The sequence below is a fragment of the Anomaloglossus baeobatrachus genome, unplaced genomic scaffold (genome assembly GCF_048569485.1).
Source record: "Anomaloglossus baeobatrachus isolate aAnoBae1 unplaced genomic scaffold, aAnoBae1.hap1 Scaffold_228, whole genome shotgun sequence".
NCBI lineage: Eukaryota > Metazoa > Chordata > Amphibia > Anura > Aromobatidae > Anomaloglossus > Anomaloglossus baeobatrachus.
The window spans coordinates 1-417712 of NW_027442005.1; the positions used below are offsets into that span (position 1 = coordinate 1).

Genomic DNA, 417712 nt, shown 5'->3' on the forward strand with positions numbered 1-417712 from the left:
CAGCAAGTATATACAGGGGGTAGAACGCTATATACACAAGTGGCAGCAGTATAAACAGGGGGTAGACGCCGCTATATACACAAGTAGGCAGCTAGTATATACAGGGGGTAGACGCTATATACACAAGTGGCCAGCAGTATATACAGGGGGTAGGACGCTATACACAAGTGGCAGCAGTATATACAGGGGGTAGACGCTATATACACAAGTGGCAGCAGTATATACAGGGGGTAGACGCTATATACACAAGTGGCAGCAGTATATACAGGGGGTAGGACGCTATATACACAAGTGGCAGCAGTATATACAGGGGGGTAGACGCTATATACACAAGTGGCAGCAGTATATACAGGGGTAGACGCTATATACACAAGTGGCAGCAGTATATACAGGGGGTAGACGCTATATACACAAGTTGGCAGCAGTATATACAGGGGGTAGACGCTATATACACAAGTGGCAGCAGTATATACAGGGGGTAGACACTTTACACACAAGTGGCAGCAGTATATACAGGGGGTAGACACTTTACACACAAGTGGAAGCAGTATATACAGGGGTAGGACACTATATACACAAGTGGCAGCAGTATATACAGGGGGTAGACGCTATATACACAAGTGGCAGCAGTATATACAGGGGGTAGACGCTATATACACAAGTGGCAGCAGTATATACAGGGGGTAGACGCTATATACACAAGTGGCAGCAGTATATACAGGGGGTAGACACTATATACACAAGTGGCAGCAGTATATACAGGGGGTAGACGCTATATACACAAGTGGCAGCAGTATATACAGGGGGTAGACGCTATATACACAAGTGGCAGCAGTATATACAGGGGGGTAGACGCTATATACACAAGTGGCAGCAGTATATACAGGGGGTAGACGCTATATACACAAGTGGCAGCAGTATATACAGGGGGTAGACTCTATATACACAAGTGGCAGCAGTATATACAGGGGGTAGACAGCTATATACACAAGTGGCAGCAGTATATACAGGGGGTAGACTCTATATACACAAGTGGCAGCAGTATATACAGGGGGTAGACGCTATATACACAAGTGGCAGCAGTATATACAGGGGGTAGACGCTATATACACAAGTGGCAGCAGTATATACAGGGGGGTAGACACTATATACACAAGTGGCAGCAGTATATACAGGGGGTAGACACTATATACACAAGTGGCAGCAGTATATACAGGGGGTAGACACTATATACACAAGTGGCAGCAGTATATACAGGGGGGTAGACACTATATACACAAGTGGCAGCAGTATATACAGGGGGTAGACGCTATATACACAAGTGGCAGCAGTATATACAGGGGGTAGACGCTATATACACAAGTGGCAGCAGTATATTACCAGGGCTCAGGATATACAGAAACGCTATATACACAAGTGGGCAGCAGTATATACAGGGGGTAGACGCTATATACACAAGTGGCAGCAGTATATACAGGGGGTAGACGCTATACACACAAGTGGCAGCAGTATATACAGGGGGTAGACGCTATACACACAAGTGGCAGCAGTATATACAGGGGGTAGACGCTATACACACAAGTGGCAGCAGTATATACAGGGGGTAGACGCTATACACACAAGTGGCAGCAGTATATACAGGGGGTAGACGCTATACACACAAGTGGCAGCAGTATATACAGGGGGTAGACGCTATACACACAAGTGGCAGCAGTATATACAGGGGGTAGACGCTATACACACAAGTGGCAGCAGTATATACAGGGGGTAGACGCTATATACACAAGTGGCAGCAGTATATACAGGGGGTAGACGCTATATACACAAGTGGCAGCAGTATATACAGGGGGTAGACGCTATATACACAAGTGGCAGCAGTATATACAGGGGGTAGACGCTATATACACAAGTGGCAGCAGTATATACAGGGGGTAGACGCTATATACACAAGTGGCAGCAGTATATACAGGGGGTAGACGCTATACACACAAGTGGCAGCAGTATATACAGGGGGTAGACGCTATACACACAAGGTGGCAGCAGTATATACAGGGGGTAGACGCTATATACACAAGTGGCAGCAGTATATACAGGGGGTAGACGCTATATACACAAGTGGCAGCAGTATATACAGGGGGTAGACGCTATATACACAAGTGGCAGCAGTATATACAGGGGGTAGACGCTATATACACAAGTGGCAGCAGTATATACAGGGGGTAGACACTATACACACAAGTGGCAGCAGTATATACAGGGGGTAGACGCTATATACACAAGTGGCAGCAGTATATACAGGGGGTAGACGCTATATACACAAGTGGCAGCAGTATATACAGGGGGTAGACGCTATATACACAAGTGGCAGCAGTATATACAGGGGGTAGACGCTATATACACAAGTGCAGCAGTATATACAGGGGGGTAGACGCTATATACACAAGTGCAGCAGTATATACAGGGGGTAGACACTATATACACAAGTGGCAGCAGTATATACAGGGGGTAGACGCTATACACACAAGTGGCAGCAGTATATACAGGGGGTAGACGCTATACACAAGTGGCAGCAGTATATACAGGGGGTAGACGCTATATACACAAGTGGCAGCAGTATATACAGGGGGTAGACGCTATACACAAGTGGCAGCAGTATATACAGGGGGTAGACGCTATATACACAAGTGGCAGCAGTATATACAGGGGGTAGACGCTATATACACAAGTGGCAGCAGTATATACAGGGGGTAGACGCTATACACACAAGTGGGCAGCAGTATATACAGGGGGTAGACACTATATACACAAGTGGCAGCAGTATATACAGGGGGTAGACGCTATACACACAAGTGGCAGCAGTATATACAGGGGGTAGACACTATATACACAAGTGGCAGCAGTATATACAGGGGGTAGACGCTATATACACAAGTGGCAGCAGTATATACAGGGGGTAGACACTATACACAAGTGGCAGCAGTATATACAGGGGGTAGACACTATAGCACAAGTGGCAGCAGTATATACAGGGGGTAGACACTATACACAAGTGGCAGCAGTATATACAGGGGGTAGAAGCTATATACACAAGTGGCAGCAGTATATACAGGGGGTAGACACTATATACACAAGTGGCAGCAGTATATACAGGGGGTAGACACTATATACACAAGTGGGCAGCAGTATATACAGGGGGTAGACACTATATACACAACGTGGCAGCAGTATATACAGGGGGTAGACGCTATATACACAAGTGGCAGCAGTATATACAGGGGGTAGACGCTATATACACAAGTGGCAGCAGTATATACAGGGGAAGGGGGTCTTGTGATTGGGGCACATCACATGACAAGCTGTGACTATCGGACCAGATCCCCCCTGAGTGTATGGTAGATTCCACCATCCCTTTAGGCCTGTACATTAATCCCCTCTCCCCCTTTTCAGTGCAGAATGGAACATGCCAAATCAGAGCCAGTACACGGAGAGCCAAACCATTGTGGGGGGTGGGGGGTGACGTCCAGTCACTGCAGTGGTCCGCACGGTCACTTACCGGAGGCCTGAACAACGCTGATCCGCACCCGGAAGCCGCCCGATAATTCTCCCGACTCCTTAGATCATTCTCCCCGCCAACGGCAGCGCTCCGCCCGATCCTCCCGCTCCACATTGATTGGAGGATCTCTACGTCACTCCTAACGGGGTGGGCCTGTTACCAAGGCAACTGGCGGAAGTTCGCTTCAGGCCTAGTAATTGGATGGTAACGACTGTCAGTCATTGCAGAAGCGCAGCCCCTGTCACGTGACTGCAGCCTTCTTTATTAGGCGGGAAGTTTCATTTACAGCCCATGTAATGTGTGCGAGCTCCTGACACAGAGAAAACGCTGCGGCTGAGGGGAGTGTTCACACTAGGTAAAGAGGAGGCGCTCCTGTGTCGCCATGTTGTCTGTAGACCGCTCCTGCTGCTCTGTATGAGCTTTGTTCCCTGGCTACATGGTGCGAGGGACGGCCCACGCGCGACACGCCGCGCAGTACTTGCTGTAATGAGTGGGCGAGGAGTGGGGGAAGGGCAGATGACCTCGAGAGGCTCCATGAAAAGTGACGGTCTAGTGCCGCCTCCATCTGCGCCCATCAGGGGCCATTAGTGCCGCCTCCATCTGCGCCCATCAGGGGCCATTAGTGCCGCCTCCATCTGCGCCCATCAGGGGCCATTAGTGCCGCCTCCATCTGCGCCCATCAGGGGCCATCAGCACCGCCTCCATCTGCGCCCATCAGGGGCCATTAGTGCCGCCTCCATCTGCGCCCATCAGGGTGCCATTAGTGCCGCCTCCATCTGCGCCCATCAGGGGCCATTAGTGCCGCCTCCATCTGCGCCCATCAGGGGCCATTAGTGCCGCCTCCATCTGCGCCCATCAGGGGCCATTAGTGCCGCCTCCATCTGCGCCCATCAGGTGCCATTAGTGCCGCCTCCATCTGCGCCCATCAGGGGCCATTAGTGCCGCCTCCATCTGTGCCCATCAGGTGCCATTAGTGCCGCCTCCATCTGCGCCCATCAGGTGCCATTAGTGCCGCCTCATCTGCGCCCATCAGGTGCCATTAGTGCCGCCTCCATCTGCGCCCATCAGGGGCCATTAGTGCCGCCTCCATCTGTGCCCATCAGGTGCCATTAGTGCGCCTCCATCTGCGCCCATCAGGTGCCATTAGTGCCGCCTCCATCTGCGCCCATCAGGGGCCATTAGTGCCGCCTCCATCTGCGCCCATCAGGTGCCATTAGTGCCGCCTCCATCTGCGCCCATCAGGGGCCATTAGTGCCGCCTCCATCTGCGCCCATCAGGTGCCATTAGTGCCGCCTCCATCTGCGCCCATCAGGGGCCATTAGTGCCGCCTCCATCTGCGCCCATCAGGTGCCATTAGTGCCGCCTCCATCTGCGCCATCAGGAGCCATTAGTGCCGCCTCCATCTGCGCCCATCAGGGGCCATTAGTGCCGCCTCCATCAGGGCCATTAGTGCCGCCTCCATCTGCGCCCATCAGGGGCCATTAGTGCCGCCTCCATCTGCGCCCATCAGGGGCCATTAGTGCCGCCTCCATCTGCGCCCATCAGGTGCCATTAGTGCCGCCTCCATCTGCGCCCATCAGGAGCCATTAGTGCCGCCTCCATCTGCGCCCATCAGGGGCCATTAGTGCCGCCTCCATCTGCGCCCATCAGGGGCCATTAGTGCCGCCTCCATCTGCGCCCATCAGGTCCATTAGTGCCGCCTCCATCTGCGCCCATCAGGGGCCATTAGTGCCGCCTCCATCTGTGCCCATCAGGTGCCATTAGTGCCGCCTCCATCTGCGCCCATCAGGGCCATTAGTGCCGCCTCCATCTGCGCCCATCAGGGGCCATTAGTGCCGCCTCCATCTGCGCCCATCAGGTGCCATTAGTGCCGCCTCCATCTGCGCCCATCAGGGGCCATTAGTGCCGCCTCCATCTGCGCCCATCAGGGGCCATTAGTGCCGCCTCCATCTGCGCCCATCAGGGGCCATTAGTGCCGCCTCCATCTGCGCCCATCAGGTGCCATTAGTGCCGCCTCCATCTGCGCCCATCAGGGGCCATTAGTGCCGCCTCCATCTGTGCCCATCAGGTGCCATTAGTGCCGCCTCCATCTGCGCCCATCAGGTGCCATTAGTGCCGCCTCCATCTGCGCCCATCAGGGGCCATTAGTGCCGCCTCCATCTGTGCCCATCAGGTGCCATTAGTGCCGCTCTCCATCTGCGCCCATCAGGTGCCATTAGTGCCGCCTCCATCTGCGCCCATCAGGGGCCATTAGTGCCGCCTCCATCTGCGCCCATCAGGTGCCATTAGTGCCGCCTCCATCTGCGCCCATCAGGGGCCATTAGTGCCGCCTCCATCTGCGCCCATCAGGTGCCATTAGTGCCGCCTCCATCTGCGCCCATCAGGGGCCATTAGTGCCGCCTCCATCTGCGCCCATCAGGTGCCATTAGTGCCGCCTCCATCTGCGCCCATCAGGAGCCATTAGTGCCGCCTCCATCTGCGCCCATCAGGGGCATTAGTGCCGCCTCCATCTGCGCCCATCAGGGGCCATTAGTGCCGCCTCCATCTGCGCCCATCAGGGGCCATTAGTGCCGCCTCCATCTGCGCCCATCAGGGGCCATTAGTGCCGCCTCCATCTGCGCCCATCAGGGGCCATTAGTGCCGCCTCCATCTGCGCCCATCAGGGGCCAATTAGTGCCGCCTCCATCTGCGCCCATCAGGGGCCATTAGTGCCGCCTCCATCTGCGCCCATCAGGGGCCATTAGTGCCGCCTTGCCATCTGCGCCCATCAGGGGCCATTAGTGCCGCCTCCATCTGCGCCCATCAGGGGCCATTAGTGCCGCCTCCATCTGCGCCCATCAGGGGCCATTAGTGCCGCCTCCATCTGCGCCCATCAGGTGCCATTAGTGCCGCCTCCATCTGCGCCCATCAGGGGCCATTAGTGCCGCCTCCATCTGTGCCCATCAGGTTGCCATTAGTGCCGCCTCCATCTGCGCCCATCAGGTGCCATTAGTGCCGCCTCCATCTGCGCCCATCAGGGGCCATTAGTGCCGCCTCCATCTGTGCCCATCAGGTGCCATTAGTGCCGCCTCCATCTGCGCCCATCAGGTGCCATTAGTGCCGCCTCCATCTGCGCCCATCAGGGGCCATTAGTGCCGCCTCCATCTGCGCCCATCAGGTGCCATTAGTGCCGCCTCCATCTGCGCCCATCAGGGGCCATTAGTGCCGCCTCCATCTGCGCCCATTCAGGTGCCATTAGTGCCGCCTCCATCTGCGCCCATCAGGTGCCATTAGTGCCGCCTCCATCTGCGCCCATCAGGTGCCATTAGTGCCGCCTCCATCTGCGCCCATCAGGAGCCATTAGTGCCGCCTCCATCTGCGCCCATCAGGGGCCATTAGTGCCGCCTCCATCTGCGCCCATCAGGGGCCATTAGTGCCGCCTCCATCTGCGCCCATCAGGTGCCATTAGTGCCGCCTCCATCTGCGCCCATCAGGGGCCATTAGTGCCGCCTCCATCTGTGCCCATCAGGTGCCATTAGTGCCGCCTCCATCTGCGCCCATCAGGTGCCATTAGTGCCGCCTCCATCTGCGCCCATCAGGGGCCATTAGTGCCGCCTCCATCTGTGCCCATCAGGTGCCATTAGTGCCGCCTCCATCTGCGCCCATCAGGTGCCATTAGTGCCGCCTCCATCTGCGCCCATCAGGGGCCATTAGTGCCGCCTCCATCTGCGCCCATCAGGTGCCATTAGTGCCGCCTCCATCTGCGCCCATCAGGGGCCATTAGTGCCGCCTCCATCTGCGCCCATCAGGTGCCATTAGTGCCGCCTCCATCTGCGCCCATCAGGGGCCATTAGTGCCGCCTCCATCTGCGCCCATCAGGTGCCATTAGTGCCGCCTCCATCTGCGCCCATCAGGAGCCATTAGTGCCGCCTCCATCTGCGCCCATCAGGGGCCATTAGTGCCGCCTCCATCTGCGCCCATCAGGGGCCATTAGTGCCGCCTCCATCTGCGCCCATCAGGTGCCATTAGTGCCGCCTCCATCTGCGCCCATCAGGGGCCATTAGTGCCGCCCTCCATCTGCTGCCCATCAGGTGCCATTAGTGCCGCCTCCATCTGCGCCCATCAGGTGCCATTAGTGCCCGCCTCCATCTGCGCCCATCAGGGGCCATTAGTGCCGCCTCCATCTGTGCCCATCAGGTGCCATTAGTGCCGCCTCCATCTGCGCCCATCAGGTGCCATTAGTGCCGCCTCCATTCTGCGCCCATCAGGGGCCATTAGTGCCGCCTCCATCTGCGCCCATCAGGGGCCATTAGTGCCGCCTCCATCTGCGCCCATCAGGGGCCATTAGTGCCGCCTCCATCTGCGCCCATCAGGGGCCATTAGTTCCGCCTCCATCTGCGCCCATCAGGTGCCATTAGTGCCGCTCCATCTGCGCCCATCAGGTGCCATTAGTGCCGCCTCCATCTGCGCCCATCAGGTGCCATTAGTGCCGCCTCCATCTGCGCCCATCAGGGGCCATTAGTGCCGCCTCCATCTGCGCCCATCAGGGGCCATTGAGTTCCGCCTCCATCTGCGCCCATCAGGTGCCATTAGTGCCGCCTCCATCTGCGCCCATCAGGGGCCATTAGTGCCGCCTTCCATCTGCGCCCATCAGGGGCCATTAGTGCCGCCTCCATCTGCGCCCATCAGGGGCCATTAGTTCCGCCTCCATCTGCGCCCATCAGGTGCCATTAGTGCCGCCTCCATCTGCGCCCATCAGGGGCCATTAGTGCCGCCTCCATCTGCGCCCATCAGGTGCCATTAGTGCCGCCTCCATCTGCGCCCATCAGGTGCCATTAGTGCCGCCTCCATCTGCGCCCATCAGGGGCCATTAGTGCCGCCTCATCTGCGCCCATCAGGGGCCATTAGTTCCGCCTCCATCTGCGCCCATCAGGTGCCATTAGTGCCGCCTCCATCTGCGCCCATCAGGGGGCCATTAGTGCCGCCTCCATCTGCGCCCATCAGGGGCCATTAGTGCCGCCTCCATCTGCGCCCATCAGGGGCCATTAGTGCCGCCTCCATCTGCGCCCATCAGGGGCCATTAGTGCCGCCTCCATCTGCGCCCATCAGGTGCCATTAGTGCCGCCTCCATCTGCGCCCATCAGGGGCCATTAGTGCCGCCTCCATCTGCGCCCATCAGGGGCCATTAGTGCCGCCTCCATCTGCGCCCATCAGGGGCCATTAGTGCCGCCTCCATCTGCGCCCATCAGGTGCCATTAGTGCCGCCTCCATCTGCGCCCATCAGGTGCCATTAGTGCCGCCTCCATCTGCGCCCATCAGGTGCCATTAGTGCCGCCTCCATCTGCGCCCATCAGGTGCCATTAGTGCCGCCTCCATCTGCGCCCATCAGGGGCCATTAGTGCCGCCTCCATCTGCGCCCATCAGGGGCCATTAGTGCCGCCTCCATCTGCGCCCATCAGGTGCCATTAGTGCCGCCTCCATCTGCGCCCATCAGGTGCCATTAGTGCCGCCTCCATCTGCGCCCATCAGGGGCCATTAGTGCCGCCTCCATCTGCGCCCATCAGGTGCCATTAGTGCCGCCTCCATCTGCGCCCATCAGGGGCCATTAGTGCCGCCTCCATCTGCGCCCATCAGGGGCCATTAGTGCCGCCTCCATCTGCGCCCATCAGGGGCCATTAGTGCCGCCTCCATCTGCGCCCATCAGGGGCCATTAGTGCCGCCTCCATCTGCGCCCATCAGGGGCCATTAGTGCCGCCTCCATCTGCGCCCATCAGGGGCCATTAGTGCCGCCTCCATCTGCGCCCATCAGGGGCCATTAGTGCCGCCTCCATCTGCGCCCATCAGGGGCCATTAGTGCCGCCTCAATCTGCGCCCATCAGGGGCCATTAGTGCCGCCTCCATCTGCGCCCATCAGGGGCCATTAGTGCCGCCTCCATCTGCGCCCATCAGGGGCCATTAGTGCCGCCTCCATCTGCGCCCATCAGGGGCCATTAGTGCCGCCTCCATCTGCGCCCATCAGGGGCCATTAGTGCCGCCTCCATCTGCGCCCATCAGGTGCCATTAGTGCCGCCTCCATCTGCGCCCATCAGGGGCCATTAGTGCCGCCTCCATCTGCGCCCATCAGGAGCCATTAGTGCCGCCTCCATCTGCGCCCATCAGGGGCCATTAGTGCCGCCTCCATCTGCGCCCATCAGGGGCCATTAGTGCCGCCTCCATCTGCGCCCATCAGGGGCCATTAGTGCCGCCTCCATCTGCGCCCATCAGGTGCCATTAGTGCCGCCTCCATCTGCGCCCATCAGGGGCCATTAGTGCCGCCTCCATCTGCGCCCATCAGGGGCCATTAGTGCCGCCTCCATCTGCGCCCATCAGGTGCCATTAGTGCTGCCTCCATCTGCGCCCATCAGGTGCCATTAGTGCCGCCTCCATCTGCGCCCATCAGGTGCCATTAGTGCCGCCTCCATCTGCGCCCATCAGGTGCCATTAGTGCCGCCTCCATCTGCGCCCATCAGGGGCCATTAGTGCCGCCTCCATCTGCGCCCATCAGGTGCCATTAGTGCCGCCTCCATCTGCGCCCATCAGGTGCCATTAGTGCCGCCTCCATCTGCGCCCATCAGGGGCCATTAGTGCCGCCTCCATCTGCGCCCATCAGGGGCCATTAGTGCCGCCTCCATCTGCGCCCATCAGGGGCCATTAGTGCCGCCTCCATCTGCGCCCATCAGGGGCCATTAGTGCCGCCTCCATCTGCGCCCATCAGGGGCCATTAGTGCCGCCTCCATCTGTGCCCATCAGGTGCCATTAGTGCCGCCTCCATCTGCGCCCATCAGGTGCCATTAGTGCCGCCTCCATCTGCGCCCATCAGGGGCCATTAGTGCCGCCTCCATCTGCGCCCATCAGGGGCCATTAGTGCCGCCTCCATCTGCGCCCATCAGGAGCCATTAGTGCCGCCTCCATCTGCGCCCATCAGGGGCCATTAGTGCCGCCTCCATCTGCGCCCATCAGGAGCCATTAGTGCCGCCTCCATCTGCGCCCATCAGGTGCCATTAGTGCCGCCTCCATCTGCGCCCATCAGGGGCCATTAGTGCCGCCTCCATCTGCGCCCATCAGGGGCCATTAGTGCCGCCTCCATCTGCGCCCATCAGGGGCCATTAGTGCCGCCTCCATCTGCGCCCATCAGGTGCCATTAGTGCCGCCTCCATCTGCGCCCATCAGGTGCCATTAGTGCCGCCTCCATCTGCGCCCATCAGGGGCCATTAGTGCCGCCTCCATCTGCGCCCATCAGGGGCCATTAGTGCCGCCTCCATCTGCGCCCATCAGGGGCCATTAGTGCCGCCTCCATCTGCGCCCATCAGGTGCCATTAGTGCCGCCTCCATCTGCGCCCATCAGGGGCCATTAGTGCCGCCTCCATCTGCGCCCATCAGGTGCCATTAGTGCCGCCTCCATCTGCGCCCATCAGGTGCCATTAGTGCCGCCTCCATCTGCGCCCATCAGGGGCCATTAGTGCCGCCTCCATCTGCGCCCATCAGGGGCCATTAGTGCCGCCTCCATCTGCGCCCATCAGGTGCCATTAGTGCCGCCTCCATCTGCGCCCATCAGGTGCCATTAGTGCCGCCTCCATCTGCGCCCATCAGGGGCCATTAGTGCCGCCTCCATCTGCGCCCATCAGGTGCCATTAGTGCCGCCTCCATCTGCGCCCATCAGGTGCCATTAGTGCCGCCTCCATCTGCGCCCATCAGGGGCCATTAGTGCCGCCTCCATCTGCGCCCATCAGGGGCCATTAGTGCCGCCTCCATCTGCGCCCATCAGGGGCCATTAGTGCCGCCTCCATCTGCGCCCATCAGGGGCCATTAGTGCCGCCTCCATCTGCGCCCATCAGGGGCCATTAGTGCCGCCTCCATCTGCGCCCATCAGGGGCCATTAGTGCCGCCTCCATCTGCGCCCATCAGGGGCCATTAGTGCCGCCTCCATCTGCGCCCATCAGGGGCCATTAGTGCCGCCTCCATCTGCGCCCATCAGGGGCCATTAGTGCCGCCTCCATCTGCGCCCATCAGGGGCCATTAGTGCCGCCTCCATCTGCGCCCATCAGGGGCCATTAGTGCCGCCTCCATCTGCGCCCATCAGGGGCCATTAGTGCCGCCTCCATCTGCGCCCATCAGGGGCCATTAGTGCCGCCTCCATCTGCGCCCATCAGGGGCCATTAGTGCCGCCTCCATCTGCGCCCATCAGGGGCCATTAGTGCCGCCTCCATCTGCGCCCATCAGGGGCCATTAGTGCCGCCTCCATCTGCGCCCATCAGGGGCCATTAGTGCCGCCTCCATCTGCGCCCATCAGGGGCCATTAGTGCCGCCTCCATCTGCGCCCATCAGGGGCCATTAGTGCCGCCTCCATCTGCGCCCATCAGGGGCCATTAGTGCCGCCTCCATCTGCGCCCATCAGGGGCCATTAGTGCCGCCTCCATCTGCGCCCATCAGGGGCCATTAGTGCCGCCTCCATCTGCGCCCATCAGGGGCCATTAGTGCCGCCTCCATCTGCGCCCATCAGGGGCCATTAGTGCCGCCTCCATCTGCGCCCATCAGGGGCCATTAGTGCCGCCTCCATCTGCGCCCATCAGGGGCCATTAGTGCCGCCTCCATCTGCGCCCATCAGGTGCCATTAGTGCCGCCTCCATCTGCGCCCATCAGGTGCCATTAGTGCCGCCTCCATCTGCGCCCATCAGGGGCCATTAGTGCCGCCTCCATCTGCGCCCATCAGGGGCCATTAGTGCCGCCTCCATCTGCGCCCATCAGGTGCCATTAGTGCCGCCTCCATCTGCGCCCATCAGGGGCCATTAGTGCCGCCTCCATCTGCGCCCATCAGGGGCCATTAGTGCCGCCTCCATCTGCGCCCATCAGGGGCCATTAGTGCCGCCTCCATCTGCGCCCATCAGGTGCCATTAGTGCCGCCTCCATCTGCGCCCATCAGGGGCCATTAGTGCCGCCTCCATCTGCGCCCATCAGGGGCCATTAGTGCCGCCTCCATCTGCGCCCATCAGGGGCCATTAGTGCCGCCTCCATCTGCGCCCATCAGGGGCCATTAGTGCCGCCTCCATCTGCGCCCATCAGGGGCCATTAGTGCCGCCTCCATCTGCGCCCATCAGGGGCCATTAGTGCCGCCTCCATCTGCGCCCATCAGGGGCCATTAGTGCCGCCTCCATCTGCGCCCATCAGGGGCCATTAGTGCCGCCTCCATCTGCGCCCATCAGGGGCCATTAGTGCCGCCTCCATCTGCGCCCATCAGGTGCCATTAGTGCCGCCTCCATCTGCGCCCATCAGGGGCCATTAGTGCCGCCTCCATCTGCGCCCATCAGGGGCCATTAGTGCCGCCTCCATCTGCGCCCATCAGGGGCCATTAGTGCCGCCTCCATCTGCGCCCATCAGGGGCCATTAGTGCCGCCTCCATCTGCGCCCATCAGGGGCCATTAGTGCCGCCTCCATCTGCGCCCATCAGGGGCCATTAGTGCCGCCTCCATCTGCGCCCATCAGGGGCCATTAGTGCCGCCTCCATCTGCGCCCATCAGGGGCCATTAGTGCCGGCTCCATCTGCGCCCTTCAGGGGCCATCATAGCTGCCTCCATCTGCACCTGTCGGGGGCCATCGGGGCTGCCTCCATCAGTGCCCGTCTGGGGCCATTACAGCCGTCTCCATCAGCGCCCGTCAGGGGCCATCAGTACCGCCTGCATCAGGACCTGTCAGGGACCATCAGCACCCGTCAGGGGCCATGAGCGCCGCCTCCATTAGCGCCCATCCGGGGCCATCAGCGCCGCCTCCATCTGCGCCCGTCAGGGGCCATCAGCACCGCCTCCATCTGCGCCCGTCAGGGGCCATCAGCACCGCCTCCATCTGCGCCCGTCAGGGGCCATCAGCGCCGCCTCCATTAGCGCCCATCCGGGGCCATCAGCGCCGCCTCCATCTGCGCCTTTCAGGGGCCATCATAGCTGCCTCCATCTGCACCTGTCGGGGGCCATCGGGGCTGCCTCCATCAGTGCCCGTCTGGGGCCATTACAGCCGTCTCCATCAGCGCCCGTCAGGGGCCATCAGCACCGCCTGCATCAGGACCTGTCAGGGACCATCAGCACCCGTCAGGGGCCATCAGCGCCGCCTCCATTAGCGCCCATCCGGGGCTGTCAGCACCGCCTCCATCTGCGCCCGTCGGGCCATCAGCGCCGCCTCCATTAGCGCCCATCCGGGGCCGTCAGCACCGCCTCCATTAGCGCCCATCCGGGGCCGTCAGCGCCGCCTCCATCAGCGGCCATCCGGGGCCATCAGCGCCGCCTCCATTAGCGCCCATCCGGGGCCATCAGTGCCGCCCCCATCAGCGCCCATCCGGGGCCATCAGCGCCGCCTCCATTAGCGCCCATCCGGGGCCATCAGCGCCGCCTCCATTAGCGCCCATCCGGGGCCATCAGTGCCGCCCCCATCAGCGCCCATCCGGGGCCATCAGTGCCGCCCCCATCAGCGCCCATCCGGGGCCATCAGCGCCGCCTCCATTAGCGCCCATCCGGGGCCATCAGCGCCGCCTCCATTAGCGCCCATCCGGGGCCATCAGCGCCGCCTCCATTAGCGCCCATCCGGGGCCATCAGCGCCGCCTCCATCTGCGCCCGTCAGGGGCCATCAGCACCGCCTCCATCTGCGCCCGTCAGGGGCCATCAGCACCGCCTCCATCTGCGCCCGTCAGGGGCCATCAGCGCCGCCTCCATTAGCGCCCATCCGGGGCCATCAGCGTCCCCTCCATCAGCGCCCATCCGGGGCCATCAACACCGCCTCCATCCGGGGTCATCATCTCCCGTCAGGGCCATCACCGCCACCTCTATTACCGCCTATCCGGGGCCCTCTCTCCCAGACAGCTCTCCTCCTGGAAGGAGTGATTGCAGGATCACAGCACAGGGTGTCAGTGTGACACATTGCTGTGCAGAGGAGCTGTGTACACAGGCCGAGGCTCCCCAGGTCAAATCTTTATTTCCCTTCCCTTCTACATACGTGTGTGTAGGCGTAACCCACCGCCATCCTCTCCTGCCCCCTGTGACCCGATATCAGACCCGCCAGTGCCCTCAGAGGCTAATATGAGGCGCGGAAGCCGCTTTCTCCATCTATGAAAACAAACCGAACCATGGTGTGAAATGAGCCACATGGCCCACGCTTAGCGTCCTGATTGGATGGATTTTCACATCAATCATATATCAGCAGTGATGGACAGTGCGGAGGCTGCCATTATCAGCTGCACATACCAATCACACCGGATGATGTGCCACCGAGATGAGGCAGCTTAAAAATCATCTCACCTGACTAACAAGAATGAGGGTAGTGGGCTGTGACCCGTGTGGGGAGGGCAGGAGGAGGGTAGCGGGCTGTGACTCGTGCGGGGAGGGCAGGAGGAGGGTAGTTGGCTGTGACCTGTGCAGGGAGGGTAGTGGACTGTGTGGGGAGGACAAGAGGGAGGGTAGTGGGCTGTGAACTTTACGGGGAGGGCAGCGGGCTGTGACCCGTGTAGGGAGGGCAGGAGGAGGGTAGTGGGCTGTGACCGGTGTGGGGAGGGCAGGAGGAGGGTAGTGGGCTGTGACCCGTGTGGGGAGGGCAGGAGGAGGGTAGTGGGCTGTGACCCGTGTGGGGAGGGTAGGAGGAGGGTAGTGGGCTGTGACCCGTGTGGGGAGGGCAGGAGGAGGGTAGTGGGCTGTGACCCGTGTGGGGAGGGCAGGAGGAGGGTAGTGGGCTGTGACCCGTGTGGGGAGGGCAGGAGGAGGGTAGTGGGCTGTGACCCGTGTGGGGAGGGCAGGAGGAGGGTAGCGGGCTGTGATCCGTGCGGGGAGGGCAGGAGGAGGGTAGCGTGCTGTGATCCGTGCGGGGAGGGCAGGAGGAGGGTAGCGGGCTGTGATCCGTGCGGGGAGGGTAGCGGGCTATGATCCATGTGGGGAGGGCAGGAGGAGGGTAGCGGGCTGTGATCCGTGTGGGGAGGGTAGCGGGCTGTGATCCGTGTGGGGAGGGTAGCGGGCTGTGACCCGTGCGGGGAGGGCAGGAGGAGGGTAGCGGGCTGTGACCTGTGCGGGGAGGGTAGCGGGCTGTGACCTGTGCGGGGAGGGCAGGAGGAGGGTAGCGGGCTGTGACCCGTGTGGGGAGGGTAGCGGGCTGTGACCCGTGTGGGGAGGGTAGCGGGCTGTGACCCGTGTGGGGAGGGTAGCGGGCTGTGACCCGTGTGGGGAGGGTAGCGGGCTGTGACCCGTGTGGGGAGGGTAGCGGGCTGTGATCCGTGAGGGGAGGGCAGGAGGAGGGTAGCGGGCTGTGACCTGTGTGGGGAGGGCAGGAGGAGGGTAGCGGGCTGTGACCTGTGTGGGGAGGGCAGGAGGAGGGTAGCGGGCTGTGACCTGTGCGGGGAGGGCAGGGGGAGGGTAGCGGGCTGTAATCCGTGTGGGGAGGGTAGCGGGCTGTAATCCGTGTGGGGTGGGTAGCGGGCTGTGACCCGTGTGGGGAGGGTAGCGGGCTGTGATCCGTGTGGGGAGGGTAGCGGGCTGTGACCCGTGCGGGGTGGGTAGCGGGCTGTGACCCGTGCGGGGAGGGCAGGGGGAGGGTAGCGGGCTGTGACCGGTGCTCGTATGACCCCAGTAAACACGCGGTGCACATTGTCAGTAAAGCGTGGTATTTATTAGGTGTATGAGGCCTCAGGACAGACGTCTCGTGGAGCCATAAAATACTGCGGTGCATCTGGAGGGATAGCCACATCCTTGTGACAAGTGTTGATCTCTGCCGGCTCCACCGTCCTGCGACATTCTGGGATCTGTAGTGTCTCCGTCCTCCTCTGCGTGGTCTCGGTTCGTGTGCAGCTCACGGTGGCTGTGGCGCAGGGTTCTAGGTCTCCATCTGATTCAAGAGCGCGATCAGCAGATCTGCAACCTCTGCAAACAACATACAGTGTGCAGTGACCAAACACTGCGAAGAGCAGGAGACCCCGACAATGTCTGCACTGCTGTCCCCAATGTCACTGATAGAGGCGATGGGGTAAATGAATGGGGATAATATAAATGAACCCCCCCCGTCCGGTTGTCACTCTGCCCCGTGCCGCTACTACAGGGGTGATTAACATACTCTTCTTCAGGGGCCTCAGTAAAGCTACAGAGGTCGTCCAATACTCGGAGGACCCTATATTAAGCACTATATTCCCCAATGTACAATAAAGCGCCCTATACTCCCCTTCTAATGGGTCTCCTGAGGCTGGCGTGACATGTCATGTGAGGCCCCTGCAGCCAATCGGTGAGCGCTAAGCTCACCCCTCCCAGGGCATCTGAAGTTCACCCCGTCACTAATGTCCATCCCTATGAGGTGTGCGCCACTTATCATGGAGCTTCTATGTCCAGGGGCCGGGACTATGTGTGGTCTTAGCTGAGCCCCTGCTCCACCGGTGCCCGGCGCTGGGCATTCAGTCCTCACTCTGGGGCGGAGGACCTAGTGCAGTTATGGGGTCACTTCTTGTCATACAGACCTCCAGCCGAGGGACGACTTCCGGGATCCATGGCTAGACTCCTCTTAATGACGTCCCGAAGACCAGGGGGGCACGAGGTAGCGAGGTCGGCCTCGAGCTTCACACATAGCTTCTGCTGAATGTCTCCATGACTCTGTGCCGAAAAATCTGTAAAAGTGGATGAAGTGTAGGTGACACCCCGGATTGTGCGGCACCAAAGAGCGTCCATGACCTTCAGTGTGACAACCCCGCGCCGCTCATTCACGACTCCGGGGTCACTCTTACAGGGGCCTCATGTCATCAATATTTATGTGGCCTGGTCTGTGTCCTCCACCTGCTCCTTCGGTGCCTATATCATAATGCCATAGGAGCAATCATAATGTGGCACAAGATGAGCCCTACAGCGAGCGCGTGTTATTTAGAGAAAAGCTACAGTGGGATCTCGCTGAATGTCAGTGTGTAGCCTCCTGCGATAACCCGCAGTGACCCGGGGGAATCCACAGGCTCAGAATCGTGAGTACTGGTAATCTGCAGAATATAGCTGCAAATACGGCTGTAACTGAATATAGGCTGACGCTGGGATTATCGGCAGATGAGGCTTCTGTGGTTGTAACCTGTTGGGTCCTGCACGCTGCCGGCCAGGGGGACGCTGTTGCCTATGTGTAGTTCCTTTCCATTGGTGAAATATCTGACCCGGGTGCTGCAGAGCGGAGCACTCACCTTGTAATGCGAAGCCTCCCACAGCAATCTCCAAAATCACCACTCCTAAACTGCGCAGAAGAGAGAAACAGAAACAGTCAGCATGCCTGGACGGATAGCCCTAAGTGTGGAAACCATCAGTGCAAGCTATGTGCAGGTAAAATGCTGCAGATTCCAGCTCTGACTCGTGCAGAATAGTGAATGCAGCCATAGAGTATACCCAGGCGGTGACATGGTCACTGGGATCAGTAATTAGGTGTGATCAGAGGTGAGGGATCAGTAATGTCGGTGTGATCAGAGGTGAGCGATCAGTAATGTAGGTGTGATCAGAGGTGAGGGATCAGTAATGTACGTGTGATCAGAGGTGAGCGATCAGTAATGTAGGTGTGATCAGAGGTGAGCGATCAGTAATGTAGGTGTGATCAGAGGTGAGGGATCAGTAATGTAGGTGTGATCAGAGGTGAGGGATCAGTAATGTAGGTGTGATCAGAGGTGAGGGATCGGTAATGTAGGTGTGATCAGAGGTGAGGGATCGGTAATGTAGGTGTGATCAGAGGTGAGGGATCGGTAATGTAGGTGTGATCAGAGGTGAGGGATCGGTAATGTAGGTGTGATCAGAGGTGAGGGATCAGTAATGTAGGTGTGATCAGAGGTGAGGGATCGGTAATGTAGGTGTGATCAGAGGTGAGCGATCAGTAATGTACGTGTGATCAGAGGTGAGCGATCAGTAATGTAGGTGTGATCAGAGGTGAGGGATCGGTAATGTACGTGTGATCAGAGGTGAGCGATCGGTAATGTAGGTGTGATCAGAGGTGAGCGATCGGTAATGTAGGTGTGATCAGAGGTGAGGGATCGGTAATGTAGGTGTGATCAGAGGTGAGGGATCGGTAATGTAGGTGTGATCAGAGGTGAGGGATCGGTAATGTAGGTGTGATCAGAGGTGAGGGATCGGTAATGTAGGTGTGATCAGAGGTGAGGGATCGGTAATGTAGGTGTGATCAGAGGTGAGGGATCGGTAATGTAGGTGTGATCAGAGGTGAGGGATCGGTAATGTAGGTGTGATCAGAGGTGAGGGATCGGTAATGTAGGTGTGATCAGAGGTGAGGGATCGGTAATGTAGGTGTGATCAGAGGTGAGGGATCGGTAATGTAGGTGTGATCAGAGGTGAGGGATCGGTAATGTAGGTGTGATCAGAGGTGAGGGATCGGTAATGTAGGTGTGATCAGAGGTGAGGGATCGGTAATGTAGGTGTGATCAGAGGTGAGGGATCGGTAATGTAGGTGTGATCAGAGGTGAGGGATCGGTAATGTAGGTGTGATCAGAGGTGAGGGATCGGTAATGTAGGTGTGATCAGAGGTGAGGGATCGGTAATGTAGGTGTGATCAGAGGTGAGGGATCGGTAATGTAGGTGTGATCAGAGGTGAGGGATCGGTAATGTAGGTGTGATCAGAGGTGAGGGATCGGTAATGTAGGTGTGATCAGAGGTGAGGGATCGGTAATGTAGGTGTGATCAGAGGTGAGGGATCGGTAATGTAGGTGTGATCAGAGGTGAGGGATCGGTAATGTAGGTGTGATCAGAGGTGAGGGATCGGTAATGTAGGTGTGATCAGAGGTGAGGGATCGGTAATGTAGGTGTGATCAGAGGTGAGGGATCGGTAATGTAGGTGTGATCAGAGGTGAGGGATCGGTAATGTAGGTGTGATCAGAGGTGAGGGATCGGTAATGTAGGTGCGATCAGAGGTGAGGGATCGGTAATGTAGGTGCGATCAGAGGTGAGGGATCGGTAATGTAGGTGCGATCAGAGGTGAGGGATCGGTAATGTAGGTGCGATCAGAGGTGAGGGATCGGTAATGTAGGTGCGATCAGAGGTGAGGGATCGGTAATGTAGGTGCGATCAGAGGTGAGGGATCGGTAATGTAGGTGCGATCAGAGGTGAGGGATCGGTAATGTAGGTGCGATCAGAGGTGAGGGATCGGTAATGTCGGTGCAGTCAGAGGTGAGGGATCGGTAATGTCGGTGCGATCAGAGGTGAGGGATCGGTAATGTAGGTGCGATCAGAGGTGAGGGATCGGTAATGTAGGTGCGATCAGAGGTGAGGGATCGGTAATGTAGGTGCGATCAGAGGTGAGGGATCGGTAATGTAGGTGCGATCAGAGGTGAGGGATCGGTAATGTAGGTGCGATCAGAGGTGAGGGATCGGTAATGTAGGTGTGATCAGAGGTGAGGGATCGATAATGTAGGTGTGGTCAGAGGTGAGGGATCGGTAATGTCGGTGTGGTCAGAGGTGAGGGATCAGTAATGTAGGTGTGATCAGAGGTGAGGGACCAGTGCGTGTTGTGTTACTGCTCCCGTCACGTTCAGTCTCCGTTACCTGTAGATCTCGCTCCACTTGTTGTAGGTGTTTATGTCCTGCCACGTCTCGGGGGCCACGTACACCAGCTCGCTGCTTTCTTCTTTACTTTTCACCGGATTCCTTCTCATAGACGATTCCGTCTTGGAGAATTCAAACCCTGATAACTGCAGATAATGAATGACTCTGATATTAGTGTGATGCTGTGCAAACTGACCGCATTCACTCCTATGTGTGGTGCCTTCATCAGCCGCACTGACCGCATTCACTCCTATGTGTGGGGCCTTCATCAGCCGCACTGACCAGACGGCATTCACTCCTATGTGTGGGGCCTTCATCAGCTGCACTGACCAGACGGCATTCACTCCTATGTGTGGGGCCTTCATCAGCCGCACTGACCAGACGGCATTCACTCCTATATGTGGGGCCTTCATCAGCCGCACTGACCGCATTCACTCCTATGTGTGGGGCCTTCATCAGCCGCACTGACCAGACGGCATTCACTCCTATGTGTGGTGCCTTCATCAGCCGCACTGACCGCATTCACTCCTATGTGTGGTGCCTTCATCAGCCGCACTGACCGCATTCACTCCTATGTGTGGGGCCTTCATCAGCCGCACTGACCAGACGGCATTCACTCCTATGTGTGGGGCCTTCATCAGCCGCACTGACCGCATTCACTCCTATGTGTGGTGCCTTCATCAGCCGCACTGACCGCATTCACTCCTATGTGTGGGGCCTTCATCAGCCGCACTGACCAGACGGCATTCACTCCTATGTATGGGGCCTTCATCAGCCGCACTGACCAGACGGCATTCACTCCTATGTGTGGGGCTCCATCAGCCGCACTGACCAGACGGCAATCACTCCTATGTGTGGGGCTTCATCAGCCGCACTGACCAGACGGCATTCACTCCTATGTGTGGGGCCTCCATCAGCCGCACTGACCAGACGGTATTCACTCCTATGTGTGGGGCCTTCATCAGCTGCACTGACTGCATTCACTCCTATGTGTGGTGCCTTCATCAGCCGCACTGACCAGACAGCATTCACTCCTATGTGTGGGGCCTTCATCAGCCGCACTGACCAGACGGCATTCACTCCTATATGTGGGGCCTTCATCAGCCGCACTGACCAGACGGCATTCACTCCTATGTGTGGGGCCTTCATCAGCCGCACTGACCAGACCGCATTCACTCCTATGTGTGGGGCCTTCATCAGCCGCACTGACCAGACGGCATTCACTCCTATGTGTGGGGCCTTCATCAGCCGCACTGACCAGACTGCATTCACTCCTATGTGTGGGGGCTCCATCAGCCGCACTGACCAGACGGCATTCACTCCTATGTGTGGGGGCTCCATCAGCCGCACTGACCAGACGGCATTCACTCCTATGTGTGGGGGCTTCATCAGCCGCACTGACCAGACGGCATTCACTCCTATGTGTGGGGCTTTCATCAGCCGCACTGACCAGACGGCATTCACTCCTATGTGTGGGGCTTCAGCAGCCGCACTGACCAGACGGCATTCACTCCTATATGTGGGGCCTTCAGCAGCCGCACTGACCAGACGGCATTCACTCCTATATGTGGGGCCTTCAGCAGCCGCACTGACCAGACGGCATTCACTCCTATATGTGGGGGCTTCATCAGCCGCACTGACCAGACGGCATTCACTCCTATGTGTGGGGCCTTCAGCAGCCGCACTGACCAGACGGCATTCACTCCTATATGTGGGGCCTTCATCAGCCGCACTGACCAGACGGCATTCACTCCTATGTGTGGGGCTTCATCAGCTGCACTGACCAGACGGCATTCACTCCTATGTGTGGGGCCTTCATCAGCCGCACTGACCAGACGGCATTCACTCCTATGTGTGGGGCCTTCATCAGCCGCACTGACCAGACGGCATTCACTCCTATGTGTGGGGCCTCCATCAGCCGCACTGACCAGACGGCATTCACTCCTATGTGTGGGGCCTTCATCAGCCGCACTGACCAGACGGCATTCACTCCTATGTGTGGGGCCTTCATCAGCCGCACTGACCAGACGGCATTCACTCCTATGTGTGAGGCCTTCATCAGCTGCACTGACCAGACGGCATTCACTCCTATGTGTGGGGCCTTCATCAGCCGCACTGACCAGACGGCATTCACTCCTATGTGTGGGGCCTCCATCAGCCGCACTGACCAGACGGCATTCACTCCTATGTGTGGGGCCTCCATCAGCCGCACTGACCAGACGGCATTCACTCCTATGTGTGGGGCCTCCATCAGCCGCACTGACCAGACGGCATTCACTCCTATGTGTGGGGCTTCATCAGCTGCACTGACCAGACGGCATTCACTCCTATGTGTGGGGCCTTCATCAGCCGCACTGACCAGACGGCATTCACTCCTATGTGTGGGGCCTTCATCAGCCGCACTGACCAGACGGCATTCACTCCTATATGTGGGGCCTTCATCAGCCGCACTGACCAGACGGCATTCACTCCTATGTGTGGGGCTTCATCAGCTGCACTGACCAGACGGCATTCACTCCTATGTGTGGGGCCTTCATCAGCCGCACTGACCAGACGGCATTCACTCCTATGTGTGGGGCCTTCATCAGCCGCACTGACCAGACGGCATTCACTCCTATGTGTGGGGCCTCCATCAGCCGCACTGACCAGACGGCATTCACTCCTATGTGTGGGGCCTTCATCAGCCGCACTGACCAGACGGCATTCACTCCTATGTGTGGGGCCTTCATCAGCCGCACTGACCAGACGGCATTCACTCCTATGTGTGAGGCCTTCATCAGCTGCACTGACCAGACGGCATTCACTCCTATGTGTGGGGCCTTCATCAGCCGCACTGACCAGACGGCATTCACTCCTATGTGTGGGGCCTCCATCAGCCGCACTGACCAGACGGCATTCACTCCTATGTGTGGGGCCTCCATCAGCCGCACTGACCAGACGGCATTCACTCCTATGTGTGGGGCCTCCATCAGCCGCACTGACCAGACGGCATTCACTCCTATGTGTGGGGCCTCCATCAGCCGCACTGACTAGACCGCATTCACTCCTATGTGTGGGGCCTTCATCAGCCGCACTGACCAGACGGCATTCACTCCTATGTGTGGGGCCTCCATCAGCCGCACTGACCAGACGGCATTCACTCCTATGTGTGGGGCCTCCATCAGCCGCACTGACCAGACGGCATTCACTCCTATGTGTGGGGCCTCCATCAGCCGCACTGACCAGACGGCATTCACTCCTATGTGTGGGGGCTTCATCAGCCGCACTGACCAGACGGCATTCACTCCTATGTGTGGGGCCTCCATCAGCCGCACTGACCAGACCGCATTCACTCCTATGTGTGGGGCCTTCATCAGCCGCACTGACCAGACGGCATTCACTCCTATATGTGGGGCTTCATCAGCCGCACTGACCAGACCGCATTCACTCCTATGTGTGGGGCCTTCATCAGCCGCACTGACCAGACCGCATTCACTCCTATGTGTGGGGCCTTCATCAGCCGCACTGACCAGACCGCATTCACTCCTATGTGTGGGGCCTTCATCAGCCGCACTGACCAGACGGCATTCACTCCTATGTGTGGGGGCTTCATCAGCCGCACTGACCAGACGGCATTCACTCCTATGTGTGAGGCCTTCATCAGCTGCACTGACCAGACGGCATTCACTCCTATGTGTGGGGCCTTCATCAGCCGCACTGACCAGACGGCATTCACTCCTATGTGTGGGGCCTTCATCAGCCGCACTGACCAGACGGCATTCACTCCTATATGTGGGGCCTCCATCAGCCGCACTGACCAGACGACATTCACTCCTATGTGTGGGGCCTCCATCAGCCGCACTGACCAGACGGCATTCACTCCTATGTGTGGGGCCTCCATCAGCCGCACTGACCAGACGGCATTCACTCCTATGTGTGGGGCCTCCATCAGCCGCACTGACCAGACGGCATTCACTCCTATGTGTGGGGCCTCCATCAGCCGCACTGACCAGACGGCATTCACTCCTATGTGTGGGGCCTCTATCAGCCGCACTGACCAGACCGCATTTACTCCTATGTGTGGGGCCTTCATCAGCCGCACTGACCAGACGGCATTCACTCCTATGTGTGGGGGCTTCATCAGCCGCACTGACCAGACGACATTCACTCCTATATGTGGGGCCTCCATCAGCCGCACTGACCAGACGGCATTCACTCCTATGTGTGGGGCTTCATCAGCTGCACTGACCAGACGGCATTCACTCCTATGTGTGGGGCCTTCATCAGCCGCACTGACCAGACGGCATTCACTCCTATGTGTGGGGCCTTCATCAGCCGCACTGACCAGACGGCATTCACTCCTATGTGTGGGGCCTTCATCAGCCGCACTGACCAGACGACATTCACTCCTATGTGTGGGGGCTTCATCAGCCGCACTGACCAGACGACATTCACTCCTATATGTGGGGCCTCCATCAGCCGCACTGACCAGACGGCATTCACTCCTATGTGTGGGGCCTTCATCAGCCGCACTGACCAGACCGCATTCACTCCTATGTGTGGGGCTTCATCAGCCGCACTGACCAGACGGCATTCACTCCTATGTGTGGGGCTTCATCAGCCGCACTGACCAGACGGCATTCACTCAGGGCTGTGGAGTCGGTAAGCCAAACCTTCGACTCCGACTCCGACTCCGACTCCTCAAATTCTCTTGCACCGACTCCGACTCCGGCTCCGACTCCGACTCCGGCTCCGACTCCGACTCCTACATATATTGCTTAGTTAGGTGAAAAATTTATTGTAGTACATGAATATGTGTATGTGAACATCAGACATTTAATAATTTTTATGATACAATAATCAAGATATTTGGATAGAACATAAAATATATTTATTGGAATACAACTTTAGAACACAAAAAACTGTAATAAATTGTAAATATGTAATACACTATGTAATATACAGTAGATTACATATATATCTTGTGTGTGTGTATATACACTGTGTGTATATATATATATATATATATATATATATATTACATATTTACAATTTATTAGTTTTTTGTGTTCTAAAGTTGTATTCCAATAAATATTTTATGTTCTATCCAAATATCTTGATTATTGTATCATAAAAACAATTAAATGTCTGATGTTCACATTGTACTACAATAAATGTTTCACTTAAATATAAGCATTATACTAAATGTTATTATTTAGTAAAATATTCAGCACATTCTGCATTGCACTCCTGTCCCCAATTTATTATTTATTTTAGGAGTCGGAGTCGGTGCATTTTATACCGACTCCGACTCCGACTCCACCAAAATGAGCTCCGACTCCGACTCCACGACTCCGACTCCGACTCCACAGCCCTTCACTCCTATGTGTGGGGGCTTCATCAGCCGCACTGACCAGACGGCATTCACTCCTATGTGTGGGGGCTTCATCAGCCGCACTGACCAGACGACATTCACTCCTATGTGTGGGGGCTTCATCAGCCGCACTGACCAGACGGCATTCACTCCTATGTGTGGGGCCTTCATCAGCCGCACTGACCAGACGGCATTCACTCCTATGTGTGGGGCCTTCATCAGCCGCACTGACCAGACGGCATTCACTCCTATGTGTGGGGCCTTCATCAGCCGCACTGACCAGACGGCATTCACTCCTATGTGTGGGGCCTTCATCAGCCGCACTGACCAGACGGCATTCACTCCTATGTGTGGGGGCTTCATCAGCCGCACTGACCAGACGGCATTCACTCCTATGTGTGGGGGCTTCATCAGCCGCACTGACCAGACGGCATTCACTCCTATGTGTGGGGCCTTCATCAGCCGCACTGACCAGACGGCATTCACTCCTATGTGTGGGGCCTCCATCAGCCGCACTGACCAGACGGCATTCACTCCTATGTGTGGGGCTTCATCAGCCGCACTGACCAGACGGCATTCACTCCTATGTGTGGGGCCTCCATCAGCCGCACTGACCAGACGGCATTCACTCCTATGTGTGGGGCTTCATCAGCCGCACTGACCAGACGGCATTCACACCTATGTGTGGGGCCTTCATCAGCCGCACTGACCAGACGGCATTCACTCCTATGTGTGGGGCTTCATCAGCCGCACTGACCAGATGGCATTCACTCCTATGTGTGGGGCCTCCATCAGCCGCACTGACCAGACGGCATTCACTCCTATGTGTGGGGCCTCCATCAGCCGCACTGACCAGACGGCATTCACTCCTATGTGTGGGGGCTTCATCAGCCGCACTGACCAGACGGCATTCACTCCTATGTGTGGGGGCTTCATCAGCCGCACTGACCAGACGACATTTACTCCTATGTGTGGGGCTTCATCAGCCGCACTGACCAGACGACATTCACTCCTATATGTGGGGCCTTCATCAGCCGCACTGACCAGACGGCATTCACTCCTATGTGTGGGGCCTTCATCAGCCGCACTGACCAGACGGCATTCACTCCTATGTGTGGGGCTTCATCAGCCGCACTGACCAGACGACATTCACTCCTATGTGTGGGGCTTCATCAGCCGCACTGACCAGACGGCATTCACTCCTATGTGTGGGGCTTCATCAGCCGCACTGACCAGACGGCATTCACTCCTATGTGTGGGGCTTCATCAGCCGCACTGACCAGACGGCATTCACTCCTATGTGTGGGGCCTCCATCAGCCGCACTGACCAGACGGCATTCACTCCTATGTGTGGGGGCTTCATCAGCCGCACTGACCAGACGGCATTCACTCCTATGTGTGGGGGCTTCATCAGCCGCACTGACCAGACGGCATTCACTCCTATGTGTGGGGCCTTCATCAGCCGCACTGACCAGACGACATTCACTCCTATGTGTGGGGCTTCGTCAGCCGCACTGACCAGACGACATTTACTCCTATGTGTGGGGCTTCATCAGCCGCACTGACCAGACGACATTCACTCCTATATGTGGGGCCTTCATCAGCCGCACTGACCAGACGGCAATCACTCCTATGTGTGAGGCCTTCATCAGCTGCACTGACCAGACGGCATTCACTCCTATGTGTGGGGCCTTCATCAGCCGCACTGACCAGACGACATTCACTCCTATGTGTGGGGCCTTCATCAGCCGCACTGACCAGACGGCATTCACTCCTATGTGTGGGGCCTTCATCAGCCGCACTGACCAGACGACAGGGGCAATGTAATCGCAGCTGTCCTTTACCTTTACACAGTACGTCCCGTCCACCAGGAGTCGGGAGCTGCTCAGACTCCCGTGAAGAATGGCCTTCACCTCCGTCTGATGTAACCTGTGGATACAAAGTGTCAGAATGTGATTACTATGTGCAGGAGGCCTGCACACCATCTCCCGGGAAGCACGCCCGGGCACAAGGCCCCGACTGATCAGATACAGCACCGGTACAAGGCTCTGGCTGCATCTAGAGACATTTGGACGCGGCACTCCCATGACAGCTCCTTCTCTTGTTTCAGCACCTCTCTCAGGGTCCCTTTTTCACAGTATTCCGTCACAAGAGAGTAGCGGGGCTCTCTGCCTGGACCAGAGGAGACGACAGTGAGCTCCGGAAGCGGGAACAGAACAGTAAGGAAGAGAGAAGGCAGAGGAGGCCGAGAGAGAGGAGGGATAAAGACTGAGCCTTCCACTACGTCTTATAACCATCCACGTCATACCGCCACTATTACTATGTCAGACGTGTGTGATTATTACCGTCCTATCGTACATGGGTGACTCTTCTCATACCGCACGTGTTACTGAAGCCACACTGATCATTTTCACATTTTTCTATCTTTGTGTGGTTGTTTATTATACTCTGCTGAGTTTCTAGTTTTGCTTGTCTACATTTTGTTGGACGGTTGTAGTTTGAGGTTTGGTGGAAATGTATGCCTAAGGATAGAGTTGAGGAGCAGACAGTGCCCGAGCCTGGAGGAGCTGGGACAGGAGGAGAGGAGATCAGCGTGAAGCTTGCACCACTGCTCACCGGAGTTATCGATGCAGATGCCGTACAGACGTAAGATGTTTGGGCTTTCGTATTTCTTCATGGTTTTGCATTCGGACTGGAAGGTTTCTCTTACGTAGCTGGAGATAGAAGATGCACAGATCTATGACATGATCCCTGATGACCTAAGAGTCTCACGGCTTCTCCGCCTGGGAACTTACTCATTGTTTCTGTTCACCTCTCCCTTTAAGACTTTGATCATCACTCGGCTCTTGTGATATTCCCCCAAGTACAGACTGTGGCTGTCGGTCATCACCTCGCCGGGGATTTCCAGCAAATCTATCCGCCTCAGATCAGTACCTTGAATCTCCTTTATATCCCACTGTCGGGCAATCTCGGCTTGTACTGCGGAAGACACCAAATTTACTAATGTGATGAAAATAAACCTGGCCTAAAGGGATGAGCGAACTTAAACTGTAAAGTTCAGGCTTCTTACCGGACTCCTAGCATCCGGGACTCTTACACAAACTTCCCATGATTATTAGGCCCTTCCCCGCCTAAAATTAGCAGCCCACAGCCACCCCAGAAGATTCGCATCAATTAGATGCTCCAACTCTGGTGCGGTACCTGGCTCTTCCCGATTGCCTTGGTGTGATGCCAATCAGGTTAATACTTGTGGGGTTGATGTCAGCTGTGAATTTACAGCTGGCATCAAGCATGTCTATCACTACTAACCTAGCAAGCATAGAGTTAAAACACACACGAAAAAAAAAGTTTATTTGAATAAAGACTCCCCCACGCTCTCGTTCACCAATTCATTAATATTAAAAAGTTCCAACATAATCTAATAGTGTAATGTCCTACGACGCCCATCAAATCCTATGGAGCTTCATTCTAAGCAACCCAGAATTTCTCACAAGGCAGTGACCTATGGTACCTCGTTCTCAGAATGAAGCTCCATAGGATTTGATGGGCGTTGTGGGACATTACTCCACTAGATTAGATTAGATTACGTCGGCCTTCCTGGATTTTTCTAATTAATAAATTGGTGACGGAGGGCGCAAGGTGAAGTCTTCAATCAAATAAACTATTTTTTGTGTGTGTGCTTTAAGTCTACACTTACCAGGTTAGTACTGGCGATGTCTGAGAGATGCCTCTCCATTAGTAACCCCTGGGCTGACACCGCACCAGGGCAATTGGGAAGAGCTGGGCAAAGCGCCAGAATTGAAGCATCTGGGGCAGCTGTGGGCTGCTAGTTGTAGGCTGGAAAGAGCCAAATAACCATGGACCTTCTAACCCTGATACCAGCCCCCAGCTGTCTGCCTTACCTTCTCTGGTAATCAAAAATAGGCGGGACCCCACGTATATTTTGTTTTGATTTATTTATTCCCTATCCACATGCATTTGCAGGGTAATTGTCCTGCTCTTACCCCCATTTTGCTTCCTTTTGCAGCCTCTAGCCCTTACTACGACCATTTTACAGCAGCACAGTTCGGGAGTGTGAAAAAGTGACCCCTTTTGGATTTCTTATTCTTTTGAATGTTTGTCACACTTAAATGTTTCAGATCAAACAAATTTAAATATTAGACAAAGATAACCGAAAGAAATGTAAGTATTATTAAAGGACAAAGAATCCAAACCTACAGGGTCCTGTTTGAAAAAGTGATTGCCCCCCCTCCATAAAACATAAATTACCTGTGGTTTATCACATCTTTGGGAAGCTGAATTCTATTTCCCTATCCACACCCCCGCCTGTTCAATGCCACACCTCTTCTCAAACAAGAATTCACTTAAGGTCTGCCTGACAAAGTGAAGAAGACCAAAAGATCCTCAAAAGCCAGACATCATGCTGCGATCCAAAGAAATTCGGGAACAAATGAGAAACAAAGTAATATCTCTTAATCTGGAAAAGGTTATAAAGCCATTTTTAAAGCTTTGGGACTCAAGCCATTATCCACAAATGGAGAAAACATGGAACAGTGATGAACCTTCTCAGGAGTGGCCGGCCGACCAAAATTACTCCCAAGAGCACAGCGACGACTCATCAAAGAGGTAACAACAACATGCAATGAACTGCAGACCTTACTTGCCTCAGCTAAGGTCAGTGTTCATTGTGAAGACACAGCCCTGTTCAAAGTCTGCCAGGGGGTTAATGTTCTTAATTTGGCCAGACATGGGTCCCTTTAGTGTGGTAACTCGTGCTTAAATCCTTGTTTTCCGCTGGACTCATCGGAGCCGTCCATTGTCTGAGGTTGTGTATTGCTAAGTTAATGTGAAACCCCTCAGCCTCTCTGTCTACCTCACTCAGAAGAGAATTATACAGGAGAATTACCTATGTGCATGGAAATGCCACCCAATTAGAGCACAGCCTTATTCCACCAATCTGGTGAGACCACATTCTCTGGCATGAGTGCCCGGGAGAGAGAAGAAGTGACTGTTGGAGTCACCCGGTTGTTCTTTTGCTACATGGCTGCAATCTAGGGGTTTTGGCCCCAGTTGTAAGTCCATTACCCAGTCTAGGCACTTCGGCGCAGGCTAGGGGATCAGAAACTGGATTATATTGTGCCGGATCACCGCCGAGGATTCTAGGATTCGGCTGGAAGAAACCCAAGTTGGGACGATTCGGTTATCTAGCTACAGACCTTGCTGTGCTCTTGAAGCTTCCTACACTTGTTACTATTCTTAGAAAAATACATTGGATTACCAGACATTAATAACTTATCCCCACACCCATACAAACAAGCTGTGTACGAAACACGTGTCGGGGCACTGGGCTTTGTGATTCGCCAGCAGGCACATGTACTTTTGGCACCCTGGGTTAGTGTCCTCTGTTAGCAAATTAATTGATTTGATTTGAATTTCATGCTACTGGTATTTGTATTGCACTTTAACAACCCTCTATGTTAATATACAGTATGCTAATTTTTCCAGACACCTAACCCTTCACACCAATGAATTAGAAATGTGATGTGCAGGAATTTTCTATGGTGCCATCATGTTTATTGCTTCTGCAGTCACACTGCCTTGTTTTTAGGGGTGTGGGGGGATTTTTAAATGTATCTCAGCCAATTTCTGTGTGGGAATTTTCATAGACAATTTTGTTAAATACGATGATTTGTAGGGTCTTTGATTATGGACTAAGAAATTAATGTCTTGTAATCCTCTGTATTTTTCCAAGGTCTTTTTCTGGGGACACCATCAATAACAATGTATCTACCGTATATATCTATGGGCATTATATATTTTAGTTTAAGCTTGTCACTATTCTGTTCCCGGTAGGTGCCTGCCAAAAGCAGGGTGCTGCTGATTTGGGGTATGTGGAAGCTCGGAAGGCACAAATATTCTACTCCCTGGTAAGCCAGTGGAAGGGTGAGATTCTGTCACCTATTGCATCATGTAATTTGCATGGTTTTGGGTTATGACTCTGACTGTTGGTGACCAATAAAGTCTAATTATTGGGGTTCCCGCACCCTGTGTTGTCTGTAGTGTTCTGCCCATGGGGGAAGGAGTTCGGGCGTTCAGTTGGGATGATTCCTGGTCCATGCGGTCTTTCTAAAAACAGCCAAGCCAGTGGAAGAGAGCACCCACTGACCCCCGTGTCTCCACATTCATGACTCCACCATAAAAAAGAGACTGGGAAAAAATAGCCGGCATGGCCGAGCTTCAAGACAAATACCACTGCTGAAAAACAAGAACATAAAGGCTCGTCTCAGTTTTGCGAAAAAAACATTTTAATGATCCCCAAGACTTTTGGGAGAATACTCTGTGGACTGAGGAGACAAAAGTTGAAGTTTTTGGAAGGTGTATATCGCATTACATCCGGTGTAGGAGTAAAACAGCATTTCAGGAAAGGAACATCATACTGTCACAAACCACCGGGGGGGTCACTCAGAAATCCCCCGCGCTGGCTACCAGTACGTCACAATCGGGGGGTAACAAGTGGGGGTCACCCCTCCTTTATACCTCCCGACCGACAGACAGAGCACGTGACGCGCTCTCTAGCGCCCCTCTTATAGTCAGGCCAATTATGGAATTGCCTGACAATAAGCAAGGAGGCCGCTATACTACTTATGCCGATTATTGAAGGGTCCCCGGTGAGAGTAGGGTATATATTCCCCCGCCCTCCGCGGGCGGAATATATAAAATCTCCCCGAATCTCACTGGCCTCCCCACAATAATCCTTGGCACAACTCGCTGCCACCAACCGCTTCACGGTAACTATTAGCCGAACACACAGACGTGGGATTCAAGATCGAGATAACAGAACAGCCCAAGATTAATTATATAATTTAATCAGCCTAAAGCACACTAGAACTACAATATATACAATAGGGAATCTACAGAATATACATGTCAGAGTACAGTTACAGATAAAGCATGGTTTACAAACAGGTATGCAATTCGATCAGTTACCTTGTGCGTCTGGCCACAGGGGGGCGCTGTACCCAGGTTTCTAGGATCCTTCCCACAGATGTTTCCTACACGTGCCCCCAGCGAAAAGAACGCTGGAAAATGGCCGAAGTAGGGTTATCAACCTGGGCAAATCCAGGTCCCCTCCTACCTTAGTGACCTCAGAGGGAGCACTGCTCCACCCCTGGCTTGAGTTATGGACAATCCACAACATGGAATATGGGCCATAACTTTGCCTGGGAGCGTCGTAGGCGGACGCCAATGCTCTCATTGTGATAGTTATGAATTTAGCCACAGAACGAGGGGACTCATGACCTGTCTGCCAGTTCCCCATTGGCTGATATCACGCCTGGGGCATTTCCCAATGTCCTGCTCCCATAAAAAGGGTGTGCCGGCATCGTCCGCATGCGGAGACACCATTTTTATGGTTGCCATATTTATCGGAAATATGGCTTGCGAGATATGAACCATTTTTTACTGGAGTCGTTCTGTCTGGCTATTTCCATAGCCTTGCTAACTAGCTAGCAGCCCCCACTACAGGGTCACGGCAGGGAGTCATCCTGTGTCCATTGTCCCTAAGCCACCTAATTTCCATATCACAGGACATGGCCATGGGATTTGTTGCTAAACCAGTTGTGTGAAGGAAAGGGGGGGTGACACCAGGAGAGAGCTTCCTGACATACTTGAATATCATGATTTATCGTCATATCTCCGGATTTACCTCACACCTCCCCCCTTTTGAGGGCGCTAGGGGGCAGCACACTCCGGTGTTCCCCCGTGCGCCCGTCCGCGACCTCTCCTTGTCGGGACAGCCCGTCTGCGTTACCGTGGTCACGGCCCCTTTTGTGGCGAATGGTGAAGTTGTATTGCTGGAGCGCAAGGCTCCATCGCAACAATCGCCCATTCGTCCCAGAGACGGTGTGCAACCAGCTGAGGGGATTGTGGTCCGTCTCCACGATGAAGTGGCGCCCGTATAGATAGGGTTGCAGACGCTGCAGGGCCCACACTATGGCCAGGCACTCCTTCTCCATTGTGGAATAGGCCACTTCCCTCGGTAACAGCTTCCGGCTCAGGTACAAGACTGGGTGCTCTTGGCTCGCAGAGTCCACCTGGCTGAGCACCGCACCGAGGCCGAAGTCACTGGCGTCGGTCTGCACTACAAACGGCCGCGTGAAGTCGGCTGCCTGTAGCACGGGCGGGCTGGACAGGGCGTCCTTTAGGGCCCGGAAGGCTGTCTCGCAGTCCATTGTCCAATCGACTGCAGAGGGCAGCTTCTTCTTGGTGAGGTCCGTCAAGGGCTTTGCCAGGCTACTATAGCGTGGAACAAACCTCCTATAGTACCCAGCGGTCCCCAAGAAGGACATCACCTGCTTCTTGGTCCTGGGGGTGGGCCAGGATGCGATGGCCTCCACTTTCTCAGGCTCGGGCTTCAGTGTTCTCCCGCCTACCCGGTGACCGAGGTACTGGACCTCGCTCATGGCCAGCTGACACTTGCCCGGCTTGATGGTCAAACCTGCCCGGTGGACCCGCCTGAGCACCTGTGCTAGATGCTCTAGGTGATCTTCCCAGGTGGGACTGAAGACGGCAATGTCATCCAGGTACGCGGCCGCGTACCCTTCAAGTCCCTTGAGCAGGGTGTTGACCATCCGCTGGAAAGTGGCAGGGGCATTCCTCATCCCGAATGGCATCACCGTGGACTCGTACAGTCCAAATGGGGTAATAAAGGCAGAGCGTTCCCTGGCCTTGCGAGTCAGGGGGATCTGCCAATATCCCCGGCTCAGATCCATGATGGTCAGGTACTGAGCCCCGGCCAACTGATCGAGCAGGTCATCGATGCGTGGCATTGGGTACGCATCGGCGACCGTGACAGCATTGAGCCCCCTGTAGTCCACGCAGAACCGAGTGGTTCGGTCCTTCTTAGGGACGAGGACTACAGGCGAGGCCCAAGCGCTGTTGGATGCCTGGATCACCCCCAGCTTCAGCATCTCGTCAATCTCCTGGCGCATGTGTTGCTGCACCTCCAGGGAGACCCGATATGCTGAACGCCGGATCGGGGGATGATCCCCAGTGTCCACGTGATGGACAGCCAAGTCAGTCCTTCCGGGCTGGTTGGTAAACAACCCCCGGAAGGGGTGTAGGGTGGCCCACAGCTGGGACCGTTGGTCCTCCAAGAGCTGGTGGCCAACCTCCACATCCTCAATGGATCCGCCTGCCCTAACCTGGGCTAGCATATCCAAGAGGGTTTCCGCTTCTCCCTCCTCGGGCAGGTTGCACACGGGGAGCGCACATGCCTCCCGCTCATGATGTGCCTTCATCATGTTCACATGGAAGGGCTTCCGCCTTCCACGGGCAGGGTCCAGGGTGACCAGGTACGTTACAGGGTTGAGCTGCTGGTACACGAGGTATGGGCCTTCCCAGGCTGCCTGAAGCTTGTCCTGTGGTACGGGGACCAGTACCCACACCTTTTGACCCACTTGGTAGGTCCTCTCACAAGCGTTCTGGTCGTACCAACGCTTCTGATCGGCCTGGGCTTGAGCCATATTGTCGTGTACCAGTTGCGTCAAGGCCTGCATTTTGTCCCGGAAGCGCATGACATACTCGATAACCGACACTCCAGGGGTGGCCAAATCCCCTTCCCAAGCCTCTTTCACCAGAGCCAGGGGGCCCCGCACACGTCGCCCGTACAGGAGCTCAAACGGTGAGAATCCTGTTGAGGCCTGTGGAACCTCCCGGTAAGCAAATAACAGGTGTGGGAGATACCGCTCCCAGTCACGCCCATGGGAGTCGACCAACATCTTAAGCATCTGCTTTAAGGTGCCATTGAACCGCTCGCACAGGCCATTAGTCTGTGGATGGTACGGGCTGGCCACCAGATGTCGCACCTGGACTTGCTTACAGAGGGCCTCCATCAGCTGGGACATGAATTGGGTCCCCCGGTCAGTGAGCATTTCCTGGGGAAAACCCACTCGGGAGAAAATCTCCAGCAATGCGGTGGCCACCTTGTCAGCCCGAATGGACGACAAGGCCACTGCTTCTGGGTACCGGGTGGCATAGTCCACTACCGTCAGTATGAAGCGTTTCCTGGAGCTGCTGGGGATGGCCAGCGGGCCGACCAGATCCACAGCCACCCTCCTGAAAGGCTCATCGATGATTGGCAGAGATACCAGTGGGGCTTTGGGGCGTGGCCCCGCCTTCCCCACTCTCTGACAGGTTTCACACGAACGGCAGTAGGCAGCCACATCGGCCCCCATTTTTGGCCAGTAGAAATGCTGGTTTAACCTGGCCTTGGTCTTAGCGATCCCTAGGTGTCCGGCCATCGGAATCTCATGTGCGATCCGCAACAACTCCGTCCGGAACGGATAGGGTACCACCAACTGTCGGTCCCTGGGCCACGCCTCCGGTGAACCCTGCTGGACCGTGGCCCGGTACAGCCGTCCTTGGTCCCAGACCACTCGCTCCGGGTCCGAGTCCGAGGGAGGCTGTGCCGCCTGCTCCTTAAGAGCTTTCAGGCTGTCGTCAGCTTCTAACACTGCCTGAAACCCCTGACTAGATGTGGCCAGAATCGACGAGACTGTCACATCTTCAGTCAGTACCCCGGGACCTGTGTCCTGGCCTCCACCTGACTCGGCTGCCACTTGGTCAGAAGGGGAAGAGCTATCGGACCTCCGGGAGGCCCCTTGGCTTCCAGCACTCCCACTGCGGGTGACAGCGGCCACAGCCGCTGCGACCGTGGGTCGTGCCTGCTCCTCCTCCGTTCCTGACCAAGTCGCCGGTTCAGGCAGACCTACCTGGCTTCCTGACACCCCGGTTGTGGGGGAACCATGCACCGAGATCTTACCTGGGAGCACTTCCGCTCCTGGACCGGCCCCAATCTCACCTGCCTGTTCCCCTCCTGCAGCAACAGAACCCCGCTGTGAAATCTCTGGGGACCCCACATTTGCTGTGGTAGCCCCCACCCCACACACTGGTCCTCCCCCTGCAGCACCCTGCTCTCTGCTTATCCCTGCAGAGGGCAACAGATCCCAGCTCACAGGCTGGTTACTTGTAGAGGCATTGTCACACCTTTCTCTGACCCCCTCCCCTCCTGTCACAGCTGCAGCTGCGTGTGTGTCTATGGTGTCTGTGCAAGCAGAAATATCAGAGTTCACTCCCTCCTCCCTTACATCATTCATAGATAACACATTAACATTGTTAGGAGTCATGTCAGTACGGGCTGAAGGTTCAGCCCTTGGTTGGGGCCCAAACTGGGAGGTTATCTGCCCCAAATCTGTCCCAAGTAGCACGTTTGCAGGGATCCGATCAGTTACCCCCACCTCCCTCACCCCCCGCCCTGCGCCCCAGTCCACATAAATGTCAGCAACAGGCAGCGCCGGGTCAGTGCCTCCAATCCCGGAGACAGCGAGGGTTTTTCCAGGGATCAAGTCTTGGGGGGACACCATCTCAGGCCGCACCAGAGTCACCTCCGAGGCGCTGTCTCGCAGTCCTATGGTCACAGACCGGCCGACGGTGACAGGTTGGAAGCTGTCCAGGGACCTACCACCACCCCCACCCACACAATACACCTTGGGCGGCCCTTGGGACGGGGACGGAGCCGGGGCCTTGGGACGCTGAGGGCACATGGCCTTGAAGTGTCCAGGTAGGTTGCACTGGTGGCACCGTCTTGGTTCCGCCACGGGCCTGGAGAGGGGAGTTGAGGGGGACACCCCCTGCAGTCTAGGGGCAGGTGGGGCAGTCGCAGAATTCATCTTACCCCCTCTCCAGGTGCTGCTGGTGGCCGCTCTCCTGGCCTCAGGGGCCCGGTTGTTGGTGTAGTCATCGGCAAGGGCAGCTGTAGCCGTGGACCCCTTTGGCTTCTGGTCTCGGATGAACTGGCGGAGATCCTCAGGGCAGTTCCACAAGAGTTGCTCCGTGATGAACAAGTCCAGGATCTCCGGTCCGGTGGAAAGCTGCAGGCCTTGGGTCCAGTGGTCGGCAGCTCGGGCAAGTGCCCGCCGGTGGTCAGCCCAGGAGTCCTTTGGTCCCTTCTGTAGGCTCCGGAACTTCTTGCGGTAGGACTCTGGAGTGAGGTTGTACTGTTGGATCAGGGCCCGCTTGATGGTGTCGTAGCCCTGATCTGCCTCAGCAGGCAAGTCCCCAAGGATATCCAGGGCCTTACCCCTTAAACGGGGGGTCAGGTATTTGGCCCACTGGTCCTTGTCCAGATGGTGCTGCAAGCAAGTCCGTTCAAAAGCAGTCAAGAAAGAGTCCAAGTCTCCATCCTTCTCCAGCACTGGGAAGTCCTCAACACGGACCTTTGGAAGTTTGGTGTCTCGAAGGTCACATGTGGCTGATGAGGGCCGGAGCTGAGCTAGCTGCAGCTGGTAGTCACGGTCTGCCTGTCGCTCTCGCTCTTCACGCGCTGCCTGCCGCTCTCGCTCCGCAGCCTCACGCTCTGCGTGCCGCTCCGCAGCCTCAGCGTCACGCGCTGCCTGCCGCTCTGCCCTGCGCTCTGCCAGGAGTTCCTTGTAGCCCTTCTGGTCTCCAGCCTGGAGAAGGGCCATAGCCATTTGAAGAAGGCTATCCGAGCCTCCCAGGCTCGGTGGAATGGCACGTGGTGATCTGCGGCACGCTGCAGAGCTAGGCGATTCACTGTCCCTTTCAGAGCGGAGGGCTGGCATCTGGCTCGTTGAGGAACCTTGGGTGAGCTCCTCCTCATCTTGTCCAGCAGTGCCAGGTTGCGCAATGTCCTCGGCAGAACGGTTTTCTGGCGTCGAGCTCCTGGAGGACTCGTGGGCAACCTCCTCATTGCTGTCCACAGCACCGTCCTCCCTCTCTTCGGCTCCTGCCTTAGCATTGGCCAGTTGCATAGCTCTGCTCCTGGTGCCATCAGCCATTCTTGCAGACTTTTGGTCACTGACACAGAACTGACACCTGATGCCTCCACACACCTTACAGTATCTGCACTCTGACACTCTAGTGTTGAGCTAGTCTGAAGACCCCAGCAGCCACAGCTGCTGCAGGCAGTCTTTAGTGTCTGGGAGTATGGGTCTCACACTCACACACACTATTATCTCGATCCCACCGCTATGCCACCAATATGTCACAAACCACCGGGGGGGTCACTCAGAAATCCCCCGCGCTGGCTACCAGTACGTCACAATCGGGGGGTAACAAGTGGGGGTCACCCCTCCTTTATACCTCCCGACCGACAGACAGAGCACGTGACGCGCTCTCTAGCGCCCCTCTTATAGTCAGGCCAATTATGGAATTGCCCGACAATAAGCAAGGAGGCCGCTATACTACTTATGCCGATTATTGAAGGGTCCCCGGTGAGAGTAGGGTATATATTCCCCCGCCCTCCGCGGGCGGAATATATAAAATCTCCCCGAATCTCACTGGCCTCCCCACAATAATCCTTGGCACAACTCGCTGCCACCAACCGCTTCACGGTAACTATTAGCCGAACACACAGACGTGGGATTCAAGATCGAGATAACAGAACAGCCCAAGATTAATTATATAATTTAATCAGCCTAAAGCACACTAGAAACTACAATATATACAATAGGGAATCTACAGAATATACATAGGTCAGAGTACAGTTACAGATAAAGCATGGTTTACAAACAGGTATGCAATTCGATCAGTTACCTTGTGCGTCTGGCCACAGGGGGGCGCTGTACCCAGGTTTCTAGGATCCTTCCCACAGATGTTTCCTACACGTGCCCCCAGCGAAAAGAACGCTGGAAAATGGCCGAAGTAGGGTTATCAACCTGGGCAAATCCAGGTCCCCTCCTACCTTAGTGACCTCAGAGGGAGCACTGCTCCACCCCTGGCTTGAGTTATGGACAATCCACAACATGGAATATGGCCATAACTTTGCCTGGGAGCGTCGTAGGCGGACGCCAATGCTCTCATTGTGATAGTTATGAATTTAGCCACAGAACGAGGGGACTCATGACCTGTCTGCCAGTTCCCCATTGGCTGATATCACGCCTGGGGCATTTCCCAATGTCCTGCTCCCATAAAAAGGGTGTGCCGGCATCGTCCGCATGCGGAGACACCATTTTTATGGTTGCCATATTTATCGGAAATATGGCTTGCGAGATATGAACCATTTTTTACTGGAGTCGTTCTGTCTGGCTATTTCCATAGCCTTGCTAACTAGCTAGCAGCCCCCACTACAGGGTCACGGCAGGGAGTCATCCTGTGTCCATTGTCCCTAAGCCACCTAATTTCCATATCACAGGACATGGCCATGGGATTTGTTGCTAAACCAGTTGTGTGAAGGAAAGGGGGGGTGACACCAGGAGAGAGCTTCCTGACATACTTGAATATCATGATTTATCGTCATATCTCCGGATTTACCTCACATACCAACAGTAAAGTATGGTGGAAGTAGTGTGATGGTCTGGGATGGTTTTGCTGCTTCAGGACCTGGAAGACTTCTGGTAAATGGAGCCATGAATTCTGCTGTCTACCAAACAGTCCTGAAGGAGAATGTCCGGCCACCTGTTCCTGACCTCCAAACTGCAGCGCACTTGGGTTCTGCAGCCGGACAATGGTTCAAAGCACACCAGAAAGTCCACCTCTGAAAGGCTTAAGAAAAGCGAAATGAAGACTTTGGAGCGGCCTAGTCAAAGTCCAAATCTTAATATGGTGGAGATGCTGTGGCCGGACCTTAAGAAGGCCGCTGATGCCCAGAAACCTCCGATGTGGCTGAATCACAACAATTCTGCAAAGATTGGCGGCCAAAATTCCTCCAAAGTAAAAGACTAATTGCCGGTTATCGCACACGCTTGATTGCAGATATAGCTGCTAAGGGCGGCCCATTCAGTTATTAGGTTCAGGGGACAATCACTTTTTCATGCAGGGGCTGTCTGTTTGGAGTTCTCTTTCCCTTAATAAATAAAGTCCTTCTTTTATAAACTGCATTATTTGTTACTTGTGTTTTCTTTCTCAAATATTTACATTTTATTTGATAGGAAACATTTACGTGTCACAAACAAACAAAAGGATAAGAAATCCAGAAGGGGTCAGATGCTTTTTCGACGCTGTAGATGGGGTTTGGGTCAAGTCGAGGTACCAAACCAGAACTTTAACTAAAGTCTTGGCGACCCTGCGCATCCAGGGATCCGCTCATCCCATCATAGCATGCAGCGCCCCCCTATGTGAGCATAAAGTAAGAGCCCCCTGGTGGTGGTACCTGCTGCCGGATATCATCGCTTTGTGCGTGACATCGGTCTCCAACCTGAGACTCGGCAGCATGCTGGAAGTTGAGTTGTGCAGCTGCTGGAGAGCCACAGGTTGGAGGCCAATGAAGTCAACAAGGAGATGAATGATTCCTACATACAGTGCCCACTGCTGTAACCCCGGAGCCAGCAATACTCACTCATCTGCTGCATCCTCTGGATCCCTGCATCCACCTTGTCACCCACAGATGTCATCTCCCCTGCAAGAAACAAATGGTCATCATTCAGATATGAGGACATGGCTGCACGTACACCCCGAGTCTGTCCCGGCTATCCTCTGAGCTCGGGGACTGCAGAGCTACAATGCACAGTCCAGACTGGACACCAATGCAACAAACCCTCAGCTGTGAGCAGTATTCTGGAGAACTTACTCTGCAGCAGAGACATCAGATTTCTTGTGTCCTCTTCAATGTCCTTTAGATTCTGCTTCCGTAGACTTTCATCATTAAATTGTTTAAGATATTGTTCTCTAAGTTCTACTTGTATCAGGACCTGCAGGACCTGGGCGGTGTTACTCATCTGCTCGCTGATGTGCATGAACTTGTTCTGTATGCCCCCCGCCCGCAGGATCTTCCTCCACCAGCCGCTCTGCGAGTACTTGCTCACCCAGCATTCCGCGTTCTGCAGGTTTAGCAGCAGATCACACAGGGTCCTCTCCAGCTCTCTGGATTTCTCAGGATCATCTCTTAGTTTCTCAACCGGAAGTAACAGCAGCTCCATCCTCTTCTTCAGACGGTAGCAGCGCTTCTTGTTGGTCTCGGCCCGGTCACACTGATCATAAATGGTTTTTGCAACTGTAAAAATGCTTTTCACCACCTCCATAATTCTTCAAAGTTCTGCAGGCAGAGGGCACAGATCGGCTGTGAAATGAAAGAGAATATTTTATTACCGCTTACACAGCAAAGATGGCCCAGCTCATTGGCTTCAAGCTCTAGTTTACAATCAATGGCTCTCCAGCTGGTGAGACTACAACTCCCAGCATGCACTGATAGTCTGTGTGTGGCCTCCAGCTGCTGTAATTCCCAGAGGAGCAGTGCATGACCTATAAGCCTTCCTTTACCAGTTTACTGCCTCTATGCTGTGTGAATTCAGGCAAACAAGCCATCAGTCAGACAAGGCGGTGACGCTGGGTGTAGAACAGAGCTGGAGTGACAGAGGCTTCAGATCTTTAAATGGCTCCTCAGCAAGTACCGTCACTGCTCCTTACACAGTCGAGCACCAGTTTTCTCTGACGCTGATTGAGTACTGAATATAACAGAAATCAATGGGAAATGTGATCACTTTCAGACTCGGATGCTCGGTGGAGTAACGAGCTGTGGTGAGCGCTCGCTCATCACTATTTACATTGTATCACTCAGGGCTGTGGAGTCGGTAAGCCAAACCTTCAACTCCGGCTCCTCCATTTCTCTTGCACCGACTCCGACTCCTACATATATTGCTTATAGTTAAGTGAAAAATTTATTGTAATACATGAACATGTGTATGTGATAATCAGACATTTAATCATTTTTATGATACAATAATTAAGATATTTATTATATTTATAGATATTTATATTTATTGGAATACAACTTTAGAACACAAAAAACTAATAAATTGTAAATATGTAATACACTATGTAATATACAGTAGATTACATATATATCTTGTGTGTGTATATATATATATAAATATATATAATATATATATTACATAGTGTATTACATATTTACAGTTTATTACAGTTTTTTGTGTTGTAAAGTTGTATCCAATCAATATATTTTATGTTCTATCCAAATATCTTGATTATTGTATCATAACAATGATTAAATGTCTGATGGTCACATTGTACAATACATTTTTCACTTAAATATAAGCATTATACTAAATGTTATTATTTAGTATGTTTATGTTGAAAACAGTTTTTTGCCACTTACATAGTGTTATATATATATTACATAGTGTTATATATAACACTATAAGTGGCAAAAAAACAGTTTTCAACAAAAACCTAGTAAATACCATTTGTGCAGTCTATGAATTTGTTGTAAGAATAGAATTGCCTCCATCAGATCGTCCTTTATAGAATTGCCTCCATCAGATCGTCCTTCGCAGATGACCTCAAATCTAACCTCATAATGTTAAGGCTGGAGAACGACCTCTCTACAGTAACTTGGGCTGGAGGAAAGCCATAACCACATGCCAACATCTCTAACAATTTTCGGGTGTAAAGGAATGGCCTCGTGCACACTCAGTTTTGATGCACGGTTGAATTTTTCTATTATTTGAGAGCAAGTGAAACATTTTACTGAAATCTGGACAATCTGCTGCTATAGGAGGCGCAGTGACATCTGGACAATCTGCTGCTATAGGAGACGCAGTGACATCTGGCCAATCTGCCGCTATAGGAGACGCAGTGACATCTGGCCAATCTGCCGCTATAGGAGACGCAGTGACATCTGGACAATCTGCCGCTATAGGAGACGCAGTGACATCTGGCCAATCTGCCGCTATAGGAGACGCAGTGACATCTGGACAATCTGCTGCTATAGGAGACGCAGTGACATCTGGACAATCTGCTGCTATAGGAGACGCAGTGACATCTGGACAATCTGCTGCTATAGGAGACGCAGTGACATCTGGCCAATCTGCCGCTATAGGAGACGCAGTGACATCTGGCCAATCTGCTGCTATAGGAGACGGAGTGACATCTGGCCAATCTGCCGCTATAGGAGACGCAGTGACATCTGGACAATCTGCTGCTATAGGAGACGCAGTGACATCTGGACAATCTGCTGCTATAGGAGACGCAGTGACATCTGGACAATCTGCTGCTATAGGAGACGCAGTGACATCTGGCCAATCTGCCGCTATAGGAGACGCAGTGACATCTGGCCAATCTGCTGCTATAGGAGACGGAGTGACATCTGGTCAATCTGCTGCTATAGGAGACACAGTGACATCTGGCCAATCTGCTGCTATAGGAGACGCAGTGACATCTGGCCAATCTGCCGCTATAGGAGACGCAGTGACATCTGGACAATCTGCCGCTATAGGAGACGGAGTGACATCTGGACAATCTGCTGCTATAGGAGACGCAGTGACATCTGGCCAATCTGCCGCTATAGGAGACGCAGTGACATCTGGACAATCTGCCGCTATAGGAGACGGAGTGACATCTGGACAATCTGCTGCTATAGGAGACGCAGTGACATCTGGCCAATCTGCTGCTATAGGAGACGCAGTGACATCTGGACAATCTGCCGCTATAGGAGACGGAGTGACATCTGGACAATCTGCTGCTATAGGAGACGCAGTGACATCTGGCCAATCTGCCGCTATAGGAGACGCAGTGACATCTGGACAATCTGCCGCTATAGGAGACGGAGTGACATCTGGACAATCTGCTGCTATAGGAGACGCAGTGACATCTGGCCAATCTGCCGCTATAGGAGACGCAGTGACATCTGGACAATCTGCCGCTATAGGAGACGCAGTGACATCTGGCCAATCTGCTGCTATAGGAGACGCAGTGACATCTGGACAATCTGCTGCTATAGGAGACGCAGTGACATCTGGTCAATCTGCTGCTATAGGAGACGGAGTGACATCTGGCCAATCTGCTGCTATAGGAGACGCAGTGACATCTGGTCAATCTGCTGCTATAGGAGACGCAGTGACATCTGGTCAATCTGCTGCTATAGGAGACGGAGTGACATCTGGCCAATCTGCTGCTATAGGAGACGCAGTGACATCTGGACAATCTGCTGCTATAGGAGACGCAGTGACATCTGGACAATCTGCTGTTATAGGAGACGCAGTGACATCTGGACAATCTGCTGCTATAGGAGACGCAGTGACATCTGGACAATCTGCTGCTATAGGAGACGCAGTGACATCTGGACAATCTGCTGCTATAGGAGACGCAGTGACATCTGGCCAATCTGATGCTATAGGAGACGCAGTGACATCTGGACAATCTGCTGCTATAGGAGACGGAGTGACATCTGGTCATTCTCCTGCTATAGGAGACGCAGTGACATCTGGTCATTCTGCTGCTATAGGTGACGCAGTGACATCTGGCCAATCTGCTGCTATAGGAGACGCAGTGACATCTGGTCAATCTGCTGCTATAGGAGACGGAGTGACATCTGGTCAATCTGCTGCTATAGGAGACGCAGTGACATCTGGTCAATCTGCTGCTATAGGAGACGCAGTGACATCTGGCCAATCTGCTGCAATAGGAGACGCAGTGACATCTGGCCAATCTGCTGCTATAGGAGACGCAGTGACATCTGGCCAATCTGCTGCTATAGGAGACGCAGTGACATCTGGCCAATCTGCTGCTATAGGAGACGCAGTGACATCTGGTCAATCTGCTGCTATAGGAGACGCAGTGACATCTGGCCAATCTGCTGCTATAGGAGACGCAGTGACATCTGGCCAATCTGCTGCTATAGGAGACGCAGTGACATCTGGCCAATCTGCTGCTATAGGAGACGCAGTGACATCTGGTCAATCTGCTGCTATAGGAGACGCAGTGACATCTGGTCAATCTGCTGCTATAGGAGACGCAGTGACATCTGGTCAATCTGCTGCTATAGGAGACGCAGTGACATCTGGCCAATCTGCTGCAATAGGAGACGCAGTGACATCTGGTCAATCTGCTGCTACAGGAGACGCAGTGACATCTGGCCAATCTGCTGCTATAGGAGACGCAGTGACATCTGGTCATTCTGCTGCTATAGGTGACGCAGTGACATCTGGTCAATCTGCTGCTATAGGAGACACAGTGACATCTGGTCAATCTGCTGCTATAGGAGACGCAGTGACATCTGGCCAATCTGCTGCTACAGGAGACGCAGTGACATCTGGACAATCTGCCGCTATAGGAGACGCAGTGACATCTGGCCAATCTGCTGCTATAGGAGACGGAGTGAAATCTGGTCAATCTGCTGCTATAGGAGACGCAGTGACATCTGGTCAATCTGCTGCTATAGGAGACGGAGTGAAATCTGGTCAATCTGCTGCTATAGGAGACGCAGTGAAATCTGGTCAATCTGCTGCTATAGGAGACGGAGTGAAATCTGGTCAATCTGCTGCTATAGGAGACGGAGTGACATCTGGTCAATCTGCTGCTATAGGAGACAGAGTGAAATCTGGTCAATCTGCTGCTATAGGAGACGGAGTGAAATCTAATCAATCTGCTGCTATAGGAGATGCAGTGAAATCTTTTTCCTTGCGGCAACGCTTTGCCTGCTCCATGTCAACCAAATACTTGTCAAAGTTAAACTCCTCATCTGATGAGGCTGAAGATACGGCAGCAGTAGCACTGTCAGGCCCCAGTCCTCTTGTGCCTGGCAGTCCTGTAGCCGCTCATCCTAACTGCTACCTCAGTCAGAGCTTCTTTTCCTTTAGTAAGCTGTTGATCATCAAGCAGTATATGATGACTTGGGTCCACATAAACAGCTGCCAGGAGAATTTTATTTTCCAATAGCTGTGTCTCTCTCCATTTCATTGAAGCAGAAATGCCATCTGCGATTAAACCTCCTCTTTGGGACAGGCAAAATAGCAAGTTCTTCCACTCCCTTATGAAAATGCCAGGCGTTAAATCCTCAGCTTGTAATTTTTTAGTCACGGTAAATGGGTGATTAAGCAATTCCTTCAATTCAGCCACCTGTGTCCAATGACCTTCATTTAATGTTACTTGAGGGTTCTCCATATCTATAAGAAACGATTTTAGTTCAAGCAATCGCTCAGTCAATAAATAAGTGCTGCCTCACCAAGTGGCTTGATTGACAATTGCCCCTTTCCCAGCACGTCTCTTCAAGATGGAATCAATTTTAGGGGTTCTGGCGGCAATAACCAACTTCCTCACTTTTTCAATTAGATTTCCAGCATGTCCGCCCAGTTTCACACATCCAGCTTTTTGCCGGTTTGGCGGATGCGGCGCACGCCAATATAGTATGATACAGTATAGTGGCAGCACCGCAACTTCCGGGTCACGCGCTCCGCTCTAATGACAGCATGTGACCGGCGTTTGTCGCGCTGCCACTGTACTGTATACACTGTACTGGAGTGCGCCGCATCTGCCAAACCGGCAAAAAGCCGGATGTGTGAAACCGGGGTCCCTCTTGCAGACTCTCTCTTATTGCCGGCTGCAGCGTGTGCACAACACAGCGCATGTGATGAATAGGAAACAAGATCATCTCATCCTAAAGTATCATTTTGTATTATCTGTGTGTTCCTCAGTTACATGAGCAGCGCTGCGGCTCCATCTCACACACACTGAATGCTACATTCTCTTCTAGCTGCTGTTCATTCCTCTCATCAGTGTAATTGTAATTATGTGTGAAGCATTGTCCGTTACAATGGCAAGAACCTGCTCTTTTTTGCGTTCCTAATCTTGCAGAACGTTTTCCACTAAGGCCTGGAGAAACTGGCCGCTGCGATGAGCTTTACTATCTGTTACTGCCGGTGACTTTCTTGTCACAAACTTATCGAACATTGATGGCAAAATAATTCAGTGACATGCAGTGACTCTGGGAATAATTCAGTGACATGCAGTGACTCTGGAAATAATTCAGTGACATGCAGTGACTCTGGGAATAATTCAGTGACATGCAGTGACTCTGGAAATAATTCAGTGACATGCAGTGACTCTGGAAATAATTCAGTGAAATGCAGTGACTCTGGGAATAATTCACTGAAATGCAGTGACTCTGGGAATAATTCACTGAAATGCAGTGACTCTGGGAATAATTCAGTGAAATGCAGTGACTCTGGACATAATTCACTGAACTGCAGTGACTCTGGAAATAATGCAGTGAAATGCAGTGACTCTGGGAATATTTCACTGAACTGCAGTGACTCTGGAAATAATTCCGTGAAATGCAGTGACTCTGGGATTAATTCAGTGACATGCAGTGACTCTGGGAATAATTCAGTGAAATGCAGTGATTCTGGGAATAATTCAGTGAAATGCAGTGACTCTGGGAATAATTCACTGAAATGCAGTGACTCTGGGAATAATTCAGTGAAATGCAGTGACTCTGGGAATAATTCACTGAACTGCAGTGACTCTGGAAATAATTCAGTGAAATGCAGTGACTCTGGAAATAATTCAGTGAAATGCAGTGACTCTGGGAATAATTCAGTGGCATGCAGTGACTGGGAATAATTCAGTGACATGCAGTGACTCTGGGAATAATTCAGTGACATGCAGTGACTCTGGGAATAATTCAGTGAAATGCATTGACTCTGGGAATAATTCAGTGACATGCAGTGACTCTGGAAATAATTCAGTGACATGCAGTGACTCTGGAAATAATTCAGTGAAATGCAGTGACTCGAAATAACTCAGTGAAATGCAGTGACTCTGGAAATAATTCACTGAACTGCAGTGACTCTGGAAATAATTCAGTGAAATGCAGTGACTCTGGACATAATTCAGTGAAATGCAGTTACTCTGGAAATAATTCAGTGAAATGCAGTGACTCTGGGAATAATTCACTGAACTGCAGTGACTCTGGAAATAATTCAGTGAAATGCAGTGACTCTGGGAATAATTCACTGAACTGCAGTGACTCTGGGAATAATTCAGTGAAATGCAGTGACTCTGGGAATAATTCAGTGACATGCAGTGACTCTGGGAATAATTCAGTGAAATGCAGTGACTCTGGGAATAATTCAGTGACATGCAGTGACTGGGAATAATTCAGTGAAATGCAGTGACTCTGGGAATAATTCAGTGACATGCAGTGACTCTGGGAATAATTCAGTGACATGCAGTGACTCTGGGAATAATTCAGTGACATGCAGTGACTCTGGGAATAATTCAGTGACATGCAGTGACTCTGGGAATAATTCAGTGAAATGCAGTGATTCTGGGAATAATTCAGTGAAATGCAGTGACTCTGGGAATAATTCAGTGAAATGCAGTGACTCTGGGAATAATTCACTGAACTGCAGTGACTCTGGAAATAATTCAGTGAAATGCAGTGACTCTGGAAATAATTCAGTGAAATGCAGTGACTCTGGGAATAATTCAGTGACATGCAGTGACTCTGGGAATAATTCAGTGACATGCAGTGACTCTGGGAATAATTCAGTGACATGCAGTGACTCTGGGAATAATTCAGTGAAATGCAGTGACTCTGGACATAATTCAGTGAAATGCAGTGACTCTGGGAATAATTCAGTGAAATGCAGTGACTCTGGGAATAATTCAGTGACATGCAGTGACTCTGGGAATAATTCAGTGACATGCAGTGACTCTGGGAATAATTCAGTGACATGCAGTGACTCTGGGAATAATTCAGTGAAATGCAGTGACTCTGGGAATAATTCAGTGACATGCACTGACTGGGAATAATTCAGTGAAATGCAGTGACTCTGGGAATAATTCAGTGACATGCAGTGACTCTGGGAATAATTCAGTGACATGCAGTGACTCTGGGAATAATTCAGTGACATGCAGTGACTCTGGAAATAATTCAGTGAAATGCAGTGACTCTGGGAATAATTCAGTGAAATGCAGTGACTCTGGGAATAATTCAGTGAAATACAGTGACTCTGGGAATAATTCAGTGACATGCAGTGACTCTGGGAATAATTCAGTGACATGCAGTGACTCTGGGAATAATTCAGTGACATGCAGTGACTCTGGGAATAATTCAGTGACATGCAGTGACTCTGGGAATAATTCAGTGACATGCAGTGACTCTGGGAATAATTCAGTGACATGCAGTGACTCTGGGAATAATTCAGTGACATGCAGTGACTCTGGGAATAATTCAGTGAAATGCAGTGACTCTGGGAATAATTCAGTGACATGCAGTGACTCTGGGAATAATTCAGTGACATGCAGTGACTCTGGGAATAATTCAGTGAAATGCAGTGACTCTGGGAATAATTCAGTGACATGCAGTGACTCTGGGAATAATTCAGTGACATGCAGTGACTCTGGGAATAATTCAGTGAAATGCAGTGACTCTGGAAATAATTCAGTGACATGCAGTGACTCTGGAAATAATTCAGTGAAATGCAGTCACTCTGGGAATAATTCACTGAAATGCAGTGACTCTGGGAATAATTCACTGAAATGCAGTGACTCTGGGAATAATTCAGTGAAATGCAGTGACTCTGGACATAATTCAGTGAAATGCAGTGACTCTGGAAATAATTCAGTGAAATGCAGTGACTCTGGGAATAATTCACTGAACTGCATTGACTCTGGAAATAATGCAGTGAAATGCAGTGACTCTGGGAATATTTCACTGAACTGCAGTGACTCTGGAAATAATTCCGTGAAATGCAGTGACTCTGGGATTAATTCAGTGACATGCAGTGACTCTGGGAATAATTCAGTGAAATGCAGTGATTCTGGGAATAATTCAGTGAAATGCAGTGACTCTGGGAATAATTCACTGAAATGCAGTGACTCTGGGAATAATTCAGTGAAATGCAGTGACTCTGGGAATAATTCACTGAACTGCAGTGACTCTGGAAATAATTCAGTGAAATGCAGTGACTCTGGAAATAATTCAGTGAAATGCAGTGACTCTGGGAATAATTCAGTGACATGCAGTGACTCTGGGAATAATTCAGTGACATGCAGTGACTGGGAATAATTCAGTGAAATGCAGTGACTCTGGGAATAATTCAGTGACATGCAGTGACTCTGGGAATAATTCAGTGACATGCAGTGACTCTGGGAATAATTCAGTGACATGCAGTGACTCTGGAAATAATTCAGTGACATGCAGTGACTCTGGGAATAATTCAGTGAAATGCAGTGACTCTGGAAATAATTCAGTGAAATGCAGTCACTCTGGGAATAATTCACTGAAATGCAGTGACTCTGGGAATAATTCAGTGAAATGCAGTGACTCTGGGAATAATTCAGTGACATGCAGTGACTCTGGGAATAATTCAGTGACATGCAGTGACTGGGAATAATTCAGTGAAATGCAGTGACTCTGGGAAAAATTCAGTGACATGCAGTGACTCTGGGAATAATTCAGTGACATGCAGTGACTCTGGGAATAATTCAGTGACATGCAGTGACTCTGGGAATAATTCAGTGACATGCAGTGACTCTGGGAATAATTCAGTGACATGCAGTGACTCTGGAAATAATTCAGTGACATGCAGTGACTCTGGAAATAATTCAGTGAAATGCAGTCACTCTGGGAATAATTCACTGAAATGCAGTGACTCTGGGAATAATTCACTGAAATGCAGTGACTCTGGGAATAATTCAGTGAAATGCAGTGACTCTGGACATAATTCAGTGAAATGCAGTGACTCTGGAAATAATTCAGTGAAATGCAGTGACTCTGGGAATAATTCACTGAACTGCAGTGACTCTGGAAATAATGCAGTGAAATGCAGTGACTCTGGGAATATTTCACTGAACTGCAGTGACTTTGGAAATAATTCTGTGAAATGCAGTGACTCTGGGATTAATTCAGTGACATGCAGTGACTCTGGGAATAATTCAGTGAAATGCAGTGATTCTGGGAATAATTCAGTGAAATGCAGTGACTCTGGGAATAATTCAGTGAAATGCAGTGACTCTGGGAATAATTCACTGAACTGCAGTGACTCTGGAAATAATTCAGTGAAATGCAGTGACTCTGGAAATAATTCAGTGAAATGCAGTGACTCTGGGATAATTCAGTGACATGCAGTGACTCTGGGAATAATTCAGTGACATGCAGTGACTCTGGGAATAATTCAGTGACATGCAGTGACTCTGGGAATAATTCAGTGAAATGCAGTGACTCTGGACATAATTCAGTGAAATGCAGTGACTCTGGAAATAATTCAGTGAAATGCAGTGACTCTGGGAATAATTCACTGAACTGCAGTGACTCTGGAAATAATTCAGTGAAATGCAGTGACTCTGGGAATAATTCAGTGACATGCAGTGACTCTGGGCATAATTCAGTGAAATGAAGTGACTCTGGGAATAATTCAGTGACATGCAGTTACTCTGGGAATAATTCAGTGACATGCAGTGACTCTGGAAATAATTCAGTTAAATGCAGTGACTCTGGGAATAATTCAGTGACATGCAGTGACTCTGGGAATAATTCAGTGAAATGCAGTGACTCTGGGAATAATTCAGTGAAATGCAGTGACTCTGGGAATAATTCAGTGACATGCAGTGACTCTGGGAATAATTCAGTGAAATGCAGTTACTCTGGGAATAATTCAGTGACATGCAGTGACTCTGGGAATAATTCAGTGACTTGCAGTGACTCTGGGAATAATTGTGACATGCAGTGACTCTGGGAATAATTCAGTGACATGCAGTGACTCTGGGAATAATTCAGTGAAATGCAGTGACTCTGGGAATAATTCAGTGAAATGCAGTGACTCTGGGAATAATTCAGTGACATGCAGTGACTCTGGGAATAATTCCGTGAAATGCAGTGACTCTGGGAATAATTCAGTGAAATGCAGTGACTCTGGGAATAATTCAGTGAAATGCAGTGACTCTGGGAATAATTCAGTGAAATGCAATGACTCTGGGAATAATTCAGTGACATGCAGTGACTCTGGGAATAATTCAGTGACATGCAGTGACTCTGGGAATAATTCAGTGACATGCAGTGACTCTGGAAATAATTCAGTGACATGCAGTGACTCTGGAAATAATTCAGTGAAATGCAGTCACTCTGGGAATAATTCACTGAAATGCAGTGACTCTGGGAATAATTCACTGAAATGCAGTGACTCTGGGAATAATTCAGTGAAATGCAGTGACTCTGGACATAATTCAGTGAAATGCAGTGACTCTGGAAATAATTCAGTGAAATGCAGTGACTCTGGGAATAATTCACTGAACTGCATTGACTCTGGAAATAATGCAGTGAAATGCAGTGCCTCTGGGAATATTTCACTGAACTGCAGTGACTTTGGAAATAATTCCGTGAAATGCAGTGACTCTGGGATTAATTCAGTGACATGCAGTGACTCTGGGAATAATTCAGTGAAATGCAGTGATTCTGGGAATAATTCAGTGAAATGCAGTGACTCTGGGAATAATTCACTGAAATGCAGTGACTCTGGGAATAATTCAGTGAAATGCAGTGACTCTGGGAATAATTCACTGAACTGCAGTGACTCTGGAAATAATTCAGTGAAATGCAGTGACTCTGGAAATAATTCAGTGAAATGCAGTGACTCTGGGAATAATTCAGTGACATGCAGTGACTCTGGGAATAATTCAGTGACATGCAGTGACTCTGGGAATAATTCAGTGACATGCAGTGACGCTGGGAATAATTCCGTGAAATGCAGTGACTCTGGACATAATTCAGTGAAATGCAGTGACTCTGGAAATAATTCAGTGAAATGCAGTGACTCTGGGAATAATTCACTGAACTGCAGTGACTCTGGAAATAATTCAGTGAAATGCAGTGACTCTGGACATAATTCAGTGAAATGCAGTTACTCTGGAAATCAGTGAAATGCAGTGACTCTGGGAATAATTCACTGAACTGCAGTGACTCTGGAAATAATTCAGTGAAATGCAGTGACTCTGGGAATAATTCACTGAACTGCAGTGACTCTGGAAATAATTCAGTGAAATGCAGTGACTCTGGGAATAATTCAGTGACATGCAGTGACTCTGGGAATAATTCACTGAACTGCAGTGACTCTGGAAATAATGCAGTGAAATGCAGTGACTCTGGGAATATTTCACTGAACTGCAGTGACTTTGGAAATAATTCCGTGAAATGCAGTGACTCTGGGATTAATTCAGTGACATGCAGTGACTCTGGGAATAATTCAGTGAAATGCAGTGATTCTGGGAATAATTCAGTGAAATGCAGTGACTCTGGGAATAATTCACTGAAATGCAGTGACTCTGGGAATAATTCAGTGAAATGCAGTGACTCTGGGAATAATTCACTGAACTGCAGTGACTCTGGAAATAATTCAGTGAAATGCAGTGACTCTGGAAATAATTCAGTGAAATGCAGTGACTCTGGGAATAATTCAGTGACATGCAGTGACTCTGGGAATAATTCAGTGACATGCAGTGACTCTGGGAATAATTCAGTGAAATGCAGTGACTCTGGACATAATTCAGTGAAATGCAGTGACTCTGGAAATAATTCAGTGAAATGCAGTGACTCTGGGAATAATTCACTGAACTGCAGTGACTCTGGAAATAATTCAGTGAAATGCAGTGACTCTGGACATAATTCAGTGAAATGCAGTTACTCTGGAAATAATTCAGTGAAATGCAGTGACTCTGGGAATAATTCACTGAACTGCAGTGACTCTGGAAATAATTCAGTGAAATGCAGTGACTCTGGGAATAATTCACTGAACTGCAGTGACTCTGGAAATAATTCAGTGAAATGCAGTGACTCTGGGAATAATTCAGTGACATGCAGTGATTCTGGGAATAATTCAGTGAAATGCAGTGACTCTGGGAATAATTCAGTGAAATGCAGTGACTTTGGGAATAATTCACTGAAATGCAGTGACTCTGGGAATAATTCAGTGAAATGCAGTGACTCTGGGAATAATTCAGTGACATGCAGTGACTCTGGGAATAATTCAGTGACATGCAGTGACTCTGGGAATAATTCAGTGACATGCAGTGACTCTCGGAATAATTCAGTGACATGCAGTGACTCTGGGAATAATTCAGTGAAATGCAGTGACTCTGGGAATAATTCAGTGACATGCAGTGACTCTGGGCATAATTCAGTGAAATGAAGTGACTCTGGGAATAATTCAGTGACATGCAGTGACTCTGGGAATAATTCAGTGACATGCAGTGACTCTCGGAATAATTCAGTGACATGCAGTGACTCTGGGAATAATTCAGTGACATGCAGTGACTCTGGGCATAATTCAGTGAAATGAAGTGACTCTGGGAATAATTCAGTGACATGCAGTTACTCTGGGAATAATTCAGTGACATGCAGTGACTCTGGAAATAATTCAGTGAAATGCAGTGACTCTGGGAATAATTCAGTGACATTCAGTGACTCTGGGAATAATTCAGTGAAATGCAGTGACTCTGGGAATAATTCAGTGAAATGCAGTGACTCTGGGAATAATTCAGTGACATGCAGTGACTCTGGGAATAATTCAGTGAAATGCAGTTACTCTGGGAATAATTCAGTGACATGCAGTGACTCTGGGAATAATTCAGTGACTTGCAGTGACTCTGGGAATAATTGTGACATGCAGTGACTCTGGGAATAATTCAGTGACATGCAGTGACTCTGGGAATAATTCAGTGAAATGCAGTGACTGGGAATAATTCAATGAAATGCAGTGACTGGGAATAATTCAGTGACATGCAGTGACTCTGGGAATAATTCAGTGACATGCACTGACTGGGAATAATTCAGTGAAATGCAGTGACTCTGGGAATAATTCAGTGACATGCAGTGACTCTGGGAATAATTCAGTGACATGCAGTGACTCTGGGAATAATTCAGTGGCATGCAGTGACTCTGGAAATAATTCAGTGAAATGCAGTGACTCTGGGAATAATTCAGTGAAATGCAGTGACTCTGGGAATAATTCAGTGACATGCAGTGACTCTGGGAATAATTCAGTGACATGCAGTGACTCTGGGAATAATTCAGCGACATGCAGTGACTCTGGGAATAATTCAGTGACATGCAGTGACTCTGGGGATAATTCAGTGACATGCAGTGACTCTGGGGATAATTCAGTGAAATGCAGTGACTCTGGGAATAATTCAGTGACATGCAGTGACTCTGGGAATAATTCAGTGAAATGCAGTGACTCTGGGAATAATTCAGCGACATGCAGTGACTCTGGGAATAATTCAGTGAAATGCAGTGATTCTGGGAATAATTCAGTGAAATGCAGTGACTCTGGGAATAATTCAGTGAAATGCAGTGACTCTGGGAATAATTCACTGAACTGCAGTGACTCTGGAAATAATTCAGTGAAATGCAGTGACTCTGGAAATAATTCAGTGAAATGCAGTGACTCTGGGATAATTCAGTGACATGCAGTGACTCTGGGAATAATTCAGTGACATGCAGTGACTCTGGGAATAATTCAGTGACATGCAGTGACTCTGGGAATAATTCAGTGAAATGCAGTGACTCTGGACATAATTCAGTGAAATGCAGTGACTCTGGAAATAATTCAGTGAAATGCAGTGACTCTGGGAATAATTCACTGAACTGCAGTGACTCTGGAAATAATTCAGTGAAATGCAGTGACTCTGGGAATAATTCAGTGACATGCAGTGACTCTGGGCATAATTCAGTGAAATGAAGTGACTCTGGGAATAATTCAGTGACATGCAGTTACTCTGGGAATAATTCAGTGACATGCAGTGACTCTGGAAATAATTCAGTTAAATGCAGTGACTCTGGGAATAATTCAGTGACATGCAGTGACTCTGGGAATAATTCAGTGAAATGCAGTGACTCTGGGAATAATTCAGTGAAATGCAGTGACTCTGGGAATAATTCAGTGACATGCAGTGACTCTGGGAATAATTCAGTGAAATGCAGTTACTCTGGGAATAATTCAGTGACATGCAGTGACTCTGGGAATAATTCAGTGACTTGCAGTGACTCTGGGAATAATTGTGACATGCAGTGACTCTGGGAATAATTCAGTGACATGCAGTGACTCTGGGAATAATTCAGTGAAATGCAGTGACTCTGGGAATAATTCAGTGAAATGCAGTGACTCTGGGAATAATTCAGTGACATGCAGTGACTCTGGGAATAATTCCGTGAAATGCAGTGACTCTGGGAATAATTCAGTGAAATGCAGTGACTCTGGGAATAATTCAGTGAAATGCAGTGACTCTGGGAATAATTCAGTGAAATGCAATGACTCTGGGAATAATTCAGTGACATGCAGTGACTCTGGGAATAATTCAGTGACATGCAGTGACTCTGGGAATAATTCAGTGACATGCAGTGACTCTGGAAATAATTCAGTGACATGCAGTGACTCTGGAAATAATTCAGTGAAATGCAGTCACTCTGGGAATAATTCACTGAAATGCAGTGACTCTGGGAATAATTCACTGAAATGCAGTGACTCTGGGAATAATTCAGTGAAATGCAGTGACTCTGGACATAATTCAGTGAAATGCAGTGACTCTGGAAATAATTCAGTGAAATGCAGTGACTCTGGGAATAATTCACTGAACTGCATTGACTCTGGAAATAATGCAGTGAAATGCAGTGCCTCTGGGAATATTTCACTGAACTGCAGTGACTTTGGAAATAATTCCGTGAAATGCAGTGACTCTGGGATTAATTCAGTGACATGCAGTGACTCTGGGAATAATTCAGTGAAATGCAGTGATTCTGGGAATAATTCAGTGAAATGCAGTGACTCTGGGAATAATTCACTGAAATGCAGTGACTCTGGGAATAATTCAGTGAAATGCAGTGACTCTGGGAATAATTCACTGAACTGCAGTGACTCTGGAAATAATTCAGTGAAATGCAGTGACTCTGGAAATAATTCAGTGAAATGCAGTGACTCTGGGAATAATTCAGTGACATGCAGTGACTCTGGGAATAATTCAGTGACATGCAGTGACTCTGGGAATAATTCAGTGACATGCAGTGACGCTGGGAATAATTCCGTGAAATGCAGTGACTCTGGACATAATTCAGTGAAATGCAGTGACTCTGGAAATAATTCAGTGAAATGCAGTGACTCTGGGAATAATTCACTGAACTGCAGTGACTCTGGAAATAATTCAGTGAAATGCAGTGACTCTGGACATAATTCAGTGAAATGCAGTTACTCTGGAAATCAGTGAAATGCAGTGACTCTGGGAATAATTCACTGAACTGCAGTGACTCTGGAAATAATTCAGTGAAATGCAGTGACTCTGGGAATAATTCACTGAACTGCAGTGACTCTGGAAATAATTCAGTGAAATGCAGTGACTCTGGGAATAATTCAGTGACATGCAGTGACTCTGGGAATAATTCACTGAACTGCAGTGACTCTGGAAATAATGCAGTGAAATGCAGTGACTCTGGGAATATTTCACTGAACTGCAGTGACTTTGGAAATAATTCCGTGAAATGCAGTGACTCTGGGATTAATTCAGTGACATGCAGTGACTCTGGGAATAATTCAGTGAAATGCAGTGATTCTGGGAATAATTCAGTGAAATGCAGTGACTCTGGGAATAATTCACTGAAATGCAGTGACTCTGGGAATAATTCAGTGAAATGCAGTGACTCTGGGAATAATTCACTGAACTGCAGTGACTCTGGAAATAATTCAGTGAAATGCAGTGACTCTGGAAATAATTCAGTGAAATGCAGTGACTCTGGGAATAATTCAGTGACATGCAGTGACTCTGGGAATAATTCAGTGACATGCAGTGACTCTGGGAATAATTCAGTGAAATGCAGTGACTCTGGACATAATTCAGTGAAATGCAGTGACTCTGGAAATAATTCAGTGAAATGCAGTGACTCTGGGAATAATTCACTGAACTGCAGTGACTCTGGAAATAATTCAGTGAAATGCAGTGACTCTGGACATAATTCAGTGAAATGCAGTTACTCTGGAAATAATTCAGTGAAATGCAGTGACTCTGGGAATAATTCACTGAACTGCAGTGACTCTGGAAATAATTCAGTGAAATGCAGTGACTCTGGGAATAATTCACTGAACTGCAGTGACTCTGGAAATAATTCAGTGAAATGCAGTGACTCTGGGAATAATTCAGTGACATGCAGTGATTCTGGGAATAATTCAGTGAAATGCAGTGACTCTGGGAATAATTCAGTGAAATGCAGTGACTTTGGGAATAATTCACTGAAATGCAGTGACTCTGGGAATAATTCAGTGAAATGCAGTGACTCTGGGAATAATTCAGTGACATGCAGTGACTCTGGGAATAATTCAGTGACATGCAGTGACTCTGGGAATAATTCAGTGACATGCAGTGACTCTCGGAATAATTCAGTGACATGCAGTGACTCTGGGAATAATTCAGTGAAATGCAGTGACTCTGGGAATAATTCAGTGACATGCAGTGACTCTGGGCATAATTCAGTGAAATGAAGTGACTCTGGGAATAATTCAGTGACATGCAGTGACTCTGGGAATAATTCAGTGACATGCAGTGACTCTCGGAATAATTCAGTGACATGCAGTGACTCTGGGAATAATTCAGTGACATGCAGTGACTCTGGGCATAATTCAGTGAAATGAAGTGACTCTGGGAATAATTCAGTGACATGCAGTTACTCTGGGAATAATTCAGTGACATGCAGTGACTCTGGAAATAATTCAGTGAAATGCAGTGACTCTGGGAATAATTCAGTGACATTCAGTGACTCTGGGAATAATTCAGTGAAATGCAGTGACTCTGGGAATAATTCAGTGAAATGCAGTGACTCTGGGAATAATTCAGTGACATGCAGTGACTCTGGGAATAATTCAGTGAAATGCAGTTACTCTGGGAATAATTCAGTGACATGCAGTGACTCTGGGAATAATTCAGTGACTTGCAGTGACTCTGGGAATAATTGTGACATGCAGTGACTCTGGGAATAATTCAGTGACATGCAGTGACTCTGGGAATAATTCAGTGAAATGCAGTGACTGGGAATAATTCAATGAAATGCAGTGACTGGGAATAATTCAGTGACATGCAGTGACTCTGGGAATAATTCAGTGACATGCACTGACTGGGAATAATTCAGTGAAATGCAGTGACTCTGGGAATAATTCAGTGACATGCAGTGACTCTGGGAATAATTCAGTGACATGCAGTGACTCTGGGAATAATTCAGTGGCATGCAGTGACTCTGGAAATAATTCAGTGAAATGCAGTGACTCTGGGAATAATTCAGTGAAATGCAGTGACTCTGGGAATAATTCAGTGACATGCAGTGACTCTGGGAATAATTCAGTGACATGCAGTGACTCTGGGAATAATTCAGCGACATGCAGTGACTCTGGGAATAATTCAGTGACATGCAGTGACTCTGGGGATAATTCAGTGACATGCAGTGACTCTGGGGATAATTCAGTGAAATGCAGTGACTCTGGGAATAATTCAGTGACATGCAGTGACTCTGGGAATAATTCAGTGAAATGCAGTGACTCTGGGAATAATTCAGCGACATGCAGTGACTCTGGGAATAATTCAGTGACATGCAGTGACTCTGGGGATAATTCAGTGACATGCAGTGACTCTGGGGATAATTCAGTGAAATGCAGTGACTCTGGGAATAATTCAGTGACATGCAGTGACTCTGGGAATAATTCAGTGAAATGCAGTGACTCTGGGAATATTTCAGTGACATGCAGTGACTCTGGGAATAATTCAGTGAAATGCAGTGACTCTGGGAATAATTCAGTGACATGCAGTGACTCTGGGAATAATTCAGTGACATTCAGTGACTCTGGGAATAATTCAGTGAAATGCAGTGACTCTGGGAATAATTCAGTGACATGCAGTGACTCTGGGAATAATTCAGTGACATGCAGTGACTCTGGGAATAATTCAGTGAAATGCAGTGACTCTGGGAATAATTCAGTGACATGCAGTGACTCTGGGAATAATTCAGTGACATGCAGTGACTCTGGGAATAATTCAGTGAAATGCAGTGACTCTGGGAATAATTCAGCGACATGCAGTGACTCTGGGAATAATTCAGTGACATGCAGTGACTCTGGGAATAATTCAGTGACATGCAGTGACTCTGGGGATAATTCAGTGACATGCAGTGACTCTGGGAATAATTCAGTGACATGCAGTGACTCTGGGAATAATTCAGTGAAATGCAGTGACTCTGGGAATAATTCAGTGACATGCAGTGACTCTGGGAATAATTCAGTGACATGCAGTGACTCTGGGAATAATTCAGTGAAATGCAGTGACTCTGGGAATAATTCAGTGACATGCAGTGACTCTGGGAATAATTCAGTGACATGCAGTGACTCTGGGAATAATTCAGTGAAATGCAGTGACTCTGGGAATAATTCAGCGACATGCAGTGACTCTGGGAATAATTCAGTGACATGCAGTGACTCTGGGGATAATTCAGTGACATGCAGTGACTCTGGGGATAATTCAGTGAAATGCAGTGACTCTGGGAATAATTCAGTGACATGCAGTGACTCTGGGAATAATTCAGTGAAATGCAGTGACTCTGGGAATAATTCAGTGACATGCAGTGACTCTGGGAATAATTCAGTGAAATGCAGTGACTCTGGGAATAATTCAGTGACATGCAGTGACTCTGGGAATAATTCAGTGACATGCAGTGACTCTGGGAATAATTCAGTGACATTCAGTGACTCTGGGAATAATTCAGTGAAATGCAGTGACTCTGGGAATAATTCAGTGACATGCAGTGACTCTGGGAATAATTCAGTGACATTCAGTGACTCTGGGAATAATTCAGTGAAATGCAGTGACTCTGGGAATAATTCAGTGAAATGCAGTGACTCTGGGAATAATTCAGTGACATGCAGTGACTCTGGGAATAATTCAGTGACATGCAGTGACTCTGGGAATAATTCAGTGAAATGCAGTGACTCTGGGAATAATTCAGTGACATGCAGTGACTCTGGGAATAATTCAGTGACATGCAGTGACTCTGGGAATAATTCAGTGAAATGCAGTGACTCTGGGAATAATTCAGCGACATGCAGTGACTCTGGGAATAATTCAGTGACATGCAGTGACTCTGGGAATAATTCAGTGACATGCAGTGACTCTGGGAATAATTCAGTGAAATGCAGTGATTCTGGGAATAATTCAGTGAAATGCAGTGACTCTGGGAATAATTCACTGAAATGCAGTGACTCTGGGAATAATTCAGTGAAATGCAGTGACTCTGGGAATAATTCACTGAACTGCAGTGACTCTGGAAATAATTCAGTGAAATGCAGTGACTCTGGAAATAATTCAGTGAAATGCAGTGACTCTGGGAATAATTCAGTGGCATGCAGTGACTGGGAATAATTCAGTGACATGCAGTGACTCTGGGAATAATTCAGTGACATGCAGTGACTCTGGGAATAATTCAGTGAAATGCATTGACTCTGGGAATAATTCAGTGACATGCAGTGACTCTGGAAATAATTCAGTGACATGCAGTGACTCTGGAAATAATTCAGTGAAATGCAGTGACTCGAAATAACTCAGTGAAATGCAGTGACTCTGGAAATAATTCACTGAACTGCAGTGACTCTGGAAATAATTCAGTGAAATGCAGTGACTCTGGACATAATTCAGTGAAATGCAGTTACTCTGGAAATAATTCAGTGAAATGCAGTGACTCTGGGAATAATTCACTGAACTGCAGTGACTCTGGAAATAATTCAGTGAAATGCAGTGACTCTGGGAATAATTCACTGAACTGCAGTGACTCTGGGAATAATTCAGTGAAATGCAGTGACTCTGGGAATAATTCAGTGACATGCAGTGACTCTGGGAATAATTCAGTGAAATGCAGTGACTCTGGGAATAATTCAGTGACATGCAGTGACTGGGAATAATTCAGTGAAATGCAGTGACTCTGGGAATAATTCAGTGACATGCAGTGACTCTGGGAATAATTCAGTGACATGCAGTGACTCTGGGAATAATTCAGTGACATGCAGTGACTCTGGGAATAATTCAGTGACATGCAGTGACTCTGGGAATAATTCAGTGAAATGCAGTGATTCTGGGAATAATTCAGTGAAATGCAGTGACTCTGGGAATAATTCAGTGAAATGCAGTGACTCTGGGAATAATTCACTGAACTGCAGTGACTCTGGAAATAATTCAGTGAAATGCAGTGACTCTGGAAATAATTCAGTGAAATGCAGTGACTCTGGGAATAATTCAGTGACATGCAGTGACTCTGGGAATAATTCAGTGACATGCAGTGACTCTGGGAATAATTCAGTGACATGCAGTGACTCTGGGAATAATTCAGTGAAATGCAGTGACTCTGGACATAATTCAGTGAAATGCAGTGACTCTGGGAATAATTCAGTGAAATGCAGTGACTCTGGGAATAATTCAGTGACATGCAGTGACTCTGGGAATAATTCAGTGACATGCAGTGACTCTGGGAATAATTCAGTGACATGCAGTGACTCTGGGAATAATTCAGTGAAATGCAGTGACTCTGGGAATAATTCAGTGACATGCACTGACTGGGAATAATTCAGTGAAATGCAGTGACTCTGGGAATAATTCAGTGACATGCAGTGACTCTGGGAATAATTCAGTGACATGCAGTGACTCTGGGAATAATTCAGTGACATGCAGTGACTCTGGAAATAATTCAGTGAAATGCAGTGACTCTGGGAATAATTCAGTGAAATGCAGTGACTCTGGGAATAATTCAGTGAAATACAGTGACTCTGGGAATAATTCAGTGACATGCAGTGACTCTGGGAATAATTCAGTGACATGCAGTGACTCTGGGAATAATTCAGTGACATGCAGTGACTCTGGGAATAATTCAGTGACATGCAGTGACTCTGGGAATAATTCAGTGACATGCAGTGACTCTGGGAATAATTCAGTGACATGCAGTGACTCTGGGAATAATTCAGTGACATGCAGTGACTCTGGGAATAATTCAGTGAAATGCAGTGACTCTGGGAATAATTCAGTGACATGCAGTGACTCTGGGAATAATTCAGTGACATGCAGTGACTCTGGGAATAATTCAGTGAAATGCAGTGACTCTGGGAATAATTCAGTGACATGCAGTGACTCTGGGAATAATTCAGTGACATGCAGTGACTCTGGGAATAATTCAGTGAAATGCAGTGACTCTGGAAATAATTCAGTGACATGCAGTGACTCTGGAAATAATTCAGTGAAATGCAGTCACTCTGGGAATAATTCACTGAAATGCAGTGACTCTGGGAATAATTCACTGAAATGCAGTGACTCTGGGAATAATTCAGTGAAATGCAGTGACTCTGGACATAATTCAGTGAAATGCAGTGACTCTGGAAATAATTCAGTGAAATGCAGTGACTCTGGGAATAATTCACTGAACTGCATTGACTCTGGAAATAATGCAGTGAAATGCAGTGACTCTGGGAATATTTCACTGAACTGCAGTGACTCTGGAAATAATTCCGTGAAATGCAGTGACTCTGGGATTAATTCAGTGACATGCAGTGACTCTGGGAATAATTCAGTGAAATGCAGTGATTCTGGGAATAATTCAGTGAAATGCAGTGACTCTGGGAATAATTCACTGAAATGCAGTGACTCTGGGAATAATTCAGTGAAATGCAGTGACTCTGGGAATAATTCACTGATCTGCAGTGACTCTGGAAATAATTCAGTGAAATGCAGTGACTCTGGAAATAATTCAGTGAAATGCAGTGACTCTGGGAATAATTCAGTGACATGCAGTGACTCTGGGAATAATTCAGTGACATGCAGTGACTGGGAATAATTCAGTGAAATGCAGTGACTCTGGGAATAATTCAGTGACATGCAGTGACTCTGGGAATAATTCAGTGACATGCAGTGACTCTGGGAATAATTCAGTGACATGCAGTGACTCTGGAAATAATTCAGTGACATGCAGTGACTCTGGGAATAATTCAGTGAAATGCAGTGACTCTGGAAATAATTCAGTGAAATGCAGTCACTCTGGGAATAATTCACTGAAATGCAGTGACTCTGGGAATAATTCAGTGAAATGCAGTGACTCTGGGAATAATTCAGTGACATGCAGTGACTCTGGGAATAATTCAGTGACATGCAGTGACTGGGAATAATTCAGTGAAATGCAGTGACTCTGGGAAAAATTCAGTGACATGCAGTGACTCTGGGAATAATTCAGTGACATGCAGTGACTCTGGGAATAATTCAGTGACATGCAGTGACTCTGGGAATAATTCAGTGACATGCAGTGACTCTGGGAATAATTCAGTGACATGCAGTGACTCTGGAAATAATTCAGTGACATGCAGTGACTCTGGAAATAATTCAGTGAAATGCAGTCACTCTGGGAATAATTCACTGAAATGCAGTGACTCTGGGAATAATTCACTGAAATGCAGTGACTCTGGGAATAATTCAGTGAAATGCAGTGACTCTGGACATAATTCAGTGAAATGCAGTGACTCTGGAAATAATTCAGTGAAATGCAGTGACTCTGGGAATAATTCACTGAACTGCAGTGACTCTGGAAATAATGCAGTGAAATGCAGTGACTCTGGGAATATTTCACTGAACTGCAGTGACTTTGGAAATAATTCTGTGAAATGCAGTGACTCTGGGATTAATTCAGTGACATGCAGTGACTCTGGGAATAATTCAGTGAAATGCAGTGATTCTGGGAATAATTCAGTGAAATGCAGTGACTCTGGGAATAATTCAGTGAAATGCAGTGACTCTGGGAATAATTCACTGAACTGCAGTGACTCTGGAAATAATTCAGTGAAATGCAGTGACTCTGGAAATAATTCAGTGAAATGCAGTGACTCTGGGATAATTCAGTGACATGCAGTGACTCTGGGAATAATTCAGTGACATGCAGTGACTCTGGGAATAATTCAGTGACATGCAGTGACTCTGGGAATAATTCAGTGAAATGCAGTGACTCTGGACATAATTCAGTGAAATGCAGTGACTCTGGAAATAATTCAGTGAAATGCAGTGACTCTGGGAATAATTCACTGAACTGCAGTGACTCTGGAAATAATTCAGTGAAATGCAGTGACTCTGGGAATAATTCAGTGACATGCAGTGACTCTGGGCATAATTCAGTGAAATGAAGTGACTCTGGGAATAATTCAGTGACATGCAGTGACTCTGGGAATAATTCAGTGAAATGCAGTGACTCTGGAAATAATTCAGTGACATGCAGTGACTCTGGAAATAATTCAGTGAAATGCAGTCACTCTGGGAATAATTCACTGAAATGCAGTGACTCTGGGAATAATTCACTGAAATGCAGTGACTCTGGGAATAATTCAGTGAAATGCAGTGACTCTGGACATAATTCAGTGAAATGCAGTGACTCTGGAAATAATTCAGTGAAATGCAGTGACTCTGGGAATAATTCACTGAACTGCATTGACTCTGGAAATAATGCAGTGAAATGCAGTGACTCTGGGAATATTTCACTGAACTGCAGTGACTCTGGAAATAATTCCGTGAAATGCAGTGACTCTGGGATTAATTCAGTGACATGCAGTGACTCTGGGAATAATTCAGTGAAATGCAGTGATTCTGGGAATAATTCAGTGAAATGCAGTGACTCTGGGAATAATTCAGTGAAATGCAGTGACTCTGGAAATAATTCAGTGACATGCAGTGACTCTGGAAATAATTCAGTGAAATGCAGTCACTCTGGGAATAATTCACTGAAATGCAGTGACTCTGGGAATAATTCACTGAAATGCAGTGACTCTGGGAATAATTCAGTGAAATGCAGTGACTCTGGACATAATTCAGTGAAATGCAGTGACTCTGGAAATAATTCAGTGAAATGCAGTGACTCTGGGAATAATTCACTGAACTGCATTGACTCTGGAAATAATGCAGTGAAATGCAGTGACTCTGGGAATATTTCACTGAACTGCAGTGACTCTGGAAATAATTCCGTGAAATGCAGTGACTCTGGGATTAATTCAGTGACATGCAGTGACTCTGGGAATAATTCAGTGAAATGCAGTGATTCTGGGAATAATTCAGTGAAATGCAGTGACTCTGGGAATAATTCACTGAAATGCAGTGACTCTGGGAATAATTCAGTGAAATGCAGTGACTCTGGGAATAATTCACTGAACTGCAGTGACTCTGGAAATAATTCAGTGAAATGCAGTGACTCTGGAAATAATTCAGTGAAATGCAGTGACTCTGGGAATAATTCAGTGACATGCAGTGACTCTGGGAATAATTCAGTGACATGCAGTGACTGGGAATAATTCAGTGAAATGCAGTGACTCTGGGAATAATTCAGTGACATGCAGTGACTCTGGGAATAATTCAGTGACATGCAGTGACTCTGGGAATAATTCAGTGACATGCAGTGACTCTGGAAATAATTCAGTGACATGCAGTGACTCTGGGAATAATTCAGTGAAATGCAGTGACTCTGGAAATAATTCAGTGAAATGCAGTCACTCTGGGAATAATTCACTGAAATGCAGTGACTCTGGGAATAATTCAGTGAAATGCAGTGACTCTGGGAATAATTCAGTGACATGCAGTGACTCTGGGAATAATTCAGTGACATGCAGTGACTGGGAATAATTCAGTGAAATGCAGTGACTCTGGGAAAAATTCAGTGACATGCAGTGACTCTGGGAATAATTCAGTGACATGCAGTGACTCTGGGAATAATTCAGTGACATGCAGTGACTCTGGGAATAATTCAGTGACATGCAGTGACTCTGGGAATAATTCAGTGACATGCAGTGACTCTGGGAATAATTCAGTGAAATGCAGTGACTCTGGACATAATTCAGTGAAATGCAGTGACTCTGGAAATAATTCAGTGAAATGCAGTGACTCTGGGAATAATTCACTGAACTGCAGTGACTCTGGAAATAATGCAGTGAAATGCAGTGACTCTGGGAATATTTCACTGAACTGCAGTGACTTTGGAAATAATTCTGTGAAATGCAGTGACTCTGGGATTAATTCAGTGACATGCAGTGACTCTGGGAATAATTCAGTGAAATGCAGTGATTCTGGGAATAATTCAGTGAAATGCAGTGACTCTGGGAATAATTCAGTGAAATGCAGTGACTCTGGGAATAATTCACTGAACTGCAGTGACTCTGGAAATAATTCAGTGAAATGCAGTGACTCTGGAAATAATTCAGTGAAATGCAGTGACTCTGGGATAATTCAGTGACATGCAGTGACTCTGGGAATAATTCAGTGACATGCAGTGACTCTGGGAATAATTCAGTGACATGCAGTGACTCTGGGAATAATTCAGTGAAATGCAGTGACTCTGGACATAATTCAGTGAAATGCAGTGACTCTGGAAATAATTCAGTGAAATGCAGTGACTCTGGGAATAATTCACTGAACTGCAGTGACTCTGGAAATAATTCAGTGAAATGCAGTGACTCTGGGAATAATTCAGTGACATGCAGTGACTCTGGGCATAATTCAGTGAAATGAAGTGACTCTGGGAATAATTCAATGACATGCAGTTACTCTGGGAATAATTCAGTGACATGCAGTGACTCTGGAAATAATTCAGTTAAATGCAGTGACTCTGGGAATAATTCAGTGACATGCAGTGACTCTGGGAATAATTCAGTGAAATGCAGTGACTCTGGGAATAATTCAGTGAAATGCAGTGACTCTGGGAATAATTCAGTGACATGCAGTGACTCTGGGAATAATTCAGTGAAATGCAGTTACTCTGGGAATAATTCAGTGACATGCAGTGACTCTGGGAATAATTCAGTGACTTGCAGTGACTCTGGGAATAATTGTGACATGCAGTGACTCTGGGAATAATTCAGTGACATGCAGTGACTCTGGGAATAATTCAGTGAAATGCAGTGACTCTGGGAATAATTCAGTGAAATGCAGTGACTCTGGGAATAATTCAGTGACATGCAGTGACTCTGGGAATAATTCCGTGAAATGCAGTGACTCTGGGAATAATTCAGTGAAATGCAGTGACTCTGGGAATAATTCAGTGAAATGCAGTGACTCTGGGAATAATTCAGTGAAATGCAATGACTCTGGGAATAATTCAGTGACATGCAGTGACTCTGGGAATAATTCAGTGACATGCAGTGACTCTGGGAATAATTCAGTGACATGCAGTGACTCTGGAAATAATTCAGTGACATGCAGTGACTCTGGAAATAATTCAGTGAAATGCAGTCACTCTGGGAATAATTCACTGAAATGCAGTGACTCTGGGAATAATTCACTGAAATGCAGTGACTCTGGGAATAATTCAGTGAAATGCAGTGACTCTGGACATAATTCAGTGAAATGCAGTGACTCTGGAAATAATTCAGTGAAATGCAGTGACTCTGGGAATAATTCACTGAACTGCAGTGACTCTGGAAATAATGCAGTGAAATGCAGTGCATCTGGGAATATTTCACTGAACTGCAGTGACTTTGGAAATAATGCAGTGAAATGCAGTGACTCTGGGATTAATTCAGTGACATGCAGTGACTCTGGGAATAATTCAGTGAAATGCAGTGATTCTGGGAATAATTCAGTGAAATGCAGTGACTCTGGGAATAATTCACTGAAATGCAGTGACTCTGGGAATAATTCAGTGAAATGCAGTGACTCTGGGAATAATTCACTGAACTGCAGTGACTCTGGAAATAATTCAGTGAAATGCAGTGACTCTGGAAATAATTCAGTGAAATGCAGTGACTCTGGGAATAATTCAGTGACATGCAGTGACTCTGGGAATAATTCAGTGACATGCAGTGACTCTGGGAATAATTCAGTGACATGCAGTGACGCTGGGAATAATTCCGTGAAATGCAGTGACTCTGGACATAATTCAGTGAAATGCAGTGACTCTGGAAATAATTCAGTGAAATGCAGTGACTCTGGGAATAATTCACTGAACTGCAGTGACTCTGGAAATAATTCAGTGAAATGCAGTGACTCTGGACATAATTCAGTGAAATGCAGTTACTCTGGAAATCAGTGAAATGCAGTGACTCTGGGAATAATTCACTGAACTGCAGTGACTCTGGAAATAATTCAGTGAAATGCAGTGACTCTGGGAATAATTCACTGAACTGCAGTGACTCTGGAAATAATTCAGTGAAATGCAGTGACTCTGGGAATAATTCAGTGACATGCAGTGACTCTGGGAATAATTCACTGAACTGCAGTGACTCTGGAAATAATGCAGTGAAATGCAGTGACTCTGGGAATATTTCACTGAACTGCAGTGACTTTGGAAATAATTCCGTGAAATGCAGTGACTCTGGGATTAATTCAGTGACATGCAGTGACTCTGGGAATAATTCAGTGAAATGCAGTGATTCTGGGAATAATTCAGTGAAATGCAGTGACTCTGGGAATAATTCACTGAAATGCAGTGACTCTGGGAATAATTCAGTGAAATGCAGTGACTCTGGGAATAATTCACTGAACTGCAGTGACTCTGGAAATAATTCAGTGAAATGCAGTGACTCTGGAAATAATTCAGTGAAATGCAGTGACTCTGGGAATAATTCAGTGACATGCAGTGACTCTGGGAATAATTCAGTGACATGCAGTGACTCTGGGAATAATTCAGTGAAATGCAGTGACTCTGGACATAATTCAGTGAAATGCAGTGACTCTGGAAATAATTCAGTGAAATGCAGTGACTCTGGGAATAATTCACTGAACTGCAGTGACTCTGGAAATAATTCAGTGAAATGCAGTGACTCTGGACATAATTCAGTGAAATGCAGTTACTCTGGAAATAATTCAGTGAAATGCAGTGACTCTGGGAATAATTCACTGAACTGCAGTGACTCTGGAAATAATTCAGTGAAATGCAGTGACTCTGGGAATAATTCACTGAACTGCAGTGACTCTGGAAATAATTCAGTGAAATGCAGTGACTCTGGGAATAATTCAGTGACATGCAGTGATTCTGGGAATAATTCAGTGAAATGCAGTGACTCTGGGAATAATTCAGTGAAATGCAGTGACTTTGGGAATAATTCACTGAAATGCAGTGACTCTGGGAATAATTCAGTGAAATGCAGTGACTCTGGGAATAATTCAGTGACATGCAGTGACTCTGGGAATAATTCAGTGACATGCAGTGACTCTGGGAATAATTCAGTGACATGCAGTGACTCTCGGAATAATTCAGTGACATGCAGTGACTCTGGGAATAATTCAGTGAAATGCAGTGACTCTGGGAATAATTCAGTGACATGCAGTGACTCTGGGCATAATTCAGTGAAATGAAGTGACTCTGGGAATAATTCAGTGACATGCAGTGACTCTGGGAATAATTCAGTGACATGCAGTGACTCTCGGAATAATTCAGTGACATGCAGTGACTCTGGGAATAATTCAGTGACATGCAGTGACTCTGGGCATAATTCAGTGAAATGAAGTGACTCTGGGAATAATTCAGTGACATGCAGTTACTCTGGGAATAATTCAGTGACATGCAGTGACTCTGGAAATAATTCAGTGAAATGCAGTGACTCTGGGAATAATTCAGTGACATTCAGTGACTCTGGGAATAATTCAGTGAAATGCAGTGACTCTGGGAATAATTCAGTGAAATGCAGTGACTCTGGGAATAATTCAGTGACATGCAGTGACTCTGGGAATAATTCAGTGAAATGCAGTTACTCTGGGAATAATTCAGTGACATGCAGTGACTCTGGGAATAATTCAGTGACTTGCAGTGACTCTGGGAATAATTGTGACATGCAGTGACTCTGGGAATAATTCAGTGACATGCAGTGACTCTGGGAATAATTCAGTGAAATGCAGTGACTGGGAATAATTCAATGAAATGCAGTGACTGGGAATAATTCAGTGACATGCAGTGACTCTGGGAATAATTCAGTGACATGCACTGACTGGGAATAATTCAGTGAAATGCAGTGACTCTGGGAATAATTCAGTGACATGCAGTGACTCTGGGAATAATTCAGTGACATGCAGTGACTCTGGGAATAATTCAGTGACATGCAGTGACTCTGGAAATAATTCAGTGAAATGCAGTGACTCTGGGAATAATTCAGTGAAATGCAGTGACTCTGGGAATAATTCAGTGACATGCAGTGACTCTGGGAATAATTCAGTGACATGCAGTGACTCTGGGAATAATTCAGCGACATGCAGTGACTCTGGGAATAATTCAGTGACATGCAGTGACTCTGGGGATAATTCAGTGACATGCAGTGACTCTGGGGATAATTCAGTGAAATGCAGTGACTCTGGGAATAATTCAGTGACATGCAGTGACTCTGGGAATAATTCAGTGAAATGCAGTGACTCTGGGAATAATTCAGCGACATGCAGTGACTCTGGGAATAATTCAGTGACATGCAGTGACTCTGGAGATAATTCAGTGACATGCAGTGACTCTGGGGATAATTCAGTGAAATGCAGTGACTCTGGGAATAATTCAGTGACATGCAGTGACTCTGGGAATAATTCAGTGAAATGCAGTGACTCTGGGAATAATTCAGTGACATGCAGTGACTCTGGGAATAATTCAGTGAAATGCAGTGACTCTGGGAATAATTCAGTGACATGCAGTGACTCTGGGAATAATTCAGTGACATTCAGTGACTCTGGGAATAATTCAGTGAAATGCAGTGACTCTGGGAATAATTCAGTGACATGCAGTGACTCTGGGAATAATTCAGTGACATGCAGTGACTCTGGGAATAATTCAGTGAAATGCAGTGACTCTGGGAATAATTCAGTGACATGCAGTGACTCTGGGAATAATTCAGTGACATGCAGTGACTCTGGGAATAATTCAGTGAAATGCAGTGACTCTGGGAATAATTCAGCGACATGCAGTGACTCTGGGAATAATTCAGTGACATGCAGTGACTCTGGGAATAATTCAGTGACATGCAGTGACTCTGGGGATAATTCAGTGACATGCAGTGACTCTGGGAATAATTCAGTGACATGCAGTGACTCTGGGAATAATTCAGTGAAATGCAGTGACTCTGGGAATAATTCAGTGACATGCAGTGACTCTGGGAATAATTCAGTGACATGCAGTGACTCTGGGAATAATTCAGTGAAATGCAGTGACTCTGGGAATAATTCAGTGACATGCAGTGACTCTGGGAATAATTCAGTGACATGCAGTGACTCTGGGAATAATTCAGTGAAATGCAGTGACTCTGGGAATAATTCAGCGACATGCAGTGACTCTGGGAATAATTCAGTGACATGCAGTGACTCTGGGGATAATTCAGTGACATGCAGTGACTCTGGGGATAATTCAGTGAAATGCAGTGACTCTGGGAATAATTCAGTGACATGCAGTGACTCTGGGAATAATTCAGTGAAATGCAGTGACTCTGGGAATAATTCAGTGACATGCAGTGACTCTGGGAATAATTCAGTGAAATGCAGTGACTCTGGGAATAATTCAGTGACATGCAGTGACTCTGGGAATAATTCAGTGACATGCAGTGACTCTGGGAATAATTCAGTGACATTCAGTGACTCTGGGAATAATTCAGTGAAATGCAGTGACTCTGGGAATAATTCAGTGACATGCAGTGACTCTGGGAATAATTCAGTGACATTCAGTGACTCTGGGAATAATTCAGTGAAATGCAGTGACTCTGGGAATAATTCAGTGAAATGCAGTGACTCTGGGAATAATTCAGTGACATGCAGTGACTCTGGGAATAATTCAGTGACATGCAGTGACTCTGGGAATAATTCAGTGAAATGCAGTGACTCTGGGAATAATTCAGTGACATGCAGTGACTCTGGGAATAATTCAGTGACATGCAGTGACTCTGGGAATAATTCAGTGAAATGCAGTGACTCTGGGAATAATTCAGCGACATGCAGTGACTCTGGGAATAATTCAGTGACATGCAGTGACTCTGGGAATAATTCAGTGACATGCAGTGACTCTGGGAATAATTCAGTGAAATGCAGTGACTCTGGGAATAATTCAGTGACATGCAGTGACTCTGGGAATAATTCAGTGACATGCAGTGACTCTGGGAATAATTCAGTGAAATGCAGTGACTCTGGGAATAATTCAGTGACATGCAGTGACTCTGGGAATAATTCAGTGAAATGCAGTGACTCTGGGAATAATTCAGTGACATGCAGTGACTCTGGGAATAATTCAGTGAAATGCAGTGACTCTGGGAATAATTCAGCGACATGCAGTGACTCTGGGAATAATTCAGTGACATGCAGTGACTCTGGGGATAATTCAGTGACATGCAGTGACTCTGGGGATAATTCAGTGAAATACAGTGACTCTGGGAATAATTCAGTGACATGCAGTGACTCTGGGAATAATTCAGTGAAATGCAGTGACTCTGGGAATAATTCAGTGACATGCAGTGACTCTGGGAATAATTCAGTGAAATGCAGTGACTCTGGGAATAATTCAGTGACATGCAGTGACTCTGGGAATAATTCAGTGACATGCAGTGACTCTGGGAATAATTCAGTGACATGCAGTGACTCTGGGAATAATTCAGTGAAATGCAGTGACTCTGGGAATAATTCAGTGACATGCAGTGGCTCTGGGAATAATTCAGTGAAATGCAGTGACTCTGGGAATAATTCAGTGACATGCAGTGACTCTGGAAATAATTCAGTGACATGCAGTGACTCTGGGAATAATTCAGTGACATGCAGTGACTCTGGGAATAATTCAGTGACATGCAGTGACTCTGGGAATAATTCAGTGACATGCAGTGACTCTGGGGATAATTCAGTGAAATGCAGTGACTCTGGGAATAATTCAGTGACATGCAGTGACTCTGGGAATAATTCAGTGACATGCAGTGACTCTGGGAATAATTCAGTGACATGCAGTGACTCTGGGAATAATTCAGTGAAATGCAGTGACTCTGGGAATAATTCAGTGACATGCAGTGACTCTGGGGATAATTCAGTGACATGCAGTGACTCTGGGAATAATTCAGTGACATGCAGTGACTCTGGGAATAATTCAGTGAAATGCAGTGACTCTGGGAATAATTCAGTGACATGCAGTGACTCTGGGAATAATTCAGTGACATGCAGTGACTCTGGGAATAATTCAGTGAAATGCAGTGACTCTGGGAATAATTCAGTGAAATGCAGTGACTCTGGGAATAATTCAGTGAAATGCAGTGACTCTGGGAATAATTCAGTGACATGCAGTGACTCTGGGAATAATTCAGTGACATGCAGTGACTCTGGGAATAATTCAGTGACATGCAGTGACTCTGGGAATAATTCAGTGAAATGCAGTGACTCTGGGAATAATTCAGTGAAATGCAGTGACTCTGGGAATAATTCAGTGACATGCAGTGACTCTGGGAATAATTCAGTGACATGCAGTGACTCTGGGAATAATTCAGTGACATGCAGTGACTCTGGGAATAATTCAGTGACATGCAGTGACTCTGGAAATAATTCAGTGACATGCAGTGACTCTGGAAATAATTCAGTGAAATGCAGTCACTCTGGGAATAATTCACTGAAATGCAGTGACTCTGGGAATAATTCACTGAAATGCAGTGACTCTGGGAATAATTCAGTGAAATGCAGTGACTCTGGACATAATTCAGTGAAATGCAGTGACTCTGGAAATAATTCAGTGAAATGCAGTGACTCTGGGAATAATTCACTGAACTGCAGTGACTCTGGAAATAATGCAGTGAAATGCAGTGACTCTGGGAATATTTCACTGAACTGCAGTGACTTTGGAAATAATTCTGTGAAATGCAGTGACTCTGGGATTAATTCAGTGACATGCAGTGACTCTGGGAATAATTCAGTGAAATGCAGTGATTCTGGGAATAATTCAGTGAAATGCAGTGACTCTGGGAATAATTCAGTGAAATGCAGTGACTCTGGGAATAATTCACTGAACTGCAGTGACTCTGGAAATAATTCAGTGAAATGCAGTGACTCTGGAAATAATTCAGTGAAATGCAGTGACTCTGGGATAATTCAGTGACATGCAGTGACTCTGGGAATAATTCAGTGACATGCAGTGACTCTGGGAATAATTCAGTGACATGCAGTGACTCTGGGAATAATTCAGTGAAATGCAGTGACTCTGGACATAATTCAGTGAAATGCAATGACTCTGGAAATAATTCAGTGAAATGCAGTGACTCTGGGAATAATTCACTGAACTGCAGTGACTCTGGAAATAATTCAGTGAAATGCAGTGACTCTGGGAATAATTCAGTGACATGCAGTGACTCTGGGCATAATTCAGTGAAATGAAGTGACTCTGGGAATAATTCAGTGACATGCAGTTACTCTGGGAATAATTCAGTGACATGCAGTGACTCTGGAAATAATTCAGTTAAATGCAGTGACTCTGGGAATAATTCAGTGACATGCAGTGACTCTGGGAATAATTCAGTGAAATGCAGTGACTCTGGGAATAATTCAGTGAAATGCAGTGACTCTGGGAATAATTCAGTGACATGCAGTGACTCTGGGAATAATTCAGTGAAATGCAGTTACTCTGGGAATAATTCAGTGACATGCAGTGACTCTGGGAATAATTCAGTGACTTGCAGTGACTCTGGGAATAATTGTGACATGCAGTGACTCTGGGAATAATTCAGTGACATGCAGTGACTCTGGGAATAATTCAGTGAAATGCAGTGACTCTGGGAATAATTCAGTGAAATGCAGTGACTCTGGGAATAATTCAGTGACATGCAGTGACTCTGGGAATAATTCCGTGAAATGCAGTGACTCTGGGAATAATTCAGTGAAATGCAGTGACTCTGGGAATAATTCAGTGAAATGCAATGACTCTGGGAATAATTCAGTGACATGCAGTGACTCTGGGAATAATTCAGTGACATGCAGTGACTCTGGGAATAATTCAGTGACATGCAGTGACTCTGGAAATAATTCAGTGACATGCAGTGACTCTGGAAATAATTCAGTGAAATGCAGTCACTCTGGGAATAATTCACTGAAATGCAGTGACTCTGGGAATAATTCACTGAAATGCAGTGACTCTGGGAATAATTCAGTGAAATGCAGTGACTCTGGACATAATTCAGTGAAATGCAGTGACTCTGGAAATAATTCAGTGAAATGCAGTGACTCTGGGAATAATTCACTGAACTGCAGTGACTCTGGAAATAATGCAGTGAAATGCAGTGCCTCTGGGAATATTTCACTGAACTGCAGTGACTTTGGAAATAATTCCGTGAAATGCAGTGACTCTGGGATTAATTCAGTGACATGCAGTGACTCTGGGAATAATTCAGTGAAATGCAGTGATTCTGGGAATAATTCAGTGAAATGCAGTGACTCTGGGAATAATTCACTGAAATGCAGTGACTCTGGGAATAATTCAGTGAAATGCAGTGACTCTGGGAATAATTCACTGAACTGCAGTGACTCTGGAAATAATTCAGTGAAATGCAGTGACTCTGGAAATAATTCAGTGAAATGCAGTGACTCTGGGAATAATTCAGTGACATGCAGTGACTCTGGGAATAATTCAGTGACATGCAGTGACTCTGGGAATAATTCAGTGACATGCAGTGACGCTGGGAATAATTCCGTGAAATGCAGTGACTCTGGACATAATTCAGTGAAATGCAGTGACTCTGGAAATAATTCAGTGAAATGCAGTGACTCTGGGAATAATTCACTGAACTGCAGTGACTCTGGAAATAATTCAGTGAAATGCAGTGACTCTGGACATAATTCAGTGAAATGCAGTTACTCTGGAAATCAGTGAAATGCAGTGACTCTGGGAATAATTCACTGAACTGCAGTGACTCTGGAAATAATTCAGTGAAATGCAGTGACTCTGGGAATAATTCACTGAACTGCAGTGACTCTGGAAATAATTCAGTGAAATGCAGTGACTCTGGGAATAATTCAGTGACATGCAGTGACTCTGGGAATAATTCACTGAACTGCAGTGACTCTGGAAATAATGCAGTGAAATGCAGTGACTCTGGGAATATTTCACTGAACTGCAGTGACTTTGGAAATAATTCCGTGAAATGCAGTGACTCTGGGATTAATTCAGTGACATGCAGTGACTCTGGGAATAATTCAGTGAAATGCAGTGATTCTGGGAATAATTCAGTGAAATGCAGTGACTCTGGGAATAATTCACTGAAATGCAGTGACTCTGGGAATAATTCAGTGAAATGCAGTGACTCTGGGAATAATTCACTGAACTGCAGTGACTCTGGAAATAATTCAGTGAAATGCAGTGACTCTGGAAATAATTCAGTGAAATGCAGTGACTCTGGGAATAATTCAGTGACATGCAGTGACTCTGGGAATAATTCAGTGACATGCAGTGACTCTGGGAATAATTCAGTGAAATGCAGTGACTCTGGACATAATTCAGTGAAATGCAGTGACTCTGGAAATAATTCAGTGAAATGCAGTGACTCTGGGAATAATTCACTGAACTGCAGTGACTCTGGAAATAATTCAGTGAAATGCAGTGACTCTGGACATAATTCAGTGAAATGCAGTTACTCTGGAAATAAATCAGTGAAATGCAGTGACTCTGGGAATAATTCACTGAACTGCAGTGACTCTGGAAATAATTCAGTGAAATGCAGTGACTCTGGGAATAATTCACTGAACTGCAGTGACTCTGGAAATAATTCAGTGAAATGCAGTGACTCTGGGAATAATTCAGTGACATGCAGTGATTCTGGGAATAATTCAGTGAAATGCAGTGACTCTGGGAATAATTCAGTGAAATGCAGTGACTTTGGGAATAATTCACTGAAATGCAGTGACTCTGGGAATAATTCAGTGAAATGCAGTGACTCTGGGAATAATTCAGTGACATGCAGTGACTCTGGGAATAATTCAGTGACATGCAGTGACTCTGGGAATAATTCAGTGACATGCAGTGACTCTCGGAATAATTCAGTGACATGCAGTGACTCTGGGAATAATTCAGTGAAATGCAGTGACTCTGGGAATAATTCAGTGACATGCAGTGACTCTGGGCATAATTCAGTGAAATGAAGTGACTCTGGGAATAATTCAGTGACATGCAGTGACTCTGGGAATAATTCAGTGACATGCAGTGACTCTCGGAATAATTCAGTGACATGCAGTGACTCTGGGAATAATTCAGTGACATGCAGTGACTCTGGGCATAATTCAGTGAAATGAAGTGACTCTGGGAATAATTCAGTGACATGCAGTTACTCTGGGAATAATTCAGTGACATGCAGTGACTCTGGAAATAATTCAGTGAAATGCAGTGACTCTGGGAATAATTCAGTGACATTCAGTGACTCTGGGAATAATTCAGTGAAATGCAGTGACTCTGGGAATAATTCAGTGAAATGCAGTGACTCTGGGAATAATTCAGTGACATGCAGTGACTCTGGGAATAATTCAGTGAAATGCAGTTACTCTGGGAATAATTCAGTGACATGCAGTGACTCTGGGAATAATTCAGTGACTTGCAGTGACTCTGGGAATAATTGTGACATGCAGTGACTCTGGGAATAATTCAGTGACATGCAGTGACTCTGGGAATAATTCAGTGAAATGCAGTGACTGGGAATAATTCAATGAAATGCAGTGACTGGGAATAATTCAGTGACATGCAGTGACTCTGGGAATAATTCAGTGACATGCACTGACTGGGAATAATTCAGTGAAATGCAGTGACTCTGGGAATAATTCAGTGACATGCAGTGACTCTGGGAATAATTCAGTGACATGCAGTGACTCTGGGAATAATTCAGTGACATGCAGTGACTCTGGAAATAATTCAGTGAAATGCAGTGACTCTGGGAATAATTCAGTGAAATGCAGTGACTCTGGGAATAATTCAGTGACATGCAGTGACTCTGGGAATAATTCAGTGACATGCAGTGACTCTGGGAATAATTCAGCGACATGCAGTGACTCTGGGAATAATTCAGTGACATGCAGTGACTCTGGGGATAATTCAGTGACATGCAGTGACTCTGGGGATAATTCAGTGAAATGCAGTGACTCTGGGAATAATTCAGTGACATGCAGTGACTCTGGGAATAATTCAGTGAAATGCAGTGACTCTGGGAATAATTCAGCGACATGCAGTGACTCTGGGAATAATTCAGTGACATGCAGTGACTCTGGAGATAATTCAGTGACATGCAGTGACTCTGGGGATAATTCAGTGAAATGCAGTGACTCTGGGAATAATTCAGTGACATGCAGTGACTCTGGGAATAATTCAGTGAAATGCAGTGACTCTGGGAATAATTCAGTGACATGCAGTGACTCTGGGAATAATTCAGTGAAATGCAGTGACTCTGGGAATAATTCAGTGACATGCAGTGACTCTGGGAATAATTCAGTGACATTCAGTGACTCTGGGAATAATTCAGTGAAATGCAGTGACTCTGGGAATAATTCAGTGACATGCAGTGACTCTGGGAATAATTCAGTGACATGCAGTGACTCTGGGAATAATTCAGTGAAATGCAGTGACTCTGGGAATAATTCAGTGACATGCAGTGACTCTGGGAATAATTCAGTGACATGCAGTGACTCTGGGAATAATTCAGTGAAATGCAGTGACTCTGGGAATAATTCAGCGACATGCAGTGACTCTGGGAATAATTCAGTGACATGCAGTGACTCTGGGAATAATTCAGTGACATGCAGTGACTCTGGGGATAATTCAGTGACATGCAGTGACTCTGGGAATAATTCAGTGACATGCAGTGACTCTGGGAATAATTCAGTGAAATGCAGTGACTCTGGGAATAATTCAGTGACATGCAGTGACTCTGGGAATAATTCAGTGACATGCAGTGACTCTGGGAATAATTCAGTGAAATGCAGTGACTCTGGGAATAATTCAGTGACATGCAGTGACTCTGGGAATAATTCAGTGACATGCAGTGACTCTGGGAATAATTCAGTGAAATGCAGTGACTCTGGGAATAATTCAGCGACATGCAGTGACTCTGGGAATAATTCAGTGACATGCAGTGACTCTGGGGATAATTTAGTGACATGCAGTGACTCTGGGGATAATTCAGTGAAATGCAGTGACTCTGGGAATAATTCAGTGACATGCAGTGACTCTGGGAATAATTCAGTGAAATGCAGTGACTCTGGGAATAATTCAGTGACATGCAGTGACTCTGGGAATAATTCAGTGAAATGCAGTGACTCTGGGAATAATTCAGTGACATGCAGTGACTCTGGGAATAATTCAGTGACATGCAGTGACTCTGGGAATAATTCAGTGACATTCAGTGACTCTGGGAATAATTCAGTGAAATGCAGTGACTCTGGGAATAATTCAGTGACATGCAGTGACTCTGGGAATAATTCAGTGACATTCAGTGACTCTGGGAATAATTCAGTGAAATGCAGTGACTCTGGGAATAATTCAGTGAAATGCAGTGACTCTGGGAATAATTCAGTGACATGCAGTGACTCTGGGAATAATTCAGTGACATGCAGTGACTCTGGGAATAATTCAGTGAAATGCAGTGACTCTGGGAATAATTCAGTGACATGCAGTGACTCTGGGAATAATTCAGTGACATGCAGTGACTCTGGGAATAATTCAGTGAAATGCAGTGACTCTGGGAATAATTCAGCGACATGCAGTGACTCTGGGAATAATTCAGTGACATGCAGTGACTCTGGGAATAATTCAGTGAAATGCAGTGACTGGGAATAATTCAATGAAATGCAGTGACTGGGAATAATTCAGTGACATGCAGTGACTCTGGGAATAATTCAGTGACATGCACTGACTGGGAATAATTCAGTGAAATGCAGTGACTCTGGGAATAATTCAGTGACATGCAGTGACTCTGGGAATAATTCAGTGACATGCAGTGACTCTGGGAATAATTCAGTGACATGCAGTGACTCTGGAAATAATTCAGTGAAATGCAGTGACTCTGGGAATAATTCAGTGAAATGCAGTGACTCTGGGAATAATTCAGTGACATGCAGTGACTCTGGGAATAATTCAGTGACATGCAGTGACTCTGGGAATAATTCAGCGACATGCAGTGACTCTGGGAATAATTCAGTGACATGCAGTGACTCTGGGGATAATTCAGTGACATGCAGTGACTCTGGGGATAATTCAGTGAAATGCAGTGACTCTGGGAATAATTCAGTGACATGCAGTGACTCTGGGAATAATTCAGTGAAATGCAGTGACTCTGGGAATAATTCAGCGACATGCAGTGACTCTGGGAATAATTCAGTGACATGCAGTGACTCTGGAGATAATTCAGTGACATGCAGTGACTCTGGGGATAATTCAGTGAAATGCAGTGACTCTGGGAATAATTCAGTGACATGCAGTGACTCTGGGAATAATTCAGTGAAATGCAGTGACTCTGGGAATAATTCAGTGACATGCAGTGACTCTGGGAATAATTCAGTGAAATGCAGTGACTCTGGGAATAATTCAGTGACATGCAGTGACTCTGGGAATAATTCAGTGACATTCAGTGACTCTGGGAATAATTCAGTGAAATGCAGTGACTCTGGGAATAATTCAGTGACATGCAGTGACTCTGGGAATAATTCAGTGACATGCAGTGACTCTGGGAATAATTCAGTGAAATGCAGTGACTCTGGGAATAATTCAGTGACATGCAGTGACTCTGGGAATAATTCAGTGACATGCAGTGACTCTGGGAATAATTCAGTGAAATGCAGTGACTCTGGGAATAATTCAGCGACATGCAGTGACTCTGGGAATAATTCAGTGACATGCAGTGACTCTGGGAATAATTCAGTGACATGCAGTGACTCTGGGGATAATTCAGTGACATGCAGTGACTCTGGGAATAATTCAGTGACATGCAGTGACTCTGGGAATAATTCAGTGAAATGCAGTGACTCTGGGAATAATTCAGTGACATGCAGTGACTCTGGGAATAATTCAGTGACATGCAGTGACTCTGGGAATAATTCAGTGAAATGCAGTGACTCTGGGAATAATTCAGTGACATGCAGTGACTCTGGGAATAATTCAGTGACATGCAGTGACTCTGGGAATAATTCAGTGAAATGCAGTGACTCTGGGAATAATTCAGCGACATGCAGTGACTCTGGGAATAATTCAGTGACATGCAGTGACTCTGGGGATAATTCAGTGACATGCAGTGACTCTGGGGATAATTCAGTGAAATGCAGTGACTCTGGGAATAATTCAGTGACATGCAGTGACTCTGGGAATAATTCAGTGAAATGCAGTGACTCTGGGAATAATTCAGTGACATGCAGTGACTCTGGGAATAATTCAGTGAAATGCAGTGACTCTGGGAATAATTCAGTGACATGCAGTGACTCTGGGAATAATTCAGTGACATGCAGTGACTCTGGGAATAATTCAGTGACATTCAGTGACTCTGGGAATAATTCAGTGAAATGCAGTGACTCTGGGAATAATTCAGTGACATGCAGTGACTCTGGGAATAATTCAGTGACATTCAGTGACTCTGGGAATAATTCAGTGAAATGCAGTGACTCTGGGAATAATTCAGTGAAATGCAGTGACTCTGGGAATAATTCAGTGACATGCAGTGACTCTGGGAATAATTCAGTGACATGCAGTGACTCTGGGAATAATTCAGTGAAATGCAGTGACTCTGGGAATAATTCAGTGACATGCAGTGACTCTGGGAATAATTCAGTGACATGCAGTGACTCTGGGAATAATTCAGTGAAATGCAGTGACTCTGGGAATAATTCAGCGACATGCAGTGACTCTGGGAATAATTCAGTGACATGCAGTGACTCTGGGAATAATTCAGTGACATGCAGTGACTCTGGGGATAATTCAGTGAAATGCAGTGACTCTGGGAATAATTCAGTGACATGCAGTGACTCTGGGAATAATTCAGTGACATGCAGTGACTCTGGGAATAATTCAGTGACATGCAGTGACTCTGGGATAATTCAGTGAAATGCAGTGACTCTGGGAATAATTCAGTGACATGCAGTGACTCTGGGAATAATTCAGTGACATGCAGTGACTCTGGGAATAATTCAGTGAAATGCAGTGACTCTGGGAATAATTCAGTGACATGCAGTGACTCTGGGAATAATTCAGTGACATGCAGTGACTCTGGGAATAATTCAGTGAAATGCAGTGACTCTGGGAATAATTCAGTGACATGCAGTGACTCTGGGAATAATTCAGTGAAATGCAGTGACTCTGGGAATAATTCAGTGACATGCAGTGACTCTGGGAATAATTCAGTGAAATGCAGTGACTCTGGGAATAATTCAGCGACATGCAGTGACTCTGGGAATAATTCAGTGACATGCAGTGACTCTGGGGATAATTCAGTGACATGCAGTGACTCTGGGGATAATTCAGTGAAATACAGTGACTCTGGGAATAATTCAGTGACATGCAGTGACTCTGGGAATAATTCAGTGAAATGCAGTGACTCTGGGAATAATTCAGTGACATGCAGTGACTCTGGGAATAATTCAGTGAAATGCAGTGACTCTGGGAATAATTCAGTGACATGCAGTGACTCTGGGAATAATTCAGTGACATGCAGTGACTCTGGGAATAATTCAGTGACATGCAGTGACTCTGGGAATAATTCAGTGAAATGCAGTGACTCTGGGAATAATTCAGTGACATGCAGTGGCTCTGGGAATAATTCAGTGAAATGCAGTGACTCTGGGAATAATTCAGTGACATGCAGTGACTCTGGAAATAATTCAGTGACATGCAGTGACTCTGGGAATAATTCAGTGACATGCAGTGACTCTGGGAATAATTCAGTGACATGCAGTGACTCTGGGAATAATTCAGTGACATGCAGTGACTCTGGGGATAATTCAGTGAAATGCAGTGACTCTGGGAATAATTCAGTGACATGCAGTGACTCTGGGAATAATTCAGTGACATGCAGTGACTCTGGGAATAATTCAGTGACATGCAGTGACTCTGGGAATAATTCAGTGAAATGCAGTGACTCTGGGAATAATTCAGTGACATGCAGTGACTCTGGGGATAATTCAGTGACATGCAGTGACTCTGGGAATAATTCAGTGACATGCAGTGACTCTGGGAATAATTCAGTGAAATGCAGTGACTCTGGGAATAATTCAGTGACATGCAGTGACTCTGGGAATAATTCAGTGACATGCAGTGACTCTGGGAATAATTCAGTGAAATGCAGTGACTCTGGGAATAATTCAGTGAAATGCAGTGACTCTGGGAATAATTCAGTGAAATGCAGTGACTCTGGGAATAATTCAGTGACATGCAGTGACTCTGGGAATAATTCAGTGACATGCAGTGACTCTGGGAATAATTCAGTGACATGCAGTGACTCTGGGAATAATTCAGTGAAATGCAGTGACTCTGGGAATAATTCAGTGAAATGCAGTGACTCTGGGAATAATTCAGTGAAATGCAGTGACTCTGGGAATAATTCAGTGAAATGCAGTGACTCTGGGAATAATTCAGTGAAATGCAGTGACTCTGGGAATAATTCAGTGAAATGCAGTGACTCTGGGAATAATTCAGTGACATGCAGTGACTCTGGGAATAATTCAGTGACATGCAGTGACTCTGGGAATAATTCAGTGAAATGCAGTGACTCTGGGAATAATTCAGTGACATGCAGTGACTCTGGGAATAATTCAGTGACATGCAGTGACTCTGGGAATAATTCAGTGAAATGCAGTGACTCTGGGAATAATTCAGCGACATGCAGTGACTCTGGGAATAATTCAGCGACATGCAGTGACTCTGGGAATAATTCAGTGACATGCAGTGACTCTGGGAATAATTCAGTGACATGCAGTGACTCTGGGAATAATTCAGTGAAATGCAGTGACTCTGGACATAATTCAGTGAAATGCAGTGACTCTGGAAATAATTCAGTGAAATGCAGTGACTCTGGGAATAATTCACTGAACTGCAGTGACTCTGGAAATAATTCAGTGACATGCAGTGACTCTGGGAATAATTCAGTGACATGCAGTGACTCTGGGAATAATTCAGTGAAATGCAGTGACTCTGGACATAATTCAGTGAAATGCAGTGACTCTGGAAATAATTCAGTGAAATGCAGTGACTCTGGGAATAATTCACTGAACTGCAGTGACTCTGGAAATAATTCAGTGAAATGCAGTGACTCTGGACATAATTCAGTGAAATGCAGTTACTCTGGAAATAATTCAGTGAAATGCAGTGACTCTGGGAATAATTCACTGAACTGCAGTGACTCTGGAAATAATTCAGTGAAATGCAGTGACTCTGGGAATAATTCACTGAACTGCAGTGACTCTGGAAATAATTCAGTGAAATGCAGTGACTCTGGGAATAATTCAGTGACATGCAGTGATTCTGGGAATAATTCAGTGAAATGCAGTGACTCTGGGAATAATTCAGTGAAATGCAGTGACTTTGGGAATAATTCACTGAAATGCAGTGACTCTGGGAATAATTCAGTGAAATGCAGTGACTCTGGGAATAATTCAGTGACATGCAGTGACTCTGGGAATAATTCAGTGACATGCAGTGACTCTGGGAATAATTCAGTGACATGCAGTGACTCTCGGAATAATTCAGTGACATGCAGTGACTCTGGGAATAATTCAGTGAAATGCAGTGACTCTGGGAATAATTCAGTGACATGCAGTGACTCTGGGCATAATTCAGTGAAATGAAGTGACTCTGGGAATAATTCAGTGACATGCAGTGACTCTGGGAATAATTCAGTGACATGCAGTGACTCTCGGAATAATTCAGTGACATGCAGTGACTCTGGGAATAATTCAGTGACATGCAGTGACTCTGGGCATAATTCAGTGAAATGAAGTGACTCTGGGAATAATTCAGTGACATGCAGTTACTCTGGGAATAATTCAGTGACATGCAGTGACTCTGGAAATAATTCAGTGAAATGCAGTGACTCTGGGAATAATTCAGTGACATTCAGTGACTCTGGGAATAATTCAGTGAAATGCAGTGACTCTGGGAATAATTCAGTGAAATGCAGTGACTCTGGGAATAATTCAGTGACATGCAGTGACTCTGGGAATAATTCAGTGAAATGCAGTTACTCTGGGAATAATTCAGTGACATGCAGTGACTCTGGGAATAATTCAGTGACTTGCAGTGACTCTGGGAATAATTGTGACATGCAGTGACTCTGGGAATAATTCAGTGACATGCAGTGACTCTGGGAATAATTCAGTGAAATGCAGTGACTGGGAATAATTCAATGAAATGCAGTGACTGGGAATAATTCAGTGACATGCAGTGACTCTGGGAATAATTCAGTGACATGCACTGACTGGGAATAATTCAGTGAAATGCAGTGACTCTGGGAATAATTCAGTGACATGCAGTGACTCTGGGAATAATTCAGTGACATGCAGTGACTCTGGGAATAATTCAGTGACATGCAGTGACTCTGGAAATAATTCAGTGAAATGCAGTGACTCTGGGAATAATTCAGTGAAATGCAGTGACTCTGGGAATAATTCAGTGACATGCAGTGACTCTGGGAATAATTCAGTGACATGCAGTGACTCTGGGAATAATTCAGCGACATGCAGTGACTCTGGGAATAATTCAGTGACATGCAGTGACTCTGGGGATAATTCAGTGACATGCAGTGACTCTGGGGATAATTCAGTGAAATGCAGTGACTCTGGGAATAATTCAGTGACATGCAGTGACTCTGGGAATAATTCAGTGAAATGCAGTGACTCTGGGAATAATTCAGCGACATGCAGTGACTCTGGGAATAATTCAGTGACATGCAGTGACTCTGGGGATAATTCAGTGACATGCAGTGACTCTGGGGATAATTCAGTGAAATGCAGTGACTCTGGGAATAATTCAGTGACATGCAGTGACTCTGGGAATAATTCAGTGAAATGCAGTGACTCTGGGAATAATTCAGTGACATGCAGTGACTCTGGGAATAATTCAGTGAAATGCAGTGACTCTGGGAATAATTCAGTGACATGCAGTGACTCTGGGAATAATTCAGTGACATTCAGTGACTCTGGGAATAATTCAGTGAAATGCAGTGACTCTGGGAATAATTCAGTGACATGCAGTGACTCTGGGAATAATTCAGTGACATGCAGTGACTCTGGGAATAATTCAGTGAAATGCAGTGACTCTGGGAATAATTCAGTGACATGCAGTGACTCTGGGAATAATTCAGTGACATGCAGTGACTCTGGGAATAATTCAGTGAAATGCAGTGACTCTGGGAATAATTCAGCGACATGCAGTGACTCTGGGAATAATTCAGTGACATGCAGTGACTCTGGGAATAATTCAGTGACATGCAGTGACTCTGGGGATAATTCAGTGACATGCAGTGACTCTGGGAATAATTCAGTGACATGCAGTGACTCTGGGAATAATTCAGTGAAATGCAGTGACTCTGGGAATAATTCAGTGACATGCAGTGACTCTGGGAATAATTCAGTGACATGCAGTGACTCTGGGAATAATTCAGTGAAATGCAGTGACTCTGGGAATAATTCAGTGACATGCAGTGACTCTGGGAATAATTCAGTGACATGCAGTGACTCTGGGAATAATTCAGTGAAATGCAGTGACTCTGGGAATAATTCAGCGACATGCAGTGACTCTGGGAATAATTCAGTGACATGCAGTGACTCTGGGGATAATTCAGTGACATGCAGTGACTCTGGGGATAATTCAGTGAAATGCAGTGACTCTGGGAATAATTCAGTGACATGCAGTGACTCTGGGAATAATTCAGTGAAATGCAGTGACTCTGGGAATAATTCAGTGACATGCAGTGACTCTGGGAATAATTCAGTGAAATGCAGTGACTCTGGGAATAATTCAGTGACATGCAGTGACTCTGGGAATAATTCAGTGACATGCAGTGACTCTGGGAATAATTCAGTGACATTCAGTGACTCTGGGAATAATTCAGTGAAATGCAGTGACTCTGGGAATAATTCAGTGACATGCAGTGACTCTGGGAATAATTCAGTGACATTCAGTGACTCTGGGAATAATTCAGTGAAATGCAGTGACTCTGGGAATAATTCAGTGAAATGCAGTGACTCTGGGAATAATTCAGTGACATGCAGTGACTCTGGGAATAATTCAGTGACATGCAGTGACTCTGGGAATAATTCAGTGAAATGCAGTGACTCTGGGAATAATTCAGTGACATGCAGTGACTCTGGGAATAATTCAGTGACATGCAGTGACTCTGGGAATAATTCAGTGAAATGCAGTGACTCTGGGAATAATTCAGCGACATGCAGTGACTCTGGGAATAATTCAGTGACATGCAGTGACTCTGGGAATAATTCAGTGACATGCAGTGACTCTGGGGATAATTCAGTGAAATGCAGTGACTCTGGGAATAATTCAGTGACATGCAGTGACTCTGGGAATAATTCAGTGACATGCAGTGACTCTGGGAATAATTCAGTGACATGCAGTGACTCTGGGGATAATTCAGTGAAATGCAGTGACTCTGGGAATAATTCAGTGACATGCAGTGACTCTGGGAATAATTCAGTGACATGCAGTGACTCTGGGAATAATTCAGTGAAATGCAGTGACTCTGGGAATAATTCAGTGACATGCAGTGACTCTGGGAATAATTCAGTGACATGCAGTGACTCTGGGAATAATTCAGTGAAATGCAGTGACTCTGGGAATAATTCAGTGACATGCAGTGACTCTGGGAATAATTCAGTGAAATGCAGTGACTCTGGGAATAATTCAGTGACATGCAGTGACTCTGGGAATAATTCAGTGAAATGCAGTGACTCTGGGAATAATTCAGCGACATGCAGTGACTCTGGGAATAATTCAGTGACATGCAGTGACTCTGGGGATAATTCAGTGACATGCAGTGACTCTGGGGATAATTCAGTGAAATACAGTGACTCTGGGAATAATTCAGTGACATGCAGTGACTCTGGGAATAATTCAGTGAAATGCAGTGACTCTGGGAATAATTCAGTGACATGCAGTGACTCTGGGAATAATTCAGTGAAATGCAGTGACTCTGGGAATAATTCAGTGACATGCAGTGACTCTGGGAATAATTCAGTGACATGCAGTGACTCTGGGAATAATTCAGTGACATGCAGTGACTCTGGGAATAATTCAGTGAAATGCAGTGACTCTGGGAATAATTCAGTGACATGCAGTGGCTCTGGGAATAATTCAGTGAAATGCAGTGACTCTGGGAATAATTCAGTGACATGCAGTGACTCTGGAAATAATTCAGTGACATGCAGTGACTCTGGGAATAATTCAGTGACATGCAGTGACTCTGGGAATAATTCAGTGACATGCAGTGACTCTGGGAATAATTCAGTGAAATGCAGTGACTCTGGACATAATTCAGTGAAATGCAGTTACTCTGGAAATAATTCAGTGAAATGCAGTGACTCTGGGAATAATTCACTGAACTGCAGTGACTCTGGAAATAATTCAGTGAAATGCAGTGACTCTGGGAATAATTCACTGAACTGCAGTGACTCTGGAAATAATTCAGTGAAATGCAGTGACTCTGGGAATAATTCAGTGACATGCAGTGATTCTGGGAATAATTCAGTGAAATGCAGTGACTCTGGGAATAATTCAGTGAAATGCAGTGACTTTGGGAATAATTCACTGAAATGCAGTGACTCTGGGAATAATTCAGTGAAATGCAGTGACTCTGGGAATAATTCAGTGACATGCAGTGACTCTGGGAATAATTCAGTGACATGCAGTGACTCTGGGAATAATTCAGTGACATGCAGTGACTCTCGGAATAATTCAGTGACATGCAGTGACTCTGGGAATAATTCAGTGAAATGCAGTGACTCTGGGAATAATTCAGTGACATGCAGTGACTCTGGGCATAATTCAGTGAAATGAAGTGACTCTGGGAATAATTCAGTGACATGCAGTGACTCTGGGAATAATTCAGTGACATGCAGTGACTCTCGGAATAATTCAGTGACATGCAGTGACTCTGGGAATAATTCAGTGACATGCAGTGACTCTGGGCATAATTCAGTGAAATGAAGTGACTCTGGGAATAATTCAGTGACATGCAGTTACTCTGGGAATAATTCAGTGACATGCAGTGACTCTGGAAATAATTCAGTGAAATGCAGTGACTCTGGGAATAATTCAGTGACATTCAGTGACTCTGGGAATAATTCAGTGAAATGCAGTGACTCTGGGAATAATTCAGTGAAATGCAGTGACTCTGGGAATAATTCAGTGACATGCAGTGACTCTGGGAATAATTCAGTGAAATGCAGTTACTCTGGGAATAATTCAGTGACATGCAGTGACTCTGGGAATAATTCAGTGACTTGCAGTGACTCTGGGAATAATTGTGACATGCAGTGACTCTGGGAATAATTCAGTGACATGCAGTGACTCTGGGAATAATTCAGTGAAATGCAGTGACTGGGAATAATTCAATGAAATGCAGTGACTGGGAATAATTCAGTGACATGCAGTGACTCTGGGAATAATTCAGTGACATGCACTGACTGGGAATAATTCAGTGAAATGCAGTGACTCTGGGAATAATTCAGTGACATGCAGTGACTCTGGGAATAATTCAGTGACATGCAGTGACTCTGGGAATAATTCAGTGACATGCAGTGACTCTGGAAATAATTCAGTGAAATGCAGTGACTCTGGGAATAATTCAGTGAAATGCAGTGACTCTGGGAATAATTCAGTGACATGCAGTGACTCTGGGAATAATTCAGTGACATGCAGTGACTCTGGGAATAATTCAGCGACATGCAGTGACTCTGGGAATAATTCAGTGACATGCAGTGACTCTGGGGATAATTCAGTGACATGCAGTGACTCTGGGGATAATTCAGTGAAATGCAGTGACTCTGGGAATAATTCAGTGACATGCAGTGACTCTGGGAATAATTCAGTGAAATGCAGTGACTCTGGGAATAATTCAGCGACATGCAGTGACTCTGGGAATAATTCAGTGACATGCAGTGACTCTGGGGATAATTCAGTGACATGCAGTGACTCTGGGGATAATTCAGTGAAATGCAGTGACTCTGGGAATAATTCAGTGACATGCAGTGACTCTGGGAATAATTCAGTGAAATGCAGTGACTCTGGGAATAATTCAGTGACATGCAGTGACTCTGGGAATAATTCAGTGAAATGCAGTGACTCTGGGAATAATTCAGTGACATGCAGTGACTCTGGGAATAATTCAGTGACATTCAGTGACTCTGGGAATAATTCAGTGAAATGCAGTGACTCTGGGAATAATTCAGTGACATGCAGTGACTCTGGGAATAATTCAGTGACATGCAGTGACTCTGGGAATAATTCAGTGAAATGCAGTGACTCTGGGAATAATTCAGTGACATGCAGTGACTCTGGGAATAATTCAGTGACATGCAGTGACTCTGGGAATAATTCAGTGAAATGCAGTGACTCTGGGAATAATTCAGCGACATGCAGTGACTCTGGGAATAATTCAGTGACATGCAGTGACTCTGGGAATAATTCAGTGACATGCAGTGACTCTGGGGATAATTCAGTGACATGCAGTGACTCTGGGAATAATTCAGTGACATGCAGTGACTCTGGGAATAATTCAGTGAAATGCAGTGACTCTGGGAATAATTCAGTGACATGCAGTGACTCTGGGAATAATTCAGTGACATGCAGTGACTCTGGGAATAATTCAGTGAAATGCAGTGACTCTGGGAATAATTCAGTGACATGCAGTGACTCTGGGAATAATTCAGTGACATGCAGTGACTCTGGGAATAATTCAGTGAAATGCAGTGACTCTGGGAATAATTCAGCGACATGCAGTGACTCTGGGAATAATTCAGTGACATGCAGTGACTCTGGGGATAATTCAGTGACATGCAGTGACTCTGGGGATAATTCAGTGAAATGCAGTGACTCTGGGAATAATTCAGTGACATGCAGTGACTCTGGGAATAATTCAGTGAAATGCAGTGACTCTGGGAATAATTCAGTGACATGCAGTGACTCTGGGAATAATTCAGTGAAATGCAGTGACTCTGGGAATAATTCAGTGACATGCAGTGACTCTGGGAATAATTCAGTGACATGCAGTGACTCTGGGAATAATTCAGTGACATTCAGTGACTCTGGGAATAATTCAGTGAAATGCAGTGACTCTGGGAATAATTCAGTGACATGCAGTGACTCTGGGAATAATTCAGTGACATTCAGTGACTCTGGGAATAATTCAGTGAAATGCAGTGACTCTGGGAATAATTCAGTGAAATGCAGTGACTCTGGGAATAATTCAGTGACATGCAGTGACTCTGGGAATAATTCAGTGACATGCAGTGACTCTGGGAATAATTCAGTGAAATGCAGTGACTCTGGGAATAATTCAGTGACATGCAGTGACTCTGGGAATAATTCAGTGACATGCAGTGACTCTGGGAATAATTCAGTGAAATGCAGTGACTCTGGGAATAATTCAGCGACATGCAGTGACTCTGGGAATAATTCAGTGACATGCAGTGACTCTGGGAATAATTCAGTGACATGCAGTGACTCTGGGGATAATTCAGTGAAATGCAGTGACTCTGGGAATAATTCAGTGACATGCAGTGACTCTGGGAATAATTCAGTGACATGCAGTGACTCTGGGAATAATTCAGTGACATGCAGTGACTCTGGGGATAATTCAGTGAAATGCAGTGACTCTGGGAATAATTCAGTGACATGCAGTGACTCTGGGAATAATTCAGTGACATGCAGTGACTCTGGGAATAATTCAGTGAAATGCAGTGACTCTGGGAATAATTCAGTGACATGCAGTGACTCTGGGAATAATTCAGTGACATGCAGTGACTCTGGGAATAATTCAGTGAAATGCAGTGACTCTGGGAATAATTCAGTGACATGCAGTGACTCTGGGAATAATTCAGTGAAATGCAGTGACTCTGGGAATAATTCAGTGACATGCAGTGACTCTGGGAATAATTCAGTGAAATGCAGTGACTCTGGGAATAATTCAGCGACATGCAGTGACTCTGGGAATAATTCAGTGACATGCAGTGACTCTGGGGATAATTCAGTGACATGCAGTGACTCTGGGGATAATTCAGTGAAATACAGTGACTCTGGGAATAATTCAGTGACATGCAGTGACTCTGGGAATAATTCAGTGAAATGCAGTGACTCTGGGAATAATTCAGTGACATGCAGTGACTCTGGGAATAATTCAGTGAAATGCAGTGACTCTGGGAATAATTCAGTGACATGCAGTGACTCTGGGAATAATTCAGTGACATGCAGTGACTCTGGGAATAATTCAGTGACATGCAGTGACTCTGGGAATAATTCAGTGAAATGCAGTGACTCTGGGAATAATTCAGTGACATGCAGTGGCTCTGGGAATAATTCAGTGAAATGCAGTGACTCTGGGAATAATTCAGTGACATGCAGTGACTCTGGAAATAATTCAGTGACATGCAGTGACTCTGGGAATAATTCAGTGACATGCAGTGACTCTGGGAATAATTCAGTGACATGCAGTGACTCTGGGAATAATTCAGTGACATGCAGTGACTCTGGGGATAATTCAGTGAAATGCAGTGACTCTGGGAATAATTCAGTGACATGCAGTGACTCTGGGAATAATTCAGTGACATGCAGTGACTCTGGGAATAATTCAGTGACATGCAGTGACTCTGGGAATAATTCAGTGAAATGCAGTGACTCTGGGAATAATTCAGTGACATGCAGTGACTCTGGGGATAATTCAGTGACATGCAGTGACTCTGGGAATAATTCAGTGACATGCAGTGACTCTGGGAATAATTCAGTGAAATGCAGTGACTCTGGGAATAATTCAGTGACATGCAGTGACTCTGGGAATAATTCAGTGACATGCAGTGACTCTGGGAATAATTCAGTGAAATGCAGTGACTCTGGGAATAATTCAGTGAAATGCAGTGACTCTGGGAATAATTCAGTGAAATGCAGTGACTCTGGGAATAATTCAGTGACATGCAGTGACTCTGGGAATAATTCAGTGACATGCAGTGACTCTGGGAATAATTCAGTGACATGCAGTGACTCTGGGAATAATTCAGTGAAATGCAGTGACTCTGGGAATAATTCAGTGAAATGCAGTGACTCTGGGAATAATTCAGTGAAATGCAGTGACTCTGGGAATAATTCAGTGAAATGCAGTGACTCTGGGAATAATTCAGTGAAATGCAGTGACTCTGGGAATAATTCAGTGAAATGCAGTGACTCTGGGAATAATTCAGTGACATGCAGTGACTCTGGGAATAATTCAGTGACATGCAGTGACTCTGGGAATAATTCAGTGAAATGCAGTGACTCTGGGAATAATTCAGTGACATGCAGTGACTCTGGGAATAATTCAGTGACATGCAGTGACTCTGGGAATAATTCAGTGAAATGCAGTGACTCTGGGAATAATTCAGCGACATGCAGTGACTCTGGGAATAATTCAGCGACATGCAGTGACTCTGGGAATAATTCAGTGACATGCAGTGACTCTGGGAATAATTCAGTGACATGCAGTGACTCTGGGAATAATTCAGTGAAATGCAGTGACTCTGGACATAATTCAGTGAAATGCAGTGACTCTGGAAATAATTCAGTGAAATGCAGTGACTCTGGGAATAATTCACTGAACTGCAGTGACTCTGGAAATAATTCAGTGAAATGCAGTGACTCTGGGAATAATTCAGTGACATGCAGTGACTCTGGGCATAATTCAGTGAAATGAAGTGACTCTGGGAATAATTCAGTGACATGCAGTTACTCTGGGAATAATTCAGTGACATGCAGTGACTCTGGAAATAATTCAGTTAAATGCAGTGACTCTGGGAATAATTCAGTGACATGCAGTGACTCTGGGAATAATTCAGTGAAATGCAGTGACTCTGGGAATAATTCAGTGAAATGCAGTGACTCTGGGAATAATTCAGTGACATGCAGTGACTCTGGGAATAATTCAGTGAAATGCAGTTACTCTGGGAATAATTCAGTGACATGCAGTGACTCTGGGAATAATTCAGTGACTTGCAGTGACTCTGGGAATAATTGTGACATGCAGTGACTCTGGGAATAATTCAGTGACATGCAGTGACTCTGGGAATAATTCAGTGAAATGCAGTGACTCTGGGAATAATTCAGTGAAATGCAGTGACTCTGGGAATAATTCAGTGACATGCAGTGACTCTGGGAATAATTCCGTGAAATGCAGTGACTCTGGGAATAATTCAGTGAAATGCAGTGACTCTGGGAATAATTCAGTGAAATGCAGTGACTCTGGGAATAATTCAGTGAAATGCAATGACTCTGGGAATAATTCAGTGACATGCAGTGACTCTGGGAATAATTCAGTGACATGCAGTGACTCTGGGAATAATTCAGTGACATGCAGTGACTCTGGAAATAATTCAGTGACATGCAGTGACTCTGGAAATAATTCAGTGAAATGCAGTCACTCTGGGAATAATTCACTGAAATGCAGTGACTCTGGGAATAATTCACTGAAATGCAGTGACTCTGGGAATAATTCAGTGAAATGCAGTGACTCTGGACATAATTCAGTGAAATGCAGTGACTCTGGAAATAATTCAGTGAAATGCAGTGACTCTGGGAATAATTCACTGAACTGCAGTGACTCTGGAAATAATGCAGTGAAATGCAGTGCCTCTGGGAATATTTCACTGAACTGCAGTGACTTTGGAAATAATTCCGTGAAATGCAGTGACTCTGGGATTAATTCAGTGACATGCAGTGACTCTGGGAATAATTCAGTGAAATGCAGTGATTCTGGGAATAAATCAGTGAAATGCAGTGACTCTGGGAATAATTCACTGAAATGCAGTGACTCTGGGAATAATTCAGTGAAATGCAGTGACTCTGGGAATAATTCACTGAACTGCAGTGACTCTGGAAATAATTCAGTGAAATGCAGTGACTCTGGAAATAATTCAGTGAAATGCAGTGACTCTGGGAATAATTCAGTGACATGCAGTGACTCTGGGAATAATTCAGTGACATGCAGTGACTCTGGGAATAATTCAGTGACATGCAGTGACGCTGGGAATAATTCCGTGAAATGCAGTGACTCTGGACATAATTCAGTGAAATGCAGTGACTCTGGAAATAATTCAGTGAAATGCAGTGACTCTGGGAATAATTCACTGAACTGCAGTGACTCTGGAAATAATTCAGTGAAATGCAGTGACTCTGGACATAATTCAGTGAAATGCAGTTACTCTGGAAATCAGTGAAATGCAGTGACTCTGGGAATAATTCACTGAACTGCAGTGACTCTGGAAATAATTCAGTGAAATGCAGTGACTCTGGGAATAATTCACTGAACTGCAGTGACTCTGGAAATAATTCAGTGAAATGCAGTGACTCTGGGAATAATTCAGTGACATGCAGTGACTCTGGGAATAATTCACTGAACTGCAGTGACTCTGGAAATAATGCAGTGAAATGCAGTGACTCTGGGAATATTTCACTGAACTGCAGTGACTTTGGAAATAATTCCGTGAAATGCAGTGACTCTGGGATTAATTCAGTGACATGCAGTGACTCTGGGAATAATTCAGTGAAATGCAGTGATTCTGGGAATAATTCAGTGAAATGCAGTGACTCTGGGAATAATTCACTGAAATGCAGTGACTCTGGGAATAATTCAGTGAAATGCAGTGACTCTGGGAATAATTCACTGAACTGCAGTGACTCTGGAAATAATTCAGTGAAATGCAGTGACTCTGGAAATAATTCAGTGAAATGCAGTGACTCTGGGAATAATTCAGTGACATGCAGTGACTCTGGGAATAATTCAGTGACATGCAGTGACTCTGGGAATAATTCAGTGAAATGCAGTGACTCTGGACATAATTCAGTGAAATGCAGTGACTCTGGAAATAATTCAGTGAAATGCAGTGACTCTGGGAATAATTCACTGAACTGCAGTGACTCTGGAAATAATTCAGTGAAATGCAGTGACTCTGGACATAATTCAGTGAAATGCAGTTACTCTGGAAATAATTCAGTGAAATGCAGTGACTCTGGGAATAATTCACTGAACTGCAGTGACTCTGGAAATAATTCAGTGAAATGCAGTGACTCTGGGAATAATTCACTGAACTGCAGTGACTCTGGAAATAATTCAGTGAAATGCAGTGACTCTGGGAATAATTCAGTGACATGCAGTGATTCTGGGAATAATTCAGTGAAATGCAGTGACTCTGGGAATAATTCAGTGAAATGCAGTGACTTTGGGAATAATTCACTGAAATGCAGTGACTCTGGGAATAATTCAGTGAAATGCAGTGACTCTGGGAATAATTCAGTGACATGCAGTGACTCTGGGAATAATTCAGTGACATGCAGTGACTCTGGGAATAATTCAGTGACATGCAGTGACTCTCGGAATAATTCAGTGACATGCAGTGACTCTGGGAATAATTCAGTGACATGCAGTGACTCTGGGAATAATTCAGTGAAATGCAGTGACTCTGGGAATAATTCAGTGACATGCAGTGACTCTGGGAATAATTCAGTGAAATGCAGTGACTCTGGGAATAATTCAGTGACATGCAGTGACTCTGGGAATAATTCAGTGACATGCAGTGACTCTGGGAATAATTCAGTGACATGCAGTGACTCTGGGAATAATTCAGTGAAATGCAGTGACTCTGGGAATAATTCAGTGACATGCAGTGACTCTGGAAATAATTCAGTGACATGCAGTGACTCTGGGAATAATTCAGTGACATGCAGTGACTCTGGGAATAATTCAGTGACATGCAGTGACTCTGGGAATAATTCAGTGACATGCAGTGACTCTGGGGATAATTCAGTGAAATGCAGTGACTCTGGGAATAATTCAGTGACATGCAGTGACTCTGGGAATAATTCAGTGACATGCAGTGACTCTGGGAATAATTCAGTGACATGCAGTGACTCTGGGAATAATTCAGTGAAATGCAGTGACTCTGGGAATAATTCAGTGACATGCAGTGACTCTGGGGATAATTCAGTGACATGCAGTGACTCTGGGAATAATTCAGTGACATGCAGTGACTCTGGGAATAATTCAGTGAAATGCAGTGACTCTGGGAATAATTCAGTGACATGCAGTGACTCTGGGAATAATTCAGTGACATGCAGTGACTCTGGGAATAATTCAGTGAAATGCAGTGACTCTGGGAATAATTCAGTGAAATGCAGTGACTCTGGGAATAATTCAGTGAAATGCAGTGACTCTGGGAATAATTCAGTGACATGCAGTGACTCTGGGAATAATTCAGTGACATGCAGTGACTCTGGGAATAATTCAGTGACATGCAGTGACTCTGGGAATAATTCAGTGAAATGCAGTGACTCTGGGAATAATTCAGTGAAATGCAGTGACTCTGGGAATAATTCAGTGACATGCAGTGACTCTGGGAATAATTCAGTGACATGCAGTGACTCTGGGAATAATTCAGTGACATGCAGTGACTCTGGGAATAATTCAGTGACATGCAGTGACTCTGGAAATAATTCAGTGACATGCAGTGACTCTGGAAATAATTCAGTGAAATGCAGTCACTCTGGGAATAATTCACTGAAATGCAGTGACTCTGGGAATAATTCACTGAAATGCAGTGACTCTGGGAATAATTCAGTGAAATGCAGTGACTCTGGACATAATTCAGTGAAATGCAGTGACTCTGGAAATAATTCAGTGAAATGCAGTGACTCTGGGAATAATTCACTGAACTGCAGTGACTCTGGAAATAATGCAGTGAAATGCAGTGACTCTGGGAATATTTCACTGAACTGCAGTGACTTTGGAAATAATTCTGTGAAATGCAGTGACTCTGGGATTAATTCAGTGACATGCAGTGACTCTGGGAATAATTCAGTGAAATGCAGTGATTCTGGGAATAATTCAGTGAAATGCAGTGACTCTGGGAATAATTCAGTGAAATGCAGTGACTCTGGGAATAATTCACTGAACTGCAGTGACTCTGGAAATAATTCAGTGAAATGCAGTGACTCTGGAAATAATTCAGTGAAATGCAGTGACTCTGGGATAATTCAGTGACATGCAGTGACTCTGGGAATAATTCAGTGACATGCAGTGACTCTGGGAATAATTCAGTGACATGCAGTGACTCTGGGAATAATTCAGTGAAATGCAGTGACTCTGGACATAATTCAGTGAAATGCAATGACTCTGGAAATAATTCAGTGAAATGCAGTGACTCTGGGAATAATTCACTGAACTGCAGTGACTCTGGAAATAATTCAGTGAAATGCAGTGACTCTGGGAATAATTCAGTGACATGCAGTGACTCTGGGCATAATTCAGTGAAATGAAGTGACTCTGGGAATAATTCAGTGAAATGCAGTGATTCTGGGAATAATTCAGTGAAATGCAGTGACTCTGGGAATAATTCACTGAAATGCAGTGACTCTGGGAATAATTCAGTGAAATGCAGTGACTCTGGGAATAATTCACTGAACTGCAGTGACTCTGGAAATAATTCAGTGAAATGCAGTGACTCTGGAAATAATTCAGTGAAATGCAGTGACTCTGGGAATAATTCAGTGACATGCAGTGACTCTGGGAATAATTCAGTGACATGCAGTGACTGGGAATAATTCAGTGAAATGCAGTGACTCTGGGAATAATTCAGTGACATGCAGTGACTCTGGGAATAATTCAGTGACATGCAGTGACTCTGGGAATAATTCAGTGACATGCAGTGACTCTGGAAATAATTCAGTGACATGCAGTGACTCTGGGAATAATTCAGTGAAATGCAGTGACTCTGGAAATAATTCAGTGAAATGCAGTCACTCTGGGAATAATTCACTGAAATGCAGTGACTCTGGGAATAATTCAGTGAAATGCAGTGACTCTGGGAATAATTCAGTGACATGCAGTGACTCTGGGAATAATTCAGTGACATGCAGTGACTGGGAATAATTCAGTGAAATGCAGTGACTCTGGGAAAAATTCAGTGACATGCAGTGACTCTGGGAATAATTCAGTGACATGCAGTGACTCTGGGAATAATTCAGTGACATGCAGTGACTCTGGGAATAATTCAGTGACATGCAGTGACTCTGGGAATAATTCAGTGACATGCAGTGACTCTGGAAATAATTCAGTGACATGCAGTGACTCTGGAAATAATTCAGTGAAATGCAGTCACTCTGGGAATAATTCACTGAAATGCAGTGACTCTGGGAATAATTCACTGAAATGCAGTGACTCTGGGAATAATTCAGTGAAATGCAGTGACTCTGGACATAATTCAGTGAAATGCAGTGACTCTGGAAATAATTCAGTGAAATGCAGTGACTCTGGGAATAATTCACTGAACTGCAGTGACTCTGGAAATAATGCAGTGAAATGCAGTGACTCTGGGAATATTTCACTGAACTGCAGTGACTTTGGAAATAATTCTGTGAAATGCAGTGACTCTGGGATTAATTCAGTGACATGCAGTGACTCTGGGAATAATTCAGTGAAATGCAGTGATTCTGGGAATAATTCAGTGAAATGCAGTGACTCTGGGAATAATTCAGTGAAATGCAGTGACTCTGGGAATAATTCACTGAACTGCAGTGACTCTGGAAATAATTCAGTGAAATGCAGTGACTCTGGAAATAATTCAGTGAAATGCAGTGACTCTGGGATAATTCAGTGACATGCAGTGACTCTGGGAATAATTCAGTGACATGCAGTGACTCTGGGAATAATTCAGTGACATGCAGTGACTCTGGGAATAATTCAGTGAAATGCAGTGACTCTGGACATAATTCAGTGAAATGCAGTGACTCTGGAAATAATTCAGTGAAATGCAGTGACTCTGGGAATAATTCACTGAACTGCAGTGACTCTGGAAATAATTCAGTGAAATGCAGTGACTCTGGGAATAATTCAGTGACATGCAGTGACTCTGGGCATAATTCAGTGAAATGAAGTGACTCTGGGAATAATTCAGTGACATGCAGTGACTCTGGGAATAATTCAGTGAAATGCAGTGACTCTGGAAATAATTCAGTGACATGCAGTGACTCTGGAAATAATTCAGTGAAATGCAGTCACTCTGGGAATAATTCACTGAAATGCAGTGACTCTGGGAATAATTCACTGAAATGCAGTGACTCTGGGAATAATTCAGTGAAATGCAGTGACTCTGGACATAATTCAGTGAAATGCAGTGACTCTGGAAATAATTCAGTGAAATGCAGTGACTCTGGGAATAATTCACTGAACTGCATTGACTCTGGAAATAATGCAGTGAAATGCAGTGACTCTGGGAATATTTCACTGAACTGCAGTGACTCTGGAAATAATTCCGTGAAATGCAGTGACTCTGGGATTAATTCAGTGACATGCAGTGACTCTGGGAATAATTCAGTGAAATGCAGTGATTCTGGGAATAATTCAGTGAAATGCAGTGACTCTGGGAATAATTCAGTGAAATGCAGTGACTCTGGAAATAATTCAGTGACATGCAGTGACTCTGGAAATAATTCAGTGAAATGCAGTCACTCTGGGAATAATTCACTGAAATGCAGTGACTCTGGGAATAATTCACTGAAATGCAGTGACTCTGGGAATAATTCAGTGAAATGCAGTGACTCTGGACATAATTCAGTGAAATGCAGTGACTCTGGAAATAATTCAGTGAAATGCAGTGACTCTGGGAATAATTCACTGAACTGCATTGACTCTGGAAATAATGCAGTGAAATGCAGTGACTCTGGGAATATTTCACTGAACTGCAGTGACTCTGGAAATAATTCCGTGAAATGCAGTGACTCTGGGATTAATTCAGTGACATGCAGTGACTCTGGGAATAATTCAGTGAAATGCAGTGATTCTGGGAATAATTCAGTGAAATGCAGTGACTCTGGGAATAATTCACTGAAATGCAGTGACTCTGGGAATAATTCAGTGAAATGCAGTGACTCTGGGAATAATTCACTGAACTGCAGTGACTCTGGAAATAATTCAGTGAAATGCAGTGACTCTGGAAATAATTCAGTGAAATGCAGTGACTCTGGGAATAATTCAGTGACATGCAGTGACTCTGGGAATAATTCAGTGACATGCAGTGACTGGGAATAATTCAGTGAAATGCAGTGACTCTGGGAATAATTCAGTGACATGCAGTGACTCTGGGAATAATTCAGTGACATGCAGTGACTCTGGGAATAATTCAGTGACATGCAGTGACTCTGGAAATAATTCAGTGACATGCAGTGACTCTGGGAATAATTCAGTGAAATGCAGTGACTCTGGAAATAATTCAGTGAAATGCAGTCACTCTGGGAATAATTCACTGAAATGCAGTGACTCTGGGAATAATTCAGTGAAATGCAGTGACTCTGGGAATAATTCAGTGACATGCAGTGACTCTGGGAATAATTCAGTGACATGCAGTGACTGGGAATAATTCAGTGAAATGCAGTGACTCTGGGAAAAATTCAGTGACATGCAGTGACTCTGGGAATAATTCAGTGACATGCAGTGACTCTGGGAATAATTCAGTGACATGCAGTGACTCTGGGAATAATTCAGTGACATGCAGTGACTCTGGGAATAATTCAGTGACATGCAGTGACTCTGGGAATAATTCAGTGAAATGCAGTGACTCTGGACATAATTCAGTGAAATGCAGTGACTCTGGAAATAATTCAGTGAAATGCAGTGACTCTGGGAATAATTCACTGAACTGCAGTGACTCTGGAAATAATGCAGTGAAATGCAGTGACTCTGGGAATATTTCACTGAACTGCAGTGACTTTGGAAATAATTCTGTGAAATGCAGTGACTCTGGGATTAATTCAGTGACATGCAGTGACTCTGGGAATAATTCAGTGAAATGCAGTGATTCTGGGAATAATTCAGTGAAATGCAGTGACTCTGGGAATAATTCAGTGAAATGCAGTGACTCTGGGAATAATTCACTGAACTGCAGTGACTCTGGAAATAATTCAGTGAAATGCAGTGACTCTGGAAATAATTCAGTGAAATGCAGTGACTCTGGGATAATTCAGTGACATGCAGTGACTCTGGGAATAATTCAGTGACATGCAGTGACTCTGGGAATAATTCAGTGACATGCAGTGACTCTGGGAATAATTCAGTGAAATGCAGTGACTCTGGACATAATTCAGTGAAATGCAGTGACTCTGGAAATAATTCAGTGAAATGCAGTGACTCTGGGAATAATTCACTGAACTGCAGTGACTCTGGAAATAATTCAGTGAAATGCAGTGACTCTGGGAATAATTCAGTGACATGCAGTGACTCTGGGCATAATTCAGTGAAATGAAGTGACTCTGGGAATAATTCAATGACATGCAGTTACTCTGGGAATAATTCAGTGACATGCAGTGACTCTGGAAATAATTCAGTTAAATGCAGTGACTCTGGGAATAATTCAGTGACATGCAGTGACTCTGGGAATAATTCAGTGAAATGCAGTGACTCTGGGAATAATTCAGTGAAATGCAGTGACTCTGGGAATAATTCAGTGACATGCAGTGACTCTGGGAATAATTCAGTGAAATGCAGTTACTCTGGGAATAATTCAGTGACATGCAGTGACTCTGGGAATAATTCAGTGACTTGCAGTGACTCTGGGAATAATTGTGACATGCAGTGACTCTGGGAATAATTCAGTGACATGCAGTGACTCTGGGAATAATTCAGTGAAATGCAGTGACTCTGGGAATAATTCAGTGAAATGCAGTGACTCTGGGAATAATTCAGTGACATGCAGTGACTCTGGGAATAATTCCGTGAAATGCAGTGACTCTGGGAATAATTCAGTGAAATGCAGTGACTCTGGGAATAATTCAGTGAAATGCAGTGACTCTGGGAATAATTCAGTGAAATGCAATGACTCTGGGAATAATTCAGTGACATGCAGTGACTCTGGGAATAATTCAGTGACATGCAGTGACTCTGGGAATAATTCAGTGACATGCAGTGACTCTGGAAATAATTCAGTGACATGCAGTGACTCTGGAAATAATTCAGTGAAATGCAGTCACTCTGGGAATAATTCACTGAAATGCAGTGACTCTGGGAATAATTCACTGAAATGCAGTGACTCTGGGAATAATTCAGTGAAATGCAGTGACTCTGGACATAATTCAGTGAAATGCAGTGACTCTGGAAATAATTCAGTGAAATGCAGTGACTCTGGGAATAATTCACTGAACTGCAGTGACTCTGGAAATAATTCAGTGACATGCAGTGACTCTGGGAATAATTCAGTGACATGCAGTGACTCTGGGAATAATTCAGTGACATGCAGTGACTCTGGAAATAATTCAGTGACATGCAGTGACTCTGGAAATAATTCAGTGAAATGCAGTCACTCTGGGAATAATTCACTGAAATGCAGTGACTCTGGGAATAATTCACTGAAATGCAGTGACTCTGGGAATAATTCAGTGAAATGCAGTGACTCTGGACATAATTCAGTGAAATGCAGTGACTCTGGAAATAATTCAGTGAAATGCAGTGACTCTGGGAATAATTCACTGAACTGCAGTGACTCTGGAAATAATGCAGTGAAATGCAGTGCATCTGGGAATATTTCACTGAACTGCAGTGACTTTGGAAATAATGCAGTGAAATGCAGTGACTCTGGGATTAATTCAGTGACATGCAGTGACTCTGGGAATAATTCAGTGAAATGCAGTGATTCTGGGAATAATTCAGTGAAATGCAGTGACTCTGGGAATAATTCACTGAAATGCAGTGACTCTGGGAATAATTCAGTGAAATGCAGTGACTCTGGGAATAATTCACTGAACTGCAGTGACTCTGGAAATAATTCAGTGAAATGCAGTGACTCTGGAAATAATTCAGTGAAATGCAGTGACTCTGGGAATAATTCAGTGACATGCAGTGACTCTGGGAATAATTCAGTGACATGCAGTGACTCTGGGAATAATTCAGTGACATGCAGTGACGCTGGGAATAATTCCGTGAAATGCAGTGACTCTGGACATAATTCAGTGAAATGCAGTGACTCTGGAAATAATTCAGTGAAATGCAGTGACTCTGGGAATAATTCACTGAACTGCAGTGACTCTGGAAATAATTCAGTGAAATGCAGTGACTCTGGACATAATTCAGTGAAATGCAGTTACTCTGGAAATCAGTGAAATGCAGTGACTCTGGGAATAATTCACTGAACTGCAGTGACTCTGGAAATAATTCAGTGAAATGCAGTGACTCTGGGAATAATTCACTGAACTGCAGTGACTCTGGAAATAATTCAGTGAAATGCAGTGACTCTGGGAATAATTCAGTGACATGCAGTGACTCTGGGAATAATTCACTGAACTGCAGTGACTCTGGAAATAATGCAGTGAAATGCAGTGACTCTGGGAATATTTCACTGAACTGCAGTGACTTTGGAAATAATTCCGTGAAATGCAGTGACTCTGGGATTAATTCAGTGACATGCAGTGACTCTGGGAATAATTCAGTGAAATGCAGTGATTCTGGGAATAATTCAGTGAAATGCAGTGACTCTGGGAATAATTCACTGAAATGCAGTGACTCTGGGAATAATTCAGTGAAATGCAGTGACTCTGGGAATAATTCACTGAACTGCAGTGACTCTGGAAATAATTCAGTGAAATGCAGTGACTCTGGAAATAATTCAGTGAAATGCAGTGACTCTGGGAATAATTCAGTGACATGCAGTGACTCTGGGAATAATTCAGTGACATGCAGTGACTCTGGGAATAATTCAGTGAAATGCAGTGACTCTGGACATAATTCAGTGAAATGCAGTGACTCTGGAAATAATTCAGTGAAATGCAGTGACTCTGGGAATAATTCACTGAACTGCAGTGACTCTGGAAATAATTCAGTGAAATGCAGTGACTCTGGACATAATTCAGTGAAATGCAGTTACTCTGGAAATAATTCAGTGAAATGCAGTGACTCTGGGAATAATTCACTGAACTGCAGTGACTCTGGAAATAATTCAGTGAAATGCAGTGACTCTGGGAATAATTCACTGAACTGCAGTGACTCTGGAAATAATTCAGTGAAATGCAGTGACTCTGGGAATAATTCAGTGACATGCAGTGATTCTGGGAATAATTCAGTGAAATGCAGTGACTCTGGGAATAATTCAGTGAAATGCAGTGACTTTGGGAATAATTCACTGAAATGCAGTGACTCTGGGAATAATTCAGTGAAATGCAGTGACTCTGGGAATAATTCAGTGACATGCAGTGACTCTGGGAATAATTCAGTGACATGCAGTGACTCTGGGAATAATTCAGTGACATGCAGTGACTCTCGGAATAATTCAGTGACATGCAGTGACTCTGGGAATAATTCAGTGAAATGCAGTGACTCTGGGAATAATTCAGTGACATGCAGTGACTCTGGGCATAATTCAGTGAAATGAAGTGACTCTGGGAATAATTCAGTGACATGCAGTGACTCTGGGAATAATTCAGTGACATGCAGTGACTCTCGGAATAATTCAGTGACATGCAGTGACTCTGGGAATAATTCAGTGACATGCAGTGACTCTGGGCATAATTCAGTGAAATGAAGTGACTCTGGGAATAATTCAGTGACATGCAGTTACTCTGGGAATAATTCAGTGACATGCAGTGACTCTGGAAATAATTCAGTGAAATGCAGTGACTCTGGGAATAATTCAGTGACATTCAGTGACTCTGGGAATAATTCAGTGAAATGCAGTGACTCTGGGAATAATTCAGTGAAATGCAGTGACTCTGGGAATAATTCAGTGACATGCAGTGACTCTGGGAATAATTCAGTGAAATGCAGTTACTCTGGGAATAATTCAGTGACATGCAGTGACTCTGGGAATAATTCAGTGACTTGCAGTGACTCTGGGAATAATTGTGACATGCAGTGACTCTGGGAATAATTCAGTGACATGCAGTGACTCTGGGAATAATTCAGTGAAATGCAGTGACTGGGAATAATTCAATGAAATGCAGTGACTGGGAATAATTCAGTGACATGCAGTGACTCTGGGAATAATTCAGTGACATGCACTGACTGGGAATAATTCAGTGAAATGCAGTGACTCTGGGAATAATTCAGTGACATGCAGTGACTCTGGGAATAATTCAGTGACATGCAGTGACTCTGGGAATAATTCAGTGACATGCAGTGACTCTGGAAATAATTCAGTGAAATGCAGTGACTCTGGGAATAATTCAGTGAAATGCAGTGACTCTGGGAATAATTCAGTGACATGCAGTGACTCTGGGAATAATTCAGTGACATGCAGTGACTCTGGGAATAATTCAGCGACATGCAGTGACTCTGGGAATAATTCAGTGACATGCAGTGACTCTGGGGATAATTCAGTGACATGCAGTGACTCTGGGGATAATTCAGTGAAATGCAGTGACTCTGGGAATAATTCAGTGACATGCAGTGACTCTGGGAATAATTCAGTGAAATGCAGTGACTCTGGGAATAATTCAGCGACATGCAGTGACTCTGGGAATAATTCAGTGACATGCAGTGACTCTGGAGATAATTCAGTGACATGCAGTGACTCTGGGGATAATTCAGTGAAATGCAGTGACTCTGGGAATAATTCAGTGACATGCAGTGACTCTGGGAATAATTCAGTGAAATGCAGTGACTCTGGGAATAATTCAGTGACATGCAGTGACTCTGGGAATAATTCAGTGAAATGCAGTGACTCTGGGAATAATTCAGTGACATGCAGTGACTCTGGGAATAATTCAGTGACATTCAGTGACTCTGGGAATAATTCAGTGAAATGCAGTGACTCTGGGAATAATTCAGTGACATGCAGTGACTCTGGGAATAATTCAGTGACATGCAGTGACTCTGGGAATAATTCAGTGAAATGCAGTGACTCTGGGAATAATTCAGTGACATGCAGTGACTCTGGGAATAATTCAGTGACATGCAGTGACTCTGGGAATAATTCAGTGAAATGCAGTGACTCTGGGAATAATTCAGCGACATGCAGTGACTCTGGGAATAATTCAGTGACATGCAGTGACTCTGGGAATAATTCAGTGACATGCAGTGACTCTGGGGATAATTCAGTGACATGCAGTGACTCTGGGAATAATTCAGTGACATGCAGTGACTCTGGGAATAATTCAGTGAAATGCAGTGACTCTGGGAATAATTCAGTGACATGCAGTGACTCTGGGAATAATTCAGTGACATGCAGTGACTCTGGGAATAATTCAGTGAAATGCAGTGACTCTGGGAATAATTCAGTGACATGCAGTGACTCTGGGAATAATTCAGTGACATGCAGTGACTCTGGGAATAATTCAGTGAAATGCAGTGACTCTGGGAATAATTCAGCGACATGCAGTGACTCTGGGAATAATTCAGTGACATGCAGTGACTCTGGGGATAATTCAGTGACATGCAGTGACTCTGGGGATAATTCAGTGAAATGCAGTGACTCTGGGAATAATTCAGTGACATGCAGTGACTCTGGGAATAATTCAGTGAAATGCAGTGACTCTGGGAATAATTCAGTGACATGCAGTGACTCTGGGAATAATTCAGTGAAATGCAGTGACTCTGGGAATAATTCAGTGACATGCAGTGACTCTGGGAATAATTCAGTGACATGCAGTGACTCTGGGAATAATTCAGTGACATTCAGTGACTCTGGGAATAATTCAGTGAAATGCAGTGACTCTGGGAATAATTCAGTGACATGCAGTGACTCTGGGAATAATTCAGTGACATTCAGTGACTCTGGGAATAATTCAGTGAAATGCAGTGACTCTGGGAATAATTCAGTGAAATGCAGTGACTCTGGGAATAATTCAGTGACATGCAGTGACTCTGGGAATAATTCAGTGACATGCAGTGACTCTGGGAATAATTCAGTGAAATGCAGTGACTCTGGGAATAATTCAGTGACATGCAGTGACTCTGGGAATAATTCAGTGACATGCAGTGACTCTGGGAATAATTCAGTGAAATGCAGTGACTCTGGGAATAATTCAGCGACATGCAGTGACTCTGGGAATAATTCAGTGACATGCAGTGACTCTGGGAATAATTCAGTGACATGCAGTGACTCTGGGGATAATTCAGTGAAATGCAGTGACTCTGGGAATAATTCAGTGACATGCAGTGACTCTGGGAATAATTCAGTGACATGCAGTGACTCTGGGAATAATTCAGTGACATGCAGTGACTCTGGGGATAATTCAGTGAAATGCAGTGACTCTGGGAATAATTCAGTGACATGCAGTGACTCTGGGAATAATTCAGTGACATGCAGTGACTCTGGGAATAATTCAGTGAAATGCAGTGACTCTGGGAATAATTCAGTGACATGCAGTGACTCTGGGAATAATTCAGTGACATGCAGTGACTCTGGGAATAATTCAGTGAAATGCAGTGACTCTGGGAATAATTCAGTGACATGCAGTGACTCTGGGAATAATTCAGTGAAATGCAGTGACTCTGGGAATAATTCAGTGACATGCAGTGACTCTGGGAATAATTCAGTGAAATGCAGTGACTCTGGGAATAATTCAGCGACATGCAGTGACTCTGGGAATAATTCAGTGACATGCAGTGACTCTGGGGATAATTCAGTGACATGCAGTGACTCTGGGGATAATTCAGTGAAATACAGTGACTCTGGGAATAATTCAGTGACATGCAGTGACTCTGGGAATAATTCAGTGAAATGCAGTGACTCTGGGAATAATTCAGTGACATGCAGTGACTCTGGGAATAATTCAGTGAAATGCAGTGACTCTGGGAATAATTCAGTGACATGCAGTGACTCTGGGAATAATTCAGTGACATGCAGTGACTCTGGGAATAATTCAGTGACATGCAGTGACTCTGGGAATAATTCAGTGAAATGCAGTGACTCTGGGAATAATTCAGTGACATGCAGTGGCTCTGGGAATAATTCAGTGAAATGCAGTGACTCTGGGAATAATTCAGTGACATGCAGTGACTCTGGAAATAATTCAGTGACATGCAGTGACTCTGGGAATAATTCAGTGACATGCAGTGACTCTGGGAATAATTCAGTGACATGCAGTGACTCTGGGAATAATTCAGTGACATGCAGTGACTCTGGGGATAATTCAGTGAAATGCAGTGACTCTGGGAATAATTCAGTGACATGCAGTGACTCTGGGAATAATTCAGTGACATGCAGTGACTCTGGGAATAATTCAGTGACATGCAGTGACTCTGGGAATAATTCAGTGAAATGCAGTGACTCTGGGAATAATTCAGTGACATGCAGTGACTCTGGGGATAATTCAGTGACATGCAGTGACTCTGGGAATAATTCAGTGACATGCAGTGACTCTGGGAATAATTCAGTGAAATGCAGTGACTCTGGGAATAATTCAGTGACATGCAGTGACTCTGGGAATAATTCAGTGACATGCAGTGACTCTGGGAATAATTCAGTGAAATGCAGTGACTCTGGGAATAATTCAGTGAAATGCAGTGACTCTGGGAATAATTCAGTGAAATGCAGTGACTCTGGGAATAATTCAGTGACATGCAGTGACTCTGGGAATAATTCAGTGACATGCAGTGACTCTGGGAATAATTCAGTGACATGCAGTGACTCTGGGAATAATTCAGTGAAATGCAGTGACTCTGGGAATAATTCAGTGAAATGCAGTGACTCTGGGAATAATTCAGTGACATGCAGTGACTCTGGGAATAATTCAGTGACATGCAGTGACTCTGGGAATAATTCAGTGACATGCAGTGACTCTGGGAATAATTCAGTGACATGCAGTGACTCTGGAAATAATTCAGTGACATGCAGTGACTCTGGAAATAATTCAGTGAAATGCAGTCACTCTGGGAATAATTCACTGAAATGCAGTGACTCTGGGAATAATTCACTGAAATGCAGTGACTCTGGGAATAATTCAGTGAAATGCAGTGACTCTGGACATAATTCAGTGAAATGCAGTGACTCTGGAAATAATTCAGTGAAATGCAGTGACTCTGGGAATAATTCACTGAACTGCAGTGACTCTGGAAATAATGCAGTGAAATGCAGTGACTCTGGGAATATTTCACTGAACTGCAGTGACTTTGGAAATAATTCTGTGAAATGCAGTGACTCTGGGATTAATTCAGTGACATGCAGTGACTCTGGGAATAATTCAGTGAAATGCAGTGATTCTGGGAATAATTCAGTGAAATGCAGTGACTCTGGGAATAATTCAGTGAAATGCAGTGACTCTGGGAATAATTCACTGAACTGCAGTGACTCTGGAAATAATTCAGTGAAATGCAGTGACTCTGGAAATAATTCAGTGAAATGCAGTGACTCTGGGATAATTCAGTGACATGCAGTGACTCTGGGAATAATTCAGTGACATGCAGTGACTCTGGGAATAATTCAGTGACATGCAGTGACTCTGGGAATAATTCAGTGAAATGCAGTGACTCTGGACATAATTCAGTGAAATGCAATGACTCTGGAAATAATTCAGTGAAATGCAGTGACTCTGGGAATAATTCACTGAACTGCAGTGACTCTGGAAATAATTCAGTGAAATGCAGTGACTCTGGGAATAATTCAGTGACATGCAGTGACTCTGGGCATAATTCAGTGAAATGAAGTGACTCTGGGAATAATTCAGTGACATGCAGTTACTCTGGGAATAATTCAGTGACATGCAGTGACTCTGGAAATAATTCAGTTAAATGCAGTGACTCTGGGAATAATTCAGTGACATGCAGTGACTCTGGGAATAATTCAGTGAAATGCAGTGACTCTGGGAATAATTCAGTGAAATGCAGTGACTCTGGGAATAATTCAGTGACATGCAGTGACTCTGGGAATAATTCAGTGAAATGCAGTTACTCTGGGAATAATTTAGTGACATGCAGTGACTCTGGGAATAATTCAGTGACTTGCAGTGACTCTGGGAATAATTGTGACATGCAGTGACTCTGGGAATAATTCAGTGACATGCAGTGACTCTGGGAATAATTCAGTGAAATGCAGTGACTCTGGGAATAATTCAGTGAAATGCAGTGACTCTGGGAATAATTCAGTGACATGCAGTGACTCTGGGAATAATTCCGTGAAATGCAGTGACTCTGGGAATAATTCAGTGAAATGCAGTGACTCTGGGAATAATTCAGTGAAATGCAATGACTCTGGGAATAATTCAGTGACATGCAGTGACTCTGGGAATAATTCAGTGACATGCAGTGACTCTGGGAATAATTCAGTGACATGCAGTGACTCTGGAAATAATTCAGTGACATGCAGTGACTCTGGAAATAATTCAGTGAAATGCAGTCACTCTGGGAATAATTCACTGAAATGCAGTGACTCTGGGAATAATTCACTGAAATGCAGTGACTCTGGGAATAATTCAGTGAAATGCAGTGACTCTGGACATAATTCAGTGAAATGCAGTGACTCTGGAAATAATTCAGTGAAATGCAGTGACTCTGGGAATAATTCACTGAACTGCAGTGACTCTGGAAATAATGCAGTGAAATGCAGTGCCTCTGGGAATATTTCACTGAACTGCAGTGACTTTGGAAATAATTCCGTGAAATGCAGTGACTCTGGGATTAATTCAGTGACATGCAGTGACTCTGGGAATAATTCAGTGAAATGCAGTGATTCTGGGAATAATTCAGTGAAATGCAGTGACTCTGGGAATAATTCACTGAAATGCAGTGACTCTGGGAATAATTCAGTGAAATGCAGTGACTCTGGGAATAATTCACTGAACTGCAGTGACTCTGGAAATAATTCAGTGAAATGCAGTGACTCTGGAAATAATTCAGTGAAATGCAGTGACTCTGGGAATAATTCAGTGACATGCAGTGACTCTGGGAATAATTCAGTGACATGCAGTGACTCTGGGAATAATTCAGTGACATGCAGTGACGCTGGGAATAATTCCGTGAAATGCAGTGACTCTGGACATAATTCAGTGAAATGCAGTGACTCTGGAAATAATTCAGTGAAATGCAGTGACTCTGGGAATAATTCACTGAACTGCAGTGACTCTGGAAATAATTCAGTGAAATGCAGTGACTCTGGACATAATTCAGTGAAATGCAGTTACTCTGGAAATCAGTGAAATGCAGTGACTCTGGGAATAATTCACTGAACTGCAGTGACTCTGGAAATAATTCAGTGAAATGCAGTGACTCTGGGAATAATTCACTGAACTGCAGTGACTCTGGAAATAATTCAGTGAAATGCAGTGACTCTGGGAATAATTCAGTGACATGCAGTGACTCTGGGAATAATTCACTGAACTGCAGTGACTCTGGAAATAATGCAGTGAAATGCAGTGACTCTGGGAATATTTCACTGAACTGCAGTGACTTTGGAAATAATTCCGTGAAATGCAGTGACTCTGGGATTAATTCAGTGACATGCAGTGACTCTGGGAATAATTCAGTGAAATGCAGTGATTCTGGGAATAATTCAGTGAAATGCAGTGACTCTGGGAATAATTCACTGAAATGCAGTGACTCTGGGAATAATTCAGTGAAATGCAGTGACTCTGGGAATAATTCACTGAACTGCAGTGACTCTGGAAATAATTCAGTGAAATGCAGTGACTCTGGAAATAATTCAGTGAAATGCAGTGACTCTGGGAATAATTCAGTGACATGCAGTGACTCTGGGAATAATTCAGTGACATGCAGTGACTCTGGGAATAATTCAGTGAAATGCAGTGACTCTGGACATAATTCAGTGAAATGCAGTGACTCTGGAAATAATTCAGTGAAATGCAGTGACTCTGGGAATAATTCACTGAACTGCAGTGACTCTGGAAATAATTCAGTGAAATGCAGTGACTCTGGACATAATTCAGTGAAATGCAGTTACTCTGGAAATAAATCAGTGAAATGCAGTGACTCTGGGAATAATTCACTGAACTGCAGTGACTCTGGAAATAATTCAGTGAAATGCAGTGACTCTGGGAATAATTCACTGAACTGCAGTGACTCTGGAAATAATTCAGTGAAATGCAGTGACTCTGGGAATAATTCAGTGACATGCAGTGATTCTGGGAATAATTCAGTGAAATGCAGTGACTCTGGGAATAATTCAGTGAAATGCAGTGACTTTGGGAATAATTCACTGAAATGCAGTGACTCTGGGAATAATTCAGTGAAATGCAGTGACTCTGGGAATAATTCAGTGACATGCAGTGACTCTGGGAATAATTCAGTGACATGCAGTGACTCTGGGAATAATTCAGTGACATGCAGTGACTCTCGGAATAATTCAGTGACATGCAGTGACTCTGGGAATAATTCAGTGAAATGCAGTGACTCTGGGAATAATTCAGTGACATGCAGTGACTCTGGGCATAATTCAGTGAAATGAAGTGACTCTGGGAATAATTCAGTGACATGCAGTGACTCTGGGAATAATTCAGTGACATGCAGTGACTCTCGGAATAATTCAGTGACATGCAGTGACTCTGGGAATAATTCAGTGACATGCAGTGACTCTGGGCATAATTCAGTGAAATGAAGTGACTCTGGGAATAATTCAGTGACATGCAGTTACTCTGGGAATAATTCAGTGACATGCAGTGACTCTGGAAATAATTCAGTGAAATGCAGTGACTCTGGGAATAATTCAGTGACATTCAGTGACTCTGGGAATAATTCAGTGAAATGCAGTGACTCTGGGAATAATTCAGTGAAATGCAGTGACTCTGGGAATAATTCAGTGACATGCAGTGACTCTGGGAATAATTCAGTGAAATGCAGTTACTCTGGGAATAATTCAGTGACATGCAGTGACTCTGGGAATAATTCAGTGACTTGCAGTGACTCTGGGAATAATTGTGACATGCAGTGACTCTGGGAATAATTCAGTGACATGCAGTGACTCTGGGAATAATTCAGTGAAATGCAGTGACTGGGAATAATTCAATGAAATGCAGTGACTGGGAATAATTCAGTGACATGCAGTGACTCTGGGAATAATTCAGTGACATGCACTGACTGGGAATAATTCAGTGAAATGCAGTGACTCTGGGAATAATTCAGTGACATGCAGTGACTCTGGGAATAATTCAGTGACATGCAGTGACTCTGGGAATAATTCAGTGACATGCAGTGACTCTGGAAATAATTCAGTGAAATGCAGTGACTCTGGGAATAATTCAGTGAAATGCAGTGACTCTGGGAATAATTCAGTGACATGCAGTGACTCTGGGAATAATTCAGTGACATGCAGTGACTCTGGGAATAATTCAGCGACATGCAGTGACTCTGGGAATAATTCAGTGACATGCAGTGACTCTGGGGATAATTCAGTGACATGCAGTGACTCTGGGGATAATTCAGTGAAATGCAGTGACTCTGGGAATAATTCAGTGACATGCAGTGACTCTGGGAATAATTCAGTGAAATGCAGTGACTCTGGGAATAATTCAGCGACATGCAGTGACTCTGGGAATAATTCAGTGACATGCAGTGACTCTGGAGATAATTCAGTGACATGCAGTGACTCTGGGGATAATTCAGTGAAATGCAGTGACTCTGGGAATAATTCAGTGACATGCAGTGACTCTGGGAATAATTCAGTGAAATGCAGTGACTCTGGGAATAATTCAGTGACATGCAGTGACTCTGGGAATAATTCAGTGAAATGCAGTGACTCTGGGAATAATTCAGTGACATGCAGTGACTCTGGGAATAATTCAGTGACATTCAGTGACTCTGGGAATAATTCAGTGAAATGCAGTGACTCTGGGAATAATTCAGTGACATGCAGTGACTCTGGGAATAATTCAGTGACATGCAGTGACTCTGGGAATAATTCAGTGAAATGCAGTGACTCTGGGAATAATTCAGTGACATGCAGTGACTCTGGGAATAATTCAGTGACATGCAGTGACTCTGGGAATAATTCAGTGAAATGCAGTGACTCTGGGAATAATTCAGCGACATGCAGTGACTCTGGGAATAATTCAGTGACATGCAGTGACTCTGGGAATAATTCAGTGACATGCAGTGACTCTGGGGATAATTCAGTGACATGCAGTGACCCTGGGAATAATTCAGTGACATGCAGTGACTCTGGGAATAATTCAGTGAAATGCAGTGACTCTGGGAATAATTCAGTGACATGCAGTGACTCTGGGAATAATTCAGTGACATGCAGTGACTCTGGGAATAATTCAGTGAAATGCAGTGACTCTGGGAATAATTCAGTGACATGCAGTGACTCTGGGAATAATTCAGTGACATGCAGTGACTCTGGGAATAATTCAGTGAAATGCAGTGACTCTGGGAATAATTCAGCGACATGCAGTGACTCTGGGAATAATTCAGTGACATGCAGTGACTCTGGGGATAATTTAGTGACATGCAGTGACTCTGGGGATAATTCAGTGAAATGCAGTGACTCTGGGAATAATTCAGTGACATGCAGTGACTCTGGGAATAATTCAGTGAAATGCAGTGACTCTGGGAATAATTCAGTGACATGCAGTGACTCTGGGAATAATTCAGTGAAATGCAGTGACTCTGGGAATAATTCAGTGACATGCAGTGACTCTGGGAATAATTCAGTGACATGCAGTGACTCTGGGAATAATTCAGTGACATTCAGTGACTCTGGGAATAATTCAGTGAAATGCAGTGACTCTGGGAATAATTCAGTGACATGCAGTGACTCTGGGAATAATTCAGTGACATTCAGTGACTCTGGGAATAATTCAGTGAAATGCAGTGACTCTGGGAATAATTCAGTGAAATGCAGTGACTCTGGGAATAATTCAGTGACATGCAGTGACTCTGGGAATAATTCAGTGACATGCAGTGACTCTGGGAATAATTCAGTGAAATGCAGTGACTCTGGGAATAATTCAGTGACATGCAGTGACTCTGGGAATAATTCAGTGACATGCAGTGACTCTGGGAATAATTCAGTGAAATGCAGTGACTCTGGGAATAATTCAGCGACATGCAGTGACTCTGGGAATAATTCAGTGACATGCAGTGACTCTGGGAATAATTCAGTGAAATGCAGTGACTGGGAATAATTCAATGAAATGCAGTGACTGGGAATAATTCAGTGACATGCAGTGACTCTGGGAATAATTCAGTGACATGCACTGACTGGGAATAATTCAGTGAAATGCAGTGACTCTGGGAATAATTCAGTGACATGCAGTGACTCTGGGAATAATTCAGTGACATGCAGTGACTCTGGGAATAATTCAGTGACATGCAGTGACTCTGGAAATAATTCAGTGAAATGCAGTGACTCTGGGAATAATTCAGTGAAATGCAGTGACTCTGGGAATAATTCAGTGACATGCAGTGACTCTGGGAATAATTCAGTGACATGCAGTGACTCTGGGAATAATTCAGCGACATGCAGTGACTCTGGGAATAATTCAGTGACATGCAGTGACTCTGGGGATAATTCAGTGACATGCAGTGACTCTGGGGATAATTCAGTGAAATGCAGTGACTCTGGGAATAATTCAGTGACATGCAGTGACTCTGGGAATAATTCAGTGAAATGCAGTGACTCTGGGAATAATTCAGCGACATGCAGTGACTCTGGGAATAATTCAGTGACATGCAGTGACTCTGGAGATAATTCAGTGACATGCAGTGACTCTGGGGATAATTCAGTGAAATGCAGTGACTCTGGGAATAATTCAGTGACATGCAGTGACTCTGGGAATAATTCAGTGAAATGCAGTGACTCTGGGAATAATTCAGTGACATGCAGTGACTCTGGGAATAATTCAGTGAAATGCAGTGACTCTGGGAATAATTCAGTGACATGCAGTGACTCTGGGAATAATTCAGTGACATTCAGTGACTCTGGGAATAATTCAGTGAAATGCAGTGACTCTGGGAATAATTCAGTGACATGCAGTGACTCTGGGAATAATTCAGTGACATGCAGTGACTCTGGGAATAATTCAGTGAAATGCAGTGACTCTGGGAATAATTCAGTGACATGCAGTGACTCTGGGAATAATTCAGTGACATGCAGTGACTCTGGGAATAATTCAGTGAAATGCAGTGACTCTGGGAATAATTCAGCGACATGCAGTGACTCTGGGAATAATTCAGTGACATGCAGTGACTCTGGGAATAATTCAGTGACATGCAGTGACTCTGGGGATAATTCAGTGACATGCAGTGACTCTGGGAATAATTCAGTGACATGCAGTGACTCTGGGAATAATTCAGTGAAATGCAGTGACTCTGGGAATAATTCAGTGACATGCAGTGACTCTGGGAATAATTCAGTGACATGCAGTGACTCTGGGAATAATTCAGTGAAATGCAGTGACTCTGGGAATAATTCAGTGACATGCAGTGACTCTGGGAATAATTCAGTGACATGCAGTGACTCTGGGAATAATTCAGTGAAATGCAGTGACTCTGGGAATAATTCAGCGACATGCAGTGACTCTGGGAATAATTCAGTGACATGCAGTGACTCTGGGGATAATTCAGTGACATGCAGTGACTCTGGGGATAATTCAGTGAAATGCAGTGACTCTGGGAATAATTCAGTGACATGCAGTGACTCTGGGAATAATTCAGTGAAATGCAGTGACTCTGGGAATAATTCAGTGACATGCAGTGACTCTGGGAATAATTCAGTGAAATGCAGTGACTCTGGGAATAATTCAGTGACATGCAGTGACTCTGGGAATAATTCAGTGACATGCAGTGACTCTGGGAATAATTCAGTGACATTCAGTGACTCTGGGAATAATTCAGTGAAATGCAGTGACTCTGGGAATAATTCAGTGACATGCAGTGACTCTGGGAATAATTCAGTGACATTCAGTGACTCTGGGAATAATTCAGTGAAATGCAGTGACTCTGGGAATAATTCAGTGAAATGCAGTGACTCTGGGAATAATTCAGTGACATGCAGTGACTCTGGGAATAATTCAGTGACATGCAGTGACTCTGGGAATAATTCAGTGAAATGCAGTGACTCTGGGAATAATTCAGTGACATGCAGTGACTCTGGGAATAATTCAGTGACATGCAGTGACTCTGGGAATAATTCAGTGAAATGCAGTGACTCTGGGAATAATTCAGCGACATGCAGTGACTCTGGGAATAATTCAGTGACATGCAGTGACTCTGGGAATAATTCAGTGACATGCAGTGACTCTGGGGATAATTCAGTGAAATGCAGTGACTCTGGGAATAATTCAGTGACATGCAGTGACTCTGGGAATAATTCAGTGACATGCAGTGACTCTGGGAATAATTCAGTGACATGCAGTGACTCTGGGGATAATTCAGTGAAATGCAGTGACTCTGGGAATAATTCAGTGACATGCAGTGACTCTGGGAATAATTCAGTGACATGCAGTGACTCTGGGAATAATTCAGTGAAATGCAGTGACTCTGGGAATAATTCAGTGACATGCAGTGACTCTGGGAATAATTCAGTGACATGCAGTGACTCTGGGAATAATTCAGTGAAATGCAGTGACTCTGGGAATAATTCAGTGACATGCAGTGACTCTGGGAATAATTCAGTGAAATGCAGTGACTCTGGGAATAATTCAGTGACATGCAGTGACTCTGGGAATAATTCAGTGAAATGCAGTGACTCTGGGAATAATTCAGCGACATGCAGTGACTCTGGGAATAATTCAGTGACATGCAGTGACTCTGGGGATAATTCAGTGACATGCAGTGACTCTGGGGATAATTCAGTGAAATACAGTGACTCTGGGAATAATTCAGTGACATGCAGTGACTCTGGGAATAATTCAGTGAAATGCAGTGACTCTGGGAATAATTCAGTGACATGCAGTGACTCTGGGAATAATTCAGTGAAATGCAGTGACTCTGGGAATAATTCAGTGACATGCAGTGACTCTGGGAATAATTCAGTGAAATGCAGTGACTCTGGGAATAATTCAGTGACATGCAGTGACTCTGGGAATAATTCAGTGACATGCAGTGACTCTGGGAATAATTCAGTGAAATGCAGTGACTCTGGGAATAATTCAGTGACATGCAGTGACTCTGGGGATAATTCAGTGAAATGCAGTGACTCTGGGAATAATTCAGTGACATGCAGTGACTCTGGGAATAATTCAGTGACATGCAGTGACTCTGGGAATAATTCAGTGACATGCAGTGACTCTGGGGATAATTCAGTGAAATGCAGTGACTCTGGGAATAATTCAGTGACATGCAGTGACTCTGGGAATAATTCAGTGACATGCAGTGACTCTGGGAATAATTCAGTGAAATGCAGTGACTCTGGGAATAATTCAGTGACATGCAGTGACTCTGGGAATAATTCAGTGACATGCAGTGACTCTGGGAATAATTCAGTGAAATGCAGTGACTCTGGGAATAATTCAGTGACATGCAGTGACTCTGGGAATAATTCAGTGAAATGCAGTGACTCTGGGAATAATTCAGTGACATGCAGTGACTCTGGGAATAATTCAGTGAAATGCAGTGACTCTGGGAATAATTCAGCGACATGCAGTGACTCTGGGAATAATTCAGTGACATGCAGTGACTCTGGGGATAATTCAGTGACATGCAGTGACTCTGGGGATAATTCAGTGAAATACAGTGACTCTGGGAATAATTCAGTGACATGCAGTGACTCTGGGAATAATTCAGTGAAATGCAGTGACTCTGGGAATAATTCAGTGACATGCAGTGACTCTGGGAATAATTCAGTGAAATGCAGTGACTCTGGGAATAATTCAGTGACATGCAGTGACTCTGGGAATAATTCAGTGACATGCAGTGACTCTGGGAATAATTCAGTGACATGCAGTGACTCTGGGAATAATTCAGTGAAATGCAGTGACTCTGGGAATAATTCAGTGACATGCAGTGGCTCTGGGAATAATTCAGTGAAATGCAGTGACTCTGGGAATAATTCAGTGACATGCAGTGACTCTGGAAATAATTCAGTGACATGCAGTGACTCTGGGAATAATTCAGTGACATGCAGTGACTCTGGGAATAATTCAGTGACATGCAGTGACTCTGGGAATAATTCAGTGACATGCAGTGACTCTGGGGATAATTCAGTGAAATGCAGTGACTCTGGGAATAATTCAGTGACATGCAGTGACTCTGGGAATAATTCAGTGACATGCAGTGACTCTGGGAATAATTCAGTGACATGCAGTGACTCTGGGAATAATTCAGTGAAATGCAGTGACTCTGGGAATAATTCAGTGACATGCAGTGACTCTGGGGATAATTCAGTGACATGCAGTGACTCTGGGAATAATTCAGTGACATGCAGTGACTCTGGGAATAATTCAGTGAAATGCAGTGACTCTGGGAATAATTCAGTGACATGCAGTGACTCTGGGAATAATTCAGTGACATGCAGTGACTCTGGGAATAATTCAGTGAAATGCAGTGACTCTGGGAATAATTCAGTGAAATGCAGTGACTCTGGGAATAATTCAGTGAAATGCAGTGACTCTGGGAATAATTCAGTGACATGCAGTGACTCTGGGAATAATTCAGTGACATGCAGTGACTCTGGGAATAATTCAGTGACATGCAGTGACTCTGGGAATAATTCAGTGAAATGCAGTGACTCTGGGAATAATTCAGTGAAATGCAGTGACTCTGGGAATAATTCAGTGAAATGCAGTGACTCTGGGAATAATTCAGTGAAATGCAGTGACTCTGGGAATAATTCAGTGAAATGCAGTGACTCTGGGAATAATTCAGTGAAATGCAGTGACTCTGGGAATAATTCAGTGACATGCAGTGACTCTGGGAATAATTCAGTGACATGCAGTGACTCTGGGAATAATTCAGTGAAATGCAGTGACTCTGGGAATAATTCAGTGACATGCAGTGACTCTGGGAATAATTCAGTGACATGCAGTGACTCTGGGAATAATTCAGTGAAATGCAGTGACTCTGGGAATAATTCAGCGACATGCAGTGACTCTGGGAATAATTCAGCGACATGCAGTGACTCTGGGAATAATTCAGTGACATGCAGTGACTCTGGGAATAATTCAGTGACATGCAGTGACTCTGGGAATAATTCAGTGAAATGCAGTGACTCTGGACATAATTCAGTGAAATGCAGTGACTCTGGAAATAATTCAGTGAAATGCAGTGACTCTGGGAATAATTCACTGAACTGCAGTGACTCTGGAAATAATTCAGTGAAATGCAGTGACTCTGGGAATAATTCAGTGACATGCAGTGACTCTGGGCATAATTCAGTGAAATGAAGTGACTCTGGGAATAATTCAGTGACATGCAGTTACTCTGGGAATAATTCAGTGACATGCAGTGACTCTGGAAATAATTCAGTTAAATGCAGTGACTCTGGGAATAATTCAGTGACATGCAGTGACTCTGGGAATAATTCAGTGAAATGCAGTGACTCTGGGAATAATTCAGTGAAATGCAGTGACTCTGGGAATAATTCAGTGACATGCAGTGACTCTGGGAATAATTCAGTGAAATGCAGTTACTCTGGGAATAATTCAGTGACATGCAGTGACTCTGGGAATAATTCAGTGACTTGCAGTGACTCTGGGAATAATTGTGACATGCAGTGACTCTGGGAATAATTCAGTGACATGCAGTGACTCTGGGAATAATTCAGTGAAATGCAGTGACTCTGGGAATAATTCAGTGAAATGCAGTGACTCTGGGAATAATTCAGTGACATGCAGTGACTCTGGGAATAATTCCGTGAAATGCAGTGACTCTGGGAATAATTCAGTGAAATGCAGTGACTCTGGGAATAATTCAGTGAAATGCAGTGACTCTGGGAATAATTCAGTGAAATGCAATGACTCTGGGAATAATTCAGTGACATGCAGTGACTCTGGGAATAATTCAGTGACATGCAGTGACTCTGGGAATAATTCAGTGACATGCAGTGACTCTGGAAATAATTCAGTGACATGCAGTGACTCTGGAAATAATTCAGTGAAATGCAGTCACTCTGGGAATAATTCACTGAAATGCAGTGACTCTGGGAATAATTCACTGAAATGCAGTGACTCTGGGAATAATTCAGTGAAATGCAGTGACTCTGGACATAATTCAGTGAAATGCAGTGACTCTGGAAATAATTCAGTGAAATGCAGTGACTCTGGGAATAATTCAGTGACATGCAGTGACTCTGGGAATAATTCAGTGAAATGCAGTGACTCTGGGAATAATTCAGTGACATGCAGTGACTCTGGGAATAATTCAGTGAAATGCAGTGACTCTGGGAATAATTCAGTGACATGCAGTGACTCTGGGAATAATTCAGTGACATTCAGTGACTCTGGGAATAATTCAGTGAAATGCAGTGACTCTGGGAATAATTCAGTGACATGCAGTGACTCTGGGAATAATTCAGTGACATGCAGTGACTCTGGGAATAATTCAGTGAAATGCAGTGACTCTGGGAATAATTCAGTGACATGCAGTGACTCTGGGAATAATTCAGTGACATGCAGTGACTCTGGGAATAATTCAGCGACATGCAGTGACTCTGGGAATAATTCAGTGACATGCAGTGACTCTGGGGATAATTCAGTGACATGCAGTGACTCTGGGGATAATTCAGTGAAATGCAGTGACTCTGGGAATAATTCAGTGACATGCAGTGACTCTGGGAATAATTCAGTGAAATGCAGTGACTCTGGGAATAATTCAGCGACATGCAGTGACTCTGGGAATAATTCAGTGACATGCAGTGACTCTGGAGATAATTCAGTGACATGCAGTGACTCTGGGGATAATTCAGTGAAATGCAGTGACTCTGGGAATAATTCAGTGACATGCAGTGACTCTGGGAATAATTCAGTGAAATGCAGTGACTCTGGGAATAATTCAGTGACATGCAGTGACTCTGGGAATAATTCAGTGAAATGCAGTGACTCTGGGAATAATTCAGTGACATGCAGTGACTCTGGGAATAATTCAGTGACATTCAGTGACTCTGGGAATAATTCAGTGAAATGCAGTGACTCTGGGAATAATTCAGTGACATGCAGTGACTCTGGGAATAATTCAGTGACATGCAGTGACTCTGGGAATAATTCAGTGAAATGCAGTGACTCTGGGAATAATTCAGTGACATGCAGTGACTCTGGGAATAATTCAGTGACATGCAGTGACTCTGGGAATAATTCAGTGAAATGCAGTGACTCTGGGAATAATTCAGCGACATGCAGTGACTCTGGGAATAATTCAGTGACATGCAGTGACTCTGGGAATAATTCAGTGACATGCAGTGACTCTGGGGATAATTCAGTGACATGCAGTGACTCTGGGAATAATTCAGTGACATGCAGTGACTCTGGGAATAATTCAGTGAAATGCAGTGACTCTGGGAATAATTCAGTGACATGCAGTGACTCTGGGAATAATTCAGTGACATGCAGTGACTCTGGGAATAATTCAGTGAAATGCAGTGACTCTGGGAATAATTCAGTGACATGCAGTGACTCTGGGAATAATTCAGTGACATGCAGTGACTCTGGGAATAATTCAGTGAAATGCAGTGACTCTGGGAATAATTCAGCGACATGCAGTGACTCTGGGAATAATTCAGTGACATGCAGTGACTCTGGGGATAATTCAGTGACATGCAGTGACTCTGGGGATAATTCAGTGAAATGCAGTGACTCTGGGAATAATTCAGTGACATGCAGTGACTCTGGGAATAATTCAGTGAAATGCAGTGACTCTGGGAATAATTCAGTGACATGCAGTGACTCTGGGAATAATTCAGTGAAATGCAGTGACTCTGGGAATAATTCAGTGACATGCAGTGACTCTGGGAATAATTCAGTGACATGCAGTGACTCTGGGAATAATTCAGTGACATTCAGTGACTCTGGGAATAATTCAGTGAAATGCAGTGACTCTGGGAATAATTCAGTGACATGCAGTGACTCTGGGAATAATTCAGTGACATTCAGTGACTCTGGGAATAATTCAGTGAAATGCAGTGACTCTGGGAATAATTCAGTGAAATGCAGTGACTCTGGGAATAATTCAGTGACATGCAGTGACTCTGGGAATAATTCAGTGACATGCAGTGACTCTGGGAATAATTCAGTGAAATGCAGTGACTCTGGGAATAATTCAGTGACATGCAGTGACTCTGGGAATAATTCAGTGACATGCAGTGACTCTGGGAATAATTCAGTGAAATGCAGTGACTCTGGGAATAATTCAGCGACATGCAGTGACTCTGGGAATAATTCAGTGACATGCAGTGACTCTGGGAATAATTCAGTGACATGCAGTGACTCTGGGGATAATTCAGTGAAATGCAGTGACTCTGGGAATAATTCAGTGACATGCAGTGACTCTGGGAATAATTCAGTGACATGCAGTGACTCTGGGAATAATTCAGTGACATGCAGTGACTCTGGGGATAATTCAGTGAAATGCAGTGACTCTGGGAATAATTCAGTGACATGCAGTGACTCTGGGAATAATTCAGTGACATGCAGTGACTCTGGGAATAATTCAGTGAAATGCAGTGACTCTGGGAATAATTCAGTGACATGCAGTGACTCTGGGAATAATTCAGTGACATGCAGTGACTCTGGGAATAATTCAGTGAAATGCAGTGACTCTGGGAATAATTCAGTGACATGCAGTGACTCTGGGAATAATTCAGTGAAATGCAGTGACTCTGGGAATAATTCAGTGACATGCAGTGACTCTGGGAATAATTCAGTGAAATGCAGTGACTCTGGGAATAATTCAGCGACATGCAGTGACTCTGGGAATAATTCAGTGACATGCAGTGACTCTGGGGATAATTCAGTGACATGCAGTGACTCTGGGGATAATTCAGTGAAATACAGTGACTCTGGGAATAATTCAGTGACATGCAGTGACTCTGGGAATAATTCAGTGAAATGCAGTGACTCTGGGAATAATTCAGTGACATGCAGTGACTCTGGGAATAATTCAGTGAAATGCAGTGACTCTGGGAATAATTCAGTGACATGCAGTGACTCTGGGAATAATTCAGTGAAATGCAGTGACTCTGGGAATAATTCAGTGACATGCAGTGACTCTGGGAATAATTCAGTGACATGCAGTGACTCTGGGAATAATTCAGTGAAATGCAGTGACTCTGGGAATAATTCAGTGACATGCAGTGACTCTGGGGATAATTCAGTGAAATGCAGTGACTCTGGGAATAATTCAGTGACATGCAGTGACTCTGGGAATAATTCAGTGACATGCAGTGACTCTGGGAATAATTCAGTGACATGCAGTGACTCTGGGGATAATTCAGTGAAATGCAGTGACTCTGGGAATAATTCAGTGACATGCAGTGACTCTGGGAATAATTCAGTGACATGCAGTGACTCTGGGAATAATTCAGTGAAATGCAGTGACTCTGGGAATAATTCAGTGACATGCAGTGACTCTGGGAATAATTCAGTGACATGCAGTGACTCTGGGAATAATTCAGTGAAATGCAGTGACTCTGGGAATAATTCAGTGACATGCAGTGACTCTGGGAATAATTCAGTGAAATGCAGTGACTCTGGGAATAATTCAGTGACATGCAGTGACTCTGGGAATAATTCAGTGAAATGCAGTGACTCTGGGAATAATTCAGCGACATGCAGTGACTCTGGGAATAATTCAGTGACATGCAGTGACTCTGGGGATAATTCAGTGACATGCAGTGACTCTGGGGATAATTCAGTGAAATACAGTGACTCTGGGAATAATTCAGTGACATGCAGTGACTCTGGGAATAATTCAGTGAAATGCAGTGACTCTGGGAATAATTCAGTGACATGCAGTGACTCTGGGAATAATTCAGTGAAATGCAGTGACTCTGGGAATAATTCAGTGACATGCAGTGACTCTGGGAATAATTCAGTGACATGCAGTGACTCTGGGAATAATTCAGTGACATGCAGTGACTCTGGGAATAATTCAGTGAAATGCAGTGACTCTGGGAATAATTCAGTGACATGCAGTGGCTCTGGGAATAATTCAGTGAAATGCAGTGACTCTGGGAATAATTCAGTGACATGCAGTGACTCTGGAAATAATTCAGTGACATGCAGTGACTCTGGGAATAATTCAGTGACATGCAGTGACTCTGGGAATAATTCAGTGACATGCAGTGACTCTGGGAATAATTCAGTGACATGCAGTGACTCTGGGGATAATTCAGTGAAATGCAGTGACTCTGGGAATAATTCAGTGACATGCAGTGACTCTGGGAATAATTCAGTGACATGCAGTGACTCTGGGAATAATTCAGTGACATGCAGTGACTCTGGGAATAATTCAGTGAAATGCAGTGACTCTGGGAATAATTCAGTGACATGCAGTGACTCTGGGGATAATTCAGTGACATGCAGTGACTCTGGGAATAATTCAGTGACATGCAGTGACTCTGGGAATAATTCAGTGAAATGCAGTGACTCTGGGAATAATTCAGTGACATGCAGTGACTCTGGGAATAATTCAGTGACATGCAGTGACTCTGGGAATAATTCAGTGAAATGCAGTGACTCTGGGAATAATTCAGTGAAATGCAGTGACTCTGGGAATAATTCAGTGAAATGCAGTGACTCTGGGAATAATTCAGTGACATGCAGTGACTCTGGGAATAATTCAGTGACATGCAGTGACTCTGGGAATAATTCAGTGACATGCAGTGACTCTGGGAATAATTCAGTGAAATGCAGTGACTCTGGGAATAATTCAGTGAAATGCAGTGACTCTGGGAATAATTCAGTGAAATGCAGTGACTCTGGGAATAATTCAGTGAAATGCAGTGACTCTGGGAATAATTCAGTGAAATGCAGTGACTCTGGGAATAATTCAGTGAAATGCAGTGACTCTGGGAATAATTCAGTGACATGCAGTGACTCTGGGAATAATTCAGTGACATGCAGTGACTCTGGGAATAATTCAGTGAAATGCAGTGACTCTGGGAATAATTCAGTGACATGCAGTGACTCTGGGAATAATTCAGTGACATGCAGTGACTCTGGGAATAATTCAGTGAAATGCAGTGACTCTGGGAATAATTCAGCGACATGCAGTGACTCTGGGAATAATTCAGCGACATGCAGTGACTCTGGGAATAATTCAGTGACATGCAGTGACTCTGGGAATAATTCAGTGACATGCAGTGACTCTGGGAATAATTCAGTGAAATGCAGTGACTCTGGACATAATTCAGTGAAATGCAGTGACTCTGGAAATAATTCAGTGAAATGCAGTGACTCTGGGAATAATTCACTGAACTGCAGTGACTCTGGAAATAATTCAGTGAAATGCAGTGACTCTGGGAATAATTCAGTGACATGCAGTGACTCTGGGCATAATTCAGTGAAATGAAGTGACTCTGGGAATAATTCAGTGACATGCAGTTACTCTGGGAATAATTCAGTGACATGCAGTGACTCTGGAAATAATTCAGTTAAATGCAGTGACTCTGGGAATAATTCAGTGACATGCAGTGACTCTGGGAATAATTCAGTGAAATGCAGTGACTCTGGGAATAATTCAGTGAAATGCAGTGACTCTGGGAATAATTCAGTGACATGCAGTGACTCTGGGAATAATTCAGTGAAATGCAGTTACTCTGGGAATAATTCAGTGACATGCAGTGACTCTGGGAATAATTCAGTGACTTGCAGTGACTCTGGGAATAATTGTGACATGCAGTGACTCTGGGAATAATTCAGTGACATGCAGTGACTCTGGGAATAATTCAGTGAAATGCAGTGACTCTGGGAATAATTCAGTGAAATGCAGTGACTCTGGGAATAATTCAGTGACATGCAGTGACTCTGGGAATAATTCCGTGAAATGCAGTGACTCTGGGAATAATTCAGTGAAATGCAGTGACTCTGGGAATAATTCAGTGAAATGCAGTGACTCTGGGAATAATTCAGTGAAATGCAATGACTCTGGGAATAATTCAGTGACATGCAGTGACTCTGGGAATAATTCAGTGACATGCAGTGACTCTGGGAATAATTCAGTGACATGCAGTGACTCTGGAAATAATTCAGTGACATGCAGTGACTCTGGAAATAATTCAGTGAAATGCAGTCACTCTGGGAATAATTCACTGAAATGCAGTGACTCTGGGAATAATTCACTGAAATGCAGTGACTCTGGGAATAATTCAGTGAAATGCAGTGACTCTGGACATAATTCAGTGAAATGCAGTGACTCTGGAAATAATTCAGTGAAATGCAGTGACTCTGGGAATAATTCACTGAACTGCAGTGACTCTGGAAATAATGCAGTGAAATGCAGTGCCTCTGGGAATATTTCACTGAACTGCAGTGACTTTGGAAATAATTCCGTGAAATGCAGTGACTCTGGGATTAATTCAGTGACATGCAGTGACTCTGGGAATAATTCAGTGAAATGCAGTGATTCTGGGAATAAATCAGTGAAATGCAGTGACTCTGGGAATAATTCACTGAAATGCAGTGACTCTGGGAATAATTCAGTGAAATGCAGTGACTCTGGGAATAATTCACTGAACTGCAGTGACTCTGGAAATAATTCAGTGAAATGCAGTGACTCTGGAAATAATTCAGTGAAATGCAGTGACTCTGGGAATAATTCAGTGACATGCAGTGACTCTGGGAATAATTCAGTGACATGCAGTGACTCTGGGAATAATTCAGTGACATGCAGTGACGCTGGGAATAATTCCGTGAAATGCAGTGACTCTGGACATAATTCAGTGAAATGCAGTGACTCTGGAAATAATTCAGTGAAATGCAGTGACTCTGGGAATAATTCACTGAACTGCAGTGACTCTGGAAATAATTCAGTGAAATGCAGTGACTCTGGACATAATTCAGTGAAATGCAGTTACTCTGGAAATCAGTGAAATGCAGTGACTCTGGGAATAATTCACTGAACTGCAGTGACTCTGGAAATAATTCAGTGAAATGCAGTGACTCTGGGAATAATTCACTGAACTGCAGTGACTCTGGAAATAATTCAGTGAAATGCAGTGACTCTGGGAATAATTCAGTGACATGCAGTGACTCTGGGAATAATTCACTGAACTGCAGTGACTCTGGAAATAATGCAGTGAAATGCAGTGACTCTGGGAATATTTCACTGAACTGCAGTGACTTTGGAAATAATTCCGTGAAATGCAGTGACTCTGGGATTAATTCAGTGACATGCAGTGACTCTGGGAATAATTCAGTGAAATGCAGTGATTCTGGGAATAATTCAGTGAAATGCAGTGACTCTGGGAATAATTCACTGAAATGCAGTGACTCTGGGAATAATTCAGTGAAATGCAGTGACTCTGGGAATAATTCACTGAACTGCAGTGACTCTGGAAATAATTCAGTGAAATGCAGTGACTCTGGAAATAATTCAGTGAAATGCAGTGACTCTGGGAATAATTCAGTGACATGCAGTGACTCTGGGAATAATTCAGTGACATGCAGTGACTCTGGGAATAATTCAGTGAAATGCAGTGACTCTGGACATAATTCAGTGAAATGCAGTGACTCTGGAAATAATTCAGTGAAATGCAGTGACTCTGGGAATAATTCACTGAACTGCAGTGACTCTGGAAATAATTCAGTGAAATGCAGTGACTCTGGACATAATTCAGTGAAATGCAGTTACTCTGGAAATAATTCAGTGAAATGCAGTGACTCTGGGAATAATTCACTGAACTGCAGTGACTCTGGAAATAATTCAGTGAAATGCAGTGACTCTGGGAATAATTCACTGAACTGCAGTGACTCTGGAAATAATTCAGTGAAATGCAGTGACTCTGGGAATAATTCAGTGACATGCAGTGATTCTGGGAATAATTCAGTGAAATGCAGTGACTCTGGGAATAATTCAGTGAAATGCAGTGACTTTGGGAATAATTCACTGAAATGCAGTGACTCTGGGAATAATTCAGTGAAATGCAGTGACTCTGGGAATAATTCAGTGACATGCAGTGACTCTGGGAATAATTCAGTGACATGCAGTGACTCTGGGAATAATTCAGTGACATGCAGTGACTCTCGGAATAATTCAGTGACATGCAGTGACTCTGGGAATAATTCAGTGACATGCAGTGACTCTGGGAATAATTCAGTGAAATGCAGTGACTCTGGGAATAATTCAGTGACATGCAGTGACTCTGGGAATAATTCAGTGAAATGCAGTGACTCTGGGAATAATTCAGTGACATGCAGTGACTCTGGGAATAATTCAGTGACATGCAGTGACTCTGGGAATAATTCAGTGACATGCAGTGACTCTGGGAATAATTCAGTGAAATGCAGTGACTCTGGGAATAATTCAGTGACATGCAGTGACTCTGGAAATAATTCAGTGACATGCAGTGACTCTGGGAATAATTCAGTGACATGCAGTGACTCTGGGAATAATTCAGTGACATGCAGTGACTCTGGGAATAATTCAGTGACATGCAGTGACTCTGGGGATAATTCAGTGAAATGCAGTGACTCTGGGAATAATTCAGTGACATGCAGTGACTCTGGGAATAATTCAGTGACATGCAGTGACTCTGGGAATAATTCAGTGACATGCAGTGACTCTGGGAATAATTCAGTGAAATGCAGTGACTCTGGGAATAATTCAGTGACATGCAGTGACTCTGGGGATAATTCAGTGACATGCAGTGACTCTGGGAATAATTCAGTGACATGCAGTGACTCTGGGAATAATTCAGTGAAATGCAGTGACTCTGGGAATAATTCAGTGACATGCAGTGACTCTGGGAATAATTCAGTGACATGCAGTGACTCTGGGAATAATTCAGTGAAATGCAGTGACTCTGGGAATAATTCAGTGAAATGCAGTGACTCTGGGAATAATTCAGTGAAATGCAGTGACTCTGGGAATAATTCAGTGACATGCAGTGACTCTGGGAATAATTCAGTGACATGCAGTGACTCTGGGAATAATTCAGTGACATGCAGTGACTCTGGGAATAATTCAGTGAAATGCAGTGACTCTGGGAATAATTCAGTGAAATGCAGTGACTCTGGGAATAATTCAGTGACATGCAGTGACTCTGGGAATAATTCAGTGACATGCAGTGACTCTGGGAATAATTCAGTGACATGCAGTGACTCTGGGAATAATTCAGTGACATGCAGTGACTCTGGAAATAATTCAGTGACATGCAGTGACTCTGGAAATAATTCAGTGAAATGCAGTCACTCTGGGAATAATTCACTGAAATGCAGTGACTCTGGGAATAATTCACTGAAATGCAGTGACTCTGGGAATAATTCAGTGAAATGCAGTGACTCTGGACATAATTCAGTGAAATGCAGTGACTCTGGAAATAATTCAGTGAAATGCAGTGACTCTGGGAATAATTCACTGAACTGCAGTGACTCTGGAAATAATGCAGTGAAATGCAGTGACTCTGGGAATATTTCACTGAACTGCAGTGACTTTGGAAATAATTCTGTGAAATGCAGTGACTCTGGGATTAATTCAGTGACATGCAGTGACTCTGGGAATAATTCAGTGAAATGCAGTGATTCTGGGAATAATTCAGTGAAATGCAGTGACTCTGGGAATAATTCAGTGAAATGCAGTGACTCTGGGAATAATTCACTGAACTGCAGTGACTCTGGAAATAATTCAGTGAAATGCAGTGACTCTGGAAATAATTCAGTGAAATGCAGTGACTCTGGGATAATTCAGTGACATGCAGTGACTCTGGGAATAATTCAGTGACATGCAGTGACTCTGGGAATAATTCAGTGACATGCAGTGACTCTGGGAATAATTCAGTGAAATGCAGTGACTCTGGACATAATTCAGTGAAATGCAATGACTCTGGAAATAATTCAGTGAAATGCAGTGACTCTGGGAATAATTCACTGAACTGCAGTGACTCTGGAAATAATTCAGTGAAATGCAGTGACTCTGGGAATAATTCAGTGACATGCAGTGACTCTGGGCATAATTCAGTGAAATGAAGTGACTCTGGGAATAATTCAGTGAAATGCAGTGATTCTGGGAATAATTCAGTGAAATGCAGTGACTCTGGGAATAATTCACTGAAATGCAGTGACTCTGGGAATAATTCAGTGAAATGCAGTGACTCTGGGAATAATTCACTGAACTGCAGTGACTCTGGAAATAATTCAGTGAAATGCAGTGACTCTGGAAATAATTCAGTGAAATGCAGTGACTCTGGGAATAATTCAGTGACATGCAGTGACTCTGGGAATAATTCAGTGACATGCAGTGACTGGGAATAATTCAGTGAAATGCAGTGACTCTGGGAATAATTCAGTGACATGCAGTGACTCTGGGAATAATTCAGTGACATGCAGTGACTCTGGGAATAATTCAGTGACATGCAGTGACTCTGGAAATAATTCAGTGACATGCAGTGACTCTGGGAATAATTCAGTGAAATGCAGTGACTCTGGAAATAATTCAGTGAAATGCAGTCACTCTGGGAATAATTCACTGAAATGCAGTGACTCTGGGAATAATTCAGTGAAATGCAGTGACTCTGGGAATAATTCAGTGACATGCAGTGACTCTGGGAATAATTCAGTGACATGCAGTGACTGGGAATAATTCAGTGAAATGCAGTGACTCTGGGAAAAATTCAGTGACATGCAGTGACTCTGGGAATAATTCAGTGACATGCAGTGACTCTGGGAATAATTCAGTGACATGCAGTGACTCTGGGAATAATTCAGTGACATGCAGTGACTCTGGGAATAATTCAGTGACATGCAGTGACTCTGGAAATAATTCAGTGACATGCAGTGACTCTGGAAATAATTCAGTGAAATGCAGTCACTCTGGGAATAATTCACTGAAATGCAGTGACTCTGGGAATAATTCACTGAAATGCAGTGACTCTGGGAATAATTCAGTGAAATGCAGTGACTCTGGACATAATTCAGTGAAATGCAGTGACTCTGGAAATAATTCAGTGAAATGCAGTGACTCTGGGAATAATTCACTGAACTGCAGTGACTCTGGAAATAATGCAGTGAAATGCAGTGACTCTGGGAATATTTCACTGAACTGCAGTGACTTTGGAAATAATTCTGTGAAATGCAGTGACTCTGGGATTAATTCAGTGACATGCAGTGACTCTGGGAATAATTCAGTGAAATGCAGTGATTCTGGGAATAATTCAGTGAAATGCAGTGACTCTGGGAATAATTCAGTGAAATGCAGTGACTCTGGGAATAATTCACTGAACTGCAGTGACTCTGGAAATAATTCAGTGAAATGCAGTGACTCTGGAAATAATTCAGTGAAATGCAGTGACTCTGGGATAATTCAGTGACATGCAGTGACTCTGGGAATAATTCAGTGACATGCAGTGACTCTGGGAATAATTCAGTGACATGCAGTGACTCTGGGAATAATTCAGTGAAATGCAGTGACTCTGGACATAATTCAGTGAAATGCAGTGACTCTGGAAATAATTCAGTGAAATGCAGTGACTCTGGGAATAATTCACTGAACTGCAGTGACTCTGGAAATAATTCAGTGAAATGCAGTGACTCTGGGAATAATTCAGTGACATGCAGTGACTCTGGGCATAATTCAGTGAAATGAAGTGACTCTGGGAATAATTCAGTGACATGCAGTGACTCTGGGAATAATTCAGTGAAATGCAGTGACTCTGGAAATAATTCAGTGACATGCAGTGACTCTGGAAATAATTCAGTGAAATGCAGTCACTCTGGGAATAATTCACTGAAATGCAGTGACTCTGGGAATAATTCACTGAAATGCAGTGACTCTGGGAATAATTCAGTGAAATGCAGTGACTCTGGACATAATTCAGTGAAATGCAGTGACTCTGGAAATAATTCAGTGAAATGCAGTGACTCTGGGAATAATTCACTGAACTGCATTGACTCTGGAAATAATGCAGTGAAATGCAGTGACTCTGGGAATATTTCACTGAACTGCAGTGACTCTGGAAATAATTCCGTGAAATGCAGTGACTCTGGGATTAATTCAGTGACATGCAGTGACTCTGGGAATAATTCAGTGAAATGCAGTGATTCTGGGAATAATTCAGTGAAATGCAGTGACTCTGGGAATAATTCAGTGAAATGCAGTGACTCTGGAAATAATTCAGTGACATGCAGTGACTCTGGAAATAATTCAGTGAAATGCAGTCACTCTGGGAATAATTCACTGAAATGCAGTGACTCTGGGAATAATTCACTGAAATGCAGTGACTCTGGGAATAATTCAGTGAAATGCAGTGACTCTGGACATAATTCAGTGAAATGCAGTGACTCTGGAAATAATTCAGTGAAATGCAGTGACTCTGGGAATAATTCACTGAACTGCATTGACTCTGGAAATAATGCAGTGAAATGCAGTGACTCTGGGAATATTTCACTGAACTGCAGTGACTCTGGAAATAATTCCGTGAAATGCAGTGACTCTGGGATTAATTCAGTGACATGCAGTGACTCTGGGAATAATTCAGTGAAATGCAGTGATTCTGGGAATAATTCAGTGAAATGCAGTGACTCTGGGAATAATTCACTGAAATGCAGTGACTCTGGGAATAATTCAGTGAAATGCAGTGACTCTGGGAATAATTCACTGAACTGCAGTGACTCTGGAAATAATTCAGTGAAATGCAGTGACTCTGGAAATAATTCAGTGAAATGCAGTGACTCTGGGAATAATTCAGTGACATGCAGTGACTCTGGGAATAATTCAGTGACATGCAGTGACTGGGAATAATTCAGTGAAATGCAGTGACTCTGGGAATAATTCAGTGACATGCAGTGACTCTGGGAATAATTCAGTGACATGCAGTGACTCTGGGAATAATTCAGTGACATGCAGTGACTCTGGAAATAATTCAGTGACATGCAGTGACTCTGGGAATAATTCAGTGAAATGCAGTGACTCTGGAAATAATTCAGTGAAATGCAGTCACTCTGGGAATAATTCACTGAAATGCAGTGACTCTGGGAATAATTCAGTGAAATGCAGTGACTCTGGGAATAATTCAGTGACATGCAGTGACTCTGGGAATAATTCAGTGACATGCAGTGACTGGGAATAATTCAGTGAAATGCAGTGACTCTGGGAAAAATTCAGTGACATGCAGTGACTCTGGGAATAATTCAGTGACATGCAGTGACTCTGGGAATAATTCAGTGACATGCAGTGACTCTGGGAATAATTCAGTGACATGCAGTGACTCTGGGAATAATTCAGTGACATGCAGTGACTCTGGGAATAATTCAGTGAAATGCAGTGACTCTGGACATAATTCAGTGAAATGCAGTGACTCTGGAAATAATTCAGTGAAATGCAGTGACTCTGGGAATAATTCACTGAACTGCAGTGACTCTGGAAATAATGCAGTGAAATGCAGTGACTCTGGGAATATTTCACTGAACTGCAGTGACTTTGGAAATAATTCTGTGAAATGCAGTGACTCTGGGATTAATTCAGTGACATGCAGTGACTCTGGGAATAATTCAGTGAAATGCAGTGATTCTGGGAATAATTCAGTGAAATGCAGTGACTCTGGGAATAATTCAGTGAAATGCAGTGACTCTGGGAATAATTCACTGAACTGCAGTGACTCTGGAAATAATTCAGTGAAATGCAGTGACTCTGGAAATAATTCAGTGAAATGCAGTGACTCTGGGATAATTCAGTGACATGCAGTGACTCTGGGAATAATTCAGTGACATGCAGTGACTCTGGGAATAATTCAGTGACATGCAGTGACTCTGGGAATAATTCAGTGAAATGCAGTGACTCTGGACATAATTCAGTGAAATGCAGTGACTCTGGAAATAATTCAGTGAAATGCAGTGACTCTGGGAATAATTCACTGAACTGCAGTGACTCTGGAAATAATTCAGTGAAATGCAGTGACTCTGGGAATAATTCAGTGACATGCAGTGACTCTGGGCATAATTCAGTGAAATGAAGTGACTCTGGGAATAATTCAATGACATGCAGTTACTCTGGGAATAATTCAGTGACATGCAGTGACTCTGGAAATAATTCAGTTAAATGCAGTGACTCTGGGAATAATTCAGTGACATGCAGTGACTCTGGGAATAATTCAGTGAAATGCAGTGACTCTGGGAATAATTCAGTGAAATGCAGTGACTCTGGGAATAATTCAGTGACATGCAGTGACTCTGGGAATAATTCAGTGAAATGCAGTTACTCTGGGAATAATTCAGTGACATGCAGTGACTCTGGGAATAATTCAGTGACTTGCAGTGACTCTGGGAATAATTGTGACATGCAGTGACTCTGGGAATAATTCAGTGACATGCAGTGACTCTGGGAATAATTCAGTGAAATGCAGTGACTCTGGGAATAATTCAGTGAAATGCAGTGACTCTGGGAATAATTCAGTGACATGCAGTGACTCTGGGAATAATTCCGTGAAATGCAGTGACTCTGGGAATAATTCAGTGAAATGCAGTGACTCTGGGAATAATTCAGTGAAATGCAGTGACTCTGGGAATAATTCAGTGAAATGCAATGACTCTGGGAATAATTCAGTGACATGCAGTGACTCTGGGAATAATTCAGTGACATGCAGTGACTCTGGGAATAATTCAGTGACATGCAGTGACTCTGGAAATAATTCAGTGACATGCAGTGACTCTGGGAATAATTCAGTGACATGCAGTGACTCTGGAAATAATTCAGTGAAATGCAGTCACTCTGGGAATAATTCACTGAAATGCAGTGACTCTGGGAATAATTCACTGAAATGCAGTGACTCTGGGAATAATTCAGTGAAATGCAGTGACTCTGGACATAATTCAGTGAAATGCAGTGACTCTGGAAATAATTCAGTGAAATGCAGTGACTCTGGGAATAATTCACTGAACTGCAGTGACTCTGGAAATAATTCAGTGACATGCAGTGACTCTGGGAATAATTCAGTGACATGCAGTGACTCTGGGAATAATTCAGTGACATGCAGTGACTCTGGAAATAATTCAGTGACATGCAGTGACTCTGGAAATAATTCAGTGAAATGCAGTCACTCTGGGAATAATTCACTGAAATGCAGTGACTCTGGGAATAATTCACTGAAATGCAGTGACTCTGGGAATAATTCAGTGAAATGCAGTGACTCTGGACATAATTCAGTGAAATGCAGTGACTCTGGAAATAATTCAGTGAAATGCAGTGACTCTGGGAATAATTCACTGAACTGCAGTGACTCTGGAAATAATGCAGTGAAATGCAGTGCATCTGGGAATATTTCACTGAACTGCAGTGACTTTGGAAATAATGCAGTGAAATGCAGTGACTCTGGGATTAATTCAGTGACATGCAGTGACTCTGGGAATAATTCAGTGAAATGCAGTGATTCTGGGAATAATTCAGTGAAATGCAGTGACTCTGGGAATAATTCACTGAAATGCAGTGACTCTGGGAATAATTCAGTGAAATGCAGTGACTCTGGGAATAATTCACTGAACTGCAGTGACTCTGGAAATAATTCAGTGAAATGCAGTGACTCTGGAAATAATTCAGTGAAATGCAGTGACTCTGGGAATAATTCAGTGACATGCAGTGACTCTGGGAATAATTCAGTGACATGCAGTGACTCTGGGAATAATTCAGTGACATGCAGTGACGCTGGGAATAATTCCGTGAAATGCAGTGACTCTGGACATAATTCAGTGAAATGCAGTGACTCTGGAAATAATTCAGTGAAATGCAGTGACTCTGGGAATAATTCACTGAACTGCAGTGACTCTGGAAATAATTCAGTGAAATGCAGTGACTCTGGACATAATTCAGTGAAATGCAGTTACTCTGGAAATCAGTGAAATGCAGTGACTCTGGGAATAATTCACTGAACTGCAGTGACTCTGGAAATAATTCAGTGAAATGCAGTGACTCTGGGAATAATTCACTGAACTGCAGTGACTCTGGAAATAATTCAGTGAAATGCAGTGACTCTGGGAATAATTCAGTGACATGCAGTGACTCTGGGAATAATTCACTGAACTGCAGTGACTCTGGAAATAATGCAGTGAAATGCAGTGACTCTGGGAATATTTCACTGAACTGCAGTGACTTTGGAAATAATTCCGTGAAATGCAGTGACTCTGGGATTAATTCAGTGACATGCAGTGACTCTGGGAATAATTCAGTGAAATGCAGTGATTCTGGGAATAATTCAGTGAAATGCAGTGACTCTGGGAATAATTCACTGAAATGCAGTGACTCTGGGAATAATTCAGTGAAATGCAGTGACTCTGGGAATAATTCACTGAACTGCAGTGACTCTGGAAATAATTCAGTGAAATGCAGTGACTCTGGAAATAATTCAGTGAAATGCAGTGACTCTGGGAATAATTCAGTGACATGCAGTGACTCTGGGAATAATTCAGTGACATGCAGTGACTCTGGGAATAATTCAGTGAAATGCAGTGACTCTGGACATAATTCAGTGAAATGCAGTGACTCTGGAAATAATTCAGTGAAATGCAGTGACTCTGGGAATAATTCACTGAACTGCAGTGACTCTGGAAATAATTCAGTGAAATGCAGTGACTCTGGACATAATTCAGTGAAATGCAGTTACTCTGGAAATAATTCAGTGAAATGCAGTGACTCTGGGAATAATTCACTGAACTGCAGTGACTCTGGAAATAATTCAGTGAAATGCAGTGACTCTGGGAATAATTCACTGAACTGCAGTGACTCTGGAAATAATTCAGTGAAATGCAGTGACTCTGGGAATAATTCAGTGACATGCAGTGATTCTGGGAATAATTCAGTGAAATGCAGTGACTCTGGGAATAATTCAGTGAAATGCAGTGACTTTGGGAATAATTCACTGAAATGCAGTGACTCTGGGAATAATTCAGTGAAATGCAGTGACTCTGGGAATAATTCAGTGACATGCAGTGACTCTGGGAATAATTCAGTGACATGCAGTGACTCTGGGAATAATTCAGTGACATGCAGTGACTCTCGGAATAATTCAGTGACATGCAGTGACTCTGGGAATAATTCAGTGAAATGCAGTGACTCTGGGAATAATTCAGTGACATGCAGTGACTCTGGGCATAATTCAGTGAAATGAAGTGACTCTGGGAATAATTCAGTGACATGCAGTGACTCTGGGAATAATTCAGTGACATGCAGTGACTCTCGGAATAATTCAGTGACATGCAGTGACTCTGGGAATAATTCAGTGACATGCAGTGACTCTGGGCATAATTCAGTGAAATGAAGTGACTCTGGGAATAATTCAGTGACATGCAGTTACTCTGGGAATAATTCAGTGACATGCAGTGACTCTGGAAATAATTCAGTGAAATGCAGTGACTCTGGGAATAATTCAGTGACATTCAGTGACTCTGGGAATAATTCAGTGAAATGCAGTGACTCTGGGAATAATTCAGTGAAATGCAGTGACTCTGGGAATAATTCAGTGACATGCAGTGACTCTGGGAATAATTCAGTGAAATGCAGTTACTCTGGGAATAATTCAGTGACATGCAGTGACTCTGGGAATAATTCAGTGACTTGCAGTGACTCTGGGAATAATTGTGACATGCAGTGACTCTGGGAATAATTCAGTGACATGCAGTGACTCTGGGAATAATTCAGTGAAATGCAGTGACTGGGAATAATTCAATGAAATGCAGTGACTGGGAATAATTCAGTGACATGCAGTGACTCTGGGAATAATTCAGTGACATGCACTGACTGGGAATAATTCAGTGAAATGCAGTGACTCTGGGAATAATTCAGTGACATGCAGTGACTCTGGGAATAATTCAGTGACATGCAGTGACTCTGGGAATAATTCAGTGACATGCAGTGACTCTGGAAATAATTCAGTGAAATGCAGTGACTCTGGGAATAATTCAGTGAAATGCAGTGACTCTGGGAATAATTCAGTGACATGCAGTGACTCTGGGAATAATTCAGTGACATGCAGTGACTCTGGGAATAATTCAGCGACATGCAGTGACTCTGGGAATAATTCAGTGACATGCAGTGACTCTGGGGATAATTCAGTGACATGCAGTGACTCTGGGGATAATTCAGTGAAATGCAGTGACTCTGGGAATAATTCAGTGACATGCAGTGACTCTGGGAATAATTCAGTGAAATGCAGTGACTCTGGGAATAATTCAGCGACATGCAGTGACTCTGGGAATAATTCAGTGACATGCAGTGACTCTGGAGATAATTCAGTGACATGCAGTGACTCTGGGGATAATTCAGTGAAATGCAGTGACTCTGGGAATAATTCAGTGACATGCAGTGACTCTGGGAATAATTCAGTGAAATGCAGTGACTCTGGGAATAATTCAGTGACATGCAGTGACTCTGGGAATAATTCAGTGAAATGCAGTGACTCTGGGAATAATTCAGTGACATGCAGTGACTCTGGGAATAATTCAGTGACATTCAGTGACTCTGGGAATAATTCAGTGAAATGCAGTGACTCTGGGAATAATTCAGTGACATGCAGTGACTCTGGGAATAATTCAGTGACATGCAGTGACTCTGGGAATAATTCAGTGAAATGCAGTGACTCTGGGAATAATTCAGTGACATGCAGTGACTCTGGGAATAATTCAGTGACATGCAGTGACTCTGGGAATAATTCAGTGAAATGCAGTGACTCTGGGAATAATTCAGCGACATGCAGTGACTCTGGGAATAATTCAGTGACATGCAGTGACTCTGGGAATAATTCAGTGACATGCAGTGACTCTGGGGATAATTCAGTGACATGCAGTGACTCTGGGAATAATTCAGTGACATGCAGTGACTCTGGGAATAATTCAGTGAAATGCAGTGACTCTGGGAATAATTCAGTGACATGCAGTGACTCTGGGAATAATTCAGTGACATGCAGTGACTCTGGGAATAATTCAGTGAAATGCAGTGACTCTGGGAATAATTCAGTGACATGCAGTGACTCTGGGAATAATTCAGTGACATGCAGTGACTCTGGGAATAATTCAGTGAAATGCAGTGACTCTGGGAATAATTCAGCGACATGCAGTGACTCTGGGAATAATTCAGTGACATGCAGTGACTCTGGGGATAATTCAGTGACATGCAGTGACTCTGGGGATAATTCAGTGAAATGCAGTGACTCTGGGAATAATTCAGTGACATGCAGTGACTCTGGGAATAATTCAGTGAAATGCAGTGACTCTGGGAATAATTCAGTGACATGCAGTGACTCTGGGAATAATTCAGTGAAATGCAGTGACTCTGGGAATAATTCAGTGACATGCAGTGACTCTGGGAATAATTCAGTGACATGCAGTGACTCTGGGAATAATTCAGTGACATTCAGTGACTCTGGGAATAATTCAGTGAAATGCAGTGACTCTGGGAATAATTCAGTGACATGCAGTGACTCTGGGAATAATTCAGTGACATTCAGTGACTCTGGGAATAATTCAGTGAAATGCAGTGACTCTGGGAATAATTCAGTGAAATGCAGTGACTCTGGGAATAATTCAGTGACATGCAGTGACTCTGGGAATAATTCAGTGACATGCAGTGACTCTGGGAATAATTCAGTGAAATGCAGTGACTCTGGGAATAATTCAGTGACATGCAGTGACTCTGGGAATAATTCAGTGACATGCAGTGACTCTGGGAATAATTCAGTGAAATGCAGTGACTCTGGGAATAATTCAGCGACATGCAGTGACTCTGGGAATAATTCAGTGACATGCAGTGACTCTGGGAATAATTCAGTGACATGCAGTGACTCTGGGGATAATTCAGTGAAATGCAGTGACTCTGGGAATAATTCAGTGACATGCAGTGACTCTGGGAATAATTCAGTGACATGCAGTGACTCTGGGAATAATTCAGTGACATGCAGTGACTCTGGGGATAATTCAGTGAAATGCAGTGACTCTGGGAATAATTCAGTGACATGCAGTGACTCTGGGAATAATTCAGTGACATGCAGTGACTCTGGGAATAATTCAGTGAAATGCAGTGACTCTGGGAATAATTCAGTGACATGCAGTGACTCTGGGAATAATTCAGTGACATGCAGTGACTCTGGGAATAATTCAGTGAAATGCAGTGACTCTGGGAATAATTCAGTGACATGCAGTGACTCTGGGAATAATTCAGTGAAATGCAGTGACTCTGGGAATAATTCAGTGACATGCAGTGACTCTGGGAATAATTCAGTGAAATGCAGTGACTCTGGGAATAATTCAGCGACATGCAGTGACTCTGGGAATAATTCAGTGACATGCAGTGACTCTGGGGATAATTCAGTGACATGCAGTGACTCTGGGGATAATTCAGTGAAATACAGTGACTCTGGGAATAATTCAGTGACATGCAGTGACTCTGGGAATAATTCAGTGAAATGCAGTGACTCTGGGAATAATTCAGTGACATGCAGTGACTCTGGGAATAATTCAGTGAAATGCAGTGACTCTGGGAATAATTCAGTGACATGCAGTGACTCTGGGAATAATTCAGTGACATGCAGTGACTCTGGGAATAATTCAGTGACATGCAGTGACTCTGGGAATAATTCAGTGAAATGCAGTGACTCTGGGAATAATTCAGTGACATGCAGTGGCTCTGGGAATAATTCAGTGAAATGCAGTGACTCTGGGAATAATTCAGTGACATGCAGTGACTCTGGAAATAATTCAGTGACATGCAGTGACTCTGGGAATAATTCAGTGACATGCAGTGACTCTGGGAATAATTCAGTGACATGCAGTGACTCTGGGAATAATTCAGTGACATGCAGTGACTCTGGGGATAATTCAGTGAAATGCAGTGACTCTGGGAATAATTCAGTGACATGCAGTGACTCTGGGAATAATTCAGTGACATGCAGTGACTCTGGGAATAATTCAGTGACATGCAGTGACTCTGGGAATAATTCAGTGAAATGCAGTGACTCTGGGAATAATTCAGTGACATGCAGTGACTCTGGGAATAATTCAGTGAAATGCAGTGACTCTGGGAATAATTCAGTGACATGCAGTGACTCTGGGAATAATTCAGTGACATGCAGTGACTCTGGGAATAATTCAGTGAAATGCAGTGACTCTGGGAATAATTCAGTGAAATGCAGTGACTCTGGGAATAATTCAGTGAAATGCAGTGACTCTGGGAATAATTCAGTGACATGCAGTGACTCTGGGAATAATTCAGTGACATGCAGTGACTCTGGGAATAATTCAGTGACATGCAGTGACTCTGGGAATAATTCAGTGAAATGCAGTGACTCTGGGAATAATTCAGTGAAATGCAGTGACTCTGGGAATAATTCAGTGACATGCAGTGACTCTGGGAATAATTCAGTGACATGCAGTGACTCTGGGAATAATTCAGTGACATGCAGTGACTCTGGGAATAATTCAGTGACATGCAGTGACTCTGGAAATAATTCAGTGACATGCAGTGACTCTGGAAATAATTCAGTGAAATGCAGTCACTCTGGGAATAATTCACTGAAATGCAGTGACTCTGGGAATAATTCACTGAAATGCAGTGACTCTGGGAATAATTCAGTGAAATGCAGTGACTCTGGACATAATTCAGTGAAATGCAGTGACTCTGGAAATAATTCAGTGAAATGCAGTGACTCTGGGAATAATTCACTGAACTGCAGTGACTCTGGAAATAATGCAGTGAAATGCAGTGACTCTGGGAATATTTCACTGAACTGCAGTGACTTTGGAAATAATTCTGTGAAATGCAGTGACTCTGGGATTAATTCAGTGACATGCAGTGACTCTGGGAATAATTCAGTGAAATGCAGTGATTCTGGGAATAATTCAGTGAAATGCAGTGACTCTGGGAATAATTCAGTGAAATGCAGTGACTCTGGGAATAATTCACTGAACTGCAGTGACTCTGGGAATAATTCAGTGAAATGCAGTGACTCTGGGAATAATTCAGTGACATGCAGTGACTCTGGGAATAATTCAGTGAAATGCAGTGACTCTGGGAATAATTCAGTGACATGCAGTGACTCTGGGAATAATTCAGTGACATGCAGTGACTCTGGGAATAATTCAGTGAAATGCAGTGACTCTGGGAATAATTCAGCGACATGCAGTGACTCTGGGAATAATTCAGTGACATGCAGTGACTCTGGGGATAATTCAGTGACATGCAGTGACTCTGGGGATAATTCAGTGAAATGCAGTGACTCTGGGAATAATTCAGTGACATGCAGTGACTCTGGGAATAATTCAGTGAAATGCAGTGACTCTGGGAATAATTCAGTGACATGCAGTGACTCTGGGAATAATTCAGTGAAATGCAGTGACTCTGGGAATAATTCAGTGACATGCAGTGACTCTGGGAATAATTCAGTGACATGCAGTGACTCTGGGAATAATTCAGTGACATTCAGTGACTCTGGGAATAATTCAGTGAAATGCAGTGACTCTGGGAATAATTCAGTGACATGCAGTGACTCTGGGAATAATTCAGTGACATTCAGTGACTCTGGGAATAATTCAGTGAAATGCAGTGACTCTGGGAATAATTCAGTGAAATGCAGTGACTCTGGGAATAATTCAGTGACATGCAGTGACTCTGGGAATAATTCAGTGACATGCAGTGACTCTGGGAATAATTCAGTGAAATGCAGTGACTCTGGGAATAATTCAGTGACATGCAGTGACTCTGGGAATAATTCAGTGACATGCAGTGACTCTGGGAATAATTCAGTGAAATGCAGTGACTCTGGGAATAATTCAGCGACATGCAGTGACTCTGGGAATAATTCAGTGACATGCAGTGACTCTGGGAATAATTCAGTGACATGCAGTGACTCTGGGGATAATTCAGTGAAATGCAGTGACTCTGGGAATAATTCAGTGACATGCAGTGACTCTGGGAATAATTCAGTGACATGCAGTGACTCTGGGAATAATTCAGTGACATGCAGTGACTCTGGGGATAATTCAGTGAAATGCAGTGACTCTGGGAATAATTCAGTGACATGCAGTGACTCTGGGAATAATTCAGTGACATGCAGTGACTCTGGGAATAATTCAGTGAAATGCAGTGACTCTGGGAATAATTCAGTGACATGCAGTGACTCTGGGAATAATTCAGTGACATGCAGTGACTCTGGGAATAATTCAGTGAAATGCAGTGACTCTGGGAATAATTCAGTGACATGCAGTGACTCTGGGAATAATTCAGTGAAATGCAGTGACTCTGGGAATAATTCAGTGACATGCAGTGACTCTGGGAATAATTCAGTGAAATGCAGTGACTCTGGGAATAATTCAGCGACATGCAGTGACTCTGGGAATAATTCAGTGACATGCAGTGACTCTGGGGATAATTCAGTGACATGCAGTGACTCTGGGGATAATTCAGTGAAATACAGTGACTCTGGGAATAATTCAGTGACATGCAGTGACTCTGGGAATAATTCAGTGAAATGCAGTGACTCTGGGAATAATTCAGTGACATGCAGTGACTCTGGGAATAATTCAGTGAAATGCAGTGACTCTGGGAATAATTCAGTGACATGCAGTGACTCTGGGAATAATTCAGTGACATGCAGTGACTCTGGGAATAATTCAGTGACATGCAGTGACTCTGGGAATAATTCAGTGAAATGCAGTGACTCTGGGAATAATTCAGTGACATGCAGTGGCTCTGGGAATAATTCAGTGAAATGCAGTGACTCTGGGAATAATTCAGTGACATGCAGTGACTCTGGAAATAATTCAGTGACATGCAGTGACTCTGGGAATAATTCAGTGACATGCAGTGACTCTGGGAATAATTCAGTGACATGCAGTGACTCTGGGAATAATTCAGTGACATGCAGTGACTCTGGGGATAATTCAGTGAAATGCAGTGACTCTGGGAATAATTCAGTGACATGCAGTGACTCTGGGAATAATTCAGTGACATGCAGTGACTCTGGGAATAATTCAGTGACATGCAGTGACTCTGGGAATAATTCAGTGAAATGCAGTGACTCTGGGAATAATTCAGTGACATGCAGTGACTCTGGGAATAATTCAGTGAAATGCAGTGACTCTGGGAATAATTCAGTGACATGCAGTGACTCTGGGAATAATTCAGTGACATGCAGTGACTCTGGGAATAATTCAGTGAAATGCAGTGACTCTGGGAATAATTCAGTGAAATGCAGTGACTCTGGGAATAATTCAGTGAAATGCAGTGACTCTGGGAATAATTCAGTGACATGCAGTGACTCTGGGAATAATTCAGTGACATGCAGTGACTCTGGGAATAATTCAGTGACATGCAGTGACTCTGGGAATAATTCAGTGAAATGCAGTGACTCTGGGAATAATTCAGTGAAATGCAGTGACTCTGGGAATAATTCAGTGACATGCAGTGACTCTGGGAATAATTCAGTGACATGCAGTGACTCTGGGAATAATTCAGTGACATGCAGTGACTCTGGGAATAATTCAGTGACATGCAGTGACTCTGGAAATAATTCAGTGACATGCAGTGACTCTGGAAATAATTCAGTGAAATGCAGTCACTCTGGGAATAATTCACTGAAATGCAGTGACTCTGGGAATAATTCACTGAAATGCAGTGACTCTGGGAATAATTCAGTGAAATGCAGTGACTCTGGACATAATTCAGTGAAATGCAGTGACTCTGGAAATAATTCAGTGAAATGCAGTGACTCTGGGAATAATTCACTGAACTGCAGTGACTCTGGAAATAATGCAGTGAAATGCAGTGACTCTGGGAATATTTCACTGAACTGCAGTGACTTTGGAAATAATTCTGTGAAATGCAGTGACTCTGGGATTAATTCAGTGACATGCAGTGACTCTGGGAATAATTCAGTGAAATGCAGTGATTCTGGGAATAATTCAGTGAAATGCAGTGACTCTGGGAATAATTCAGTGAAATGCAGTGACTCTGGGAATAATTCACTGAACTGCAGTGACTCTGGAAATAATTCAGTGAAATGCAGTGACTCTGGAAATAATTCAGTGAAATGCAGTGACTCTGGGATAATTCAGTGACATGCAGTGACTCTGGGAATAATTCAGTGACATGCAGTGACTCTGGGAATAATTCAGTGACATGCAGTGACTCTGGGAATAATTCAGTGAAATGCAGTGACTCTGGACATAATTCAGTGAAATGCAATGACTCTGGAAATAATTCAGTGAAATGCAGTGACTCTGGGAATAATTCACTGAACTGCAGTGACTCTGGAAATAATTCAGTGAAATGCAGTGACTCTGGGAATAATTCAGTGACATGCAGTGACTCTGGGCATAATTCAGTGAAATGAAGTGACTCTGGGAATAATTCAGTGACATGCAGTTACTCTGGGAATAATTCAGTGACATGCAGTGACTCTGGAAATAATTCAGTTAAATGCAGTGACTCTGGGAATAATTCAGTGACATGCAGTGACTCTGGGAATAATTCAGTGAAATGCAGTGACTCTGGGAATAATTCAGTGAAATGCAGTGACTCTGGGAATAATTCAGTGACATGCAGTGACTCTGGGAATAATTCAGTGAAATGCAGTTACTCTGGGAATAATTCAGTGACATGCAGTGACTCTGGGAATAATTCAGTGACTTGCAGTGACTCTGGGAATAATTGTGACATGCAGTGACTCTGGGAATAATTCAGTGACATGCAGTGACTCTGGGAATAATTCAGTGAAATGCAGTGACTCTGGGAATAATTCAGTGAAATGCAGTGACTCTGGGAATAATTCAGTGACATGCAGTGACTCTGGGAATAATTCCGTGAAATGCAGTGACTCTGGGAATAATTCAGTGAAATGCAGTGACTCTGGGAATAATTCAGTGAAATGCAATGACTCTGGGAATAATTCAGTGACATGCAGTGACTCTGGGAATAATTCAGTGACATGCAGTGACTCTGGGAATAATTCAGTGACATGCAGTGACTCTGGAAATAATTCAGTGACATGCAGTGACTCTGGAAATAATTCAGTGAAATGCAGTCACTCTGGGAATAATTCACTGAAATGCAGTGACTCTGGGAATAATTCACTGAAATGCAGTGACTCTGGGAATAATTCAGTGAAATGCAGTGACTCTGGACATAATTCAGTGAAATGCAGTGACTCTGGAAATAATTCAGTGAAATGCAGTGACTCTGGGAATAATTCACTGAACTGCAGTGACTCTGGAAATAATGCAGTGAAATGCAGTGCCTCTGGGAATATTTCACTGAACTGCAGTGACTTTGGAAATAATTCCGTGAAATGCAGTGACTCTGGGATTAATTCAGTGACATGCAGTGACTCTGGGAATAATTCAGTGAAATGCAGTGATTCTGGGAATAATTCAGTGAAATGCAGTGACTCTGGGAATAATTCACTGAAATGCAGTGACTCTGGGAATAATTCAGTGAAATGCAGTGACTCTGGGAATAATTCACTGAACTGCAGTGACTCTGGAAATAATTCAGTGAAATGCAGTGACTCTGGAAATAATTCAGTGAAATGCAGTGACTCTGGGAATAATTCAGTGACATGCAGTGACTCTGGGAATAATTCAGTGACATGCAGTGACTCTGGGAATAATTCAGTGACATGCAGTGACGCTGGGAATAATTCCGTGAAATGCAGTGACTCTGGACATAATTCAGTGAAATGCAGTGACTCTGGAAATAATTCAGTGAAATGCAGTGACTCTGGGAATAATTCACTGAACTGCAGTGACTCTGGAAATAATTCAGTGAAATGCAGTGACTCTGGACATAATTCAGTGAAATGCAGTTACTCTGGAAATCAGTGAAATGCAGTGACTCTGGGAATAATTCACTGAACTGCAGTGACTCTGGAAATAATTCAGTGAAATGCAGTGACTCTGGGAATAATTCACTGAACTGCAGTGACTCTGGAAATAATTCAGTGAAATGCAGTGACTCTGGGAATAATTCAGTGACATGCAGTGACTCTGGGAATAATTCACTGAACTGCAGTGACTCTGGAAATAATGCAGTGAAATGCAGTGACTCTGGGAATATTTCACTGAACTGCAGTGACTTTGGAAATAATTCCGTGAAATGCAGTGACTCTGGGATTAATTCAGTGACATGCAGTGACTCTGGGAATAATTCAGTGAAATGCAGTGATTCTGGGAATAATTCAGTGAAATGCAGTGACTCTGGGAATAATTCACTGAAATGCAGTGACTCTGGGAATAATTCAGTGAAATGCAGTGACTCTGGGAATAATTCACTGAACTGCAGTGACTCTGGAAATAATTCAGTGAAATGCAGTGACTCTGGAAATAATTCAGTGAAATGCAGTGACTCTGGGAATAATTCAGTGACATGCAGTGACTCTGGGAATAATTCAGTGACATGCAGTGACTCTGGGAATAATTCAGTGAAATGCAGTGACTCTGGACATAATTCAGTGAAATGCAGTGACTCTGGAAATAATTCAGTGAAATGCAGTGACTCTGGGAATAATTCACTGAACTGCAGTGACTCTGGAAATAATTCAGTGAAATGCAGTGACTCTGGACATAATTCAGTGAAATGCAGTTACTCTGGAAATAAATCAGTGAAATGCAGTGACTCTGGGAATAATTCACTGAACTGCAGTGACTCTGGAAATAATTCAGTGAAATGCAGTGACTCTGGGAATAATTCACTGAACTGCAGTGACTCTGGAAATAATTCAGTGAAATGCAGTGACTCTGGGAATAATTCAGTGACATGCAGTGATTCTGGGAATAATTCAGTGAAATGCAGTGACTCTGGGAATAATTCAGTGAAATGCAGTGACTTTGGGAATAATTCACTGAAATGCAGTGACTCTGGGAATAATTCAGTGAAATGCAGTGACTCTGGGAATAATTCAGTGACATGCAGTGACTCTGGGAATAATTCAGTGACATGCAGTGACTCTGGGAATAATTCAGTGACATGCAGTGACTCTCGGAATAATTCAGTGACATGCAGTGACTCTGGGAATAATTCAGTGAAATGCAGTGACTCTGGGAATAATTCAGTGACATGCAGTGACTCTGGGCATAATTCAGTGAAATGAAGTGACTCTGGGAATAATTCAGTGACATGCAGTGACTCTGGGAATAATTCAGTGACATGCAGTGACTCTCGGAATAATTCAGTGACATGCAGTGACTCTGGGAATAATTCAGTGACATGCAGTGACTCTGGGCATAATTCAGTGAAATGAAGTGACTCTGGGAATAATTCAGTGACATGCAGTTACTCTGGGAATAATTCAGTGACATGCAGTGACTCTGGAAATAATTCAGTGAAATGCAGTGACTCTGGGAATAATTCAGTGACATTCAGTGACTCTGGGAATAATTCAGTGAAATGCAGTGACTCTGGGAATAATTCAGTGAAATGCAGTGACTCTGGGAATAATTCAGTGACATGCAGTGACTCTGGGAATAATTCAGTGAAATGCAGTTACTCTGGGAATAATTCAGTGACATGCAGTGACTCTGGGAATAATTCAGTGACTTGCAGTGACTCTGGGAATAATTGTGACATGCAGTGACTCTGGGAATAATTCAGTGACATGCAGTGACTCTGGGAATAATTCAGTGAAATGCAGTGACTGGGAATAATTCAATGAAATGCAGTGACTGGGAATAATTCAGTGACATGCAGTGACTCTGGGAATAATTCAGTGACATGCACTGACTGGGAATAATTCAGTGAAATGCAGTGACTCTGGGAATAATTCAGTGACATGCAGTGACTCTGGGAATAATTCAGTGACATGCAGTGACTCTGGGAATAATTCAGTGACATGCAGTGACTCTGGAAATAATTCAGTGAAATGCAGTGACTCTGGGAATAATTCAGTGAAATGCAGTGACTCTGGGAATAATTCAGTGACATGCAGTGACTCTGGGAATAATTCAGTGACATGCAGTGACTCTGGGAATAATTCAGCGACATGCAGTGACTCTGGGAATAATTCAGTGACATGCAGTGACTCTGGGGATAATTCAGTGACATGCAGTGACTCTGGGGATAATTCAGTGAAATGCAGTGACTCTGGGAATAATTCAGTGACATGCAGTGACTCTGGGAATAATTCAGTGAAATGCAGTGACTCTGGGAATAATTCAGCGACATGCAGTGACTCTGGGAATAATTCAGTGACATGCAGTGACTCTGGAGATAATTCAGTGACATGCAGTGACTCTGGGGATAATTCAGTGAAATGCAGTGACTCTGGGAATAATTCAGTGACATGCAGTGACTCTGGGAATAATTCAGTGAAATGCAGTGACTCTGGGAATAATTCAGTGACATGCAGTGACTCTGGGAATAATTCAGTGAAATGCAGTGACTCTGGGAATAATTCAGTGACATGCAGTGACTCTGGGAATAATTCAGTGACATTCAGTGACTCTGGGAATAATTCAGTGAAATGCAGTGACTCTGGGAATAATTCAGTGACATGCAGTGACTCTGGGAATAATTCAGTGACATGCAGTGACTCTGGGAATAATTCAGTGAAATGCAGTGACTCTGGGAATAATTCAGTGACATGCAGTGACTCTGGGAATAATTCAGTGACATGCAGTGACTCTGGGAATAATTCAGTGAAATGCAGTGACTCTGGGAATAATTCAGCGACATGCAGTGACTCTGGGAATAATTCAGTGACATGCAGTGACTCTGGGAATAATTCAGTGACATGCAGTGACTCTGGGGATAATTCAGTGACATGCAGTGACCCTGGGAATAATTCAGTGACATGCAGTGACTCTGGGAATAATTCAGTGAAATGCAGTGACTCTGGGAATAATTCAGTGACATGCAGTGACTCTGGGAATAATTCAGTGACATGCAGTGACTCTGGGAATAATTCAGTGAAATGCAGTGACTCTGGGAATAATTCAGTGACATGCAGTGACTCTGGGAATAATTCAGTGACATGCAGTGACTCTGGGAATAATTCAGTGAAATGCAGTGACTCTGGGAATAATTCAGCGACATGCAGTGACTCTGGGAATAATTCAGTGACATGCAGTGACTCTGGGGATAATTTAGTGACATGCAGTGACTCTGGGGATAATTCAGTGAAATGCAGTGACTCTGGGAATAATTCAGTGACATGCAGTGACTCTGGGAATAATTCAGTGAAATGCAGTGACTCTGGGAATAATTCAGTGACATGCAGTGACTCTGGGAATAATTCAGTGAAATGCAGTGACTCTGGGAATAATTCAGTGACATGCAGTGACTCTGGGAATAATTCAGTGACATGCAGTGACTCTGGGAATAATTCAGTGACATTCAGTGACTCTGGGAATAATTCAGTGAAATGCAGTGACTCTGGGAATAATTCAGTGACATGCAGTGACTCTGGGAATAATTCAGTGACATTCAGTGACTCTGGGAATAATTCAGTGAAATGCAGTGACTCTGGGAATAATTCAGTGAAATGCAGTGACTCTGGGAATAATTCAGTGACATGCAGTGACTCTGGGAATAATTCAGTGACATGCAGTGACTCTGGGAATAATTCAGTGAAATGCAGTGACTCTGGGAATAATTCAGTGACATGCAGTGACTCTGGGAATAATTCAGTGACATGCAGTGACTCTGGGAATAATTCAGTGAAATGCAGTGACTCTGGGAATAATTCAGCGACATGCAGTGACTCTGGGAATAATTCAGTGACATGCAGTGACTCTGGGAATAATTCAGTGAAATGCAGTGACTGGGAATAATTCAATGAAATGCAGTGACTGGGAATAATTCAGTGACATGCAGTGACTCTGGGAATAATTCAGTGACATGCACTGACTGGGAATAATTCAGTGAAATGCAGTGACTCTGGGAATAATTCAGTGACATGCAGTGACTCTGGGAATAATTCAGTGACATGCAGTGACTCTGGGAATAATTCAGTGACATGCAGTGACTCTGGAAATAATTCAGTGAAATGCAGTGACTCTGGGAATAATTCAGTGAAATGCAGTGACTCTGGGAATAATTCAGTGACATGCAGTGACTCTGGGAATAATTCAGTGACATGCAGTGACTCTGGGAATAATTCAGCGACATGCAGTGACTCTGGGAATAATTCAGTGACATGCAGTGACTCTGGGGATAATTCAGTGACATGCAGTGACTCTGGGGATAATTCAGTGAAATGCAGTGACTCTGGGAATAATTCAGTGACATGCAGTGACTCTGGGAATAATTCAGTGAAATGCAGTGACTCTGGGAATAATTCAGCGACATGCAGTGACTCTGGGAATAATTCAGTGACATGCAGTGACTCTGGAGATAATTCAGTGACATGCAGTGACTCTGGGGATAATTCAGTGAAATGCAGTGACTCTGGGAATAATTCAGTGACATGCAGTGACTCTGGGAATAATTCAGTGAAATGCAGTGACTCTGGGAATAATTCAGTGACATGCAGTGACTCTGGGAATAATTCAGTGAAATGCAGTGACTCTGGGAATAATTCAGTGACATGCAGTGACTCTGGGAATAATTCAGTGACATTCAGTGACTCTGGGAATAATTCAGTGAAATGCAGTGACTCTGGGAATAATTCAGTGACATGCAGTGACTCTGGGAATAATTCAGTGACATGCAGTGACTCTGGGAATAATTCAGTGAAATGCAGTGACTCTGGGAATAATTCAGTGACATGCAGTGACTCTGGGAATAATTCAGTGACATGCAGTGACTCTGGGAATAATTCAGTGAAATGCAGTGACTCTGGGAATAATTCAGCGACATGCAGTGACTCTGGGAATAATTCAGTGACATGCAGTGACTCTGGGAATAATTCAGTGACATGCAGTGACTCTGGGGATAATTCAGTGACATGCAGTGACTCTGGGAATAATTCAGTGACATGCAGTGACTCTGGGAATAATTCAGTGAAATGCAGTGACTCTGGGAATAATTCAGTGACATGCAGTGACTCTGGGAATAATTCAGTGACATGCAGTGACTCTGGGAATAATTCAGTGAAATGCAGTGACTCTGGGAATAATTCAGTGACATGCAGTGACTCTGGGAATAATTCAGTGACATGCAGTGACTCTGGGAATAATTCAGTGAAATGCAGTGACTCTGGGAATAATTCAGCGACATGCAGTGACTCTGGGAATAATTCAGTGACATGCAGTGACTCTGGGGATAATTCAGTGACATGCAGTGACTCTGGGGATAATTCAGTGAAATGCAGTGACTCTGGGAATAATTCAGTGACATGCAGTGACTCTGGGAATAATTCAGTGAAATGCAGTGACTCTGGGAATAATTCAGTGACATGCAGTGACTCTGGGAATAATTCAGTGAAATGCAGTGACTCTGGGAATAATTCAGTGACATGCAGTGACTCTGGGAATAATTCAGTGACATGCAGTGACTCTGGGAATAATTCAGTGACATTCAGTGACTCTGGGAATAATTCAGTGAAATGCAGTGACTCTGGGAATAATTCAGTGACATGCAGTGACTCTGGGAATAATTCAGTGACATTCAGTGACTCTGGGAATAATTCAGTGAAATGCAGTGACTCTGGGAATAATTCAGTGAAATGCAGTGACTCTGGGAATAATTCAGTGACATGCAGTGACTCTGGGAATAATTCAGTGACATGCAGTGACTCTGGGAATAATTCAGTGAAATGCAGTGACTCTGGGAATAATTCAGTGACATGCAGTGACTCTGGGAATAATTCAGTGACATGCAGTGACTCTGGGAATAATTCAGTGAAATGCAGTGACTCTGGGAATAATTCAGCGACATGCAGTGACTCTGGGAATAATTCAGTGACATGCAGTGACTCTGGGAATAATTCAGTGACATGCAGTGACTCTGGGGATAATTCAGTGAAATGCAGTGACTCTGGGAATAATTCAGTGACATGCAGTGACTCTGGGAATAATTCAGTGACATGCAGTGACTCTGGGAATAATTCAGTGACATGCAGTGACTCTGGGGATAATTCAGTGAAATGCAGTGACTCTGGGAATAATTCAGTGACATGCAGTGACTCTGGGAATAATTCAGTGACATGCAGTGACTCTGGGAATAATTCAGTGAAATGCAGTGACTCTGGGAATAATTCAGTGACATGCAGTGACTCTGGGAATAATTCAGTGACATGCAGTGACTCTGGGAATAATTCAGTGAAATGCAGTGACTCTGGGAATAATTCAGTGACATGCAGTGACTCTGGGAATAATTCAGTGAAATGCAGTGACTCTGGGAATAATTCAGTGACATGCAGTGACTCTGGGAATAATTCAGTGAAATGCAGTGACTCTGGGAATAATTCAGCGACATGCAGTGACTCTGGGAATAATTCAGTGACATGCAGTGACTCTGGGGATAATTCAGTGACATGCAGTGACTCTGGGGATAATTCAGTGAAATACAGTGACTCTGGGAATAATTCAGTGACATGCAGTGACTCTGGGAATAATTCAGTGAAATGCAGTGACTCTGGGAATAATTCAGTGACATGCAGTGACTCTGGGAATAATTCAGTGAAATGCAGTGACTCTGGGAATAATTCAGTGACATGCAGTGACTCTGGGAATAATTCAGTGACATGCAGTGACTCTGGGAATAATTCAGTGACATGCAGTGACTCTGGGAATAATTCAGTGAAATGCAGTGACTCTGGGAATAATTCAGTGACATGCAGTGGCTCTGGGAATAATTCAGTGAAATGCAGTGACTCTGGGAATAATTCAGTGACATGCAGTGACTCTGGAAATAATTCAGTGACATGCAGTGACTCTGGGAATAATTCAGTGACATGCAGTGACTCTGGGAATAATTCAGTGACATGCAGTGACTCTGGGAATAATTCAGTGACATGCAGTGACTCTGGGGATAATTCAGTGAAATGCAGTGACTCTGGGAATAATTCAGTGACATGCAGTGACTCTGGGAATAATTCAGTGACATGCAGTGACTCTGGGAATAATTCAGTGACATGCAGTGACTCTGGGAATAATTCAGTGAAATGCAGTGACTCTGGGAATAATTCAGTGACATGCAGTGACTCTGGGGATAATTCAGTGACATGCAGTGACTCTGGGAATAATTCAGTGACATGCAGTGACTCTGGGAATAATTCAGTGAAATGCAGTGACTCTGGGAATAATTCAGTGACATGCAGTGACTCTGGGAATAATTCAGTGACATGCAGTGACTCTGGGAATAATTCAGTGAAATGCAGTGACTCTGGGAATAATTCAGTGAAATGCAGTGACTCTGGGAATAATTCAGTGAAATGCAGTGACTCTGGGAATAATTCAGTGACATGCAGTGACTCTGGGAATAATTCAGTGACATGCAGTGACTCTGGGAATAATTCAGTGACATGCAGTGACTCTGGGAATAATTCAGTGAAATGCAGTGACTCTGGGAATAATTCAGTGAAATGCAGTGACTCTGGGAATAATTCAGTGAAATGCAGTGACTCTGGGAATAATTCAGTGAAATGCAGTGACTCTGGGAATAATTCAGTGAAATGCAGTGACTCTGGGAATAATTCAGTGAAATGCAGTGACTCTGGGAATAATTCAGTGACATGCAGTGACTCTGGGAATAATTCAGTGACATGCAGTGACTCTGGGAATAATTCAGTGAAATGCAGTGACTCTGGGAATAATTCAGTGACATGCAGTGACTCTGGGAATAATTCAGTGACATGCAGTGACTCTGGGAATAATTCAGTGAAATGCAGTGACTCTGGGAATAATTCAGCGACATGCAGTGACTCTGGGAATAATTCAGCGACATGCAGTGACTCTGGGAATAATTCAGTGACATGCAGTGACTCTGGGGATAATTCAGTGAAATGCAGTGACTCTGGGAATAATTCAGTGAAATGCAGTGACTCTGGGATAATTCAGTGACATGCAGTGACTCTGGGAATAATTCAGTGACATGCAGTGACTCTGGGAATAATTCAGTGACATGCAGTGACTCTGGGAATAATTCAGTGAAATGCAGTGACTCTGGACATAATTCAGTGAAATGCAGTGACTCTGGAAATAATTCAGTGAAATGCAGTGACTCTGGGAATAATTCACTGAACTGCAGTGACTCTGGAAATAATTCAGTGAAATGCAGTGACTCTGGGAATAATTCAGTGACATGCAGTGACTCTGGGCATAATTCAGTGAAATGAAGTGACTCTGGGAATAATTCAGTGACATGCAGTTACTCTGGGAATAATTCAGTGACATGCAGTGACTCTGGAAATAATTCAGTTAAATGCAGTGACTCTGGGAATAATTCAGTGACATGCAGTGACTCTGGGAATAATTCAGTGAAATGCAGTGACTCTGGGAATAATTCAGTGAAATGCAGTGACTCTGGGAATAATTCAGTGACATGCAGTGACTCTGGGAATAATTCAGTGAAATGCAGTTACTCTGGGAATAATTCAGTGACATGCAGTGACTCTGGGAATAATTCAGTGACTTGCAGTGACTCTGGGAATAATTGTGACATGCAGTGACTCTGGGAATAATTCAGTGACATGCAGTGACTCTGGGAATAATTCAGTGAAATGCAGTGACTCTGGGAATAATTCAGTGAAATGCAGTGACTCTGGGAATAATTCAGTGACATGCAGTGACTCTGGGAATAATTCCGTGAAATGCAGTGACTCTGGGAATAATTCAGTGAAATGCAGTGACTCTGGGAATAATTCAGTGAAATGCAGTGACTCTGGGAATAATTCAGTGAAATGCAATGACTCTGGGAATAATTCAGTGACATGCAGTGACTCTGGGAATAATTCAGTGACATGCAGTGACTCTGGGAATAATTCAGTGACATGCAGTGACTCTGGAAATAATTCAGTGACATGCAGTGACTCTGGAAATAATTCAGTGAAATGCAGTCACTCTGGGAATAATTCACTGAAATGCAGTGACTCTGGGAATAATTCACTGAAATGCAGTGACTCTGGGAATAATTCAGTGAAATGCAGTGACTCTGGACATAATTCAGTGAAATGCAGTGACTCTGGAAATAATTCAGTGAAATGCAGTGACTCTGGGAATAATTCACTGAACTGCAGTGACTCTGGAAATAATGCAGTGAAATGCAGTGCCTCTGGGAATATTTCACTGAACTGCAGTGACTTTGGAAATAATTCCGTGAAATGCAGTGACTCTGGGATTAATTCAGTGACATGCAGTGACTCTGGGAATAATTCAGTGAAATGCAGTGATTCTGGGAATAAATCAGTGAAATGCAGTGACTCTGGGAATAATTCACTGAAATGCAGTGACTCTGGGAATAATTCAGTGAAATGCAGTGACTCTGGGAATAATTCACTGAACTGCAGTGACTCTGGAAATAATTCAGTGAAATGCAGTGACTCTGGAAATAATTCAGTGAAATGCAGTGACTCTGGGAATAATTCAGTGACATGCAGTGACTCTGGGAATAATTCAGTGACATGCAGTGACTCTGGGAATAATTCAGTGACATGCAGTGACGCTGGGAATAATTCCGTGAAATGCAGTGACTCTGGACATAATTCAGTGAAATGCAGTGACTCTGGAAATAATTCAGTGAAATGCAGTGACTCTGGGAATAATTCACTGAACTGCAGTGACTCTGGAAATAATTCAGTGAAATGCAGTGACTCTGGACATAATTCAGTGAAATGCAGTTACTCTGGAAATCAGTGAAATGCAGTGACTCTGGGAATAATTCACTGAACTGCAGTGACTCTGGAAATAATTCAGTGAAATGCAGTGACTCTGGGAATAATTCACTGAACTGCAGTGACTCTGGAAATAATTCAGTGAAATGCAGTGACTCTGGGAATAATTCAGTGACATGCAGTGACTCTGGGAATAATTCACTGAACTGCAGTGACTCTGGAAATAATGCAGTGAAATGCAGTGACTCTGGGAATATTTCACTGAACTGCAGTGACTTTGGAAATAATTCCGTGAAATGCAGTGACTCTGGGATTAATTCAGTGACATGCAGTGACTCTGGGAATAATTCAGTGAAATGCAGTGATTCTGGGAATAATTCAGTGAAATGCAGTGACTCTGGGAATAATTCACTGAAATGCAGTGACTCTGGGAATAATTCAGTGAAATGCAGTGACTCTGGGAATAATTCACTGAACTGCAGTGACTCTGGAAATAATTCAGTGAAATGCAGTGACTCTGGAAATAATTCAGTGAAATGCAGTGACTCTGGGAATAATTCAGTGACATGCAGTGACTCTGGGAATAATTCAGTGACATGCAGTGACTCTGGGAATAATTCAGTGAAATGCAGTGACTCTGGACATAATTCAGTGAAATGCAGTGACTCTGGAAATAATTCAGTGAAATGCAGTGACTCTGGGAATAATTCACTGAACTGCAGTGACTCTGGAAATAATTCAGTGAAATGCAGTGACTCTGGACATAATTCAGTGAAATGCAGTTACTCTGGAAATAATTCAGTGAAATGCAGTGACTCTGGGAATAATTCACTGAACTGCAGTGACTCTGGAAATAATTCAGTGAAATGCAGTGACTCTGGGAATAATTCACTGAACTGCAGTGACTCTGGAAATAATTCAGTGAAATGCAGTGACTCTGGGAATAATTCAGTGACATGCAGTGATTCTGGGAATAATTCAGTGAAATGCAGTGACTCTGGGAATAATTCAGTGAAATGCAGTGACTTTGGGAATAATTCACTGAAATGCAGTGACTCTGGGAATAATTCAGTGAAATGCAGTGACTCTGGGAATAATTTAGTGACATGCAGTGACTCTGGGAATAATTCAGTGACATGCAGTGACTCTGGGAATAATTCAGTGACATGCAGTGACTCTCGGAATAATTCAGTGACATGCAGTGACTCTGGGAATAATTCAGTGAAATGCAGTGACTCTGGGAATAATTCAGTGACATGCAGTGACTCTGGGCATAATTCAGTGAAATGAAGTGACTCTGGGAATAATTCAGTGACATGCAGTGACTCTGGGAATAATTCAGTGACATGCAGTGACTCTCGGAATAATTCAGTGACATGCAGTGACTCTGGGAATAATTCAGTGACATGCAGTGACTCTGGGCATAATTCAGTGAAATGAAGTGACTCTGGGAATAATTCAGTGACATGCAGTTACTCTGGGAATAATTCAGTGACATGCAGTGACTCTGGAAATAATTCAGTGAAATGCAGTGACTCTGGGAATAATTCAGTGACATTCAGTGACTCTGGGAATAATTCAGTGAAATGCAGTGACTCTGGGAATAATTCAGTGAAATGCAGTGACTCTGGGAATAATTCAGTGACATGCAGTGACTCTGGGAATAATTCAGTGAAATGCAGTTACTCTGGGAATAATTCAGTGACATGCAGTGACTCTGGGAATAATTCAGTGACTTGCAGTGACTCTGGGAATAATTGTGACATGCAGTGACTCTGGGAATAATTCAGTGACATGCAGTGACTCTGGGAATAATTCAGTGAAATGCAGTGACTGGGAATAATTCAATGAAATGCAGTGACTGGGAATAATTCAGTGACATGCAGTGACTCTGGGAATAATTCAGTGACATGCACTGACTGGGAATAATTCAGTGAAATGCAGTGACTCTGGGAATAATTCAGTGACATGCAGTGACTCTGGGAATAATTCAGTGACATGCAGTGACTCTGGGAATAATTCAGTGACATGCAGTGACTCTGGAAATAATTCAGTGAAATGCAGTGACTCTGGGAATAATTCAGTGAAATGCAGTGACTCTGGGAATAATTCAGTGACATGCAGTGACTCTGGGAATAATTCAGTGACATGCAGTGACTCTGGGAATAATTCAGCGACATGCAGTGACTCTGGGAATAATTCAGTGACATGCAGTGACTCTGGGGATAATTCAGTGACATGCAGTGACTCTGGGGATAATTCAGTGAAATGCAGTGACTCTGGGAATAATTCAGTGACATGCAGTGACTCTGGGAATAATTCAGTGAAATGCAGTGACTCTGGGAATAATTCAGCGACATGCAGTGACTCTGGGAATAATTCAGTGACATGCAGTGACTCTGGGGATAATTCAGTGACATGCAGTGACTCTGGGGATAATTCAGTGAAATGCAGTGACTCTGGGAATAATTCAGTGACATGCAGTGACTCTGGGAATAATTCAGTGAAATGCAGTGACTCTGGGAATAATTCAGTGACATGCAGTGACTCTGGGAATAATTCAGTGAAATGCAGTGACTCTGGGAATAATTCAGTGACATGCAGTGACTCTGGGAATAATTCAGTGACATTCAGTGACTCTGGGAATAATTCAGTGAAATGCAGTGACTCTGGGAATAATTCAGTGACATGCAGTGACTCTGGGAATAATTCAGTGACATGCAGTGACTCTGGGAATAATTCAGTGAAATGCAGTGACTCTGGGAATAATTCAGTGACATGCAGTGACTCTGGGAATAATTCAGTGACATGCAGTGACTCTGGGAATAATTCAGTGAAATGCAGTGACTCTGGGAATAATTCAGCGACATGCAGTGACTCTGGGAATAATTCAGTGACATGCAGTGACTCTGGGAATAATTCAGTGACATGCAGTGACTCTGGGGATAATTCAGTGACATGCAGTGACTCTGGGAATAATTCAGTGACATGCAGTGACTCTGGGAATAATTCAGTGAAATGCAGTGACTCTGGGAATAATTCAGTGACATGCAGTGACTCTGGGAATAATTCAGTGACATGCAGTGACTCTGGGAATAATTCAGTGAAATGCAGTGACTCTGGGAATAATTCAGTGACATGCAGTGACTCTGGGAATAATTCAGTGACATGCAGTGACTCTGGGAATAATTCAGTGAAATGCAGTGACTCTGGGAATAATTCAGCGACATGCAGTGACTCTGGGAATAATTCAGTGACATGCAGTGACTCTGGGGATAATTCAGTGACATGCAGTGACTCTGGGGATAATTCAGTGAAATGCAGTGACTCTGGGAATAATTCAGTGACATGCAGTGACTCTGGGAATAATTCAGTGAAATGCAGTGACTCTGGGAATAATTCAGTGACATGCAGTGACTCTGGGAATAATTCAGTGAAATGCAGTGACTCTGGGAATAATTCAGTGACATGCAGTGACTCTGGGAATAATTCAGTGACATGCAGTGACTCTGGGAATAATTCAGTGACATTCAGTGACTCTGGGAATAATTCAGTGAAATGCAGTGACTCTGGGAATAATTCAGTGACATGCAGTGACTCTGGGAATAATTCAGTGACATTCAGTGACTCTGGGAATAATTCAGTGAAATGCAGTGACTCTGGGAATAATTCAGTGAAATGCAGTGACTCTGGGAATAATTCAGTGACATGCAGTGACTCTGGGAATAATTCAGTGACATGCAGTGACTCTGGGAATAATTCAGTGAAATGCAGTGACTCTGGGAATAATTCAGTGACATGCAGTGACTCTGGGAATAATTCAGTGACATGCAGTGACTCTGGGAATAATTCAGTGAAATGCAGTGACTCTGGGAATAATTCAGCGACATGCAGTGACTCTGGGAATAATTCAGTGACATGCAGTGACTCTGGGAATAATTCAGTGACATGCAGTGACTCTGGGGATAATTCAGTGAAATGCAGTGACTCTGGGAATAATTCAGTGACATGCAGTGACTCTGGGAATAATTCAGTGACATGCAGTGACTCTGGGAATAATTCAGTGACATGCAGTGACTCTGGGGATAATTCAGTGAAATGCAGTGACTCTGGGAATAATTCAGTGACATGCAGTGACTCTGGGAATAATTCAGTGACATGCAGTGACTCTGGGAATAATTCAGTGAAATGCAGTGACTCTGGGAATAATTCAGTGAAATGCAGTGACTCTGGGAATAATTCAGTGACATGCAGTGACTCTGGGAATAATTCAGTGACATGCAGTGACTCTGGGAATAATTCAGTGACATGCAGTGACTCTGGGAATAATTCAGTGACATGCAGTGACTCTGGAAATAATTCAGTGACATGCAGTGACTCTGGAAATAATTCAGTGAAATGCAGTCACTCTGGGAATAATTCACTGAAATGCAGTGACTCTGGGAATAATTCACTGAAATGCAGTGACTCTGGGAATAATTCAGTGAAATGCAGTGACTCTGGACATAATTCAGTGAAATGCAGTGACTCTGGAAATAATTCAGTGAAATGCAGTGACTCTGGGAATAATTCACTGAACTGCAGTGACTCTGGAAATAATGCAGTGAAATGCAGTGACTCTGGGAATATTTCACTGAACTGCAGTGACTTTGGAAATAATTCTGTGAAATGCAGTGACTCTGGGATTAATTCAGTGACATGCAGTGACTCTGGGAATAATTCAGTGAAATGCAGTGATTCTGGGAATAATTCAGTGAAATGCAGTGACTCTGGGAATAATTCAGTGAAATGCAGTGACTCTGGGAATAATTCACTGAACTGCAGTGACTCTGGAAATAATTCAGTGAAATGCAGTGACTCTGGAAATAATTCAGTGAAATGCAGTGACTCTGGGATAATTCAGTGACATGCAGTGACTCTGGGAATAATTCAGTGACATGCAGTGACTCTGGGAATAATTCAGTGACATGCAGTGACTCTGGGAATAATTCAGTGAAATGCAGTGACTCTGGACATAATTCAGTGAAATGCAATGACTCTGGAAATAATTCAGTGAAATGCAGTGACTCTGGGAATAATTCACTGAACTGCAGTGACTCTGGAAATAATTCAGTGAAATGCAGTGACTCTGGGAATAATTCAGTGACATGCAGTGACTCTGGGCATAATTCAGTGAAATGAAGTGACTCTGGGAATAATTCAGTGAAATGCAGTGATTCTGGGAATAATTCAGTGAAATGCAGTGACTCTGGGAATAATTCACTGAAATGCAGTGACTCTGGGAATAATTCAGTGAAATGCAGTGACTCTGGGAATAATTCACTGAACTGCAGTGACTCTGGAAATAATTCAGTGAAATGCAGTGACTCTGGAAATAATTCAGTGAAATGCAGTGACTCTGGGAATAATTCAGTGACATGCAGTGACTCTGGGAATAATTCAGTGACATGCAGTGACTGGGAATAATTCAGTGAAATGCAGTGACTCTGGGAATAATTCAGTGACATGCAGTGACTCTGGGAATAATTCAGTGACATGCAGTGACTCTGGGAATAATTCAGTGACATGCAGTGACTCTGGAAATAATTCAGTGACATGCAGTGACTCTGGGAATAATTCAGTGAAATGCAGTGACTCTGGAAATAATTCAGTGAAATGCAGTCACTCTGGGAATAATTCACTGAAATGCAGTGACTCTGGGAATAATTCAGTGAAATGCAGTGACTCTGGGAATAATTCAGTGACATGCAGTGACTCTGGGAATAATTCAGTGACATGCAGTGACTGGGAATAATTCAGTGAAATGCAGTGACTCTGGGAAAAATTCAGTGACATGCAGTGACTCTGGGAATAATTCAGTGACATGCAGTGACTCTGGGAATAATTCAGTGACATGCAGTGACTCTGGGAATAATTCAGTGACATGCAGTGACTCTGGGAATAATTCAGTGACATGCAGTGACTCTGGAAATAATTCAGTGACATGCAGTGACTCTGGAAATAATTCAGTGAAATGCAGTCACTCTGGGAATAATTCACTGAAATGCAGTGACTCTGGGAATAATTCACTGAAATGCAGTGACTCTGGGAATAATTCAGTGAAATGCAGTGACTCTGGACATAATTCAGTGAAATGCAGTGACTCTGGAAATAATTCAGTGAAATGCAGTGACTCTGGGAATAATTCACTGAACTGCAGTGACTCTGGAAATAATGCAGTGAAATGCAGTGACTCTGGGAATATTTCACTGAACTGCAGTGACTTTGGAAATAATTCTGTGAAATGCAGTGACTCTGGGATTAATTCAGTGACATGCAGTGACTCTGGGAATAATTCAGTGAAATGCAGTGATTCTGGGAATAATTCAGTGAAATGCAGTGACTCTGGGAATAATTCAGTGAAATGCAGTGACTCTGGGAATAATTCACTGAACTGCAGTGACTCTGGAAATAATTCAGTGAAATGCAGTGACTCTGGAAATAATTCAGTGAAATGCAGTGACTCTGGGATAATTCAGTGACATGCAGTGACTCTGGGAATAATTCAGTGACATGCAGTGACTCTGGGAATAATTCAGTGACATGCAGTGACTCTGGGAATAATTCAGTGAAATGCAGTGACTCTGGACATAATTCAGTGAAATGCAGTGACTCTGGAAATAATTCAGTGAAATGCAGTGACTCTGGGAATAATTCACTGAACTGCAGTGACTCTGGAAATAATTCAGTGAAATGCAGTGACTCTGGGAATAATTCAGTGACATGCAGTGACTCTGGGCATAATTCAGTGAAATGAAGTGACTCTGGGAATAATTCAGTGACATGCAGTGACTCTGGGAATAATTCAGTGAAATGCAGTGACTCTGGAAATAATTCAGTGACATGCAGTGACTCTGGAAATAATTCAGTGAAATGCAGTCACTCTGGGAATAATTCACTGAAATGCAGTGACTCTGGGAATAATTCACTGAAATGCAGTGACTCTGGGAATAATTCAGTGAAATGCAGTGACTCTGGACATAATTCAGTGAAATGCAGTGACTCTGGAAATAATTCAGTGAAATGCAGTGACTCTGGGAATAATTCACTGAACTGCATTGACTCTGGAAATAATGCAGTGAAATGCAGTGACTCTGGGAATATTTCACTGAACTGCAGTGACTCTGGAAATAATTCCGTGAAATGCAGTGACTCTGGGATTAATTCAGTGACATGCAGTGACTCTGGGAATAATTCAGTGAAATGCAGTGATTCTGGGAATAATTCAGTGAAATGCAGTGACTCTGGGAATAATTCAGTGAAATGCAGTGACTCTGGAAATAATTCAGTGACATGCAGTGACTCTGGAAATAATTCAGTGAAATGCAGTCACTCTGGGAATAATTCACTGAAATGCAGTGACTCTGGGAATAATTCACTGAAATGCAGTGACTCTGGGAATAATTCAGTGAAATGCAGTGACTCTGGACATAATTCAGTGAAATGCAGTGACTCTGGAAATAATTCAGTGAAATGCAGTGACTCTGGGAATAATTCACTGAACTGCATTGACTCTGGAAATAATGCAGTGAAATGCAGTGACTCTGGGAATATTTCACTGAACTGCAGTGACTCTGGAAATAATTCCGTGAAATGCAGTGACTCTGGGATTAATTCAGTGACATGCAGTGACTCTGGGAATAATTCAGTGAAATGCAGTGATTCTGGGAATAATTCAGTGAAATGCAGTGACTCTGGGAATAATTCACTGAAATGCAGTGACTCTGGGAATAATTCAGTGAAATGCAGTGACTCTGGGAATAATTCACTGAACTGCAGTGACTCTGGAAATAATTCAGTGAAATGCAGTGACTCTGGAAATAATTCAGTGAAATGCAGTGACTCTGGGAATAATTCAGTGACATGCAGTGACTCTGGGAATAATTCAGTGACATGCAGTGACTGGGAATAATTCAGTGAAATGCAGTGACTCTGGGAATAATTCAGTGACATGCAGTGACTCTGGGAATAATTCAGTGACATGCAGTGACTCTGGGAATAATTCAGTGACATGCAGTGACTCTGGAAATAATTCAGTGACATGCAGTGACTCTGGGAATAATTCAGTGAAATGCAGTGACTCTGGAAATAATTCAGTGAAATGCAGTCACTCTGGGAATAATTCACTGAAATGCAGTGACTCTGGGAATAATTCAGTGAAATGCAGTGACTCTGGGAATAATTCAGTGACATGCAGTGACTCTGGGAATAATTCAGTGACATGCAGTGACTGGGAATAATTCAGTGAAATGCAGTGACTCTGGGAAAAATTCAGTGACATGCAGTGACTCTGGGAATAATTCAGTGACATGCAGTGACTCTGGGAATAATTCAGTGACATGCAGTGACTCTGGGAATAATTCAGTGACATGCAGTGACTCTGGGAATAATTCAGTGACATGCAGTGACTCTGGGAATAATTCAGTGAAATGCAGTGACTCTGGACATAATTCAGTGAAATGCAGTGACTCTGGAAATAATTCAGTGAAATGCAGTGACTCTGGGAATAATTCACTGAACTGCAGTGACTCTGGAAATAATGCAGTGAAATGCAGTGACTCTGGGAATATTTCACTGAACTGCAGTGACTTTGGAAATAATTCTGTGAAATGCAGTGACTCTGGGATTAATTCAGTGACATGCAGTGACTCTGGGAATAATTCAGTGAAATGCAGTGATTCTGGGAATAATTCAGTGAAATGCAGTGACTCTGGGAATAATTCAGTGAAATGCAGTGACTCTGGGAATAATTCACTGAACTGCAGTGACTCTGGAAATAATTCAGTGAAATGCAGTGACTCTGGAAATAATTCAGTGAAATGCAGTGACTCTGGGATAATTCAGTGACATGCAGTGACTCTGGGAATAATTCAGTGACATGCAGTGACTCTGGGAATAATTCAGTGACATGCAGTGACTCTGGGAATAATTCAGTGAAATGCAGTGACTCTGGACATAATTCAGTGAAATGCAGTGACTCTGGAAATAATTCAGTGAAATGCAGTGACTCTGGGAATAATTCACTGAACTGCAGTGACTCTGGAAATAATTCAGTGAAATGCAGTGACTCTGGGAATAATTCAGTGACATGCAGTGACTCTGGGCATAATTCAGTGAAATGAAGTGACTCTGGGAATAATTCAATGACATGCAGTTACTCTGGGAATAATTCAGTGACATGCAGTGACTCTGGAAATAATTCAGTTAAATGCAGTGACTCTGGGAATAATTCAGTGACATGCAGTGACTCTGGGAATAATTCAGTGAAATGCAGTGACTCTGGGAATAATTCAGTGAAATGCAGTGACTCTGGGAATAATTCAGTGACATGCAGTGACTCTGGGAATAATTCAGTGAAATGCAGTTACTCTGGGAATAATTCAGTGACATGCAGTGACTCTGGGAATAATTCAGTGACTTGCAGTGACTCTGGGAATAATTGTGACATGCAGTGACTCTGGGAATAATTCAGTGACATGCAGTGACTCTGGGAATAATTCAGTGAAATGCAGTGACTCTGGGAATAATTCAGTGAAATGCAGTGACTCTGGGAATAATTCAGTGACATGCAGTGACTCTGGGAATAATTCCGTGAAATGCAGTGACTCTGGGAATAATTCAGTGAAATGCAGTGACTCTGGGAATAATTCAGTGAAATGCAGTGACTCTGGGAATAATTCAGTGAAATGCAATGACTCTGGGAATAATTCAGTGACATGCAGTGACTCTGGGAATAATTCAGTGACATGCAGTGACTCTGGGAATAATTCAGTGACATGCAGTGACTCTGGAAATAATTCAGTGACATGCAGTGACTCTGGGAATAATTCAGTGACATGCAGTGACTCTGGAAATAATTCAGTGAAATGCAGTCACTCTGGGAATAATTCACTGAAATGCAGTGACTCTGGGAATAATTCACTGAAATGCAGTGACTCTGGGAATAATTCAGTGAAATGCAGTGACTCTGGACATAATTCAGTGAAATGCAGTGACTCTGGAAATAATTCAGTGAAATGCAGTGACTCTGGGAATAATTCACTGAACTGCAGTGACTCTGGAAATAATTCAGTGACATGCAGTGACTCTGGGAATAATTCAGTGACATGCAGTGACTCTGGGAATAATTCAGTGACATGCAGTGACTCTGGAAATAATTCAGTGACATGCAGTGACTCTGGAAATAATTCAGTGAAATGCAGTCACTCTGGGAATAATTCACTGAAATGCAGTGACTCTGGGAATAATTCACTGAAATGCAGTGACTCTGGGAATAATTCAGTGAAATGCAGTGACTCTGGACATAATTCAGTGAAATGCAGTGACTCTGGAAATAATTCAGTGAAATGCAGTGACTCTGGGAATAATTCACTGAACTGCAGTGACTCTGGAAATAATGCAGTGAAATGCAGTGCATCTGGGAATATTTCACTGAACTGCAGTGACTTTGGAAATAATGCAGTGAAATGCAGTGACTCTGGGATTAATTCAGTGACATGCAGTGACTCTGGGAATAATTCAGTGAAATGCAGTGATTCTGGGAATAATTCAGTGAAATGCAGTGACTCTGGGAATAATTCACTGAAATGCAGTGACTCTGGGAATAATTCAGTGAAATGCAGTGACTCTGGGAATAATTCACTGAACTGCAGTGACTCTGGAAATAATTCAGTGAAATGCAGTGACTCTGGAAATAATTCAGTGAAATGCAGTGACTCTGGGAATAATTCAGTGACATGCAGTGACTCTGGGAATAATTCAGTGACATGCAGTGACTCTGGGAATAATTCAGTGACATGCAGTGACGCTGGGAATAATTCCGTGAAATGCAGTGACTCTGGACATAATTCAGTGAAATGCAGTGACTCTGGAAATAATTCAGTGAAATGCAGTGACTCTGGGAATAATTCACTGAACTGCAGTGACTCTGGAAATAATTCAGTGAAATGCAGTGACTCTGGACATAATTCAGTGAAATGCAGTTACTCTGGAAATCAGTGAAATGCAGTGACTCTGGGAATAATTCACTGAACTGCAGTGACTCTGGAAATAATTCAGTGAAATGCAGTGACTCTGGGAATAATTCACTGAACTGCAGTGACTCTGGAAATAATTCAGTGAAATGCAGTGACTCTGGGAATAATTCAGTGACATGCAGTGACTCTGGGAATAATTCACTGAACTGCAGTGACTCTGGAAATAATGCAGTGAAATGCAGTGACTCTGGGAATATTTCACTGAACTGCAGTGACTTTGGAAATAATTCCGTGAAATGCAGTGACTCTGGGATTAATTCAGTGACATGCAGTGACTCTGGGAATAATTCAGTGAAATGCAGTGATTCTGGGAATAATTCAGTGAAATGCAGTGACTCTGGGAATAATTCACTGAAATGCAGTGACTCTGGGAATAATTCAGTGAAATGCAGTGACTCTGGGAATAATTCACTGAACTGCAGTGACTCTGGAAATAATTCAGTGAAATGCAGTGACTCTGGAAATAATTCAGTGAAATGCAGTGACTCTGGGAATAATTCAGTGACATGCAGTGACTCTGGGAATAATTCAGTGACATGCAGTGACTCTGGGAATAATTCAGTGAAATGCAGTGACTCTGGACATAATTCAGTGAAATGCAGTGACTCTGGAAATAATTCAGTGAAATGCAGTGACTCTGGGAATAATTCACTGAACTGCAGTGACTCTGGAAATAATTCAGTGAAATGCAGTGACTCTGGACATAATTCAGTGAAATGCAGTTACTCTGGAAATAATTCAGTGAAATGCAGTGACTCTGGGAATAATTCACTGAACTGCAGTGACTCTGGAAATAATTCAGTGAAATGCAGTGACTCTGGGAATAATTCACTGAACTGCAGTGACTCTGGAAATAATTCAGTGAAATGCAGTGACTCTGGGAATAATTCAGTGACATGCAGTGATTCTGGGAATAATTCAGTGAAATGCAGTGACTCTGGGAATAATTCAGTGAAATGCAGTGACTTTGGGAATAATTCACTGAAATGCAGTGACTCTGGGAATAATTCAGTGAAATGCAGTGACTCTGGGAATAATTCAGTGACATGCAGTGACTCTGGGAATAATTCAGTGACATGCAGTGACTCTGGGAATAATTCAGTGACATGCAGTGACTCTCGGAATAATTCAGTGACATGCAGTGACTCTGGGAATAATTCAGTGAAATGCAGTGACTCTGGGAATAATTCAGTGACATGCAGTGACTCTGGGCATAATTCAGTGAAATGAAGTGACTCTGGGAATAATTCAGTGACATGCAGTGACTCTGGGAATAATTCAGTGACATGCAGTGACTCTCGGAATAATTCAGTGACATGCAGTGACTCTGGGAATAATTCAGTGACATGCAGTGACTCTGGGCATAATTCAGTGAAATGAAGTGACTCTGGGAATAATTCAGTGACATGCAGTTACTCTGGGAATAATTCAGTGACATGCAGTGACTCTGGAAATAATTCAGTGAAATGCAGTGACTCTGGGAATAATTCAGTGACATTCAGTGACTCTGGGAATAATTCAGTGAAATGCAGTGACTCTGGGAATAATTCAGTGAAATGCAGTGACTCTGGGAATAATTCAGTGACATGCAGTGACTCTGGGAATAATTCAGTGAAATGCAGTTACTCTGGGAATAATTCAGTGACATGCAGTGACTCTGGGAATAATTCAGTGACTTGCAGTGACTCTGGGAATAATTGTGACATGCAGTGACTCTGGGAATAATTCAGTGACATGCAGTGACTCTGGGAATAATTCAGTGAAATGCAGTGACTGGGAATAATTCAATGAAATGCAGTGACTGGGAATAATTCAGTGACATGCAGTGACTCTGGGAATAATTCAGTGACATGCACTGACTGGGAATAATTCAGTGAAATGCAGTGACTCTGGGAATAATTCAGTGACATGCAGTGACTCTGGGAATAATTCAGTGACATGCAGTGACTCTGGGAATAATTCAGTGACATGCAGTGACTCTGGAAATAATTCAGTGAAATGCAGTGACTCTGGGAATAATTCAGTGAAATGCAGTGACTCTGGGAATAATTCAGTGACATGCAGTGACTCTGGGAATAATTCAGTGACATGCAGTGACTCTGGGAATAATTCAGCGACATGCAGTGACTCTGGGAATAATTCAGTGACATGCAGTGACTCTGGGGATAATTCAGTGACATGCAGTGACTCTGGGGATAATTCAGTGAAATGCAGTGACTCTGGGAATAATTCAGTGACATGCAGTGACTCTGGGAATAATTCAGTGAAATGCAGTGACTCTGGGAATAATTCAGCGACATGCAGTGACTCTGGGAATAATTCAGTGACATGCAGTGACTCTGGAGATAATTCAGTGACATGCAGTGACTCTGGGGATAATTCAGTGAAATGCAGTGACTCTGGGAATAATTCAGTGACATGCAGTGACTCTGGGAATAATTCAGTGAAATGCAGTGACTCTGGGAATAATTCAGTGACATGCAGTGACTCTGGGAATAATTCAGTGAAATGCAGTGACTCTGGGAATAATTCAGTGACATGCAGTGACTCTGGGAATAATTCAGTGACATTCAGTGACTCTGGGAATAATTCAGTGAAATGCAGTGACTCTGGGAATAATTCAGTGACATGCAGTGACTCTGGGAATAATTCAGTGACATGCAGTGACTCTGGGAATAATTCAGTGAAATGCAGTGACTCTGGGAATAATTCAGTGACATGCAGTGACTCTGGGAATAATTCAGTGACATGCAGTGACTCTGGGAATAATTCAGTGAAATGCAGTGACTCTGGGAATAATTCAGCGACATGCAGTGACTCTGGGAATAATTCAGTGACATGCAGTGACTCTGGGAATAATTCAGTGACATGCAGTGACTCTGGGGATAATTCAGTGACATGCAGTGACTCTGGGAATAATTCAGTGACATGCAGTGACTCTGGGAATAATTCAGTGAAATGCAGTGACTCTGGGAATAATTCAGTGACATGCAGTGACTCTGGGAATAATTCAGTGACATGCAGTGACTCTGGGAATAATTCAGTGAAATGCAGTGACTCTGGGAATAATTCAGTGACATGCAGTGACTCTGGGAATAATTCAGTGACATGCAGTGACTCTGGGAATAATTCAGTGAAATGCAGTGACTCTGGGAATAATTCAGCGACATGCAGTGACTCTGGGAATAATTCAGTGACATGCAGTGACTCTGGGGATAATTCAGTGACATGCAGTGACTCTGGGGATAATTCAGTGAAATGCAGTGACTCTGGGAATAATTCAGTGACATGCAGTGACTCTGGGAATAATTCAGTGAAATGCAGTGACTCTGGGAATAATTCAGTGACATGCAGTGACTCTGGGAATAATTCAGTGAAATGCAGTGACTCTGGGAATAATTCAGTGACATGCAGTGACTCTGGGAATAATTCAGTGACATGCAGTGACTCTGGGAATAATTCAGTGACATTCAGTGACTCTGGGAATAATTCAGTGAAATGCAGTGACTCTGGGAATAATTCAGTGACATGCAGTGACTCTGGGAATAATTCAGTGACATTCAGTGACTCTGGGAATAATTCAGTGAAATGCAGTGACTCTGGGAATAATTCAGTGAAATGCAGTGACTCTGGGAATAATTCAGTGACATGCAGTGACTCTGGGAATAATTCAGTGACATGCAGTGACTCTGGGAATAATTCAGTGAAATGCAGTGACTCTGGGAATAATTCAGTGACATGCAGTGACTCTGGGAATAATTCAGTGACATGCAGTGACTCTGGGAATAATTCAGTGAAATGCAGTGACTCTGGGAATAATTCAGCGACATGCAGTGACTCTGGGAATAATTCAGTGACATGCAGTGACTCTGGGAATAATTCAGTGACATGCAGTGACTCTGGGGATAATTCAGTGAAATGCAGTGACTCTGGGAATAATTCAGTGACATGCAGTGACTCTGGGAATAATTCAGTGACATGCAGTGACTCTGGGAATAATTCAGTGACATGCAGTGACTCTGGGGATAATTCAGTGAAATGCAGTGACTCTGGGAATAATTCAGTGACATGCAGTGACTCTGGGAATAATTCAGTGACATGCAGTGACTCTGGGAATAATTCAGTGAAATGCAGTGACTCTGGGAATAATTCAGTGACATGCAGTGACTCTGGGAATAATTCAGTGACATGCAGTGACTCTGGGAATAATTCAGTGAAATGCAGTGACTCTGGGAATAATTCAGTGACATGCAGTGACTCTGGGAATAATTCAGTGAAATGCAGTGACTCTGGGAATAATTCAGTGACATGCAGTGACTCTGGGAATAATTCAGTGAAATGCAGTGACTCTGGGAATAATTCAGCGACATGCAGTGACTCTGGGAATAATTCAGTGACATGCAGTGACTCTGGGGATAATTCAGTGACATGCAGTGACTCTGGGGATAATTCAGTGAAATACAGTGACTCTGGGAATAATTCAGTGACATGCAGTGACTCTGGGAATAATTCAGTGAAATGCAGTGACTCTGGGAATAATTCAGTGACATGCAGTGACTCTGGGAATAATTCAGTGAAATGCAGTGACTCTGGGAATAATTCAGTGACATGCAGTGACTCTGGGAATAATTCAGTGACATGCAGTGACTCTGGGAATAATTCAGTGACATGCAGTGACTCTGGGAATAATTCAGTGAAATGCAGTGACTCTGGGAATAATTCAGTGACATGCAGTGGCTCTGGGAATAATTCAGTGAAATGCAGTGACTCTGGGAATAATTCAGTGACATGCAGTGACTCTGGAAATAATTCAGTGACATGCAGTGACTCTGGGAATAATTCAGTGACATGCAGTGACTCTGGGAATAATTCAGTGACATGCAGTGACTCTGGGAATAATTCAGTGACATGCAGTGACTCTGGGGATAATTCAGTGAAATGCAGTGACTCTGGGAATAATTCAGTGACATGCAGTGACTCTGGGAATAATTCAGTGACATGCAGTGACTCTGGGAATAATTCAGTGACATGCAGTGACTCTGGGAATAATTCAGTGAAATGCAGTGACTCTGGGAATAATTCAGTGACATGCAGTGACTCTGGGAATAATTCAGTGAAATGCAGTGACTCTGGGAATAATTCAGTGACATGCAGTGACTCTGGGAATAATTCAGTGACATGCAGTGACTCTGGGAATAATTCAGTGAAATGCAGTGACTCTGGGAATAATTCAGTGAAATGCAGTGACTCTGGGAATAATTCAGTGAAATGCAGTGACTCTGGGAATAATTCAGTGACATGCAGTGACTCTGGGAATAATTCAGTGACATGCAGTGACTCTGGGAATAATTCAGTGACATGCAGTGACTCTGGGAATAATTCAGTGAAATGCAGTGACTCTGGGAATAATTCAGTGAAATGCAGTGACTCTGGGAATAATTCAGTGACATGCAGTGACTCTGGGAATAATTCAGTGACATGCAGTGACTCTGGGAATAATTCAGTGACATGCAGTGACTCTGGGAATAATTCAGTGACATGCAGTGACTCTGGAAATAATTCAGTGACATGCAGTGACTCTGGAAATAATTCAGTGAAATGCAGTCACTCTGGGAATAATTCACTGAAATGCAGTGACTCTGGGAATAATTCACTGAAATGCAGTGACTCTGGGAATAATTCAGTGAAATGCAGTGACTCTGGACATAATTCAGTGAAATGCAGTGACTCTGGAAATAATTCAGTGAAATGCAGTGACTCTGGGAATAATTCACTGAACTGCAGTGACTCTGGAAATAATGCAGTGAAATGCAGTGACTCTGGGAATATTTCACTGAACTGCAGTGACTTTGGAAATAATTCTGTGAAATGCAGTGACTCTGGGATTAATTCAGTGACATGCAGTGACTCTGGGAATAATTCAGTGAAATGCAGTGATTCTGGGAATAATTCAGTGAAATGCAGTGACTCTGGGAATAATTCAGTGAAATGCAGTGACTCTGGGAATAATTCACTGAACTGCAGTGACTCTGGGAATAATTCAGTGAAATGCAGTGACTCTGGGAATAATTCAGTGACATGCAGTGACTCTGGGAATAATTCAGTGAAATGCAGTGACTCTGGGAATAATTCAGTGACATGCAGTGACTCTGGGAATAATTCAGTGACATGCAGTGACTCTGGGAATAATTCAGTGAAATGCAGTGACTCTGGGAATAATTCAGCGACATGCAGTGACTCTGGGAATAATTCAGTGACATGCAGTGACTCTGGGGATAATTCAGTGACATGCAGTGACTCTGGGGATAATTCAGTGAAATGCAGTGACTCTGGGAATAATTCAGTGACATGCAGTGACTCTGGGAATAATTCAGTGAAATGCAGTGACTCTGGGAATAATTCAGTGACATGCAGTGACTCTGGGAATAATTCAGTGAAATGCAGTGACTCTGGGAATAATTCAGTGACATGCAGTGACTCTGGGAATAATTCAGTGACATGCAGTGACTCTGGGAATAATTCAGTGACATTCAGTGACTCTGGGAATAATTCAGTGAAATGCAGTGACTCTGGGAATAATTCAGTGACATGCAGTGACTCTGGGAATAATTCAGTGACATTCAGTGACTCTGGGAATAATTCAGTGAAATGCAGTGACTCTGGGAATAATTCAGTGAAATGCAGTGACTCTGGGAATAATTCAGTGACATGCAGTGACTCTGGGAATAATTCAGTGACATGCAGTGACTCTGGGAATAATTCAGTGAAATGCAGTGACTCTGGGAATAATTCAGTGACATGCAGTGACTCTGGGAATAATTCAGTGACATGCAGTGACTCTGGGAATAATTCAGTGAAATGCAGTGACTCTGGGAATAATTCAGCGACATGCAGTGACTCTGGGAATAATTCAGTGACATGCAGTGACTCTGGGAATAATTCAGTGACATGCAGTGACTCTGGGGATAATTCAGTGAAATGCAGTGACTCTGGGAATAATTCAGTGACATGCAGTGACTCTGGGAATAATTCAGTGACATGCAGTGACTCTGGGAATAATTCAGTGACATGCAGTGACTCTGGGGATAATTCAGTGAAATGCAGTGACTCTGGGAATAATTCAGTGACATGCAGTGACTCTGGGAATAATTCAGTGACATGCAGTGACTCTGGGAATAATTCAGTGAAATGCAGTGACTCTGGGAATAATTCAGTGACATGCAGTGACTCTGGGAATAATTCAGTGACATGCAGTGACTCTGGGAATAATTCAGTGAAATGCAGTGACTCTGGGAATAATTCAGTGACATGCAGTGACTCTGGGAATAATTCAGTGAAATGCAGTGACTCTGGGAATAATTCAGTGACATGCAGTGACTCTGGGAATAATTCAGTGAAATGCAGTGACTCTGGGAATAATTCAGCGACATGCAGTGACTCTGGGAATAATTCAGTGACATGCAGTGACTCTGGGGATAATTCAGTGACATGCAGTGACTCTGGGGATAATTCAGTGAAATACAGTGACTCTGGGAATAATTCAGTGACATGCAGTGACTCTGGGAATAATTCAGTGAAATGCAGTGACTCTGGGAATAATTCAGTGACATGCAGTGACTCTGGGAATAATTCAGTGAAATGCAGTGACTCTGGGAATAATTCAGTGACATGCAGTGACTCTGGGAATAATTCAGTGACATGCAGTGACTCTGGGAATAATTCAGTGACATGCAGTGACTCTGGGAATAATTCAGTGAAATGCAGTGACTCTGGGAATAATTCAGTGACATGCAGTGGCTCTGGGAATAATTCAGTGAAATGCAGTGACTCTGGGAATAATTCAGTGACATGCAGTGACTCTGGAAATAATTCAGTGACATGCAGTGACTCTGGGAATAATTCAGTGACATGCAGTGACTCTGGGAATAATTCAGTGACATGCAGTGACTCTGGGAATAATTCAGTGACATGCAGTGACTCTGGGGATAATTCAGTGAAATGCAGTGACTCTGGGAATAATTCAGTGACATGCAGTGACTCTGGGAATAATTCAGTGACATGCAGTGACTCTGGGAATAATTCAGTGACATGCAGTGACTCTGGGAATAATTCAGTGAAATGCAGTGACTCTGGGAATAATTCAGTGACATGCAGTGACTCTGGGAATAATTCAGTGAAATGCAGTGACTCTGGGAATAATTCAGTGACATGCAGTGACTCTGGGAATAATTCAGTGACATGCAGTGACTCTGGGAATAATTCAGTGAAATGCAGTGACTCTGGGAATAATTCAGTGAAATGCAGTGACTCTGGGAATAATTCAGTGAAATGCAGTGACTCTGGGAATAATTCAGTGACATGCAGTGACTCTGGGAATAATTCAGTGACATGCAGTGACTCTGGGAATAATTCAGTGACATGCAGTGACTCTGGGAATAATTCAGTGAAATGCAGTGACTCTGGGAATAATTCAGTGAAATGCAGTGACTCTGGGAATAATTCAGTGACATGCAGTGACTCTGGGAATAATTCAGTGACATGCAGTGACTCTGGGAATAATTCAGTGACATGCAGTGACTCTGGGAATAATTCAGTGACATGCAGTGACTCTGGAAATAATTCAGTGACATGCAGTGACTCTGGAAATAATTCAGTGAAATGCAGTCACTCTGGGAATAATTCACTGAAATGCAGTGACTCTGGGAATAATTCACTGAAATGCAGTGACTCTGGGAATAATTCAGTGAAATGCAGTGACTCTGGACATAATTCAGTGAAATGCAGTGACTCTGGAAATAATTCAGTGAAATGCAGTGACTCTGGGAATAATTCACTGAACTGCAGTGACTCTGGAAATAATGCAGTGAAATGCAGTGACTCTGGGAATATTTCACTGAACTGCAGTGACTTTGGAAATAATTCTGTGAAATGCAGTGACTCTGGGATTAATTCAGTGACATGCAGTGACTCTGGGAATAATTCAGTGAAATGCAGTGATTCTGGGAATAATTCAGTGAAATGCAGTGACTCTGGGAATAATTCAGTGAAATGCAGTGACTCTGGGAATAATTCACTGAACTGCAGTGACTCTGGAAATAATTCAGTGAAATGCAGTGACTCTGGAAATAATTCAGTGAAATGCAGTGACTCTGGGATAATTCAGTGACATGCAGTGACTCTGGGAATAATTCAGTGACATGCAGTGACTCTGGGAATAATTCAGTGACATGCAGTGACTCTGGGAATAATTCAGTGAAATGCAGTGACTCTGGACATAATTCAGTGAAATGCAATGACTCTGGAAATAATTCAGTGAAATGCAGTGACTCTGGGAATAATTCACTGAACTGCAGTGACTCTGGAAATAATTCAGTGAAATGCAGTGACTCTGGGAATAATTCAGTGACATGCAGTGACTCTGGGCATAATTCAGTGAAATGAAGTGACTCTGGGAATAATTCAGTGACATGCAGTTACTCTGGGAATAATTCAGTGACATGCAGTGACTCTGGAAATAATTCAGTTAAATGCAGTGACTCTGGGAATAATTCAGTGACATGCAGTGACTCTGGGAATAATTCAGTGAAATGCAGTGACTCTGGGAATAATTCAGTGAAATGCAGTGACTCTGGGAATAATTCAGTGACATGCAGTGACTCTGGGAATAATTCAGTGAAATGCAGTTACTCTGGGAATAATTCAGTGACATGCAGTGACTCTGGGAATAATTCAGTGACTTGCAGTGACTCTGGGAATAATTGTGACATGCAGTGACTCTGGGAATAATTCAGTGACATGCAGTGACTCTGGGAATAATTCAGTGAAATGCAGTGACTCTGGGAATAATTCAGTGAAATGCAGTGACTCTGGGAATAATTCAGTGACATGCAGTGACTCTGGGAATAATTCCGTGAAATGCAGTGACTCTGGGAATAATTCAGTGAAATGCAGTGACTCTGGGAATAATTCAGTGAAATGCAATGACTCTGGGAATAATTCAGTGACATGCAGTGACTCTGGGAATAATTCAGTGACATGCAGTGACTCTGGGAATAATTCAGTGACATGCAGTGACTCTGGAAATAATTCAGTGACATGCAGTGACTCTGGAAATAATTCAGTGAAATGCAGTCACTCTGGGAATAATTCACTGAAATGCAGTGACTCTGGGAATAATTCACTGAAATGCAGTGACTCTGGGAATAATTCAGTGAAATGCAGTGACTCTGGACATAATTCAGTGAAATGCAGTGACTCTGGAAATAATTCAGTGAAATGCAGTGACTCTGGGAATAATTCACTGAACTGCAGTGACTCTGGAAATAATGCAGTGAAATGCAGTGCCTCTGGGAATATTTCACTGAACTGCAGTGACTTTGGAAATAATTCCGTGAAATGCAGTGACTCTGGGATTAATTCAGTGACATGCAGTGACTCTGGGAATAATTCAGTGAAATGCAGTGATTCTGGGAATAATTCAGTGAAATGCAGTGACTCTGGGAATAATTCACTGAAATGCAGTGACTCTGGGAATAATTCAGTGAAATGCAGTGACTCTGGGAATAATTCACTGAACTGCAGTGACTCTGGAAATAATTCAGTGAAATGCAGTGACTCTGGAAATAATTCAGTGAAATGCAGTGACTCTGGGAATAATTCAGTGACATGCAGTGACTCTGGGAATAATTCAGTGACATGCAGTGACTCTGGGAATAATTCAGTGACATGCAGTGACGCTGGGAATAATTCCGTGAAATGCAGTGACTCTGGACATAATTCAGTGAAATGCAGTGACTCTGGAAATAATTCAGTGAAATGCAGTGACTCTGGGAATAATTCACTGAACTGCAGTGACTCTGGAAATAATTCAGTGAAATGCAGTGACTCTGGACATAATTCAGTGAAATGCAGTTACTCTGGAAATCAGTGAAATGCAGTGACTCTGGGAATAATTCACTGAACTGCAGTGACTCTGGAAATAATTCAGTGAAATGCAGTGACTCTGGGAATAATTCACTGAACTGCAGTGACTCTGGAAATAATTCAGTGAAATGCAGTGACTCTGGGAATAATTCAGTGACATGCAGTGACTCTGGGAATAATTCACTGAACTGCAGTGACTCTGGAAATAATGCAGTGAAATGCAGTGACTCTGGGAATATTTCACTGAACTGCAGTGACTTTGGAAATAATTCCGTGAAATGCAGTGACTCTGGGATTAATTCAGTGACATGCAGTGACTCTGGGAATAATTCAGTGAAATGCAGTGATTCTGGGAATAATTCAGTGAAATGCAGTGACTCTGGGAATAATTCACTGAAATGCAGTGACTCTGGGAATAATTCAGTGAAATGCAGTGACTCTGGGAATAATTCACTGAACTGCAGTGACTCTGGAAATAATTCAGTGAAATGCAGTGACTCTGGAAATAATTCAGTGAAATGCAGTGACTCTGGGAATAATTCAGTGACATGCAGTGACTCTGGGAATAATTCAGTGACATGCAGTGACTCTGGGAATAATTCAGTGAAATGCAGTGACTCTGGACATAATTCAGTGAAATGCAGTGACTCTGGAAATAATTCAGTGAAATGCAGTGACTCTGGGAATAATTCACTGAACTGCAGTGACTCTGGAAATAATTCAGTGAAATGCAGTGACTCTGGACATAATTCAGTGAAATGCAGTTACTCTGGAAATAAATCAGTGAAATGCAGTGACTCTGGGAATAATTCACTGAACTGCAGTGACTCTGGAAATAATTCAGTGAAATGCAGTGACTCTGGGAATAATTCACTGAACTGCAGTGACTCTGGAAATAATTCAGTGAAATGCAGTGACTCTGGGAATAATTCAGTGACATGCAGTGATTCTGGGAATAATTCAGTGAAATGCAGTGACTCTGGGAATAATTCAGTGAAATGCAGTGACTTTGGGAATAATTCACTGAAATGCAGTGACTCTGGGAATAATTCAGTGAAATGCAGTGACTCTGGGAATAATTCAGTGACATGCAGTGACTCTGGGAATAATTCAGTGACATGCAGTGACTCTGGGAATAATTCAGTGACATGCAGTGACTCTCGGAATAATTCAGTGACATGCAGTGACTCTGGGAATAATTCAGTGAAATGCAGTGACTCTGGGAATAATTCAGTGACATGCAGTGACTCTGGGCATAATTCAGTGAAATGAAGTGACTCTGGGAATAATTCAGTGACATGCAGTGACTCTGGGAATAATTCAGTGACATGCAGTGACTCTCGGAATAATTCAGTGACATGCAGTGACTCTGGGAATAATTCAGTGACATGCAGTGACTCTGGGCATAATTCAGTGAAATGAAGTGACTCTGGGAATAATTCAGTGACATGCAGTTACTCTGGGAATAATTCAGTGACATGCAGTGACTCTGGAAATAATTCAGTGAAATGCAGTGACTCTGGGAATAATTCAGTGACATTCAGTGACTCTGGGAATAATTCAGTGAAATGCAGTGACTCTGGGAATAATTCAGTGAAATGCAGTGACTCTGGGAATAATTCAGTGACATGCAGTGACTCTGGGAATAATTCAGTGAAATGCAGTTACTCTGGGAATAATTCAGTGACATGCAGTGACTCTGGGAATAATTCAGTGACTTGCAGTGACTCTGGGAATAATTGTGACATGCAGTGACTCTGGGAATAATTCAGTGACATGCAGTGACTCTGGGAATAATTCAGTGAAATGCAGTGACTGGGAATAATTCAATGAAATGCAGTGACTGGGAATAATTCAGTGACATGCAGTGACTCTGGGAATAATTCAGTGACATGCACTGACTGGGAATAATTCAGTGAAATGCAGTGACTCTGGGAATAATTCAGTGACATGCAGTGACTCTGGGAATAATTCAGTGACATGCAGTGACTCTGGGAATAATTCAGTGACATGCAGTGACTCTGGAAATAATTCAGTGAAATGCAGTGACTCTGGGAATAATTCAGTGAAATGCAGTGACTCTGGGAATAATTCAGTGACATGCAGTGACTCTGGGAATAATTCAGTGACATGCAGTGACTCTGGGAATAATTCAGCGACATGCAGTGACTCTGGGAATAATTCAGTGACATGCAGTGACTCTGGGGATAATTCAGTGACATGCAGTGACTCTGGGGATAATTCAGTGAAATGCAGTGACTCTGGGAATAATTCAGTGACATGCAGTGACTCTGGGAATAATTCAGTGAAATGCAGTGACTCTGGGAATAATTCAGCGACATGCAGTGACTCTGGGAATAATTCAGTGACATGCAGTGACTCTGGAGATAATTCAGTGACATGCAGTGACTCTGGGGATAATTCAGTGAAATGCAGTGACTCTGGGAATAATTCAGTGACATGCAGTGACTCTGGGAATAATTCAGTGAAATGCAGTGACTCTGGGAATAATTCAGTGACATGCAGTGACTCTGGGAATAATTCAGTGAAATGCAGTGACTCTGGGAATAATTCAGTGACATGCAGTGACTCTGGGAATAATTCAGTGACATTCAGTGACTCTGGGAATAATTCAGTGAAATGCAGTGACTCTGGGAATAATTCAGTGACATGCAGTGACTCTGGGAATAATTCAGTGACATGCAGTGACTCTGGGAATAATTCAGTGAAATGCAGTGACTCTGGGAATAATTCAGTGACATGCAGTGACTCTGGGAATAATTCAGTGACATGCAGTGACTCTGGGAATAATTCAGTGAAATGCAGTGACTCTGGGAATAATTCAGCGACATGCAGTGACTCTGGGAATAATTCAGTGACATGCAGTGACTCTGGGAATAATTCAGTGACATGCAGTGACTCTGGGGATAATTCAGTGACATGCAGTGACCCTGGGAATAATTCAGTGACATGCAGTGACTCTGGGAATAATTCAGTGAAATGCAGTGACTCTGGGAATAATTCAGTGACATGCAGTGACTCTGGGAATAATTCAGTGACATGCAGTGACTCTGGGAATAATTCAGTGAAATGCAGTGACTCTGGGAATAATTCAGTGACATGCAGTGACTCTGGGAATAATTCAGTGACATGCAGTGACTCTGGGAATAATTCAGTGAAATGCAGTGACTCTGGGAATAATTCAGCGACATGCAGTGACTCTGGGAATAATTCAGTGACATGCAGTGACTCTGGGGATAATTTAGTGACATGCAGTGACTCTGGGGATAATTCAGTGAAATGCAGTGACTCTGGGAATAATTCAGTGACATGCAGTGACTCTGGGAATAATTCAGTGAAATGCAGTGACTCTGGGAATAATTCAGTGACATGCAGTGACTCTGGGAATAATTCAGTGAAATGCAGTGACTCTGGGAATAATTCAGTGACATGCAGTGACTCTGGGAATAATTCAGTGACATGCAGTGACTCTGGGAATAATTCAGTGACATTCAGTGACTCTGGGAATAATTCAGTGAAATGCAGTGACTCTGGGAATAATTCAGTGACATGCAGTGACTCTGGGAATAATTCAGTGACATTCAGTGACTCTGGGAATAATTCAGTGAAATGCAGTGACTCTGGGAATAATTCAGTGAAATGCAGTGACTCTGGGAATAATTCAGTGACATGCAGTGACTCTGGGAATAATTCAGTGACATGCAGTGACTCTGGGAATAATTCAGTGAAATGCAGTGACTCTGGGAATAATTCAGTGACATGCAGTGACTCTGGGAATAATTCAGTGACATGCAGTGACTCTGGGAATAATTCAGTGAAATGCAGTGACTCTGGGAATAATTCAGCGACATGCAGTGACTCTGGGAATAATTCAGTGACATGCAGTGACTCTGGGAATAATTCAGTGAAATGCAGTGACTGGGAATAATTCAATGAAATGCAGTGACTGGGAATAATTCAGTGACATGCAGTGACTCTGGGAATAATTCAGTGACATGCACTGACTGGGAATAATTCAGTGAAATGCAGTGACTCTGGGAATAATTCAGTGACATGCAGTGACTCTGGGAATAATTCAGTGACATGCAGTGACTCTGGGAATAATTCAGTGACATGCAGTGACTCTGGAAATAATTCAGTGAAATGCAGTGACTCTGGGAATAATTCAGTGAAATGCAGTGACTCTGGGAATAATTCAGTGACATGCAGTGACTCTGGGAATAATTCAGTGACATGCAGTGACTCTGGGAATAATTCAGCGACATGCAGTGACTCTGGGAATAATTCAGTGACATGCAGTGACTCTGGGGATAATTCAGTGACATGCAGTGACTCTGGGGATAATTCAGTGAAATGCAGTGACTCTGGGAATAATTCAGTGACATGCAGTGACTCTGGGAATAATTCAGTGAAATGCAGTGACTCTGGGAATAATTCAGCGACATGCAGTGACTCTGGGAATAATTCAGTGACATGCAGTGACTCTGGAGATAATTCAGTGACATGCAGTGACTCTGGGGATAATTCAGTGAAATGCAGTGACTCTGGGAATAATTCAGTGACATGCAGTGACTCTGGGAATAATTCAGTGAAATGCAGTGACTCTGGGAATAATTCAGTGACATGCAGTGACTCTGGGAATAATTCAGTGAAATGCAGTGACTCTGGGAATAATTCAGTGACATGCAGTGACTCTGGGAATAATTCAGTGACATTCAGTGACTCTGGGAATAATTCAGTGAAATGCAGTGACTCTGGGAATAATTCAGTGACATGCAGTGACTCTGGGAATAATTCAGTGACATGCAGTGACTCTGGGAATAATTCAGTGAAATGCAGTGACTCTGGGAATAATTCAGTGACATGCAGTGACTCTGGGAATAATTCAGTGACATGCAGTGACTCTGGGAATAATTCAGTGAAATGCAGTGACTCTGGGAATAATTCAGCGACATGCAGTGACTCTGGGAATAATTCAGTGACATGCAGTGACTCTGGGAATAATTCAGTGACATGCAGTGACTCTGGGGATAATTCAGTGACATGCAGTGACTCTGGGAATAATTCAGTGACATGCAGTGACTCTGGGAATAATTCAGTGAAATGCAGTGACTCTGGGAATAATTCAGTGACATGCAGTGACTCTGGGAATAATTCAGTGACATGCAGTGACTCTGGGAATAATTCAGTGAAATGCAGTGACTCTGGGAATAATTCAGTGACATGCAGTGACTCTGGGAATAATTCAGTGACATGCAGTGACTCTGGGAATAATTCAGTGAAATGCAGTGACTCTGGGAATAATTCAGCGACATGCAGTGACTCTGGGAATAATTCAGTGACATGCAGTGACTCTGGGGATAATTCAGTGACATGCAGTGACTCTGGGGATAATTCAGTGAAATGCAGTGACTCTGGGAATAATTCAGTGACATGCAGTGACTCTGGGAATAATTCAGTGAAATGCAGTGACTCTGGGAATAATTCAGTGACATGCAGTGACTCTGGGAATAATTCAGTGAAATGCAGTGACTCTGGGAATAATTCAGTGACATGCAGTGACTCTGGGAATAATTCAGTGACATGCAGTGACTCTGGGAATAATTCAGTGACATTCAGTGACTCTGGGAATAATTCAGTGAAATGCAGTGACTCTGGGAATAATTCAGTGACATGCAGTGACTCTGGGAATAATTCAGTGACATTCAGTGACTCTGGGAATAATTCAGTGAAATGCAGTGACTCTGGGAATAATTCAGTGAAATGCAGTGACTCTGGGAATAATTCAGTGACATGCAGTGACTCTGGGAATAATTCAGTGACATGCAGTGACTCTGGGAATAATTCAGTGAAATGCAGTGACTCTGGGAATAATTCAGTGACATGCAGTGACTCTGGGAATAATTCAGTGACATGCAGTGACTCTGGGAATAATTCAGTGAAATGCAGTGACTCTGGGAATAATTCAGCGACATGCAGTGACTCTGGGAATAATTCAGTGACATGCAGTGACTCTGGGAATAATTCAGTGACATGCAGTGACTCTGGGGATAATTCAGTGAAATGCAGTGACTCTGGGAATAATTCAGTGACATGCAGTGACTCTGGGAATAATTCAGTGACATGCAGTGACTCTGGGAATAATTCAGTGACATGCAGTGACTCTGGGGATAATTCAGTGAAATGCAGTGACTCTGGGAATAATTCAGTGACATGCAGTGACTCTGGGAATAATTCAGTGACATGCAGTGACTCTGGGAATAATTCAGTGAAATGCAGTGACTCTGGGAATAATTCAGTGACATGCAGTGACTCTGGGAATAATTCAGTGACATGCAGTGACTCTGGGAATAATTCAGTGAAATGCAGTGACTCTGGGAATAATTCAGTGACATGCAGTGACTCTGGGAATAATTCAGTGAAATGCAGTGACTCTGGGAATAATTCAGTGACATGCAGTGACTCTGGGAATAATTCAGTGAAATGCAGTGACTCTGGGAATAATTCAGCGACATGCAGTGACTCTGGGAATAATTCAGTGACATGCAGTGACTCTGGGGATAATTCAGTGACATGCAGTGACTCTGGGGATAATTCAGTGAAATACAGTGACTCTGGGAATAATTCAGTGACATGCAGTGACTCTGGGAATAATTCAGTGAAATGCAGTGACTCTGGGAATAATTCAGTGACATGCAGTGACTCTGGGAATAATTCAGTGAAATGCAGTGACTCTGGGAATAATTCAGTGACATGCAGTGACTCTGGGAATAATTCAGTGACATGCAGTGACTCTGGGAATAATTCAGTGACATGCAGTGACTCTGGGAATAATTCAGTGAAATGCAGTGACTCTGGGAATAATTCAGTGACATGCAGTGGCTCTGGGAATAATTCAGTGAAATGCAGTGACTCTGGGAATAATTCAGTGACATGCAGTGACTCTGGAAATAATTCAGTGACATGCAGTGACTCTGGGAATAATTCAGTGACATGCAGTGACTCTGGGAATAATTCAGTGACATGCAGTGACTCTGGGAATAATTCAGTGACATGCAGTGACTCTGGGGATAATTCAGTGAAATGCAGTGACTCTGGGAATAATTCAGTGACATGCAGTGACTCTGGGAATAATTCAGTGACATGCAGTGACTCTGGGAATAATTCAGTGACATGCAGTGACTCTGGGAATAATTCAGTGAAATGCAGTGACTCTGGGAATAATTCAGTGACATGCAGTGACTCTGGGGATAATTCAGTGACATGCAGTGACTCTGGGAATAATTCAGTGACATGCAGTGACTCTGGGAATAATTCAGTGAAATGCAGTGACTCTGGGAATAATTCAGTGACATGCAGTGACTCTGGGAATAATTCAGTGACATGCAGTGACTCTGGGAATAATTCAGTGAAATGCAGTGACTCTGGGAATAATTCAGTGAAATGCAGTGACTCTGGGAATAATTCAGTGAAATGCAGTGACTCTGGGAATAATTCAGTGACATGCAGTGACTCTGGGAATAATTCAGTGACATGCAGTGACTCTGGGAATAATTCAGTGACATGCAGTGACTCTGGGAATAATTCAGTGAAATGCAGTGACTCTGGGAATAATTCAGTGAAATGCAGTGACTCTGGGAATAATTCAGTGAAATGCAGTGACTCTGGGAATAATTCAGTGAAATGCAGTGACTCTGGGAATAATTCAGTGAAATGCAGTGACTCTGGGAATAATTCAGTGAAATGCAGTGACTCTGGGAATAATTCAGTGACATGCAGTGACTCTGGGAATAATTCAGTGACATGCAGTGACTCTGGGAATAATTCAGTGAAATGCAGTGACTCTGGGAATAATTCAGTGACATGCAGTGACTCTGGGAATAATTCAGTGACATGCAGTGACTCTGGGAATAATTCAGTGAAATGCAGTGACTCTGGGAATAATTCAGCGACATGCAGTGACTCTGGGAATAATTCAGCGACATGCAGTGACTCTGGGAATAATTCAGTGACATGCAGTGACTCTGGGGATAATTCAGTGAAATGCAGTGACTCTGGGAATAATTCAGTGAAATGCAGTGACTCTGGGATAATTCAGTGACATGCAGTGACTCTGGGAATAATTCAGTGACATGCAGTGACTCTGGGAATAATTCAGTGACATGCAGTGACTCTGGGAATAATTCAGTGAAATGCAGTGACTCTGGACATAATTCAGTGAAATGCAGTGACTCTGGAAATAATTCAGTGAAATGCAGTGACTCTGGGAATAATTCACTGAACTGCAGTGACTCTGGAAATAATTCAGTGAAATGCAGTGACTCTGGGAATAATTCAGTGACATGCAGTGACTCTGGGCATAATTCAGTGAAATGAAGTGACTCTGGGAATAATTCAGTGACATGCAGTTACTCTGGGAATAATTCAGTGACATGCAGTGACTCTGGAAATAATTCAGTTAAATGCAGTGACTCTGGGAATAATTCAGTGACATGCAGTGACTCTGGGAATAATTCAGTGAAATGCAGTGACTCTGGGAATAATTCAGTGAAATGCAGTGACTCTGGGAATAATTCAGTGACATGCAGTGACTCTGGGAATAATTCAGTGAAATGCAGTTACTCTGGGAATAATTCAGTGACATGCAGTGACTCTGGGAATAATTCAGTGACTTGCAGTGACTCTGGGAATAATTGTGACATGCAGTGACTCTGGGAATAATTCAGTGACATGCAGTGACTCTGGGAATAATTCAGTGAAATGCAGTGACTCTGGGAATAATTCAGTGAAATGCAGTGACTCTGGGAATAATTCAGTGACATGCAGTGACTCTGGGAATAATTCCGTGAAATGCAGTGACTCTGGGAATAATTCAGTGAAATGCAGTGACTCTGGGAATAATTCAGTGAAATGCAGTGACTCTGGGAATAATTCAGTGAAATGCAATGACTCTGGGAATAATTCAGTGACATGCAGTGACTCTGGGAATAATTCAGTGACATGCAGTGACTCTGGGAATAATTCAGTGACATGCAGTGACTCTGGAAATAATTCAGTGACATGCAGTGACTCTGGAAATAATTCAGTGAAATGCAGTCACTCTGGGAATAATTCACTGAAATGCAGTGACTCTGGGAATAATTCACTGAAATGCAGTGACTCTGGGAATAATTCAGTGAAATGCAGTGACTCTGGACATAATTCAGTGAAATGCAGTGACTCTGGAAATAATTCAGTGAAATGCAGTGACTCTGGGAATAATTCACTGAACTGCAGTGACTCTGGAAATAATGCAGTGAAATGCAGTGCCTCTGGGAATATTTCACTGAACTGCAGTGACTTTGGAAATAATTCCGTGAAATGCAGTGACTCTGGGATTAATTCAGTGACATGCAGTGACTCTGGGAATAATTCAGTGAAATGCAGTGATTCTGGGAATAAATCAGTGAAATGCAGTGACTCTGGGAATAATTCACTGAAATGCAGTGACTCTGGGAATAATTCAGTGAAATGCAGTGACTCTGGGAATAATTCACTGAACTGCAGTGACTCTGGAAATAATTCAGTGAAATGCAGTGACTCTGGAAATAATTCAGTGAAATGCAGTGACTCTGGGAATAATTCAGTGACATGCAGTGACTCTGGGAATAATTCAGTGACATGCAGTGACTCTGGGAATAATTCAGTGACATGCAGTGACGCTGGGAATAATTCCGTGAAATGCAGTGACTCTGGACATAATTCAGTGAAATGCAGTGACTCTGGAAATAATTCAGTGAAATGCAGTGACTCTGGGAATAATTCACTGAACTGCAGTGACTCTGGAAATAATTCAGTGAAATGCAGTGACTCTGGACATAATTCAGTGAAATGCAGTTACTCTGGAAATCAGTGAAATGCAGTGACTCTGGGAATAATTCACTGAACTGCAGTGACTCTGGAAATAATTCAGTGAAATGCAGTGACTCTGGGAATAATTCACTGAACTGCAGTGACTCTGGAAATAATTCAGTGAAATGCAGTGACTCTGGGAATAATTCAGTGACATGCAGTGACTCTGGGAATAATTCACTGAACTGCAGTGACTCTGGAAATAATGCAGTGAAATGCAGTGACTCTGGGAATATTTCACTGAACTGCAGTGACTTTGGAAATAATTCCGTGAAATGCAGTGACTCTGGGATTAATTCAGTGACATGCAGTGACTCTGGGAATAATTCAGTGAAATGCAGTGATTCTGGGAATAATTCAGTGAAATGCAGTGACTCTGGGAATAATTCACTGAAATGCAGTGACTCTGGGAATAATTCAGTGAAATGCAGTGACTCTGGGAATAATTCACTGAACTGCAGTGACTCTGGAAATAATTCAGTGAAATGCAGTGACTCTGGAAATAATTCAGTGAAATGCAGTGACTCTGGGAATAATTCAGTGACATGCAGTGACTCTGGGAATAATTCAGTGACATGCAGTGACTCTGGGAATAATTCAGTGAAATGCAGTGACTCTGGACATAATTCAGTGAAATGCAGTGACTCTGGAAATAATTCAGTGAAATGCAGTGACTCTGGGAATAATTCACTGAACTGCAGTGACTCTGGAAATAATTCAGTGAAATGCAGTGACTCTGGACATAATTCAGTGAAATGCAGTTACTCTGGAAATAATTCAGTGAAATGCAGTGACTCTGGGAATAATTCACTGAACTGCAGTGACTCTGGAAATAATTCAGTGAAATGCAGTGACTCTGGGAATAATTCACTGAACTGCAGTGACTCTGGAAATAATTCAGTGAAATGCAGTGACTCTGGGAATAATTCAGTGACATGCAGTGATTCTGGGAATAATTCAGTGAAATGCAGTGACTCTGGGAATAATTCAGTGAAATGCAGTGACTTTGGGAATAATTCACTGAAATGCAGTGACTCTGGGAATAATTCAGTGAAATGCAGTGACTCTGGGAATAATTTAGTGACATGCAGTGACTCTGGGAATAATTCAGTGACATGCAGTGACTCTGGGAATAATTCAGTGACATGCAGTGACTCTCGGAATAATTCAGTGACATGCAGTGACTCTGGGAATAATTCAGTGAAATGCAGTGACTCTGGGAATAATTCAGTGACATGCAGTGACTCTGGGCATAATTCAGTGAAATGAAGTGACTCTGGGAATAATTCAGTGACATGCAGTGACTCTGGGAATAATTCAGTGACATGCAGTGACTCTCGGAATAATTCAGTGACATGCAGTGACTCTGGGAATAATTCAGTGACATGCAGTGACTCTGGGCATAATTCAGTGAAATGAAGTGACTCTGGGAATAATTCAGTGACATGCAGTTACTCTGGGAATAATTCAGTGACATGCAGTGACTCTGGAAATAATTCAGTGAAATGCAGTGACTCTGGGAATAATTCAGTGACATTCAGTGACTCTGGGAATAATTCAGTGAAATGCAGTGACTCTGGGAATAATTCAGTGAAATGCAGTGACTCTGGGAATAATTCAGTGACATGCAGTGACTCTGGGAATAATTCAGTGAAATGCAGTTACTCTGGGAATAATTCAGTGACATGCAGTGACTCTGGGAATAATTCAGTGACTTGCAGTGACTCTGGGAATAATTGTGACATGCAGTGACTCTGGGAATAATTCAGTGACATGCAGTGACTCTGGGAATAATTCAGTGAAATGCAGTGACTGGGAATAATTCAATGAAATGCAGTGACTGGGAATAATTCAGTGACATGCAGTGACTCTGGGAATAATTCAGTGACATGCACTGACTGGGAATAATTCAGTGAAATGCAGTGACTCTGGGAATAATTCAGTGACATGCAGTGACTCTGGGAATAATTCAGTGACATGCAGTGACTCTGGGAATAATTCAGTGACATGCAGTGACTCTGGAAATAATTCAGTGAAATGCAGTGACTCTGGGAATAATTCAGTGAAATGCAGTGACTCTGGGAATAATTCAGTGACATGCAGTGACTCTGGGAATAATTCAGTGACATGCAGTGACTCTGGGAATAATTCAGCGACATGCAGTGACTCTGGGAATAATTCAGTGACATGCAGTGACTCTGGGGATAATTCAGTGACATGCAGTGACTCTGGGGATAATTCAGTGAAATGCAGTGACTCTGGGAATAATTCAGTGACATGCAGTGACTCTGGGAATAATTCAGTGAAATGCAGTGACTCTGGGAATAATTCAGCGACATGCAGTGACTCTGGGAATAATTCAGTGACATGCAGTGACTCTGGGGATAATTCAGTGACATGCAGTGACTCTGGGGATAATTCAGTGAAATGCAGTGACTCTGGGAATAATTCAGTGACATGCAGTGACTCTGGGAATAATTCAGTGAAATGCAGTGACTCTGGGAATAATTCAGTGACATGCAGTGACTCTGGGAATAATTCAGTGAAATGCAGTGACTCTGGGAATAATTCAGTGACATGCAGTGACTCTGGGAATAATTCAGTGACATTCAGTGACTCTGGGAATAATTCAGTGAAATGCAGTGACTCTGGGAATAATTCAGTGACATGCAGTGACTCTGGGAATAATTCAGTGACATGCAGTGACTCTGGGAATAATTCAGTGAAATGCAGTGACTCTGGGAATAATTCAGTGACATGCAGTGACTCTGGGAATAATTCAGTGACATGCAGTGACTCTGGGAATAATTCAGTGAAATGCAGTGACTCTGGGAATAATTCAGCGACATGCAGTGACTCTGGGAATAATTCAGTGACATGCAGTGACTCTGGGAATAATTCAGTGACATGCAGTGACTCTGGGGATAATTCAGTGACATGCAGTGACTCTGGGAATAATTCAGTGACATGCAGTGACTCTGGGAATAATTCAGTGAAATGCAGTGACTCTGGGAATAATTCAGTGACATGCAGTGACTCTGGGAATAATTCAGTGACATGCAGTGACTCTGGGAATAATTCAGTGAAATGCAGTGACTCTGGGAATAATTCAGTGACATGCAGTGACTCTGGGAATAATTCAGTGACATGCAGTGACTCTGGGAATAATTCAGTGAAATGCAGTGACTCTGGGAATAATTCAGCGACATGCAGTGACTCTGGGAATAATTCAGTGACATGCAGTGACTCTGGGGATAATTCAGTGACATGCAGTGACTCTGGGGATAATTCAGTGAAATGCAGTGACTCTGGGAATAATTCAGTGACATGCAGTGACTCTGGGAATAATTCAGTGAAATGCAGTGACTCTGGGAATAATTCAGTGACATGCAGTGACTCTGGGAATAATTCAGTGAAATGCAGTGACTCTGGGAATAATTCAGTGACATGCAGTGACTCTGGGAATAATTCAGTGACATGCAGTGACTCTGGGAATAATTCAGTGACATTCAGTGACTCTGGGAATAATTCAGTGAAATGCAGTGACTCTGGGAATAATTCAGTGACATGCAGTGACTCTGGGAATAATTCAGTGACATTCAGTGACTCTGGGAATAATTCAGTGAAATGCAGTGACTCTGGGAATAATTCAGTGAAATGCAGTGACTCTGGGAATAATTCAGTGACATGCAGTGACTCTGGGAATAATTCAGTGACATGCAGTGACTCTGGGAATAATTCAGTGAAATGCAGTGACTCTGGGAATAATTCAGTGACATGCAGTGACTCTGGGAATAATTCAGTGACATGCAGTGACTCTGGGAATAATTCAGTGAAATGCAGTGACTCTGGGAATAATTCAGCGACATGCAGTGACTCTGGGAATAATTCAGTGACATGCAGTGACTCTGGGAATAATTCAGTGACATGCAGTGACTCTGGGGATAATTCAGTGAAATGCAGTGACTCTGGGAATAATTCAGTGACATGCAGTGACTCTGGGAATAATTCAGTGACATGCAGTGACTCTGGGAATAATTCAGTGACATGCAGTGACTCTGGGGATAATTCAGTGAAATGCAGTGACTCTGGGAATAATTCAGTGACATGCAGTGACTCTGGGAATAATTCAGTGACATGCAGTGACTCTGGGAATAATTCAGTGAAATGCAGTGACTCTGGGAATAATTCAGTGACATGCAGTGACTCTGGGAATAATTCAGTGACATGCAGTGACTCTGGGAATAATTCAGTGAAATGCAGTGACTCTGGGAATAATTCAGTGACATGCAGTGACTCTGGGAATAATTCAGTGAAATGCAGTGACTCTGGGAATAATTCAGTGACATGCAGTGACTCTGGGAATAATTCAGTGAAATGCAGTGACTCTGGGAATAATTCAGCGACATGCAGTGACTCTGGGAATAATTCAGTGACATGCAGTGACTCTGGGGATAATTCAGTGACATGCAGTGACTCTGGGGATAATTCAGTGAAATACAGTGACTCTGGGAATAATTCAGTGACATGCAGTGACTCTGGGAATAATTCAGTGAAATGCAGTGACTCTGGGAATAATTCAGTGACATGCAGTGACTCTGGGAATAATTCAGTGAAATGCAGTGACTCTGGGAATAATTCAGTGACATGCAGTGACTCTGGGAATAATTCAGTGACATGCAGTGACTCTGGGAATAATTCAGTGACATGCAGTGACTCTGGGAATAATTCAGTGAAATGCAGTGACTCTGGGAATAATTCAGTGACATGCAGTGGCTCTGGGAATAATTCAGTGAAATGCAGTGACTCTGGGAATAATTCAGTGACATGCAGTGACTCTGGAAATAATTCAGTGACATGCAGTGACTCTGGGAATAATTCAGTGACATGCAGTGACTCTGGGAATAATTCAGTGACATGCAGTGACTCTGGGAATAATTCAGTGACATGCAGTGACTCTGGGGATAATTCAGTGAAATGCAGTGACTCTGGGAATAATTCAGTGACATGCAGTGACTCTGGGAATAATTCAGTGACATGCAGTGACTCTGGGAATAATTCAGTGACATGCAGTGACTCTGGGAATAATTCAGTGAAATGCAGTGACTCTGGGAATAATTCAGTGACATGCAGTGACTCTGGGGATAATTCAGTGACATGCAGTGACTCTGGGAATAATTCAGTGACATGCAGTGACTCTGGGAATAATTCAGTGAAATGCAGTGACTCTGGGAATAATTCAGTGACATGCAGTGACTCTGGGAATAATTCAGTGACATGCAGTGACTCTGGGAATAATTCAGTGAAATGCAGTGACTCTGGGAATAATTCAGTGAAATGCAGTGACTCTGGGAATAATTCAGTGAAATGCAGTGACTCTGGGAATAATTCAGTGACATGCAGTGACTCTGGGAATAATTCAGTGACATGCAGTGACTCTGGGAATAATTCAGTGACATGCAGTGACTCTGGGAATAATTCAGTGAAATGCAGTGACTCTGGGAATAATTCAGTGAAATGCAGTGACTCTGGGAATAATTCAGTGAAATGCAGTGACTCTGGGAATAATTCAGTGAAATGCAGTGACTCTAGGAATAATTCAGTGAAATGCAGTGACTCTGGGAATAATTCAGTGAAATGCAGTGACTCTGGGAATAATTCAGTGACATGCAGTGACTCTGGGAATAATTCAGTGACATGCAGTGACTCTGGGAATAATTCAGTGAAATGCAGTGACTCTGGGAATAATTCAGTGACATGCAGTGACTCTGGGAATAATTCAGTGACATGCAGTGACTCTGGGAATAATTCAGTGAAATGCAGTGACTCTGGGAATAATTCAGCGACATGCAGTGACTCTGGGAATAATTCAGCGACATGCAGTGACTCTGGGAATAATTCAGTGACATGCAGTGACTCTGGGGATAATTCAGTGAAATGCAGTGACTCTGGGAATAATTCAGTGAAATGCAGTGACTCTGGGAATAATTCAGTGACATGCAGTGACTCTGGGAATAATTCAGTGACATGCAGTGACTCTGGGAATAATTCAGTGACATGCAGTGACTCTGGGGATAATTCACTGAAATGCAGTGACTCTGGGAATAATTCAGTGAAATGCAGTGACTCTGGGAATAATTCACTGAACTGCAGTGCCTCTGGAAATAATTCAGTGAAATGCAGTGACTCTGGAAATAATTCAGTGAAATGCAGTGACTCTGGGAATAATTCAGTGACATGCAGTGACTCTGGGAATAATTCAGTGACATGCAGTGACTCTGGGAATAATTCAGTGAAATGCAGTGACTCTGGACATAATTCAGTGAAATGCAGTGACTCTGGAAATAATTCAGTGAAATGCAGTGACTCTGGGAATAATTCACTGAACTGCAGTGACTCTGGAAATAATTCAGTGAAATGCAGTGACTCTGGACATAATTCAGTGAAATGCAGTTACTCTGGAAATAATTCAGTGAAATGCAGTGACTCTGGGAATAATTCACTGAACTGCAGTGACTCTGGAAATAATTCAGTGAAATGCAGTGACTCTGGGAATAATTCACTGAACTGCAGTGACTCTGGAAATAATTCAGTGAAATGCAGTGACTCTGGGAATAATTCAGTGACATGCAGTGATTCTGGGAATAATTCAGTGAAATGCAGTGACTCTGGGAATAATTCAGTGAAATGCAGTGACTTTGGGAATAATTCACTGAAATGCAGTGACTCTGGGAATAATTCAGTGAAATGCAGTGACTCTGGGAATAATTCAGTGACATGCAGTGACTCTGGGAATAATTCAGTGACATGCAGTGACTCTGGGAATAATTCAGTGACATGCAGTGACTCTCGGAATAATTCAGTGACATGCAGTGACTCTGGGAATAATTCAGTGAAATGCAGTGACTCTGGGAATAATTCAGTGACATGCAGTGACTCTGGGAATAATTCAGTGAAATGCAGTGACTCTGGGAATAATTCAGTGACATGCAGTGACTCTGGGAATAATTCCGTGAAATGCAGTGACTCTGGGAATAATTCAGTGACATGCAGTGACTCTGGGAATAATTCAGTGACTTGCAGTGACTCTGGGAATAATTGTGACATGCAGTGACTCTGGGAATAATTCAGTGACATGCAGTGACTCTGGGAATAATTCAGTGAAATGCAGTGACTCTGGGAATAATTCAGTGAAATGCAGTGACTCTGGGAATAATTCAGTGACATGCAGTGACTCTGGGAATAATTCCGTGAAATGCAGTGACTCTGGGAATAATTCAGTGAAATGCAGTGACTCTGGGAATAATTCAGTGAAATGCAGTGACTCTGGGAATAATTCAGTGAAATGCAATGACTCTGGGAATAATTCAGTGACATGCAGTGACTCTGGGAATAATTCAGTGACATGCAGTGACTCTGGGAATAATTCAGTGACATGCAGTGACTCTGGAAATAATTCAGTGACATGCAGTGACTCTGGAAATAATTCAGTGAAATGCAGTCACTCTGGGAATAATTCACTGAAATGCAGTGACTCTGGGAATAATTCACTGAAATGCAGTGACTCTGGGAATAATTCAGTGAAATGCAGTGACTCTGGACATAATTCAGTGAAATGCAGTGACTCTGGAAATAATTCAGTGAAATGCAGTGACTCTGGGAATAATTCACTGAACTGCAGTGACTCTGGAAATAATGCAGTGAAATGCAGTGCCTCTGGGAATATTTCACTGAACTGCAGTGACTTTGGAAATAATTCCGTGAAATGCAGTGACTCTGGGATTAATTCAGTGACATGCAGTGACTCTGGGAATAATTCAGTGAAATGCAGTGATTCTGGGAATAAATCAGTGAAATGCAGTGACTCTGGGAATAATTCACTGAAATGCAGTGACTCTGGGAATAATTCAGTGAAATGCAGTGACTCTGGGAATAATTCACTGAACTGCAGTGACTCTGGAAATAATTCAGTGAAATGCAGTGACTCTGGAAATAATTCAGTGAAATGCAGTGACTCTGGGAATAATTCAGTGACATGCAGTGACTCTGGGAATAATTCAGTGACATGCAGTGACTCTGGGAATAATTCAGTGACATGCAGTGACGCTGGGAATAATTCCGTGAAATGCAGTGACTCTGGACATAATTCAGTGAAATGCAGTGACTCTGGAAATAATTCAGTGAAATGCAGTGACTCTGGGAATAATTCACTGAACTGCAGTGACTCTGGAAATAATTCAGTGAAATGCAGTGACTCTGGACATAATTCAGTGAAATGCAGTTACTCTGGAAATCAGTGAAATGCAGTGACTCTGGGAATAATTCACTGAACTGCAGTGACTCTGGAAATAATTCAGTGAAATGCAGTGACTCTGGGAATAATTCACTGAACTGCAGTGACTCTGGAAATAATTCAGTGAAATGCAGTGACTCTGGGAATAATTCAGTGACATGCAGTGACTCTGGGAATAATTCACTGAACTGCAGTGACTCTGGAAATAATGCAGTGAAATGCAGTGACTCTGGGAATATTTCACTGAACTGCAGTGACTTTGGAAATAATTCCGTGAAATGCAGTGACTCTGGGATTAATTCAGTGACATGCAGTGACTCTGGGAATAATTCAGTGAAATGCAGTGATTCTGGGAATAATTCAGTGAAATGCAGTGACTCTGGGAATAATTCACTGAAATGCAGTGACTCTGGGAATAATTCAGTGAAATGCAGTGACTCTGGGAATAATTCACTGAACTGCAGTGACTCTGGAAATAATTCAGTGAAATGCAGTGACTCTGGAAATAATTCAGTGAAATGCAGTGACTCTGGGAATAATTCAGTGACATGCAGTGACTCTGGGAATAATTCAGTGACATGCAGTGACTCTGGGAATAATTCAGTGAAATGCAGTGACTCTGGACATAATTCAGTGAAATGCAGTGACTCTGGAAATAATTCAGTGAAATGCAGTGACTCTGGGAATAATTCACTGAACTGCAGTGACTCTGGAAATAATTCAGTGAAATGCAGTGACTCTGGACATAATTCAGTGAAATGCAGTTACTCTGGAAATAATTCAGTGAAATGCAGTGACTCTGGGAATAATTCACTGAACTGCAGTGACTCTGGAAATAATTCAGTGAAATGCAGTGACTCTGGGAATAATTCACTGAACTGCAGTGACTCTGGAAATAATTCAGTGAAATGCAGTGACTCTGGGAATAATTCAGTGACATGCAGTGATTCTGGGAATAATTCAGTGAAATGCAGTGACTCTGGGAATAATTCAGTGAAATGCAGTGACTTTGGGAATAATTCACTGAAATGCAGTGACTCTGGGAATAATTCAGTGAAATGCAGTGACTCTGGGAATAATTCAGTGACATGCAGTGACTCTGGGAATAATTCAGTGACATGCAGTGACTCTGGGAATAATTCAGTGACATGCAGTGACTCTCGGAATAATTCAGTGACATGCAGTGACTCTGGGAATAATTCAGTGAAATGCAGTGACTCTGGGAATAATTCAGTGACATGCAGTGACTCTGGGCATAATTCAGTGAAATGAAGTGACTCTGGGAATAATTCAGTGACATGCAGTGACTCTGGGAATAATTCAGTGACATGCAGTGACTCTCGGAATAATTCAGTGACATGCAGTGACTCTGGGAATAATTCAGTGACATGCAGTGACTCTGGGCATAATTCAGTGAAATGAAGTGACTCTGGGAATAATTCAGTGACATGCAGTTACTCTGGGAATAATTCAGTGACATGCAGTGACTCTGGAAATAATTCAGTGAAATGCAGTGACTCTGGGAATAATTCAGTGACATTCAGTGACTCTGGGAATAATTCAGTGAAATGCAGTGACTCTGGGAATAATTCAGTGAAATGCAGTGACTCTGGGAATAATTCAGTGACATGCAGTGACTCTGGGAATAATTCAGTGAAATGCAGTTACTCTGGGAATAATTCAGTGACATGCAGTGACTCTGGGAATAATTCAGTGACTTGCAGTGACTCTGGGAATAATTGTGACATGCAGTGACTCTGGGAATAATTCAGTGACATGCAGTGACTCTGGGAATAATTCAGTGAAATGCAGTGACTGGGAATAATTCAATGAAATGCAGTGACTGGGAATAATTCAGTGACATGCAGTGACTCTGGGAATAATTCAGTGACATGCACTGACTGGGAATAATTCAGTGAAATGCAGTGACTCTGGGAATAATTCAGTGACATGCAGTGACTCTGGGAATAATTCAGTGACATGCAGTGACTCTGGGAATAATTCAGTGACATGCAGTGACTCTGGAAATAATTCAGTGAAATGCAGTGACTCTGGGAATAATTCAGTGAAATGCAGTGACTCTGGGAATAATTCAGTGACATGCAGTGACTCTGGGAATAATTCAGTGACATGCAGTGACTCTGGGAATAATTCAGCGACATGCAGTGACTCTGGGAATAATTCAGTGACATGCAGTGACTCTGGGGATAATTCAGTGACATGCAGTGACTCTGGGGATAATTCAGTGAAATGCAGTGACTCTGGGAATAATTCAGTGACATGCAGTGACTCTGGGAATAATTCAGTGAAATGCAGTGACTCTGGGAATAATTCAGCGACATGCAGTGACTCTGGGAATAATTCAGTGACATGCAGTGACTCTGGGGATAATTCAGTGACATGCAGTGACTCTGGGGATAATTCAGTGAAATGCAGTGACTCTGGGAATAATTCAGTGACATGCAGTGACTCTGGGAATAATTCAGTGAAATGCAGTGACTCTGGGAATAATTCAGTGACATGCAGTGACTCTGGGAATAATTCAGTGAAATGCAGTGACTCTGGGAATAATTCAGTGACATGCAGTGACTCTGGGAATAATTCAGTGACATTCAGTGACTCTGGGAATAATTCAGTGAAATGCAGTGACTCTGGGAATAATTCAGTGACATGCAGTGACTCTGGGAATAATTCAGTGACATGCAGTGACTCTGGGAATAATTCAGTGAAATGCAGTGACTCTGGGAATAATTCAGTGACATGCAGTGACTCTGGGAATAATTCAGTGACATGCAGTGACTCTGGGAATAATTCAGTGAAATGCAGTGACTCTGGGAATAATTCAGCGACATGCAGTGACTCTGGGAATAATTCAGTGACATGCAGTGACTCTGGGAATAATTCAGTGACATGCAGTGACTCTGGGGATAATTCAGTGACATGCAGTGACTCTGGGAATAATTCAGTGACATGCAGTGACTCTGGGAATAATTCAGTGAAATGCAGTGACTCTGGGAATAATTCAGTGACATGCAGTGACTCTGGGAATAATTCAGTGACATGCAGTGACTCTGGGAATAATTCAGTGAAATGCAGTGACTCTGGGAATAATTCAGTGACATGCAGTGACTCTGGGAATAATTCAGTGACATGCAGTGACTCTGGGAATAATTCAGTGAAATGCAGTGACTCTGGGAATAATTCAGCGACATGCAGTGACTCTGGGAATAATTCAGTGACATGCAGTGACTCTGGGGATAATTCAGTGACATGCAGTGACTCTGGGGATAATTCAGTGAAATGCAGTGACTCTGGGAATAATTCAGTGACATGCAGTGACTCTGGGAATAATTCAGTGAAATGCAGTGACTCTGGGAATAATTCAGTGACATGCAGTGACTCTGGGAATAATTCAGTGAAATGCAGTGACTCTGGGAATAATTCAGTGACATGCAGTGACTCTGGGAATAATTCAGTGACATGCAGTGACTCTGGGAATAATTCAGTGACATTCAGTGACTCTGGGAATAATTCAGTGAAATGCAGTGACTCTGGGAATAATTCAGTGACATGCAGTGACTCTGGGAATAATTCAGTGACATTCAGTGACTCTGGGAATAATTCAGTGAAATGCAGTGACTCTGGGAATAATTCAGTGAAATGCAGTGACTCTGGGAATAATTCAGTGACATGCAGTGACTCTGGGAATAATTCAGTGACATGCAGTGACTCTGGGAATAATTCAGTGAAATGCAGTGACTCTGGGAATAATTCAGTGACATGCAGTGACTCTGGGAATAATTCAGTGACATGCAGTGACTCTGGGAATAATTCAGTGAAATGCAGTGACTCTGGGAATAATTCAGCGACATGCAGTGACTCTGGGAATAATTCAGTGACATGCAGTGACTCTGGGAATAATTCAGTGACATGCAGTGACTCTGGGGATAATTCAGTGAAATGCAGTGACTCTGGGAATAATTCAGTGACATGCAGTGACTCTGGGAATAATTCAGTGACATGCAGTGACTCTGGGAATAATTCAGTGACATGCAGTGACTCTGGGGATAATTCAGTGAAATGCAGTGACTCTGGGAATAATTCAGTGACATGCAGTGACTCTGGGAATAATTCAGTGACATGCAGTGACTCTGGGAATAATTCAGTGAAATGCAGTGACTCTGGGAATAATTCAGTGACATGCAGTGACTCTGGGAATAATTCAGTGACATGCAGTGACTCTGGGAATAATTCAGTGAAATGCAGTGACTCTGGGAATAATTCAGTGACATGCAGTGACTCTGGGAATAATTCAGTGAAATGCAGTGACTCTGGGAATAATTCAGTGACATGCAGTGACTCTGGGAATAATTCAGTGAAATGCAGTGACTCTGGGAATAATTCAGCGACATGCAGTGACTCTGGGAATAATTCAGTGAAATGCAGTGACTCTGGGAATAATTCAGTGACATGCAGTGACTCTGGGGATAATTCAGTGACATGCAGTGACTCTGGGAATAATTCAGTGACATGCAGTGACTCTGGGAATAATTCAGTGAAATGCAGTGACTCTGGGAATAATTCAGTGACATGCAGTGACTCTGGGAATAATTCAGTGACATGCAGTGACTCTGGGAATAATTCAGTGAAATGCAGTGACTCTGGGAATAATTCAGTGAAATGCAGTGACTCTGGGAATAATTCAGTGAAATGCAGTGACTCTGGGAATAATTCAGTGACATGCAGTGACTCTGGGAATAATTCAGTGACATGCAGTGACTCTGGGAATAATTCAGTGACATGCAGTGACTCTGGGAATAATTCAGTGAAATGCAGTGACTCTGGGAATAATTCAGTGAAATGCAGTGACTCTGGGAATAATTCAGTGAAATGCAGTGACTCTGGGAATAATTCAGTGAAATGCAGTGACTCTAGGAATAATTCAGTGAAATGCAGTGACTCTGGGAATAATTCAGTGAAATGCAGTGACTCTGGGAATAATTCAGTGACATGCAGTGACTCTGGGAATAATTCAGTGACATGCAGTGACTCTGGGAATAATTCAGTGAAATGCAGTGACTCTGGGAATAATTCAGTGACATGCAGTGACTCTGGGAATAATTCAGTGACATGCAGTGACTCTGGGAATAATTCAGTGAAATGCAGTGACTCTGGGAATAATTCAGCGACATGCAGTGACTCTGGGAATAATTCAGCGACATGCAGTGACTCTGGGAATAATTCAGTGACATGCAGTGACTCTGGGGATAATTCAGTGAAATGCAGTGACTCTGGGAATAATTCAGTGAAATGCAGTGACTCTGGGAATAATTCAGTGACATGCAGTGACTCTGGGAATAATTCAGTGACATGCAGTGACTCTGGGAATAATTCAGTGACATGCAGTGACTCTGGGGATAATTCACTGAAATGCAGTGACTCTGGGAATAATTCAGTGAAATGCAGTGACTCTGGGAATAATTCACTGAACTGCAGTGCCTCTGGAAATAATTCAGTGAAATGCAGTGACTCTGGAAATAATTCAGTGAAATGCAGTGACTCTGGGAATAATTCAGTGACATGCAGTGACTCTGGGAATAATTCAGTGACATGCAGTGACTCTGGGAATAATTCAGTGAAATGCAGTGACTCTGGACATAATTCAGTGAAATGCAGTGACTCTGGAAATAATTCAGTGAAATGCAGTGACTCTGGGAATAATTCACTGAACTGCAGTGACTCTGGAAATAATTCAGTGAAATGCAGTGACTCTGGACATAATTCAGTGAAATGCAGTTACTCTGGAAATAATTCAGTGAAATGCAGTGACTCTGGGAATAATTCACTGAACTGCAGTGACTCTGGAAATAATTCAGTGAAATGCAGTGACTCTGGGAATAATTCACTGAACTGCAGTGACTCTGGAAATAATTCAGTGAAATGCAGTGACTCTGGGAATAATTCAGTGACATGCAGTGATTCTGGGAATAATTCAGTGAAATGCAGTGACTCTGGGAATAATTCAGTGAAATGCAGTGACTTTGGGAATAATTCACTGAAATGCAGTGACTCTGGGAATAATTCAGTGAAATGCAGTGACTCTGGGAATAATTCAGTGACATGCAGTGACTCTGGGAATAATTCAGTGACATGCAGTGACTCTGGGAATAATTCAGTGACATGCAGTGACTCTCGGAATAATTCAGTGACATGCAGTGACTCTGGGAATAATTCAGTGAAATGCAGTGACTCTGGGAATAATTCAGTGACATGCAGTGACTCTGGGCATAATTCAGTGAAATGAAGTGACTCTGGGAATAATTCAGTGACATGCAGTGACTCTGGGAATAATTCAGTGACATGCAGTGACTCTCGGAATAATTCAGTGACATGCAGTGACTCTGGGAATAATTCAGTGACATGCAGTGACTCTGGGCATAATTCAGTGAAATGAAGTGACTCTGGGAATAATTCAGTGACATGCAGTTACTCTGGGAATAATTCAGTGACATGCAGTGACTCTGGAAATAATTCAGTGAAATGCAGTGACTCTGGGAATAATTCACTGAACTGCAGTGACTCTGGAAATAATTCAGTGAAATGCAGTGACTCTGGAAATAATTCAGTGAAATGCAGTGACTCTGGGAATAATTCAGTGACATGCAGTGACTCTGGGAATAATTCAGTGACATGCAGTGACTCTGGGAATAATTCAGTGACATGCAGTGACGCTGGGAATAATTCCGTGAAATGCAGTGACTCTGGACATAATTCAGTGAAATGCAGTGACTCTGGAAATAATTCAGTGAAATGCAGTGACTCTGGGAATAATTCACTGAACTGCAGTGACTCTGGAAATAATTCAGTGAAATGCAGTGACTCTGGACATAATTCAGTGAAATGCAGTTACTCTGGAAATCAGTGAAATGCAGTGACTCTGGGAATAATTCACTGAACTGCAGTGACTCTGGAAATAATTCAGTGAAATGCAGTGACTCTGGGAATAATTCACTGAACTGCAGTGACTCTGGAAATAATTCAGTGAAATGCAGTGACTCTGGGAATAATTCAGTGACATGCAGTGACTCTGGGAATAATTCACTGAACTGCAGTGACTCTGGAAATAATGCAGTGAAATGCAGTGACTCTGGGAATATTTCACTGAACTGCAGTGACTTTGGAAATAATTCCGTGAAATGCAGTGACTCTGGGATTAATTCAGTGACATGCAGTGACTCTGGGAATAATTCAGTGAAATGCAGTGATTCTGGGAATAATTCAGTGAAATGCAGTGACTCTGGGAATAATTCACTGAAATGCAGTGACTCTGGGAATAATTCAGTGAAATGCAGTGACTCTGGGAATAATTCACTGAACTGCAGTGACTCTGGAAATAATTCAGTGAAATGCAGTGACTCTGGAAATAATTCAGTGAAATGCAGTGACTCTGGGAATAATTCAGTGACATGCAGTGACTCTGGGAATAATTCAGTGACATGCAGTGACTCTGGGAATAATTCAGTGAAATGCAGTGACTCTGGACATAATTCAGTGAAATGCAGTGACTCTGGAAATAATTCAGTGAAATGCAGTGACTCTGGGAATAATTCACTGAACTGCAGTGACTCTGGAAATAATTCAGTGAAATGCAGTGACTCTGGACATAATTCAGTGAAATGCAGTTACTCTGGAAATAATTCAGTGAAATGCAGTGACTCTGGGAATAATTCACTGAACTGCAGTGACTCTGGAAATAATTCAGTGAAATGCAGTGACTCTGGGAATAATTCACTGAACTGCAGTGACTCTGGAAATAATTCAGTGAAATGCAGTGACTCTGGGAATAATTCAGTGACATGCAGTGATTCTGGGAATAATTCAGTGAAATGCAGTGACTCTGGGAATAATTCAGTGAAATGCAGTGACTTTGGGAATAATTCACTGAAATGCAGTGACTCTGGGAATAATTCAGTGAAATGCAGTGACTCTGGGAATAATTCAGTGACATGCAGTGACTCTGGGAATAATTCAGTGACATGCAGTGACTCTGGGAATAATTCAGTGACATGCAGTGACTCTCGGAATAATTCAGTGACATGCAGTGACTCTGGGAATAATTCAGTGAAATGCAGTGACTCTGGGAATAATTCAGTGACATGCAGTGACTCTGGGCATAATTCAGTGAAATGAAGTGACTCTGGGAATAATTCAGTGACATGCAGTGACTCTGGGAATAATTCAGTGACATGCAGTGACTCTCGGAATAATTCAGTGACATGCAGTGACTCTGGGAATAATTCAGTGACATGCAGTGACTCTGGGCATAATTCAGTGAAATGAAGTGACTCTGGGAATAATTCAGTGACATGCAGTTACTCTGGGAATAATTCAGTGACATGCAGTGACTCTGGAAATAATTCAGTGAAATGCAGTGACTCTGGGAATAATTCAGTGACATTCAGTGACTCTGGGAATAATTCAGTGAAATGCAGTGACTCTGGGAATAATTCAGTGAAATGCAGTGACTCTGGGAATAATTCAGTGACATGCAGTGACTCTGGGAATAATTCAGTGAAATGCAGTTACTCTGGGAATAATTCAGTGACATGCAGTGACTCTGGGAATAATTCAGTGACTTGCAGTGACTCTGGGAATAATTGTGACATGCAGTGACTCTGGGAATAATTCAGTGACATGCAGTGACTCTGGGAATAATTCAGTGAAATGCAGTGACTGGGAATAATTCAATGAAATGCAGTGACTGGGAATAATTCAGTGACATGCAGTGACTCTGGGAATAATTCAGTGACATGCACTGACTGGGAATAATTCAGTGAAATGCAGTGACTCTGGGAATAATTCAGTGACATGCAGTGACTCTGGGAATAATTCAGTGACATGCAGTGACTCTGGGAATAATTCAGTGACATGCAGTGACTCTGGAAATAATTCAGTGAAATGCAGTGACTCTGGGAATAATTCAGTGAAATGCAGTGACTCTGGGAATAATTCAGTGACATGCAGTGACTCTGGGAATAATTCAGTGACATGCAGTGACTCTGGGAATAATTCAGCGACATGCAGTGACTCTGGGAATAATTCAGTGACATGCAGTGACTCTGGGGATAATTCAGTGACATGCAGTGACTCTGGGGATAATTCAGTGAAATGCAGTGACTCTGGGAATAATTCAGTGACATGCAGTGACTCTGGGAATAATTCAGTGAAATGCAGTGACTCTGGGAATAATTCAGCGACATGCAGTGACTCTGGGAATAATTCAGTGACATGCAGTGACTCTGGGGATAATTCAGTGACATGCAGTGACTCTGGGGATAATTCAGTGAAATGCAGTGACTCTGGGAATAATTCAGTGACATGCAGTGACTCTGGGAATAATTCAGTGAAATGCAGTGACTCTGGGAATAATTCAGTGACATGCAGTGACTCTGGGAATAATTCAGTGAAATGCAGTGACTCTGGGAATAATTCAGTGACATGCAGTGACTCTGGGAATAATTCAGTGACATTCAGTGACTCTGGGAATAATTCAGTGAAATGCAGTGACTCTGGGAATAATTCAGTGACATGCAGTGACTCTGGGAATAATTCAGTGACATGCAGTGACTCTGGGAATAATTCAGTGAAATGCAGTGACTCTGGGAATAATTCAGTGACATGCAGTGACTCTGGGAATAATTCAGTGACATGCAGTGACTCTGGGAATAATTCAGTGAAATGCAGTGACTCTGGGAATAATTCAGCGACATGCAGTGACTCTGGGAATAATTCAGTGACATGCAGTGACTCTGGGAATAATTCAGTGACATGCAGTGACTCTGGGGATAATTCAGTGACATGCAGTGACTCTGGGAATAATTCAGTGACATGCAGTGACTCTGGGAATAATTCAGTGAAATGCAGTGACTCTGGGAATAATTCAGTGACATGCAGTGACTCTGGGAATAATTCAGTGACATGCAGTGACTCTGGGAATAATTCAGTGAAATGCAGTGACTCTGGGAATAATTCAGTGACATGCAGTGACTCTGGGAATAATTCAGTGACATGCAGTGACTCTGGGAATAATTCAGTGAAATGCAGTGACTCTGGGAATAATTCAGCGACATGCAGTGACTCTGGGAATAATTCAGTGACATGCAGTGACTCTGGGGATAATTCAGTGACATGCAGTGACTCTGGGGATAATTCAGTGAAATGCAGTGACTCTGGGAATAATTCAGTGACATGCAGTGACTCTGGGAATAATTCAGTGAAATGCAGTGACTCTGGGAATAATTCAGTGACATGCAGTGACTCTGGGAATAATTCAGTGAAATGCAGTGACTCTGGGAATAATTCAGTGACATGCAGTGACTCTGGGAATAATTCAGTGACATGCAGTGACTCTGGGAATAATTCAGTGACATTCAGTGACTCTGGGAATAATTCAGTGAAATGCAGTGACTCTGGGAATAATTCAGTGACATGCAGTGACTCTGGGAATAATTCAGTGACATTCAGTGACTCTGGGAATAATTCAGTGAAATGCAGTGACTCTGGGAATAATTCAGTGAAATGCAGTGACTCTGGGAATAATTCAGTGACATGCAGTGACTCTGGGAATAATTCAGTGACATGCAGTGACTCTGGGAATAATTCAGTGAAATGCAGTGACTCTGGGAATAATTCAGTGACATGCAGTGACTCTGGGAATAATTCAGTGACATGCAGTGACTCTGGGAATAATTCAGTGAAATGCAGTGACTCTGGGAATAATTCAGCGACATGCAGTGACTCTGGGAATAATTCAGTGACATGCAGTGACTCTGGGAATAATTCAGTGACATGCAGTGACTCTGGGGATAATTCAGTGAAATGCAGTGACTCTGGGAATAATTCAGTGACATGCAGTGACTCTGGGAATAATTCAGTGACATGCAGTGACTCTGGGAATAATTCAGTGACATGCAGTGACTCTGGGGATAATTCAGTGAAATGCAGTGACTCTGGGAATAATTCAGTGACATGCAGTGACTCTGGGAATAATTCAGTGACATGCAGTGACTCTGGGAATAATTCAGTGAAATGCAGTGACTCTGGGAATAATTCAGTGACATGCAGTGACTCTGGGAATAATTCAGTGACATGCAGTGACTCTGGGAATAATTCAGTGAAATGCAGTGACTCTGGGAATAATTCAGTGACATGCAGTGACTCTGGGAATAATTCAGTGACATTCAGTGACTCTGGGAATAATTCAGTGACATGCAGTGACTCTGGGAATAATTCAGTGACATGCAGTGACTCTGGGAATAATTCAGTGACATGCAGTGACTCTCGGAATAATTCAGTGACATGCAGTGACTCTGGGAATAATTCAGTGAAATGCAGTGACTCTGGGAATAATTCAGTGACATGCAGTGACTCTGGGCATAATTCAGTGAAATGAAGTGACTCTGGGAATAATTCAGTGACATGCAGTGACTCTGGGAATAATTCAGTGACATGCAGTGACTCTCGGAATAATTCAGTGACATGCAGTGACTCTGGGAATAATTCAGTGACATGCAGTGACTCTGGGCATAATTCAGTGAAATGAAGTGACTCTGGGAATAATTCAGTGACATGCAGTTACTCTGGGAATAATTCAGTGACATGCAGTGACTCTGGAAATAATTCAGTGAAATGCAGTGACTCTGGGAATAATTCAGTGACATTCAGTGACTCTGGGAATAATTCAGTGAAATGCAGTGACTCTGGGAATAATTCAGTGAAATGCAGTGACTCTGGGAATAATTCAGTGACATGCAGTGACTCTGGGAATAATTCAGTGAAATGCAGTTACTCTGGGAATAATTCAGTGACATGCAGTGACTCTGGGAATAATTCAGTGACATGCAGTGACTCTGGGAATAATTCAGTGAAATGCAGTGACTCTGGGAATAATTCAGCGACATGCAGTGACTCTGGGAATAATTCAGTGACATGCAGTGACTCTGGGAATAATTCAGTGACATGCAGTGACTCTGGGGATAATTCAGTGAAATGCAGTGACTCTGGGAATAATTCAGTGACATGCAGTGACTCTGGGAATAATTCAGTGACATGCAGTGACTCTGGGAATAATTCAGTGACATGCAGTGACTCTGGGGATAATTCAGTGAAATGCAGTGACTCTGGGAATAATTCAGTGACATGCAGTGACTCTGGGAATAATTCAGTGACATGCAGTGACTCTGGGAATAATTCAGTGAAATGCAGTGACTCTGGGAATAATTCAGTGACATGCAGTGACTCTGGGAATAATTCAGTGACATGCAGTGACTCTGGGAATAATTCAGTGAAATGCAGTGACTCTGGGAATAATTCAGTGACATGCAGTGACTCTGGGAATAATTCAGTGAAATGCAGTGACTCTGGGAATAATTCAGTGACATGCAGTGACTCTGGGAATAATTCAGTGAAATGCAGTGACTCTGGGAATAATTCAGCGACATGCAGTGACTCTGGGAATAATTCAGTGACATGCAGTGACTCTGGGGATAATTCAGTGACATGCAGTGACTCTGGGGATAATTCAGTGAAATACAGTGACTCTGGGAATAATTCAGTGACATGCAGTGACTCTGGGAATAATTCAGTGAAATGCAGTGACTCTGGGAATAATTCAGTGACATGCAGTGACTCTGGGAATAATTCAGTGAAATGCAGTGACTCTGGGAATAATTCAGTGACATGCAGTGACTCTGGGAATAATTCAGTGACATGCAGTGACTCTGGGAATAATTCAGTGACATGCAGTGACTCTGGGAATAATTCAGTGAAATGCAGTGACTCTGGGAATAATTCAGTGACATGCAGTGGCTCTGGGAATAATTCAGTGAAATGCAGTGACTCTGGGAATAATTCAGTGACATGCAGTGACTCTGGAAATAATTCAGTGACATGCAGTGACTCTGGGAATAATTCAGTGACATGCAGTGACTCTGGGAATAATTCAGTGACATGCAGTGACTCTGGGAATAATTCAGTGACATGCAGTGACTCTGGGGATAATTCAGTGAAATGCAGTGACTCTGGGAATAATTCAGTGACATGCAGTGACTCTGGGAATAATTCAGTGACATGCAGTGACTCTGGGAATAATTCAGTGACATGCAGTGACTCTGGGAATAATTCAGTGAAATGCAGTGACTCTGGGAATAATTCAGTGACATGCAGTGACTCTGGGGATAATTCAGTGACATGCAGTGACTCTGGGAATAATTCAGTGACATGCAGTGACTCTGGGAATAATTCAGTGAAATGCAGTGACTCTGGGAATAATTCAGTGACATGCAGTGACTCTGGGAATAATTCAGTGACATGCAGTGACTCTGGGAATAATTCAGTGAAATGCAGTGACTCTGGGAATAATTCAGTGAAATGCAGTGACTCTGGGAATAATTCAGTGAAATGCAGTGACTCTGGGAATAATTCAGTGACATGCAGTGACTCTGGGAATAATTCAGTGACATGCAGTGACTCTGGGAATAATTCAGTGACATGCAGTGACTCTGGGAATAATTCAGTGAAATGCAGTGACTCTGGGAATAATTCAGTGAAATGCAGTGACTCTGGGAATAATTCAGTGAAATGCAGTGACTCTGGGAATAATTCAGTGAAATGCAGTGACTCTAGGAATAATTCAGTGAAATGCAGTGACTCTGGGAATAATTCAGTGAAATGCAGTGACTCTGGGAATAATTCAGTGACATGCAGTGACTCTGGGAATAATTCAGTGACATGCAGTGACTCTGGGAATAATTCAGTGAAATGCAGTGACTCTGGGAATAATTCAGTGACATGCAGTGACTCTGGGAATAATTCAGTGACATGCAGTGACTCTGGGAATAATTCAGTGAAATGCAGTGACTCTGGGAATAATTCAGCGACATGCAGTGACTCTGGGAATAATTCAGCGACATGCAGTGACTCTGGGAATAATTCAGTGACATGCAGTGACTCTGGGGATAATTCAGTGAAATGCAGTGACTCTGGGAATAATTCAGTGAAATGCAGTGACTCTGGGAATAATTCAGTGACATGCAGTGACTCTGGGAATAATTCAGTGACATGCAGTGACTCTGGGAATAATTCAGTGACATGCAGTGACTCTGGGGATAATTCACTGAAATGCAGTGACTCTGGGAATAATTCAGTGAAATGCAGTGACTCTGGGAATAATTCACTGAACTGCAGTGCCTCTGGAAATAATTCAGTGAAATGCAGTGACTCTGGAAATAATTCAGTGAAATGCAGTGACTCTGGGAATAATTCAGTGACATGCAGTGACTCTGGGAATAATTCAGTGACATGCAGTGACTCTGGGAATAATTCAGTGAAATGCAGTGACTCTGGACATAATTCAGTGAAATGCAGTGACTCTGGAAATAATTCAGTGAAATGCAGTGACTCTGGGAATAATTCACTGAACTGCAGTGACTCTGGAAATAATTCAGTGAAATGCAGTGACTCTGGACATAATTCAGTGAAATGCAGTTACTCTGGAAATAATTCAGTGAAATGCAGTGACTCTGGGAATAATTCACTGAACTGCAGTGACTCTGGAAATAATTCAGTGAAATGCAGTGACTCTGGGAATAATTCACTGAACTGCAGTGACTCTGGAAATAATTCAGTGAAATGCAGTGACTCTGGGAATAATTCAGTGACATGCAGTGATTCTGGGAATAATTCAGTGAAATGCAGTGACTCTGGGAATAATTCAGTGAAATGCAGTGACTTTGGGAATAATTCACTGAAATGCAGTGACTCTGGGAATAATTCAGTGAAATGCAGTGACTCTGGGAATAATTCAGTGACATGCAGTGACTCTGGGAATAATTCAGTGACATGCAGTGACTCTGGGAATAATTCAGTGACATGCAGTGACTCTCGGAATAATTCAGTGACATGCAGTGACTCTGGGAATAATTCAGTGAAATGCAGTGACTCTGGGAATAATTCAGTGACATGCAGTGACTCTGGGCATAATTCAGTGAAATGAAGTGACTCTGGGAATAATTCAGTGACATGCAGTGACTCTGGGAATAATTCAGTGACATGCAGTGACTCTCGGAATAATTCAGTGACATGCAGTGACTCTGGGAATAATTCAGTGACATGCAGTGACTCTGGGCATAATTCAGTGAAATGAAGTGACTCTGGGAATAATTCAGTGACATGCAGTTACTCTGGGAATAATTCAGTGACATGCAGTGACTCTGGAAATAATTCAGTGAAATGCAGTGACTCTGGGAATAATTCACTGAACTGCAGTGACTCTGGAAATAATTCAGTGAAATGCAGTGACTCTGGAAATAATTCAGTGAAATGCAGTGACTCTGGGAATAATTCAGTGACATGCAGTGACTCTGGGAATAATTCAGTGACATGCAGTGACTCTGGGAATAATTCAGTGACATGCAGTGACGCTGGGAATAATTCCGTGAAATGCAGTGACTCTGGACATAATTCAGTGAAATGCAGTGACTCTGGAAATAATTCAGTGAAATGCAGTGACTCTGGGAATAATTCACTGAACTGCAGTGACTCTGGAAATAATTCAGTGAAATGCAGTGACTCTGGACATAATTCAGTGAAATGCAGTTACTCTGGAAATCAGTGAAATGCAGTGACTCTGGGAATAATTCACTGAACTGCAGTGACTCTGGAAATAATTCAGTGAAATGCAGTGACTCTGGGAATAATTCACTGAACTGCAGTGACTCTGGAAATAATTCAGTGAAATGCAGTGACTCTGGGAATAATTCAGTGACATGCAGTGACTCTGGGAATAATTCAGTGACATGCAGTGACTCTGGGCATAATTCAGTGAAATGAAGTGACTCTGGGAATAATTCAGTGACATGCAGTTACTCTGGGAATAATTCAGTGACATGCAGTGACTCTGGAAATAATTCAGTGAAATGCAGTGACTCTGGGAATAATTCACTGAACTGCAGTGACTCTGGAAATAATTCAGTGAAATGCAGTGACTCTGGAAATAATTCAGTGAAATGCAGTGACTCTGGGAATAATTCAGTGACATGCAGTGACTCTGGGAATAATTCAGTGACATGCAGTGACTCTGGGAATAATTCAGTGACATGCAGTGACGCTGGGAATAATTCCGTGAAATGCAGTGACTCTGGACATAATTCAGTGAAATGCAGTGACTCTGGAAATAATTCAGTGAAATGCAGTGACTCTGGGAATAATTCACTGAACTGCAGTGACTCTGGAAATAATTCAGTGAAATGCAGTGACTCTGGGAATAATTCAGTGACATGCAGTGACTCTGGGAATAATTCAGTGACATGCAGTGACTCTGGGAATAATTCAGTGACATGCAGTGACGCTGGGAATAATTCCGTGAAATGCAGTGACTCTGGACATAATTCAGTGAAATGCAGTGACTCTGGAAATAATTCAGTGAAATGCAGTGACTCTGGGAATAATTCACTGAACTGCAGTGACTCTGGAAATAATTCAGTGAAATGCAGTGACTCTGGACATAATTCAGTGAAATGCAGTTACTCTGGAAATCAGTGAAATGCAGTGACTCTGGGAATAATTCACTGAACTGCAGTGACTCTGGAAATAATTCAGTGAAATGCAGTGACTCTGGGAATAATTCACTGAACTGCAGTGACTCTGGAAATAATTCAGTGAAATGCAGTGACTCTGGGAATAATTCAGTGACATGCAGTGACTCTGGGAATAATTCACTGAACTGCAGTGACTCTGGAAATAATGCAGTGAAATGCAGTGACTCTGGGAATATTTCACTGAACTGCAGTGACTTTGGAAATAATTCCGTGAAATGCAGTGACTCTGGGATTAATTCAGTGACATGCAGTGACTCTGGGAATAATTCAGTGAAATGCAGTGATTCTGGGAATAATTCAGTGAAATGCAGTGACTCTGGGAATAATTCACTGAAATGCAGTGACTCTGGGAATAATTCAGTGAAATGCAGTGACTCTGGGAATAATTCACTGAACTGCAGTGACTCTGGAAATAATTCAGTGAAATGCAGTGACTCTGGAAATAATTCAGTGAAATGCAGTGACTCTGGGAATAATTCAGTGACATGCAGTGACTCTGGGAATAATTCAGTGACATGCAGTGACTCTGGGAATAATTCAGTGAAATGCAGTGACTCTGGACATAATTCAGTGAAATGCAGTGACTCTGGAAATAATTCAGTGAAATGCAGTGACTCTGGGAATAATTCACTGAACTGCAGTGACTCTGGAAATAATTCAGTGAAATGCAGTGACTCTGGACATAATTCAGTGAAATGCAGTTACTCTGGAAATAATTCAGTGAAATGCAGTGACTCTGGGAATAATTCACTGAACTGCAGTGACTCTGGAAATAATTCAGTGAAATGCAGTGACTCTGGGAATAATTCACTGAACTGCAGTGACTCTGGAAATAATTCAGTGAAATGCAGTGACTCTGGGAATAATTCAGTGACATGCAGTGATTCTGGGAATAATTCAGTGAAATGCAGTGACTCTGGGAATAATTCAGTGAAATGCAGTGACTTTGGGAATAATTCACTGAAATGCAGTGACTCTGGGAATAATTCAGTGAAATGCAGTGACTCTGGGAATAATTCAGTGACATGCAGTGACTCTGGGAATAATTCAGTGACATGCAGTGACTCTGGGAATAATTCAGTGACATGCAGTGACTCTCGGAATAATTCAGTGACATGCAGTGACTCTGGGAATAATTCAGTGAAATGCAGTGACTCTGGGAATAATTCAGTGACATGCAGTGACTCTGGGCATAATTCAGTGAAATGAAGTGACTCTGGGAATAATTCAGTGACATGCAGTGACTCTGGGAATAATTCAGTGACATGCAGTGACTCTCGGAATAATTCAGTGACATGCAGTGACTCTGGGAATAATTCAGTGACATGCAGTGACTCTGGGCATAATTCAGTGAAATGAAGTGACTCTGGGAATAATTCAGTGACATGCAGTTACTCTGGGAATAATTCAGTGACATGCAGTGACTCTGGAAATAATTCAGTGAAATGCAGTGACTCTGGGAATAATTCAGTGACATTCAGTGACTCTGGGAATAATTCAGTGAAATGCAGTGACTCTGGGAATAATTCAGTGAAATGCAGTGACTCTGGGAATAATTCAGTGACATGCAGTGACTCTGGGAATAATTCAGTGAAATGCAGTTACTCTGGGAATAATTCAGTGACATGCAGTGACTCTGGGAATAATTCAGTGACTTGCAGTGACTCTGGGAATAATTGTGACATGCAGTGACTCTGGGAATAATTCAGTGACATGCAGTGACTCTGGGAATAATTCAGTGAAATGCAGTGACTGGGAATAATTCAATGAAATGCAGTGACTGGGAATAATTCAGTGACATGCAGTGACTCTGGGAATAATTCAGTGACATGCACTGACTGGGAATAATTCAGTGAAATGCAGTGACTCTGGGAATAATTCAGTGACATGCAGTGACTCTGGGAATAAATCAGTGACATGCAGTGACTCTGGGAATAATTCAGTGACATGCAGTGACTCTGGAAATAATTCAGTGAAATGCAGTGACTCTGGGAATAATTCAGTGAAATGCAGTGACTCTGGGAATAATTCAGTGACATGCAGTGACTCTGGGAATAATTCAGTGACATGCAGTGACTCTGGGAATAATTCAGCGACATGCAGTGACTCTGGGAATAATTCAGTGACATGCAGTGACTCTGGGGATAATTCAGTGACATGCAGTGACTCTGGGGATAATTCAGTGAAATGCAGTGACTCTGGGAATAATTCAGTGACATGCAGTGACTCTGGGAATAATTCAGTGAAATGCAGTGACTCTGGGAATAATTCAGCGACATGCAGTGACTCTGGGAATAATTCAGTGACATGCAGTGACTCTGGGGATAATTCAGTGACATGCAGTGACTCTGGGGATAATTCAGTGAAATGCAGTGACTCTGGGAATAATTCAGTGACATGCAGTGACTCTGGGAATAATTCAGTGAAATGCAGTGACTCTGGGAATAATTCAGTGACATGCAGTGACTCTGGGAATAATTCAGTGAAATGCAGTGACTCTGGGAATAATTCAGTGACATGCAGTGACTCTGGGAATAATTCAGTGACATTCAGTGACTCTGGGAATAATTCAGTGAAATGCAGTGACTCTGGGAATAATTCAGTGACATGCAGTGACTCTGGGAATAATTCAGTGACATGCAGTGACTCTGGGAATAATTCAGTGAAATGCAGTGACTCTGGGAATAATTCAGTGACATGCAGTGACTCTGGGAATAATTCAGTGACATGCAGTGACTCTGGGAATAATTCAGTGAAATGCAGTGACTCTGGGAATAATTCAGCGACATGCAGTGACTCTGGGAATAATTCAGTGACATGCAGTGACTCTGGGAATAATTCAGTGACATGCAGTGACTCTGGGGATAATTCAGTGACATGCAGTGACTCTGGGAATAATTCAGTGACATGCAGTGACTCTGGGAATAATTCAGTGAAATGCAGTGACTCTGGGAATAATTCAGTGACATGCAGTGACTCTGGGAATAATTCAGTGACATGCAGTGACTCTGGGAATAATTCAGTGAAATGCAGTGACTCTGGGAATAATTCAGTGACATGCAGTGACTCTGGGAATAATTCAGTGACATGCAGTGACTCTGGGAATAATTCAGTGAAATGCAGTGACTCTGGGAATAATTCAGCGACATGCAGTGACTCTGGGAATAATTCAGTGACATGCAGTGACTCTGGGGATAATTCAGTGACATGCAGTGACTCTGGGGATAATTCAGTGAAATGCAGTGACTCTGGGAATAATTCAGTGACATGCAGTGACTCTGGGAATAATTCAGTGAAATGCAGTGACTCTGGGAATAATTCAGTGACATGCAGTGACTCTGGGAATAATTCAGTGAAATGCAGTGACTCTGGGAATAATTCAGTGACATGCAGTGACTCTGGGAATAATTCAGTGACATGCAGTGACTCTGGGAATAATTCAGTGACATTCAGTGACTCTGGGAATAATTCAGTGAAATGCAGTGACTCTGGGAATAATTCAGTGACATGCAGTGACTCTGGGAATAATTCAGTGACATTCAGTGACTCTGGGAATAATTCAGTGAAATGCAGTGACTCTGGGAATAATTCAGTGAAATGCAGTGACTCTGGGAATAATTCAGTGACATGCAGTGACTCTGGGAATAATTCAGTGACATGCAGTGACTCTGGGAATAATTCAGTGAAATGCAGTGACTCTGGGAATAATTCAGTGACATGCAGTGACTCTGGGAATAATTCAGTGACATGCAGTGACTCTGGGAATAATTCAGTGAAATGCAGTGACTCTGGGAATAATTCAGCGACATGCAGTGACTCTGGGAATAATTCAGTGACATGCAGTGACTCTGGGAATAATTCAGTGACATGCAGTGACTCTGGGGATAATTCAGTGAAATGCAGTGACTCTGGGAATAATTCAGTGACATGCAGTGACTCTGGGAATAATTCAGTGACATGCAGTGACTCTGGGAATAATTCAGTGACATGCAGTGACTCTGGGGATAATTCAGTGAAATGCAGTGACTCTGGGAATAATTCAGTGACATGCAGTGACTCTGGGAATAATTCAGTGACATGCAGTGACTCTGGGAATAATTCAGTGAAATGCAGTGACTCTGGGAATAATTCAGTGACATGCAGTGACTCTGGGAATAATTCAGTGACATGCAGTGACTCTGGGAATAATTCAGTGAAATGCAGTGACTCTGGGAATAATTCAGTGACATGCAGTGACTCTGGGAATAATTCAGTGACATTCAGTGACTCTGGGAATAATTCAGTGACATGCAGTGACTCTGGGAATAATTCAGTGACATGCAGTGACTCTGGGAATAATTCAGTGACATGCAGTGACTCTCGGAATAATTCAGTGACATGCAGTGACTCTGGGAATAATTCAGTGAAATGCAGTGACTCTGGGAATAATTCAGTGACATGCAGTGACTCTGGGCATAATTCAGTGAAATGAAGTGACTCTGGGAATAATTCAGTGACATGCAGTGACTCTGGGAATAATTCAGTGACATGCAGTGACTCTCGGAATAATTCAGTGACATGCAGTGACTCTGGGAATAATTCAGTGACATGCAGTGACTCTGGGCATAATTCAGTGAAATGAAGTGACTCTGGGAATAATTCAGTGACATGCAGTTACTCTGGGAATAATTCAGTGACATGCAGTGACTCTGGAAATAATTCAGTGAAATGCAGTGACTCTGGGAATAATTCAGTGACATTCAGTGACTCTGGGAATAATTCAGTGAAATGCAGTGACTCTGGGAATAATTCAGTGAAATGCAGTGACTCTGGGAATAATTCAGTGACATGCAGTGACTCTGGGAATAATTCAGTGAAATGCAGTTACTCTGGGAATAATTCAGTGACATGCAGTGACTCTGGGAATAATTCAGTGACTTGCAGTGACTCTGGGAATAATTGTGACATGCAGTGACTCTGGAAATAATTCAGTGACATGCAGTGACTCTGGGAATAATTCAGTGAAATGCAGTGACTGGGAATAATTCAATGAAATGCAGTGACTGGGAATAATTCAGTGACATGCAGTGACTCTGGGAATAATTCAGTGACATGCACTGACTGGGAATAATTCAGTGAAATGCAGTGACTCTGGGAATAATTCAGTGACATGCAGTGACTCTGGGAATAATTCAGTGACATGCAGTGACTCTGGGAATAATTCAGTGACATGCAGTGACTCTGGAAATAATTCAGTGAAATGCAGTGACTCTGGGAATAATTCAGTGAAATGCAGTGACTCTGGGAATAATTCAGTGACATGCAGTGACTCTGGGAATAATTCAGTGACATGCAGTGACTCTGGGAATAATTCAGCGACATGCAGTGACTCTGGGAATAATTCAGTGACATGCAGTGACTCTGGGGATAATTCAGTGACATGCAGTGACTCTGGGGATAATTCAGTGAAATGCAGTGACTCTGGGAATAATTCAGTGACATGCAGTGACTCTGGGAATAATTCAGTGAAATGCAGTGACTCTGGGAATAATTCAGCGACATGCAGTGACTCTGGGAATAATTCAGTGACATGCAGTGACTCTGGGGATAATTCAGTGACATGCAGTGACTCTGGGGATAATTCAGTGAAATGCAGTGACTCTGGGAATAATTCAGTGACATGCAGTGACTCTGGGAATAATTCAGTGAAATGCAGTGACTCTGGGAATAATTCAGTGACATGCAGTGACTCTGGGAATAATTCAGTGAAATGCAGTGACTCTGGGAATAATTCAGTGACATGCAGTGACTCTGGGAATAATTCAGTGACATTCAGTGACTCTGGGAATAATTCAGTGAAATGCAGTGACTCTGGGAATAATTCAGTGACATGCAGTGACTCTGGGAATAATTCAGTGACATGCAGTGACTCTGGGAATAATTCAGTGAAATGCAGTGACTCTGGGAATAATTCAGTGACATGCAGTGACTCTGGGAATAATTCAGTGACATGCAGTGACTCTGGGAATAATTCAGTGAAATGCAGTGACTCTGGGAATAATTCAGCGACATGCAGTGACTCTGGGAATAATTCAGTGACATGCAGTGACTCTGGGAATAATTCAGTGACATGCAGTGACTCTGGGGATAATTCAGTGACATGCAGTGACTCTGGGAATAATTCAGTGACATGCAGTGACTCTGGGAATAATTCAGTGAAATGCAGTGACTCTGGGAATAATTCAGTGACATGCAGTGACTCTGGGAATAATTCAGTGACATGCAGTGACTCTGGGAATAATTCAGTGAAATGCAGTGACTCTGGGAATAATTCAGTGACATGCAGTGACTCTGGGAATAATTCAGTGACATGCAGTGACTCTGGGAATAATTCAGTGAAATGCAGTGACTCTGGGAATAATTCAGCGACATGCAGTGACTCTGGGAATAATTCAGTGACATGCAGTGACTCTGGGGATAATTCAGTGACATGCAGTGACTCTGGGGATAATTCAGTGAAATGCAGTGACTCTGGGAATAATTCAGTGACATGCAGTGACTCTGGGAATAATTCAGTGAAATGCAGTGACTCTGGGAATAATTCAGTGACATGCAGTGACTCTGGGAATAATTCAGTGAAATGCAGTGACTCTGGGAATAATTCAGTGACATGCAGTGACTCTGGGAATAATTCAGTGACATGCAGTGACTCTGGGAATAATTCAGTGACATTCAGTGACTCTGGGAATAATTCAGTGAAATGCAGTGACTCTGGGAATAATTCAGTGACATGCAGTGACTCTGGGAATAATTCAGTGACATTCAGTGACTCTGGGAATAATTCAGTGAAATGCAGTGACTCTGGGAATAATTCAGTGAAATGCAGTGACTCTGGGAATAATTCAGTGACATGCAGTGACTCTGGGAATAATTCAGTGACATGCAGTGACTCTGGGAATAATTCAGTGAAATGCAGTGACTCTGGGAATAATTCAGTGACATGCAGTGACTCTGGGAATAATTCAGTGACATGCAGTGACTCTGGGAATAATTCAGTGAAATGCAGTGACTCTGGGAATAATTCAGCGACATGCAGTGACTCTGGGAATAATTCAGTGACATGCAGTGACTCTGGGAATAATTCAGTGACATGCAGTGACTCTGGGGATAATTCAGTGAAATGCAGTGACTCTGGGAATAATTCAGTGACATGCAGTGACTCTGGGAATAATTCAGTGACATGCAGTGACTCTGGGAATAATTCAGTGACATGCAGTGACTCTGGGGATAATTCAGTGAAATGCAGTGACTCTGGGAATAATTCAGTGACATGCAGTGACTCTGGGAATAATTCAGTGACATGCAGTGACTCTGGGAATAATTCAGTGAAATGCAGTGACTCTGGGAATAATTCAGTGACATGCAGTGACTCTGGGAATAATTCAGTGACATGCAGTGACTCTGGGAATAATTCAGTGAAATGCAGTGACTCTGGGAATAATTCAGTGACATGCAGTGACTCTGGGAATAATTCAGTGAAATGCAGTGACTCTGGGAATAATTCAGTGACATGCAGTGACTCTGGGAATAATTCAGTGAAATGCAGTGACTCTGGGAATAATTCAGCGACATGCAGTGACTCTGGGAATAATTCAGTGACATGCAGTGACTCTGGGGATAATTCAGTGACATGCAGTGACTCTGGGGATAATTCAGTGAAATACAGTGACTCTGGGAATAATTCAGTGACATGCAGTGACTCTGGGAATAATTCAGTGAAATGCAGTGACTCTGGGAATAATTCAGTGACATGCAGTGACTCTGGGAATAATTCAGTGAAATGCAGTGACTCTGGGAATAATTCAGTGACATGCAGTGACTCTGGGAATAATTCAGTGACATGCAGTGACTCTGGGAATAATTCAGTGACATGCAGTGACTCTGGGAATAATTCAGTGAAATGCAGTGACTCTGGGAATAATTCAGTGACATGCAGTGGCTCTGGGAATAATTCAGTGAAATGCAGTGACTCTGGGAATAATTCAGTGACATGCAGTGACTCTGGAAATAATTCAGTGACATGCAGTGACTCTGGGAATAATTCAGTGACATGCAGTGACTCTGGGAATAATTCAGTGACATGCAGTGACTCTGGGAATAATTCAGTGACATGCAGTGACTCTGGGGATAATTCAGTGAAATGCAGTGACTCTGGGAATAATTCAGTGACATGCAGTGACTCTGGGAATAATTCAGTGACATGCAGTGACTCTGGGAATAATTCAGTGACATGCAGTGACTCTGGGAATAATTCAGTGAAATGCAGTGACTCTGGGAATAATTCAGTGACATGCAGTGACTCTGGGGATAATTCAGTGACATGCAGTGACTCTGGGAATAATTCAGTGACATGCAGTGACTCTGGGAATAATTCAGTGAAATGCAGTGACTCTGGGAATAATTCAGTGACATGCAGTGACTCTGGGAATAATTCAGTGACATGCAGTGACTCTGGGAATAATTCAGTGAAATGCAGTGACTCTGGGAATAATTCAGTGAAATGCAGTGACTCTGGGAATAATTCAGTGAAATGCAGTGACTCTGGGAATAATTCAGTGACATGCAGTGACTCTGGGAATAATTCAGTGACATGCAGTGACTCTGGGAATAATTCAGTGACATGCAGTGACTCTGGGAATAATTCAGTGAAATGCAGTGACTCTGGGAATAATTCAGTGAAATGCAGTGACTCTGGGAATAATTCAGTGAAATGCAGTGACTCTGGGAATAATTCAGTGAAATGCAGTGACTCTGGGAATAATTCAGTGAAATGCAGTGACTCTGGGAATAATTCAGTGAAATGCAGTGACTCTGGGAATAATTCAGTGACATGCAGTGACTCTGGGAATAATTCAGTGACATGCAGTGACTCTGGGAATAATTCAGTGAAATGCAGTGACTCTGGGAATAATTCAGTGACATGCAGTGACTCTGGGAATAATTCAGTGACATGCAGTGACTCTGGGAATAATTCAGTGAAATGCAGTGACTCTGGGAATAATTCAGCGACATGCAGTGACTCTGGGAATAATTCAGCGACATGCAGTGACTCTGGGAATAATTCAGTGACATGCAGTGACTCTGGGGATAATTCAGTGAAATGCAGTGACTCTGGGAATAATTCAGTGAAATGCAGTGACTCTGGGAATAATTCAGTGACATGCAGTGACTCTGGGAATAATTCAGTGACATGCAGTGACTCTGGGAATAATTCAGTGACATGCAGTGACTCTGGGGATAATTCACTGAAATGCAGTGACTCTGGGAATAATTCAGTGAAATGCAGTGACTCTGGGAATAATTCACTGAACTGCAGTGCCTCTGGAAATAATTCAGTGAAATGCAGTGACTCTGGAAATAATTCAGTGAAATGCAGTGACTCTGGGAATAATTCAGTGACATGCAGTGACTCTGGGAATAATTCAGTGACATGCAGTGACTCTGGGAATAATTCAGTGAAATGCAGTGACTCTGGACATAATTCAGTGAAATGCAGTGACTCTGGAAATAATTCAGTGAAATGCAGTGACTCTGGGAATAATTCACTGAACTGCAGTGACTCTGGAAATAATTCAGTGAAATGCAGTGACTCTGGACATAATTCAGTGAAATGCAGTTACTCTGGAAATAATTCAGTGAAATGCAGTGACTCTGGGAATAATTCACTGAACTGCAGTGACTCTGGAAATAATTCAGTGAAATGCAGTGACTCTGGGAATAATTCACTGAACTGCAGTGACTCTGGAAATAATTCAGTGAAATGCAGTGACTCTGGGAATAATTCAGTGACATGCAGTGATTCTGGGAATAATTCAGTGAAATGCAGTGACTCTGGGAATAATTCAGTGAAATGCAGTGACTTTGGGAATAATTCACTGAAATGCAGTGACTCTGGGAATAATTCAGTGAAATGCAGTGACTCTGGGAATAATTCAGTGACATGCAGTGACTCTGGGAATAATTCAGTGACATGCAGTGACTCTGGGAATAATTCAGTGACATGCAGTGACTCTCGGAATAATTCAGTGACATGCAGTGACTCTGGGAATAATTCAGTGAAATGCAGTGACTCTGGGAATAATTCAGTGACATGCAGTGACTCTGGGCATAATTCAGTGAAATGAAGTGACTCTGGGAATAATTCAGTGACATGCAGTGACTCTGGGAATAATTCAGTGACATGCAGTGACTCTCGGAATAATTCAGTGACATGCAGTGACTCTGGGAATAATTCAGTGACATGCAGTGACTCTGGGCATAATTCAGTGAAATGAAGTGACTCTGGGAATAATTCAGTGACATGCAGTTACTCTGGGAATAATTCAGTGACATGCAGTGACTCTGGAAATAATTCAGTGAAATGCAGTGACTCTGGGAATAATTCAGTGACATTCAGTGACTCTGGGAATAATTCAGTGAAATGCAGTGACTCTGGGAATAATTCAGTGAAATGCAGTGACTCTGGGAATAATTCAGTGACATGCAGTGACTCTGGGAATAATTCAGTGAAATGCAGTTGCTCTGGGAATAATTCAGTGACATGCAGTGACTCTGGGAATAATTCAGTGACTTGCAGTGACTCTGGGAATAATTGTGACATGCAGTGACTCTGGGAATAATTCAGTGACATGCAGTGACTCTGGGAATAATTCAGTGAAATGCAGTGACTGGGAATAATTCAATGAAATGCAGTGACTGGGAATAATTCAGTGACATGCAGTGACTCTGGGAATAATTCAGTGACATGCACTGACTGGGAATAATTCAGTGAAATGCAGTGACTCTGGGAATAATTCAGTGACATGCAGTGACTCTGGGAATAATTCAGTGACATGCAGTGACTCTGGGAATAATTCAGTGACATGCAGTGACTCTGGAAATAATTCAGTGAAATGCAGTGACTCTGGGAATAATTCAGTGAAATGCAGTGACTCTGGGAATAATTCAGTGACATGCAGTGACTCTGGGAATAATTCAGTGACATGCAGTGATTCTGGGAATAATTCAGCGACATGCAGTGACTCTGGGAATAATTCAGTGACATGCAGTGACTCTGGGGATAATTCAGTGACATGCAGTGACTCTGGGGATAATTCAGTGAAATGCAGTGACTCTGGGAATAATTCAGTGACATGCAGTGACTCTGGGAATAATTCAGTGAAATGCAGTGACTCTGGGAATAATTCAGCGACATGCAGTGACTCTGGGAATAATTCAGTGACATGCAGTGACTCTGGGGATAATTCAGTTACATGCAGTGACTCTGGGGATAATTCAGTGAAATGCAGTGACTCTGGGAATAATTCAGTGACATGCAGTGACTCTGGGAATAATTCAGTGAAATGCAGTGACTCTGGGAATAATTCAGTGAAATGCAGTGACTCTGGGAATAATTCAGTGACATGCAGTGACTCTGGGAATAATTCAGTGACATTCAGTGACTCTGGGAATAATTCAGTGAAATGCAGTGACTCTGGGAATAATTCAGTGACATGCAGTGACTCTGGGAATAATTCAGTGACATGCAGTGACTCTGGGAATAATTCAGTGAAATGCAGTGACTCTGGGAATAATTCAGTGACATGCAGTGACTCTGGGAATAATTCAGTGACATGCAGTGACTCTGGGAATAATTCAGTGAAATGCAGTGACTCTGGGAATAATTCAGCGACATGCAGTGACTCTGGGAATAATTCAGTGACATGCAGTGACTCTGGGAATAATTCAGTGACATGCAGTGACTCTGGGGATAATTCAGTGAAATGCAGTGACTCTGGGAATAATTCAGTGACATGCAGTGACTCTGGGAATAATTCAGTGAAATGCAGTGACTCTGGGAATAATTCAGTGACATGCAGTGACTCTGGGAATAATTCAGTGACATGCAGTGACTCTGGGAATAATTCAGTGAAATGCAGTGACTCTGGGAATAATTCAGTGACATGCAGTGACTCTGGGAATAATTCAGTGACATTCAGTGACTCTGGGAATAATTCAGTGAAATGCAGTGACTCTGGGAATAATTCAGCGACATGCAGTGACTCTGGGAATAATTCAGTGACATGCAGTGACTCTGGGGATAATTCAGTGACATGCAGTGACTCTGGGGATAATTCAGTGAAATGCAGTGACTCTGGGAATAATTCAGTGACATGCAGTGACTCTGGGAATAATTCAGTGAAATGCAGTGACTCTGGGAATAATTCAGTGACATGCAGTGACTCTGGGAATAATTCAGTGACATGCAGTGACTCTGGGAATAATTCAGTGACATGCAGTGACTCTGGGAATAATTCAGTGAAATGCAGTGACTCTGGACATAATTCAGTGAAATGCAGTGACTCTGGAAATAATTCAGTGAAATGCAGTGACTCTGGGAATAATTCACTGAACTGCAGTGACTCTGGAAATAATTCAGTGAAATGCAGTGACTCTGGGAATAATTCAGTGACATGCAGTGACTCTGGGCATAATTCAGTGAAATGAAGTGACTCTGGGAATAATTCAGTGACATGCAGTTACTCTGGGAATAATTCAGTGACATGCAGTGACTCTGGAAATAATTCAGTTAAATGCAGTGACTCTGGGAATAATTCAGTGACATGCAGTGACTCTGGGAATAATTCAGTGAAATGCAGTGACTCTGGGAATAATTCAGTGAAATGCAGTGACTCTGGGAATAATTCAGTGACATGCAGTGACTCTGGGAATAATTCAGTGAAATGCAGTTACTCTGGGAATAATTCAGTGACATGCAGTGACTCTGGGAATAATTCAGTGACTTGCAGTGACTCTGGGAATAATTGTGACATGCAGTGACTCTGGGAATAATTCAGTGACATGCAGTGACTCTGGGAATAATTCAGTGAAATGCAGTGACTCTGGGAATAATTCAGTGAAATGCAGTGACTCTGGGAATAATTCAGTGACATGCAGTGACTCTGGGAATAATTCCGTGAAATGCAGTGACTCTGGGAATAATTCAGTGAAATGCAGTGACTCTGGGAATAATTCAGTGAAATGCAGTGACTCTGGGAATAATTCAGTGAAATGCAATGACTCTGGGAATAATTCAGTGACATGCAGTGACTCTGGGAATAATTCAGTGACATGCAGTGACTCTGGGAATAATTCAGTGACATGCAGTGACTCTGGAAATAATTCAGTGACATGCAGTGACTCTGGAAATAATTCAGTGAAATGCAGTCACTCTGGGAATAATTCACTGAAATGCAGTGACTCTGGGAATAATTCACTGAAATGCAGTGACTCTGGGAATAATTCAGTGAAATGCAGTGACTCTGGACATAATTCAGTGAAATGCAGTGACTCTGGAAATAATTCAGTGAAATGCAGTGACTCTGGGAATAATTCACTGAACTGCAGTGACTCTGGAAATAATGCAGTGAAATGCAGTGCCTCTGGGAATATTTCACTGAACTGCAGTGACTTTGGAAATAATTCCGTGAAATGCAGTGACTCTGGGATTAATTCAGTGACATGCAGTGACTCTGGGAATAATTCAGTGAAATGCAGTGATTCTGGGAATAAATCAGTGAAATGCAGTGACTCTGGGAATAATTCACTGAAATGCAGTGACTCTGGGAATAATTCAGTGAAATGCAGTGACTCTGGGAATAATTCACTGAACTGCAGTGACTCTGGAAATAATTCAGTGAAATGCAGTGACTCTGGAAATAATTCAGTGAAATGCAGTGACTCTGGGAATAATTCAGTGACATGCAGTGACTCTGGGAATAATTCAGTGACATGCAGTGACTCTGGGAATAATTCAGTGACATGCAGTGACGCTGGGAATAATTCCGTGAAATGCAGTGACTCTGGACATAATTCAGTGAAATGCAGTGACTCTGGAAATAATTCAGTGAAATGCAGTGACTCTGGGAATAATTCACTGAACTGCAGTGACTCTGGAAATAATTCAGTGAAATGCAGTGACTCTGGACATAATTCAGTGAAATGCAGTTACTCTGGAAATCAGTGAAATGCAGTGACTCTGGGAATAATTCACTGAACTGCAGTGACTCTGGAAATAATTCAGTGAAATGCAGTGACTCTGGGAATAATTCACTGAACTGCAGTGACTCTGGAAATAATTCAGTGAAATGCAGTGACTCTGGGAATAATTCAGTGACATGCAGTGACTCTGGGAATAATTCACTGAACTGCAGTGACTCTGGAAATAATGCAGTGAAATGCAGTGACTCTGGGAATATTTCACTGAACTGCAGTGACTTTGGAAATAATTCCGTGAAATGCAGTGACTCTGGGATTAATTCAGTGACATGCAGTGACTCTGGGAATAATTCAGTGAAATGCAGTGATTCTGGGAATAATTCAGTGAAATGCAGTGACTCTGGGAATAATTCACTGAAATGCAGTGACTCTGGGAATAATTCAGTGAAATGCAGTGACTCTGGGAATAATTCACTGAACTGCAGTGACTCTGGAAATAATTCAGTGAAATGCAGTGACTCTGGAAATAATTCAGTGAAATGCAGTGACTCTGGGAATAATTCAGTGACATGCAGTGACTCTGGGAATAATTCAGTGACATGCAGTGACTCTGGGAATAATTCAGTGAAATGCAGTGACTCTGGACATAATTCAGTGAAATGCAGTGACTCTGGAAATAATTCAGTGAAATGCAGTGACTCTGGGAATAATTCACTGAACTGCAGTGACTCTGGAAATAATTCAGTGAAATGCAGTGACTCTGGACATAATTCAGTGAAATGCAGTTACTCTGGAAATAATTCAGTGAAATGCAGTGACTCTGGGAATAATTCACTGAACTGCAGTGACTCTGGAAATAATTCAGTGAAATGCAGTGACTCTGGGAATAATTCACTGAACTGCAGTGACTCTGGAAATAATTCAGTGAAATGCAGTGACTCTGGGAATAATTCAGTGACATGCAGTGATTCTGGGAATAATTCAGTGAAATGCAGTGACTCTGGGAATAATTCAGTGAAATGCAGTGACTTTGGGAATAATTCACTGAAATGCAGTGACTCTGGGAATAATTCAGTGAAATGCAGTGACTCTGGGAATAATTCAGTGACATGCAGTGACTCTGGGAATAATTCAGTGACATGCAGTGACTCTGGGAATAATTCAGTGACATGCAGTGACTCTCGGAATAATTCAGTGACATGCAGTGACTCTGGGAATAATTCAGTGAAATGCAGTGACTCTGGGAATAATTCAGTGACATGCAGTGACTCTGGGCATAATTCAGTGAAATGAAGTGACTCTGGGAATAATTCAGTGACATGCAGTGACTCTGGGAATAATTCAGTGACATGCAGTGACTCTCGGAATAATTCAGTGACATGCAGTGACTCTGGGAATAATTCAGTGACATGCAGTGACTCTGGGCATAATTCAGTGAAATGAAGTGACTCTGGGAATAATTCAGTGACATGCAGTTACTCTGGGAATAATTCAGTGACATGCAGTGACTCTGGAAATAATTCAGTGAAATGCAGTGACTCTGGGAATAATTCAGTGACATTCAGTGACTCTGGGAATAATTCAGTGAAATGCAGTGACTCTGGGAATAATTCAGTGAAATGCAGTGACTCTGGGAATAATTCAGTGACATGCAGTGACTCTGGGAATAATTCAGTGAAATGCAGTTACTCTGGGAATAATTCAGTGACATGCAGTGACTCTGGGAATAATTCAGTGACTTGCAGTGACTCTGGGAATAATTGTGACATGCAGTGACTCTGGGAATAATTCAGTGACATGCAGTGACTCTGGGAATAATTCAGTGAAATGCAGTGACTGGGAATAATTCAATGAAATGCAGTGACTGGGAATAATTCAGTGACATGCAGTGACTCTGGGAATAATTCAGTGACATGCACTGACTGGGAATAATTCAGTGAAATGCAGTGACTCTGGGAATAATTCAGTGACATGCAGTGACTCTGGGAATAATTCAGTGACATGCAGTGACTCTGGGAATAATTCAGTGACATGCAGTGACTCTGGAAATAATTCAGTGAAATGCAGTGACTCTGGGAATAATTCAGTGAAATGCAGTGACTCTGGGAATAATTCAGTGACATGCAGTGACTCTGGGAATAATTCAGTGACATGCAGTGACTCTGGGAATAATTCAGCGACATGCAGTGACTCTGGGAATAATTCAGTGACATGCAGTGACTCTGGGGATAATTCAGTGACATGCAGTGACTCTGGGGATAATTCAGTGAAATGCAGTGACTCTGGGAATAATTCAGTGACATGCAGTGACTCTGGGAATAATTCAGTGAAATGCAGTGACTCTGGGAATAATTCAGCGACATGCAGTGACTCTGGGAATAATTCAGTGACATGCAGTGACTCTGGGGATAATTCAGTGACATGCAGTGACTCTGGGGATAATTCAGTGAAATGCAGTGACTCTGGGAATAATTCAGTGACATGCAGTGACTCTGGGAATAATTCAGTGAAATGCAGTGACTCTGGGAATAATTCAGTGACATGCAGTGACTCTGGGAATAATTCAGTGAAATGCAGTGACTCTGGGAATAATTCAGTGACATGCAGTGACTCTGGGAATAATTCAGTGACATTCAGTGACTCTGGGAATAATTCAGTGAAATGCAGTGACTCTGGGAATAATTCAGTGACATGCAGTGACTCTGGGAATAATTCAGTGACATGCAGTGACTCTGGGAATAATTCAGTGAAATGCAGTGACTCTGGGAATAATTCAGTGACATGCAGTGACTCTGGGAATAATTCAGTGACATGCAGTGACTCTGGGAATAATTCAGTGAAATGCAGTGACTCTGGGAATAATTCAGCGACATGCAGTGACTCTGGGAATAATTCAGTGACATGCAGTGACTCTGGGAATAATTCAGTGACATGCAGTGACTCTGGGGATAATTCAGTGACATGCAGTGACTCTGGGAATAATTCAGTGACATGCAGTGACTCTGGGAATAATTCAGTGAAATGCAGTGACTCTGGGAATAATTCAGTGACATGCAGTGACTCTGGGAATAATTCAGTGACATGCAGTGACTCTGGGAATAATTCAGTGAAATGCAGTGACTCTGGGAATAATTCAGTGACATGCAGTGACTCTGGGAATAATTCAGTGACATGCAGTGACTCTGGGAATAATTCAGTGAAATGCAGTGACTCTGGGAATAATTCAGCGACATGCAGTGACTCTGGGAATAATTCAGTGACATGCAGTGACTCTGGGGATAATTCAGTGACATGCAGTGACTCTGGGGATAATTCAGTGAAATGCAGTGACTCTGGGAATAATTCAGTGACATGCAGTGACTCTGGGAATAATTCAGTGAAATGCAGTGACTCTGGGAATAATTCAGTGACATGCAGTGACTCTGGGAATAATTCAGTGAAATGCAGTGACTCTGGGAATAATTCAGTGACATGCAGTGACTCTGGGAATAATTCAGTGACATGCAGTGACTCTGGGAATAATTCAGTGACATTCAGTGACTCTGGGAATAATTCAGTGAAATGCAGTGACTCTGGGAATAATTCAGTGACATGCAGTGACTCTGGGAATAATTCAGTGACATTCAGTGACTCTGGGAATAATTCAGTGAAATGCAGTGACTCTGGGAATAATTCAGTGAAATGCAGTGACTCTGGGAATAATTCAGTGACATGCAGTGACTCTGGGAATAATTCAGTGACATGCAGTGACTCTGGGAATAATTCAGTGAAATGCAGTGACTCTGGGAATAATTCAGTGACATGCAGTGACTCTGGGAATAATTCAGTGACATGCAGTGACTCTGGGAATAATTCAGTGAAATGCAGTGACTCTGGGAATAATTCAGCGACATGCAGTGACTCTGGGAATAATTCAGTGACATGCAGTGACTCTGGGAATAATTCAGTGACATGCAGTGACTCTGGGGATAATTCAGTGAAATGCAGTGACTCTGGGAATAATTCAGTGACATGCAGTGACTCTGGGAATAATTCAGTGACATGCAGTGACTCTGGGAATAATTCAGTGACATGCAGTGACTCTGGGGATAATTCAGTGAAATGCAGTGACTCTGGGAATAATTCAGTGACATGCAGTGACTCTGGGAATAATTCAGTGACATGCAGTGACTCTGGGAATAATTCAGTGAAATGCAGTGACTCTGGGAATAATTCAGTGACATGCAGTGACTCTGGGAATAATTCAGTGACATGCAGTGACTCTGGGAATAATTCAGTGAAATGCAGTGACTCTGGGAATAATTCAGTGACATGCAGTGACTCTGGGAATAATTCAGTGAAATGCAGTGACTCTGGGAATAATTCAGTGACATGCAGTGACTCTGGGAATAATTCAGTGAAATGCAGTGACTCTGGGAATAATTCAGCGACATGCAGTGACTCTGGGAATAATTCAGTGACATGCAGTGACTCTGGGGATAATTCAGTGACATGCAGTGACTCTGGGGATAATTCAGTGAAATACAGTGACTCTGGGAATAATTCAGTGACATGCAGTGACTCTGGGAATAATTCAGTGAAATGCAGTGACTCTGGGAATAATTCAGTGACATGCAGTGACTCTGGGAATAATTCAGTGAAATGCAGTGACTCTGGGAATAATTCAGTGACATGCAGTGACTCTGGGAATAATTCAGTGACATGCAGTGACTCTGGGAATAATTCAGTGACATGCAGTGACTCTGGGAATAATTCAGTGAAATGCAGTGACTCTGGGAATAATTCAGTGACATGCAGTGGCTCTGGGAATAATTCAGTGAAATGCAGTGACTCTGGGAATAATTCAGTGACATGCAGTGACTCTGGAAATAATTCAGTGACATGCAGTGACTCTGGGAATAATTCAGTGACATGCAGTGACTCTGGGAATAATTCAGTGACATGCAGTGACTCTGGGAATAATTCAGTGACATGCAGTGACTCTGGGGATAATTCAGTGAAATGCAGTGACTCTGGGAATAATTCAGTGACATGCAGTGACTCTGGGAATAATTCAGTGACATGCAGTGACTCTGGGAATAATTCAGTGACATGCAGTGACTCTGGGAATAATTCAGTGAAATGCAGTGACTCTGGGAATAATTCAGTGACATGCAGTGACTCTGGGGATAATTCAGTGACATGCAGTGACTCTGGGAATAATTCAGTGACATGCAGTGACTCTGGGAATAATTCAGTGAAATGCAGTGACTCTGGGAATAATTCAGTGACATGCAGTGACTCTGGGAATAATTCAGTGACATGCAGTGACTCTGGGAATAATTCAGTGAAATGCAGTGACTCTGGGAATAATTCAGTGAAATGCAGTGACTCTGGGAATAATTCAGTGAAATGCAGTGACTCTGGGAATAATTCAGTGACATGCAGTGACTCTGGGAATAATTCAGTGACATGCAGTGACTCTGGGAATAATTCAGTGACATGCAGTGACTCTGGGAATAATTCAGTGAAATGCAGTGACTCTGGGAATAATTCAGTGAAATGCAGTGACTCTGGGAATAATTCAGTGAAATGCAGTGACTCTGGGAATAATTCAGTGAAATGCAGTGACTCTGGGAATAATTCAGTGAAATGCAGTGACTCTGGGAATAATTCAGTGAAATGCAGTGACTCTGGGAATAATTCAGTGACATGCAGTGACTCTGGGAATAATTCAGTGACATGCAGTGACTCTGGGAATAATTCAGTGAAATGCAGTGACTCTGGGAATAATTCAGTGACATGCAGTGACTCTGGGAATAATTCAGTGACATGCAGTGACTCTGGGAATAATTCAGTGAAATGCAGTGACTCTGGGAATAATTCAGCGACATGCAGTGACTCTGGGAATAATTCAGCGACATGCAGTGACTCTGGGAATAATTCAGTGACATGCAGTGACTCTGGGGATAATTCAGTGAAATGCAGTGACTCTGGGAATAATTCAGTGAAATGCAGTGACTCTGGGAATAATTCAGTGACATGCAGTGACTCTGGGAATAATTCAGTGACATGCAGTGACTCTGGGAATAATTCAGTGACATGCAGTGACTCTGGGGATAATTCACTGAAATGCAGTGACTCTGGGAATAATTCAGTGAAATGCAGTGACTCTGGGAATAATTCACTGAACTGCAGTGCCTCTGGAAATAATTCAGTGAAATGCAGTGACTCTGGAAATAATTCAGTGAAATGCAGTGACTCTGGGAATAATTCAGTGACATGCAGTGACTCTGGGAATAATTCAGTGACATGCAGTGACTCTGGGAATAATTCAGTGAAATGCAGTGACTCTGGACATAATTCAGTGAAATGCAGTGACTCTGGAAATAATTCAGTGAAATGCAGTGACTCTGGGAATAATTCACTGAACTGCAGTGACTCTGGAAATAATTCAGTGAAATGCAGTGACTCTGGACATAATTCAGTGAAATGCAGTTACTCTGGAAATAATTCAGTGAAATGCAGTGACTCTGGGAATAATTCACTGAACTGCAGTGACTCTGGAAATAATTCAGTGAAATGCAGTGACTCTGGGAATAATTCACTGAACTGCAGTGACTCTGGAAATAATTCAGTGAAATGCAGTGACTCTGGGAATAATTCAGTGACATGCAGTGATTCTGGGAATAATTCAGTGAAATGCAGTGACTCTGGGAATAATTCAGTGAAATGCAGTGACTTTGGGAATAATTCACTGAAATGCAGTGACTCTGGGAATAATTCAGTGAAATGCAGTGACTCTGGGAATAATTCAGTGACATGCAGTGACTCTGGGAATAATTCAGTGACATGCAGTGACTCTGGGAATAATTCAGTGACATGCAGTGACTCTCGGAATAATTCAGTGACATGCAGTGACTCTGGGAATAATTCAGTGAAATGCAGTGACTCTGGGAATAATTCAGTGACATGCAGTGACTCTGGGCATAATTCAGTGAAATGAAGTGACTCTGGGAATAATTCAGTGACATGCAGTGACTCTGGGAATAATTCAGTGACATGCAGTGACTCTCGGAATAATTCAGTGACATGCAGTGACTCTGGGAATAATTCAGTGACATGCAGTGACTCTGGGCATAATTCAGTGAAATGAAGTGACTCTGGGAATAATTCAGTGACATGCAGTTACTCTGGGAATAATTCAGTGACATGCAGTGACTCTGGAAATAATTCAGTGAAATGCAGTGACTCTGGGAATAATTCACTGAACTGCAGTGACTCTGGAAATAATTCAGTGAAATGCAGTGACTCTGGAAATAATTCAGTGAAATGCAGTGACTCTGGGAATAATTCAGTGACATGCAGTGACTCTGGGAATAATTCAGTGACATGCAGTGACTCTGGGAATAATTCAGTGACATGCAGTGACGCTGGGAATAATTCCGTGAAATGCAGTGACTCTGGACATAATTCAGTGAAATGCAGTGACTCTGGAAATAATTCAGTGAAATGCAGTGACTCTGGGAATAATTCACTGAACTGCAGTGACTCTGGAAATAATTCAGTGAAATGCAGTGACTCTGGACATAATTCAGTGAAATGCAGTTACTCTGGAAATCAGTGAAATGCAGTGACTCTGGGAATAATTCACTGAACTGCAGTGACTCTGGAAATAATTCAGTGAAATGCAGTGACTCTGGGAATAATTCACTGAACTGCAGTGACTCTGGAAATAATTCAGTGAAATGCAGTGACTCTGGGAATAATTCAGTGACATGCAGTGACTCTGGGAATAATTCACTGAACTGCAGTGACTCTGGAAATAATGCAGTGAAATGCAGTGACTCTGGGAATATTTCACTGAACTGCAGTGACTTTGGAAATAATTCCGTGAAATGCAGTGACTCTGGGATTAATTCAGTGACATGCAGTGACTCTGGGAATAATTCAGTGAAATGCAGTGATTCTGGGAATAATTCAGTGAAATGCAGTGACTCTGGGAATAATTCACTGAAATGCAGTGACTCTGGGAATAATTCAGTGAAATGCAGTGACTCTGGGAATAATTCACTGAACTGCAGTGACTCTGGAAATAATTCAGTGAAATGCAGTGACTCTGGAAATAATTCAGTGAAATGCAGTGACTCTGGGAATAATTCAGTGACATGCAGTGACTCTGGGAATAATTCAGTGACATGCAGTGACTCTGGGAATAATTCAGTGAAATGCAGTGACTCTGGACATAATTCAGTGAAATGCAGTGACTCTGGAAATAATTCAGTGAAATGCAGTGACTCTGGGAATAATTCACTGAACTGCAGTGACTCTGGAAATAATTCAGTGAAATGCAGTGACTCTGGACATAATTCAGTGAAATGCAGTTACTCTGGAAATAATTCAGTGAAATGCAGTGACTCTGGGAATAATTCACTGAACTGCAGTGACTCTGGAAATAATTCAGTGAAATGCAGTGACTCTGGGAATAATTCACTGAACTGCAGTGACTCTGGAAATAATTCAGTGAAATGCAGTGACTCTGGGAATAATTCAGTGACATGCAGTGATTCTGGGAATAATTCAGTGAAATGCAGTGACTCTGGGAATAATTCAGTGAAATGCAGTGACTTTGGGAATAATTCACTGAAATGCAGTGACTCTGGGAATAATTCAGTGAAATGCAGTGACTCTGGGAATAATTCAGTGACATGCAGTGACTCTGGGAATAATTCAGTGACATGCAGTGACTCTGGGAATAATTCAGTGACATGCAGTGACTCTCGGAATAATTCAGTGACATGCAGTGACTCTGGGAATAATTCAGTGAAATGCAGTGACTCTGGGAATAATTCAGTGACATGCAGTGACTCTGGGCATAATTCAGTGAAATGAAGTGACTCTGGGAATAATTCAGTGACATGCAGTGACTCTGGGAATAATTCAGTGACATGCAGTGACTCTCGGAATAATTCAGTGACATGCAGTGACTCTGGGAATAATTCAGTGACATGCAGTGACTCTGGGCATAATTCAGTGAAATGAAGTGACTCTGGGAATAATTCAGTGACATGCAGTTACTCTGGGAATAATTCAGTGACATGCAGTGACTCTGGAAATAATTCAGTGAAATGCAGTGACTCTGGGAATAATTCAGTGACATTCAGTGACTCTGGGAATAATTCAGTGAAATGCAGTGACTCTGGGAATAATTCAGTGAAATGCAGTGACTCTGGGAATAATTCAGTGACATGCAGTGACTCTGGGAATAATTCAGTGAAATGCAGTTACTCTGGGAATAATTCAGTGACATGCAGTGACTCTGGGAATAATTCAGTGACTTGCAGTGACTCTGGGAATAATTGTGACATGCAGTGACTCTGGGAATAATTCAGTGACATGCAGTGACTCTGGGAATAATTCAGTGAAATGCAGTGACTGGGAATAATTCAATGAAATGCAGTGACTGGGAATAATTCAGTGACATGCAGTGACTCTGGGAATAATTCAGTGACATGCACTGACTGGGAATAATTCAGTGAAATGCAGTGACTCTGGGAATAATTCAGTGACATGCAGTGACTCTGGGAATAATTCAGTGACATGCAGTGACTCTGGGAATAATTCAGTGACATGCAGTGACTCTGGAAATAATTCAGTGAAATGCAGTGACTCTGGGAATAATTCAGTGAAATGCAGTGACTCTGGGAATAATTCAGTGACATGCAGTGACTCTGGGAATAATTCAGTGACATGCAGTGACTCTGGGAATAATTCAGCGACATGCAGTGACTCTGGGAATAATTCAGTGACATGCAGTGACTCTGGGGATAATTCAGTGACATGCAGTGACTCTGGGGATAATTCAGTGAAATGCAGTGACTCTGGGAATAATTCAGTGACATGCAGTGACTCTGGGAATAATTCAGTGAAATGCAGTGACTCTGGGAATAATTCAGCGACATGCAGTGACTCTGGGAATAATTCAGTGACATGCAGTGACTCTGGGGATAATTCAGTGACATGCAGTGACTCTGGGGATAATTCAGTGAAATGCAGTGACTCTGGGAATAATTCAGTGACATGCAGTGACTCTGGGAATAATTCAGTGAAATGCAGTGACTCTGGGAATAATTCAGTGACATGCAGTGACTCTGGGAATAATTCAGTGAAATGCAGTGACTCTGGGAATAATTCAGTGACATGCAGTGACTCTGGGAATAATTCAGTGACATTCAGTGACTCTGGGAATAATTCAGTGAAATGCAGTGACTCTGGGAATAATTCAGTGACATGCAGTGACTCTGGGAATAATTCAGTGACATGCAGTGACTCTGGGAATAATTCAGTGAAATGCAGTGACTCTGGGAATAATTCAGTGACATGCAGTGACTCTGGGAATAATTCAGTGACATGCAGTGACTCTGGGAATAATTCAGTGAAATGCAGTGACTCTGGGAATAATTCAGCGACATGCAGTGACTCTGGGAATAATTCAGTGACATGCAGTGACTCTGGGAATAATTCAGTGACATGCAGTGACTCTGGGGATAATTCAGTGACATGCAGTGACTCTGGGAATAATTCAGTGACATGCAGTGACTCTGGGAATAATTCAGTGAAATGCAGTGACTCTGGGAATAATTCAGTGACATGCAGTGACTCTGGGAATAATTCAGTGACATGCAGTGACTCTGGGAATAATTCAGTGAAATGCAGTGACTCTGGGAATAATTCAGTGACATGCAGTGACTCTGGGAATAATTCAGTGACATGCAGTGACTCTGGGAATAATTCAGTGAAATGCAGTGACTCTGGGAATAATTCAGCGACATGCAGTGACTCTGGGAATAATTCAGTGACATGCAGTGACTCTGGGGATAATTCAGTGACATGCAGTGACTCTGGGGATAATTCAGTGAAATGCAGTGACTCTGGGAATAATTCAGTGACATGCAGTGACTCTGGGAATAATTCAGTGAAATGCAGTGACTCTGGGAATAATTCAGTGACATGCAGTGACTCTGGGAATAATTCAGTGAAATGCAGTGACTCTGGGAATAATTCAGTGACATGCAGTGACTCTGGGAATAATTCAGTGACATGCAGTGACTCTGGGAATAATTCAGTGACATTCAGTGACTCTGGGAATAATTCAGTGAAATGCAGTGACTCTGGGAATAATTCAGTGACATGCAGTGACTCTGGGAATAATTCAGTGACATTCAGTGACTCTGGGAATAATTCAGTGAAATGCAGTGACTCTGGGAATAATTCAGTGAAATGCAGTGACTCTGGGAATAATTCAGTGACATGCAGTGACTCTGGGAATAATTCAGTGACATGCAGTGACTCTGGGAATAATTCAGTGAAATGCAGTGACTCTGGGAATAATTCAGTGACATGCAGTGACTCTGGGAATAATTCAGTGACATGCAGTGACTCTGGGAATAATTCAGTGAAATGCAGTGACTCTGGGAATAATTCAGCGACATGCAGTGACTCTGGGAATAATTCAGTGACATGCAGTGACTCTGGGAATAATTCAGTGACATGCAGTGACTCTGGGGATAATTCAGTGAAATGCAGTGACTCTGGGAATAATTCAGTGACATGCAGTGACTCTGGGAATAATTCAGTGACATGCAGTGACTCTGGGAATAATTCAGTGACATGCAGTGACTCTGGGGATAATTCAGTGAAATGCAGTGACTCTGGGAATAATTCAGTGACATGCAGTGACTCTGGGAATAATTCAGTGACATGCAGTGACTCTGGGAATAATTCAGTGAAATGCAGTGACTCTGGGAATAATTCAGTGACATGCAGTGACTCTGGGAATAATTCAGTGACATGCAGTGACTCTGGGAATAATTCAGTGAAATGCAGTGACTCTGGGAATAATTCAGTGACATGCAGTGACTCTGGGAATAATTCAGTGACATTCAGTGACTCTGGGAATAATTCAGTGACATGCAGTGACTCTGGGAATAATTCAGTGACATGCAGTGACTCTGGGAATAATTCAGTGACATGCAGTGACTCTCGGAATAATTCAGTGACATGCAGTGACTCTGGGAATAATTCAGTGAAATGCAGTGACTCTGGGAATAATTCAGTGACATGCAGTGACTCTGGGCATAATTCAGTGAAATGAAGTGACTCTGGGAATAATTCAGTGACATGCAGTGACTCTGGGAATAATTCAGTGACATGCAGTGACTCTCGGAATAATTCAGTGACATGCAGTGACTCTGGGAATAATTCAGTGACATGCAGTGACTCTGGGCATAATTCAGTGAAATGAAGTGACTCTGGGAATAATTCAGTGACATGCAGTTACTCTGGGAATAATTCAGTGACATGCAGTGACTCTGGAAATAATTCAGTGAAATGCAGTGACTCTGGGAATAATTCAGTGACTCTGGGAATAATTCAGTGAAATGCAGTGACTCTGGGAATAATTCAGTGAAATGCAGTGACTCTGGGAATAATTCAGTGACATGCAGTGACTCTGGGAATAATTCAGTGAAATGCAGTTACTCTGGGAATAATTCAGTGACATGCAGTGACTCTGGGAATAATTCAGTGACTTGCAGTGACTCTGGGAATAATTGTGACATGCAGTGACTCTGGGAATAATTCAGTGACATGCAGTGACTCTGGGAATAATTCAGTGAAATGCAGTGACTGGGAATAATTCAATGAAATGCAGTGACTGGGAATAATTCAGTGACATGCAGTGACTCTGGGAATAATTCAGTGACATGCACTGACTGGGAATAATTCAGTGAAATGCAGTGACTCTGGGAATAATTCAGTGACATGCAGTGACTCTGGGAATAATTCAGTGACATGCAGTGACTCTGGGAATAATTCAGTGACATGCAGTGACTCTGGAAATAATTCAGTGAAATGCAGTGACTCTGGGAATAATTCAGTGAAATGCTGAAATGCAGTGACTCTGGGAATAATTCAGTGACATGCAGTGACTCTGGGAATAATTCAGTGACATGCAGTGACTCTGGGAATAATTCAGCGACATGCAGTGACTCTGGGAATAATTCAGTGACATGCAGTGACTCTGGGGATAATTCAGTGACATGCAGTGACTCTGGGGATAATTCAGTGAAATGCAGTGACTCTGGGAATAATTCAGTGACATGCAGTGACTCTGGGAATAATTCAGTGAAATGCAGTGACTCTGGGAATAATTCAGCGACATGCAGTGACTCTGGGAATAATTCAGTGACATGCAGTGACTCTGGGGATAATTCAGTGACATGCAGTGACTCTGGGGATAATTCAGTGAAATGCAGTGACTCTGGGAATAATTCAGTGACATGCAGTGACTCTGGGAATAATTCAGTGAAATGCAGTGACTCTGGGAATAATTCAGTGACATGCAGTGACTCTGGGAATAATTCAGTGAAATGCAGTGACTCTGGGAATAATTCAGTGACATGCAGTGACTCTGGGAATAATTCAGTGACATTCAGTGACTCTGGGAATAATTCAGTGAAATGCAGTGACTCTGGGAATAATTCAGTGACATGCAGTGACTCTGGGAATAATTCAGTGACATGCAGTGACTCTGGGAATAATTCAGTGAAATGCAGTGACTCTGGGAATAATTCAGTGACATGCAGTGACTCTGGGAATAATTCAGTGACATGCAGTGACTCTGGGAATAATTCAGTGAAATGCAGTGACTCTGGGAATAATTCAGCGACATGCAGTGACTCTGGGAATAATTCAGTGACATGCAGTGACTCTGGGAATAATTCAGTGACATGCAGTGACTCTGGGGATAATTCAGTGACATGCAGTGACTCTGGGAATAATTCAGTGACATGCAGTGACTCTGGGAATAATTCAGTGAAATGCAGTGACTCTGGGAATAATTCAGTGACATGCAGTGACTCTGGGAATAATTCAGTGACATGCAGTGACTCTGGGAATAATTCAGTGAAATGCAGTGACTCTGGGAATAATTCAGTGACATGCAGTGACTCTGGGAATAATTCAGTGACATGCAGTGACTCTGGGAATAATTCAGTGAAATGCAGTGACTCTGGGAATAATTCAGCGACATGCAGTGACTCTGGGAATAATTCAGTGACATGCAGTGACTCTGGGGATAATTCAGTGACATGCAGTGACTCTGGGGATAATTCAGTGAAATGCAGTGACTCTGGGAATAATTCAGTGACATGCAGTGACTCTGGGAATAATTCAGTGAAATGCAGTGACTCTGGGAATAATTCAGTGACATGCAGTGACTCTGGGAATAATTCAGTGAAATGCAGTGACTCTGGGAATAATTCAGTGACATGCAGTGACTCTGGGAATAATTCAGTGACATGCAGTGACTCTGGGAATAATTCAGTGACATTCAGTGACTCTGGGAATAATTCAGTGAAATGCAGTGACTCTGGGAATAATTCAGTGACATGCAGTGACTCTGGGAATAATTCAGTGACATTCAGTGACTCTGGGAATAATTCAGTGAAATGCAGTGACTCTGGGAATAATTCAGTGAAATGCAGTGACTCTGGGAATAATTCAGTGACATGCAGTGACTCTGGGAATAATTCAGTGACATGCAGTGACTCTGGGAATAATTCAGTGAAATGCAGTGACTCTGGGAATAATTCAGTGACATGCAGTGACTCTGGGAATAATTCAGTGACATGCAGTGACTCTGGGAATAATTCAGTGAAATGCAGTGACTCTGGGAATAATTCAGCGACATGCAGTGACTCTGGGAATAATTCAGTGACATGCAGTGACTCTGGGAATAATTCAGTGACATGCAGTGACTCTGGGGATAATTCAGTGAAATGCAGTGACTCTGGGAATAATTCAGTGACATGCAGTGACTCTGGGAATAATTCAGTGACATGCAGTGACTCTGGGAATAATTCAGTGACATGCAGTGACTCTGGGGATAATTCAGTGAAATGCAGTGACTCTGGGAATAATTCAGTGACATGCAGTGACTCTGGGAATAATTCAGTGACATGCAGTGACTCTGGGAATAATTCAGTGAAATGCAGTGACTCTGGGAATAATTCAGTGACATGCAGTGACTCTGGGAATAATTCAGTGACATGCAGTGACTCTGGGAATAATTCAGTGAAATGCAGTGACTCTGGGAATAATTCAGTGACATGCAGTGACTCTGGGAATAATTCAGTGAAATGCAGTGACTCTGGGAATAATTCAGTGACATGCAGTGACTCTGGGAATAATTCAGTGAAATGCAGTGACTCTGGGAATAATTCAGCGACATGCAGTGACTCTGGGAATAATTCAGTGACATGCAGTGACTCTGGGGATAATTCAGTGACATGCAGTGACTCTGGGGATAATTCAGTGAAATACAGTGACTCTGGGAATAATTCAGTGACATGCAGTGACTCTGGGAATAATTCAGTGAAATGCAGTGACTCTGGGAATAATTCAGTGACATGCAGTGACTCTGGGAATAATTCAGTGAAATGCAGTGACTCTGGGAATAATTCAGTGACATGCAGTGACTCTGGGAATAATTCAGTGACATGCAGTGACTCTGGGAATAATTCAGTGACATGCAGTGACTCTGGGAATAATTCAGTGAAATGCAGTGACTCTGGGAATAATTCAGTGACATGCAGTGGCTCTGGGAATAATTCAGTGAAATGCAGTGACTCTGGGAATAATTCAGTGACATGCAGTGACTCTGGAAATAATTCAGTGACATGCAGTGACTCTGGGAATAATTCAGTGACATGCAGTGACTCTGGGAATAATTCAGTGACATGCAGTGACTCTGGGAATAATTCAGTGACATGCAGTGACTCTGGGGATAATTCAGTGAAATGCAGTGACTCTGGGAATAATTCAGTGACATGCAGTGACTCTGGGAATAATTCAGTGACATGCAGTGACTCTGGGAATAATTCAGTGACATGCAGTGACTCTGGGAATAATTCAGTGAAATGCAGTGACTCTGGGAATAATTCAGTGACATGCAGTGACTCTGGGGATAATTCAGTGACATGCAGTGACTCTGGGAATAATTCAGTGACATGCAGTGACTCTGGGAATAATTCAGTGAAATGCAGTGACTCTGGGAATAATTCAGTGACATGCAGTGACTCTGGGAATAATTCAGTGACATGCAGTGACTCTGGGAATAATTCAGTGAAATGCAGTGACTCTGGGAATAATTCAGTGAAATGCAGTGACTCTGGGAATAATTCAGTGAAATGCAGTGACTCTGGGAATAATTCAGTGACATGCAGTGACTCTGGGAATAATTCAGTGACATGCAGTGACTCTGGGAATAATTCAGTGACATGCAGTGACTCTGGGAATAATTCAGTGAAATGCAGTGACTCTGGGAATAATTCAGTGAAATGCAGTGACTCTGGGAATAATTCAGTGAAATGCAGTGACTCTGGGAATAATTCAGTGAAATGCAGTGACTCTGGGAATAATTCAGTGAAATGCAGTGACTCTGGGAATAATTCAGTGAAATGCAGTGACTCTGGGAATAATTCAGTGACATGCAGTGACTCTGGGAATAATTCAGTGACATGCAGTGACTCTGGGAATAATTCAGTGAAATGCAGTGACTCTGGGAATAATTCAGTGACATGCAGTGACTCTGGGAATAATTCAGTGACATGCAGTGACTCTGGGAATAATTCAGTGAAATGCAGTGACTCTGGGAATAATTCAGCGACATGCAGTGACTCTGGGAATAATTCAGCGACATGCAGTGACTCTGGGAATAATTCAGTGACATGCAGTGACTCTGGGGATAATTCAGTGAAATGCAGTGACTCTGGGAATAATTCAGTGAAATGCAGTGACTCTGGGAATAATTCAGTGACATGCAGTGACTCTGGGAATAATTCAGTGACATGCAGTGACTCTGGGAATAATTCAGTGACATGCAGTGACTCTGGGGATAATTCACTGAAATGCAGTGACTCTGGGAATAATTCAGTGAAATGCAGTGACTCTGGGAATAATTCACTGAACTGCAGTGCCTCTGGAAATAATTCAGTGAAATGCAGTGACTCTGGAAATAATTCAGTGAAATGCAGTGACTCTGGGAATAATTCAGTGACATGCAGTGACTCTGGGAATAATTCAGTGACATGCAGTGACTCTGGGAATAATTCAGTGAAATGCAGTGACTCTGGACATAATTCAGTGAAATGCAGTGACTCTGGAAATAATTCAGTGAAATGCAGTGACTCTGGGAATAATTCACTGAACTGCAGTGACTCTGGAAATAATTCAGTGAAATGCAGTGACTCTGGACATAATTCAGTGAAATGCAGTTACTCTGGAAATAATTCAGTGAAATGCAGTGACTCTGGGAATAATTCACTGAACTGCAGTGACTCTGGAAATAATTCAGTGAAATGCAGTGACTCTGGGAATAATTCACTGAACTGCAGTGACTCTGGAAATAATTCAGTGAAATGCAGTGACTCTGGGAATAATTCAGTGACATGCAGTGATTCTGGGAATAATTCAGTGAAATGCAGTGACTCTGGGAATAATTCAGTGAAATGCAGTGACTTTGGGAATAATTCACTGAAATGCAGTGACTCTGGGAATAATTCAGTGAAATGCAGTGACTCTGGGAATAATTCAGTGACATGCAGTGACTCTGGGAATAATTCAGTGACATGCAGTGACTCTGGGAATAATTCAGTGACATGCAGTGACTCTCGGAATAATTCAGTGACATGCAGTGACTCTGGGAATAATTCAGTGAAATGCAGTGACTCTGGGAATAATTCAGTGACATGCAGTGACTCTGGGCATAATTCAGTGAAATGAAGTGACTCTGGGAATAATTCAGTGACATGCAGTGACTCTGGGAATAATTCAGTGACATGCAGTGACTCTCGGAATAATTCAGTGACATGCAGTGACTCTGGGAATAATTCAGTGACATGCAGTGACTCTGGGCATAATTCAGTGAAATGAAGTGACTCTGGGAATAATTCAGTGACATGCAGTTACTCTGGGAATAATTCAGTGACATGCAGTGACTCTGGAAATAATTCAGTGAAATGCAGTGACTCTGGGAATAATTCAGTGACATTCAGTGACTCTGGGAATAATTCAGTGAAATGCAGTGACTCTGGGAATAATTCAGTGAAATGCAGTGACTCTGGGAATAATTCAGTGACATGCAGTGACTCTGGGAATAATTCAGTGAAATGCAGTTGCTCTGGGAATAATTCAGTGACATGCAGTGACTCTGGGAATAATTCAGTGACTTGCAGTGACTCTGGGAATAATTGTGACATGCAGTGACTCTGGGAATAATTCAGTGACATGCAGTGACTCTGGGAATAATTCAGTGAAATGCAGTGACTGGGAATAATTCAATGAAATGCAGTGACTGGGAATAATTCAGTGACATGCAGTGACTCTGGGAATAATTCAGTGACATGCACTGACTGGGAATAATTCAGTGAAATGCAGTGACTCTGGGAATAATTCAGTGACATGCAGTGACTCTGGGAATAATTCAGTGACATGCAGTGACTCTGGGAATAATTCAGTGACATGCAGTGACTCTGGAAATAATTCAGTGAAATGCAGTGACTCTGGGAATAATTCAGTGAAATGCAGTGACTCTGGGAATAATTCAGTGACATGCAGTGACTCTGGGAATAATTCAGTGACATGCAGTGATTCTGGGAATAATTCAGCGACATGCAGTGACTCTGGGAATAATTCAGTGACATGCAGTGACTCTGGGGATAATTCAGTGACATGCAGTGACTCTGGGGATAATTCAGTGAAATGCAGTGACTCTGGGAATAATTCAGTGACATGCAGTGACTCTGGGAATAATTCAGTGAAATGCAGTGACTCTGGGAATAATTCAGCGACATGCAGTGACTCTGGGAATAATTCAGTGACATGCAGTGACTCTGGGGATAATTCAGTTACATGCAGTGACTCTGGGGATAATTCAGTGAAATGCAGTGACTCTGGGAATAATTCAGTGACATGCAGTGACTCTGGGAATAATTCAGTGAAATGCAGTGACTCTGGGAATAATTCAGTGAAATGCAGTGACTCTGGGAATAATTCAGTGACATGCAGTGACTCTGGGAATAATTCAGTGACATTCAGTGACTCTGGGAATAATTCAGTGAAATGCAGTGACTCTGGGAATAATTCAGTGACATGCAGTGACTCTGGGAATAATTCAGTGACATGCAGTGACTCTGGGAATAATTCAGTGAAATGCAGTGACTCTGGGAATAATTCAGTGACATGCAGTGACTCTGGGAATAATTCAGTGACATGCAGTGACTCTGGGAATAATTCAGTGAAATGCAGTGACTCTGGGAATAATTCAGCGACATGCAGTGACTCTGGGAATAATTCAGTGACATGCAGTGACTCTGGGAATAATTCAGTGACATGCAGTGACTCTGGGGATAATTCAGTGAAATGCAGTGACTCTGGGAATAATTCAGTGACATGCAGTGACTCTGGGAATAATTCAGTGAAATGCAGTGACTCTGGGAATAATTCAGTGACATGCAGTGACTCTGGGAATAATTCAGTGACATGCAGTGACTCTGGGAATAATTCAGTGAAATGCAGTGACTCTGGGAATAATTCAGTGACATGCAGTGACTCTGGGAATAATTCAGTGACATTCAGTGACTCTGGGAATAATTCAGTGAAATGCAGTGACTCTGGGAATAATTCAGCGACATGCAGTGACTCTGGGAATAATTCAGTGACATGCAGTGACTCTGGGGATAATTCAGTGACATGCAGTGACTCTGGGGATAATTCAGTGAAATGCAGTGACTCTGGGAATAATTCAGTGACATGCAGTGACTCTGGGAATAATTCAGTGAAATGCAGTGACTCTGGGAATAATTCAGTGACATGCAGTGACTCTGGGAATAATTCAGTGACATGCAGTGACTCTGGGAATAATTCAGTGACATGCAGTGACTCTGGGAATAATTCAGTGAAATGCAGTGACTCTGGACATAATTCAGTGAAATGCAGTGACTCTGGAAATAATTCAGTGAAATGCAGTGACTCTGGGAATAATTCACTGAACTGCAGTGACTCTGGAAATAATTCAGTGAAATGCAGTGACTCTGGGAATAATTCAGTGACATGCAGTGACTCTGGGCATAATTCAGTGAAATGAAGTGACTCTGGGAATAATTCAGTGACATGCAGTTACTCTGGGAATAATTCAGTGACATGCAGTGACTCTGGAAATAATTCAGTTAAATGCAGTGACTCTGGGAATAATTCAGTGACATGCAGTGACTCTGGGAATAATTCAGTGAAATGCAGTGACTCTGGGAATAATTCAGTGAAATGCAGTGACTCTGGGAATAATTCAGTGACATGCAGTGACTCTGGGAATAATTCAGTGAAATGCAGTTACTCTGGGAATAATTCAGTGACATGCAGTGACTCTGGGAATAATTCAGTGACTTGCAGTGACTCTGGGAATAATTGTGACATGCAGTGACTCTGGGAATAATTCAGTGACATGCAGTGACTCTGGGAATAATTCAGTGAAATGCAGTGACTCTGGGAATAATTCAGTGAAATGCAGTGACTCTGGGAATAATTCAGTGACATGCAGTGACTCTGGGAATAATTCCGTGAAATGCAGTGACTCTGGGAATAATTCAGTGAAATGCAGTGACTCTGGGAATAATTCAGTGAAATGCAGTGACTCTGGGAATAATTCAGTGAAATGCAATGACTCTGGGAATAATTCAGTGACATGCAGTGACTCTGGGAATAATTCAGTGACATGCAGTGACTCTGGGAATAATTCAGTGACATGCAGTGACTCTGGAAATAATTCAGTGACATGCAGTGACTCTGGAAATAATTCAGTGAAATGCAGTCACTCTGGGAATAATTCACTGAAATGCAGTGACTCTGGGAATAATTCACTGAAATGCAGTGACTCTGGGAATAATTCAGTGAAATGCAGTGACTCTGGACATAATTCAGTGAAATGCAGTGACTCTGGAAATAATTCAGTGAAATGCAGTGACTCTGGGAATAATTCACTGAACTGCAGTGACTCTGGAAATAATGCAGTGAAATGCAGTGCCTCTGGGAATATTTCACTGAACTGCAGTGACTTTGGAAATAATTCCGTGAAATGCAGTGACTCTGGGATTAATTCAGTGACATGCAGTGACTCTGGGAATAATTCAGTGAAATGCAGTGATTCTGGGAATAAATCAGTGAAATGCAGTGACTCTGGGAATAATTCACTGAAATGCAGTGACTCTGGGAATAATTCAGTGAAATGCAGTGACTCTGGGAATAATTCACTGAACTGCAGTGACTCTGGAAATAATTCAGTGAAATGCAGTGACTCTGGAAATAATTCAGTGAAATGCAGTGACTCTGGGAATAATTCAGTGACATGCAGTGACTCTGGGAATAATTCAGTGACATGCAGTGACTCTGGGAATAATTCAGTGACATGCAGTGACGCTGGGAATAATTCCGTGAAATGCAGTGACTCTGGACATAATTCAGTGAAATGCAGTGACTCTGGAAATAATTCAGTGAAATGCAGTGACTCTGGGAATAATTCACTGAACTGCAGTGACTCTGGAAATAATTCAGTGAAATGCAGTGACTCTGGACATAATTCAGTGAAATGCAGTTACTCTGGAAATCAGTGAAATGCAGTGACTCTGGGAATAATTCACTGAACTGCAGTGACTCTGGAAATAATTCAGTGAAATGCAGTGACTCTGGGAATAATTCACTGAACTGCAGTGACTCTGGAAATAATTCAGTGAAATGCAGTGACTCTGGGAATAATTCAGTGACATGCAGTGACTCTGGGAATAATTCACTGAACTGCAGTGACTCTGGAAATAATGCAGTGAAATGCAGTGACTCTGGGAATATTTCACTGAACTGCAGTGACTTTGGAAATAATTCCGTGAAATGCAGTGACTCTGGGATTAATTCAGTGACATGCAGTGACTCTGGGAATAATTCAGTGAAATGCAGTGATTCTGGGAATAATTCAGTGAAATGCAGTGACTCTGGGAATAATTCACTGAAATGCAGTGACTCTGGGAATAATTCAGTGAAATGCAGTGACTCTGGGAATAATTCACTGAACTGCAGTGACTCTGGAAATAATTCAGTGAAATGCAGTGACTCTGGAAATAATTCAGTGAAATGCAGTGACTCTGGGAATAATTCAGTGACATGCAGTGACTCTGGGAATAATTCAGTGACATGCAGTGACTCTGGGAATAATTCAGTGAAATGCAGTGACTCTGGACATAATTCAGTGAAATGCAGTGACTCTGGAAATAATTCAGTGAAATGCAGTGACTCTGGGAATAATTCACTGAACTGCAGTGACTCTGGAAATAATTCAGTGAAATGCAGTGACTCTGGACATAATTCAGTGAAATGCAGTTACTCTGGAAATAATTCAGTGAAATGCAGTGACTCTGGGAATAATTCACTGAACTGCAGTGACTCTGGAAATAATTCAGTGAAATGCAGTGACTCTGGGAATAATTCACTGAACTGCAGTGACTCTGGAAATAATTCAGTGAAATGCAGTGACTCTGGGAATAATTCAGTGACATGCAGTGATTCTGGGAATAATTCAGTGAAATGCAGTGACTCTGGGAATAATTCAGTGAAATGCAGTGACTTTGGGAATAATTCACTGAAATGCAGTGACTCTGGGAATAATTCAGTGAAATGCAGTGACTCTGGGAATAATTCAGTGACATGCAGTGACTCTGGGAATAATTCAGTGACATGCAGTGACTCTGGGAATAATTCAGTGACATGCAGTGACTCTCGGAATAATTCAGTGACATGCAGTGACTCTGGGAATAATTCAGTGAAATGCAGTGACTCTGGGAATAATTCAGTGACATGCAGTGACTCTGGGCATAATTCAGTGAAATGAAGTGACTCTGGGAATAATTCAGTGACATGCAGTGACTCTGGGAATAATTCAGTGACATGCAGTGACTCTCGGAATAATTCAGTGACATGCAGTGACTCTGGGAATAATTCAGTGACATGCAGTGACTCTGGGCATAATTCAGTGAAATGAAGTGACTCTGGGAATAATTCAGTGACATGCAGTTACTCTGGGAATAATTCAGTGACATGCAGTGACTCTGGAAATAATTCAGTGAAATGCAGTGACTCTGGGAATAATTCAGTGACATTCAGTGACTCTGGGAATAATTCAGTGAAATGCAGTGACTCTGGGAATAATTCAGTGAAATGCAGTGACTCTGGGAATAATTCAGTGACATGCAGTGACTCTGGGAATAATTCAGTGAAATGCAGTTACTCTGGGAATAATTCAGTGACATGCAGTGACTCTGGGAATAATTCAGTGACTTGCAGTGACTCTGGGAATAATTGTGACATGCAGTGACTCTGGGAATAATTCAGTGACATGCAGTGACTCTGGGAATAATTCAGTGAAATGCAGTGACTGGGAATAATTCAATGAAATGCAGTGACTGGGAATAATTCAGTGACATGCAGTGACTCTGGGAATAATTCAGTGACATGCACTGACTGGGAATAATTCAGTGAAATGCAGTGACTCTGGGAATAATTCAGTGACATGCAGTGACTCTGGGAATAATTCAGTGACATGCAGTGACTCTGGGAATAATTCAGTGACATGCAGTGACTCTGGAAATAATTCAGTGAAATGCAGTGACTCTGGGAATAATTCAGTGAAATGCAGTGACTCTGGGAATAATTCAGTGACATGCAGTGACTCTGGGAATAATTCAGTGACATGCAGTGACTCTGGGAATAATTCAGCGACATGCAGTGACTCTGGGAATAATTCAGTGACATGCAGTGACTCTGGGGATAATTCAGTGACATGCAGTGACTCTGGGGATAATTCAGTGAAATGCAGTGACTCTGGGAATAATTCAGTGACATGCAGTGACTCTGGGAATAATTCAGTGAAATGCAGTGACTCTGGGAATAATTCAGCGACATGCAGTGACTCTGGGAATAATTCAGTGACATGCAGTGACTCTGGGGATAATTCAGTGACATGCAGTGACTCTGGGGATAATTCAGTGAAATGCAGTGACTCTGGGAATAATTCAGTGACATGCAGTGACTCTGGGAATAATTCAGTGAAATGCAGTGACTCTGGGAATAATTCAGTGACATGCAGTGACTCTGGGAATAATTCAGTGAAATGCAGTGACTCTGGGAATAATTCAGTGACATGCAGTGACTCTGGGAATAATTCAGTGACATTCAGTGACTCTGGGAATAATTCAGTGAAATGCAGTGACTCTGGGAATAATTCAGTGACATGCAGTGACTCTGGGAATAATTCAGTGACATGCAGTGACTCTGGGAATAATTCAGTGAAATGCAGTGACTCTGGGAATAATTCAGTGACATGCAGTGACTCTGGGAATAATTCAGTGACATGCAGTGACTCTGGGAATAATTCAGTGAAATGCAGTGACTCTGGGAATAATTCAGCGACATGCAGTGACTCTGGGAATAATTCAGTGACATGCAGTGACTCTGGGAATAATTCAGTGACATGCAGTGACTCTGGGGATAATTCAGTGACATGCAGTGACTCTGGGAATAATTCAGTGACATGCAGTGACTCTGGGAATAATTCAGTGAAATGCAGTGACTCTGGGAATAATTCAGTGACATGCAGTGACTCTGGGAATAATTCAGTGACATGCAGTGACTCTGGGAATAATTCAGTGAAATGCAGTGACTCTGGGAATAATTCAGTGACATGCAGTGACTCTGGGAATAATTCAGTGACATGCAGTGACTCTGGGAATAATTCAGTGAAATGCAGTGACTCTGGGAATAATTCAGCGACATGCAGTGACTCTGGGAATAATTCAGTGACATGCAGTGACTCTGGGGATAATTCAGTGACATGCAGTGACTCTGGGGATAATTCAGTGAAATGCAGTGACTCTGGGAATAATTCAGTGACATGCAGTGACTCTGGGAATAATTCAGTGAAATGCAGTGACTCTGGGAATAATTCAGTGACATGCAGTGACTCTGGGAATAATTCAGTGAAATGCAGTGACTCTGGGAATAATTCAGTGACATGCAGTGACTCTGGGAATAATTCAGTGACATGCAGTGACTCTGGGAATAATTCAGTGACATTCAGTGACTCTGGGAATAATTCAGTGAAATGCAGTGACTCTGGGAATAATTCAGTGACATGCAGTGACTCTGGGAATAATTCAGTGACATTCAGTGACTCTGGGAATAATTCAGTGAAATGCAGTGACTCTGGGAATAATTCAGTGAAATGCAGTGACTCTGGGAATAATTCAGTGACATGCAGTGACTCTGGGAATAATTCAGTGACATGCAGTGACTCTGGGAATAATTCAGTGAAATGCAGTGACTCTGGGAATAATTCAGTGACATGCAGTGACTCTGGGAATAATTCAGTGACATGCAGTGACTCTGGGAATAATTCAGTGAAATGCAGTGACTCTGGGAATAATTCAGCGACATGCAGTGACTCTGGGAATAATTCAGTGACATGCAGTGACTCTGGGAATAATTCAGTGACATGCAGTGACTCTGGGGATAATTCAGTGAAATGCAGTGACTCTGGGAATAATTCAGTGACATGCAGTGACTCTGGGAATAATTCAGTGACATGCAGTGACTCTGGGAATAATTCAGTGACATGCAGTGACTCTGGGGATAATTCAGTGAAATGCAGTGACTCTGGGAATAATTCAGTGACATGCAGTGACTCTGGGAATAATTCAGTGACATGCAGTGACTCTGGGAATAATTCAGTGAAATGCAGTGACTCTGGGAATAATTCAGTGACATGCAGTGACTCTGGGAATAATTCAGTGACATGCAGTGACTCTGGGAATAATTCAGTGAAATGCAGTGACTCTGGGAATAATTCAGTGACATGCAGTGACTCTGGGAATAATTCAGTGAAATGCAGTGACTCTGGGAATAATTCAGTGACATGCAGTGACTCTGGGAATAATTCAGTGAAATGCAGTGACTCTGGGAATAATTCAGCGACATGCAGTGACTCTGGGAATAATTCAGTGACATGCAGTGACTCTGGGGATAATTCAGTGACATGCAGTGACTCTGGGGATAATTCAGTGAAATACAGTGACTCTGGGAATAATTCAGTGACATGCAGTGACTCTGGGAATAATTCAGTGAAATGCAGTGACTCTGGGAATAATTCAGTGACATGCAGTGACTCTGGGAATAATTCAGTGAAATGCAGTGACTCTGGGAATAATTCAGTGACATGCAGTGACTCTGGGAATAATTCAGTGACATGCAGTGACTCTGGGAATAATTCAGTGACATGCAGTGACTCTGGGAATAATTCAGTGAAATGCAGTGACTCTGGGAATAATTCAGTGACATGCAGTGGCTCTGGGAATAATTCAGTGAAATGCAGTGACTCTGGGAATAATTCAGTGACATGCAGTGACTCTGGAAATAATTCAGTGACATGCAGTGACTCTGGGAATAATTCAGTGACATGCAGTGACTCTGGGAATAATTCAGTGACATGCAGTGACTCTGGGAATAATTCAGTGACATGCAGTGACTCTGGGGATAATTCAGTGAAATGCAGTGACTCTGGGAATAATTCAGTGACATGCAGTGACTCTGGGAATAATTCAGTGACATGCAGTGACTCTGGGAATAATTCAGTGACATGCAGTGACTCTGGGAATAATTCAGTGAAATGCAGTGACTCTGGGAATAATTCAGTGACATGCAGTGACTCTGGGGATAATTCAGTGACATGCAGTGACTCTGGGAATAATTCAGTGACATGCAGTGACTCTGGGAATAATTCAGTGAAATGCAGTGACTCTGGGAATAATTCAGTGACATGCAGTGACTCTGGGAATAATTCAGTGACATGCAGTGACTCTGGGAATAATTCAGTGAAATGCAGTGACTCTGGGAATAATTCAGTGAAATGCAGTGACTCTGGGAATAATTCAGTGAAATGCAGTGACTCTGGGAATAATTCAGTGACATGCAGTGACTCTGGGAATAATTCAGTGACATGCAGTGACTCTGGGAATAATTCAGTGACATGCAGTGACTCTGGGAATAATTCAGTGAAATGCAGTGACTCTGGGAATAATTCAGTGAAATGCAGTGACTCTGGGAATAATTCAGTGAAATGCAGTGACTCTGGGAATAATTCAGTGAAATGCAGTGACTCTGGGAATAATTCAGTGAAATGCAGTGACTCTGGGAATAATTCAGTGAAATGCAGTGACTCTGGGAATAATTCAGTGACATGCAGTGACTCTGGGAATAATTCAGTGACATGCAGTGACTCTGGGAATAATTCAGTGAAATGCAGTGACTCTGGGAATAATTCAGTGACATGCAGTGACTCTGGGAATAATTCAGTGACATGCAGTGACTCTGGGAATAATTCAGTGAAATGCAGTGACTCTGGGAATAATTCAGCGACATGCAGTGACTCTGGGAATAATTCAGCGACATGCAGTGACTCTGGGAATAATTCAGTGACATGCAGTGACTCTGGGGATAATTCAGTGAAATGCAGTGACTCTGGGAATAATTCAGTGAAATGCAGTGACTCTGGGAATAATTCAGTGACATGCAGTGACTCTGGGAATAATTCAGTGACATGCAGTGACTCTGGGAATAATTCAGTGACATGCAGTGACTCTGGGGATAATTCACTGAAATGCAGTGACTCTGGGAATAATTCAGTGAAATGCAGTGACTCTGGGAATAATTCACTGAACTGCAGTGCCTCTGGAAATAATTCAGTGAAATGCAGTGACTCTGGAAATAATTCAGTGAAATGCAGTGACTCTGGGAATAATTCAGTGACATGCAGTGACTCTGGGAATAATTCAGTGACATGCAGTGACTCTGGGAATAATTCAGTGAAATGCAGTGACTCTGGACATAATTCAGTGAAATGCAGTGACTCTGGAAATAATTCAGTGAAATGCAGTGACTCTGGGAATAATTCACTGAACTGCAGTGACTCTGGAAATAATTCAGTGAAATGCAGTGACTCTGGACATAATTCAGTGAAATGCAGTTACTCTGGAAATAATTCAGTGAAATGCAGTGACTCTGGGAATAATTCACTGAACTGCAGTGACTCTGGAAATAATTCAGTGAAATGCAGTGACTCTGGGAATAATTCACTGAACTGCAGTGACTCTGGAAATAATTCAGTGAAATGCAGTGACTCTGGGAATAATTCAGTGACATGCAGTGATTCTGGGAATAATTCAGTGAAATGCAGTGACTCTGGGAATAATTCAGTGAAATGCAGTGACTTTGGGAATAATTCACTGAAATGCAGTGACTCTGGGAATAATTCAGTGAAATGCAGTGACTCTGGGAATAATTCAGTGACATGCAGTGACTCTGGGAATAATTCAGTGACATGCAGTGACTCTGGGAATAATTCAGTGACATGCAGTGACTCTCGGAATAATTCAGTGACATGCAGTGACTCTGGGAATAATTCAGTGAAATGCAGTGACTCTGGGAATAATTCAGTGACATGCAGTGACTCTGGGCATAATTCAGTGAAATGAAGTGACTCTGGGAATAATTCAGTGACATGCAGTGACTCTGGGAATAATTCAGTGACATGCAGTGACTCTCGGAATAATTCAGTGACATGCAGTGACTCTGGGAATAATTCAGTGACATGCAGTGACTCTGGGCATAATTCAGTGAAATGAAGTGACTCTGGGAATAATTCAGTGACATGCAGTTACTCTGGGAATAATTCAGTGACATGCAGTGACTCTGGAAATAATTCAGTGAAATGCAGTGACTCTGGGAATAATTCACTGAACTGCAGTGACTCTGGAAATAATTCAGTGAAATGCAGTGACTCTGGAAATAATTCAGTGAAATGCAGTGACTCTGGGAATAATTCAGTGACATGCAGTGACTCTGGGAATAATTCAGTGACATGCAGTGACTCTGGGAATAATTCAGTGACATGCAGTGACGCTGGGAATAATTCCGTGAAATGCAGTGACTCTGGACATAATTCAGTGAAATGCAGTGACTCTGGAAATAATTCAGTGAAATGCAGTGACTCTGGGAATAATTCACTGAACTGCAGTGACTCTGGAAATAATTCAGTGAAATGCAGTGACTCTGGACATAATTCAGTGAAATGCAGTTACTCTGGAAATCAGTGAAATGCAGTGACTCTGGGAATAATTCACTGAACTGCAGTGACTCTGGAAATAATTCAGTGAAATGCAGTGACTCTGGGAATAATTCACTGAACTGCAGTGACTCTGGAAATAATTCAGTGAAATGCAGTGACTCTGGGAATAATTCAGTGACATGCAGTGACTCTGGGAATAATTCACTGAACTGCAGTGACTCTGGAAATAATGCAGTGAAATGCAGTGACTCTGGGAATATTTCACTGAACTGCAGTGACTTTGGAAATAATTCCGTGAAATGCAGTGACTCTGGGATTAATTCAGTGACATGCAGTGACTCTGGGAATAATTCAGTGAAATGCAGTGATTCTGGGAATAATTCAGTGAAATGCAGTGACTCTGGGAATAATTCACTGAAATGCAGTGACTCTGGGAATAATTCAGTGAAATGCAGTGACTCTGGGAATAATTCACTGAACTGCAGTGACTCTGGAAATAATTCAGTGAAATGCAGTGACTCTGGAAATAATTCAGTGAAATGCAGTGACTCTGGGAATAATTCAGTGACATGCAGTGACTCTGGGAATAATTCAGTGACATGCAGTGACTCTGGGAATAATTCAGTGAAATGCAGTGACTCTGGACATAATTCAGTGAAATGCAGTGACTCTGGAAATAATTCAGTGAAATGCAGTGACTCTGGGAATAATTCACTGAACTGCAGTGACTCTGGAAATAATTCAGTGAAATGCAGTGACTCTGGACATAATTCAGTGAAATGCAGTTACTCTGGAAATAATTCAGTGAAATGCAGTGACTCTGGGAATAATTCACTGAACTGCAGTGACTCTGGAAATAATTCAGTGAAATGCAGTGACTCTGGGAATAATTCACTGAACTGCAGTGACTCTGGAAATAATTCAGTGAAATGCAGTGACTCTGGGAATAATTCAGTGACATGCAGTGATTCTGGGAATAATTCAGTGAAATGCAGTGACTCTGGGAATAATTCAGTGAAATGCAGTGACTTTGGGAATAATTCACTGAAATGCAGTGACTCTGGGAATAATTCAGTGAAATGCAGTGACTCTGGGAATAATTCAGTGACATGCAGTGACTCTGGGAATAATTCAGTGACATGCAGTGACTCTGGGAATAATTCAGTGACATGCAGTGACTCTCGGAATAATTCAGTGACATGCAGTGACTCTGGGAATAATTCAGTGAAATGCAGTGACTCTGGGAATAATTCAGTGACATGCAGTGACTCTGGGCATAATTCAGTGAAATGAAGTGACTCTGGGAATAATTCAGTGACATGCAGTGACTCTGGGAATAATTCAGTGACATGCAGTGACTCTCGGAATAATTCAGTGACATGCAGTGACTCTGGGAATAATTCAGTGACATGCAGTGACTCTGGGCATAATTCAGTGAAATGAAGTGACTCTGGGAATAATTCAGTGACATGCAGTTACTCTGGGAATAATTCAGTGACATGCAGTGACTCTGGAAATAATTCAGTGAAATGCAGTGACTCTGGGAATAATTCAGTGACATTCAGTGACTCTGGGAATAATTCAGTGAAATGCAGTGACTCTGGGAATAATTCAGTGAAATGCAGTGACTCTGGGAATAATTCAGTGACATGCAGTGACTCTGGGAATAATTCAGTGAAATGCAGTTACTCTGGGAATAATTCAGTGACATGCAGTGACTCTGGGAATAATTCAGTGACTTGCAGTGACTCTGGGAATAATTGTGACATGCAGTGACTCTGGGAATAATTCAGTGACATGCAGTGACTCTGGGAATAATTCAGTGAAATGCAGTGACTGGGAATAATTCAATGAAATGCAGTGACTGGGAATAATTCAGTGACATGCAGTGACTCTGGGAATAATTCAGTGACATGCACTGACTGGGAATAATTCAGTGAAATGCAGTGACTCTGGGAATAATTCAGTGACATGCAGTGACTCTGGGAATAATTCAGTGACATGCAGTGACTCTGGGAATAATTCAGTGACATGCAGTGACTCTGGAAATAATTCAGTGAAATGCAGTGACTCTGGGAATAATTCAGTGAAATGCAGTGACTCTGGGAATAATTCAGTGACATGCAGTGACTCTGGGAATAATTCAGTGACATGCAGTGACTCTGGGAATAATTCAGCGACATGCAGTGACTCTGGGAATAATTCAGTGACATGCAGTGACTCTGGGGATAATTCAGTGACATGCAGTGACTCTGGGGATAATTCAGTGAAATGCAGTGACTCTGGGAATAATTCAGTGACATGCAGTGACTCTGGGAATAATTCAGTGAAATGCAGTGACTCTGGGAATAATTCAGCGACATGCAGTGACTCTGGGAATAATTCAGTGACATGCAGTGACTCTGGGGATAATTCAGTGACATGCAGTGACTCTGGGGATAATTCAGTGAAATGCAGTGACTCTGGGAATAATTCAGTGACATGCAGTGACTCTGGGAATAATTCAGTGAAATGCAGTGACTCTGGGAATAATTCAGTGACATGCAGTGACTCTGGGAATAATTCAGTGAAATGCAGTGACTCTGGGAATAATTCAGTGACATGCAGTGACTCTGGGAATAATTCAGTGACATTCAGTGACTCTGGGAATAATTCAGTGAAATGCAGTGACTCTGGGAATAATTCAGTGACATGCAGTGACTCTGGGAATAATTCAGTGACATGCAGTGACTCTGGGAATAATTCAGTGAAATGCAGTGACTCTGGGAATAATTCAGTGACATGCAGTGACTCTGGGAATAATTCAGTGACATGCAGTGACTCTGGGAATAATTCAGTGAAATGCAGTGACTCTGGGAATAATTCAGCGACATGCAGTGACTCTGGGAATAATTCAGTGACATGCAGTGACTCTGGGAATAATTCAGTGACATGCAGTGACTCTGGGGATAATTCAGTGACATGCAGTGACTCTGGGAATAATTCAGTGACATGCAGTGACTCTGGGAATAATTCAGTGAAATGCAGTGACTCTGGGAATAATTCAGTGACATGCAGTGACTCTGGGAATAATTCAGTGACATGCAGTGACTCTGGGAATAATTCAGTGAAATGCAGTGACTCTGGGAATAATTCAGTGACATGCAGTGACTCTGGGAATAATTCAGTGACATGCAGTGACTCTGGGAATAATTCAGTGAAATGCAGTGACTCTGGGAATAATTCAGCGACATGCAGTGACTCTGGGAATAATTCAGTGACATGCAGTGACTCTGGGGATAATTCAGTGACATGCAGTGACTCTGGGGATAATTCAGTGAAATGCAGTGACTCTGGGAATAATTCAGTGACATGCAGTGACTCTGGGAATAATTCAGTGAAATGCAGTGACTCTGGGAATAATTCAGTGACATGCAGTGACTCTGGGAATAATTCAGTGAAATGCAGTGACTCTGGGAATAATTCAGTGACATGCAGTGACTCTGGGAATAATTCAGTGACATGCAGTGACTCTGGGAATAATTCAGTGACATTCAGTGACTCTGGGAATAATTCAGTGAAATGCAGTGACTCTGGGAATAATTCAGTGACATGCAGTGACTCTGGGAATAATTCAGTGACATTCAGTGACTCTGGGAATAATTCAGTGAAATGCAGTGACTCTGGGAATAATTCAGTGAAATGCAGTGACTCTGGGAATAATTCAGTGACATGCAGTGACTCTGGGAATAATTCAGTGACATGCAGTGACTCTGGGAATAATTCAGTGAAATGCAGTGACTCTGGGAATAATTCAGTGACATGCAGTGACTCTGGGAATAATTCAGTGACATGCAGTGACTCTGGGAATAATTCAGTGAAATGCAGTGACTCTGGGAATAATTCAGCGACATGCAGTGACTCTGGGAATAATTCAGTGACATGCAGTGACTCTGGGAATAATTCAGTGACATGCAGTGACTCTGGGGATAATTCAGTGAAATGCAGTGACTCTGGGAATAATTCAGTGACATGCAGTGACTCTGGGAATAATTCAGTGACATGCAGTGACTCTGGGAATAATTCAGTGACATGCAGTGACTCTGGGGATAATTCAGTGAAATGCAGTGACTCTGGGAATAATTCAGTGACATGCAGTGACTCTGGGAATAATTCAGTGACATGCAGTGACTCTGGGAATAATTCAGTGAAATGCAGTGACTCTGGGAATAATTCAGTGACATGCAGTGACTCTGGGAATAATTCAGTGACATGCAGTGACTCTGGGAATAATTCAGTGAAATGCAGTGACTCTGGGAATAATTCAGTGACATGCAGTGACTCTGGGAATAATTCAGTGACATTCAGTGACTCTGGGAATAATTCAGTGACATGCAGTGACTCTGGGAATAATTCAGTGACATGCAGTGACTCTGGGAATAATTCAGTGACATGCAGTGACTCTCGGAATAATTCAGTGACATGCAGTGACTCTGGGAATAATTCAGTGAAATGCAGTGACTCTGGGAATAATTCAGTGACATGCAGTGACTCTGGGCATAATTCAGTGAAATGAAGTGACTCTGGGAATAATTCAGTGACATGCAGTGACTCTGGGAATAATTCAGTGACATGCAGTGACTCTCGGAATAATTCAGTGACATGCAGTGACTCTGGGAATAATTCAGTGACATGCAGTGACTCTGGGCATAATTCAGTGAAATGAAGTGACTCTGGGAATAATTCAGTGACATGCAGTTACTCTGGGAATAATTCAGTGACATGCAGTGACTCTGGAAATAATTCAGTGAAATGCAGTGACTCTGGGAATAATTCAGTGACTCTGGGAATAATTCAGTGAAATGCAGTGACTCTGGGAATAATTCAGTGAAATGCAGTGACTCTGGGAATAATTCAGTGACATGCAGTGACTCTGGGAATAATTCAGTGAAATGCAGTTACTCTGGGAATAATTCAGTGACATGCAGTGACTCTGGGAATAATTCAGTGACTTGCAGTGACTCTGGGAATAATTGTGACATGCAGTGACTCTGGGAATAATTCAGTGACATGCAGTGACTCTGGGAATAATTCAGTGAAATGCAGTGACTGGGAATAATTCAATGAAATGCAGTGACTGGGAATAATTCAGTGACATGCAGTGACTCTGGGAATAATTCAGTGACATGCACTGACTGGGAATAATTCAGTGAAATGCAGTGACTCTGGGAATAATTCAGTGACATGCAGTGACTCTGGGAATAATTCAGTGACATGCAGTGACTCTGGGAATAATTCAGTGACATGCAGTGACTCTGGAAATAATTCAGTGAAATGCAGTGACTCTGGGAATAATTCAGTGAAATGCAGTGACTCTGGGAATAATTCAGTGACATGCAGTGACTCTGGGAATAATTCAGTGACATGCAGTGACTCTGGGAATAATTCAGCGACATGCAGTGACTCTGGGAATAATTCAGTGACATGCAGTGACTCTGGGGATAATTCAGTGACATGCAGTGACTCTGGGGATAATTCAGTGAAATGCAGTGACTCTGGGAATAATTCAGTGACATGCAGTGACTCTGGGAATAATTCAGTGAAATGCAGTGACTCTGGGAATAATTCAGCGACATGCAGTGACTCTGGGAATAATTCAGTGACATGCAGTGACTCTGGGGATAATTCAGTGACATGCAGTGACTCTGGGGATAATTCAGTGAAATGCAGTGACTCTGGGAATAATTCAGTGACATGCAGTGACTCTGGGAATAATTCAGTGAAATGCAGTGACTCTGGGAATAATTCAGTGACATGCAGTGACTCTGGGAATAATTCAGTGAAATGCAGTGACTCTGGGAATAATTCAGTGACATGCAGTGACTCTGGGAATAATTCAGTGACATTCAGTGACTCTGGGAATAATTCAGTGAAATGCAGTGACTCTGGGAATAATTCAGTGACATGCAGTGACTCTGGGAATAATTCAGTGACATGCAGTGACTCTGGGAATAATTCAGTGAAATGCAGTGACTCTGGGAATAATTCAGTGACATGCAGTGACTCTGGGAATAATTCAGTGACATGCAGTGACTCTGGGAATAATTCAGTGAAATGCAGTGACTCTGGGAATAATTCAGCGACATGCAGTGACTCTGGGAATAATTCAGTGACATGCAGTGACTCTGGGAATAATTCAGTGACATGCAGTGACTCTGGGGATAATTCAGTGACATGCAGTGACTCTGGGAATAATTCAGTGACATGCAGTGACTCTGGGAATAATTCAGTGAAATGCAGTGACTCTGGGAATAATTCAGTGACATGCAGTGACTCTGGGAATAATTCAGTGACATGCAGTGACTCTGGGAATAATTCAGTGAAATGCAGTGACTCTGGGAATAATTCAGTGACATGCAGTGACTCTGGGAATAATTCAGTGACATGCAGTGACTCTGGGAATAATTCAGTGAAATGCAGTGACTCTGGGAATAATTCAGCGACATGCAGTGACTCTGGGAATAATTCAGTGACATGCAGTGACTCTGGGGATAATTCAGTGACATGCAGTGACTCTGGGGATAATTCAGTGAAATGCAGTGACTCTGGGAATAATTCAGTGACATGCAGTGACTCTGGGAATAATTCAGTGAAATGCAGTGACTCTGGGAATAATTCAGTGACATGCAGTGACTCTGGGAATAATTCAGTGAAATGCAGTGACTCTGGGAATAATTCAGTGACATGCAGTGACTCTGGGAATAATTCAGTGACATGCAGTGACTCTGGGAATAATTCAGTGACATTCAGTGACTCTGGGAATAATTCAGTGAAATGCAGTGACTCTGGGAATAATTCAGTGACATGCAGTGACTCTGGGAATAATTCAGTGACATTCAGTGACTCTGGGAATAATTCAGTGAAATGCAGTGACTCTGGGAATAATTCAGTGAAATGCAGTGACTCTGGGAATAATTCAGTGACATGCAGTGACTCTGGGAATAATTCAGTGACATGCAGTGACTCTGGGAATAATTCAGTGAAATGCAGTGACTCTGGGAATAATTCAGTGACATGCAGTGACTCTGGGAATAATTCAGTGACATGCAGTGACTCTGGGAATAATTCAGTGAAATGCAGTGACTCTGGGAATAATTCAGCGACATGCAGTGACTCTGGGAATAATTCAGTGACATGCAGTGACTCTGGGAATAATTCAGTGACATGCAGTGACTCTGGGGATAATTCAGTGAAATGCAGTGACTCTGGGAATAATTCAGTGACATGCAGTGACTCTGGGAATAATTCAGTGACATGCAGTGACTCTGGGAATAATTCAGTGACATGCAGTGACTCTGGGGATAATTCAGTGAAATGCAGTGACTCTGGGAATAATTCAGTGACATGCAGTGACTCTGGGAATAATTCAGTGACATGCAGTGACTCTGGGAATAATTCAGTGAAATGCAGTGACTCTGGGAATAATTCAGTGACATGCAGTGACTCTGGGAATAATTCAGTGACATGCAGTGACTCTGGGAATAATTCAGTGAAATGCAGTGACTCTGGGAATAATTCAGTGACATGCAGTGACTCTGGGAATAATTCAGTGAAATGCAGTGACTCTGGGAATAATTCAGTGACATGCAGTGACTCTGGGAATAATTCAGTGAAATGCAGTGACTCTGGGAATAATTCAGCGACATGCAGTGACTCTGGGAATAATTCAGTGACATGCAGTGACTCTGGGGATAATTCAGTGACATGCAGTGACTCTGGGGATAATTCAGTGAAATACAGTGACTCTGGGAATAATTCAGTGACATGCAGTGACTCTGGGAATAATTCAGTGAAATGCAGTGACTCTGGGAATAATTCAGTGACATGCAGTGACTCTGGGAATAATTCAGTGAAATGCAGTGACTCTGGGAATAATTCAGTGACATGCAGTGACTCTGGGAATAATTCAGTGACATGCAGTGACTCTGGGAATAATTCAGTGACATGCAGTGACTCTGGGAATAATTCAGTGAAATGCAGTGACTCTGGGAATAATTCAGTGACATGCAGTGGCTCTGGGAATAATTCAGTGAAATGCAGTGACTCTGGGAATAATTCAGTGACATGCAGTGACTCTGGAAATAATTCAGTGACATGCAGTGACTCTGGGAATAATTCAGTGACATGCAGTGACTCTGGGAATAATTCAGTGACATGCAGTGACTCTGGGAATAATTCAGTGACATGCAGTGACTCTGGGGATAATTCAGTGAAATGCAGTGACTCTGGGAATAATTCAGTGACATGCAGTGACTCTGGGAATAATTCAGTGACATGCAGTGACTCTGGGAATAATTCAGTGACATGCAGTGACTCTGGGAATAATTCAGTGAAATGCAGTGACTCTGGGAATAATTCAGTGACATGCAGTGACTCTGGGGATAATTCAGTGACATGCAGTGACTCTGGGAATAATTCAGTGACATGCAGTGACTCTGGGAATAATTCAGTGAAATGCAGTGACTCTGGGAATAATTCAGTGACATGCAGTGACTCTGGGAATAATTCAGTGACATGCAGTGACTCTGGGAATAATTCAGTGAAATGCAGTGACTCTGGGAATAATTCAGTGAAATGCAGTGACTCTGGGAATAATTCAGTGAAATGCAGTGACTCTGGGAATAATTCAGTGACATGCAGTGACTCTGGGAATAATTCAGTGACATGCAGTGACTCTGGGAATAATTCAGTGACATGCAGTGACTCTGGGAATAATTCAGTGAAATGCAGTGACTCTGGGAATAATTCAGTGAAATGCAGTGACTCTGGGAATAATTCAGTGAAATGCAGTGACTCTGGGAATAATTCAGTGAAATGCAGTGACTCTGGGAATAATTCAGTGAAATGCAGTGACTCTGGGAATAATTCAGTGAAATGCAGTGACTCTGGGAATAATTCAGTGACATGCAGTGACTCTGGGAATAATTCAGTGACATGCAGTGACTCTGGGAATAATTCAGTGAAATGCAGTGACTCTGGGAATAATTCAGTGACATGCAGTGACTCTGGGAATAATTCAGTGACATGCAGTGACTCTGGGAATAATTCAGTGAAATGCAGTGACTCTGGGAATAATTCAGCGACATGCAGTGACTCTGGGAATAATTCAGCGACATGCAGTGACTCTGGGAATAATTCAGTGACATGCAGTGACTCTGGGGATAATTCAGTGAAATGCAGTGACTCTGGGAATAATTCAGTGAAATGCAGTGACTCTGGGAATAATTCAGTGACATGCAGTGACTCTGGGAATAATTCAGTGACATGCAGTGACTCTGGGAATAATTCAGTGACATGCAGTGACTCTGGGGATAATTCACTGAAATGCAGTGACTCTGGGAATAATTCAGTGAAATGCAGTGACTCTGGGAATAATTCACTGAACTGCAGTGCCTCTGGAAATAATTCAGTGAAATGCAGTGACTCTGGAAATAATTCAGTGAAATGCAGTGACTCTGGGAATAATTCAGTGACATGCAGTGACTCTGGGAATAATTCAGTGACATGCAGTGACTCTGGGAATAATTCAGTGAAATGCAGTGACTCTGGACATAATTCAGTGAAATGCAGTGACTCTGGAAATAATTCAGTGAAATGCAGTGACTCTGGGAATAATTCACTGAACTGCAGTGACTCTGGAAATAATTCAGTGAAATGCAGTGACTCTGGACATAATTCAGTGAAATGCAGTTACTCTGGAAATAATTCAGTGAAATGCAGTGACTCTGGGAATAATTCACTGAACTGCAGTGACTCTGGAAATAATTCAGTGAAATGCAGTGACTCTGGGAATAATTCACTGAACTGCAGTGACTCTGGAAATAATTCAGTGAAATGCAGTGACTCTGGGAATAATTCAGTGACATGCAGTGATTCTGGGAATAATTCAGTGAAATGCAGTGACTCTGGGAATAATTCAGTGAAATGCAGTGACTTTGGGAATAATTCACTGAAATGCAGTGACTCTGGGAATAATTCAGTGAAATGCAGTGACTCTGGGAATAATTCAGTGACATGCAGTGACTCTGGGAATAATTCAGTGACATGCAGTGACTCTGGGAATAATTCAGTGACATGCAGTGACTCTCGGAATAATTCAGTGACATGCAGTGACTCTGGGAATAATTCAGTGAAATGCAGTGACTCTGGGAATAATTCAGTGACATGCAGTGACTCTGGGCATAATTCAGTGAAATGAAGTGACTCTGGGAATAATTCAGTGACATGCAGTGACTCTGGGAATAATTCAGTGACATGCAGTGACTCTCGGAATAATTCAGTGACATGCAGTGACTCTGGGAATAATTCAGTGACATGCAGTGACTCTGGGCATAATTCAGTGAAATGAAGTGACTCTGGGAATAATTCAGTGACATGCAGTTACTCTGGGAATAATTCAGTGACATGCAGTGACTCTGGAAATAATTCAGTGAAATGCAGTGACTCTGGGAATAATTCAGTGACATTCAGTGACTCTGGGAATAATTCAGTGAAATGCAGTGACTCTGGGAATAATTCAGTGAAATGCAGTGACTCTGGGAATAATTCAGTGACATGCAGTGACTCTGGGAATAATTCAGTGAAATGCAGTTGCTCTGGGAATAATTCAGTGACATGCAGTGACTCTGGGAATAATTCAGTGACTTGCAGTGACTCTGGGAATAATTGTGACATGCAGTGACTCTGGGAATAATTCAGTGACATGCAGTGACTCTGGGAATAATTCAGTGAAATGCAGTGACTGGGAATAATTCAATGAAATGCAGTGACTGGGAATAATTCAGTGACATGCAGTGACTCTGGGAATAATTCAGTGACATGCACTGACTGGGAATAATTCAGTGAAATGCAGTGACTCTGGGAATAATTCAGTGACATGCAGTGACTCTGGGAATAATTCAGTGACATGCAGTGACTCTGGGAATAATTCAGTGACATGCAGTGACTCTGGAAATAATTCAGTGAAATGCAGTGACTCTGGGAATAATTCAGTGAAATGCAGTGACTCTGGGAATAATTCAGTGACATGCAGTGACTCTGGGAATAATTCAGTGACATGCAGTGATTCTGGGAATAATTCAGCGACATGCAGTGACTCTGGGAATAATTCAGTGACATGCAGTGACTCTGGGGATAATTCAGTGACATGCAGTGACTCTGGGGATAATTCAGTGAAATGCAGTGACTCTGGGAATAATTCAGTGACATGCAGTGACTCTGGGAATAATTCAGTGAAATGCAGTGACTCTGGGAATAATTCAGCGACATGCAGTGACTCTGGGAATAATTCAGTGACATGCAGTGACTCTGGGGATAATTCAGTTACATGCAGTGACTCTGGGGATAATTCAGTGAAATGCAGTGACTCTGGGAATAATTCAGTGACATGCAGTGACTCTGGGAATAATTCAGTGAAATGCAGTGACTCTGGGAATAATTCAGTGAAATGCAGTGACTCTGGGAATAATTCAGTGACATGCAGTGACTCTGGGAATAATTCAGTGACATTCAGTGACTCTGGGAATAATTCAGTGAAATGCAGTGACTCTGGGAATAATTCAGTGACATGCAGTGACTCTGGGAATAATTCAGTGACATGCAGTGACTCTGGGAATAATTCAGTGAAATGCAGTGACTCTGGGAATAATTCAGTGACATGCAGTGACTCTGGGAATAATTCAGTGACATGCAGTGACTCTGGGAATAATTCAGTGAAATGCAGTGACTCTGGGAATAATTCAGCGACATGCAGTGACTCTGGGAATAATTCAGTGACATGCAGTGACTCTGGGAATAATTCAGTGACATGCAGTGACTCTGGGGATAATTCAGTGAAATGCAGTGACTCTGGGAATAATTCAGTGACATGCAGTGACTCTGGGAATAATTCAGTGAAATGCAGTGACTCTGGGAATAATTCAGTGACATGCAGTGACTCTGGGAATAATTCAGTGACATGCAGTGACTCTGGGAATAATTCAGTGAAATGCAGTGACTCTGGGAATAATTCAGTGACATGCAGTGACTCTGGGAATAATTCAGTGACATTCAGTGACTCTGGGAATAATTCAGTGAAATGCAGTGACTCTGGGAATAATTCAGCGACATGCAGTGACTCTGGGAATAATTCAGTGACATGCAGTGACTCTGGGGATAATTCAGTGACATGCAGTGACTCTGGGGATAATTCAGTGAAATGCAGTGACTCTGGGAATAATTCAGTGACATGCAGTGACTCTGGGAATAATTCAGTGAAATGCAGTGACTCTGGGAATAATTCAGTGACATGCAGTGACTCTGGGAATAATTCAGTGAAATGCAGTGACTCTGGGAATAATTCAGTGACATGCAGTGACTCTGGGAATAATTCAGTGACATGCAGTGACTCTGGGAATAATTCAGTGACATTCAGTGACTCTGGGAATAATTCAGTGAAATGCAGTGACTCTGGGAATAATTCAGTGACATGCAGTGACTCTGGGAATAATTCAGTGACATTCAGTGACTCTGGGAATAATTCAGTGAAATGCAGTGACTCTGGGAATAATTCAGTGAAATGCAGTGACTCTGGGAATAATTCAGTGACATGCAGTGACTCTGGGAATAATTCAGTGACATGCAGTGACTCTGGGAATAATTCAGTGAAATGCAGTGACTCTGGGAATAATTCAGTGACATGCAGTGACTCTGGGAATAATTCAGTGACATGCAGTGACTCTGGGAATAATTCAGTGAAATGCAGTGACTCTGGGAATAATTCAGCGACATGCAGTGACTCTGGGAATAATTCAGTGACATGCAGTGACTCTGGGAATAATTCAGTGAAATGCAGTGACTCTGGGAATAATTCAGTGACATGCAGTGACTCTGGGAATAATTCAGTGACATGCAGTGACTCTGGGAATAATTCAGTGACATTCAGTGACTCTGGGAATAATTCAGTGAAATGCAGTGACTCTGGGAATAATTCAGTGACATGCAGTGACTCTGGGAATAATTCAGTGACATTCAGTGACTCTGGGAATAATTCAGTGAAATGCAGTGACTCTGGGAATAATTCAGTGAAATGCAGTGACTCTGGGAATAATTCAGTGACATGCAGTGACTCTGGGAATAATTCAGTGACATGCAGTGACTCTGGGAATAATTCAGTGAAATGCAGTGACTCTGGGAATAATTCAGTGACATGCAGTGACTCTGGGAATAATTCAGTGACATGCAGTGACTCTGGGAATAATTCAGTGACATGCAGTGACTCTGGGAATAATTCAGTGACATGCAGTGACTCTGGAAATAATTCAGTGAAATGCAGTCACTCTGGGAATAATTCACTGAAATGCAGTGACTCTGGGAATAATTCACTGAAATGCAGTGACTCTGGGAATAATTCAGTGAAATGCAGTGACTCTGGACATAATTCAGTGAAATGCAGTGACTCTGGAAATAATTCAGTGAAATGCAGTGACTCTGGGAATAATTCACTGAACTGCAGTGACTCTGGAAATAATGCAGTGAAATGCAGTGCATCTGGGAATATTTCACTGAACTGCAGTGACTTTGGAAATAATGCAGTGAAATGCAGTGACTCTGGGATTAATTCAGTGACATGCAGTGACTCTGGGAATAATTCAGTGAAATGCAGTGATTCTGGGAATAATTCAGTGAAATGCAGTGACTCTGGGAATAATTCACTGAAATGCAGTGACTCTGGGAATAATTCAGTGAAATGCAGTGACTCTGGGAATAATTCACTGAACTGCAGTGACTCTGGAAATAATTCAGTGAAATGCAGTGACTCTGGAAATAATTCAGTGAAATGCAGTGACTCTGGGAATAATTCAGTGACATGCAGTGACTCTGGGAATAATTCAGTGACATGCAGTGACTCTGGGAATAATTCAGTGACATGCAGTGACGCTGGGAATAATTCCGTGAAATGCAGTGACTCTGGACATAATTCAGTGAAATGCAGTGACTCTGGAAATAATTCAGTGAAATGCAGTGACTCTGGGAATAATTCACTGAACTGCAGTGACTCTGGAAATAATTCAGTGAAATGCAGTGACTCTGGACATAATTCAGTGAAATGCAGTTACTCTGGAAATCAGTGAAATGCAGTGACTCTGGGAATAATTCACTGAACTGCAGTGACTCTGGAAATAATTCAGTGAAATGCAGTGACTCTGGGAATAATTCACTGAACTGCAGTGACTCTGGAAATAATTCAGTGAAATGCAGTGACTCTGGGAATAATTCAGTGACATGCAGTGACTCTGGGAATAATTCACTGAACTGCAGTGACTCTGGAAATAATGCAGTGAAATGCAGTGACTCTGGGAATATTTCACTGAACTGCAGTGACTTTGGAAATAATTCCGTGAAATGCAGTGACTCTGGGATTAATTCAGTGACATGCAGTGACTCTGGGAATAATTCAGTGAAATGCAGTGATTCTGGGAATAATTCAGTGAAATGCAGTGACTCTGGGAATAATTCACTGAAATGCAGTGACTCTGGGAATAATTCAGTGAAATGCAGTGACTCTGGGAATAATTCACTGAACTGCAGTGACTCTGGAAATAATTCAGTGAAATGCAGTGACTCTGGAAATAATTCAGTGAAATGCAGTGACTCTGGGAATAATTCAGTGACATGCAGTGACTCTGGGAATAATTCAGTGACATGCAGTGACTCTGGGAATAATTCAGTGAAATGCAGTGACTCTGGACATAATTCAGTGAAATGCAGTGACTCTGGAAATAATTCAGTGAAATGCAGTGACTCTGGGAATAATTCACTGAACTGCAGTGACTCTGGAAATAATTCAGTGAAATGCAGTGACTCTGGACATAATTCAGTGAAATGCAGTTACTCTGGAAATAATTCAGTGAAATGCAGTGACTCTGGGAATAATTCACTGAACTGCAGTGACTCTGGAAATAATTCAGTGAAATGCAGTGACTCTGGGAATAATTCACTGAACTGCAGTGACTCTGGAAATAATTCAGTGAAATGCAGTGACTCTGGGAATAATTCAGTGACATGCAGTGATTCTGGGAATAATTCAGTGAAATGCAGTGACTCTGGGAATAATTCAGTGAAATGCAGTGACTTTGGGAATAATTCACTGAAATGCAGTGACTCTGGGAATAATTCAGTGAAATGCAGTGACTCTGGGAATAATTCAGTGACATGCAGTGACTCTGGGAATAATTCAGTGACATGCAGTGACTCTGGGAATAATTCAGTGACATGCAGTGACTCTCGGAATAATTCAGTGACATGCAGTGACTCTGGGAATAATTCAGTGAAATGCAGTGACTCTGGGAATAATTCAGTGACATGCAGTGACTCTGGGCATAATTCAGTGAAATGAAGTGACTCTGGGAATAATTCAGTGACATGCAGTGACTCTGGGAATAATTCAGTGACATGCAGTGACTCTCGGAATAATTCAGTGACATGCAGTGACTCTGGGAATAATTCAGTGACATGCAGTGACTCTGGGCATAATTCAGTGAAATGAAGTGACTCTGGGAATAATTCAGTGACATGCAGTTACTCTGGGAATAATTCAGTGACATGCAGTGACTCTGGAAATAATTCAGTGAAATGCAGTGACTCTGGGAATAATTCAGTGACATTCAGTGACTCTGGGAATAATTCAGTGAAATGCAGTGACTCTGGGAATAATTCAGTGAAATGCAGTGACTCTGGGAATAATTCAGTGACATGCAGTGACTCTGGGAATAATTCAGTGAAATGCAGTTACTCTGGGAATAATTCAGTGACATGCAGTGACTCTGGGAATAATTCAGTGACTTGCAGTGACTCTGGGAATAATTGTGACATGCAGTGACTCTGGGAATAATTCAGTGACATGCAGTGACTCTGGGAATAATTCAGTGAAATGCAGTGACTGGGAATAATTCAATGAAATGCAGTGACTGGGAATAATTCAGTGACATGCAGTGACTCTGGGAATAATTCAGTGACATGCACTGACTGGGAATAATTCAGTGAAATGCAGTGACTCTGGGAATAATTCAGTGACATGCAGTGACTCTGGGAATAATTCAGTGACATGCAGTGACTCTGGGAATAATTCAGTGACATGCAGTGACTCTGGAAATAATTCAGTGAAATGCAGTGACTCTGGGAATAATTCAGTGAAATGCAGTGACTCTGGGAATAATTCAGTGACATGCAGTGACTCTGGGAATAATTCAGTGACATGCAGTGACTCTGGGAATAATTCAGCGACATGCAGTGACTCTGGGAATAATTCAGTGACATGCAGTGACTCTGGGGATAATTCAGTGACATGCAGTGACTCTGGGGATAATTCAGTGAAATGCAGTGACTCTGGGAATAATTCAGTGACATGCAGTGACTCTGGGAATAATTCAGTGAAATGCAGTGACTCTGGGAATAATTCAGCGACATGCAGTGACTCTGGGAATAATTCAGTGACATGCAGTGACTCTGGAGATAATTCAGTGACATGCAGTGACTCTGGGGATAATTCAGTGAAATGCAGTGACTCTGGGAATAATTCAGTGACATGCAGTGACTCTGGGAATAATTCAGTGAAATGCAGTGACTCTGGGAATAATTCAGTGACATGCAGTGACTCTGGGAATAATTCAGTGAAATGCAGTGACTCTGGGAATAATTCAGTGACATGCAGTGACTCTGGGAATAATTCAGTGACATTCAGTGACTCTGGGAATAATTCAGTGAAATGCAGTGACTCTGGGAATAATTCAGTGACATGCAGTGACTCTGGGAATAATTCAGTGACATGCAGTGACTCTGGGAATAATTCAGTGAAATGCAGTGACTCTGGGAATAATTCAGTGACATGCAGTGACTCTGGGAATAATTCAGTGACATGCAGTGACTCTGGGAATAATTCAGTGAAATGCAGTGACTCTGGGAATAATTCAGCGACATGCAGTGACTCTGGGAATAATTCAGTGACATGCAGTGACTCTGGGAATAATTCAGTGACATGCAGTGACTCTGGGGATAATTCAGTGACATGCAGTGACTCTGGGAATAATTCAGTGACATGCAGTGACTCTGGGAATAATTCAGTGAAATGCAGTGACTCTGGGAATAATTCAGTGACATGCAGTGACTCTGGGAATAATTCAGTGACATGCAGTGACTCTGGGAATAATTCAGTGAAATGCAGTGACTCTGGGAATAATTCAGTGACATGCAGTGACTCTGGGAATAATTCAGTGACATGCAGTGACTCTGGGAATAATTCAGTGAAATGCAGTGACTCTGGGAATAATTCAGCGACATGCAGTGACTCTGGGAATAATTCAGTGACATGCAGTGACTCTGGGGATAATTCAGTGACATGCAGTGACTCTGGGGATAATTCAGTGAAATGCAGTGACTCTGGGAATAATTCAGTGACATGCAGTGACTCTGGGAATAATTCAGTGAAATGCAGTGACTCTGGGAATAATTCAGTGACATGCAGTGACTCTGGGAATAATTCAGTGAAATGCAGTGACTCTGGGAATAATTCAGTGACATGCAGTGACTCTGGGAATAATTCAGTGACATGCAGTGACTCTGGGAATAATTCAGTGACATTCAGTGACTCTGGGAATAATTCAGTGAAATGCAGTGACTCTGGGAATAATTCAGTGACATGCAGTGACTCTGGGAATAATTCAGTGACATTCAGTGACTCTGGGAATAATTCAGTGAAATGCAGTGACTCTGGGAATAATTCAGTGAAATGCAGTGACTCTGGGAATAATTCAGTGACATGCAGTGACTCTGGGAATAATTCAGTGACATGCAGTGACTCTGGGAATAATTCAGTGAAATGCAGTGACTCTGGGAATAATTCAGTGACATGCAGTGACTCTGGGAATAATTCAGTGACATGCAGTGACTCTGGGAATAATTCAGTGAAATGCAGTGACTCTGGGAATAATTCAGCGACATGCAGTGACTCTGGGAATAATTCAGTGACATGCAGTGACTCTGGGAATAATTCAGTGACATACAGTGACTCTGGGGATAATTCAGTGAAATGCAGTGACTCTGGGAATAATTCAGTGACATGCAGTGACTCTGGGAATAATTCAGTGACATGCAGTGACTCTGGGAATAATTCAGTGACATGCAGTGACTCTGGGGATAATTCAGTGAAATGCAGTGACTCTGGGAATAATTCAGTGACATGCAGTGACTCTGGGAATAATTCAGTGACATGCAGTGACTCTGGGAATAATTCAGTGAAATGCAGTGACTCTGGGAATAATTCAGTGACATGCAGTGACTCTGGGAATAATTCAGTGACATGCAGTGACTCTGGGAATAATTCAGTGAAATGCAGTGACTCTGGGAATAATTCAGTGACATGCAGTGACTCTGGGAATAATTCAGTGAAATGCAGTGACTCTGGGAATAATTCAGTGACATGCAGTGACTCTGGGAATAATTCAGTGAAATGCAGTGACTCTGGGAATAATTCAGCGACATGCAGTGACTCTGGGAATAATTCAGTGACATGCAGTGACTCTGGGGATAATTCAGTGACATGCAGTGACTCTGGGGATAATTCAGTGAAATACAGTGACTCTGGGAATAATTCAGTGACATGCAGTGACTCTGGGAATAATTCAGTGAAATGCAGTGACTCTGGGAATAATTCAGTGACATGCAGTGACTCTGGGAATAATTCAGTGAAATGCAGTGACTCTGGGAATAATTCAGTGACATGCAGTGACTCTGGGAATAATTCAGTGACATGCAGTGACTCTGGGAATAATTCAGTGACATGCAGTGACTCTGGGAATAATTCAGTGAAATGCAGTGACTCTGGGAATAATTCAGTGACATGCAGTGGCTCTGGGAATAATTCAGTGAAATGCAGTGACTCTGGGAATAATTCAGTGACATGCAGTGACTCTGGAAATAATTCAGTGACATGCAGTGACTCTGGGAATAATTCAGTGACATGCAGTGACTCTGGGAATAATTCAGTGACATGCAGTGACTCTGGGAATAATTCAGTGACATGCAGTGACTCTGGGGATAATTCAGTGAAATGCAGTGACTCTGGGAATAATTCAGTGACATGCAGTGACTCTGGGAATAATTCAGTGACATGCAGTGACTCTGGGAATAATTCAGTGACATGCAGTGACTCTGGGAATAATTCAGTGAAATGCAGTGACTCTGGGAATAATTCAGTGACATGCAGTGACTCTGGGGATAATTCAGTGACATGCAGTGACTCTGGGAATAATTCAGTGACATGCAGTGACTCTGGGAATAATTCAGTGAAATGCAGTGACTCTGGGAATAATTCAGTGACATGCAGTGACTCTGGGAATAATTCAGTGACATGCAGTGACTCTGGGAATAATTCAGTGAAATGCAGTGACTCTGGGAATAATTCAGTGAAATGCAGTGACTCTGGGAATAATTCAGTGAAATGCAGTGACTCTGGGAATAATTCAGTGACATGCAGTGACTCTGGGAATAATTCAGTGACATGCAGTGACTCTGGGAATAATTCAGTGACATGCAGTGACTCTGGGAATAATTCAGTGAAATGCAGTGACTCTGGGAATAATTCAGTGAAATGCAGTGACTCTGGGAATAATTCAGTGACATGCAGTGACTCTGGGAATAATTCAGTGACATGCAGTGACTCTGGGAATAATTCAGTGACATGCAGTGACTCTGGGAATAATTCAGTGACATGCAGTGACTCTGGAAATAATTCAGTGACATGCAGTGACTCTGGAAATAATTCAGTGAAATGCAGTCACTCTGGGAATAATTCACTGAAATGCAGTGACTCTGGGAATAATTCACTGAAATGCAGTGACTCTGGGAATAATTCAGTGAAATGCAGTGACTCTGGACATAATTCAGTGAAATGCAGTGACTCTGGAAATAATTCAGTGAAATGCAGTGACTCTGGGAATAATTCACTGAACTGCAGTGACTCTGGAAATAATGCAGTGAAATGCAGTGACTCTGGGAATATTTCACTGAACTGCAGTGACTTTGGAAATAATTCTGTGAAATGCAGTGACTCTGGGATTAATTCAGTGACATGCAGTGACTCTGGGAATAATTCAGTGAAATGCAGTGATTCTGGGAATAATTCAGTGAAATGCAGTGACTCTGGGAATAATTCAGTGAAATGCAGTGACTCTGGGAATAATTCACTGAACTGCAGTGACTCTGGAAATAATTCAGTGAAATGCAGTGACTCTGGAAATAATTCAGTGAAATGCAGTGACTCTGGGATAATTCAGTGACATGCAGTGACTCTGGGAATAATTCAGTGACATGCAGTGACTCTGGGAATAATTCAGTGACATGCAGTGACTCTGGGAATAATTCAGTGAAATGCAGTGACTCTGGACATAATTCAGTGAAATGCAATGACTCTGGAAATAATTCAGTGAAATGCAGTGACTCTGGGAATAATTCACTGAACTGCAGTGACTCTGGAAATAATTCAGTGAAATGCAGTGACTCTGGGAATAATTCAGTGACATGCAGTGACTCTGGGCATAATTCAGTGAAATGAAGTGACTCTGGGAATAATTCAGTGACATGCAGTTACTCTGGGAATAATTCAGTGACATGCAGTGACTCTGGAAATAATTCAGTTAAATGCAGTGACTCTGGGAATAATTCAGTGACATGCAGTGACTCTGGGAATAATTCAGTGAAATGCAGTGACTCTGGGAATAATTCAGTGAAATGCAGTGACTCTGGGAATAATTCAGTGACATGCAGTGACTCTGGGAATAATTCAGTGAAATGCAGTTACTCTGGGAATAATTCAGTGACATGCAGTGACTCTGGGAATAATTCAGTGACTTGCAGTGACTCTGGGAATAATTGTGACATGCAGTGACTCTGGGAATAATTCAGTGACATGCAGTGACTCTGGGAATAATTCAGTGAAATGCAGTGACTCTGGGAATAATTCAGTGAAATGCAGTGACTCTGGGAATAATTCAGTGACATGCAGTGACTCTGGGAATAATTCCGTGAAATGCAGTGACTCTGGGAATAATTCAGTGAAATGCAGTGACTCTGGGAATAATTCAGTGAAATGCAATGACTCTGGGAATAATTCAGTGACATGCAGTGACTCTGGGAATAATTCAGTGACATGCAGTGACTCTGGGAATAATTCAGTGACATGCAGTGACTCTGGAAATAATTCAGTGACATGCAGTGACTCTGGAAATAATTCAGTGAAATGCAGTCACTCTGGGAATAATTCACTGAAATGCAGTGACTCTGGGAATAATTCACTGAAATGCAGTGACTCTGGGAATAATTCAGTGAAATGCAGTGACTCTGGACATAATTCAGTGAAATGCAGTGACTCTGGAAATAATTCAGTGAAATGCAGTGACTCTGGGAATAATTCACTGAACTGCAGTGACTCTGGAAATAATGCAGTGAAATGCAGTGCCTCTGGGAATATTTCACTGAACTGCAGTGACTTTGGAAATAATTCCGTGAAATGCAGTGACTCTGGGATTAATTCAGTGACATGCAGTGACTCTGGGAATAATTCAGTGAAATGCAGTGATTCTGGGAATAATTCAGTGAAATGCAGTGACTCTGGGAATAATTCACTGAAATGCAGTGACTCTGGGAATAATTCAGTGAAATGCAGTGACTCTGGGAATAATTCACTGAACTGCAGTGACTCTGGAAATAATTCAGTGAAATGCAGTGACTCTGGAAATAATTCAGTGAAATGCAGTGACTCTGGGAATAATTCAGTGACATGCAGTGACTCTGGGAATAATTCAGTGACATGCAGTGACTCTGGGAATAATTCAGTGACATGCAGTGACGCTGGGAATAATTCCGTGAAATGCAGTGACTCTGGACATAATTCAGTGAAATGCAGTGACTCTGGAAATAATTCAGTGAAATGCAGTGACTCTGGGAATAATTCACTGAACTGCAGTGACTCTGGAAATAATTCAGTGAAATGCAGTGACTCTGGACATAATTCAGTGAAATGCAGTTACTCTGGAAATCAGTGAAATGCAGTGACTCTGGGAATAATTCACTGAACTGCAGTGACTCTGGAAATAATTCAGTGAAATGCAGTGACTCTGGGAATAATTCACTGAACTGCAGTGACTCTGGAAATAATTCAGTGAAATGCAGTGACTCTGGGAATAATTCAGTGACATGCAGTGACTCTGGGAATAATTCACTGAACTGCAGTGACTCTGGAAATAATGCAGTGAAATGCAGTGACTCTGGGAATATTTCACTGAACTGCAGTGACTTTGGAAATAATTCCGTGAAATGCAGTGACTCTGGGATTAATTCAGTGACATGCAGTGACTCTGGGAATAATTCAGTGAAATGCAGTGATTCTGGGAATAATTCAGTGAAATGCAGTGACTCTGGGAATAATTCACTGAAATGCAGTGACTCTGGGAATAATTCAGTGAAATGCAGTGACTCTGGGAATAATTCACTGAACTGCAGTGACTCTGGAAATAATTCAGTGAAATGCAGTGACTCTGGAAATAATTCAGTGAAATGCAGTGACTCTGGGAATAATTCAGTGACATGCAGTGACTCTGGGAATAATTCAGTGACATGCAGTGACTCTGGGAATAATTCAGTGAAATGCAGTGACTCTGGACATAATTCAGTGAAATGCAGTGACTCTGGAAATAATTCAGTGAAATGCAGTGACTCTGGGAATAATTCACTGAACTGCAGTGACTCTGGAAATAATTCAGTGAAATGCAGTGACTCTGGACATAATTCAGTGAAATGCAGTTACTCTGGAAATAAATCAGTGAAATGCAGTGACTCTGGGAATAATTCACTGAACTGCAGTGACTCTGGAAATAATTCAGTGAAATGCAGTGACTCTGGGAATAATTCACTGAACTGCAGTGACTCTGGAAATAATTCAGTGAAATGCAGTGACTCTGGGAATAATTCAGTGACATGCAGTGATTCTGGGAATAATTCAGTGAAATGCAGTGACTCTGGGAATAATTCAGTGAAATGCAGTGACTTTGGGAATAATTCACTGAAATGCAGTGACTCTGGGAATAATTCAGTGAAATGCAGTGACTCTGGGAATAATTCAGTGACATGCAGTGACTCTGGGAATAATTCAGTGACATGCAGTGACTCTGGGAATAATTCAGTGACATGCAGTGACTCTCGGAATAATTCAGTGACATGCAGTGACTCTGGGAATAATTCAGTGACATGCAGTGACTCTGGGCATAATTCAGTGAAATGAAGTGACTCTGGGAATAATTCAGTGACATGCAGTTACTCTGGGAATAATTCAGTGACATGCAGTGACTCTGGAAATAATTCAGTGAAATGCAGTGACTCTGGGAATAATTCAGTGACATTCAGTGACTCTGGGAATAATTCAGTGAAATGCAGTGACTCTGGGAATAATTCAGTGAAATGCAGTGACTCTGGGAATAATTCAGTGACATGCAGTGACTCTGGGAATAATTCAGTGAAATGCAGTTACTCTGGGAATAATTCAGTGACATGCAGTGACTCTGGGAATAATTCAGTGACTTGCAGTGACTCTGGGAATAATTGTGACATGCAGTGACTCTGGGAATAATTCAGTGACATGCAGTGACTCTGGGAATAATTCAGTGAAATGCAGTGACTGGGAATAATTCAATGAAATGCAGTGACTGGGAATAATTCAGTGACATGCAGTGACTCTGGGAATAATTCAGTGACATGCACTGACTGGGAATAATTCAGTGAAATGCAGTGACTCTGGGAATAATTCAGTGACATGCAGTGACTCTGGGAATAATTCAGTGACATGCAGTGACTCTGGGAATAATTCAGTGACATGCAGTGACTCTGGAAATAATTCAGTGAAATGCAGTGACTCTGGGAATAATTCAGTGAAATGCAGTGACTCTGGGAATAATTCAGTGACATGCAGTGACTCTGGGAATAATTCAGTGACATGCAGTGACTCTGGGAATAATTCAGCGACATGCAGTGACTCTGGGAATAATTCAGTGACATGCAGTGACTCTGGGGATAATTCAGTGACATGCAGTGACTCTGGGGATAATTCAGTGAAATGCAGTGACTCTGGGAATAATTCAGTGACATGCAGTGACTCTGGGAATAATTCAGTGAAATGCAGTGACTCTGGGAATAATTCAGCGACATGCAGTGACTCTGGGAATAATTCAGTGACATGCAGTGACTCTGGAGATAATTCAGTGACATGCAGTGACTCTGGGGATAATTCAGTGAAATGCAGTGACTCTGGGAATAATTCAGTGACATGCAGTGACTCTGGGAATAATTCAGTGAAATGCAGTGACTCTGGGAATAATTCAGTGACATGCAGTGACTCTGGGAATAATTCAGTGAAATGCAGTGACTCTGGGAATAATTCAGTGACATGCAGTGACTCTGAGAATAATTCAGTGACATTCAGTGACTCTGGGAATAATTCAGTGAAATGCAGTGACTCTGGGAATAATTCAGTGACATGCAGTGACTCTGGGAATAATTCAGTGACATGCAGTGACTCTGGGAATAATTCAGTGAAATGCAGTGACTCTGGGAATAATTCAGTGACATGCAGTGACTCTGGGAATAATTCAGTGACATGCAGTGACTCTGGGAATAATTCAGTGAAATGCAGTGACTCTGGGAATAATTCAGCGACATGCAGTGACTCTGGGAATAATTCAGTGACATGCAGTGACTCTGGGAATAATTCAGTGACATGCAGTGACTCTGGGGATAATTCAGTGACATGCAGTGACTCTGGGAATAATTCAGTGACATGCAGTGACTCTGGGAATAATTCAGTGAAATGCAGTGACTCTGGGAATAATTCAGTGACATGCAGTGACTCTGGGAATAATTCAGTGACATGCAGTGACTCTGGGAATAATTCAGTGAAATGCAGTGACTCTGGGAATAATTCAGTGACATGCAGTGACTCTGGGAATAATTCAGTGACATGCAGTGACTCTGGGAATAATTCAGTGAAATGCAGTGACTCTGGGAATAATTCAGCGACATGCAGTGACTCTGGGAATAATTCAGTGACATGCAGTGACTCTGGGGATAATTTAGTGACATGCAGTGACTCTGGGGATAATTCAGTGAAATGCAGTGACTCTGGGAATAATTCAGTGACATGCAGTGACTCTGGGAATAATTCAGTGAAATGCAGTGACTCTGGGAATAATTCAGTGACATGCAGTGACTCTGGGAATAATTCAGTGAAATGCAGTGACTCTGGGAATAATTCAGTGACATGCAGTGACTCTGGGAATAATTCAGTGACATGCAGTGACTCTGGGAATAATTCAGTGACATTCAGTGACTCTGGGAATAATTCAGTGAAATGCAGTGACTCTGGGAATAATTCAGTGACATGCAGTGACTCTGGGAATAATTCAGTGACATTCAGTGACTCTGGGAATAATTCAGTGAAATGCAGTGACTCTGGGAATAATTCAGTGAAATGCAGTGACTCTGGGAATAATTCAGTGACATGCAGTGACTCTGGGAATAATTCAGTGACATGCAGTGACTCTGGGAATAATTCAGTGAAATGCAGTGACTCTGGGAATAATTCAGTGACATGCAGTGACTCTGGGAATAATTCAGTGACATGCAGTGACTCTGGGAATAATTCAGTGAAATGCAGTGACTCTGGGAATAATTCAGCGACATGCAGTGACTCTGGGAATAATTCAGTGACATGCAGTGACTCTGGGAATAATTCAGTGAAATGCAGTGACTGGGAATAATTCAATGAAATGCAGTGACTGGGAATAATTCAGTGACATGCAGTGACTCTGGGAATAATTCAGTGACATGCACTGACTGGGAATAATTCAGTGAAATGCAGTGACTCTGGGAATAATTCAGTGACATGCAGTGACTCTGGGAATAATTCAGTGACATGCAGTGACTCTGGGAATAATTCAGTGACATGCAGTGACTCTGGAAATAATTCAGTGAAATGCAGTGACTCTGGGAATAATTCAGTGAAATGCAGTGACTCTGGGAATAATTCAGTGACATGCAGTGACTCTGGGAATAATTCAGTGACATGCAGTGACTCTGGGAATAATTCAGCGACATGCAGTGACTCTGGGAATAATTCAGTGACATGCAGTGACTCTGGGGATAATTCAGTGACATGCAGTGACTCTGGGGATAATTCAGTGAAATGCAGTGACTCTGGGAATAATTCAGTGACATGCAGTGACTCTGGGAATAATTCAGTGAAATGCAGTGACTCTGGGAATAATTCAGCGACATGCAGTGACTCTGGGAATAATTCAGTGACATGCAGTGACTCTGGAGATAATTCAGTGACATGCAGTGACTCTGGGGATAATTCAGTGAAATGCAGTGACTCTGGGAATAATTCAGTGACATGCAGTGACTCTGGGAATAATTCAGTGAAATGCAGTGACTCTGGGAATAATTCAGTGACATGCAGTGACTCTGGGAATAATTCAGTGAAATGCAGTGACTCTGGGAATAATTCAGTGACATGCAGTGACTCTGGGAATAATTCAGTGACATTCAGTGACTCTGGGAATAATTCAGTGAAATGCAGTGACTCTGGGAATAATTCAGTGACATGCAGTGACTCTGGGAATAATTCAGTGACATGCAGTGACTCTGGGAATAATTCAGTGAAATGCAGTGACTCTGGGAATAATTCAGTGACATGCAGTGACTCTGGGAATAATTCAGTGACATGCAGTGACTCTGGGAATAATTCAGTGAAATGCAGTGACTCTGGGAATAATTCAGCGACATGCAGTGACTCTGGGAATAATTCAGTGACATGCAGTGACTCTGGGAATAATTCAGTGACATGCAGTGACTCTGGGGATAATTCAGTGACATGCAGTGACTCTGGGAATAATTCAGTGACATGCAGTGACTCTGGGAATAATTCAGTGAAATGCAGTGACTCTGGGAATAATTCAGTGACATGCAGTGACTCTGGGAATAATTCAGTGACATGCAGTGACTCTGGGAATAATTCAGTGAAATGCAGTGACTCTGGGAATAATTCAGTGACATGCAGTGACTCTGGGAATAATTCAGTGACATGCAGTGACTCTGGGAATAATTCAGTGAAATGCAGTGACTCTGGGAATAATTCAGCGACATGCAGTGACTCTGGGAATAATTCAGTGACATGCAGTGACTCTGGGGATAATTCAGTGACATGCAGTGACTCTGGGGATAATTCAGTGAAATGCAGTGACTCTGGGAATAATTCAGTGACATGCAGTGACTCTGGGAATAATTCAGTGAAATGCAGTGACTCTGGGAATAATTCAGTGACATGCAGTGACTCTGGGAATAATTCAGTGAAATGCAGTGACTCTGGGAATAATTCAGTGACATGCAGTGACTCTGGGAATAATTCAGTGACATGCAGTGACTCTGGGAATAATTCAGTGACATTCAGTGACTCTGGGAATAATTCAGTGAAATGCAGTGACTCTGGGAATAATTCAGTGACATGCAGTGACTCTGGGAATAATTCAGTGACATTCAGTGACTCTGGGAATAATTCAGTGAAATGCAGTGACTCTGGGAATAATTCAGTGAAATGCAGTGACTCTGGGAATAATTCAGTGACATGCAGTGACTCTGGGAATAATTCAGTGACATGCAGTGACTCTGGGAATAATTCAGTGAAATGCAGTGACTCTGGGAATAATTCAGTGACATGCAGTGACTCTGGGAATAATTCAGTGACATGCAGTGACTCTGGGAATAATTCAGTGAAATGCAGTGACTCTGGGAATAATTCAGCGACATGCAGTGACTCTGGGAATAATTCAGTGACATGCAGTGACTCTGGGAATAATTCAGTGACATGCAGTGACTCTGGGGATAATTCAGTGAAATGCAGTGACTCTGGGAATAATTCAGTGACATGCAGTGACTCTGGGAATAATTCAGTGACATGCAGTGACTCTGGGAATAATTCAGTGACATGCAGTGACTCTGGGGATAATTCAGTGAAATGCAGTGACTCTGGGAATAATTCAGTGACATGCAGTGACTCTGGGAATAATTCAGTGACATGCAGTGACTCTGGGAATAATTCAGTGAAATGCAGTGACTCTGGGAATAATTCAGTGACATGCAGTGACTCTGGGAATAATTCAGTGACATGCAGTGACTCTGGGAATAATTCAGTGAAATGCAGTGACTCTGGGAATAATTCAGTGACATGCAGTGACTCTGGGAATAATTCAGTGAAATGCAGTGACTCTGGGAATAATTCAGTGACATGCAGTGACTCTGGGAATAATTCAGTGAAATGCAGTGACTCTGGGAATAATTCAGCGACATGCAGTGACTCTGGGAATAATTCAGTGACATGCAGTGACTCTGGGGATAATTCAGTGACATGCAGTGACTCTGGGGATAATTCAGTGAAATACAGTGACTCTGGGAATAATTCAGTGACATGCAGTGACTCTGGGAATAATTCAGTGAAATGCAGTGACTCTGGGAATAATTCAGTGACATGCAGTGACTCTGGGAATAATTCAGTGAAATGCAGTGACTCTGGGAATAATTCAGTGACATGCAGTGACTCTGGGAATAATTCAGTGACATGCAGTGACTCTGGGAATAATTCAGTGACATGCAGTGACTCTGGGAATAATTCAGTGAAATGCAGTGACTCTGGGAATAATTCAGTGACATGCAGTGGCTCTGGGAATAATTCAGTGAAATGCAGTGACTCTGGGAATAATTCAGTGACATGCAGTGACTCTGGAAATAATTCAGTGACATGCAGTGACTCTGGGAATAATTCAGTGACATGCAGTGACTCTGGGAATAATTCAGTGACATGCAGTGACTCTGGGAATAATTCAGTGACATGCAGTGACTCTGGGGATAATTCAGTGAAATGCAGTGACTCTGGGAATAATTCAGTGACATGCAGTGACTCTGGGAATAATTCAGTGACATGCAGTGACTCTGGGAATAATTCAGTGACATGCAGTGACTCTGGGAATAATTCAGTGAAATGCAGTGACTCTGGGAATAATTCAGTGACATGCAGTGACTCTGGGGATAATTCAGTGACATGCAGTGACTCTGGGAATAATTCAGTGACATGCAGTGACTCTGGGAATAATTCAGTGAAATGCAGTGACTCTGGGAATAATTCAGTGACATGCAGTGACTCTGGGAATAATTCAGTGACATGCAGTGACTCTGGGAATAATTCAGTGAAATGCAGTGACTCTGGGAATAATTCAGTGAAATGCAGTGACTCTGGGAATAATTCAGTGAAATGCAGTGACTCTGGGAATAATTCAGTGACATGCAGTGACTCTGGGAATAATTCAGTGACATGCAGTGACTCTGGGAATAATTCAGTGACATGCAGTGACTCTGGGAATAATTCAGTGAAATGCAGTGACTCTGGGAATAATTCAGTGAAATGCAGTGACTCTGGGAATAATTCAGTGAAATGCAGTGACTCTGGGAATAATTCAGTGAAATGCAGTGACTCTGGGAATAATTCAGTGAAATGCAGTGACTCTGGGAATAATTCAGTGAAATGCAGTGACTCTGGGAATAATTCAGTGACATGCAGTGACTCTGGGAATAATTCAGTGACATGCAGTGACTCTGGGAATAATTCAGTGAAATGCAGTGACTCTGGGAATAATTCAGTGACATGCAGTGACTCTGGGAATAATTCAGTGACATGCAGTGACTCTGGGAATAATTCAGTGAAATGCAGTGACTCTGGGAATAATTCAGCGACATGCAGTGACTCTGGGAATAATTCAGCGACATGCAGTGACTCTGGGAATAATTCAGTGACATGCAGTGACTCTGGGGATAATTCAGTGAAATGCAGTGATTCTGGGAATAATTCAGTGAAATGCAGTGACTCTGGGATAATTCAGTGACATGCAGTGACTCTGGGAATAATTCAGTGACATGCAGTGACTCTGGGAATAATTCAGTGACATGCAGTGACTCTGGGAATAATTCAGTGAAATGCAGTGACTCTGGACATAATTCAGTGAAATGCAGTGACTCTGGAAATAATTCAGTGAAATGCAGTGACTCTGGGAATAATTCACTGAACTGCAGTGACTCTGGAAATAATTCAGTGAAATGCAGTGACTCTGGGAATAATTCAGTGACATGCAGTGACTCTGGGCATAATTCAGTGAAATGAAGTGACTCTGGGAATAATTCAGTGACATGCAGTTACTCTGGGAATAATTCAGTGACATGCAGTGACTCTGGAAATAATTCAGTTAAATGCAGTGACTCTGGGAATAATTCAGTGACATGCAGTGACTCTGGGAATAATTCAGTGAAATGCAGTGACTCTGGGAATAATTCAGTGAAATGCAGTGACTCTGGGAATAATTCAGTGACATGCAGTGACTCTGGGAATAATTCAGTGAAATGCAGTTACTCTGGGAATAATTCAGTGACATGCAGTGACTCTGGGAATAATTCAGTGACTTGCAGTGACTCTGGGAATAATTGTGACATGCAGTGACTCTGGGAATAATTCAGTGACATGCAGTGACTCTGGGAATAATTCAGTGAAATGCAGTGACTCTGGGAATAATTCAGTGAAATGCAGTGACTCTGGGAATAATTCAGTGACATGCAGTGACTCTGGGAATAATTCCGTGAAATGCAGTGACTCTGGGAATAATTCAGTGAAATGCAGTGACTCTGGGAATAATTCAGTGAAATGCAGTGACTCTGGGAATAATTCAGTGAAATGCAATGACTCTGGGAATAATTCAGTGACATGCAGTGACTCTGGGAATAATTCAGTGACATGCAGTGACTCTGGGAATAATTCAGTGACATGCAGTGACTCTGGAAATAATTCAGTGACATGCAGTGACTCTGGAAATAATTCAGTGAAATGCAGTCACTCTGGGAATAATTCACTGAAATGCAGTGACTCTGGGAATAATTCACTGAAATGCAGTGACTCTGGGAATAATTCAGTGAAATGCAGTGACTCTGGACATAATTCAGTGAAATGCAGTGACTCTGGAAATAATTCAGTGAAATGCAGTGACTCTGGGAATAATTCACTGAACTGCAGTGACTCTGGAAATAATGCAGTGAAATGCAGTGCCTCTGGGAATATTTCACTGAACTGCAGTGACTTTGGAAATAATTCCGTGAAATGCAGTGACTCTGGGATTAATTCAGTGACATGCAGTGACTCTGGGAATAATTCAGTGAAATGCAGTGATTCTGGGAATAAATCAGTGAAATGCAGTGACTCTGGGAATAATTCACTGAAATGCAGTGACTCTGGGAATAATTCAGTGAAATGCAGTGACTCTGGGAATAATTCACTGAACTGCAGTGACTCTGGAAATAATTCAGTGAAATGCAGTGACTCTGGAAATAATTCAGTGAAATGCAGTGACTCTGGGAATAATTCAGTGACATGCAGTGACTCTGGGAATAATTCAGTGACATGCAGTGACTCTGGGAATAATTCAGTGACATGCAGTGACGCTGGGAATAATTCCGTGAAATGCAGTGACTCTGGACATAATTCAGTGAAATGCAGTGACTCTGGAAATAATTCAGTGAAATGCAGTGACTCTGGGAATAATTCACTGAACTGCAGTGACTCTGGAAATAATTCAGTGAAATGCAGTGACTCTGGACATAATTCAGTGAAATGCAGTTACTCTGGAAATCAGTGAAATGCAGTGACTCTGGGAATAATTCACTGAACTGCAGTGACTCTGGAAATAATTCAGTGAAATGCAGTGACTCTGGGAATAATTCACTGAACTGCAGTGACTCTGGAAATAATTCAGTGAAATGCAGTGACTCTGGGAATAATTCAGTGACATGCAGTGACTCTGGGAATAATTCACTGAACTGCAGTGACTCTGGAAATAATGCAGTGAAATGCAGTGACTCTGGGAATATTTCACTGAACTGCAGTGACTTTGGAAATAATTCCGTGAAATGCAGTGACTCTGGGATTAATTCAGTGACATGCAGTGACTCTGGGAATAATTCAGTGAAATGCAGTGATTCTGGGAATAATTCAGTGAAATGCAGTGACTCTGGGAATAATTCACTGAAATGCAGTGACTCTGGGAATAATTCAGTGAAATGCAGTGACTCTGGGAATAATTCACTGAACTGCAGTGACTCTGGAAATAATTCAGTGAAATGCAGTGACTCTGGAAATAATTCAGTGAAATGCAGTGACTCTGGGAATAATTCAGTGACATGCAGTGACTCTGGGAATAATTCAGTGACATGCAGTGACTCTGGGAATAATTCAGTGAAATGCAGTGACTCTGGACATAATTCAGTGAAATGCAGTGACTCTGGAAATAATTCAGTGAAATGCAGTGACTCTGGGAATAATTCACTGAACTGCAGTGACTCTGGAAATAATTCAGTGAAATGCAGTGACTCTGGACATAATTCAGTGAAATGCAGTTACTCTGGAAATAATTCAGTGAAATGCAGTGACTCTGGGAATAATTCACTGAACTGCAGTGACTCTGGAAATAATTCAGTGAAATGCAGTGACTCTGGGAATAATTCACTGAACTGCAGTGACTCTGGAAATAATTCAGTGAAATGCAGTGACTCTGGGAATAATTCAGTGACATGCAGTGATTCTGGGAATAATTCAGTGAAATGCAGTGACTCTGGGAATAATTCAGTGAAATGCAGTGACTTTGGGAATAATTCACTGAAATGCAGTGACTCTGGGAATAATTCAGTGAAATGCAGTGACTCTGGGAATAATTCAGTGACATGCAGTGACTCTGGGAATAATTCAGTGACATGCAGTGACTCTGGGAATAATTCAGTGACATGCAGTGACTCTCGGAATAATTCAGTGACATGCAGTGACTCTGGGAATAATTCAGTGAAATGCAGTGACTCTGGGAATAATTCAGTGACATGCAGTGACTCTGGGCATAATTCAGTGAAATGAAGTGACTCTGGGAATAATTCAGTGACATGCAGTGACTCTGGGAATAATTCAGTGACATGCAGTGACTCTCGGAATAATTCAGTGACATGCAGTGACTCTGGGAATAATTCAGTGACATGCAGTGACTCTGGGCATAATTCAGTGAAATGAAGTGACTCTGGGAATAATTCAGTGACATGCAGTTACTCTGGGAATAATTCAGTGACATGCAGTGACTCTGGAAATAATTCAGTGAAATGCAGTGACTCTGGGAATAATTCAGTGACATTCAGTGACTCTGGGAATAATTCAGTGAAATGCAGTGACTCTGGGAATAATTCAGTGAAATGCAGTGACTCTGGGAATAATTCAGTGACATGCAGTGACTCTGGGAATAATTCAGTGAAATGCAGTTACTCTGGGAATAATTCAGTGACATGCAGTGACTCTGGGAATAATTCAGTGACTTGCAGTGACTCTGGGAATAATTGTGACATGCAGTGACTCTGGGAATAATTCAGTGACATGCAGTGACTCTGGGAATAATTCAGTGAAATGCAGTGACTGGGAATAATTCAATGAAATGCAGTGACTGGGAATAATTCAGTGACATGCAGTGACTCTGGGAATAATTCAGTGACATGCACTGACTGGGAATAATTCAGTGAAATGCAGTGACTCTGGGAATAATTCAGTGACATGCAGTGACTCTGGGAATAATTCAGTGACATGCAGTGACTCTGGGAATAATTCAGTGACATGCAGTGACTCTGGAAATAATTCAGTGAAATGCAGTGACTCTGGGAATAATTCAGTGAAATGCAGTGACTCTGGGAATAATTCAGTGACATGCAGTGACTCTGGGAATAATTCAGTGACATGCAGTGACTCTGGGAATAATTCAGCGACATGCAGTGACTCTGGGAATAATTCAGTGACATGCAGTGACTCTGGGGATAATTCAGTGACATGCAGTGACTCTGGGGATAATTCAGTGAAATGCAGTGACTCTGGGAATAATTCAGTGACATGCAGTGACTCTGGGAATAATTCAGTGAAATGCAGTGACTCTGGGAATAATTCAGCGACATGCAGTGACTCTGGGAATAATTCAGTGACATGCAGTGACTCTGGGGATAATTCAGTGACATGCAGTGACTCTGGGGATAATTCAGTGAAATGCAGTGACTCTGGGAATAATTCAGTGACATGCAGTGACTCTGGGAATAATTCAGTGAAATGCAGTGACTCTGGGAATAATTCAGTGACATGCAGTGACTCTGGGAATAATTCAGTGAAATGCAGTGACTCTGGGAATAATTCAGTGACATGCAGTGACTCTGGGAATAATTCAGTGACATTCAGTGACTCTGGGAATAATTCAGTGAAATGCAGTGACTCTGGGAATAATTCAGTGACATGCAGTGACTCTGGGAATAATTCAGTGACATGCAGTGACTCTGGGAATAATTCAGTGAAATGCAGTGACTCTGGGAATAATTCAGTGACATGCAGTGACTCTGGGAATAATTCAGTGACATGCAGTGACTCTGGGAATAATTCAGTGAAATGCAGTGACTCTGGGAATAATTCAGCGACATGCAGTGACTCTGGGAATAATTCAGTGACATGCAGTGACTCTGGGAATAATTCAGTGACATGCAGTGACTCTGGGGATAATTCAGTGACATGCAGTGACTCTGGGAATAATTCAGTGACATGCAGTGACTCTGGGAATAATTCAGTGAAATGCAGTGACTCTGGGAATAATTCAGTGACATGCAGTGACTCTGGGAATAATTCAGTGACATGCAGTGACTCTGGGAATAATTCAGTGAAATGCAGTGACTCTGGGAATAATTCAGTGACATGCAGTGACTCTGGGAATAATTCAGTGACATGCAGTGACTCTGGGAATAATTCAGTGAAATGCAGTGACTCTGGGAATAATTCAGCGACATGCAGTGACTCTGGGAATAATTCAGTGACATGCAGTGACTCTGGGGATAATTCAGTGACATGCAGTGACTCTGGGGATAATTCAGTGAAATGCAGTGACTCTGGGAATAATTCAGTGACATGCAGTGACTCTGGGAATAATTCAGTGAAATGCAGTGACTCTGGGAATAATTCAGTGACATGCAGTGACTCTGGGAATAATTCAGTGAAATGCAGTGACTCTGGGAATAATTCAGTGACATGCAGTGACTCTGGGAATAATTCAGTGACATGCAGTGACTCTGGGAATAATTCAGTGACATTCAGTGACTCTGGGAATAATTCAGTGAAATGCAGTGACTCTGGGAATAATTCAGTGACATGCAGTGACTCTGGGAATAATTCAGTGACATTCAGTGACTCTGGGAATAATTCAGTGAAATGCAGTGACTCTGGGAATAATTCAGTGAAATGCAGTGACTCTGGGAATAATTCAGTGACATGCAGTGACTCTGGGAATAATTCAGTGACATGCAGTGACTCTGGGAATAATTCAGTGAAATGCAGTGACTCTGGGAATAATTCAGTGACATGCAGTGACTCTGGGAATAATTCAGTGACATGCAGTGACTCTGGGAATAATTCAGTGAAATGCAGTGACTCTGGGAATAATTCAGCGACATGCAGTGACTCTGGGAATAATTCAGTGACATGCAGTGACTCTGGGAATAATTCAGTGACATGCAGTGACTCTGGGGATAATTCAGTGAAATGCAGTGACTCTGGGAATAATTCAGTGACATGCAGTGACTCTGGGAATAATTCAGTGACATGCAGTGACTCTGGGAATAATTCAGTGACATGCAGTGACTCTGGGGATAATTCAGTGAAATGCAGTGACTCTGGGAATAATTCAGTGACATGCAGTGACTCTGGGAATAATTCAGTGACATGCAGTGACTCTGGGAATAATTCAGTGAAATGCAGTGACTCTGGGAATAATTCAGTGACATGCAGTGACTCTGGGAATAATTCAGTGACATGCAGTGACTCTGGGAATAATTCAGTGAAATGCAGTGACTCTGGGAATAATTCAGTGACATGCAGTGACTCTGGGAATAATTCAGTGAAATGCAGTGACTCTGGGAATAATTCAGTGACATGCAGTGACTCTGGGAATAATTCAGTGAAATGCAGTGACTCTGGGAATAATTCAGCGACATGCAGTGACTCTGGGAATAATTCAGTGACATGCAGTGACTCTGGGGATAATTCAGTGACATGCAGTGACTCTGGGGATAATTCAGTGAAATACAGTGACTCTGGGAATAATTCAGTGACATGCAGTGACTCTGGGAATAATTCAGTGAAATGCAGTGACTCTGGGAATAATTCAGTGACATGCAGTGACTCTGGGAATAATTCAGTGAAATGCAGTGACTCTGGGAATAATTCAGTGACATGCAGTGACTCTGGGAATAATTCAGTGACATGCAGTGACTCTGGGAATAATTCAGTGACATGCAGTGACTCTGGGAATAATTCAGTGAAATGCAGTGACTCTGGGAATAATTCAGTGACATGCAGTGGCTCTGGGAATAATTCAGTGAAATGCAGTGACTCTGGGAATAATTCAGTGACATGCAGTGACTCTGGAAATAATTCAGTGACATGCAGTGACTCTGGGAATAATTCAGTGACATGCAGTGACTCTGGGAATAATTCAGTGACATGCAGTGACTCTGGGAATAATTCAGTGACATGCAGTGACTCTGGGGATAATTCAGTGAAATGCAGTGACTCTGGGAATAATTCAGTGACATGCAGTGACTCTGGGAATAATTCAGTGACATGCAGTGACTCTGGGAATAATTCAGTGACATGCAGTGACTCTGGGAATAATTCAGTGAAATGCAGTGACTCTGGGAATAATTCAGTGACATGCAGTGACTCTGGGGATAATTCAGTGACATGCAGTGACTCTGGGAATAATTCAGTGACATGCAGTGACTCTGGGAATAATTCAGTGAAATGCAGTGACTCTGGGAATAATTCAGTGACATGCAGTGACTCTGGGAATAATTCAGTGACATGCAGTGACTCTGGGAATAATTCAGTGAAATGCAGTGACTCTGGGAATAATTCAGTGAAATGCAGTGACTCTGGGAATAATTCAGTGAAATGCAGTGACTCTGGGAATAATTCAGTGACATGCAGTGACTCTGGGAATAATTCAGTGACATGCAGTGACTCTGGGAATAATTCAGTGACATGCAGTGACTCTGGGAATAATTCAGTGAAATGCAGTGACTCTGGGAATAATTCAGTGAAATGCAGTGACTCTGGGAATAATTCAGTGAAATGCAGTGACTCTGGGAATAATTCAGTGAAATGCAGTGACTCTGGGAATAATTCAGTGAAATGCAGTGACTCTGGGAATAATTCAGTGAAATGCAGTGACTCTGGGAATAATTCAGTGACATGCAGTGACTCTGGGAATAATTCAGTGACATGCAGTGACTCTGGGAATAATTCAGTGAAATGCAGTGACTCTGGGAATAATTCAGTGACATGCAGTGACTCTGGGAATAATTCAGTGACATGCAGTGACTCTGGGAATAATTCAGTGAAATGCAGTGACTCTGGGAATAATTCAGCGACATGCAGTGACTCTGGGAATAATTCAGCGACATGCAGTGACTCTGGGAATAATTCAGTGACATGCAGTGACTCTGGGGATAATTCAGTGAAATGCAGTGACTCTGGGAATAATTCAGTGAAATGCAGTGACTCTGGGAATAATTCAGTGACATGCAGTGACTCTGGGAATAATTCAGTGACATGCAGTGACTCTGGGAATAATTCAGTGACATGCAGTGACTCTGGGGATAATTCACTGAAATGCAGTGACTCTGGGAATAATTCAGTGAAATGCAGTGACTCTGGGAATAATTCACTGAACTGCAGTGCCTCTGGAAATAATTCAGTGAAATGCAGTGACTCTGGAAATAATTCAGTGAAATGCAGTGACTCTGGGAATAATTCAGTGACATGCAGTGACTCTGGGAATAATTCAGTGACATGCAGTGACTCTGGGAATAATTCAGTGAAATGCAGTGACTCTGGACATAATTCAGTGAAATGCAGTGACTCTGGAAATAATTCAGTGAAATGCAGTGACTCTGGGAATAATTCACTGAACTGCAGTGACTCTGGAAATAATTCAGTGAAATGCAGTGACTCTGGACATAATTCAGTGAAATGCAGTTACTCTGGAAATAATTCAGTGAAATGCAGTGACTCTGGGAATAATTCACTGAACTGCAGTGACTCTGGAAATAATTCAGTGAAATGCAGTGACTCTGGGAATAATTCACTGAACTGCAGTGACTCTGGAAATAATTCAGTGAAATGCAGTGACTCTGGGAATAATTCAGTGACATGCAGTGATTCTGGGAATAATTCAGTGAAATGCAGTGACTCTGGGAATAATTCAGTGAAATGCAGTGACTTTGGGAATAATTCACTGAAATGCAGTGACTCTGGGAATAATTCAGTGAAATGCAGTGACTCTGGGAATAATTCAGTGACATGCAGTGACTCTGGGAATAATTCAGTGACATGCAGTGACTCTGGGAATAATTCAGTGACATGCAGTGACTCTCGGAATAATTCAGTGACATGCAGTGACTCTGGGAATAATTCAGTGAAATGCAGTGACTCTGGGAATAATTCAGTGACATGCAGTGACTCTGGGCATAATTCAGTGAAATGAAGTGACTCTGGGAATAATTCAGTGACATGCAGTGACTCTGGGAATAATTCAGTGACATGCAGTGACTCTCGGAATAATTCAGTGACATGCAGTGACTCTGGGAATAATTCAGTGACATGCAGTGACTCTGGGCATAATTCAGTGAAATGAAGTGACTCTGGGAATAATTCAGTGACATGCAGTTACTCTGGGAATAATTCAGTGACATGCAGTGACTCTGGAAATAATTCAGTGAAATGCAGTGACTCTGGGAATAATTCAGTGACATTCAGTGACTCTGGGAATAATTCAGTGAAATGCAGTGACTCTGGGAATAATTCAGTGAAATGCAGTGACTCTGGGAATAATTCAGTGACATGCAGTGACTCTGGGAATAATTCAGTGAAATGCAGTTGCTCTGGGAATAATTCAGTGACATGCAGTGACTCTGGGAATAATTCAGTGACTTGCAGTGACTCTGGGAATAATTGTGACATGCAGTGACTCTGGGAATAATTCAGTGACATGCAGTGACTCTGGGAATAATTCAGTGAAATGCAGTGACTGGGAATAATTCAATGAAATGCAGTGACTGGGAATAATTCAGTGACATGCAGTGACTCTGGGAATAATTCAGTGACATGCACTGACTGGGAATAATTCAGTGAAATGCAGTGACTCTGGGAATAATTCAGTGACATGCAGTGACTCTGGGAATAATTCAGTGACATGCAGTGACTCTGGGAATAATTCAGTGACATGCAGTGACTCTGGAAATAATTCAGTGAAATGCAGTGACTCTGGGAATAATTCAGTGAAATGCAGTGACTCTGGGAATAATTCAGTGACATGCAGTGACTCTGGGAATAATTCAGTGACATGCAGTGATTCTGGGAATAATTCAGCGACATGCAGTGACTCTGGGAATAATTCAGTGACATGCAGTGACTCTGGGGATAATTCAGTGACATGCAGTGACTCTGGGGATAATTCAGTGAAATGCAGTGACTCTGGGAATAATTCAGTGACATGCAGTGACTCTGGGAATAATTCAGTGAAATGCAGTGACTCTGGGAATAATTCAGCGACATGCAGTGACTCTGGGAATAATTCAGTGACATGCAGTGACTCTGGGGATAATTCAGTTACATGCAGTGACTCTGGGGATAATTCAGTGAAATGCAGTGACTCTGGGAATAATTCAGTGACATGCAGTGACTCTGGGAATAATTCAGTGAAATGCAGTGACTCTGGGAATAATTCAGTGAAATGCAGTGACTCTGGGAATAATTCAGTGACATGCAGTGACTCTGGGAATAATTCAGTGACATTCAGTGACTCTGGGAATAATTCAGTGAAATGCAGTGACTCTGGGAATAATTCAGTGACATGCAGTGACTCTGGGAATAATTCAGTGACATGCAGTGACTCTGGGAATAATTCAGTGAAATGCAGTGACTCTGGGAATAATTCAGTGACATGCAGTGACTCTGGGAATAATTCAGTGACATGCAGTGACTCTGGGAATAATTCAGTGAAATGCAGTGACTCTGGGAATAATTCAGCGACATGCAGTGACTCTGGGAATAATTCAGTGACATGCAGTGACTCTGGGAATAATTCAGTGACATGCAGTGACTCTGGGGATAATTCAGTGAAATGCAGTGACTCTGGGAATAATTCAGTGACATGCAGTGACTCTGGGAATAATTCAGTGAAATGCAGTGACTCTGGGAATAATTCAGTGACATGCAGTGACTCTGGGAATAATTCAGTGACATGCAGTGACTCTGGGAATAATTCAGTGAAATGCAGTGACTCTGGGAATAATTCAGTGACATGCAGTGACTCTGGGAATAATTCAGTGACATTCAGTGACTCTGGGAATAATTCAGTGAAATGCAGTGACTCTGGGAATAATTCAGCGACATGCAGTGACTCTGGGAATAATTCAGTGACATGCAGTGACTCTGGGGATAATTCAGTGACATGCAGTGACTCTGGGGATAATTCAGTGAAATGCAGTGACTCTGGGAATAATTCAGTGACATGCAGTGACTCTGGGAATAATTCAGTGAAATGCAGTGACTCTGGGAATAATTCAGTGACATGCAGTGACTCTGGGAATAATTCAGTGAAATGCAGTGACTCTGGGAATAATTCAGTGACATGCAGTGACTCTGGGAATAATTCAGTGACATGCAGTGACTCTGGGAATAATTCAGTGACATTCAGTGACTCTGGGAATAATTCAGTGAAATGCAGTGACTCTGGGAATAATTCAGTGACATGCAGTGACTCTGGGAATAATTCAGTGACATTCAGTGACTCTGGGAATAATTCAGTGAAATGCAGTGACTCTGGGAATAATTCAGTGAAATGCAGTGACTCTGGGAATAATTCAGTGACATGCAGTGACTCTGGGAATAATTCAGTGACATGCAGTGACTCTGGGAATAATTCAGTGAAATGCAGTGACTCTGGGAATAATTCAGTGACATGCAGTGACTCTGGGAATAATTCAGTGACATGCAGTGACTCTGGGAATAATTCAGTGAAATGCAGTGACTCTGGGAATAATTCAGCGACATGCAGTGACTCTGGGAATAATTCAGTGACATGCAGTGACTCTGGGAATAATTCAGTGACATGCAGTGACTCTGGGGATAATTCAGTGAAATGCAGTGACTCTGGGAATAATTCAGTGACATGCAGTGACTCTGGGAATAATTCAGTGACATGCAGTGACTCTGGGAATAATTCAGTGACATGCAGTGACTCTGGGGATAATTCAGTGAAATGCAGTGACTCTGGGAATAATTCAGTGACATGCAGTGACTCTGGGAATAATTCAGTGACATGCAGTGACTCTGGGAATAATTCAGTGAAATGCAGTGACTCTGGGAATAATTCAGTGACATGCAGTGACTCTGGGAATAATTCAGTGACATGCAGTGACTCTGGGAATAATTCAGTGAAATGCAGTGACTCTGGGAATAATTCAGTGACATGCAGTGACTCTGGGAATAATTCAGTGAAATGCAGTGACTCTGGGAATAATTCAGTGACATGCAGTGACTCTGGGAATAATTCAGTGACATGCAGTGACTCTGGGAATAATTCAGTGACATGCAGTGACTCTGGGAATAATTCAGTGACATGCAGTGACTCTGGGAATAATTCAGTGACATGCAGTGACTCTGGGAATAATTCAGTGAAATGCAGTGACTCTGGGAATAATTCAGTGACATGCAGTGACTCTGGGAATAATTCAGTGACATGCAGTGACTCTGGGAATAATTCAGTGACATGCAGTGACTCTGGGAATAATTCAGTGAAATGCAGTGACTCTGGGAATAATTCAGTGACATGCAGTGACTCTGGGAATAATTCAGTGAAATGCAGTGACTCTGGGAATAATTCAGTGACATGCAGTGACTCTGGGAATAATTCAGTGACATGCAGTGACTCTGGGAATAATTCAGTGACATGCAGTGACTCTGGGAATAATTCAGTGAAATGCAGTGACTCTGGGAATAATTCAGTGACATGCAGTGACTCTGGGAATAATTCAGTGAAATGCAGTGACTCTGGGAATAATTCAGTGACATGCAGTGACTCTGGAAATAATTCAGTGACATGCAGTGACTCTGGGAATAATTCAGTGACATGCAGTGACTCTGGGAATAATTCAGTGACATGCAGTGACTCTGGGAATAATTCAGTGACATGCAGTGACTCTGGGGATAATTCAGTGAAATGCAGTGACTCTGGGAATAATTCAGTGACATGCAGTGACTCTGGGAATAATTCAGTGACATGCAGTGACTCTGGGAATAATTCAGTGACATGCAGTGACTCTGGGAATAATTCAGTGAAATGCAGTGACTCTGGGAATAATTCAGTGACATGCAGTGACTCTGGGGATAATTCAGTGACATGCAGTGACTCTGGGAATAATTCAGTGACATGCAGTGACTCTGGGAATAATTCAGTGACATGCAGTGACTCTGGGAATAATTCAGTGACATGCAGTGACTCTGGGAATAATTCAGTGAAATGCAGTGACTCTGGGAATAATTCAGTGACATGCAGTGACTCTGGGAATAATTCAGTGACATGCAGTGACTCTGGGAATAATTCAGTGACATGCAGTGACTCTGGGAATAATTCAGTGACATGCAGTGACTCTGGGAATAATTCAGTGACATGCAGTGACTCTGGGAATAATTCAGTGAAATGCAGTGACTCTGGGAATAATTCAGTGACATGCAGTGACTCTGGGAATAATTCAGTGAAATGCAGTGACTCTGGGAATAATTCAGTGACATGCAGTGACTCTGGGAATAATTCAGTGACATGCAGTGACTCTGGGAATAATTCAGTGACATGCAGTGACTCTGGGAATAATTCAGTGAAATGCAGTGACTCTGGGAATAATTCAGTGACATGCAGTGACTCTGGAAATAATTCAGTGACATGCAGTGACTCTGGGAATAATTCAGTGACATGCAGTGACTCTGGGAATAATTCAGTGACATGCAGTGACTCTGGGAATAATTCAGTGACATGCAGTGACTCTGGGGATAATTCAGTGAAATGCAGTGACTCTGGGAATAATTCAGTGACATGCAGTGACTCTGGGAATAATTCAGTGACATGCAGTGACTCTGGGAATAATTCAGTGACATGCAGTGACTCTGGGAATAATTCAGTGAAATGCAGTGACTCTGGGAATAATTCAGTGACATGCAGTGACTCTGGGGATAATTCAGTGACATGCAGTGACTCTGGGAATAATTCAGTGACATGCAGTGACTGTGGGAATAATTCAGTGAAATGCAGTGACTCTGGGAATAATTCAGTGACATGCAGTGACTCTGGGAATAATTCAGTGACATGCAGTGACTCTGGGAATAATTCAGTGAAATGCAGTGACTCTGGGAATAATTCAGTGAAATGCAGTGACTCTGGGAATAATTCAGTGAAATGCAGTGACTCTGGGAATAATTCAGTGACATGCAGTGACTCTGGGAATAATTCAGTGACATGCAGTGACTCTGGGAATAATTCAGTGACATGCAGTGACTCTGGGAATAATTCAGTGAAATGCAGTGAGTCTGGGAATAATTCAGTGAAATGCAGTGACTCTGGGAATAATTCAGTGAAATGCAGTGACTCTGGGAATAATTCAGTGACATGCAGTGACTCTGGAAATAATTCAGTGACATGCAGTGACTCTGGGAATAATTCAGTGAAATGCAGTGACTCTGGGAATAATTCAGTGAAATGCAGTGACTCTGGCATCCAGCAAAGGCAATGGCTTTCCAGATCTGACATTCAGGCACAGCGTGTTGTGAGGATCCTCACAGAGAATGAGCATTAGTTTGTGGTGTTTTCTAATCTGCTTTTTCTATTGATCATTATTTATGAGCTCAGAAACCTTTCACATGATGCGGTTTTATAAAAAGCTGATCTGATTTTGCAGCTGAAAAACGTATCCTCAAAAAACGCAGCAAAACCGCTGTGTGTGAATGTGGCCTTAGATCAGGAATAGAACAGACATTTATAGGACATTCATAACTTTCCAAAATTCCTATGAAGCAATATTCCGCACACTCTGCACGGAGCGCTGACCCCGATGTATTAGAGATTTCAGGAGACTGAGTCGGTGCATTTTATACCGACTCCGACTCCACCAAAATGAGCTCCGACTCCACAGCCCTGGTATCACTTCAGAATACTTAGTTCTCCTAGGACTGGATACAATGTAACAAAGCCTCCGCTGTGAGCAGGATGAGGTCAGGTTGTTGGTCCTTTGGCTATAGACACAAACCGCTATAAGGCTATGTGCGCACTAGAAATGTGAAGTTTCTCAAGAAAATTTCTTGAGAAATTTCTGGGAGTGAAAGATTTCTGGACCTCCGGAAAAAATCCGCATCAAATCTGCATGCGGATTAGCCGTGGATTAGCCGCGGAATAGCCGCGAATTTCCCGCGGGTGCTTCTCTGCGGATTTTGCAGGCTGTACTGCTGAAATCCGCAGGGTACCTGCGGAAATAATGGACATGCTCATTTTCTCAAGAAATTTTCTCGAGAAATTCTTCTCAAGGAAATTTCTTGAGAAGAATGTGCACAAGTGCGCACAAATATTTTTTTTCTCATAGAATTTGCTGGGAAATGTCTGCACAAAGATTGCAGACATTTCTCAAGAAATTTCCGCGGGTAAATCCGCGGGTAAAATGCACTAGTGCGCACAGAGCCTAAGATGTGTATACGTGTCTGTTTCTCTATTTTATGCCCGAGATGCTGATTGGAGGACAGGGAATGCTCTATTGCTCCCTGTTATCAGCTATTAATGAGGAGAGAGGTAGTGTAGAAATTCCCGGCCCTATGATGTTTACTTTATGTCCCAGACCCCTTTATACGTGGCTGACGTGGGGTTGTCTTTTCGGTGGACTCACCGTGTCTCCGGATCACGGGCTGCCACTTAGTAGCGGAGGAGAGTTCACTTTGTGCGCGGTGAGTTTCCTTCTTCCTGCCCTCTTCAGCAGCACTCAGCACCACCGCCCTGCTCCTCCTCCTCCTCCAGAAAACTTTCACTTTTGTTTTCTTTCTAGAATGAAGTTCTGTCAGAATCCGCTCCTTCTGCCCCCGCTCCCCCCATGGAGGGCTCTAGTCTTGTGTTTGGCAGATCACCAGTCTGGTAGGTTCTTCAGGTCGCAGTCCCAGCAATGGAATCCGGATTCTTAGGAGAGCGACCCAACACAAGGGGAAATATAAAGGAAGGAAAACTTCCAGCGGGAGGCGAACTTCCAAAATGTCTTAGAAACCTCGCGTTTACTTCTTGCATAAAAAAATAATTTATATCAGAAAAACCTGCAACGACTTGTAAAAATAGCAGCGAGTAACGGGACTACGCTGAAACCTTCCGGATGGTCCATAACTAAATGTGAGATGGTAAAAAAAGAAGGAAATGCCGGTGTGATGACCGAACACACAAGGGGAGGGAGGGGTTCCCCTAAGGATAGCACACAGGCACAACGCCTAGATTCACTACTAAATTGACGTGTCAAATAAAGGGGTCTAGGCTGCATTCAAACATTAGTTTTTTGCCATCAGGCGCAATCCAGCAGAAACATGAAGAAACGCATCGGCGTCTGTTGACACCAGATGCGTTTTTTTCCCCCATAGACTTCTATTAGCGCCGGATGGCCTTGCGTTCCATCCGGCTTTGATTTGCTTGTCCGGCGGCTGGATGAAATGTCAAAGTGAATGATTTTTTGTCTCCGGCGAAAAACCGTATTGCACCAGATCCGGCGCCATACAGCGCGTTTTATAATGCAAGCCTATGGACGCCAGATCCGGCGTAATACGGCAAAAAATGGATAACTGCCACCGGATCCATCTTTTTTAAACTGAGCATGCTTAGTATCACAACGGATCTGTCAAAAAACTGAAGGAACTGATGGAAAAAACTGATGCAACTGATCCGTTTTTTCAAATTGTGGAGACATGGGGGTCAGTGGGTGCTCTGCTGTGGAGACACAGGGGTCAGTGGGTGCTCTCCTGTGGAGACACGGGGGTCAGTGGGTGCTCTCCTGTGGAGACACGGGGGTCAGTGGGTGCTCTGCTGTGGAGACACGGGGCTCAGTGGGTGCTCTGCTGTGGAGACACAGGGGTCAGTGGGTGCTCTCCTGTGGAGACACGGGGGTCAGTGGGTGCTCTGCTGTGGAGACACGGGGCTCAGTGGGTGCTCTCCTGTGGAGACACGGGGCTCAGTGGGTGCTCTCCTGTGGAGACACGGGGCTCAGTGGGTGCTCTCGTCCACTAAAACCCACCGCCTTTAGAAAGACAGTGTGGCTCAGGGCTCATCCCAACTGAACGCCGGCCTCCTTAACCGTGGGCGTAACACTACTCAGACAACACAGGGTGAGGGAACCACAATAATTAGACTTTATTGGATCCCCAACCAATTAACGGCACATAACACATAACCAGCAAAACACAAATGTAACAGGCAACAGAGTCTCACCCTTCCTCTGCTCACCAGGGATTAGAATGTCCGTGCCTCAGAGGTTCCAGGGCCACTTACTCCAATCCAGCAGCACCCCGCTTTTGGCGGGCACCCACCGAGAAAGGAATAACGCCAGATTTAGGAAGCTGTGTGAAGTCTGCAAAGTCTGTAACAGGTGACTGAACTGTCCCAACCTGAGTGTCCTCCTTAGGTAGTCCTGTATGATGTTACAATCCTGGCAGCCGGAGTCGAAATCCCTAGGCTGTGGATATGGTCTCCAACCGGAACCGGAGTCCCGAGATTGAAGCCATAAGATATCCTGATCCTCTAGTCAGCTCCAAAGAGCTTAGACTGGATCCATCAGCATCCATCAACAACCTGGTGGCTTAAAGAAGTACCTTTTATAGCCACAGCCTTCCACTTGGATACACTGCGTCCTCATCGATTGGTTGGACAAGATCGCCTCTCCCATTGGATGAATCTCAAGCTGCATGGCCAATGTTCATCCAAATGATGTCTACAGAAAGACTGAGGGTGTACATGTAGTCTGGAAGTCACCGACTAGACAATGGCTACTAAGGTAATTACATTAGCAATACACAACTACAATACAATGATTACTGGAAAAGTCTGGAGAACAATACGTCTGGCTTTCAGTGGCCAACACAATTACATGAGTCCACAAGAGTCTTGTAAAAACAATGAGGGACTTATCCCCCATCTATAAACAAACAATCTATCATGCTGTCTGGCTTAATGTTAAGAAACTTTAACCCATGAGAGTCCATGTCGTCACAGCCTTGCGTTCCATCCGGCTTTAATTTGCTTGTCCGGCGGCTGGATGAAATGTCAAAGTGAATAATTTTTTGTCTCCGGCGCATAAACCGTTTGCGCCGGATCCAGCGCCGTACGGCGCGTTTTATAATGCAAGCCTATGGATGCCAGATCCGGCGTAATACGGCAAAAAATGGATAACGGCCGCCGGATCCGTCTTTTTGAACTGAGCATGGTTAGTATCACAACGGATCTGTCAAAAAACTGAAGGAACTGATGGAAAAAACTGATGCAACTGATCCGTTTTTTCACCGGATCCGTTGCATCAGTTTTTTCGCCGGATTCTGCCTGATGCCAAAAAACTGATGTGTGCACTTAGCCTAAGGGGAAAACCTTTCTCCTTGCGGAGACTGACAAACCCATCTGGCTGCCAGTGAGGAGACTTGTAGCTGCAATGCCCCTCTAGGAAATATTCAAATTGTCTCTTCAGGGAGGAAAGAGACAAACTCTAGCGCCACCTATTGGAGGTAGCAATCCTAAAACTCAAAAGTGGCCCTTTTACCGAGCCTTTTCAAATGACAGGATTTATACCAGATCAGAACCTCAATTTGTACACATGGTGTTTCAGGGAAATTGCCCCTCGTCAGTACAAAGTATGAGATCTGATGGAGGAGAAAACCTCCTCCATCAGAGAAAACCTTTCTCCTTTGCACTGATGAGGGGCAATCACCCTGCAAATTGAGGTTCTGATCTAGTGTAAATCATGAAAAGGCTTGCTAAAGGGTCACTTTTGACTTTTAGGATTGCTACCTCCTATAGATGGCACTCGAGGTCGTCTCCTTCCTCCCTGAAGAGACAACTTGTGTGAAATAAAATAATTATACAATCACGCAAAAAATATATATAAATATAAGGAGAAAGAAAAAACTATGTATGACTGTGATGATTAAAAACAGGGTAATAAATAGGTACAAAAGTATAAACATTTATAAGTATGGGGGGAAACATCCAAAAATCCATATAAAGCAACACATATATTACAGCCAATGTCAGCATTATAGACACAGACCGCTCCAATAAAGTAACATAACTCAATACTGTGTAATAAGAGCTGAGCTGGGGTCAGGCCCCTCCTTTAATGAAAGAAAAACCCACAATGGTCACAGAAATAACTTTAATCTGATAAAAGTTATAATAAATAATAAATCTATGAAATTAAACCCTTTGCTCAGTATTGAGTAGAGGCACCGTCCCTTTTGAGGTAGTGCAGCCATGACTCTTCTTGGGGTCCTGGATTTGGGGATCCTCGGCCGTTCTTCTTGCAGATCCTCTCCAGTTCCATCAGGTTGGATGGTGAACGTTGGTGGACGCCATTTTCAGGTCTCTCCAGAGATGCTCAGTTGGGTTTAGGTCAGGGCTCTGGCTGGGCCGGTCAGGAATGGTCACAGAGTTGTTCTGAAGCCGCTCCTTTGTTATTTTAGCTGTGTGCTGAGGGTCATTGTCTTGTTGGAAGGTGAAGCTTCGGCCAAGTCTGAGGTCCAGAGCATCTGGAAGAGGTTTTCTTCCAGGATATCTCTGCACTTGGCCACATTCATCTTTCCTTCAATTGTAACCAGTCGTCCTGTCCCTGCCCCCATAGCATGATGCAGCCACCACCATGTATCACTGTGGGGATGGTATTGGGCAGGTGATGAGCAGTGCCTGGTTTTCTCCACACATACTGCTTAGAATTATCACCAGAAAGTTCTATCTTGGTCTCATCAGAGCAGAGAATCTTATTTCTCATAGTCTGCGAGGCCTTCATGTGTTTTTGGCAAACTCTATGCGGTTTTCCTATGTCTTGCACTGAGGAGAGGCTTCCGTCGGCCACTCTGCCATAAAGGCCGGACTGGTGGAGGCTGCAGTGATAGGTGACTTTGTGGAATTTTCTCCTATCTCCCTGCTGCATCTCTGGAGCTCAGCCGCAGTGATCTTGGGGTTCTTCTTTACCTCTCACCAAGGCTCTTCTCCCACGATTGCTCAGTTTGGCTGGACGGCCGGGCCTAGGAAGAGTTCTGCTGGTCCCAAACTTCTTCCATTTAAGGTTTATGGAGGCCACTGTGCTCTTAGGAACCTTGAGTACTGCAGAAATTCTTCTGTAACCTTGGCCAGATCTGTGCCTTGCCACATTTCTGTCTCTGAGCTCCTTGGGCAGTTCCTTTGACCTCATGATTCTCTTTTGGAGTGACCTGCAGTGTGAGCTGTGAGGTATTATATAGACAGGTGAGCGCCTTTCCAAATCACGTTCTATCAGTGTAATTACACATGGCTGGACCCCAATGAAGGAGGAGAACCATCTCAAGGAGGATCACAAGGAAATGGACAGCATGGGACTTACATATGAGTGTCTGAGCAAAGGGGCTGAATACTTATCACCATGGGATATACTGAGCAAAGGGGCTGAATACTTATCACCATGGGATATACTGAGCAAAAGGGCTGAATACTTATGACCATGGGATATACTGAGCAAAGGGGCTGAATACTTATCACCATGTGATATACTGAGCAAAGGGGCTAAATACTTATCACCATGGGATATACTGAGCAAAGGGGCTGAATACTTATCACCATGTGTTATACTGAGCAAGGGGGCTGAATACTTATCACCATGTGTTATACTGAGCAAGGGGGCTGAATACTTATCACCATGTGATATACTGAGCAAGGGGGCTGAATACTTATCACCATGTGATATACTGAGCAAAGGGGCTGAATACTTATCACCATGTGTTATACTGAGCAAGGGGGCTGAATACTTATCACCATGTGATATACTGAGCAAAGGGGCTGAATACTTATCACCATGGGATATACTGAGCAAAGGGGCTGAATACTTATCACCATGTGTTATACTGAGCAAAGGGGCTGAATACTTATCACCATGTGTTATACTGAGCAAGGGGGCTGAATACTTATCACCATGTGTTATACTGAGCAAGGGGGCTGAATACTTATCACCATGTGATATACTGAGCAAAGGGGCTGAATACTTATCACCATGTGTTATACTGAGCAAAGGGGCTGAATACTTATCACCATGTGTTATACTGAGCAAAGGGGCTGAATACTTATCACCATGTGTTATACTGAGCAAAGGGGCTGAATACTTATCACCATGTGTTATACTGAGCAAGGGGGCTGAATACTTATCACCATGTGATATACTGAGCAAAGGGGCTGAATACTTATCACCATGTGTTATACTGAGCAAGGGGGCTGAATACTTATCACCATGTGATATACTGAGCAAAGGGGCTGAATACTTATCACCATGGGATATACTGAGCAAAGGGGCTGAATACTTATCACCATGTGTTATACTGAGCAAAGGGGCTGAATACTTATCACCATGTGTTATACTGAGCAAGGGGGCTGAATACTTATCACCATGTGTTATACTGAGCAAGGGGGCTGAATACTTATCACCATGTGATATACTGAGCAAAGGGGCTGAATACTTATCACCATGTGTTATACTGAGCAAAGGGGCTGAATACTTATCACCATGTGTTATACTGAGCAAAGGGGCTGAATACTTATCACCATGTGTTATACTGAGCAAGGGGGCTGAATACTTATCACCATGTGTTATACTGAGCAAGGGGGCTGAATACTTATCACCATGTGATATACTGAGCAAAGGGGCTGAATACTTATCACCATGTGTTATACTGAGCAAAGGGGCTGAATACTTATCACCATGTGTTATACTGAGCAAAGGGGCTGAATACTTATCACCATGTGTTATACTGAGCAAAGGGGCTGAATACTTATCACCATGTGTTATACTGAGCAAGGGGGCTGAATACTTATCACCATGTGATATACTGAGCAAAGGGGCTGAATACTTATCACCATGAGATATTTCAGGTTTTCTTGTTTAACCCTAGAACGCATACCTGGGGCCTCGCAGGCCTGCTAGGTCATTTGTTTTCTATGGTAGATTGAATTGCTTGCGTGTTCTAGGGTTAATACATTTGCAAAAATGTCTACTTTTCTGTTTTTTGTTTGTCAAGATGGGGGGGGGGGTGCAGAACAATAATGAGGATTTACCAAATGGCTGCAATGAAACAAAGAGGTTAAAATGTAAAGGGGTGTGAATACTTTCCGTACCCACTGTATACCATATATACACACGAAAGAAAAGATGGAACATGTCCGGTATATGAACAAGTGATCTGCAGAGAGACTGATAAATCCCATCAATATGTGAACACATGAACTTGTCAGTGACTGTATATGAGGAGGAGGAGGAGGAGGAGGAGGAGTGCATGGGAAAAGCCTCAAGATGTCGCTGCAAGACCAGTAATGGGGAGGAAAAGACGGAACATATACAGCCACCAGCGAGGTCATGTGATCACATATTGGCGGGAGTTATATCAGCCTCTGCAGATCACTGTTTATACATGTATGTGTGTGTATATATATATACTAGAAGGTGGCCGGATTCTACGCATCGGGTATTCTAGAATTTACGTATTGTGTAGTTCATGTATGATTTTTGTTATATATATATATATATATATATATAGATGTTGTTGTGTGTAGTTACCAAGTGTTTGTGTAGGGGCTGTACATGTTCTGGGTGTGATGGGGGGTGAGAGCGGTGTTGTATGTGTGTTGCGTTGTTTGTGGAGCGCTGTGTGTCTGTAGCGTTGTGTGTGTTGCGCGGTTTGTGTGTGTGTTGCGTGTGTTGCGTTGTTTGTGGAGCGTTGTGTGTGTGTTGCGCGGTTTGTGTGTGTGTGGTGTGTTTTGGGGGGAGGTATGTTTTGTGCAATGTGTGTGTTGCGTGGTATGTGCGTATATTTATGTATGCCGCGGTGTTTGTGTGTTGGGTGTTGTGTGTGTGCGGCGTTGTCTGTGTGTGTGGGTGTCTGTGTAGGGCGGTGTTTGTGGTTCCCAGTGTGTGTGTGGTGTGTTGTGTGTGTGTGTGTGTTGGGGGGAGGTGTTTACCTCCCATCGTGCTCCATCCCCCATGCTGCACACCCCCCATCGTGCTCCATCCCCCATGCTGCGCACCCCCCATCGTGCTCCATCCGCCATGCTGTGCACCTCCCATCGTGCTCCATCCCCTATGCTGCGCACCCCCCATCATGCTCCATCCGCCATGCTGCGCACTCACAAACGTGCTCCATCCGCCATGCTGCGCACTCCCAAATGTGCTCCATCCGCCATGCTGCACACTCCCAAACGTGCTCCATCCGCCATGCTGCGCACTCCCAAACATGCTCCATCCGCCATGCTGCGCACTCCCAAACGTGGTCCATCCGCCATGCTGCGCAGTCCCAAACGTGCTCCATCCGCCATGCTGCGCACTCCCAAACGTGCTCCATCCCCCATGCTGCACCAGCATCAGCCTCTCTGTCCCCAGCATCAGCCTCTCTCCTCCCAGCATCAGCCTCTCTCCTCCCAGCATCAGCCTCTCTGTCCCCAGCATCAGCCTCTCTCCTCCCAGCCTCAGCCTCCCCCAGCATCAGCCACTCTTCTCTCAGCCTCCCCCCTCCCAGCCTCCCTCCTCATCAGCCTCTCTCCTCCCAGCCTCCCCCAGCATCAGCCTCCCCCAGCATCAGCCTCTCTCCTTCCAGCCTCCCCCACCAGCATCAGCCTCCCCCAGCATCAGCCTCTCTCCTCCCAGCCTCCCTCCTCCCAGCCTTCCCCAGGATCAGCCTGTCTCCTCCCAGCCTCCCTCTTCCCAGCCTTCCCCAGCATAAGCCTCCACCTCCCAGCCTCCTTCAGCATCAGCCTCCCCCAGCATCAGCCTCTCTCCTTCCAGCCTCCCCCAGCATCAGCCTCCCCCAGCATCAGCCTCTCTCCTTCCAGCCTCCCCCAGCATCAGCCTCCCCCAGCATCAGCCTCCCAGCCTCCCCCAGCATCAGCCTCCGCCTCCCAGCCTCCCCCAGCATCAGCCTCTCTCCTCCCAGCCTCCTCCAGCATCAGCCTCTCTCCTCCCAGCCTCCTCCAGCATCAGCCTCTCTCCTCCCAGCCTCCCCTAGCATCAGCCTCCCCCTCCCAGCCTCCCCCAGCATCAGCCTCTCTCCTTCCAGCCTCCCCCAGCATCAGCCTCCCCCAGCATCAGCCTCTCTCCTCCCAGCCTCTCCCAGCATCAGCCTCCCCCTCCCAGCCTCCCCCAGCATCAGCCTCTCTCCTTCCAGCCTCCCCCAGCATCAGCCTCCCCCAGCATCAGCCTCCCTCATCCCAGCCACCCCCAGCATCAGCCTCCCCCAGCATCAGCCTCTCTCCTCTCAGCCTCCCCCAGCATCAGCCTACACCGTCCCAGCCTCCCACAACATCAGCCTCCCCCAGCATCAGCCTCTCTCCTTCCAGCCTCCCCCAGCATCAGCCTCCCCCAGCATCAGCCTCTGTCATCCCAGCCACCCACAGCATCAGCCTCCCCCAGCATCAGCCTCTCTCTTCCCAGCCTCCCCCAGCATCAGCCTCCCCCAGCATCAGCCTCCCCCTCCCAGCCTTCACCAGGATCAGCCTCTCTCCTCCCAGCCTCCTCCAGCACGCCGTGCTCCTCTGCCGACACTCACAGATCCGATCGCATACACTCACACACACACACACCCGATCGCATACACTCACACCCACCCGATCGCATACACTCACACCCACCCGATCGCATACACTCACACCCACACCCGATCGCATACACTCACACACACCCGATCGCATACACTCATACACACCCGATCGCATACACTCACACCCACACCCGATCGCATACACTCACACACACCCGATCGCATACACTCACACACACCCGATCGCATACACTCACACACACCCGATCGCATACACTCACACACACACACACCCGATCGCATACACTCACACACACACACACACCCGATCGCATACACTCACACACACCCGATCGCATACACTCACACACACCCGATCGCATACACTCACACACACCCGATCGCATACACTCACACACACCCGATCGCATACACTCACACACACCCGATCGCATACACTCACACACACACACACACACCCGATCGCATACACTCACACACACCCGATCGCATACACTCACACACACCCGATCGCATACACTCACACACACCCGATCGCATACACTCACACACACCCGATCGCATACACTCACACACACACACACCCGATCGCATACACTCACACACACCCGATCGCATACACTCACACACACCCGATCGCATACACTCACACACACCCGATCGCATACACTCACACACACACACACCCGATCGCATACACTCACACACACCCGATCGCATACACTCACACACACCCGATCGCATACACTCACACACACCCGATCGCATACACTCACACACACACACCCGATCGCATACACTCACACACACCCAATCGCATACACTCACACACACCCGATCGCATACACTCACACACACACACACACACCCGATCGCATACACTCACACACACCCGATCGCATACACTCACACACACCCGATCGCATACAGTCACACACACCCGATCGCATACACTCACACACACCCGATCGCATACACTCACACACACACACACCCGATCGCATACACTCACACACACCCGATCGCATACACTCACACACACCCGATCGCATACACTCACACACACCCGATCGCATACACTCACACACACCCGATCGCATACACTCACACACACCCGATCGCATACACTCACACACACACACCCGATCGCATACACTCACACACACCCAATCGCATACACTCACACACACCCGATCGCATACACTCACACACACACACACACACACACCCGATCGCATACACTCACACACACCCGATCGCATACACTCACACACACCCGATCGCATACAGTCACACACACCCGATCGCATACACTCACACACACCCGATCGCATACACTCACACACACACACACACACCCGATCGCATACACTCACACACACCCGATCGCATACACTCACACACACCCGATCGCATACACTCACACACACCCGATCGCATACAGTCACACACACCCGATCGCATACACTCACACACACCCGATCGCATACACCCGATCGCATACACTCAGACACACCCGATCGCATACACTCACACACACCCGATCGCATACACTCACACACACCCGATCGCATACACTCACACACACACACATTGACGATATTGCACATACGTGCTCACACTCACAACATCCGGAGATACCACATGCTTCTGGCCATGTGATCCTCCGGCAGGTCCTGGAAGCTCACTGCAGCACAGTATCGCGGCCGAGAAGCAAGCGATATCTCCGGATGTTGTGAGTGTGTGGATGCGATGTGATGTGTGTGTGAGGTGTGTGTGAGAGTGAGTGTGATCTGATGTGTGTGTGTGTGTGGGTGTGTGTATGTGTGTGTTGTTATGTGTGTGTGTCTGTTGTTATGTGTGTGCGTGTAGATGTTTTGCCGCTGCAGGACCTTGATGTGCTGGTAACTATGCTACCATGGTTACCAGCGCATCCCGTCCCCCACTTGCACGGGAGCCCACACCAGCATACGGCGGCAAACCCCAGCAATGGGAGGGTATGTGTCGGCTGGGTTGGTGGTGTATGCTGGTGTGGGCTCCCGGGGTACAGTACTCACCTGGGAGTCGTGTCTCCGTGTCAGTTCGGGGGATGCGTGCGGGGGGCGGGGCCAGAGCGTGCGTGCATTGCGTGAGGGGGGCGGGGCCGAGTTGTCAATACGTGCAGGGTGCCGGGGCGAGAGGCCAATCCGTGGGGGGGGTGGAGCCTGTGCGAGCGGCCGGCCAATCTGTGTGGGAGGGGAGCCAGGGCGAGCGACCAATCCATGCGGGGGTCGGGGCCATGGCGAGGCCAGCGGCCAATCCGCTTTGTGTCACCGTAAGGACACAATTTTGGAGCAAGACAGACAGACAGACAGAATAAGGCAATTATATATATAGTTATGGATGTTTCCATGATCTGGAATGACTTTTCAGTAATTATCATTTTTTAATGAAGAAGCAGAGAAAGAGAATGTCCAGCGGACACATTTTCTCATCCGATGTTTGTGTATATATATATATATATAGTTATGGATGTTTGTATGATCTGGAACGGCTTTTCCTAGTAATTATCCTCATTTTTTTCTCAGCCGATGTTTGTGAGATAAATCCTATATTTTTATTGTAACCATATGAAATAGCTGCATCATAAAACCTGGTAAGAAAAGCCCGTGCTGTTGTACCAGGGACTGCGCGTTTCGGGTGATTTACTCCTTCAGCATGATCCGTTCACTCTCGTGTTTCTCAGAAAATACAGCAGGGTCTTATATAATTTTTTGCTGGGGCTGATTTTCAGGGGACGTCTTATATTTTCCATCCACATTTATTCTTGAACAAAAAAAAAAAAATCAACATTTCTTTAACTATAAGCATGCCGTCATATTTTGGGACAACAATATTTTGTGTTCCTCCGATCTCTGATCTGCTATTCTCATGGTCCAGTCCTATAGTGGTGGGCACAGACCATATTTATAAAGGTTTAAGTTACCTACTTACATTTATTATCCTCCATTACTGCTAAGTTTACTCCTAAAATAAAGCAGACACCCCTGAAAGAATCGCACTTACCAGACCCCAAACAATTAGGGTTGGAAAGTGAATGGGCTCTCACATACAGATCGGCATTGCTGTCCCCCTGCGTTCTACAGCGGTGGCTCCCCCTGGTGACTGGAAGCAGTATCATTAGATCACTAGTGCAGAGCGATACTGTTACCAACCTGTGAGAGCTGCAGTGCAATACACCAGAGCGGAGAGGGACCTGACAGCGACACACATCTCTGTGTGAGAGCCCATCCACCATCAGCACTGGACAACTGTTATTGTTTGGGGTCTGGTGTGTGCATTTTTTTCCTGCTTTCTTTTGGGGCTATCAGTTTTTTGGGGGGGGGCTGTCTGCTTTTTGAGGGGCTGTCTGCTTTCTTTTGGGGCGATTCGATTTCTTTTGGGGCTGTCTGCTTTCTTTTGGGGTGTCTTTCATTTGGAGCTGTCTGCTTTTTTTTAGGGTGCCTGCTTTCTTTTAGGGGTATCTGCTTTCTTCTGGGGGTGTCTGCTTTCTTTTGGGGGTCTTCTTTCTTTTAGGGGTCTTCTTTCTTTTAGGGTCTTCTTTCTTTTGGAGGTGTCTGCTTTCTTTTGGGGGTGTCTGCTTTCTTTTGGGGGTCTTTTTTTTGGGGGTGTCTTCTTTCTTTTGGGGGTGTCTGCTTTCTTTTGGGGGTCTTTCTTTTGGGGGTGTCTTCTTTCTTTTGGGGATGTCTGCTTTCTTTTGGGAGTTTCTGCTTTCTTTTGGGGGTCTTTCTTTTGGGGTCTTTCTTTTGGGGGTGTCTTCTTTCTTTTGGGGATGTCTGCTTTCTTTTGGGGGTTTCTGCTTTCTTTTGGGGGTCTTTCTTTTGGGGGTATCTTCTTTCTTTTGGGGGTGTCTTCTTTCTTTTGGGGGTGTCTTCTTTCTTTTGGGGGTGTCTGCGTTCGTTGATGAAGAGTCCTGCTGTATTCTTTAACTTTTAAGCTGCTTGGTCATTTCCTTATGGAACCACAACCAGGGCTTATTTTTAGAGTAGGGCTTATTTTTAGAGTAGGGCTTATATTTTAAGTATACTCCACAAAGCCCCAAAAACCCTACTTTGGCTTATTTTCGGGGTAAGTCTTATTTTAGGAGAAACAGGGAACATAAAACCAAACGGTGACGTGACTCATGACCGAGGCAGAGAATCCTGAGTGAAAAGAGGGGGTGGATCTCCCAATAATGGGGCTGACGTGTTACAACACTTACACCTTAAATTATACATTGCACATAATAGTGGAATAGGAGCCCAGCGTCAGACGATTACATGGAGTCATGTTGTGAAAGATCTTAAAACTTCACTATTAAACAATTCAGATGTCATAAATCTATCTCTACTCCAACTCAATGAGTAATACAAAGCCATTAAAGGGAATATATCAGCAGGTTTTTGCCTCCTAATCTGAAGGAAGCACAATGTAGGGGAAGAGACCCTGATTCCAGTGATATGTCACTTAGTGGGCGGCTCAGTGTAGTTTTGATAAACCACTGATTAATCAGCAGGAGATTATCATTGTCGTTCAACTAGGAGATGATATTGTTTATAACAACAAATTGTATCTGATTATTGCCTTTCATCTTTTTCAGGTGCGAGTCCTCGGTCAGAAGCGGTCAGTATTTCTTCATTATATTTTTAGAATCCTAAATTGGAGACTATATTGTGTCAGGTGATTTTTTTTATTGATTATATGTTTTTTGTTATTAAAATCTAATAAAAAGAAGGTTAAAAAAAAAAAGGTGATTTTCAATAAATATTTGCTACTTCTCTTGTTACTATTTGTGAGAGTGATCCAGCTCCCCTACCATGGATTTAGCTGGATCCATTCGGGATCCCCCTTCTATACAATCTTTCAGGCGTTTTAGTTCTTTTATTAGCATAGATATTATCATTATAAATATTACATTTCATGCGATTCGCCTACGGGTATATTTTTCTGGCATGGGGCGGGGGCACGAGTCAGCGGCCAGTATAACGCTCTGGGCTTTCTATAAGGTGTAAGGATCACTTTCTTTGTTGCTGACAGATTTTGAGGATCTGTACGGATTGTACATTTTACATTAAAGTTACTATTTATATACAGTGGAGCCTTGGTGTGAGGTAAATCCGGAGATATGACGATAAATCATGACATTCAAGTCATGTCAGGAAGCCCTCTCCTGGTGTCACTACCCCCCCTTCCCTTCACACAACTGGTTTAGCAACAAATCCATGGCCATGTCCTGTGATATGGAAATGAGGTGGCTTAGGGACAATGGACACAGGATGACTCCCTGCCGTCACCCTGTAGTGGGGGCTGCTAGCTAGTTAGCAAGGCTATGGAAATAGCCAGACAGAACGACTCCAGTAAAAAATGGTTCATATCTCGCAAGCCATATTTCCGATAAATATGGCAACCATAAAAATGGTGTCTCCGCATGTGGACGATGCCGGCACACCCTTTTTATGGGAGCAGGACATTGGGAAATGCCCCAGGCGTGATATCAGCCAATGGGGAACTGGCAGACAGGTCATGAGTCCCCTCGTTCTGTAGCTAAATTCATAACTGTCACAATGAGAGCATTGGCGTCCGCCTACGACGCTCCCAGGCAAAGTTATGGCCAATATCCCCTTGGCTGGATAATTCTGATCCATGCAGGGGGAGTGGCAGTGCTTCCCTGTGAGGTCACTAAGGTAGGAGGGGACCTGGATCTGCCCAGGTTGATAACCCTACTTCGGCCATTTTCCAGCGTTCTTCTGCTCGGAGGCCTGGTTGGGAAAGACCTGTGAGGAAGAATCCTAGAAACCTGGTCTACAGCGCCCCCCTGTGGCCAGACACACAAGGTAACTGATTGAATTGCATATCTGTTTGTAACCCATGCTGTATCTGTAACTGTACTCTGACATATGTATATTCTGTAGATTCCCTATTGTATATATTGTAGTTTCTAGTGTGCCTTAGGCGATTAAATTATATAATTAATCTTGGGCTGTTCTGTTATCTCGATCTTGAATCCCACGTCTGTGTGTTCGGCTAATAGTTACCGTAAATCGGTTGGTGGCAGCGAGTTGTGCCAAGGATTATTGTGGGGAGGCCAGTGAGATCCGGGAAGATATTATATATTCCGCCCGCGGAGGTCGGGGGAATATATACCCTACTCTCACCGGGGACCCTTCAATAATCGGCATAAGTAGTATAGCGGCCTCCTTGCTTATTGTCGGGCAATTCCATAATTGGCCTGACTATAAGAGGGGCGCTAGAGAGCGCGTCACGTGCTCTGTCTGTCGGTCGGGAGGTATAAAGTAGGGGTGACCCCCACTTGTTACCCCCCGATTGTGACGTACTGGTAGCCAGCGCGGGGGATTTCTGAGTGACCCCCCCGGTGGTTTGTGACATATTGGTGGCATAGCGGTGGGATCGAGATAATAGTGTGTGTGAGTGTGAGACCCATACTCCCAGACACTAAAGACTGCCTGCAGCAGCTGTGGCTGCTGGGGTCTTCAGACTAGCTCAACACTAGAGTGTCAGAGTGCAGATACTGTAAGGTGTGTGGAGGCATCAGGTGTCAGTTCTGTGTCAGTGACCAAAAGTCTGCAAGAATGGCTGAGAGCACCAGGAGCAAAGCCAAAGGAATGGCCGATGCTCAGGCCAGAGACGATGAGGAGGTTGTCCACGAGTCCTCCAGGAGCTCGACGCCAGAAAACAGCTCTGCAGAGGACATTGCACAACCGGGCACTGCTGGACAAGATGAGGAGCAGCTCGCCCAAGGGTCCTCAACGAGCCAGACGCCAGCCCTCCGCTCTGCAATGGACAGTGAAGCACCAGGCTCCGCAGCGGGCCGCAGATCACCACGTGCCATTCCACCGAGCCTGGGAGGCTCGGATAGCCTTCTTCAAATGGCTATGGCCCTACGCCAGGCTGGAGACCGGGAGGGCTACAAGGAACTCATGGCCGAGCGTGAGCGGCAAGCAGCGCGTGAAGAGCGCCAGGCAGAGCGTAACTACCAGCTGCAGCTAGCTCAGCTCCGGCCCTCATCAGCCACCCGTGACCTTCCAGACACCAAACTTCCAAAGGTCCGTGTTGAGGACTTCCCAGTGCTGGAGAAGGATGGAGACTTGGACTCTTTCTTGACTGCTTTTGAACGGACTTGCTTGCAGCATCATCTGAACAAGGACCAGTGGGCCAAATACCTGACCCCCCGTTTAAGGGGTAAGGCCCTGGATATCCTTGGGGACTTGCCTGCTGAGGCGGATCAGGGCTACGACACCATCAAGCGGGCCCTGATCCAACAGTACAACCTCACCCCGGAGTCCTACCGCAAGAAGTTCCGGACGCTGCAGAAGGGACCAAAGGACTCCTGGGCTGACCACCGGCGGGCACTTGCCCGAGCTGCCGACCACTGGACCCAAGGCCTGCAGCTTTCCACCGGACCGGAGATCCTGGACTTGTTCATCACGGAGCAACTCTTGTGGAACTGCCCTGAGGATCTCCGCCAGTTCATCCGAGACCAGAAGCCAAAGGGGTCCACGGCTACAGCTGCCCTTGCCGATGACTACACCAACAACCGGGCCCCTGAGGCCAGGAGAGCGGCCACCAGCAGCACCTGGAGAGGGGGTAAGATGAATTCTGCGACTGCCCCACCTGCCCCTAGACTGCAGGGGGTGTCCCCCTCAACTCCCCTCTCCAGGCCCGTGGCGGAACCAAGACGGTGCCACCAGTGCAACCTACCTGGACACTTCAAGGCCATGTGCCCTCAGCGTCCCAAGACCCCGGCTCCGTCCCCGTCCCAAGGGCCGCCCAAGGTGTATTGTGTGGGTGGGGGTGGTGGTAGGTCCCTGGACAGCTTCCAACCTGTCACCGTCGGCCAGTCTGTGACCATAGGACTGCGAGACAGCGCCTCGGAGGTGACTCTGGTGCGGCCTGAGATGGTGTCCCCCCAAGACTTGATCCCTGGAAAAACCCTCGCTGTCTCCGGGATTGGAGGCATTGACCCGGCGCTGCCTGTTGCTGACATTTATGTGGACTGGGGCGCAGGGCGAGGGGTGAGGGAGGTGGGGGTAACTGATCGGATCCCTGCAAACGTGCTACTTGGGACAGATTTGGGGCAAATAACCTCCCAGTTTGGCCCCGCCCCAAAGGCTGAACCTTCAGCCAGTGCTGACGTGCCTCCGGACAATGTTAATGTGTTATCTATGAATGATGTAAGGGAGGAGGGAGTGAACTCTGATATTTCTGCTTGCATAGACACCATAGACACACACTCAGCTGCAGCTGTGACAGGGGAGGGGGTCAGAGAAAGGTGTGACAATGCCTCTACAAGTAACCAGCCTGTGAGCTGGGATCTGCTGCCCTCTGCAGGGATAAGCAGAGAGCAGGGTGCTGCAGGGGGAGGACCAGTGTGTGGGGTGGGGGCTACCACAGCAAATGTGGGGTCCCCAGAGATTTCACAGCGGGGTTCTGTTGCTGCAGGAGGGGAACAGGCAGGTGAGATTGGGGCCGGTCCAGGAGCGGAAGTGCTCCCAGGTAAGATCTCGGTGCATGGTTCCCCCACAACCGGGGTGTCAGGAAGCCAGGTAGGTCTGCCTGAACCGGCGACTTGGTCAGGAACGGAGGAGGAGCAGGCACGACCCACGGTCGCAGCGGCTGTGGCCGCTGTCACCCGCAGTGGGAGTGCTGGAAGCCAAGGGGCCTCCCGGAGGTCCGATAGCTCTTCCCCTTCTGACCAAGTGGCAGCCGAGTCAGGTGGAGGCCAGGACACAGGTCCCGGGGTACTGACTGAAGATGTGACAGTCTCGTCGATTCTGGCCACATCTGGTCAGGGGTTTCAGGCAGCGTTAGAAGCTGACGACAGCCTGAAAGCTCTAAAGGAGCAGGCGGCACAGCCTCCCTCGGACTCGGACCCGGAGCGAGTGGTCTGGGACCAAGGACGGCTGTACCGGGCCACGGTCCAGCAGGGTTCACCGGAGGCGTGGCCCAGGGACCGACAGTTGGTGGTACCCTATCCGTTCCGGACGGAGTTGTTGCGGATCGCACATGAGATTCCGATGGCCGGACACCTAGGGATCGCTAAGACCAAGGCCAGGTTAAACCAGCATTTCTACTGGCCAAAAATGGGGGCCGATGTGGCTGCCTACTGCCGTTCGTGTGAAACCTGTCAGAGAGTGGGGAAGGCGGGGCCACACCCCAAAGCCCCACTGGTATCTCTGCCAATCATCGATGAGCCTTTCAGGAGGGTGGCTGTGGATCTGGTCGGCCCGCTGGCCATCCCCAGCAGCTCCGGGAAACGCTTCATACTGACGGTAGTGGACTATGCCACCCGGTACCCAGAAGCAGTGGCCTTGTCGTCCATTCGGGCTGACAAGGTGGCCACCGCATTGCTGGAGATTTTCTCCCGAGTGGGTTTTCCCCAGGAAATGCTCACTGACCGGGGGACCCAATTCATGTCCCAGCTGATGGAGGCCCTCTGTAAGCAAGTCCAGGTGCGACATCTGGTGGCCAGCCCGTACCATCCACAGACTAATGGCCTGTGCGAGCGGTTCAATGGCACCTTAAAGCAGATGCTTAAGATGTTGGTCGACTCCCATGGGCGTGACTGGGAGCGGTATCTCCCACACCTGTTATTTGCTTACCGGGAGGTTCCACAGGCCTCAACAGGATTCTCACCGTTTGAGCTCCTGTACGGGCGACGTGTGCGGGGCCCCCTGGCTCTGGTGAAAGAGGCTTGGGAAGGGGATTTGGCCACCCCTGGAGTGTCGGTTATCGAGTATGTCATGCGCTTCCGGGACAAAATGCAGGCCTTGACGCAACTGGTACACGACAATATGGCTCAAGCCCAGGCTGATCAGAAGCGTTGGTACGACCAGAACGCTTGTGAGAGGACCTACCAAGTGGGTCAAGAGGTGTGGGTACTGGTCCCCGTACCACAGGACAAGCTTCAGGCAGCCTGGGAAGGCCCATACCTCGTGTACCAGCAGCTCAACCCTGTGACGTACCTGGTCACCCTGGACCCTGCCCGTGGAAGGCGGAAGCCCTTCCATGTGAACATGATGAAGGCACATCATGAGCGGGAGGCATGTGCGCTCCCCGTGTGCAACCTGCCCGAGGAGGGAGAAGCGGAAACCCTCTTGGATATGCTAGCCCAGGTTAGGGCAGGCGGATCCATTGAGGATGTGGAGGTTGGCCACCAGCTCTTGGAGGACCAACGGTCCCAGCTGTGGGCCACCCTACACCCCTTCCGGGGGTTGTTTACCAACCAGCCCGGAAGGACTGACTTGGCTGTCCATCACGTGGACACTGGGGATCATCCCCCGATCCGGCGTTCAGCATATCGGGTCTCCCTGGAGGTGCAGCAACACATGCGCCAGGAGATTGACGAGATGCTGAACCTGGGGGTGATCCAGGCATCCAACAGCGCTTGGGCCTCGCCTGTAGTCCTCGTCCCTAAGAAGGACCGAACCACTCGGTTCTGCGTGGACTACAGGGGGCTCAATGCGGTCACGGTCGCCGATGCGTACCCAATGCCACGCATCGATGACCTGCTCGATCAGTTGGCCGGGGCTCAGTACCTGACCATCATGGATCTGAGCCGGGGATATTGGCAGATCCCCCTGACTCGCAAGGCCAGGGAACGCTCTGCCTTTATTACCCCATTTGGACTGTACGAGTCCACGGTGATGCCATTCGGGATGAGGAATGCCCCTGCCACTTTCCAGCGGATGGTCAACACCCTGCTCAAGGGACTTGAAGGGTACGCGGCCGCGTACCTGGATGACATTGCCGTCTTCAGTCCCACCTGGGAGGACCACCTAGAGCATCTAGCACAGGTGCTCAGGCGGATCCACCGGGCAGGTTTGACCATCAAGCCGGGAAAGTGTCAGCTGGCCATGAGCGAGGTCCAGTACCTCGGTCACCGGGTAGGTGGGAGAACCCTGAAGCCCGAGCCTGAGAAGGTGGAAGCCATCGCATCCTGGCCCACCCCCAGGACCAAGAAGCAGGTGATGTCCTTCTTGGGGACCGCTGGGTACTATAGGAGGTTTGTTCCATGCTATAGTAGCCTGGCAAAGCCCTTGACGGACCTCACCAAGAAGAAGCTGCCCTCTGCAGTCGATTGGACAATGGACTGCGAGACAGCCTTCCGGGCCCTAAAGGACGCCCTGTCCAGCCCGCCCGTGCTACAGGCAGCCGACTTCACGCGGCCGTTTGTAGTACAGACCGACGCCAGTGACTTCGGCCTCGGTGCGGTGCTCAGCCAGGTGGACTCTGCGAGCCAAGAGCACCCAGTCTTGTACCTGAGCAGGAAGCTGTTACCAAGGGAAGTTGCCTATTCCACGATGGAGAAGGAGTGCCTGGCCATAGTGTGGGCCCTGCAGCGTCTGCAACCCTATCTATACGGGCGCCACTTCATCGTGGAGACGGACCACAATCCCCTCAGCTGGTTGCACACCGTCTCTGGGACGAATGGGCGATTGTTGCGATGGAGCCTTGCGCTCCAGCAATACAACTTCACCATTCGCCACAAAAGGGGCCGTGACCACGGTAACGCAGACGGGCTGTCCCGACAAGGAGAGGTCGCGGACGGGCGCACGGGGGAACACCGGAGTGTGCTGCCCCCTAGCGCCCTCAAAAGGGGGGAGGTGTGAGGTAAATCCGGAGATATGACGATAAATCATGACATTCAAGTCATGTCAGGAAGCCCTCTCCTGGTGTCACTACCCCCTTCCCTTCACACAACTGGTTTAGCAACAAATCCATGGCCATGTCCTGTGATATGGAAATGAGGTGGCTTAGGGACAATGGACACAGGATGACTCCCTGCCGTCACCCTGTAGTGGGGGCTGCTAGCTAGTTAGCAAGGCTATGGAAATAGCCAGACAGAACGACTCCAGTAAAAAATGGTTCATATCTCGCAAGCCATATTTCCGATAAATATGGCAACCATAAAAATGGTGTCTCCGCATGTGGACGATGCCGGCACACCCTTTTTATGGGAGCAGGACATTGGGAAATGCCCCAGGCGTGATATCAGCCAATGGGGAACTGGCAGACAGGTCATGAGTCCCCTCGTTCTGTAGCTAAATTCATAACTGTCACAATGAGAGCATTGGCGTCCGCCTACGACGCTCCCAGGCAAAGTTATGGCCAATATCCCCTTTGCTGGATAATTCTGATCCATGCAGGGGGAGTGGCAGTGCTTCCCTGTGAGGTCACTAAGGTAGGAGGGGACCTGGATCTGCCCAGGTTGATAACCCTACTTCGGCCATTTTCCAGTGTTCTTCTGCTCGGGGGCCTGGTTGGGAAAGACCTGTGAGGAAGAATCCTAGAAACCTGGTCTACAGCGCCCCCCTGTGGCCAGACACACAAGGTAACTGATTGAATTGCATACCTGTTTGTAAACCATGCTTTATCTGTAACTGTACTCTGACATATGTATATTCTGTAGATTCCCTATTGTATATATTGTAGTTTCTAGTGTGCCTTAGGCGATTAAATTATATAATTAATCTTGGGCTGTTCTGTTATCTCGATCTTGAATCCCACGTCTGTGTGTTCGGCTAATAGTTACCGTGAAGCGGTTGGTGGCAGCGAGTTTGTGCCAAGGATTATTGTGGGGAGGCCAGTGAGATTCGGGGAGGTTTTATATATTCCGCCCGCGGAGGTCGGGGGAATATATACCCTACTCTCACCGGGGACCCTTCAATAATCGGCATAAGTAGTATAGCGGCCTCCTTGCTTATTGTCGGGCAATTCCATAATTGGCCTGACTATAAGAGGGGCGCTAGAGAGCGCGTCACGTGCTCTGTCTGTCGGTCGGGAGGTATAAAGTAGGGGTGACCCCCACTTGTTACCCCCCGATTGTGACGTACTGGTAGCCAGCGCGGGGGATTTCTGAGTGACCCCCCCGGTGGTTTGTGACACTTGGATTAAGAGGGACTTGGTTTGAGAGCGTTTTACAAGACAAGCAAAGCCTATTACAAATGTGTAACTTGATTTAAGAGCAATGCTTTGTAATAAAAGCAAATCCTCACCGTGCAAAGATCCGGACCCCATCTGGAGGTAGCTTTCCGTGCATATATACTGTACACAGTATACCATTGTATAATACACTATATAGCATGTCTATCAGTTTGCATTTGTGGATACAATGTTGTACTTTCTTGCTGCTAACCAGTGCAGCCCATCCTCGTCCTGTAATCTGCCTGTGCAGTATTCCTACCCCACATTTGGCTTAGTTCTGCCCTTATTTTGGGGAGAATAGACTTGGGGTGTGTTTTATTATTATAATTATTTATTTTTATAGCGCCATTTATTCCATGGCACTTTACATGTGAAAGAGGGTATACGTACAACAATCATTAACAGTACAAGACAGACTGGTACAGGAGGAGAGAGGACCCTGCCCGCGAGGGCTCACAGTCTACAGGAGGAGAGAGGACCCTGCCCGCGAGGGCTCACAGTCTACAGGAGGAGAGAGGACCCTGCCCGCGAGGGCTCACAGTCTACAGGAGGAGAGAGGTCCCTGCCCGCGAGGGCTCACAGTCTACAGGAGGAGAGAGGACCCTGCCCGCGAGGGCTCACAGTCTACAGGAGGAGAGAGGACCCTGCCCGCGAGGGCTCACAGTCTACAGGAGGAGAGAGGACCCTGCCCGCGAGGGCTCACAGTCTACAGGAGGAGAGAGGACCCTGCCCGCGAGGGCTCACAGTCTACAGGAGGAGAGAGGACCCTGCCCGCGAGGGCTCACAGTCTACAGGAGGAGAGAGGACCCTGCCCGCGAGGGCTCACAGTCTACAGGAGGAGAGAGGACCCTGCCCGCGAGGGCTCACAGTCTACAGGAGGAGAGAGGACCCTGCCCGCGAGGGCTCACAGTCTACAGGAGGAGAGAGGACCCTGCCCGTGAGGGCTCACAGTCTACAGGAGGAGAGAGGACCCTGCCCGCGAGGACTCACAGTCTACAGGGAATGGGTGATGGTACAATAGGTGAGGACAGAGCTGGTTGTGCAGTGTTTTTTTGTGTATTGTGCTAGAATAAAGATTGTCATGTTTATCCATCACTTTTTCTCTTTACACCGTGTGCAGAATTATTAGGCAGATAAGTATTTTGATCACATGATACTTGTTATACACGTCGTCCTACTCCAAGCTGTATAGGCTGAGAGCCAACTACCAATGAAGTAACTCCGGCGCTGTGCATCTCTGTAATGAGGAGGGTGCGGTGTAATGAGGAGGGGTGCGGTGTAATGAGGAGGGGTGCGGTGTAATGACACAACACCCTATATAAGGGGGGCTTAATTATTAGGCAACTTCCTTTCCGTTGGCAGAATGGGTCAGAAGAGAGATGTGACGGGCTCTGAAAAGTCCATATTGTGCGATGTCTTGCAGAGGGATGCAGCAGTCTTGAAATTGCCAAACTTTTGAAGCGTGATCACCGAACAATCAAGCGTTTCATGGCAAATAGCCAACAGGGTCGCAAGAAGCGTGCTGGGCAAAAAAGCCGCAAAATAACTGCCCATGAATTGAGGAAAATCAAGCGTGAAGCTGCCAAGAGGCCATTTGCCACCAGTTTGGCCATATTTCAGAGCTGCAACGTTACTGGAGTATCAAAAAGCACAAGGTGTGCCATACTCAGGGACAGGCCAAGGTAAGGAAGGCTGAAAACCACCACCTCTGACCAAGAAACATGAGATAAAACCTCAAGACTGGGCCAAGACATATCTTAAGACTGATTCTTCACAGGTTTTATGGACTGATGAAATGAGAGTGACTCTTGATGGGCAGATGGATGGGCCAGAGGCTGGATCAGTAAAGGGCAGAGAGCTCCACTCCGACTCAGACGCCAGCAAGGTGGAGGTGGGCACTGGTATGGGCTGGGATCAGCAAAGATCAACTTGTGGGACCTTTTCGGGTTGAGGATGGAGTGAAGCTCAACTCCCAGACCTACTGCCAGCTTCTGGAAGACAACTTCTTCAAACAGTGGCACAGGAAGAAGTCGCTATCGTTCAAGAAAACCATGATTTTCATGCAGGACAATGCTCCATCACATGCATCCAACTACTCCACAGCGTGGCTGGCCAGTAAAGGGCTAAAAGATGAAAAATAATGACATGGCCCCCTTGTTCACCTGATCTGAACCCCATAGAGAACCTGTGGTCCCTCATAAAATGTGAGATCTACAGGGAGGGGAAACAGTCCACCTCTGGAGGCTGTGGAGTCTGGAGGCTGTGGTGTCTGGAGGCTGTGGTGTCTGGAGGCTGTGGTGTCTGGAGGCTGTGGTGTCTGGAGGCTGTGGTGGCTGCTGCACGCAATGATGAGCGTAAATAGATCAAGCAATGACAGAATGGATGGTCGGCTGCTGAGTGTCATCAGAAAGAAAGGGGGCGATACTGGGCACTCATTTTTTGGGGTTTTGTTTTTGCATGTCAGAAATGTTTATTTCTAAATGTTGTGCAGTTACAGTTCGGTCCAGAAATCTTTGGACAGTGACACAATTTTGGCGAGTTGGGCTCTGCATGCCACCACATTGGATTTGAAATGAAACCTCTACAACAGAATTCAAGTGCAGATTGTAACGTTTAATTTCAAGGTTTGAACAAAAATATCTGATAGAAATTGTAGGAATTGTCACATTTCTTTACAAACACTCCACATTTTAGGAGGTCAAAAGTAATTGGACAAATAAACCAAACCCAAACAAAATATTTTTATTTTCAATATTTTGTTGCGAATCCTTTGGAGGCAATCACTGCCTTAAGTCTGGAACCCATGGACATCACCAAACGCTGGGTTTCCTCCTTCTTAATGCTTTGCCAGGCCTTTACAGCCGCAGCCTTCAGGTCTTGCTTGTTTGTGGGTCTTTCCGTCTTAAGTCTGGATTTGAGCAAGTGAAATGCATGCTCAATTGGGTTAAGATCTGGTGATTGACTTGGCCATTGCAGAATGTTCCACTTTTTTGCACTCATGAACTGCTGGGTAGCTTTGGTTGTATGCTTGGGGTCATTGTCCACCTGTACTATGAAGCGCCGTCCGATCAACTTTGCGGCATTTGGCTGAATCTGGGCTGAAAGTATATCCCGGTACACTTCAGAATTCATCCGGCTACTCTTGTCTGCTGTTATGTCATCAATAAACACAAGTGACCCAGTGCCATTGAAAGCCATGCATGCCCATGCCATCACGATGCCTCCACCATGTTTTACAGAGGGTGTGGTGTGCCTTGGATCATGTGCCGTTCCCTTTCTTCTCCAAACTTTTTTCTTCCCATCGTTCTGGTACAGGTTGATCTTTGTCTCATCTGTCCATAGAATACTTTTCCAGAACTGAGCTGGCTTCATGAGGTGTTTTTCAGCAAATGTAACTCTGGCCTGTCTGTTTTTGAAATTGATGAATGGTTTGCATCTAGATGTGAACCCTTTGTATTTACTTTCATGGAGTCTTCTCTTTACTGGTGACTTAGAGACAGATACACCTACTTCACTGAGAGTGTTCTGGACTTCAGTTGATGTTGTGAACGGGTTCTTCTTCACCAAAGAAAGTATGCGGCGATCATCCACCACTGTTGTCATCCGTGGACGCCCAGGCCTTTTTGAGTTCCCAAGCTCACCAGTCAATTCCTTTTTTCTCAGAATGTACCCGACTGTTGATTTTGCTACTCCAAGCATGTCTGCTATCTCTCTGATGGATTTTTTCTTTTTTTTTCAGCCTCAGGATGTTCTGCTTCACCTCAATTGAGAGTTCCTTAGACCGCATGTTGTCTGGTCACAGCAACAGCTTCCAAATGCAAAACCACACACCTGTAATCAACCCCAGACCTTTTAACTACTTCATTGATTACAGGTTAACGAGGGAGACGCCTTCAGAGTTAATTGCAGCCCTTAGAGTCCCTTGTCCAATTACTTTTGGTCCCTTGAAAAAGAGGAGGCTATGCATTACAGAGCTATGATTCCTAAACCCTTTCTCCGATTTGGATGTGAAAACTCTCATATTGCAGCTGGGAGTGTGCACTTTCAGCCCATATTATATATAGAATTGTATTTCTGAACATGTTTTTGTAAACAGCTAAAATAACAAAACTTGTGTCACTGTCCAAATATTTCTGGACCTGACTGTATATTGGTTTCCTGGTGACAATAAACAAGTGAGATGGGAATAGATCTGGTTTTTATTAAGTTGCCTAATAATTCTGCACAGTAATAGTCACCTGCACAAACAGATCCTCCTAAGAAGCCGAATCTAAAAAAAAAACAAAACTCCAACTTCCAAAAATATTAAGCTTTGATATTTATGAGTCTTTTGGGTGATTGAGAACATAGTTGTTGATCAATAATAAGAAAATCCTCTAAACTACAACTTGCCTAATAATTCTGCACACGGGGTAGACTGTACCTCCCGCACACCAATAATTCTATTGTAAGCTAATGTGCAGTTTATTGTTTTATGCTTTTACTGTGCAGTCTTCTGTATTAGTGACTGTAATAATTGGATATGAATACAGGACATTATTTTTGTATTACTGTAATAAGTTTGTATAAATACAGTAAATATTTTTGGCTTGTGGAATGAATTGTCTGCTTTACAATTATTTCCTATGGGAAAATTTGCTTTGATATAAGAGTAACTCGACTCCCGGAACTGAAGGTTGCTCTGTATTGTACAAATCTTTGGCTTCTTCTGATTGAGCCCTTCCAGACAAATAACAAATCGTCTATATATCTCCGCATATCTTGCTGGAGAAGGGGTTATCACTGTAGAGATGGGTTTCCTCCCTCCTGGCCGTTATGTTAGACAGTGACGGGGAACATTTCGCCCCCATACTCGCTGGGGTCAAACGATAAATAATTATGTGACAAAGGAATCTTGACAGAATTATCAAAATCCTTAATCCCGATGTCATAATTGCTGAAATGGTCCAGATGGTACCTGCCACTGTGGGTCTGATTGGAGGAGGGAAGAGATCCTTATAGATCTCGGGGAGACAGTGATAAATGGGGACGATTGGGCATTCACTATAACTGTATTCAAACAATTTGTTATTAAGCGCTCCCCTAGCCAATCCTTCCTCCGGAAGTCTGAACAGATCCTTATTGTGCGCCGTCGCAGGATCCGAGGATCGTTCACTGGACTTTTCATTATTCTCCAAATGGATTAGATTTCCTGTATAATGCTGCCTCCAGCACGAGTACGGCTCCTCCTTTGTCCGCTCGTCTCACAATGAGCTCTGGGTTGTCAGATCTTTACGTGCCACCCGTTCCAATCTATCGATATTATCATCAATACAGGTTCTTAGTTTATTGTCCAACTCCACAACGAAACGTGTCTGGAACAGGAGGGAATGATGGAATTGCTCAGTGAAGGGGATTGCTGGTGATAGTGTTCATTCACATGTCATTCTGTTGGCCTTTGGTTTCTGTCTTGGCGCAGGCTGCGGGTTGTTTTCTTTAAAGTGGCGTTTGGTTGTAATATTTGTAGCAAATCTGTTTACATCTAGAATTGTTCTGAAAACATCACATTTTTGTGTTTGAGAGAATCCCATGGATAACAATGAGATGTAACTGCTAGACAGGCTGTATACAGAGGGGAGTACGGGCTCTATAGGCTGTATACAGAGGGGAGTACGGGCTCTATAGGCTGTATACAGAGGGGAGTACGGGCTCTATAGGCTGTATACAGAGGGGAGTACGGGCTCTATGGGCTGTATACAGAGGGGAATACGGGCTCTATGGGCTGTATACAGAGGGGAGTACGGGCTCTATAGGCTGTATACAGAGGGGAGTACGGGCTCTATAGGCTGTATACAGAGGGGAGTACGGGCTCTATAGGCTGTATACAGAGGGGAGTACGGGCTCTATGGGCTGTATACAGAGGGGAGTACGGGCTCTATAGGCTGTATACAGAGGGGAGTACGGGCTCTATAGGCTGTATACAGAGGGGAGTACGGGCTCTATGGGCTGTATACAGAGGGGAGTACGGGCTCTATAGGCTGTATACAGAGGGGAGTACGGGCTCTATAGGCTGTATACAGAGGGGAATACGGGCTCTATGGGCTGTATACAGAGGGGAGTACGGGCTCTATAGGCTGTATGCAGAGGGGAGTACGGGCTCTATAGGCTGTATACAGAGGGGAGTACGGGCTCTATGGGCTGTATACAGAGCAGAGTACGGGCTCTATGGGCTGTATACAGAGGGGAGTACGGGCACTATGGTCAGTCTATGGGCTGTATATAGAGTGGAGTACGGGCACTATGGTCAGTCTATGGGCTGTATATAGAGTGGAGTACGGGCACTATGGTCAGTCTATGGGCTGTATATAGAGTGGAGTACGGGCACTATGGTCAGTCTATGGGCTGTATATAGAGTGGAGTACGGGCTCTATGGTCAGTCTATGGGCTGTATATAGAGTGGAGTACGGGCACTATGGTCAGTCTATGGTCTGTATATAGAGTGGAGTACGGGCTCTATGGTCAGTCTATGGGCTGTATATAGAGGGGAGTACGGGCACTGTGGTCAGTCTATGGGCTGTATATAGAGTGGAGTACGGGCACTATGGTCAGTCTATGGGCTGTATATAGAGGGGAGTACGGGCACTATGGTCAGTCTATGGTCTGTATATAGAGTGGAGTACGGGCACTATGGTCAGTCTATGGGCTGTATATAGAGTGGAGTATTGGCACTATGGTCAGTCTATGGGCTGTATATAGAGTGGAGTATTGGCACTATGGTCAGTCTATGGGCTGTATATAGAGTGGAGTACGGGCACTATGGTCAGTCTATGGGCTGTATATAGAGTGGAGTACGGGCACTATGGTCAGTCTATGGGCTGTATATAGAGTGGAGTACGGGCACTATGGTCAGTCTATGGGCTGTATATAGAGTGGAGTACGGGCACTGTGGTCAGTCTATGGGCTGTATATAGAGGGGAGTACGGGCACTGTGGTCAGTCTATGGGCTGTATATAGAGTGGAGTACAGGCACTATGGTCAGTCTATGGGCTGTATATAGAGGGGAGTACGGGCACTATGGTCAGTCTATGGGCTGTATATAGAGTGGAGTACGGGCACTATGGTCAGTCTATGGGCTGTATATAGAGTGGAGTACGGGCACTATGGTCAGTCTATGGGCTGTATATAGAGTGGAGTACGGGCACTATGGTCAGTCTATGGGCTGTATATAGAGTGGAGTACGGGCTCTATGGTCAGTCTATGGGCTGTATATAGAGTGGAGTACGGGCACTGTGGTCAGTCTATGGGCTGTATATAGAGTGGAGTACGGGCACTGTGGTCAGTCTATGGGCTGTATATAGAGTGGAGTACGGGCACTGTGGTCAGTCTATGGGCTGTATATAGAGTGGAGTACGGGCACTGTGGTCAGTCTATGGGCTGTATATAGAGTGGAGTACGGGCACTATGGTCAGTCTATGGTCTGTATATAGAGTGGAGTACGGGCACTATGGTCAGTCTATGGGCTGTATATAGAGTGGAGTATTGGCACTATGGTCAGTCTATGGGCTGTATATAGAGTGGAGTACGGGCTCTATGGTCAGTCTATGGGCTGTATATAGAGGGGAGTACGGGCACTGTGGTCAGTCTATGGGCTGTATATAGAGTGGAGTACGGGCTCTATGGTCAGTCTATGGGCTGTATATAGAGTGGAGTACGGGCACTATGGTCAGTCTATGGGCTGTATATAGAGTGGAGTACGGGCTCTATGGTCAGTCTATGGGCTGTATATAGAGTGGAGTACGGGCACTATGGTCAGTCTATGGTCTGTATATAGAGTGGAGTACGGGATCTATGGTCAGTCTATGGGCTGTATATAGAGTGGAGTACGGGCACTATGGTCAGTCTATGGGCTGTATATAGAGTGGAGTACGGGCACTATGGTCAGTCTATGGTCTGTATATAGAGTGGAGTACGGGCACTATGGTCAGTCTATGGGCTGTATATAGAGTGGAGTACGGGCACTATGGTCAGTCTATGGGCTGTATATAGAGTGGAGTACGGGCACTATGGTCAGTCTATGGGCTGTATATAGAGTGGAGTACGGGCACTGTGGTCAGTCTATGGGCTGTATATAGAGTGGAGTACGGGCACTATGGTCAGTCTATGGGCTGTATATAGAGGGGAGTACGGGCACTGTGGTCAGTCTATGGGCTGTATATAGAGTGGAGTACGGGCACTATGGTCAGTCTATGGGCTGTATATAGAGTGGAGTACGGGCACTATGGTCAGTCTATGGTCTGTATATAGAGTGGAGTACGGGCACTATGGTCAGTCTATGGGCTGTATATAGAGTGGAGTACGGGATCTATGGTCAGTCTATGGTCTGTATATAGAGTGGAGTACGGGCACTGTGGTCAGTCTATGGGCTGTATATAGAGTGGAGTACGGGCACTATGGTCAGTCTATGGGCTGTATATAGAGTGGAGTACGGGCACTATGGTCAGTCTATGGGCTGTATATACAGTGGAGTACGGGCACTATAGTCAGTCTATGGGCTGTATATAGAGTGGAGTATTGGCACTATGGTCAGTCTATGGGCTGTATATAGAGTGGAGTACGGGCACTATGGTCAGTCTATGGTCTGTATATAGAGTGGAGTACGGGCACTATGGTCAGTCTATGGGCTGTATATAGAGTGGAGTACGGGATCTATGGTCAGTCTATGGTCTGTATATAGAGTGGAGTACGGGCACTATGGTCAGTCTATGGGCTGTATATAGAGTGGAGTACGGGCACTATGGTCAGTCTATGGGCTGTATATAGAGGGGAGTACGGGCTCTATGGTCAGTCTATGGGCTGTATATAGAGTGGAGTACGGGCACTATGGTCAGTCTATGGGCTGTATATAGAGTGGAGTACGGGCACTGTGGTCAGTCTATGGGCTGTATATAGAGTGGAGTACGGGCACTATGGTCAGTCTATGGGCTGTATATAGAGTGGAGTACGGGCACTATGGTCAGTCTATGGGCTGTATATAGAGTGGAGTACGGGCACTGTGGTCAGTCTATGGGCTGTATATAGAGTGGAGTACGGGCACTATGGTCAGTCTATGGGCTGTATATAGAGTGGAGTACGGGCTCTATGGTCAGTCTATGGGCTGTATATAGAGTGGAGTACGGGCACTATGGTCAGTCTATGGGCTGTATATAGAGTGGAGTACGGGCACTATGGTCAGTCTATGGGCTGTATATAGAGTGGAGTACGGGCACTATGGTCAGTCTATGGGCTGTATATAGAGTGGAGTACGGGCACTATGGTCAGTCTATGGGCTGTATATAGAGTGGAGTACGGGCACTGTGGTCAGTCTATGGGCTGTATATAGAGTGGAGTACGGGCACTGTGGTCAGTCTATGGGCTGTATATAGAGTGGAGTACGGGCACTATGGTCAGTCTATGGGCTGTATATAGAGTGGAGTACGGGCACTGTGGTCAGTCTATGGGCTGTATATAGAGTGGAGTACGGGCACTGTGGTCAGTCTATGGGCTGTATATAGAGGGGAGTACGGGCACTGTGGTCAGTCTATGGGCTGTATATAGAGTGGAGTACGGGCACTATGGTCAGTCTATGGGCTGTATATAGAGTGGAGTACGGGCTCTATGGTCAGTCTATGGGCTGTATATAGAGTGGAGTACGGGCACTGTGGTCAGTCTATGGGCTGTATATAGAGTGGAGTACGGGCACTGTGGTCAGTCTATGGGCTGTATATAGAGTGGAGTACGGGCACTATGGTCAGTCTATGGGCTGTATATACAGTGGAGTACGGGCACTATGGTCAGTCTATGGTCTGTATATAGAGTGGAGTACGGGCACTATGGTCAGTCTATGGGCTGTATATAGAGTGGAGTACGGGCACTATGGTCAGTCTATGGGCTGTATATAGAGTGGAGTACGGGCTCTATGGTCAGTCTATGGGCTGTATATAGAGTGGAGTACGGGCACTATGGTCAGTCTATGGGCTGTATATAGAGTGGAGTACGGGCACTATGGTCAGTCTATGGGCTGTATATAGAGTGGAGTACGGGCACTATGGTCAGTCTATGGGCTGTATATAGAGTGGAGTACGGGCACTATGGTCAGTCTATGGGCTGTATATAGAGTGGAGTACGGGCACTATGGTCAGTCTATGGGCTGTATATAGAGTGGAGTACGGGCACTATGGTCAGTCTATGGGCTGTATATAGAGTGGAGTACGGGCTCTATGGTCAGTCTATGGGCTGTATATAGAGTGGAGTACGGGCACTATGGTCAGTCTATGGGCTGTATATAGAGTGGAGTACGGGCACTGTGGTCAGTCTATGGTCTGTATATAGAGGGGAGTACGGGCACTATGGTCAGTCTATGGTCTGTATATAGAGTGGAGTACGGGCTCTATGGTCAGTCTATGGGCTGTATATAGAGTGGAGTACGGGCACTGTGGTCAGTCTATGGTCTGTATATAGAGTGGAGTACGGGCACTATGGTCAGTCTATGGCCTGTATATAGAGGGGAGTACGGGATCTATGGTCAGTCTATGGGCTGTATATAGAGTGGAGTACGGGCTCTATGGTCAGTCTATGGGCTGTATATAGAGTGGAGTATTGGCACTATGGTCAGTCTATGGGCTGTATATAGAGTGGAGTACGGGCACTATGGTCAGTCTATGGGCTGTATATAGAGTGGAGTACGGGCTCTATGGTCAGTCTATGGGCTGTATATAGAGTGGAGTACGGGCACTATGGTCAGTCTATGGTCTGTATATAGAGTGGAGTACGGGATCTATGGTCAGTCTATGGGCTGTATATAGAGTGGAGTACGGGCTCTATGGTCAGTCTATGGGCTGTATATAGAGTGGAGTACGGGCTCTATGGTCAGTCTATGGGCTGTATATAGAGTGGAGTACGGGCTCTATGGTCAGTCTATGGGCTGTATATAGAGTGGAGTACGGGCTCTATGGTCAGTCTATGGGCTGTATATAGAGTGGAGTACGGGCTCTATGGTCAGTCTATGGGCTGTATATAGAGTGGAGTACGGGCACTGTGGTCAGTCTATGGGCTGTATATAGAGTGGAGTACGGGCACTATGGTCAGTCTATGGGCTGTATATAGAGTGGAGTACGGGATCTATGGTCAGTCTATGGGCTGTATATAGAGTGGAGTACGGGCTCTATGGTCAGTCTATGGGCTGTATATAGAGTGGAGTACGGGCACTATGGTCAGTCTATGGTCTGTATATAGAGTGGAGTACGGGATCTATGGTCAGTCTATGGGCTGTATATAGAGGGGAGTACGGGCTCTATGGTCAGTCTATGGGCTGTATATAGAGTGGAGTACGGGCTCTATGGTCAGTCTATGGGCTGTATATAGAGTGGAGTACGGGCACTGTGGTCAGTCTATGGGCTGTATATAGAGTGCAGTACGGGCACTATGGTCAGTCTATGGGCTGTATATAGAGTGGAGTACGGGCTCTATGGTCAGTCTATGGGCTGTATATAGAGGGGAGTACGGGCTCTATGGTCAGTCTATGGGCTGTATATAGAGTGGAGTACGGGCTCTATGGTCAGTCTATGGGCTGTATATAGAGTGGAGTACGGGCACTGTGGTCAGTCTATGGGCTGTATATAGAGTGGAGTACGGGCACTGTGGTCAGTCTATGGGCTGTATATAGAGTGGAGTACGGGCACTGTGGTCAGTCTATGGGCTGTATATAGAGTGGAGTACGGGCACTGTGGTCAGTCTATGGGCTGTATATAGAGTGGAGTACGGGCACTATGGTCAGTCTATGGGCTGTATATAGAGGGGAGTACGGGCACTATGGTCAGTCTATGGTCTGTATATAGAGTGGAGTACGGGATCTATGGTCAGTCTATGGGCTGTATATAGAGGGGAGTACGGGCTCTATGGTCAGTCTATGGGCTGTATATAGAGTGGAGTACGGGCTCTATGGTCAGTCTATGGGCTGTATATAGAGTGGAGTACGGGCACTGTGGTCAGTCTATGGGCTGTATATAGAGTGGAGTACGGGCACTATGGTCAGTCTATGGGCTGTATATAGAGTGGAGTACGGGCACTGTGGTCAGTCTATGGGCTGTATATAGAGTGGAGTACGGGCACTGTGGTCAGTCTATGGGCTGTATATAGAGTGGAGTACGGGCACTATGGTCAGTCTATGGGCTGTATATAGAGTGGAGTACGGGCACTATGGTCAGTCTATGGGCTGTATATAGAGTGGAGTACGGGCACTATGGTCAGTCTATGGGCTGTATATAGAGTGGAGTACGGGCACTATGGTCAGTCTATGGGCTGTATATAGAGTGGAGTACGGGCTCTATGGTCAGTCTATGGGCTGTATATAGAGTGGAGTACGGGCACTATGGTCAGTCTATGGGCTGTATATAGAGTGGAGTACGGGCACTGTGGTCAGTCTATGGGCTGTATATAGAGTGGAGTACGGGCACTATGGTCAGTCTATGGGCTGTATATACAGTGGAGTACGGGCACTGTGGTCAGTCTATGGGCTGTATATAGAGGGGAGTACGGGCTCTATGGTCAGTCTATGGGCTGTATATAGAGTGGAGTACGGGCTCTATGGTCAGTCTATGGGCTGTATATACAGTGGAGTACGGGCACTATAGTCAGTCTATGGTCTGTATATAGAGTGGAGTACGGGCACTATGGTCAGTCTATGGTCTGTATATAGAGTGGAGTACGGGCACTATGGTCAGTCTATGGGCTGTATATAGAGTGGAGTACGGGCACTATGGTCAGTCTATGGTCTGTATATAGAGTGGAGTACGGGCACTATGGTCAGTCTATGGGCTGTATATAGAGTGGAGTACGGGCACTATGGTCAGTCTATGGGCTGTATATAGAGTGGAGTACGGGCTCTATGGTCAGTCTATGGGCTGTATATAGAGTGGAGTACGGGCACTATGGTCAGTCTATGGGCTGTATATAGAGTGGAGTACGGGCACTATGGTCAGTCTATGGGCTGTATATAGAGTGGAGTACGGGCACTATGGTCAGTCTATGGTCTGTATATAGAGTGGAGTACGGGCACTATGGTCAGTCTATGGGCTGTATATAGAGTGGAGTACGGGCACTATGGTCAGTCTATGGGCTGTATATAGAGTGGAGTACGGGCACTATGGTCAGTCTATGGGCTGTATATAGAGTGGAGTACGGGCACTATGGTCAGTCTATGGGCTGTATATAGAGTGGAGTACGGGCACTATGGTCAGTCTATGGGCTGTATATAGAGTGGAGTACGGGCACTATGGTCAGTCTATGGGCTGTATATAGAGTGGAGTACGGGCACTATGGTCAGTCTATGGGCTGTATATACAGTGGAGTACGGGCACTGTGGTCAGTCTATGGGCTGTATATAGAGGGGAGTACGGGCTCTATGGTCAGTCTATGGGCTGTATATAGAGTGGAGTACGGGCTCTATGGTCAGTCTATGGGCTGTATATACAGTGGAGTACGGGCACTATAGTCAGTCTATGGTCTGTATATAGAGTGGAGTACGGGCACTATGGTCAGTCTATGGGCTGTATATAGAGTGGAGTACGGGCACTATGGTCAGTCTATGGGCTGTATATAGAGTGGAGTACGGGATCTATGGTCAGTCTATGGTCTGTATATAGAGTGGAGTACGGGCACTGTGGTCAGTCTATGGGCTGTATATAGAGTGGAGTACGGGCACTATGGTCAGTCTATGGGCTGTATATAGAGTGGAGTACGGGATCTATGGTCAGTCTATGGTCTGTATATAGAGTGGAGTACGGGCACTATGGTCAGTCTATGGTCTGTATATAGAGTGGAGTACGGGCTCTATGGTCAGTCTATGGGCTGTATATAGAGTGGAGTACGGGCACTATGGTCAGTCTATGGGCTGTATATAGAGTGGAGTACGGGCACTATGGTCAGTCTATGGTCTGTATATAGAGTGGAGTACGGGCACTATGGTCAGTCTATGGGCTGTATATAGAGTGGAGTACGGGCACTATGGTCAGTCTATGGTCTGTATATAGAGTGGAGTACGGGCACTATGGTCAGTCTATGGGCTGTATATAGAGTGGAGTACGGGCACTATGGTCAGTCTATGGGCTGTATATAGAGTGGAGTACGGGCTCTATGGTCAGTCTATGGGCTGTATATAGAGTGGAGTACGGGCACTATGGTCAGTCTATGGGCTGTATATAGAGTGGAGTACGGGCACTATGGTCAGTCTATGGGCTGTATATAGAGTGGAGTACGGGCACTATGGTCAGTCTATGGGCTGTATATAGAGTGGAGTACGGGCACTATGGTCAGTCTATGGGCTGTATATAGAGTGGAGTACGGGCACTGTGGTCAGTCTATGGGCTGTATATAGAGTGGAGTACGGGCACTATGGTCAGTTTATGGGCTGTATATAGAGGGGAGTACGGGCACTGTGGTCAGTCTATGGGCTGTATATAGAGTGGAGTACGGGCACTATGGTCAGTCTATCGGCTGTATATAGAGTGGAGTACGGGCACTGTGGTCAGTCTATGGGCTGTATATAGAGTGGAGTACGGGCTCTATGGTCAGTCTATGGGCTGTATATAGAGTGGAGTACGGGATCTATGGTCAGTCTATGGGCTGTATATAGAGTGGAGTACGGGATCTATGGTCAGTCTATGGGCTGTATATAGAGTGGAGTACGGGCACTGTGGTCAGTCTATGGGCTGTATATAGAGTGGAGTACGGGCACTATGGTCAGTCTATGGGCTGTATATAGAGTGGAGTACGGGATCTATGGTCAGTCTATGGGCTGTATATAGAGTGGAGTACGGGCACTATGGTCAGTCTATGGGCTGTATATAGAGTGGAGTACGGGCACTGTGGTCAGTCTATGGGCTGTATATAGAGTGGAGTACGGGCACTGTGGTCAGTCTATGGGCTGTATATAGAGTGGAGTACGGGCACTGTGGTCAGTCTATGGGCTGTATATAGAGTGGAGTACGGGCACTATGGTCAGTCTATGGGCTGTATATAGAGTGGAGTACGGGATCTATGGTCAGTCTATGGGCTGTATATAGAGTGGAGTACGGGCACTATGGTCAGTCTATGGGCTGTATATAGAGTGGAGTACGGGCACTGTGGTCAGTCTATGGGCTGTATATAGAGTGGAGTACGGGCACTGTGGTCAGTCTATGGGCTGTATATAGAGTGGAGTACGGGCACTATGGTCAGTCTATGGGCTGTATATAGAGGGGAGTACGGGCACTGTGGTCAGTCTATGGGCTGTATATAGAGTGGAGTACGGGCTCTATGGTCAGTCTATGGGCTGTATATAGAGTGGAGTACGGGCACTATGGTCAGTCTATGGGCTGTATATAGAGTGGAGTACGGGCACTGTGGTCAGTCTATGGGCTGTATACAGAGTGGAGTACAGGCACTGTGGTCAGTCTATGGGCTGTATATAGAGGGGAGTACGGGCACTATGGTCAGTCTATGGGCTGTATATAGAGTGGAGTACGGGCTCTATGGTCAGTCTATGGGCTGTATATAGAGTGGAGTACGGGCTCTATGGTCAGTCTATGGGCTGTATATAGAGTGGAGTACGGGCTCTATGGTCAGTCTATGGGCTGTATATAGAGTGGAGTACGGGCACTATGGTCAGTCTATGGTCTGTATATAGAGTGGAGTACGGGCACTATGGTCAGTCTATGGTCTGTATATAGAGTGGAGTACGGGCTCTATGGTCAGTCTATGGCCTGTATATAGAGTGGAGTACGGGCACTATGGTCAGTCTATGGGCTGTATATAGAGTGGAGTACGGGCACTATGGTCAGTCTATGGGCTGTATATAGAGTGGAGTACGGGCTCTATGGTCAGTCTATGGCCTGTATATAGAGGGGAGTACGGGATCTATGGTCAGTCTATGGGCTGTATATAGAGTGGAGTACGGGCACTGTGGTCAGTCTATGGGCTGTATATAGAGTGGAGTACGGGCACTATGGTCAGTCTATGGGCTGTATATAGAGTGGAGTACGGGCACTATGGTCAGTCTATGGTCTGTATATAGAGTGGAGTACGGGCACTATGGTCAGTCTATGGTCTGTATATAGAGTGGAGTACGGGCTCTATGGTCAGTCTATGGCCTGTATATAGAGGGGAGTACGGGATCTATGGTCAGTCTATGGGCTGTATATAGAGTGGAGTACGGGCACTGTGGTCAGTCTATGGGCTGTATATAGAGTGGAGTACGGGCACTGTGGTCAGTCTATGGGCTGTATATAGAGTGGAGTACGGGCACTGTGGTCAGTCTATGGGCTGTATATAGAGTGGAGTACGGGCACTGTGGTCAGTCTATGGGCTGTATATAGAGTGGAGTACGGGCACTATGGTCAGTCTATGGGCTGTATATAGAGTGGAGTACGGGCACTATGGTCAGTCTATGGGCTGTATATAGAGTGGAGTACGGGCACTGTGGTCAGTCTATGGGCTGTATATAGAGTGGAGTACGGGCACTGTGGTCAGTCTATGGGCTGTATATAGAGTGGAGTACGGGCACTATGGTCAGTCTATGGGCTGTATATAGAGTGGAGTACGGGCACTATGGTCAGTCTATGGGCTGTATATAGAGTGGAGTACGGGCACTGTGGTCAGTCTATGGGCTGTATATAGAGTGGAGTACGGGCACTATGGTCAGTCTATGGGCTGTATATAGAGTGGAGTACGGGCACTATGGTCAGTCTATGGGCTGTATATAGAGTGGAGTACGGGCACTGTGGTCAGTCTATGGGCTGTATATAGAGTGGAGTACGGGCACTGTGGTCAGTCTATGGGCTGTATATAGAGTGGAGTACGGGCTCTATGGTCAGTCTATGGGCTGTATATAGAGTGGAGTACGGGATCTATGGTCAGTCTATGGGCTGTATATAGAGGGGAGTACGGGCACTATGGTCAGTCTATGGGCTGTATATAGAGTGGAGTACGGGCACTATGGTCAGTCTATGGGCTGTATATAGAGTGGAGTACGGGCACTGTGGTCAGTCTATGGGCTGTATATAGAGTGGAGTACGGGCACTATGGTCAGTCTATGGGCTGTATATAGAGTGGAGTACGGGATCTATGGTCAGTCTATGGGCTGTATATAGAGTGGAGTACGGGCACTATGGTCAGTCTATGGGCTGTATATAGAGTGGAGTACGGGCACTATGGTCAGTCTATGGGCTGTATATAGAGTGGAGTACGGGATCTATGGTCAGTCTATGGGCTGTATATAGAGTGGAGTACGGGCACTATGGTCAGTCTATGGGCTGTATATAGAGTGGAGTACGGGCACTGTGGTCAGTCTATGGGCTGTATATAGAGTGGAGTACGGGCACTATGGTCAGTCTATGGGCTGTATATAGAGTGGAGTACGGGCACTATGGTCAGTCTATGGGCTGTATATAGAGTGGAGTACGGGCACTGTGGTCAGTCTATGGGCTGTATATAGAGTGGAGTACGGGCACTGTGGTCAGTCTATGGGCTGTATATAGAGTGGAGTACGGGCACTGTGGTCAGTCTATGGGCTGTATATAGAGTGGAGTACGGGCACTGTGGTCAGTCTATGGGCTGTATATAGAGTGGAGTACGGGCACTGTGGTCAGTCTATATGTCACCAGTGTCTCGTGCTTGAGTGCCTTGTATCGGCTCTGTCACTGGAGCTTCCCTTTGCTGTGTGATTTTACATGTGATTTGCATTGTGTTGGTGCAGTGAGGGTTATGACACTTTCCCTGCTGGCAGCTCCTGATTAGTTCTTCTCGGGTGCAGCCAGTGTGTGACAACTCTCGTCTCCTTTATATAGTCACATGCGCCATCACCTGATGCCGGTAATAGAGTCTCATTCTGTTTCTGGCCCTTGTGCTGGAGGACGGTCTCCTGGAGCTTTCTGTTGCAGTGCTACATCTTGGAGCCTGGTTGGCTGCAGCCTTGGTGTCTGGCTGGTTTGTTTGTATATGTTTGTACACGTTTGTTTTGTCTATGTTCCCCTCTTTGTCCTCTCTCCCCTGTGTGTCGTTCCCGTAGTGGTGATGTCTAGCGTACCGGCCGTGTCACTTTCCAGGGTGAGTGGAGGGACAGTAAGGGACTAGGCAAGTGATGGTGACGAGGGGAAGGACTTGTATAGGAACGTTAGGGGAGCTCAGGGGCCAGACACAGGTTAGTGTCACGAGGTGGCCCATCCCCCGCTCCCTAGCATCAGGGTCCTCCTCTCCTTTACCATTCCTGGTGATGCCCGTGTATTTCGCCATGCACCGGTCAGTCGTTGGTCTGGGTGCATCTGTCACACTGTGTGTCGGACCCACGCCCGTCTGTGTGTGACATTACCGGCCCGTAATGTTTTTTGCTGGTCAGTATGGCTCTGGCTCCGGTTCTTTCACCGGTTTCAGACCCTCTTGCAGGAAGTGACGAATCTCAGCTGTTGCGGCAAATTATTGGTTTCCTTGTCTTGGCTCACGCCCAGACTCAGCCGGAACCCAATTAGCCCTCCTGGACAGATTTATTTTTTGGGGGGGACAAATTTATGTTTTTTAGGGAAGCGTGCCACTTCAAGCTCCGGCCTCGCTCCTCTGGGAGATGAGGAACAGCGAGTGGGGATTGTTGACTCCCTGTTGCGGGGAGGTCCCCAGTCCTGGGCCTTGTCTCTGACTTGCAGTCTTTGCGGTCAGGGGATGAGTTCTTTGCGGCTTTGGCCCTTGTGTATGATGACCCTGATTGCGTCTCCGTTGCTGAGTCGAAACTCCATAGGCTCCAGCAGGAGACGCGACCGGCTGAGGAGTATTGCTTGGAGTTTCGTAGAGCACCTGACACCCAGTGGAATGATCCCGCGCTTAGAGGTTGTCAGGTAGGCTTAGAGGCTCTCGGCTCATTATTGGAGTCCGGCGTCGTTGGAGGCCGCCATGGGAGAGCTCTACAGTTATTCTGCCCCCTGCTGTTCTCCCTACGAAGGAGGTTCCACAAGGGCATCTTGGTGACCCCATGCAGTTGGGGGCCTCCCTCATACTAGGTCGCTTGTGGTTCACTGTGGGAGGGGAGCATGCTTTTACTGTGGTCTAAAGGGTCATTATATTGGGGCTTGTCCATCTGTTCCCCAGCATGTAACATCCCCGGGTCATGTGGACGGACGCGACCTGGCTGTGTACGTTTCCTCCATTACTATCTCTTTCCAGGCTGAGGATGCCCTGGTGCTGCCGGAGAGAAGGGGCAATATCTTACCCTCTCTACAGGTTCATGCTATGCCTCGGTGTTCCCCCCGGGGTTGTGGCTGAGGGGGGTGATCGTTCCCACTGATCCTCCTTTTCCTGAGGGCTTGGTTTGAATGGCACGAGGGGACGCCCCTGTTGTCGGTCCTTCAAGGGGATCCCCTTCTAAGAAACGCATGTATGGTCGTAAACGTCCAAGTCCGGACCTGTGTGTGAATGACTACGTATGGTTGTTCACTAAAAGAATCACGTGTTAGTGTGAGTCTGAGGTGACGATGGAAGTGAACCCAAGTAGGTCAGGGCGTTCCTTCCATAGGTGTCTGGTCCTGAGGTCCCTTGTAGAAAAGGCAGGTACTACTATCACAAGTGTCTCCCGTCCTTGACTTGTGACAGCTCTGGGGCCTCTGGAGGAGCTTTACTTTGCTCTGTGATTTTACATGTTTTGCTTTTTGTTGGTGCAGCAAGGGTTAATGACACTGTCCCTGCTGGTAGCTTTTGGTTAGTTCTCATGTGCAGCCGGTTTATGGCCACCGCCATCTCCTGTAAACAGTCACACGATCCATCACCTGATGCCGGTAATAGAGCCTCATTCTGTGACCTCCTCGGCAGAGCTGTGCGGTGGTGGCTCCATCTGAACGCCACATTGTGGCTCTGGAGGAAGACGGCGGGACCTGAACAGGAACAAATAATCTGAATTCTAGAATAATATATTTACAAAGTATTATTATTCCCTGTGGAAATGAAATATTGTACAGAATGATACATCACAGTGCTTTATATGTGAGAGTAAGAAGTCCACCGAGGGTCCGGGCCACCTCTGTACATTCCTTGTGTCCATCTCATGGACCTTCCCATCTGGCTTCATACAGGGCTGATGAAACGCTGTCTTTTCAGCGTGCCATAAATGACACTGGTCTCACTGTGGAAGCCAAAAGCTTATGTTTACTACACTGCCATCTAGTGGCAAACACAAGCAATGCAGTCCACCATTATCCTACCCTGGAGGGAGGCAAAGGTGCTACAAGCTCCTGCGTAAGGCAAACATGCATACATCGAGCACTCGTGGGGGGAATGTTCATGTACAAATTGAGAGTTCCCACGCGGGGTGTACATCTACAGATCAAGAGTTCCCACTCAGAGTGTACATCTACAGATGCAGTGCTCCCACGCCAATGTATATGTACAGATCGAGCGCTCCCGCGTGGGGTGTACATGCACAGATCGGGCGCTCCAGCGTGGGGTGTACATGCGCAGATCGAGCGCTCCAGCACGGGGTGTACATGCGCAGATCGAGCGCTCCAGCGCGGGGTGTACCTGCGCAGATTGAGCGCTCCAGCACGGGGTGTACATGCGCAGATCGAGCGCTCCAGTGTGGGGTGTACATGCGCAGATTGAGCGCTCCAGCGCGGGGTGTACATGTGCAGATTGAGCGCTCCAGCGCAGGGTGTACATGCACAGATCGAGCGCTCCAGCGCGGGGTGTACATGCGCAGATCAAGCGCTCCAGTGCGGGGTGTACAAGTGCAGATCGAGCGCTCCAGCGCGGGGTGTACATGCACAGATCGAGCGCTCCAGCGTGGGGTGTACATGCGCAGATTGAGCGCTCCAGCGTGGGGTGTACATGCGCAGATTGAGCGCTCCAGCACGGGGTGTACAAGCGCAGATCGAGCACTCCAGCGTGGGGTGTACATGCGCAGATCGAGCGCTCCAGCGTGGGGTGTACATGTGCAGATCGAGCGCTCCAGCGCGGGGTGTACATGCACAGATCGAGCGCTCCAGCGCGGGGTGTACATGCACAGAATGACCGCTCCAGCGTGGGGTGTACATGTGCAGATCGAGCGCTCCAGCGCGGGGTGTACATGCGCAGATCGAGCGCTCCAGCGCGGGGTGTACATGCGCAGATTGACCGCTCCAGCGCGGGGTGTACATGCGCACATCGAGCGCTCCAGCGCAAGGTGTACATGCACAGATGCAGCTGGATGCTGGGCACAGTCACTTGTGGTGGAGTGGTCATCGTCTGTGGCTGGATTTCTCCCGGGAGTCGGAGCTTCACCTCCTGGTGTCCGGGGAGTCAGGACTCGCATTGATTCAGATGAGCCATAAGTAAGTCTACAATCACTGCAGAGACAGAAGAGAATCAGGACACGGGACCAACAAGTATCCTCAAATATCTATACTGCGCCTCTATCATTGGATACTGTGGCACAGAGTATTTCAGGAGAAGGGTGTGCTGCTGTTATATCAGGTTACATGGTGGAGGGAGCACTGGTAGGACGGGCAGCAGGCAATGTGTGCAGGAAGTATGTGGGCAGGCAGGGGTCGCAGTGTGTGGGCAGTATGTGGGCAGGCAGAGGTCGCTGTGTGCGGGCAGTATGTGGGCAGGCAGGGGTCGCAGTGTGTGGGCAGGCAATGTGTGCAGGAAGTATGTGGGCAGGCAGGGGTCTCCGTGTGCGGGCAGTATGTGGGCAGGCAGGGGTCGCTGTGTGTGGGCAGGCAATGTGTGCAGGAAGTATGTGGGCAGGCAGGGGTCTCCGTGTGCGGGCAGTATGTGGGCAGGCAGGGGTCTCCGTGTGCAGGAAGTATGTGGGCAGGCAGAGGTCGCTGTGTGTGGGCAGGCAGGGGTCTCCCTGTGCAGGAAGTATGTGGGCAGGCAGGGGTCTCCGTGTGCAGGAAGTATGTGGGCAGGCAGGGGTCTCCGTGTGCAGGAAGTATGTGGGCAGGCAGGGGTCTCCATGTGCGGGCAGTATGTGGGCAGGCAGAGGTCTCCGTGTGCAGGAAGTATGTGGGCAGGCAGGGGTCTCCGTGTGCAGGAAGTATGTGGGCAGGCAGGGGTCTCCGTGTGCAGGAAGTATGTGGGCAGGCAGGGGTCTCCGTGTGCAGGAAGTATGTGGGCAGGCAGGGGTCTCCGTGTGCGGGCAGTATGTGGGCAGGCAGGGGTCTCTGTGTGCGGGCAGTATGTGGGCAGGCAGGGGTCTCCATGTGCAGGAAGTATGTGGGCAGGCAGGTGTCTCCATGTGCAGGAAGTATGTGGGCAGGCAGAGGTCTCCGTGTGCGGGCAGTATGTGGGCAGGCAGAGGTCTCCGTGTGCGGGCAGTATGTGGGCAGGCAGAGGTCTCCGTGTGCAGGAAGTATGTGGGCAGGCAGGGGTCTCCGTGTGCAGGAAGTATGTGGGCAGGCAGGGGTCTCCGTGTGCAGGAAGTATGTGGGCAGGCAGGGGTCTCCGTGTGCAGGAAGTATGTGGGCAGGCAGGGGTCTCCGTGTGCAGGAAGTATGTGGGCAGGCAGGGGTCTCCGTGTGCGGGCAGTATGTGGGCAGGCAGAGGTCTCCGTGTGCGGGCAGTATGTGGGCAGGCAGAGGTCTCCGTGTGCAGGAAGTATGTGGGCAGGCAGGGGTCTCCGTGTGCAGGAAGTATGTGGGCAGGCAGGGGTCTCCGTGTGCAGGAAGTATGTGGGCAGGCAGGGGTCTCCATGTGCGGGCAGTATGTGGGCAGGCAGAGGTCTCCATGTGCGGGCAGTATGTGGGCAGGCAGGGGTCTCCGTGTGCAGGAAGTATGTGGGCAGGCAGAGGTCGCTGTGTGTGGGCAGGCAGTGGTCTCCGTGTGCAGGAAGTATGTGGGCAGGCAGAGGTCGCTGTGTGTGGGCAGGCAGGGGTCTCCGTGTGCAGGAAGTATGTGGGCAGGCAGGGGTCTCCGTGTGCAGGAAGTATGTGGGCAGGCAGGGGTCTCCATGTGCGGGCAGTATGTGGGCAGGCAGAGGTCTCCGTGTGCAGGAAGTATGTGGGCAGGCAGGGGTCTCCGTGTGCAGGAAGTATGTGGGCAGGCAGGGGTCTCCGTGTGCAGGAAGTATGTGGGCAGGCAGGGGTCTCCGTGTGCAGGAAGTATGTGGGCAGGCAGGGGTCTCCGTGTGCAGGAAGTATGTGGGCAGGCAGGGGTCTCCGTGTGCGGGCAGTATGTGGGCAGGCAGGGGTCTCCATGTGCAGGAAGTATGTGGGCAGGCAGGGGTCTCCATGTGCAGGAAGTATGTGGGCAGGCAGAGGTCTCCGTGTGCGGGCAGTATGTGGGCAGGCAGAGGTCTCCGTGTGCGGGTAGTATGTGGGCAGGCAGAGGTCTCCGTGTGCGGGCAGTATGTGGGCAGGCAGAGGTCTCCGTGTGCGGGCAGTATGTGGGCAGGCAGAGGTCTCCGTGTGCGGGCAGTATGTGGGCAGGCAGAGGTCTCCGTGTGCGGGCAGTATGTGGGCAGGCAGGGGTCTCCGTGTGCGGGAAGTATGTGGGCAGGCAGGGGTCTCCGTGTGCGGGCAGTATGTGGGCAGGCAGGGGTCTCCGTGTGCAGGAAGTATGTGGGCAGGCAGGGGTCTCCTTGTGCAGGAAGTATGTGGGCAGGCAGGGGTCTCCGTGTGCGGGCAGTATGTGGGCAGGCAGGGGTCTCCTTGTGCAGGAAGTATGTGGGCAGGCAGGGGTCTCCGTGTGCGGGCAGTATGTGGGCAGGCAGGGGTCTCCGTGTGCAGGAAGTATGTGGGCAGGCAGAGGTCTCCGTGTGCGGGCAGTATGTGGGCAGGCAGGGGTCTCCGTGTGTGGGCAGTATGTGGGTGGTGTGCTGGAAACAGGCGGTGTGTGTGGGCAGTGGACGCTGTGTGTGGGTGGTGTGCAGGCAGCGGGCGGTGTGTGCGGGCAGCGGGTGGTGTGTGCGGGTAGTGGGCAGTGTGTGCGGGCAGTGGGTAGTGTGTGTGGACAGCGGGCGGTGTGTGCGAGCAGTGGGCGGAGTGTGTGGGCAGCTCGCGGTGTGTGTGGGCAGCTCGCGGTGTGTGTGGGCAGCTCGCGGTGTGTGTGGGCAGCTCGCGGAGTGTGTGGGCAGCGGGCGGTGTGTGTGGGCAGCTCGCGGTGTGTGTGGGCAGCTCGCGGTGTGTGTGGGCAGCGGGCGGAGTGTGTGGGCAGCGGGCGGTGTGTGTGGGCAGCTCGCGGTGTGTGTGGGCAGCTCGCGGAGTGTGTGGGCAGCGGGCGGAGTGTGTGGGCAGCGGGTGGAGTGTGCGGGCAGCGGACGGTGTGTGGGTGGTGTGCAGGCAGCGGGCGGTGTGTGTGGGCAGCGGATGCTGTGTGTGGGTGGTGTGCAGGCAGCGGGCGGTGTGTGCGGGCAGCGGGTGGTGTGTGCGGGTAGTGGGCAGTGTGTGCGGGCAGTGGGTAGTGTGTGTGGACAGCGGGCGGTGTGTGCGAGCAGTGGGCGGAGTGTGTGGGCAGCTCGCGGTGTGTGTGGGCAGCTCGCGGTGTGTGTGGGCAGCTCACGGTGTGTGTGGGCAGCTCGCGGTGTGTGTGGGCAGCTCGCGGAGTGTGTGGGCAGCGGGCGGTGTGTGTGGGCAGCTCGCGGTGTGTGTGGGCAGCTCGCGGTGTGTGTGGGCAGCGGGCGGAGTGTGTGGGCAGCGGGCGGAGTGTGTGGGCAGCGGGTGGAGTGTGCGGGCAGCGGACGGTGTGTGGGTGGTGTGCAGGCAGCGGGCGGTGTGTGTGGGCAGCGGATGCTGTGTGTGGGTGGTGTGCAGGCAGCGGGCGGTGTGTGTGAGCAGCGGACGCTGTGTGTGGGTGGTGTGCAGGCAGCGGGCGGTGTGTGTGGGCAGCGGGTGTTGTGTGCGGGCGGTGTGTGCGGGTAGTGGGCAGTGTGTGCGGGCAGTGGGTAGTGTGTGTGGACAGCGGGCGGCGTGTGTGAGCAGTGGGCGGTGTGTGCGGGCAGCGGGCGGAGTGTGCGGGCAGCGGGCGGAGTGTGCGGGCAGCGGGCGGAGTGTGTGGGCAGCGGGCGGTGTGTGTGGGCAGCTCGCGGTGTGTGTGGGCAGCGGGCGGAGTGTGTGGGCAGCGGGCGGTGTGTGTGGGCAGCGGGCGGTGTGTGTGGGCAGCGGGCGGAGTGTGTGGGCAGCCGGTGGAGTGTGTGGGCAGCGGGCGGAGTGTGCGGGCAGCGGGCGGTGTGTGGGTGGTGTGCAGGCAGCGGGCGGTGTGTGTGGGCAGCGGATGCTGTGTGTGGGTGGTGTGCAGGCAGCGGGCGGTGTGTGTGGGCAGCGGACGCTGTGTGTGGGTGGTGTGCAGGCAGCGGGCGGTGTGTGTGGGCAGCGGATGCTGTGTGTGGGTGGTGTGCAGGCAGCAGGCGGTGTGTGTGGGCAGCGGATGCTGTGTGTGGGTGGTGTGCAGGCAGCGGGCGGTGTGTGTGGGCAGCGGGTGTTGTGTGCGGGCGGTGTGTGCGGGTAGTGGGCAGTGTGTGCGGGCAGTGGGTAGTGTGTGTGGACAGCGGGCGGCGTGTGTGAGCAGTGGGCGGAGTGTGCGGGCAGCGGGCGGAGTGTGCGGGCAGCGGGCGGTGGGTGTGGGCAGCGGGTGGAGTGTGTGGGCAGCGGGCGGAGTGTGCGGGCAGCGGGCGGTGGGTGTGGGCAGCGGGTGGAGTGTGCGGGCAGCGGGCGGTGGGTGTGGGCAGCGGGTGGAGTGTGTGGGCAGCGGGCGGAGTGTGCGGGCAGCGGGCGGAGTGTGTGGGCAGCGGGCGGAGTGTGCGGGCAGCGGGCGGTGGGTGTGGGCAGCGGGCGGTGTGTGTGGGCAGCGGGCGGTGTGTGTGGACAGCGGGCGGTGTGTGCGGGCAGCGGGTGGAGTGTGCGGGCAGCGGGCGGAGTGTGCGGGCAGCGGGCGGTGGGTGTGGGCAGCGGGTGGAGTGTGTGGGCAGCGGGCGGTGTGTGCGGGCAGCGGGCGGAGTGTGTGGGCAGCGGGCGAAGTGTGCGGGCAGCGGGCGGTGGGTGCGGGCAGCGGGCAGTGGGTGCGGGCAGCGGGCGGAGTGTGCGGGCAGCGGGCGGAGTGTGCGGGCAGCGGGCGGTGGGTGCGGGCAGCGGGCAGTGTGTGTGGACAGCGGGCGGTGTGTGCGGGCAGCGGGCGGTGTGTGCGGGCAGCGGGCGGAGTGTGCGGGCAGCGGGTGGTGGGTGTGGGCAGCGGGTGGAGTGTGTGGGCAGCGGGCGGTGTGTGCGGGCAGCGGGCAGAGTGTGCGGGCAGCGGGCGGTGGGTGTGGGCAGCGGGTGGAGTGTGTGGGCAGCGGGCGGAGTGTGTGGGCAGCGGGCGGTGTGTGCGGGCAGCGGGCGGTGGGTGTGGGCAGCGGGTGGAGTGTGTCGGCAGCGGGCGGTGTGTGCGGGCAGCGGGCGGAGTGTGTGGGCAGCGGGCGGTGGGTGTGGGCAGCGGGTGGAGTGTGCGGGCAGCGGGCGGAGTGTGCGGGCAGCGGGCGGTGGGTGTGGGCAGCGGGTGGAGTGTGTGGGCAGCGGGCGGAGTGTGTGGGCAGCGGGCGGAGTGTGCGGGCAGCGGGCGGTGGGTGTGGGCAGCGGGTGGAGTGTGTCGGCAGCGGGTGGAGTGTGTGGGCAGCGGGCGGTGTGTGCGGGCAGCGGGCGGTGGGTGTGGGCAGCGGGTGGAGTGTGTCGGCAGCGGGCGGTGTGTGCGGGCAGCGGGCGGAGTGTGCGGGCAGCGGGCGGTGGGTGTGGGCAGCGGGTGGAGTGTGTGGGCAGCGGGCGGAGTGTGTGGGCAGCGGGCGGAGTGTGCGGGCAGCGGGCGGTGGGTGTGGGCAGCGGGTGGAGTGTGTCGGCAGCGGGTGGAGTGTGTGGGCAGCGGGCGGTGTGTGCGGGCAGCGGGCGGTGGGTGTGGGCAGCGGGTGGAGTGTGTCGGCAGCGGGCGGTGTGTGCGGGCAGCGGGCGGAGTGTGCGGGCAGCGGGTGGAGTGTGTGGGCAGCGGGCGGAGTGTGTGGGCAGCGGGCGGAGTGTGCGGGCAGCGGGCGGTGGGTGTGGGCAGCGGGTGGAGTGTGTCGGCAGCGGGTGGAGTGTGTGGGCAGCGGGCGGTGTGTGCGGGCAGCGGGCGGTGGGTGTGGGCAGCGGGTGGAGTGTGTCGGCAGCGGGCGGTGTGTGCGGGCAGCGGGCGGAGTGTGCGGGCAGCGGGCGGTGGGTGTGGGCAGCGGGTGAAGTGTGTGGGCAGCGGGCGGAGTGTGTGGGCAGCGGGCGGAGTGTGTCGGCAGCGGGTGGAGTGTGTGGGCAGCGGGCGGTGGGTGTGGGCAGCGGGTGGAGTGTGTCGGCAGTGGGTGGAGTGTGTGGGCAGCGGGCGTTGGGTGTGGGCAGCGGGTGGAGTGTGTCGGCAGCGGGTGGAGTGTGTGGGCAGCGGGCGGAGTGTGCGGGCAGCGGGCGGTGGGTGTGGGCAGCGGGTGGAGTGTGTCGGCAGCGGGTGGAGTGTGTGGGCAGCGGGCGGTGTGTGCGGGCAGCGGGCGGTGGGTGTGGGCAGCGGGTGGAGTGTGTCGGCAGCGGGCGGTGTGTGCGGGCAGCGGGCGGAGTGTGCGGGCAGCGGGCGGTGGGTGTGGGCAGCGGGTGGAGTGTGTGGGCAGCGGGCGGAGTGTGTGGGCAGCGGGCGGAGTGTGTCGGCAGCGGGTGGAGTGTGTGGGCAGCGGGCGGTGGGTGTGGGCAGCGGGCGGTGGGTGTGGGCAGCGGGTGGAGTGTGTCGGCAGCGGGTGGAGTGTGTGGGCAGCGGGCGGTGGGTGTGGGCAGCGGGTGGAGTGTGTCGGCAGCGGGTGGAGTGTGTGGGCAGCGGGCGGTGTGTGCGGGCAGCGGGCGGTGGGTGTGGGCAGCGGGTAGAGTGTGTCGGCAGCGGGCGGAGTGTGCGGGCAGCGGGCGGTGGGTGTGGGCAGCGGGTGGAGTGTGTGGGCAGCGGGCGGAGTGTGTGGGTAGCGGGCGGAGTGTGTCGGCAGCGGGTGGAGTGTGTGGGCAGCGGGCGGTGGGTGTGGGCAGCGGGTGGAGTGTGTCGGCAGCGGGTGGAGTGTGTGGGCAGCGGGCGGTGGGTGCGGGCAGCGGGTGGAGTGTGTCGGCAGCGGGTGGAGTGTGTGGGCAGCGGGCGGTGTGTGCGGGCAGCGGGCGGTGGGTGTGGGCAGCGGGTGGAGTGTGCCGGCAGCGGGCGGTGGGTGTGGGCAGCGGGTGGAGTGTGTGGGCAGCGGGCGGAGTGTGCGGGCAGCGGGCGGTGGGTGTGGGCAGCGGGCGGTGTGTGCGGGCAGCGGGCGGAGTGTGCGGGCAGCGGGCGGTGGGTGTGGGCAGCGGGTGGAGTGTGTGGGCAGCGGGCGGAGTGTGCGGGCAGCGGGCGGTGGGTGTGGGCAGCGGGTGGAGTGTGTCGGCAGCGGGTGGAGTGTGTGGGCAGCGGGCGGAGTGTGCGGGCAGCGGGCGGTGGGTGTGGGCAGCGGGTGGAGTGTGTGGGCAGCGGGCGGAGTGTGCGGGCAGCGGGCGGTGGGTGTGGGCAGCGGGTGGAGTGTGTCGGCAGCGGGTGGAGTGTGTGGGCAGCGGGCGGAGTGTGCGGGCAGCGGGCGGTGGGTGTGGGCAGCGGGCGGAGTGTGTGGGCAGCGGGCGGAGTGTGCGGGCAGCGGGCGGTGGGTGTGGGCAGCGGGTGGAGTGTGTCGGCAGCGGGTGGAGTGTGTCGGCAGCGGGCGGAGTGTGCGGGCAGCGGGCGGTGGGTGTGGGCAGCGGGTGGAGTGTGTGGGCAGCGGGCGGAGTGTGTGGGCAGCGGGCGGAGTGTGTCGGCAGCGGGTGGAGTGTGTGGGCAGCGGGCGGTGGGTGTGGGCAGCGGGTGGAGTGTGTCGGCAGCGGGTGGAGTGTGTGGGCAGCGGGCGGTGGGTGTGGGCAGCGGGTGGAGTGTGTCGGCAGCGGGTGGAGTGTGTGGGCAGCGGGCGGTGTGTGCGGGCAGCGGGCGGTGGGTGTGGGCAGCGGGTGGAGTGTGTCGGCAGCGGGCGGTGTGTGCGGGCAGCGGGCGGAGTGTGCGGGCAGCGGGCGGTGGGTGTGGGCAGCGGGTGGAGTGTGTGGGCAGCGGGCGGAGTGTGCGGGCAGCGGGCGGTGGGTGTGGGCAGCGGGTGGAGTGTGTCGGCAGCGGGTGGAGTGTGTGGGCAGCGGGTGGAGTGTGTGGGCAGCGGGCGGAGTGTGTGGGCAGCGGGCGGAGTGTGTCGGCAGCGGGTGGAGTGTGTGGGCAGCGGGCGGTGGGTGTGGGCAGCGGGTGGAGTGTGCGGGCAGCGGGCGGAGTGTGCGGGCAGCGGGCGGTGGGTGTGGGCAGCGGGTGGAGTGTGTGGGCAGCGGGCGGAGTGTGCGGTCAGCGGGCGGTGGGTGTGGGCAGCGGGTGGAGTGTGTCGGCAGCGGGCGGAGTGTGTGGGCAGCGGGCGGAGTGTGCGGGCAGCGGGCGGTGGGTGTGGGCAGCGGGCGGTGGGTGTGGGCAGCGGGCGGAGTGTGTGGGCAGCGGGCGGAGTGTGCGGGCAGCGGGCGGTGGGTGTGGGCAGCGGGCGGAGTGTGTGGGCAGCGGGCGGAGTGTGCGGGCAGCGGGCGGTGGGTGTGGGCAGCGGGTGGAGTGTGTGGGCAGCGGGCGGTGGGTGTGGGCAGCGGGTGGAGTGTGTCGGCAGCGGGTGGAGTGTGTGGGCAGCGGGCGGAGTGTGCGGGCAGCGGGCGGTGGGTGTGGGCAGCGGGTGGAGTGTGTGGGCAGCGGGCGGTGGGTGTGGGCAGCGGGTGGAGTGTGTCGGCAGCGGGCGGTGTGTGCGGGCAGCGGGCGGAGTGTGCGGGCAGCGGGCGGTGGGTGTGGGCAGCGGGTGGAGTGTGTGGGCAGCGGGCGGAGTGTGCGGACAGCGGGCGGTGGGTGTGGGCAGCGGGTGGAGTGTGTCGGCAGCGGGTGGAGTGTGTGGGCAGCGGGCGGAGTGTGCGGGCAGCGGGCGGTGGGTGTGGGCAGCGGGTGGAGTGTGTGGGCAGCGGGCGGTGGGTGTGGGCAGCGGGTGGAGTGTGTCGGCAGCGGGCGGTGTGTGCGGGCAGCGGGCGGAGTGTGCGGGCAGCGGGCGGTGGGTGTGGGCAGCGGGTGGAGTGTGTGGGCAGCGGGCGGAGTGTGCGGGCAGCGGGCGGTGGGTGTGGGCAGCGGGTGGAGTGTGTCGGCAGCGGGTGGAGTGTGTGGGCAGCGGGCGGAGTGTGCGGGCAGCGGGCGGTGGGTGTGGGCAGCGGGTGGAGTGTGTGGGCAGCGGGCGGAGTGTGCGGGCAGCGGGCGGTGGGTGTGGGCAGCGGGTGGAGTGTGTCGGCAGCGGGTGGAGTGTGCGGGCAGCGGGCGGTGGGTGTGGGCAGCGGGCGGAGTGTGTGGGCAGCGGGCGGAGTGTGCGGGCAGCGGGCGGTGGGTGCGGGCAGCGGGCGGAGTGTGCGGGCAGCGGGCGGTGGGTGTGGGCAGCGGGTGGAGTGTGCGGGCAGCGGGCGGTGGGTGTGGGCAGCGGGCGGAGTGTGTGGGCAGCGGGCGGAGTGTGCGGGCAGCGGGCGGTGGGTGTGGGCAGCGGGTGGAGTGTGCGGGCAGCGGGCGGTGGGTGTGGGCAGCGGGTGGAGTGTGTCGGCAGCGGGTGGAGTGTGTGGGCAGCGGGCGGAGTGTGCGGGCAGCGGGCGGTGTGTGCGGGCAGCGGGCGGAGTGTGCGGGCAGCGGGCGGTGGGTGTGGGCAGCGGGCGGAGTGTGTGGGCAGCGGGCGGAGTGTGTGGGCAGCGGGCGGAGTGTGCGGGCAGCGGGCGGTGGGTGCGGGCAGCGGGCAGTGGGTGCGGGCAGTGGGTGCGGGCACAGCTCACCTCCGGCTGTGGGTCGATCGCTCGGATTCCTCTGCAGGCAGCTTGTAATAATCTGATGTAACACAGGAGGACAGGACCCCAGAGGCTGCACGTCCTCCGCCTGCCGCTCCTTATCTGCTGGCTCTGCAACAACAAACCAAACCGGATCCAGCTACTGACCTGCACCATGCCACACAATAATCCGAGGAGGCTGCGGCGGGGGCACTTACCCTGAGGCGGCAGCGTCCCCCAAGTAATCTCGTAAAGCACCATGCCCAGACTGCAACAGAAAACAGAAGGGTCACCAAACGGAACATAAACCCCATCTACCCAGCAATGGAGGGCCGACCGCGCTGACATCAGCCTATCCCACCCAACCAGCTCTACCCTGACCTACTGTACTCTCACCCATCCCCTGTAGACTGTGATCCTCGCGGGCAGGGTCCTCTCTCCTCCTGTACTCTCACCCATCCCCTGTAGACTGTGATCCTCGCGAGCAGGGTCCTCTCTCCTCCTGTACCCTCACCCATCCCCTGTAGACTGTGAGCCCTCGCGGGCAGGGTCCTCTCTCCTCCTGTACTCTCACCCATCCCCTGTAGACTGTGATCCTCGCGGGCAGGGTCCTCTCTCCTCCTGTACTCTCACCCATCCCTTGTAGACTGTGATCCTCGCGGGCAGGGACCTCTCTCCTTCTGTACTCTCACCCATCCCTTGTAGACTGTGATCCTCGCGGGCAGGGTCCTCTCTCCTCCTGTACTCTCACCCATCCCTTGTAGACTGTGATCCTCGCGGGCAGGGTCCTCTCTCCTCCTGTACTCTCACCCATCCCTTGTAGACTGTGATCCTCGCAGGCAGGGTCCTCTCTCCTCCTGTACTCTCACCCATCCCCTGTAGACTGTGATCCTCGCGGGCAGGGTCCTCTCTCCTCCTGTACTCTCACCCATCCCCTGTAGACTGTGATCCTCGCGTGCAGGGTCCTCTCTCTTCCTGTACTCTCACCCATCCCCAGTAGACTGTGATCCTCGCGGGCAGGGTCCTCTCTCCTCCTGTACTCTCACCCATCCCCTGTAGACTGTGATCCTCGCGGGCAGGGTCCTCTCTCTTCCTGTACTCTCACCCATCCCTTGTAGACTGTAAGCCCTCACGGGTAGGGTCCTCTCTCCTCCTGTACTCTCACCCATCCCTTGTAGACTGTGATCCTCGCGGGCAGGGTCCTCTCTCCTCCTGTACTCTCACCCATCCCTTGTAGACTGTGATCCTCGCGGGCAGGGTCCTCTCTCCTCCTGTACTCTCACCTATCCCTTGTAGACTGTGATCCTCGCGGGCAGGGTCCTCTCTCCTCCTGTACTCTCACCCATCCCTTGTAGACTGTAAGCCCTCACGGATAGGGTCCTCTCTCCTCCTGTACTCTCACCCATCCCTTGTAGACTGTAAGCCCTCACGGATAGGGTCCTCTCTCCTCCTGTACTCTCACCCATCCCTTGTAGACTGTGATCCTTGCGGGCAGGGTCCTCTCTCTTCCTGTACTCTCACCCATCCCTTGTAGACTGTGATCCTCGCGGGCAGGGTCCTCTCTCCTCCTGTACTCTCACCCATCCCTTGTAGACTGTGAGCCCTTGTGGGCAGGGTCCTCTCTCTTCCTGTACTCTCACCCATCCCTTGTAGACTGTGATCCTCGCGGGCAGGGTCCTCTCTCCTCCTGTACTCTCACCCATCCCCTGTAGACTGTGATCCTCGCGGGCAGGGTCCTCTCTCCTCCTATACCAGTCTGTTTTGTACTGTTAATGATTGTTGTACGTATACCCCTTTCACATGTAAAGCGCCATGGAATAAATGTCACTATAATAATAAATAATAATAATAATCTGCGTGTGTGTGCGTATTTGTGTATATGTATGTACGTATGTGTGCGAGTTGACATCGGCCCCTCTATACAGTGTGTGCATATATATGTATGTGTAGGGGTATATATATATGTGTATGTACAGTGTATATATATATATATATATATATATATATATATATATACACAGTATATGTACACACCACATCGCGAGGGCCGTGTCCGCCATCTGCGGCGCTTGCACAATCTCACACGTCAGAGCGGCCATAGAGGAAGGTGGTTTTTACAGAAGTGTTTTGAGGAACTTTTCGCTGGAGAAGTTTCATTCCATGAAGACGTTTTCATGTGAAATTTCCCTTTTTTACCATAAGACATCTGTTCAGAGTAGCTGCAGGGGCCACGGCCGTCAATCAAGTGCCACAGCCGTCAATCAGGGGCCACGGCCGTCAATCAGGTGCCACGGCCGTCAATCAGGGGCCACGGCCGTCAATCAGGACTGACCTGTAGATCTCGCTGCGTTTATCGTAGGCGTTGATGTCCTGCAGGACCTCGGGGGCGATGTACTCCAGCTCGCTGCTTCTCCGCCTCCTCTCTGCGTTCGATGGACGTCTTAGGGATGATTCAGTCTTTGAGAGCTCAAATCCAGAAAGCTGCGGATGTGATGAAGCAGCTGATGAGCATGTGCCTGTAGAGCTCAGGCTGGAGCAGGGACGGCCGCCGTCAGGCTGCAGCCACTGTATAGTGTGAGCTGTCAAATAACTGGAAAGGTGGAAACTGCTCTGCGGGGGTGTGGCTTAGTGATGGGGCGGAGCTTAGTATCTCGCATTAATGTCCCACAGGTGGCTGTTACCTTTACACAGTACGTCCCGTCCACCAGGAACTTGGAGCTGCTCAGACTCCCGTGCAGGATGGCCTTCATCTCCGTCTGATGTAGCCTGCAAGAAGACAGAAGATGGGAACTTTATACTACATTCTGGAAAATCCCAGCTCCTGCAGAGGGACGGCCTGTAACTACGCACCGGTACACTGCTCGGGCCGCATCTAGAGCCATGCGGACACGCCGCTCCCACGACAGAACAGGCTCGTTTTCCAGCAGCTGCCGCACGGTTCCTTTCTCACAATATTCCATCACAAGGGAGTAGCAGGGGGCTATACCTGACCCAAAAGAGAAGACTGAGCTCAGGCATCAGAAAGATGGCAGACTACAAGGTGACGCCAGGGTTCAAAAGGGCGGACGGTGGGGAGACACCGGGGTGCAAGAGGGCAAAATGCGAGAAGACACCGGGGAGCAAGAGGGTGAACTGCGAGAAGACACCGGGGAGCAAGAGGGTGAACTGCGAGAAGACACCGGGGAGCAAGAGGACGGACTGCGAGAAGACACCAGGGAGTAAGAGGGCGGACTGCAAGAAGACACCAGGGAGCAAGAGGGCGGACTGCGAGAAGACCCCGGGGAGTAAGAGGGCGGACTGCGAGAAGACACCGGGGAGCAAGAGGGTGAACTGCGAGAAGACACCGGGGAGCAAGAGGGTGAACTGCGAGAAGACACCGGGGAGTAAGAGGGCAAACTGCGAGAAGACACCAGGGAGCAAGAGGGCGGACTGCGAGAAGACACCGGGGAGCAAGAGGGTGAACAATGGGGAGACACCAGGGAGCAAGAGGGTGAACTGCGAGAAGACACCAGGGAGCAAGAGGGCGGACTGCGAGAAGACACTGGGGTGCAAGAGGGCAAACTGCGAGAAGACACCAGGGAGCAAGAGGGCGGACTGCGAGAAGACACCAGGGAGCAAGAGGGCGGACTGCGAGAAGACACCAGGGAGTAAGAGGGTGAACTGCGAGAAAACACCGGGGAGCAAGAGGACAGACTGCGAGAAGACACCGAGGAGTAAGAGGACGGACTGCGAGAAGACACCAGGGAGCAAGAGGACGGACTGCGAGAAGACACCAGGGAGCAAGAGGGCGGACTGCGAGAAAACACCAGGGAGCAAGAGGGTGAACAATGGGGAGACACCAGGGAGCAAGAGGACGGACTGCGAGAAGACACCAGGGAGCAAGAGGACGGACTGCGAGAAGACACCAGGGAGCAAGAGGGCGGACTGCGAGAAAACACCAGGGAGCAAGAGGGTGAACAATGGGGAGACACCGGGGAGCAAGAGGACGGACTGCGAGAAGACACCAGGGAGCAAGAGGGCGGACTGTGAGAAGACACCGGGGAGTAAGAGGGTGAACTGCGACAAGACACTAGGGAGCAAGAGGGCGAACTGTGACAAGACACTAGGGAGCAAGAGGGCAGACTGCGAGAAGACACTAGGGAGCAAGAGGGCGAACTGCGGGAAGACACCAAGGAGCCAGAGGGTGGACAATGGGGAGACACCAGGGTGCAAGAGGGCACACAGTGGGAGGACACCGTGGAGCAAGATGGTGGACAGCTGGGAAACACTGAGGAGCAAGAGGGCCGCATCTAGAGCCATGCGGACACGCCGCTCCCACGACAGAACAGGCTCGTTTTCCAGCAGCTGCCGCACGGTTCCTTTCTCACAATATTCCATCACAAGGGAGTAGCAGGGGGCTATACCTGACCCAAAAGAGAAGACTGAGCTCAGGCATCAGAAAGATGGCAGACTACAAGGTGACGCCAGGGTTCAAAAGGGCGGACTGTGGGGAGACACCGGGGTGCAAGAGGGCAAAATGCGAGAAGACACCGGGGAGCAAGAGGGTGAACTGCGAGAAGACACCGGGGAGCAAGAGGGTGAACTGCGAGAAGACACCAGGGAGCAAGAGGGCGGACTGCGAGAAGACACTGGGGTGCAAGAGGGCAAACTGCGAGAAGACACCAGGGAGCAAGAGGGCGGACTGCGAGAAGACACCAGGGAGCAAGAGGGCGGACTGCGAGAAGACACCAGGGAGTAAGAGGGTGAACTGCGAGAAAACACCGGGGAGCAAGAGGACAGACTGCGAGAAGACACCGAGGAGTAAGAGGACAGACTGTGAGAAGACACCAGGGAGAAAGAGGGTGAACAATGGGGAGACACCAGGGAGCAAGAGGACGGACTGCGAGAAGACACCAGGGAGCAAGAGGACGGACTGCGAGAAGACACCAGGGAGCAAGAGGGCGGACTGCGAGAAAACACCAGGGAGCAAGAGGGTGAACAATGGGGAGACACCGGGGAGCAAGAGGACGGACTGCGAGAAGACACCAGGGAGCAAGAGGGCGGACTGTGAGAAGACACCGGGGAGTAAGAGGGTGAACTGCGACAAGACACTAGGGAGCAAGAGGGCGAACTGTGACAAGACACTAGGGAGCAAGAGGGCAGACTGCGAGAAGACACTAGGGAGCAAGAGGGCGAACTGCGGGAAGACACCAAGGAGCCAGAGGGTGGACAATGGGGAGACACCAGGGTGCAAGAGGGCACACAGTGGGAGGACACCGTGGAGCAAGATGGTGGACAGCTGGGAAACACTGAGGAGCAAGAGGGCGGACTGTGGGGAGACACCGGGGAGCAAGAGGAAGGACTGCGAGAAGACACCAGGGAGCAAGAGGGCGGACTGTGGGGAGACACCGGGGAGCAAGAGGACGGACTGCGAGAAGACACCAGGGAGCAAGAGGGCGAACTGCGAGAAGACACCGGGGAGCAAGAGGGTGAACAATGGGGAGACACCAGGGTGCAAGAGGGCAGACTGTGGGAGGACACCGTGGAGCAAGATGGTGGACAGCTGGGAAACACTGGGGAGCAAGAGGGTGGACTACAGTTAGGTAGCAACGTGATATCATTGTGTGCGCATCCTGTGCAGTGTGATGTCACTGTGCACAACTCCTGCAGCGTGATGTCACTGTGCGTGACCCCTGCAGCGTGATGTTACTGTGCACGACCCCTGCAGCGTGATGTCACTGTGCATGACCCCTGCAGCGTGATGTCAATGTGTGTGACCCCTGCAGTGTGATGTCACTGTGTGTGACCCCTGCAGCGTGATGTCACTGTGTGTGACCCCTGCATCGTGATGTCACTGTGCGTGACCCCTGCAGCGTGATTTCACTGTGTGTGACCACTGCAGCGTGATGTTACTGTGCACGACCCATGCAGCGTGATGTCACTGTGCGTGACCCCTGCAGCGTGATGTTACTGTGTGTGACCCCTGCAGCGTGATGTTACTGTGTGTGACCCCTGCAGCGTGATGTTACTGTGCACGACCCCTGCAGCGTGATGTCACTGTGCACGACCCCTGCAGCATGATGTCACTGTGCACTACCCCTGCAGCATGATGTCACTGTGCACAACCCCTGCATCGTGATGTCACTGTGCACGACCCCTGCAGCGCAGAACAGTTATGACCAGGATCTTACCAGAATTGTCCAGGCAAATACCATAAAGCCGTAAAATATTCAGACACTCAAATTTCTTCATGGTTTCACTCTCAGACTGGAAGGTTTTTTTGATAAATCTGGAGAAGTAAAGTGACAGATTACTCCGGAGCACAGGGGGTGTTTTCTGTAAATGGCTCCTGTGCATCGGGGTCTTGTATTATTGTTTTATTAGTGTGCCGGTGATGGTAACAAACCCCGGGAAACAACGGTGAAATGTTACACTATTTGTACTGACCACTAGATGTGCTACATAAGGCTCTCACTTTACAGCCTGCTGCGAAGCTGTGCTCTCATCACTGAGAGCAGGGCCCTAGACAGGCAGCGGTGACAATATATGGCCGGTAGTTTGCCCGTGGTCTGTGACATCGCCTGTGGTCGTGTGATAAGTGATCTCTTGTGTTTGTTACTCACTCTTGGCTCTTGATCTGATGACCCTTGAAGACTTTAATGGCCACTGGACTCTTGTGATATTCGCCGTGGTACAAGTCATGGGTGGGCTTCTCCAATAATAGTGGTCCATATTTTAGATCCGTGGCTCGAATCTCGGTGATGTGCCACGACGAGCGTTTACCTGCAGACACAGGAATGGAGGACTGTCACTGGCGGAGAGTTGCGGCTGAGGACCGCGGTGATTGTGTTCCCGTGGCTGATACACATTACGTCTGTACAGAAGCCTGCCGGGGAAGATGCACCAAACGTCCTAGGAGGCAATAACCACAAAGCATCGTGGCCTGCCGATGTGCTCCGGCTAGGAGGTGGCACAGGCCGCTGCAAATTTCTGTAACTGTTAGGGGAAGGTCGGCCCCACCAACTTTATAAAAAAGTGCAGAACGTGGAAGAAAATTCAAAAACGTTGCATAAAACAGGCGTCCGACAGCGCCATCCAATAACGGGCACATAATGAGGACTAGACTGTCTGTAGTCATCCGTCAGAATATGAGTGCGCAACCACAACTCCCAGCATACCTATCAGACACAGCCTGCAGAAACTCCCGTCATCCCCGCCACACACAGCCTCAGGAACTCCCGGCATCCCCACCACACACAGCCTCAGAAACTCCTGGCATCCCCGCCACACACAGGTTCAGAAACTCCCGGCATCCCCACCACACACAGCCTCAGAAACTCCCGTCATCCCCGCCACACAGAGCCTCAGAAACTCCCGTCATCCCCACCACACACAGCCTCAGAAACTCCCGTCATCCCCACCACACACAGCCTCAGAAACTCCCGGCATTCCCGCCACACACAGGTTCAGAAACTCCCGGCATCCCCACCACACACAGCCTCAGAAACTCCCGGCATCCCCACCACACACAGCCTCAGAAACTCCCGTCATCCCCGCCACACACAGGTTCAGAAACTCCCGGCATCCCCACCACACACAGCCTCAGAAACTCCCGGCATTCCCGCCACACACAGCTTCAGAAACTCCTGGCATCCACACCACACACAGCTTCAGAAACTCCAGGCATCCCCGCCACACACAGGTTCAGAAACTCCCGGCATCCCCGCCACACACAGGTTCAAAAACTCCCGGCATCCCCGCCACACACAGCTTCAGAAACTCCCGGCATCCCCGCCACACACAGCTTCAGAAACTCCAGGCATCCCCGCCACACACAGGTTCAGAAACTCCCGGCATCCCCGCCACACACAGGTTCAAAAACTCCCGGCATCCCCGCCACACACAGCTTCAGAAACTCCCGGCATCCCCGCCACACACAGCCACAGAAACTCCCGGCATCCCCACCACACACAGCCTCAGAAACTCCCGGCATCCCCGCCACACACAGCTTCAGAAACTCCTGGCAATCCCGCCACACACAGCTTCAGAAACTCCTGGCATCCCTACCACACACAGCCTCAGAAACTCCCGGCATCCCCGCCACACACAGCTTCAGAAACTCCTGGCAATGCCGCCACACACAGCTTCAGAAACTCCAGGCATCCCCGCCACACACAGCTTCAGAAACTCCCGGCATCCCCGCCATACACAGCCTCAGAAACTCCCGGCATCCCCGCCACACACAGCCACAGAAACTCCTGGCATCCCCGCCAGACACAGCGGAAACTCCCGGCATCCCCGCCAGACACAGCATCAGAAACTCCCGGCATCCCCGCCAGACACAGCAGAAACTCCTGGCATCCCCGCCAGACACAACAGAAACTCCTGGCATCCCTGCCAGACACAGCAGAAACTCCTGGCATCCCCGCCAGACACAGCCTCAGAAACTCCCGGCATCCCTGCCAGACATAGCAGGAACTCCTGGCATCCCCGCCAGACAGAGCCTGCAGAAACTCCCGGCATCCCCGCCAGACAGAGCCTGCAGAAACTCCCGGCATCCCCGCCAGACAGAGCCTGCAGAAACTCCCGGCATCCCTGCCAGACACAGCAGAAACTCCCGGCATCCCTGCCAGACACAGCAGAATCTCCCGGCATCTCCACCAGACCCAGCCTCAGAAACTCCCGGCATCTCTGCCAGACACAGCAAGAACTCACAGCATCCCCGCCAGACACAGCAAGAACTCCTGGCATCGCTGCCAGACAGAGCCAGCAGAAGCTCCCAGCATCCCCGCCAGACACAGCAGAAACTCCCGGCATCCCTGCCAGACACAGCAGAAACTCCCAGCATCCCTGCCAGACACAGCAGAAACTCACAGCATCCCCGCCAGACACAGCAGAAACTCCCGGCATCCCTGCCAGACACAGCAGGAACTCACAGCATCCCCGCCAAACACAGCAGGAACTCACAGCATCCCCGCCAGACACAGCAGAAACTCACAGCATCCCCGCCAGACACAGCAGAAACTCACAGCATCCCCGCCAGACACAGCAGAAACTCACAGCATCCCCGCCAGACACAGCAGGAACTCACAGCATCCCCGCCAGACACAGCAGAAACTCCCAGCATCCCCGCCAGACACAGCAGAAACTCCCAGCATCCCCGCCAGACACAGCAGAAACTCACAGCATCCCCGCCAGACACAGCAGGAACTCACAGCATCCCCGCCAGACACAGCAGAAACTCACAGCATCCCCGCCAGACACAGCAGAAACTCACAGCATCCCCGCCAGACACAGCAGGATCTCACAGCATCCCCGCCAGACACAGCAGAAACTCACAGCATCCCCGCCAGACACAGCAGAAACTCACAGCATCCCCGCCAGACACAGCAGAAACTCACAGCATCCCCGCCAGACACAGCAGAAACTCACAGCATCCCCGCCAGACACAGCAGGAACTCACAGCATCCCCGCCAGACACAGCAGGAACTCACAGCATCCCCGCCAGACACAGCAGAAACTCACAGCATCCCCGCCAGACACAGCAGAAACTCACAGCATCCCCGCCAGACACAGCAGAAACTCACAGCATCCCCGCCAGACACAGCAGAAACTCACAGCAGCCCCGCCAGACACAGCAGGAACTCACAGCATCCCCGCCAGACACAGCAGGAACTCACAGCATCCCCGCCAGACACAGCAGAAACTCACAGCATCCCCGCCAGACACAGCAGAAACTCACAGCATCCCCGCCAGACACAGCAGAAACTCACAGCAGCCCCGCCAGACACAGCAGGAACTCACAGCATCCCCGCCAGACACAGCAGAAACTCACAGCATCCCCGCCAGACACAGCAGGAACTCACAGCATCCCCGCCAGACACAGCAGGAACTCACAGCATCCCCGCCAGACACAGCAGGAACTCACAGCATCCCCGCCAGACACAGCAGAAACTCACAGCATCCCCGCCAGACACAGCAGAAACTCACAGCATCCCCGCCAGACACAGCAGGAACTCACAGCATCCCCGCCAGACACAGCAGGAACTCACAGCATCCCCGCCAGACACAGCAGGAACTCACAGCATCCCCGCCAGACACAGCAGAAACTCACAGCATCCCCGCCAGACACAGCAGGATCTCACAGCATCCCCGCCAGACACAGCAGAAACTCACAGCATCCCCGCCAGACACAGCAGAAACTCACAGCATCCCCGCCAGACACAGCAGAAACTCACAGCATCCCCGCCAGACACAGCAGAAACTCACAGCAGCCCCGCCAGACACAGCAGGAACTCACAGCATCCCCGCCAGACACAGCAGAAACTCACAGCATCCCTGCCAGACACAGCAGGAACTCACAGCATCCCCGCCAGACACAGCAGGAACTCACAGCATCCCCGCCAGACACAGCAGGAACTCACAGCATCCCCGCCAGACACAGCAGAAACTCACAGCATCCCCGCCAGACACAGCAGAAACTCACAGCATCCCCGCCAGACACAGCAGAAACTCACAGCATCCCCGCCAGGCACAGCAGAAACTCACAGCAGCCCCACCAGGCACAGCAGGAACTCACAGCATCCCCGCCAGACACAGCAGAAACTCACAGCATCCCCGCCAGACACAGCAGAAACTCACAGCATCCCCGCCAGACACAGCAGGATCTCACAGCAGCCCCGCCAGACACAGCAGAAACTCACAGCATCCCCGCCAGACACAGCAGAAACTCCCAGCATCCCCGCCAGGCACAGCAGAAACTCACAGCATCCCCGCCAGACACAGCAGGATCTCACAGCATCCCCGCCAGACACAGCAGGATCTCACAGCATCCCCGCCAGACACAGCAGGAACTCACAGCATCCCCGCCAGACACAGCAGGATCTCACAGCATCCCCGCCAGACACAGCAGGATCTCACAGCATCCCCGCCAGACACAGCAGGAACTCACAACATCCCCGCCAGACACAGCAGGAACTCACAGCATCCCCGCCAGACACAGCAGGAACTCACAGCATCCCCGCCAGACACAGCAGGAACTCACAGCATCCCCGCCAGACACAGCAGAAACTCACAGCATCCCCGCCAGACACAGCAGAAACTCACAGCATCCCCGCCAGACACAGCAGGATCTCACAGCATCCCCGCCAGACACAGCAGAAACTCACAGCATCCCCGCCAGACACAGCAGAAACTCACAGCATCCCCGCCAGACACAGCAGGAACTCACAGCATCCCCGCCAGACACAGCAGGAACTCACAGCATCCCCGCCAGACACAGCAGAAACTCACAGCATCCCCGCCAGACACAGCAGGATCTCACAGCATCCCTGCCAGACACAGCAGGAACTCACAGCATCCCCGCCAGACACAGCAGGAACTCACAGCATCCCCGCCAGACACAGCAGGATCTCACAGCATCCCCGCCAGACACAGCAGGAACACCCGACATCCCAACAGGCGTCAGGCTGTAGCTTAGAGACCTCGGGTACGGCTGCTTTTGCCGCTTACTATGGAGGAGCCGTCAGCACTTACACACAGCTTTTACTGCCGTCACTTCAGAGAGGATTTTATCCATTCTGTCCTCTACATTCTCCATCTTTTTAGAAAGGTTTTCTGCAGCAAACAAGACAAAAAAAGGTGGTTAGAATAATTTACAGTAGCTTTTTGTACCACCCCAAGTGTAAAAATGGTCGGACACCCCCCCGGTGTGCTGCGGTGCTCGTGCACCAATTAATGCCACCTAGTCCATACGATTCCCTCCTGGCATGGACGGCCGGGCGACGGCTTTTATTCTACAGGTTACAATTTGCTTTATAACTGGCATACGATTGTTCTTTGTATTATTGTAAAAATTAAGTAAAAAAAACAAACCCAAAACATAAACTGTTAGTGTCTCAACGCCGAGCGTTCTGCTGGACCTCTATCACTGTCCTCCCTGTCTATAGGCCCAGGAGACTCACCGGTGAGGGGCGGCTGCCAGTACCATCTGCCGAGCGTTCTGCTGGACCTCTATCACTGTCCTCCCTGTCTATAGGCCCAGGAGATTCACCGGTGAGGGGCGGCTGCCAGTACCATCTGCCGAGCGTTCTGCTGGACCTCTATCACTGTCCTCCATGTATATAGGCCCAGGAGACTCACCGGTGAGGGGCGGCTGCCAGTACCATCTGCCGAGCGTTCTGCCGGAACTCTATCCCTGTCCTCCCTGTCTATAGGCCCAGGAGACTCACCGGTGAGGGGCGGATGCCAGTACCATCTGCCGAGCGCTCTGCCGGACCTCTATCACTGTCCTCCATGTATATAGGCCCAGGAGACTCACCGGTGAGGGGCGGCTGCCAGTACCATCTGCCGAGCGCTCTGCCGGACCTCTATCACTGTCCTCCATGTCTATAGGCCCAGGAGACTCACCGGTGAGGGGCGGCTGACAGTACCATCTGCCGAGTGCTCTGCCGGAACTCTATCATTGTCCCCCATGTCTATAGGCCCAGTAGACTCACCGGTGAGGGGCGGCTGACAGTACCATCTGCCGAGCGCTCTGCCGGAACTCTATCATTGTCCTCCCAGTCTACAGGCCCAGGAGACTCACCGGTGAGGGGCGGCTGCCATATGCTCTGCTGGGCAGTCACCCTCCTGGACTCGGATCATTGTCCCCCGGGTCTATGGACCCAGTAGACTCACCGGTGAGGGGCGGTTGCCATATGCTCTGCCGGGCAGTCACCCTCCTGGACTCGGATCATTGTCCCCCAGGTCTATAGACCCAGTAGACTCACCGGTGAGGGGCGGCTGCCATATGCTCTGCCGGGCAGTCACCCTCCCAGACTCGGATCATTGTCCTCCAGGTCTATAGGCCCAGTAGACTTACCGGTGAGGGACAGCTGCCATACGCCCTGCTGGGCAGTCGCCTTCCTGGACTCGGATCATTGTCCCCCATGTCTATAGGCCCAGTAGACTTACTGGTGAAGACCGGCTGCCATACTCTCTGCTGGGCAGTCACCCTCCCGGACTTGGATCATTGCCCCCCCGGTCTATAGGCCCAGTAGACTCACTGGTGAGGGGCGGCTGCCATATGCTCTGCCGGGCAGTCACCCTTCTGGACTCCGTTCATTGTCCCGCAGGTCTATAGACCCAGTAGACTCACCGGTGAGGGGCGGCTGCCATACGCTTTGCCGGGCAGTCAACCTCCCAGACTCGGATCATTGTCCCCCAGGTCTATAGGCCCAGTAGACTTACCGGTGAGGGACAGCTGCCATACGCCCTGCTGGGCAGTCACCCTTCCGGACTCGGATCATTGCCCCCCATGTCTATAGGCCCAGTAGACTTACTGGTGAGGGGCGGCTGCCATATGCTCTGCTGGGCAGTCACCCTCCCGGACTTGGATCGTTGTCCCCCATGTCTATAGGCCCAGTAGACTTACTGGTGGAGAGCGGCTGCCATACGCTCTGCGGGCAGTCACCCCCACCGTACTTGGATCATTGTCTCCCAGGTCTATACACCCAGTAGACTCACCGGTGAGGGGCAGCTGCCATATGCTCTGCTGGGCAGTCACCCCCACCGTACTTGGATCATTGTCTCCCAGGTCTATACACCCAGTAGACTCACCGGTGAGGGGCAGCTGCCAGTTTCATCTGCCAAGCACTCTGCTGGGCAATGACCCTGAGTCATTGTCCCCCAGGTCTATAGGCCCAATAGTCTTACCAGTGAGATACTCCTTCAGTTGCCGCAGGTCTTCATCTATGTCCTTTTGGTTTTGGCGTTTTCTCTTATTTTCAGTAAAGAAATTAAAAAACCTTTCTCTTTGTTCGACCGCCAGCATCAGTGAGACATGTGCGGCGGCGTCACTGAGCCGGTCCGTGATCAGCTCAAACTCCTCCTTGATCCCGTTGGCCTGAAGTATCTGCCGCCACCAAGCCTGGTGTGAATACTTTGTGGCCCAGCACTTGGCATTGTCCAGGGTCACCCGCAGCTCCTTCATCACCACCTTCAGCTGCTCGGACTTATCCTTCTGCTTCTGTAAAGCCTTCGAGGCCATCATCAACATTTGTATCCGCTTCTTCAGGCGACGGCATTGCTGCTTATTGGAGCTGGCCTGGTCACATAGGCCGTAGATGGTTTGGGCAATCTCCAGGACCGATCCCACAATGTCCATCACCTACAAGACATCACCCAGTGAGAAGAACAACATTATTACCTGCCGCTGCCCTCACCTCCTACCGAAATATCTCATCAGATCACATTGGAAGCGGAAGGGAGAACATGACCGGCATCAGGCAGGACACAGCGGCTCCAAAGGCCAAAGTCTCCTGGAAACGTCTTCTGCCGTCAGGTCCCAGAGAGGACACAACCACCATATACAGATACAGGGTCTGCGGTAAAGTCTCCTCAGCAGATTCCCCCACCCCGAGCCCCCCAAACACAGCACATTATAGAGGACACAACCACCATATACAGATACAGGGTCAGTGGTAATGTCCCCTCATCAGACCTATCCACCCCAAGACCTCCAAACACAGCACATTAGGGCACAACCACCAAATACAGATACAGGGTCAGTGGTAATGTCCCCTCATCAGACCTCTCCACCCCAAGACCTCCAAACACAGCACACTATAGAGGGCACAACCACCATATACAGATATAGGGTCAGCAGTAATGTCCCCCCAATGAGACCCCTCCACCCCAAGACTACCAACACCACACATTATAGAGGGCACAACCACCATACACAGATACAAGATCTGAGGTAATGTCCCCTCATCAGACCTCTCCACCCCAAGATACCTAGACACAGCACACTATAGAGGGCACAACCACCATATACAGATACAGGGTCAGCAGTAATGTCCCCCCAATGAGACCCCTCCACCCTGAGACCCCCAAACACCACACATTATAGAGGGCACAACCACCATATACAGATACAGAGTCTGAGGTAATGTCCCCTCATCAGACCCCTCCACCCTGAGACCCCCAAACACCACACATTATAGAGGGCACAACCACCATATACAGATACAGAGTCTGAGGTAATGTCCCCTCATCAGACCCCCTTCCCCCCGAGACCCCCAAACACCACACATTATAGAGGGCACAACCACCATATACAGATACAGGGTCTGCGGTAATGTCGCCTCATCAGACCCCTCCACCCCGAGACCCCCAAACACCACACATTATAGAGGGCACAACCACCATATACAGGGTCTGCGGTAATGTCCCCTCATCAGACCCCTCCACCCCGAGACCCCCAAACACCACACATTATAGAGGGCACAACCACCATATACAGATACAGGGTCTGCGGTAATGTCCCCTCATCAGACCCCTCCACCCTGAGACCCCCAAACACAGCACATTATAGAGGGCACAATCACCATATACAGATACAGGGTCTGCGGTAATGTCCCCTCATCAGACTCCTCCACCCTGAGACCCCCAAACACCACACATTATAGAGGGCACAACCACCATATACAGATACAGGGTCAGTGGTAATGTCCCCTCATCAGACCCCTCCACCCTGAGACCCCCAAACACCACACATTATAGAGGGCACAACCACCATATACAGATACAGAGTCTGAGGTAATGTCCCCTCATCAGACCCCTCCACCCTGAGACCCCCAAACACCACACATTATAGAGGGCACAACCACCATATACAGATACAGGGTCTGCGGTAATGTCCCCTCATCAGACCCCTCCACCCCGAGACCCCCAAACACCACACATTATAGAGGGCACAACCACCATAAACAGATACAGAGTCTCAAGTAATGTCCCCTCATCAGACCCCTCCACCCCGAGACCCCCAAACACCACACATTATATAGGGCACAACCACCATATACAGATACAGGGTCTGCGGTAATGTCCCCTCATCAGACCCCTCCACCCCGAGACCCCCCAAACAGCACACTATAGAGGGCGCAACCACCATAAACAGACACAGGGTCTGCGGAAATGTCCCCTTATCAGACCCCACACCCAGAGGTGAGACCCCCAGCTACACCGCACACACAGACTTGACCGTGAATCTCCCCGCACACAGACCTGATCGTTCCTCCGTATCCTCACAGATTGTGGCTCTGGCTTTTCTCCTGACTCACAGAGGCCGGTGTCTTATACCTTGCGTCCTCCCTGCGCCCGCCTTTGTCCTCCCTGCGCCCGCCTTTGTCCTCCCTGCGCCCGCCTTTGTCCTCCCTGCACCGGCCTTTGTCCTCCCACCCTCATGTTTATGAATATTCCCATCATGTGAGACCAGACTTCCAGGAGCTGAGATGACGGGAACTCACTACAAAAGGCCAAAGATTCGCAATTTCTGTTTATTTGCAGATTTCACAATAGAGGAAGCCCCGTCCTCCCCTCCGGCAGCTCGGGCCCCGTCCTCCATCACACAAGATAAGGCCCCGATATCTGCTCCTGCCGCTGGAGACTTTTGCAGTGAATGTGTGTGCTGTATACAGAACATACATGTTTCCATGGTTACCGGCTGTAAACAAGCCCTGTCCTTCTCCCTCCAGGTAATCTCCACTCTTCTCCTCCCAGCTGCGCTGATGTCACGGTTCAGACCTCACGTTCTTTGCCCCTTCTGGCTCCTGCGGTTTGTAACTATCGGTGACGGCAGAAGTCACAGCAGCGCCGCCCTTGTCCAGTGGTTGTGTCTGGTATTGTACCGCATCCATAATGGAGTGCACTGAGCTGCAATACCAGATGCAACCTACCGGCATGGGGGCGCTGCTTCAGAAACATGCATTTGTCAGAAACATCCTCTTCCCACAGGAGGGGGTCGCCCCTAGTGTCTCCCACCTTGTGAGGCCGCTGGGTGGGCTCCCCTGGATCTCCTTTCTGCAGAGCGGCTGTGCTTGGCTTTCTGCGTCCCAGACTTTCCTGGCTTTGTGCTGTGGTGACCCGGTCAGAAGGAAGCCACTCTCCGCTCCGGGGAAGTTCCACAGCTACGATCAGCTCAGAATTCCCCATCCTATGACTCATTCACCAAAATCCCCGGCCACAGAGCATGATCACCGGAGGGAGCGTGCACGGCCACAGAGCATGATCACCGGAGGGAGCGTGCACGGCCACAGAGCATGATCACCGGAGGGAGCGTGCACGGCCACAGAGCATGATCACCGGAGGGAGTGTGCACGGCCACAGAGCATGATTACCGGAGGGAGCGTGCACGGCCACAGAGCATGATCACCGGAGGGAGCGTGCACGGCCACAGAGCATGATCACCGGAGGGAGCGTGCACGACCACAGAGCATGATCACCGAAGGGAGCGTGCACGGCCACAGAGCATGATCACCGGAGGGAGCGTGCACGGCCACAGAGCATGATCACCGGAGGGAGTGTGCACGGCCACAGAGCATGATCACCGGAGGGAGCGTGCACGGCCACAGAGCATGATCACCGGAGGGAGCGTGCACGGCCACAGAGCATGATCACCGGAGGGAGCGTGCACGGCCACAGAGCATGATCACCGGAGGGAGCGTGCACGGCCACAGAGCATGATCACCGGAGGGAGCGTGCACGGCCACAGAGCATGATCACCGGAGGGAGTGTGCACGGCCACAGAGCATGATTACCGGAGGGAGCGTGCACGGCCACAGAGCATGATCACCGGAGGGAGCGTGCACGGCCACAGAGCATGATCACCGGAGGGAGCGTGCACGACCACAGAGCATGATCACCGAAGGGAGCGTGCACGGCCACAGAGCATGATCACCGGAGGGAGCGTGCACGGCCACAGAGCATGATCACCGGAGGGAGTGTGCACGGCCACAGAGCATGATCACCGGACGGAGCGTGCACGGCCACAGAGCATGATCACCGGAGGGAGCGTGCACGGCCACAGAGCATGATCACCGGAGGGAGCGTGCACGGCCACAGAGCATGATCACCGGAGGGAGCGTGCACGGCCACAGAGCATGATCACCGGAGGGAGCGTGCACGGCCACAGAGCATGATCACCGGAGGGAGTATGCACGGCCACAGAGCATGATCACCGGAGGGAGCGTGCACGGCCACAGAGCATGATCACCGGAGGGAGCGTGCACGGCCACAGAGCATGATCACCGGAGGGAGCGTGCACGGCCACAGAGCATGATCACCGGAGGGAGCGTGCACGGCCACAGAGCATGATCACCGGAGGGAGTGTGCACGGCCACAGAGCATGATCACCGGAGGGAGCGTGCACGGCCACAGAGCATGATCACCGGAGGGAGCGTGCACGGCCACAGAGCATGATCACCGGAGGGAGCATGCACGGCCACAGAGCATGATCACCGGAGGGAGCGTGCACGGCCACAGAGCATGATCACCGGAGGGATCGTGCACAGCCACAGAGCATGATCACCGGAGGGATCGTGCACAGCCACAGAGCATGATCACCGGAGGGAGTGTGCACGACCACAGAGCATGATCACCGGAGGGACTGTGCACAGCCACAGAGCATGATCACCGGAGGGAGCGTGCACGGCCACAGAGCATGATCACCGGAGGGAGCGTGCACGGCCACAGAGCATGATCACCGGAGGGAGTATGCACGGCCACAGAGCATGATCACCGGAGGGAGCGTGCACGGCCACAGAGCATGATCACCGGAGGGAGTGTGCACGGCCACAGAGCATGATCACCGGAGGGAGCGTGCACGGCCACAGAGCATGATCACCGGAGGGAGCGTGCACGGCCACAGAGCATGATCACCGGAGGGAGCGTGCACGGCCACAGAGCATGATCACCGGAGGGAGCGTGCACGGCCACAGAGCATGATCACCGGAGGGAGTGTGCACGGCCACAGAGCATGATTACCGGAGGGAGCGTGCACGGCCACAGAGCATGATCACCGGAGGGAGCGTGCACGGCCACAGAGCATGATCACCGGAGGGAGCGTGCACGGCCACAGAGCATGATCACCGGAGGGAGCGTGCACGGCCACAGAGCATGATCACCGGAGGGAGCGTGCACGGCCACAGAGCATGATCACCGGAGGGAGTGTGCACGGCCACAGAGCATGATTACCGGAGGGAGCGTGCACGGCCACAGAGCATGATCACCGGAGGGAGTGTGCACGGCCACAGAGCATGATCACCGGAGGGAGCGTGCACGGCCACAGAGCATGATCACCGGAGGGAGCGTGCACGGCCACAGAGCATGATCACCGGAGGGAGCGTGCACAGCCACAGAGCATGATCACCGGAGGGAGTGTGCACGACCACAGAGCATGATCACCGGAGGGAGTGTGCACAGCCACAGAGCATGATCACCGGAGGGAGCGTGCACGGCCACAGAGCATGATCACCGGAGGGAGCGTGCACGGCCACAGAGCATGATCACCGGAGGGAGCGTGCACGGCCACAGGGCATGATCACCGGAGGGAGCGTGCACAGCCACAGAGCATGATCACCGGAGGGAGTGTGCACGGCCACAGAGCATGATCACCGGAGGGAGTGTGCACGGCCACAGAGCATGATCACCGGAGAGAGTGTGCACGGCCACAGAGCATGATCACCGGAGGGAACATGCACGGCCACAGAGCATGATCACCGGAGGGAGCGTGCACAGCCACAGAGCATGATCACCGGAGGGAACATGCACGGCCACAGAGCATGATCACCGGAGGGGATGTGCACGGCCACAGAGCATGATCACCGGAATGTGCACGGCCACAGAGCATGATCACCGGAGGGAGCGTGCACAGCCACAGAGCATGATCACCGGAGGGAGTGTGCACGGCCACAGAGCATGATCACCGGAGGGAGTGTGCATGGCCACAGAGCATGATCACCGGAGAGAGTGTGCACGGCCACAGAGCATGATCACCGGAGGGAACATGCACGGCCACAGAGCATGATCACCGGAGGGAGCGTGCACAGCCACAGAGCATGATCACCGGAGGAAGCATGCACGGCCACAGAGCATGATCACCGGAGGGAGTGTGCACGGCCACAGAGCATGATCACCGGAGGGAGTGTGCACGGCCAAAGAGCATGATCACCGGAGGGAACATGCACGGCCACAGAGCATGATCACCAGAGGGAGCGTGCACGGCCACAGAGCATGATCACCGGAGGGAGCGTGCATGGCCACAGAGCATGATCACCAGAGGGAACGTGCACGGCCACAGAGCATGATCACCGGAGGGAGTGTGCACGGCCACAGAGCATGATCACCGGAGGGAGTGTGCACGGCCACAGAGCATGATCACCGGAGGGAGCGTGCACAGCCACAGAGCATGATCACCGGAGGAAGCGTGCACGGCCACAGAGCATGATCACCGGAGGGAGTGTGCACGGCCACAGAGCATGATTACCAGAGGGAGTGTGCACGGCCAAAGAGCATGATCACCGGAGGGAACATGCACGGCCACAGAGCATGATCACCGGAGGGAACGTGCACGGCAACAGAGCAAGATCACCGGAGGGAGTGTGCACGGCCACAGAGCATGATCACCGGAGGGAGTGTGCACGGCCACAGAGCATGATCACCGGAGGGAGTGTGCACGGCCACAGAGCATGATCACCGGAATGTGCACGGCCACAGAGCATGATCACCGGAGGGAGCGTGCACAGCCACAGAGTATGATCACCGGAGGGAGTGTGCACGGCCACAGAGCATGATCACCGGAGGGAACATGCACGGCAACAGAGCAAGATCACCGGAGGGAGTGTGCACGGCCACAGAGCATGATCACTGGAGGGAGCGTGCATGGCCACAGAGCATGATCACCAGAGGGAACGTGCACGGCCACAGAGCATGATCACCGGAGGGAGTGTGCACAGCCACAGAGCATGATCACCGGAGGGAGTATGCACGGCCACAGAGCATGATCACCGAAGAGAGCGTGTACGGCCACAAAGCATGATCACCGGAGGGAGGGTGCACGGCCACAGAGCATGATCACCGGAGGGAGTGTGCACGGCCACAGAGCATGATCACCGGAGGGAGCGTGCACGGCCATAGACCATGATCACCGGAGGAAACGTGCACGACCACAGAGCATGATCACCGGAGGGAACATGCACGGCCACAGAGCATGATCACCGGAGGGAGCGTGTACGGCCACAAAGCATGATCACCGGAGGGAGCGTGCACGGCCACAAAGCATGATCACCGGAGGGAGTGTGCACGGCCACAGAGCATGATCACCGGAGGGAGTGTGCACGGCCACAGAGCATGATCACCGGAGGGAGCGTGCACGGCAACAGAGCAAGATCACCGGAGGGAGTGTGCACGGCCACAGAGCATGATCACCGGAGGGAGTGTGCACGGCCACAGAGCATGATCACCGGAATGTGCACGGCCACAGAGCATGATCACCGGAGGGAGCGTGCACGGCCATAGACCATGATCACCGGAGGAAACGTGCACGACCACAGAGCATGATCACCGGAGGGAACATGCACAGCCACAGAGCATGATCACCGGAGGGAGCGTGCACGGCCACAAAGCATGATCACCGGAGGGAGCGTGCACGGCCACAAAGCATGATCACCGGAGGGAGTGTGCACGGCCACAGAGCATGATCACCGGAGGGAGTGTGCACTGCCACAGAGCATGATCACCGGTGGGAGCGTGCACGGCAACAGAGCAAGATCACCGGAGGGAGTGTACACGGCCACAGAGCATGATCACCGGAGGGAGTGTGCACGGCCACAGAGCATGATCACCGGAATGTGCACGGCCACAGAGCATGATCACCGGAGGGAGCGTGCACGGCCACAGAGCATGATCACCGGAGGGAGCGTGCACAGCAACAGAGCATGATCACCGGAGGGAGTGTGCACGGCCACAGAGCATGATCACCGGAGGGAGTGTGCACGGCCACAGAGCATGATCACCGGAATGTGCACGGCCACAGAGCATGATCACCGGAGGGAGCGTGCACAGCCACAGAGCATGATCACCGGAGGGAGTGTGCACGGCCACAGAGCATGATCACCAGAGGGAACATGCACGGCCACAGAGCATGATCACTGGAGGGAGCGTGCACGGCCACAAAGCATGATCACCGGAGGGAGCGTGCACAGCCACAGAGCATGATCACCGGAGAGAGTGTGCACGGCCACAGAGCATGATCACCGGAGGGAGCGTGCACAGCCACAGAGCATGATCACCGGAGGGAGTGTGCACGGCCACAGAGCATGATCACCGGAGGGAGTGTGCACGGCCACAGAGCATGATCACCGGAGAGAGTGTGCACGGCCACAGAGCATGATCACCGGGGGAGTGTGCACGGCCACAGAGCATGATCACCGGAGGGAGCGTGCACGGCCACAGAGCATGATCACCGGAGGGAGCGTGCACGGCCACAGAGCATGATCACCGGAGGGAGCGTGCACGGCCACAGAGCATGATCACCGGAGGGAGTGTGCACGGCCACAGAGCATGATCACCGGAGGGAGCGTGCACGGCCACAGAGCATGATCACCGGAGGGAGTGTGCACGGCCATAGAGCATGATCACCGAAGAGAGCGTGTACAGCCACAAAGCATGATCACCGGAGGGAGGGTGCACGGCCACAGAGCATGATCACCGGAGGGAGTGTGCATGGCCACAGAGCATGATCAGCGGAGGGAGTGTGCAAGGCCACAGAGCATGATCACCGGAGGGAGCGTGCACGGCCATAGACCATGATCACCGGAGGAAACGTGCACGACCACAGAGCATGATCACCGGAGGGAACATGCACGGCCACAGAGCATGATCACCGGAGGGAGCGTGTACGGCCACAGAGCATGATCACCGGAGGAAACGTGCACGACCATAGAGCATGATCACCGGAGGAAACGTGCACGGCCACAGAGCATGATCACCGGAGGGAGCGTGCACAGCCACAGAGCATGATCACCGGAGGGAACGTGCACGGCCACAGAGCATGATCACCGGAGGGAGTGTGCACGGCCACAGAGCATGATCACCGGAGGGAGCGTGTACGGCCACAAAGCATGATCACCGGAGGGAACGTGCACGGCCACAGAGCATGATCACCGGAGGGAGTGTGCACCGCCACAGAGCATGATCACCGGAGGGAGTGTGCACGGCCACAGAGCATGATCACCAGAGGGAACGTGCACGGCCACAGAGCATGATCACCGGAGGGAGCGTGCACGGCCACAGAGCATGATCACCGGAGGGAGCGTGCACAGCCACAGAGCATGATCACCGGAGGGAGCGTACACGGCCACAGAGCATGATCACCGGAGGGAGCGTGCACGGCCACAAAGCATGATCACCGGAGGGAGTGTGCACAGCCACAGAGCATGATCACCGGAGGGAGTGTGCACGGCCACAGAGCATGATCACCGAAGAGAGCGTGTACGGCCACAAAGCATGATCACCGGAGGGAACGTGCACGGCCACAGAGCATGATTACCGGAGGGAGTGTGCACGACCACAGAGCATGATCACCGGAGGGAGTGTGCACGGCCACAGAGCATGATCACCGGAGGGAGTATGCACGGCCACAGAGCATGATCACCAGAGGGAACGTGCATGGCCACAGAGCATGATCACCGGAGGGAGCGTGCACGGCCACAGAGCATGATCACCGGAGGGAGCGTGCACAGCCACAGAGCATGATCACCGGAGGGAGCGTACACGGCCACAGAGCATGATCACCGGAGGGAGCGTGCACGGCCACAAAGCATGATCACCGGAGGGAGTGTGCACAGCCACAGAGCATGATCACCGGAGGGAGTGTGCACGGCCACAGAGCATGATCACCGAAGAGAGCGTGTACGGCCACAAAGCATGATCACCGGAGGGAACGTGCACGGCCACAGAGCATGATTACCGGAGGGAGTGTGCACGACCACAGAGCATGATCACCGGAGGGAGTGTGCACGGCCACAGAGCATGATCACCGGAGGGAGTATGCACGGCCACAGAGCATGATCAGCGGAGGGAGTGTGCACGGCCACAGAGCATGATCACCGGAGGGAGCGTGCACGGCCATAGACCATGATCACCGAAGGAAACGTGCACGACCACAGAGCATGGTCACCGGAGGGAACATGCACGGCCACAGAGCATGATCACCGGAGGGAGCGTGTACGGCCACAGAGCATGATCATCGGAGGAAACGTGCACGACCACAGAGCATGATCACCGGAGGGAGTGTGCACGGCCACAGAGCATGATCACCGGAGGGAGCGTGTACGGCCACAAAGCATGATCACCGGAGGGAACGTGCACGGCCACAGAGCATGATTACCGGAGGGAGTGTGCACGGCCACAGAGCATGATCACCGGAGGGAGTGTGCACGGCCACAGAGCATGATCACCGGAGGGAGCATGCCCGGCCACAGAGCATAATCAATGGAGTGAGCGTGCACGGCCACAGAGCATGATCACCAGAGGGAGTGTACCCGGCAACAGAGCATGATCACCGGAGGGAGCGTGCATGGCCAGAGCATGATCACCGGAGGGAGCATGCCCGGCCACAGAGGATGATCACCAGAAAGAGCGTGCACGGACACAGAGCATGATCACCGGAGGGCGCGTGCACGGCCACAGAGCATGATCACCGGAGGGCGCGTGCACGGCCACAGAGCATGCTCACTGGAGGGCGCGTGCACGGCCACAGAGCATGATCACCGGAGGGCGCGTGCACGGCCACAGAGCATGATCACCGGAGGGAGTGTGCACGGCCACAGAGCATGATCACCGGAGGGCGCGTGCACGGCCACAGAGCATGCTCACCGGAGGGCGCGTGCACGGCCACAAAGCATGATCACTGGAGGTCGTCCGCACACCACACACAGATTCTGGTCTGATGTTTCGGAGTTTATAATATTACTAGCTGTACTACGCGGCTTCACCCGGGGTAATAACTGCTGTTAACAAAATAGAATGTATTAACAAAAATGTATTCTGCACAAACACCACAAAACACATAGATATAAATGTAATTATGTCTGTCTCCCCCTCTGTATATATCTGTCTCTTTCCCTGTCTGTCTCTGACTGTCTGTCTCTTTCTCCATCTGTCTCAATCTCTTTCCCTGTCTGTCTATCTCTTTCCCTGTCTATCTCTTTCCCTGTCTGTCACTTTCCCTGTCTGTCACTTTCCCTTTCTTTCCCTGTCTGTCTCTTTGTCTGTGTCTGTCTCTTAACCTGTCTCTCTTTCCCTCTCTTTCCCTGTCAGTCTGTCTCTTTGTCTGTGTCTCTCTCTTTGTGTCTGGCTCTTACCTTGTCTATGTCTGTCTCTTACCCTGTTTGTGTCTGCCTCTTTCCCTGTCTGTCTCTTTGTGTCTGTCTCTTACCTTGTCTATGTCTGTTTCTTTCACTGTCTGTGTCTGCCTCTTTCCCTGTCTGTCTCTTTGTGTCTGTCTCTTACCCTGTCTATGTCTGTTTCTTTCACTGTCTGTGTCTGCCTCTTTCCCTGTCTGTCTGTCACTTTCCCTGGCTGCATTGTGACACGCCAACATTGCATATAAGGGCGTGGCTGCGCATTCTTTTGAAGTTCTGGCTGCACTGTGTCTCCCAGCTCCATTCGCTTTAATGGAGGCAGTTTTTTTGGCGAATAACTGTAAAGAGTGGGGTTAAAATTTCCGCTCAAAACATAGCCTATGACGCTCTCGGGGTCCAGAAGTGTGAGTGTGCAAAATTTTGTGGCTGTAGCTGCGACAGTGCGGATGCCAATCCCGGACATACATACACACACTATGCACACATTCAGCTTTATATATTAGATAATTATTATTTATTATTTATAGCGCCATTTATTCCATGGCGCTTTACAAGTGAAAGAGGGTATACGTACAACAATCATTAACAGTACAAGACAGACTGGTATAGGAGAGAGAGGACCCTGCCCGCGAGGGCTCACAGTCTACAGGAGGAGAGAGGACCCTGCCCGCGAGGGCTCAGAGTCTACAGGAGGAGAGCGGACCCTGCCCGTGAGGGCTCACAGTCTACAGGAGGAGAGAGGTCCCTGCCCGCGAGGGCTCACAGTCTACAGGAGGAGAGAGGACCCTGCCCGCGAGGACTCACAGTCTACAGGAGGAGAGAGGACCCTGCCCGCGAGGGCTCACAGCCTACAGGAGGAGAGCGGACCCTGCCCGCGAGGGCTCACAGTCTACAGGAGGAGAGAGGTCCCTGCCCGCGAGGGCTCACAGTCTACAGGAGGAGAGCGGACCCTGCCCGCGAGGGCTCACACTCTACAGGAGGAGAGAGGACCCTGCCCGCGAGGGCTCACGGTCTACAAGAGGTGAGAGGATCCTGCCCGCGAGGGCTCACAGTCTACAGGAGGAGAGAGGACCCTGCCCGCGAGGGCTCACTGTGAGGCAAATCCCGGGATATGAAGATGAATTATGACTCCAGTCATAATCCCTCATCACTCCCTGGCAGTGCCCCCTCCCTTCTTGTTCTCAGTGTTCCACTTACACCTCCATGGCCATGTCCTGTGATATGGAAATGAGGTGGTGTGGGAACAATGGACACAGGATGACTCCCTGCCGTCACCCTGTAACAAGAGTTGTATCTCATTAGCAAGGCTGTGGAACTAGCAGACAGAACGACTCCAGTAAAAAATGGTTCATATCTCGCAAGCCATATTTCCGATAAATATGGCAACCATAAAAATGGTGTCTCCGCATGCGGACGATGCCGGCACACCCTTTTTATGGGAGCAGGACATTGGGAAATGCCCCAGGCGTGATATCAGCCAATGGGGAACTGGCAGACAGGTCATGAGTCCCCTCGTTCTGTAGCTAAATTCATAACTGTCACAATGAGAGCATTGGCGTCCGCCTACGACGCTCCCAGGCAAAGTTATGGCCATATTCCATGTTGTGGATTTTGTCCATAACTCCAGCCAGGGGTGGAGCAGTGCTCCCTGTGAGGTCACTAAGGTAGGAGGGGACCTGGATCTGCCCAGGTTGATAACCCTACTTCGGCCATTTTCCAGTGTTCTTTCGCTGGGGGCACGTGTAGGAAACATCTGTGGGAAGGATCCTAGAAACCTGGGTACAGCGCCCCCCTGTGGCCAGACGCAACAAGGTAACTGCTGGAACTGTGTATGCCTGTTTGTAACCCATGCTTTGATTGTAACTGTACTCTGACATATGTATATTCTGTAGATTCCCTATTGTATATATTGTAGTTCTAGTGTGCTTTAGGCTGATTAAATTATATAATTAATCTTGGGCTGTTCTGTTATCTCGATCTTGAATCCCACGTCTGTGTGTTCGGCTAATAGTTACCGTGAAGCGGTTGGTGGCACGAATTGTGCCAAGGATTATTGTGGGGAGGCCAGTGAGATTCGGGGAGATTTTATATATTCCGCCCGCGGAGGTCGGGGGAATATATACCTTACTCTCACCGGGGACCCTTCAAGAATCGGCATAAGTAGTATAGCGGCCTCCTTGCTTATGGTCGGGCAATTCCATAATTGGCCTGACTATAAGAGGGGCGCTAGAGAGCGCGTCACGTGCTCTGTCTGTCGGTCGGGAGGTATAAAGGAGGGGTGACCCCCACTTGTTACCCCCCGATTGTGACGTACTGGTAGCCAGCGCGGGGGATTTCTGAGTGACCCCCCCGGTGGTTTGTGACATATTGGTGGCATAGCGGTGGGATCGAGATAATAGTGTGTGTGAGTGTGAGACCCATACTCCCAGACACTAAAGACTGCCTGCAGCAGCTGTGGCTGCTGGGGTCTTCAGACTAGCTCAACACTAGAGTGTCAGAGTGCAGATACTGTAAGGTGTGTGGAGGCATCAGGTGTCAGTTCTGTGTCAGTGACCAAAAGTCTGCAAGAATGGCTGATGGCACCAGGAGCAGAGCTATGCAACTGGCCAATGCTAAGGCAGGAGCCGAAGAGAGGGAGGACGGTGCTGTGGACAGCAATGAGGAGGTTGCCCATGAGTCCTCCAGGAGCTCGACGCCAGAAAACCGTTCTGCCGAGGACATTGCACAACCTGGCACTGCTGGACAAGATGAGGAGGAGCTCACCCAAGGTTCCTCAACGAGCCAGATGCCAGCCCTCCGCTCTGAAAGGGACAGTGAATCGCCTAGCTCTGCAGCGTGCCGCAGATCACCACGTGCCATTCCACCGAGCCTGGGAGGCTCGGATAGCCTTCTTCAAATGGCTATGGCCCTTCTCCAGGCTGGAGACCAGAAGGGCTACAAGGAACTCCTGGCAGAGCGCAGGGCAGAGCGGCAGGCAGCGCGTGACGCTGAGGCTGCGGAGCCGCACGCAGAGCGTGAGGCTGCGGAGCGAGAGCGGCAGGCAGCGCGTGAAGAGCGAGAGCGAGAGCGACAGGCAGACCGTGACTACCAGCTGCAGCTAGCTCAGCTCCGGCCCTCATCAGCCACACGTGACCTTCGAGACACCAAACTTCCAAAGGTCCGTGTTGAGGACTTCCCAGTGCTGGAGAAGGATGGAGACTTGGACTCTTTCTTGACTGCTTTTGAACGGACTTGCTTGCAGCACCATCTGGACAAGGACCAGTGGGCCAAATACCTGACCCCCCGTTTAAGGGGTAAGGCCCTGGATATCCTTGGGGACTTGCCTGCTGAGGCAGATCAGGGCTACGACACCATCAAGCGGGCCCTGATCCAACAGTACAACCTCACTCCAGAGTCCTACCGCAAGAAGTTCCGGAGCCTACAGAAGGGACCAAAGGACTCCTGGGCTGACCACCGGCGGGCACTTGCCCGAGCTGCCGACCACTGGACCCAAGGCCTGCAGCTTTCCACCGGACCGGAGATCCTGGACTTGTTCATCACGGAGCAACTCTTGTGGAACTGCCCTGAGGATCTCCGCCAGTTCACCCGAGACCAGAAGCCAAAGGGGTCCACGGCTACAGCTGCCCTTGCCGATGACTACACCAACAACCGGGCCCCTGAGGCCAGGAGAGCGGCCACCAGCAGCACCTGGAGAGGGGGTAAGATGAATTCGGCGACTGCCCCACCTGCCCCTAGACTGCAGGGGGTGTCCCCCTCAACTCCCCTCTCCAGGCCCGTGGCGGAACCAAGACGGTGCCACCAGTGCAACCTACCTGGACACTTCAAGGCCATGTGCCCTCAGCGTCCCAAAGCCCCGGCTCCGTCCCCGTCCCAAGGGCCGCCCAAGGTGTATTGTGTGGGTGGGGGTGGTGGTAGGTCCCTGGACAGCTTCCAACCTGTCACCGTCGGCCGGTCTGTGACCATGGGACTGCGAGACAGCGCCTCGGAGGTGACTCTGGTGCGGCCTGAGATGGTGTCCCCCCAAGACTTGATCCCTGGAAAAACCCTCGCTGTCTCCGGGATTGGAGGCACTGACCCGGCGCTGCCTGTTGCTGACATTTATGTGGACTGGGGCGCAGGGCGGGGGGTGAGGGAGGTGGGGGTAACTGATCGGATCCCTGCAAACGTGCTACTTGGGACAGATTTGGGGCAGATAACCTCCCAGTTTGGGCCCCCCCCAAGGGCTGAACCTTCAGCCCGTACTGACATGACTCCTAACAATGTTAATGTGTTATCTATGAATGATGTAAGGGAGGAGGGAGTGAACCCTGATATTTCTGCTTGCATAGACACCATAGACACACACTCAGCTGCAGCTGTGACAGGGGAGGGGGTCAGAGAAAGGTGTGACAATGCCTCTACAAGTAACCAGCCTGTGAGCTGGGATCTGTTGCCCTCTGCAGGGATAAGCAGAGAGCAGGGTGCTGCAGGGGGAGGACCAGTGTGTGGGGTGGGGGCTACCACAGCAAATGTGGGGTCCCCAGAGATTTCACAGCGGGGTTCTGTTGCTGCAGGAGGGGAACAGGCAGGTGAGATTGGGGCCGGTCCAGGAGCGGAAGTGCTCCCAGGTAAGATCTCGGTGCATGGTTCCCCCACAACCGGGGTGTCAGGAAGCCAGGTAGGTCTGCCTGAACCGGCGACTTGGTCAGGAACGGAGGAGGAGCAGGCACGACCCACGGTCGCAGCGGCTGTGGCCGCTGTCACCCGCAGTGGGAGTGCTGGAAGCCAAGGGGCCTCCCGGAGGTCCGATAGCTCTTCCCCTTCTGACCAAGTGGCAGCCGAGTCAGGTGGAGGCCAGGACACAGGTCCCGGGGTACTGACTGAAGATGTGACAGTCTCGTCGATTCTGGCCACATCTAGTCAGGGGTTTCAGGCAGCGTTAGAAGCTGACGACAGCCTGAAAGCTCTTAAGGAGCAGGCGGCACAGCCTCCCTCGGACTCGGACCCGGAGCGAGTGGTCTGGGACCAAGGACGGCTGTACCGGGCCACGGTCCAGCAGGGTTCACCGGAGGCGTGGCCCAGGGACCGACAGTTGGTGGTACCCTATCCGTTCCGGACGGAGTTGTTGCGGATCGCACATGAGATTCCGATGGCCGGACACCTAGGGATCGCTAAGACCAAGGCCAGGTTAAACCAGCATTTCTACTGGCCAAAGATGGGGGCCGATGTGGCTGCCTACTGCCGTTCGTGTGAAACCTGTCAGAGAGTGGGGAAGGCGGGGCCACGCCCCAAAGCCCCACTGGTATCTCTGCCAATCATCGATGAGCCTTTCAGGAGGGTGGCTGTGGATCTGGTCGGCCCGCTGGCCATCCCCAGCAGCTCCGGGAAACGCTTCATACTGACGGTAGTGGACTATGCCACCCGGTACCCAGAAGCAGTGGCCTTGTCGTCCATTCGGGCTGACAAGGTGGCCACCGCATTGCTGGAGATTTTCTCCCGAGTGGGTTTTCCCCAGGAAATGCTCACTGACCGGGGGACCCAATTCATGTCCCAGCTGATGGAGGCCCTCTGTAAGCAAGTCCAGGTGCGACATCTGGTGGCCAGCCCGTACCATCCACAGACTAATGGCCTGTGCGAGCGGTTCAATGGCACCTTAAAGCAGATGCTTAAGATGTTGGTCGACTCCCATGGGCGTGACTGGGAGCGGTATCTCCCACACCTGTTATTTGCTTACCGGGAGGTTCCACAGGCCTCAACAGGATTCTCACCGTTTGAGCTCCTGTACGGGCGACGTGTGCGGGGCCCCCTGGCTCTGGTGAAAGAGGCTTGGGAAGGGGATTTGGCCACCCCTGGAGTGTCGGTTATCGAGTATGTCATGCGCTACCGGGACAAAATGCAGGCCTTGACGCAACTGGTACACGACAATATGGCTCAAGCCCAGGCCGATCAGAAGCGTTGGTACGACCAGAACGCTTGTGAGAGGACCTACCAAGTGGGTCAAAAGGTGTGGGTACTGGTCCCCGTACCACAGGACAAGCTTCAGGCAGCCTGGGAAGGCCCATACCTCGTGTACCAGCAGCTCAACCCTGTGACGTACCTGGTCACCCTGGACCCTGCCCGTGGAAGGCGGAAGCCCTTCCATGTGAACATGATGAAGGCACATCATGAGCGGGAGGCATGTGCGCTCCCCGTGTGCAACCTGCCCGAGGAGGGAGAAGCGGAAACCCTCTTGGATATGCTAGCCCAGGTTAGGGCAGGCGGATCCATTGAGGATGTGGAGGTTGGCCACCAGCTCTTGGAGGACCAACGGTCCCAGCTGTGGGCCACCCTACACCCCTTCCGGGGGTTGTTTACCAACCAGCCCGGAAGGACTGACTTGGCTGTCCATCACGTGGACACTGGGGATCATCCCCCGATCCGGCGTTCAGCATATCGGGTCTCCCTGGAGGTGCAGCAACACATGCGCCAGGAGATTGACGAGATGCTGAAGCTGGGGGTGATCCAGGCATCCAACAGCGCTTGGGCCTCGCCTGTAGTCCTCGTCCCTAAGAAGGATCGAACCACTCGGTTCTGCGTGGACTACAGGGGGCTCAATGCGGTCACGGTCGCCGATGCGTACCCAATGCCACGCATCGATGACCTGCTCGATCAGTTGGCCGGGGCTCAGTACCTGACCATCATGGATCTGAGCCGGGGATATTGGCAGATCCCCCTGACTCGCAAGGCCAGGGAACGCTCTGCCTTTATTACCCCATTTGGACTGTACGAGTCCACGGTGATGCCATTCGGGATGAGGAATGCCCCTGCCACTTTCCAGCGGATGGTCAACACCCTGCTCAAGGGACTTGAAGGGTACGCGGCCGCGTACCTGGATGACATTGCCGTCTTCAGTCCCACCTGGGAGGACCACCTAGAGCATCTAGCACAGGTGCTCAGGCGGATCCACCGGGCAGGTTTGACCATCAAGCCGGGAAAGTGTCAGCTGGCCATGAGCGAGGTCCAGTACCTCGGTCACCGGGTAGGTGGGAGAACACTGAAGCCCGAGCCTGAGAAAGTGGAGGCCATCGCATCCTGGCCCACCCCCAGGACCAAGAAGCAGGTGATGTCCTTCTTGGGGACCGCTGGGTACTATAGGAGGTTTGTTCCATGCTATAGTAGCCTGGCAAAGCCCCTGACGGACCTCACCAAGAAGAAGCTGCCCTCTGCAGTCGATTGGACAATGGACTGCGAGACAGCCTTCCGGGCCCTAAAGGACGCCCTGTCCAGCCCGCCCGTGCTACAGGCAGCCGACTTCACGCGGCCGTTTGTAGTACAGACCGACGCCAGTGACTTCGGCCTCGGTGCGGTGCTCAGCCAGGTGGACTCTGCGAGCCAAGAGCACCCAGTCTTGTACCTGAGCAGGAAGCTGTTACCAAGGGAAGTTGCCTATTCCACGATGGAGAAGGAGTGCCTGGCCATAGTGTGGGCCCTGCAGCGTCTGCAACCCTATCTATACGGGCGCCACTTCATCGTGGAGACGGACCACAATCCCCTCAGCTGGTTGCACACCGTCTCTGGGACGAATGGGCGATTGTTGCGATGGAGCCTTGCGCTCCAGCAATACAACTTCACCATTCGCCACAAAAGGGGCCGTGACCACGGTAACGCAGACGGGCTGTCCCGACAAGGAGAGGTCGCGGACGGGCGCACGGGGGAACACCGGAGTGTGCTGCCCCCTAGCGCCCTCAAAAGGGGGGAGGTGTGAGGCAAATCCCGGGATATGAAGATGAATTATGACTCCAGTCATAATCCCTCATCACTCCCTGGCAGTGCCCCCTCCCTTCTTGTTCTCAGTGTTCCACTTACACCTCCATGGCCATGTCCTGTGATATGGAAATGAGGTGGTGTGGGAACAATGGACACAGGATGACTCCCTGCCGTCACCCTGTAACAAGAGTTGTATCTCATTAGCAAGGCTGTGGAACTAGCAGACAGAACGACTCCAGTAAAAAATGGTTCATATCTCGCAAGCCATATTTCCGATAAATATGGCAACCATAAAAATGGTGTCTCCGCATGCGGACGATGCCGGCACACCCTTTTTATGGGAGCAGGACATTGGGAAATGCCCCAGGCGTGATATCAGCCAATGGGGAACTGGCAGACAGGTCATGAGTCCCCTCGTTCTGTAGCTAAATTCATAACTGTCACAATGAGAGCATTGGCGTCCGCCTACGACGCTCCCAGGCAAAGTTATGGCCATATTCCATGTTGTGGATTTTGTCCATAACTCCAGCCAGGGGTGGAGCAGTGCTCCCTGTGAGGTCACGAAGGTAGGAGGGGACCTGGATCTGCCCAGGTTGATAACCCTACTTCGGCCATTTTCCAGTGGTCTTTTCGCTGGGGGCACGTGTAGGAAACATCTGTGGGAAGGATCCTAGAAACCTGGGTACAGCGCCCCCCTGTGGCCAGACGCAACAAGGTAACTGCTGGAACTGTGTATGCCTGTTTGTAACCCATGCTTTGATTGTAACTGTACTCTGACATATGTATATTCTGTAGATTCCCTATTGTATATATTGTAGTTTCTAGTGTGCTTTAGGCTGATTAAATTATATAATTAATCTTGGGCTGTTCTGTTATCTCGATCTTGAATCCCACGTCTGTGTGTTCGGCTAATAGTTACCGTGAAGCGGTTGGTGGCAGCGAATTGTGCCAAGGATTATTGTGGGGAGGCCAGTGAGATTCGGGGAGATTTTATATATTCCGCCCGCGGAGGTCGGGGGAATATATACCTTACTCTCACCGGGGACCCTTCAAGAATCGGCATAAGTAGTATAGCGGCCTCCTTGCTTATTGTCGGGCAATTCCATAATTGGCCTGACTATAAGAGGGGCGCTAGAGAGCGCGTCACGTGCTCTGTCTGTCGGTCGGGAGGTATAAAGGAGGGGTGACCCCCACTTGTTACCCCCCGATTGTGACGTACTGGTAGCCAGCGCGGGGGATTTCTGAGTGACCCCCCCGGTGGTTTGTGACACTCACGATCTACAAGAGGAGAGAGGTTCCTGCCCGCGAGGGCTCACAGTCTACAGGAGGAGAGAGGACCCTGCCCGCGAGGGCTCACAGTCTACAGGAGGAGAGAGGACCCTGCCCGCGAGGGCTCACGGTCTACAAGAGGAGAGAGGATCCTGCCCGCGAGGGCTCACACTCTACAGGAGGAGAGAGGACCCTGCCCGCGAGGGCTCACACTCTACAGGAGGAGAGAGGACCCTGCCCGCGAGGGCTCACGGTCTACAAGAGGAGAGAGGATCCTGCCCGCGAGGGCTCACAGTCTACAGGAGGAGAGAGGACCCTGCCCGCGAGGGCTCACAGTCTACAGGAGGAGAGAGGACCCTGCCCGCGAGGGCTCACAGTCTACAGGAGGAGAGAGGACCCTGCCCGCGAGGGCTCACGGTCTACAAGAGGAGAGAGGATCCTGCCCGCGAGGGCTCACAGTCTACAGGAGGAGAGAGGACCCTGCCCGCGAGGGCTCACAGTCTACAGGAGGAGAGAGGACCCTGCCCGCGAGGGCTCACGGTCTACAAGAGGAGAGAGGATCCTGCCCGCGAGGGCTCACAGTCTACAGGAGGAGAGAGGACCCTGCCCGCGAGGGATCACAGTCTACATGAGGAGAGAGGACCCTGCCCGCGAGGGCTCACGGTCTACAAGAGGAGTGAGGATCCTGCCCGCGAGAGCTCACGGTCTACAAGAGGAGAGAGGATCCTGCCCGCGAGGGCTCACAGTCTACAAGAGGAGAGAGGATCCTGCCCGCGAGGGCTCACGGTCTACAAGAGGAGAGAGGATCCTGCCCGCGAGGGCTCACAGTCTACAGGAGGAGAGAGGACCCTGCCCCCGAGGGCTCACAGTCTACAGGAGGAGAGAGGACCCTGCCCGCGAGGCCTCACAGTCTACAGGGAATGGGTGATGGTACAATAGGTGAGGACAGAGCTGGTTGCGCAGTGGTCTACTGGGCTGAGGGCTATTGTAGGTTGTAGGCTTGTTGGAAGAGGTGGGTCTTGAGGTTCCTCTTGAAGCTTTCCATGGTAGGGGAGAGTCTGATGTGCTGAGGTAGAGCGTTCCAGAGTATGGGGGATGCACGGGAGAAATCTTGTACGCGATTGTGGGAAGAGGAGATAAGAGAGGAGCAGAGAAGGAGATCTTGTGAGGATCTAAGGTTACGTGCAGGTAGGTACCGGGAGACTAGGTCACAGATGTAGGGAGGAGACAGGTTGTGCATGGCTTTGTATGTCATGGTTAATGTTTTGAACTGGAGTCGTTGGGTGATGGGAAGCCAGTGAAGGGATTGGCAGAGTGGCAAGGCTGGGGAGTAGCGAGGGGAGAGGTGGATTAAGCGGGCCGCAGAGTTTAGGATAGATTGGAGGGGTGCAAGAGTGTTGGAAGGGAGGCCAGAGAGCAGGAGGTTGCAGTAGTCGAGGCGGGAGATGATGAGGGCATGCACTAATGTTTTTGCTGATTCTTGGTTAAGGAAAGCACGGATCTGGGAGATGTTTTTGAGTTGTAGTCTACATGAGGTGAAGAGGGCTTGGATGTGTGGCTTGAAGGATAGAGCAGAGTCGAGGTTCACTCCAAGGCAACGAGCTTGTGAGACTGGGGAGAGTGAGCAACCATCGAGATTGATGGAAAGGCTTGTTGGAGGAGATGAGTGAGGAGGAGGAAAGACAATGAACTCTGTTTTGTCCATGTTCAGTTTTAGGAATCGTGCAGAGAAGAAGGATGAAATAGCAGACAGACATTGTGGGAATCTGGTTAGTAGGGAGGTGATGTCAGGTCCAGAGAGGTAGATCTGTGTGTCATCGGCATAGAGATGATACTGGAAGCCGTGGGACTCTATGAGCTGTCCCAGGCCGAAGGTATAGATGGAGAACAGCAGGGGTCCAAGAACTGAGCCTTGAGGGACACCGACAGAAGGGGGCGAGATGAGGAAGTGGTGTGAGAATGGGAGACGCTGAAAGTGCGGTCTGTGAGGTATGAGGAGATCCAAGATAAGGCCAAGTCTGTGATGCCCAGAGACGAGAGAATCTGTAGTAGGAGGTCTACTGTGTCGAAGGCAGAGGACAGGTCCAGGAGGAGGAGGACAGAGTAATGTAGAGGACAGGTCCAGGAGGAGGAGGACAGAGTAGTGTAGAGGACAGGTCCAGGAGGAGGAGGACAGAGTAATGTAGAGGACAGGTCCAGGAGGAGGAGGACAGAGTAATGTAGAGGACAGGTCCAGGAGGAGGAGGACAGAGTAGTGTAGAAGGCAGAGGACAGGTCCAGGAGGAGGAGGACAGAGCAGTGTCGCTTGGCTTTGGCGGTTAGTAGATCATTGGTGACTTTGGTTAGGGCAGTTTCGGTAGAATGATGTGGTCAGAAGCCAGATTGAAGCCGGTCACAGAGGGCGCAGGAGGAGAGGTGTGAGGACAGGTCAAGATGGACATGCTGTTCCAGTAGGACTGCCGAGACCCACCAACCGGTTCCCCCTCCCCACCGCGCAATGAAGGAGACCACACATGGAATATCTTTCTTTTGTACTTTATTGAAGGTATCCACGTAACACCATTCAATGTTGATATAAAAGGGGGTTGCTTGTTATTTTGGCCACAGCTTTAACCACAGGCACAAATCCGCCTTAAACCTGAGGGAGGAGGCCCGATGCCTACGGCCGTCCGTGGCAGGTTGGCTCTCACCAAATCCCTCTTCCACCGGCTGTGACTTTGAAATTGAACCATAACCTTTTTCCGTATGCACAAAACCGCCTTAAACCTGAGGGAGGAGGCCCGATGCCTACGGCCGTCCGTGGCAGGTAGGTTCTCCAAATCCCTCTTCCACCAGCTTTGACTTCCGAACTTGTAACAAAACCTTCTTAAGGGAGGGAGGGCGGGCGATGCTCACCCTGAGGGCAGATGTGGTAAGAGGAAGGAGGGACTCCGGCAGCTGTTTATATGCCCTGGAGGAGGTCCCAGCAGGGAAGGGGGGTCAGCGGGGGGCATTGCACAATGGGAAGGAGGGAGAGGTGACCATGGGGGACGTAGCGAGGGGCTCAGCAGTCAGGGGCAGCGGCATCGGCCGCAGTGCCCTGCAGACTGCCGAGACCCACCAACCGGTTCCCCCTCCCCACCGCGCAATGAAGGAGACCACACATGGAATATCTTTCTTTTGTACTTTATTGAAGGTATCCACGTAACACCATTCAATGTTGATATAAAAGGGGGTTGCTTGTTATTTTGGCCACAGCTTTAACCACAGGCACAAATCCGCCTTAAACCTGAGGGAGGAGGCCCGATGCCTACGGCCGTCCGTGGCAGGTTGGCTCTCACCAAATCCCTCTTCCACCGGCCACGGAGTGGCGAAGGCCCAAGCCTGAGCTGCGACCCCCACACAGGGCCCTTATGGCCCGCTCAACCCCGTCCTTACTGTCCGACAGGAAATTGTCTAGGCCTATATCATTAAGGCTAAAACCATCCTCTAGCACCAAACGGCTGACCTCTGATTCCAGCATCTCGTGTCCAGGCACTATCCCTCTTCCTGACGCTATAAATTTGGCGATCTGCATATTAACTTGTTGCCTTGACCTTTCCACAGCTGCTATGTTCCTTGCCCCTGTACAACTCAATCTCGGTAATATACTGGACCGTACCCCACTACGTTGCTAAAGAAGCTGCTGAACTTATCTAGGAAAGAAGCTGCTGAACTTATCTAGGAAAGAAGCTGCTGAACTTATCTAGGAAATAAGCTGCTGAACTTATCTAGGAAAGAAGCTGCTGAACTTATCTAGGAAAGAAGCTGCTGAACTTATCTAGGAAAGAAGCTGCTGAACTTATCTAGGAAAGAAGCTGCCGAACTTATCTAGGAAAGAAGCTGCCGAACTTATCTAGGAAAGAAGCTGCCGAACTTATCTAGGAAAGAAGCTGCTGAACTTATCTAGGAAAGAAGCTGCTGAACTTATCTAGGACCACTTGCATGACCGCAAGCAGATCCTGGATCCTCACATTTACTAGGTCATTTCCACCCGTGAATGACCAGCACCAGTAGGCCAGTGGCTACTCTGGATATGCTCACTACCACGGGCAGGACCTGGGCCCAGGCCAGGCCCCGAACTCTTCTCCAGTGAAACTTGAGGTCACAAACTCCCAGCACGCTTCCACCCGGTCTCGACTCAGTCCGCCGTGCTGCCCAGAATATGTGTGAGTGACCTAGGATCCAGATGCTAGGTCTCGACAGATCTAAAAGAAAAACGGTTACTTCTCTTGTATGCAAAACATTTTCCATCATCGTGTCAGTAAACATCATTGTATTAATGTTTCTTTAGGTTTGAAGGTGCTTAGATAAATAAATATATGTATATCATTTCGGTTAACAATTTATTTATTTTTTTTTTTTGTGTAATATATAAACGTGCCAAACAGTGGACAACTGGTGGCAGGGAACTACAGGACTGCACGGATAGGTATGAAGCTGGCCCTTGCTGCCTCGGTTGTCGTGTCGATGCGGAAGGAGTGCATGCCATAATCTCCTGGTTGTAGGTCCAGGTAGGAAATAGACATTTTGAGCAATGCCGAAAGTTGTGTCGCCATGAGCGGGATCACTCTGCGTGCTCCAAGAAGAATTTGTTGGGAACCCAAGACTCTAAGTGTCGCTGCAAGGTAAGGATGGGACATAGGATACCTGAAAACGGGAAAATAGGGAACCAAACTCCTCTACCGAGCTGATCTGTTTTGGAGCGCCTTATGCGAACCCGTACTCCACCATTGCAAACTATAACATTGTCGCGTAACAGACCACCGGTGCGACCTAGGGACCTGCTAACTAATTCGCTGACCATCAAAGCTCCGAAGAATACTAGCGAGAAGGCGGCCGAGAACAAGAGGACCTCGCTGTCATTGGTGCAAACGTCACCTAGCTGGTTTATTATGCCGGAAAGGATGGCGAATGAATTGGCCTTCCTGTTCTCCGTGCACCAGCGCTTTCAGCCTTTAACGGCCTGTTTGAACAGAAAGGCCTTGGTGACATCGGTCCATCCACGAACCTGAAAGTGAGAGGCTATTCCTGCAACCCGCAACTACGCTACTGTGCCCGGCAAGCCACTGGTATGTAGATGCGTTATGTCTCGAGCAACGGAATTGCTAAGAAAAACCGCGGACACCTGGCTAGGCAGCGGTTGAACTATATTGAAATCATTCGTCCCCAGCCTTACCATACAAATGCCACGTTGATGGGATGCCTTAACCAGCGGAATCAACTGTCCACAGGGACCGTCCAGAGGGACTGTGGACACTTTTGGCCATTGTTGTCAGATTCTGGGTGCAATGCTCGAAACTTCTGAAAATCAAATGCAATAAGGCATCAGCGATAGTGTTATCAATCCCCGGTATGTGGATGGCCCTGACCCAGATATTATGTTCAAGGCACTTAAGAACTAAGTATCGTAGCAAGCTGATCACCGGTGGTGAGGAAGATGCGAGGTGGTTAACGGCGTGGACGACACTTATGTAGTCAGTCCTGAAGCGGGTCCGATTGTTCGCCAACTTTTCTGCCCAAAGACTTGTAGCTACTATTATAGGGAACAGCTCGAGTAAATTTTTTTTTTTTTGTCCACCCAGACAGGTGCCATGTGTTGGGCCAGCGATTAGCGCACCAATTGGGACCAAGGTAAAGGCCGAATCCGGTGGACCCGGCAGCATCCGAAAATAGATATATCAGCGCTGGAAACTTCCTGTTCCTGGAAACATGAACGCCCATTGTAAGTAGCTATGAAGGACCTCCATACACCGAGCTCCTCACGTAGCGCTGGTGATGCAAATCCTTTGATGGGAGGCAGTTATGCTCCTAGTGGCCAGGCAGAGCCTCAGGGAAAAGCCCCTTCCCATTGGCATGACTCTAAAGGCGAAGGCGAGCAAGCCTAATAGAGATTGCATTTGCGCCAGGGTTACCTTACGAACCGCGCAGAACCCGTCAATGAGCGATGTGGTTTTTTCAACCTTTTCGAGTGGTAGCCGAAACATCATGATAATTGAGTCTATTTCGATTCTCAAATGAAAAGGCAGGTCACATGGCCAACTGTTTTTTCGGCCAACAGCGGAAACCAAACTTGTCCGCTATGACCTGGACAGATTTTAACGCGGTTGAGCATGCTTTAGAGTTGGTGTGGGAAAACGAACAAGAAATCATCCAAATAATGGGTGACCAATTTATTCTTTGCCACGTCCTTAACCACCCATTCCAGGAAAGAGCTGAAGAGCTCGAAGTGTGAGCAGGATATGGAGCAACCCATGGTAATTCACATGTGGTAACAGAATTTTTTGTTGAAATAGCGCCCTAGCAGGTGGGACAATCGGGGTGCACTAGTAGCGGGCGAAAGGCAGATGCTATGTCCGATTTTGCCATTAGTGCTCCTTACCCTGCTTTTCGCACCAGTGCGACCGCTTTGTCAAAAATGCGTAGGAAACTGCTGAGTCCTCTGTGGGGATGCCGTCATTGACTGACCGCCCACCCGGGAAGGACAAGTAGTGTATGAGGCGAAATTCACCCTTTTCTTTCTTAGGCACTATCACTAGGGGTGAAACGCGAGGGTTTAAGAATGGTAAATCTATAAATGGGCCTGCTAGTCGGCCTAACGCCACTTCCTTCAGTAGTTTGTTCGCCAGGACCTGTGGGAGGTCCCGGGCCGATTTGAGGTTGGGGGCGAAGGTTAGTTCTGAGGAGAACATAAAGGGGGATAAAGAAACCGTGGTTGAAACCGTCCCTAATAGCGTTGGCCGCAGCCTTATTGGGGTAACGTTCTAGCAATGGCTCCACCACGTGCACGTTCACTGGAGTCTTTGGGACTTGGTGGTGCATTTTTAGTGTGACGCCTGTCTAGTTGCTTATCGCATTTGGAGGAGGTGTGATTGCCTCCGCACGATGAGCATTCGTGCTTGTATTTGTGGAGTCCTTGAAACCTGCGATGGCCTTCATTGAAAAGCCAACAGCGACCTGGTCTACGGACATTTGCAGCTCCAGGTGTAGCGTGGTGAGAGGAAAAGTTTGGTGGGCCTGGAAACGACTGGTGGGACTTTTGCGCCATCATAAGCCACGAATCGGTGGCCTTAACTTCCCAACGGTTGGAATGCCAAGCATCGTCTAAATTCTTCGTCGTACTTCCACCACGCAGAACCCCAATGGGTTTTATAGGAGTTGAAAATGGTATTGCAGTATTTTGCGAATTGACTCTTTTCTTTGTTGACTGTTTTTTGGTCCACTGATATTAGGGAACAGATATCGACGTATTTGTTTGCGCGAATTTTGTATTTATTTATTTATTTTAACTGTATCTGGTGTTAGGTGAGTTCCCAGCTGTGATACACAGCAGTAGAACACGTCCCTGTGTAAGTCGGGCGCTGCTGCGTTACATCCTGATGTTGTACAAACGCGGGGTTAACCAGAACTACTCCTGATGGTGTTAACAAGATCGCCCAATAAAAGTGGCGTACGTTTTGCGCCATTTTCCGAAACCCGTAGCGTTCTCATTTTGGGATCTATGGCGCAATGACTGCTTATTTTGCGTCTCGAGTTTACATTTTTTAATGGTACCATTTTGCGCAGATGCTACTTTTGATCGCCTGTTATTGGATGTTACGCAAAACACGCGGTGACCAAAAGCGTAATTTTGGGTGTTTCTCGTGTTTTTTTTTTTTTTTTTTTTTTGCTGCTACGAAATTTAACAATCAGATTAGGGACTCTAGATTGTGAGTTCCAATGGGGACAGCGTCGCCAATGCATACAAAGCGCCGTGGACAGCGCTACCCAAGTGAATAAAATTATTAGCATTATAGCATTATTATTCTTTAATTGACTTTATATTTTGATAGATCAAGCTTTTCTGAACTTGGCGATACCAAATATGTGTATATATGTATACATATTTATTTATTTATTTTTTTTAATTTTATTTATTTTTTTTTTATTTTATTATTTTATTTATTTATTTATTTTTATTTTTTTTTAAACTTGTCCCTTTAGGGGGATGTATGGATCAACAATTCGATCGCTCTGCACTATCTGCAGATCTCAGCTACACAGCTGAGACCTGCAGATACACTGCTTTACCCTCAATGCCGGAAGTATGCCAGCACTGAGAGCAAGTGACTCAAGGTAGCTACAGGCGTCATCACATGACCCTGTGCTACCATGGCAACCAACGAAAGTCATGTGATCACGCACGTGACTTTCGGTGGGGGCGGTGGTACGTGATAGTAATGCCCGCGCATATACATCTCGCTGCCAGACTTTGGCAGCGAGATGTAAGGGGTTACAAGTTGCAGGTGGAAGCGATTCCACCCGTAACTTGTAGTCACACATGTCAGCTGTTAAAAACAGCTGATATGTGCGCCGAACGCCGCATTCTGCTGATTTTCAGGATTCTGACGTCACTTCCGGTCCGGGACCCGAAACCGGAAGTGACGAGTTATCATGTGATCGCCGCGTCACAGGAAGTGACGCGGCGAACATGGATAGCAGGATGTGACGCGACCTCCGTATGCCACAGGGAGTCACACGGGGCCGCGTCATCCCGGCGGGGGGAGGTGCGCGAGGTGGCCATGGCGACCGGCGTGATGTTGGGGGGGATCAGGGGCTAGGGCCGGGAGCAGGAGGTGAAAGCGGACCGGACCTTCTGGACCGGGCCGCCCTGCGCCTGGAATCTGTGGTGGGGCTTAGACGCTGCGGTGGACGGGAGGGTCTGGAAGACCTGCGCCCACCGCTGCTGGGAACCGGCAGGAGGGAGCTGGTGCCCACAAGGGAGGCAAGCCATTCGGCTCCCTCCCGTCCGCTCCATTCTCTTACCGCTGCTTCCAGGGGGTCCATCGGCGATGCTCACCCTGAGGGCAGATGTGGTAAGAGGAAGGAGGGACTCCGGCAGCTGTTTATATGCCCTGGAGGAGGTCCCAGCAGGGAAGGGGGGTCAGCGGGGGGCATTGCACAATGGGAAGTAGTGATGGGCAGTCCGGCTCTTTTTGATGAGCCGGCTCATTCGGCTCGGCTCACCAAAAAGAATCGGCTCTTTCGGCTCAAAAAACGGCTCTTTTTTTTAAAAAAAACCTCTGCTGCACCTTGTGATGATACAGAACCTCCCCTGTACATTGGGAACCTCATTGTACACCCTTGTATGTATCTAGTGAAGCAGTAAAAACCGTTTTTAGCATTATTGTTTCCGTTTCCTCAGATTGTCAGCTCTTCTGGACAGGGCCCTCGCTCCTCTTTTATGTGGTGTTTTTTGTACATGTCCTTTCTACATTAGTCAGTGCTCTGATATGTGTCGCTCCTACAAAAGATTATAATTCCTGAAAATAAAGGCGAGTTGCAATTACTGTGCTGCCTGTCACTATATGTGCAACACACACACTGTACATACTGAACACAAAGGACATACATACACACATTGTACACACACACTGTACATACTGAACACATTGTACACACATACATACACACATTGTACACACATACTGTACATACTGAACACAAAGGACACACATACACACACACATTGTACACACACACTGTACATACTGAACACAAAGGACATACATACATACACACATTGTACACACACACTGTACATACTGAACACAAAGGACACACATACACACACACATTGTACACACACACTGTACATACTGAACACAAAGGACATACATACATACACACATTGTACACACACACTGTACATACTGAACACAAAGGACACACATTGTACACACACTGTACATACTGAACACAAAGGACACACATACATACACACATTGTACACACACACTGTACATACTGAACACAAAAGACACACATACACACATTGTACACACACACTGTACATACTGGACACACATACATACACACATTGTACACACACTGTACATACTGAACACAAAGGACATACATACATACACACATTGTACACACACTGGACATACTGAACACAAAGGACACACATACATACACACATTGTACACACACACTGTACATACTGAACACAAAGGACACACATTGTACACACACTGTACATACTGAACACAAAGGACACACATACATACACACATTGTACACACACACTGTACATACTGAACACAAAAGACACACATACACACATTGTACACACACACTGTACATACTGGACACACATACATACACACATTGTACACACACTGTACATACTGAACACAAAGGACATACATACATACACACATTGTACACACACTGGACATACTGAACACAAAGGACACACATACATACACACATTGTACACACACACTGTACATACTGAACACAAAGGACACATACATACACACATTGTACACACATACTGTACATACTGAACACAAAGGACACACATACATACACACATTGTACACACACACTGTACATACTGAACACAAAGGACACACATACATACACACATTGTACACACACTGTACATACTGAACACAAAGGACACACATACATACACACATTGTACACACACACTGTACATACTGAACACAAAGGACACACATTGTACACACACTGTACATACTGAACACAAAGGACACACATACATACACACATTGTACACACACACTGTACATACTGAACACAAAGGACACACATACACACATTGTACACACACACTGTACATACTGGACACACATACATACACACATTGTACACACACTGTACATACTGAACACAAAGGACACACATACATACACACATTGTACACACACTGGACATACTGAACACAAAGGACACACATACATACACACATTGTACACACACACTGTACATACTGAACACAAAGGACACATACATACACACATTGTACACACATACTGTACATACTGAACACAAAGGACACACATACATACACACATTGTACACACACACTGTACATACTGAACACAAAGGACACACATACATACACACATTGTACACACACACTGTACATACTGGACACACATACATACACACATACACACATTGTACACATACTGTACATACTGAACACAAAGGACACACATACATACACACATTGTACACACACTGTACATACTGGACACACATACATACACACATTGTACACACACTGTACATACTGAACACAAAGGACACACATACATACACACATTGTACACACACTGGACATACTGAACACAAAGGACACACATACATACACACATTGTACACACACTGTACATACTGAACACAAAGGACACACATTGTACACACACACTGTACATACTGGACACACATACATACACACATTGTACACACACTGTACATACTGAACACAAAGGACACACATACACACATTGTACACACACACTGTACATACTGGACACACATACATACACACATTGTACACACACTGTACATACTGAACACAAAGGACACACATACATACACACATTGTACACACATTGTACACACATACTGTACATACTGAACACAAAGGACACACATACATACACACATTGTACACACACTGTACATACTGAACACAAAGGACACACATACATACACACATTGTACACACATACTGTACATACTGAACACAAAGGACACACATACATACACACATTGTACACACACTGTACATACTGAACACAAAGGACACACATACATACACACATTGTACACACATACTGTACATACTGAACACAAAGGACACACATACATACACACATTGTACACACACACTGTACATACTGAACACAAAGGACACACATACATACACACATTGTACACAAACACTGTACATACTGAACACAAAGGACACACATACACACATTGTACACACACACTGTACATACTGAACACAAAGGACATACATACATACTGTACATACTGAACACAAAGGACACACATACATACACACATTGTACACACACACTGTACATACTGAACACAAAGGACATACATACATACACACATTGTACACACACACTGTACATACTGAACACAAAGGACACACATACATACACACATTGTACACAAACACTGTACATACTGAACACAAAGGACACACATACATACACACATTGTACACACATACTGTACATACTGAACACAAAGGATACACATACATACACACATTGTACACACATACTGTACATACTGAACACAAAGGACACACATACATACACACATTGTACACACATACTGTACATACTGAACACAAAGGACACACATACATACACACATTGTACACAAACACTGTACATACTGAACACAAAGGACACACATACATACACACATTGTACACAAACACTGTACATACTGAACACAAAGGACACACATACATACACACATTGTACACACATACTGTACATACTGAACACAAAGGACACACATACATACACACATTGTACACAAACACTGTACATACTGAACACAAAGGACACACATACATACACACATTGTACACATACTGTACATACTGAACACAAAGGACACACACACATACACACATTGTACACACATACTGTACATACTGAACACAAAGGACACACATACACACATTGTACACACACTGTACATACTGAACACAAAGGACACACATACATACACACATTGTACACATACTGTACATACTGAACACAAAGGACACACACACATACACACATTGTACACACATACTGTACATACTGAACACAAAGGACACACATACACACATTGTACACACACTGTACATACTGAACACAAAGGACACACATACATACACACATTGTACACATACTGTACATACTGAACACAAAGGACACACACACATACACACATTGTACACACATACTGTACATACTGGACACAAAGGACACACATTCACACATTGTACACACACTGTACATACTGAACACAAAGGACACACATACATACACACATTGTACACATACTGTACATACTGAAACACAAAGGACACACACACATACACACATTGTACACACATACTGTACATACTGAACACAAAGGACACACATACACACATTGTACACACACTGTACATACTGAACACAAAGGACACACATACATACACACATTGTACACACACACTGTACATACTGAACACAAAGGACACACACACATACACACATTGTACACACACACTGTACATACTGAACACAAAGGACACACACACATACACACATTGTACACACATACTGTACGCACACCAAAATATGGAAGCATAGGATACTGAATAGCAAAATCAGTTTATTTCAACACAACCTGGAACAGAAATGTTTAAATGCTAACATAGCATGGGTCCAACCTCTGCTGGTGGTGCACAGCACTACAAGTCCCAGCAAGTGGAACACAATATGGCAATGCAACACTAGTTACATACCGACTTTTTTAACAGTTAAGTGACAATAAATGTCATTGAGGTAGTATTGCACATAAAACAAATGTATAGAGGTTGTGTGCAGATGTCAGATCTATTTACATCTAAAAATACCAGGATTTGTTAACAGAAATAGAAAAAAGGGACTGAACACAGTATACAGCCCCGGCTCACAGTATACAGCCCCGGCTCATAGTATACAGCCCCGGCTCACAGTATACAGCCCCGGCTCACAGTATATACAGTACCAAACAGCACCAGCTCACAGTATACAGCACCAGCTCACAGTATACAGTATACAGCACCAGCTCACAGTATACAGCCCCGCTGTGGAGGGGCAGCCCGGCCGCCGTACCCCAGGTCATTACCTCCTGCCTCCGGCACTGAAAGGAAGAACCACTATGTGTGTATAGCTTTAAGTGTCAGCTCCTGCCCAGAGCTTGTGTTTACTTTACTCTTCTCCTTATCTCCTGCTTCCCCTGAAGCAGTGAAAAAAAAAAAAAAAAAAAGCGGCTCTTTATGGCTCGTTCACTTTGATGATTCGGCTCATATCGTTCACTTCAAAGAGCCGGCTCAAAGAATCGGCTCGTTCGCGAACGACACATCACTAATGGGAAGGAGGGAGAGGTGACCATGGGGGACGTAGCGAGGGGCTCAGCAGTCAGGGGCAGCGGCAGCGGCCGCAGTGCCCTGCATTTTGAGGCGTAGGGGAGAAGGGATATGGGGCGATAGTTGACACAGAGGATGGGTCAGGGGAGGGCTTTTTGAGGATGGGTGTAATAGAGGCATGTGTAAAGCATGAAGGGAATACACCAGTTGTTAGTGCTAGGTAGAAGAGATGGGTTCGGGCTGAGATGAGGTGTGATGGGAGCGGGTCCAGTGCACAGGTGGTGAGGTGGGATGGGAGCGGGTCCAGTGCACAGGTGGTGAGGTGTGATGGGAGCGGGTCCAGTGCACAGGTGGTGAGGTGTGATGGGAGCGGGTCCAGTGCACAGGTGGTGAGGGTGGGATGGGAGCGGGTCCAGTGCACAGGTGGTGAGGTGTGATGGGAGCGGGTCCAGTGCACAGGTGGTGAGGTGTGATGGGAGCGGGTCCAGTGCACAGGTGGTGAGGTGGGATGGGAGCGGGTCCAGTGCACAGGTGGTGAGGTGGGATGGGAGCGGGTCCAGTGCACAGGTGGTGAGGTGTGATGGGAGCGGGTCCAGTGCACAGGTGGTGAGGTGTGATGGGAGCGGGTCCAGTGCACAGGTGGTGAGGAGTGATGGGAGCGGGTCCAGTGCACAGGTGGTGAGGTGGGATGGGAGCGGGTCCAGTGCACAGGTGGTGAGGTGGGATGGGAGCGGGTCCAGTGCACAGGTGGTGAGGTGTGATGGGAGCGGGTCCAGTGCACAGGTGGTGAGGTGTGATGGGAGCGGGTCCAGTGCACAGGTGGTGAGGAGTGATGGGAGCGGGTCCAGTGCACAGGTGGTGAGGTGGGATGGGAGCGGGTCCAGTGCACAGGTGGTGAGGTGGATGGGAGCGGGTCCAGTGCACAGGTGGTGAGGTGGGATGGGAGCGGGTCCAGTGCATAGGTGGTGAGGTGTGATGGGAGCGGGTCCAGTGCACAGGTGGTGAGGTGGGATGGGAGCGGGTCCAGTGCACAGGTGGTGAGGTGGGATGGGAGCGGGTCCAGTGCACAGGTGGTGAGGTGTGATGGGAGCGGGTCCAGTGCACAGGTGGTGAGGTGGGATGGGAGCGGGTCCAGTGCACAGGTGGTGAGGTGGGATGGGAGCGGGGTCCAGTGCACAGGTGGTGAGGTGTGATGGGAGCGGGTCCAGTGCACAGGTGGTGAGGTGTGATGGGAGCGGGTCCAGTGCACAGGTGGTGAGGTGGGATGGGAGCGGGTCCAGTGCACAGGTGGTGAGGTGGGATGGGGAGCGGGTCCAGTGCACAGGTGGTGAGGTGTGATGGGAGCGGGTCCAGTGCACAGGTGGTGAGGTGTGATGGGAGCGGGTCCAGTGCACAGGTGGTGAGGTGTGATGGGAGCGGGTCCAGTGCACAGGTGGTGAGGTGGGATGGGAGCGGGTCCAGTGCACAGGTGGTGAGGTGTGATGGGAGCGGGTCCAGTGCACAGGTGGTGAGGAGTGATGGGAGCGGGTCCAGTGCACAGGTGGTGAGGAGTGATGGGAGCGGGTCCAGTGCATAGGTGGTGAGGTGGGATGGGAGCGGGTCCAGTGCACAGGTGGTGAGGAGTGATGGGAGCGGGTCCAGTGCATAGGTGGTGAGGTGGGATGGGAGCGGGTCCAGTGCACAGGTGGTGAGGTGGGATGGGAGCGGGTCCAGTGCACAGGTGGTGAGGTGTGATGGGAGCGGGTCCAGTGCACAGGTGGTGAGGAGTGATGGGAGCGGGTCCAGTGCACAGGTGGTGAGGAGTGATGGAGCGGGGTCCAGTGCATAGGTGGTGAGGTGGGATGGGAGCGGGTCCAGTGCACAGGTGGTGAGGAGTGATGGGAGCGGGTCCAGTGCATAGGTGGTGAGGTGTGATGGGAGCGGGTCCAGTGCACAGGTGGTGAGGTGGGATGGGAGCGGGTCCAGTGCACAGGTGGTGAGATGTGATGGGAGCGGGTCCAGTGCACAGGTGGTGAGGTGTGATGGGAGCGGGTCCAGTGCACAGGTGGTGAGGTGGGATGGGAGCGGGTCCAGTGCACAGGTGGTGAGGTGTGATGGGAGCGGGTCCAGTGCACAGGTGGTGAGGTGGGATGGGAGCGGGTCCAGTGCACAGGTGGTGAGGTGGGATGGGAGCGGGTCCAGTGCACAGGTGGTGAGGTGGGATGGGAGCGGGTCCAGTGCACAGGTGGTGAGGTGGGATGGGAGCGGGTCCAGTGCACAGGTGGTGAGGTGGATGGGAGCGGGTCCAGTGTACAGGTGGTGAGGTGTGATGGGAGCGGGTCCAGTGCACAGGTGGTGAGGTAGGATGGGAGCGGGTCCAGTGCACAGGTGGTGAGGTGTGATGGGAGCGGGTCCAGTGCACAGGTGGTGAGGTGTGATGGGAGCGGGTGCAGTGCACAGGTGGTGAGGTGTGATGGGAGCGGGTTCCAGTGCACAGGTGGTGAGGTGGGATGGGAGAGGGTCCAGTGCACAGGTGGTGAGGTGGGATGGGAGCGGGTCCAGTGTACAGGTTGTGAGGTGTGATGGGAGCGGGTCCAGTGCACAGGTGGTGAGGTGGGATGGGAGCGGGTCCAGTGCACAGGTGGTGAGGTGGGATGGAGCGGGTCCAGTGCACAGGTGGTGAGGTGGGATGGGAGCGGGTCCAGTGCACAGGTGGTGAGGTGGGATGGGAGCGGGTCCAGTGCACAGGTGGTGAGGTGTGATGGGAGCGGGTCCAGTGCACAGGTGGTGAGGTGCGATGGGAGCGGGTCCAGTGCACAGGTGGTGAGGTGGGATGGGAGCGGGTCCAGTGCACAGGTGGTGAGGTGTGATGAGAGCGGGTCCAGTGTACAGGTGGTGAGGTGTGATGGGAGCGGGTCCAGTGCACAGGTGGTGAGGTGGGATGGGAGCGGGTCCAGTGCACAGGTGGTGAGGTGTGATGAGAGCGGGTCCAGTGTACAGGTGGTGAGGTGTGATGGGAGCGGGTCCAGTGCACAGGTGGTGAGGTGCGATGGGAGCGGGTCCAGTGCACAGGTGGTGAGGTGGGATGGGAGCGGGTCCAGTGCACAGGTGGTGAGGTGTGATGGGAGCGGGTCCAGTGCACAGGTGGTGAGGTGTGATGGGAGCGGGTCCAGTGCACAGGTGGTGAGGTGGGATGGGAGCGGTCCAGTGCACAGGTGGTGAGGTGTGATGGGAGCGGTCCAGTGCACAGGTGGTGAGGTGTGATGGGAGCGGGTCCAGTGCACAGGTGGTGAGGTGGGATGGGAGCGGGTCCAGTGCACAGGTGGTGAGGTGTGATGGGAGCGGGTCCAGTGCACAGGTGGTGAGGTGGGATGGGAGCGGGTCCAGTGCACAGGTGGTGAGGTGTGATGGGAGCGGGTCCAGTGCACAGGTGGTGAGGTGGGATGGGAGCGGGTCCAGTGCACAGGTGGTGAGGTGGGATGGGAGCGGGTCCAGTGCACAGGTGGTGAGGTGGGATGGGAGCGGGGTCCAGTGCACAGGTGGTGAGGTGGGATGGGAGCGGGTCCAGTGCACAGGTGGTGAGGTGTGATGGGAGCGGGTCCAGTGCACAGGTGGTGAGGTGGGATGGAGCGGGTCCAGTGCACAGGTGGTGAGGTGTGATGGGAGCGGGTCCAGTGCACAGGTGGTGAGGTGTGATGGGAGCGGGTCCAGTGCACAGGTGGTGAGGTGGGATGGGAGCGGGTCCAGTGCACAGGTGGTGAGGTGGGATGGGAGCGGGTCAGTGCACAGGTGGTGAGGTGGGATGGGAGCGGGTCCAGTGCACAGGTGGTGAGGTGGGATGGGAGCGGGTCCAGTGCACAGGTGGTGAGGTGTGATGGGAGCGGGTCCAGTGCACAGGTGGTGAGGTAGGATGGGAGCGGGTCCAGTGCACAGGTGGTGAGGTGTGATGGGAGCGGGTCCAGTGCACAGGTGGTGAGGTGTGATGGGAGCGGGTGCAGTGCACAGGTGGTGAGGTGTGATGGGAGCGGGTCCAGTGCACAGGTGGTGAGGTGGGATGGGAGAGGGTCCAGTGCACAGGTGGTGAGGTGGGATGGGAGCGGTCCAGTGCACAGGTGGTGAGGTGGATGGGAGCGGGTCCAGTGCACAGGTGGTGAGGTGGGATGGGAGCGGGTCCAGTGCACAGGTGGTGAGGTGTGATGGGAGCGGGTCCAGTGCACAGGTGGTGAGGTGTGATGGGAGCGGGTCCAGTGCACAGGTGGTGAGGTGTGATGGGAGCGGGTCCAGTGCACAGGTGGTGAGGTGCGATGGGAGCGGGTCCAGTGCACAGGTGGTGAGGTGGGATGGGAGCGGGTCCAGTGCACAGGTGGTGAGGTGGGATGGGAGCGGGTCCAGTGCACAGGTGGTGAGGTGTGATGGGAGCGGGTCCAGTGCACAGGTGGTGAGGTGTGATGGGAGCGGGTCCAGTGCACAGGTGGTGAGGTGGGATGGGAGCGGGTCCAGTGCACAGGTGGTGAGGTGTGATGGGAGCGGGTCCAGTGCACAGGTGGTGAGGTGGGATGGGAGCGGGTCCAGTGCACAGGTGGTGAGATGTGATGGGAGCGGGTCCAGTGCACAGGTGGTGAGGAGGGATGGGAGCGGGTCCAGTGCACAGGTGGTGAGGTGGGATGGGAGCGGGTCCAGTGCACAGGTGGTGAGGTGGGATGGGAGCGGGTCCAGTGCACAGGTGGTGAGGTGTGATGGGAGCGGGTCCAGTGCACAGGTGGTGAGGTGTGATGGGAGCGGGTCCAGTGCACAGGTGGTGAGGTGGGATGGGAGCGGGTCCAGTGCACAGGTGTGAGGTGTGATGGGAGCGGGTCCAGTGCACAGGTGGTGAGGTGGGATGGGAGCGGGTCCAGTGCACAGGTGGTGAGGAGGGATGGGAGCGGGTCCAGTGCACAGGTGGTGAGGTGGGATGGGAGCGGGTCCAGTGCACAGGTGGTGAGGTGTGATGGGAGCGGGTCCAGTGCACAGGTGGTGAGGTGTGATGGGAGCGGGTCCAGTGCACAGGTGGTGAGGTGGGATGGGAGCGGGTCCAGTGCACAGGTGGTGAGGTGTGATGGGAGCGGGTCCAGTGCACAGGTGGTGAGGTGTGATGGGAGCGGGTCCAGTGCACAGGTGGTGAGGTGTGATGGGAGCGGGTCCAGTGCACAGGTGGTGAGGTGTGATGGGAGCGGGTCCAGTGCACAGGTGGTGAGGTGGGATGGGAGCGGGTCCAGTGCACAGGTGGTGAGGATGTGATGGGAGCGGGTCCAGTGCACAGGTGGTGAGGTGTGATGGGAGCGGGTCCAGTGCACAGGTGGTGAGGTGTGATGGGAGCGGGTCCAGTGCACAGGTGGTGAGGTGGGATGGGAGCGGGTCCAGTGCACAGGTGGTGAGGTGTGATGGGAGCGGGTCCAGTGCACAGGTGGTGAGGTGTGATGGGAGCGGGTCCAGTGCACAGGTGGTGAGGTGTGATGGGAGCGGGTCCAGTGCACAGGTGGTGAGGTGTGATGGGAGCGGGTCCAGTGCACAGGTGGTGAGGTGGGATGGGAGCGGGTCCAGTGCACAGGTGGTGAGGTGTGATGGGAGCGGGTCCAGTGCACAGGTGGTGAGGTGGGATGGGAGCGGGTCCAGTGCACAGGTGGTGAGGTGGGATGGGAGCGGGTCCAGTGCACAGGTGGTGAGGTGGGATGGGAGCGGGTCCAGTGCACAGGTGGTGAGGTGGGATGGGAGCGGGTCCAGTGCACAGGTGGTGAGGTGGGATGGGAGCGGGTCCAGTGCACAGGTGGTGAGGTGGGATGGGAGCGGGTCCAGTGCACAGGTGGTGAGGTGGGATGGGAGCGGGTCCAGTGCACAGGTGGTGAGGTGGGATGGGAGCGGGTCCAGTGCACAGGTGGTGAGGTGGGATGGGAGCGGGTCCAGTGCACAGGTGGTGAGGTGTGATGGGAGCGGGTCCAGTGCACAGGTGGTGAGGTGTGATGGGAGCGGGTCCAGTGCACAGGTGGTGAGGTGGGATGGGAGCGGGTCCAGTGCACAGGTGGTGAGGTGGGATGGGAGCGGGTCCAGTGCACAGGTGGTGAGGTGGGATGGGAGCGGGTCCAGTGCACAGGTGGTGAGGTGGGATGGGAGCGGGTCCAGTGCACAGGTGGTGAGGTGGGATGGGAGCGGGTCCAGTGCACAGGTGGTGAGGTGTGATGGGAGCGGGTCCAGTGCACAGGTGGTGAGGTGTGATGGGAGCGGGTCCAGTGCACAGGTGGTGAGGTGGGATGGGAGCGGGTCCAGTGCACAGGTGGTGAGGTGTGATGGGAGCGGGTCCAGTGCACAGGTGGTGAGGTGGGATGGGAGCGGGTCCAGTGCACAGGTGGTGAGGTGGGATGGGAGCGGGTCCAGTGCACAGGTGGTGAGGTGTGATGGGAGCGGGTCCAGTGCACAGGTGGTGAGGTGTGATGGGAGCGGGTCCAGTGCACAGGTGGTGAGGTGGGATGGGAGCGGGTCCAGTGCACAGGTGGTGAGGTGGGATGGGAGCGGGTCCAGTGCACAGGTGGTGAGGTGGGATGGGAGCGGGTCCAGTGCACAGGTGGTGAGGTGGGATGGGAGCGGGTCCAGTGCACAGGTGGTGAGGTGGGATGGGAGCGGGTCCAGTGCACAGGTGGTGAGGTGGGATGGGAGCGGGTCCAGTGCACAGGTGGTGAGGTGTGATGGGAGCGGGTCCAGTGCACAGGTGGTGAGGTGGGATGGGAGCGGGTCCAGTGCACAGGTGGTGAGGTGAGATGGGAGCGGGTCCAGTGCACAGGTGGTGAGGTGGGATGGGAGCGGGTCCAGTGCACAGGTGGTGAGGTGCGATGGGAGCGGGTCCAGTGCACAGGTGGTGAGGTGTGATGGGAGCGGGTCCAGTGCACAGGTGGTGAGGTGGGATGGGAGCGGGTCCAGTGCACAGGTGGTGAGGTGGGATGGGAGCGGGTCCAGTGCACAGGTGGTGAGGTGGGATGGGAGCGGGTCCAGTGCACAGGTGGTGAGGTGGGATGGGAGCGGGTCCAGTGCACAGGTGGTGAGGTGTGATGGGAGCGGGTCCAGTGCACAGGTGGTGAGGTGTGATGGGAGCGGGTCCAGTGCACAGGTGGTGAGGTGGGATGGGAGCGGGTCCAGTGCACAGGTGGTGAGGTGGGATGGGAGCGGGTCCAGTGCACAGGTGGTGAGGTGTGATGGGAGCGGGTCCAGTGCACAGGTGGTGAGGTGTGATGGGAGCGGGTCCAGTGCACAGGTGGTGAGGTGTGATGGGAGCGGGTCCAGTGCACAGGTGGTGAGGTGTGATGGGAGCGGGTCCAGTGCACAGGTGGTGAGGTGGGATGGGAGCGGGTCCAGTGCACAGGTGGTGAGGTGTGATGGGAGCGGGTCCAGTGCACAGGTGGTGAGGTGGGATGGGAGCGGGTCCAGTGCACAGGTGGTGAGGTGGGATGGGAGCGGGTCCAGTGCACAGGTGGTGAGGTGGGATGGGAGCGGGTCCAGTGCACAGGTGGTGAGGTGTGATGGGAGCGGGTCCAGTGCACAGGTGGTGAGGTGGGATGGGAGCGGGTCCAGTGCACAGGTGGTGAGGTGGGATGGGAGCGGGTCCAGTGCACAGGTGGTGAGGTGGGATGGGAGCGGGTCCAGTGCACAGGTGGTGAGGTGGGATGGGAGCGGGTCCAGTGCACAGGTGGTGAGGTGGGATGGGAGCGGGTCCAGTGCACAGGTGGTGAGGTGTGATGGGAGCGGGTCCAGTGCACAGGTGGTGAGGTGTGATGGGAGCGGGTCCAGTGCACAGGTGGTGAGGTGGGATGGGAGCGGGTCCAGTGCACAGGTGGTGAGGTGGGATGGGAGCGGGTCCAGTGCACAGGTGGTGAGGTGTGATGGGAGCGGGTCCAGTGCACAGGTGGTGAGGTGGGATGGGAGCGGGTCCAGTGCACAGGTGGTGAGGTGTGATGGGAGCGGGTCCAGTGCACAGGTGGTGAGGTGTGATGGGAGCGGGTCCAGTGCACAGGTGGTGAGGTGGGATGGGAGCGGGTCCAGTGCACAGGTGGTGAGGTGTGATGGGAGCGGGTCCAGTGCACAGGTGGTGAGGTGTGATGGGAGCGGGTCCAGTGCACAGGTGGTGAGGTGGGATGGGAGCGGGTCCAGTGCACAGGTGGTGAGGAGTGATGGGAGCGGGTCCAGTGCACAGGTGGTGAGGTGTGATGGGAGCGGGTCCAGTGCACAGGTGGTGAGGTGGGATGGGAGCGGGTCCAGTGCACAGGTGGTGAGGTGTGATGGGAGCGGGTCCAGTGCACAGGTGGTGAGGAGTGATGGGAGCGGGTCCAGTGCACAGGTGGTGAGGTGTGATGGGAGCGGGTCCAGTGCACAGGTGGTGAGGTGTGATGGGAGCGGGTCCAGTGCACAGGTGGTGAGGTGAGATGGGAGCGGGTCCAGTGCACAGGTGGTGAGGTGTGATGGGAGCGGGTCCAGTGCACAGGTGGTGAGGTGAGATGGGAGCGGGTCCAGTGCACAGGTGGTGAGGTGTGATGGGAGCGGGTCCAGTGCACAGGTGGTGAGGTGTGATGGGAGCGGGTCCAGTGCACAGGTGGTGAGGTGTGATGGGAGCGGGTCCAGTGCACAGGTGGTGAGGTGTGATGGGAGCGGGTCCAGTGCACAGGTGGTGAGGTGTGATGGGAGCGGGTCCAGTGCACAGGTGGTGAGGTGTGATGGGAGCGGGTCCAGTGCACAGGTGGTGAGGTGTGATGGGAGCGGGTCCAGTGCACAGGTGGTGAGGTGTGATGGGAGCGGGTCCAGTGCACAGGTGGTGAGGTGTGATGGGAGCGGGTCCAGTGCACAGGTGGTGAGGTGTGATGGGAGCGGGTCCAGTGCACAGGTGGTGAGGTGGGATGGGAGCGGGTCCAGTGCACAGGTGGTGAGGTGTGATGGGAGCGGGTCCAGTGCACAGGTGGTGAGGTGAGATGGGAGCGGGTCCAGTGCACAGGTGGTGAGGTGTGATGGGAGCGGGTCCAGTGCACAGGTGGTGAGGTGGGATGGGAGCGGGTCCAGTGCACAGGTGGTGAGGTGTGATGGGAGCGGGTCCAGTGCACAGGTGGTGAGGTGTGATGGGAGCGGGTCCAGTGCACAGGTGGTGAGGTGTGATGGGAGCGGGTCCAGTGCACAGGTGGTGAGGTGGGATGGGAGCGGGTCCAGTGCACAGGTGGTGAGGTGTGATGGGAGCGGGTCCAGTGCACAGGTGGTGAGGTGTGATGGGAGCGGGTCCAGTGCACAGGTGGTGAGGTGGATGGGAGCGGGTCCAGTGCACAGGTGGTGAGGTGTGATGGGAGCGGGTCCAGTGCACAGGTGGTGAGGTGTGATGGGAGCGGGTCCAGTGCACAGGTGGTGAGGTGTGATGGGAGCGGGTCCAGTGCACAGGTGGTGAGGTGGGATGGGAGCGGGTCCAGTGCACAGGTGGTGAGGTGGGATGGGAGCGGGTCCAGTGCACAGGTGGTGAGGTGGATGGGAGCGGGTCCAGTGCACAGGTGGTGAGGTGGGATGGGAGCGGGTCCAGTGCACAGGTGGTGAGGTGTGATGGGAGCGGGTCCAGTGCACAGGTGGTGAGGTGGGATGGGAGCGGGTCCAGTGCACAGGTGGTGAGGTGTGATGGGAGCGGGTCCAGTGCACAGGTGGTGAGGTGTGATGGGAGCGGGTCCAGTGCACAGGTGGTGAGGTGGGATGGGAGCGGGTCCAGTGCACAGGTGGTGAGGTGTGATGGGAGCGGGTCCAGTGCACAGGTGGTGAGGTGGGATGGGAGCGGGTCCAGTGCACAGGTGGTGAGGTGGGATGGGAGCGGGTCCAGTGCACAGGTGGTGAGGTGTGATGGGAGCGGGTCCAGTGCACAGGTGGTGAGGTGGGATGGGAGCGGGTCCAGTGCACAGGTGGTGAGGTGTGATGGGAGCGGGTCCAGTGCACAGGTGGTGAGGTGTGATGGGAGCGGGTCCAGTGCACAGGTGGTGAGGTGTGATGGGAGCGGGTCCAGTGCACAGGTGGTGAGGTGTGATGGGAGCGGGTCCAGTGCACAGGTGGTGAGGTGGGATGGGAGCGGGTCCAGTGCACAGGTGGTGAGGTGTGATGGGAGCGGGTCCAGTGCACAGGTGGTGAGGTGGGATGGGAGCGGGTCCAGTGCACAGGTGGTGAGGTGTGATGGGAGCGGGTCCAGTGCACAGGTGGTGAGGTGTGATGGGAGCGGGTCCAGTGCACAGGTGGTGAGGTGTGATGGGAGCGGGTCCAGTGCACAGGTGGTGAGGTGGGATGGGAGCGGGTCCAGTGCACAGGTGGTGAGGTGTGATGGGAGCGGGTCCAGTGCACAGGTGGTGAGGTGTGATGGGAGCGGGTCCAGTGCACAGGTGGTGAGGTGGGATGGGAGCGGGTCCAGTGCACAGGTGGTGAGGTGGGATGGGAGCGGGTCCAGTGCACAGGTGGTGAGGTGTGATGGGAGCGGGTCCAGTGCACAGGTGGTGAGGTGTGATGGGAGCGGGTCCAGTGCACAGGTGGTGAGGTGTGATGGGAGCGGGTCCAGTGCACAGGTGGTGAGGTGTGATGGGAGCGGGTCCAGTGCACAGGTGGTGAGGTGGATGGGAGCGGGTCCAGTGCACAGGTGGTGAGGTGTGATGGGAGCGGGTCCAGTGCACAGGTGGTGAGGTGTGATGGGAGCGGGTCCAGTGCACAGGTGGTGAGGTGTGATGGGAGCGGGTCCAGTGCACAGGTGGTGAGGTGGGATGGGAGCGGGTCCAGTGCACAGGTGGTGAGGTGGGATGGGAGCGGGTCCAGTGCACAGGTGGTGAGGTGTGATGGGAGCGGGTCCAGTGCACAGGTGGTGAGGTGTGATGGGAGCGGGTCCAGTGCACAGGTGGTGAGGTGTGATGGGAGCGGGTCCAGTGCACAGGTGGTGAGGTGTGATGGGAGCGGGTCCAGTGCACAGGTGGTGAGGTGGGATGGGAGCGGGTCCAGTGCACAGGTGGTGAGGTGTGATGGGAGCGGGTCCAGTGCACAGGTGGTGAGGTGTGATGGGAGCGGGTCCAGTGCACAGGTGGTGAGGTGGGATGGGAGCGGGTCCAGTGCACAGGTGGTGAGGTGTGATGGGAGCGGGTCCAGTGCACAGGTGGTGAGGTGTGATGGGAGCGGGTCCAGTGCACAGGTGGTGAGGTGTGATGGGAGCGGGTCCAGTGCACAGGTGGTGAGGTGTGATGGGAGCGGGTCCAGTGCACAGGTGGTGAGGTGTGATGGGAGCGGGTCCAGTGCACAGGTGGTGAGGTGTGATGGGAGCGGGTCCAGTGCACAGGTGGTGAGGTGTGATGGGAGCGGGTCCAGTGCACAGGTGGTGAGGTGTGATGGGAGCGGGTCCAGTGCACAGGTGGTGAGGTGGGATGGGAGCGGGTCCAGTGCACAGGTGGTGAGGTGGGATGGGAGCGGGTCCAGTGCACAGG

The 417712-nt window shown here is 46.8% G+C and overlaps 2 protein-coding genes across 3 annotated transcripts; both read right to left on the reverse strand.

The window, feature by feature from the left end:
- Window positions 1-16187: 16187 nt before the first annotated feature.
- LOC142261647 (mixed lineage kinase domain-like protein) lies at window positions 16188-305628 on the reverse strand. Of its 2 annotated transcripts, none has more exons than XM_075332125.1 (11): window positions 305445-305628; window positions 41026-41514; window positions 40795-40854; window positions 28235-28418; window positions 28056-28153; window positions 27476-27611; window positions 27284-27368; window positions 20087-20232; window positions 17737-17781; window positions 17038-17184; window positions 16188-16453 (listed from the first exon to the last, which is right to left on the reverse strand). In XM_075332125.1, exons 2-10 carry the CDS (start codon window positions 41474-41476, stop codon window positions 17082-17084), a joined length of 1308 nt encoding a protein of 435 aa, XP_075188240.1. In that variant the 5' UTR covers window positions 41477-41514; window positions 305445-305628; the 3' UTR covers window positions 16188-16453; window positions 17038-17081. The 2 variants fall into 2 exon arrangements, with proteins under 2 accessions (XP_075188240.1, XP_075188239.1); XM_075332124.1 differs by having other exon boundaries at window positions 17737-17786.
- Window positions 305629-347289: 41661 nt separating this feature from the next.
- Window positions 347290-374180, reverse strand: LOC142261649 (mixed lineage kinase domain-like protein). The gene is made up of 11 exons (XM_075332126.1): window positions 374154-374180; window positions 371799-372252; window positions 369639-369719; window positions 364727-364886; window positions 364295-364392; window positions 360975-361110; window positions 360806-360890; window positions 360457-360605; window positions 358343-358392; window positions 358134-358256; window positions 347290-348671 (listed from the first exon to the last, which is right to left on the reverse strand). The coding sequence occupies exons 2-11, from the start codon at window positions 372247-372249 to the stop codon at window positions 348625-348627; spliced, it is 1380 nt and encodes a 459-aa protein (XP_075188241.1). The 5' UTR covers window positions 372250-372252; window positions 374154-374180; the 3' UTR covers window positions 347290-348624.
- Between the last annotated feature and the right edge of the window lie 43532 nt (window positions 374181-417712).

Coding starts and splice junctions, on each gene's coding strand:
- LOC142261649 (XM_075332126.1), bottom strand. CDS start 372,249: ATGGACATTGTGGGATCGGTCCTGGAGATTGCCCAAACCATCTACGGC. Junction 369,720..371,798: donor ACTGAAGGAGTATCTCACTG/GTAAGACTATTG, acceptor TGTTTGCTGCAG/AAAACCTTTCTAAAAAGATG. Junction 364,393..364,726: donor CATCAGATCAAGAGCCAAGA/GTGAGTAACAAA, acceptor TTACTTCTCCAG/ATTTATCAAAAAAACCTTCC.
- LOC142261647 (XM_075332124.1), bottom strand. CDS start 41,476: ATGGAGGTGGTGAAAAGCATTTTTACAGTTGCAAAAACCATTTATGAT. Junction 28,419..40,794: donor CCAGAGGATGCAGCAGATGA/GTGAGTATTGCT, acceptor TGTCTTCCGCAG/TACAAGCCGAGATTGCCCGA. Junction 16,454..17,037: donor AAGTCGTCCCTCGGCTGGAG/GTCTGTATGACA, acceptor TGTTGTTTGCAG/AGGTTGCAGATCTGCTGATC.